This window comes from Sphaeramia orbicularis, chromosome 16 (genome assembly GCF_902148855.1).
Source record: "Sphaeramia orbicularis chromosome 16, fSphaOr1.1, whole genome shotgun sequence".
NCBI classification, from domain to species: domain Eukaryota; kingdom Metazoa; phylum Chordata; class Actinopteri; order Kurtiformes; family Apogonidae; genus Sphaeramia; species Sphaeramia orbicularis.
Window position 1 is genome coordinate 31,185,743 of NC_043972.1, and position 484,343 is coordinate 31,670,085.

Here is a 484,343-nt window from a genome sequence, read left to right on the forward strand (position 1 = left end):
CTCCCTGACCCACTCTTTCACAATTTCAGATAAATGAACTCTGGTAATGTCATTTTGGAAAATGTCTGTGTCATCAGGGAAGAAAAAAATCCACTGATGTTCAACCCTGGTCAGTATATTCAGGTAGCCATGTGACCTCATTTTTTTGGACACATAACGCTGATGGTCTTCGACCTGACCAACTGACTCAACCCGGGATCATAACACTGCCCCCATAGGCTTGTACTGTAGGCACTAGGCATGATGGGTAATCACTTCATCCACCTTTCCTCTCACCCTGATGAGTTCATCACTCTAGAACCATGTCAATCTGGACTCATCAGACCACATGACCTTTTCCCACTGAAACACAGTCCAGTCTTTACATTCTCTGGTAGGGATGTGCATGAAGAACTGATTATACACTCAGTCAAACGGCAAGCATACTCCACATTTTTAAAGAGTGGACTCAATTTTATTTGGAGCATGTGATATTTTTCATAGAGATGCAAAAGTAACATTTACAGCATCATTTCTGCGGGACACGTGTGTTATGTAAAGTCTGAAAAGCTGTTAAACTTGTTTTAATATATGAAATGGCATACATGTGGTTCAGTTCTTGATTGGTGAGGTTGAAAATGAAACCTTTTCTCATAAAACAGTGCCAAGAACCTGAAGAATAAAGAATGTAAAAAAAAATTGTTGCCAAGACAAAAATGAGGAAGAAAGAAATTGGAAAGTATATATACAACGGCACAGTTCAGTTCTCATAGATTTCTCATCCAGAATTCAAGGTAATAACATTATATATGAAATTTAAGGAATTTAATATGTTGCCTTTTCAACCATTTTTAATTTTGATAGAAGTAAATAAATGCAAGTTGTTTCTAATCCATTTCATTAGTAGTATTAGATTTGCCAATTTAAGTCTGAGCACTGCTTTATATGATGTCTATTTGTCTCTGAATTAGATGAAGTTTCTGGTTCTTCTTCTGATGCTGACAACATGCGCTGCAGATCCTCAAGGTAATAAATATATTGTTTTTCCATCAAAAACCAGAAAGAAATGTCACAGTTGTGTTGCATATAGACAGTGTGTAGACATTGCCTGCCTTTTAATCTTTACATTTATACCTAAAATATATTTTTTTGTTTAATTCAATTGGTATAATGGGAAGTTTTGCAAAAGTTATATTGTTCAGATTTACATAAATATTTATCTATATTCACTCACTTTGTATGATGTAATAAGAAATTTATAGTTAAAATATAATTGAGTGTAAGAACAAATTAGTTTTATGTATAAGCACGTTTTTGGTCTAAGACAAAAATTAGGTGATACGTGGATTTTACAAATTTTTTTTTTTTTTTAATCACACAAAGAATCTGTTTGTGTAAGATTTTGTAGTATCAGAAAACATCCTCAAAGGTTCATATGTTTAAGTTTGTTGAAAGACTGGTTAGCTACACTGGCTGAAATTTGGTCAAACCTTATCAGTGTTACAAAACAAACAACAATTCTGTCTCAGATGTAAACCTGCCATATAATGTTATTTAAGTATTATAATGTATAATTTTGTTTGTATGCATATTTTCCATTCTGATATTTAAAGTCTCTGTGTGTCTTTTAAGATCTGACTGGTAAAATGTTCACCTTCCCACAAGAGGGTAACAAAGCTCATGTGAGGCTGAACACACCAAAACAGAATTTCAAAGTGGTCACTGTCTGCCACAGGTATCAACACACGTGCAAAATGCATGAAAAAACACCTGTTTCATGGTTTGTGAAAAGTATCCACTCATGGTCATTTTTTAACACTTACAGATCCTTCACTGACCTGAAAAGAAATCACGGTCTTTTCTCACTGGCCACACCTAATTATTTCAATGGCTTCCTGATTTATTATAACTACTCCAGTCGTGAGATGGAGCCCTATGTCAGGGATAGTAGGTCCAAGTATGGAGGGCTGGACTACAAACCCAATGTGTGGCACTCTATTTGCACCACATGGGACTCTGGGTCTGGACTGATGCAGCTGTGGTTTAATGGGCAGCCTCTGACAAAGAAATATGTCAGCTCTGGAGAGATCAGTGGACGTCCTATAATTATCTTAGGACAGGTACAGTTGCATTATTAACTATCGTAGTCAATGGTCACTGATGGCTGCTGTTAAAATTATCTTGCTATTAAATATAATTCCAACCTCTGTATCTGAACAGGAACAGGATTCCCACGGTGGAAAGTTTGACCCCACTCAGAGTTTTGTGGGTATGATGACAGATGTCCACATGTGGGACTATGCCCTTTCAGCCTGTGAGATCCAGAAGTATATGGATGAGCAGAACTTCACCCCAGGCAATGTGCTCAACTGGGCTGCGCTGGATTTCCAGATTACAGACAGGGTTCTGATAGAGAGTAAACAAATGACCTGTCACTAAACATCTGTACCATGTTCAGCCAAACACAATTAATACGTCGGTTTAGGTCTAGTTTAGGTGTAAACTAGAAGTTCTTTGATGCTTAATGTTGTGTTTACTGATTTGGTGTTAACTGATTATTAGCTTAATTAGAACACACTATAATTTACAGTTTTCAATCACTTCATTTATGAACCTTTAAAATCATTTCTCACGGGTTTTTTCCCCCCATTGAATCAGTACCATCTTCTGCCCCCAAGAAGTGTGTGTGTGTGTGTGTGTGTGTGCGTGTGTGTGTGTGTGTGTGTGTGTGTGTGTGTGTGTGTGTGTGTGTGCAGACAGCCAGCCTCATCATGAACATATGATTGTTTTTTTTTTCTAAAAAAAAAAAAAACATACAAAAAAATAGGCTAGATTCAGGTAAGAGTGTAAGATCAACTTGTGTAACCTCATTTTCCACAGCAACCAAATATTCTATTACAATGATGTTGTAATTTGGATAAATGTACCAGTTTATATCTCTTATTTGATATAAAACACATTGTTTGGTTATTTGCCTTTTGGTTAAAGGATAAAGAGAAAGAGGGGAGCAGAGAGACACCTAACATACACATTGGTCTACAGTTTTTTAGAAATAGTCTGCCTCAGATATTAAATGTGCTAAATGTTACGTATTTTAATCAGATTAATTAGAAAACAAATGACAAAAGTGCTGGTTTGCTGATGTTTTGACGGTATATGATAAAGTGTTTTTCCATATATATTTTGGTTTAAGTACATTTATACAACAGATTTATAAATGTTCCACTGACAGAACCAGTAAAGTGAATGTATTGTCATGTGCAGAGAAGAGGGCATTAGTGACTTCAGATTTTTTCAGATCGACTTATTTGTCAATTAGAAGCACTCGGAGAGCGCAGACCTCCACCAAGGCTGATCAGTGGCCCACCCGTGGGCCCCCCCACCCCCTATCACCACCAAAATTTAGTCATTTCTTCCTTATCCCATTTCCAACAAACCCTGAAAATTTCATCCAAATCTGTCCATAACTTTTTGAGTTATGTTGCACACTAACGGACAGACAAACAAACAAACAGACAAACAAACCCTGGCAAAAACATAACCTCCTTGGCGGAGGTAATAAAGTCAAAGTCGAGTTGACTTGTCGTATGATGACGTCATCACATTGACAGTGGAAGAACAACACAGATTCACAACCGTTCAGAAATGAGCAACTTGTACAAACGTTCACTGGAACATTAACAATGTACAGGAAAGAGCAGAATAAAAAACTAAGACACAAGCATCTACAGTCCTTCTCAGACGTTTAACCGAACAAAACATAGGTTAACACCTTGAATTTTCTGTTAAATTTAAGTGAACAACATAAAGTGGAAAAAAGTTAAGAGCGGCAGAAAAGACACTCAGCATGTTAGAGAAAAGAGCGCATTGTCTTCATGAAATAAATGAACAGAATAATCCAAACACACTGGCTGTTCAAATTATTATTCAATATTGGTGGTGCTTGCATGGTTCACAGAACATCATCACTGAGACCAGAGTTTTTCTAGATCACAGTCAGTTTAGTTATCCTACTGAGTCGTCTTCTTCCTACAGTCTTGGCCTTGTGCTAGTGATGCACAGGTTTTTTGTTTTGTTTTTTTAAAGCCACTTTGTGAAACTTTTTGGCCAACCCCGCAAATAAAGGGACATTTTTTGGACCTTCACCAGCCTGAGCAGGGTCCGCTGATCGGCGCATCACTACCGCTCACTGCACACTGCACTCCATGTTTTCATGTATACAGATGCAAGTATCTACATGGGCTGAATGAAGGCTCGTGCGCTGTTGGGTGATGGAAGGGAGAGAGAGAATAACACACGACTAGTCGACTCCTTCAAAGTAAAGTCAACTTGTGTCACAGACATCGACGCGTCGACAAACCGACTTTTCAGTTAATACCCTAGTAGAGAGTGTTTTGAAGTAGAATTCCTCTGGAGTTAAACCCATTCTCTCATATATGTATACACTGAGGAGCTGCTGTATCAACATGGAGGATTGTCTTCCACCAGAAATTACAGTAAGGGTATATTTCTTTTATGATTCCAATCCATTCTTTTTTTATTGTGGCTCAGCATTTAAATAACTTTTATCAGATTTGAGGGTTTAGTCACAGAGTTTCTCATACCCAAAAAATGTTATGCTTTTCTTTCACAAATGTGGGAAAGATAGTCTGAAATTGCGTTAAAATGTACAAAACAGTGAAATTTTTCTTGCCTGGCCAGCCAGCACTCTGGGTGCTCAGCACCCCTAAACCTCTGATCCTAGAATCGCCCCTGTTGTCATGTCTTGTCAGGTGTGTTAGTAATTTTAATGTTCAGTGTTTCATGTCTCATTTTAGGTTTTCAGTGTTTTGTCCTTGTTTGATTTGTCACTTTATGTTAAGTTAGAGTCCTTCACATTTGGTCCTGTCTTGCACTTCCTGCTTTGTTTTGTACGCTTCTCTTCCCTCTCATTTCAGACCCTGACTTCCTCCCTTTGTGTGTTTTCCCACCAGTGTGATTGTTAGCCCCACCCCTGATTGGTGTCACCTGTGTTCCCCTACCTCATGTATAAATAGTCCATCTCCCTTTGTCTTGTGCCAGTTCGTTGTATTCTGTCAGCGTGTTCATGTCAAGTGTCCAAACCAGTTTTTCATGTTTGCCAGTTTTGCTTCAGTTTTTCTGTAAGGGTTTTGTTTATCATAGAGATTCTTTTGAGAAGTATTATATATGCTTCTTGGGAACGCTTTTTGTTCAATCACTTTTTCATTATTAAAATACTTTTGTTAAAATCTTCAGTTTTCAGTGAGTCGTGTATTTGAGTCCACCATTTTGTGTATCAAGGATTTTACATTGGATTTACAAGGCTGACAATTAACACCGAACAACAAATAACTCAAACTATGAATTATGAAAGAGTTAGAACATCTTAAACTGACCACAATGAACATTTGAAAGATAAACAGTACCACAGTGCTTCAGTTTCAGCTTCACAGTTTGTCATGTCTTTTATGTATTGGGATTGTCTCTCTCAACTCACCATATATTTTTATTTGTAAGTTTGTTTTTTTTCATCACTTACTAGTAATTTCAGGTGACCCCATTTTAATTCCAGGTGACCCCACGTGGGGTCCCGACCCCAAGGTTGAAAAACACTGCTCTTATGGCTTTAAGCAATGTCTCAGCAGCACTTACAGGATATGCTTTTATTAGGTGATTATAACTTGGATATGATGAAACCTTATGAGAACGCACTGCACCATTTTGACTGGTTAAAACTTCACCACATAATATGAAATACTGCTAAGATAAAAGATAAGACCCTAACCTACCAGAAAATGCAACACTAACTCACCTGTTTTACTGTCTAAATGGGTCTCATCATCACATTTGGGCCATTGTTTTATTGGTTATTCATTCTATGAAATCACCAGGACAGATTAGTCTAGAGTGAGTTCTTTAAAATGTTCACATGAACTAACATGGCCTTTTGCATGATCTGGGTGAGGCTAGCTAGAACAGGCTCAGCCAGATTTGTCCTGTGACCCACGCATGGAACAATGCAACAGAAAAATGCTGTTCACTACAGTGTGATATACAAGAGCAGAGCATGACAGAGTTGTTTTTTGTGAAATTGACAATAAGGCAACCGACACAATTTATCTACTTCAAAATCATGCAAAGATGAGGCTCTAATTCACAACTATTTTAGAAAACTGAACTTTTCACAGTCTTCCCAGTTTTCCAAATAGATCTTCAAGCCTGTCTTAGTCATAGCAGAGGACGTTGTGGTCACTGATAAGAATCATTTAGCAGATCCTTTTATTCATAATTTTACAGAATCTTGGCATGTCTCAGTTTCCTCAGGTTTGACTTCTTCTTGAAGAACAGCCTGCACAGAAATCTACCTCAGAACCCTTGTGCAGCCTTTTGTTCACTTTATCCTATTTACATGTTACCTGCTGGTTTTGCTTCAAAGTCTTCATTGACATGGAACTCATGAAGAAATTGTATTCTTCAGAACTGAGAAAATCATCTGACAGACTGCGTGCATTAATGTGGCACCATTTACCGATAGTTTTTAATCCATTCACCTCTAAATTACCAGCTAAATTGGAAGGATGTTATGGTAAACCTTTTTTAAGAATGGTGACTGTTGTATGTTATGCAAAATTTGGGAGAAACTTCTCACCAAGCAGCTGATTGAATGTCTTGAGTTACATAAGATTTTGTCCAGCATTCAGTTGTTTAGGGTTTTATTACAGATGTGCTGCTGCAGTTTTAAAACTTCTAAATGGCATAACATCTGCATTGGGCACCAAACAACATTGTGCAGCATAACTTAATACCAAAGGTATGACTATGTGGATCACTTGACGTTATTAAATAGATTTGACAGTACTAGAGTTTTTGTCGCTCATTGTATTGGCTCTCTAAGGGTTAAAGCAGTGTTTCCCAACCTTTTTGAGCCACGGCACATATTTTACAATGGAAAAAATCACAAAAAAGCCCACCACCAAACAAAAACATGAATCAAAGTCTTGGATTTCCTCTTTGATATCCTGACATGATTACGCATGAACCTTCATTTTGTTTGGCTGTGAACAGACTATTGTATGACCCGTAAAATGAACATCAATGCCAATCCTGCCATCCGAATAGGATGTGATTTCAACCATATGAAGAGACAAGGACACAGAATTCACTTGTTGATAAATGCATTTAATGTAATATTAATGTCCGTGAGAACATTTAGAAGTTGGTCCAGGCGCTCATTGACACCACCGATTGCCTTCACAATGTCCTCTTGTGAGCACAGGTGAGAACACAGCCGAGGACAGGCATTGACAGCTGGCTGTTGGACTGGAGGAATCCCACGGTCTGTGACACGAGGCAGGGACTGCATCTCACCGTTGTCTGTCTCTTTGTCTTTTGGGAAATAATAAACTGAGAGATTAAACATGAATCAAAGTCTTTGATTTCCTCTTTGATATCATGACATGATTACACATGAACCTTCATTTTGTTTGGCTGTGAACAGACTATTGTATGAACCATAGAATGAACATATGTGTGAGTTACACAAATACAAAATGTATATATACCTTGGAGATGATCCGAGTCACCCACAAGTGCCCCCACCCCACCCCCACCCCTACGAGACCAGTGTCACTGACAATAGTGGTGACTCTGCTCAAACGGGCTAAGTTCATCCTCTTCTCTCCTTCCACCTGTTTCAGCCTCTGCTTCGTGTCCACCTTGACGTCATGTGATCATGCAGAGAGGGGAATCCCAGAGGGAATCCCACCTGCAGTCCCCGTTTATACTGATTTACATATTTAAATGTTGGCGTGGAGAGGGAGGAGTCTGGTACTCCAACATATTCGGTCAATTCCACGCTGATTGGGATGTACAAAGGAAATATGCTTGGATTCGGGCATATGCACAGTTTTGTTCATCTGGATTGTTTTGTGCATACAGACTTTTCTGGATTTGGGCGTATGCCAGGTTTCAGTATGAAATTCCCGCAAGTCTTTGTAGAGGCCCCAGGTCTTCATCCACACCATGGTCAGGGCCACTGACAAGAGAATTAACCCTTGTATCCCTGCTTTAAATGATGCAGGAAACAGGAGGACCAGAGGAACACTGATAAACCCATAAAGCATGCAGAGAACAGGCAAACTCAACACACAAAGGCTCCTGTTTGACTCTAGATTGAGTATGAAGCATTCTAGCTGTGAAATGCAGCCCCTATTTACCCCACTATCAATGAGCAACATCAACAATTCAAACTAACACCATGATAAAGTCGCTTCAGCAATTTCTGCAAAGCCAAAAAAATTGTCACATACACAATATTTCATTGGACCATCTTTAATTTTCATTCTGCCACACAAAGCTTATGTAGTATCACATAAATGTCTCAACATTTTTTCCATCCACAGTTTGCAGGTGTTGTATTGATGATAGGAGAGTCGGACAATTACACAGTCCTCTCCAGCACATTCTGAAAAATTTGCAATGAGGTTCAGGTTTGGACTCTGTGGTGGCCAATGCATGTATGAAAATGATGTCTCATGCTCCCTGACCCACTCTTTCACAATTTCAGATAAATGAACTCTGGTAATGTCATCTTGGAAAATGTCTGTGTCATCAGGGAAGAAAAAAATCCACTGATGTTCAACCCTGGTCAGTATATTCAGCTAGCCATGTGACCTCATTTTTTTGGACACATAACGCTGATGGTCTTCGACCTGACCAACTGACTCAACCCGGGATCATAACACTGCCCCCATAGGCTTGTACTGTAGGCACTAGGCATGATGGGTAATCACTTCATCCACCTTTCCTCTCACCCTGATGAGTTCATCACTCTAGAACCATGTCAATCTGGACTCATCAGACCACATGACCTTTTCCCACTGAAACACAGTCCAGTCTTTACATTCTCTGGTAGGGATGTGCATGAAGAACTGATTATACGCTCAGTCAAACGATAAGTATACTCCACATTTTTTAAAGAGTGGGCTCAATTTTATTTGGAGCATGTGATATTTTTCAAAGAGATGCAAAAGTAACATTTACAGCATCATTTCTGCGGGACACGTGTGTTATGTAAAGTCTGAAAAGCTGTTAAACTTGTTTTAATAAATGAAATGGCATACATGTGGTTCAGTTCTTGATTGGTGAGGTTGAAAATGAAACCTTTTCTCATAAGACAAAGCCAAGAACCTGAAGAATAAAGAATGTAAAAGTAAATTGTTGCCAAGACAAAAATGAGGAAGAAGGAAGTTGGAGAATATATAAACATCGACACAGTTCAGTTCTCATAAATTTCCCATCCAGAATTCAAGGTAATAACATTATATAATTTAAGGAATTTAATATTTTGCATTTTCAACCCTTTTTAATCAAAATAGAAGTAAATAAATGCAAGTTGTTTTTAATCCTTTTCATTAGTAGTATTAGATTTACCAATTTAAGTCTGTGCACTGCTTTATATGATGTCTATTTGTCTCTGAATTAGATGAAGATCCTGGTTCTTCTTCTGATGCTGACAACATGTGCTGCAGATTATCAAGGTAATAAATATATTGTTTTTCCATCAAAAAACAGAAAGAAATGTCACAGTTGCGTTGCATATAGACAGTGTGTAGACATTGCCTGCCTTTTAATCTTTACATTTATACCTAAAATATATTTTTGTTTAATTCAGTTCATTCTATATAAAGTTTTGCAAAAGTTATATTGTTTACATTTACATAAATATTTATCTATGTTCTCTAACATTGTATGATGTAATAAGAAATTTATACTTAAAATATAATTGACTGCAAGAACAAATTAGTTTTATGTATAAGCACGTTTTTGGTCTAAGACAAAAATTAGGTGATACGTGGATTTTACAAATTTTTTTTTTTTTTAATCACACAAAGAATCTGTTTGTGTAAGATTTTGTAGTATCAGAAAACATCCTCAAAGGTTCATATGTTTAAGTTTGTTGAAAGACTGGTTAGCTACACTGGCTGAAATTTGGTCAAACCTTATCAGTGTTACAAAACAAACAACAATTCTGTCTCAGATGTAAACCTGCCATATAATGTTATTTAAGTATTATAATGTATAATTTTGTTTGTATGCATATTTTCCATTCTGATATTTAAAGTCTCTGTGTGTCTTTTAAGATCTGACTGGTAAAATGTTCACCTTCCCACAAGAGGGTAACAAAGCTCATGTGAGGCTGAACACACCAAAACAGAATTTCAAAGTGGTCACTGTCTGCCACAGGTATCAACACACGTGCAAAATGCATGAAAAAACACCTGTTTCATGGTTTGTGAAAAGTATCCACTCATGGTCATTTTTTAACACTTACAGATCCTTCACTGACCTGAAAAGAAATCACGGTCTTTTCTCACTGGCCACACCTAATTATTTCAATGGCTTCCTGATTTATTATAACTACTCCAGTCGTGAGATGGAGCCCTATGTCAGGGATAGTAGGTCCAAGTATGGAGGGCTGGACTACAAACCCAATGTGTGGCACTCTATTTGCACCACATGGGACTCTGGGTCTGGACTGATGCAGCTGTGGTTTAATGGGCAGCCTCTGACAAAGAAATATGTCAGCTCTGGAGAGATCAGTGGACGTCCTATAATTATCTTAGGACAGGTACAGTTGCATTATTAACTATCGTAGTCAATGGTCACTGATGGCTGCTGTTAAAATTATCTTGCTATTAAATATAATTCCAACCTCTGTATCTGAACAGGAACAGGATTCCCACGGTGGAAAGTTTGACCCCACTCAGAGTTTTGTGGGTATGATGACAGATGTCCACATGTGGGACTATGCCCTTTCAGCCTGTGAGATCCAGAAGTATATGGATGAGCAGAACTTCACCCCAGGCAATGTGCTCAACTGGGCTGCGCTGGATTTCCAGATTACAGACAGGGTTCTGATAGAGAGTAAACAAATGACCTGTCACCTAAACATCTGTACCATGTTCAGCCAAACACAATTAATACGTCGGTTTAGGTCTAGTTTAGGTGTAAACTAGAAGTTCTTTGATGCTTAATGTTGTGTTTACTGATTTGGTGTTAACTGATTATTAGCTTAATTAGAACACACTATAATTTACAGTTTTCAATCACTTCATTTATGAACCTTTAAAATCATTTCTCACGGGTTTTTTCCCCCCATTGAATCAGTACCATCTTCTGCCCCCAAGAAGTGTGTGTGTGTGTGTGTGTGTGTGCGTGTGTGTGTGTGTGTGTGTGTGTGTGTGTGTGTGTGTGTGTGTGCAGACAGCCAGCCTCATCATGAACATATGATTGTTTTTTTTTTCTAAAAAAAAAAAAAAACATACAAAAAAATAGGCTAGATTCAGGTAAGAGTGTAAGATCAACTTGTGTAACCTCATTTTCCACAGCAACCAAATATTCTATTACAATGATGTTGTAATTTGGATAAATGTACCAGTTTATATCTCTTATTTGATATAAAACACATTGTTTGGTTATTTGCCTTTTGGTTAAAGGATAAAGAGAAAGAGGGGAGCAGAGAGACACCTAACATACACATTGGTCTACAGTTTTTTAGAAATAGTCTGCCTCAGATATTAAATGTGCTAAATGTTACGTATTTTAATCAGATTAATTAGAAAACAAATGACAAAAGTGCTGGTTTGCTGATGTTTTGACGGTATATGATAAAGTGTTTTTCCATATATATTTTGGTTTAAGTACATTTATACAACAGATTTATAAATGTTCCACTGACAGAACCAGTAAAGTGAATGTATTGTCATGTGCAGAGAAGAGGGCATTAGTGACTTCAGATTTTTTCAGATCGACTTATTTGTCAATTAGAAGCACTCGGAGAGCGCAGACCTCCACCAAGGCTGATCAGTGGCCCACCCGTGGGCCCCCCCACCCCCTATCACCAACAAAATTTAGTCATTTCTTCCTTATCCCATTTCCAACAAACCCTGAAAATTTCATCCAAATCTGTCCATAACTTTTTGAGTTATGTTGCACACTAACGGACAGACAAACAAACAAACAGACAAACAAACCCTGGCAAAAACATAACCTCCTTGGCGGAGGTAATAAAGTCAAAGTCGAGTTGACTTGTCGTATGATGACGTCATCACATTGACAGTGGAAGAACAACACAGATTCACAACCGTTCAGAAATGAGCAACTTGTACAAACGTTCACTGGAACATTAACAATGTACAGGAAAGAGCAGAATAAAAAACTAAGACACAAGCATCTACAGTCCTTCTCAGACGTTTAACCGAACAAAACATAGGTTAACACCTTGAATTTTCTGTTAAATTTAAGTGAACAACATAAAGTGGAAAAAAGTTAAGAGCGGCAGAAAAGACACTCAGCATGTTAGAGAAAAGAGCGCATTGTCTTCATGAAATAAATGAACAGAATAATCCAAACACACTGGCTGTTCAAATTATTATTCAATATTGGTGGTGCTTGCATGGTTCACAGAACATCATCACTGAGACCAGAGTTTTTCTAGATCACAGTCAGTTTAGTTATCCTACTGAGTCGTCTTCTTCCTACAGTCTTGGCCTTGTGCTAGTGATGCACAGGTTTTTTGTTTTGTTTTTTTTAAAGCCACTTTGTGAAACTTTTTGGCCAACCCCGCAAATAAAGGGACATTTTTTGGACCTTCACCAGCCTGAGCAGGGTCCGCTGATCGGCGCATCACTACCGCTCACTGCACACTGCACTCCATGTTTTCATGTATACAGATGCAAGTATCTACATGGGCTGAATGAAGGCTCGTGCGCTGTTGGGTGATGGAAGGGAGAGAGAGAATAACACACGACTAGTCGACTCCTTCAAAGTAAAGTCAACTTGTGTCACAGACATCGACGCGTCGACAAACCGACTTTTCAGTTAATACCCTAGTAGAGAGTGTTTTGAAGTAGAATTCCTCTGGAGTTAAACCCATTCTCTCATATATGTATACACTGAGGAGCTGCTGTATCAACATGGAGGATTGTCTTCCACCAGAAATTACAGTAAGGGTATATTTCTTTTATGATTCCAATCCATTCTTTTTTTATTGTGGCTCAGCATTTAAATAACTTTTATCAGATTTGAGGGTTTAGTCACAGAGTTTCTCATACCCAAAAAATGTTATGCTTTTCTTTCACAAATGTGGGAAAGATAGTCTGAAATTGCGTTAAAATGTACAAAACAGTGAAATTTTTCTTGCCTGGCCAGCCAGCACTCTGGGTGCTCAGCACCCCTAAACCTCTGATCCTAGAATCGCCCCTGTTGTCATGTCTTGTCAGGTGTGTTAGTAATTTTAATGTTCAGTGTTTCATGTCTCATTTTAGGTTTTCAGTGTTTTGTCCTTGTTTGATTTGTCACTTTATGTTAAGTTAGAGTCCTTCACATTTGGTCCTGTCTTGCACTTCCTGCTTTGTTTTGTACGCTTCTCTTCCCTCTCATTTCAGACCCTGACTTCCTCCCTTTGTGTGTTTTCCCACCAGTGTGATTGTTAGCCCCACCCCTGATTGGTGTCACCTGTGTTCCCCTACCTCATGTATAAATAGTCCATCTCCCTTTGTCTTGTGCCAGTTCGTTGTATTCTGTCAGCGTGTTCATGTCAAGTGTCCAAACCAGTTTTTCATGTTTGCCAGTTTTGCTTCAGTTTTTCTGTAAGGGTTTTGTTTATCATAGAGATTCTTTTGAGAAGTATTATATATGCTTCTTGGGAACGCTTTTTGTTCAATCACTTTTTCATTATTAAAATACTTTTGTTAAAATCTTCAGTTTCAGTGAGTCGTGTATTTGAGTCCACCATTTTGTGTATCAAGGATTTTACATTGGATTTACAAGGCTGACAATTAACACCGAACAACAAATAACTCAAACTATGAATTATGAAAGAGTTAGAACATCTTAAACTGACCACAATGAACATTTGAAAGATAAACAGTACCACAGTGCTTCAGTTTCAGCTTCACAGTTTGTCATGTCTTTTATGTATTGGGATTGTCTCTCTCAACTCACCATATATTTTTATTTGTAAGTTTGTTTTTTTTCATCACTTACTAGTAATTTCAGGTGACCCCATTTTAATTCCAGGTGACCCCACGTGGGGTCCCGACCCCAAGGTTGAAAAACACTGCTCTTATGGCTTTAAGCAATGTCTCAGCAGCACTTACAGGATATGCTTTTATTAGGTGATTATAACTTGGATATGATGAAACCTTATGAGAACGCACTGCACCATTTTGACTGGTTAAAACTTCACCACATAATATGAAATACTGCTAAGATAAAAGATAAGACCCTAACCTACCAGAAAATGCAACACTAACTCACCTGTTTTACTGTCTAAATGGGTCTCATCATCACATTTGGGCCATTGTTTTATTGGTTATTCATTCTATGAAATCACCAGGACAGATTAGTCTAGAGTGAGTTCTTTAAAATGTTCACATGAACTAACATGGCCTTTTGCATGATCTGGGTGAGGCTAGCTAGAACAGGCTCAGCCAGATTTGTCCTGTGACCCACGCATGGAACAATGCAACAGAAAAATGCTGTTCACTACAGTGTGATATACAAGAGCAGAGCATGACAGAGTTGCTTTTTGTGAAATTGACAATAAGGCAACCGACACAATTTATCTACTTCAAAATCATGCAAAGATGAGGCTCTAATTCACAACTATTTTAGAAAACTGAACTTTTCACAGTCTTCCCAGTTTTCCAAATAGATCTTCAAGCCTGTCTTAGTCATAGCAGAGGACGTTGTGGTCACTGATAAGAATCATTTAGCAGATCCTTTTATTCATAATTTTACAGAATCTTGGCATGTCTCAGTTTCCTCAGGTTTGACTTCTTCTTGAAGAACAGCCTGCACAGAAATCTACCTCAGAACCCTTGTGCAGCCTTTTGTTCACTTTATCCTATTTACATGTTACCTGCTGGTTTTGCTTCAAAGTCTTCATTGACATGGAACTCATGAAGAAATTGTATTCTTCAGAACTGAGAAAATCATCTGACAGACTGCGTGCATTAATGTGGCACCATTTACCGATAGTTTTTAATCCATTCACCTCTAAATTACCAGCTAAATTGGAAGGATGTTATGGTAAACCTTTTTTAAGAATGGTGACTGTTGTATGTTATGCAAAATTTGGGAGAAACTTCTCACCAAGCAGCTGATTGAATGTCTTGAGTTACATAAGATTTTGTCCAGCGTTCAGTTGTTTAGGGTTTTATTACAGATGTGCTGCTGCAGTTTTAAAACTTCTAAATGGCATAACATCTGCATTGGGCACCAAACAACATTGTGCAGCATAACTTAATACCAAAGGTATGACTATGTGGATCACTTGACGTTATTAAATAGATTTGACAGTACTAGAGTTTTTGTCGCTCATTGTATTGGCTCTCTAAGGGTTAAAGCAGTGTTTCCCAACCTTTTTGAGCCACGGCACATATTTTACAATGGAAAAAAATCACAAAAAAGCCCACCACCAAACAAAAACATGAATCAAAGTCTTGGATTTCCTCTTTGATATCCTGACATGATTACGCATGAACCTTCATTTTGTTTGGCTGTGAACAGACTATTGTATGACCCGTAAAATGAACATCAATGCCAATCCTGCCATCCGAATAGGATGTGATTTCAACCATATGAAGAGACAAGGACACAGAATTCACTTGTTGATAAATGCATTTAATGTAATATTAATGTCCGTGAGAACATTTAGAAGTTGGTCCAGGCGCTCATTGACACCACCGATTGCCTTCACAATGTCCTCTTGTGAGCACAGGTGAGAACACAGCCGAGGACAGGCATTGACAGCTGGCTGTTGGACTGGAGGAATCCCACGGTCTGTGACACGAGGCAGGGACTGCATCTCACCGTTGTCTGTCTCTTTGTCTTTTGGGAAATAATAAACTGAGAGATTAAACATGAATCAAAGTCTTTGATTTCCTCTTTGATATCATGACATGATTACACATGAACCTTCATTTTGTTTGGCTGTGAACAGACTATTGTATGAACCATAGAATGAACATATGTGTGAGTTACACAAATACAAAATGTATATATACCTTGGAGATGATCCGAGTCACCCACAAGTGCCCCCCACCCCCCACCCCTACGAGACCAGTGTCACTGACAATAGTGGTGACTCTGCTCAAACGGGCTAAGTTCATCCTCTTCTCTCCTTCCACCTGTTTCAGCCTCTGCTTCGTGTCCACCTTGACGTCATGTGATCATGCAGAGAGGGGAATCCCAGAGGGAATCCCACCTGCAGTCCCCGTTTATACTGATTTACATATTTAAATGTTGGCGTGGAGAGGGAGGAGTCTGGTACTCCAACATATTCGGTCAATTCCACGCTGATTGGGATGTACAAAGGAAATATGCTTGGATTCGGGCATATGCACAGTTTTGTTCATCTGGATTGTTTTGTGCATACAGACTTTTCTGGATTTGGGCGTATGCCAGGTTTCAGTATGAAATTCCCGCAAGTCTTTGTAGAGGCCCCAGGTCTTCATCCACACCATGGTCAGGGCCACTGACAAGAGAATTAACCCTTGTATCCCTGCTTTAAATGATGCAGGAAACAGGAGGACCAGAGGAACACTGATAAACCCATAAAGCATGCAGAGAACAGGCAAACTCAACACACAAAGGCTCCTGTTTGACTCTAGATTGAGTATGAAGCATTCTAGCTGTGAAATGCAGCCCCTATTTACCCCACTATCAATGAGCAACATCAACAATTCAAACTAACACCATGATAAAGTCGCTTCAGCAATTTCTGCAAAGCCAAAAAAATTGTCACATACACAATATTTCATTGGACCATCTTTAATTTTCATTCTGCCACACAAAGCTTATGTAGTATCACATAAATGTCTCAACATTTTTTCCATCCACAGTTTGCAGGTGTTGTATTGATGATAGGAGAGTCGGACAATTACACAGTCCTCTCCAGCACATTCTGAAAAATTTGCAATGAGGTTCAGGTTTGGACTCTGTGGTGGCCAATGCATGTATGAAAATGATGTCTCATGCTCCCTGACCCACTCTTTCACAATTTCAGATAAATGAACTCTGGTAATGTCATCTTGGAAAATGTCTGTGTCATCAGGGAAGAAAAAAATCCACTGATGTTCAACCCTGGTCAGTATATTCAGCTAGCCATGTGACCTCATTTTTTTGGACACATAACGCTGATGGTCTTCGACCTGACCAACTGACTCAACCCGGGATCATAACACTGCCCCCATAGGCTTGTACTGCAGGCACTAGGCATGATGGGTAATCACTTCATCCACCTTTCCTCTCACCCTGATGAGTTCATCACTCTAGAACCATGTCAATCTGGACTCATCAGACCACATGACCTTTTCCCACTGAAACACAGTCCAGTCTTTACATTCTCTGGTAGGGATGTGCATGAAGAACTGATTATACGCTCAGTCAAACGATAAGTATACTCCACATTTTTTAAAGAGTGGGCTCAATTTTATTTGGAGCATGTGATATTTTTCAAAGAGATGCAAAAGTAACATTTACAGCATCATTTCTGCGGGACACGTGTGTTATGTAAAGTCTGAAAAGCTGTTAAACTTGTTTTAATAAATGAAATGGCATACATGTGGTTCAGTTCTTGATTGGTGAGGTTGAAAATGAAACCTTTTCTCATAAGACAAAGCCAAGAACCTGAAGAATAAAGAATGTAAAAGTAAATTGTTGCCAAGACAAAAATGAGGAAGAAGGAAGTTGGAGAATATATAAACATCGACACAGTTCAGTTCTCATAAATTTCCCATCCAGAATTCAAGGTAATAACATTATATAATTTAAGGAATTTAATATTTTGCATTTTCAACCCTTTTTAATCAAAATAGAAGTAAATAAATGCAAGTTGTTTTTAATCCTTTTCATTAGTAGTATTAGATTTACCAATTTAAGTCTGTGCACTGCTTTATATGATGTCTATTTGTCTCTGAATTAGATGAAGATCCTGGTTCTTCTTCTGATGCTGACAACATGTGCTGCAGATCCTCAAGGTAATAAATATATTGTTTTTCCATCAAAAAACAGAAAGAAATGTCACAGTTGCGTTGCATATAGACAGTGTGTAGACATTGCCTGCCTTTTAATCTTTACATTTATACCTAAAATATATTTTTGTTTAATTCAGTTCATTCTATATAAAGTTTTGCAAAAGTTATATTGTTTACATTTACATAAATATTTATCTATGTTCTCTAACATTGTATGATGTAATAAGAAATTTATACTTAAAATATAATTGACTGCAAGAACAAATTAGTTTTATGTATAAGCACATTTTTGGTCTAAGACAAAACGTAGATGATCATACTAATTTTATTTGCCCAGTGTGTGAAGTGAAGGGCTAAATGGATTTTATAAAATGTTTTTTTTTGTTTTTGTTGTTGTTGTTTTTTTAATCACTGAGAGAATCTGTTTGTGGAAGATTTGTAGTCTCAAAAAACATCCTCAAAGATTCATACGTTTAAGTTTGTTGAAAAACTGGTTAGCCACACTGGTTGGAATTTGGTTAAAAGTTATCAGTGTTACAAAACAAACAACAATTCTGTCTCAGATGTAAATTTGCCATATCATGTTATTTAAGTATTATAATATTATATAATTTTGTTCATATGCATATTTTCTATTCTGATATTTAAAGTCTCTGTGTGTCTTTTAAGATCTGTCTGGTAAAATGTTCACCTTCCCACAAGAGGGTAACAAAGCTTATGTGAGGCTGAACACATCAAAACAGAATTTCAAAGCTGTCACCGTCTGCCACAGGTATCCACAAGTGCAAAATGCATGAAAAAACACCTGTTTCATGGTTTGTGAAAAGTATCCACTCATGGTCATTTTTTAACACTTACAGATCCTTCACTGACCTTGAGAGAGATCACAGCATTTTCTCACTGGCCACCCCTAAAATTAGTAACGACTTCCTGATTTTTTATGGCTACAGCCGAAATGGGATTTTACCCAGTATCAGGAATCATGGATTGAAGTATGGAAGGCTGGACTACAAACCCAACATGTGGCACTCTATTTGCACCACATGGGACTCTGGGTCTGGACTGATGCAGCTGTGGTTTAATGGGCAGCCTTTGACAACGAAATACATCAGCGCTGGAGAGATCAGTGGACGTCCTATAATTATCTTAGGACAGGTACAGTGGCATTATTAACTATCATAGTCAATGGTCACTGATGACTGCTGTTAAAATGATCTTGCTGTTAAATATAATCCCAACCTCTGTATCTAAACAGGAGCAGGATTCCTACGGTGGAAAGTTTGACACCGCACAGAGTTTTGTGGGGAGGATGACAGATGTCCACATGTGGGACTATGTCCTTTCAGCCTGTGAGATCCAGAAGTATATGGATGAGGAGAACTTCACCCCAGGCAATGTGCTCAACTGGGCTTCGCTGGATTTCCAAATTGTGGACAGAGTTCTGATAGAGAGTAAACAAATGACATGTTGCAAAAAATCTGCACCATGTTCAGCCAAAGAGAACATCGGTTTGATCTAGTTTAGGTGTAAACTAGAAGTTCTTTGACTCTTAATGTCGTGTTTACTGATTTGGTGTTAACTGATTATTAACTTAATTAGGACACACAATCATTGACAGTTTTCAATCACTTCATTTATGAACCTTTAAAATCATTTCCACAGTTTTTTTTTCCATTGAATCAGTACCATCTTCTGCCCCCAAGAGGTAAAATGTAGGAATGCAGCTTAAAACAAAAGTTTGTGCTGTTAACGGGACACAACTTTGTGGTTATTATATGTGAATATAATAACAACAATAAGAAGAAGGTGACGAAGAAGGGGAAGAAGAAAGTTCTCATTGTATAATTTATCCCTTCATCTTTGATAATGAACCTCTCTCACTATGAACCTTTGATTCACTGTACATTTTATTTTGCATTGTCTGATGCAATTTTGTAATTGGGAAGGTTACTGTCATTCACTGGCACACTGATCTTCGAACAAATACCAGGGTTACCAATCAGTGCACTGGGGCTGGTGAATAAAATAAACTCTGTTCAAAATGACACATGAGAAGATCATTTTTGTTAAGCTTACTGGTTTCTGATGTAACAGAGATGCATGAGACTGTAATAAACTATACTTCAGTATATTCTCAGTTTGACAGATTTATTTCTAAACAGTCACATCTGCTGTGTTGTGTCAGTTCAACTTATGGCTTACAGGAAACATAAGGTTCACTGCAAAGTGTCCTGATCTTTGCCAGGCAAATGGAAAATCATGGGTGTAAGTGTTGAAGTAAGATTAGTAAGATTGGTTAGATTAGTTATGTAGGCATCGAATGTGTGAACAATAGGGTGGATATGTTTGTGGGGAAAGTACATTTATAGAATCTGAACACTTCCACCCCTTGCAACTGAATATAATTTTTTCCATTAGACAGTTTTAAGACCCATCATTTCATATCATAATGCCAACCAGGCAAAGGTAATTCACAGTGCTTTACAAAAATGGAAAAGAGACAAGTTGAAAACACACAATTAAAACATAATCAATAAAACATAAATAATAATCAATTAAAATAAAGTAAAAGAGAAGAGTGCAGATAGAACCCTGTCAGCTGTTCTATGCACAGTTGAATGAGCCGTTTCCAGCCTGGACTTAAACATTGTCACAGTAGAGGTCTGTCCACATCATCAGGAAGACTGTTCCAGAGTTCAGCTGCATAGAACTGGAACACGGCTTCAGTGTGTTTAGTCCTGACTCTGGGCACCTGAAGTTCTCAGGGTCCAAGATGGTTCATATGGGACCAACATGTCACAGATGTACTTTGGTGCCAGACCATGGAGAGACTTATACACGAGCAGAGTTGTTTTAAAGTCTATTCTCTGAGCGACAGGAAGCCAGTGCAGAGACTTGAGCACAGGACTAATATGGTCGTATTTCCTGGTTCAGGTCAGTACTCGAGCAGCAGCGTTCTAGATGTACTGTAGCTGTCTTACAGATTGATTAGAGCTGTAAAACAGCTTAATGAATCCAATCTGAGGCTATAAATATAGATGCATATGTACTGTAGATATGAAGAAAACACTAAGAGCTAATATTTCCAGAACACTGGGGATATTTTTCAAAATTCAGGGAAAAAAAATTGAATTCTGAATTTATTACTTCAGTTGAAACCTTATTTAAGTAACAAAGAAAATATTTTTGGCATTTTCAAGATGTTTTTGATATTCCACACTTTGCCTTTTAATTGGTAAAAGATGACAGGGTTATGAGGGGTCCTAAAAGGAGGATCTGCCAAAGGTTAGTCTTTGCAATGCTAAATACTCTGTGCCAAACAATGCAAAAGAATTGTCTGTCAGTTCAAAAAGAATATTCCTCTGTGCAAAATTGCAGAGAATATTTAGTATTAGAGTGAATGTCTGTTTGTCTGCATATGTCAGCCCTGTGATGAACTGATGATAGGTCCAGGTTGAGCCTGTGGGTGATTGCCTCCAACACCGTCGCAACCCTCACAAGGACCAAACAGTTCAGAAAATGGATGGATATTTATTATTTCACCATCTAAAGTAAATCCCATGGGATTTCAGAAAACATTTATTGTACAGTCAGTAGCGACACTTCCTCTTTGAATTACGCCATTATTTCCATCTATGAGACTTGTTAGTTTGAAGGATAATTTTACAAATCAAGAAAGGGGCATTTTGTTGTAAAACTGTTGAAGTATCAGACTGTGAAAATGTGTAAATAGACAGACTACACACTTGAAGGTCAAAAAAGTGACGTCTTTATGACTGTCTTTACCCAGTTTGATCACAGTCATTGAAGAGGTCTTTACTGCTTTAGCATGTCATTTTGAGCAGGTTTCCCATGGGGGGACCTTCGACGCTGGCAACTCCTTCATTAGTATGATGTCTGATGTCCACACACGGGATTACGTTCTCTCAGCCTATGGGATCCATGGTTACATGGATGAACCAAACAAAACAAAGCTATGAAAGTCAAAATTATGTTTATAAATCAGTAAGTATTATTAATTATTACTACCTGTATTTATCCTTATGTGCTGTACTTCTTTGTCATCTGTAGTATAGTTAGCTTTTGTATATTTCAGTAGTTTTAGTAGTACTTTAGTATTATATGTATATTTAGTATTTTATGCTGTACCTTTTTGTACATGCCTACATTTTTCAGTATTTTGTGTTAGATTTTTGCACTAAGTCTTTTTGCTGCTAAACAGAACAGAGCTGCTAAAATGATTTTCATTGTTCCTGTGACAGGGACAATAAAGACCTCTTGTATTGTATTGCATTGTATTGTATTGTATTGTATTGTATTGTATTCTATTCTATTCTATTCTATTCTATTCTAACACACTATCATTTCTTTTTTGTCTGTTTGTTAGTTTTTTTGTTTTTCTTAAGTGTCCTAAGCACTGTCAAAGATTACTTTAATGTTGACTAGTTTTCCTGTAAGTAATCTCTTTGAACGTTATTTTATTAAAACTTTTGTACTTTTGTAAAGTAACTAAGAGAGTGATATAAACTTTGTCTAAGTTAAAAATACAGTGTCACATACATCCTGAGTAAAGAAAAGGCTTCTAATAGTGTTGATCCACATCATATCAGTGCATTAATCTGTACCACAAATGTTGTTAGATCATTCAAAGTATAATAAAATACAAGACAAAATCAAGGAAAGATGGGAGGACAAACAATCTGTCATATCAGTTCACCATTATTTGCAATGAATGATTGAACTTACACATGGCTCTAAAAGATGAAAATCAGCAAATGAAACCTTGTCAAATGGATAAGTGGCAACAACCGCAAGTTATCAATGCGCGTTTACAGACACGAAATCATGTTTGTTGATTCAGCAGAAACAGATTTATATTACAAAATCTGTGAATTTTGAAATAGAAAGGAAGTAAAAACAGATTGTTGCACAGACAGAAATAAGGAAGTAGAGAATGTAGAAAACGTGATGCTTTTCAGTTCTGTTCACAAATTCCTCATCCAGATTTCAAGGTAAGAACAACGTTAGCATTTCATTGCAGTATTTTTCAGCCTTTTTAGTCTAAATAAAGGTGAATGACAGTTAATAGTTTTTAATCTACTGTATGTCATTATTATTAAGTCTGAGCACTGCTTTATATATCTGTTTGTCTTTGAATTAGATGAAGTTCTTGATTCTTCTTCTGGTGACAGCATGTGCTGCAAGTCCTCAAGGTAATGGACTGATTGTTTTTCTATCAAAAGCAGAAAGAAATGTTACAATCATGTGCACGTTTGTTGCCTTTTAATCTTTACATTTAGATCTAAAATGTCTTTTTCCTCAATTCAGTGGGTTTAATATGAGATTTTGCAATAGTCTAATATTTAAATTACAACAAATTGCATGAATGATTTTAGTTGACGGACTTTGTATGATACAGCATGACATTTAACCTTCCTCTTGTGTTAGCTTTCTGTTACCATCTTTTATGTTAACGGGTTGGTTTTGACATATGTCTTAAATCAGCTGTGAAATACACTAAAAGCAATTATCTTTCATCCAATTTGTTTCTCATCTCTTGGTTACCTTGTTAGGCTTCCTTATCCATGAAAATAATGGTTTTAATATTTTTGCTGTGAGCCTCTGGGCCTGTTTTTTCTCAGTATACCCCTCCATGTGCATCTGCAAGTCACCAACTATACTGAATTGACCTCATGTGTGGACATGCCTGTCTGTGCTTGTTTTGTTTTTGTGCAGGTAAACTGGATAACAAGGCAAAATGAGAATCCCCAAAAGCTCACATGATTGGGACAGGAGCTGCTGTCAGTGTGCTGGCTGACAGTGCACTTTCAGATTTCAGTTTGACTCTAATTATAGCTTTATAATCGTATTTTTATGAGTGGGTTGAAACTGACCTCAACAACACAAAGGTCATAGTTTGAACCACAGCATTTCATAATTTAGTGATTTTTTTGTTGTTGTTGTTGTTGAAATAGAGGTTTCTGACAAAGTCAAAAAGCCTTGATGCAATAAACAAATTTTATGTGGTTCTTTTATGCATTTAAAACCTAAAATGGGTTGGTGCTGAGCCCTAACACAAGAGGAAGGTTAAAACGTAAAATGCTACTGAGTCTGTCAAAGGATAACTTTAGTTTTCTTGGTAAATCTAATTTTAGTCAGTTTTAATTTACTTCCCACTTTTAATGAATTTGCAAAGGGCTGTGTTGTCATTTAACAGAAACAACTTCTGAACTTCCTCTGAGGTTTAAACTTTCAAAAATGTTGAACGGCTGAGTTTTCACTTCATCTTATGATATTTTGTCTCAGATATACATTTGTGAAACAGTATTACATGGAAATAATAATATTGCACCACTTTGTTCACTTTGTATGCACATATTTTCCATTCTGATTTTTAATGTCTCTCTCTCTCTATCTGTCTTTTAAGATCTGTCTGGTAAAATGTTCATCTTTCCTCAACAAAGTACCAGAGCTTACGTGAAGCTGAACACAACAGTAGACAGTTTCAGTGCTGCAACTGTCTGCCACAGGTATCGTCACACATGCAAAATTCATTAAAAACACCTCCATCATGGTTTGTGATATATATTCTTACATGGTCATTTTTTAACACTTACAGATCCTTCACTGACCTGAAAAGAGATCACGGTCTTTTCTCACTGGCCACATCTAATTCTTTCAATGACTTCCTGATTTTTTATGACTACACCAATCGTGAGATGGAGCCCCATGTCAGGCATGGTAAGTCCGAGTATGGAGGGCTGGACTACAAACCCAATGTGTGGCACTCTATTTGCACCACATGGGACTCTCAGTCTGGACTGATTCAGCTGTGGTTTAACGGGCTGCCTTTGACGAAGAAATATGTCAGCTCTGGATCAAACATCAGTGGACGTCCTATAATTATCTTGGGACAGGTACAGTCATGTTATTTGCTATCATTGTCAATGCTCACTGATGGCTTGTGCTAAAATTGTTGTCTCTATTCTTGATTAATATTCATGTAAAATATAACTCTAACCTCTGTGTCATTACAGGAGCAGGACGCCCACGGTGGAAAGTTTGACATTAATCAGTGTTTTGTTGGTATGATGGCAGATGTCCACATGTGGGATTACGTCCTTTCAGCCTGTGAAATCCAAAAGTATGTGAATGAGTTAAACTTCACCCCAGGCAATGTGCTCAACTGGGGGGCACTGGACTTCCAGATTATGGACAGAGTGCTGATAGAGAGTAAACAAATGATGTGTGTTTAAAGTTTGAAACAAAATGTTTGACATTGTACAGAGTCAAATTAAACTGATGAAGCTTCTGCTAATCACAACACGACACACTCACCGTTAGTCTGTCACACGGGCCATGCTATCAGACTTTATTCTCTGATTTGGCTCTGATATGTGGTCCTAGGCTCACTTCCTCAACTCTATCCATCTCCATCACCAGCACCACCAGTGTCCAGGCTCCAGGGAACTTTTCTCAATAACAGTAACTCCTAATTCCTCCAATCACTTCGCATGGTCAAGCTCCTGCCGGCATCTAAGTGCCAAAGTCTATTTCTTGTTCCCGACATTTTCATATACATAAAATGCAAACTTCCTCCATTTCTCTTCATTCTACTTTAAATCTCTCCTGATTGAAACTTATATCTACAATAAATGGTCTAAACTTTGGTCTTATCTGTATTGTTGCTTCACGTAAGAGAGGTAGAACTTTTCTTGTGTGAACTTCATTTTGTGATTGGTCACCTGATCACAGTGCTTATGGAAATGACACAATATCTTTTACCTATCTTTATCTTTTTTCAGTTTCTTTATGAATCTATCATGAAATAAAATTAAGTGTAATATGAAAGCTGATACTTTCACCCCTTTGTCCTGATTTTGTCCACAGTACTTTTAGTGTATCATTTTGTCTCACTACAAGATTCATCTCATAGGTAATAATGTTAGTACTTACCCAGTGAAGGTGTGTTCAGCATATTTCCATATGGCCAGTGTGATGTGATGCTCATTTTACGTGTGCACGTGGCTTAAAAAAAAACAAAAAACTTATGTATTGTAAATAAATTGTAAAATGAAAACACAAATTACTTGCTTATACATGTCATTTTTCACAATCTAGCCTAGAATTTATTTAAGTGAATATATTGAACATACATGTACAAGTTAATCATTAAGTTAAAAGTAAGTCATTTAAACACCTAATCAACTGTTAATATAGATGACATAATCTTCCATTGAAAGTTTTAAATATTGAATAAATGATATGGGGGGAAAAAACCCCACTGCTCTTAATGTTATAATTAATTTCGGGAATAGTGTCTGTAAGTCCAGCTTCCCTAAATGTCCAGGTTGTGTAACTCCAATTCATGAACCCATATTTTGGCACTTGAGCAAGAAAACAGCAGTTGTTTCAGTTCTGCTTGTTGACTTCCCCTCAGCCTCTGGTAATAAACTCTCACTCACTTCTCAAGTTGTAGCTCCTTAACTCCTTGTCCCTCCTGTCACAGACGTAAGCAGAGGAGTCAAGACGATGACCTGAGGACAGAGGAGATAGACATTTAACCACATGAAATATCCTCATCTCAGAGCTGACATTGTACATTGGTTAAATATGATGCGTGGAACAGCTGCTTACCTGCCTGTTATTCACTAACTATGACCAAAACTTAATTTTTAAGATCCTGCTCCTGTCATGGTTTATGTAATCCAGACATGTGACAGGCCTCCTCCAATCACTGAAAAAACTTCGGCAAAGCAGTGACTGAGGAAACACCTTTGGGTCTGATCAAGCGAAAGTGAACATCAATATGAAAAAAAGTAAATTTGCACACATCATTTTTTAGCAGAAGATGTCTATCTTGTGGAACTGTTATCCTTTTTAAAATACCACTTGTAGAAAAAAAGTTACAATTGATTTTATCGATTGTACTTTTTACACCATTGCCATGCCAAAGAAATAAAAATATAGCTTGAATTTGATGCTAAAAATTTAATCTTAAAAATCTGAAAATTTTAAAATACAGAGAAATTATTCTTTATTTGTAATTTACCAATATCGGTATGGACCTCCACAAGTTGTAAAATAACACTGTGTTAGTATTAAATACATTAAATAAAACATTGTGATTATATCTGGCTTGTTTTAAAAAATAAGTCAACATTTTGGGTGATGCATACAATGGTAAAGAGACGTCCACGTGTTGCTATGGCAACCTGTCCACGTGTTACCACACTCTCATGTCAATAAAACAAAGACTTTTCAATATTTTACTCCAAAATGTATTTTCAGGATAGATAAACATAATATGTAAAAGGTTTTGTCCTACTTGATGTCAATTTCTGTTGAGAAGCACATGTTTTGAATGTTTGCGTAAAGCTTAAAAAATGTATCCGTTTCAAGTCCACGTGTTACTGAGCAGTAATTTGACATTTTTCACCTAAAAATTTTATCTCCCCAAATTTTGTTATACATAATGTTAAAATGCTTATAAGTACCTACTCAAATATGTATAATACATGTATATAAGTTACTCTGCTTACATGACAGAGGATGTTGAACATGAAATGTGTCCGCGTGTTACCGCTTGATCGGACCCCTTTGTATCCTCGGTCATAGCTCCCCAGACTTATCTGGGAAATATCCTTCCAGATGGTGCAGCAAGATCTATTTCTGGGTCACAATTGAAAAATAGGTAATTGAGAATAGTCTAATGTCATAAGTTACATGGATGCCACTTGGACACCAGAGAGAAGGTGGGCTGGATCCAAAACAATCATGGACCATCGGATAATCTCAAACAGATACAACCATAACGCAATATAAAAACAATGAAACAATATAACAGACACTCACAGGTTTTTACATGTTATCCGGGCACACGACATTAATTAGTGACAGTCAAATAAATATATGAAAATGTGTTTCTGTCAGCAACACTGTAACAAATTTCTGTAATTTCTACAGTAAAAAATGACAGTAGCTTTGTTCTAAGAATTTGCAAGGTGTATGTCATTACGGGTAAAACATAACATATTTACAGTAAGTCCAAGCATTTGTTCAAAGTATCACATTGAAAAATTACAGGATGGTTGTGTTTTCACTTTGTCCTGACTGTAAACGATACAAATTACAATTACACACTGTTAGTAATACTAACAGTGTGTAATTCTTCTAATTCCTCTAATACTAACTTAGTATTAGAAGGCATGAAAGAGGACATGAAGGCGGACACATAGGAGCGAACCCCACATCCATCCACTCAATAAAGTGGAAGTAAGACATTTTATCCCACAAAATTAAAATGTGATTCAAGTAGTACCTTCATGCAATATAATTTGATGTCTATTTTAACTCGTCGTGTAATGTAGACATTTCAAAACCAGCATTTTAGTAAGAATAATGTTTATTTATTGGTGTGAGTGACTGAATTTCACCTTATTTCAATTATCTTAGTCATGTTTCATACAGAATATACAGGGTGTGGGACTCAGAATGCACTGTTTTTGCAAATGTTAGCTAGCGGCTAGCTGCATGCATTAGCGCCGTTAGTGCAATTATTGTGGTCATCAAACTGGAGTAGTCAAAACTAAAAAAAAAAAAATACAATTATTGGTTGTTTCCAATGTAAAATAACAATACACTGTTCTAATTTATATACAGCAAAAACCTGTGAAAAGTATCTAGTAATATACTGTAATTATTTTTACAGTAATTAGCAAACCATTTTACAGCACTTTAGTGTCATGTTGGCTCCCAGACTGTCTGGATTTGTCTGTCTTTTCCTGTTTTATTTTTTTATTTATTTATTTTTTTTTATTCTTTTCTTTTTTTCCCTCTTTTTTCTTTCTTTATTATTTTTTTTCTTTTCTTCTTTTCTTTAATGGGCTCAGCTGGCTGACAGGCAGCTGTCTGTACGGATAAGGCAGCACCCGACACCAACTGTACTTTCCTGTTTTATTTTGTTAAGTTTCCCTCATGTGTCATGTCTGGTGTCTTTACTTCCCTTCCCTGATTGTGTCACCTGTGTTGATTACATGTCCCCGCCCTAATTCGTTCCACCTGTGTCTCATTGTCTTCCCTCCCTCCTGTGTATTTAAGCCCTCTGTTTTCCCCTGTTTGTCGCCAGTTCGTATTCCTTCTTTTGGTGTGTCTACTTACCAGCGTTTCTTCAGATCCTGTTTGTTTGCCTGCCTGCCTGTTCTCGACTGGGATTGTTCCTTGACTCCTGAGTTTTGCCTGACCCCGTCTGTACTTCAGCCTCTCCAGCCACTCCCATGTTTGACCTTTTTGCCCGGATTTATGGTACGTGATTCTGCCTATTCCCCAATGTACTGTTGCCTGTCTGCTAGTCTCCCTGTGTATGACCTGGTCTGTCCCCTGACGCTCCTCTGTTTTTTCCTAGTCGGGTTCCTCTCGTGTGCTCCCGACCCGGGCCGTGGGTTTCCTCTTTTGGATTCGGACGTCATGACGAGTCCGTGGGGACAATTCACTGAGGACTCACCCGAAACCTTTTTATGTGAATTGTATTCCCTGTCTGTGTTTAATAAACACAACTAAATTGTATTTTTGTCTGCTGGTCGTGCTTTTGGGTCCAGACATCGTACTTCCAGTCCTAACATTTAGGGACACCTTTTTTGCCTGGTATTTACTGTAAATTCTACAGGAAATTTGTGACAGTATACTTGTACTTTAGTGTTGTTTGTTCCACTATGTTGACATTATATATTAAATGAAGAGCTGTCTTGCTCTGTTTATTCCTTTTCTTTGGTGGTAACTATGGTAACATGCTGCTTTCACATCTCCGTGGATGTACTGTCTTACACTAAATGCAAAATTGCACGGCATTGTGGGTGATATTCAGCTTTGAAGTGACCATCATTTCTGACTAAATCTAATTGTGATTGAGTCGAGAATTGAAAATGGAATTGCAACTTTTTTCATTATTATCCTTTAAAAGTGTTTTTCAGTGTATAGTCTATGTTTAGTATACATTTATAGATAGTTTTCTTTTTAAAATGTGTTTGGTTTCTGCTATTTCATAATAATTCATACTATTTCTTGGTTTGTGATGATACTTAATGTCAGTATTTTTTTATTAAAATATTACAATTTACAGAAAAATGGATGTGGACTAGGGTAAATAATCCAATTTTCTCTACTTCACAATTTTTACATAATTTGTCAATGATTACTTAAAGTACTGATTTATTTTTTTCATCATCTGAAATGTATCATAAAAACACAAATCATAAATTTAAACCCATATTTAGAGAATATCCTGATGACATATATTCTTTCTCAACTAATAATAATGGATGATTGTTATAAATATATTATCCATGAATGAAATTTAACATTTCCCCCCCTTTTCTTTTAAGGAGAAAAACAAAGAGAAAAAATAAGAAAAGTATGAAAAATAGGGCTGTAGTATCTTGTGTTTCCTCATGCATGTGTGTGTTTGTCTTTGTGTTTGTGTGGAGCTGGGTACAGTTTTCTACAGTACAAACTAACATCTAATCCTGCGAGTCACCTGCTTGTCACCCAGATAAAGGCCTGCTGCATCCTGCCAGTTGTTGTCAGGCCGATAACATTTGTGGTACACTACATGGGCTCCGTTTTGAAGTGAGATGCTGTTTGCTTACTTGACTTTTGTTCACAGTCATCTCTTGTGCCTTGTCGGCAAGATTCCAGCTCCTGCTCAGCCAGATTCTCACTCCAAACCTTGCTCATTCCTGCCAGTTCCAGCCCTCCTAGCAAATTCTGGCTCCCTACTGCACATACACCATCCCTGTTACTCTGAACTAACACCTTGGCCTGCTCCCCGGACCCATCCCCGCTCAGCTCTCCAGACCCAGGAACCGCAGTCATACTTCAGACCAATTTTCCCAGCTAAGCTCTTTGCTAAAAACAAACTCACGACCTTGAAAACTTCTTTTTCGCTGTGGAGTTTGTGTCAGCCGTGTGATCCTGAACTCAGTCATAACAGACAGAAGCATGAATGTGTATTACACAAGCCATCTCTTCAGTTATTCCATCTCCAGCTCTGTTAAACTGTAAACCTTTTAAGCTTATAGAAAATATGGTTTGGTCGATTGTGTCCTGGTCGTCACAGAGGTTGTGGCAAAACAGTAGTGAGGTCAGTAATATACATGAATGGGCAATATTCTGAATTAATGCTGCAAAAAAAGATGTTTTATTTCTACAGCTGCGGAAAAAAATATTAGACCACCCTTGTTTTCTTCCATTTCTTGGTCATTTTAATGCCTGGTACAACTAATGGTACATTTGTTTGGACAAATATAATGATAACAACAAAAATAGCTCATAAGAGTTTAATTTAAGAGCTGATATCTAGCCATTTTCCATTGTTTTCTTAATTAGAACCAAAACCACTTATGTTCTTACATCAATAACTATGACATTGTATGGACAAAAACAGTGCTTTTAGACCAGTGGTTCCCAACCTTTTTTGTCTTGTGACCCCATTTTAACATCACAAATTTCTGGCGACCCCAGACATTAAAAATAGAGACTTTTTCTTTTTTTGCTAAAATTAATTTGTTTTTGATCATGTAATAGTTTGCTATACTATGTTGCAAATAAATGTTAATTTTAGAGGACATTTAGTCTATATAATGTATATTATTATGGACAGAGGCAGAAAAGCCAAGTGTAGATTACTGCACAAAGTGAGAATTTTATTTTCCTTGGTCAGGATATGTACAGTCAGTCCAGCTTGGATTTACAAGGCTGACAATGAATAATGAAAAAACGATAACTCAAACTATTAATTATGAAAGAGCTGCAGCATCTGAAACTGACCACAATGAACATTTGAAAGATCAACAGTACCACAGTGCTTCAGTTTCAGCTTCAGAGTTTGTCATGTCTTTTATGTATTGGGATTGTCTCTCTCAACTCACCATATACTTTTTGTTAGTAAGCTTTTTTTAAATTTCTATCAATTACTTGAAATTTCAGGTGACCCCATTTCAATTCCATGCGACCCCACGTGGGGTCCCGACCCCAAGGTTGAAAAACACTGTTTTAGACATTTCATGTTTTCTTTTCTGTCTGTTTTAATCAATCAGTCAATCAAAGTTTATTTATATAGCACTTTACAGTAACATACAGAAGACCAACTGTGGAGTGGACTAGGTCTGTATTTAAAAAAAAAAAAAAAAAAAGGCGGAGAAGGCGATAGGAGGACTACCCTTTGGCTGGTCGTGGCTGTTCTGGTCCCTGGGCTGTGGCTGTGTTCCTGGGGATGCTGGATGTGTGGGGTGTTGATGATCTCCTCCCCTCCTTGGGCTCTGTGTGTTTAGCTCCACCCCCCCACCCCCCCCTTCCCAAAGCAATATTAATTTAAATTAATTCATATAAACTAGTGCTGGGCAGTGATTAAAAATTTTAATTGCAATTAACTGCGTGGATTTCTGTGATTAATCGCAATTAATCACAGTTTTTTTGGGGGCGGGGGGGTTGCTGGCATCAACAGCGTGTATTGCCTTTCAGTGATATTTCAGACTGGAAGTACTCCGGTGATAAAAATAATTGCACATGTCAGTACTTCCAAACAACTGTGTCCTTCTCAACCCCGCCATCTGAAGACATTTAAAATGAATGTCCATAGAAGAGACCGGTACTTTTACACATGTTTATGCCCCACCAGTGTATTTACAGTTGTGAGTGATTGACAGGAGTCTTAAGCACTAATACTAATAAGCCCAATAATATGTGATGTTCAGTTGTTCAAAGCAAGCAAAAGGAGCCCTGAAGTGGTCAGAATAAGTTGCACTAACGTATGTTTTGTCCTTGCGGTGTTCCCATAGTCAGTTCGGACATAAGAACGAACTAACAGACACGTTTCTTTCACTCTTTTTGTATGGCTCCAAAAACGTTTGCCTGTGAGTATTTTATGTTCAGTTGTTGTAAGAATGAATAGTATAAAATAACTCTGATGGGAACCTTTGTTGCTGGATAAAAAGACGTGGTAAATCTTAAATTAAGCTGTAAATGTTAATCGTTAGCGTATTTATGGATTTTCCCATTCAAGTTAGCATCGAGATAAATTGACTGCCAATATAAGATTCACATCGTAAATGAGTAAAGGTTAGTTCAAAGAATGGCATATTATACCTAAACACAACCAATGAATTTACATAAACTTAGCATGAGCCTGCATAAAGAATTAGTTACCCATCTCCGACTGCTAGCATAAACGAATTAGCTTAAACATGTTAATAACACATTGTAATAAACACATCCAAAATAACGTCATAAACATATTTCTAACGGCACGTTTGCATGTGAAATTATTTAGCAAACAACAGAATGATTAATACATACAGGCGTTGCTTCTGCAGGAGTTACGCAAAGTTTGATTCAGCATTACTTGTAAAGTTCGCTCTTTTCTCTCAGCCGGCACGTATACACAGCACCGGCATGTGGAGCGCCAAAATAAAAGCATGAGTTTCAAAATAAGAGTCCGTATGTATAAATGAACTAAGACTTGTTTGAAAGGCAGAACAATAATAAAACGGCGTTAACGTGAGATAAAAAAAAAAAAATTGTTGGCGTTATTAAATGAATGCGTTAACGCGGTAATAACGCATTAACTTGCCCACCCCTAATATAAACTAAAACTAATAGTAAATGATACAAATACATTATTACAAATATTAAATTATTTAACTCATTGTTTTATTGTGGCTGCCTCCGCCGCTACCGCCGCCACAGTAATACTAGCAAATTAGACTATTGGTATTAATATTATATATTTTTGTGTTGTTATTACAACGATTATTATTTTTGCCCTCACTCCCCCCCTCTCTTTCTCACTTTCATTCACACTCCCCTCTTCCCCTTTTCCCTATCGCCCCTAATCAAGCTATATTGTTTATTGCTCTTTACATTTATTATCTTTTTCATTGTAATATGATGTTGTCATTTTTGTTGTTTGTCACTACTGTGTCATTTTTGTTGCTGTTTTTTTTTTTTTTTTTATTTGTTTGATTTTCCCTTTGTTTATGTGTCATTTTTCTGTCCACAATGTCTTGTTAACTATCACTAATAATAATAATTAAAAAAAAAAACATAAAGAAGACCAAAGTCCTTTACATCTAAAAGCATGATTAAATTATAAGATAGCAACAATTAATCAAATACTATAAAAATGCATAAAACAATAAGACTCAACATACAGTGATAAAAAAAAGACCACAGATTTAAAACCTAATAGTCTCAGTGCTAAGGGTTAAAAGCCAGTCTAAACAGGTGAGCCTTGAACCTGGACTTGAACAGGGACAGATCAGTGAGGACTTACAAGTCAGGAGGCAGCAAGTTCCACAGTTTTGGAAGAGCAACAGTAAATGAACGATCACCCCATTGTTTATATCGGGACCTGGGGACATCCAGAACCATCTGTGAGGACAATTGGAGGGCTCTGCTGGGACGGTGAACTGATAAAATCACAGATAAATAGGGAGGGGCGACACCATTTGTTTGAGTCACATGATACCCACTGAGTTAGTACTTGATTGCATAACCATTGTTTTTGATGGTCTAATAAGTCTTTCTGCGGCTGTATGTGCCTTAGCAGTTGCATCATATAACTCAATGTAGTTTATTTCATATATCCACTTTTAAAGTTCCCCTTCTAATAGAATTCAAGGGACTTTTGAAGTGGAATATAACATGCATATCTGTTTTTATTTTATATCTTAAGAGGGAGCAGGTTCCCACTACTCCACCACGTTTCCCCACCATGTTTCTCGTTCTTTTCTGTTCTATAAGCAGGGGTATTCAGCAGTAACTTACTATATCTGAGAGAAAAGCCAAGAATGAACAAAGCAAACAGTGGCTCTGATAAGGGACCTGTAGACTTAATCTGCAGTTTCACCACTAGATGTCACTGAATATCACACACACTGTATCTTTAAGACCCATTATTACCTCCTCCAAGGAGGTTATATTTTTGTCCGCGTTGGTCTGTCTGTCTGTCTGTCTGTCTCTCTGTTTGTCTGTCGGTCTGTGTGCAAGATAACTCAAAAAGTTATGGATGGATTTGGATGAAAATTTCAGGAAATGTTGATACTGCACAAGGAACAAATGATTAAATTTTGGTGGCGATCGGGGGTGGGGAGGACATTGATCTGTGGTGGAGGTCTGCGCTCTACGAGTGCTTTTCCAGTATTTTGTGCCTTGATCTTACCTTGAATTCTGGCTCAGGATACAATGCACTATCCAACTGTGTGTCATACTAGATGTTTTATACTTTAACCACTTCTGTGTTGCACCAGTTAGTTCTTTGTTTCCTTCCCGTCAGGTACATATCTATACCAGTGGCAGCTGCTCGTCTTTCAGGGAGGGGAAGCTCATTGTCGGCTTACATAAAAAAAAAAACAAACAAAAAAAAAAACAAGTCCAGTTCTTTAAACATAAATTTGGCCCTCCGTTCCTTTTTAAGAAAACGGTCAGTGACCTTATCATACCAAGTAAACAAGAAAACGTTGAAATTATGTTAAATTGAAACAAGGAAGTACAATGAGTGTGTTTTATGTACAGTGCAAGAAATGAACAAGTAATTTCGTAGTGGTTTGTCTCTCCATTTCACAGCAGAATGCGCAACTGTATTAAACTGAACTCTGTCAAGTGAAGGAGTAGATCTCAAAATTGCTGTCAATCAAATGGGATTCAGCCTTTCGACTGATCCTCCAATCAGCACATGGAAGCCTGGCGTCCACCCCGGCCGAGCTCCGCCCACAGCTCCATTCACCCCCAGAGACGCCGAGTGTCCAGGGGCGGGACAACATTGTGCCATTTATCCAATTACTGTCCAGTTTTGAGGCAATGAAAAAAAACTGTTCCACTCAGTCCCATTGAAGTGCATGGACGCTGAGCGTCTACGGGCAAATGCACTGAGCAGAGATCGTATGAGAAAACAGCGCAACGGGAATGGATGAGAAGTGAACAACATGGAGTCCGTTGATTTGTGATTCTGATCAGTGCCCCCCACCCCACCCCACCCCTGATCACCATCAAAATTTTATCACTTGTTCCTTGTGCCAGTATCAGCATTTCCTGAAATTTTCATCTAAATCCGTCCATAACTTTTTAAGTTATCTTGCACACAGACAGACAGACAGGCATGGGGGGGGTACTGATCTGCCTTGGCGGAGGTCTGCGCTCTCCGAGTGCTTCTAGTTTATTATTGTATGTCTCCAAATAGCATCAATTTGGAACCATAAATAGTGCATAGATTAGAGGTGATTTCTCATAGACTGCAAGGGAAGCTCAGCTTCCCCAAAAATTATGAAAATGAAATGGTTAAATATGCACGGTTGTGTTGACATTTCATTGACTACAAATGTCTTAGAACACGTTCATCTCAAAGACGAGTTTGTTCAGAATCACAAATCAATGGACTCCATGTTGTTCACTTCTCATACATTCCCGTTGCGCTGTTTTCTCATACGATATGGTCAGTGCATTTGCCCGTAGACGCTCAGCGTCCATGCACTTCAATGGGACTGAGTGGAACAGTTTTTTTCATTGCCTCAAAACTGGACAGTAACTGGATAAATGCAACAATGTTGTCCCGCCCCTGGACGCTCGGCGTCTCTGGGGGTGAATGGAGCTGTGGGCGGAGCTCGGCTGGGCTGGACGCCAGGCTTCCACGTGCTGATTGGAGGATCAGTCGAAAGGCTGAATCCCGTTTGATTGACAGCTATTTTGAGATCTACTCCTTCACTTGACAGAGTTCAGTTTAATACAGTTGCGCATTCTGCTGTGAAATGGAGAGAGAAACCACTACGAAATTACTTGTTCATTTCTTGCACTGTAAATAAAACATAAAACACATTCATTTAACTTCCTTGTTTCAATTTAACATAATTTCAACGTTTTCTTGTTTAGTTGGTACGATAAGGTCACTTACCATTTTCTTAAAAAGGAACGGAGGGCCAAATTTATGTTTAAATAACTGGACTTTTTTTTATTTTTTTATGTAAGCCGACAATGAGCTTCCCCTCCCTGAAAGACGAGCAGCTGCCACTGGTATAGATATGTACCTGACGGGAAGGAAACAAAGAACTAACTGGTGCCACACGGAAGTGGTTAAAGTATAAAACATCTAGTCTGATGCAGAGTTGGACAGTGCATTGTATCCTGAGCCAGAATTCAAGGTAAGATCAAGGCACGAAATACTTGATATTGCCAACCAAAGGTATTTGCATTACTATTTGCGTTACTGTATACTATATTCAGATCAAAGCAAGTACCATCAAATTCATTTATAATTTATTGTATGAAGCAGTGAAAGCCAGAAAACAAGTGTTGAAATTATTGCACAAATTATCAGCAGTCTAAATGATATGTGCTTCTGTTTTTGTTTATATCAGATGGTATTTTTCTGCTTTCTGCTCTTTGCCATGCTGACAGCTGTGGCTGCCATTCCTCAAGGTAAAAAAAATAAATAAAAAAATATTTGTAAAAGCTTATATTAGCTTTCTATTAATGGCACAATGCTCAAGAATACTTATCAGTGTATGATATATGTTATATTACTCCTTGCTGAGGTCAAGTGCATTATCTTTGTGTGGTTTTTGGGGGTATTACGTTTTAGTTATATAAACACATTTATTTTGTCAGTGTGCAAGCCTATATGATCAACAATGTGTCAACAACTGAACAAGTAAACAAGTCCAAAGAACAGGGAGGTGGACCTTAAACAGATAATTTGATAGATATCGAACAGGGAGTAAAGGGTGTCTCAGATTCAAGGTTGAACGTTGTTTCTCTCTTGTTTTTAGAGTTTTTTCTTTGATTTGGCATTTCTTAAACACCTTCTAGTTAAAGGCTTCTTATTACTAGACATATAACTAATTATTTTCATAATCTCTTTTATATTATCTTAAATTTTCTTTCAATTGTGTTTTTTTTTGGTCCTATGATGTATTATTGTTTTGCTGGTTTTATTGTGCTTATTTTTATCTCATATTGTAGCACTTTCACATTTGTCTATCACAGATGAAAATTACATAATAATAATAATAGTCATCATCATCATCATTATCATCATCATAATACAAATTTCACATTGTATTTTTCTAATTTTTCATGTCTTTTCTAAAGATCTGTCTGGTAAAATGTTCATTTTTCCACAACCAACCAACACGGCTCAAGTGATGTTGACCACATCAATACAGAATTTTAGTGCATTCACAGTCTGTTTCAGGTAATGTTGAATGTGCAGGAAAAAAATACAACAACCTTTTGACCCTCATGCATGATGGTATTAATGTTATTCCAACAGGTCCTTTACAGATCTCCGTCGAGTACACTCCTTTTTCTCTTTGGCCACACCTTCAGTTTTCAATGAAATCCGTATTCTCAAAGAGCCTTGCAGCAGATGTGATGGATTTCTATATTAGGGGTAATAATGTGGAGGTTGCAGGTCAGGGCTACAAACTAAACACATGGCAATCTATCTGTACCACATGGGACTCAGCCTCTGGACTGGTGCAACTGTGGTTAGATGGAAAGCCCTCGAGCCGGAAATTCATCAGTTCTGGCTCAAACATCAGTGGACCCATTGTAATTGTTTTAGGACAGGTACAGTCATGATGTTTCTGACCACTATACTTATGCATATTTTTACCCCACCTACCGAAGCGGAGGCAGGGGGTAATCTTTTTGGTTTGGTTTGTTTGTTTGTTGACACTGTAGCAGCAAAACTATTGGTTGAATTCATACCAAATTGGGTTTATAGATTACCAGTTAGTTATAATGGGCAAAATTTCAAATGTCTATAAAAACATCAATTTTGTTTCAATTTACTTCAAACTTGGCACATATATAGAGGTAATTGATATGCTGACATCACCACATGGTGACATCAATTAGATCCATGCCAAAATAAGCTACAATACGTGCAAGGGGCAGGGTTTGTTATGCCTGGCACCACTTGTTTTTACTTTGATGAGAAAATGAACACATTCGATTCTGTAATGTACAGAGCTGATTACATTAGTCTATTTCTGTCCAAATTAGACTGAACTTTTTTTATTATTTGGCAGACATATTGTACCAATTACCTCATATGCTTCTTTGCAAAAAGTCAAACATTTGCAGAAGTTATTACAAAAATGCAAACATAATATATGCCACATAATTCTATAAATGTACTAATATATTGTGTGTCAACAGGATCAGGATTCTTTCGGTGGGGGATTTGACGCTGCTCAGTCCTTTGTTGGTATGATGTCTGATGTTTACATGTGGGACTACGTTCTCTCGCCCTGTGAGATCCAGCGTTATATGGATGAACGAAACTTCCCCACAGGAAATGTTCTCAACTGGGGGGCACTGGAGTTTGTGACAATGGGGAGAGTCTTGATAGAAAATAAACAGTCTCTATACTGTAAATAAACATGACAAAAAAAAAAAAAAGGGGGGTGGGGGGTGAAGTAATGGTAATACTATGTTTATTCATGTCTGGATCATTCAGAGACTCATTTGTAAAGACGAAATTGCTTTTAATGATGTTTATAATGGTTATTCCTTTTAGATCTGAACTGTTAATAATGTGAATTGTGATTGTCATGTATATCATGTATTGTTATGTTCTGTGTTTTGTGTTGTCCTTCTGTGTGGACCCCAGGAAGATTAGCTTGTCACCTTGGTCGCGGCTAATGGGGACCATTTTAAACATTACACATTAAACAAAACTGACTTCATTTGAAAAATTAGAATGAACTTTTCTTTAGCAATTTGGTAGTTAGTCACTGATTCATACCTGTCAAAAACTTTGTGAATACGTATCTAACATAGAATGAATAACTAAAGGTGATTGTATTTCAGTTTGAAATTAATCCTGTGAAAAGTAAAGGATTTTTATGTTTATGATGTTTATATCATATCAGTGTATTTTTTTGTTCAAGAATTTGACACAATTCAACATCCATGTACATTTTCCAAATAAATCATAGTTGGAATGCGAAAGAAATGTGTTCCATTATTATTATTATTATTATTATTATTATTATTATTATTATTATTATTATTATTATTATATGTCTACCCATACTTTATTTATCTTTGATAGAAGTGAGCCTTCATGGCTGTTCACACATAATAACGTTATGCATCTCAGCGTAGCCCGGTTGTATGAAATTAAACATGAGTGGAAATGATTAATGTAAGTTCGCTTGTTTCACAGCTTTTCTGTACTTCTTAATTCTTTCCTAGGGCAAAAATTCGAATACTCTATCTCATTTTTACATCAGTGAGCACACATAAACATACTCCAACAGCAGGAAATAGGCCAAGATCAACAGCAGCTTCTTGGTAATAGGAGAATAGTACAATACAGGAGGGTGTAAGGGATTGCAGATTGTGTGTGTAGATAATGCTGTTAGATGCAAGATAATAGGATGTCTCGGACTAAATGTTCTGCTTTGGGCAGGAAAGAAGCTGGGTATTTTTCTTGTAACACCAAACTTCGTCATGGTGACAGCTGCTCCATGCTCCTCTTTTCCCTCTTCTGCCTGTGGTTCATCTGATTAATGTGTTTGTTGTGCAAACTAACTTCTCCTTATGTTCCACACATGCTCCTCTGGACCTGCCCAGTGGTTATCACTATAGAGTCTTCCAGGTCTGCTCATCACCTGCCTGAGTCACACTGCCTAATCAACTGCTGTATACGCAAATGTGTCTTAAATTGGCCTTCTGGGCCATTCACATCAACCTGGAACAGCTTTGCTCAAATCTACATCACTTTGCTTGGCTACCTGCTTACTCATAATTAAACTCAGCTGTGTTTTATTTGAAATGATTTCTTTCTATAAATGGGATGAGAACCACCAAGAAACAACTTTTAAAGTCAAAGAAAGTCACAAAGTGATAAGCTAGAAGCACTGCTGTTGTTGTCACCACAGCTCTAAATGAAAAGGAGTTTGATGATGAAATCTCAGCTTTTCTTCAACACAGGTGAGTTTGATTATTAGGCTTATCAAGGAATTAAGTCATATTATTATCTTTACTAAGTTTGCTGTTTGGTGATCTACAGTTCAGACTAAAGTATAACAGTTCTGATCTTGTTTGGATAATTAAAATCAGATCTCTAGTGCAGCTATTGACAACACAAATCAGACAGAAAACTGAGGTTGTTTTAGTGAGGATGTTTTCTTTGTAAAACTATAGCTAAGCTAACAGAGCTATAATGTAAACTATCAGCTGATGAAGTACATGAAGATTAGAAAACAAGTGTTATTTTGACCAGCTGTTGAAATAACTGGCACAAGTAAAAAAAAAAAAAAAAAAAAAAAAAAAATCATAAAAAATCATGATTCCATAATACAGATAGCATGTAAGCAATGAGTTTTATGCTTTATTCAGTGAACGATACAGTCTGTGGATACATAGTGTTGATTAATGGGTGGTTTTTGTGGTCATAAGTGTGTTCTTCTGGTATGCAACTTCCTCCTGCTGTTAAGTGTTTGGATATTAATCTTACATATACCCCCTCTAATATGATGGTGATGGTAGACATATAGAGGGAAGACAGCAGGGAGGGGATGACATTCACCAAAGGGCTGGATTCGAGCCCAGGTTACTGCAGTAAGGACTCAGGCTGGTGTGTAGTTTACCCAAACTCACCATGAAAACAGCAGTATGGGTTGATCTCAGAATGACCTATGTTTACATATCCTCTTGGGAAACCAAAGTTCAGGAAGAAGGAAGCACGAAAAGTGAAACAGGCCAAAGAATGTCATTGAAAAGGTACAAACTGTAGACAGAGGTGGTTGAGGATGGATACAGCAAATAAGGAACTGTGGATTTAAACACCAGAGACCAGTGTTCATGTCCAGATTGAAGGTAAATGCTGAGGTTTTTTTTTTTGTTTTTATTGTTTTTATTGCAATTTTGCTTTTCATTCAACAGAACAGTGTCTTCAAAAACTAGACACACAATAAAACATACATGACAACTGTTAGATGAGAAATGAAAACCTAGCATAATACAGACAGTGGTAGGTCAGACTTACAGTGTACAGGAGTCACATTTAAGTCTACAACAGTCCTTTAATTCTTTAATTATTAAAAACATTATCTGATTTTTTTTTTTTGTTTATTTTTGGAGCAAAAGGGCTCACAGAAACTGTTCGGCATTATGGCTATAGGCAGACACTGGTTTGTTTTCCCCCTCGGCTCTAACCAGATGTGACGTTTGTGGGCATTCCCGTTGTTGCTGACTCTATCTGTGGTCACAGACAGCTCCTTCTCCCACACACCTCTGACCCCCTGCGTATCAGTAATAGACAAACCATTAAGTACATGGTAAAATGAGCTCAGAGACATTTTCAGTTGTTGTTGAAACAGCATTTTCTCAACAGCAGATATTTCAGGGTGTTCAATAAGGCTTGTGCTATGAATAATATAATGTCTTATTTGCCAAAAGTGAAAGAGATCTTGTTTGATCAGTTTGTAACTGTTAGTAAACTGTTCAGATGACATGAGCCTCATGATCCACTTTTTAGTTTGGTTTTGTTGTTGTGTCTCCTGTTCCCTCTCCTGTGCATCAGTGATTGTCCAGTTAATGGCACACACTGGGAGCAGATCTGCAATAAGCTCTCTACCTGCTTATAAGTGCTGCAGTTCCTGTGATGTGTGCCAGAACGTCTTGGCTCCCATGCTGGTAAGGTGGTCTGTCTGATATTGGTGTGCTATGCATTGTTGTTTCCTGGTGCTTGAGCCTTTGTTAATTATATTCTGTGAGGGAGTTCTGACCATTGCAGGGGCACAGAATTGCGTAGGGACGCTAGGGCCACGTCCCTACCAATATCCAGCCACTACTGTGTTGTCCCTACCAATACAACAGCTGTCAGTAGTGTTTAGTCAATGGTTATGGCACACAAAGGGTTAATTGTCAGTCTCTGCTAGAAGTTCCGCCTCTAACCTAATTATCACTCTCTGATTGGCTCTGCGGTTTTGCTATTGTACATGTGATTGGCCGTCCCTGCTGTTACTCCATCTACTTATAAAAGCTACAGTTACCCACTAGTTGGACAGGACAGGAGGCAGTTTGTATCTCCAACTGAAAGTTGTCAACATGTCTGCATTTGTTTTGCCTGGGTCACGTCAGCTAGACAGATTTGAATATCAGAGGTGTCATTTACATGTACATTTGTACATATGTCTGTTTAAGTGCATGTGTGCATGTGTATGCGTGTCGGTGTGTTTAGGGCCAGTTTGTGGCATAGGCTGATAACTGATAACATGATAAGTTCTCATTAATTGTCTTAAAAATAAAGAAATGAGAGGGAAAAACAAAACAAAACAAAAAAACAAAACAACAACCCCCCCTGTAATTTCTCAGGTGAACTCTCCCAGACCGGTGCTCAGTGTGTGTGTGTGTGTGTGTGTGTGTGTGTGTGTGTGTGTGTGTGTGTGTGTGAGTGAGTAACAGAGACAGAGCTGAATGACAGTCAGACAGGTGTTGAACTACACATCCAGGTAAAGATTGCAGAGTTTATCACCATGAAAAGGCCTTCCAAGGCCTTAGCTGCACAGTTTAGAAGAGGAGAGAAGAGGAGGCAGAAAAATCATCCAATTATAGAGGTATGTAACCTTTTATAATGTTAAGAAATGTTTTATGTTGCTAGCTGAACTGAAGTGAAGCAAAGTTGGCTAATAATGGAACTGTAGATAACTAAGATATGAGATATCTGCTAAAGTGTCTGGTTTATTGCTGCTGAACTGGTTTATATATGTTTCCATGTGGTTTCTCCATGGTTTATTGCTGGTTGGCTGGTTGGTATGTTTCTTTGTGGTTTACTGCTGGCTCCTTTGTGCATCTCCTCTCATGCTTCATGTATCTCCTCTTTGTGCCCCCCCCCCCCCCTTTTTTTGGGGGGGGGGGGGGGGGGGGGACACCAAATTCACATCTGGCCTACGGTGTCTAAATGGCTAGAACTGACTGACTATGATTGTTTGCTTGTTTGATCAGCTCTACATGACGTGAAATTATGATCGCAAATGCAAAAAAACTTCAACTTTCAGGAGTGCTGCCTTGGAGCACTTTAGTGTCCCCACCAATGTCAGAATGAAACCTACTCCCTTGGACAGTTGTATGCATTCACCCTCTGTTTCTATCTTGCATTTCTTTTTTCTGTGTGTGTTTTTGAACACCATGTTTGCTGTGTTTCAGGTCCGGTTCCCTTAATTCAGTTTGTGTCTTTTTCTCCCGGTTCGGTGATGCCTTTGGCTCTCCCTTGTCAGAGTAATGCTTTTCTTCAGTATTTTTTTTTTTTTTGGTATGGATTAATAAATGGTTAATTGTATTCACGCTTGTCTGAGTCTGCGTGTTGTTGACTACCACACGCACTTGGGTTCCACTAGTCTCAGACCCTGACAATGAGCTTATCTGAGAAAAGGTCACTGAGAGATTTAATGTTCTTGTTAAATCATTGTTGAAAACCAGGGTCTGAAGAGCCTGGGGAAAAGCAGGATTATTTATTATTGGGGTGAACATGGATGTTATATTTGATCTTCCCTCAAGACGGTGTACATGCTTTTAGAGTGTCAGTTGTTACAAAATGTTTTGATTTTAACCCCATCCTTAATTGTGAGGTCAGCCCTGACACTGTTACTTATTTTAGACTATTTCCTCAGCAGTTTTCCCACCCAAACCACATTGATTTTCTACCAAAATCTACCCATACTACTATATTTTTCACCATAACTCTGTAACTTCCTATTTTATCCCTTTACCTTTGTCTTTTTTTCTTGTCTTTTCTTTTGTTACTTAAAACTAACCAAACTTAGCCTAAATTCAACATTTATATAGTATACAACACTGTCAACAATATTTTATTTCTGCAAATTTGGCACATATATGACATTTCAGATAGATGCTGTCATCCAAACTTGATGAAGCATTGTTTCCAGATGACCCACTAGTACATCCCAGGAGGAACCTTTTAAATCTCTCCCTTTCTTGCACCAAATATACAATATCTCATCATGTCTCAAGGCTCAACCAGACTCTGGCAGTTTTTCCCTGCTGAGATGAGTGTATTCTGTCTAGTCGTCTTGTTCTGATCCCTCTTTAGGGTCCATCCCTCCAGCTGATCTGATACTATTGTCCATGAATCTTTGCTCTAAATTCCAGACATTTCTTCAGTCCATTCTTATCGTATCAGTGGAGGAGGGATCTTCCAGACTCAATCGACAGACATAGTATGTGGCATTTATCATGAAAAGCTTTTATGTGTTTTAAGTGTTATTCACATACATGCACATACAACTATAGGTACACTTAGAATACAACAGAGTTTGATCCACTTTTACATGATATGGACTTGTTTAGATAATTTAGTTAATTTTACATGTACATTTGAAGTCTGTTTATGGTAAGTTTATATAGTTTGAATACAGTAGCGGCTGCTCGTCTTTCAGACAGGGGAAGCTCATTGTCGGCTTACTTCAAAAAAAAAAAAAAAATTGTCAAGTTATATAAGCATACATTCGGCCCTCCGTTCCTTTTTAAGAAAATGGTCAGTGACCTTATCATACTAAGTAGGCGTCTTTTCCAGGGACTGGACCAGTGTCCTCTGAATGTCCAGCAGAGCTGGGCTGCTTAGATGGCCTTGGCCCATTGTGTTGCGAGTGTAAGACTTCAGCCTTTTTAAACTAGAGATGCTCCTTTCACTCCGACCTAGCCGACAGTTTGATTGATTTAACTATCTACAAAACAATATTCAACTCGAACAAGAAATAATTAAATTATGTAACTGAAACAAGAAAACACTGAAATTATGTTAAATTGAAAAAAGGAAGTGCAATGAGTGTGTTTTATATACAGTGCAAGAAATGAACGAGTAATTTTGTAGTGGTTTCTCTCTTGATTTCACAGCAGAATGTGCGGCGGTATTAAACTGAACTCTGTCAGTGAAGGAGTAGATCTCGAAATAGCTGTCAATCAAACGGGATTCAGCCTTTCGACTGATCCTCCAATCAGCACATGGGATTCTGGCATCCAGCCCAGCCGAGCTCCGCCCACAGCTCCATTCACCCCCAGAGACGCCTGGCGTCCGGGGGCGGGACAGCATTGTGGCATTTATCCAATTACCGTCCAGTTTTGAGGCAATGAAAAAAACTGTTCCACTCAGTCCCATTGAAGTGCATGGACACCCAGCGTCTACGGACAAATGCACTGAGCAGAGATCGAATGAGAAAACAGCGCTGCGAGAATGTTTGAGAAGTGAACAACATCGCCTCCGTTGATTTGTGATAAAGCTGATTCTGAACTGACTCATCTTTGAGGTGAACGTGTTCTAACACATTTGTGGTCAATAAAATGTCAACAGAACCGTACATATTTAACCATTTAATTTTCATAATTTTAGGGGAAGCTGGGCTTCCCTTGCAGTCTATGAGAAATCGCCACTGTTTGAATACATGTAAACCTGGTTTTGATTAACCTATGCTCTCTGCTGTGCTGGCATGAATCACCTTATCCCTGCGTCCATTTTTACTCAGAATAATAGTTCTAAGTGTTTGGCAGTGAATATTCCCTGTAAACATCCTCAATATATACTAAAATGCCATCACATATTCTTTTATTATTTTATTTACATTCAGTGAAATTTCCTAAGGTAAAAGGGTATTCAGAAAAAATGTGTAAACATTAGTAAAAGTATACTGTGAACATGTGAAAAGCTGCAATATTTATATAAGTGGACATTCATAAAGTCACTGAAGTTAAATAATTTAAAATAAAATAAAATATGCCAAAAAAAAAGGTCAAAAGTCATATAATTAAAAATACTTTTAAAACTTTGTTTGCTTTCATTCAGTTTAATCCAAGATAAGAAGTAGTCATCTGCGATTTGGTTGTTTAGGCTTCTTTTACTGATTTGTGCTCTGCTAATAGAATCATCCTTGTCCTTTTTTTCAGTTCTCATTATTTGAAGGGTGCAGCATACACTGGAATCTACACCCACTCTTTAAACATAGACAACCATTTAACCCTCCATTTTTAAAGGGTACCTATTGTTATGCCCCGGCCTAGGGGTTCACCAGGGCGAACATAATGTGCTCTACTTTGACCCCTCCCAGCTCCCAAGCACACACGTCAGTCAAAACTAAAAATTCACAATATTTATTATTAGTATTTTTCTCAACAACTAAGGAAGGGTTAGGGGAGGGAGTGGCGAAAACAACAAACAAAGTATCGTCTTTTACAATTCAAACTAACTTACCTAATCAAAATAAATGCAAGAAATAAAATACAGAACACTAACCTGAACTTCCTAACCAAAAACAGGAGAAAACGGGAAAACAAAAGAGCTGACGTCCCCTACCAGAAAAAAGGTTCAATTTACAAAAACTATTTACAACTATAAACAATCGACTTAGTACAGCAACACACGAAGACTGACGGTCACACACACACAAACACAGGGTTGGAAGCTGGCAGGAGGCAAGGGAGAGCGAGGACGGAAGCTCCAGGGCCATTTTTAAAGGGGCCGGGCAATCATGCTCCACCAATCCGCTTCCTGCAACAGACACAAAAGGGGCACATCACACCTACAGGACAGGGGAGAACACACACACCAAACAGAAAACACATATACATATACATATAAATAGACAAATTATGACCCAGGGTCATAACACTATGGTGAATTTTCATTGTTTGCTATTTCAAAAGATCACGTATAATCCTAGCAATTCCACCAAGTAACTTACATTATGGCCCATTGTTAAGTACGCACAAGGACTAAGTCACTGCTCCGTCAGACAGGCATGGTCAGTCACATGTTGCCACCTTCATGGACTGTTCCAGCACCAGTAGTGATGCAGTAATGTTGGTTTGTCCAGTTTACCTGGGCTGTGATGGACTGGTCACTGACCCAGTGCAGCAGACACCAGTCTAAGTTGGCACATTATCGGCCAGTGCTGGGTAAAGTTTACAGCTGCACAAACAACAGGCATGAACACAAGCTTTCCACTCAATCTTGCTCACTGACTGCTGCTTGTTTACTCGCACTTGATCATCGGCAATTGATGTGAGTATGTCATTTCCAGCCGGCAATGGCTGCTCCCCATTGGTTCTGTCCCCGCCCATAATTCACATCATAAAAAGGTCCAGTGTGGTACATTTATGGACATTTTTACTGAATTTGTGCCTCTCTTGCTTATAAGTAATACACAAAGCACAATTAATGTTGTAAACATGACCAGTACAAATACACTTTAACCCATAGAGACCCAATGCTACTTTTGTCAGTTCCCAGGTGAAATTTTCTCTATATCTAACCTTTACTAAGTGATTTATCACCATTTATAATATCATCTTCTGTATTTTGCAGTTTATCAGTACAAAATCAGGTCTTTTCCTCTATTTAATTTACTGATCATGTAGATATTCATAAAAGCTCGGATTAAAATTGAGGGTTATTATATCAAAAACAGAAAACTGCAGAGAAAAATGACTTTCGGTAAAATTTATCATTAACTGAACAAAAACCAAGCATTTCCATCCTCTGTCATTGACCCAACTATATGGGTTTTACTGGTGAATCAATGTTGTAGAAGATGACGGTGTTTCCATGTTCATTACAGAGTCTGAACATCCAAATGGGTCATATCTGATGATCATGAAAAGATGACAAACTGCATTTTACACCAAAAATACATGGATTGATAGGAGTAGTGGATCAACAGGTATTAAATAGTTAAATCAGTAGATGGTTTTGGTCTGTGATGGATGTTTGGGACTTTATGGGTTAATTAAACTTTAAAATTCTCTTCTGAGGACCCATCCAGCGCACAGTCAGTTCTCAGTCTTCTACACCTGCTCAGTTGTTTTAACATTGGCCTTCTGTGACATTTACAACAAATTACCCTTGCTCTTCATAATACAAATTCATCGCTCTACTTCACAGATTGATTCATTGTATACCGTCTGTGGTACGTCACCCTGACTTAGCAGAAAACACAATCCAAAGACACAATAATGACTTGGCTCATGAGAATTGTACACACAGGTCAAAACAAAAGTTTGACAAAGGGTTTTCATTGCTACCTTTCCTGCTTCAACACTGAAAATATATTTTATCCCCAGTCTGTTTCTGTTGAAATAACCATGCCAACATTGCACCTGTTGATGAATATGATACACAACCGTTTTTCATCTAATGGTATATCTCTCTAAATGTCTCTACTTTCTCCACTCCAACTATATCTCATCCTGTTTCAAAGCTCAGCCAGACTCTGGCAGGTTTTCCCTGCTGAGATGAGTGTTCTGTCTAGTCGTCTTGGTCTGATCCCTCTTAGGGGTTCATCCCTCCACCTGATCTGATACTGTTCTCCACAAAACTTTGCTGCAGACTTCTCTTAAGCCCATACTGGATCTCATCACATCTGCAGAGTAAGGAGCTGGCAGACTTAATATTTGGTATTTATCATTAAATGGCCTTTAATGGTAAGTGCACAATTGTTCATTTATATACATATGTGTGTATGCAGGCACACAAACATAAACGTAACAATTAAACCTAATATCAACACAACTTAATGATCCATTTCTGCTCTTTATGGCCCTGTTTAGATGACTGAGTTCATTTGCATGCACACCAATAAGCTGCTTATGATCAAGTTTTTATCTCTATTCATTCATTATAAAAACACTTGGGAGGCTGAATATAATCTGGGATGCCATTATGCAAATATACCACCTTGTTTATTTTGTTCTTGTTTTTATTGCATTTAATTCATAAATCAGGTGACATTAAAAAAAGTTGTTAATCTGCTAAACATGTAATAGGGCACTGTATAAACAAAAAATCTACACCCATTCATTAATTACAGGCAACATGCAGGAAAAAACAAGAAAGCAGCATCTCAAATGCATCATCTTGACAAGATTAAGTTAGATCAGCTAATCGTATATAATCCAGTTTTCATGTTTTAATTTTCTGTCTTTATTGTTCAATATATTTTATCAAGTTTTGGCTAAAAACAAATGGCAAAAAAATGTCATAATTTAAAAATAAGTATTCCCAGTGAGTTTCCCGAAATTAATATGTGCTAGTTTGCAAACATTATAGAGCTTTTTTTTATGTAGAATTGCTAAAAGGTAGCATGCAACTTTTTTTGTTACACTGCACTTTTTTATATGTATGTTTTGTATTTTGGTCTCACTTCCCCCATCTTTTTTTGATGATTTTTCAGGTAGTGTTGAAGAGTAAAATGCATAAAAGCACCACTACAGTATAATGCAGCAGAGAGTACAGTTTCCAGCCACAAGCTCACTTGATGGCGTTTTTTATAATTTTCAAGAGGACAGAAAGCGATGTGATTGAGATTCATGTCAGGGACGTTAAGGCAGAAAATGGAGGTCAGGGTGACAACCTGAACACATGGCGTGCTCTTTGTTCCACATGGGACTCTAAATCTGGGCCGGTGCAGCTGTGGTTTAATAGAAAGCCCTCTATAAAGAAATACGGAGGTGGATCAAAAATGAGCCATCACTGTATTATTTTAGGACAGGTTATTTTGTGTTATTTATCACTGAAATTTACTGTACACCCACGTACATCATCAAGTTCTATAGATTGCCCTATTTTATTTGTACTTTATGATATCATTAAACTCCTAGCATAATTGCCTAAGCCAATATTTTTTTTCAGGACATAGCAAATGATGCAAAATGAAGCAGCAGTGTTAGAAGAGTAAAGTTACACAGATATCACAATTTGGCCAAAAATATGACTTAGGTAATTATGCTGTGAGGCTAACGATATATAGGTTTCAGATTTGTTTTTTGTTAGAACAACACACTCTCTTTTTAACCTTTCTTAGGTGATTTAGCACCATTTATTATAACAATATCCTCTGTATTTTGCATTTTTGAAGGAAAATCAGGTATTTTCCTACATTTTATTTACTGATCATGTAGACGTTCATTAAACTAAACTCAAAGGTTATTGTATCAGAACAGAGAATACTGAGGAAAATTTGATTTGTTTTTCAGCAAAGATATCAATAACTGAACATGACAACAATTGTCATTTGTCAAACTACAAAAATTTTCCTGGTGAATCAATGTTGCAGAAGATGACAGTCTTTCCATGTTCACTATGGAGCCTCTGAACGTTCAAATAAAAAGACTGAGAAACTTTTACCTAAATTATTTAGATTTATTCATAGGATTAGTGGATCAACAGTTATTGAAATGTTTAGATCAGTAGAGAGTTTTGGTTTCCAGTGACTGTCTGGGAGGGTTAAAAAAATATAGAAAAACATAGAAACATTTAAAGAATTTTCACTTTATGTCCTGTACATGTGCAGGGTCTGTAGATAAAATAAGAATACAAATTTTTAACAAGATTTACAAAATTACAACATTAACAAGATCTAGAGAGGATGTGCATGAATTAAGTATATGTACATGATTTGAAACCACCAAGTGTACAGTAATAATGTGTTATTCATACAGGAGCAGGATACCTATGGTGCAGGTTTGATAAGAACCCGTCGTTTAATGAAATGAAAGATGATGTCCACATGTGGAGCGGAGTTGTTTCATCATGTCAGATTATGAAATATGTGTTGGAAATTTGCTGACCTAGGAGCAGATCACTGGGTGAGTGCTGATTTTAAAAAAAAATTTAAAAAAATACAACGGTGACCTGCTAATTAAAATTTGATGTTCCACATTCCAGCTTTAACACACTTATTTATGTTCCTTTGGGAACATTTATGGCCTAAAAAACGGACAATGTTTTACAAATTAGAGACTTTTTCTTTGTATTTAATAAAATGCATGCATGGATGTAGGGTTTTTCTATGACCTTGGCATCTAATCATTACTAAATGACTAGTGGTTTGCTGTATCAGTGCATTGTATTGAAACATTTGCTGGTGCCCTCATTTTTCACTGTTGGTCAGTGCAATAACTATTCTGAATATTGAGGCATAGTTTTGTGTCATCTGATTTTATTTTACAACCTCTCTGACACAAAGTCTGTGATGTGGGTCTGCGCAGTATATGAATCCTTGATCATTTATTCTCTGCATAACTGTACAGGACTTAAACCGGTAGGGTAGTGATCATTAACATAGCGTACAATAACATGTCTATTTTCAGCTTGTTACCTAATTTTTTTCTTATAGGAGAGAAAAACAGCTGTGTTAGGAGAACCTTAAGAGGAATCAGTGCCTTTATTTTGCATTGAAATTATTGCATTATCATTAGATTTGTTAATTTTATTATGTAATATGTACAAATATATTTATATTATGGGCGACACGGTGGTGCAGTGGTTAGCACTCGTGCCTCACAGCAAGAAGGTCCTGGGTTCGATTCCAACACCAGTCGACAGGGGGTGGGACCTTTCTGTGTGGAGTTTGCATGTTCTCCCCGTGTCTGCGTGGGTTCTCTCCGGGTACTCCGGCTTCCTCCCACCATCCAAAGACATGCACTGATAGGTTAACTGGTTAAACTAAATTGCCCATAGGTGTGAACGTGAGAGTGATTGTTTGTCTCTATATGTTCAGCCCTGCGATGAACTGGCGACTTGTCCAGGGTGTACCCCGCCTTCGCCCCTATGTAGCTGGGATAGGCTCCAAGCGACCCCCGTGACCCTAGTGAGGATAAAGCGGGTTCAGAAAATGAATGAATGAATATTTATATTATGTCACAGGATAGAGTATGGTTTTATTCAGTTATACTGTAACTTTTACAGTAAGCTTTTATTCTGAAGAGACAACAGAGGCAGAATAGAGGAGAAGACCAGACTAGACACTCCAGAGTCATGAGCTTCTTCTCAATTCCTTACTTTTCTTAGCTCCTTAACTCCTTGACTCTTCAAATCTTCTCCTCGACCCTTTGATGCTCAATGGTGACCCAGAAATCAGTCTCAATGCACCATCTTGAAGGAAGTCACAAGTCTGTTAAATGCACATTGAAGACAGTATTGAGGACTGAGGATGTTGGCTAGAGAAGCTTTGGCTTTTGATGTTTTGTTTTGTTAAATTGGTTATGACTATTGCCTCACAGTAAGAAGGCCCTGGGTTCAATCCCAGTGCCGGCGGTGGGGGCCTTTGTAAATGGGGTTTCTCCCTGTGTCTGTGTGGATGACATACGACGTAATACTTTAAATGGTCATTCTAAATCGCCTCTAGGTGTAAATGTGAACGGTTGTTTGTTTCATTATGTCAGCCCTGTGATGAACATTCAGGTTGTACCCCGCCTTTGCCTCTTGGTAGCTGAGACAGGCCTTGCCCGTGACATTACAGAGGATTAAATGACTCTGGAAATGAATGAATGAAATTGTTTGTAATGTGCTGCCTCCTTGGTTTATTTACAACGCTTTCCCCTGTGAATCCCTGCTGAACCTGTCACCAGGGACAATTACTGTTGGGATTCCTTTATAACTAACGACATTGTGAATGTTTCATTTTTACTCTCAAGCATTTATTAGAAGAGAAAAGGGGTTTGACAGCATTTCTTTCTTTCTTTCTTTCTTTCTTTCTTTCTTTCTTTCTTTCTTTCTTTCTTTCTTTCTTTCTTTCTACTTATTTTGAGCAGAAGTAAAAACAAAAACTAATAGAAGAGCAAACAAATTAATAGAGGTGATCAAGACAATATAGCAATTGCCATGTAGACTTGTAATAACAAAAATAAATTCAATTTGTATAGCTCGAAAAGAAATGAGGAAAAAGAAAACTTGTTAAATCCCATTATTAAATTATATTAGAACCAAAGTGACTTCAGTGCTTGATCCTGTATGAAGGTAGATTTGTGTCTTTATTCAATCAAAACAAGTTGCCTCAAACAAAAAAACGCTTTTCATCAAAGAAAAAGTGTTTGAATGCAAAAAAAATTTGAGACCCAAAAAACTGCATTTGAACACTTTTTTTTTCTTTGATTGAAAAGGGTTTTTTATCGAAGTGAGTTATTTAATTGAATTTTTTTTTGTTTTGATTGAAGTCATCTTTTTTATGTGGGGAATGTTATGGGTTGGACATTTGTGTCTTTATTATTGTATCAAATTTTTTTTTTTTTTTCAATTTAAAAAAAAAAATCAAAAAAACAAAAAACATTTTCAATCAAAGAAAATGTGTTCAAATTAATTCCGGGGGGTTTCAGCTTCATTTTTGCATACAAACACTTTTTTCCTTTAAAGTGAAAAAGTTTTGAAGTTTTTTTTTTTTGTTTGTTTTATTATTAAATAATTTTGCCACAAACAGTGGGCAGATGCTTCCCAATTGATCAGACATGTTCGAGAGGCTGGCTGGCTGGCAGGCAGGCGCAGGCAGGCAGATTTGTTGCCATTAGCAGCTGAGTAGTGAGGGTTTGACCAGGTTTGACAAGTTCACCAGGAGCATGGGCACCAGGGAGCGGAGTGAACACTGGCGCTCCTACAGTCCTGATGCTACTGGCCTGGTATGTCTGCTGATGTGGCCCAATGGCATCAGACATGTGAGAGGTGTCAAGTGGCCAAAGATGTCCACCCAAAGGCTCATGGCTTCATGGGACATTCGCTGGCTTCACGTCCTAATGAAATCCTTGCCATTGACATCACTACTCTAGCCGTCTGCCCAAAATGGCATAGAGAACATTTTGGTCCTTCCAGATATTTTTAGTAAATACACAGTTGCTGTCCCTACTCAGATCAGTGTTTGCCACTGTGGCCAAGGTCTTGGTGTCAGAGTGGTTCTACAGGTTTCCTGCTCATTTGCATTCTGACCAGGGCTGTAATTTTGAAAGCTCTCTCCTCCAGCAGTTGTGATGTTTGGCATTGTCAAATCGTGCACTACCCCATACCATCCTGAAGGAAATGGTCAGTGTGAGTGGTTTAACCAGAGGGTCTACAACTTGCTTTGCACCCTTCTGGTGTCCCAAAAAAGGGATTGGCATCTGTGTCTGTCCCATGTCCTCTGTTGCTACAACACAACACTCCCCATCAGTCCACTGGAGAGTCTCCCATTTTCTTATGTTCAGTCAGGAACCTAGACTACCACTAGACTTATTGTTGGGTAGAGTTGAGAGTCCTGTTGGTGGGTCCGTTCATGAGTGGGTTCAAGAGCACCAAGCCCGACTGCAGATAGCATTTGAAGATGCAAGGAAATGCTCGCAACAGGCTGCTGATCATCAAAAGAGAGCCCATGATCAGCAGGTGAGAGATCTGCTACTGAGTGAAGGGCAGTTGGTTTTCTTGCAGGACTTCAGTGCAAGGGGGCCCCATAAGTCCCGATGAAAAGAAGTTAATGTTCCTCTTGATTACTTAGGGTTCTCTTTTATGAAATCCACCATTAAGTGACGGTCAGATCACAGAATGTCTTTCTATGGCTTTATACTTCAATATTCTTGGTTTTTATATTGGATGAAACATAGGACGAGGGATGAGTGGTTTCGACATTTATTTGAGTGGTGCTACTTGGGCAGTCATTGATGGATGTAACTTAAGCTTGTGACTTTCCCATTAGCTACATTTTTTTTTCCCACTTTGATTTATTGATATTCATTGTTCTGTTGCAACACCTCCTTTTTCAGTTGTTGGAAGCCAGTGGCAGTAATTGTTGTCTGCTGTGTCCCTGGGAGTGGGTTTCTTTCACTGAAAGTGTGTCTGCCACGAGTGCCGGGAGATTTAAGTTGACTTCCCTTTTACTTTTTTTGGTGGATCCCTCCCCTGCACTCATCCATCCACTAGGCCTCAGCCCTGATTAAGCTGTTTCCCCTTCCTGTATGAGTGATTAATTAGTGTTGTCTTTTTTAAAAAAAAGAATGATGATTTAATAGAAATGAATTTCAAAACTTGGAACCAGGTCTCTCGCCTTTTGAGCAAACACCCCTGTGTGCCTTGTATGTTAACAGTGATTCTCTGGGTGAAATTCCCAGGATGGTGTTGTCGAGCTCTTTTCTTGGTAATATTATTTCCATACTCTTTCACCACGTCCTTGCCACACAAGTATGACACTAAGGGTCTGATTTACTAAGACTGCAAATAACAGGTGCAAATTTGTTTGCTCACGCTAAAAAATGTGCATGCTATTGATGTGCATGTCACGGCTGATCAACTAAGTTTGTATGCGCAAATGACAGCAGGTGCGAAGTCTTGGAGACTGCCCTATTTAAATGAGAATTTTACATGCGCTACTGGTTGTCGTCATGGTGACAGTACGCTGGAAAAACTGCTCTAGGATATGCCAGCATTAATGACAACAGTGAGCGTATTCTTTTACAGCTCCAAAACTATGGCATGAACTGCCGGTGCACATTAGATAGGCTTCCTCACACTCTAATTTTAAAGCTCGTCTTAAAACCCGCCTCTTTTCTTTGGCTTTTCACACTGCGTAGGTTGTTGATCTTATGTGCATTATTATGTTTTATTGTGTTTATTTCACTGTACAGCACTTCGGAACCCTTTGAGTTTATTTAAATTTGTGCTTTATAAATAAAAATGGATTGGATTGGATTGGAACAGTGCGCTGGAATGATCCAGATGCACAGAAATGTAACCTTGTGAGGAGCTTTGTCATGGAAGGTATTGCATGACTCCTCCATGTGACTGGCCCCAAATCATCCCCTAGTTCAGGGGTGTCAAACTCAGATCCTCGAGGGCCGGTATCCTGCATGTTTTAGATGTTTCCCTCTTCCAGCACACCTGATGGTCGTTATCAGGCTTCTGCAGAGCTGGATGATAGGCTGATCACTTGAATCAGGTGTGTTGGAAGAGGGACACATCTAAAACATGCAGGATACCGGCCCTCGAGGATCTGAGTTTGACACCCCTGCCCTAGTTCATCTAGAAGTTCTAAAATGGCATTGCTGGGTAGGCAGTACTTCTCAATTATTTTTTTCTTCTGTCATTTCAAAAATGTTGACGTGAGCAGAAAAGATTCATTCTTTGCGTTGCCTTTGGTTGTGCCTATGCCGCCTCCTCACCTCAACAACTGCAGCCAGTTTTATACAAAGCTGTGCCAGTTAAAACCTGCCTTTCAGACGTGCTAAATATAGATGCAAAATCAGCCACCAATTTCAGTTTCTGGTTTGGTAAATCACATTCCACATGCCAAATAAATATTTGTACCTACTCCTTCCAATAATTTGGCATGTTCGGAAACAAACGCCCAAATTGCATATTCATCAAGGCAAACACGCTAAATAGGTTGCGTGAGCTATTTTGCCCATTTGAGAGACGCAACCCTTGGTACATCTTGTTAAGCTTCAACATGTTTTTGTGTGCATAGTCAACTTTGCGCATGTCTTTACACGCAAGAAACCTATAGTAAATCAGGCCCTAAGTGTGTCTAAAATATCAAGACTGAACTGACACTTAGAATTACAATACACAGTATTTTCATCTTACAACATCCCCCCACACACACTAAAAACAAAACAAAAAAATTTAAATAATAAGAAGAAACAGCTTTGTAACTCATAGTTTGTGTGCAAATACAGCAGTGCAGTCATAATATTCACTCAGTTCATAATGTACTGCATGTATTTGGATGAAAGTGATGTTGTTCTACATTGCATTTGCATAAATAAGTTATTTATTACAAAAAATGTTCATGACACTGTAATCTCATTGGCTGATGTTCCGTGACACTGTGCTCTCATTGGCTGAGATTCTGTGATGCTGCGCTCTCATTGGCTGACGTTCTGTGATGCTACGCTCTGATTGGCTGACGTTCTGTGACGCTCTGATTGGCTGACGTTCTGTGATGCTCTGCTCTGATTGGCTGGCGTTCTGTGACGCTGTGCTCTCATTGACTGACGTTCCGTGACACTGTGCTCTCATTGGCTGATGTTCCGTGACGCTGCGCTCTCATTGGCTGTCGTTCTGTGACGCTGCACACAGACTGGCTGACATTCCGTGGCGCTGCGCTCTCATTGGCTGACGTTCTGTGATGCTCTGCTCTGATTGGCTGACGTTCTGTGACCCTACGCTCTCATTGGCTGACTGTTATGCCCAACTCCTCTAGGCCACAACAGCACATAGGAGAGACCACACGGTTGTCTTGCCATCAAAGAATGAACATTCTTTATTTTACAAGTACAAGGGGTCCAGCCTTGGCTGACGAGATGTGAAGAGTAGCAGCCCAGGGAGAGAGAGAGAGTATCCAGCAGAAGCCTGGCCTATATGACCTCCCAACCAGGTGTGGCTCGTTTGCAATCCCCAGTCAGCCACACCTCCAAGGCACCAAATCATGTCCTCCTGGCAGCACCAGATGTATCCAATCCTCTGCAACAGAAACACACCAACAATACCCAGCAAACCAACTGGTCAGGGCCATCACACCCCCCCCCATAAAAAAACGAAGACCCACTAAGGTCTTCGTACACAGAAACTTAAGCTCGGGAAAGAGCATCTGCCATTAAATTTTCCCGTCCCCTAATGTGACATATATTCAAATTGAACGACTGTAAGAACAGTAACCAGCGCATTAACCTCTGGTTACTATTCTGCATAGTAGACAAAAAAGTCAGCGGATTATGATCAGTGAACACTGTGACTGGTTTTGAGCCTGAACTTACATATACTTCGAAGTACTGAAGAGCCCAAATAAGTGCCAACGTCTCCTTCTCCACAACTGAATAGTTTAATTGGTGACGTTTAAACTTACGGGAGAAGAAGCAGACAGGATGGTCAATATCTCCCTCCCCTTCCTGTAACAGCACCGCACCTGCTCCGACGCCACTTGCATCCACCTGTATTTTAAAGGGTTTTTCAAAGTTCGGAGCTGCAAGCACAGGAGAACAGCAAAGCAGGTTTTTCACAGTATCAAAAGACTCCTGACATTGAGGAGACCATTCAAAAATTGCTTTTTTAGTCAGGAGGTTTGTCATTGGGGCTACCACGGAAGAAAAGTTCTTACAAAATCCCCGGTAATAGCCCACGAAACCCAGAAACCTCCCCAACTCCTTCTTTGTCCTTGGCACAGGATACTTATCAATAGCTTCAACTTTAGCCCTCACCGGACGTACTTCCCCTTGGCCCACAACTTTGCCAAGATAAGTCACCCTCGCTTTTGCAAATTCACATTTTGACAAGTTGACTGTCAGGTTAGCCTCAACTAACCGATCAAACAAGGCTTTTAGACGCTGAACATGACAGTCCCAAGAGTCACTGTACACCACAACATCATCCAAATATGCAGTGCACCCTGAAAGACCATGCAAAACCCTATTCATAAGTCTCTGGAATGTAGCTGGAGCATTTCGCAACCCAAATGGCATGACATTGTATGAGAACAATCCCTTAGGTGTAATAAATGTACAAATTTCTTTTGCCCTAGGAGTCAGTGGAACTTGCCAGTAACCTTTAAGGAGATCTAGTTTTGTTACAAATTTTGCACTGCCAACCTCATCAACACAATCATCAATCCGTGGCAGAGGGTAACAATCTGGCTTTGACACAGCATTTATCTTCCTGAAGTCTGTACAAAATCGATCCGACCCATCAAATTTTGGAACCAGTAAGCATGGTGAGGACCAATTTGATGATGCCGGTTCTGCTATACCATTTTGAATCATGTACTCAACTTCCTTCTCCATACGTTTTTGCTTTTCTGCATGTACACGATAAAAGCGCTGCTTAATTGGTTTGGAATCACCAACATCTATGTCATGCTGCACAAGATGAGTTTGTGATGGAGTGTCTGAGAACAAGGAAAGATGAGTTTCAATCAGTTGTATTACATCTGCTCTCTGCACATCTGACAAATCACTCAGAAAACCCTCTAAATTGCTCAGATAAGCTGAGTTGTTAAGTTTACCTACAGTAGTCTGCTCTGATGGAACCACAAAGTCCTCAGATGGATTTGTCACAAGTTTTGCTGCAATACCTACAGTTTTGGAATGCACATTTTCCATGTAACCAACAGTGCCCCCCTTCTTCACTCCATCACTGGTCTGCCCACCATGATACGGCTTGAGAAGGTTCACATGACACCACTGAATTTTTTTCCTCCTGTCAGGCGTGTGAATGAGATAGTCACAGTCAGACATACGGCTTTTAACTGTATATGGCCCACCAAACTTGGCCTGGAAAGGAGAACCTACAACAGGCAACAACACCAAAACTTGGTCCCCTGGTTCAAACTGGCGGAACTCAGCTTTCCGATCAAAAAGATTCTTCATTTTACCTTGAACAGTACCAAGCTTCATGCGGGCAGCCGCACAAACCCTGTACAAACGACAACGAAAATCATTCACATAATTCAAAATATTGCCTGGAGGATCAACAGTTTTCCAGTGGTCACTTAACACTGCTAAGGGACCACGAACAGTGTGCCCAAAAACTAATTCATTTGGAGCAAAGCCTGTACTTTCTTGACAAACTTCACGGATCGCAAGCAAAAGCCAGGGAAGACCTTCTTCCCAGTCATGTGAAAGTTCAGTGCAATAAGATCTTAACATCGACTTTAATGTTTGATGGAATCTTTCCAGAGCCCCCTGCGACTCTGGGTGATATGCACTTGAGATGTTGTGTTTCACTCGCAGCTGATTTAACACCTGGGCAAAAGTGCGAGACATAAAGTTAGTCCCCTGATCTGTTTGTATTACCTTTGGGATTCCAAGAGTGGACATAAAAGTGGTCAAGGCTTTCAGAACTGGTTTTACTTTAATAGAGCGAATTGGAAAGGCAGCAGGATACCGAGTACTCTTACACATCACAGTCAACAAGTAACTGCTACCATTTTTACTTTTAGGCAGAGGACCAACACAATCAACGAGTAAATACTCAAATGGGTTTTCAGTAACTGCAATTGGGCACAAAGGAAAAGGCTTGACCGTCTGGTTGGGTTTACCAGTCATCTGACATGTATGACAATGTTTACAATATGCAGAGACATCACACTTCAACCGAGGCCAGAAAAAATGACGCAAGACCCGGTCATAAGTCTTCTTAACTCCTAAGTGACCAGCAATTCCATCATGTGCAACACTCAACACCATTTCTCTAAACTTGGATGGTACCACAACTTGTATGACTTGGTCCAGTTTTACATCATTTACCACATGAGTCCACTTCCTACATAACACCCCTTCATGAAGGAAGTAGCCATTTTCCAAATCCTGTATTTTGTTGTCAGGACAAACCAAATGAAACAAAGAGAACAAGGATGAATCCCCTGCCTGTTCTGAAATAAGCTCCTTCTTACTTATAGTTGGCAAAGGCCAAGGACACACCAAAGGCCCACCTTGAACCTCCTCAAAAGTCTTGTCTTGAGGAGACAACTTTGAAGAAACAGACGGTTTACAGTCCTCACTCTCATTTGAACTGGCCCTGCTCATTGCCCTAGTCACAGCACAGACAGGAAAAACATTTGGGTAGTGTTTAGCACACTCATCCTGACTTCCAGAAAACTTAGGTAATGCTGTCATGACAAGAGCTGGTGGACCATCCTTCCACACCTTTGCCCCAGCTAAGTCATTACCCAGTATAATATCCACACCATCCATAGGCAGTGAATGGCGCACCCCCATGACCACCTCACCATTAACCAGATCTGAACATAGATTCAGACGGTGTAGTGGAACAGACAATGGAACTAAACTAATGCCAAGAACTGGGGTCGTGTTGCCGGTGTCTGTAATGGATGAAAATGGAAGGACATGCTTCAAAATGAAACTCTGAGAAGCCCCTGAGTCTCTCAAAATCCTAACTGGTTTCCTCTCACCACCATACAGAGAAACAAATCCATCTGACATGAAAGGAGCATAAATTTCATCAACCAGTGTCAATGGTTGCTCAAAAGATGTATCAGATTTTACCTGATTATGCATGGGAGACACAAGACCAGCAGACTTCACATACACACTTGACTGAGATGATTTATGGTCAGTATTGACAGTAACAATGGGACATTCCCCCTTCCAATGACCTTTGTTTTTACATGAATGACATACTTTACCAGGATCAAATCTTCCATCCGTCCCAGGCACACTCCTGACACTGGTCTGTGAACTCTGATGAGCATTAAAGAACTTACCCAGACCAGGCTTCACACTCTCCCTTCTCACACCATTTCCACTTCTGCGCCATTCGCACCGTGTAGCATGAGTCAGCATGTACTCATCTGCCAGTATCGCTGCTTCTGAAGCTGTTTTGACTTTACTTTCATTAATATGTACAGCAATATGGCTTGGGACAGAATTTTTAAATTGCTCTAAAACAATAAGGTTGCACAGGTCTTCATAATCACCTACACCAGAGGCAGAACACCACCGTCCAAAATGAGCAGTAATATCGCGTGCAAACTCCACATGAGTTTGCCTATCACCCTTTTTCCAGTTTCTAAATCTGAGCCTGTATGCCTCAGGGACTAATTCATAAGCTTTAAGTACTGCAGCCTTTACCGTAGCATAATCCATACTGTCTACAGGACTAAGGGCAGAATATGCTTCCTGAGCCTTGCCTGTGAAAACACACTGCAGCATTAAGGTCCGATCAGCATCAGGCCAACCTCTGGTATCTGCAACCCGCTCAAACAATGCAAAGAAGGTATCTGGATCCCTCTCATTAAACTTAGGCAGTAAACGCAAATTACCAGCAACATCAAAACCTGCTCCACCTACAGGAGCTTGCCGTAATGACCCAGAGCCAAGGAGAAACTCACTAGCCTTCCCCTCTCTTACCAATTCCAGCTTTAACTGTTCCAGTTTTAACCTTTCCCTTTCCAAAGCTACTTTTACCTCTGCCTCCCTGGTTTTCTGTGCCTGTTCTGCTTTAATCCTTTCCTGCTCAAGCTGAAATTGAAATCTCTCCCTTTCCATATTTGCCTTTTCTCTTTCCAGCTGCATATACTGATCAAATGACAGATTTTCCATAACCCCTGGAACCTTTACATCAGGAACTTTATTCTGTTGAAGCTCCAAAATACCAACTGACACTGCCAGACCCTCTACAATAACCCTCAGCTCAGCCTTTTTAGGAACCTGCGCGGGCTTCTTCCACCCCAAATGCACAGCTAAATCTACCAAATCTGCCTTTGTAAACTGAGATAATGTGCTATGAGAAGCTCGTTGCAAAAACTCTGCAACCAAAGGATTACTGTGTTCAGTCGACATATTGTGCACCAAAAACACACAATAACACAGAAAACTAACTTTATTTGCACTTGGGCCCACGTTGCCCTTGACAGAAGACTTCCCCCTAACTGCCTAGCCAAAAATACTTACCTAAAACTCAACCCTAGTCTTCAGGTGGTACTTGTGATGGGTAATTACGCACTACATTGACTGTAATAATCAAATTATTCACAATCAATGATTTAGCCCGTCAGCCCGGAAAGCAACCATTAAATGGCGACCCCCCTGCAGCAGCGGATGTGCCCCCGAGACAACTGCTCTGCCCACTTTCCCACCGCCTAAGGTGAAACCAATGGACACAATCCCTAATGGACAGTGCCCTACAGCCTAACGGGGAGTTCTGTCCACAGTGCAAATAAACCAAAACCATTTACCATTATCTCATTTCCAACAGACTTGCAAAAAAAAAAAAACCACAGAATTGATCTCCAAAACAAGCAACAAACATGCATTTCACAATTACCAGAGACCAACACAGCTCCAACAATGAACCACAGCAACCAGTGTGCAGGCAATCAAGTAAACGAGACACTCAAACCACCTACCCAAACAATAACCAGCCACTTTTAGTTTGGACGAGCCCCCATTTGTTATGCCCAACTCCTCTAGGCCACAACAGCACATAGGAGAGACCACACGGTTGTCTTGCCATCAAAGAATGAACATTCTTTATTTTACAAGTACAAGGGGTCCAGCCTTGGCTGACGAGATGTGAAGAGTAGCAGCCCAGGGAGAGAGAGAGAGTATCCAGCAGAAGCCTGGCCTATATGACCTCCCAACCAGGTGTGGCTCGTTTGCAATCCCCAGTCAGCCACACCTCCAAGGCACCAAATCATGTCCTCCTGGCAGCACCAGATGTATCCAATCCTCTGCAACAGAAACACACCAACAATACCCAGCAAACCAACTGGTCAGGGCCATCACACTGACGTACTGTGACGCTCTGCTCTGATTGGCTGACGTTCTGTGACACTGCGCTCTCATTGGCTGACATTCTGTGACGCTGCACTCTCATTGGCTGACGTTCTGTGACACTGCGCTCTCATTGGCTGACATTCTGTGATGCTGCGCTCTCATTGGCTGACGTTCTGTGATGCTGCAAACTGATTGGTTGACCGTTCTGTGACGCTGCGCTCTCATTGGCTGGCGTTACGTGACGCTGCGCTCTCATTGGCTGACGTTCTGTGACGCTGCGCTCTCATTAGCTGACGTTCTGTGACGCTGCGCTCTCATTGGCTGATGTTCTGTGACGCTGCGCTCTGATTGGTTGATGTTCTGTGACCCTGCGCTCTCATTGGCTGACGTTCTGTGATGCTGCGCTCTCATTGGCTGGCGTTCTGTGACGCTGCACTCTCATTGGCTGACATTCTGTGACACTACGTTCTCATTGGCTGACGTTCTGTGATGCTGCAAACTGATTGGTTGACGTTCTGTGACACTGCGCTCTCATTGGCTGGCGTTACGTGACGCTGCACTCTCATTGGCTGACGTTCTGTGACGCTGCGCTCTCATTGGCTGACGTTCTGTGACGCTGCGCTCTGATTGGTTGATGTTCTGTGACGCTGCACTCTCATTGGCTGACGTTCTGTGATGCTGTGCTCTCATTGGCTGGCGTTCTGTGACAGTGCGCTCTCATTGGCTGGCATTCTGTGACGCTGCGCTCTGATTGGCTAACGTTCTGTGACGCTGTGCGTAGGCTCTTCATAGGTTGTTCGTAGGTTCTTCGCAGTTTGTTCGTAGGTTGTTCGTAGGATGTTCATAGGTTGTTCGTAGGGTCTTCGTAGGTTGTTCGCAGGTTGTTCGTAGGCTCTTTGTAGGTTGTTCGAAGGTTGTTCATAGGTTCTTCGCAGGTTGTTCGTAGGTTGTTCGTAGGATATTCATAGGTTGTTCATAGGTTCTTCGTAGGTTGTTTTTAGGTTGTTTGTAGGTTGTTTGTAGTTGGTTGATGTTCTATGATGCTGCATTGGCTGGCATTCTGTGATGGCAGTTTAGGATGCTCTGCTCTGATTGGCTGGCGTTCTGTGATGCTGCGCTCTCATTGGCTGACGTTCCGTGATGCTACACTCCCATTGGCTGATGTTCTGTGACGCTGCGCTCTCACTGGCTGACGTTCAGTGACGCTGCGCTCTCATTGGCTGACGTTCTGTGACGCTGCACTCTCATTGGCTGACGTTCTGTGACGCTCCACTGTCATTGGCTGACGTTCTATGATCCTGCGCTCTGGTTGGTTGATGTTCTGTGACGCTGCGCTCTCATTGGCTGACGTTCTTTGATGCTCCAGTCTCATTGGCTGACGTTCTGTGACGCTGCACTCTGATTGGTTGATGTTCTGTGATGCTGTGCTCTCATTGGCTGGTGTTCTGTGATGCTGCGCTTTCATTGGCTAGTGTTTTGTGACGCTGCGCTCTCATTGACTGACGTTCTGTGACGCTCCGCTCTCATTGGCTGACGTTCTGTGATGCTCCACTCTTATTGACTGACGTTCTGTGACGCTAAAACTGTATAAATGCTTGGAAGAGCTAATATTGAAAAGGAGTGTTTCCTCTTAAGGATGGCATTTTCTCATCATATTCCATTTACACAAAACCCATGGTGGATTTCATTATCTATCACTAGGATTCTGCCCAAGTAGTTGTTTTTCTACCATTTACTTGTGAGTCACACAGCTCACATGGAGCATTCAGACATGGATGAATCCAATTTATCCAATTTATGCTTCATGTTACTTGTACAAAGAAAGCCACTGGGGTGTTTTTGGAGTTTTGCAACCAAGCAAATATTTGCTTTTAAGAGCCAGTGGGAACAATGCGAGCTAACGCTACTGCTTGGTTTGTGGGACAACTGATAGCTCGATCAAGTAAGAGTTATTTTTCAGAATTAACAATGCAGACCTCTCATTTTGCTCATTTTTATCTAAACTTCTTTGGTCTGGCCTTGTGTCATAGAAGCTGAAGCACAGATCCAGGTGCCCACAGATGTCAACAACTAAATATCTTATCTGATTGTCTGGGACATTAAGGAGAACTCAAACACTGATAATCTTTTATGATGCAGTGTCAGATTAGCTCTTGCAGATGCGTATTCACTTATCTTGATGACTCCTTTTGGAAATTTGAGTTAATCCTTATCTTTGAATTGACTTTGTATGGAACGGCTCTCTGTGAAAAACTAATTTCATTTTATTTTAATAACTGATAATGGAAAGATAAAGATACAGGTTATAGGGTGTAGGGTGTAAAACTAGTGAGCTCTAAAAACCCCACAATTCTACAACTGCCAGGTTCTGTAAAACGGAGGTGAAACTGTTTTATTTCTTTGCAATAACCAAGCAGGGCAAACAGGATTTGCTCACCAGGTTGCATTGCTCCTAGAAGAAATTGTAGCATTTGCTCAAACCATGGTACTGGTGATGCTGCAGGCTACTTGCAAACCTCCAGGGACTTCCACAATAAATTAGACTGCACGATAGGAGCTGTTGCAGTAACACTACTCACCCTAAACACTTCTCTTTTGACATTCCAGCTGAATCAATTAAGCATTATATGCAGTGTGTGAACTCAAAAAAGTCCCTAGTGGTAAGCCGGCTGCTTCCTGATGTAATGGAGGGCAACTTTTTCCTCTATAGAGTCAGAGATTGAGGGTTTGGGCATACTGAAAAGGTCTAATCCACTGGGCAGTATGGAGTGGTGTCACTTAGGATATTTGCTCCCTTGAAGTCCTGCATGTACCATATGCTGTCTTAAAATCAATCCCAAAGAGTTAAAAATGAGTTACCCCAAAAGAAATATGCGGTTCAACCTTTTATCCAAAATGGATAAAAGATGGACCAATAGAACTTGTAATGCAATATAGAAACACACAAAATAACAGAGTAAATGGATTTCGTCATTTTAGACAAAGCAAAAACTTGAATATGGAGGTGAATCTCCCTTTCAAATCTGTGTCTTTAGAATTTATAGCTTCTCTAGAGACAGTTTGCAAGGTAGTTTTTCACATTAGCACTGAATGTCTACAGCTTTTATTTCATTGGACACATAATGACAAAACATCCTAAAGCAGAGAACCTTTACAGTGCATCTGTCTCATACTCTGAGGGAAAATTTACTCAATAGCAGCTTGACTGTAAAGTCTGTTAAGTTTCATGTTAGATGTTGTCAGCTTTTCTCGACAGAACAATAACACTGAGGTAATGTAGAGCGCAAGTAAATGTCCAATCCTTGAGTAACAGATAAAAACCAATTTGACACAATGAGGCGCAATGGATGGGAGTTGTTTGTACTTTATTCTGTATTTTAATGAATTTTCTTTGTAACTCCATGAAATACAACACGTTTTACAACAAAAGTACCATCATTCTAATATTATATTATCACAAAACCAAAAATGTGCAAACACGCAAGTTATGTCCGTACTATGGAACAACACTAGACATATGATTTGAGATAACCATGCAAACATTCTGTGGCTTGTGTGTATATCGATTGAGTGCTCATTAAATGTGTTCCATGATGTTTGCCATCATTTCGCAGTTTATCACTATTTACTATCGCCATTTTCTTATAGGAGCAAGCCAACACAATCTTGTTAGTGGTTTCAAGGTCGTCAATATGTGTGAAATTAAACATGGGTTGAAATTACGAGTACACATTAGACTGGTCCACAGCTTTTCTACACCTTACATCTTAATTCTCTTCCTTGGCAGCAGTGGCACTTAATTTCCTTTATACACAGTTAATACACACACACACATATATGCACATGCAGACCAACACACAGTAACAGCAGGAAATAAGGGTAAATGAACAGCAGCTCCTTGGTAATGGAAGAATAATACAATGCACAAGGGTGTAGGAGATTACAGATTGTGTGCATAGATAATGCTGTTAGATGGTAGACAACAGGATGTCTCTGACTGAATGTTCTGCTTTGAGCTGAAAAGGTGCTACATAATTCTGTTCCAATGCCAAGCTTGGTCATGGTGACAGCTGCTCCATCCTCCTTTCTTCCTGCCTGTGGTTTATCTCTTTGAAGTAACCTTGTCTGCCATTCTGCACCTGTCCACCAGCTGCCACTACTGACTTTATCACCTCTGTTTTACCCCAGATCTGGTTAGCTGCTTAAACCCGCTTTACACAGGGGTGGCGATCTTTGAGAGATTGTTGAGCAATGAAAAAATGGCCAGATTTCTCAACAGTCTTTCAATGAGCGCCCAGCGATCACCAAGATCTCTCAATGATCTTCCCATGATCTCCATGGTCTCCTCAAAGTTCTAACTCGGTCCAACACAATCTCTCAATGATCACCAAGGGAAGCGATCTCTCAACAAACACTCAAGGAGCCCTCAACAATTTCATCGATCTCCCAATAATCTCTCAGTAATCTTTTAATGAACACCAAATTTTTCCACCATGAAGGAGGAGATGGTTTAGAGATCAATGAGGGAATGGGTACAACTATCTCAATGACCCCCCCTCCCCGATCTGACTGACCATACAGTTTAAAGTAGGCACAACTAGTGCACAAGGATCACCTAAACATTTACATAGAAACGACTTTTTTGAGGCTTAGAGGGATCGGACCAATTTTTGACCACTTAACGGTCACCCAATGATCTCTGTGCTGTGTAAAGGGGCTCTTACCAATCTGCCCCTTATCTGCAATCAATCTTAGTATTTACTCAGAGCAGCTTGTAATCTATGCCATACTATGTTGTTTTATTAAATCTGTATTCTGTTTTCTTCTGTCATCAGCTTTTCCTGAGTTTTTTCTGCTTTGGGTGATCTGCGTTATATTTGTTTTGTTGGCACGTGCATTGTGATGTACACTTATATTTTGCATCGCCTATCTGTGTAAGAGCATTTGTATGCTTATGAAAGAGAGGAATGTTCTTAAAAGGGAGGCAGTTTTGAGGAACAAGGTATGTGTATTGGAAAATGGAGAGATCAATAACATCCTGACAAAAAAACCTCCGGGATACAATCCCATCACATGAAGGCAGGGGAGAGAGGAAAACAGAAACTACTTCCTATGTTTATCAAAACAAAAGATTTCAGCAGGGATTTCAATCTATTTCTCACCGAACTCAGAAAAAAAGATACAGAACAAAAAAACCCCCAAAAACAACAACAAACAAATTTCCTTCAAGCTCAAAGGAATTCTACATTAAAAACATTTATATCTATGGAGACCTGCCCGTGTGGTTGAAATTGACTTTTATTTATTTTATTTATTTTTATAAGGGTAAATAGGGACATTTAAAGCATAGGAAATAATAAGGTATAATAATAGATAATTTAAACAGTTTTTTTCATTTAAAGGCATGTTGTGAGGTTTACATAAAAGAATAATGCATAGACTCATTCAATAGTAAACCTTCTGAGTAATCATGAAACACTGGTAATGTGTGACATTTACATCTACAGAGACACTGCCTTCGGCGTTTATTACCTTATAAAATCATCATTAACCTTTAGGCAGAGTGTGTAGCCTTCAGCCAATAACATCAGTACATAAGGTCTGAGGGCTTTACCATATAAAAACATAATGAGACCTCTACGCAACCAAGGATGGGACTCATATAAAGCAGCAAAGACACAGGGTTACAGACCTCTCTGTGTGGGATGAAGATTATACGTCTACTGTATTCACTCAGAACCTTACTGTAGTTTTGTGCAAAAGTATGGTTATATTTCTGCATTATAATATTTGTCTTTTTAGGGCTTTATTCTCATAAATTCCCTTTCTTCATTTAGCTTTTTCCAATTTAGCTGCTCTCTCTCATTTATTTTGACCAACAAGTCAAGAAGTCAAAGTTAATCTATAAGTTTTTCTATATGTTATGCCTTGCACCATCTATCATCTATAATCTAAAATCTGACCAAAAAGACTATTTTTTATTCAATTTAAAAGTTTGTCATTTCCAGGAACCCATCCTCACCAAAAAAATAATGTTTCATTCTGAGGGCATGTATTAATTTTGTGTTGAAATACTAGCAGTTATTGGTCATCACTGGGCTAAAGTTGGGGCCAATCAGAACAAACTATACATTTTCAGGAGGGGGAAGCTTGTGGTGTTTAAAGTGGCTTTTAACAGAAAAACGTACATATGCCTTTAATCATGTTCAGGGCCGGTTCTAGCCTGTCATATTTAGGGTCGGCTGGTTGAAATAACAGGTGGGTTGAATTGCAGTTCTGACGGCAATGAAAAGAAGTGGTTTGGGGGTTTATTTAAGAATAAGAATCCCTTTATTGATCCCCAAAGAGAAGTTCAATTGTCAGGCAGCTCATCTGTATTCTTTTACTCTTTAATATAAAATAAAAATGCTTTTAAAAGTCCTTCCTGCATATTTCTTTTCATTGGATGAGCTTGAAAAATTAAAGAATGAATACTTAACACTAATGAAATAACTTATTCTCACTGTGGCCAGAATTTATACTAAAAGAAGGCAGTCTACTCTTGTTCAAACTCAGACTGAGAAGAGGCACAATAGAACAACTGCACAAACAACTGAAACTTGGCTGAAAGTCAAAATAAAATAACTAAATTATATTTTTTCATATTTCACAAACCAAAAAAAGTCTTATTCAAATTCAATCTGAAAAGTGACAAATGACAAAGAAAACAATAATCTTTCTTTTTCCATCTAAAACCCTGAACTTTAGACTCAAATGTCAGTAGAACTAGACACATATAAACCAACATGACAAAATCAGAGCATTGTAGAAAATCTTTTGGTTTTGTTTTGTTTTTGTAGATTCAACAGTAACCTCGAAATTTCTATGTAAAGAACAACAGACACTGTCTACCCTTTGTCGAGCAACAATTTAGTGACTGTGTGTGTGTTTTACTGGCATTGTGTTGCCCAATGTGTGTGTTTTATTGGTGCTGCTTTAGTCAATGTGTGCGGCCGGCTGCTCTGCAGGAGCCCAGAGACGGTCCTCAGCCAAAGAGCACGTCAAAAAGTCACAGATACCGTGAAATTCCAATAGAGAGAATCGCGGTATTAAACAGAAACCCCAACAGGTGCAGCAGTGACCTCGATGGGTGCAGCAGAGACCAAGGAGGGTCGTTTATTTCCCTCCAGTTCAGAAATGGACGATAGACAGCGAGTTGCTGAATGAGCTAATGAAGCACTCAGGGAATGGAAAACAAAGATGACAACCAATCACTGACGGAATAGAGCGGGCTGTAGGCTACCCATCCAACTGCAAATGAGACCCAATAGCAGTGTTGTCTGTTCGGTTTTTCTGTTGGATAAATGTTTTCCCTTAACTTTCGACTGGGTGGGCAAGACGGACATTTGCCTACCACTGGTGTCGATTATGTTAATTTTTTTTTTTACATGTCTCACCATAATATTTCCCTAAACCCAAACTTAAAGGTGGGGTCTGAGATCATGGAAAAACATTTCGAGCAAGCTACATTTTGAAAATACTCAGATCAAAAGTCCAAACTCCTTTCTTCAGATTTCCCTCTGAAGCCACGCCTCCAGAGTGGTGGCACGCGCAATGCTTGTTCCCGAGGGTTCACGAGCACTGCACACCAACAGTTCGTTGGCTCTGCTGTGCTTCGTACCCGGGTTGGGCTCTGACGCCGTCTACGGTCCAGTCTGGCCGAACTGTCTCCGACACTGGCTGAGGCTCCGTTTCCTGCTTCGGTCCCGTACGCCTCAGGCTCCTACCCCGACTACGGCCCTGGCTGAGCCTCCGGCTCGCGTATCCATGCATACCTCATTCAGTTTCCTCTAACACCCCCGCTCTTACAGAACAGTCCCAGTTCCTATGCACCTATGTGACTAATGTTACATTTCCTAGTGGTTTATGTTAGTGACAAAACAGTTTGCAGGTGAACTTTCCATCCTAATATAACTAATGTAGCCAGGTTCTGGCTACGCTTCCTGTACAAGGCTCCAGCCTGTGGGAACACGAAGAGGGGTACGTGCAGAGGGGGGAAGGGGGGAGGGGTGAATGACAGTTGAGTTTGATAGACATATCACCATTCAATCATTTCGAGTGGGCGCTCAAAATTATTGGATGGTATTTTTTCAGTCCTACCTGTTCCACAGGTGACTGATTTTTTTAATTTTTGTGTCAGAGCATTTAATTAATTAGTTGTAATCGGGGTGTGAAGGGGATTTTAAGGAATATAATAAAAAATGCTCCAGAAAAACATCTCAGACCCCACCTTTAACATAGCTTTAAATTCAGTAAAACCCTTCAGAGGTCAAAGGTCAGAGGTTGGTGGCCTTAATCTCACCCTCCTCCTCCCTCAGCCGGGTCCTCTCCCAGCCTTGTCGGATTCGAGTGAGGGTGTTGTCAACACAAGGCAGGAGGAGCAGCATCTTGAGCACCAGCACTATAGAAGGCACCACCAAACAGAGCATGTAGCCCGGAGGAGTGTACCATTTGTAGGTGGAAGGACGAAGAAATTTGTTCCACCCGTAAATGTAGCCATGTGCTGTGCATATAGTCAGCGTCAGATGACCCAGCTTAGACTGAGGAAAAAACACATGAAAAGCTATTGTTACACATTTTTCTCTCCACATGCAACCACTGTACACTTAACTTTTCTAACACACATTTCTGTACTACTTTTGAGAGATTTAGAGATGCATATCTTGATAGTTTCTTTGCTTCTGTATTCCTCAAGTGCTAGAAACAGATGTAAATATAAGCCATTTCAGGGTAATTGGATCTCCAGCACCAGTGGCCTTTGAGGCTCGGTTGTTGTTAATTACTTGGAAAATGTGTTTTCATTTACAGTTTTAGTATTTAGCTGATGTTCTCATCCACAGCGATTGACAATAACTTCAAACTGCAAACGGCACAATCAGGCAAGATTTATATTAATGCGGTGCAATAATGACTGTGCTCATATAATGATAATGGGGACTATTATTTTACCATTTTAGAACAGCAAATCCTTCTCCTGTGAAGAATTAAATGAATATACTTATATTTATAGGTACGATCCCAACTGAGAAAAATACAGTTATAAATCAATAGATCAATACTGTTAAATAATATTTTATGCTTGTGATGGTTCTTTTCACAAGATCATAAGGATTATTTTGACCTAGACCTCTATTTCCCACTTCTATTCCCTATCGGAGGTCTACCTAAGGACCTGACCTTTACACAAATGGACCCGTGACCTGTATTAACAATTTTCTCGCTGGGGATAATACCTGGTATCATAATTCTATTTAATGAATAACTTAACATTTAAAATCCTGGGCCAAAGTCAGCCAGGCTTTCACTATGTGTGCCTGTGGTAGGCAGTTAGTTAAGTAGCCTCTGGGGAGATAAGTGTCGTTGACATATTGCTTGTACGGCAGTGTAATAACTCTGATGAGAACTTGGACACTCCAAATAGAGATTATCATGTAGACCCTAAAAACTTCACTGATAGTGAGCACATGATAGTAATAAACATGATAATGTCTATGGGCTTAAAGGTGAACACACGCAAATGAAATTACACTCATAACAGTAATAAGTTGTGTACTGACCTGAACAAAGTTGAACTCTCTCCAGCTAAGAGAGCCTCCCACAGAGGGCAGGGATGTTAGTCCTAGCAGGACATAGAGAAAAAAACCAAGGATGCCCAGCACATAGAAAGAATCTGTGGCCCATGCCTCAGTATTATCAAAATTAAACGGTGTTGTTTTATTGTTCTTCATCTAAAGCAAACAGGGATAAGAGAGAAGGGAGACAGTAAATACAGATGTAAACCCAGGACTGTAGACAACTGCACACAGTTTGAAACAGTCCTTCATACCTCATCCACCACACGGGAGATGAGTTTGTGTCTGACAGCATAACGGATGGGAATGATGAATGTGTAGATGGCATGGAGAAGAGCAAAGCCTAGCGCAATCAAGCCTATTTGCTTCCTACACAGCATCCAGCGGTCAAGCCAATCAGGGAAGCGGCTGGATAAGTTTACATACATTAGTTTTCATTTATATTAATAATTTCAAAGATTAATGCAAACATTTTCTGTATTTCTGTCCAACCTGTACTTGGTTCCTCTGTAGAGCTGAATGAAGGCAGCTATAACACCAGGCAGATAACACAGAGATAACATGATGAGCGACACGATGGGAAATACCTGAAAGATGAAAACCATAGTGTACAGTGGAGATGAAATACCCACTACAGAACACTATAAAGCAGTGGGGGAATCTTTACCTTGTTTGCCAGGGACACCATTATCCTGAAGGAGATGTCTTTCCCGTCTTCAAAGTACGCATAGAGGACATCTCTAATGAGTAGATAGAAGTAGAAGAAGGCGGTGAGGCCCAGGGCCACGCATAGCGGCAGCCTCCACTGTGGAAACAGCTGCAGGGGGAAGTCCTCCAGCTCTCTGGCTGCAGACAGAGAGCCCCTGTCCAGAACAGTGAGGCCCAGCTTGGTGGCCATCTCTGCAACCGCATGCTTTGCTTTTGCACTGTTGCCACACAGGAACACCTGGAGCAAGATAATGGGGTTAATTTTTCAACTGCAGTGTGGTATTGTCCTTTTGTTTTTCAATAATAATAGATGTGGCAATAGATTATGTTAGTCTTATTGTTGATGAACACCAACGGCACAAGTACCAAAGGTGAAATCTGTTCTTTTAAGTCACTTGCAACCAAAATCATCTACTGATCTAGCATGTTTAATAAGTTCTGATCCACTAATTCTATCAATACATGTAAATAATTGGTGTAAAATACATTTCTTAATTTTTTCATGGTTATTAGATATGACCCCTTTTAGACGTTCAGAGGTGTCATAGTTGCTGTGGAAACACTGTCATCTTCTACAACACTGATTCACTGGTAAAATCCATGGAGTTTGATAATTGACAGTGGATGGAGACACTTGATTTATGTTCAGTTAATGATATATTTTGCCAAAAAAGTCACTTTATCTATCATTTTCTCTGTTTCTGATATACTAACCTTTGAATTTACTCTGAAATTTTATAAACTTCTACATGATCAGTGAATTAAATATAATAAAATACCTGATTTTTACTAAACAAATGGAAAATAAAGAGGATAACATTTCAATAAATGGTAATAAATCACTTAAGAAAGGTAAATGTCGAGAAAAATTCATTTGCAAATTGCCACAAAAGTAGCTCTGGGTCTTTATGGGTTAAATATTCTTCTAATGCAAAATTCAGAGGTACTTGGACTTGTGTATTTCCATTCTAAGCAACTTTATCCTTCTATTTCTACTCTACTACATTTCAGAGGTAACTCTCTATAGTACTTTTGACTCCACTACATTTGGTTTAGTTACTTGTAAGATTATATTTTTGTCTTCTCTTTCCTCTCCATCTCCAAATATGCTGATTTTATTTATTTATTTTTTTTTTCTGGATGTTTGTGATAAACTGACAGATGAAGCAATCCTTACTATAAATAAGATAAGTAGATGCTTGATGATGACCTTAGATTGTAGCATTACCGGACATTGAAGAATTAGATGACTTTACCCAGGTATCTAACTCCATAAAAAGGGCCTGTATAATGGATCATTTATACCTATTTAGTTTAGATTACAGTTAAGTGCCAATGGCCTTGTCTTGCCTTATCTTCATCTGCAATTATATTATCTCAATAATAACTCAGTACTTCCACAAACACTCCTTCTTTTCCATCAGAACGCCTCAAAGCAATAAATATAGGGGTATTTTTCTCTTGCTGCATTATAATTAGGTTTTCTTTTTCTGTTGCTAATAATTACTCAAAGATTGTTGTTAGATGACTCACCAGCCCTGTTTGAAATATCTAGTGCATGGCTGTGCTGAGTACACTTGAAATGTCTACAGAATTAGCCTTGTTTTTTCTTTTTTGTTGTTGTTGTTGTTCTTCTCCTCTTGTGTTCTTTCAGTAATTTCCAGATGAAGGCCCTCAAAGTGTGCATCTATGTAAAAAGAAATAGATAAAGAGGACATATGCAGCTCAATACGTAATCCCATTTCTTGATCTTATGACGCTGACTAACCCTTTTTACCACACTCGCAGTGCTGTGATAAGACGATTAAGTTGTTTGTAAGGGGGGGAAAAAGTGAATCATACAGAGTCGGAGAGATAGAAGGAGCCGGAGTGCTGGTGAGAGAGAGTAGTTTGACAGGCATATAGTGGAGTCAGTGGGATTGAGCAGTTTTCCCCCAGGTGTGTGTATAAGTGGACCGGGCAGTCAGCCATGTCTCCCTACATTACTGCACCAGTAACAGCAGGGGACGGCCGACAGACTAAATCTCCATCTGAATGTAAATGTGACACAGCCCCAGCCCCGCTGTGGATCTAATCAAATTGCTGGCCAGGGAATAGCACACACTTACAAGCATGTGCGTGTGAATGTATACTGTACCTACACAGTCTCTGTTAAAGACACACATTCAGATACACTACACTTGTTCTCTCAGAGCTACCTGTGTTCAAAGAAAATGGAGCACTGCAGTGGTATCTGTGTGTTATAAGTGTGTGTGTGTCTGTGTTTGTGTGTGTATATGTATGGGGGTTGTTTGTGTTGAAGAGGATTCGAGGCAGATTCAGGTTTGGTCTCCAGAGGTTCCAGCATGTTTGTGTTTCTCTTTGTAGCTGTGAAACGGAAGCCGCAATAAACACTGGTCTTTTGACTTAGTAACATCATGAAGTGTGTTTGTTTGTCTGTCTGTGATGTTTATACAAGAACTGTCCTCATTTTCTGTGGCACTATTATGGAAAGATGGTAAAATCAATAACCTGCAATAACATAATCAATGAATTTTGCCCCGTGTACAGTACAGAGAAGCCTTGATGTCCTATTACACAATGTGACATCCACTTACTGTGTTGTCTTGTGTTATCGCTGCCTGATATGATGATCTACTTAGTTGGTAATCAAGTTGGTAAAGCCCTCTCCTCCTGTTGCCTTATATTTGTACGAGTCCACTAAAGCCAACCTTAAATCAACATTGCTAGAGATTTGTTTGTGTTGCTTGGTAAAAAATTCCAAATTGACCTCAGCCTATTGTTATTCCAGTGGTCTGAGAGGACATGAGACTTCTGCTTCTGCATGACCCCTTACCTGTGCTTTCAGGATGTACTGTAGAAGGATCTACTACATGCAGAGGTGTCAAGTAATGAAGCACAAATACTTTGTTACTTTACTTAAGTAGAAATTTTGGTAATCTATACTTTACTGGAGTAATTATTTTTCAGCCGACTTTTTACTTCTACCCCTTATATTTTCAAGCAATTATCTGTAATTTCTACTCCTTACATTTTAAAAATAGCCTCGTTACTCATATTTAATTTCGGCTTGTTTTCATTCCGGCTTGTCATTGTTCAAATAAAAAGAAATTATCCACATAAATCGTACCATCTGGAGTGAGTGAATTTGTTTGTGGTTGGATGAGAAGTATAAACATATACCGTTCTGACACCCTATTGGTTTGTATGTGATCCATCACACCTGACTTCTTGCACCATTCCAATACTTATATTCAACTAACCATCATATCTTCCGCTGCATGAAACACATGTTAATGCTCAGTAGGACACATATATGGTTCTTTAATACATTTGCATTGAACTAAAATGCGTTCATTTTCAATGGGCATATATGAGGCTGAAACAGGTAGACTAGTGCATCCCAAATGTTTCAACATTAACATTTTAATGTAACATTTTAGTCATTTTGGCCTTTAGAAAGGTGTTTTTTAGGGAGGTGAGGTAGTGCACTATAGGCCCCTGTGGCACTGCCTAAGCTTTTGTCCTAATGGCATTTTTCCCCTTACATTTACTTTTATACTTTATGTAGTTTTGAAACCAGTACTTTTACACTTTTACTTGAGTAAAAAGCTTGAGTTGATACTTCAACTTCTACTGAAGTCTTTTTAAACTATAGTATCTATACTTCTACCTGAGGAATGAATGTGAAAACTTTTGACATCTCTGACTACATGGCATCCCAAGTTCATCTAATCATGAGTGTTTTCAGACAGATAGGAGGGTCTATAAATGTGACTGACAGATGTAATTACCATTGGGAATCCATCAGATGGGACCTGGATGTTATTCTCCTGCTTCTTTTTTTTTTTATAATGGAAACATTAGCTCTTCTATATTTATAATTAGTCTTTTGATTTGGACTGAGAGGAAAGAGTTACTGAAGGAAGGAGCATACTATCAAATTCTGGCATTTTTTTCCCTTTGTTTTTGGCTCCTGCTGCTCTAAGGCTTGAAAGCTTCCCAGCTCTGTTACAACGTGATCCCACTGACATCTTTTATTTAGCAAATTCTTTACTTCCACTCGTCTCTCACCTGTTTTCCTGCCAGAAGTCCATTTTGCAAAGCCCAGGCAGACAGCGTGTTAAGACCTTTCACCACCTCAGCTCCAGGGACTAGTCTGGAGAACACACAATAAGGACTATACTATTGTTTCTGTCTATAAACACACGTACAAGGAACGGAAGGGCCACAAAATGGTGAGAATCAATGTTTCCACTTCAGTTGAATAGACACACAGCAGGACATCCTGCCAAGGGAGCTTCAGCACAACGATTTTTCTGATTCAGAGTACAGTTTGAGTGTCTTATGCTCCGAGACCCCATTTACACCTGGTAAATGGAATCTGTATGAGGACAGCATGTTCTGATACGGATAACATTTTAATACCAGGCGTAAATGGGCTCCTTGTGGTGTTTTTGCACTCTTTCACAACAAGTATTACCCTATGTAAAGAGCACAGAGCAATTTTAGTTTCCTTGCCAGAGAACATTTTGAAAATTATAACTGTAATATCACATAGGGAGCTGTTTACATGTAGGGTATATTTACCTCTGCAGATAGACGGCATTTGCCTCTGGGTACATGTCTTTCTTCAGGTTGTTACTGAGGTCTACCAGAACCTGGTAATCAAACAGTAACAAACAAGAGGAAACAAAACACAAAATTCTAGTTATATTAAAGGAACTCAATAATTCTGACAAATACATGAAATATATAAGATTCCAAAAAAAGTGAAATTCTAAAAAAAAAAAACCTTCCCCTAATCATAAATATTATTGTACAGCATATTTATACCTGTATGCTTCATTCTGTAGGATTATTTTCTATTTCTATACTGTGTTCATATACTGCACCTATAGCTCGTAGGTATATTTAGCACAAAGAAAAATCTCTAAACGCATCTTATATCTTATGTTTAATTGCCTTTTGGCACAGTTGAGGGTTGAGTTGTGGCAGTAATTCCTTTCTTTCTTTCTGTCTGTCTGTCTGTCTGTCTGTCTTTCTTTCTGTCTTTCTGTCTTTCCTTCTTTCTGTCTTTCTTTCTTTCTTTAATAACTATGTTTGTGACAAATAAAGATCTGAATATGACTCTAAAGGAATATGTATTCATAAATCTGATAAATGTCAAGAAAGCAAGTAGTTACACATTCCACTGACTTAAACAATGATAGAAATAGCTTTTGATATCCACATAATCATTCAGTACTTGTATACTTATGTTAATGTAATTTATAGGGCAGTATGTCAACATGGAGGTACTGAAAATTGATTCCAATTTTTCTCATATTATCTATAATGTTGTCTCATATTAAGTTATTTCTGCTAAATACCTTGACTGAGAATCAGAAATATATTCTTGCATCTTTCTACAGTTGTCAGGGATTAGTTTTGAGCTACTTTAAAGTTAAAGCTACAGTATAATGTTCAATTATAGTAACATCAAAACCTCCATCACCTTTCCCTCAAGATGCGGTGCCATCATCTCAATGAAGTCATAGTGTTCTCTGTGAACACAAATAAAGATTAAACTGGCTGACCTGGCTGCAGCTGCGTGGCTCATCACCTGCACAACACACACATGCAACACATTAAGACACATGATCATCTTTGAGCGGCATATGCATACGTTTTTGGTGCATTGCGATGAGCTCTAAATGTAGTGTGATCACACATAGTAATGTAGCCATGTGTTGTACCTGAGCTCCCTGAGGTACAGGGCCACAGCTGTGCGGCCTGCGGCTGCCGTACACCACCTTGTAGCCAGACTGGAGCAGACGCTGACCTAAAGAGCGCCCTAAGTCCCCTGTTCCAAAGATACACAGCAGTTCTGGATCAAGGGCAGCTGCAGCGCCCAGATGATGCAGTGCCACACTCTCTGGCTTCATCTCCTCGGTCATTCCACTCACCACCGTCATGAACACACAGCTGAGTATTAAGGATCGCCTGCTGTGCAGTTATATAGCTGTGGATATTGACCTGTGCACAGCCTCTCCCACAAGTTGTGAACCTTTTAACCTTTGTATGTTTGTGTTTGTGTGTGGGAGATGAGAGTGTATTTGTTTATTACACCTGTAATCAATATCTGAAGTCACGTGGACAGGAGTGTGAAATCCTGCATTACACCGTATGACTTTGTGTACTTGTCACTGTGAGTCATGAGCCCACCCGATGATTTTATATATTTTTATTATTGCTCTTGCTCAGAGATTGATTAACACAACGGGAGTCTCAGTTGTAAAACGGTTGAATTATAAAACCATCTACGCTCCGCAGATGTAATATTAACCTCTGATTTACATTTTTAACATTTTATGACCTCTTAGAAAGAGCGACCACAGTGAACTGTTCTAAATCTAGTTCAGCCGGAGTTTGACTCTCATACTGGCAAAAAAAAAAAAAAAAAAAGGATGATGCTGCTTTCTAGGGCTGCTTTATTCTATTTCTTCTGTTTCCATTCCAGACATGGTGCCATGTGGGAGATCCTGCCCCACAGATTCATTATCATTTCAAAACCCACTGTTCCACCCAAACGACTGAGAAGAGAATTTGTGCAAATTTAGTGCTCATGTCCCCATGGCTAAAACATCTGCAAGGCTTTGACATGAGCAGATTCAACAGAGCAGAAATGAAGGTTGGCACATGTGTAAGTGTCTTGTGCGCCGCTGTATGAGTTCATGTGAATGCATGCCTTTACTTGGAGGCATTCACTGAAGTACATTATGTGCTTAAATTTTTGTATGTGTTGATATGGGTCAGGGCGATCAGAACTGAACAGAGTCTCAGCTGTGATCACAGCACCTGGGGAGTTGGCTGCAGACAGGGTGAATACCTGTCTGTCCAAATGACACATACTATCACATAAACTTTACTGACTGTTTGCACAAAAATGCACTCCTTATCATAAAAGCAGCCTCACTAAAATCATAATGTGCATATACACACCCAGTGATATTTATGGCAAGACAAGCAGCATGTTACCTCAGGAGCTTTTACAGTCAAGTCCATAACTAAAGCATTAATGTCTACCTTGGGGGATATCTCAGCAAAATGAGAAATCATTTTATGCCTAACCTTTAAGGCATCCATTCACATGTAGTGCTGTTAGAATGAACCTGATAGCAGATCCACTCCGATGACTCATTTACTAGCTCTGCCTCGGGGATATCTTTCTTTTCTTCTCTTCCCCTTCTCCTCTCCCTCTCTGCCTGAAACTCAGATTCTCTCTATTTTTACACCACGACTCTCCTACTCAGCCTCTTGTTCCTTCATTCTTCTATTCTTTCTTTTCTTCTTACTCTATTAATAAAGTTGTGCCGCTTTACTTTGCCAGTCATTGTCTTGACAAACACCCATCAGATTCACCTTCAGTTGCTTCTTATTAACACTTCTTGTCTGCCTTTATCAGAAAAAATGTAAACTTAAAGACAATCCTTTTTCTTCCACTGACTACACACAGAAACACATGCACTTTTAATATCACTTAATTTGACAGATTTCTCCAATAAGCCTTAAAATTCGAGACTTGTTTCTAGCCTTGGCGACACCTGTAGTTGATGGTGGTAACAGCAACCGAGTTCTAATTATACAAGTTCTGGTGCAGTGATGAACTGGGATTAAAAAACAGCTCAGGCATTTACAGACTGGGCACATTTTCAAACCATATCCCACACTTTACATAAAAAGGATTTGCAAACTGACTACAATGCTGAGATTCACAACACAGAGCACACATAAACAACACTAACTATAATGACTACAATCACTGATGTATGCCAATACCAATTTAATACAATCTGAGAATGGTAGAGTGGTAGTTGCTACATGACACGCTCCACTAAAAGCCCATTCAGCACAAATACATTATACAAATACAAATACATGGACTTTAAGGAGCAGTGCATACTAACACTGTAACTCCGTAATACAAATACTCTGCCAAAACACAGAACAAGCGCCGCACATTGCACTACATGGTGAACATTACAATAACTTCAGTTGAGTATAAAGAGTTAGTTTAATAAACCTATATTGGCAAAGCTGGCACTACGTTAAGTTCAGCATCTTCCATCACCTGACCTTTTCACCTTTTCTGAGCAAATCAGGGAAAATTATTCAATAGTCTGCAGTCTACAGTCTGGGCTTTTTAAATCAATATATAAAATAGCAACATTATTATCATCACTACTTGTAGCTGTAGTTATAGTATTAGTAGTAGAAGAGAGTTTTCATTGTAATAAATAAGAATAATGATCAAGTGTTGGTACATGTGTCAGAAGGAAAGGCGGAGTTTTGTATTCAGAGGCAATTCTGGGATGTAATTATTTGAAATACTTTTTGAGCAACAATGAAAGGTTATGATCACAAAGCAGCTGCTACAGTCCATATCACCACAGCTCCATCTTTGTTAGAGGTTAACTCTAATCTCCATTGTTAACATCAGCGAGCCCCCATTTGACTGCTTTTATACATATTTCTTAACATTTTAACAGTGACACATTGATCTGCTACTCTGACGGTGGCAAAATAATTACTCAACTGCCATCGAATTTTTTGACATTAAATGGTATCAAATATTCCCAGCTGTACCCCATAAAACAGGTGAGAAGAGCAGAAATTAAATCACTTGCATATTAAGTTCTGTTTTAACTTTGATTGTAATTTAATTATTTTATGTCCTCCAAGGTCTGCACTGAAAACCCAGGGTGTATTCTGCACCATGTCAGTGTTTTATGCTTATCTAATAACATCTTGTGACATTTATCAGCTATGTGCTCTGGGACATGTTTACATCAAACACATGCTGAACCGCCTTTTTATAAATGTCAGGGTGTAGTTGCAGATTACAGCTCAAGTGAGAAATGGAGCTCGTGTTTTGTCAGAGTGGTGTTGGATCACCCTGGAGAGCTTTAAGAACATACATGTAAACACGAACCTATGCTTTCACAGTAAAGTGGACAGAAGAATAACACCACATGCACAAAAGACAGTAAGACACACACTGCATACGAATTTCCAGCTGTCACGTAGCATCAAATGATATGAGGCCCAGTTCTTGAAGTTTTTAGAGCTAGAGTACACATTGTATGTAGATTCATGCTGCTACAATGGACAAAGAATAGCCTACAGGGTGGGGTATTTCTGTTACATGATAGGTACTGCCGTAATGCATTTGTTATGAGGTTCAGACTAAGGTTCTGACTGAGTTCAGATTTTGAGAAAAACAGAAAGGTAGGAACCCAGGGAAAAGATACTGTATATACAATGAGACACAAAGGCAGAAATAGAGACAAAGAAAAGAAAAAAAACGACTGGGACACAAAAATGGGGAGGCACCGAGAGATGCAACTTATGAGCAGAAATGTTGCCTCAGTAGAACAAAAAAGCTTGTTACAACCAGAGTTTCCCACAAGTATTCCCAGAAATATTCTATAAATATTCCATTACCAGCTTTCCAGACAGACAGTCTTGGGATGTTCATTATGAAATACTTTAAGCAGAATCAGAAACAGTTTGGATGAAAGTGTAACCTATTTCTGCACATGTTTGTCTTTGATGAAATTGCAGCTTTAGGGCTGCTGATAAATGAAGTGTGGAGAGTTCATCTGCGTATGTATTTGCGCATTTGCATCTCTGAATGCTCCGGTAAAGACCTGTTTGTGTCAGTTTCCATGTGTAATCCGGTGCAAAAGAAGCTGCGAGGGTGCACACGTTGCTCCTTTATCAGCATCTCCACAGCAGGCCCACATCCCATACTGAAACATGTCCGAACTGAGAGAAGCTCAACCTCTATCTCTGCTTTAGCAAGATGAGCATTGACTGCATGTTTGAAGTTCAGAATCTTATCTGGCAAGCCAAGCGGCATAAAATCAGAGGCAGGGAGGAGCTGCATGAAACTGCAGATTTAGAGATTTTCCTGTTCTGTCTGACACACATCGCTGCTGAATTATACGGCCTTGCTTACTTCAAAATTCAGCCTTTTCAAAAAGAGAGGGGACAGAGGTGGTTTGAAAATATCTCTGCAAAGACAATGCTTGGATGGAATTATCTTACCCTCTCCTTGGATATAAAGCTTTGATAATCTTCTTGCCTCATCTAACTTCTTGCGTTCATCTTCCACCCCACGTCACTCTTTATGTGATCTGAGATGGATGAAATTGAGCAGAGCCATTTTGGTTTCCATGCTGAGAGAGCTGAGATTAAAATCTCTGATGTATCTGTGTCATTCCATATAATCATATCTTTGACAAACAGCTGTGGTCTGCAAATAGCATGCATCCACACAGTTCCTGCTTCGTAGCTTCAGGGAAATCGGCAGCCCATTATAAGGCTGAAATAGGCCTAAAGAATTTTTCGCCTCATCTCCTCAGCCATACCTCCAGTCGAGTGAAAGAGCTGACAAGGTAGGAAAAAGCTGACACAGAACTCTAATTCTATAAGGATGAAAACCTCATACTCATCAGAGGTGCAATTTTTCCTGCCCTGTATTTTTTTTTTCACTCCAGGAAGTGTAAAGTAAGAAGACAGTGAGTTAGACACCATGCAGGTTAAACACATTTTAACAGTCACGTGGCGATTAACAGTGATTGTTCCATGTGCTTTTTTAACCAAATATATTGTTAACAAGGGAGAAATGTGCTAACTAGGGAGAGTGCCATTTGTTCTCATTTCCTTTCAAACTGCCTTCTGGGATACAATGTCCAAATGAGGCTCTTCAGACAGACCCATGATTGGTGAAAAATAATTAGAAGCCAGCAGGCCTGTTGGATCAGCAGTATCTGGTAACTATGTTAAATGAGGTCTTGTGTTCAGTGGTAGTCTCTCTGGCTCTCTCTTGCCATGCACTTAATCACATAGTTATCAATACTTGTATAGTTATCAATATTTGCTTTAATCAAAATTGTTTACAACATGTAAAGCATATACAGGGTGGGAAGCAAAATTTACAATATTTTGAGGCAGGGATTGAAAGACAGTGTATGACCAATTAGTTTATTGAAAGTCATGAGAATTTATTTGCCACAAGAAAATTGACATAATAGAAAATGTTTTTATTCTATGTGTCCTCCTTCTTTCTCAACAACTGCCTTCACATGCTTCCTGAAACTTGTGCAAGTGTTCCTCAAATATTGGGGTGACAACTTCTCCCATTCTTCTTTAATAGTATCTTCCAGACTTTCTCGTAATAGTTTTGCTCATAGTCATTCTCTTCTTTACATTATAAACAGTCTTTATGGACACTCCAACTATTTTTGAAATCTCCTTTGGTGTGACGAGTGCATTCAGCAAATCACACACTCTTTGACGTTTGCTTTCCTGATTACTCATATGGGCAAAAGTTTCTGAAAAGGTATGGATAATAGTGTTAGGTATGATTATGACATCAATATATGTTTGGTTTCAAAACAATTGACGTAGTGCCTGCTGAGAAAAAACAACTAAATGTTCATTGTAAATTTTGCTTCCCCACCCTGTATACTGTACTTAATTTAGCAATAAACAGCCAATAAAAACCCACCTGTTCTCCTCTGCTTTTTTTAACACTCTTGCAATGTTTACATTTTGTTTCTGTTTTATATTTTAACTTGTTTTATTTATTTGGTTAAATGTGATTTTATGGTTTTATTGTTTCTTAATGCTTTTATTAATTTTTTACTGTGCTTTTAGTCTTCTGTACAGCACTTTGGTCCACTGTGGTTATTTTAAAATGCTTTATAAATAAAGTTGGATTGGATTGGATTGGATACAGACTTTTTTTTCTAGATGTTTGGGGGCAGATCTAGAAAGTTTTACATGGTGGCATGGGAGGATGGTACATGGGAGTCCCCATTTATAGTGTGTTCCCGTAACTGATACAACAAAAGGTATGTCATAGAAATACTTTAAAACCATTTATCATATCATGCCCTATATCAACACATGACCCAACACTGTAAGCCCAGATAAGTTGAGTATACCTAAAGTTAACTCAACTTATCCGGGCTTACAGTCTCCCCCACTGAGAAAGGTAGCAAGTCAGCTAACAGACGCCTAGTTAAGAGAAAACGTCTGTGGAGCAGCTCAGTGGAACTGGTGGACAATAAAACAAAACGTTTTGGACAGTAAAAAAAACACTCCTCTGGTTGAAACAAACAATCATTGATAGCCAACAGCCGCTTAGAACTTTTTGAGTTGTGTCTTGTATGATAAGTACCTAAACTCCAATAGCAGTGACTGTTTGACCAAAAGCCTGGCATGTCCAGACATACATGGGCAGGTGACAATGTATATGGTCAATAGAAAAAGAGGTGTGGTCATAACTAAAACTTATTTGTTTAAATCCATTTAACTTAAATTTATTTACACAAATGAGTTGACTATACATAATATTTTCTAGTAATGTCAACAAAGTTATATTTTTAAGTGCATTCTAATTTTTTTTTTTTTTTTTTTTAAATAAATTTGACATCTAGGCTTACAGAGAGGTAATGTTAATGTACAACAAGAGCAACACCAGTGTTCAAACAAAACAAAACTGTGAAGCACTTGAAAAGTAAAAGCATTAAAATCCTAATGAAAATATTCCACTTCAAGTAAAAGCTCTGTTCTGTAAATAGATACAACACTTTCCCCAAGGATGTAGTTGACTAGAAAAATAAAGCACTTCTAAATCACTGTTGGCCAATTTATTGCTTGTTTCAGTGCTTTGAGGAGCTTGTAGAAGTGGCTTTTTTCCTTTACAAGTACAGTTTTAATAACACATAATTTAGGGGGGCAGCCATGGGGCAAAGCCTTTTCTCAGTAGATTCGCTATAACGCTTTTCCAAATGTCATGACCGGAAAGACAAATGATGAATTTTCTGACAGTGACAAATCAAGTGCTGCGACGATAATGCTCATGTCAAGCTGAGGGATAAACAGCAGCCAAGGAAACTGAACACAGTACAAAGGCAGATGCAGAACAGGTCCACAAAGTCAAATATATTCATTTAATAAAATATATTTATATTCATTTAATTAAAAAATCTTAAACTTAACAAATCACCTGGAAATGATGGCCTTTCGGCTGAATTGTATCAAGCATTTCCTGAGGAAATATTTCTTGGAGGGGCAGCCATGGCCCAGGGGGCTGGAGAGTTGGCTGGAGAGTCAGTGTGTGACCAAAGGGACTGGCAGCAAAAGTTGTTGGCTGATGTGCCCTTGAGCAATAATAATAATGAATTAGATTTATATAGCGCTTTTCTCTGAATGCATACTCAAAGTGCGTACAGTGGATCCATTATTCATTCACTCACACATTCACACTCTGGTGGTGGTAAACTACATATGTATCCACAGCTGCCCTGGGGCAGACTGACAGAGGCGTGGCTGCCAATCCGCACCTACAACCACACATTCATACACCAGTGTGAGTAGCAGCGCTGGAGGCAACGAGGGTGAAGTGTCTTGCCCAAGGATACAACAGCACATGATTAGGATAGAGCAGGATTTGAACCGCCAACCCTTTGGTTATTGGACGACCCACTCTACCTCCTGAGCCATGGCGGCCCAAACAAGGCACTTAACCCCCCATTTGCTCACCGGGCACCTGCTATGGCAAGCCCGCTGCTCCTAGTTTGCAGTGTGTGGTGTGTTCCAGCATGTTCTAGAGATGGGTTAAAAGCAGAGGTTGAATTTCAGTGTGTGGTAAAATGTACTGTATATTGACAATAAAGGATCTTAATCTTAGCCTTTTCATGCATAGTTGTCACTACAGTAGACAGTTATTCTCCAGCTGTTCTCTTATATATTCATGGTTTTTTTTGTTTTAGTTGCATATCCGCCAACACAGTGGACACTTATGCATCATCTCATACACTGCAAAAAGTTACTGTAACTTTGTTGTTCTAGATAAACCTGATCTGCAGTAGCATATTTGAGTGTAAATCAATTGCTAGTTGTTATTAGACTGTAATTAACAGTTTTCTTATTTTTTTTTTTTTTTTGTGTATTATCCCCATGAAGTGAGTAATAACTAGTATTAGAGTATGATGAAATATGAGAAAACATCAGATTAGCTGCATGAAAAATGTTAGTTTTCACACAGTATATCACTTTCTGATATTGTGTTTTAAATACATGTTTCTTTGCTTCAAAAATTAAACACATGGTGTCCAGTCGAGTGGACATTTTTATAACGCCATAAAAAAAATAGGTTAATTTAAAAAATGTCAATCACATTGTTTGTTTTTTTTTATGCCTAAAGAGGAATAAAACACAGGAAAAAATCATGACTAAGGTTTTGATAATTCATGCATCAAAGGGTTAATCTTAATCTTAAGCATTATTAAAACTTCAAAATGTTTGTATCACCATCTGAAATTACTCCATGACTTGACAAATCCAGTGTGTGATTTTCCCCAGAACAGCATCGTTTGTAGATTGTAGTTATGAATGTGATCCATGAAATATGTACAGTATGTGCACATCAGTTCACACTGTGGTTTGTTTTGTGAGTATCTGTCCATTTGATGTGGATTTTATCAGTCCAAGCTTCTCTCTCTTTAGACTCCTAAAACTATGCTTTGCAGCAGCTTTAAACAAACCACTGTAAGTTTGCTGGAGTGAGGTGTAGTTATTCAGTGGCACTCAACTCTAAGCACAAACCAAAACACTACACACAACAAAACTCTCAGGACATGTTTGGGATGAAAATGCCTGTTTTTCTATTTAGAAAGTCTGCTAACAACAAATGTGTGAATATCTGAGTGTTTCTCTCCCTGCATGTGTACTGTTTCTCTGTTTGTGGATCTGGGCATTTGTCTGACGAAGTGTTGCCAGGGAATGAAGTAACTCAGAAACAAACATGAATTCAAGGGATTTGCCTTGAAGTGAAGTGTATTATGATGTTAATTTCCAAGCTTTGTTCATATTTTTTTCCCTTAATTGCAAAAACACTTCCAGTAATTCATCCAGTGTTTCCATGTCTCATGGTTCCATGTGGAGAACACAAACATACATACTGTCAGCGCTGATAAGAAACACTGGATTCTCCTGTATTCCGCCTTGTCATATTGGTTTTTAATGGGGAAAGGAAATTATTCATTGTCTTCTACACTAATCTGTGCTGTCTATAACTGAACTTCTATTCCATTCTATGTGGTTCTATTATGTTCTATTGTGTTGAACATTCCTACGCTTTCATTCATCAGTGTGTTTCCAAATAGCAGATGGCTTGCTAGAAGTGATAAGAACCAGACATTTAGTAGATAAATTAATAAATAAAGTGGTGATTGTGTGTAACATCTAATATTCATATACTGCCAAGCTGTTACAAAAGAACAGAACTGTGTTTCCTTCCCTCTGTATATGTGTGTGTGTGTGTGTGTGTGTGCACTGCTGACTGAAGTGTGACTCTTTAATTGTAAAGCATTTCACACTGTACTTACATCACTTTTTAATGAATAGGATGTTTAATAAATGAATGGGAATTAATATGTGCATTAGTTAATGATGCTTGACAGACCTTGAATAGAAAATGAAGGACTTGTGTTAAAGGAGATGGTGTCTAGTAGAGCAAGATTATGTGAAAACATACGAGTGATTTTTCATATGTTTACCTTATAAAACAGATGTACAACAGGACAGACTGGATGTCGGAGAAAACAGCTGTTTGGATCACAGCTGGGTTTCAGTCTGATGAGCGATATGTATTTCTCAGATCCTGCACGTCTATGCCCTTGTTGGTTAGGGAAGTATATTTTGAGAGAAGCAGAAGTAAGGAGTGACTTGTGGCAATTACGTTTTAAAGAACTGAAGCATGAATAATGTGTGCATATGTGTGAATCTGTGGGTGTCATGACACAGTGTCCTCGTCCTTGGCTGAATGTTAGGTGAAAAATGCAGAGTATGCAAACCTGAAATGGCAGGTGTTGGCAAGTGTGTGTGCGTGTGTGTGTCTATGTCTGTGTGCTCTTGTATGGCAATCTTTAGTTTAAATTTTTAATGACTGAAATGAGGACCCGACCTTGCATTAAAAAGCTGTATGTCTTTGTCAACACTTGCCATATTCCACATGTAGTTGCAGTTGGATGTTCATGTGAGTAGGACTTTGAAACACACGCAAAAGGAGATTGTTGACTGAAAGAGTTTTTGAATGGGTTTATTGTGGTGGAATACTCCGGATCCAGATCCAGACCCAAAATCTGGGTTGGGTGCGATAGTTACAGTTACAATAAGCAGCTCAGGAATGCATTTTTATCTTTCTTTATCTTTATGCATTTTTATCCTTCTTTATCACATTTTAATTTTCTTTATCACATTTCGCTGTTTTGCTGTTCACAGTCCGCTGTCCTAAAAATAAAGAGTGATAATTTAGCTAAATAAAATGTTAGGCTATATATTATGTGCAGTGGCAGATGGTGTTAACACATAAAGACCCAGTGTTACTTTTGTGGCAGTTCCCGAATAAATTTTTCTCTATTTGTTTTACCTGTTTAACTGATTTATCAGCAATTTTTAAAAATAATATTATCCACTGTATTTTGCATTTTTTGTGTAAATTATGTATTTTCCTATATATAATTCACAGATCATGTAGATGTTCATAAATACTCAGAGTAAATTTAATGTTAATTATATCAAAATAGAGAAAAATGAAGGAAAAGTTACTTTTTCTGCAAAGATATTGCTAACTGAATGTAAAAACATGTGTCCATCCACTGTCATTGATCCAACTCCATGGGTTTTACTGGTGAATTCATGTTGAAGAAGATGACAGTGTTTCCATGGTAACTACAGAGCCTCTGAACGTCCAAATGGGTTATATCTGATGACCATGAAAAGATGAATAACTGTATTTTGCACCAATTATTTACATGTATCAACAGGATTAGTGGATCAACGGGTATTAAACCGTTTATATCTGTAGCTGGCTTGTGTCACCGGTGGATGTTTGGGTCTTTATGGGTTAAACAAGGTGCAAAATGATCACTTTTCTTCATATTTCTGTTTCATCATCAGCTGAAAATGCTCACCATAAGCCTCTGTATTGAAGTATTTCACTGAAGCCCTCCTTTATTTTACTGGATGAAATGTGAAACCCTCCTACACATTGTGAGATTTGAACCTTTGTCTCCAATGTGGCAACCACACAAGCAAACATCTTGACCACAAATCAGTCTCTCAAATGGAGCATTAGCATTACCATGTAACCCAATAGTATGGTGGTGTTTTGCTCTGTATTCCATTAAAGTAAAGTTCTTGCATGACGCCCAGAGGTGAAGGAGATGAGACAGAGCTATAACAGGCTGAATAGGACTAAACTTTGTTACCTGTGCCACTGGGAGTGGGTGAAACGACTTGAGGACTCTTGGCAGCCCAGAAAAAAAAAATCCAAACACATAAGGACAAGAAAATAGTAACAGTTTTGACTGGCTACAGAATGTGGACATTAGTGACATTTGTGAATTTTGTTGTTGGAGTCGCATACACACTTGTTTCACTAGCAGCTTATGGACTAGAAAATGGACACCAAACGAATATATTATTAAGGATCCGTTTGGAATATCTTCTCCATAAATGAAGTATCTAACTTTCAGATGTTGCTAAGACATCTGACTCTAGTAATTGTTATTACTGAACAAGATGTTAATCAAGATTATCACCCATAGTCTTGAGAAACAGTGTAAAAAGCAAATTAAGCTGTTTTTTTTTTTTTTGTAACTACATCTTCTAAAAGTTACAACTCTTTATTGTTATTCAACTTTGATGTTAAATATGCATTTTTACTATTTCGAGCCAAACTTCCAGGCTTTAAATACATGAAAACCTAATGTGTACGTGTCAAGGATGGAAAGTAGGGATATGTATTGCTTTACTTAACACACTAGATTTGATTCTGTTTTCTCCTAATCCATCTCCAACAATGTGCAAATGATTGTGCTAAAATATTCCACTTGATAAAACTGACCCCATTTACAAGAGTGTAGATAGAAAAGGAGCTGCAAGGGAGACGCGCAGCTCAAATTTGCATTATTTGCAGTTTATGAATATGTGTTCGTGTGTTAGAGACAGAAACAGTGAAGAAAAAGAGACAGTGTATGCAGTATGTGTAGGTTAATTGTTGCGTGACCATGCTGAGAGCAGTGACCTCTTCTAACCTGTCAAAGGTCAGATATAGACTTTTCTGACTGGCTTGCAGAAAAGAAAATGTATAATTACGATGAATACCCTTGCTGATGACCTTCATATTCAACACTTGGGGCTCATGCACAATCACTAGAGCCACGGCCAAGTGCAAAAAGCGTCTATGTCTTCATCAGTATCCTTTTAAACCAAATAAGATTGCCATGTTTTTCACTAAATTCAAGTTAATTTTCAATCTGATTTGATTTGATTTTTTTTTTTTTTTTGGAGGCGTCTCAAACCTGAATGTAACTACTACTATTAACTGTGAAAAAGAGAAGAATTTTCAGCGAGCAACATTAAAATAATCAAGCCCATCATAGTCATATGCCACGTAGAGTTGTCATACAGAGGAAAATGATCTCTGTAATAAGAGAATGAATGAGATAATGAACTACCCATCATTACTGTCAGTGTCAACAGTGTTGAAATATATTGCTGAATGTTTAGATTTGTGTGACTTGTGTGTGTATGAGTGTGTGTGTGTCTTCCCAGGGGTGCTAATCCCTCTGGCTTTGTCCAGGTCACGTATCCTGTCAGGTAACCACGGAGATTCAAAGAAAGAGCTGATGGAACGTCTTTGTGTCAGCAGACAAGTGGTAATTAGTCTGTCACTTCCAGAGCTATAGATTGACATTTAAGTGTCATTCATTCTCCTTATTCTGGGAATTTGTGTTATTGCACATATAATATGTGTGCTTGTGCTATAAGTCAGACACATTTTACTCTTAATACACATACTGCATGTAAACACATAAGCCCATTCCCAAAACATGACTTGTCTGTCGTGTCTGACGTAGGCCATAATTCTGTCTGACATGTTATGACAGAAACTATGACTTGATATTATATCATAAGAGCTGGCAAACCACTAACAGAGACAGTCTGACTGCACTCAATACTAAATAGATGAGGAAATATGCATTGTGTGCAGTATTTTATTGTAATGTATGATGATGTTTCCTATTCAGCAGTGTTGTATTGTGCAGCGTCTGATTGTATGGTAATGTTGTGTATTGTACGTGGTAATGTACTGTGCCTTTTGGACGATCATTTTGTATTATGTACTTCATTGTGTCGATCCTGAGGCTAATTTGCACGAGTGCAGCTGACATGTCCTGAGGCCTGTCTGTAAATTTTGATGTTAGAAAGACTCAATATTCCTTTATGTATGTAGGTGTAAATGTTTTCCTTATGTGTGTGTGTGAGTATGTGCATTTGTGCCTCTCTTAGCATTAATGCCATGGAGAAATGTGTGAAAGCTGTCAGAGAACATCAGGTTCCTAAAATAAACACTCCCCATGGGAAAGAAAGGGAAGGATAGAGCTAGAGACGGAGCGCAAGAGAGAGGAAGGGATGGCAGGGTAGGTACTCACATTTGCAAGACAAAAAGCTCAAATTCTGGGACAGTGACAATGATTAATTATAGATTAGAGATTACAGTAAACACACAAGCACACATGTAGTCAAACACACACACACACACACACACACACATATGCAGATAAAAACATACTCACCCACCATTAAACACAAAAAAGATGTTTACTGAAAAGCTTTTGATACAGCATGCTGGAGGAACATTCAGCAGGGTCTAACTAAACAAGCTGCATCTTCACAAAACACTTAAAGAAAGGACAAAACATTAAAATATAAAGCCAGGGTAAGGTCATCTAGTAGTTTATTAGAACAGAAACATTCATCAAAACTTAAAGTAATTTGCATGAGGAAAAGAAAACAGTTTATTTTTACATGTAGCTCAGTTTTCAACGTATCACATAGGTAATGTAAAACTAAATCATATTTCATCCTGACATGAAATGGTTGGTATAGTATCTAAGGTATAAAAGTATAAGTTAAAATCAAAATGGTCACTACTGTGTAAATTCTGTAGATAAAATGAAGTCTAAGTGAACACAATGTTTCTCTTGTTCTTTTATTGCAGTCTTCTACATATGTATATGGGACAGATGAATGTAAATGAGTTGCACTCAAGTCCGCACAGACAAAAGACAAAAAAGTTGAGTCAAACAGAGAATTTAGAACAATCATGACCTGCTTTTTACAGATGAACACAAGGCATAAAGTCTGGCATATTATTATTCAAACAGCCTCACTATAGGGCAGGCACAAAGTGTCTGTAGCTGTGTCCACACTAATTGGTTTTTATTTTAAAACACATAACTTTTGCTCTGTTTGCACTTAACATCCACTTTATTCTAGTGTTTTATGATCACTAAAACAGAAGCTTTATGGAATGATTCTGACAGCGTCTTGGTTTAAAACTTAAGACAAAAACAGAGACACACACCAGAGATTCATTGCCCCCCACTTCAACACTCCCTTGTCTCTGATCCTCTCAGGAAGAAAACCAGACATCAACCTTGACCACCAGCTGTTAAATCAACATGGACACTGAATTAGAGCTGTTTCTGTTCTTGTTGTGTTTGCTTGCAGCTGTTGTGCACTTAAAGTTGGCTTTTTATCATGATACCACCAGCAACATTCGCAGCAGGCGAGCTGTTATACATAAAAAGTGTGATAATTCCTATGTCCAGCCGTGTCATCAGCCCCCCCCAGTCATAGGGTGAGTGTTTCAAGCATGTCAGATTGTTTAAAAATTAATTCTGAGACTTTGCCTTTGTGTAGACAGTGATGGGTGTTTTTAAAAGAAAGGCATTAATGTGGAAGGAGCCTTTGTCACGGGCAGGTCGCTCTAAAAACATCAACAAGATTAAACATAACATGCTGTGCACTTTAATCCCCCTCGGCCAAATACAGTGTAAGATTCTGTTGAAAGTTACTGCCCTATAATTTAGATTAGATTGCCTTTGTGGAAAACTTATTACATACATATTTATATTTGAAAGTACTGAGATATTGTAACTGCACAAGGCCATTTGACCTTGAAAAAGTAGGTCAAGGTCACCCATTTTCAACAGGCTTCTGCTCCATGCCAAGATGCATCCACAGTATACATTCGGTGCCGATATCTCAATGCATTCTTCAGATAATACAATTATGGCGTTGAATGGACAGACAACAAAACAATTACTTTACCCTTCGCTCGAGGGGTAATAAAAACTATAACTCTTACCAGCTGAAAACCTACTCAGATAAGGATAAACGAAAGCAATCTCAATTCACATACATAAAGGTAATAAAAACGAATAATAATGAATAGTGTTAAATTGCCAGCACAGTAATAAATGTCAGAAGCTGAATTTTCTGAGATAAACTTTCAATGGAAAAAATGTAATTGTTGCAAAATTGTCAGTTGGGATTTCAGTGTCTCAGTTGTCAAAAAACTGGGAGCTGTTGTGTACAGTTTACATAATTTGCTTCAAGAAGAAGCATCTTGTCATTTATAATGTACTCATACTCTTCACCAAGACAGGAATTCATTGAATAAGCTGTGTGGCTCATGGGTCAAGGTAAATAGAAAGCTATTAAAAATGTCTTGCGGTACAGTGATATATTTCATAATGCTTTCCTCCAAAGCATTACTGTTACAGCTACTCACCTGTCTATAAAATGCATTTGGAGCAGCCATCCTGTATTCCTCTTCTGTCCTGGCCCTGATCACTGCTTCTTCTTCTTCTTGACACTGGCTGTTTCTTCTGGTCTGACATAGACCAGTACCTCCTCCCACTAATGAAAACGAACGTCAGTGTTTCTAAATGGGCTGTTTTATTCCCCCTCTATACAATGAATTTCAATATCTCACAGTTAGTATACGGTATGCTGTAGAGAAGGAGTTATTAAGTGCATGTAAAGGGAGATGGAGAGGAGACAAGAGTTTAAGAGACTCTTTTAGAACAACAAAGGGAGACATTAGATGAATAATCTATAGCAGTACGTTAGAGACATGAAAGAGAAAGTCAGTGTGTGTAGTGTATGTGTGTGGAGGGGTGGGGGAAAAACCCTGAGAGGACTCAATCATCCCACTTCTAGCAGGCAGCTGATGAAGGAATGCACACCCCTGCTATCTCTGCCTTTCCATACCAACCCTGTGCTTTCCATACAGGAGTAGTGGATAATTAAAAGATAGACTGATAGCAAGGGAGAGCAAGAGGGCCACTGAGACCCCATCTCTCTTCTCCCTACTCTGACATAATTAAAACACAGACTTTATGAAACCATTTGCAGGATTCATCCAACTGCATTTTTTTTTAACCGTACCCACTACATCAACAAAAATCATTTTCAGACATAATGACTGCTTAACAACACAGGGAAGAGGACTTATTAAAGACAGGGGATGTTTTATGGCTGCAGTCATGAGAGCTGTTTAATTGCTCCAGGCTGGAAATAGAGAGGTTCAGCGTGTTATCACAGTTCTCAATATAACCAAAGCAAACTCCTCTGGGGAGTACTTACCGTGGTTATTCATTGTATAGCTGTAATAATGGCTTCTGTAATTCATATTTATGTCACTTTCACAGATTTTTTTTTTACGGTTGGAGGTTGACAAGATGAGTTTTTTTTCTGGATATGGAAGTCTTTGCTTCACCCAAGTGTTGTGATTTGACTTCAAGCTTCTTAACTCTGCGATACTTGTAGAAAAAATGTCCTAGTAAAACTTTTATATATATAAACTTTTATACTTTTATATATATATATGTGTGTAAAGAAATAGCAAGGTATTTCTTTTGTTTTTCTCTGGATCCATTGACCACTCCTGACCACCTCATCCTCTTCTCATCAGTCTCAAAGATAGATAGATCAATTTTGTCTGAAACTCGGGTTTGCTCATGTCTTTCTGAGCACTTTCATTCCTCCTCTTCCCCTTCCTGTCATCCCACTACCATTCCCGGCATAGACCGTTGTAATCCCTTTCTGTCTCTCCGACTCATTCGCTCAGTCTGCTTATTTTTCACTCACTTTTCCTCTCTTTCAATGTATAGCCTCCTCTACCCTTAGGGCATGTGTATATGTGTGTGTGTGTGTGTGTGTGTGTGTGTGTGTGTGTGTGTGTGCAAGTGAGAGAGACCTGCGAGAGATTTTCTAAATCCCAGGTAAGAGCAGAGCTTTTCTGCAGGAGAATTTCATTTCAACACCTCTCATCTTGCACAGAGAGCAGGAGGATAGGAGTCTCCCAGTTATGAATCCAATAACTATTGTGTGTGTGTGTGTGTGTCGAGGGAGGGGGGCAGACTGTGGCTTGTTTATAGGATTGGAGGTTACTCTCATAAACTCAAACTGAAGGTCAAAGAGAAAAAGAAAGACAGAGAGAAAGAAATAAAGATAAAGAAAGGTGTGGGGAGAAAAAGAGGAATGTTTGAGTGTTTTTCTTGCATTGTGCAAACATGCAGCTCAAATTGTGGGACATAAAGGTGGTCCTGACAAAGCAAATATGTATATTTAAGGGACTTGTCTTGTTATATGTTAGGGTTACATTCTGAAAGGTGAACATAAAAGCTTAAGGTAATCTACCGAAAGGAAAACAGAAAATCTATTAGTTAATAGACGTTGAATCCCAGCTTAGGGTTAGATGAGTCGATGTAAAGCTCCTTAAATGCATGAAAGTGTACTGTGTGTGTGTGTGTGTGTGTGTGTGTGTGTGCGTGTGTGTGTGTGTGTGTGTGTGTGTGTGTGTGTGTGTGTGTGCGTGTGTGTGTGTGTGTGTGTGGGTGTGTGTGTGTGTGGGGCTGTTGCACTGATGGCTGTGAGTGGATCAGGGGGTCAAAGAATGATTGTGTGCAGGGGCAAAGTCAAGGTGGCATCATGACACAACACACTGTCCACATATTAATGGGCTTGTATTGACATATAAACAATCTTACTCCTACACACACAGACACACACACATATATGCATGCTACAGCTGAGCAGGAAAGCGTGTATTGAGTTAGAGAACTGGGGTCAGCTCTAAATCATTACAGGTCACCATAGCAGGCCTGGCTACCAGATTAGATTAAGGTCTAGCTGATAGACCCAGCCAAGCACATTAAAACAAGCACACACACACACGTACTGTACATACAGGCACACACACACACACACACACACACACATTTGTGCATAGGACAAACACACAACTGCATATACACAGCACATTAATCACAGTGGGCCTGGATGTAATGTGTTGCTGGTCTTTTGTACAGAAAGCAAGGCAGTTTCTTGACCCTCAAATACTAAACAGCCACACAACAGATAAAGGCACCAACAGTCCCAGTAGAGCAGACTGGGAAAGCAGCCTATTAGGAAGTTGAGGAGACTGATTAGATTAAAGCTGGCTAAGATGGGTCACTGTACTGGTCCTCTGGCTCCAGAAGCTCTCACCACTAGGATAACTCAGAGGGCGGATCCACAGACACATGGCCATGTTTAATTCTTGGGCAAATCTGGCTCTTGTCCAGATTGAAAAGGTGTGTGTTTGTGAGTGTGCAGTAGGATGAGGAAGAGAGGATGAAATAAATAGGGAGGAAGATGTGGTTTATCTGTTTGGCATCTCTGCTTTCAAGCACAAGAACAACACTATAAAGCTCTCCTGGTGGGCTATATGTTACTGTGAGCAAAGATGGGCCTTATGTCGCACTCACACTTTCCTTTCTGTTTAAAAAAAAACAATGGAGTGAAAGATGGAAGATGTTTATCTCATTCATACCCCCCTGTCTCCTTCTCCCCCTATCTCCCGCTGCCCCAGTTGAACACCTATCTCCGTCTGTAAGTTGATGTATGTCTGACCTTCAGTGGTGAATTCGCCATTTGCTGCCAAGTGGATCTTTAACTGCTTTCATGATTCACATGACCTCACTTCCTCTGACCCCGCAACGCGATGTTCAGTGTGGATGACAGCCAAGACCAGAGGGGCAGTGAGCCAGACCAGATAAGGGTTTCTCCAAATCAGCTTCTATCTCCGCAGTATGGGATCTAATGAACAGTGTTATTTTTAATCATATGTGATGTTGAGCTTTCATTCATTCTGTGTTTTTCAGATTCTAGTATTAAAAGTCAGTCAGGTCTTCTTCTTTGGCTCATTTCAGTGTGTGGTATTTAGTGACACTGAAGTTGCAGGAAGCACAACCCTCACCCTCCATTAACCCTCCGGTATTCCGTCCAGCAAGGCCCTTACTAAGCACCAAGTGTGCATTTTTCGCACACTTGTGGAATAATGTCAAAAAAAATTTCATACACTTTGTTTTTAATTCTTTTACACTTTCTTCTATGTCATCAACATGAGCTGTAAATAAAAATACCAAATACTCAATAATTGTCACATTTTTTAACCCTTTAAATGTCATGTTTGTAATGTAAACAAACCATTTTTTTTGGATGTAAAAAACCCCCCAAAATACTTTTTTTTTTTCAATATACTACATAAAAAATGGATCACATATTATTTGATTTTTGCAGCCTGGCATATGTCAATGATTAACAGCAACATCGGTTAATTTGCATTATTATTTTTGGCGCTAGGTCAAATGTTCAAAAATACCAGCATCTGCACTATATATACCAGCATCTGCACTAAGTGTGCAAAAAATGCACAGCTATAAATCAAACTATTAAATATTATATATTGATTTATTTTTCTGCTCTAGTTTGATTTTATTTTTGTAAATCAAGGTCAGCCCTAATCATACATATCAAATGGAAGAAACAGTGCGTTTTAGGCACACTTGGGAGACAGATGCTAGTCTTGTAATTTTCTTTTGTTTACAATGTGCAAATTTTAGTTGGTGGCAAGAATTTTAAAGATCATGCAAAAATGAACAACTTTTGAATTCTAACCTTATTTAAATTGTGTAAAATAATATGAAGTTTTTTAACACGATGTGCAAAGTGTGCCTAAAAGGCGCACCTGGATACCAGAGAGTTATCGTAGACTGAAAATAAATGAATAAATTTTAAAAAATCAGTGTTAATGGTGTTTATACCAGTTGATAATCCCTCCGGTCTATACTTAAACATAACAGGTGATGACAGTTCATCCTGAAAGGTAGCACAGCCCATCTAAGTATCTCATCTAAATTAATCAAAACATAACAATTCTTCTATTCAAAATTAACAGTAATGAAAACATAACTATGACTATTCCATGTAATTTCTGCAATTAGATCCCCCCTAAAAGCTATCCACAGATCTTTAACTACCATAACGAATTCTAAATTCTCCTGCTCTAAAGGAAGTTCAAACCCGTTCCACCTCTCCAAAGCTTCCACGCCTTTTTATAGATCATCCCTGGCCCATGTTCTAGCCTTCCTTCAAGTTTCTGAAAATCAGTGTGATAGTTTTTGCAGAGTGTTGCTGACAGATGAATGGACAGATGGACTGACAAACAGCAGAGATCACACCACTTTCTTGGAAGATGTGATAAAAACAAAATTGAAACTAAACTATTTGAACCTTCTCAATAGGAAAAAATGTGCAAACAGAAAACAGACTCAAACTGAACTTAAATCATAAATGGAAAGATGTGATACAAATAAAATCGAAATAAAATATCAAACTTCCTCCTCTCCTCTCCTCTCCTCTCCTCTCCTCTCCTCTCCTCTCCTCTCCTCTCCTCTCCTCTCCTCTCCTCTCCTCTCCTCTCCTCTCCTCTCCTCTCCTCTCCTTTTCGGGTGTGGCTCTAACAGCATGTTTCATCTTGACCGTCGTTGCTGTGACGTACAATAACTTTAGATGAGAGGACTCTTGAGCGTTCTCCTCTGTTTGACTAAAATTGGCTGAGGACAGAGTGTTCGCCATTGTCCTCTGGGAACAAACCAGAGACCCCATCAACAGACCTTATCTATTATTTACACAGCACCACTGATATTCCAATAAATAAGCTAACTGCCCGTCCAAGCAACTTTCTGCTGTCACAAACAAGAGAAACATGCTCATATGCTTTCCGGTACCCAGATGCAGAGGTACCTTTCGACCCAGTGAATAGAATTTTGAATAAGGCTTCACAATGCCGCACAAGTACGGGAGTGATGGAGGCTATAATGGCTCATGGCACACTATTAAAAAGACACAATGGGACACAAATGCACACAACCAACCAGAAAGGTGACGGATGCATATGCAAACACACACCCAGACACACATACACAGACACTAGAGACTGATGTCATCTATTCTGAACAGAGACTTGTGTGTTTTGGTGCTAACTCTAAGGTCCATTACTTTCATCCAAAGCAAAATACAGCATATTCTGATTAGCTTCCGGCGAGGAAGCCAAGAGAGGGTAGAGGGCTGCAATGGGGACCCGGTGCAAAACAAAAAAGTCGGAAGAGCAGATTTTGAGTTATATGAAATGAATTGCTGTCGGCTTGTATTAAAACTACATCTTGAATTGCCACTGCACCCCAGTGCGGCAGAGAGAGTCCATGCAAATGTGTACAGACACAAACTAAAAGAAAAATATACACAAGCATAAATCTTAAAATACATATTCCGCATATGTAGCCGTGGGAATTGCAGTCTCATTAATAGTGTTAGCAGAGCAGCACACCTTAATGATCCCTATCTTTCACAGTACATCTGTCCCTGACAGTATTTCACTTCTACTGCAGGACCAGGAGGGTTCAGATCTCATACACTGTCCGTATATCAAAGACACATCACAGCACTTTACCAGAGAGTGACTAATTGACCACCGCCCAGGAGATTACGTTCACATCGACAGCTTGGTTGTGAGATCTGACAGGCCCACGTCTGACATTTTGTCATATATTTATGCTTTATGCTGTACACATAGTCATATACAGAGCTGAGGCTATCTGAGTCTTATTCTTCAGTGGCCTGTCTTCAAGCACCAGATTTGACAATTTCTCATTTCCTGTTCCTTCTACCTTCACACTAAGCCTGTACCTATGCTGCTCAAGCATGAAGTCATAACTAACTGTAACAGCACTAGGTAGAGCCATAGACTGTATATGAAGATGAATGACATGACAACACTTCCTCCCACAATGTAAAAGTGAAGCCAAAATCTGTGATGGAGTTAGACTCTAGAGAAAACTCAGATGCAGCCTAAGAGAGAATGTGACCATATACAACATTACCATTACATCACACTGTATGACACCCGCACCCCACCACATTTCCTAACCCTGACAACATGTAGGCTACATCCAACTATTCTGATGATTCACCATGAAGTTGTAGTCAAGTCACCATTTACACAAATGGTCTTTGTCAGTTCAATAGATAACTTTAGAAGACAGAATTGCTGTTTGTGACAAAGATAGTAAAGAAACATTGACAGTTTGATGAAATTCATTCCTCTATGCGTATGATACAAGTCTGCAACAGCACAACAAAAACTGCCTTGGCCCAATTTACCTCAATTGCTGAGAGCAAGGTGAAAAAATAAGGTTGGAAATAACTACAGTTTGGTCATATTGACGCTCCAGGGACATCCTCATCAGTCTCAGTCTTTTTATTTATGCCTTTTTACAGTCTGATAGTTTATTTAACATTGTAATTACAAACTGCAACATTGTTGACTTGTAAAATTATCTTTGAAATTGACAAGCATCCTATGTGTAAATAACAGTGTAATTCAATCAGGATTCAAAAATATATTGTCTCATGCTGTTGACTGTAATATAATTTTTTTCTGAAGTTCCCATGGAGCGCAACCAGAAGGGACGGGACTTCGGCTTTTTCAGCAAATAACTTCTTAAAAATGAATTAATGAGAAAAATAATAATTTGAACACAGATCAGCGTGATGAAATTTACCTAAACAAGAGAAAACATCTTTAGGATTTAAATTGGACCAGCACTTCATTATTTTCTCATTGTCTAACATCGGGGGGGGGGGGGGGGGGGGACACAGCGGCTACCAGGGGGATAATGAAATGTTTTCCCTACAAGGAGCTGTAAGTATATCCACCTTTGTACACAGCCTATAGACAAAGCACAAACCTCTGCCAAGGCCCCACTGTCCTATAATCTAACAGATGTTCTATATCACACATTTAAAAAGCATACGTCCTTGTCCATTGGTGTAGACCTCAACAGTGTTTTGTTTTGTTTTTTTTTGTGTAATCCTCCTGAAAGACAGAACAACCAAGAAAAAGATGCTGGTAATTACATAACTACCATGATGTTAAGTATAAATCATCCTTACTCTGTCATTCTGATAGCCCTGCCACTTGCCATCATTTGTTCTCTTCATATTTCCTCCCCTGTCCCCTCTCTCTTTCTCTTTCTCTTTCGTTCTGTCTTTCATATTCTCTCTTTCTAGCCCTCCACCTTACACAAACACAAGTCTAATAAATTGTGGCACTGGTAATTACATAGAACCCACCGGTAAATTTCACTTCCATTTACATTTAGATTACAGAATATTTCATTCCTATCAATCTGCTGTGCAAGACCAGTATGTGCATGGCTTCCCCTTTATGCAGACACAACTGTTCATGGGGCATTTTTATATTCTCATAGGTACACAAGCATGCACACACACACACACACACACACACACACTCACACACACACACATGCATGGACGTGCGGGTAAGCACACAAATGCTTATAGACACACAGAGACAAACTGCAGTCACAGGGGAGCACAGGCACATATGGGATGTACTGATTCCAATACGCACACTCGCAAACAGTATGCAATAAATCTCAATGTTCACCCCTGCACATATGGATGAATGCACATATTAGGGTGGTAAATCCTAATTTCGCTGCCCACATTTTATAAGTGCAAACATACAGACACACACATATGCACACAGATAAAGAGCTAGTCATCACTGATTCTATCTTAAAGTCAAATGATGGCCTTGGTACGTTGTGTTCATAAATTGAATACTGTTTTGAAAAGGAGCCACAATTTACCTTGAACTGTGCAATATTTATCTGATGAAAAAAAAATCCCCCTCATCCTCTGTCTCTGGAAGACTGGTGGTGTGTGTAGACGAGAAAAAATAAATCTTTTTGTAAGAATATTATCTGCCTCCACACTTATACAATTTTGGTTTCATAGTATTTTCATAACATTGCCATGGTGTGTCTGGAGTGGAATCATACTCTTGTCCCACACACATTTTCCACACATAAACGCACCCACTTCTGGATCATAATACATTCAGAAGCAATCTCATCCACTGTGCATAAAAGACAGCAATATGCGCCCAAACCCTAACTCTAATATTTCACCAGTATAAGGAGAGAGGAAAGGGAAAAGAGAGCCAGAGGCAGCAACTGGGGAAAACAGATACCACCAAGATTTTTTCCCTCTTGCTCATTTTCTGTCTGTCTTTCTGTCTTTTCCTCACTCTCCCACCCACTGGCCCCCCTCCTCTCAGTATTACTGCATCAATTCTAACAGTAATGAGTGCACCAGGAGCAGGGAGAGTAAGGGAGAGGGGAGGTACTTCAGGGAATTAGAGTGTTTAAAATATACACATAGGGGTTCCTCTTGTGGATGATCAGTGCAAACAGTTCTCGTCTTTCTGCACGCACACCAAATAAAACCTGAAGGTATTGACTCATACTGCAACTCATACCTGCATACTCTGATACCTGAAGTTATTATAACCTGATTAACAAATATAAAAGGGTCTTTTTCCATCATCAGTATATTAAGGAGCCATAATTGTTTGTGCCATTGTCTTTTACATTTTGTGATTGTGTGGGATACATTCATTAGGCCGCTGCTTCACTCTCAGGGGCACCCCAGGACATAGAAAATACATTACCTAGCAGTGCTTAAGTGTATGAGACATTAACTAAAGCTTTTGCCAGAAGATAGTATGGAGGTAATTTCCTGCGTGAAATTGGTTTCCTTTTTCTTTCTGTGAGGGAAGTGCATTCCCAGGCAGTAAAGTGGTCGAGAGAAAGCATAAAGACAATGTTTCCATCAATGACACAAGACATGTGTGAGTGTGTAGGTGGCCGTATACGTACTGTATGTGTAGGTGCCTGTGTGTGTTCACAGCAGGACAAGGTTTTCTTCACCCACACTGCATTATTGCTATTAGAGAGTTTTTGCTGATATGATCTGCTGAGGTTTGGGTTGGTGGCTGCAAGAGGAAATTGGAGCGACAGGGTGCTGTTAGAGTTTAGACTCCAAAGCAACAGGAACCCAGCAAACTGATAACACTAGTCATTTGGACAGATCAGCATCAGTGCAGACAACAACACGCTTACATATACATGCACAACCACACTCTGAACCCTCAGGGTTACAAGGAACTGGCAAAAGAGCACTGACAGCCCAGCAGGAAGCAAATCACTGGACAGAGTAGTGTCCGAATTAATTTAGGAAAACTGCTGTAGTCATGCTGTACCAGTCTGTAAACTAACACTCTTGTATCCACATACATCATCACACACCGCCAGTGAGAGCATGGACTGTAAAAACACAAAAATCATGAGTCAAAGACTTTCCAGTGTCACAACAGACCTAGACAACGCAGTCTCAAAATACACTGTAGGTCTTAGTAAAATTATATTTATATATTTATTTTGTTTTATTCTTATTTTCATTATAATTTCAGTCTTTTAATTACTTTTTATTAATATTAATTTGGATTTAGATTATATTAACTTGTTTAATTCAGTTTATGGTTAAAATTTTTATATTTACAAAAACCGTTTAATCCTTGAGTGAGTGTGGGGGTGTTGGAGCCTATCCCAGATACCACTGTTGCCTTTAGGTGAAGGTGACGTACACCCAGTTCATCGCCGGGCATTTAGACTGACCAGTGAATCTATGTGGTTGCATGTCTTTGGACAGTGGGAGGAACCAGACACACAGACACAGGGAGAACATGTAAACTCCCCACAGAAATCCCCCCACCCTACCCCCTGCTGAAAAAGACAAAAAAATATCATTTTCAGGTCCATTTGTAGACAATTTATTTAGCCAAAAGAGTAAAACAATTCTCTCAGTCCTGAAGTTTATCTGAAAATTAAAAAACTGACAAACTAGATGAATTAATTAATGAAGTGGATTACTTTTTTCCATTTTCTTGCAGTTTGTTATTATTTATCTGGGAATAGAGTACTGATTGGTCTGAACTCAGTAGAATAAATAATTGAGTGAAATTTTTGCGATTAACCTGTAAAATGTTTCACAATTTCAATCCACCCTAACCCTCACCATCTCAGAAAAAAGGTACTTGAGTGGCAACTATGACTAAACGAGGAGGAAATATAGAAGTATAAGAATGATATTTAGGCTGATATTACTGCTTTGTAGTTATAGTTTACAAATTGGCTTATTTAAAGGGGTCATATTTTGCTTCTTTAAATGGAATTAAACATTTTAAAACATTTCCCTGTGGTCTACATATACTGTAAATGCTCTGCTTCGGTCTGAGTTCCTCATTAATTCAACTCCACAGGTCCATCTTCAACCCTATTTCTGAGTAATGACACCAGAAAGGTCATTTTGAGCGCTGGCCCTTTAAATGCACATGAGCCACTTCATGCCCCACCCCCTCCAGGTTGTTGACTGTGCTGCTCTGTCCCGTTCAACCAACAACTCAATATTTTAGGTAATTTTAGGCTCAAAGTTTGGACATATTTTCAGTTTTTACTACAACTGTTGCTGACAAGCAATTATGGCGTACTTGGAGAAATGTTCGTCGGAAGTCATGACCTTATATGTGCAAATATCGTGACGTAACTAGTTATAGACATAACAAATTAAGAAGGAATTAAAATGGGTTGTATAAATCCACTCAATTTTTGCCAAAATGAATATAAATATAGCTTAGCAGCACCTGGAGGGTTCAAATTCAAATGTTTTCAACCATGATGGTCGACAAATACACAAATAAATGTACCAAAGACTAATAAAAGTGGGTTTAGCAAAATATGACCCCTTTAATGAATTTTAAAGCTTAAGGCAGTTAGATAAAAATGTGCTGAAGAAACTATTTTACATTATGACATATGTCCCTGAGTTGATCTATGTTTAAGTAGTCCAAAATTATGGCTCATTCATGCTCTGTCTGCAGGACTACACAAGTAAAAATGGACCAGATTTCATGAAATTTAGTGGAAGTGTAGGAAAAGAGTCATGGATGAACATGTTAAATTTTGGGGCAGATCAATTAAAGGTGGAAGCTGGATTGACTTTCTATTTCATTATCTTTAGAGACCCTCAGGCTAACTTAGACTGAGGGAACTAAGACACAGTAACAGTAATTTAATCTAACCAACTGACAGAAAGGAAGATAATAAGTGGTTTAATAATGTTGTGGAATGAGGTGAGTGAACTACTTTGGCCTTAGTGGAAGTCTGTACTCTCCACATGCCCTTATGGTAAAATAAAATGATTCTGTGTTAAAGTGTCCTTGGGTAATGTGTGGAAATCAGACACACTCAAATCCCGCTGGCTTACTGAGGCCATCAAGAACAAACATCCTCTCACATGATGATGTAAGACTGTACACAGAAACACTCAGAAAAACAGATCTTTTCATGTATGCTATGCACACACATACAGTGTGACCTCTCATACACTGACACTGACTGTCTCACAACATCACACATAGACATACAGTAGCCTGCGCTGTACGCTTACAGTACCATTACAGCAGTGGGGAAATCAATCACAGAGGGCCGCCTGTCTCCAGTCCCCAGAGAAACCAGAGAGGGTCACCACGCGCGCTTAAAGAAAGATGTTAAAACAAATATGTCTGCACACAAATACATATTGTGTGTGCTTTGTATCACGAGGAGGAGGACATAAAGACCCATATATAAGATATGTATAGACAGTTATCCCTGCCTAAGCCATATGTATCTGTTGGCAGCAGAGTCCCAGAGGGAAAAAACTCTCATGTAGGAGGGCATGTAGATAAAAACAGCATCATCACACACTCCCTTAGTCAGAACAGATCAAAACTGAAATCTAACACTTCTTTGAGCTCTGAGGCTACTTCATGATGCAAGAAACTAAAGGGGCAGAAGGGGAGGGCTGAACCTGGCCTCCAGAGTCTCGAAGCTGGACAGAGAACTCAGTAAAGTGCAGGCAAATGCTGCAGAGAATGAGTAGGCTGCAGAAGAGCAACAGTTTGACAAAGAGTAGGAGGTTCTCAAAAAAATATATTTTCCAGAGCTGGAAAAGGGTCAGCCATGCAATATCAGTTCAATTGCCTGAGAAACAGTAATGGAAACCAAAAAGTTTTGGAGGGTACCCTTTGAGTTTTTGAAGATGTGATAAAAGAAACTTTTGCTGAGGTTATTTTTTTCATCCATCAAAACAAGAGCAACACCTGTTATTTGGATTTAGTCAGAGGCAGATTTTTAAAGACCCTAAAGCTGGATTGATAGTTGTACTAAATCTAAGACTGTTGACACCTGGGTATAGCCTTTTGAAGACTTAACAAGTGTTCCGCCTTAAATAAATCTTGATAATAACCTTAAGGGAATGACTTTGTGAAGGGGCCAGGAAAAAAAATAACAAAAAGAGATAAGTGGACTCACATCTCACGGTCCCACGCTATGACTTACCTCCTTCCCTCTATGTGTCCTTTGCTATTTCTAAAAACCCACGTCTGTTTGTTGAGTTCACTGTTGCCGTAGAGCTCCAAAGGCACCCTAATCCCGGGTTGAATATGCATGATGCTCCATGCAGTGCTGTGTTCGCAGTTTAGTTTCAGCACCGCGTCAGTGAACAGCGCCATACGCCTCTGAGGCTCAGCTGTATGCGGCTGGTTCCGAGCTGCTCTTTGACGGCGCACAGCACAGTTTGACAGGCCGAGCCGGAGAAAGACCCTTTTATCTGTAATCAAATCATCGGCCCCGAGGTTGCAGCTGAGTGAGGTTTCCTTTCCCCCTGACGATACCGAGACCTTGTAAAAGCATGGCGCTTTTACTTTGATGCCCTCAAAAGAAAAAGAGAGAAAAGATGAACCAGAGGATATGAGAAACAGATTGACACATGCTGGTGCTTTTGCGCATTCCTCTAAATAACACACTGCACAAATAAAGTTGAAGTAAAACAATTCGAAAAAAAGATGAGAATAAACAGACAGAAGAGCGTGTGTGTGTGTGTGGATTGAGGGGTGGTGCAAATTGGAGTTACTCGAACTGTTACTTCATCTATCCCAGACTCATACACGGGTTGCATTTTACAGGCTACAGGAATGTGGTCTGCAGCCCCCCGAAAAGAGAGGGAGACACGCACACAGCTTCAGAGAGGGAGGGGGTATGGAGGAGAGAGAGGGAAAGAGGGAGAGAGAGAGACTGAGTGTGTGTTTCTTCCTTGAGAAAGAATCTGAGCCACTTCAGCCTGCCTGCGCTGGAGCCCGATAATAATTACAGGACCGCTCTGGATGGATTTACCGTCCCCGACACCTTGCACTATGGAATTATAATCACCAGAAGGGTGATTTTAAACCCGGTGTCAATCAATAAAGAGCGGGAGCCAGGAGAAAGAGAAAAAAAAAAAAGAAAGAAAGAAAGAAGGTCAGATGTTTTGCCTTTCTTTCCTCTTCGATGGAGCGGATGCGCACCTGCAAGAGTGGTGGCTCTCCTTTTATTTACTGAAAAGCTTAGTTGGTGTGATGCTGCTGATGCTGGTGCTGCTTGGCTGAGGCTTCCATACACTTTACAGACTGAGGACCAGTGGACTAAGAGGAACAGGGGTTGGAGGAGGAGGAGGTGGAGTGATCGAGTGAGAGGTTGAACAGGAGGAAGAGAGAGAGAGAGAGAGCGTGAGAGTGAAACAGAGACTGGATGGATTCCTCTCTTCCTCTGGCACTCCACAGGCGCTCATTCATTTATTTAAGCCCGACCGACGACAGCATGCCAAGCGCGGACTCCAGCGGCAAAGCTCGGTCTGTATAGCATCTCTGTCTTTTAGTCAATCTCTGTCATTCTTTCTCTGGCTCTTTTTTTTTTTTTTTTATTTTATTTTTAACCCTGTGTCAGTTTGTAGTTGTGTCTCACGCACATGCACATGCATTTACGCATACGCACACGCAGTTATCCATAGTCACACACGTGCCTTGTCTCCGTTTTCATATGCAGACAGAGACTTCCCAATAAAACACAAGAGTGAGGGGTCGCATCGTAGCAACGGCTGCCCTCTCACCTGCAACATCCGTGTGGGACCCGACTTTGGCGCCCTCCGGGACACCGCCGACGCACAGGACGCAGCTGGAAGGAGCCAACGCATGGGCCCGAAGCCCCGTGAGGCCCCCGGAATGGCGTGCAGTGCGTGTTACTACCTGGTTATCAGCTCCACACACCTGAACAATGGACACTTTCGGCGCGTTAAAGGGGTCTTCAGGGGTCCACTGTGTCCAGCCGCAGCCAGTGACTCACCGGTAAGATGCCTCGACAGATGTGTGCGTGACGCGGGGACAGTGTGCGTGTAAGGTCTGTGGTGGTAGTCCTGAAGCATGTGAAAGAGTTTTAAAGGTCATTCTCTACACTTTTTCTGTGGGTGAGTTGGGAGGAGAAAAAGTTCTTAACAAGTATAATAAGAAAAGGGGGGGCAAGTGTGGATGTGTGTGTGAACAGTGTGTGCAGGATAGATAAGAAAAAAAAAAGCAGGCAATCATCGCATTGTGGCACTGTCAACTGCTGAGGAGATGGATGACAAAGGTGGATTTTTCTAAAAGGTAATATTTTTGAAAGAATGATCCTTTCTTTTGTGCTATAAAAGAAAGATTTCTTGGTGGAGGATGGTAAAAGTGAATATTTTAACAGAAGAAAGATTGCTTATTCAACCGTGAAGCCATTGTCCCTCCATGTCTCCTTCTCTCTGTCAAGGCTGTTGGATTTAAACGAATCAAATTACATTAGTGCTTTCAGTAGGAGACGAGTAGACCAGCTGAAAATAGCTCTATTTACCTGGGGAGTATTTGTTAGGTGTGTTGGTTAGTGTGTGCTCATAAGCGTGTGTGTCTGTGTGTGTGTCTGTGTCTGTGTGTGTGACCTGGCCAGCTTGGTAGGGTAACTCCCTGACCTTTCCCTGGTGCCCATGGTTCCTTTGAGCCATCAAACTGGCATTTAGTTGTAAACCGGCTCTCAGTCTGTGAGCGCTTTCAGGCTGTGTTTTTGTGTGTGTGCACTTTGAGAGACAAAGAAAAAGTGTGTGACAAAGAGACTGCTGAGAGAATTGCAAAGGAAATGACACCACATGTAAATATGTACATGATATTTGGACTGTGGATTAGTGTGTGTGTGTGTGTGTGTGTGTGTGTGTGTGTGTGTGTGTGTGTGTGTGTGTGTGTGTGTGTGTGTAGATGCAGGAGCTGCTCGGAGGGTCTCTGGTAATCACACATTATTCATGAGCTCTTAATGTGAGACGAGACAAACTGGCGGAGCTGATGACAAGTTTGATGAGAAAGGAGGAAAGGAGCAGCTGGTATGTGTGTGTGTGCACGCTCGCCTGTGTGTGTGAGTGTGTGTGTGCTCATGCTCAAGTCATTACCAGTCTGTCATGTTCAGCCCGCACTCACTATGTGATGGGAATGAGCGAACAGAGTGGAGCAGGCACAGTCAGAATGGCAGAGATTCCCCCAACAGTCACATTTACAAATATACTTGCAAACTTCTGCAATGCATTGAATTTGCTCACTTTTCAGAAGTCCACACCTCCCTCAGTCATGTTATGAAACATAATAAAAACATACCTGTTTGTTTTAATATGGTTTCTCAACTAAAAAGAAATTCAATATTTCTCAGCTAACATTTTCTCCACCACTCTCTCAAGGGAAAAAAAATCCGGAATTGAGAGATATGCAAAAACATATGTTTCCTTCTTCCCTAAAAGTCCACATTCATTCTCTAGGTGCACTCATAGCTTCAGATTTCCACATCACAAATCGCCTTAAATCCTGATTTTTGGTGAGCACATAGAAGTGTCAAGCTCTGCACAGATAATATTCTGTTCAGCAAAAGCCAGAGATCACAGTCAGTGGGTAGTGAAAAATACGTGTTTGTCTCAAATGAAAAATGCTTGTTTTTGTCAAAAGGAGGGCTTTCGTTTCCCCCACAGCATATAGATATTTTTCGTTATTATGATTTAGTTCCCCCAAAAAACAACAAATGATGGGCTAGGGTAAGTCAAATACTTGAAATCTGTACATCGAGGGGCACTAACATAAAAAATTGTGCAAATTACTTACTACACAAGTTGTGAGAAAATCAGTGATTGTTTTGGTGATCCTTTATTCCAGTGTGTCTAAGTGACTGTGGAATAACTTTAGCAAAATAAATCCATATGTTATGAGTAGCAGTCTTACTGTAAAAAAAAATGTAAGAGGTATAAATAGTTTAAATTGCATTGTTTGATAGTTTTAGGCTTACACAACAAAAAAATTACCTTTTAGCATATTTTAATTCAAGTGGACCGAGAGGACACGCATCTACTTCTTTCTTGGATTTTCAAGATGAAGAAAATGTACTCCATGATGTAATTTTTGTCTTATCAGGGTTGTTTCCAGATAGGTGGAGGGGTTAAATCCAGGATTGACAGTTTTGATTACCATCCACTGATCAGATTCCATCAGACACATCCTCAGCATTATTCTACCATTTTACTCTGTGGCTTTGAAATTATGTATAAATATTTAGTCTTTTAGTTTTGGCAGAGAGGAGACAACTGCAGAAGGAAGGCATGTATTTTCAGGTTGTGGCATCACCACCACCCCCCATCCTGATTTCAGCTCCAGCAGCTAAATTGTCATATCTGATGAGAAAATGAAAACTACCAATTTCTCGAGTGGCCACAGTCAACATAATAGAAGAGGCAAAAGCTTCTTTCGAAAGCTGACCTCCGTGTGTACAGAGGCAAATAAAAATGAATGCTCAAGTTATGTTGAAAACATTTTATTCCCTACAGGTATTATAGGTGTCACTTATAGTGTGAAGGACACCATTTACCTCCAAGGCTATGTCCAAGCTAATATAGATGAATTTATATGCGGGAAGTTTTAGGTATTTGAAAACGCAGGCTAAGTGGGTATGGAAGGTCAACAGAAAAAAAAGATGTGCTTTCAGATTTATCCTTATTAGCGTGGACATCGTCCAATTTATGGGCCTGTCAGCATGATAAACAGGCTGTGCTTGTGGTCAAGTAGTTCAAAAATGACCTCTTGTGTCAGCTGAAGTATAGTCCTTCAGCCCATGAGTTTAACACAAGTCTTCAAGTGGGTTAGACACGCTGTGCAGCATATTTTGCTCCTGTCCATTTAGTTGTAGAAGATGCCGATGTCAGCCAGCACAACAGCTAGCTGCTCTTTGATTTAGCTTAGATCAGTGAAGTACAAAGGATTTTACAACTGGGATTTGTCAGGGGTAACTTCTTATGCCTCTACTTTGATAAGACATAGCAGCATTAAGAAAATACTGGGGAGTCAGTGAGTGGTAAAGAACAACAGAGCCTCGTCTTCCTCCACAGCAAATCCTCTTGTGTTGGTTAAAACTTCTCTGTTTTGTTGTATAGTTAGCTTCCCTGTGGAGTGCCGCGGTATTTTCATTTCAGAATTTTGCTCATTACGACTTTATTAGTCATTGTGATAAGGCTCTCGGACACGTCTGCATTATTGTTCTTCAATGTATATTAGTGCTTAATCATCAGTGGTGACTCATTCTTCTAACTCTCATTAACACTTCAAAGGTTTTTTTGTTCTTGGTGTCAGCATAAAGGGAGGACAAGAGGAGGAAGAAGCAACAGAAAGGTGTGTAAAAAGATTGCAGATATAGCCCCAATAATTAATTCAGACAGATCCAAACTGATACACACTTCCATTTCTGTTTCTGTCTCCTCCAATCTCTTTTCTTCTCTTTACATATTTTCCCTTTAGAAATGCTCCCTTTGTATAATAATATAGCCTGGTGTATGTGCATACTTAGCTGTTCATCCACTGAAGACCACTTTGATGTATATTTCACTGCCGTTGCAGAAAACAGATGAATCGTTGGCTGTACAGCACAATGTCAAAGTGAGTGCAAATGCACCAGCGTGTATGTAGATGTGACTCTGTGTTTGCACCCTTGTGTTTTCATTGATTCCGCAGGGAGCTGAACAGTGTTTATGTAAATGAGGTGGCATTTAAACATATGCCCTGAACAATTATCTTGAAACAGCTATTTAACTGTACAAAAACATGGCCGTGTTCAAGTGAGTCAAGAGCTTAGCTACAAATATTAAGCCATCATGAGAGGACGGAGGTGAGATGAGCCAACTGCTTTGCCATTTGGCGCGACAGTTTGCTCATGGGTGTAAACATGATACCCAGGAGCCTTTGAGCACTTCTAATGATGATCAAAAAGTGTATAAAAGAACTCCCAGGGGACTAGACTTAAGCTTGATTACAGCATTTTGACATTTATTTGGTACATTTTGCCTTTATTTGATAGACAAAGCGAAATACTGACATGAAACGGGGCGCAGAGAAAGGACAAAAGACACTTCTTAACAACAGAAAATGTCAGTGAAATGAACATTATGTAAAGTGTGACTTTAAGATAAAAGGTGTTGGAGATTGAAGCTAAAAGGTGGCTATATTGTTGGTGATACTTATGTTGTCAGAAAAGCTATTTCAGAAGCAGGGCCCTTAATGCTGCAGTCACTCACATTCATAAAGTTAATGCACGCACGCACACACATACACACACTCACACACACATGCCATCAAGCCCTAGTGGGGAAGTTTGAGAGTGAGCAGGTGAGTGCTGCTGAATACTAAAGTCCTGTATGACTGGACCATTCCTGCTGACCGCTGCAAAGTGCTCCCACTGATCACCGCTAATGTCCTCCATCACAGTTTACACTCAACACTCCAGAGAGAGTGTGTGTGCAAGTGTGTGTTGGGGAGAAAGGTGGATAATTGGGACAGATGGGGGAGATAGGATGGAGAGAAAGAGAAGGGAGTGGGGGAGAATGAGACAGTTGGCATCGATTTTAACACTCTCTCAAGCCTTTATTGACATTTCATTTAGCTAATGAATTCATTAGTGCTTCATAGCATAATAACCTCTACTTGATAACCAGGATGGTTCCCAGAGGAAATGGGCTGGCTTTACTCTGTTGACTTGTTATTTTCAGATTTTGCCAAACTGCTCCTCAGCTTTCTTTGATTTCTTCTTCTCAGCATCTTCTTTTCTTTTACTAAGCAACTTTCCCCCCTGTTTGTGTGTGCTACATTGTGTAACTTGTAAATGAACCTGCTGTTTGAGGTGACATAACCTGCCAGTCTCTCAACAACACAGCATGCCCATGGAAATTATGGAAAAATAGAGGGAGGTACAATACGGACACATTCATTTCCGTCTACGTATAGGTTCCTTTGTGTTCTGCTCTAGTGTGTTTGCCTCCTTTGAGCTTCTTGTTCACTCCCGAGATAGAGATGATCTTTATTCAATTTACTGATAACTGACTCTTTGTGTGTCTCTTCGACACGCTGTTCACCAGAGACGCAAACAACCTCAATGTTCATGATCTAAACAGCCATCTAAACTTATATGTGGACTACTGTATGTTTCCAATCAGACACTGGATGATGTTTCACCCACAGGGCTTGAGCCTGCACTCACTCTTAACCTTCTATTTGGAGTAGTAGATCTGTCAGAACAAAGATGCTTGTTTATGAATTGGAGTTTTTATTTATTGCAGTTTGAGCATGATGCCTGAGAGGTAAAATCTGCTTCTGTGGCATATCTGTATGAATGTTTGTGGTGACCTGTGTCTGCTCTGTGTGGGTGTGTGTGAGCATGTTTGAAGGGTATGTGGGTTGAGAGTGTTTGGTAATAGTTTTTTTCTGCCATGATAAGAATTGCGAGGGCTGACTCTTTTGAAATGTTTTGTTGTTTTGTGTACAAAGATCCTTAAAGTAGAGATTCTGATATTAGATTTATGATGTGAGTGACACCAAAATTATCATACACACATACTTAAACGTGCTCACACACACACACAGGCACAACAGATGGCCAACCTCTCATTTTGTATATTACCTTGGGACAGATGTTTGTCTGTGTGGTCATTAGTGATCGCAGCATCAGATAATTACCTGGAGACACACCAGCACATAAACACACACTCACATACAATTAGTGAGTGTTTGATAATTACGGGATATTTGATGAACCATCTGGAACACCAGCTCAGGTAGAAACTAAGAGACATGCTCCAAACAAACTCACAGATATCAAAACCTCATAGACTGCTTATCAAAAGAGCATCATTGCTCAAGTCCTGAAAAAAAAAAGCGTGAAGCAAGATGACAGGTGAGAGATGAAGAGATGAAAGTGTTTTTGTTTCCCAGTCATTAGGATGTCATGTTTCATTCACGGTTTGGTCTTATGCTCTTTGATTCTCTTGAAGTGATCTTATATTGCAGTCTGAACCTTGTCTCCGTCTACTCTCTATTTTTTCTCTCCTCTTTAAATGATCTTTTGCCACTGCCTTCTGTCTTTTCCTCCATCAATTCGCCCCCTGCTCTCTGAAACTCCCCTTATCTCTTTTTCTCTGCTATTACGTTTCCTCTCATCTCTTCAGCCCATTCATTTTTAGCAGGTCAAAGGATCAGCTGTTTAGGCTTTAGTGTGAGTGTGTGTGTGCCTGTGTGTCCATATGTGTGTACAGTCGGACTATATTTGAGTTTCTGTGAGGCCAAGTAATATCGCAGTAGCAATATCTGGAAAATTCCTTGAAGGAATGAAAGAAAAGTGAGGGCATATTTTATTTGATGGTCAGTTTTTCAATAACCTCCATTTCACTCCCTCACTCTCCCAGTTGCTTTACCTGGATTCTTTTTTAGAGCAGGAACAGATGTGAGGAGTAATTAGCTCCATTAACCCATGTGCATATTCCCCTATATGCATATGTACGTAGGTGAGCAGACTACACATATTTGCACCTGTGTACTTGAATGCCTAAGTGTCTCCACCACTGACATGCAGGCCTGGGTTAAGAGCAGCTCAGACAAATTAATTATCGGCCCTCTGGAGGAAAGATGACTCACTGAAAGTGGGACTGTGAACCAGTATCTCCTGGCTGAGGCCAAGGAATTTCTCCTAGTCTAGCAAAGACCATTGGACTCCCCCTGAATAAAGCAACTTGGATTTCATCCTCAGCTTGATCTTCAAATCATATTTTTTCACTTTTCATGTGCATAAGGCCAATTTATAAAAATAACTGCGACCGAAATAAGTCGAGCAGGCACTTTGCATTTATAGATCAAAGTGGAAGAGGAATTTTAATGCATATGAACAAGTTTCACTTCCCTGAAATCGTTGACATAAGATCAAGGCTTTCATGTTTTGCAGTACTGTGCCTTGGATAGAATAGGCTGTTATGGTGCACACAGTTCTGCTGGGTGCACAGACTACATTGAGACCCAGCCTAAATTAAGAAAAATCAGACACAAAACAGTACCTATCATTACGGCATGTTTGGCAAATTCCACAACCCTCACATGTATAAACAATACTATTCCATTTTTAATGTTAATGATAATAACTGTTGTTTGGAAGTTTGAGGTGAGGAATAATGGGGAAATGTTGTTATGATTACAGTTTACACTCACCTTCTAGGAACCAGCTCTGCCTAAAAAAGATGGTCCAGGTACAAAAATCACTCATTATCTCAAACTGAATTGCCAATGTTGAGTAAAATGCCTTTTTATTTTGGGTTTGCGAGCATGTTCTAGTAATCATTTAAAAAGAAATTTCAATAGATATATAGAACACATTTGCACTTTTTCTGCTGCCTCAGCCACAGCCCTGACCTTTCACCTTTCCCCTGTGTCTACTGAATGAGATCCCTGGAGGAGAAAAAAATGCATAAAAAGGTCAATGTGAGGGTCAAGGATTAACAGATGAAAAGAGTATTATTGAGCTAATAGCTGATTAAATTTTGCCAGCTGCTTGTTCTTGGTGTGTGTGCACATTTTTTTTTTTTTTTGCAGGAGTGGAACACGCTTATGCAAAAAAAAATGAAACAGAAAAGCACAGTGCAAGCAAGGCAAAAATCCATGTAGTATTATAATAACATTGTGTGTGCGCTCATGTGTGTTCATTCTGGTGTGCTCTCATGTTTATGTATCACTTTAGATAGGACCTACTAGGACATTCTGATAGCACCAGGTCGGTCATGCATCAGTAACAATGCATCAAATTATATCAGACTTACCTCCACCAGCAGCACAAGCCATGATGCACACACTAATAATTCATGCCGTTTGCTTCAACCAGCCTTCACATCAGCTGTGATGGAGAGAACAACTCAACACAATTACCATGAGCAGCAGCATTCCTGTGTTTAGCAGATTGGAGATGCCAGGCGCTCAGCTTAGCGCTGTGCAGAAATGTCCTGGATGTGTGTTGCCAGGATGACAGGATCACAGTGGTCTGCAAGCAGCCTCCAGCTACCAGCCACCAGACCTTGGCTACCTCCTTTACATGGGCAGGGTGCCTGTTTCCTCTGTCTGTTTGTGTACGTATGTTCAGCAGGATTGTGTTTGTGTGTTGGTGCACAAGTCTGTTATGGGGTCTTTTTATCCTTGCTGTGAGGTATATTCTTACCCTGTGGTACAGGATTAGTCACAACACTGAATAGAAAGACATGAAAAACAGAAGGGGGTGAAAGAGGAGAGGAGAGGAGAGGAGAGGAGAGGAGAGGAGAGGAGAGGAGAGGAGAGGAGAGGAGAGGAGAGGAGAGGAGAGGAGAGGAGAGGAGAGGAGAGGAGAGGAGAGGAGAGGAGAAACTAAGAGAAATGAGGAGAGAAGAGAAACAAGGAGAGGAGAAACGAGGAGAGGAGAAATGAGGAGAACAAGGAGAAATCAGGAGGAGAAAAGAGGAGAAATGAGGAGAAAAGAGGAGAGGAGGACAGAAGGAACAAGGAGAAATGAGGAGAGGAGGAGAAAAGAGGAGAGGAGAAATGAGGAGAGGAAAGGAGAGGAGAAACTAAGAGAAATGAGGAGAAGAGGAGAAACTAGGAGAGGAAAAACAAGGAGAGGAGAAAGGAGGAGAGGAGAAATGAGGAAAATGAGGAGAAATGAGGAGAGGAGAAACGAGGGGAGGAGGAGAGAAGGAACAAGGCGAAATGAAGAGAGGAGAGGAGAGAAGATGCAAGGAGAGGAGGGAAACCCAACAGAGATGATAAGATGCGTGGGGGAGGATTTTGTGTGTGTGTGTGTGTGTGTGTGTGTGTGTGTGTGTGTGTGTGTGTGTGTGTGTGTGTAGGTGTGTGTGTGTGCGTGTGTGTGTGTGTGTGTGTGTGTGTGTGCCTGCATGTCATGGGTATTCATCAATTTCCCAAAGATTCTCCAGTTCTCTTCTGCCATAAAACCCAGAGGCAAGAAGTAAACACAAACTCTGTAAGATCTGCTGCACTCCTCCTCTGCTCGTCTTTGTCAGTCTTTCTCCTGGTGAAAAGTTACCCGTGTGTGATTGTTTAGATGTTACATATGTAAAACATGCCTGCCATTGTATCTGAAACAAATATAACATGAGGTCTAGAAGATGGAAAGTGTATTGTTCAGCAGGCGTTACAGCATCTCAGTGCTTTTCATGAACAATACAACTGTAAGATCCAGTCTGAATTCTGTGATCACAGTTTGAGATATACTGTAACTGCAGGAGGTGGAAATCAGGGGAGAAATGTCAGAATTAGAAAATACATATTTTTCATGTGCAGCTGGCTTGTCTCTGTCCATATCAAAAGACTAAATATGAGATCTATAATATGATTTTATTTCATGTCGCTCTGGAAAAGTGCTGTCATGTTGCTTCGGTGATGATACACAGAGCAGATGAGTAGAGTTGATCTAATAATAATAGTGATTGAGTCGCTTTTCCATTGACCCTCAAATTGCGCAAATATAACTTGTGCATAAAGATTTACCTAATGGAAAAATGACAGTTTCACCAAAAGTCTCATTTTTCGATTAAAAGTTTTTGTGCTGGCAAGAGGTGTTTTTTCAGGCGTAGCGCAAATATTATATCACGTAAAACTGCAATGGAAAGACCTTTTTTCGCAACTAGAGTCAGGTGAATTAAAAAAACGGATGTTGAGGGACGTTACAACAAGCGAAGAAGAAGAAACATATCGTGGTATGTGTGGACACACCAGGAAACCCAATCATTTTTTAATTTAGTACGAGATAGAGGGGTAATATATAATAATAATAATGAATATATCTGTAATTCAACACCATATTTACGTTCGTCGCCATGTTTATGGAATGCCTTCTCGTGTCATCTCGCGATAATGAACAAATCATCGCATTTGTGATTTAATGGAAAAACCGGCATTACACACTTCTGTTTTTTCCACATTTAGTAAATATCGGTAAAGTTTTTTGCAGATGTCCAATGGAAAAGCGACTGCTCACATATTTTACCTTTCATCACCACTCTGAAACCATATTGTGATTATTCATCTTTCCTGAAATAAGTAAGGTTCCCTGCAGTCTGTGACCGAGCCAACATGGGGCGCAGAAGTCTCATTTCCTCTCAGACTACTTGAATTGCAATTTGCTGAAAGGTAAATATAGAATTGATTTTGCCCAGTGACACCAAAAAGTATTGCACACTGAAGCTTAAAGCCCCAGGTATGACAGAACTGTGCATCACACTCCACAAAGCGAGTCTAAATGTGGGAAGTTTGTTTGTGTGGATGTATGTGGGTATTTGTGTTTACGTGTGCGCATGTGAAAAATAGCAGCGTGTGATTTATGTAAATGAGTGTCATCGGCCGAGGAGGAGGCAGAATTCCCAGGCCTGATGAGTGGCTTAATGATTCATCAGCCAGGTTGAGGCAGGCATCAATAATGGATGACAGAGTGGGTCATGCAGGATTGCTCGCCCCTTGATTAAAGTGCTCCACAGCTAAATGCTTCACTTCCTCCCTCTTCTCACCCTACCTTCTGTGAGGATAAATACAGAAATGTGCCATCCATGCACCGCCCTGCGAACACACACTAACCTGCACGCTAACACATTGTCACACACACCTCTTCCTCAATCTCTTTCCATACAGCTTAATGTCATCACACCTCTCACGTGCTTAATAAGCTCTCATCCCTTCCTCATCTCCTCACTATGTTTCTTTGGTCTTAATCCAATCATGCCGAGTGAAGGAGGAGAGAAAGGGGGTAGAAAGAGGCAGACAGAGAGTTACAGAGGGAAAAAAGAGAAGATGGAAAGCGTGGGAGAAAAGAAGAGAAAGCCACAAATGACTGGTTTATGATTTGTCTGTACAGAAATGGAACCTTTCTCTCTGGAGATAAGACAGGAACATAAATGTTCTTTCTTTCCCCTCCACACACAGAGCAGAGGGGTTTGTTCTCTCTCTGTAAGCTGTATGTGGGTGTTGGTGTGACAGGACAAATCTCTGTCTATTAGGAGACATAAACCTCTAAACCCTGAGCTACATGGCCATACATACTAATGTAGCCATACAGAGGGCTGGATAGAAGTTGGGAACGATAGCGAGACACACAAAGAAAGAAAGGGATGTGGAGAGCAGAGAAATGGAAGGAGGCAGAGCAGGATGTTGAAAGCAGAGAGAGCCCTGGCAAGATTTCAATCCCCGGCCAGCGTGGGGTCTTAACTGCTACACAATCTTTGAGTACAGCAAAACCAGCTTTAACAAAGTTGGACTGATGTGCGCCACAGAGCAAGTGTGTATGTGTGTGTGTGTGTGTAGAAGAAGTGTTGATGCAACTGGTTCATTTTTCTCCTTCACGCCTCACCCAATTATACTACAATGTATCAGGGAGAGGATCAGTCAGTCTTATTGGCCCAACCACATGTTATGCTTTGATAGCACAAACGCTCTACATGCAGCAAACATGCACTCAAATGGCAAAAAGCAGCATCACGCTGTTAAAGATTTAAAGAAACTGCAATCATGAATGCCTAGAAGAGAGCAATTATTTCTCAATTTCCTGACAACAGCTACCCATCGTTCTCTGTCAGTTGTCTTTACTGCCTCTCTCTCACTCTGTCACACCCTTCACTCTCATCTGTAAGTTTAACAGGCGAGACTGCAGCGTTAAGAGTGTAGCATGTAATCTTCGATCCTATTAATCCTGTTCTTTAAATCTGTCACTTTCTAAACTGATTACCTTCATCTTCTTAACTTGTCTTTCATTCTAATCTGTATCATCACTCTGACAGATTACAGTCCCAGTTTGATCACTTTAACAGATAGAGACAATCCTCTTTGAGGCAGTCACTCAGCTGCCTGGTTGAAACAGACAGGACTGTGATAGACAGCACATGAACACATTTGAGTGCCAGTGTGTGGGGGGGTGGCGGGTGTGTGTCTGTGTGTGTCACTTTCAATATAGTGTATATCCATTTAGCTTTGCTGCGTTTTCAATTGTGTCTGTACGTTAAATGTCAAGTGTGTATGGTCCATATAATTCCATTTTCTGCCAGCTGGAAGTGGAGAGCATTTAATACTAGAAATGGCATTTGGAAAGAGAGGATCAGAAGCCTGATATGCACACAGATAGAAGGACACACAGCTGACAAGTGCTATTAATGTTTCAGAAAGTAAAAAAAAAAAAAAAAGATAATGTAATTCAGGACTGGAATAAAGGAAGTCGTGAAGTAAAGTACAATAAAGCAACAGAAAAGAGTGAAGGCACAAGAGATCAATAGATCACAATTTATCTGGTTAATGCTTATCTCTTATATACAGTATGTAGATGTCAATATACAGTACTGTGTAAAAGTCTTAAAACTACCTTTAACTTTGTGGTTTTTGCAGGGTTGAAATGGGCATACATGTTTATTTCGCATTCTCTTCTCTTTAGATACAAGAAGAAAATTTAGGAAATATACACACAGTAAAGAAAAAGGAATTAACCCATAAAGACCCAAACATCTACCAAAATCATCTACTGACATAATTTGTTTAATCCCTGTTGATCCACTAATATATGTAAATAATTGGTGTAAAATACTGTTTGTCATCTTTTCATGGTCATCAGATATGACCCATTTGAACGTTCAGAGGCTCCATAGTGAACATGGAAACACCGTCATCTTCTACAACAGTGTTTCACCAGTAAAACCCACGGAGTTTGATAAATGACAGTTGATGGACACACTTGGTTTATGTTCAGTTAATGATAGATTTTGCTGAAAAAGTCACATATTCTTCAGTTTTCTCTTTTTTTGATATAATAATCCTCAACTTTACTCTGAGCTTTTTATTGTATTATGTATTAGTAAATTAAATGTTGAAAAACACCAGATTTTCACTGAAAAAACACAAAATACAGAAGATAATATTACAATTAAAGGCAGTTAAATATAGAAAAAAAATCCTTTGGGGACTGCCACAAATGTCACACTGGGTCCTTATGGGTTAAATGAGTTCACTATTTAGTGTGACCCTTGACCCCATGACAAGAAACAGCGAAAACAGTTAAACATCGGACATGGGTTGACTGAAAGTTGGTATAAAACATCATAAAATTAATGTAAATCTGATACTGTTTGGACAAAAGTGTTAAAGACATGATTAATTACTTGTAAAGCTGTTTCTTTTCTCTGAAACTTTGTTTTTTACTGTTGTATATTTCCCATATATCCAGATTGTATCTTAATATAGAGTGAGAAATGCATATATGTGATCATCAAATCTTTACTAAACCAACAAACCTAATGTTGATGTATGACTTTTACACAGTACAGTACTGTGTATGTGTCCTTTTCAGCCTAACAAACAAGCAAACAAATGAAGAACCGAAACATATAATAGATACGTACACTGAGTCATGTTTGGTTTCTATTCCATGTATGTATATGTATGTATACATTTTAGCAACAAAGATAAGAGTTCATCTTTTCTTTTTTTATACATACCATACCCAGTCTTCTCCATAATTGGTTTACAATGTTCTCCCACGCCTTTCTGAGAAACAAATGCAAGTCTCTGAAGAGCACAGTGAGTGAGTTGTAGGATCATAAAAATACATTAAAAGACACAGAGGAAAACTCTGTGCAGAATTAAGTGTACTTTAAGAATCTGCATGAACGCTTCCATGCGTTCATGCTTGTGCCTTGAGCCCACCCAGCTCAAAAATTTTTAGCCACAAAACGACTGGAAAGAAAGTGTGGGTCATGCTTATTCAAGAGAAAATATCTTAAGACGTTCTCCCCATTTTTTGGTGTGCGTCTGCATGTTTATGTGTGTGTCTCTAAGCTATGCATGCCCCAGTGAATCAGTTTAACTCGTCCCGCACAAGCCAGAGGCTGAGCTCACATTGTATTCAGGAGGGCACAAAGACAGAGAGATTGAAATAGGGAGGGATGATGTTGGGAGGTGGGGTAGATTTTAAATGTGGCACCGAATGGGACTGATCAACGATACGGCACATGAATAACACTGTGAAAACAAAAGTGCCTTGTTGAATGGAGAGAGGAGAGAGAGGAAGGTGGGGAGAAAGAGACAGATCAGTGGAGAGCTCCTTTGGCCTTGCATTATGATGGACAGGGAATTAAATTTTGATCGCTGGCTGAGTGATAGTTTGGTTGGGCCTTGCGACTAATCATAGATTTATGACTTCAGCAGTAGAGCAGTGTGATTTGTCCATGGCAGAGGCTTTTTACTGTATCCCCAGTCACAACAGGTACAGTTACACTGTTCTCTTTTTATCGTTCATTCTCTTTCTATCTGTCTTTTTTTCACCTCCTAACGTGGTACGGCATGTGTTTTTTAGATATATAAAGTCCCAATGTTGGGTTTTATTTTTTACATTGACAGGTTTGGTTGTAAAATCTCTAAGCAGTGGGAATGCCCACGGGTGTGTTCAGGGTAGATTTATTTTGTGCAACTGAAACACTGTTAAAGCTGCAGGAGCTGAAATCACAGGGGGAAAAAGCCTGAATATGATAATACACATTGTTCTTCATCAGCTCTCTCCTCTTGGTCCAAATAAAAAGACTAAACTAACCTTACTATAAATATAAATGAAGCTAACGCTGTTATAGAAAAGCCTGACGGGTTTTCCAAGCTTCTGTGTTGAGAACAGAGTTGAGCAGTAGAACTGACAGAATCTGTGATTGGTAATTACAGCTGTCAGAAGTTGGGTTTCCATCACCCTCAGAAATGCGCAAAATGTCGATTGTGCAATAGAAAACTGGTAATGGAAAGGCCGAAATGTCGCAAAAACTGTCAAAGATCGCAAAAAATTTTTATGCTCTTATGAGGTGCTTTTTGAGACGTCTCAGTATAGAAGTATAGCACAAAAGTGTGATGGAAACACCTATTGTACATTTTCACACATCTGTGCATGGTGGTTTTACTCAGGCCAAACATCTGACCTATGACCCTGTACTCAGAACAGGTGGATCTAGTTTGTATAAGGCAATATCCACTTGCTTTTGTGTAGGATCTGCTTCCTGAGGATATGACAAGTCTGGTGCCACAAGAGATTCAATAACATCACACAGTTCATTAAATGTTGCCCGGGTCATTCGGAAATTCTGGATCCACAACTCGCTGGTGAATTCCTGATGTACAGTTCTCTTCCAGAAATCCATTATGCGTGGACGCTGCCATAAATAAGAACTTTGCCTTGGGACGATTATACGTTCCATTTTTCTTTTGTTTAAGACAGTCGCAGCAATAGCAGTAGATATAACTGACACTACAGTCCAACACTGTGGAGGTTTGGCATCAAACTCAATGCGTCCATCTTCCGTAAACGAGCATCTTGTGAGAACTATACAGTGATTTACAAGAATTACATGCCACAAGACAGGACTTTATTAGAATCACGCATCAGAAGCCAAACACTCTTCAATGGAAACACCTGCAAGTAGCAATGGTACTTTGTCGAAATTGTAGAAATGTCGCTTTTATTTTGCGGAAAACTGTCATGGAAACCCAGCTACTCACGTATTCACTTTCCCTGTCTGTCTGAATGCCTGTTATGAGACAGAAATCTGCATCAGAGAGTAGATTTTCAACAGTCAGAAAACACAGTGAATGAATAGATATAGAAACCTTGTGTCCTCTCAGCGTAGTTGAATCACAATATGCCAGAGGGCAATGTTGTTTTTCAAAGGAAAGCAACAATACTATCAAGCACTACAACTTTAACATAAATAAAGGTGAAAACCCCTCTTCTTAAATGTAGTATACATCAAAATAAAAAGATTAAAAAGATAAAACAGCCTTCTTGTTTGTGAGGCTGAATTGCTCCCTTTTAACGTCAAAGTGTATTTGCATTCATACATAACAGCATATCAATATCAATGCAATGCAGAACAAACTAAAAGCTTTAGAACAGTGGAGTGCAATGAAAATAAAGACTACCAAGGTTTACTTTTCAGATTACAAGAGAAAAAAAAGTAAAGTACCCAGCCCGTCCTACTGACCATTAACAGGATGCCTGAGTTCACAAACTGATAAAATCATGAGGCATATTATCTGATTTGATATTGTAAAAAATATTAAATAAAAGCAAGACACTGTCTGATCACCACGGTTTAATGTTACAGACATTATTCAGGAGCACAGTGTCAAAATATTGTAAAATTATTCATAGAATGTGTTCTTCAGTCATTTCATATCTTCTCTCAGTTTAAGGATCAACTTCAGGGAGAAGCACTCCTTGTTTCAACAAGGTAACAGAGGGCACGAGGCAAATTAGCAAATATAATCTCTTCATCATTTATTTATTCAGTTTTTTTCGTGCATGCTGTTCAACCTAAAAGGTCAAAGGAAGATGCAGGGTTTTTGTTTTTCAGCTGGAGACAAAGAAAAGAATTGGAATTAAAGAAACATTAGGAATAATTTAGAGACAAGTGTTTCAGATAGTGCACACTTTATAGAGGAAGTGGGTGAGTCATTGTGCATTTGACGCTGGATCGGAGGTTGGCATGGTCTGTGATTTTCTATGTGTCTAGTATTATCTGAATTATTTTGACTTGTTTTTTCAAAAAGTTAGTTATTGGAGGAGTGTGATATGAGCTCCCTGGTACTAACATCTGTCCTTTTGGCTCAAACCCCCCCCCCTAATGACCATATCTACGGTCAACACATCTGCAGCTTTGGCTATGTTTGCTCTATGTACTTGTTTTGGCTATACTTCTAACTGGCTGTAATGATCTGCAGCAAACAAAGATACACAAACACACTCCACGAGCTGGGGAACACTTAGACAAAGCTTGGGATGTACATTGGAAAGTATACACACACACACACACACACATCAAATGAATAAATGGGTGGATACTGGCCATGAAGGCATATTAAAGGCAGTCAAGGGAGATGCATTAGGGCTGCAAATATCAGCTCATTAACACTGAGCTATCCTGTTTGGCAGTCTGTTTGCATATGTGTGTGTGTGTGTGTGTGTGCACTGCTGTGACTGACGCTGAGCTCTACAGGTCATTACAGTAACAAGCGACTTAGCCCTCAGGTCAGCTGTCATTAGCTACAGAAGAATGGCCAGAAATCACACCGCCAGACTCTCACACTGCCAGACTATCTCCGCTCGTGCATGTGTGAATGCATGTGTGTCTGACAGAGAGAATCACAGAAGCACTTAGAGAGACAGGCAGAGAAGGAACAGAGAAGGAGATACATGTAAATAGACAGAAAGAGATGCAAAGCGGGAGGCGAGCAGCTTTACCGTATTATTTTTTTTTTCCCACAAATGAAATTGTTTCAATTCATTACAGTGGCCATGTTAGAGTGATAATTATAGCTGAAGATAATTAAAGATCTAATTGGGCTTGATAAACAGTTATGAATTGTTTATTGAATTGTTCTCATAAGGCACAGTGGCAATTAGAAGCTCTCCGAAATCATAAATGTCCCATATTCATTGTTTCTTTAAGTATCCCCTTCCTTTCCTCTCCTTTCACCTTGAAGACCTTGCAGCTGTTTTAGCATTTAGATACAGCAGATAAACAACTGAGAGAAATACTTAAATTAAGAACTGTACCATTTCTTAAATACCACCTGTCAAAGTATGATTTATAATGAGAAAAAGCCTTGATATTATCCCTTAAATGGCATCCCAATGAGACCCCCTGGACGACTTTTTCAGTAGAGGTCAAACAAAGCTACGTTTATTATTTTTGTTTCTTTCTGGTTTCCGTCATTTTATATTTCTTACAGAAAGAACAACAAAAACGTATAAAATAACTTGAGCTCTCTATTCACAAAATAATGTGGATTGCGCATTATTTTCTCTGATTACACAAGTAAGAGATTGTCGCTCAGTTATAATCAGCCCATAACAGAACAGTCAGTACTTTAATGCTGTGGAGAACGAGTCAATAAACAGAGCTGGAAGAAAAAAAAAAAAAAAAAAACAGTAGAAGAAAAGTCTGAAAAACCATAAGGGCAAAATAAAAGTGAAGGCTAATGTCACAATAAGAGAGATGAGGCCAATGTATAGGAGCTGATACAGAAATTGCTGCTAATTGGTAAATAACCTTGTATGGTCTGTGAATGTTCCCATGACAACAGTTGCATAAAGTTTTAATTACCCCGCCCCCCCGAATGGGAGGCAAGGGGTATTGTTTTTGGTTCGGTTTGTTTCTTTGTTTGTTTGCTTGTTAACACTCTAGCAGCAGAACTATTGGTTGAATTCATACCAAATTGGGTTTATAGATTGCCAGTGACCCAGAAGAGATCTGATTACATTTTTGGAACATTAGGTCAAAGTTCAAATTTTTTATGAATTTTTAAAATGTTGTTTTCCCCATTTACTTATAATAGGTGATATTTCACATGTCTGTAGCAGCAAAACTAATGGTTGGGTTCATACCAAATTGAGTTTATAGATTGCCAGTGACACAGAATAGATGTGGTTACATTTTCAGAAAAGTAGGTTAAAGTTAAAATTTTTAATGATTTTTTTTTTTTCCCATTTACTTATGATGGCCGATATTTCACATGTCTATAAAAACATCAATTTTATGTCAATTTACTTCAAACTTGCCACATATATTGAGGCAATTGATATGCTGACATCAGCACAAGCATAGACATGATGACATCAGCTGGATCGATGCCAAAATAAGCTACAATACGTGCAAGGGGCTGGGTTTGTTGTGTCTGGCACCACTTGTTTGTTTTGTAAGAACTAATATATTTTTACACCTGGTACTACCAGTTGTGTTGCTGTTTGGCTCTCCTTCTCTTAGTTTTATTATGCATGCAGATTGTTGTTTCGTCCTACTTTTTTGCTCATTTGGCTATGTGTTGAAACGCACATCGAACCAAGATTGCAATTAAAACTTGTGTTTCAATGCTGGTTAACAAGCGTCACATTTGATCACTTTCATCTAAGTATGTCCAAGCCAACACATTTATTCAGTCTGAGGAGGCATAAATGCACACTCTTCTAAAAATGTTATTCAAGTCACAGTCACTCACACACACACACACTGGAAAAAGTAAAAAGCAGCATAAGTAGCATAAGTATTAGTTTTGTTGAACGCAAATGCAAATTTATTACCAGTAAGTTAGCTTTGCCCAAAATACATAAAATTAATAAGCTAAAATTATCTCAAACTCAGTGTCAGATTCTGTTGGCTTTAAAAGTCAGCTTTCAGTCTCTGTTTGTCTGAGTCCAGCCATCTGTGAAAATGCTGTTCAACATTTGATTATCACTGACAAGAAAATGACCAGTGAGAAGTCTAAGCTCACATGAAAATACTATATAAAGACTAAAAAAGCAAAACAAAATACAGAATCATTTTGCAGCACTTTCATTACTTCAGTTCAGTATATTAAAAGTTTATAAAAAGGAAAGATATACAAAACAGTGGTGAGACCAGCTATGATGTATGGCCTGGAAACGGTGGCCCTCTCCAAAAAGCAGGAAACTGAACTGGAACTGGAAGTGGCAGAGATGAAAATGCTCCGATTCTCATTAGGGATGATGAAGATGGATAAGATCAGGAACACGTACATCAGAGGGACAGCTAAAGTGGGGAAATTGAAGGACAAGTTAAGGGGAGCGAGATTGGGCTGGTATGGGTATGTATGTAGAAGGGAAGGAGAAGATATTGGTAACAAGATGCTGAAATTGAAAATACTGGGAAAGAGAAAGTGAAGCCGACCACATCGAAGGTTTACAAATTTAATAAAGGAAGACTTGGAGGAAGTGGCGATAACAGCAGAAGATGCAGCAGATCACAAGTATTGGAAGAGACAAATCTGCTGTGGCGACCCCTGATGGGAAGAGCTGAAAGGAAAAGAAGATGTTAAAAGTTTTATGAGTATCCTTTCATTTAAAAGGTGGCCTTTGACTATGTTTACATGACATACAGTCGTGAAAAAAATTATTAGACCACGCTTATATTCTTCGGTTTTCTGTTCATTTTAATGCCTGGTACAACTAAAGGTACATTTGTTTGGATGATAATAATAATGATAACAACAAAAGTAGCTCATAAGAGTTTAATTTCAGAGCGGATATCAAGCCATTTTCCATGTTTTCTTGATAATAACCAAAATCACTTCAGTTCTTACATTAATATCTATGGCATTGTACTGACAAAAACAGTGCTTTTAGGCATTCCATGTTTTCTTTTCTGTCTGTTGTAGTCACATGATACACACAGGAGTTAGATGACTTTTGATGGTCTAATAATTTTGTTCCATGACTGTATGTTTGACTATGTCATGCTGACACAAAATATGTAAATACTTCACTTCAAGCCTTAAATATTACATGGCACATTAAAGGCTGACTAAGCATTTTTAACCCATAAAGACCCAGTGCTACTTTTGTGTCAGTTCTCGCTATTTAACCTTTCTATAAGTGATTTATCACCATTTATTCTAAAATTTTCCACTGTATTTTGTACTTTTGTATTTAATTTACTAATCATGTACTTTAATCATCATTCTGATATTACATTTGAGGGTTATTATATCAAAAACAGAGAAAACTTAAGAAAAAGTTACTTTTCCAGTAAAATATATCATTAACTGAATGTAAAAACAAGTATCTCCATCCACTGTCATATCAAACTCCATGGGTTTTACTGGTGAATCAATGTTGTAGAAGATGACAGTGTTTCGACGGTAACTACGGAGCCTCTAAATGTCCAAATCTGATGACCGTGAAAAGATGACAAACTGCATTTTACACCAATTATTTACATGTATTGATAAAATTAGTGGATAAAAAGGTATTAAACATTTACATCAGCTGATGATTTGAGTCACCTGTGGATATTTGGGTCTTTATAGGTTAATCTGATAATCTATTTGTCAACTTCCATGAATGCGTCCTCACTCTCTCTCGCATGTGTCCACTGGAAAACAATTAATGTGCATTCACAGATCTGAATGTAAATGTGAAAAACGAGGCTCAAACTGAAGGAATGAGTGAAGTGAATGAATTATTTATTTTTTAAAATTTGATCATATCAATTTAATGAAGCAAAATGGATATAAAGAACATAATATTTCACATCAAGATCAGACTACATACTCAAAAAAGACTTGGAATAAGTATCTACTTATTAAATCCCACCCCTGATCCATAGTTAATTTCATCCCATATTGCAAATTATCCAGACAATGAATCCCCATGAGATTATTTCATTCTGGAATATGCATACGCTGTCAGTGAATGGTTGTGTAAAGGACTGTGGTGGAGTATCTGAAAGAAGGAGTGATGTAGGATTTTAATGAATGAAGTCCTATCCTGATGCTCCATCATCTCTTTCTGTGTGCATTCATGCCATGATTGATTAAAAGAAGGAATCCAGAACAATGGATAGTTTTCTAATATTCAACAGAAATTTAAAATAATAATTTTAAAAAAAGCATGTACAGTTAAAACAATGGCATTCAATTAATAAACAACCAAACAAAGGGAAACAAAGAAAGGAAAAAAAATGTATGGGCTCCACTCTAATATTTCCAGTTCTGTGCCCACCTACTATATGGTCCCAATTTAAAGAGTGTCTTAAAAATATACAAAGAAACAACAGTAAATTAAATGAAATTTCATACAGGCACATCATAAATCCATCCCAAAGTGTCAAAATTCATAACATACCACAGTGTAAAAGAAAAGTGAATTCATGTTTTTACTGTCTACCTATAAAGAAACTTTCCTTTAATTTGGATACAGCTGACAATTATTTTATAATATGTTGATCATTTCTAGATTAAATCATTAAATGCTTGGTCCAGAAAATGTTAGAAAACAGTGAAAAATGGAGATCAGTATTTCCCAAAGACTCTCAAATACCTTCTTCAGACCCAAACCCCCAAAATATTCAAGTTAACCAACACAAAAGAGTAAAGACACCAGAAAATATTGCCATGTATGAAGCTGGAATCACTTTTTCATCCTTAAAAAAAAAATCCAAAGTGATTATCAAAATAGTCATTTATTAATTAAGTACTTGAGATCTAATTGATTAGTCAATTAAAAGTTGGAGCTCTATATGTTGAAGCAGTCCTGTTTAAAAAATAGACTTGTGCAAAAGCAAAGTATTTTAGGGTGTAATGGTGCAAAAAAAACCCATCTTATTTTGTGAAATGTTTTCCTTTAATGGATGGTTTAGTGAATGAGCTGCCTGTAGAGGAAAAGTGCTTAAAACAAAGCAAACACAACATGTTTGTGTCACATCTCTTTGTCCTTGCCAGGGTGCCACAAGCCTTTATTTCACTGTTGAACAACTAAAGGCTATGACAGTGACATGTTTTCTAATGTCTGATAGTGGTTAAGTTAGATGTCCAGCAGTTCTAACCGTCAAGAAGAATTTGTCATTTTCATACAGCGTGTATTTTATATCTTCTGCTTAAAATGAGGACAGTTCCATTCATGTTGATGACAGGGTAATTGCATCAGAAAAGTGCAGCTGATTTATCTCTGTTCAACTCCCCAGAGGTGGCTTTTCTTTAAGTCCTTCATGAACACATTGTATATCATTACTTTCCAATGCATGCATTCTATAAAGCTGCCAGACCCTGTGTGTAAAATACTTTAAGTGTGACCTGTTCATTTCCACAGCAGCTCAAGACATGAAATTACAGGCGTGTGTGTCTGGAACTCTAGTTATGGTTCATAATGAGTCTTTATTTGTGGGATGATTTCAGCTATGAAGGAGATAAAATGGCACTTCTCTCACAAATTGAGTATAAATGAAAAGGAAGAAAGAAAAAAAAAAAAATCAGAAGCACATCCCCAGTGCAAACACTCAAATAATCATGCAAACAATCACGTCCATTCAGGGCTGTAGATATCAATTGTGCTTTCTAGGCAAACAGATTTATGCTAGTGAGGTAAATTGAGGTCTAGATTAATTTAGCACCGCTATATCAGAATGGCAACCTGTGTGTGACTGTGCATGAATAAGTATGTGTGTGTACTGAATGTATATATTTCTGTAAGTGTTCTGTTGATGTATAATGTTACATGATATATATATATATGTACATAGAGAACAGAAAGCTCTTGCATATGACTATGATTCAGAAAATTGGGAAAATAGGGAATTGCATGTCAGGATGCTTCTGACATGAACAAATGAGTTGTGCATTTACACACACATATATACACACACACACACACACACACACACACACACACATATTTCTGCTTTGATGCATTCACACCTTTTGTCAAGCACACACCCATCTTTCCGTGTATATTTTTTCACCGTTCAGAGTAATTACCCTGACAGAACAGAAAGAGGTGAGAAGACATGGTTGGGGGGTACAAAGGCAGGCACATACAAAAATATGAACAACCTCAAATGTATCTGTATAATGAGCACTTGGATGATGGGTGATGGTATAATGTTCTCTTGTATATTGTCTTGGATATTGGGTTGCATATTGTCTTCTTTTTCTATTGTTATTTGTATTATTATTATATTATATATAATATACAGGAAAAAAAGTGTTTTAACAAAGCAAAGGAAGCGGAATTCATTTAATTATTATTTTATAAAAAGGGGTTGGGAGTTTATAAGTTATACTTTTTCCACTCCTTTTCGAGCGCCAAAGATTTTTGTTTGTCCATGTTGTATGGTTCTTTGTTATCTGAGGATTTTATGTGCTTGAAATAAAACTAAACTAACTATTGTATTGTATTGTATTCTATTCTATTCTATTCTATGACATGTGCTTACACAACTCCAGTGTAATGTTGCATTATCCCAAAGGTAGACAAATATGCAGCATTCATTATCTTAGCCCAGCAGCTCGGTCGAAGGCCACTCTGTTATTTTTATTATTATTTATATTTGTGATGCCAGTTTTTATTTTATTTTATTCATACCTGTTTTTTTGCACAATCGGGGCCTGTTGCAGCTCCCATTGTACTGTCATTGTCTTTGTCCATGTCATGTGACTACTATTCTATTCTATTCTATTCTATTCTATTCTATTCTATTCTATTCTATTCTATATAGAAGAATGCATAAAATAAGATATTATTGTAATTAATTAATTAATACAGACTATCATGATTAGGAGATATTATCACATTTATTAATGGTTGTGTCTGTAGTAAATATTTGAAGTGCATATAAATATTACAGTTTATATTAAAAAAAAATGGTTGATTATGCAAATCTGATTGTGTGTGAGATGACTAAAAAAGTGTATGTGAATTGTTTTGTACGGATGCTGTGTGTTATTGTAGAAATATACAGGGAAAAAAAGTGTGTTAACAAAGCAAAGGACGTGGAATTCATTTAATTATTAGTTTGTAAAAAGGGGGTGGGAATCTAAAAGTTATACTTCTTCCCACTCCTTTTCGAGTGCCGAAAAATTTTGTTTGTCCATGTTGTATGGTTCTTTGTTATCTGATGATTTTATGTGCTTGAAATAAAACTAAACTATTCTATTCTATTCTATTCTATTCTATTCTATTCTATTCTATTCTATTCTATTCTGTTCTGTTCTGTTCTATTCTATTCTATTCTATTCTGTTCTGTTCTGTTCTGTTCTATTCTATATAGAACAGGGGTCGGCAACCCTGGTCCTACAGAGCCACTATCCTGCATGTTTTAGGTGTATCCCTCTTCCAACACACCTGATTCAAACGATAAGCCTATCATCACGCTCTGCAGAAGCCCGGTAATGACCATCAGGTGTGTTGGAAGAAGGAAACATCTAAAACATGCAGGATAGTGGCTCTGTAGGACCAGGGTTGCCGACCCCTGATATAGAAGAATGCATAAAATAAGATATTGTAATTAATTAATTAAGACAGACTATCATGATTAGGAGATACTATCACATTTATTAATGATTGTATTTGTAGTAAATATTTGAAGTGCATATAAATATTACAGTTTATATTAAAATGGTTGATTATGCAAATCTGATTGTGTGTGAGATGACTAAAAAAGTGTATGTGAATTGTTTTGTACGGATGCTGTGTGTTATTGTAGAAATATACAGGGAAAAAAAGTGTGTTAACAAAGCAAAGGACGTGGAATTCATTTAATTATTAGTTTGTAAAAAGGGGGTGGGAATCTAAAAGTTATACTTCTTCCCACTCCTTTTCGAGTGCCGAAAAATTTTGTTTGTCCATGTTGTATGGTTCTTTGTTATCTGATGATTTTATGTGTTCGAAATAAAACTAAACTAACTATTCTATTCTATTCTATTCTATTCTATTCTATTCTATTCTATTCTATTCTATTCTATATAGAAGAATGCATAAAATAAGATATTATTGTAATTAATGAATTAATACAGACTATCATGATTAGGAGATATTATCACATTTATTAATGATTGTGTCTGTAGTAAATATTTGAAGTGCATATAAATATTACAGTTTATATTAAAAAAAAAAAACGGTTGATTAAGCAAATCTGATTGTGTGTGAAATGACTAAAAAAGTGTATGTGAATGGTTTGTATGGATGCTGTGTGTTATTGTAGAAATATACAGAAAAAAACGTGTTAACAACGCAAAGGAAGTGGAATTAATTTAATTATTAGTTTGTAAAAAGGGAATGGGAGTTTATAAGTTATACTTCTTCCCTCTCCTTATCGAGCACCAAAAAATTTTGTTTGTTGGTTATCTGATGATTTTATGTGCTCGAAATAAAACTAAACTAAACTATTCTATTCTATTCTATTCTATTCTATTCTATTCTATTCTATTCTATTCTATTCTATTCTATTCTATTCTATGACATGTGCTTACACAACTCCGGTGTAATGTTGCTTTATCCCAAAGGTAGACAAATATGCAGCATTCATTATCTCAGCCCAGCAGCTCGGTCGAAGGCCACTCTGGGTGATTGGATGATTTCCTTGTCGTGACTTTAAGCCTGCAAAGCAAATCGATACCATGGCACATACTCACAATACAGGATCAATGCATATTAGTTACCTCTCTGTTGATTTCAGTAAAGGAGACTCCTGTCACTGTGGTTGTTCCTTCAGCCCACATTCATGTTTAGAAGACAATTTAGCTCATGTGAAAATACACCATGAGGCTGGACACTTTTGGAATTACTTTTTTAATGTGATTGACTAAAGCGTAAAATGTTATGATTCTGAATATAATTGACCAAGATGAAAATAAAACACAGGTCAGCTATTTTGGTATTTACATCTACAAGGACATGCGCAAAAAGATACACAGTGCAATGTACAGCATGAGTCTTATGATGGAAAGGATGTCCTGGCTGTAAGGATCAGACACCGATCTCAGAATTTGGATAGTGAAGTTAGATTCGTTTGTCACTCTTCTACTTTGTCTGTTTTGTTTCCTTTTTCACATAAAGGTCAGCATGTGCTTTTGTCTGTCTGTTCAGAGCATAACTGAAAAGCAACTGTATATTTGTCCATCAAACTTGCTGCAATTTATTTTTTCCTCTTCTGTCTGTCATCTGTCCATGTTGTCAATCATGTTGTTTATTATCATTTTATTTCTGCAGCACTAGAAAATTTTTTTTTTTCCTTTTTTTTTTTTTAACGATTTTCCAGTCATTTTGGAGTGGATCCTCTTCCATGTAATGACAACTGATAGTGGATTTTAAAGGCTGATAGAAAACAACAGGAAAAACTGGTGCAGGAAAAAGATGATTAATTGGTCAATATCTTAAAAGTCTCTATCCTATATTTTGACACTTAAAATACATTATCTGAAACTGTCTCTCCTTCATGGTATCATGATTTGGCTAGCTTTTGAACGAAATGTCAAACTCAAAATATCTAATAAATGTCAAACTGAACATTAAGCTAAATGTATAAAATTCCTGTGGGACCAATTTATTTATTTATTTATTTTTTAAATTTTTTTGGCTGTTATTTTCCCAGTTTCCCACTTTCTACTCATAATATTTTCCATCAGTCTCTATCAACACCAGCATCTGCCAATATCAATTGCGCTATCTCTATTTTGCATCAATAGTGCAATGTGCTAGACAGCCGTTCCTCTACGGAGCTTTGTACTCAAGTGAAAATACCATATAATATTATACAACATCCAAGTGTAAATAGACACTGATATGTAGCATCTATCTTTTTTCATCTTTCTTTCCAGATTCAGGGTTAAGCGTATTCTAACTGTGATCATCTACCTGTAAAAGCATGTTTACCTTTGCTAGATCTAGTATCTACAGGCATATAAATTATAAAGTGTACAACAATGATTGTTAAACTCTGGTCATCATAATAACAGTATGTGAGTGTGAGTGTGTTTGTGTGTGTGAGGGCGGGCCAGGGTCATTTCGCCTTTCCCAGCATTCCTCTCTTCCCTCTCCTTTCCTCTCACCTCTGTTCCTGTGTGCAGGCATATTACGGAAGCAAATTGGGGCCAATAGACTCTGTCACTTCATGACCCAGGGCTCACCAAACAGAAAAGAAGCAAGCAAAAAGGCAAATAGAGGGGATAAAACTGGATATAAGAGGGAAGGAAAGAAGAGTGAGTCTGATGGGGAATAAGATCTGGGAAAGGCAAGAGAATGAGAAAGAGCAGAAGATGGACAGAAGGATGGAAAGATGTAGAGGAGAGAAAGAGAGAGAAAGAAGTGACAACCTCAAATTAAATTCCCATCATGTCAGTGTAGAACAGAATTCAATAGTGTTTATTGGCAGCCCCTAGCCTGAGGGAAATTACATTCTGAAGCAGAGCATGGCATGAATGCACACATACCCCTGAAAACATGCACGGCCGCACACACATCCACAAACCTGCACAGATGTGTATGGCGCACAACACTGCGCGTGGACCGAAGAAAAAAAAAAAAACCCTGTGGCCGATGTGAGCACGCAGACAAGAGATTTATCCCCTGAGGTCCATGTGCCATTTGCGCAGTGCATGTGTATCTATCTGTCCTTGTGCTATTTACACGGCTGTAAATGTGTGTGTTTCCATCTCAAAGTTTCACTTCTCTACGTGCACGATTTTGCTAGTGTACAAAAGTCTAAGTTGTGCCTTTTAGCGACTCAGTTTTTCTGTCTGTCAGACACAATTGCCACTTTGTTCGCAGTCTGAATCAGACTATTTGCCATTACAGTACATACGCAGGTTTCTATTATAGTGGCTGTATTAAATATGTCCCCAGGCTCAAGTTGCCAGGAGGACAGGGTTTCAGTGCCTTTGTCCAACTTGCAGTAGCAGCAAAGGCAGTGTGCTTTAATGGGAAGCTGTTTAATAGTTTTATGCAGAGCACATGTAGAGGCCATTACCGCTGATGTCTCTGGGATGCAGATTTGCTCTAAATGGCTAACAATCTGCCATTCGTTCGACCCCTTCCCCCTCCCCCTACTCTTCCTCCTCTCTATCTTCTCTACCCCTCTAACCCTTTATGGGTCTGTCTGTTTATGCCTCTGTCTCGATTCTCTCCCTTTTCTCCCCCCAATCCCTCCAACGCTCTCACTCTTTCTCTTCTCTCTTTTTCAGGAGCGTGCAGAGAGGGCTTTGGGCTGCTCAGTGGAGGATCTGAAGGCTCTATTCTACTGTGAGCTGTGTGACAAGCAGTACCTCAGACACCAGGAGTTTGACAACCATATCAACTCCTACGACCATGCACACAAACAGGTACATGGGACGCACCTGTACTCCAGCAAGGAACAGTCATACACAGTAACAGCACACAAACACAAGCAGGCATCTTCTTATCATCTCTTGACGTGAGATGTGGGTGTGTTACTGTAGTGTTATATGTTTTTTTTTTATATATTTTCATTTCAATCTGTCCACTGGGTACAGTTTCCCAGCAGGTAACAGTAGGAGTGTGACAACTGTCATCACCATCTTTGACAAGCTCACACAGATAGGCGGAACACCTCAACTCAAGACAGATGATCACACAACTACACAAACAAAATACTGCATATTAACAGGTACTGGAGATGAGATGAGATGAGGCATTTCATTAATCCATTTAGATAAATTTAATTGTTACACCAGTAAAAAAAGAAGTCGAAAAAAATAGCATATATTTAAAGTACAATAAATCTAGGAAAGTACTGACTATGACATTAAATCTAAGAATAAATAGATGTAGATGGATTATATTTTTAATGCAAAATAAATGTGAAAGTTCTTGTTGCATCAAAAACTAAAAGAGTGAAGAACCCCACCAACATCAGTAGTCCTGTCTTCTTGCCGTATCACATTATTAACCCTTTCATGCATAGGTCACTCCAGTGGACAGCTATTCTCCAGCTGTTCTCTTGTATATTAATGGGTTTTGTTGTTTTAGTTCCATATCAACCAACACAGTGGACACTTATGCATCATCCCATACACTGACATTCATACTATTACTATAACTGTGCTGTTCTTGATAAACCTGATCTGCAGTGACATGTTTGAGTGTAAATCAATTGGTATTTGTTAGACAAAAAGGTTTTTTTTTTGCATATTATCTCCATGAAATGAATAATTACCAGCATTAGAATATGTTAAAATGTGAGAAGACATCAAATTAGCAGAATTAAAAATGTTTTTATTTCATTGTTTTCATATCACTTACTGATATTTGGTTTTAAACACGTTTCTTTACTTCAAAAATTAAATGCATGGATATTTTTGTAACACCATAGAAAAAAAACTTGATCGCATTGTTTTTTTCATGGCTAAGGAGGAATAAAAATACTCAAAAAATTAATCTTGACTAAGGTTCTCACAATTCATGCATGAAAGGGTTAAATCACAAACAAAATACAAATTATGACCTATGATCTAAGATGAAGCCATTTGGAGTCAGAATCAGCATAGGTGAGATATGAGACCCTGGCCACCTGATTGCTATATTGCCATGGAAATCACCAACAATCCACAATCACCTCTTATAGAAAAAAAAAATCATTGGACATGGAATTTGTAATTTTTTGGTGGAAGCTCCACCGATTAACATGAAGGCGGGATACAAGGAACACATGCGGGAGATCACTACAGGCATTTTTGGGATGTCAATAGCACTGTAAGTTTAGTAAAAATTATAATATGGTGCAGTGGTTCGCATTGTTGCCTCACAGTAGGAAGGTCCTGGGTTTGAAGGTGCTTTTCAGTGTGCAGTTTGCATGTTCTGCCTGTGTCAGTGTGTGTTCCCTCCAGGTATTCTGGTATCCTTAACATGTTAATTGGTGCACCATAGTAGGTTAAGTAGTCAATCTAAATTGCCTGTAGGTGTGAATGTGAGAGTGAATGGGCATGATGTATGGTGCCTTCGTCCAATGGTAGCTGGGATTAGGCTCCAGCATCCTCACAACCCTGCAGAGGATTAAGTATTTCAGAAAATGAATGAATGGCTTGTCACGCAATGCATACATTCACAGATAAACTCATTAGCAAACATGTTATGTGATGATACAAACTTAGTATCAACAAAGGAATAAATACACAGATTTACAGTTGATTGTAGTTCAAATTCCACACATAATCTAGTATTAGTTCTTTCACATCCAATGTGCTCCAAATGTTTACCACAACTGTGATAAAGTAGAGCAGGTTCTTATTTTTCTTGAGCAGTAAAGACTCATCATGAGCTTTGAGGGTACAACTATGTTTAACTTTTTTATGGAGACATAATAGAGCATATTTGTTCAGCCACAAAACAGACAGCTGATGTATTTTTAATGCGTCTTGCCCGTCACAGCACCTTAATAAATTTTCAAGTTTATAAATAAGACATCATCATAAAGATTGTTTAATTTTTATAAAGCAGTTGTTTTCACAAAATAAGAGCTTGTTCAAGGATTTGAGCCACTTCTCCTATAAGAGCCCAATGTTAAAGAGAGAAAGATGTTAGCCTCCATCCCTTGGCACACGTCCTTCTATATCAGCAAATTTCATGGATATCAGTGCTGAAATTGTTATGTAATTGTGAAAAGAGACTGAGAGACTGACAAATAGATATAATTACACTGCCTCTTTGGTAGAGGTAATAAAATGACCCAGTAGGCAAACTAAGAGAATTATTAAATGATGATAAATAATGCAAAAAAAAGACTGGATCAGACAAATGGAATCAGGTGAGTAAAGAGTCTTTTTATTGACCCAGAAAAAAAAACCAAACAGACTGAAGTGAAACAACCAAAATCAAAATGGTAATGAAAAAACATGAATGATAATCTGCATGGTAAGCTCCAAGTCCCAAATTTCTCATACTGGAGGATTCTTTTTTTCCCCCTACTTAAAATTTCAGAGCTGTTCATTTGTATGTATCTAGTACATAAAATGCCTCTATAAAATTCTCTTTACTCCACAATTTTTATTTGCTCCAAAGGAAATAAATATGCTGCGCCAAATAAAACATGGAGCTATTAGTCATAGCTCAAGTATGATTATATTATTCTGGTTTGGATGGTAGGAGGCCAGTGGACCATTAGAAAAAGGCCGACAGGTTTTCTCCTGCATTCTACTATTATTTCCATGTTCATACTCAACCTCCACTCCGGACTACAAACTGAAGGTTCAGCTGATAGCACAGTCTCCTACAGCTATCTGTTGTCATGCCAAGACATATACTCACGTACAAAAACACACAGACATGCACTTACCCGTGTACACACTAGTCTTCAAATACAGGCAGTCTCTGAACCGAGCCAAGTCGCTACCCACTTCTGAACGCCCACACTGTGCAACATGAAATAAACATTAAATAAGACTGTTCCTTCACTGTCATTGTTCTTTGAAAATGAATTGAAGCAACTGCAGGCCAATGTTAATGCTTTGTTTTAGCCAGCGGCAGGCACATAAAACGAGCTGCATGAGGCACTGAGCTGACAGTAGCCACTGGCGCTGTAGGAACACACACGCACACACATATACAGGCATACATGCACACTCTGACTACCAAGCAGACAACAGATGAAATTCTAGCTGAAGACAGCTCCCCTGCAGGAGTATTGGCATTGGAGAATGGAGCCTGATTGCGTTTGCTCTGTCTCCATTCCTTGTCATCGATTCAGGGATAAACATGTCTGAATGCAGTGCTTTATCAGCATTTACTACTGATTACAGAAATTGCTCATTACAACTGAATTACACTCCCTTTTTAAATAAAAGTGCAATCAGCCTATTAGCGTTGCTCCTCACATGCTACCTTAGAATACATCATCCCTTATTCTGAGGCTCTTGTGGGTATGAATCAACTCTGACTCATCCCATAGTTGCCTCATCCTGAGCACTCCTTAACACATCTAAAGGAATATTGATCGAGGCTTTGACAGACAGATTGTGCTTCACAGCACATAGCTTGACTGGCATGTTGGAGTGCAAGAGTAATATCACTTCCCACAGTTGGGGACATGACATCACCTTTGAAGACAAAAGTATCAGCTTTAATGTGGGAAATGGAAATATCTCTACCCTGTGTGCTCACTGAAAGTGGTTCTGCTTGCAAGATTTTGTTTGGGCTCTAAATATAGCTACAGGTTTGCCTGCAGTGGGACCTGTTTTTAAGAGAGAACAATAACCTGGTGGAGTGCAAATGCAAGAGGAGGGAGGAAGTATTCATCTTCATATATTTCATCTATTACAGACTGCTCTCTTTCTCTCTGTCTTTAGCGTGGACAGCTACAGTACAACGACTGTGATCTTCTCTTCCTCCCTCATCCTGGCTCTGCCCGCAGTAGTTCATTATGTATTCCTCTCAGCTTGAACATGATTAATATTTCCCATAGAATAAGTTTGGCATCAAACTTCCTCAGAGCTTCTTAGCACAAACCAACAAACACACACTAACGAACACGCACACAGCCTTTAATCATACATAGTTTAAGTAGGCACCTATACTGTAAGACATGTATGTTTAAGGGATACAAACCCACAAGCGCCACTCCATTGGCACACACTTAAAGCTGTCTTTAGTGGGCTGACAGTGGGATGTTAGGCATCAAGCGATAATGTATAAAGACACCCGCTTGTGTAAGACTCAGCAGAGATTAACCTGACGACTGTCAGCTCCTGCATAAGATCTGGGTGTGAAAGAGAGTGAGGGTATAAATAAATCTGATGTCTGAGAGGCTAATCTGATGTGTGCATTTCTGTGTGTGTACTGTATGGGTGGATAATAGCGTAACATAATCTAAAAGTGAGAGTCTTGTAATCCCGCTGCAGGATGAGTTCACAAATATTCTAAAAAAAAAAACAACAACAACAAGATCCTGAATTTGTAAACCATGTGTGGATTGCACGCTGAGCTAGCTGAAATGTACTCAGGGTGCAGGAGAGGATAAGATGGAAGATGTGAGGGATGGTAGTGCACGATATTACTATTCCCGAACTACTGAGTCCCTCCTCTGCCTTTAGACACACATTTACTGGCAAAAAGAAACACACCCACAACCTGCCAAGTATGGATAAAGGAGGGATTAAAGTGTGTCAGAAAAGGAAACTGGAGAAAGAGGCATGAATCATTGTTTTCCTGAGAGGACTGGCACACCTAGTGTATTACTGTGCATATGTACTGTAGTTTTACACAATTAAGCACAGAAAACAGAAACAACTTCTTTTTTTTCTGGCCCATGATGCAAATGAAGACCCACCTGCGTGATTAAAATAAAATTACTATTGCTACAGTTTGCATAAAAATGATGAAATACTCAGCTACATATTCAAGAAATAGTGAATTTTTTCCTGAATAAAATGTCTAATCTTTAAGATATGCTTTTCATTTATTGTGTGATTAATGACTCTGTATTTGTTTGTAAATGTTTTAATTCAGCATCATTAAACCAATATGTCTGGTGCACTCCCCTCAAAAGTCAAAAGTGTCATTTGATCAAAAATTCTCTGAGAGTGTTCCGCGATGACTGACGGGGGGTCGGCCAATTCAGCAGCACGATACTCAATTGAAGAAAAGCTCAAACAGAAGCCCAGCAAAGAGAAAAAAAGACTCAGAAAGAGCATCATCATCATGAAATTACTCTTGTCACTCATCTTAACTGCATCTGTAATCTACTATACACCATTTGGCTTGTGTTTGCTCTCAAGCTGCGTGTTGGAGGAAAGATGCTTTCTTCCATGCTGAATGGAGTTAATTGGACATGAGTCTTGGAAGAGAACATCTGCAAATGCTGCTGACTGATGTGTATGGTTTGAAAGACAGCTGCCTGCAGAGAGCTTCCTAAAACTAATCTTTCACTCTCTCTTTTCTCCTCTTTGTCCCACTTTCATGCTTCTTCTCTTCCTTGTTACCCCCATGCCCTTCACATATATTTGTCTGTCCCTCCCCTAATCTTTGTTTCCCACAGAGACTAAAGGAGCTCAAGCATAGAGAGTTTGCTCGAAATGTGGCGTCAAAATCATGGAAGGACCAGCGCAAACAGGAGAAAGCTCTAAGGCGCTTGCACCAACTAGCACAACTGCAGCAAGAAACTCCGCGGTGAGTGGAGAGACTGTGTACTTTAGTGTGTCTGCGGCAGTGTTTATGTGTAATGAGACAAGCGGCTGGAGTCCAAAGGGGTTAGAGTGCGTCACATCTAGTCAGCATTTCTCAGATTTGATGGATGCATCCACAGATGTGAGAGCACTCAGTTGGCCTAAATAGGCCACAGGTGAAGTAAATATAACATGAAGACACATTCTTGCTGACACTCCGAGAGAAGATGATTTGTAGAGGAGGATGTGAAGTTTTAAAAAAACAATGAATTGCAGACATATTTTTTTTTAGAAGTAAATAATGTGAAGATGGAAGATTAAAGTTGCCTCCAGGATCCTGCACCTAGAGCGATCAAAACAACTGATAGAAAAACAATACATCACATAATAATCAACTTGATTGCACCTATTCCCTGTGCAATTAAATGTGTTTTCCTATAATCAGGCGATGGTACAGTATGTGAACAGCATTACTATGACTACCAATCATGTTTTACATTTGCTTTTTGTTTATGCCTTCAGCTGTGGGTTTTTGTTTTTGTCTCATTGTCAATAGTAAGATCATCTCTGTTTTACTAAATACTAAATGCAATATGCTTACAGGTAAAACTTATTTTAGATCACTTACAAAATTGAAGTTAATCATCTACACATTTTGCATTATTATTGTGGAGCATCTTATGTATGTGTGCTATTATTTGTGACTTCAACTAATGACTAACAAAATCCTTTTTGAATCAAGCAATTAATTTTCATTCCTACTAATTAATTTTCTGTCAGCTGTTTAACAGATTAGCCACCTCATCATTTCAGCATTATAACTGCACTGTGTTGTATTATATATAATATATATTGCATTACTAGTCACTGATTTTGTTCTTGTTATTTCTAAAGCATCCAAATGTATTTTGCTTCAAAATTTAGTTCATTTGACTGTTGTTACAGTTTCCTGATAGATTGGTATGATAGAACCTACCTGTGTATAGAAATGAATTATTTTTATAGTCTACAACTGACAGAAAAAGAGTGCCAAGCTAAAGCGAAGTTGATCACATTGAACTAAAGTAAAGTATATTTGTTCTGTCACCTTTTTTGCAGAGTTCCAAGAAGGACCTATGGGCTTAGGAGTGCAGTCAGGGCTACGAGCCAAAAGCAGGACAGAGACATTGAGCAAAGAGATCACAGCCCTGAGGACAAACCTGACATTGTCAACCACACCCTCAGGCCTCCCGCTACGCCACCCAGGACTTTCCCTCGCAGCCACCAACCTGAAGATGCATGCCAAACTAGTTCACAATTACCACAGGACACAGCTTTAGCAGAATCCCCACTAATCACACAACCTGCATCCAATTCAGGCCCTGCTGCAGCAAACCCCCAATCTTGCCTGGACTTGTATCCCCAGCTGCCTCTCCCAGGAAGAGGGAGGGTAGGTGGCAGGCTTGGGGTGTCCTTCTGCATCTCCCGCCGGGGACCCAGGCTGGAGCCGTCTGCCTCCGTCTTCTCTGACCTAGAGGAGGAGGAGAGGGAAAAAAGAGAGCAGATGAAAGAAAGGATAAAGGGAATAATGAAAGATATAGACAGAGAAATTGGGGCAGAAGAGGACAGGAAACATAATGAAAGCACAGAGCACAAGTCCAGCTCTGACAGTGCTGGACCAAGCAGAGTTGGACTCCCCAGAGAGTCTGTGACAGAAGAGGAGGAGATTGAAAAAAGAGATGTAGCGAAAGTACACTTTCCTATTTCCACAGCAGCACTTGATAATCAGAGCCATGATTCTCTATTCTTGCCTTCACAGGACCAGGTGTCCTTATGGGGCACGGCACACACAGAACCTGAATGCATGGACAGTGAGACAGAGCAAAAGCAAGAACCAGAGGAGGGCAGAGAGGACAGTCAGTATATGTATGTGCTAGGAAAAGATGGATCTAGTCAGCTGAGATGGCCTGCTAGTTTACTAAAATTCACAAAGTCTCAACCACAGATCTCCTACAGCTGCAAACCACTCCTCTTGAATCCATATGAGACTGAACAAGTAAAAGAGGATCTGAAGGACTCAGAAGAAAATCATTTATTTACTCTCTCACATGAATCAAATCCATGTTTGCCAGCTATTCTTACCCCAGATGCCCATTCATGTTCACAAAGGAAGACAAAATATGAACTGAGAGTGCACAGGCAGAAAAAAACTGAGAGAACTTTCAATCCAAAGCCACATATTGATGTGAAGACAGAAGAACACCTGTTCCTGAAAAACAAAAACCTTTCATCATCTGCAGTAGGACCAGAGAGTGAAAGATGCACACTAACTATTGAGAATTGTACAGCCTCCCATTCGTTTGACCCCGCTGATAGTGACAACTCTGACACAAACTCCCAGAATCCTTCGGGAGGCAGATTATGGGGTGCGAGAGGGATCAGGGAGAAAGCCATCACAGCCCTGAGCTGTAAATTAGAGTCTGCCACCCAGGCTGGCACACAGAGTATGTGCATCAGCCCATCCAGGTGTGAGTGTGGGAGTGAGACAATGTGTGAGTGTGCCAACACTATGCAGCCAGACGTGGGTGTCTCCAAAGTGTCACGCAAAAAGAGGAAAACTAACATCAAGAAACACAAGCTAGGGAAGAGGAACAGGCACGAGAAGGAAAACGCTTCAAACAAGCGCCAATCAGCAAGGTGCAAAGTGAGGAGTGTTGTCTCTACAGTCTCCAATTGCAGAGTGGAGAGAGAAGCTGGAGGATACTGGGGGAAGAAAAAGAAGCAAAGGAAGGCCGGGGAGATGAGGAGGCAGAGGAGGGTGCGGAGAGCAGGGAGCAGCTGTCTCCTGGGGAGATGTGAGACTGAGCCAGTATCTGTCTCTGTCAGGAAGAGGAGGCCTCACAGGAGCCACAGTACTGAATCCCAGTCACAGCCAGACAGAGAGCAGGCAGAGCACTGCAGTGCCTACTCCCAGCTCAGCAGACACACAGCAGACAGAGACACAGAGGGGGAGGGAAAGCGAGACGGAGATGCAGTGACTTTTCCCTGGCGGTCTCACTTCTCCTTACACTCCTTCTCACCAGGATGTAACTCAAAGATGTTTTGGGAAAGAGGTCACCATAGCAACCCCAGGAGTTTCATTGACTGCAGTTACCCTGACAACAGCTGTGGTAGCAGCCCAGCAAGAAAGAGAAAACTCCTCCACAGGGACAGGAAATTCATTCATAGTAAGAGAAAGAGTTCGAGGCATTGTGAAGTCTGGGAGGAGACGGAGAGGGGGAGGAAATTAGGAGGGCATGTGGGTTGCAGAGACAGAGGATTTATTTCAGATACAGAACAGTGGGAGTGGACCGGAGGGAGCTGTCCTGGAGGCAGCGAAGACATCAGTACGAGAGGTGGATGGAGATCGAGAAACAGAGTTGTCGAGTGGCATCAGGTGACAAGGTTGAGCCCCAGTCCCAGCAGCTGGGGCAGGAGAAGCAGACATCTTAGTACAGAGGATGTTGACTGGGACAAGTGCAGCTTGGACAGATGGACTTGTGGCAGCAGTGACAGCTGGGAAGACAGGGGGACACACAGATCCACATCAGGCTCCAGGGCTGTAGCTGACAGTAGCAGAGACAGCATAGGATGTATGCAGAGGAGTGCAGGCACCAGACGTTCAAGCTCCAGACATTTCTCCAGCCCAGAGTGGTGGACAAGCAGGCAGACATACAGTCCTCAGAGTGTGGGCAACACAAGGGCCAACAGATGCCACAGCCCTCGCTCCTGCAGCCCATGCAGCAGCACCAGCATGTCTGAGCTCAGCTGGGAGTGGAGTAGGAGTAGCACCTGCTCTGGAACTGTGATGGACAAAGGGACATGTAGCTCCTCCTCTGGAGCTTTAGCTGAGGCTTCTCAAGAGACAAAAAATATGAGCAGCCCCACCTCCACATCATCTAGCCTAAACTCTAGGACCTTTACTCCTTCTTCACCCCACAGATTGTCCTTTACCACCACCGTTCCAAGCACACACAGTGGTAATACAAGCCCTACGCTGCTAAAGGAGTCCAGTTCACAGTCTGACCTTGGGGCCTCCTCCCCTGTTACTAAAAGTAGCTCAGACACTACTGCTCCAGGACTATCCACCAGTAAGTCTGTGCCTCAGAAACCAGCCAGAACTTTACTCCTCCCTCTCATAGGAAAACTACCTGCTATTCAGAGGAAGGCAAAGAGGAAAAGGTGGCTGCTGGGGAAGGGTAAAGAGAAAGAAGGAGAGGAAGAGGAGGAGGCTAAGGGCAGTGGACTGGATACTGGAGCAGAGGTTCACAATCAAACCTGTACTCGGGATATAGTTGAGTCAAATCCATGCAGCAATCTCAGGACTGATAACAAACAGACTGATGGAGAGACGGCTCCACCACTTAGCTTCACTGCTGAGGAGATGGACAAGTATCGGCTCCTGCAAGAGCAGGCGAGGGAGCACATGCAGAAAGTGTTGGAACAGACACAGGAGAGTGCAGATATACACACAGAGACAAACTACACACACACAACACATACAAACAACTGTGGAACTTTAGAGGAACAGTACGCACCTTTGCACAACCCATCACAGCCTCAAAATCGGTCTCTTCACACAGACGCCATGCAAACACAAGCACAGCTACAGTTAAGTCTCCCACTTCCACACGTGACTCAACAAGAGAACTATACTCCGCCTATTCCTCTCAGCATCCCAAACCTCCCCCCTCTCCCACCATCTTCCCCTCTTTCCAACCTTCATCATATTATCTTACAACACACTGCCCTCTCCATGCCCCCATCTTCCTCCTCCTCCTCCACTTCCTCTTCATCGCCCACTCCTGCGCTCCACCCAGGTCAGTTGCCTCACCCCCTGCACCCTCTCCATCCTTCCTTACATCACCACCTCCACCTCTCCCCCATCTCTATCTCCTCCATATTTCCATCGATCCTTCTGTCCCATCATCCCATCCCTCTCCTCCCCCCGTCACCTGCTTTCCACACGACCCCACTCTCTCCGGTAACCCTGCAACCCTTAAACCCACAGCCTTTCATGGACAGGCCATGGTCTGTGAGGTTCCAACAGAAGGCATTATGATTTTCACAGAGAGGCTGCCATGTTTATTAATCTTCCTTGGCCACACAAATTAGTTTAAGAGAGAATTTTTTTTTTCTTTTTTTGGACAAAAGCCTATCATTTGAAACAAGGATGTGTCAGTGCTTTTGGTAGAATCAGATCCCAACTTCATCTTTTATTCACGCAGACACACAACACACAAAAATACACACACAAAAAAAGATTATCGACTGTTTTCAAATAAAAAATCTGGTTTTCCATTTAGCCTCCGCGGTATTGCTGCAGACACTGAGAAAACTGACTTTGATCCCTTTCTTTTTCCATCATTCTTCATTTGGACCCAGAATAAAAGGGAAGGTGCACCTGCAATTCAAAGACAAGCTGGGTCTGTGTCATCCTGTGTCTTTCCTTCTGAACCACAGACAGACCAGCTGCCTTTTGAAGTATCCTTCATGGCAGGGACAGAGGGGCTAGAGGAAGTGATAATAGGGCCTTTTCTCCCCTTATCTCTGTTTCATACAGGTTATCTGGGTTACGGTGTGACTTTCAACAAACATAAATAATGTTCCATGGACCGGGGGGGTGTAGCAGAGCCATTTTAACCTTGGTGTATATTGTATTTATGTGTGAGGTAATTCTGAACACACACATGAAATAGAAAGGACAACTACTTTCCATATCTGAAACATGTAAAGACCTGTTTTGTCTCTATAGTGTAAATATTCTGACGGTGAGTGACAACATTAAAATCATGGGAAACAATAAAATAAAAAGTGAGCTTAACCTTGCTAGTAGTACAATGTTTATTCCAGCCCCTATGGCTTCAGAGACACAACTTTCCATTTTCTTGTCCACATGTGATCCAAATTCATTGCTTTTCCTGATAGCATTTGACACATTAGTTGTTGAGACAGCAGAGAATGAATCCCCCACTCTGATTTGTTATACAGAAATTTGGGTTAAAAAATAAATGGGCTTTGATGCTTTTTCCATATAGTCTGTCTGATTTGTGTCATTTGTGTTACATGTTGCAACAAATTCCGTAGAACATTTTCATACTGTGTGGTTTTCTGCTGTTCAAAGTGAGGCCCACAATGTTTTTAAAGATTGTTCTGCTGTAGGATTCCAATCTATTTTTGTGGTGTCTACTTCCAGTGATATGAAGCAGTAGCAACTTGTGGCAGTGCATATCTAGAAAATGTGTTTTAGTTTAGTTGAGCAGTTCCCTGTATGTGCATGAAATGTAAAAATGTAAAAATATTCACAAGCCTGTATACTATAACGTACAGATATTTAGACAAAAGTGCTGAAAAACAAATATAATTGGGTGCTTCTATGAAACTGGTCCCTAAAAACAGGACAGAGGGGCTAAAAATATAAATCAGATGTAGACTAATGTTATGAAGCAAGTTTGGAAGCACTTTGGGTCTATTTTAAAGATAAATACTTACTGAGATAAAAGAAACTATTTTCAGATAAAACACATTTTTATATTATTTTACATTATATTTAATACAAAAAGCTGTATGTAAAATGGTCAAAAGGACACGAAAATTACGTGCTACTATTTTTATGAATATCTCTTTATTCTCTCATAGGTACATTTTGGGAATTGAACTAATTATACATGGTAGAGTGTTTCACCAAAAATGACAGCTGTTGCAAAATCATTCGCGATTTATATGTGTTTAAATGGGCAGGTTCTGCATGTAACGCAAGTGGACACAATGGGTTACATACAAAACCTGAAATGAGACTGAGATTCAGGAAAAACCTGCATGTCTTGATTAGAAAAACCACTGGGATCCTCAAATTTAACACAATGTCTTTATTTATAGCAGTATATAAGACCAATTCAAGCCATGTTCTCAAGATCAAATGCGCTAACACCTAGGTAGTTTTCATGTCCCAATTTTGGTCCCATTTTGGCCTCAATATTTGATTAAAAATCCATTAATTATGGGATGGCTCAGAGCAAGAGTATAATTTTTTTGCATTTATCTGAGGTCATCATTAGGTACATCCTGGGGGGAAATATGTCTAAATTTCTCTTTTATTATTGGGTCTAAAAAGCTGGCAAAGTGCCAGGTACCAAAATGAACCCAGTTTCATAGAAGCACCCAATTATGTTTAATAATATTACTTTTCTTATTTTCTACACCAAAATCATCATGAGTACCCATTTTAGTGTCCTGACCCCCACGTTAGAGATCACTGACCAAGATAACCACAAAGGAAGGATGATGTTTAATTAACTACGAAGTATAGAAAATAAAATATAAATTTAGGCAAAATAATCTGTAATTTGTATAGATTATGATAGAGTATGACATTACTTTGCAATAAGACTATTCTTACTATGGTTTCATAATTAATTAAGCTTAATACTGATTTTACAAGTCATTAACATCTGTAGCAAGTTAGAGAATTTACTAATGAGTTCAGCTACTACCATTTACAACAGGCGGAATGTAGCTGCTCTGTGAAATGTAAAATATCACTAAGGATTGATGAATTAAAACTTGTTAAAATTGGCAAAAAGGCAATCTCGTTCTAAGTGTAGAATACATTAACACTTATGGAGTAACTACTGATTCAGATTCAGAAAACTTTATTTATCCCATACGGGCAATTCATTTGCAGTTTACCACAGACATCAGCCCAGACATCAGCCCACATCCAAAGTGCAATGTGATAAACATAAATAAATCAGTACACAAATACAGGACTATTGAAAGCAACTATGAATAAATGCATTTATATAATCAACAATAAATAATCAATAAATACCAATGCAGACTAAAAGACCCTAATGGTTCTGCTAATATTAAAAAAAAAAAAAAAAAAAAAAGGAAGGAAGGAAGCCATATATGTCCATCTGTTAATTTGATATGCTAAATAATACTTTTTTTATTATTATTAAAACGTACTGCTGGTGGTAATCTTATGGTAAATTATTAAACAGTCTCACCTGACTGGTATTAATACTGCTGAAGGAGAAGGGAAAGCAACCTCAGTGATCAATAAGACCTAGGGCGTAACAGTAAAGGAAAATATACCCTCACTATTCTGCAAGCAACAGGCCACAGTCGCTCTGGATTATTAATGTCTTATAACAGTTTATGAAGGATTTATAAAGTGTTTACATCAAAACTGACAAGTAAATCTATATTATTTACAAATCCCTCAGATCTTATTGTAAAGCAGTATCCAAATGTATTTATTTATTTAGTTAACCACATTATGGGTTATCTTAATTACTATATTTTGTAGAAATAGTTTGCAAAATTTATAATTTTGTAAAAGAAACATGTTTCTCACCAAAGCCTAAAGGAGTTAAAGAACATCAAAAACTTATGATATTGAATAATACTGTGGTCGAATATCATGTATTTCAAGTATTAAAGAAAGTTTTGCATTGCTATTCGCCTTTTTATAACATCTTATGCCAGGGGTTATGTCGGTTAGTAACTGTTGCTATGTATGTAAGCCGGTTGATTGGTGAAGGCGCGGATGTATTAAAGCTGCCTGCCAAAAGAGTTGATCACTGCAGCGGCCGGCACTCAGGGAGCAGAACACAGAAGAGAACAGAGCGGCTTCCAGATGGTCCTTGGACTTGGACTACCCAGAGTGCTTAGAGAGATTGGATTGATTTGCCCTCCATGATATCAGTGAACACAGCCCAGCGCGCTGGGGGGGCTGCAGCAAAAGGGTGACATAAATACAGACACAAAAACAAGACACAAAATGTTCACTCCTAGTCCTGAGGTGTTGGCTTGAAATATAAGTCAGCCCCTGCAGAGATGCCGTAATTAGAGCACAATTCTTCTTTCTCCTCCTCGTGACCCCTGAGCTTTTGCATGTGTGTGTGTGAGCGCGTGAAAGTGTGTGAGTTTGTGAGAAACAGAAACAGAGAATCCCTATCTCTCTCCACAGGACAGGAGATCAAACAGACTGTGTGAAATATAGAGCAGCAATAATTAGCAGCTGTTACAGCATCAAACCTCTCTATCTCTACCTCTCCCTCCCGTTCGCGCACACACACACACACACACACACACACACATACTCACACATACACATCTAACTGCTCTGTTCTTATCCCAGAGTATAATTTAGAGACACTCAATGCACTGCAACTTCTCAATTCTCGAAAACTGATAATCTGGGGATGATAAAAAAAATTAAATAAAAAAAACCAGCCCACTATATTATGCACTGCATCTCCTCTCTAGTTAATACAGTAATGCATTAAACCACTCACGGTCTGAAGGGGGAATTGCATAAATATAACACATTTTCTTATACTTTTTTTTTTTCTTTTTACAGCAAATTTATCAGAGGATTGCAAACCCAGGGAACTGCACTTTATTAAAACCCAGACATTATCAGTATATGCACATACTGCAGGGGTCACATGGAAATTAGTAATCACAATAACCCTGTATTTTCTGTCAGTGACTGATTAAATCGTTACCTAAGCCCTGAGATTCACCCCCTGGTGTATTCATGCTTTGCTTTTGTGTGTGAGTATTTGTGTGCACATGCAGGAGTGTGAGTTGATTTATGATCAAGAATAAGCGTTTCCTCAGTCAATCGCTCCTGTGAATTAATGAGGTATAAAAACTAAAGCTGGCTCTCAGTCAAATATACCACCACTCACATAGGGCTCACTGCCGGGGAAGGATCACTTCTATTGGCATCACATTTGATTGTTAGATTGTGGGTATAGACTGCACTGAGTAAAAACAGCCCCTCATGGCGACTGAAGAAATCCATCGACCCAAATTGCTATGCTGTGTAAATGAGAAACTTCAGAGCTCTTGTAGTTTCTTTTTCTTTTCCTTTTTGTGGTCTCTTGTCATACCCTTCCCTTTGATTCAACCAGGTCAGTGGCGTTACGTTCAGCTCCCCGGGCTGTTCTCTGACTGCGAAGAGGAAAAAGCCGCTATTACACTTTGTCCTCTCAATTCCCATCATTGAGTGCTTCCATCTTTTACACATTCAAACACTGTTGTACAGCACACGTCTTCATAGCACAATGTGCTTCACGGTAATATTATTTCACAGAGAAAGCCCATCCCACACCTCTTCTTTTTCAGTGACATTCATTAAAAGTTTTCTTGAGTCATGGCAGAGTGTGACATACACTACTAGTCTGTTCCACTCCAATTTTCACCTTATTCCTGTATTTCTTTAGCTCAAAGGAATAGTTACACCAATAGCAAGGATAATAATCTAACCTTTCTACGGAAACCACCAAGTGACATTCAAAAGCTGAACTGATGAATATTAAAACGGCTAAGAATAACACAAGTAAACTGAATATGAAGGCTCATAGGCACAGGTTGGGGTTACAAGAGTGAGACGGTCATATAACTCATCATATAATGTAATTTTAATGTGTTGATACATCACTTTATTAACTTTTGCAAGCTTTGAACTTTGATAAAAGTAGAGTTCAAAGAGTGATCTGTCACCACTGATGCATCAGGAGACATTGATGTTGCAGCAGGTGGAATATATAGAGTCTAAGTGGCTTTAGGCTGTTTAGAGCTTTCACATCAAAAAGATATAATCTATCACAGCAAATAATTCTGAACCCGAAAAGCACCTAACAAAACACAAGTCTATTTTTTATTCCATGATATTCTATTCACTCGAGAGGTTTGTTTGTGTAGGACCTGTATTATGTAGGAATAACGACATGAATTCTGTTCTATGCTGGATTTAAGGATTAGAGGTGGTAGTGGGCTTGGTGATACTCTTAAACTTGGCATAGTCGCCCAAGGACATGACACTGTCAGCACATTGCTTATACTCCTCTGTGTACGCACATACAGAGGTGTAATAGGGTATAATTTAGGAGGCTGTAATAGTGAGATGTGATGCTCGGTTGTAAGACAGCATGGCTAATTCCCTGGTTATGTTATCTCTGAGAGACAGATGTTCCTACCAAAGATTACTATGCGCACACACAGATACACACACAAAAACAGGACACACATACACAGTGCACATGGAAAGATGCATGATCGTATTCAATCCTCAGACAATAGGGCCAGCAGGAGTGTCTAAAATAGCTGTATTGACCAAAAACATAGATCAATGATGAATGCTATGTTCCTGAGAGTTAATTATGAAATGTAATGAGTTTCTGCAGAACACAATGAAGTGAAAAACAACAGTTCTCATAGAAAGTTTTCCGTGACAAACATTTAATTTAAAACAAAGAAAAGAATCATATAATGAACACTGACCTCTTGCCATATTGATTAAAAGAAAAGCATGTGGTTTTCCAATACGGTCTCTCAAATATTATCTTCTAATGATCATTAAATCCCATCAAGCTGCGACTATTAACCCTTTGTTGAAAGCTGTTTCTCCCCTGATCAGAGAGACTCCATCCATTACCCGGGAACCTAACAGTGTACAGGAAATGGTTTACAGCAGATTATAAAGTCACTTAATTTATGGCTCCTCACAGAAGCTGTCAGGAAACCTCTTGGGTCAGATACCCATCACTCCTATTCTGTCATTAATTCTCCCCATGAATTCACAGGCACTGCATGAAAAACAGGATGCAGAGGAGTTGCACGAGGTTCCTATCAGTCAGCCTCCAGTTAATGGATTTTGTGATTGGTCTTCTTTACCCTGCTGGTCTACATTTTTGTCACCTTCAGATAGGGTTGTATCCACTTGCTTTGCGTCATAAAGCCTCATCAACATTGTCCACACTGGATTTCTCACACACCTTGCTGCGAATATGACTGCCTGAGTGTGAAAATACATGCAAAAGAATATGTAAATGTGTTTGCAAGTGTGTGTACAGTATAACTGTCCCTCAAACTTCTTTCTCCACTGAGCACTGATCTCCCTCCTCCTGTTTCCGTTTAACTGGTTTCAGCTTTAAGTCTCCAGATTCTGATAATTTCCCCCTTAATCCCTTCAGTGGGGCACCCTGCTTAACTCTCTAATTAAGTCAACAATACACACATACACCAACACAGAATGAAGAGCACATGCACACACAGCTTGTAACATTCGTCTGTCTGATGCGCAGACAATTGGTGGTTGTTGTGTTGATGTGTGTGTGGTTACTCCGAGTTTGTGTGACTGCATTTCAATGATTAAGTCCCAATCAGGATGTTGTTATGACGACACATGCATTTTTAAGCTGTTAATCCAGGATTATTCTCCTCTCCGCTCATCTCATTACTGTCGATTATTAAAAAAACACATAGTCACACACACACAGACACACAAATACTAATTATGGGTTGGTTTCCTTGGAGACCGAACACATGCTCCAAAGATAGCCCAACATACAGGTATAAAAGACGAATCAGCTTTATATATGAAAGCACATTAGGTGTTATCACATATTACATTTTTATTTGTTAATCTGACACTCCAACATCAAACCTTAAACCTTATATAAAGATCTTTAGCTTGGTGTATTTGCTTTAGTCTGATTATTACTGCAGTTTTGGCCTCTGAGCTTTTTAAGCCTTTCAGAAAGCAATTTTCAACATGGAGGAAAGAATACGAGCAAACAGTGAGTGTCCTTTCCCCGTGATTGAATGTGTGTCCTTGTGTAGAAACTGCTCTCCCCTCTCTCAGCAAGTGAAAATATTCCTGCAGAGCTGAGGCTGATGTACAGGTGAGAGAATGGCCAAGGATTTTGAGATCACCCGAGGCTTTGTGTCCACTATGGCCCACTCACACTAGGTCAGCTCAGAATAACCAGAAAGGGCTGACCGCCGATGTTCAGTCACCCCTGGAGTCATTAATCACACTGCACTGCAGACGAGCTGCACGGAAACACATGGCAACAAATACATGTACACACACACACACACACACACACACACCAGGGCCCGTTTAATTACAAAGCCAAATGCTAGATGACAGCATCGCTCCAGGTAGTCAGTCCTCAAGGTCTGTACTCCTAGTATATTATCATACACTAAACATCACAGACATGAATATTTCTGCAAGATGAGCAAAGCACGGTCCACAAATAACAACACATCATGTCACATTAAGATATGATAATCTGGGGCCTATATATGCACATACAGAATATTCTCTCTGGAACTTAATTTAGTGCTTGTTAAACAAACATGCACAACACACATGCCATATGAACCCCCGTCTCCCCCAACAGGCCTCTCTGCTTGCAGCTGGATCTTCTATCAGGATCAGGATCTCAGATAACAGTCCCATTTACCAACTATGGAATCTTTCAAAGGGGCCATGCAGCAGCAGATGCCTGTAGTTGTGTTTTGTACGTTAACAGGCATGGTGGATGGAAAAATTCTTTGTAGTGGATGTGTGTGTGTTGTAGTATGCTGCTCACATGCAGGAGCCCCTCTACCAACTACTCTATCTGACATATTTTAAAAACTCCATTTCAACCTGTTTTAACCATAAAATTAATTTAAATTGGCTAGACATTAACAATTTTGTAAGGAAAAAATGAATGTGTGGGCTTTTTTTTTCAGTTCAAACAAAAATTTTGTCATGCTGCACCTGTCTACAGATTTGAGCTTTTTTATTTAAAAAACAATTCTAAGTGATAATCCATAGACACTAGATACATCTGTGTAGCTGTGTCAAGCACTCAGATGTAGCCTCTTCACCTTGCCATTCTCAATAGCAAATAAAAAAGAAAGAAAGTGAAAAGCATCAGTCCATTACTGTGCCATTACATTACCTAACGTTGCCTGAGAATTTTAACAGGCTGCAATGTGGAAAACTAGTTAGAAAAAAAAAAAAAAAAAACTCAGACTTGCCCGTTTCTCCTTTCTGAAAGGCTTTCTGCCAAGCCACTTTGAACAGAGTAGCAGCAAGAGAAACGCATGCTGCATAAGTTAATGTCAAATTCTCTCTATTGTGTCTTTTCTTGTTGTATCGAATGAGTTAACAGAAAACTGGAAAAATCTTATGTGTGAGAATAGACTGAATAGCAACAATTCAACCGCTGCACCACACTCAGAACATAGCTAACATTACCCATAAAGACAGCATTAACTGCTTGTTGGCACATACACATTCATCTCATAAAGCTTACACCACAATTAGATATTTCACTTTGCTGCGGTATGAAGGAAACACTGCAGCAGCTGTACTCAAGAGAGGCTGCATTTTTGCTTGTGTGTATATGCATGTAGTGTGTGTGTGCGTACGTGCATGTGTGTAAAAAAAAAAAAAAAAAAAGCCTGCGTGGGTGTTAAGAGGAAAAAGGATTGAAAGGTGTTTTGCTTCTGCTGCTGGTAAGAAATAAACCCCTAAAACTAATTTCTCTCATCAACATCTGTCAAGGAGATTAAGGGAAGCATTACTCAAGTATGCACTTACACTACTTCACCAAAAGCATTAAACAACAAATGGAAAGAGATTGGAAAAAGATTGAGTATACTGCAGAGTTTAATGCGTCTCTTTGAGCTTCTCACTTAATTCCAAATTTCATGTTTGATAAACAGGTGTGAAACGATAATCAGTTAAAAAGGCACTTTGGAGAACACACAAGAACATTTAAACTAGGGGGAACATGAGGGAGAAAAGTGAAATGGCAGATTAAGATCAAAAGGGTGTGGTCAGTGCTCCATGGGTGCCTCTGTGCCGCCGTCCTCCTCCTCATCATCACTACACGGTTCATAATCTTGCTCCAAGTCTGGTTCTCCCTCGTCTTCCTCCATCTCTCCCCCCAGCTCATGTAGCACCTCCTCTATGCTCTCCAGCATCGGCTGATCATCACATCGCATCTTCCTGTACAGCTGTAAATGAGGCAGAGTGGAAAAAAAGGGGATGATGCAAGTGCAATGAGCTACTAAACATATTGGAAAAACGAATTTGAATTAGAAAGTAGGTTATACACCAGAAACATTGAGATGAACATGAAGTGCAAAGTGTTACTGGGGAGGAGAGAAATGAGATATGGTGAGTGAAGTGCTCTCGACAGAAGCTCTTCCGCTGTGTCACTGAAGTTAACAGTGCATCACTACAGCATCAGTAAGAAGCAGCTTGGAGAAGTGAGCCGCCCTGAGGTTTAAAGTCTCTAAGTGCTGGTTAGACCGCCTGAAATATCCAGCAGCAGCTGCATTCTGTCAGCAAGGCAGTCACGGCTCGCAAAACGCTGGTAAACAGTTTTTGTCTTTCATTTGGCAAATCAGCACATTTGATATACCATTCAGCCGCGCAGGAGACAAAAAGACCATTTATCTTCCTCTTGCTGTTGCAACATGCATGCGCGTGCACACCGAAATATATCCTGCAGCACGTATGGCTTACATGGTTTATATGTGCACATACACACACATAATCAAAGTTGTTATCTCGGTGAAATATGCCGTGAAAGAGCGAGATAAAAAAGTCCTGTTCTCAAAGCAGCCAGCAGATTTATCTCCATAAAATACTCCGCTTGTGTGTAATTACTGAACTCAAAGTGGAGCTTGGTGATAAAACTACTTTCACTACCACTAAGGACAGCACACACAACACTGTTTCTGTGTGTGCATATACAAAATGAGGGGAACTGATACAGCAATTTATATGTATGCTTTTCTTTCCAGAAATAAAGTGTGGGGGTGAATGGGGAATAGTTTAGATGATCTAGGAATTTTACTCCATTTAGTCTACAAAGCGTAGTTAACACACACATACACAGACAGATGCAGGCACACACAGTCACTTCAGCTCATGGACAATAAGCAGCTGAGTGCCATCATTCTTACTAAAAGTGTAACGAGGCCAGGAGAGTGAGGAAGAGTGTGTGTGACTGCTTTGCCCCAGGACCAGTCTCTCAGCAACAGCAGGTCCTGACAGGAGACACGCAGTCCCATGGGAACTCATTTGGAGTGAAAGAATGTGTAACGTGTGGATGTGTGTGTGTGAGTGTAGATGTGTGCGTATATTTAAGTGGATGCCGTCTCTTCAGGTTGGAGCTCTAGGGAGGTAGAGTGTGACCCAGGCCCAGGCGCAAGGTCTGATACCAGGGGGAAATTGACCCTTTCAGCCACCTTATAGCACCACACACTTAAAAACACATAGACACACACAGATTTTCATTCTGCCAGTGTCACTCTGAAATGCCTGGAGATGTTTATCTACAACGAGCATTCCGAATAAAAGTTGTGTTTGCTGTACAATAGCCCTGGTTCAATACCTGGAATAATTGCACTTTATAGCCTTGGGTAAAAGATGTAGACAGGGTCTTACACGCGACTTGCATGAGTGGGAGAATGTAAGAAAAAAAAAAAAAACTGTAAATGTGCAGAAATACAACAGGATCTACAATTCAAGATTCCACTCAGAAGTTGGATTAAAGGTGGTGGTATTTATTAGTGAACCATGGATCGATACCATAGTGTGTCTGCTGGATGCGATGTGATTATTCATTGTGATGCTTTCAGCTACCTAAACAAATAGGAGCTATTCTTTACACATTCTGCACTGAGCGCTGCTGATATCAGCACCGCCGTCGCAAAAAAACACAGGCATTTCTCATTTACAACAGCCTGTGTTTTCTCTTCTCACTTTCACGGCCGAGAGAGCTGCCTAGAGTGGGAGGGTGTGTGTGTGTGTGTGTGTATGTGTGGGTGTAATCGTATAACTTTTTCATGGTCCACTTTGCTCTACTTTCAAGCTCTAAGTCACGGCCCAAAGCACACTTGACCACTGCCACAACCACTCACACGCAGACAACATATTACACACACGAACACATGCACACACCTGCTCTCAGGTGTCATGATTGTTTCCTCACTTTTCTACTTTAAAAAATGTAATTCAACAGCGGCGTGTGGTGATGCACTTGAGTCATGTTTTAGTTTTCCACTGAGGTCTACATAATTGGAAATTCTACTAAACTCGCTACTAAGTCTCTTATTCTCGGGGCCCATAGGAGAGGTCCTTATCAGTGGGCCTCAGTCTGAAACTAGGTTTCACAAACCTGTCTTGTTTCTTCTATCGGGCTCCGGAGAGTCTGTAAACAGACAGTAGCAGTAGAATTTCACATCGGCTTAAATCCAAATGGTAACATAACTGAAGAGAAATATGTCTTTTTGGTTAATCCTATATTTGATTATTATTAACTTGCCTACCATGTGAGCTATAGGTGGAATTAGCCTTTGAATAATAGCCAAAAAAAGCAAAATGAATGTTAAAAACTTTTGGGTAAATGCAGAACAGACGACCACTTAAGGATAATTTGATAATTCACAGTTTCTAAAGAGAAGAGTTATTTTAACTTGAAGAAAATGACAGTAACTGCTTCTATTGTCAGAACCAGAATTAAACCGACCTATACAGTTCAGTACAAAACAGAATTTTATTTCTTTCCAATGCACAATTGAGGTGAATGAGGTCTCACACTGATTATGGAAATTAGATCACAGCTTACACAAGTTTCTATTTCTATTAATTTCATTGAATACATCATATACATAATTTGGTCAGCCAAATACTAAGGTTTTATCTTTTGTATAAAGCGAGTAGTAATGAGCACTAATGTACCACTCGTAGCAAAATTGATCCATTTTCCCCAATTCCACATTAGAAACCTTTTTCCCAAGAACCCATATGGTAGAATAAAGACAGGCTGATTATGTGGTGAAAGTTTAATCATTTCATCACTGTTCACCTTCTGTTCCACATCTGTGCTTAACTCCCCCTTTTATTTCACCTCTTCTTTCATTTCATTTCCTAAAGCCTTCATTCTCCAAACCTGTCTCTGGACTATTTTCCTCTCATGCAGTCTATCTTTGGATTTCTTTCATTCGCACTTGTACACTCTCACCAAATGACCTTCCTGTCAGGGAGATAGATACCTCTTCATACACTTAACCTGTATACGAGCAATTGTGGGCACATGTCACACAGAACAGTGCCAAAATCTCTCCTCTCGTCTTGATGCTGTATCCTCAGTCCCATTGTGTTAGATCCAACAAAGCGCTTGTACTGTACATTAGAACTGAACGACTGATTACATGAACCGTTTCGACACGTTTGCCCTTCGTTTTGCTCCTCTTAACCTTCGTCACACTCAGTCATACAAACACACACTCCTTCACTGTCAAGGGTGCGACACTCTGAAATCAGACCTTTCCGAGTGCGAATGGGACATGTCACCAGAAGTCTCAAGCGTGCTGACCGTGCATGCGCAGACAGACACATATACACAGACACACACTTTAACACCCGAGTCCCCTCGTCACGTCTTTAGTAGCAAAAGGCATTAAAATTACATGACAAGCGCACTTTGGACTACCCCTTCTCACAATCCATGCACATGGGATACCCTTTAAGCCACATCAAATAGTAAAGCTTTTGACCTCCGTTTGCCCTAGCTGTCTCTGCTCTGTGCACACTTGCACGAGCGTACACACACCTAACATTGTCCTCTGTGCATACGCTGCAGATCCTTTCTCAATCGCACCCTATCTGGCTCGGACTCAAATTCCATTTCACGTCCGGTTTACTATTGATTTTACCCTCGCCACTATTCACCATCTACACCCTGTGCACCCACACAACCACACACATGCCGCACAACCAATCTGTTTCCTTCCCCACCTTCCTTTTCATTCTCCCACCCCTGCTACTCTCCTGTACTTCTTTCTTGGCCTCTAAAGTCATCCACTCTTCCCTATGATGCTTTTTAGAGCACCTCAGATTAATGCAGTGTGTGTATGTGTATGTGTGTGTACGTGTATTGATCATACAGGAGATGAATAATGAAGACGTTTCTTTGCAAATAATTAGATATGCAAGTTGGCACGCACACCATAATTAAATATGTGCATCCACATAAGGTGCGCCTACACACACCCGCATGTTTTCTCTCACTGTCTCACACCCCCCCTACACACACGCGCGCACACTTACTTAGCAAAGTCATAAAGTATGCAGAGAAGTGGACTGGCGCCAAAACAAGCCGTTGGGCTTTGAGGCCTCATTTCCATGTTGGAGCCCATTTTAACTAGCAGACTGACTCATCGTTAATAATTAACACTCTCAGTGATGCTCAGAAACAAAGCTCTGATATAAACAAGGAAGAATTTTATCTGCACGATGTACAGATGCAAACACATCCCTATGTACAAATGCACTGGGCTAAGGAATTAAGTGCACCACGAGGGGGCCCTTTTCTCTCCACATTCCATCTCACCTTTTCAAGGTCTTCATGCATTTACCTTACACATTATTCTGCGCCTGTTGCTTCACTCACTCTACAAAGAAACAGCTTTGTTGTTTACTTGTCCCGCTCTGCCTCACCCAATTCTTTTAACCTTTTCTATTGTTTTGTATTCCTTCACTCGGTGAAAAAATGGCAAAGCACTTAATTCATCCTGTTTCTAAATTCCATTTTCATCTTTTTTTTTTTTTTTTTTCTCCTTTTATTACCTCTTTGCACAAAGCTTGCAGCTGAAATCTAGATCTGTGCTGTGCCCATATTCCCCTTCCCACAGGTTGTTCTTTTCTCTTTCTTTCACCAGCTCAAAGCCCACCTCACTCCTGTCTCAGCTGTGGACATCTCGAAAGGATGCTTGTTAGACAGGCCTGTCACTACACTGCTGGCCGGAGAGACAGACATCAATATATTGCCACTCTGCTGCCCCTACTCATCTGTAGAGGAACACTACAGGGTGGGAGAGAAGGAGAAGAGGTGAAAAGGAGAGGAAAGTAAAGCATAAGAATGAAAAAAAAAAAAAAAAAAATCAGAGGTGGGGCTGCCATCGCTCAGCCAGAGCTGTCTGATTTACAAGCCTATTGGATTTTAGACTAACATGAATCACTGCTCCATAGAGGCATTTCTCTCTGACAGAATGACAGAATGAATGAGACACATCACTCCGAGTGTGTGTGAGGGGGAGCAAGAGAGAGAGAGCAGAGAGGTATATGTAAATTTTATACAAAAACACTGCTTAGGCAACAATGGAGCTTGGTGTGAATCCTCTCATGTTCAAAGTACTACATGTTCTCCTTATCCGATACAGAAGGCAGCTTAATAATCTTTCTTAACTCTACCAAAAGTTGAAGGCTGCTTTTGAAAAATCGGTCAAATCTACAACAACTGCCTCTGATGTTCTAAAAAGTAGACATTTTGTATGATCCCTGATAGATATTCTGAGGTTATTTTGACACGTATTTACCTTCTTAGCATTGGTCAGGTATGAACGGGCAGCATCCGTCAAGGCCTTCCACTCCTCCTTCTCCTCCTCTGTCCCTTCTCCTTCTGTCGGCTGCTTTGTCTTGGACTGAAGATAGCTCGCCCAGCCAGAGAGATACCACACCTGGGAGGTACAGAGAAAGAGAGGTGGTTTCAGGAAGTGTGAAGACACAGAGATTCACACAAAGTGCTTTTCCTTGCAGTAAGTGAGCTGTGACAAGGGGAACAGATTTGTAACCCTCACAGAGCTTGTCTGCAAGAAATCCTACATCCTTCTTTGACAAACAGCTTTCACACAAATAACACGGAATAACACACTCAACGGCAATCCATCACTCACATAATAACTGTCAACCTGATCCAGTCCTGAAATATACTGTACTCATTTACACACCATGAATATATATGCACATGTGTACTTAATGTGGCTTCACACTGAATCCAAACCATGCTTGTTATGCTTCTAAGATTTAGTTTTTATCATTTTACTGCCTTTCAAGGTCTATATATTTTTGTACAAAATGGATTTACTTTGTTGAAAATGATTTACTAAAAACAAAATAAAATATAAATCCCCTTAAGGTAAATATCTGTTTAGTATAACCACAGTTAGTGCTGTGAACCATGTGACTTATTTCCACATTATTTCCTAATTAATATCATTACATATTTTTTTACAAGAACATTTCTGCAGTAATGCAAAAATTTGTCTTGCAGTCCTGATCCCGGTCTCAGAATTGGTGGCATAACAGTCTAACTTAGTCTCCACTCTACATTTCCACATCCACAGCAGTGGCTCATTTTTCATCAGGGTACATCACCATGGTAACTTCTACTGTGCACCAAACCCCCTCCAAAGCAGAATACGCTAAGGTGCCATTAGGAAAAAAAACTTTTTGTGTAGCTATTTTTTGTAATCCCAGTTAAACAATGCAAGAGTGAGAGACCAGTAAAGATGAAATAACAGAGATGAATGGGTGTGAACGATGGAAGGCACAACCATTTTAATTTCAATCATGAAAATGTCATTAGATGCAAAATTCTGTAGGGCTTGCACAGCTATGGTGTCAAAAATAAATAACACATAGTTTAGTTCAATCTGAAAAGACTTTCAGTGAAGTTAAATTATATGCAAGTGATTTGTCCATTATACTGCTGCTACTTATCAAAGCATGTTTCAGTTAATATAAAAATGAAAGCTGCATTAAGTTATACAGAATAATAGAAAACACTGTATTAATGGCACAATAGAAGAATAAGAAAAAGAACATGAACAAGATTCAAAATAGGCATGTTTATCTAAATGCTTCAGTCTGTGAAGCGTTTATTTACTGAGCTAGGCTTTTGCTGCGATACTTATTTCAAGCATCATCTAGTTACGATGAAGGTCATGTTTCTTAACATAACAACAGTAAAATCTTTTTTCCTCTTTAACTCTTATAAAGCTCCAACAGCAGCAGTTTTTTGCTTTTTTGTTTTTTATAATGTTGAAGTGTAGCTAGTCAAATGATTTATGGGTTATTTCTCATTCCTGTAACACAAAAATGTTTTGCTTGTTCAGTGTTTCTCAAACTTAAATATTCTGTTATAATAAATAATTTAGGTCTCTTCAGTTTTAAGCGAACAGTTCTGACAAAAATGAGTATCACTCAGTACAAGAGTTCAGCTTGTGCGATTAGGAGTTAAATGATTCTGAGCTTTACTTTAGCACCTTAAGAAAATATGGTGAAAAATGTAGGATATTTCAGTAATATAATCCTGGGCTGCTCTCAGGGGAAGCATATTTTAAACTGCATGTTTGGCAAATCATGTTTTCTTTCTCTTTCACAATGAGAAACTTTTTTTTGCTCCTACATAATCACATACAGTGTGCTATCCTTGCTCCTGTGCCTCTAAACACAATCACGTTCAACTTGGAGTGAACTTAGAGGTGTGTGCGTCTCTCATCTGAGGCCAAAGATCACCCACCCACTGTTCTTCGAGCACCAAGATTCGAATATTAGCTTTATTCATTATTCATTGAGGCCAGAGGCAGCAGAGACCTGCACCTCTGCCAAATCAACCATTTAGCTAACAAACACATCAAGGCACGCCACACTGAATTCAGAATTGCCGCTCAGCATGCTGAGTGGGAGGCTACCCCCTGCAGCCATACTTATCAGAACAACAGCAGCAGTGGATAAATGTAGTTTTCACAACTCTCATGATAGCAGCACCAGCAGTATGACGATATTTTCACTAAAACCTTTTTTATGAATGCTGAACTTGAGGAAAATATGTTATTATGTATACATGTGTATATTCAAAAGCGCAAGAGTGAAATTAGGTCATTTAAATTCAAAATTTTGATGAAAACCACTGTATGCTTTGAAAATCGCTACAACAAAGGCTGAACATTTTTTACAGATGGTCCACTGTGAAACATTTGTGTATGTGGTGAGACAGCTCCTGCATCAGCACTCAGAATTAAAACATGAGAAAGTTGGCTAATTAAGAACTTCAGAGATTCCACTCTACCCAAGCACAACCCCAGACAGAAGCACACATAATAAAATAAACGCTGTGTCTGTCAATCAAATCACTGGGACTATTGTCATTTCAAAGTGAAGGCACATCTTAGTTCCCATATGGTACTGCTGAAGGAAGAACAAAAGCATCATGAATCAACAGAATACCTTTGAAACAAGATTTGCGAGAAACTAGCTCAGTTGTTTGTGCAGACTTAAAGTTATATAAGTAAGGTTCCACCTTTGAGATATGCAAGAGCAAGAAGACGGAGGCGAGAGCTAACAACTTATCTCCTGCACTTAAGAGAGAAAATAAAAGGGAGACTAAGACAAAGAATTAAACAGAGTAGCACGGAGAAAAACCAGGGCCAGAGAGTATAAAGCGTGTCTATTCTGAATTTCTGACATCTCTAATATGAATGCTGCAAGATAACTGGGATATCATCTGACAAAACACTTTCTGACCATCAGAGCCAGTGACTGTATGCATATGTGATTGGCTGTAGGCCAGCTCAAATCGAGTGTCACAGCTGTGCGTCTCTAGAGCAAGTTTAAAAGTTCAGCCCCCTGATGACTGCTCTCAATCTGTCAGCTGAGGGGGGTGTGTGGAAGGCTGAGCCTGAGGGGGTGGGGGGGGCACTGCCTTGCTCTTCTATGTGACATTCAGTGGCACACCTTCACTTTCTCTACCACTGACATAGGGGATTTGGGGGGAAACTGACAGCACATACTCCTTACTAAAGCACAGAAAGTACCACCATTTACACCGTCTCTCTAATAAGCATTCAAGTTCTCAGTCAAACTGTGTGTGTCAACGTTAGCCGTTGGGAGCAAGCAAGGTTGTCTGACTGTGCATACATTTACATTCACACACAAATAGCAGCTAAGCTGAAGCTGTTCAGCATTTTCCTTCCTCTTTCAGCTAATGAAGGATTTTCCTGAGTAGTTATGCCTCTATATTATGAACCAACAACTACTGAAAAATATGATAGAAGTAAAATAGAGAAGACATAAGCGATGCCAGGCTTGTCACTACATGTATTACTTTTAGACCAAATAATTACCTCTGCCAGGGAGGTTCTGTGATCACTTCCATCTGTCTCTCTGTCAGCATGTGGGTAAAGATTGAAATTGGTTTTTTTTTACTTCCTGTATTGTTTATAACTAACCCAGAGCTTAGAATGACAGTCATCTCAGTTTAGACCTTTGTGAACCTGGCAACACTCACTTAAACTAACCAGCAGCACCAACGGACCATAAATAGGTCATCATTTTTGGTCTGTTCGTGGTCTAATAACATTCTGAACTGGGAGGGTGGCTGGACATTTAGCCTTGGAGGTGGTCTGTGCCCTTCTAGTCGGGGACTTTTGGGTCTCCATTAAGATTTAAGACTTTAATAACATTGGATTATGACACACACTGATCGAATTCTTCTTGCCCATTAGTCTGTTGTATTTATTAGGAGACAAAGTAAATATCACTTCATCACTTACCTGCACGACTTCATCATCCTCCTCCAGAAGACCTTCCAACACATCTAGTGCCACCTATTGAACAAAGAAAGAAGACAATTGAAAGTTGGAGTGATTCCACTAAAGAAAACATCATCAAGAAAAAACTTCCTAGGTTTAAAAATTCATCAGCGAACACTTAAAGTAATCTGTCTCTTCTCTGATATAGACACAGCCCGCAGACAAACACGCATGAACAAACAAACTGGTGTTGTGCATCTCTGAGGCAGTGCGATCAATCAGATCAGGGGGTCTGATAAGCGTCTATGAGGCCAGCGTCCAATCCACAACACCATCAATACCAACAAGACAACAGACATGGCCGTCGATAGACACACTCGCCAGTGCTTATCGCACAGTCGATAGTCACTCTGGCTGCTCTGTTCGATAGCCCCTTTTAATCCATTTACTTACATTAAGAGTCAATAGAGTCTTATTATCTACCCAACTCCAAAGAACGTGTGATAAAACCTAAATGCCAGTCTGACCCACCGTCTCCTTTTCCCCTCCCCTTGCCAGACATTTCTTTGATTTCCTCACTGTAGTGGTCAGGGGAAGAGGTTGGAGATCTCAGAGGAGCTTAATGTTAGGTGACCTTTGCCTCAGTACGTCACTGTCTGGGTCAGTTTCTGTGGGAAGTTTCTATTACAGAAAACAGCCCTTGACTAAAGTAGGCTGTGTGTTTGTTTTGCTCTGCCTCTCTCCTTGCGGATGCTGTGATCGTAGTGTGTGTGTGTGTGTGTGTGTGTGTGTGTCGGTGTGTGTATGTGTGCATGCGAGGCCCCAGGTGATGATATATTGATTTTTGTCAACTTCAGGTTGGAGGCGACTGTTAGCCAATCACCCGTGGTGAAGGGCAAGAATAAAAGACACGCACGCCCCTGTGCATGCACACATAAATACAACTGTACGAGCACACACAGCAACAAAGCTACACAAACCAGTGAGCAGAACAAGCACCCGTTTCTTGTTAAAGCCGTCTTATTAGCTGGAGAGCTTCCTAATTTTTTTTTTCCCTCTCCTGCTCTTTGGAGTTCTCTCTTTTCATTAAGGGATTGTGGTTCCGGTAGCGATGAAGAGGACAGTTGCCTGGGTAGATTGAAGGCGAGCCAGGTTAATTGAGAGTATCTCATTAAGAGTGTGCAAATCTGCATGTCAGAGAGTCAGTTGATTGATTGCTAGACCAATTATCATCTGCAAAACCATTGTCCTTAATTAATTAATGACTGATTAAAAATACACAAACAAAAACACCTAATCCCAGTTGATGATGAATGGATTCATGCCCAGCGTCAGAATTATCTACTTGACTTTCGCTGTATCACGCCAGTGTGACAGCTACACACACACACACACACACACACACACACACACACACACACACACACACACGCATACACACGCACACACAGTAGTTCAAGCCAAGCACTAGATATAAGAGATAGGAGTAAAGATCTGTCTGGGTATTAAACAACTGATAGTGATAGAACAGGCAGTTTTAGAGCAACAAAAATAGAACAAGAGATATCTGGGAGCCATGATAAGTGAGCAATGATAACCATTGTATCGTCTCCAACTGCACTCCTTCCTAACTACAGTGGTCAACCCAGGGGCGAGTGATTAAAGATTCAGAGATTTCTTAAGCCGCTTCACGCTCTAAACAACAACAAGATTAATATTCCCGTGAAGAAAAGGGGAAACGAACGGGTAGTGTGAAGGAAAAAGTAAGAAGATTGGGAGGAAGGGTGCAAAAAGTGTCTTAATAAACAATGCAAAACTGGTCCAGGAACAACAACGGTACAGCACCTCAACGACACACAAACCCACACACCAAAGACACTATATGTGCTGTCCTCGTTATTTCAACCTGTTTAAGAAAAAAAAAAAAAAAGCAGCATTCTGAGGAGAAACTCATTTATAAGGAATTGTGTGTGTGTGTAAGTGCATTCTGTGTGTGTGTCTGCGTGCGTAATCTTCAGGCAATTTTGTTTAACAGAATCATTTTACCAGTACGCACAGCGGAGACAGGAGAAAGACAAATCACTGTACAAGTGAGGGCAAGCCGTATCTCTAACACACAGAAACTGCTATACACACACACACACAAAGCGGGACGTCTACACTTAAGTAAATAAATCCCAGGGATGTCACCGCTAACTGTACGTGCAAGCAGCGTTGGAAAGTACGCACCGGCTTTAACTGAACTTAAGAACAGAAGTGCTCAATGAATAACATGAAAGCAAATAGGCCTGACAATGACACGCAGAGTAACTACCCATCAGCTGATGTGACAACTACACCGAAAGGCACCTTAATGGCTGTCAGGGGAGGGTGTCAGTCTGTCTGTTGGCTGTGTGGTGATGTGTGAGGATGACGGTAATGTGTGCGCGACTGCCAACAGAGATGAAACAGCAATGTCCTGGAGCAAGAATTCATAACTATAAATAATTGTTTTTAATTTATGTCTAAATTATTTATATCAGGATAAAAATTTGTTAATTCACACAATTATCCAGTAATACATTGAAACAAAAAACTGTCAATCAATGAAACATGAGGCCAGTGGACACACTATGCCTCATGTGTTCCTGACCAATTTCTATTATAATTACTACAAATGTGGCATGCATTCAAGTGTTTTTTCCTTAAAAACAATCAAAAGGGAGGAAAAAAAGACCTTGAACATCACCACATTTTTGCTTTCCAAATTAGGTGGCACAGATCCACATCTTGCTGAAACAGAAAAACTTAAAAGAAAAGCAGCAGTGGTGTATCCAGTGTTTACATAAAATTAATCACACAGTCTTAAGATGCATTACTTCAAACACTCAAGAACACAACACAAAACACAGTGTATTTATGTTTGTATTGGCTCTTCACATATTTAGGAATCATAAGATAATTTTTCCGGCAATTACCTTATTTCTTTCGAGCATGAAAGTTGCCTTTATGTACATCTATGAATAAATTTTTTTGAGACCACCACCCAATAAATGATTACAGAGTTTTCAATTCTATCAAGAACAGTAAACAAATACTGGATCAATTAGACATTGGTTATGTACAAGAAGAGGTTACCCACATGTAATAAAAAACTGACTATACTTATAAATGTTATAAGGAACTAACACACTTTAAAGAAATACTCAGGGAAGAGCAGACCAAACAGGATTGTGCAAAAGAAAGGTCTTGTGATTCTTCACGCTGTTCTTAGACCTTTCATGAACTATGGAATGTATGCATGTATGTATGAAATGTATCCACAGATTAATAAATATTTGATTTTGTACCATTCAGTGCATCCTGTATTGAATTTACAAGGTCAAACTACAGGTACCAGTTAAGATATGCTTTGACAAAGAACACTCATTCGTTGTAAATACCTTCTTTTCTAAAATTCACAATGATTTTCCAAGAGTCTATACTTTACAGGACTTCAGAAAACTGCTCTCTGGCAAATATTTTAATCAAATTTTCAAAAACTTGGCTCGGGTTTGGGAGACCAAAATATTCACTATGGAAAACTATAGACAAATACTTGTGTTTTGGCAAAGACGGTAGCCTTCAAACTGAAACTAGGAGCACTGTAGGCACATAACATTACATAGAAACTAGGGTTGTGAATAGATTTTAAGTACACTGGGAGAGGCAGGAACCGTAAAAATGAGTAAGCTTGTGTATGTGCGAAAGAGGAGAAGACTAATTAAAGAAGTGGGGATGTTCCTAGCAAATCTGGCTAGTTCCCAGTTTGGGAGAAGGGAGAGATGGAGGGAAAGAGAATAGTTTCGATACAGATTCCACCCTTAAAATCGATTTCCATCACCGACTTCTAATAACAAATGTAACCAAAGTGGTGCATGGATATTTGCATACAGTGTTTGCATATACAGTATGTGCAACACAGCAAAATGTTCACCATATAAAGCACTTAGAATGTGTGCGGTTTGGGCCTGATGACACCAACAGGGGGATGAAGACAAATGACATGTCAAAAACTGTGGACCGAGACGTTGTCATTTTACTGATACACCTGACAGCCCATCTCCAGCACACAGGCACACGCATACATATATACACACACAGAAAAATATAACAGCACCTAAGCTGTTTGGGTGCAAGATGAGGAAGAAAATATAGCCTTCTCACTTCCTGTCGATAATAACTATAAAACACTCAACAACAGCGACTACAAATTAATAAATTAATCACTGGATCATACTGCTGTTGGTGTGGCAGTAATCACAGAAGATTACTTTGAGCATTAATGACTGTTTGGGGTTTTTCCACTGAACTGAAAGCAGTGAGCCACTAAAAATCAAGGCCATTAATGCTGGAAACTGATGAGTGATTTACTAGAAAACTGTACTGTATCACAGCTATGGCAGCAGTTTTTATTTCCACTTCCTCCTCCCCTTTTTATTTCTTCTCCTCATCCCTCCTCCTCCATCGACCCTCTTACCCCGGCCCCTCTCTGTAAATACCACTCTTCAATTATTGACACTGAACTCTGGTGGGAATAAAGACCAGGCATGGCCTTGCCACCTTCAATGCTATCCACAAGAAAGGAAAGCACACAAACGCACACACACACACACACACACTCACACACAAATGCCAGGCCACTCTCCCACCGTAAAACATACACAGACCGACACCACTGCACACAACATTTTACCTCGTATTCCAAGGCCTCGATGAGCAGTTTGGCTGCGGTGATGCGAGACTCATATGGAGGGATGTCATTCTGGAGAAAACGAAAATACTGCCACAGTCGCTGAGAGTGTTTACACAAGTATCCACAAACATAGTTCTTCCTTTGTCTGATAATAACACAATCTAATTTCAAGGTACAAAACATTCTGCAGCTCTGTGGCTGTTAATCATTGTGAAAGTGTCAGCACCCCAAGTTCAGATCAACCTGCTCCGGAAGATAAGAGTCATAACAGAGGTGCCACTGGGATTTTTGTCTCCAATCATCACCTCAACCCCTTTACATCCCATTTGCCGAGAACTGGGAGTATTTACTCAGGTACCATTATTTGGTGCTATTCATCCTAACCTTGACATTAAAGCAATTTTTCCTCTTTGTTAAATTCCCTGTAGTAATTTGCTTACTTATCCTCTAGACACTTTACTGGTGTTTCCTAGTGCTTTTATATCCACTGTCTGTACACACTCTCACACAGGAATGTACAAGGTTTTGTGAGTATTTGCTTTGCCTTTTATTTTATTTTTATTATCCCTTGTTTCATTATCTCCTACTTTTTATCTCAGTTGGTGTCCTTATGGTTTTCCTTGCTGCAAAGCACACTGTGGCAATCCCATTAGTTGAAAGTGCTTTATAAATAAACTGGGATCTTATGAGGGCTGGTTGCTGTCAGAGAAATACCAACACACAGCACAGCTCCGACTCACCTGCGCGTCCTCCTCGGTGCTGAAAGAGGCTGCAATCTGTTTCTGGGAAGGAAGCCACAAACCCACACTCTTCAACAAGTATTCTTTCCCTTCCTGAAGACACAAAAATACACATATGTAATTGGCATACATGTACGCGAATCAAAATACAATCATAAATACAAACACTCCCATACACATCATGCAGTGTAAGTTAATTTAAAATCAGTTGTTTGATTTTACTTCTTCTGCTTGTATTCAAAGTGCTGTATATATACACGTCTGACCTGTACACAAAGTAAAGAAGCATGGTCCTATTTTAAATCATATGATAAAATAGACTTTTGTCGCCAAATGTGGCCTTTTGTGGTGTGTGACTGGAGCCAGGGTGCCCCCTAGGGTTTACATGTAGTATTACAGGTCTAATTCAGCTCAAGGTGCTGCATTTCCTCAATTTGGTGATGTGAGCACATTAGGAAAAGGACAGATACAGCTGAGAGTTCACTTGGTGTTTAAAGCATTACAAAAAGAAACTCAAGAGAAGAGTGACTTTTTTATCAGGATAGTCATTACTTAATTCCCACAAAACAAAGGTTGAGTGTTATAGTTGAACTATAAAATGCATGAAAGAGCAATGTTACCTCTGTGGTAAACCACATTCTACAACACAGTAGATGCATAAAACTATGGCATGTGTCTTAATTTAACGATTAAAAGAAGCCGTCTTGACCAAATTACTCTGGTTTAGAGTTCTTAGCCATTACAAACCTCTTGAAAAAACACATTTCACTGATTCTTTTGCAGGTTCTACTAAAGTTTGACAGAAATATGAGAAGCATGACAAAACATTTTTGAGATATCATTTTTCCAAACTTCCAAAATAAAAGTGTCAGTCAGTAATTGACACTGTGAAGCTCTTGTGACATCTCCAAAATCAAGTTCAAATGGCTGCTGCCTTCATCTCTCCTTATCAGACAACTAGATGACCTCAATGATTTGCCCAGTAATTAACATTCCTATCGGCATGACCCGTCTGTGTGTGTGCATGTTAATGTAAGTGTCCATCTGCTGATTAATGACATGCAATTCAATTTGCTCAGAATAATTAACTCAGCAGATTCTTGCTTTAATGTGGTGATAACTCATCCTGAGTGTGTGTATGTGAATATGTGTAAATGTGTGTGTGTATAGACTGACCTGGATTTTCTCTGTACTGAACAGGTAATTTGCCATGAGCTGTAGAGCCTCAGGGTTGTCATGGTGATAGTGTAATGCTCTCTCAATGAACTCCTTACACTTGTCTTCAGCGCCTTCCTCCATGCTGACATACACACACATATGTGCATGTAGAGGAAAAGACAAATATTGACTCATTACAAAGGCAATAGCAGGAAATGATGTTGAAATGGCTTGTAAGTAATTCATGTGTGCTCTGGTACCAAAGGTCTGTCAGGTAAATCTCAGCAATTGAACAGAAAGCCAGACTAATGTCCTTTGTTGTTGGGAGGTTGGGGTTTTCTTCTGGTGGGGCAGCAGCTCCGACTTCGGCCTGCTTAAAAAATAGAGGACAAATGTCTTAGAATGTCGATTAGACAAAGGCAGTTAAACACCTTTTACCATATGAAACTTGATTTGTTCCAAAGGGCTGAAAGTGTTGAAGTGCATTTTCAGTATTCATTAACTTTAAATTTTTTATGTTTGTTTAGAACATCAAGAATTTTTAGGCTCCTGCAATATTTATGACAGCAGCTTATCAACAGTGTGCACTTTGTAAAACACTGGCTGATGTGCAAAGGAAATTTATTTGACAATATTAAGTGCTCATTGCATGCTTTGTCATTCATCTGCAGTACCTTCATAAATCTCCAGAAAACTATGATGAAGGACCATCAGACTTTTTGATTTAGCTATATATCATTAGCAAAAAATAATAAGCTGTTTTGACATTTTTGGTAACTCGTGTTTTTAATGTACAGACAATATTTTAGTGTTAATTTTAGAACTCATTACAAAGTTCTTTTCAGTTAGGATTTTTTCTGTTAATATATTAGGGTACGTATGTACATATGATTAGATCCTAGATATGATCATGACTATTTTCAAGAGTCAATTCTGTACTAAAGCTGACAATGATCTGTTTTTGTTGTGTTTTATAATAAAAAAATAACATGCATGATAAATAATTACAGAGTTTGAGCAAGTATACATTATTTATTTTATAAATGTTCCAACAGCACCCTCTTGTGAAAAGAAAGCTACATATGTGAACTACACGGCAATGCAATTTCCCCGTTTGATATGAAATATCTATAATAAATCAAACAACGGTGAGCATGTGCACTCACTGTGGTCTGTGCTTGTTTGTCCATGGTAGATATTAGGACTTGTATTCCTTTAGTGTAGTAGTCCACAGCCTCCTGTCCTGTGTGGATCTGTCCCAGGTACATATACTTACTATGGCCTTCGTCTGGGCTCAGCTCCACTGCCTGCTGGAAAGCTTATAGTTATTTGATCAAGGAAGCTAAATGGTCTAAATGTAGAAGTAGTACTTCAATAGCTGTTCAATTCTGAGGTGCTTGAATTTCACATATTTTCATTTTATGCAACTTTATAATCATATTCCACTACATCTCAGAAGCAGATACTGTACTTTTTACTCCATTGCATTTGTTTGACACCTCCTAATTTGTTAATCAGATCACAAAATGTCATACCCTTCCTGTTCAGTAAATAGTTCTGTGTTTCTGATGTGATGAAAAGTTGACATTTTAGACATTCTTACAGAACAGCAACACTACAAATATACTGTACGATAATATAATGGAATATGATAGCTGCAGGGCGACATGGTGGTGCAGTGGATAGCACTCATGCCTCACAGCAAGAACGTCCTGGGTTCAATTCCAGCACCAGTGGAGTTTGCATGTTCTCCCCATGTCTGCATGGGTTCTCTCTGGGTACTCCGGCTTCCTCCCATCATCCAAAGACATGCACCAATAGGTTAATTGGTTAATCTAAATTGTCCATAGGTGAGAATGTTTGTCTCTATATTTCAGCCCTGAGATGAACTGGCGACATGTCCAGGGTGTACCCCACTTTCGCCCATAAAGTAGCTCGGATAGGTCCCACTGACCCCCGTGACCCTAGTGAGGATAAAGTGGGTTCAGATAATAAATGAATGAATGATAGCTGCAGATTAAACGGCCAAACAGTATATAAAGTACTTAAAATGAACTCAGTCATCTACAGCAGTAAAATACAACAAACACATTAATGTAGGCTACATTAATGTGTTTGTTGTAGCACTAAAATTAATACTTTTACTTTTAATACTTAAAATACATTTTACTGATAATACTTAAATGTCCCAAATGACTGCAGAACAATTACTTTTGTCAAAGAATGTGACAGTATAAAACTATCACAACAGAAACGTGTGAAAAGGATATTCCCTTAGCTTTCTGTGCATCTCCAAGTTCAGAATAGATATGTCCCAGCATCTCCAGAGCTTGCAGGTTAGTGGCCTCCACATCCAAAGCCCGCTGACAGAAAAGGCTGGCCATCTCAAAGTCAAAACTGTCCATGTATTCTTCTGTCTATACAAGATGAAATGACACATACAAACACAGACATGTTAGCTGATTATCAGAATTAAAGCACAGTTGAAAACATGACAGACTTCGGATGTTTCTCAAAAACATAACCTTTTCCAGCAGTTGTTGCACAGAGTACTTTTCAGCTGTCTTCTTTCTGGCTTTTTCATGCATCCTTACTCTCATCCTTTCTTGGGGAGTCAAGCCAACAATTCCTGGATCTGTTGTGATGAGGGAAGAGAAAAGCTAATGTTAAGTCTGTCCCATTTCATCTACTAAGGGAATAGATCAAAAAAAGAAACAGTAAAGTTAAATCAGATCCCTATAAGCTAAACGTTGTACACTGTAAAGTACTAGCACAAATGATAAACCATTAGTTGAGTTACCCCTGTTAGGACGGTTCTCTTTCCTCTTTGATTTGTTTTTCTTTTTGCCCTTGGCCTGTCCTCCCATAATGATGAAAAATGTGTGTTATACTTTGACTAATTTAGATTTATAACTAGACTTTTCCAAAATCTGTGAATCCTAAACACGCGTGGACGTCTAGTTGATGGTAAGCAGTGCGCATGCTCTTTCTGTGACTGGGTGGCTGCTACGGAGAGAGGTAAAGGACATCATACCAACGTTGTGAAATTGCTCATAATTAAATACACCGTAAAATTATTTTGTACAGCAATACATCAGTACTATATTATGCTCCTTATTTACTAATTACCTGGTTCATCGCTGTAAAACATTTAAAATCCAGTTTTAGGAACATTTTTCTACGGGGCTTTAAATGTGTTCAACGGTTCTTTGTCTGTGGGCGGGTGCTTAATATGATTGCCACGGTATTCTAACAATGAAATCGCACGTTTGTGCTGTACCCCTTGACGCATCTAGAACATTCTGGATTTTAACCAATGAGCGATCACGTCAAATGCTACGCACAGTTTTTTACAATTCTGATGTAAATAAACGAATGACAGAGCCGCTGGTGATAGTGAATTTGCTACAAATATAGATATATAATCGAAAGGGAATCACGGAATTAATCGGCTGTGTATTTAAGGTAATTATACTCTACCGTTACATAACAAAGTATAAACAGTAAGAATAAATACCTTAAGTCCTACTGAGGTAGAAGTAATTGAATCAATGAAAGCAATCAAAGATTAGCACGCTAGTAGTGATGCTAATGCTAAGTGCTGACATTACCGAGCCAATTTATCTGATAATACATGTAATTTCTGTATCATTTTCACAATAATACCAAAAAAGGTACCACAGTATCTAACAGTCCGTTTGCATTCCTACCATTTCGTTTTAACAAATAGGAGCCAATGCAATGGTAAGCTATTTTATCAATGGGCAAAGCTAGCTTACATAGATTAGTAAAACAAGCGCCGCAGTCGCCTTTGATATGCAATTTATTACTGTGTTCTTGAAATACGGTTGTGTTATAAACAATAAATTGATTGTATCGTATGTGTATATTCCGTTACTTGGCAGGCTGTTGTAGCTACGTTGATGTCATTCTTACCCGCCAGTTTGCAGCCATCCACCAGAGTCGGACTGTGTCCTGCCACACAGGTAGCTTGTGGCCAATGCCGCAAGATCTGCCCACCGAGAGAAGTGGACGGTCAACCTCAGGAAGAACCAGAAAGTTGGCGTCAACAGACCTCTGTCTCCACGTGGCTATTGTTCTGAAACTGGTGTGCCTGTGGGTTTATCAGTGAAAAGTGTCATGTCAGAGTTAAATAAGGAAGTGGTGGATTTGGTTTGGGGGAGACCCTCCAGTGGAGGAGTGTCTGCTTCAATCTTTCGTAGATGGACCCAAGGTATGACGTTTTGCGTCGTGATATTGACACAGGAACATTTGTAAAACAAACATGGACTGTGTAGTTGATGTAGCCAAGAGTACAACATGATATAGGAGATGTTAGAGTTCCCCTCTGACAGCAGTGCAATGTACTGTTGTGTGTGATTAGAATGAACACTATCTTGTCTGAAACTCTACAAAAAATGTTTACTTTATTTCCAATTTTTTTTCGTGTCTTTATCACAGGATTTGTTTTCTGTGACAATGAGCATACAGCACTGGAGCAATTTGAAGGAGGTCCGTGTGCTGTCATTGCACCTGTTCAGGTACAGCTTAGTTCAACCTGTCTGCAGACATTGTGGGGAAGCAGATCATATTATAGATCTGGGGCAGACATTGTGTTTGGTTTATGGACCAACAAAACAAAGCAAGGGAAAGACTTATATGTTATTTGGATACTAAGTTTGTTTTCTTTTTTCAGGCTTTCCTCTTGAAGAACATTCTATTTAACAGAGAAAGTCCCAACTGGAGACAAATGTCAGGTAGATTATTTACAGAGACACCTAAGACCTTGTTTTTATTATTTTATATAGGCTACTCCATGTGGCTGACTAAATCATTATCTCTTTTTATATATCTGTGTTTTAGAAGAGGAGCAGAAAACAGCACTGTGTTCCACGCTGAGTGAAATCTTGGAGTCTGCCTGCTCTAGTCCCTCCACAGGCTTCTGCTTAGTAACCTGGGCCAAGGGCCAGAGCCCACATACTAGCACACATACTAATGCACAGACACAGTCACACCCACAGGATGTGCCAGAGCCAGAGAGCAGCCAGAGATCACAGGATCAGCAACCCTGTGAGTCCTGCATCTGTCATTCAGAATAGTAGTCCAAAAAATATATGCTCACTTATTTAAGCACTTATTTGTTTACAATTGATCACAAAACTGTTAATTCCAAATATCTAACTTTTTCACAATGTTTGCTGTGTCATTTACTGATGTTTGACTGTGTGTATTCTTGTTTTGTTTTGTTTTTTTTGTATTTAGCTGCTTTGGCTGCCGAGGAACTTGACTTTGAGCGATTTCACAGTGTTCTCCAGTAGGTGACACTTCCTTTTTTTCTGTGCAGTGAACTGCTAGTATATTTACATCCATTACTGTCTCTTCCTCATTGCAGATAATCTTGACATTAAATAATACTGTGGGTTTATGTGAAAATTTAAATCCTTACAAATCATTTCCTATGTGCAGCAGTGGGATGGAGAACTTAATATTTCTCAGATGATAGTATCAGCTGAGTGAAGAGATGTTTGATTCACCTCTTCTGCGAGAACTGGCTTTCTCATTGAAATAGCTATTTCAATCTGCTCACAAGCTGCTGAGTCAGGATTTTCACTGATTGCCTAATAAAAAAAACTACTTCACTAGCTTTCTTACACACATACATTGTGTCACACTCACACAAACTAAATGAATGCAAGACTGCGTATGCCAGAAGAATATTGGAATTTCGTCACACGCTATTCTGGCAAAAGAGAGTGCAGTCAGCAGAAAGCAGTGCTGACTCACAGTGAAGGAGTACATGCTAACTAAGACGGACAGCTTCACTAGCAAGCTGCCCAAGGTGGAGAGAAGGAGGGAAGCAGCCCCAAACAGACAACATCAGATTTTTATTTGTCTTGTGATGCATTTAATTGATTTCTGTGAAATTTGTCGCCCCAAAGTGGCATGACAAATGAAATAAATGTATCAGTGTCATTGACTGTGACCTCTTAAAACCCCACAAATGTCTGTTGTTTGATTGTGTTTTAAATCATCCTGATGTTTACTCCTCTGCTGCAGCAAACGGACCGTCATGTCAGTTTCTGATCTCAGAGAGGAGGTGCTGTCTTTCTACCACACCTGGAGGGGGTGCTGTGGAGTCTTGCTTTTCCTCTACTCTGTCATCCTGACCAAGGTAAGTGAAAATGTTGTTACAGAAATATTGAAAATTCACAAATGAAGAGGCTGATAATGTTATGCCTGCCATATATACAAAGCACTTTGAAGAGATCTTTTTAACTCACTTTATTCTTCTTTTGCATTTTCTTTTGAAACACAGAATGAACTCATGTAATATTTCTTACATGTATTATCTTTAGCAGTGTTTTTGTACTTAGTAAAGTATTTTAAATTTGTGATTTCAAAGGAATTTTTTCTGGTTGTCTCTCTGCAGGGAATAGAGAATATACGAAATGAGATCCAGGACACGATGGAGCCTCTTATAGATCCTGTGCATGGCCATGGCAGGTACAGAAACGCCTTTCATCATTTAGTTCATTTATATATTTATATCATTTTGATGAACACAGACATAAATTATTTCTTGGAGAGTAAAGTTTTTTGGTGTTCTTTTTTTTTTCAGTCAAAGCCTTGTAAATCTTCTTGTAACTGGCCATGCTGTGTCCAATGTCTGGGATGGTGACAGAGAGTGCTCTGGCATGAGTAAGACTTCACTTGCATTACTGCACCCTCACCCTCAAACTAAACTTACACAACAGACACATGATCTTATGTCACGCTCACAGGACACACTTGTGGCATCAAATCTGAACCATTTCCACCAGAGAACAATAAATCTTATATTTTTCCTCACAGCACAAAAGTACAAATCATTGCCAGATTTACAATGTTTGAAAGTTCATACTTAATGGTGTTGCTTCCTTCTTTCCATCTTGCAGAACTTCACGGTATTCACAAACAGGCGTCGGTTGGCTTCCTTACTCTTATGGAATCACTACGCTACTGCAAGGTACAGATACATTGAAATTAGACTCCAAGGGCGTTATGCAAAAAACAAAACAAGTAATTAATTATTGGGCTTCATGAAAATGTTGCTAATTATACTTATTGTTATGGTGATTATGATGAAAACTGATGGTAAATAATAGCAGACACCCGCTGTGTAAACTGAGAGGGTGCTAGAAATACAAATAAATTCACACATGCTCAATCCAGAGTGAGAGCTCTCATGTGAAAATATGTGTTTGGACAGAGTGGTCCCAACAGACAAAGTGAAAACCTTCCCACTCTCTCTCACTTCATTATTTTTTTTTTTTCTGGCACACTTCTACTGAAATGCACATTTGCTAAAAATAGACCTCCAAAGAGATTTAAAATACATGTGACATGACACAATTCAGTATCTAAAAAGGGAGAATCATGACTTTTTTATTCATCTTTGCCAACAACAAGAAATCTGATAAAAGTGGAGTTGAGATAAGGACTCTGTAAATAGACCAATTAAGCTGTTTAATACCAAGGAGTTTATTTTCCAAAGTCAAGTAGGGTATGAAGAATAATTTAAATGACTGCTTATTGAATTAGGAAAGGTATACATTATTTTCTTGCTATAGTTGCTTTATTGTTTTTGTATTGAAGTGAAGCATTAGCTGAATGTGATACTTCAGGTCAGATAAGCAACATATAATGAGTTGTACATTAGACACCACACCTATGTGTTGAAGGTCCAAAGGAGTAACATACTGTGCTCACACTGCTCAAATAGTGATGGTCTTTATAAGTACAGCTCTTATCTTTAACACATTTTAATTCATGATAAAATATACTCCAAATAGTCTTTTCTTCATTTGTGATATGTTTTCTTTATTAGGTCGGGGCATTCCTCAAATCTCCCAAGTTCCCTATTTGGATCCTTGGCAGTGAAACCCACCTCTCCGTGTTTTTCACCAAGGCAAGTTGAGCACACTCATCCATAAGCAAGTGAACACATATTTTACACACACTGACACACTGTATGTAATACAAGCCAGACTCCTCAGCAGGTTAGAAAAACCAAAATATGGAATGTGCTTAACAGATTTAATATAGTGCAGGTCAGATATCAGTGTGTGGAGAAAAAAGAGGTGGTCGAAACAGAGGGGGGAGGAAAAAATGAGCGCAGGAGATAGTCATATATGGCCAGTTTTGTTTCTTGGCTTTTCAAATATCCAGCATGGAGGAGGAAAAGCAGGCACACATAGTTACCCTAATGTTCTGTCTTTCTCACTCTCTCTTACACAATAGCTTCAATTTTTAACCATCTGTGATCAACTAAATGGTGTAGTTCATAATGCACAGCCATGATGTAAACTGCTGATTTGGACTCCAGTGAGACTCTCCATTTATGCCTCAGTGTACATTCACTGTCAGGTTAATTCCAACAATATGGATCACACATTTCCTTCTCCTGGCACTTATTTATAAGAACATGTTGTACAGAATTGAGAATGAGAAGCACTCAGGGACTAAATCACAAACAAATTCTTTAGGACATTTATGTTTAAGTTCAAACTGCATCTGCAGAATATTTTAGATAAAAATTAGACCAGTCGTTTGCCATCTGGGGCTTGTGACATCCCATGGGGTCCAAGAATACGTCTGTGAGTTCACAAAATGATTAAAGAGATGTAAAATGTACAATTCACACAAAATTATGGTAACAATTTCTGACTTTATCCCAGCTTTATTTTTTTCCTATAGCGGAAATACGGATATAGCAAAACAATAGAATGATGACGAAATAATCAGTGGTTGATTTGCTCATGCACATGTGTGGACACTAAGGGCACTTGTCATTGTGAGTTTGCACTACCATTATTAAAAACTAATCCCTGGTTTACAACAGAATTTCTCTTGCAATAAGACAGCATATTGTTTTATGTTGTCTTTAATTTGGCAAAGGCAACATCTTGATTTGACAAGGAGATATAAATAAGGAACACTGGATATAACTTTGGGCGTTAGTCAAATGGGAAGTCAGAAAAAATAAAGTTATGATAAAATGCCACGAGCAATCATGTGCCATCTTTAATTATTGTTCTGTATTCACACCTGGGAGCATCACCAAAGTCCAGCACTGGGTATTAAATTGCATTCATATTCATCAGCAGAAACCCTTTAGTTTTGAGGTGCAGCACTAAAGTCAACACCAGGGTCCCGTAGTCAAATGTAATTCCAGGGCCTTGTTTCTACAAAAAGAGTCACGAGATCTTCCTCTTAAAACACCGGCATACAGTCACAATTATGCTCATAGAAACACATACACATGGGGCTTTGACGCAAGCTATAGGATGCATACCATAACTGAGGTCAACCCTGCTCTTCAGACTTCAGAGAAACTTTGAAGTATGAGTCATCAGATCGCTGGGCTTGAGCGTGTATATGTACAGTATGTGTGTGCTCATCTAGTTTGCATTTTAAAAAGCCTGTTTATCATCCCTGTTAGTGTGCATGAAACTTAATACATTGATTCAGCTTGTATATTACAGCGTGTGGGTTTTGGTTGAAGCAAATCGATTCTCTCCAGTGTTGTGAAAATGGCACCAAAGAGGCAGGAAAAATCCCAGGCAATCATCTCCATCACAACGCCACACCCTTAATACACCATTGATTAAAAGCTCAGTTACATACATAAAGCTCAAGACTGTGAGGCAAGTGGATCATATGTTGGCTCTATGATGACCCAAAGTCGTCATGCGTGTGCTGATGACTTACCAATTGCTACAATTCCCCCGGCACTAGTGACATGTTCACATATACACAAACACATCTAGTCTGACTCTTACGCACACATTCCAGAGCACAGGGAACCCAATCCTGATTAGCATTAGTGGCGTGTGTGTGTGTGTGTGTGTGGCTTCAGGTGGATGGCTTCCTGTAGGGAATGTGATTCCAGAGTTCCCATCTGGATCCATTTGTCCCGCTAGAGACTGGGAACACACTTGCACACATGCACACACACATGCATACATATATACTGATGTACAAGCTGACGCTACGCTCTGTAGGCAGTAATGAGCTCCACAACTTTGAGCTCACGCTGGAAAAGCATAGACATAGAGCAGTGGTGTTCTGCTTGAAAACTTTACTCATACCCCTTTTCCACCAACATGGAATGAGAGCAGTTCCAATTTCTGCACCAAATTTAAACCCTTTTGAACATTTTTAGCAGAATAAATTTGCTTCAGACCCATCCAATTTCGAAAACTACTTCCCAGCTGGAATCAAAATTAGTAGGATTTGTCTCAAATTTAATTGCAAACTACGGGAGCATCGTATTCTACAACTTGGAAAGTGTGAATGGACAAGATGGCAATAATCAGGACGTTGGAAAAACCACCATAAACACAGAATATGCAGTGGTCTTCCAACAAAACCAGTCTGACACTTTGGTCACCCACTGTGTTTTAGAAAAAGCTCCAAAGTACCACAACAACAGAGTGTGCCATTTGCCAAACTAGTCAAAGAGTTGGCCAAGGCTGGTTTTATTTCAACAAAATAACACGTAATAGCAAACTAAAATAAATTTCAGAACAATTACGGTGACTCAGAAAAAGAGCTGTAAAAAATTGGACTTGAGTTGGATGGTGTGGTGTGTTGCCATATTCGTGCACTGTGCGGTGCCCTCCATTTGTGTATCATCAATCACAATTATTCCACTGGTAGAAACACTGAATTATTTACCAAATAAATTGCAGAGTTAATTTTTTGTTTTCTTTGAGTTCTTCTTAGCATTTTGGTGACTTCTTTTATTCTAGGCCACGAAACTGTGCATTTGTTTACCAATACTGTGAGTGTATGGGTTCATCAGTTTGCATTGAGCATCCATCTCCAGTGAATTGTTTCTTTTAACCTCTACCTTTAGGTCAGTCCCCCATCCCAATAAAGATTGCAAGAGTTTATGTTATAGTTAATGAATTAAGCAGGGTTAAGTCCAGGCTGGTTTGCTACATGACATCAAGGTCCGAAAAATCGTAAGTGGAACAGATCAAGAATCAGAGCTAATTTGTTGGAAAAGTGTGACGCTGTCCTCTTCAAAAGGGATTCTGTGTTTAGAACTATTTTAAAGTGCACTGAGATTTCCCAGGCTTTGTGATACAAAAATACACGCTACCTGGTTATGTAGCTTTTAGCTCTGATATAGAGCCACAAAAGCTGAAAACCTGATCCCTGCCTCTGATGTGTCAGTGGCTCCTTCTGTCTGCCATCGGGGACGGGTGTGTATTCCCCCGAGTCGCCGTCAGTGTGTGACTGTTGCTTTTAGACCATCAGCTTAATAGCATTAGTGTTTTTATCTAATCTACCTACACAAAGACCATTCCACCATCTCTGATCTCAACCCACTGCTCCCCCCATTTGTATTAATGTGTGTGTGCATGTGAGAAAGAGGCTGAGTGTGTATAATGGCATGTAATGGGATCTGTTTTTGGGATCTAACTTTCTGAGACACCAGAGGAAAAAGAGAAAGGAAGACGAATAGATAGAGTAAAAGAGAAGGAGGACAGATGATGGATGAGACATATCATGAGTAAGTTCAAAAAGGTTTCTTCTTTCTTTGGCCTTGCGTGTCTATCCAGTCAGTGTAGCTCAGTTACTAAAGTAAGGGATTCCCAAGCTCACCTCATCCTCAACAGCTTATTGGGGCCTCATGGGATAGAAAGAGGAAGAGAGGGAGAGGAAAGGAAAGGAAGGATGCACTTTAAAGAGTGGTCACTCAGGAAAGCAGGTGTGGGGGTGATCCTCTAGTGACATGTCTTATCCTTCTCTGACTCTCTTCTCGCTGAGTGATGAGCTTCACAGGCTGTGTCTCCTTCTCCAGGGGGAATGTGTGTTTGGATTTGTGTACATGCACAGTAGTCGTATTCAGGGTCACGGATTTATTAGAAGGAGCAGCCTCTGTGGCGCTGTGTCCCTCAAGACACCAGGATCTGTCTGCACACAGAGGATGTCCTTCAAGGACTGTTAAGAGGACAGACTTGTAGACACATTAATACAAGTTAGTTTTAATGAATGATGCCTAACTGGCATCATTTGCATAATTGACAAAAAAGCTAGGTGTCAAAATTGAAATCATGTTTTTAATATCTTGATAGCAAAAATGGGAAAATGCCAACATGACAGTAATATCATGATAATAAAGTCAATAAACTGTACTGTTGGGTGGCAACTGTCATAGCTGTACATTTTCACTAATACATGAAAAATTCATTAATTTTCACCAGATGACTATGTGTAACATTTTCTCATACTTTATCACTGGTATCTGAAGTGTTATGTTTTTTGTTTTTTTGCTATTGCATCACATTCAGACCTGGCTTTGAATTCACGTTCGATTTCTGGTGTTCATTGAAAATAATCAAAAATTAGTGGTCTCCTGTTGTCCCGTGCAACGTATGCAAGATCATCAAGCTTTATCCTCTCTGTACCCAGAACAATTCTTTACTACTAATGTTTGTTTTCTTTATCAATCATATCTTCATTTTTGGTGTTTTTCTCTACTTCCTCACCCACATCTAAGTTTTAACCCATAACCAGTGCACACAGGGTTAGGTTGTTTGAACTGATCAAGAATGATTGTGATTGATGGTTTCACTGAATGTGAGTCACATGTCACAAATAAACAGGAAGAGCATAAACTGTGTCCAAGAGCCCGTAAATGGGAGTAAATTATCTCAGACTTCTGTTGTGGGTTAATTGGAATGTGTGCAAGTTTTCCCTCTACATCACACAGGAAGAAAGTTGTAGCATGATGCGTTTCAGGTGGTTTGTTTTAATTTAAGTTGCACATCCTGTGACATGACCACTGCACAGTGATAATGCTGAACCAACATATAGTGCAACCCTTATAAAGAGTAATATTGAAGTTATTGTAGACAGTAGTGTTCGTTAGGAGGGAAATTAAATGAAAATGAGCTAAATTTGTGTATGACCCACAATTATAAGTTTGACGTGTTACAAAATATAACATTTACCAAAGGAGAGATGATGTATCTCAAGATCTAGTGCCCAAGAATGCTTGACCTGGAAAGGTGTAAGGTCCAGGTTACTGGATGATTTTCTATAAATCACTGTTTCTCAACAACAGTTTTTATTTTTTGCCAGTATAACCACAGGCATCTTTGGACCTTTGTTTACCAAAATGCAAAATACAATTTGGAATTCATTTGCTGGGGATGGTTTGTTGTTTTTAGCTTCCTCAGCAGAGGGTTGCACTTTCTGGGTTCTTTCTAGTTTTTAATATAACTAGAATTTTGTCCTTTGTGTTAAACAGGAATTCTTTCAGTTACTATGTATAGTATGATCAGAGGGGCGCGGGCCACATACAAAGACAAAATAACAAAGCAGTGTACATTAACAAACATTAATAATCTGTGACAGGTCAGACTAAAGACTATTGTCGTTGGATGAAAAGCAGTCTGTGTCTGTGTGTGTGTGCTACATTATTCTTCTTTTTCCCCTGTGTGTTGTTCTCGGTCACAGAGCCCATCATTGCACTATAGACCTATTCTCTGGTGTCTCTTCTCCATTCTGGTGAGACACAGTTTTTCTCATCTATGACAGCTTCATAAATCACTACTTTGTCCTGTCTGTCATTCCTGAAACACATGAAAATACAATAGATGCTGTATGCAGTCATTATATAGCAAGAGAGAGATAGGTTTCCCTTTGTTTTCTGTTCTTGTAATCACATGGGATGTAGGCTAGTTAAGGTGAACAAAACAAACACACATACAGACTACATAACAACCCCTCAAATACAAAGTGTCTCCTTCATAGCCTGTCATGTAGTGAGGCTGTAGTTACCTGGTAAGAACAAGGCAGGAGACACTGGCCGAGACCTCCGCTTTGTTGTCCTGAAACCGATCCCTTCAGACGCACTCTGTGGCCACTCAGAACCTCTCAGCATGCACAATAGCTCTTTGGGTGGACCAGGGGGAAAGAAAGAGTAACTCTAGTAAAGCATGTCTACCTGTCTCCTGAAGTGGGTACCTGCATGAGGAGATAAAGAACCAAAAGGTGAAGTGAGAATGGAAGGTAAAAGTCAAGGGTAGGAATGGAGGAAATACTCCAGTAGTAAAGTACATAGTGCAAATGTAAAGGAAAATGGGAGAATAGGAAAAAAGCGTGTTTTTGTCTGAGTGACCTTCTCTTTTGAGGAAAGGGCAAAAGAAATACCAGAGTAATGAGAGCAAAGACGATGGAGTACACACTTTATATGGTACAATGAGATTAGATCTAGTGCTCTGAGACAAGTCTGAATGTGTCAGGACATCTGACTTCACTGAAAAGACACTCAGCACACACTGCCTAGACTTTTTAGTCACTTAAAATCGTTGGCCTGCTCCCTAGACATGTTTGATTTCAATAAATGTATTGTTTTTGTTCAGCGCAAATGTTCTGCATTACTGTATATTTACGCTCTTTGTGTGTGTGTGTGTGTGTGTGTGTGTGTGTACTAGTGTGTTGTTCTTACTTTGTTCCTATGTAGGATAGCCTGTTGTTGCTCTGTGAAGAGGGCCAATGGTGTGTGCAGAAAAGTTGGACCGCGGGCAGTGGAATGTGCGCCTTGATTTCATAAGACACACTTAAAAACGGCACCAGTGCAGCTGTGTGTTTGTGTGTCCGTGCGCATGTCGCCGTTCTGTCGTTCTGTATTAATGTAGATGCATTCAGAGAGGATAATACCATCTGTTCTCCAGAAACTAAAATTAAATCTGAAGGCTAATTATTGCACAGATTCCCACACACTTACAGTAACGCAGTGGGATTTAGAGAGGACACACACCTTCCCTGTGGTGTGTGTAAGCTCCATGGCATGTTTTCCAACACAGCAGCATCTTCCTCAGGCCTCTAATAAAACACAGATCAAAGACACACCAAGCTAGACCTGTCATCACACACACACTCATGTAATATCTGCCTTTATGTCAGTTTTAATGCATGATGTGATTTCCATGTGAGTCATTGTCTTCTTTTCTATGTGCTCATTAGCCTCATATTAGTGTGTATAGACTGGTCTTAATAGTATGTTTGGTTTGTGTTGGGGCTGTTGAAGACCACTTACCAGTGTTTTTAGTCAGGCGGTGTGTTGACAGCCCTGTAACTGTGGCGTTACTGGGTGTTCTACAGAGTACGTGTCCATCCTGCCCTTCCAAATAATAAATCGTGTTAACTTAGCTTTGGTTGAATAGCAACTCTGGAATTTAAGCAGTGGGAATATATTTGGCAGCCTAAGATCGATCATGCTTCTCATCACTTTCGAGGAGAACCACATTGTCTAAGTTCAGGTATGAGACAAAGTTACAGTTCATGTTTCAAGGCACATACTTCATGCTAAATTCTACATATACTGTCTTTAAACAGTATCGTTGACAGCAAGAGAACTTTTTCAACACTTAATTCCTCCTGAGACAGTGAAATGACCCTTGTCCACCCCTCTAAGTGAAACACTGACATGTCTTGCTAATGACAAATCTTCCATCAGATTTATGGAGTCTGTAATGTTAACACATCAGGACGCAGCTAAACTCTGTGTGACAGAACAGTGTTCAAGTGCGTTTTTGCTCTCTGGGCCTGTTTTTCTTTGCATCCGAATAGCTGGCAGCTGGGAGTCATCTCTTCTCGATATCTCCCCCTGAACCCCACTCCCCCCCTCCCTTCTCCCACTGCTTGGGTAAGCCCTCAGTACAGTAATAAGTGGACCATGAAACCCTAGCAGCCTGCAAGGATCTGAGGCTCAAGCTTTAATAAAGGCCAGCTAAAGGAGATGAGCAGGGTTCATTTGCTCTCTGAAAACATTGTGTGTTTGTTTAGCGCCTCGTTGTCATAAATACGCTCACTTCCTTCTTCACTTTGATGGAAAAACAGTGAGAACCCTCTGACTCTTAAACTTCACACTTTGCATAAACATTTGTGAACAGCTAAGGGTGAAAAGCCATCTTAGGATTTTAATTTTATTTTCTCTTGAAAAACATGCCCTCTGTTTGTGTTGAGTGTTCATGCACATATTAAGTGATTAATTTTGTGAGATATTTTCAAGGAACTCTGACACCGTTGTACTCATCATTATACCCTTGCAACGTTGGTTTTTGGAAACTCATGCTTACTCAGCTGTAACAGACTGTAACATAAGATGTGTCTTAAAATATAACATAAAACATCGATGTGAGGATGAGAGGGGTTGTTTGATATATCTACCATGACCAAAGGCATGTATTGTTGTTGCAAGTCATGCAAATGGGAATAATAGTATCTGTTTTATTTGGTCTCACTTCAGTGATGCTCATTGTGTTGCATATTTTTGTGCATATCAAAAGAGCCTTAAGTACTTTGGAGAGCACAAAAAGAGAACCTTGCTTACTTTCTTAACTCTATGCATCTGGCTGCTCTCAACATATAAGGCATGCTCATGGAATTGCCATTTTCCAAAAATTACACAAGTTACATGCATTAATGTACTTTAGAGGCACGCTGAGGCACTTAGCTGAGTGACTAAATCGACATGAACATTGTAAGCCAGTGGCAAGGGGTATCACCCTTTTTTAGGTGCACATATACATTGCCTCATTTCTGCTCCCCCTGCCAACACTGCACTTTCTAAACTTCACCAACAAACAAATTCTGTAGAGCTTGTCATAAATCACATACAGTGTATATGTAAGACTCGATTTCCTGATTATGTGTTTGGAGTGAAAACAAACCGTCTAACTTTATCAGCAGATCAGTTAATAACCCAGTGGATTCCGGTGATTGCACTGGCCCCTCAGATTGTACACACACACACACACACACGCACAGGCACAGGCACAGTCTACATTTGCAGTGCATCCCACGACACTGCTAGGGGTGGTGCTGTGTGTTGACTGCATGTCTTGACTGTAAGCATGTTGTAGATCAGTGCTGCTTAACTTTGACATGAGCACACACAAGATGAGAATTCTGAGAACGTATGGATGGTCTTTCCACCCTCTTCTAATGTTTCAACACTGATGAAGCCACATTTTTGCATAATGTGACCTGACTCTCCTCTTTCTCCCTATTACTCTGTTCTGTCTCTCCGCAGACCCCCTCACTGTTGTCACTAATCTACACTTGGTCACTTTTAGGCCAAAACCCTTCATCTTTTCAGGCCTCATCTCATCAGTCTCTCACTTCTTTGTCTTTCCTTCTTCATATCTCTGTGTTTCTCTGTATCTCACTGTCCCTCTCCTCTCTGTAGGAGATGTCTTTGGTCGGCCCAGAGTCTCCATCTGAACAAGCAAGGAGGGTCTTTCAGTCATTTGATCCTGAAGGTAATAAAGACCAAGTGTTTTTTTCATTCATATATGTGACACACATGATCATTATTACATGTCCTGCCCCTCAAACACTGGCTGCACATGCATTTTTTTTATAGATCATTATAGTTTATTTGCCTGTTAACAGACCCGCTCTATGAGAAAACACCATGCCACACAGATGTACTTTAATTAATCCAAACTTTTTTTTTCTATAACACAATACACTGGTTGAACAGATGCATTTTTAACCTCAGCCGTCTTCCGTCGTGGTTTCTCTCTTGTTTGTTTCTCCATGTTTTTTCTGTACAGATAGAACAAAGGTCTGTTTCTCTGCTCTCGTCTCGTCTGTTGTTGTTTTGGTTGGTGAGATCAGCTTCTTAAACAGCTGAGTCAACCATCCTGCTCCTTTGCCTCTTCCTCATTCTCCTAATCCTTCTTTCTTGTCACTTCCAGGGGACTGGGGGAAAGGTAAAGGGGAAGGACGCAAAGAGTGACACAGTGATGAACGAAAGATTAAGCAAAGAGACTTTGTTGTGTTATGTCGCTGCTGTATCACAAGAAATGAGAGACAGGTCTTGGCACTGTTCATTTATGTAGTTTTAGGATTAGTCTTAATGAGTGTAATGAAGCACAGTGAAATAAAACTTGAGTCTTAATTGCGTAATGTTTTTTTCTCTGCCACAGAATAGGGAGATTTAGGAGAGTCACACTCAAAACATGAGGATACACTTAACAAAACACACTGTGTATCAGTGTTCAGTTGAAGACCCAATTCAGTCACTAAGTGTAACTCAAACCTTCATTTCTTTTTATTTAGAATGTGAAATTGTGCTATTAGAGTATATTCCAGAAGGCAGTTTTAGTAAAATCTCTGTGCATGTTATTCTGAAAATAAGGAAAATCCTATTTTGTTTTGTTTTGTTCCGGAAATGGAGATTAGTTTAACTCTGAGGTGCCCCGGCCCTGGTTTTCTGTATGTCCCCTTCCCTCCTGCTGTCTGAAGGAGCTCTCTGACATGCTGTTTCTTTTGTTTATTCATGCAGATCATGGACCTATAAATATTCAAACACTTTCATTAGAGTTTAGATGAGAGAGATAACATTCACTTTTATAGGATGTTCACTCTGTTCATTCACTTGTTATTTGATGTTACTACCAATGTTATGATGCACTTGCAGTCTAAACAGTGACTTCATAAATTACATATCATAGACTGGATTTTCATTATTTTTTTAATAGTTCCCTCATAAAACAGAGTACATTAAGACTGATGTCAGGTTTTCCAGTCAGTTCACTTCTGCTGAAATGTTCAATGACTATACAATAACTGCAAATGATTATGATCATTTCACCATTGTCTTGAGTGTTTTGTAGTTCCCAATAGCCTTTTGTTGCCTCCTATATTTTGCTCGTCAGGTGATGTTATAACTGAATAAAATAGCCTCAGCATACTTAGGATTCTGTAAGGATTCTGTAATGGTAAATGGCACATGAATGCCCAGCACTAAGGAAGTTATTGTATGTTCATTTATTCATTTTCCAAACTGATTAGTGCTCGAGAGGGTCACAGGATGTCATTTTATGTTAATTTTATTTTATTTTTTCTTGTGGCTGATGTTGAAAGTACAGCACATGCATATATGGGTCAAATATGTTTATGTTCTCTGGGTGAACATTAACATGACCTCTTTCCACAGTGATTTGTCCTCTCATCACTCCCATTATGATGGGTTTTTACATTCGCCAGGCAGGGATTCATCTCCGAGTGAAAATACTCAGATTTGATTGAACTAACTCTGATCAGCTGTTCAAGACATCTCTGGTTTTCCATCTCTGGGTTCATCAGTTCAACTTAAACCCATTTTCTGTAGTAGATCCCTGTTCTCCATCACCATAAACATTATTCTTTGTAAAGTTTCCAGGAACGACACATTATCTTTTAGAGATCTGTGTATATGGTGTGCACATATAACATACTAGACAACAAATCTTACCAAGTGAATATGGTTTCAGGATGCTGCTACTATAGCAGCATATCTAAGTTTAACTGTTGGTCATCTTCCTTTATTGTTTTCTCATCCTCTTGTAGAGAATGTTACTTTGGATTTTTTTTTTCACTCCACCTCGGCTCTTATCTCACTTTTTGTAGACCATATGGGCTTCTTTCTCTCACACACTTGTTCCAAGACACACAAACACTCACATTGGCTGACACACCAGTAAGTGCACATTTATACTCACATGCAAGGGGGGGGGGGTATATTATGTACATGCATGGTGCACACATTCACAAACCACTGTGTATACACACATGCTGTAGCCAGCAGTGCAGCGTAAAAGGGCCATAAATCTGTCTGTGTCACATGTAGAGTCAGCACAACTCCCTGTGTTGTGGAAAAGGGGCGCCAGACACACAACTAGGTGACTCAACCAGATATACACACTTGGCAACCCACTGTCTCTACATGTGCCTTTAATATTTGTGGTGTTTGTCATTGTCCTTGTTTAATTGTTTGTTTGTTTGTTTGTTGTATGTCTTTGCTTGTTGTCAAACTGTCAGTTGTCACGCTGAGAAGATAACTGAGAAGGAGGAACTAAGATCCTTAGGAGTTTGTCAGTTAATCATGTTCACAACACACATGGGGTTTATGGATGTATCTGAACAGGCCACACAGACCCACATTGTAAAGTTGAAAGGAGACACAACCTGAATGTGCACAGACACACATGAATCCTCTTTTTCGGGTAAACACATGTTAGTGTTTAAAGCTCCTCTTCTCAGGTAAAGCAATCATCATGGCCATGGAATGTAGGTCAAGAGAGAAAGGACAAGGTGTGTGTGTGTGCGTGTGTTTGTGTGTGTGCCTGTGTTTTTTTCATAGTGTCAAATGAGTTTATTCTCCAGGATGTGTGATGTAAATAGTGTGTATGCCACATGTTTGTTGGTAAGGGCAGTATTTTATGTTCTTTCCAGTGGTTCAATGTCTCTTTTTGTGTCTCTCTCCCTTTCTCCTCCTCCAGATAATGGCTTCATCCCAGAGTCTTTGCTGGAGGACGTGATGAAAGCCCTTGACCTTGTCTCTGAGCCTGAGTAGTAAGTGCTTACATGTTCAAGTCTTTATGTTTACGTGCTTGTGTGTGTGTAGCACCTGTGGAGCTTCTAAAGTTCTACCTCCTAAGTCATGGCCAGGCCAGGTCAGCAGCCCAGTGCTCATATTTCACTTCCAGGCTACTATAAAGTTAGGCCAGAGAGAGCTCACTATAAAAGCGCAGGAAGAAAAGTAAGAACGAAAGAAAGAAAAGTCCGAAACAGAGGCTTAGAGGGAGATCATTAACAGCAGGAAGAAAGACCAGGAGAGGGAGGAAATGCTTTAAAGTGCCGCTTCAAACAGAAGCACGTTCTAATCTGAGGAACAGTAAGCCCTAACGCTGCAGCCGTGAGCCTGGCCCAGTAATGGACCACTGATCTGCTCTGCAGACCCCAGATGGCCGATGCATCACAACACAACACAGCATACTGGGGGGGGACTCCCAGTACAAACAGGCTAGTTTCATTCTTTACCATACAATGAGAGATTTATTGCAGGGATTTCACCATGAGAAAGAAGGAGTTTTACCGCTCCAAACATGATTAATAGGAATATCACAAAGTCCCAAATTTTAGACTTTCCTCACTGGTGGAGGATGACTGTGAACTGTCAGGGAGTTGTCTGGGACTCAGGATATATGTAACTTATGACAGGGAGCTATTATACTGTCATTGTAAAGTGGTTTAGCCTGCATTTCTGTGAGAGACTTAAAACTTTTTTTTGTTTTGGCTTATTAACTGAGTTATGTTTTGTTTTTATTACATTTTTTGTTACGTGTCAATCTGCTGAACATAGAAATGTTTCCTGAATTTTTCTGGGCCGTAAATGGTCTCTATGTCATATTTATGTACTGCAAAGATGACTAAACTAACTTCACTTAGTAAAAAACAATATGCTTGAAATACTTTACATTAACTTTGGATACAATGTGAAAATCAGTTTTCAATGTGAACAAACAGAACCAAACGCCTTTTAAAATACAAACTCTGAACACTCTGCTTAACCATTTTGCGCATCATCTCCCTGCCCCTTTCTGTTTTTCTGGGGTGCATCTGTGCATTTACTGTCAAAAAACAAAAGCAAAACAAAAGCAAAAGGATGAAATAATAGTTCTTGTATCACTTCTTCAGTAGTTCCATCTTATTATTTTTTGCCTGAAAACTTATTTTCAAAGATGATTTACAGTCATATAAATCAACATGAAACCCCCCATGTCAGATAAAAATCAGCTGACTGCAGATTAGACACAAGTAAGTGTAGCATGCTCAGTGAAGGCATTTGCATGCACCAGTGTGTCCTGTCCAGTCCATTTTTCAGTGAAGTCATATGCAGTCACACAGTGGAATACAAACCAACCACAAACAACTTACTCCCCCAAGTCACATTCAACCGCTTGTTCATAATAAGATATTTTGTTATTCCCTCATGGGAGTCTCTTTCATCACTGGCTTTCAAAGGGAACAGCTATAGAACAGCGCATATAAAGCTTATAGGCATTCAGACTGTAGCTCATTGACACTATAGTGGGTTTAGACTCTACTCTGTATGCCATCCTGCCTTGCAAGCTTGTAAAAATCAATAGATGGAAAAAAATGACCATCCTCTCTCCTCCGTGTCTTGGTTTAAACCTCGCTTCTCTTCTCAATGCCTTAAAAGGGCAATCTAACCAGATTTTTTATCACGGTGGAATAATAATAACACTGATCTAACATGTAGGAATGTCTGGAAAGAGGTATATTTAGTTGTACCACAGTATTCATGAAAACATGCACACACTCTCCAAAACATGCATCATAAGTCCAGACTGCATGATGAAGTGATCGTAAATTTATCTTTATACACAAAACATCACAGATTGTTACTCTATGTCTTGCTGATTTGCACCTTGCCCCCTTTTTGTCTGCTTGTTTCCTTTATGTCTTTTTCTTCACTTACATTCTTTTCTATCTCTCTGCTTTCTCAGTGTCAGTCTGGTGAAGAGTAAACTGGATCCAGAGAGTTTGGGAATAATTCTACTGGGCCCATTCCTTTTGGAGTTCTTCCCTGACCAGGTATGTGTATGAGTATATGTACTGCATGTGTGTGAATCAGAGAAATTTTATAGAATAAACACACACATACTCTTCACACACCACCATTCGTACAACATAATTAAAACAAGCACACATGAGTGACACCAATGTCTATTTCCCAAGCATATGTGCAGTGCTGTTTTAGCAAATCAAAGGTTTTTATGCCAAAACACATTCCTGTGGTGTCTCATGTGAAATCTATGCGTGTGTGTTCACCATTTTATGACGTTACTTGCTGAGAAGCGTAGAATGAACGGTAAGACGCCTTTATGAGGCAGCAAACAAGGAGACAGAGAGATAGAGGGGAACTGTTAAAGTGATCAGGGCTTTAGGGACTCACCAGAGGAACGGCCTCTAGCCGCAAAGAAATTATACTACCATTAGCCAACTGGACACACACACTCAGACACACGTGGGATTGGGGTGAGGGTTAGGGTTTCATATATAGGCATATAAACATGAGAGGCTGGGACACGCTATTAGACAACACACCCTATTAGCATTCTGCACCTTTAGGCCAAAGTTATGGGAAGTGTTTTGGCTCAATGTCATTGTTGGGACGTTTTTTGTAGTGTTGGCTCTTTTGTGGTAATTGGAGTTGGGCTTTGCTTCAGAACACAAATACACACTCATTTAAATTTCACACAGGTTAACATGAAGCTTTAGTTGCAGGAAGAGATGTGTTTTTGACTTGTTGATTCCAAAATGTTCTGTCCCTGCTGGTCTAACCTCCATCTCTGTGAGAACAACTTACTCAGAGGCTCTTCAACAACATTGCATGTTTTTCATTCACTCTGTTTTCTGCCTCCGTTTCAGGATTCAGGAATCCCAGACTCATTTCCCGTCTACCACTACAATGGACTTAAACAGTCCAACCACAACGAGAGGGTAAGACTCTTTGCTATTCAGGTTTCTCATAGGAACTGATGTAAGTGGCTCTCGTCCTTTATTCCATGTCTTTTGTCTTATTACCCGTCTTTTTGCCGTCATCATTCATGCACAAGCACACACATCCAGTCAGCCACTCCAGAATAAACAGTAGCTATTTCAAGTGTAATAGCTTGTCCATCCAACCAAAAACCCTGGCTTAGCCTCCTATTTCTCCGAGACTTTTCAACACGGAGGCCACTGTCGGCATCCCAGCTGTGATAAATGGGCAAACACAGGCCTATTAAGGGAGCTTAGTTTGATGGATGATTGTCAGTGGATGTAGCTGGTGGCTGGTACTCAGGAATATCACTTTCTTCATCTGTCATCTTTGTCTCCTGTGTAAAACAGCTTTTTCTCCCCACACTGTTACCTGAAAATGTCAGAATGGCACCATATGTGTGCCCACACAAAAGCACACGCCTACACACATACACACACACACACACACACACACACACACACACATACACATGCAAGGCGCCTATAAGGTTGTGATGGCATTTCCATCCCCATAGTTCCAGATGGGAATAGCAGACTTGCTGACAGAAACCCCTGCAGCTGGTATGTGTGTGTTTGTGAGGGTCTTCTGCGTGCTTGCATCCATACATCCTCGCACCCCTGACCCCCCCAGAGGAAGTGTCAGAAAAGAGACTGATAGAGTTAAAGCCTGTCAAAGGTGACACAGAGTGTTGAAATGTGTTTGTTTGGTTAACACTGTGTTAAAGCTAAAGTGTGTAACATTTGTATATTGGAATATCTAAAAATGACTAGAGTTACAGATTCTAATGACTTGTGTACTTACGTTTAATGTTTCCAATAATTTTTAATTTCAGAGAAATCAAAACTTATGTTCAGTGCAATACCTGTTTTTTTTAGGTTTCCTGTCAATGGTGTTACTATGGCAACGTTAGCATTAGTATTTCAGAAATAAGAATAAAAGTATTGGATCTCCTATGTCCTGTAGTTTTTCAGTGTGAGTGTGTCCTGGATCAGACGCAAAGCCTTGTGTTATTACTACATAACTCTCATGAGTAAAGGCACAATTTATACCCTCAGCTACATTAATTTAATAAATTTCCTCATCTGTAAACATGATTTAAAACTCATCAGATAGATTGCCATCAGCTGCAGTATAATGAAGTACCATGATCCTACTTTTACATCATCATCCACTACTACTTTTTTGTTATTTTTATTGAGGTACCCCATAAAAATGACACACTGTGTGTTTAACTGTGTATTTTCTGCATGTCTACTCTCAGGTGGAATATGTGGAAGGGACAGCTTTGGTGCTAGGTTTCGAGGACCCCATGGTTCGGACAGACGACACCCCAGTCAAGCGCTGCCTACAGACCAAGTGGCCCTACATCGAGCTGCTGTGGACCACTGACCGCTCCCCATCTCTAAACTAGTACTGACACAGTCTATGGGAGGACCACTGCACGCTGACCCTAAACCGGTTAGCAGATTAACAAGACTGAGACGAACACACATACAACACTGATGAATGAGAATGAAGAAAACACAAATGTACACAAGAGACTGTGACCAACACATTCATGATCTAAACATGACGCATTGTTGCATCTTCACTTACACATTCCACATGAATACAAACCTCACCCTGACAGTCCATGCTATTGTCTGTTCACCATCGCTTGTACTCTGACACCAAGGATGTTTATGATGCGACTACTTAAGAAATCCGAATGACTGTTTATTTTTACAGCTCTGCTCCGTGTTGACACCTCTGCTACAGTTTAGCGCTAAACAGCTAGTAAGTGTTTAGAGAGCAAAATGGTTCGTGTGCGTCCCCAGATCATGTACCGAACTGCATGTACAGCCAGTCGACTGTGAGACACTACTGTTATTCAGCTACAGGACTGTTTAAGGGAAAATCTACCAAAGCCTTCCACATATGAGAACACACACTGTCACATCCACATTAAGCGTTTACAGCGTAAAGGGACCAACCTGCACGCGGAGAGAACTGGAGATCTGGACCGGAGGCTTCTTCAGTGTTTTCACCCAGATGTTTAATTTCAAGCTGTTTCAGGTGCTTTGTATGTGTGTGTGTGTGTATGTGTGTGTACCACATACACCACACTAGGATGTTGGCCAAGCAGTTATGTATTTATTATCACACTCAAAGGTTCTGGAATAAACACTTTTTGGTTCGACTGCTGTCTGTGTTGGTTGAGCTGCAAGATAGACCTCCTTTGTGTGTCTTTGTCATACAAATATCATGTCTTGACCCTGAGTTGGGTCCACCTCAGGTTTCAGGATGTCCAAGGTCTGGCAAGGTCTCATCTCCACTAAATCACACACACCAACTTTCATCCTCAGGGACTTTAAATCAGACATTCGCTAAATCTTCAGGACACTGGTGACTTCAGTATCTCTCTGTAAACAGACACAAATATTACTCTGAAACCAAAAACTGCATGTTGCTGTCATCTAAACATCCCAAAATAAGCTAAAAAAAAAAGCAGTTTGTCGTGACAGCTCTTATTGTTATGCATCTAAAATAAAAAAAACAGAAAGGCGATTAGCACTTAACTACTGTTTTGTGTATTAATAAGTCATTATTTTGACATGTGGCAGATGTTATCAAAAAAGTACTTTAAAACGCCAGTGTAGTGTTTGTGCTTTAATATGTACGACAATACTGGCTCCATCTGTATAATGTAGTATCGGCTTGGAGCGTGTCTAATGGATTTGTCTAATGGAGAAAGGATGTGGGGCTAATCTGACATAACAGTCTCATTACGAATTTGTAAAGTGAGAAGAGGAACAGTGTGTGTAATCTATCAAGCACCACATTTTAACTTGCAAAGGTGTATGCGCAATAATCAATCCAAAATGACCTGCAGTAAATCAGCAGTGATCAGCAAACACTGGCAGAATGACAGGGCGTAACCTGAACAGTATGCAAAGTAAAAATGAGTGTACTCCTGGAAACTGGATATTTGTGAGAAATGTATTGGATGTAAGACAGTGGAGAAAGTGATTATAGGTGGAATTACCCGCACATATTCACAGACACAGAAAGTGAGCAGCCTTAAAACATACTTGGCAAACTGTCACAGTGCAGCTACACTATATCCAAATAGGGAGGGAAGGAGTAGGCACATATATCAGCTGTGTCCTCACTTCATCATCCTCACCAGCTCTGTCTTCTTCCCCTGCTCCCATGCACTCATGTTTTGTAAAAGCAGTTTTTGTCATCTGTTCATCTTAGATTTACATAGGAAGGGTTGAAGAAAAACAGATCCACTTCCTTGCTCTGATCTCTCGCTTTCTCTCTCTCTCTCTCTTTCTCTCTCTCTCTCACTCACACACTTATGAGACAATAAAGGAAGGCATGATTACAAGGAAGCATTGATTCATGGATGGATGGATGGAGATAGGTTCAACCAGAGGAACAGAACCAGGTAAAGGGAGTAGAGGTGAGAAACTTCTCCATCTGGCAGGTCAAGGTTGACTTTTTTTTTTCTCACCTGGTTTTTATCAATTTTCCTGACAAGAAACACACTCAACTGCTGCACTCTTAATAGAGCTCTACATCAGTTTACCACTCTGCAGACTTCAGCCAGCTGTGGTGTTTTATTCCCCACAAATGTGCCCGTAAAGTTTAGTTTAATTAAAACTAAACTCCCTGTTCTGATAAACATTAGATTAGGTGTTTGTATGAACGTGAACGCAACATCCATCTATCATTCTGTCCCATGTGTGCGCACACTATTGATATTTTGTTTTGGAAATGCTCCTAGGTCTGCTGAGCTAAATATACTACCAGCCTCATCTGGGTTGTCATTTTTTTTTTTTTTTTTTTTTTTCTTAAATGGTTTTTCAGTGCAGGATATTATTTTTCAGCAGGAACGAAGTATGTTACCTCGGAGGTTTAAGGGGGAAATCGCCTAGTGTTGAGTGAAACGGTGAGCTGGCCAAAATACTACCTAAACTTGCACAGCTCAAGAGATTTGTGCTGTAAAGCGACATAATAATTACTGACATAATTACAAGTCATTATTCTCCACGGAAGAAATCGACGCTCTTTAAGTGTATAGTTCAAGCCATAGTACAAAAGATTCAAATGATTTATTTAAGGTGTTTAGAGGTAATTTATTAACTATAAATCTTTACATTTCTATGGATATGCTGGTTGTAAATCTTACTAAAATGTATTTAGTGTTTAAATAAGAAAAACTTGTGTGTGCCATAAATGGAGCGGTGACGCGCCTGTCCCGTTGCGCGCTCAGATGTGGTCTACTCTGCGCCTTCTTGTGTATGTGTGTGTGTGTGTGTGTCTGTGAATGTGTGTGTCTAGGGGGTAAAGTTTTGTGGAGAGGGCGGGGGCGCGGCTGTATAGTCTTGTAGCTGAAGGTCTAAACAGACCTGGTGGTGCTTTCAGGGTGTCAGGAGGCTGTTTTTTCTGGGGGGTTAGAGCGCACAGAACCAGTGACAGGGACCCGGTGGACTTGAGCTCGGATAAACCTACCTCACCTGCCCGGGGGAGGACCTCTCTCTCTTTTTTTTTTTTTTTTTTTTTTTTTTTTCTCCCTCTCTCTCTCTCCTTCCCTCTCCCTCTCTTTCTGTCCCCCTCATTTTTTTTTTGGAATAGTGCGCAGCTGGCTTTACTCCGGGATGGAGCGCGTATGGGACCGTGCGTCCTCCTCTGGGATGTTTATTCTCGGGGTGTTATCGGCGCTATCTGGAGTCTGGAGTTTTAATTTATACTCAGAGCATCCCACTGTTTACAGAGGACCCGATGGAAGTTATTTCGGTTATTCTGTGGACTTCTATCAAGCCAACTCCGACAGCAACACGTGAGTAACAACATCTTTACTGAAGTTGTTTCATCAGTTTGAGTTCAAATCTAAACTCTCTCTGTATCTGAACTTTTAATAACAGTCAATAAAAGTGAAATCTTATGAGGTGAATAGAATATTTAATTTAATCAGTCATCATGTCTGTGTTTGTACTGCATGGCATGAGCCAGAAGAAGCATGGACTACTCAGATTACAGTTCCACACAGAACTAATCAGAATTATGAAACAGAGAGGAAACTGAGATGTATGAATGAGCCAGACTGTGCACAGATGTTTGGATAGACCATGTAGCCTATTGCATGCACTTTCCTGCATGTCTTGGAAGTACTTTGGTTTTTCTTATTTCCTACCAGGTTCAGTGTATTGGTGGGGGCTCCTAAGGCGAACACCTCCCAGCCTGGGATTGTGGAGGCAGGGGCCGTCTACTACTGCCCCTGGCCTGGACTACCAGACAGCTGTAGACAGATACCATTTGACAATGCCAGTGAGTTACCTGCAAGCTCTTAAACTTTTTATGTTATGGAGCAAAACAGATTTATGATGAATGAATATCCTCAGGGCCTGCCGGTGCATTGCATGGAAATAAATATCTAATTTTAGAGTAGCACTTCTATGAGTATTTTATTGAAAAAGTCATGAAATTTAACAAGTTTTCACTTATGTCTGGGTCTGTTAAATCTATAACTGATGCATTCGGTGTTGGAAGAGTTTCATAACCTCTGTGTCTGGGATGTGTGTGTGTGTATAAGTTGGCACATGTGCTGTTGCAAAAAAAAAAAAAAAAAAGTAAGATAAGACACATGGGTCTCATCAGCTTCATCTAATAAAAAGGTGCTGGCGGGTTTACTGGTGCAAGGCTCCGTCATGTTGATTATGGTTTCCAATATATTTTCATCAACGTTAAATGTCCAATCAGCCTTTGTTTGTGCCTCTAATGTCTGTGATGCACACTTTCCATCTCGAGTGTGGGTGCAAGAGGGAAAGAGATGGATGTAAAGAGAGGGAAAGAAAGAAAGAAAGAAAGAAAGAAAGAAAGAAAGAAAGAAAGAAAGAAAGAAAGAAAGAAAGAAAGAAAGGGAGAACAAGTGAGAAATGGAGGGGAGGGGGGGTAAACTGTATGCACATGGGAATTTAGTTCCCTTCGGAAGAAAGGGGGATTGGGTGAGGTCTGCTTTGTATTAGATGTTGAAAATTTATCCCTGTCCTCTTTCTCCTTCCCTTTCTTTCTCTCTTTTCTCCATCATTCTTGCTATTTTTGGGTCATTTTTTGGGGATTTTCTAATATCTATCCCATGACCACAAAGGGAAAAAATAAAGTGAAAACTGCAAAAACATAAGATTAGTTTCAGCACTGGCATGGGCACATCCAGTAACACATCCAGGAAACATACAGTTAATAAGGCCCCATCTATTTCAGAAGACAATTTTTAGATATTGATGTTAAACTAAATTCCTCTGATAAAGATGTCGATGAGTCTTAAAATAAACCTGCCAAATATTTTAGCTTTCAGAGGTGGTATTTGCTGAACATTACAGCTGATACCTTCATATTTAATTCATAAACAGGGTTATAATTCCTGTAGATGCACCTGTTTCCTCATCATCCTGCTTCCCTCCTCCAGCCTACAGTTGTGTTTTCTTGCAGACAGTATATTCTGCTAATGCTGACATTTCCACTGACTTCAGTGAATTTAATTAACTGAAGTTCACCTCATAATTTCTTACATCCATACATACATGTTAACTCCTGTTTGCACCCTGACCGCTGTTCACAGAAAACAGAAACAGGGTAATCTTACTAGTTAAGGGTAGCTAACAAGCATAACTAATGTCAGCTGACCCCGATGAAGGCCACTAGCCGGAGCATGTTGATTTTAGCTCTAATAAAGTTGTTCAATTCTACAAGTGCTGCTGGAGTTCTTGACATGCTGTTATTTTTTCTTTCTTCATGCACCTTGGAAGTAACTAAGCTGAGCCAGAACCTTCTACTTGTAACTACACAGTTGCCCTTAAAGTTGAAATAATACATTTTTACCTCTTCTCACGAAATGATTGTGACTTATGATTTATTCTTGATAGATAAAGTGTAACTGGAACTCAATATGTAATCATTGTATCTGGTCAAAGGTGTTACTGATGTGTATAAATAGGAATAAAAAGAGAAAACAAAATGATTCCAACTTTATGGGCAACAGTGTATTATTCTCCACAGTAGAAAGACTGGTGATGACAGGTAGAAATGTGGCTTCGGACTATTTAGTTTATCACCAAATTCTTACACTCAGCCAATGGTGGCATGAAATTTGACATTTCTTTCCCAAGTCAGTACTTATGGAAGTTGCTCAACTCCATAAAGAATACCTCAGAGGCTCTTAACAGCAACAGGTTTTCTACTTGGAGAGCATATAATTCAAGAAAACACTGTCAAAAGCTTTAATACGTACTGGCATGAGCAGAGCAGTAGTTAGATATGTATGAATATTATCATAGGTTACCAGTCAGCTGATCAGCTCATGAGCGACTAGTGGTAAAGCAGAGAATTTACTGATCAGCTGACCCGACCACAGCTTCAGTATCATACCCAAGCTATGATGGTATGCAAAACTCCAAAGTAAAGATGATTTTCTTGGTTGTCCCTTTGAAAGAGTTAATTTTGGGTTTATTCTCACAAAGGGCTTAGTTTTGGTGTGAAGTGTTTTAAGCTAAATTTCAGGTTTAGGGGTAAAGGGCTAAACATAACGGACCAAATGTGTGTGTGTGTGTGTGTGTGTGTGTGTGTGTGTGTGTGTGTGTGTGTGTATCTATTCACTACAAAGCGTGGGTTTGCAAAAGGTGATTGATGACAGTGGCCACAGTGGGTATTTCTAGAATTACAGCAGACCCATTATTACAGGTATAAACCAGACTACGACACACATACACACTCATGCGCATTGTACCTAAAATCTGCATGAGTGGTGAACATCTGTGTGTACTGTACTGGTTATAATCCACATGTCAGCTTCACGTGTGCTTGATTATGTGTGTGTACCTGTGGGGAGCATGACTTCAGTGACATTAGGCAGATGTGTCAAGTCATGCCTGTTTAGTCAGGGTAGGGGGGCAGGATGGGGGTTAAAAAGGTGATACATTGCAACACATTATTTATGGAATTCATGTGCATGATTTAAGTGGATTAACTTGTCGTCTGGGTTGTAGCTCTACTAAATTATTGCTTTTGCCAGAAAATGATTTTTTTTTTTTTTTTTTTATGAAGAAGAGAAGCAAGCACTGACAGAGAATTGTAAATTAGTGTGCTTACCCTTTTCTTATTAACCCATACGGACCCAGTGCTACTTTTGTGGCAGTTCTCAAATGAATATTTCTCTAGATTTCACCTTTCTTAAGCGATCTGTCATCATTTATTATAATATTATCCTCTGTATTTTGCGTTTTTCAGTGAAAATCAGGTATTTCACTATATTTAATTCACTGATCATATAGATGTTCATTAAAGCTCAAGTTAAATTTGAGGGTTATTATGTCAAAAACAAAAGAAAACGGAAGAAAAAGTGACTTTTTCAGCAAAGATATCATTAACTGAACATAAACCAAGTGTTTCCATCCACTGTCATTGATTCAACTCCATGGGTTTTACTGTGGATCAATTTTGTTGAAGATGACGATGTTTCCATGGTAACTACAAAGCCTCCGAACATCCAAATGGGTCATATCTGATGACCATGAAAAGATGACAAACTGCATTTTACACCAATTATTTATATGTATTGATAGGATTAGTGGATCAACAGGTATTAAACAGTTTAGATCAGTAGATGGTTTTGGTCGGCGGTAACTGTTTGGGTCTTTATGGGTTAATGTTCTCATTCATATTCACATCCACATGTTGGACTCTCTTTAGATCAGCTCCACTGGATTTGGTGTCTATCTATTGCGTTATCTTCAGGCCTATCCATTCATTACTTTGCTTATTTAAAGCTCATCATTTTATGGAAACTTGATAATGATGGATTTTTATTATCGGTAATAAAAGAGCATTCCCAGGGGGTAACAATCTTACAAAAACAAAGAAAAAAATTGCATGTAAAACAGGAATTGTCTGCAAAACTAAGTGTTTATTGAGGAAGGGTCTGCATAGTTCTAAAGTGAACCAGCTGGCTTTTAAAATACTGGAGAACGTCTGCAAAAAAAAGCAAAGACACACATACACAAACACACCAAATCTGACACTTTATTGCAGAGTCAGTGGGGATACACTCATGGTGTGTGAAAATGGAGGGGGGGGGGGGGGGGGGGGTCTGCTTGCAGGCACTCTCTTAAGTGTTACATTTTATGGGAAAAGCTTCAACTAAAAAAACCTCCAGTATCCTGACAAATGTCTGTTTCTGGGGGGCAAATGGTGTTTTGATGTTTGTTTTAGGCCTGTTTAAGACGTTGCTGTTTGTTGTTGCCTATCAAGGACAAATGCTTTCCTTCCGTACAGGCAGCGCTGCAGGCCACAGTCAATATCAGCTTTTACTGGCACCATTATGAAATGTCTCTTTCATTCTTGTTTTTTTATGTTCTCCACTTCCTTTCTGTCTCTTCAGATAACAGAATGATAAAGGTAAATGGCACCCGGGAGCCTCTGGAGTTTAAGTCACACCAGTGGTTTGGTGCATCAGTCAGGACACACAAAGAGAAAGTGGTGGTGAGTAGACACGATGCCAGATTATATTAGCGGACCCTCACGATACGTATATCACCTCCAGTAAGGTGAAGTCGTCCCACCTGTAGACTGTGTTCAGATTTGTCAGTATGTGAGCGTTTCTCCTTGGTGTTTGTTTTGTGTGTAGGCATGTGCTCCTCTTTACCACTGGCGGACAGTGAAGCTGAGTGGGGAGAAAGATCCTGTGGGGACCTGCTATGTGGCTGTCCAAAACTTCAGCGCCTACGCAGAGTACTCACCCTGCAGGACCAGTGAGTCACACTGCTGCTGCCTGCCTGCCTCATCTCCATTTTACTGCCTTTATTCCTTTGTTTTCTCTTTTTTCTTTCCATCTCCACTATTCCATCTGCAAAAAGTATCTCACAAAATGAACGTTAGACTACAATACATATTTTTTTTTTCAACATTTCCCCTCTAAGACTTCATATTGTCTTCATATGACATAACAACCAGTATGATATACTATTGTATGACAATGTGAAAGTTACAGTACATTGATTTTTATGACAAACCATAAAAATAATGTCTCTGCTTCACTGTAAAGTAAATTGTATAGAATATTCCTGCCTTTCTCTCAAAAATAGTGAGCCTTCTACACTTTTCATTCTACTCTGTCCTATGAAATGTTAATGTTTTTATGTATAATTCATCACAGTTGAATGCCACAAATAGATTTATGTTCACCTGTGTAGTATTGAAAAGTCTCAGTAAGACATATTTCAAAGTTTGGTGATAAAACATGTGACATTGCTGTGTAAGGGCAAGAAAATCTATATTTATTAGCTGACATTTAAATCTGTGAGTTGATTTTGTTGGCTCGCCTACTAAATCACACTGCTTGATGTTTTAAGTTGCCACAGAAACTGAAAAATCATTTGTCTCTCTGACACTTTATCTGTTTCTCTCTCTGGTCCTCTTCTTGCTGTCATCAGTTCTGTAAATAGGATTCAGTTTTTCCTGTCTCACCCTCCCTTCCTCCACTCTGTCTCTATTTTTTCTTTTTTTTCCTCCTCCGGCGACCCTCTCTCACCCTGAACACTGATACGAGGCACCAGCAGAGTAAGATAAGGAGAAATGGAGGCTATCATGTGCCACATCGTAAACTGTAGATCAAACACTGGCCTTATCATCCACTCCATCATCCGCTCTGCATTAGAATCCCTCACTCTTATTATATCCACACATTCCCTCTACTATTAGACTCAAAGTGTGGAAGGATCTGTATTTTGTTGTTTATGTCAGTACTGACTAATCAAGACAAGAATAATTGCATTGTAAATTGTTCTCAAGGGGGAATAATTCCTCACAATTCTCAAAGCAGAGGTCTAACCCAGATTTTTTTTTACTTTCCAGTCATTTTTTTGTGCTCCAGTTTCCCTTAAATCCATATTATAACTCACACTTTGTTTATAAATGCACGTGTGTCGTTCCACATCATTAAGCTTCACCTCAGGGTGCCTCTGAAATGGGGAGCAATTCATTGTGTTCACATTAGTTTTGTGAGTTCATGCACAGTTACATACCATCATTTAAACAGAAACACACCTCAGTGTATTTTATGTAGTGCTTTCTAGGTTTTCTAAGTTATCCTTATTTTGTATGGTTGTAAAAATTATTTTGTCTGTTAAGTTTTTGTGCTGTTCATTGAATGGATTCCTCCTGGAAACCTTTATTGAGATATTAATTCTAGTGTTTAATCCTTAAAGATCCAGAAATATGTTTGGGAGAACTTTCAAATGAGTCTGCTTTTCCATTTAACGCAATGTGATTTATCACCATTTAATATAATGCTGGCCCATGCATTTCTCAGGGGAAAGCAGGTATTTTCCAATATTAAACCTTCCTCTTGTGTTAACTTTCTGTTACCATCTCTTATGTTAATGGGTTGGTTTTGGTCCATGTCTTAAATCAGTTGTAAAATACACTAAAAACAATTATCTATGATCCAATTTGTTTCTCATGTCTTGCTTACCTTGTTAGGCTTCCTTATCCATGAAAATAATGGTTTTAATATTTTTGCTGTGAGCCTCTGGGCCTTTTTTTTGTTAGTATACCCCTCCATGTGCACTCTCCAGTCACCAACTCTATACTGAATCAACCTCACATGTGTGGACATGCCTGTCTTTGCTTGTTTGGTTTTTGTGCAGGTATACGGGATAACAAGGCAAAATGAGAATCCCCAAAAGCTCACGTGATTGAGAAAGGAGCTGTCTGTCTGTGTTGGCTGACAGTGCACTTAGGATTTCAGTTTTGGCTCTAATTATTGCTTTATAATCTTATTTTTATAACTGGGATGCAAACGACATTAACAACACAAAGGTCATAATTTCAACCAGAGCATTTCATCATTCAGTGAAAAAAAAAAGGATTATTTTGTTGAAATAGAGGTTCCTGACAAAGTCAAAAAGCCTTGATGCAATAAACAAATTTTATGTCGTTGATTTATGCATTTAAAACTTAAAATGGGTTATGTGCCGACCATAAATACAAGAGGAAGGTTAATTTACTGACTATGTAGATGTTTATAAAAGCTCAGAGTAAATTCAAAGGTTGTTATATCAAAAGAGGGGAAAACCACTTTTTCAGGAAAATGTAACATTAACTGAACATGAAAACAGTGTCTACAACCACTGTTACCCACTACATGGATCTTATTGGTGAATCAATGTTGCAGAACCATACAGTGTTTCAGTGTTCACCACAGAGCCTCTGAACATTCATATGGGTCATATCTGATGATGAAATGCTGAGAAACTGCAGTTTACCAGAATTATTTCCATGTATTGATAGGATTAGTGGTTCAAGAGTTATTAAATATTTTACATCAGTAGATGCTTTTTGCTGCTGGTGGCTGTTTAGGTCTTTGAGGGTTAAAAGACATTCTTAATAGTATTTGTTTGGATTTGTGTTGTTTCATAGATGATCCAGACCCAGAGGGACAAGGATTCTGCCAGGCTGGATTTAGTGTGGATTTCACCAAGGTAAAGACTGTGTGGATTTAACGACTGCATGTTATTCAAAGTGCAAGCAGATACTTTTCCAAACACAAGCCTCCCATCAGAGATTTATGAACATAAGGAAGATGAGAGAGCATCTGTCCCTTTGAGGAGCCCCCACTCCTGATGTGACCCATCGCCTCTGAACACAATAGACCAAATACACACGCACACGTACACATTCTTTCACTGTATAGTCAAGGTGAACTTCGACCTCTGTCTCAGACTTCGACTTTGCCCTCCTGTACAGGAAACAGTCATTCTCCACAGGATGTTAACAGGCATGGCAGCAGAAATCATATATACGCACACACCCACCTTCATGTTATGTACCCCTCTACCTCCACACAGTCTCACACACAGAAAAGTCAGTGACAAATCTTCTGTCAAATGACCAGCCCTAACTAATTGTATCTATTCCAGGAAGGAATGCTGGTGGTAGGAGGACCTGGAAGCTTTTACTGGCAAGGTAACAGCAGCAACAGTGTGTAAACCTGTATCTGCTCAGTTTTGCAATGATTTCATTGTTGGAAAGGTGTTCAAATGAGTGAAAGAAGTGAGATGAGTTTAACAGACTGAACAGCCCACATATGCTGAGACACACGAGTTTCATCATAACAGTCCAGTATAAGACGCGATGGAAAGAAATGTGTCCTATTTCCTCTTTCTTTGCCTTTTTCTTGCACCCCCCTTCCCCCACCTCACCCCTTTACTTCATGCCTCTCTCCATCTGTAACAGTGTAACAGGAAGTGGGTGTTTGGGCTCTCTAATGAGCTGATCGGGGGGTAATGGAGTGTGGAGGAACTGCCCCTCTGCCCCGTGATAAAGCACAGAGGGGCATGGAAAGCTTGAAGAATTGAAGACGCTCAAGGGCAGACTGCAGGGTTCAGAAGGACGGAGTAAAGGTGGAGAGAATTTAAGGACCGACAGGGAGGACAGCGCTGTGATAGAGGATTGTTTGGAGATCACAGAACCATGCTGCAGCAGAGAGGAGGGAAAGATGAGAAGTGAAGGAGTAAGTTAGAGATTCAGAACCAGAAAAAGCAGAGAGATGGATCTGCTGCCTGATAAAAGCAGTGCTGAAATCATCCAGCTTGTAGAATATGCAGAGCTAGTCTAAGCAGAGGGATGAAGTGTCTTAATAGGTGTAGACACAGCTAGAGTTCAGCTGTTGAAGGTTATCACTGCTACTCCCACAGCCCCAGGTGTGTGTGTCACATTCTCCTCTGAAATTCACTTCACTTCTCCTAATGTAAAATGAAACACAGGCAGTGTTAAGGCTGCACACATGACTCACATCAGCTGTTTTTTTTTTTTGTTTGTTTGTTTTTTTATAGAACTGTCCAAACAAGACAAATCCTGTTGCATTTCATCATTTCATCAATTTTTTGCAAAATATCAGATATGGTTGAGATCAAGCAAAAGTGAACATCAGTATGAAAAAGTAAATTTGCATATATCATGTATCAAGTGGGCTTAATTTTTAGCTAAATGTCTTTATTTTATGGAACTGTTATCCTTTTTAAAATACCACTTGTAGAAAAAAAGTTACAACCAATTTTACTGATTGTACTTTTTACACCACAGCCATGTCTCAGACATAAAAAATATAACTTGAATTTGATGCTAAAAATTATATCTAAAAAAAAACTGAGAATTTATTCAATCTGTCACATTCAAAGATACTATCTGTGAACTGTTACTGTTAATTACTCTTTACCTGTAATTTACCTATATCAATATGGACCACCATAACTTATACATTGTCAGTATTAACCCTTGGAGCTCCACGGTCACGGCCCCGTGACTGAGTCACATGACATTTTCAACACGTGGTAGCGTCAAAAGTCGGTTCCGACAATTACATTCGAAAGTGCGGACGTGAAACACTCTCCCACTTTTTCTTTGATGTTGATAGAGCAAATACAACCGGAGAAATGACGGTTTGAAACCGGAGCAAACAAACGGGAGTAAAAGTATGACAATGAGGTGGGGGGCCCCCTCATATTTCTGACCATATCTTCGTCACTTTTTGGCCTTTTTCAAATCGGAAAAAACTGGCCGAATCTGCGGATTCTAATCCACAGACTGCATTAGCATTACAGGTAAGGGGGAGAATGACCCCACCTGAACCGGATGTGGAAGCCGGGAGGACCGGGGGTGTTTGGGTGAGAAAACCGGAGAAAACGCAAATGTAAAGATATGCTTTTATGTCAAATATTTGAGTATAGTTCTAATTTAGTACAATTTTGATTTTATATACCTAATATTTGGAACCCATATTCACTTTTAAAGTCTTTGAAAAGGATTGTTAAGCATATTTGTGTTATTTATGCAATAAATTATATAAATTTTTAAAATCAGATTTTAGATTTTTTGTTTGTGTTGATATAGTAGGTTGAAGGGAAAAAATAAAAGGCAGATGAGATAGATGAAGTTGTGCTGAAAAAAAGATACCAAACATGGGTATAGTAAACATTTCTTCATATATAAAACATATAGTATATAAAAGCTAAATCAAAAGTACTCAAAAACGGCCAAAATAGGCTCAGACCCCTAAGGGTTAAATACATTTAATCATTGTGATTATATCTGGCTTGTTTTTAAAAAATAAGTCAACATTTTGGGTGATGCATACAATGGTAAAGAGTCGTCCATGTGTTACTATGGCAGCCTGTCCACGTATTACCATATTCTAACGTCAATAAAACAGAGTCTTTTCAATATTTTACTCCAAAATTTATTTTCAGCATAGTTGAACATAATATCTAAAAGGTTTTGTCCTACTTGATATCAGTTTCTGTTTTGAATGTTTGCATAAAGTTTAAAAAATGTATGTCCATTTCAAGTCCACCTGTTACATTTTCACCTAAAAATTTTATCTCTCCAAATTTTGTGTTACATAATGTTAAAGTGCTTATAAATACCTACTCAAATATGTATAATACATGCATATACGTTACTCTGCTTACATGACAGAGGCTGTTAAACACGAAATGTGTCCATGTATTACCGCTTGATCGGACCCATATATGAACCTAATTCAGCTGCAGGTCTGATTTTTCCAGTCAGATCAGAATTAATGCAACTTTTTCATCTCTCTACATGGTCATTGAGTTGACATTGGGTAATTCCGTGCCAAATCACCAGATTTTAGAGAAAGTTCCCAACTCACCATCTTAGATTTGCTTCCTAATTTTTTATTTTGATGCCCTTGTAACTAATAACAACTGACATATGTGTATGCAAAAGAATTTGAATTAATGACATAGTATGTGATGTAGCCTTGAGAATGACATTCTCGCATGTCATAAAGCTTCTATATTCAAACAGCTTGAATAAAACAGTTTTCTTCACAGCACCAACTTCATAATTGGTACATATATCAATTAGACCTAGTTCTTTTCACTGATACAATTTGTTTTCTGGTAGACCTTGTCAGACATTTGCTATAAGCAGTCAAAATACAGACTCAGCACGTTTTTTTCCATTTTTAGGGGCATGTGTATGAGAGAATATAATTTTTGTCACAGATATAACATGTTTTTCTGGCAGTACTATAACTTGTCTCATATATTAAAAAGAATCAGACATCTGGTGTCATTAAATCTGGAGATATACAGAGCCAAAAGTGCTACCATGGACAAATGCGCATTCTAGGAAGCCATGTTTGGCATGCCATAAATCTGCAAATATGTCACATACAAAGCTCTCCATATGTGTACCAAGCCTTATTATATACAGGAATTAGGTGTGAAAATTTGAACCATTTAGTATGAATAGTTCCAAAGTTATTAGCCGTCTAACTATGGATGTTTGATTGTAACACTTAAAATATGGGGCCATGCCCCTTTTTTTGTAGGCTTAATATCTCCAAAACTAGTGGAGATATTGACCTAAAATTTGTACAGTACTTATTAGTTGCAAGGGCATCAAAATAAAAAATTATGAAGCAAATCTGAGATGGTGAGTTGGGAGCCTTCCAGTGATTTGGCGCGGAATTACCCCATTGTGTTGGTGGGTGTCACTTTGAGTACAGTCATGAAAGACAGTCATGCACTCAGACTTAATGGAGGAACTGTGAGGAGTTAGACCTCATATGTATTTGTGCTGACACTTCTGTACAAGCAACACTCGAAAAGGATGTATCACAACTGGTTTATGTTTGAAAGCATGTTTTTAAAAAATGGTGAACAGGCCACAAAGGAATGATGCTTCAGTGCCAGAGAAATGTTAAGAGTCTTGCTTTATATCAACTTAAATGAATAAATGTAACTTTAAACGCTGACTTCAGTGGCCTCCATGTTTACTTTTGTGTGACTGCATGTATTATTTAAAAAATGATGTGAACGGGCAAACAACGAAATCGCCTCTAAGCCATAAATCTGAGCCTGTGGTGTGAATGTAGCTTTACTTCTGCAGCTGGAGGAGCTATGACACATTTACTGATCACTTGCAAGAAGTCATTCATCTCTTCTTTGCCTTGCTACATAACCTCTGTCACAAAATGATTGAACGAGAAACCATGCATTTTTAGATTCAGAAATAAAAGATAGAAATAATAAAAAGAGAGACTGAGGAAGAAAAATTGCTTGGTGATTGCTATTTTGAAGCTGCTGCATAAATTGCTGTGATTGTATTATTGTTTGGCAGCTGTTACAAATGGTTGAATAAGTGCTTGGGTATACAGGACTGCACTAAGCTATGTCAGCCTCACAGACAGCCTAATGGACTGCTGCGTCTCTGTGCCCTCACTATGGCAAGGCCGACTACCTCCAGTTAAAAGACTTCCTCCAAATGTTTATAAAAGCACTCAGCTTGGATTTTATGGTCTCTAATATACAGTGATTATCTTCAGCTTTCAGCATGAGTCATCACATAAAAACCTCTTTTGTACACAATCTTGTTATCTCTTAGTGTAAAGGACACTTCAAATTAGCAGCAGTGACTTATGCATCTGTGCTAACAGTTTGTAACAGTGTGTCTCATTAATCAGACAGAGGTTTAATAATGAGTTGATATAGTGATATGTTATTCTGGGAGATAAACTCTCTGCAGAGTGAGTGAGGAGACCAAGGGGGTGGAAGAAGAGTTAGAAGGAGGGTTAAGAGGGCACTTTTTTCTCCCCATCAGTGCACACATGCGCACACACATTAAGGAGGATTTATGGAAGGTTGAGGTCAGCCACAGATAAAATCATTTGTTTGTTTGACCTCTTGTTCAACAGCAGGGGAAAGGTGTTGTTTGTGTGTGTCGGCATGCGTACACCTATAATTCAGAATTGTCTCTGCAGAGAAGACAGGTATTTTCTTGAGGGCTCTACAAGAACATTAGACTATTTTTCCAGCTATTCCTCTGGTAACGATGTGTTTTAGGTTTCCTCTGGGACCGCTCAGATGTGTTGTTAGCGCTATGCATCTTTCAAGTGGAGCAGGCGTTCCAGCTCCAGCAGGTTTCTATACAGAGGAAGACTGTGGCGGTCCCTTCATGGGGTCTAAACTGAAACCGCCGTCTGTGAACAGATGTGACTCACTCACCCTGTGTGTTTGTTTTTCTGTATCTGGCTGTGTGTGTTCGTGTGCATGCGTATGTGCACAGGTCAAGTGATGACAGCAGGGATAGCTGAGATCCTGAACGGCTACTCCTTGAAGGCAGTACTGAGACGAGTTCCAGGAGAGAAACATACTAGTGCTGCTGAAGACTCACACGATGACAGCTACCTTGGTAAAATGCATTCAAACAGACACACAAACTCACACTCATAACCACATTGGCATGAGTAGTGATCAGAATTAAGTATTAACCCATAAAGACCCAAACATCCACTGGCAACCAAAACCATCACCTGATTTAAACTGTTTAATACATGTTGATCCACTAATCCTATCAATACATGTAAATAATTGTTGTAAAATACAGTTTGTCGTCTTTTCATGGTCATCAGATATGACCCATTTGGATGTTCAGAGGCTCCATAGTGAACGTGGAAACACTGTCATCTTCTACAACATTGATTCGCCAGTTAAAAACCCATGGAGTTTAATAAATGTCAGTGGTTATAGGCAGTTGTTTTTATGTTCAGTTAATGATATATTTATTGAAAAAGTCACTTTTTTTCTTCCGTTTTCTCTGTTTTTGATATAATAACCCTTAACTTCAATTTGAGCTTTTATGAACATCTACATAATCAGTAAATTAAATATAGGAAAATACCTGATTTTCACTAAGAATGCAAAATACTGAGCATAATATTAGAATAAATGGTGATAAATCACTTAACAAAAGTTCAAAATAGAGAAAAAAAAATCAGTGCCACAAAAATAGTACTGGGTCTTTATGGGTTACAGTTCAGTTCCCACTGATTCTAAGATCAGGCCTTTATGAAGGAGATTGTAACATACTATACAGAAGTGTGGATCCCTCTGTTTAATCACTCATTTCACTGGAGAACATCTGACAAATAAAACGCCAAGGCCTGCACACTTTCTCCAAACCACAAAAATGTTATTAATGACCAAGTTTCCATCCCACTTGGATCTAGATCAGGTGGGAAGGCTTGAAGAGCGGAAAACACACCTACATTTGCTTTATTATGGCAGGTGTGGTTAGCCATCCAAACCACCGGGGATGATAAAACTCCAAAAGCAATAAATTCATTCAATAAAGAATACACGAACAAGAAAATACATAGAAGAAATGGAGCAAAAATCTGTAATAAAAATGTAACGCTTTAAAGATATCATCCAAAAATGTCAAGAGGTTGTTACAAGTAGGTTCAGTTGCAGTATGTGTGCAGGCTTTACTTTTTGTTCATGGATGCAATGTTTTGAAGCCCTACATCTACTGTGACATAACTACTCCCCTTTTACCTGCTAGTAATAATTTTTTTCTATCTAGCATGTTTGTAAAATATGTTTGCAGAAAATTTCAGTTAAATTTAATAAATAATTTCAGAACAAATTAATTACAATGAATATTGATAATAATTAGCATTTTTGTTGGTACTAAGATGATATTTATGCATGCCTGAGCACTCCTCAAAAGGTGTCTATACTTATCTATACACAGAGCATTGTTTACATAGTTAATTTCACCCATATGCTCTCAACTCTTTCCTCTCTAGGTTACTCTGTGGCAGTGGGAGAGTTTACAGGAGACTCTGAACAAGGTGAGAAAGCCAACAATTCATTACAGCTTACCACACACCGCACCAGATGAAGCCCTCAGCAGCCACCCTGCAACGCTGTCTTTGCGCTCTAAAGCTGGATACCAGGAGCACAGCGAGGGTCTGATAGTGTGAGTGATAGGGAGTGGACAGCTGGGTGACAGTGTCTGGGTCTGAACTCTGAAGCAGTAATGAGAACTGTCTCTGCATGTCTGGGTCATGACCTCGAGGGGACAGGACTGATAAAGGGATTTCCTTTCCTGCATCGTGACTGATTAGAATGATTAGTGACAGACTCTGCAGACTTCTTCAGGTCTAATCTAAGTCCAGTTTCTCTTCTGCACATGAAATAGTAGGTTAAAAGGGGACAGCTACACCATGCAGCATCATGATGTTTAAGATGAATGGGTGAGGAAAGGTGGAGTTTGTTTTTGATTATCTTTCTTAGTGAGAAACCATTGATAAAAATAGGCCAAAATGAATAAAAGTTGCCGTTCTTCGGAATACACCACAAATCATTTCATTTAAGTTTCGTATTTGATTTCCATCTCTTTGAGAGTTTCAGACATTGCTCTGAATGAGTCCATTCCCAATGAGAAGCATGTGTGACATGCCATCACTTTGTCAGGATCATAAATGAAACACACAAGCATTTAACAAAAAGCAGCTCTTTTATTAAATAAAGTATAGGGAAAACAAAATGTGTTCAACCACAGTCATGCAGCCTCATTTTTCAAACCATTTTTTATTGCTTTCCGCCTTAATTCGAGTCATCACCCATTTTTCTGCTCTGTTACAACAGCATCCTTGAAGAACTCCCAATCATGATTTCTTATTTATCACAGTCTCTTTGCTAACCATCATTAAGTGCCGTCTGTAGGGGGTAACCTTGTGTATATATTCCCCTATACCAACCTCACAAAGGCCCTTAACCCCTTCCGGTACAACACATGTCAGAGAGTTTTAAAGCAAGCCCTAAGAGCTTACACATGCCTGTTGATTTGTTGTGTTGTGGTGCAAAGCTTGTTGTGGTCTTGTTCCCCAAACCCTCCTCAGACTGGGGAACTGATCGTAACTGTGAGTTCTCAGCGAAGATGGAGCTGGGAAGTGCAGGGTTATAGACTCGTGGTTGAGCTTGTTGGGTAGGGTCTCTGTCGTCTCTCTCTCTGGGTGGGACCCTCAGATCATCTAAAAGTTCACAGCACCACACTCATCAATCACTACGCACACAGACCCTGAACACATGATCACATGAGTGCCCTCAGCAACATTCAGACGCTCTGACAGGGAGGGCTGGGTAGTGGGATTCAAACATTAGTGACAAACCTCTGTCATGCCCTTTCTTTCTGTAAGTTTTTCTCATGTACACATAAACTAATTTGAACCTTTAATTTTCAGAGTTGATCGCTGGAGTCCCAAGAGGACTACAGAACTTTGGATATGTGAGTATAGACACCACATTGCAAAGACACATATTTGCATTTTCAGCACCATTGTTACTGTTTTAATAGCTGACCATGATAAATCCTCTTTACAAACATATATTTAAAACACTTGACAAAAACACAACTAGCTGTCACCACTACAATATACATACATTTTTGCAACCACTTAACCTATAAAGACCCAGTTCTACTTTTGTGGCAGTTCCCAAATGAATTTTCCTCTTTATTCAACCTTTCTTAAGTGATTTATCACCTTTTATTATTCTATTATCCTCTGTATTTTGTGTTTTTTCAGTGTAAATCATGTATATTCCTGTATTTATTTTACTGATCGTGTAGATATTCATAAAAACTCAGATTAAAGTTGAGAGTTATTATATCAGAAATAGAGAAAAGTAAGAAAAAGTGACTTTTTCAGTCATATATATCATAACTGAACATAATCCAAGTGTTTCCATACACTGTCATTGATCCAATTCCATGGGTTTTACTAGTGAATCAATGTTGTGGAAGATGATGGTGTTACCACGTTCACTATGGAGTCTCTGGACGTCCAAACGGGTCATATCTGATGACCAAGAAAAGATGACAAACTGTATTTTACAACAATTAATTCAACACATCCATAGGTTTAGTGGTTCAGAAGTTATTGAACATTTTTATCAGTAGATGGTTTGTGTCAGTGGTGGATGTTTGGGTCTTTATGGGTTAACTTACTTGTGATCATACATGCACTTGCACCCCCACTGAGCCAGAGGAAACATCTAGAGTATTATAGAATAACTGCATGACCTTTAAACAGAAAGGTTATGTAATCACAGCTTAAAGCAGACCATACCTGCCTTTAACTATTGTCTGTGTTTTATCTATCTTTGTTATCTCTATAATGCTGTAATGTTTCCTAATACAGAGTGTCCATGGATCTATTAAAAGTCTTAAATGTGATTGTCCTAAATTAAGGCTTTAATTAGCTTAAAGATTATCAAAGCTCTTACAAACTTCCACAGATACAGTAATGATATTGCTATATTTGCTCTGGAAAATTTGTCAAGAATTTGTCAGATTTGTTATTAATGTGTTTAGTATAATGTTATAATGGAGATCAAAATGGGTTGAGCCACCAGCAATCTTTCATGGATGGAGGGGTTCAGGTATGAGCTTTAGCAGCTTGAACATCAGTCGCAGAAGTATTAGTCATAGAGAAATGGAAATGTAGTGTTAGCTGTATTGAACACGGGTAAGACTGGTTCAAGGCAATAATTTATATTTGTGAATATAAGGTCTTATATTTGATCAAAGAAGTCTTGAAAAATGTTTTAAAGAGTCAAAAGTTTGGCCTCAAACCTGCAGATACCCTCTGATATATTATTTTTTACATTGATATATTAGATGCTGTTAGACCCATTGGTTAGGTGATTAATTACTATTTTGCGATAATTAGCATTAGTCAGTTGTTTTGACAGTTTTGGTTGCTGATTATTTCACAAAGTCAATAAACATGAAATGAATGTGAACACATCTGCAGTGCAGGCTAAACTGACTGTGACAGCAGCCTTTATACTGTAATCAGTGATCGATAATATCTGTTATGTATCTGTCATCAGCTGTACTCTAATGCTCGCTAAATAACAGGCAGCAATTAAAAACGCATCATTAAAAACGGATGTGGGTCAAGCTGAAATGGTGATTAACATGCGTTATCCATGTTAAATAAGTGAATAAAGAGTAAGTGTTTCCAAGATAAAATGGTTGTTAAAACAGAGTATATGTTGATGTAGGAGATACAGTATGTGCTTGGATGTATGTAATGCAGTGCGGCTGGTGTTCTCTTATGGGAACGTATCCCCGAGGCTAACTGTGTCAATCCTCCCTAATGACGCACAGCTTCCGTTGCATGTGGAGGGCGGTGACCCCACCTAACCCCACTAACCCTTCTCTACACACAAATGACCCCTAACCCTAACCCGCAGTGCCACCACAGGACTCACCCCACTGTGCACATACACATGATGCAACACTGTGTTGTATATCTGGTCACGTCTGTTGTGAGACTCCAGCTTCCTGTGCAGACAGTTCACTCTGTGTGATAGAGGAAAAGACCTGTAGCTCACAGCTGAGGGAGAGTCATGTAGGTGCAGGTAGGCCATGTCCGACTTGACATTGGAGGGCCGATCAGGTTTCCTCCGTGACCCATCTGACAACTCGGAGCGCAGCGAGTTAACATTTTAGTCAGTCATTATAGTTTAGTCATTAGTGTTTACACATCTTCATCTGTCTGTGTCCCGAAGTCTATCCCCATTTAGTGTGTCTTTGAGACGTCGTTGATAGGGTCAGTGTGTATCGGCCTCCTCGTGTGTGTGTGTGTGTGTGTATGCGAGCACATGTGTTTGTGCATGTAGCCCCTGGCTGTCTCCATGTGGTTGTTATTTTAGGTCTTATGAAGGAATTCTCAGCCTCCCCCCTCTGTCTCTCCCCACGACCGGGGTTAGGATTGGGGGAAGGAGAAAAGGGATGAGGGGGAAACTAGTAAAGGCCCGAAGACGATGGTGGTGGGGGAGGGCGGGGAAAAGAAAGGGGTTTCAGTGAAATAAAAGCTTTTTTATGCGGTTTCTGACATTTTCCCTGCATTCTTCCTGTGCCTGTTTGTCAGACTGCTTGGCCATGTTTACTCCTGGTGCGCTAAGAGAAAAAACCCTGCTCCTTTTAATACACCATCACAATGAAACTGACCCTTTATCTGCTTGTTTAGGTGGCAATGATCAACTCAACCAATATGACCTTCATCCAGAACTTCACAGGGGAACAGGTAGGTGCAATAAAACATCTCAGACAGTCACATACTGCAGAGCTGCATAAAAAATAAGCAATTCCTTTTCACACTCAGGTGTCAATAGTCAACCATGTTATTTTCACCCAAGTGTTATATACCGTTGTATGCTATTTGCACCCCTGTGCAGAGCCCTCTGGCCAAAACACTTTCTAACATGTGGTTAATGTTGTGAAAGAGTTTATTTTATCCCAAACCTGCTTCTGCATCAAGCTACCTAATCAAACTGACTGAAAACTAAAAATGAACAACACTCACGCTGTGCAGACCTACATCACATATTGAATTATGTGTTTTATGTAAATGTGCTTCTTGGCCTAAATTGCCAAATTGCTTTCTTGTGATGTTTTCACATATATGCAAATAGACTCAGTGGATGCAGGCTGAATTAGATTCAGACATTTTTGTTGAAGAATTAATGCAGATGGAGAAAAATGGATTGAATTAAAACCAGGTCTTAGTATTATCCTCTGTGTTTCTTGACTGAATGTAAAGTTGGTATTTTATTGTTCTGTTCTTTAGATGGCCTCGTATTTTGGCTACTCCGTGGCTGTCACTGATCTGAATGGAGATGGGTAAGTATATAACCTCCTCATCTCTGCGATTATATACCTTTGTTCTTTCTCACTCACTGAACCTTCGCCCGGTGTTCCCAGGACGGACGATGTGTTAGTCGGAGCACCCCTCTACATGGAGAGAGAGCTGGAGAGTAAACCCAGGGAGGTGGGAAGGGTGTACATGTACCTTCAGCTGGCCCCTCTTACATTCTCCGACCCTGTCACCCTCACTGGCACGTACACCTTTGGACGTTTTGGAACCGCTATCGCACCCCTGGGAGACATCAACCAGGATGGATACAATGGTATGTTGAAGGAAGAAAGATCTGGAGAAAAGGAGAAAAAGCCAAAAAAAAAAGAAAAGAGAAGAGAAAAGCCAGGCATTGCCAGATGAAATTTATCAGTGTAACAGAAATATGCAAGATGAGTGAGACAAAAGAAATGAGAAGCAGGAATACATTTTGTGTGAGTGCATGACCCTTTTCCCTTGTTCTTTGTGTTCACCCATATGGACCTTGTGTTTTCAGGTAAATGTGACGACAGACTAATCTTTTTCTGTGTTTCCTGTGATTTTTGGACTGTTTTGTCTCTGCCTGAGGAAATCCTATCAGATGCTTCTGCTTCAAAAACCTTAAGCCTCTTCAGCCAATCAGGAAGTGTGGCATTGAATGGTTGACTGTGTGAACTTTTTTTTCCTCCTGTGATCATTAGGGTTAAGGCCATATGTGAGTGCTGGAGTTATTTTTAACTCACCAGATGTGCCCTGAGATAAAAATCATCTGTGATTCTGTCCTGCGGCCTGGAGTTCATTCCTCTTCTTCGTGTTTGTTTTATCCTCACATTGATTGGATGAAGGCGCGCACATGCACATGCAGACTCAAACACTGCAGCCCCAATCCTCCATGTAGCTAAAATCTGTGGACTGCTGCCTTAAAAATTAATGAATGGATATACATTTGGTCCTCTCAAGACAATCAATCCCACTGATTTATATTTTATGTATGGGCAGACTGTGTTAATGTGCATCCCACTCTGTTAAAACCTTTAACCATCAGATCAATAACCAGTGGATCAATACTCAGTCTCTCTCTGGCCAGAAACATAAATCACATCAAGCTATCAGGATGTGTCTGCCTCTGTGATTTGGCCTCAAAAGAGATGGAGCCTCTCTGGCAGCAGCGGTGACTTACTGAGAGTTAATCTAATGAATACATGACCTTGTTTGCACATGATTTCATTATTCACCATTACATTATAGAGTGACCATGGAAACATAGTGATCAAGGGTTTTCAGCAGTCTCTGTTTTGCTATTTTCCAAGCTGCTCCATGTACCTGTGCCCTTTTATGCGACTGTGGATAATCAATAGCAGATCCGTCTTCTCTCTGTTGATGACAATGAACCTCTCCCTCCTTCTTTACAAAGGATTTCATCACTTTATTTCAGAATTTTCCACTAAAGCAAAACCATACCCGTTTCCTCTCATCTCTGTGGCTTTGTTGAGTGTCAGCTGCCCCAACCTTCCAATTTAGCTAATTTAATTTGGCGTGTGGCCTTTTTGTTTTTAAATTTTATCAGCCGACGCTGTTTTTCTGTCACCATCGCTCACAGTAAGTCCGCCTCTTACGGTCTGTGAGTAACAATCGCCTATAGTGTTGGTTTCAGTGATCACAGTGGGTGTTCCATGGCCTATTTTGCTGTAGATGTCTGCATTGTGTGGGACGTTGTTGAGAAATGCCCATGACTTTCACATTATTTGAAGACTTTTTTTTGTTGTTTTTTTTTACACCACTACTCAGTTATGTACACATACCCACACATAGGCATACAGACTCACACACACAAGCTCATATATACACTTGCATACACACATGGTTGCATTTATCCTCTCTACCCCACAATCTGCTTCATGTGGAACTAGTTGTTTAGGCTGAAAGAGAGGGGGTCCGGAGACAAACAGGATGTCTAGGGGTGTTTGGACGGTTACAGTACTGAAGTGCACTATCTTATACTACAGTGCAAAGCTTGGATTTTAAAGTTAAACCACTAAAAATCCTCATCTTGGGTTGTGAATGTGTGACTTTTCAATCATGACAGGTGCTTGTGTGTGTGGTAGATGCTTACTTGCAGGATTGATGCAGCTCTTGAGACTTCAATTAACCTGTTCTATTTTCTGCAAACTGCTCTTATTAAGCTTTCTGATTAAAGACAAATGATTCACAATGAGATGTAATTGTTTAGAGAAACAGTTGCAGGAAAACGTGACAGCGATGTGTACTGGTGATACAGCTTGTCAAGTCACTAATGGCTGGGTTTAGAACATAGTGATATGTAGTGTATGCTTTTCTCAGTGTTTATTGCTTGTAGATCACCTGTTACCATGAAGCTCAGTGTTACTATCATCTTTTTTTGTCTTTAAAAATGAAATCAACTACTTCTCAGCAGAACTGCCTCTGAAATAGATAGAAGAGAATCTCAAACCTTTCATCGAAGCTAGAAATGCAACTAGAGGAAGGCACTTACTATTACAAACCTCCTGCTATGAAACCTTTGCATGATGTCCGTGAGGGTGGCCGTGGAGGTAGAGTGGGTTGTCCAGTAACTGAAGGGTTGGTGGTTCAAATCCCGCTCTGTCCTAGTTGGGCAAGACACTTCACCCTCCTTGACTCCAGTGCTGCTACTGAGTGATGGGGGGGGGTGTAGGTATGACTTGGCAGCCAGTGTAGTGCCCCAGTGCACATATGTGACTACATATGTAATTTACCACCACCACAGTGTGAATGGATTCACTGTATGTGCTTTGAGTATGCATTCATAGAAAAGTGCTATATAAATCAAATCCATCATTATTATTATGTAACTGCTTTATTTTACTGCAATTGCTTATCTCTCAGATCATTTTTATTTAACTTTAAATTTTAATTATTGTCATCTCTTTTTATAAAAATGTTCACTGTGTTTCTGTCTTTTATTTCAGTATTTTATTTGATTATGTAAAGCACTTAGGGTTGCATGTCTGCATAAAAGGCTATAAAAAAACTGGCTAAATTGACAGGCTTTCAGAATTTTGCAGACTGTCACACTGAAAGTTTCAGCTGGTCTTGTTGTAAATCTTTGGTCTGAACTAGGCTTAAGGGTGAGATTTAACAAAGTGCTAAAACAGTAGAACTGGAAGCCTGATGGCTATGAAATGTTTCTTTCTTTTACTCAGACAGGGACAGACTTAGAAGATAGACCACATTAAAAGATGAGTAAAACAAATGGAAATTAAAGAAAAGAGGTAAATGACCAAGCCGGCATAACCCCCCAGAGTAAGCAAAAGGAAGTTGAGGCTCTTTTCCGTATTCTGTGTTTCCTTCTACCTGTATGTTTTCCTCTGTTTCTGTCTCAGAGGGGCCTTAACCCTGCTGATGTCTAAAACATGCGTTTGTGTGTCATACCTTAGACGTGGCGGTGGGCTGTCCGTTCGGAGGAGAGGACCGAGGTGGAAGAGTATTGATCTTTAACGGTAACAAAGATGTAGCCACGCAGGGCCTGACCATGAGCCAAGAGCTGAAAGCGGCCAGGACGCCCAGCGGCAGCTTGGCTGGATATGGATTCACTCTTAGAGGGGGCCAAGACCTGGACAACAATCAATATCCTGGTAAATACTTACACTCAACAAGTTAATCATTCAGTTCAGCTCCCTGTGTTATAATCAAAATTCTTTCTCCGACTTGCATTCCTTCACTTCTCCACTTTCCTTCCAACTCTTCTCATTACAGCCTCCCTCTTCTTCTTTCCTGACCTCTGTATTTCATTGTTCCCCACACACACTCCTCCACTACCATCTCCATGTTCTCCTGCACTGTATGCCTCCTTTTCTCTGTTAAACTCATCAAACAGAAAAAGGGGGTATAGGGATGAGTGCCAGTAAACTGCTGCCGCATTCATTCTCTGGAGATTTACAGCACTCAAGAAGGGGAGAAAGAATTAGATGTAGAGAAAAAAGTAAAAGGAACTATGATAATACATTATCCGCATGTTCAGTCTGCCAGACATTCGAGCCTGAACCCATATCCTTTAAACTGTGCGCAGACAAAGCAATATTCAATCACATTACATGCTGCTACTCCTTACTTTATGTGCCACCTACTGATTTTTCCAGACACGTCCAACTTCTGACTTTACAAAACATACTAAAAACTGCACTTTGGTCAGAGACTTGAAAAGATTTTTAATATGTGTGAAACTGGGTATGCACATGAGTATTTAGTTCTAAAAACGCCATATGAAACCATGCAGGTCTCTGAAACCACTTTTTACTACCTCATTTTATCCCTAATTTGCAACCACTCTGTTCTCAGCATTATTCTGGCTTCATTCCTCTGCAGATTAGGCTCAAAAGGAGAATTTGTTTTACCTTTTCTTTTCTTTACCCCCACTTCCCTTGCCCTTTTCTTTTTCATTCTCCTATAATAACAGATTTCTTCATTCTACAAACAGGATATGAAGGAAAATACACGTACAAGTTCACATGTGTGGTTTGTGATCAGTTTCACTGGCGGCTACAGAGTGTGTGTTGAGCTCGTGCCAGGCTCCAGGTCAAAGCCGGACCCTGAAATCCTGAATTAAAAACTCTGTACAGTAAATACACACATCGTGGTTACAGGTTGGGGTTAAACTTGGGCTGGTCAAGGCCCTTTGGGAGGAGGAAGTGAAGGGGAAACTCATGGGTGGCAGAGCTGCAAGCCAGCACACACACACCATATAAACACACATGCACACACAAGCGTGGAGCACTAGGGTCGTCTGTCATTAAAGAGTCGGCTGACGGAAGTGAGACACTCGCACATGGTGTGTCATTAGCAAGGTAGTAAAGTCACACTGTTCAAAGGAGCCAGAGATGTTTGATCGGCATTATGAAAGGACTGCACAGGCGTCTAAGAAGCCTGCTACAGCCACCATATGCACCCATCAACGCTAAATGTCATTATTTCAACAACACAGCAAGAAGAAAAGATGATGATTTAGCTCTGCTCTTAATGGACTTTTACAGTGTTTGCCTTTTAGCTGACAGCAGGGAACTCAAACACAACCTAGAAGAGATAAAGAGATGAGGACAAAGTAGACAGTACAGGAAATAAATGACACTCACAGGACAAGAGAAAAACACAGTTAGCTTTAACCATTTCCTAATTGAAGATGTCCTCAAGTCATGTTGTAAAACCAACTAAAATATGCTGTATTAAAATTATATGTGCCTGATATGTTTTCCCATTACTCTGAATATGTCATTTTAGCTAGTGATAAAAGTATATTTTTAGTGTATGAGATGTAATGGCTTTCCACATCAAATATGTAAAATTTGTACAGTAAATCCTAATGAGATGTAGAACCATCCCACATTTCAGCAGAAAAATGTTAAATGAAGTAGAACTTTGCACAGAGACCATTTCAACAGGAAAACAAACTTATTTCAGACTGGAACGACTCCTGATGCTTAATCGTCGTTGGTTGTGGCTCACTACAGAGGCTGTGTTGTTTCACTGTTTCCCTGTTGGAGTGAAACTGAGACCTGGGGTTCAATCTGAAGGCTGGAGTTAAGGTTAGGGTCAAATGTGTATCTGAAGGGGTCAGATTGCCGAAAGGTGAATTTAAGGTTCAGACAAGAGGTGAGAGGTCAAAAACTGACAATGTTTTACCCGTCAATCACATCAACTCACCGAGAGTTACCAACACAGAGTCACATCAGACTCTGTGATTTGGACGTGTGTGGGAGTGAGAGGTCACTCAGTTAATGAAGACACGTAAGATTTATGCATGTTTTCTGCAGGCCTACAATCTCAGAGAGTACATTAATGTATGAGGACATACAGGGTAGGGAAGCAAAATTTACAATATTTTGAGGCAGGGATTGAAAGACAGTGTATGACCAGTTAGTTTATTGAAACTCATGAGAATTTATTTGCCACAAGAAAATTGACATAATAGAAAATGTTTTTATTCTATGTGTCCTCCTTCTTTCTCAATAACTGCCTTCACACGCTTCCTGTGTGTTCCTCAAATATTCGGGTAACAACTTCTTCCATTCTTCTTTAATAGTATCTTCCAGACTTTCTCGTAATAATTTTGCTCATAGTCATTCTCTTCTTTCCATTATAAACAGTCTTTATGGACACTCCAACTATTTTTGAAATCTCCTTTGGTGTGACGAGTGCATTCAGCAAATCGCACACTCTTTGACGTTTGCTTTCCTGATTACTCATATGGGCAAAAGTTTCTGAAAAGGTATGGATAATAGTGTTAGGTATGATTATGAGATCAATATATGTTTGGTTTCAAAACAATTGACGGTAGTGCCTGCTGAGAAAAAACAACTAAATGTTCATTGTAAATTTTGCTTCCCCACCCTGTATATGCTATTGTCTCCAAATGATTACAGAAAACTGACCATATAAAGCAAAGTCTTTGGAAAATCCTCCCCAATTTGACAGATCTGAATCCCACACAGCATCATGAAAAATCTAGTTCTCAATAAAAAATGTTAAAGAATGTGCTGAAATTATTTGTAATACCTGGCATGTTATTAAATAGCTTTACGATCCCACACAGGCAGCCAAGAATTAATAAATCTTCAGTTTCTTTCTTAAAATTGACTCCTTTTTCCACTGAGTGCCATTGACCTTTGGCATTTCATCACTGAGGCGGGTCCTCTCCAGACTAACAGCCAGTCATGGCATGCAGCCAGTGACAGCTTGACAGTCCGTCTAAACTCTGGATCCAGGCTATGTTTTCACAGCCCAGACAGACACCATCAGGTATAACGGCTCAGTTACCAACGCCATACCTGCACCTAGAGCAGCTATCGCTGTGCTGGTCAGTCCAGTCTGTTTGTGAGTGGGTATGGCTCAGTGTGTCTCTGCATACATGCTCACTAACCTCAAATCAACAGTGGCAGGCATGCCTTCCTGTGTGTAAGGAAATGGGATTGACATGGAAAGGAAAGTGGGATGTTATTTGATTTAGTCTTCAGCGCAGTGAAGCGCACACTCATACTCTCTCACACACTTAACCCCAGAGGTGCCCCCTCTCCTCAAATCAGCTTTATGTCATGCAGCGGTTTTAGAGCAAACATAGGTGTCAGTAGAGAATAGAAACCACTGCATCAAACACACACACACATAAATGGCTATGGAGGGAATATGGTTAGATTTTCACATTACACAAGTTAAGTTGGACAAACGAAGGAATTTGAAACAGGAGTTGAGGTGCGGTGGTCCCTCTCAGTCTGCGTCTCCTCTGCCAAAAACACACCTTGTTTCTGATGATTCTAACAGATTGCGGTTTAAAGGCCAAGTGCACGATACTCTGCCCTCGTTTTTTCCTATCATCCCGCCCCCTCCGTCTCCATCTCTTTTCTCTTTTCCACCTTTATACCATACATCCCCAAAAACCTCACAAAACCCACATCTTTAGGTCCTTTCTTGTCGCAGACTTTAAGATAAAGCCACATACACTTGCATAGCGACATAGCACACCCCAGGGAAAGAGGGACAGGGTCTAAATGTTTAATGTTGTGGTTTCAGGGGGACTCACTGACTGCAGTCAAAGGCAGAAACAGATGTGCCTCTCTCAGATTCAATTAGTCTCCTTCTTCTTAATACACGGGAGAGGAAAGACACATCAAATGACAAGCAAAGACTACAAGAGTACACTTCCACCAGATTAGTCGAACATGTCCTGCAGCAGGTTAACACGACATTTCACATCAATAAACAACCAAAGAGTACATTTTATTGCCTTTGCTAGCTGAATAATAATTCAAGTTAAATTTGTAGTTAAAATTGACGTATTGATCATGATTAAGAAAATATAATTAGTCGACGCTTTGTTTATTCTCCCTTAGCAGCATGAGGTTACTCTGTCTTTCCTCGGATCTCACAGCTCAGTTTTGCTGCATCTGGCAGTAGTGGCTTGTATCCATTAAGTGCCTCTCTCCAGTTTCACATTGTTTTAATCAGCACTTGTGTGTGTGCATGTGTGTGTCTGTTTCTATGTGTGCACGTAGCTGTAATTGGTATGTGTCCCCTAACCACAGCCATTAAATACCAGCTCTATTTTAAACTCCGAGCACCAATTAAAAGAATGTGTTCATCACAAAACCCATGAAAACAAATAAAATCACATATAGATGAGATCTGTTGCTGCTTACAATTAGGAGTTGTTGCTGCACAGGCTGTTGGGAAATGTTTTTTAGCGAAATGCAGTTGGAGTAATTTGAAGTTTCTAATGGTGCTGGAATGCAGTGTGGGTCCCCATCTCATAGCACGCACAGACATGTATAACATACATCCACAACATGTACAGCGTCCACACACAGAAATACTTGATTAACACATGTTCTGTCTTAGAATTTAGTCTGAAACTTGTCATGTGTGGAAGAATCAGCGTGGTGATATTCACAATGTCAATGCAATATCAGTGTGTGTGTGTGTGTGTGTGTGTGTGTGTGTGTGCGTGCGTGTGTGTGAGTGACTGCATATTAAACGTGAGAAGTCTGTGTTTGATGAAGATTGCTGGAGACCTTGAAATCAGTCCCATCTGTGGCAATCTTTGAAGCTCTCTACTTCCCGTCTCTCCCTCTCTTTGTCCTTCGTTTTCTCTCTCTTTCTCTGCACAGATCTGATTGTGGGAGCGTTTGGAGCCGGTGAGGTGTCCGTCTACAGGTAAGAACCTTCCAGATGCTCAGTTTTCAAAAGCTCTACGGAGTGCCCTGTTTTTATCCATTAAATTTCAATTAATTTACTGTGTATTTGTACAGAGCTCGAGCTGTCGTGTCCGTTGATGCTAAAATGATCCTGACTCCCAGAATCCTGAACCCTGAAGACCGCCAATGTAACCTGCCCCACACAAATATTATGGTCACTTGGTGAGATCCCTCAAATAAATTCTCTTCTTACAGTGTATATAATAATTTTCATGCCGTACAGTTTTCAAAAGCAATGGATAAGCCATTAACTGACATGCCAACTTTGAAACACCACTGACAATTAAACAAGCCAAACATTTTCCCATAGACTTTGACTTTTCTGGTTTCTCAGATATTTCTGTAGCTCTGAACCACAGTCCACAATTTAATGTGTAATTTTTTCCAGCTGTGCATGCAGTTTTGCCACTTTTGTTTGGTACTGCATTATGGGAAATTAATGTCCATCAACATCACTCAAAGGAGAAAACCTCCTATTGTCATTTTTCAACACTATATAGATTATCGTTTGGATTTTAAAGATAGAGCTGATGTCAGAAGGTGAATTAACATAAAAATAAGATTAATGAGCTCCACTGCTGCACTAAAGTGAAGATAATCTACAAAAGTCCTATTGAATCAAAAATGACATGTTGTATAAAGCATACACATTTTCAAAAGCAAATAAATTGCACAGACAGTAACACATGTGACAAATATTTCACCCCTGTTTTCAAGACATCTGCAGTAATTCACAGTCTGCGTTTCTGTTTGTGCGTCTGCAACAATAAATTAGCTCCAGGTTAAAAAAAAAATGCAGTGCTCATATAACCTGGAAATTCAGATTTACGAGACTTTACAATTAATTTGAAACTGCATAATACTATTTTGATTATATTATTGTTCCTGTGGGTAGCGAGCTGGCTTTGAACAGTCTGGGGGTGAGTTTAGTTTGGGGGCATGAGACTAAAAACTCCTGCTGCTTCACCACAGTCTATTGTTGCTCCTAACTTATTGGACTTGGAACGGCTGCAGGACTATTTGGACAAGAGAAGTGTGCTCGGCTAGCTGCCATCATGGCTGCCTGTGTGCGCGCAGTCGTGTGTGAGTGTTGGCAGAGGCGGAAAACGGAATAGGTGTGGGTCAGACTGACAGAAAGCACCAAACTGTGGGACTCTGTCAAAGCCAAACTCAGCTTATTTAAATAAACCGGCGTAAGTTTTTGGTCTGAGATATGGAATCAGATAGGACACCGCAGAAAATAGGACACACACATGCTGAGAGTTAAATAGCGGTTTTGAGTATTGGGGATGTCTGGGGCGCTTGTGTTTAATAGAGGTGAAGAGTTTTGGACGTTTTAGTTATTTCGGTGTCAACGCTGGAGAGGGTCTCAATGAGGGGATGAAAGAGAGGTAGAAAAAGAGAGACAGATATTTAATGAATGGTCTTAAATTCAATGTTCTTACTCATTAAGCAGACCCTTAGTCGTGAAAGAGGGGGTTTATGTGTGTATGTTGCAGGGAGGGTTGGCCGGCGGTGTGTGTGTGGTGGTAGAACACAGATGCATTTTGAGGGAAAATTACATACAGTAATGACTAGCCAAGAACTAGAGCTGTTGTCAGTAAAATGGGGTTCATTTCCGCACTGCATACACTTAAGTTTGACATACAGCGCTTATTATAGTATTCACACTTGAGCACACCCTCTTAAATGCACAAAACACACACATGCTTATACGGAACACATATTAAACACGCATGAAACCACCTGTATGGGTCAAAATGGCTTAAGGGAGCAATTTTAAAAATAGAAACCTGTACTTTATCACACACACGTACATAAACTCACATCTGCATGGCACACATTTAGCGCTAGCTCATCATTATTGTGTCATCTAATAGAGATTCTAATTATTAACAAACACACAGGCATCCACAACATCTGCGTTTTGGTTGTTACGGTTTGTGAACTGAAACCAAACAAACAATAATCACATGAGGTCATTTACCTCCCGCCTCATGCTGCTTAGTCTTTAGTGTAGAATCAGGAGCGTTATGTCTGCAAGCTTCCTTAAATTAGTGGATATTAACAGCATAGAGCGCCATGTGTGGGAGTCACTTTTCCTGTTCTTGATTAAAGACGTGATAGCACACACACACACACACACACACACACACACACTATACATGCATCCATACACACATAAATAGAGGAAATGTAGAAATGTTTCCCAGTCTCCCATGTCTAATGGAGGGACTCCCAGGGTCCTCAAGAGATGCTGTGCCCCGCGGTGAAGGAAGGAAATAGTGCCTTGCTCATGGTTAATAAGTTAACTTGGTAATTGTTTATTTTATTACGATACAAATACACACATGGTTTTACATACACTACAAATGTATGCCTTAATTTTTACACCCAAATTTGTAACATAATATGCTCCAAATGGTCCATGAATAAAATACCATGCCACATATGTACTGAGATTATCTGACCGTAATACTAATGTATACAACAAATTAGTTACTTAACTTAAAGCTGTAATGTTTGATATTTCGGTATTAGAGTATATAAACACAACTAGGCATATGATGTGTATTTTATTGATTTGCTTGCTTGTCAACGGTATCACATGACCTTTACAAATGTTCATAATCAATGTTATTTTGGTCTTTTTTATGGGAATAAAATGATAATAATGAATGTATGTCGCAAAAGGTGATCCAAAACTTTAATATGTAATGTAATATCGTTGCTAAGATTTTCATCAGCGTATGTGGGGAAAACAGTAACTACTATGATCACACATCACCTGCTTGTATATCTTTAAGACTTATTTAATTGAAAAAAAAAAAAAAACTCTAAAGACACTCTAAATTGCCAGAAATATAACTTTCTACTAACTTTTCCTCAATCAAAACAATGCTAAGTCAATGTAACATCACGTCAACACTATCTTCCAACCCTGTCAAGTAATGTTAGCGAAGCAACAGCACACTGACACAAACTGACACACAAAACAGTATAAATGCTAACATATACAAACACATCACTGACTCTTCACTGTCAAAACACTGTCTCTGGAAGTCTCTTCTTTGCACAAGAAGGAATTTGTGGTTTGTCCAATCTGATCATTTTTAAGCTTCTATTCCTGAGCACCACATAAAACTCTTCTCTGCATTTCCACTGGCTTCGGTGAAGCCAATATTTATTAACACTTCCGAATAACATCCACATTCTTATAAGTTTATTATGTATTGCACTGTTCCAGTTGGCAAACAAATAAAAATGCCTCTGTAACCTCTTTCAGGAAAGGCAGATGTATGTGCACTGACACTGTAATCTCAAGCTTTAACAAATAATAATCAATACAAAGCAAATTTGGCCTATGTACTCTTCCTCCTCTTTTTTACCTCTCTATACTCCTGTTATTTTCTTGTAGTTTAAAGGTGGACGTATGTGCAGCAGTGAGTGGAGTGGGGATCCCCAGCTCTGTAGGTAAGCAGCCATGCACAACGTGATGAGAGAGGCTGAGGCCAAAAGGAGACGCTCAGTGGGTGGGACAGTAGTCGGAGCCAGGTCCGACATACAGCTCATTAAAGGCTCTGACTGTGAAACTTAAAGTGGAGAACAGGGATGGAGGGAGGGTGGGATCAAAAGGACAGACACAGGCACTGGAGGTGTATATTATTTCCACTGTTGAATAATGCTCTGTTGATCTAAAACCGCCTCCAAATGCAATTACTGCATAACTAATGGAAAGTCAAATACACACATGCAGACTCATATATTCTGTATCAAGGAGCTGGACCATATGGAATAAAAACTTTGTGGGCAGATGATATTCTCACTTGTTCCTCATGTGTTGCTGTGATATTCCCATTTCTCCAGACCTGAGAGCTGAGCTGCAGCTGGACTGGCTGAAAGGCACCAGAGGGGGGGTTAAGAGAGTTCTCTTCATCGATACCCAGCAGCCTCAGCGCACAGGGCTCCTAAAGCTGGGTCAAGACCGGCCACATGCATGCATAAGTTACACCATTTACCTGAAAGTAAGCAAACCCCATGTGCATACGTATAAAGGAATAAGTTACACAAAATCTCTTCTTATGTTTTCCATTTAGACAAAATAAAGATGTTTTTTCTTTTCTTCTTTTTCCCAGGAGGAGGATGAGTTCAGGGACAAATTAACCCCCATCTCCCTGGCTCTGAACTACAGCTTGGCTCCGCCCACTCACAGCAAAGAACTCCCACCCGTCCTCAACCAGTACAGCAGCACCTTCCTCCAAGAACATGTATGTAAATGTATACGTATGTGTCTGTAAACCTCACCAGCACCAGTTTATATAAGATCTGACTTAACTCAGCCTGGCACTAAGATCATACAGCTAAATGTCAAATAAACCCGACCTGATACAACCTTTGTTTCAGTCGCGATAGGAAAGGATGACATCTGGACCTCGAGTTTTCATGTGAAATGCAAACTCTGATGAAAGCAGTGTTTATCAAAACATTAGTTCCTGTACCTAATGAAACGCTACAGCATTCCCCTTATCTTTTCAATAAGTAGTCTGCCTTATCAAGCTGGGGTTCATCTTTTCCAAATGACAGCCACATGAACACTCAACCAGGGTCAGACTACAGATATCTAGTATATGTGTTTATCTCAACTTGCTTTTTTACTTCCTTTTGGTCAGAAACAACAGATACTTCAGCATTATTATTATTCTCATATTTTATTTTCTGTTTTACAAAGATGAGACAGTAAATCTAGTCCTTTGTAGATGTTTTTTCTAGTGTTTCTGACCAGGAAAATGAAAAATGGCTTTTATTGGCGGGATTTTAGAATGAAAATCAAAGTACTTTTCTGTTTTCATGCAATCACATATGACAGTACATCTACAAAACACCTCATTTAGTTATTTTTTCATTATCGCGAACAATGAGAATATGAATAAGTCACTGTTTTTATTAAAATGAATTAGTGATGAGTCATTCTCACTCGTGCATTATTGCAATAATAGAATTTTTTTAATACTCTATAATCGTGAAGCTGCAAAAAAACACTAATGCATGCCAAAAAGAGCATATTGTTAATGTTTTCAAAGTTTTTTCAAATTAGGTACATGTTTTTTTTTCTATTTTTGGCTTTCTGATGATGTCCAGTGCACCTTAAACATTTCCTTATGACGTTCTGCCTCTGCGTGCCTCTCTTCCTGTCAGGCCTACATTCTCTTGGACTGCGGTGACGACAATATTTGTATCCCCAACCTCCAGCTCTCTGCCAGCATGTAAGACTGACGCAGCCACGCCCTCTGACCTCAACCTGTAAACACGTCCGACGGCAAAACACACACATACCCACACAGCACTACCAATGAAAGTACATCTGTTATTCCTCATACGATGTGCAAAGTTTACACTGAAGCTGCTCACATTAGAATTCCCTTTACCATGTGGTGTGTGTGCGTGTGTGTGTACATGTGCTCACTGGATGTGTGATTCCACCTATTCTCAATAGTGTTTCCAGCTGTATGGTATCTCCATGGCAGCATTACACAAACATCCTGTCACCCTTCACTGACTGACACACAGATACTTCAACACACACACAGTTAGGGTTATTGCTGGGGTCAGGGGTATTTCATTCCATGTAGCATTGCAAACTGAACAAAAAGTGAAAAATACAAGGGTAACACTTCATTTGGATAGTCTACCTACTGAGAGAATTTAGCATTTGAACTGTTTATCTTCGATACTTTATGTGTGTCATTTAAAGTATGTTTTTCAATCTCAAGAAATATGAGTATTTTTTCTCATATTTTATACATGAAATGGTGAAAAAGTTAGTAATGTTCTACAGAGTGTGTATAGAAGTTCCATCTCCAGACTGATTTTGATTGTTGGATCCACTATTTTTATGGTTATCTGTCTCTATTTTATATCCATTATCCTGTAAAATATCTTAAAAACTACTACTTTGGCAAAAATGTAACTGTCATCACACTAATTGGTTACATGTTACCTGTAATATACTATCAAAACTGAAATTAGACGAGAACATTTATTTAATCCCCAGTGCATAAAATCGATAATGCCTCCAGTTTAATATAAAGATGGTGAATTGAATAGTATTAAATTGTACTCTGTCTATTTGATTTGGAATCAGCTTAAATGTATTTCAAGTTTTGTGTTGAAGTTCTTCTAAAAGTGAACACCAAGATTTTACTTTTCATTGTAAATGTGCACATCCCAGCCAAGAATATTCACCACCTGGATTTGACTACGCAGAGCCTTCTATTGGGCAATTACTGCAGTGATTAATATGTTCCCCTCAACCCTAGTGAGGATAAAGCAGGTTCAGAAGAATGAAGATTAATATGTTTCAGCTACAACATGTTCTATAACCCTAACTCATGCAGTTTATAGCTTCTCATTTATTAAACAACCATCAGTTTCATTGAAAGCATCAGGATTGGACAGTTTTAATGGGAACAAATGTATCTGATCTGATGAGTTCAAGTTGACCCTGTTCCACAGTGGTGGGTCCATCAGGGTGAGAAGAGAGGCAAATGAAGTGATTACCCATCATGCCTAGTGTCTACAGTACAAGCCTGTGCAGGCAGTGAAGGGTTGATTCAGTCAGTCAGAGGTTCAGTGACCGTTTGTGTCCAAAACTTGAGGTCAGCTGACCACCTGAATATACTGATTAACCAGCTTTTTCTCTCAATGGGATGTTCCAACACAAATATACCAGGATTCATCACACTCAGATTTACTACCCCACCCTAGCAGCAAAACTATTGGTTGAATTCATACCAAATTGGGTTTATAGATTGCCAGTGACCCAGAATAGATCTGATTACATTTTGGGAAAAGTAGGTCAAAGTTAAAATTTTTTATGAATTTTTAAAATCTTTTTTTCCCATTTACTTATAGTGGGCAAAATTTCACATATCTGTAGCAGCAAAACTATTGGTTGAATTCATACCAAATTGACTTTATAGATTACCAGTGACCCAGAATGGATCTCATTATATTTTGGGAACGGTAAGTCAAAGTTCAGATTTTTTAAGAATTTTAAAAATCTTCCCATTTACTTATAATGGGCGAAATATGTGCGAGGGGCGGGGTTTGTTGTGCCTCGCACCACTTGTTAAAGAGTGGTTCAGAGAACAAGACATCATTTCACACATACATTGGCCACCACAGAGTTCATACCTGAACCCCACTGAGAATCCATGGGATGTATAGGAGAAACATTTACACAGTGGTCTGACTCTCAAATTATCAACACAAGATCCTGACCAAAAATTAGTGCAACAGACAGCGATAAACATTTATTGTGACATAAAAAATGCCATGGTGAGTGGATTTTATAACTATAGCTGAATACAGTCCAATAGAAATATGTGTATGTGTATGTAGTAACCAGTATTGGCCCTGAAAATTACCATAGTGATCCCTAGAATCTCAACTAACAAGCTGTTGAAATGTTATACATATTTGCAATACATATACTAAGTAAACTGTCTGTAGGTGGACTGCTCAAATAAAGTGTTACCAAGACGAGTCCTAAAATATAGCCACTTAAATATAATTACAACAAAAGCAGGAGTTTGACATGGTTAAACAACAGCAGCAGGTCACAGCCCTCTATCATGTTAAACTGATGCCTTTTCTCTGTTCTCTTGTATGAAACACACAGAGATCAGTCAGAGCTGGTGATTGGAGATGAAAACCTGGTCATGTTGACCATCACTGCGGCGAACTTAGGAGAAGGAGCCTACGAGACCGAGCTCCACACACTGATACCACCGGAGGCCGACTACATTGGAGTCGAGCGCAGGGTGGAGGTAAACACACACACCGGACTCAAATGTGTCTGAAATCAACTATCCAGATTTGATGTTAAAGTCTAATAAGGTGGACACTAAGAATAGACACATCGGACTGAAGCACTTATCTCTGTGTTTGAACCATGTGCCAAGTCAACATGAGAACAGAGGCAGTGAGTCGGAGTACTTGTGCATGCAGTTACAGTGCGACATCACATCCTGTTGTGTCTTTGTGGTGTGTGTACATTTGGAGTGATTAAGGAAAGGCTATCAGCACAGCATGCCTTACTGGCCACAACCCAAAAGCCCCTATTATGATTTACAAGCTGCATTAGTGACCACGGAAATGGATAGGGTCAACTGCTGTGTGTGTGTCTGTGCATGTTTATCTGTGTGTGTGTGTGAGTGAGTGTGTGTGCTAATGAGTGTGTAATGGGGCTGTTTGATTGATGAGGTTGTTACTGTCAGAACATTCATCACTCTTCCTCTCATGCTCTCCTCCTCCCTCTCTTTTCAACCCCTTCTCTCCCTCCCCCCTTTGATGGTGTTATACTTCCCTCCCTTGTTCTCTCTTTGCCTCTTAACTCTTGCTGCTGCCTATTTGTCACATTCATTCATTCATTCTTTTTCCCTCTTCTCTCCTCCTCTAGTCTCTGTCACAGTTAAACTGCGAGTACAACATGGTCAATGAGTCCAGAATAGTCGTGTGCGACTTGGGCAACCCAATGATGGCTGGGACAGAGGTGAGTTTTTACACAAAAACACACACATGTGCACTTTTCCCTAAAACATTCCTTTTTACTTATTTTCTGAAAAGCTGCAACTGTTACTCTTCAGATTTAACCCACACTGATTGATGGTTTCTAATGATTCCCGATCATCCTTGAACTTTATTCCTCACAATCTGACTCCCCCTCGATTCATGCTAGGTGTGCGTGTCCATAAGTGTGTTTCATCACATAATAAGAATAATAAAATCCCTCATATGGTTGACACATACAGGAAGCCAAGGCTTTGTAAAGTAAAGAGTGGTCCCTTCCCATCTGAAATTCTACCTTGTCATTGTATGTGCGCAACAAAGCCTGTCACATGTGTGTTTTGTCATGATTGTAGTTTTTGCTAAATGTGTCAAGGCCAGCACAGAGGTGTTTTGAGCTCTAGAGGTGACACATAGCATTCTGATAAATCAATTATGTGGTCATGTTTCACCACTGGGGGAGGAGGTTATAACAAGGCAAATGAGGGACTACAAGGTATGTGCGTGTGTGTGTGTGTGTGTGTGTGTGTGTGTGTGTGTGTTTGTGAGTGTATGTGTGTGCTCCCCAGTCATCCAGATGTTTCCCATATTTAACTCTCCTGTTGCCCCGTTGGACATTCAGGAATCCATGAGCTTATGCAGAACATACCTCCATAGACCCCATACAGACTGGGTTATATTGTGCGGCTAAATAGTTCTCATCACAGGAGTTCTTTTTTTGTGTCTCATGACACAGCGTAGTGCCTCAGTGAAGCACAAACCTGAGGGAAAGATGTTTGTGGCTTCAGCATTTCTGCCAGTTTGCCTGTATTACTCTTGCTTTTCCCTTCGCATTTCAGTCCAATGAGCTTTGACAGTATTAAATACACAGCCTGTCTTACACGCAATTTTTCCTTGGACCCAACATTTATCTCTGTCCATAGATGGATTAATATTTTGCCAAGATCTTGTATTGATGATGGGAGAGTTGGACCGCTACGTAAAGTTTTCTCCAGTACCTCCTAATGACTCTCAGTAGGGTTTGGGTCTGGACTCTGCGATGGCCAATCCATGTGTGAAAACGGTGTCTCATGCTCCCTAAACCACCCTTCCACAAGTCTGATGAGCCTGATGAATCCTGGCATTGTCCAGTCTTTATGCTCCTTTGCAAATTGGTGGTCATTTGAGAAAAGAGAAGCTACTCACTGCATCAGTTTCCATCTGAAACTTATTTATCAGTTAGTTATCCAATGGAAGGCTTTTGCTGAGTTAAATCCTGATGGGGATTTTTTTTTTGGCCCGGCAGTATATATTTCAAAGTATTTTGTCAGTTTGGAAGTTTGGAGCAGTGATGGCAAGAGGAATATACAGTATCACAAAATCTGCTTTGGATAACGTTGGTCTCGTTTTACATTCTCCTGAGACCTAAAAACGTAAAAATGTTGGCTTTTTCACATTAAATAATCGTCTTATTTTGAAACAGAATAGCAGAACAACACTTTTTTCTGATTTTTTTGTGTGTTTTATATGGAATGTCCTTTGAGGTGGACAGCATTTTTTTTTTCTGTGTGTGTTTTGTTTTTCTACAGAGGACAAAAGTACATTTCTGGGTCTCAAGAGAATATGATTATTAATTTTCATTCATTTTCCAAGCCTCTTAGTCTTTGAGAGCATTGCGGGGGTGCTGGAGCCAATCCCAGCCACCACTGGGTGAAGGCATGGTACACCCTGGACATGCTGCTAATTCATCACAGGGCTGACATATACAGACATTCACACCTATGGGCGATTTTGAGTGACCAGTTAATCTATTAAGGTGCCTGTCTTTGGATAATGGGAGGAAACCAGAGTATCAAGGGAGAACACACAGAGACACAGAAAGAATTTTATATGATTCTAAAATTCTAATCTTATTGTTAATAGTTTAGTGTTAATTCAAGACATAAGACAGATATATACAGTACTGTACATAAGTCTTTGAGCATCTTTAACTTTGTTGATTTTGCAGGGTTGAAATGAGCATGAATATTCATTTCTCATTCTCTTTTCTTCAGATACAACAAGAAAATACAAGGAATATGTGTACAGTCTCAAAAGACAGACAACAATCTTAACTAAATGACATGTACAGGTTAAAGTCACTATTTAATATGACCTCCATGACAAGAAGCAGCAGAAACTGTTACAAACATCTGACATATGTTGAATGAAATATAGTATAAATCATCAGAAAATTAATGCAATAAATCTCATATTGTCTGAATGAAAGAGTTAAAGACATGTTTCGTGTAAAAGGAGGTCACACTAAATATTATGTCTTTGGTTTATAGAAGCTGTTTTTCCCTGACACTTTTGTTTTTCCTGCTTTACATACTTTGCATATATCCAGATTGTATCTTAATACAGAGACTGACAAATGCACATATGTGGTCATTAGAACTTAACTAAACCTAATGTTGATATAGGACTTTTGCACAGTACTGTATATGTCATTCTCATATTTACAAATAGAATATGTTAAATGGTAAATAGACTTTCACTTTTATGGCCCTTTTCTACCTTGATAGTCTCCAAAATGCTCTACAATGTTATATTCATCCATTTGCACACAAAACCCCACAATTTCACATACTAGACAAGAGTCATTGTGAGCAACTTGAGTTTCAGTGTCTTCCTCAAGGACACTTTGGCATGTGGACAAAGGAATGTGGTGCTTATAAAATACTGCTTTGTGTTTTTACATGCATCTATGGTGCATCTTTGTGTACTGATCTGTTGGAATATCTCAGGAAGGATTTTTCGTTCACAAGGATGCGTCCATTCTTGTTTGAGAAGTATCAGCCTCGCTCAGTTTTTAATATTTTAAATCACTTCTTAAAACACATTTTTACAGACTTGCTTTTATGTGATGTTTGGCCCTTTTAATTTTATTTAATTTTATTTTTTTATTTGAATTTTATCCTTTTTGATTATTAATTTATATTCTCAAACATGATGTTGTTTTATCTCACTCCTTCATTTTTACATTGATTTGACAGCATCATGTTATGTTATCCCTGCCCTCTTTACTCCGATTCACTTAATTTATTTGAAGGGTCGTGTTTTTGCATTTGTTGTACACATCTCTCTTATTGTGTTGCTTCTGTTTTAGTGTTTTTACTTGCATCTTGTATCCTGCTGTTGTGCCCTCTGCTATGTCTGTCAAAAGCACTTTGTAAACTTTGTTTTTAAAAGGTACTATATAAATAAAGCTATTATTATTATCATTATTATGAATATACTTTTGCAATAGATTTCTCAGATGATCATTTTTAAACTAGGCCTTTCAAATCAGCCCATAATCATCACCCAAAGTTTAGCAGTCAATTTCCATGCCTACTTAAGTTCCAAACAGTTGCAAACATAAGTTTAAAAAAAAAAAAAAACAGACTGCTTTTAGCCCCTTGTCACAGTTTTGGGGCTTTAACAGCAGCAACAGTACAGCTATGTCCTCGGCCATATTGTGGTGAAATAAAAATGGTTTGGAATCTATTGAACATACAAATAGACAATGCAACAACACTACAAGACCCACTGGAAAAACTTTCTTTGGATGTTTTGATGATGTGCCTCCACTGTGAAAATGTACAATCACTGTAACCAACATGAACCGGGGCAGACCACAGCTGCTGGTGTCTCAGAGGGACAAAAACACAGACTTGTAACAAACACTACTCAAACCAGGGTCAAGTGTTTGCGTCTGGTTTGATGAGTGTCCACCTCCCCCTACGACAGGGAGGATCCTGGTAGATAGTGACGTCTTCTCTGTGGGCCAGTCACACTCCCTGAGCTCTTTAGATCTTTTCTGTCTGGCTCTCTAATGTGTCCCATAAAGATGGCCTGACTTTGTAGTGGGGCACCCCGCCCTCACCCTCCTGCAGGTCTGCCTCTTGAAGAGACTACATGCTGTCATCTCCCTGGACCATGTGTTTGACCTGTTGTTCAGTGGAGCTCACACACACACATTCACACGCACACAGACACACATACACACAGACACACATTCTCTTTTGTACAGTTGATGATGAACCACATTAAATCCACCATGTGTTTTAGGTTAGCCTTGAGGACAGGGGATTTAAACTGAGGAGAGACAAGAAACTTAACTGCAGCTTTAAAGTGTGGCTGTGTCTGTCTGTGTAGTCTGGATTTTCTCACATTTGAGATTTCTGCTGACCATTTTGTCAACACACACACATTAAACCTGGTTGTTTCCCTGTGAAATAACAGAAGAAGATACGGTTAATGGTGACAGTTCACTAAGTCTCGCTGAACTCTTTTAACCCATAAAGACCCAAATATCCACCGCCAGCCAAAAACATCTACTGGTGTAAAATGTTAAATACCTGTTGATCCACTAATGTCAATACATGTAAATAATTAAAGTTTCTCATCTTTTCACGGTCATCAGATATGACCCACGTGGACGTTCAGAGGCTCCATAGTGAACATGGAAACACACACAACATATTCTGCAACATTGATTCACCAGTAAAACCCATGTAGTCTGACAAATGACAGTGGTTGTACACACTTGTTTTTATGTTCAGTTAGTGATATATTTTGTTGAAAAAGTCACTTTTTCCAATTTTTTTTCTGATTTGATCCAAAACCTTTGAATGTAATCTGAGCTTTTATGAACTTCTACATGATCGGTACATTAAATGTAGGAAAATACATGATTTTCACTGAAAAAATGCAAAATGCAGAGGAAAGACAAAAACAATTTGGAAATTGTGACAAAAACAGTTGTGGATCTTTAGGAGTTAACGATGGTGTGGCCTTTGAAAACCAGATGCATCTTCCCTTTCGTTTCTCTCTGTCATCTCTTTAACTGTCCTACTCTTTCTTCTATCACTCCATCACTTCTCTTTTTCATATTTTACTCCTTTTTTCCCTTCTCTTCTGCCCAGCTGTCCGTTGGTTTGCGGTTTTCTGTCCAAAGGCTGGAAGATGCTGGACCAAAAATCAGCTTTGAGCTACAGATCCACAGGTGACACACCCACCCGTACTTACACATTACCCCTTTAATTTCCCACATGCGTGCACGCACACACACAAAGAGCTTTTTGTGCTTCTTATGAGCCATGTAAATGTGTTCTGTGTCTGTCCCAATCCTGTCACTGTCTGTGGTTTGATGGAACCAACCGCAGAGGCAGAACAAGACACATGGCCCAGAGGAAGCGCAGAGAGGAGACAAGCTCCACACAACATGTCCACTGTGTTTCAGTGTATTGATTTTGAGACAACACATCACAAGACACAGACACAGTACTTACCCAGTCCACTGGCAGAGAAATTCTCCTTTCAGTCTGTTAAACATAAAAAATGCAGCTTATAATGGATTTTTGTCAGACTTTGATTTTTTCCACAGCACTAAGTAGTCATTACATTTGACTCCTGCAAAAAAGCTTGACATGATTTTATTTTATGCCTAAGAACTGAAAGAAAATCTCTTTGAATCTCTTCACAGCTCCAACAAAGATAACTCTGACAGCAACACTGTCACTTTGAATCTGTCCATTGTTGCCAGAGCTCAACTGGACTTACGTGGGTAAGTCAAGCATCTATGCATGTGAAAAGTGTGGTGCCTTCTCCAAGACACAGTGACAAATTCTTTGTTGCCGTGTCTACTTTCAAAAGACACAACTGATCTGGTTTCAGTCGCAGCTTTTTGGTGTTTGCAGAATATTGCTGGCACTTTTATAATGTTTGAATTTGTGGAGCATGTTTATATACAGATGGAAAACAGCATGAAAACACATTCCTAGGAATAAACTAATCATGTGCACATGGGATGGTTATGAGCCTTTTACATGTACATGGATGCCTACATGCCTGTTAATACACACACAAACACACGCTTCAAAGGTTGGAGCCTTGCACGGCGATGTTTGGCTGTGGTCAGCTGTGCACATAAACAGAGGCGGACCTGGGATGAGAGAGCTGAGGACATACAAGTTCCTGTGTTTATATTCCAATACTGTCCTGCTGTAGCTGCTTCCATTTGGCATTTTTAAGCCTCTGTTTTAAATGTGTGTAACAGCTGTAAACATGAAACTTCCTTTTTGCCATTGCACTGAAAATGCAATGTTTCAGGGACAGCTTCACAGACATTCACTTAAACACAAGGATGAGATGAAAAGTTTTTGGAGGGCTAAGGTCAACACTAGCAATTAAACAAATTAAAGGTAGTCTGTAACTACCTGTCAACTGATAGTTGCATGAACAGTTTATGATGCAAATGACTAAACTAAGAGTTTATATTCATATTAATATTAATATTAATATTAATATTATTGTCAGTGATGGGCCGTGTATTTCACACTGAACCCTTCAGTGATGTTCTCCATGACTTAATCCACCTTTTAATATCAATACTATAATATCAATACTATACAAAAATAGATTCCACAGGCAGGTATCCTATGCAGTGAGAATGACTGCCATTACTGAAGCAAGAATCCCAGTGAACACAACTCATCATGTCTCCTTTCACTACCACAGCAGCACCACATACATCATCTCAACCACATTCATCAATATTTACCTCCGCCAAGGAGGTTATGTTTTTGCCAGGGTTTGTTTGTTTGTCTGTCTGTCTGTTTGTCTGTCCGTTAGTGTGCAACATAACTCAAAAAGTTATGGACAGATTTTGATGAAATTTTCAGGGTTTGTTGGAAATGGGATAAGGAAGAAATTATTCAATTTTGGTGGTGATCGGGGGTGGGGGGGCCCACGGGGGGGCCCATTTCCAACAAACCCTGAAAATTTCATCAAAATCTGTCCTTAACTTTTTGAGTTACGTTGCACACTAACAGACAGACAAACAGACAGACAAACAAACAAACCCTGGCAAAAACATAACCTCCTTGGCGTGGGGGGGCCCACGGGGGGGGCCACTGATCAGCCTTGGTGGAGGTCTGCGCTCTCCGAGTGCTTCTAGTTATGTATAAAATACTTATAAAAACGTACAAATGTTAATAATATACATTACACTCACCAAAATTACTGCTTAATTTTTAATATTTCCAAAACAAATCCATTTCCTCTCATCTGTCACCCATTGTGTGTTGGAAAAAAAGCTATTAAATCTCAACTGATACATTTCAGATTATACAAGTTTCTGCAGATGCAGTTTGCTGGCTGATCTTGTTCTGACTAGTATGCTCTTTGACCATCTAATCAGATGATGTAATAATGCAGACGTTATTTTACACTTATTTATTTTTGTAAGTTTTGAAGGCCTCTTTCTTTTACCCAGCAACACATGATGGCTGAAATATGATTGGACAAACACTCTAACATGCATGTACACTACTGGGAGCAATGAGACCAAGAGAAAAGCTACAAAATAAAGAGAATAGACTATTGGGAGTAATTTAATACGCCTTTATGGAACAAATTTAAAAATATAGGGTGTAAATGTGTCAGTAGTTCTGATTCTTTAGGCCAGCAGAGAAGGCCTTGCTGGCTCTGAAGGCCCACCATTGAGTTATTTTGATTACTTTTCCAACACATCTTAAACTTGGCAATAAAACAAGTCCTGAAAACTCCTGAAAGCATAAGTCAGCTCCCAGACTTGGCACTTGGTTTCAGCCAGGCATGGCAGAATCAGGTAGCTTAGAGAAATGTGCATCAATGTGATTGGCAGACAAAAGGCCGTGTAAATTCAAAAAAGAGCAACAATCCAAAACAGTGCTCACAATCTGAGTGCATAACAGCATATCCAATGACTAGAGCCTGTCTAGACACAGAGACAGCTCCTTGTAAGCCATCTTCTGTTGAAAACCTGTCAAGAAATTTGCCAAAAGAAAGTTTTTGTATGTAGCAAAAAGATGCAAAGCAGCAGAATGAATGTTATATTCAGAATTAATTTTCAGAAGCGTAATCTGCAAATTAGAATTTGTTAATGGATCACAATTACATTTAGTTCTGATTTAATCATTTAATGCTGTTACATATAAGTTGTAATATGTTATTTTAGCTTATAATTGTGGTTTTATGTGTCTATAACTCTTTTATGTGTATTATTTGTCCTCATGTATGTGTACACCACTTCAGCCTACTGTTGTTTTTTAAAGTGCTTTATGATTAAAGTTGGATTGAATTGGATGTATGTAAAATAGCCTATATTAAAAGAATACTGGTTACTGGTCATCACTGTTCATATAAGTTATAAAGTGTCCCCTTCAAAATACAACTCCACTACTCAATTGTACCCATTATACAGTAAATCCACAGATTTGGAGCTGAGTGACACTATTATTATTGGGTATTTCACACAGTCATTGTCCTTAAATTATTCAATCTGCTAGTCTGGTGTGGACTTAACGCATGCAACAATAACATTAAAATAAATGAAATTATCGTAATAACCAATAGCAACATACCAATGATGTGGTCAAGGAGTGTTTTAAAATGAACTATGACAACATCAAAAACTATAAGTGTATATGTGCATCAGTGTCAGCGAGCTGTTTCTCCTCTCTCCAGGGTATCTCATCCTTCTCAGGTGGTGCTGCCATTCCCACGCTGGGAACCCAAAGAGAAGCCTGTCAAAGAGGATGATGTGGGACCACAAGTAACACACATCTATGAGGTAACAGTTACATAAGAACACAGACAGACAGCTCGATCGACTGTGACGAGAAACTGAAGAAAGTGTATTCAGATGTGAAGAGACGTTGAGATATTGAGAGCTGAGTTGTTTTGTTGAGTTGTTGCTGCTGGATGTCAAAAATATGTCTATGCCCAAGCTGTTAAGATGAAAAGATACAGAAATAGGTGTGGAAGTGGTAAATTAGAACATTAGGGGGGCTAGATTATGTGTAGTAAACAGTAACACACACAGAGTAACACCAGTAGCCCTTTAAAGAATTGTGTTCTGGCTGATCAAAGGTCTCCAGCTCAAGATTAGTTAGTTCCGTCAAGGCGGGAAAGGCAGAGAAGGAAGGGGGAAAAAACAGGGTAAAAGGTGGTGAGGCAAAGACGGAGGAAAAAAAAAAAAAAAGACTGGACATAGTGTAATGAGGAGTAACTGCTAAGAGGAAAAACAAGGTCAAACAGAGGTACACCCCAATAGATAAGAGGCGGGAGGATGGCAGACAAGCTGGCGACAGTTTACAATAGGGCTAAAAGCGTGCGCGCGCGCGTGTGTGTGTGTGTGTGTGTGTGTGTTTCCATGTGCTGTACATATGATTTCTTTTGGTTTTAAAGGGACTGCTGCTTCATTGAACTGGAGTGCAGCAGTGTCTGGCCTGTCCTGCAGCTGATAATGATTTTCATTTGCAGTACTTTTCCCAGTTGGCAGCTGCTTCTAGTTAAAGAGGACGCTGTTTTTGCACTCGCAGAATTCCTGCCCTGCAGCGCCAGGATCATGTCCTGTTTGGATGACTTGCTTCAGTGTTAATGACTGTGTCTATGTTCGCATGTGTGTGTGCTGGAGTGAAAATGCATGTTGGGGTAACAAAGAGGATTTATTGAATTGATGGTTCATTTAGGCTCATAATTCATTCATCCTAATTTTGATGTGGAATGATGAGCTAGGTGATGCCGTAGGTTTAACTTGTCTCTTATTTCAATCCCCAGTGACTGACAGCTGCATTAGTATCAAGTTTACTGAAACGCAGGTGGCCTGTGTCATCAGCCTACAGTTATGATAACCTAATTTTAGCCTCAGTCACTTGAGACCAGAGGTGGGAAGTAACAAAGTATAAGTACTTTGTTACTGTGCTTAAGTCAGTTTTTTAGGTATCTGTACTTTACTTTAGTATTTATTTTTTTGGTAACTTTTTCTTTTACTTCCTACATTTGTGCATAAATATCTGTACTTTATACTCCTACCATTCTCAGAATAGGCTCGTTAAACTAAACTCGTCAAATGTGACAGGGCATAAAATGCGTCGCTTCAGAGGGAAAATCAGAGTGGAGGAGAGAAGGAGTACAGGCTGTGACCAGGGTCAGTACCAGAGTCCTGTACAGGTCCACTTTTTCCATACTTTTCCACCCATACCCGCAAAGCTGAGTACCATAACCCGACCCGTGATTAAATACATTGTCTACACAGTAACTCACTTTTAAGGGCTTTATTTTTGGCTAAAATACACGGCATCATTAAATCTCTAATATGCTGCTCAATGACGTCTGTGGGTGGATATAAACAGAGGTGAAGCTCACTTCAAAATAAAACAGCAACCACAGTCAAATTAGATGATCATCATCATTAAATGTCCTGCAAATTATTTTCATCCATGAATCTTCTTTTTTTTTTTTCTCTTCCTTGCCCACTACCCACCCACATTTTGTTTAATTTTACCTGTGCCTCTACCCATGAAAAATTTTTTTTTTTTTTTTTAACCTGTACCTACATCTTTTTGCGGGTTACTGTCTGCTACCAGACTGTGGACTGTGGTCAGAACACTTTGGAATTAGAAAACAGAAACTTTTCTGATTTTGTCTGGTTAAATAAGTATTGTTTCACTCATGGCAAAAAAATGCAGTTTTGCTTTTTACTTTGGTACTTTATTACAATTGAGAAGTTGTACTTTTTTACTTTTACCTACGTAAAGGAGTTGAATCAGTACTTCTACTTTTAAAAGAGTATTTTTTGACACAAGTAGCTGTACTTCTACTTAAATACAGAATGTGAGTACTTTCGCCATCTCTGCCTTAGACACACAAATAAGACAAGAGGAAAGCACAATACTGACAACTTTCTGTTTTGTCTGACTCTCTCTTTCTCTGTCTGCAGCTCCATAACTCTGGCCCCAGCAGTATTCGGGAAGCAGAGCTTCAGGTAGGCTGGCCTGCCCGTTTCCGTGATGAAAACCTGCTGTATGCCATGGAGATTCAAACTGACGGACCAATTAGCTGCAGGACGAACACCAGCCTCAACCCTCTCGGCCTTCAGGTAAGACTGAAATATATCTACAGGCTCATGTATACAGACACATCACAGTACAAGACCCAAAGATGTAATGCCAACAACAAGTTAACTTTAAATGTAACCACTCATATACCTCGTCTAGCTCACAGAAACCACTAGAAAAAAAAACTATTCCTACTGTGATTATAAACTTATTTATTACACTGCCTGTGGCTTATCCATTTATCCATTCCTTCGTCATTTATACCCCTTTATTCCATTATTTTGGCTGCTCTCCATGCTGCTTGCCAGTTGGCTCAAAACTAGGCGAATCAAGCAATATGGTTATTAACAAAAATTAGAACTGAAGTACATAGTTTCCAAAGTCTATGATATCATCTGTAGAGTAGTTCAAAAGAAAATATGCTATATTTCAAAAAAGGGTACAATTATGTCTGAAGGGAACATGCTACATGCTGTAATCATCTATGAAAATAAAGTCAGCGCGTTGTCAAAGGTCACATTTTGTTTTTATTCTCCCTGTTTTCTTTCTGATTGGTCATTGCCAATTTCCCAATGTCAACAACCGTTCCCAAGGCCTTCAGCCCTTGTTGTCCTGAGGGTGGTGTAGATGGCGACTAATGATATATACACATCATCAGAAGTATTCTTTATATTGATAATAGGACGTATGATAAATGTTATGAAGGTTAATGTGGTCTTCTTCTCTTCACTGAACAGATTCCCAGACAAAACAACTGATTAATATGTTAAGCAATTTTGGGGGGTTTTGTCTGTAAAAGAATTGAAAACCATTCTATATGTAAAATGTAACTGAGAACCTGCACAAAAATAAATAAGTACAGATACATTTGTTTGCGCTGGGTTTTAACACAAGCTGAGCAGGACATTCTATCTGTTTTTATTTGCCTGTTGTATTTGCTTTTACTGTTTTAGTGTTGTTCTTAACTTCTACATTGGCACTTTTATTATGGTTGTAAAGCACTTTGGGCACTGTTGTAAATGTGCTATACAAATAAATTTGACCTTGACCTTGATACAGATACAAGTCTTTATTTTTATCCCCAAGGAGAAATTCATTGTCCATCAGCTCAATAAAATAAAACAAAGCTAAATAAAATAAAATTATAAAATAAGTTCAAGTGATCATCAGTCTACTGGTCGTCGGACAAAGATGTAACCAATGTATGAGTCATAAATCCACATGAACACAAATACACACCTTAAAGTTTCCCACTGTTTTAACAGACTTCCCCACTAACCACCAAGTAAATATTTTAGGTTGCATACCCAGTGGTTCACTCACTGAAGTGCACAGTGAAATTAAGTACTGAATGATAGCTGCCAAGTCAAACTACCACAAATTCAGGTCCATAGAGTTCAAGAGTAAAGCTGAATCGTAGATTTAAAAGTCATTAAAATCATTATATATCTGAGATATTTAGATATATTAGCATTATAAACAGAGTCTGGTGTATCTGACAAACAACAGCACTCATAGAGTTCTCCATAACATGTTCAGGTAGAATGTTTCATGAAACAAGGGCCTTTAATTTGAAAGGATTACAATAAGTGCTGTTTGTGTTAACAGTGTGACTTTACAGGACAGATGATACACTTTGTTTAAAACATACTGTATATTCACTCAGTCTCTACTGGTGCTAATTTTCATAAAGATTGGTGTATTATAAATAAATGGAAACAGGTAATGATGAAGTAACTGATTATACAGCTGCAGAAAAATTATTAGACCACCCTTGTTTTCTTCAATTTCTTGTTCATTTTAATGCTTGGTACAATTAAAGGTACATTTGTTTGGACAAATATAATGATAACATCAAAAATAGCTCATAAGAGTTTAACTGCAGAGCTGATATCTATCCATTTTCCATGTTTTTTTTTGTTTATAACCAAAATCACTTCAGTTCTTACATCAATATGTATGGCATTGTACTGACAAAAACAGTGCTTTTAGACATTCCATGTTTTCTTTTCTCTGTTTTAGTCACATTATACACATGGGAGTTAGTACTTGATTGCAATTTTGATAACTTTTGATGGTCTAATATTTTTTTCTGCAACTGTATAATATCATAACTATATGGTGAATTAGCTCATTTTAGACCATGAGCTCTACGTTGTTAGTTTTTTAAATCACTTCCCTCATATTGAAAGTGAGTGTTTGAAGTTTACATAACCATAGTCTAACAGCTCTCTTGTCTTTCCCTGTGTCAGATCTCTGCTCTCCAGGACACTCCTGAATTACTAGGTTTCCTGAAAAACACCAGTAATCCTTCACCTCACCGGCACAAGCGAGCGGTCACTGCTGCTCAGAATTACACCGGTAAAACCCTGGTGAGCCATACACATACTGCCTCAGGAAAAGAAATGTTTTGTTAGTGATTTATGTGGGTTAAAATCTCTCTTCATTCAACCCTGTTTCTGTGCAGAATTGCACCAACATCTCCTGTCTGAGGGTCATGTGTGTCGTTGGGAGGTTGGATCGTGGGCAGAGTGCCGTAGTTAAGATCCGCTCCAGGCTCTGGGCGCACACTTTCCTGCAGGTTAGTACCTCAGCTGTTCATCATTAGACTGTTCAGCTCAGCTTTTCACTCCACTTTATTGTTAAACCAGAAACAACCAACACAATATGATCTGCTTTTTGTCAGCTGGTGCCAATGTTGGTAACAAATGACTTCAATTTGTCATTTGGTTTTTATGGAACAAACTGTTACTACTGGATGTCTTAGATTAACCTGATGCTCTCAATTATGATACAAATCAAAATGACAGTCCTTTTTGTGCATCTCCTTCAAAATATAAAGGTTTAGGGGGATGTAACTAACTGCAGAGTTTGAATATTCAGTCATTAATTTTCGGAAACATTTCATTGTCGAAACATCAAGAGGGTCATGAAGATTCTGGAACCTCTGAGCTTACAATGGGCAAAAGCCCTGTACAGTTTGGACATGCCACCAGTTCATCACAGGGCTGTACGTGGAATAGTTCAGTTTTTACTAATTGGCTAAAATTTGCTTAGAGGTCTTATTTATGTCTTTGTGCATAAGAAATCCGTATAAGTGAATCCGCAAAGGAACTTTGTGTTGGTAAATGCAAGTTCTGCAAATTTACAGGATTTCAGTTCTGTTGCAACATGTTGATGGTCATATGAACTATGTTTTCAGGTCAAAAATGTCCAATTTCATCACAATTAATGCTATATTTTCATGTCACAAATGGCCAAGTTATATTTTAACTGAATTTACCTGAAAAACAAATATTCTATTCTTTTAGATTCCACAATTTTTCTTACAAGATTCTATCCTACATATCACGTTTTATTTTTACAGGTTGAAATATGGAGTATGGTGCTGATCCATCCTGCTTATGTTACATGAATACATACATTAAGAATGTCACACGTCACTTGTTAAATCAACAGTTTTCCAATAATAAGCATTTTTATAAAGAAATAACAATTCTATGTTGTTATTTACTCTTTAGTATGATGATAAACTATACAATAAATAATTATGATCCTAGTTTTTGCACAGGGATCATTTGTGGAAACGGTGACATGGCTGCCGAGCATCAGTATGATGGGATCCACAACAACCATGTCACATCTGTCCACTGCCACATTTTGTGTTTTTGTGTCAGCTGTTATTGTTTTAGATCCACAATACTAACATTTATGAATAAGAGGAGAATTAGCAATAGTAAGTTTATAAGTTTATTACTAATAAAGTACTGGTACTGACCAGATCATCATGGGTAATGTCACGTCCGTCCACCAGCAAAAGTTTTCACATACACGTGCTATTCAAAATCCAACATTTCTGAAAATATAGCTTCCACTGTCAAATAATATCAGTAGTCTGTGCACAAATGTATTAGCATTATTTCAACACAGTTCTATGCATTTCTTACAACTTTTTTTTTTTGACAAAAATGGCCACTCATTTGACCCCCTAAGTAAATTTTAGCCATTTCATATATAATCATACAAAAGGAAGAATGATTGTGTTTTTTCACTGCAGAGTGAACAGCTTCACTCAGTGTTTCTACAGTAATTCAAAACAGACTTCCTCTTCTTCCTTTTCATTTGTTAGTAGATGCCATCCAGCCTTCAGGTCTATTCTCATCACCTACTGTATTGGATTGTCAATCACAGTTAATATCCCTATTAAGTAAAAAGCCACAAACAGACTAAAGGCTAAGAGGATTCACACTGAAAAGACAATGATCACATACCTTACAGTATGTATACATGTGTGTGTACAGGGTGGGGTAGCAAAATTTACAATATTTTGAGGCAGGGATTGAAAGACAGTGTATGACCAGTTAGTTTATTGAAAGTCATGAGAATTTATTTGCCACAAGAAAATTTACATAATAGAAAATGTTTTTATTCTATGTGTCCTCCTTCTTTCTCAATAACTGCCTTCACATGCTTCCTGAAACTTGCGCAAGTGTTCCTCAAATATTCGGGTGACAACTTCTCCCATTCTTCTTTAATAGTATCTTCCAGACTTTCTCGTAATAGTTTTGCTCATAGTCATTCTCTTCTTTACATTATAAACAGTCTTTATGGACACTCCAACTATTTTGAAATCTCCTTGGTGTGACGAGTGCATTCAGCAAATCACACACTCTTTGACGTTTGCTTTCCTGATTACTCACATGGGCAAAAGTTTCTGAAAAGGTATGGATAATAGTGTTAGGTATGATTATGACATCAATATATGTTTGGTTTCAAAACAATTGACGTAGTGCCTGCTGAGAAAAAACAACTAAATGTTCATTGTAAATTTTGCTTCCCCACCCTGTATATTATGATTAGACACCTCTGTGTAGATATTTAGGGTGTATGTATGTATTATATACATGGATACTCAAAGCTGATGTGTGTGAGATAAAAGCCACAATATTGATATGAAGAACTCTTCTGGTTAAGGGTGGGCGGGATGGTTATGGGTAATTTACCAATGCTCTAATGTTAGTATTTAATGTGTGATGATGTGATACATTTGGAAAAAGTTAATAAAAAATTCAAGTCATAAAAAAAAAAAAAAAAAAAAGCCACGAACAAATAAAACAAACTTTAATAATGATGAGCTTTTCACACATTTCGCTGCTACTGTAGGAGAGGGAGATGTCACTAAATATTACACATTGAACCTTGAAAGTTTTTATCCTTGGCCTAAGCCCTACCATTCTAAGAAGATTCATGAAACTCTGCAGTATTTTTGTGTTTTTGTGCTGACAGTCAGATAAACTGGGAATTGCATAACCTCTATTTTTTCAGCGCATTCTTTGTCTTTTTCATTCTACAGCTAAACAATAACTTAACTTTATTAACCCTTTCATGCAGGAATTATGAGAACCTTTGTCAAGATTTTTTTCTTGAGTGTTTTTTTTCCTCCTTAGGTTTGAAAAAACAATGCAAGCGAGTTATTTTTTCTGTGGAATTAGAAAAATGTTCATGCTTTTAGTTTTTGAAGTAAAGAAACGTGTTTAAAACGTAATATCAGAAAGTGATATGAAAACAATGAAATAAAAACATTTTTAATACTGCTAATCTGATGTTTTCTCACATTTTAACATACTCTAATGCTAGTAATTATTCACTTCATGGAGATAATGTGCAAAAAAAAACTTTTTTGTTTCACAAATAACAATTGATTTACACTCAAACATGTTACTGCAGATCAGCTTTATCAAGAACAGCACAGTTACAGTAATGGTATGAATGTCAGTGTATGGGATGGTGCATAAGTGTCCACTGTGTTGGCTGATATAGAACTAAAACAGCAAAACCCATTAATATACAAGAGAACAGCTGGAGAATAACTGTCCACTGGAGTGACCACTATGCATGAAAGGGTTAACTAACATCATGTCTTATATTTCTTCTTCTAGCGACGTAACGACCCGTACATTCTCAACTCAACCGTGTCCTTCATGGTGATTGCAATGCCTTACCGCATCCGACCTACAACCCTTCCTCAACACTCCACCTCGGTAAGACGGATGTAGTGTGTGTGTTTCCAACTGTTAATAAGAGAGTTGCAGAAGTGTGTGTTCATGTACAGGCCTGTTTTGTTTTTGCCATGCAGATGGGTACGCTGGTGTTATGGGGGACTCCAGACGTGTCATTTGCAGTTCCCCTCTGGGTCATTGTCCTCGCCATACTGCTGGGACTGCTGGTTTTGGCCATGTTAACATTAGCCATGTGGAAGGTAAACACTGTCAGATCATGTCACACACCATCATCAACATTCCTCAACGTAGTTTAATTATCTAATACTGCTCTAATGGGTTAATGTGATTCCCTCAGTGTGGTTTCTTCGACCGGGCACGACCACCAGCTGATGACGACATATCCGACCAGGAGCAGCTGACGTCTGATCACACAGGGGACGCCTAAGACAAGATGTGCTAGCTCCTACTAGAGGACTGTGGTTTGGGAGGAATGTGCACCTTCTGAGTAACCTGAATCAGATCTGTAGTTGTTGGACCTACATTCCATGGCTTGAGGTCTTCCGTCTTTCTGTTAACAAACCTGAGTGAAAGGACGGACCAAAGACTGTAGCGCCGCACAGACTGGGACCAAAAAACGAGGTTTAAACCAGATGGAGTGGGACCAAAACACACTTGATAGGCCCAATCACACACACATGTCCATGATTTATTCATTGTGATGAACCAACAGAACTGAGGACACAAAGGACTTTGTTGTGAAAGCAAACTTTTAGATTTTTCTGTAATAGCTGAACAATTTTTTGTATGTCTGTGGAAGTGAGAGACTTGATAGTGTGCACAGTATGAGTGTATGTGTGCAGGGACTGTACATGTGTGTGTATGGGTGCCTCTTGTGTTACCTTTTCATTCACTTATTGAATTCTCTCCCCTCCTGATTTAATTTATCCTAGTTTTCTTACTGTTAAACGGAGCTGCACACAGACAGCTACACAAACTCATATTTACTGCACAGATGCAGCCACATGCATAAACACAAAGGGCACAAAGTTTCTGTGTATATTTATGAATGTATGTGCAATATTTGGGTGTTATGTGATACTGAAGCTTGTTTACACTGGCATTATTTTATTATTAATGTTTCATTGTTTGTGTATATAAGTGATGAATTAGTATATTAGATATTAGTGTTGATGAGCAATGGAAGCAATTGTTTAGACTGATTGAAGCACCACCACATAATGTTTCCAAAGAGGAAGGCAAATAACAAATTAATAACTTATTATTGTCTCAAGAGAATGACTATAGAGTTTTATCTTTGTGGAAACAGATAATATCTCTTTGCAGTGGAGGTCCTTCCCTGCCTGTTCGAAGTTTCACATTATGTGTTTCTGCTTTTTTATTTTGTTCTGACATAGCAGCTGATGAGACTTCAAATACTATGTGCAAAGATAAAGCGTCCATATTAAGAACACAACACACTGTAGACAGTGTGAGGCTGAGTACATTATTACTGTGTTTGTCTGACATGACTGCATCATGTACAGGGAGGCAGGACATCATCAACACCCTTAATTCTGAAGGAAAGAGTGTCATGATTGAGTCGTAGTTGTCTTTTTGTATTAAGTGTGAAGGTTTATCAGAATAAAGTGTTGTTTGATTACTATTGTTCATTGTCTGCAATTATTTTCAGTCTAAATGACTGAAGTTATGGCCTTTTATGTTTTTTCATATTTCACCCCACTGTACTTTACATTATTTTTTTTTTTACATGATTTAATTTTAATTAACTGAATGTATAGTACTGAGCAAAAGTCTTACGCCACCTTTAACTTTGTTGTTTTTTGAAGGGTTGAAATGAGTACATATTTATTTGTCATTGTTTTTCTTTGAATAAAACAAGATAAAGCAGGAAATATGTGTACAGCTATAAAACACACACACAGTACTGAACTGAATGGGTTGTAAAGGTTAAAATCACTGTTTAGTGTGACCTCTGACCCCATGGCTAGAAACATCTGATGTGTTGAATAAAACCTGGTATAAAACATCAGAAAATTAATACTAAACATATATTGTCTGAACAGAAGGGTTAAAGACATGTTAAGTGCAATGGGACATTACACTAAATATTACCTCTTCCCTGAAACTTTTGGTTTTAATGCTGTACATACTTCCCATACAGACAAATGCATATGTGTGGTCACTATAATTTTACTAATCCAACAAACCTAATGTTGACTAGGGACTTTTGTACTGTACTGTAAATTATTTAAATTAATTGTTTTTAATATTCTTATTGTCTTCTCTATTTTATCTATTCTGACTAGTGTTTCTTTCATTCATTTTTACTACAAATGAGGCCTTCACCTCAGTATATAGTATTTACCACATTTAAATAAGGGTAATAAATTAATTTCAAATCAGCTAAAAAAAAAAGCCCCATTCCATTAATGAGGTGACAGAGATAAATAAATAGAATTCATGTTTTAATTTTATGCTAGAGAGCTTTTTACTTCTTTGTGTAGTTCACAGACCACAATAAAAATAAATACTTGCCTTATTTTAGGTATAATTGTCCTCATTCTCTCTTCTGCCAGCAGTTTTCCTTTTTCTTTCTCCATCTCTTTCATCCATTGTTCTTTTTCAGGTTAATTTCCATCTTTCAGTTTGCTCTAAAGTCTCCTGCCACCTGTCAATCTCTGCCCATATTCAGTCTTAATAGTTAGAACCCATAATTAATATACTCCTCACCTTCTCATTGCTCAGCTGGATTTTATTTACCTGTTTTTGCTTGATGATTCTTTTGATCTTTACCTGTGTTTGACCTCAGACTTTGACTATTTTCAGCCTAACTACCTGCTTGTAAAGCGCAGTTTTGCATTCTTCATTAAATCCACTGCACTGAACCCATCTGCATGTGAATCCCCCTTTCTCTGCTTCCTCGTTGTCAACCCACAGCATTAATACATAATTACGTGAGAAAGACTGTACTTATTATTTTTTTATTCGTCTTTCTAAATGAATGTTTTATTGTGTTCAGTGTGATTTATGCTATAGTACTCAAACAGGACTTTAAATATGGATATAATCTCATACATATATAGATACATATAGCTTTCATTAATAAATAAAATTTTGCAATTGAAGGGGAATTTCTAGTAAGAGCAGTTATGGTTGCTTTCACCTAAGAGAAAAGAGTCTTGTACCTCCCAGTGGTGAAAAGTAGAACAAATCAAGTGTGTATTTAGAAGGAGGACAGGGACCTCTTGTGGTATTAGGTTGAACTAAACCATATTTCATTAAATCTCAGTAAACTGTCACCCTTCAAAAAGAAAATGCTGGAATGAAATGGAAATAGCTATTCATGTATGTATACTGATACTCAACAAAAATATTCTTTTTTTTTTTCTTCAATGTACAAATCACCAAAACTTTTCTGCAGAATTACTCGCCCCAAACTCCTGATTCAGTATTCTCTGGATCTGTATGGAGCATTTTAATCAATATTGACATTTCTTTTAGGAAAAATCAGGGATATCAAATTAATTTCATAGCTGGAAAAACCACATATGCACATACAAATTGTTACCAAAGCACTCTCTTCACTTCACAAATTAAAAATAATATTAATAATAGACATAATTTTTTAGAATGGCAAACACTAAAAGACACATGCAGTGTATTTCTTTATACTCTTTATTTCTTTTAATATATTTGATCAAAACCAAACATTTGAAGTAAAGATTTAACAGTTTCTGACTAGTAAACCTTGACACCATCAAAATAAGGGAACATCATTGATACTTACTACATACCGTACGTAGAACAGTAGAACATACGTGTATCTTAGCTGAGATTTATCCAACAAACAGACCCGAATTACAAAATCATTTTTTAAGTCTTTTACTCCTATAATTTCCTGGGTTTTTGAGCTGGTGCAAAAGAAAACATCTTAGGTGAAGTAATATCCTGTATTTTTGTCAAATAAATGATGTATTTGTGAAATTAAAATGACTTTTATGGTCTGTACATGGGGGTCAGTGTTTATCCTCTCCACTGGTAACAAGGTCATACAAACATTATAATGGAAGACTTTGGCTATTTACAAATCGCTGAGATGTTGTACTGTTGGCGTACAAGTTTACTCAGACATGCTGTACATTACTTCTGTGTATTAGTTAAACTAACAACCCCCCACCATCCCACCCACCCTCTCCCCATATATCAAAGTGCAATTCCATAGCTCACCACAAGGTGGCATACACCATATTTAACATTGTTTAAAAAGGCTATGAAATGATAGATTTGGGAACCTATTTAAGCATTTTTCTTCAAAGGGGTTTATTAATATTGAACCTCACCAAAAGGTTGATTGTAGGACCAAACCTAAAGGCTGTGCACACCTTTAGTTCATATAATGTCAGATTTTTTTTATTTTTTTTTTTGTGTAATATCTTTTACATTTGTGCAAGCATGTTAAATAGCTCCACTTTTCTTAATGTCAGAGGAACTGTGTGTGCAAAGCCTTAAAGTGTCCATCCCAATTTTCATAGATCTGCATCAGGGTATCATTTCAGGTCTGTGTTTTGAAACAATTTAGCTGAAGAAATACAAATATAGACCAGGTTCACAGAAAGAAGATGGCTCCAAAGACAAACTGATGAAGCAGTAGCTGTACTTTGTAACAGTGAAGAATATAAGACCACATATTTTTGGAGGAGAACAGTCACTGGGCAGTGTTTAGCCTGAGCAGTCAAACACAAACAGAAGAGAACAGTCTGGTTACTGGGTTTACAATAAACACCGTTCAGGAGTTATAAAAGGTTAATGGCTATCATGATAAATTTCAGCTCATATTAACACATATTCTTAGAGTGTGCATGTCAAATGAATTCTCAGGAGGCCAAGATTTTATGTAGATGTTCCCAAAAAACTGGAGCACATTCATGAACATTAGATCAATACCTGAACTGACACAAACGATCGCAGAACGACTTGATATTGGTGAATTAATGGAATGATTGAAGAAGGAGGCGCTGTGGCACATACAGTACATAGGCTACATAAGGGTTAGAATATCTATACACAGACTGTACACTTTCTAAGATACAATTTACTATACATGTTCAACACTAGCTGGCTAGTTAACTCTACAACTCTCTCTGTCTTTCTCTGAATAGTAGCTCTATCAGTCATCAAAAATAAAGTTGAAATAGTTTGCCCAATGTGTGTTTACATTCCCTGCCCCGGTATATAATGTTTTCAATCAAAGATAAAACCTGCAGGACATGATGTGACGTGAAACAGTCTTAACAGCTGAGGAACAAGACAACACTGCCACCTCACTCCCACTGGACGCTTCATCAAAGTGCTGCTGCTCAGAACACACACGAACACGTGACTGCGAACACGCACGTACTGTCTCAAGCCCTAAAAACACACACACTTCATACTCACTGTCTGTTTACGCACACATACAGATGCACACTGTTCCTGAGTATGAACTGTAGAAGATTTATTTTGGCTCTACTCTAACAAAGAAATGACACGTACACTATATCAATGAAAACAAGAAACACTGCGCAGAAGTAATATTTCATAAGAGGTATGGACTTAAGAAAAGCATACCATCATTCAGGAAAAGGAGTTTTAATGATAACACCTTAAAACAATGTGCTGCTGTGTACTGGTTACATAGATCTAAGGCCATAGTTTCTGTAAATAAAGCAATAGAATAAGAAGGTAATCATTTTATGTCAATAAGTAAATTATTTTATCTTATTTAGTCCACTACAGACAGCATATATTGCAGTATAATGAGTCCATACACAGTTAAAACTAATTGAGAGGTATTATATATAAAAACGTTGATTTCTCCTTATATGTAAAGATCTGAAATGCTGCAAAGAGCAGCCAGGGCTGAAGACAGATGTAAACTGGAGACACATGCTGTCCTTAAAAAGAAAATACGTGGCTATTAATTAGTAATGTAAATTTGACTGAGGAATTGCAGAAGCATATACTTATCATTGGTGTAGCAAATAGCACATGCATAACTTTATGAACCAGTACTGAGGACGAGTGTTCAGTGGTTTACATTCAGACCTTTCAATCTTGGTATTTGCTGGCTGTACTGAGCTCAGCTAAGCTCGTAGTTTTAAGCCACACACACACACCTCTGCTCTGACTGCATACAGCTACATAGAAAAAGAAAACACACACACACACACAGACCAACATACAGGCTTCACACAAAGAGATGCGGTGACCCACGCATCTGTAATGGTAAGAAAATAAAAGAAAGAGAAACAAAACCAAACTCACAACAGCATCAGATACACAAGGCAGCAGAGGTCACAGCCATTATGATTGAGCATTGTCACAAAAATACCCAAAGCGGTCTCCAGCTTCACACTACTGCTTATAATCCCACTACAATCCAAACAAACAGTGAAACAAACAGCGTGAAAGACAACGTTTTGTTACCCACTTTCTACCTGCTGACATCAGGTCTGTGCTTGTAGTGATAACAAGGAATGGTTGACTGGTCTGCATCCAACAGGTTTAAGCCACACAACAAAGGAGATCCAGCTTATGATAGGTGATATGCAAGTCCAATATCTCTCTGGAGTCCGAGTGCCATTCATACACAACATTCAGGCTGCATTCATTTTAGCTTTAAGCATTGATTGCACTGATCTCGAGTGTGATACCTCTTAGTTGAGGTGTTCTTCTATACTTCACCAGACTTTTGTGAAAGAAAGGAAACCATGTAAATAGTGTGTAAACTTATATATTACAGTAGTCTGGATAGAGAGAAAAGAGAAGGGATAAACACAAAGCAAACCACAGGTGATTAATGTTCTTTCAACAGTCTACTCATTTGTTCAAGCACCTTTCACTCCCTGTACTGGAGTGGCCCTCTATGCTGATTTTAACCTCCTGAGGGATGAAGGAGGGTTTGGGTAGAGTCAGCGGAGGTTCCTCCTCAGATCTCTCAGTCTGATCTCGTTCTGGAGCCGACCAACGTCTCTTGCGGACTACTGGTCTGTCCTGATCACCACACTGCATTTTGTCTGTTTTCACTACTTCCTGTCTTACTTCTCTGTTCCCCAAGACAGCCAACAGTGGTCCTGCTCTGTAGATCCCCTCCCCTGGTCCAGAAACAAGTCCCAGTCCTGGCGACACCTCAAGCCCTGGTCCTGGTCCAGTTACGTGCTCCTTCTCTAGCCTGTCTGGATTGGCAGCCTTTACGAGGAGGCCAGAACCACTGCCTGCAGCGTTATGACAGGAGTCAGAGAGCTCAGTGGTCTTCAGCTTTGTACCCAAAGCCTGGCTGTCAATTACTGAACCGTTCCTTAGTCCACGGAGGGTGAGTGACACACACACATCACCAACACACAGCTTAGCACATGAGAGCTCAAACAGCTGGGTTGTCCGGTCAGGGCAGCAAGACGACCACCCCTGTCCAAATACAAAGAAGGGGTACTCCACCAGCACCTCCACACACACCTGGAAAAGAGTAAGACAGTTAGGTTTCTGCTAAAAATATAATTAAATATTGTTCACAGAGAAATGCAACCACTTTAAACTGCAGTGTAAAATATGAAATGGATCACAGCATATTGTACACTGTCCTTTTCATGACTTTACGCGTATATCATGCAAAAAAACATTATGCAATTTCACAGATTAGATGTAGTAAGAAATTATTTAACAAAAATGTAAGGGTAGATGACTTCCATCTAGCTTTTTTTGGCATTTACAGAATATGCAGCCTTCCGTAAACCAATTAAGCATATGATTTTTTAAAAGGTTTTCCATCTATGGTGATGGCTCTTCCAGTCCCCAATCCAGCTCCTTGGAAAGCACCGCATTGTGCATAGCCAAAAACATCTTGATATCCAAGTCTTTCATAATGTTTAAAAGAAATACAGGCATACATCTTTACTCCAGATTTGTGACTGGTTGGCTAGGTGGTTTATGAACAACAAGCTGAACTGTATACACTGCATACATGTCCAAAAATACTCCAGAATACTAAAATATACTGGCATTTCCTACATTTGTTAATAGGAAAATGCTATATTTGGAGAAAGGCCTAACTCTGACCATCCAAATGGAACATGCTGTTTACATGACCTGTATCAAACTGAGAATATGGTCATATTCTCAGTAATAGTGGAAGATTGGTGCACATGTACTGTGAATGCAGTCAAGGCTTACCACAAAGAAAATAGATTTTTACAGTGATCTAAAAACATACATGACACATTATCTCCTGTTTTTATATTTAGATTAGAATGTTTTGCAATGGATTTTGGTCACTCTAGTATCTCATAACACGTTATCTGGTAAATGACCGAGGCCGTAAGTGAAGGTCCTCAGTTGTCTGTGTGATCCAAATTCAGCCAGTGATTTCCAAAGCTGCAGCTGAAGGAATTGTGAGTCACTAGTCCATGACATCACCAATAAAACCCCTTATGCATTTCCTGAGTCACTTCATAATCCTTCAGAGTCTACAATCTTAAGTCTGTTGCCTATCGATGAATTATTTTACCATTATTTTGTATTATGTGTTTTAAGGACCTATTAGTGACGTCAAGCACGAAAGGATCTACAGAAAATGGGTTTAAAAACAATGATTAATCAAACTTGTGGTTATTCATAGACAATCATACAACACTGAATTATGAACTGCTTACCTGGGCTTTTAACTCTCCCACAGAAAACTGTATAACCACAGCATTAGGTGTTTGCCCACTGTCAATACGCTCAACAGTGCTGGAGTCAATCTTCAACTCACTGCTAATCTCAGCACTCTGGATGAAGTCCTCTGTCTTGAGGTCCTCGACGCGCTTCAGCTCTCCATCAGCCAGCTGGATGATGGAGCCTCGCATAAAGAATGGAGGAAGCGCCACAGGAGAAGAGGAAGAGGAAATGGAGGGTGACGCTTGGATTGAAACAGGGGCAGGAGCGGGAACAGGACCTGGTGCTGGGGAGGGAGCCGCCACTACCGCAGGAGCCGGGTTTGAGGGCAGGACTGGTGGTGCTGGAGCCTGCGCGACAGCAGGGGGTGGCTGATGCCCATCTGGTGCAAGCGCTTCACACTTTGAAAGGGCTGTGGCCAGATAGGCATGTGGCATAGCGGTGGATATCTGAGGGGTAGTGGTAGCAGTCAGGGCACTTACAGTACGACTAACCTCCATTTCTGTACCATTATTGGTGCCGCTGACTGGGATTAGGAGGGACTGGCCACTTGGGATGACCAGATGCTGGGGCAGCGCCGCGTGGTAGCTGACAGCATGCTGATTCGCGCTGGTGATGTAGCCAATGATGGGTGGCTGCGTGGAGGAATAGAGGTTGGCAGGCAGCTCCTCAGGGGCTAGAGTGGTTTGGATGACTGTATGAGGGGCAACAGATTTCACTACCTCTGAGGAAGGGAGGGGGGTAAAAGAAGAAGATCTGGACACTGGTTTCCCCAAACAGATGCCACCCTTTTCAGTTTGGACTAGGGAGATCTTATTTGGGCCAGGTTCATGATCAGCTCCATGGTTGGGCTGAGCCACCAGAACCAATGAAGTCTGGAGCCCAGAGGGGTTCTGGCCATAGTCTGCAGGCAGGAGGATATGCCTGGCCTCATAACTCTGGACCTGCTGATGGTTCACCGGTTGAGCAGAAGCTTTAGTCTGTTTTACCACCTCCAGTTCCCCGTTGAGCAGCCCTTTAGCGTGCCCCTCTGGTTTCTTTCCAGCCGAACCATCTGTATATTGGACAACCAGCTGGGAGGGAGCGAGGGTAAGAGTTTGTGGTAGGACGGCGGTATGAGGGTGGAGCTGGAGGTGGGCTGTGGGTGAAGTCACAGCACTTCCGCTGACAGTCAGAGGAGCTCTGCTGTCCAGATGGATGTACTGGCTGGTGACTTGGGGAGAATTTGACAGTGACACAGGAGTCAGTTCAGTGGGCGAGACTCCCATTTGAAACTGTGGCTCACCTTTAGTGTTTGGGGAGATGAGGGCAGTGGTATAACCATCTAGCTGAGGACGCTGGCCTGCTATGGCAGAGCTGTTAGGGGCAGAGCTAGTATTGGTGGAGATGATGTGAGAGGATATATAGCCAGCATAGGGCCCAGAGCTGATGAACTGAACATTAGGCCCCAGCTGAGCAAACTGAATAGTCCCAGCCTGTTGTGGTAGAGCTGTGGGGTAAACTGTAGGCAGAGAAGCCAGAGGTACCGCAGACAGAGGAGTGGCCGAGGAAGGGATCGAAGAAGAGGGAGATGATGAAGATGCAGAGGAGACAGGACATCTTGGGCTCTCTGAGTCTCTGGATTTGCAGCGTTCACTGGCCACACTCGCCAGCCATGCTAGATTTTCTGTGTGGGCGTTATCAGCAGCTACAGCAGCTGGAGGTGCTGCTGTGGCAACTACCACTGGCCTCTGCTCCAGAGCCAAGATCTCACGCTTCTTAGGAGGCAGGCATCCATTACTCCTCTCCTGGTTGGATTTCATTCTGCCAAAGTGGTTTTAATATTCCCTGGTGTTATGAATTCTTCTGAAACTGTCTTTTTTCTCTCTTCTTCACGCAGTGGTTATGTGCATCCACCGGCCTCTGTTAGTGCTGTAAGGCTCTGCCTCTTGATGGTTTCACTGGTTGATAACTCCAGGTCGCAGAGTAGAGAGGGTGGAGTCACTCCAGCTCACAAAATGAGCTCCATAGATTTCATGAGGAATCATGTCTCACTCATGTGCCTCTTCCACAATGTCAGCAGGAATCTGATGACAGAAAGAAGTTCATGTTAGTTGATACTGTAGTGTCTAATTCACAGTTTTTACCAAGCTTTAAAATCACACTAGTACACATATCTGAATTAAGGGCACATGAATAACCTTTATTATTTATTTATTATTCTGTTCTGTCTAGTTGTGTTGAGCTCAGTGAGCACAGTTTTTACAAAGTATTCCTATGTGGTTGCAAATGCAAAACAGCAAACAGCAAAACACAGGAAAAATGAGCATTTCTCTGGGACAGACCCTTAAAAATGTCCCTATTTTCATGTTTGTAAAGGTGTTGCTCTTTATTCTGCCACTAGGTGGTACCCAGAGGACCTGGGTTTGTGTTTGTCAGATGCACAACAACATGTAGGTCATTCTGTGTATATTTTCCTCCAAGTGCAACCTCTGAACAGTCTCCTTGAAGGAACGCAGAAAGAAATTTGTGACATCTCAGTCAGTCTTAACATGAGTAATGATGTATGACCCACAGTTGCCTATCACCAGCTCTTTCATGTTTCAGTGCTAAGCCCAGAAGCTTCCTGAACAGCAGTGTTTGTGTGTCTGAGTGTGTGTGCGTGTGTGTGTGTGTGTGTGTGTGTGCACAGTTAGGTGTACAATGAGTTGCTGCTGGCTGTTATTGTGCTCCAGGTTGTAGGGTAAGAAAGCAGAACAGACTGAAAGGATAACAGCACAGAGGAACGGCCTCAGAGGAGCTCATGTTTTCGTCTTTGTTTTAACACTCCTAGGCCTCGTGTTGAGTCAGTGGGGCTCCTGTAAATATAACATCCACCTTCAGACAGGAACTCTGGGTCAGTGGGCACATCAGAAAAATGAACTGAAAACAATATGGCCTCGAGTTTGATTATGGAACATTCTGGAAGACGTGTTAATGGGCTTTTGTTGCTATAACTAAAGCACTTTAAAATATTTTAACAATGGCTTTCCGTTGTACTCCTTTTGAGTGCTGTTTCAAAGTTCAAGGAAGTACAAAGTGAACAACAATGAATTATTGGCCCAATTTGGTTTAGGGAGAGGCAGAATGAACATTCTGTTAACAAGCTTACAGTAAGAAATGGATGGAAACTAGAGTGTGTACTGCAGGTTAGTTAGTGAAAGATAGTTGTGTCAATAAACCACAGCAGCAGTTCACTGTTAGACTGCAGCAATACACTAGCATACACAAAAATCTATCTTACTACACATACAACCACACAATATGTCACAATCCATTCGCTAACTCCACAACATTGACATGTAGTCTTTTGATCATCTGTTTTTTATTATTTTTGTCCAGATCGGCTGTTCTTTCCCACAGGCTTATCTGTGGGTCAATGCACAGAACTCTAAGTTGTTCATTAGCCAGAGGCACCACAGAGATGGAGTGTATGACACACACATCCATCCATTCATTTTTCTCCACCTACTTGAATTCATAGGAGCAGGGCTATTTGAAAGTGCTAAGTTGTACTTTCATAACATAGAGGAGGTTCACTACAACAGGCAGCAACAGACATGTTACATAAAGACAGTGGGGGGGGGCTGATACAGAAGGCGACCTTGGTCAGTGCTATTTAGACGCATCTACCTCCAATGCTGGCTTTGACAAGGTCACTCTATCCAGAAGCAGCAAAACCTCTATGTAATTTATCCAAGCATACAGCCTGGTAGATCTACCAGATGTAACAAAGGAGGATAGCAACAGAGCTGAAGAAAAACAGAAGGAGAATAGTGAGGGGGAGGATAGGGAGAAAGGCTGTGTAAGATGACAAGACTGTGCAGAGGGAGTGAAGGGGGAAGAGTGAGAGAAGAAAGAAGATTTGGATTGAGAAGGAAGGGAAGAAAGAATGGGGGAAACAGGAGAAAACAGAGTGCTGCTTCTCCTGACCCACATTGAGTAGTGCCTGCAGCATCAGAGCGCCATAGCCCCCGCCTTCCCTGAGAGATCCCCGATCAGCAACACAGCCGCCGCTACAGCCTGAGCTACGCTGTGCAGCAGCATCGCCACAGCATCGCTCAGTGGCAACAACCCCACCTCATCGACATTGTGTCTACACTGAAATGACATCATAACAGAAAGTACCATCTATGAACAGTCACAGCATCACCAGTAGAAGACGATGCCAGTGTGCTCTCATTTCTAAATGCTGCAAAAACACACCATTACTGTCAACAGGGTATGGTATAAGAGGATGCTCTTAAGGTGCGTTTCCTCATTTGACCTGGACAAAGCACTCACTGCACAATGGCACATGCTCTTACACACACACACATACACATACACACATATACACACAACTCAGCCTCTCTAGATTTCAGTCTATTATTAGAACACTGACACTAATAAACATACAGGCTTTGTGGTAGTAGAGAGAACAAAGATGAGCTTTCGAGGCATGGCTGTCACACCACACCAGACAGTAATGGGACCCCTGAGCCAATCCCCTGGCCCAGGACTGTCACCTCTTGAGACATGTATGGAGGGGACGACAGCAAGGAAGGGGACAGGCCGCTCTCTGTTCCGCTCATCACACTGATGCTTTTCAACTCAGACAGGGTGATAGAGCCTCGCATGTGATCCTCTTTCATACTCCCACACACACACACAAAAGCTGCACAAACCACAGAAATAGGCTTGTGTAGCGGTGTGTGTCTGCCGTCACTGGAGAGCAAATAAGATGATGTTTTCATTCAGTCTCCTCTCTGTTGTCTCCAGGTGAGAGAACCCCCAGCAGAGTTACATCTCCCCTCTTACGCAGCTCCATCCACCACCAGTCCCCCACCTCTACTCTGTCAGAGCATCCTCTTGTGCACCTACTATTAACTCCTCACATTGATCCACAGCTTTATGGCAATAATTCCTCTGCAGCAGGATGAGCCAGTGAAGCAGCACTATAGAGCAACCAAATTACTTGACTGGTTTGGCTACATTGTCCTGAGATTATGTTTCTATGCAAATGATTTATACAAATAACCAATGCAATGGCTCTGATGTGATAAACCTGTTGTCATTGGTGCTATGGATCGAATTCTACCTGCAACACCAGACATGGATACACATAGAATACACTGCACAGCAAATGGCTATATATAGAAAACAAAAACTTCATTATCAATCTGAGCTCTAGCATGAAACAGAAGGGGAGGTACTGTGGAAGGCAATATGTACATGCATATACATGAGATATGTTGCATATATATATTTAAAAAAAAGATCTCACCTCAATTCCCATGAAAACATAGCTGCTTCCACCAGAGAGCAGATCAATACAGTGCACTGCTTTTCCTAACACCCAGAAGAGCCATTTTCCTGCCCCTTCTCTGCACAACAGTGGTGTCTGTCCCTTTAAGAGGCGGACCGACCATGTAGCAGACTAAAGCAGACAGTAAGAACAGGCAGTGGGCTCGGGCTGTTTGTCTTCACAATGACTCCAGAGTTCTGCATCACTGCTCGACACACACCGATCACACAGTGTACAAGCAGAGATGCGTATGCAGATGTCCCCTCTCTCTCTCTCTCTCTCTCTCTCTCTCTCTCTCTCTCTCTCTTTCTCTCTCTCTCTCTTTCTGCGATCACCTCTACGCAACCAAACAGGGGTTACTGTCGCTGAATACTACGACTGTGTCTCTGGACAGATGCTGTGACTGTAGCCTCTGGGGGCTTTAGAATGACAGTAAGAGCGCATGAGTGTAGTAGCAAAGCAGAAAATACTACTATGCCACAAATCAAGAAGAAAAAAAAGACAGCCCCCCCCTCCCCTCCTCTAGTTAGAGTACTAAGAATAGCTCACCAGTCTCTCCACAGCCACTGCTTGCAGAGCATGTCCAAGGATTCTTCCTGCCTCCCAGTGTGTATGTGTGTGTGTGTGTGTGTGTGTGTGTTAGAGACGTGTTTCCTAGGACTCCTCTTCCTGAATCTCTCCTTTGTGCTGTTCTTTTACTTCTGCTTCTTCCTCTTCTTCTTCTTGTTCTCCTCCTCCTCCAGCAGCAGCCTGTGTTCTACCTGCCTGGGTTAGGACTCCTCTGCACCGGGGCTGATGACGGTAAAGGAAGTTCCCCACTGATGAAGCTCACACCAAGTCCTGCGTGCAAGGCTGCTCCAACGTGTGTTATGCAAGGCCACCAGACCGCCAGCTCCTTCTCTGCCTGGCTGCCTCTCTCTCTCTCTCTCTCCCCTTTCTCTCTCTCTCTCCCTCTCCCTCCCTCCCCTTTCTTTCTCTCGCTCAGTACTCCACTGACACAGCTCCTCCCCCAGCCAGCCTCATCAGCCGCATCAGGTATTCATTCAAAAAAACACACTCCACTTGGCTCAGCGCCCAGACTACGCTCACACAGAGAGGGAAGGAGGGGGAGGGAGCAACAGACGAAGGGTGAGGGAGGGAGGGAGACAGAGCTGGAGATTCAGAAAGGGTTTGCTCAGACAGACTTGCTGCATGAATGTGAATAACTGTGGGTTACTTGCATTGCTACGTTACAGTACATGCAGCTCACGAACCCAGACACACATAAGCAGACACAAACTGACAGAGGATTAAATTGTTCAGTGTGTTAGCACATCAAAGCTGTTTTAATGCACTGCTTCGTCCATGTTCGTCCTCATATGCATTTTCACTGTAGAGACAAATCTCTTCCTAATCTGCCCTGTGAGCCGTGAATTACAGCTCCAGCCTCTATACAGCTGCAAAGTGACTCTGAGTAACCTGCCATTACCCAGGTCTCCCAAGGCCTCCCCCAGAGATTCTTCCCTTAGTGCAGCACTGATAAACACCCCCACACACACCATCAACCCCCTGCCCAGCCACTTGGCATTGGGGCCCTTCTCACCCAGAGGCCACCCTCTTATCCTGTTCAGCACACAGCAGACAGAGCCAGGCTGCAGACAGGCGCTTCACTACCAGGCCAGTTAACTATCTGTTCCTCTGCAGGCAGGACAGGCGGGGTGTCCCATCTGCCTAATGTGCAGACCAGGGAAAACACAGAATACAACTAATCACACGTTGCTGTTACTAAAACAAGGGTACTGAGTAGTATTACATTCACAAAGGATGTTGTGCTGGGGGTTCCTACACATTCTCATGGATGCATTAGCCACAATGGGGCTGAAATACATGCCCTAATTCAGGGGTATCCAACTCATTTTAGTTCAGGGGCCAGATTCAGCTAAATTTGATCTGAAGTGGGCCGAACCAGTAAAATAATAACATAATAATATATAAATAATGTCAACTCCAAACTTTTCTCTATGTTTTAGAACAAAAAAAGTAAATTTACATTATGAGAAGGTTTACATCTACAAACTATCCTTTCAAACAATGTTATTAACATTAACAAACTGAAAAAAATAAGTGTAATTTTAACAATATTCTGCTTCAGTTTATCATTGACACATGTACATTATAACTTACAGATCACAATGGATCTACAAATACACAAAATATTTAGTAACAGGCAGAATATTGTTAAAATTGTACTTACTTCTCTTAAGGCATTTCAGGTTGTTCATATTTGTTCAGGTTATTCACATGTTTTGCAAAATTAAACTTTGTTTTAGTGTAAATACGTGGAAAATATTTACATTTACAAAGAGAAAAGTTTGGAGTTGTCATTATTTATATGTTATTATGATCGTATTTTATTGGTCTGACCCACTTGAGACTGAATTGGTCTGAATGTGGAACCTGAAATAAAGGGATGGTTAATATCTTAGTGTACTTTTTGCATTTCACAAATTCAGCCCAAGGGCCGGACTGGATCCTTTGGCGGGCTGGATTTGGCCCCCGGGCCGCATGTTTGACACCTGTGCCCTAACTGGACAAGTTACACACATTATTGAGTCATAATATGTCAGCCACTCATGGCAGTTGTCAAAAGTATATGGAACATTTCTCATAACAACTTAATTTCATTCCTTTACTTGTTTCGAGCAGAAGAAAAAAACTTTCATGTGTACAAACAACTAATAATAAATAAATAAAAGCTTTACTAATAGCAGAATGAATAGAAGTGATCAAGACAATATAGTAATTGCCTTGTACACTAGTAATAACAAAATAAAGTCAATAAGTATTGCTCTTAATGATCTTAAATAGACAACACGTCGCCCACTCATGTTCATCTGTTAGCCTGTGGGAGTGTCCCCCACTGAGTGTCTGAGGTATGAATTAGTTTATATACAATATCTTATTACATTTAATATTAGTGAAGTAAAACACAGTCTGCTTTTGTTCTTTTTCTGAAGGAAAAAAAGACTAAAAGTACTGGGGGAAAAAGACACCATACCACATTGATTTTGCAAGGATCTGTACTAGAGATAAACCAGTTTATTGATCTGGCCAATTAATCAGTGCTGATTGGTTGTTTTACTAATTGTTGGTACTGGCAGAACTTGGTCAGTATTACTGATTTTCAGGGGAAAATACTGTCTGATTTATTTGTTTTTTTACTGGTAGATACAATAAATTACCCTTGGATTTTTACCACAAGTTTGATGTTGATGAACCAGATTTATTTATTTAGGTATTTATAACTGTGACTGAGATGTTTACTTTACCAGTCACCAGTTATTAGGGGGATGATATTGGCTAGTTAATCCGCTGTATCATTTTTCTTGCTCAAAACCATCGTTATTGTACTGGCCTTTAAAAATCCACAATCAGCATATTTTCTTATGTCTGGAGAATATGATTTGTAGGCCAGGGCAGAGCTGCAGTACCACAATACTTCATGTAGAATGGACTGTTGTGACACATTTTACTTTTCTCAAAAAAGAATTACAGCTTCTGCAATGTGGATATTAAACTCAACCATATTGTGATTTCTACAGTATTTCAATTAATTATTCAACCTCATGTCACTGCATAATTTGAACTAAATTATCTACAGATAAAATCATTTTATTAAATTCCGTGGGGCATATTTTCCTTTATCCATAGCTGTCCCAGACCTCCATGCATGTACTTCAGGTATACAGAAGTCATGTTCAGAATAAGAACATACAGTTCCCATGAAGATGTCACTTAACACACACACACACACCATGTGCACAAAGAACTACTGAAGTGGTGTGTTTTTTCCCAGCTGTGGAACCTGAGAAATAACATGTGCAGTGTGTGGAGGGGCTACAGCCTCATCTCCTTATTGTGACTCATACTTCGGGAACTACACAATTCCCACAGCAAGGGAATGGAAAGAACATGACAGACCTCCATCATTAAGTGTAAGGATACATAGTAGAGACAGTGGTTTTCTTGTCTTGAATTGACTCACTGTATACTGAAGGTCAGAATTAATGTCAGCAAAATGAGCTAAATAAGCTTTCCTGTGCGAAAACACAAGTCCTGCTTCAGCCACATGAAGCAGAATGTTCACTCCACACTGAGCACAGTCTATGTAGAGAGGGCTGTCAAAAATGTTAGCCTGCAATCAACGACAGGGAATTTCTCCTGTACAATACTGGAATATTCAGTCTTTGCTGATTGTTTAACATGTTTTCCTGAACCTGATCTGATGCCAATTACTGTGGTCCAACCTGCTCGCCTTGTCACGTGTGTTTTAAAGTATACACCACTACTAGTATCATAGTGTTGTTGTGGTTAAGAGATGAATTATGCTCCCCCACAGCTATGTACTATTTAAATTTCAACTATTATAAGGCAAAGTTTTATGTTTTTACAGCAGGATGGTGGGTGAAGTGAGTGTAACAGCAGTCTTTAGAATAATAGCAGCAGTAGTGGTATGATTCTTTACAGTCTCAACAGTCCTGCACACATTTCTTTACACTTCCACTATTTTATTTTGTACACACAGATGTCTCCACATAGCTTTCTGACATTCTTCTATACTCATTCATTGTAGCCTTCAGCACAAAACACAAATGAAAACTCAAGTGGGCTCTGCTGCAGCAGGTTATAACATGGTATGACCTTTACTGTGCAGCACACAGCTCTAAGCTCTGGACAAATATTTTCAACTAACACTTAATACAGTTTAAATGAAAAGAAATTACCTTTTATTTTTGAGTGAAGTGTCCGGCTAGTTCCTGCATTCTGTTCTGCATCCTTAGTGTAGACTTTTCTGTGCTTAGTGAGCTTCCTTTAATGCAACAGGCATGTCCAGACATGTAACAGTGATTCTCATACAAAAAAAACAGCAGAGCATGTGTGATCTCACATGGGAACCACTTTATCATGATGTGCTACTGTTTTAATGAAATGCCCCATTCAGCCTGGGTCTGGGAGCCTTGAATTAAAAAGTTTGAGTCACTTGTCTGGCATTATAGAAGTGGCAGTGTCATGTAAGAAGGAAGCTTAAAAATGTTACCAGTTAGTGCTAGAGCAAAGTTCAGAGAGCAGCCAGTAGAAAATACTATGCATTAGTAATAAAGAGAATGGAAAGTGGAGTGTGGGTGGTGAGATTAAGAGGGCATCTGGTATCAGCACAGGAGGTAAATAACCCTGGCTTAGTCCTGTCTGAGCAGACCTGTTTCTGCTGTGGCGCGCTCCAGTTTAGGAGGAACAACATGCACGCTCCACGTTATGTGGGGAGAATGTGAAAGCGCTTGCTGCCATGGCAACAAGGCAGCTCCACAGTCTCCAGTCCCCATTAAGAAAGATGGGTGGCAACGTGGCTGTAGCTCAATTGTGGTGTAGCATGACACACTGAAAGGACCTATTGAAAGCCAGTGAATTCAGCAGTTAATTAAAAGAGCAGCGGATGGCAAATCCACCAGGCAGGTGATACTGACCTCACCTCTGTTTGGGTGCATGCATTTTACAAGTATTGTCTGCACGTCACATCCACTCACTTTGACAAATCTGATCAGCTGGTATTGTACACAAATGCAGAGACTGTCATTCATTGCCAGTTTGTTTACAGTGGACCAATTCAGAGAAGCTCAGAGTGAATGTGACCTTGAACAGAACCCTTGGATCAGATGTCTTAAGATGAAATGACAGATGTGTATGCATGGTGATCAAGCTCTGAAAACCTACAAAATATTGAAGCTAAAAAATGAGCCAGTACAAGGTCAAGATTGTTCATTCATAGATTTCAGTAGGACCTTACAAAAAGGAAAACTGATGTCATCTTATCTCACTTCCCATTTCACATCAGGCCATGTTTGTACATATTTTGTTAATTTAGCTTCAGATTTTTAAAATACAAAACATTTAGGAGTGAAAAATGATTCATAGTTGAGGAAGTGGCTGCTCAGTGTGGGAGTGAATCAATCATTTAATCAACCTGTTGCCACAAAGTGCTTAACACTCTTTTGTGATGGTTTACTAATAGCTTCTACTGGCCACAAAATGAGACATCCTTTTGTCCTGTTAATGCTGAAGTTTTGTACCTATGTTTCAAGAGTAACAGAGCCCTCTAGGTTTTGTGACTAACTGCATAATGGATGAAAACAGGTTATTAAAAAATCATGCTTCCCTGTGAAATAAGTGTGGTTTTACTGTAGGATACCATTAAATACTGCGCATGTGATGAAAGCCAAATTCAGCAGAACAAAACAGATTTCATCCTGAGTCCAAGTGCCAAGACTCTTTTCATTCAGCTGAAAATAGCAAGCCACTGCTTACGCACATCTCCAGAACATAGTTTAGGCAACTAAAGGATTGGGTGGGAGTGATTTGTGGAGGAGGAATAGAGCCAGTGAAGCAACTCAGAAGAGTTTGCTCAAATACAAAAAAACTAAAGGAATCAGAAAGACACCAAACTGCACAAAACAACTGAGCATAGTGTGCAGCCAGGAAGCAAAGTTACTGCCAGTTAGTATAGTTTCCAAACACAGCTAAGACAGGAAAGATAAAGGACACAGCAGCTCTGCCCTAATAACAGTCTGTTCCATCCAGTTACACAGAGTAGAGGATGAGGCACAGGCTCACAATGTGTACGCATTGTATTGTTTTTTTCACTCTAAGTGTCTGATTTGGATATTCAATCGAGGAGCTTGGCCATCGGTGAAATGACCTCAGCAACCTCAGTGTGAGCCTGCCCACTCCCCCCTCCCACCGGCTGTAGTGTAGTTTCCAAAGCACACAACAGAGGGCAGCATATGGACTTAAATATCAGTCAGGATTCAGCCAAAGTTTATTAAATACAGTGTATTTTTTAATCTGTTTGATGCATATGTTATCAAAGTGAGGCAGTGTTGTTGTTTGATCACTATAGTTCGTTTGCCGTTTTTCATTTTTATATCCATTTGAGCAATAGAATCATCAGACAATATACAATGTAAATAAGGAACATATCAACATTAACTCATAAAGACCCAAACATCCACTGGCAACCAAAACCATCTACTGATCTAAACTGTTTAATACCTGTTGATCCACTAATCCTATCAATCTATCTAAATAATTGGTGTAAAATACAGTTGTTCATCTTTTCACGGTCATCAGATATGACCCATTTGGACGTTCAGAGGCTCTGTAGTTACTGTGGAAACACTGTCATCTTTTACAACATTGATTCACCAGTAAAACCCATGGAGTTGGATCAGTGATAGTGAATGGAGACACTGGGTTTATGTTCAGTTAATGAGATTGGACTGAAACAGACACTTTTTCTTAATTTTTCTCTGTTTCTGATATAATAACCCTCAAGTGAGCATTAATGAACATCCACATGATCAATGAATTAAATATAGAAAAATATGTGATTTTCACAGAAAAAACACAAAGTACAGACGATAATATTACAATAAATTTCATTTTCATTTCATTTCACATTTATTTCAAACCTGCTACCACATTTATACACATTTATACACTGCTACCACATTTATAAATGGTAATAAATTACTTAAGAAAGGTTAAACATAGAGGAAAACATCATTTGGGAGCTGCCACAAAAGTAGCTCTGGGTCCTTATGGGTTAAAGTGAATCCAGCTAAGATTCATTATTTAAACAAACCTCTTCCTCTGTTTTCCTCATCATTCATTATCCCCTCCAATCACCCACCTCTGAAGCTCCATGTGCCCATGAGGTTATTCAGTGTAAATTATTAACTCATTTAACATTACCAATACATTAAAAAAAAAAAAAAAAAAAAAAAGTTTATTGTTATTTTGCAGTTTCTACTGTCCATTGTATTTGATCCACGCAACATACACTGACTGGCGCTAAAATAATCACGTCACAGTGGCCAAAAATATCTGCCTACTCTATTCGGGTTACTCTAAAGCATTCAATGTAATTCAAACCTTTTACAAGAAGATAAAGACAACATTTTAGGACAGACTGCCCTCTCATTCCTTTTTCTTTGTTTGTCTCAGTGACTTGTAAAAAAAAAAAAAAAAAAAAAGGTTTGTCATGTGTGGTGTAATTATTTGTACACACTGCAGCTGTTGCCAGGCAAATTAATTCAGCATCTTCTCAGTCCAAATCAGTGCTGAAGTTGAAACATGGCTCCATGTGGGAGACTAAAGTGGACCAATACCTTTCAGGATGACTGTAGGCGCACATTGCTTCACTTAAGTTTTGTTTTTCACCACACATAAAATATTTGCAACAGAACATCCAACCTGGCATTCTAATAATTTTGCATTACTCAAGAAAGAGAGAAAAGGCAGTATTCCCCTACAATGCAGACACCATGGTTGTCTTGACAACTCGAGCATTTCAGCGCCTTAAGAAAGAAGAACTGCTGTATATTCAGACATAAACAGACAGAAACCTAATGTGAAGCCAAGAAAATGTACACGTACGGTCACTCTTTATGCGTCTTCATTGTTCATTTTGTGCTTGTCCTTGCATTCATATCTATTTTTATCCCAACAAAATGAACTCAGGCACAGGCAGCATGCTATTCTAGAAATGAGTTTATTCATATCATACTCTCATTTATTTTCCTACCCTACAATTCAGTTCATTCATAATTTACTTACATTGTAAATGAAAGGACACAGTTGTGATAGGATGTTTGATTTGGTTTATGAAGAAAAATGTGACAGAGGTTCAACATTTCTCAGCTTAGATTGCAGTGTCCATGTATGTATGAGTATTGGAAAGTTTTTCATGTTCTAAAAAAAGCAAATTGAATACAAACATAGTTATGAGCAAATGATATGCATAAATGTACAAGTGTCTTACCCTCTCCTTCAATGACATCTGTAGGAGCTCATCCCCCTCACCAGTCAACAGGTCTCGTCCTCATCAACGGCGCTCTTCAGTCTGGCAGAACCCAGCCAGCCTGTAATTACCAGCTCCACTTGAGAGGAATACCAACAGGCACCGACACTCTGGGAGATACAGCAATACCACTGAGCATCAGCGGTCCACAGCACCTTTCCACAACAAAAACACCTGGAGCCTGCTGCTGTGTGCAAGAGGACCAGCTGCTGCTATTCTTTAAGATTATTGTTGAACAAATATAGACTTTTAGAACACAAACTTTATTGTTCACAGCTACAACAATACTTTGTTGCAGCCGAGTCCAGACTGTTTACCTTATCCCTCTGCCCTGTACAATAGTCTGCTCAGACACAGACACATGGCTGTCAGTGAAAGCTGTGAGCCCTCCATGCTGCCTGGAGATGACTCCCTTGTTAAGAGACAGAAAGGGTGGCAGGAGCTCAGGCTGGACACTACACCAACTACATACCGTATGGCAGGCCATGTGGCAGCCAGTAACTACATTTTCCAAACAAGGCATCAAACCAGACACAGAGAAAAGCCTACACTGTGTTCCTTTTAAGGCTGACCTTTCATGGCTTTTGGGTATAGATGTAAAAAATAAAATAAAATAAAAAAGCACCACTGACAGTGATAATATTTACCTTCAGTGGTTGCATCCTGGATTAATACCAGCCCTGACAGCATTAGTACCACATTAGGATTGTTATTTATAGACACATGGGTGATCCTCAGTTTGATTTGCATAAATTACATAAATTATGAGTGTTTCAAGCCAACTGCTATTTGTTAATTCACCAAAACCTATATGAGGTTTATTGCAACGTGAGGAAGAGTTACAAAAAGCCAGCCATAAATTATACTAATGAGTGTTCCCTTGAGCTCTAATAAAATCTTCCTCCCCCACTTTCTCTTTGGACAGGAGCCAGAGCACACTGATACAAAAATAGATTATAAACATGCCTCAGCTTCAAATCGACTCATGCACTCATCACTATACAGCACTGTAATGGTGGTGGGTAGTTTCTGCCCACACTTTTCTAGTCCTCAGTAAAACCGTTCACGACTAGGAGTCATATTATTCCATTGCCTACAGTAATGGCATGGGCATGCAGCAGCATGTGGGGGGGGTCGCTCTGTAATCTGGGAGTACCATCTGTGGCTGTCAGCTGAAGCTGCCACTTAGTGGGCCTAACACAATCACCATGTCAACACTTGCCAACAATTGGAGCTTGCACAGTCATCTCCAAGTATGTGTGACAAGCCAGGAAACTCAAAATATAGCAGAAAAGCCTAAAAGTGAGTTGATACAGGCTGTCGTTCATTAAGCGGAGACTGCCTTATTTCATGGACAGACAATGATACTCACTTCCTACAATGACAAATGAGGATCACACAAACTTCTGTTTAATGAATTGCATAAAGGTAACAGTGCTGTAGGCTTATTCTAACCAATACATCAACAGCTCGATAGTGATGTCTGTATGATTAATGGGCATACACTAGATGGAGCCAAACTCATGGAACAAAGCGTAATATGATCATTCTTTGTCCCCAACTGCATTATTAATCTACCGGTTTTGCAGCTTCAGTTGCTTGCAAAAGAACAAACAGCAATTATGGTTTTCAGCACTACAAAGTTAACTTATTTTACACATTAAGTGTGTAATTACAATTAACTGGAAAATATCCACCCACCAATAAGCATGACAGTTCTTTTACACTCATAGAATGGAAAACAGTTATTTAAATACATTTACTGTGTAACCATGTATTTTATCCTGGACATATTATCCCAGAAATTATGCAGTGTATGTATGACTTGTCATCTGTGAGATGGTTATACTTAATGTAGTATGAAAATAAATAAAATACTGAGATATGAATTTACTGAATACAGTACATGACACTTGTTTGTCACAGTGTAATCTTTCATCCTACATTTAAGCCTTGAAAAATGTGTAAAAACCCCTTAGATAATATTAATGTACCAATTAATAATACAAAGCAAATTTGAACAGAATTACTAAAAAATTTAATACCACTGCCAGCCACTAGGGGGAATTATTACATTGAAATAAGAGTCAAGCGTGTGAGTATTTAGTGATTGTTTAATTTAATCTTGTTAATGGAAAAAAATGTTACCAATCAATGTGTAATACATTTACTTTTCAGTCACACACATGCTGAGTAAAGAAAGACCAGAGTGTTCAGGTTAACTTTTCCAAATAAGTGTTTCAGCAGCAGAGGAGCTGAGCTTAATGTGTGACAGGGATTAAGAACTCAAGATGAAATGTCTGAGTGTACAACTCACAACTTTTTAAATACAAAGAGATATTAAGAGTATAATCTCATAATGCATGATTAGCAACTTAAATACTGAGTTATACAAGACATTCTCTATTGATGTGGAGAATGAAAAATAGGTAAATGCTGTAAAAATTAAAACTCGGCATATACCATCATTTCTCTAGTCTTTGAAAGAGACATCGGTTTGGCACAGGAGCAAATTCTGAAAGCAGCATGTAGACATACATGCAGTAACACTGTTTCAGAGACCAACCAAATGCAAATGTAGAGAGGGGACATAGTTCATACTGAAGGATATCAAACTGCCACAATCTGCCAAGTTCTGCAAAATTTCTTTTAAAAAATCATGGTGGAGGACCTGCTCAGCCTTATCACAGGACTGTTTTTTTGGTACGTTTTGGTCATCTGGCCCTGGAGCGCTTGACAACAATGGTACCTGCTACCATATCATACACAGTCCTGTTGTGCTGGAAGAACAGCAAAGTGATAAAGGCTGGGAAGAAGAAGGCAATTGAGAAGTTCTTGTTCAAGGCTCGAACAGTTGATCTGTAAAGCAACAATAAGAGGGGGCATTAGGTGACACTGTGCTGCATTTGTTTAGCCAAAACTTTAGAAATACATGTACAGAAATGAACTACTCACGCAGACAAAGACACATTAGTTGCTGGTACAACAAACACCCTGTTAGGTTGAACCAGGACGGATGAGTCACATGTAACAACTCTTAGTCCCATGAGAAACTTCCCTGGAGTGGCTCCTCCTGCTCCCCAAATGCACACAATCTAAAACAAAATAATGCAGCACTTAAGAAAATCATTAACAATTGCAATTAACACTTGAGGTAAAGACATTTCCTCTAACATACAGTGTAAAAATCTTGGTATAAGAGTTTCTACAAACACCATAAGTATGCTCTCACCTCATAAAAACACACTAATATCCGGTACACAAGGGCTACAAGCATCATTTTCTGTAGCTCCTCCATTGATGTGTCCTCATCTATTTCTTCCACTATAAAATGCATGGCAAACTTGGAAACATCCCTGTGAAGGAAATGAAAACATTTACTTCTCCAAACACAGCTACTACGTCTGTGGGATATAAATTCACTTAAATCTTTAAATTAATGGTTTATACATTCACAAAAGAGATGGAATAAACTTACTTGATTCCACTCAGGTGCATGATACTGATTATAATAGTTGCTTTGATAAAAAACAATATGAAGAAATCCACCATTTCAGCCAGGAGTCTTTGTAGAGGTGAAGGAATACTGTACTCCCTACCTGGTAAGAGGAGCAAAAAAACAAATAAGCACAAATTATACCAGTGTACAAAAGGTTATTTTCATGATCAGACTCAAAATGTTAAAAAGCTCTCACATCTATCACTTTATGATAGAAAATTGTTAGAATGAAGGTTCATTAAAACAACATGAACTGTAAGCATCATATAGCTACCCATCTTGTTCCATTAAGACACACAATTACAAACAAATAAATATAAGCAAGTGGACAAAGCTACTGACAGTCTACAGTTAAAACAGCTTTTATAGAGTGAATGAAACAGTTGTATGTTCTTTTTCTAACCACATGTGGTCTGAAGTAGTGTTCATTCTCTTCCAGATAGACAGATTAATGTTATTTTTCTCAAATTATTCAAAACCAAATCTTACAGTGGCAAAATATTGAAATTAGGAATCTAAAGTAATGTTTCTGACATTAATATCAATGAAGGATAAGCTGAATAACAAATGAGAATTTAAGTGTCTTTAGTGGTCACTTGCTAATTCAATTATTTATCCGTTAAAATGTACTGATCACTGTATCAAATAACAAACAGCAACGAAAAGTAGGGCCTTTCCTAAATGTTGACAAATAAAATCAAGGTGTCTGCAGACATCAGATATTTAAATTTAATATCCATTCCAGACTGTTTTTCTTCATATCTAAGACTGAAAATTCAACAAATCATTGTTTTGTTTTATACATGTTCATTCACTGGAGGCAAATAAAACCCTCAGTATGTTGTACTGTGCAGAGGAAGGTTCAATATACTGTGTATTTATACAAGTGTAAGAATACTGATAATGTTTACAATGTGTATAATGTCATCAATTGTTTTTCAGTAGTAGTATGTTACTAGTTCCTTGTTTACAGTTTATTATATTTTTTGTATTTTACTGTTACTAAAAAATCACTAGTACTGAGTCAGATCAGGGCAAAGTGAACATATGCTAATGGTTTGAAGCCTGCCAAAGTCACTGAACCAGTAAACATTCAGTGTGTGTTCACTGAAGTTGAGACACCAGCACCACCCTCCTCAACCAGAACCAGTCTACTGACGTTAACGTGGGCTGATTTCAAGAATGTGCTGCAAAAATTCAGATGTTAATAAGGTTAAAATCGTGAGACTGAATATGAACAATTAAAAAACTGTCAGCAAATCACATGCTGTAAGATAAATAAATGAAATGATCAGTAATGCTGTAAGATAAATATTTGAAACATGAAGCATAGTTGGAAGCTTGATGCTTTGTTCGTGTATATTGTTCATTGTTTTATCAAAATTCTGACCAAAGTATATTTGTTATTGTCATATTTACTTTTTACATATAATAAATAAAAGTGATCAAGGATTTGTGATTTTTTATTCAGTATTTAAGTCCTCCATTAAATGTTGGCTATTAGGCCTGCGACTACGTAACTGAGTGTATTCGCTCTAATTCATAAGGCAATCAATATTTTGCAACAAAAATTGGCAGTCTTGCAGATAAACATATTATCTAAAATACCAACGTCCATTTAGAACACTAGTAGAACAGGAACAGCATGTTATTCACTTTTGCGTAAACCCTAAAAAGTAGGTGTACTTTTTCAGCTGCTATGTAACTGAGCATGTGTTTTTGTAAATTTCACATAATAAAGCTTACTCAGGCAAATCATACATATCATTTTAAAGTACTTGTTAATACCTACACAGAAATATAAAATAAATGTATTTGTGTCATTTAGTAAAAAAGTTACAGGCCACTGAAGAGCAACTTTGCGCCAAGGTGACCGCTTGATCTGACCTTGGGCCTGGCTAAGCGAAAGTTAACATCAGGGTCAACTCTAAAACAATATTTTTGATTACTCAGCATGAAAGACGTATATCTCTAGTTTCTAAAACTGTGTTTCTTTAATTTGTACCTGAATTACAACTGGATATGTAAGAAAATATGAGAATACAGTGTAATTTAAGAACAGTAAAGGCTGCAAATGAATGTGTACAGCATAAATTCAGAATGTCTACATAAATATGTTCCTGTGTCTAATCTTATATTTCATAATAATAAAATACTATAATGATTTTGAATGTTATTTATTATTAAAAAAATAGCAGACAGATATGTATTAAATATAGTAATGAAACATATGTTGCCAAAGACTGATAATTTTATCAGTATCTTAATAAATGAATGAGTGAGTGAATGAATGAATGAATGAATGAATGAATGAATGAATGATTTATTTATTTTTAAAATGGGACAGTTCGTATTAATGAACATTTAATAATCTTTGATTATTACTATGGTGCATCACACTGAACAAATACCTCACTTTGTTACTTTTTTTGGATTCTCACTCAGCTACCATGAATTAATGTCTTTTAAAACTAAAATACATATATCAGTTTCATTTTTGGATTTAATGTACTATCATATATTAAGAAAAGTGTGGTATGCGAAATATTTGTACTTTCCTTGAGGAACAACACTTACTGGCATTTTTTCCAAACCTTGAATAACTGCTGTAAATTTTTTCTCACTACATTACTTTGTCAATGATGATAAATTCATGTTTTTATTAAATATTTGGTTATTATGCCTTAAAGGCACATTAAAGCACTTGCTTAGACCTACAATTTGAGCTATTATGGCTGCTGCTAAATTAATTTTTAAAAACAGATATGGAATGATTAGTATTGCTGCACAGTGCTTTCTCACTCTGTTACTTGCTTGGCCAGGCCCTATTACAGGATTACAGGATTACTATTTCAACAACACATCATCAGTTGGGTAAACCTAACCTGCCTTAAGTCGGTCTAAACCCTGCTGTACCCAATGTAGTGTATGAAGTACTAGACTATATGCTTTTTTGGGGGCTTTGAACTTTTGTTTCCAAGAGAAGCCTGTGCCATCATTCCTATGTGGTTGGACTGTTTGTATGAACACAAATGAGCAAAAAGCTTGAATTTTGAATGAATAAAGTAAGACTAAATGGTCAAATATGGCCTCACACGTTACGTTTTTATACATAGAACCTCAAGACATCCTGATGAGACTGACTTCTTTTCCAAATAGCAAAACACTACTTGTGTCTAATGTAGTTTACAGTATAACAGTGAAAACCTAGAGCTTGCATTTTTACCGGGTCTCTGTGCGTTGCCGTTCTCCTGCGGATGTTGCTGCGGCTGAGTGGGCACTGCGGCCCCGGCAGCGGCTTCACCTGCTCGGCTGCTCGGAGAGGCGGCGGCCGGAGGATAAGGCGACAAAGGCAAACCGAGCGGGGAGTTGAACCAGTTCTGGGAATTTAAATCAAGAGGGGGCATCGACGTGCCATTGCCTGACTGAAGATAATACGGGTAGGCCATGGCTGACGCTGCAAGCCAGCTCTGCCAGCTCACATACCCAGTGTAATACTGCCACATCCACGCCTGGAGCTTTTCACAGTATTCCGCGGTGGCGCAGCTTTCACCGGCATCCGTCTTATGTTCGACATTGTTTTGGCTGCCTATTCTTTGGATAACTTCGTCAAAGAGAGGCATAGCTTTGTTAGAAAAAGGCTTATTCTTTTCCTTATCCACTTCCATGTTTGTGTTTTCTTCGTCGGCCATATTTGATGATGGCGTCCTGTCACGTACGACGTCAGTCCGGATCATTTCATCTGCGCACAACAGGGGGGGTCAGATAGGGGTAGTAACCGTAAAGTGTCTCCAAAACTATTAGTAATTGCATTTAATCAAATGCATGATAATATACGTATTCCATAAAGCCAAATAAAAACTTACAATGACGCTTTTAGGGCAAAGTCTGACTCCCTTTGTTATCATCCATAGTGGTACCGACCAATCAGTGTCTGACGTTACAGTAATCAGCCACTAGGGGGAAGCATTGCAGAAAGATTAAAGCTGCAGCCAGATCTGGACGTCTGGGGTCTTCGAGTTCACATTATGTAATAATTTAAATGGGAAGAGAATGCAGAAACATTTTATTTGCTTCTAGACCAACATTTGTTTGACAATAATTTTTACTGATTAAAACTGTCATTATTAGTTACTGAATTTATCAACACAAGTCTCAATATTTAAGATAAGATAAGATAAGATAAGATAAGATAAGATAAGATAAGATAAGATAAGATAAGATGGGGACATTTCACAGTTGACAGCAGCGACATACAACGCACAAGTGCAAAGAAAAACACAGGTTAAAAAAAACACAAGTGAGAAATTAAATATAAAAGAAAATGAGAAATTTGGCATTTATATAAATATTAATATAAATAGAGAATTAGAATTAAACATTTTAAAAATGTAAATAGTATTTACATGTTTACATTGTGGTTGCACATGCACGTGGTGTGATATGGGGGGAGGGTTACTGTGAACTGTTGGTACAGATGGACAGAGTCTGAAAACATCGAATCCTGGTTCTGGTAAAATTCCAGGGTTAGATGATTATGATTCATGGAGTCTAAAAAGATTTGTAATAATAATATTTGCTTCTGTTAGGCTAGTGCACTGTTTGAAGATTAACAAATCAGCTATTAGGTCAGACTATAGTAGTTTCTAGGAATCTCCCAGCCTATGTAATTCAGGTGGTAAAATTGTGTCAATGGCCTGCACCCACTTCCCTAAATAAGATTAATTCTAACAATAGGGTATTGAAAACTGAAAATCCATTCCAAAGTTTCAAAGAGCTTAAAGTTATGCAAAAACCTGCTGTCGATTTCAAGACGGTGCAACTCTCCTCAGTGTTTAGAACATGAGCATTTGTCAAAGAAAAAAAAACAACAACTTTGAATCAAAATTTGCTCTTCTTTTAATAACAAAATGTGAATATGAGTCTTTTGTGTTAAACGTATCCTGGCACAGACTTAAAAGGTTTCCTTCCCTAATAAATTTGAGCAGTGTTTTATTCACTTGTGATCAACATGTGTTGTAAGTCTGATTTACTTTTCCATCAGCTTCAGTATTCCTAAAAATCATCCTAAAGTACAGACATGTGTGATGTGTCCTCAGTAGCCTATACATAAACTCCTGATCAAAATATTAAGACCAGTTGAAAAATTGCATGAAGTTACATTTTGCATTGTTGGATGTTAAGAAAGTTCTAAGTTGAGTTTTAAAATGCAAAAAGAAGAAATGGAAGTGAGACAAAAAAAAATTTGAGTAAGCAATTTATTGAAAACAACAATTAAACTGTTCATCCGCCCATCAAAAGTTTAAAACCACAGCTTTTAAAAGCCAAAATCTGTGCAAAAATGTGGATTCAATGTCATTTTCTGTCAGGTATTCACAGTCATTCACCTCCTGATGGCAAAGGCAGTGATGGTGCATTGTGAGAGGCCTTGCTTATGCAGCTTAACAATCTGACCACGTTCAAAGAGAGAAGGCTTTTTCACCTTTGCCATCAGGAGGTCATGACAGTGTGAACCTGACAGAAAATAACACTGATCCACATTTCTGCACAGATTTTGGCATTTAAAGGCTGTGGTGTTAAACTTTTGATGGGCTGATGAATAGCCTGTTTCAGTTTAATTGTCATCAATAAATTGCTTACTCAAGTTTTTTATGTCTCACTCCCATTTCCTCTTTCTGCATTTTGAAACTCTACTTATAACCTTTCTAACATCAGAGACTGTAAAATGTAACTTCATGCAATTTTTCAACTAGTCTTAAATTTTTTGATCAGGTGTGGACAGTTTTGGACATAAGCAGTAATCCTGTGTGTTAAACAAACTAAAATTAACATTTTATTTGTTTGTTTATTAATTTATTTCAAATTTGCATTAAAACCAAATAACAAAAAGATTACATAAAAGAAAGTCCAAGTACTAACAAACACCCACCTCCAGATTTTAGTCTCCTGGGCAAAAAAACAAAACAAAAAAGGAACTTGTTTATCCTATTCTGTGCCATTACTTATGTGGACAGGTGTCTCAGGCACATTTAACAAGGTTTCTTAGAGAGAAAAGACACTCAAAGAAAATTCATGTTTCAGCAGGGATAACAGGAAACACTGATCTATAGATTATTTGAAATTACTTTTCTTAGCATAAATATCTGTAACATGAATTCATGACAAAATGAGTTTAGGCATCTGTTTTTCAACATTTCTCAGAATCTCCAATTTAAATGTGTGCTCCATGTTCACAACTTCAATACATGTGCTCTGTTACAGACATTTTGCATGTTTCACACTAAGACTGAATTTAAACTTGCAAATTATTAGCCTCATAGCCTGAGTCATATTTCTGGCCAAATTGTAAATTCTGTGTAAAATGAAGAAGCAGTGATAGACTAAGTCATGCATGTTTCACAATTTACCAAAAGTCTGAGTTGGGCAGTTATGCTGAGGTTAACAAAATAAATATGACCAATAAACACCTTGTAAATATGTATCCATGTGGTGTGGTCTTATATAATCTAGTACTTGAGACAAAGCAGCTTTTCATTAGTCTGTACTTACTGTTGCAGGACCACCACCACCCGGGGGGGTCACATTCATTCACTAAACCCTGGAAATCGTCTGGAGAATTTGGACCTCAACCTACTGCCCCAAAGAACCCTAATTAAAACAAATTATGTGCACTTGCTTGAACTCTGTGTCCAAGACAAGAGGCCTGGTACAAATGAGGTCACTACGTTAACCCCAAGCAGGGATTTGGCGTGCCCACTACTCAGTCACCCACATCTTTGACATAAGCTGCTCTGATATTAGGACATGTGTTTCCTTGTTTGAACAAAGGGCTTTTGTAATCCCTCATCAGTAGGCCTTTAAGATTAAGACCACATTGAGTTGGTCTGATGCACCCTGCAATGTTTTGTTAGATTTCAGGCTTAGTTCTACACTTTCCTTAGATCACAAATTTTAACATGCATTGATTAAGACTCAGTATGTTGGAGTTCATTTACACAAGCAAATTCTTAGCCATGTGTCAAATTAGAGTTTTACTGTTCGATTGCAAGTTAAAATTAGCAAGGACTAAAACGTGCATCATTTAGTTCAAGAAACCCTTCTTATTACACATGAAAATTCAATTGTTTTCCGACAAACCTGTACCCAGAGTACCCACTTTCATATTTAACAGAACTACACAAACACAAGCTTCAGTTTACATTTTATTGGCATGTTTGGCAACAGTTCAGTGCATTTTGGAGTCTTGTTACTGGAACAAACAACAGTGCAGGATGACTAACGATGATCTCAAAGAGGTTTAGGCCTCCTTCACATAGGTTCTTAATGCAACCACGTCATCCATGACACATTTCTGTTAAGAGGAAAAAAGACGTGTTAAGACGAGAAGTCTTTTGCAAGACACAACAGATCTTGCCAGATTTCACAAGAGATGTGCAAAGTTGAAGAGGTTTTGCTTTCATTTGCAGAAGAAGGTTAAAGACATTTAAGTGCAAGTTAAAATGAACGTTTTGCTCCTTTAAAAAAAAAAAAAAAATCAGCTTGGCTCTTATTAAAGCAGGTGCACTACATTAACTTCATCTTAACTTACAGCCATTAGCTTTCCATCTTGAATCTCTCTCTCCACTGTTGTTGTCTTTCCGTCCCATGTCTGTTTTTGCACAAGTTTGCCATTCTCAAGTGTGACCGTTGTCTGAAAACGGTGCAGATTGTAAGAGATGCCATTCAATACATTTACTAGAAGGAGGATGAGGGGGGATGGGGTAAACTAGAGGACTCACCTTTGTCTTTCGGTCATCTGCAGTAGTCTCATCAAACTCCTCGTTGAGCTTAAACTTGGCCTCTGTGGTCTTGAAAGTGGACTGAGACTTCAGTGTAATAACTCCGTCATCATCCACACTGATCAGCAGGTTAGGCTTTGCCATGTTTCCCATTTGCCGAGTGGCGAAACCAACACCTTTAACATAATAAACTTTAATTAGTATTTGTTTTAAAGTGGAGTTTATCCCTGCCATCACTTTAAAAATCATTCCAACAGTCTCAGTTCAGCGTCTTACCGATTGCCTTCATGTATTCATCGAAGTTGTCGCTGTCGCTCAACTTCCAGTTTCCAACAAACTGCTCAACCATGGTGGTGAAGGTTTAATTCAGTCTGCTGCTCAGAAGACAAGATGTCTCTCCTCCTTCAGCGGTGAAGCACGGAAGGACTGACACACACTGACAGACGCCTATTTGAAGCTTGATTGAACACGTGCGTGATTTAGGGCCACCAATCAACAGTTAGCACTGCGGTCACCATGGAAATGGGGGGGAAGGATTATGGGACGTGTCCTTAAATTGCATTTTGATGTGTTTGATGTCGCCACGGAAAAAGAGGGTCCACTGTGCACTGAGCTGCAGAGATTAGTAGAAGCAGGTTTAAAAAGTGCTGGAATTTGATCAGATGGGATTTGAAGGAAATTTAAGATTGGAATATTTAGCTTTTAGCTCTAATAATATTAACAAAAGAACATAAATCTTAATCATCTGGTTAGTGCAAAAATTACACGTGCCAATGTCATTTTAATTCAGGGGGCCACATACACCTAGTTTTTGTGTCTTTAATAAAGCTTGAATGAATGAATGAATGAATGAATGAATACAGCAGGCTGACCCAGTAAAGAAAAAAAAGTATAAGAACCTGTAAATATTGAGGACTCCAATGTTTTCTCTATCTTTTAGAATGAAATAAAACGTAAAGTTCCAGAACTAAAATGTTTACAACTACAAACTAATTTAAAAGATCTGAATAACATGAACAAGCGGAAATTTCTTAAGAAAAATAAGTGCAATTTTGACAATATTATGCCCCATCTTATCAGTCCCACATGTGCATTACAACTTACAGATCACAGTGGACCTACAAAGGTACAAAACATTTTGTAACAGGCATAATATATTTAAAATTGGACTAATTTTTCTTAAGACATTTCAGGTTGTTCATGGATGCTCAATTTATTCACATTTTTCTATTATTTTTGTTTTCTTACTGTAATTTAACTTCAATTGCACTAAAGCAAAGGAAAATTTGGAGTTGCCATCATTTAGCCTATATGTTATTATGCCATTATTTTACTGGTCTGATCCATTTGAGATCAAATTGGACTGTATGTGGCCCCTGAACTAAAATGAGTTTGACACACTTGATTTTTGATATATTTAGTGTAATCTTTGCACTTCATAAATTCATCCCATGGGCCAGATTGGACCCTTTGGCTTTACCGGTTTTAGCCCGCAGGCAGTATGTTTGACACATATGATCCAGTATATGGTATATTATTTTGAAATGTCCTAAATCCTAAATTATCTGTGATAAAACGTATTGCTTCATCAAGTAGGCCTAAACATTTAAATTGGAATCAAACAGCACTACAAAGCCTATATCAAACCAACAAAATATCATATATCACTGGCAGAGGCAAATAATCAGTACCGTCCATACAAATATCATCTGAATTAGCACAAGAAGTATCATCTTTTCATTGTTGTACAAAAGAAAAACACTTGTTGCTTTTCTGTGTAGCAGGGCAATGCTAATGTAGCCAGTAAATGCACATGCATGTGATAAGGGTGCCACCAGGGATTTGAAAAATCAGTTTGGGCCCCACCATTTCAAACCATACAAACCTTAAAACTAGAACATTGTAGCCATAGACCAACATTCTGCTTACAATAGATTTGACAAATTCATACAAGACTGATGAGGTGCAAGTTCTGTCATTTTCTAGGGCCCCTGCCAGTCATGGGCCCACAGAATCTTCATCACTTTCCTCCCCCTTACGGCGCAGGTATCCAGCAACAAGGTATAAATTAATGTGTCCTCTGAACATGACAAGTGATTAATGAAAATAAAAAGTTAAGAAAATATTAGTTGTTGATATTAACCCATAAAGACCTAAACAGCCACCAGCGACCAAAATCATCTCCTGATGTAAACTGTTTAATACCTGTTGAGCCACTAATCCTATCAATACATGTAAATAACTGGTGTAAAGCACAGTTTGTCATCTTTTCATGGTCATCAGATATGACCCATTTGGATGTTCAAAGGCCCTGTAGTGAATGTGGAAACACTGTAATTTTCTACAACATTAATTCACCAGTAAAACCCATGGAACTGGATCAGTGACAGTGGATGGAAACATTCGGTTTATGTCCAGTTAATGATATGTTTTAGTGAAAAAGTCACTTTTTCTCACTTTTTCTTCAGTTTTCTCTGTTTTTCATATAATAACCCTCAACTTTAATCTGAGCTTTTATGAACATTTACATGAGCAATAAATTAAATATAGGAAAATACCTGATTTTGACTGAAAAAATTAAAAATACGGAGGATAATATTATAATAAATGGTGATAAATCACTTAAGGAAGGTTAAATAGAGAAAAAAAAAAATCATTTGGAAACGGCCACAAATGCAGCATTGGGTCTTTATGGGTCAATGTTTAAATCAAAATGTGCCGTGAAAAGTGAAAAAAACCCATAAAAAATGTAGGTTGACCTCTTCATCCATTCATAAGGCATCCTCCATATCATATGCGATAAAACTGAGTACAAAAAAAAATGTATACCTTAAATAAACAACTCAGGATAAAGAACAAGCATCCAATTTGATAACAAATTAGTTGGCCACGAGTATTTTCAGAGATTGTGCTTCAATAATCACATTTCAAAATTCAGATGAAACAGTAACTTTTCTGCATGCGTGTTAAATTTTATAGAACATATTAATGTATTTGAGAAAGGCTCCACATGCTATTTGCCAACCTTATCACAGAAGATTAGGAGTATCCTTTCTCTGTATTATCTCTGTGGATCCCTTATGAAACGGTAATTTACTCTGGCTCACATGTTAAAACAATCTTAAGGTTCTCAGAGCTCTCCATATGTACTCAAAGCAGCTATACAACTACAGCTAAAACACAACACCATAGCTCACCTGCCAAAGATTATATCTCGCCCAAAATGTTTAATTCATGTTTCAAAGCAAAATTATTGTCTCCTAAAAATGTTAGTGCCATCAAAATGAAAAGTTCCTGTGGTCTTGTGTAAATATGGTGGTCTATATGTTGATAGAAAATACTGATTTTGTCAGATTATTGCGTATAAAAGTGAATATTGTGATGCAGATTCCAACATAGTTTTATAACATTTTACCTGGTGAATTCTTACCAAGAGGAGAAAATGCATAATTGCTCAAAGTCTATGAAGTTTTATTAAAACAGGAAACGTACCAACTTAGAGAATGATACAAAAAAAAAAAAAAAAAAAAATCTTTTAATAAACTGGAATTAGAAGTTGTGCAAATTTTGCATTTGCACATTTGTATAATACATAATACATAATACATAAATAGTGATACGTCCCTCCTTTGTAGGATGAATGGTGCTATTGTTTTTAACCAATAGATGGCGCCTGTGAAAAGCCAATAAACTAGTTCCTTAGAGTTGTCTCAATCAGTGTATGAGCTGGGGTATGTATCAGGCCTTTTTACCAACAAGCAGTTTCTCAGTTAGTTTACATCTCTTTCATTCATGTAATGTTTGTAAATGCTGTTGGGGTGTGTCTGTAAACAGTGATTTTATAAGGTCACTATGAAAATACAAATTCAGAAAAGTTCTTATATCAGTGAACCTCTGTTTAAATTGCATCATCTATCATGAAATATCATGAACAGTCTCCTGAGTGTTTATACCAAGACATTTTAGTTGGTTTTTGGTCTATGTAGCATGGATAATCTATAGCAATGTGTAACAAAATAGTTATTAAATTTTGCCTGGGGCATTGGAATTTTATTGACTAGTTTCCAAAAAAAGACCAAAATGAAACCTTTTCATGGCTACAATATTTGTTTTCATGATGCAAATACTTTAATTAATACTTCACTTCAATGACAGTCAATAGTGATGTGATAATCAAAGGGGCTGGGCTTCCATATATCATGGCATGCCGTTTACCAATCCAATAAGCCGATTACTTGTTGTTCTCTCACCCGGGGGTTTTCTGCCTACATACAGATGCCATCCAGCAGGCACAGAGCCCATCTAATGAACATGAACTCTCACTGGCAGCCACAGAGAAGTCCTTTCCTCCTGGTTTTCATCAACACTTCAGCCCCCATTGATGGGAGAACAGTGGCCATGGACAAAAGCTGTATATACTGTACAAACACAGCTCTGAGCGGCAGCACACTGACTCATTCTTCAGTGTGTGTGAGAACGGAGGGGGACCCCTTTCAGCTCCTTTGTGTTGGTGTCTGTCAACAGTGTAGTTGGAGGCAGATCCCATTGTGGCGGCCAGTGTTTCGTATTGACACAGGGCCTCGCTCAGCTTGTTCCCAGGGTCCAACCTGAGGACTCATGAATAATGGAGAGAGGATCCTCAGGCCAAGGGGGAGATTGCAAGTTCGACTACATAAAATACGTAGGTTTTATATGCCAGCAGGTAAAACTGCGGTCACAGCTGACCCTGTTTGCCGTGACCTTAAACAGCTGATGATGTGACATTCTGTATATGAATCTAAAAGAAGGGTGGTCCTGTCATGAAGAGAGTTCACCAAACATTGCAGGCACTTGTCATCTCATTCAAAACTTCCCCAGACTAGCATTTCCTTTTGAAGCCTTTTCCCTTTTCCTGTGGTGAAGAATACATTTCCACCACGAAGAGACTTACTAAGGCCTTTGACAATGGCTTTTGCTCCAACAAGAGACCACCAAGAACTGTCTTCATACTTTTTAAACCAAACCTCACAAAGGCTTTAATGACACACCAGTTAGAATTGATTGTGTGCCACACTTACAGCACCAACAGGTGGCGTTACTTTAGCTGTAATTCCCAGCAGGTCCCAAACATCTGCTGAGAAGCTCACACGACCCAAGTGATGTACCCTCTCCTCTGTGCCTCTTTACATGGCTGCTGGAGCGGCCACACCAGAGGCTGGGGTGGGCGCTGACTGTTCCGCACAGCCGGGATGAAGAGTGTGTGTGTGTGTGTGTGTGTGTGTGTCTGTGTGTGTGTGTGTGTGTGTGTGTGTGTGTGTGTGTGTGTGTGTGTGTGTGTGGCGGAGGTCAGAGAGGTGCCTCTTGCTTGTGTGCTTTGAGCTTTTTCATGCTTCCTGCTTTGATGTTCTCTCTTATCCCTTCATCCCACATGCTCCCTGAGCCTCAGGCTTCTGGTTTGCAGCACACCGATGGTGGGGCTGAAGAGGGATGGGGACGGGGGGGCTACTGCCTCTCACAGAGACACTGCTTGTTCTGTCAATACAGGGAGAGGTGGAGGGAAAGCTGCCCATGGGACAGAGCCACCGACTGCAGAGTGCAGTGGGCGGAGGGTTGACCAGGAGCTAAAGTGATACATACAGTACAGTTCTCTGCTTCTCTTTTATGCTTTCTTAGATCCCTCAACAGTGGGCTGGAATTCTTGTGTGAAAAACAACTGTCTCAGTGCTTAGAGTGTGACCTGTTGACCCCTTACAACATGGGAAAGTGCACCCCTCAGCTGGTAGTTATATAAAGCTCACCAGAGTCATGAGAATCCCTGATAAATCATTTGGCGTTAGGCCTCTAATGTCTTCCTGCATATCACATGGAATAATCATATTCTATTGGTCAACATTATGTGTCCTTTTCTGTTTAGTATTTACACTGAACCTTAAACTATTCAAAGTGTTTCCATGAAATCAGAGAGGCACAAATTCACAGTCAGGGAGTAGCATGACAGTCATCATGTGAACATGAATTTCAGAAAGCCTTCCTTTATTCCTGTGTCCCCCTGAAGGCCTGATAATCCTCATAACTCCTCATGTACCCCCTCCCACACTCATATACACAGTCCCCCCCATGCCCCACCTGCTGAGCTGAGACGGGGAAACACAGATGCGAAGGCAGAGAACAGAACCCCCAATTGAAGATTAATTTAAAGTGGGGAGCACTTACCTTTATTTAGACATGTGGTAAGTGTTAGTCTGTGACAAGCAGTTCAACCATCTCAGCAGATGACTGCACTTAATATTTAATGACAAAACTTTGAGGGAGGGGGTTTATGGGGGTCGTCTCGTCTGCAGTCTAATAATCAACACGTCCATCCTTTTCAGAGATCACTAATATCTGTGACATCTCTCGGGTAAAGTGGCAAGCGCTCTCTAACCTTTCCTGTCAGTTCAAATAATCTTTGACTCACAAAGACATACGACTATGGAACAAAGACATAGCCGTGTATGCACGTAACAAGTGCCTCTAAGAACTGTGTAACTGCTTATATGTTGGTGTGGAAAGATTCATATAAAAAGGATATTTCCATGTCAATTTTTCAAAATTTATACCGAAAACTGCCACAAAATATCTGAAGAAATTATCGATTACATCTTATATAACTACCAGTGACAATATAGGTAGAAAAAGTAATAACTGACATAGAAGGGAGGAAGGGAGGAAAATGCACAAAATGTGAAAAATAAAGGATAGGACTATATATGTCTTAACGCACCTGATAGAGCACAGACCATATACTTCAAGATGTTATCACAGTGGCCTGGCTTCAACTCAGATCCAGGCACTTTTCTACAGGTTACCCAGTGCCTTTCCTTGGTCTATCTGTCATCAAAAATAATAATCTTTAAAATAAAATAAATAAGCCACAAACATGTTGGAATAACAACAGAATGACCAGTGAGGTCTGGTGGGATTCTGATGCATGCTTGTGTGCAGGGGGAGCGGGAGAATGACTAAAGGGGCTGTGCTAACAGGCTTTCTGCAGATCACTGGCAGTTTGACTGCAGTGGAGAGTAATGGGGCTGGCAGGGCGGAATCAATTACTGGCCACAACAGATTTTCCCACAGGTCGGAGCTTGGGAAAGCAGTACTTTACTGCAGCGCAGACAGCTGGCACAGAGCATCCACTGGGAAAGGAGCCGGCCGACAAAAAAAAGACAGCTTTTTTTGATAAACTTGTGACACAACATAAATTGGCCCTTTTCTGTTTCTCTGTTCTGTGTAGGAATATCTGTTTTTACAGCCATTTCTTGTGCAGATTTTATTCAAAGTTCTTCAGGGCAAACATGACACTTGAAACAAGCCCAGCCAGGTGTTTATGGTAATGCAAGGTTGGTGCCCTCCAGATCAAACCTTCTTTAAAACAAAGATTTCCCTTGGCTGTGACCCATCCTGTAAGCTGTACAACAATGAACCCACACACAGTACACAGGAGAAAATATTATTTTCAGTTCTGGACCTCACTAATACATCATAGGACCAGTGGCTGTGATACCCTTTGCATGATGTGCAGGAGATACATTTCAATTAGAGCCTGAAACACCCACAGCACACCTCACAAACACACACACATACACACACACACTCCATTGATATGCAAACAATGTTTTTCCTGTGGCAACACAATGTGTGGCCTTAAAAGTAGCTTGCTCCATGGTCCTCCTTTCTCTGTGTGGACATCACGTGCAGTCTCCTGTTGCGCTTATTTGGGAACCAGTCTTGTGATCTGCCTTCCCTCTATTGTGGACTTGCATAAGTTAACTGGTAATGGGCAGTGTGCTGGTAAATGTTATGAACAATATAATTGTTACAGCCTAGGGTACAGGAGTGTGTACTATTGTATAAAAGGCAATAAAATATATTTATTTACACAAGAGTGATTGAAGTCATCCACCACTTTTTCAAACCTGCACCGAAAATCATCTATATCAGAGTTCAAAGTACTGTTCTAAATCTTCGGTAAATGTTGTTCATGCCCTGTAATTGAGTCCAAGCCCTGTAATTGGCAGCCGGTACTGAGATCATGGTGTCGGTATTATGGCCTGAGGAGCTGTCCTTAGAGAAAAGATTTTAAAAATCCTGCTAAACAAAGAAACAAGGAAGTTAACATATCCTCCCCGGCTTTACCTATCCAAAAAGGCACAAGGAGAATGAATGCCAACAAAGGCAGGAAAGTAAAGAATGAGAAGGCGGGTGTATTATGGTCAGACAGTGGGAATGAGTCTCAGGTCTGGTCCCTGCCCAATATAGCGCCTGGGTGCTGACTGAAACTAGAAGGGACAGGCAGGAAGCTGTGGCCCATAGGATAACATTGTTGTATAGAAGCTGTCTGGGAGACATTTCCCTTGGCTAGAAAAGCAATTTAGGACCAACATGGGTGGCATTTTCTCTGACTTACATAATATGCTATGTATTTACAAGAATGTTCGTAACTTTTTACATTCATCTATTGCATTTGCATTACTCAGTTTGAATAGAACAAGGCATGATGGTCTCACAGGGGCCCCCCTCCAACACACACACAAATGCAAACTTCACTCCAGCAGTTGCTGAATGACAGGTATAAGATGTCAGAATGGTGTGCACACAGGATGCAGGCACGGCTGCAAGCGTCGCTGCTGCCGACAGCCCCAACGGTTGACATAGTAAATCAATCCTGATGGGAGGGTGGGCAGGACAGAGGGGTGGGTGGGGGGTTCCAATGGGACTGAACCAGCCTCTGTCAGACACACTCAGCCACTCAGCCAGCCAGAGAGAGACTGTCGACGGGTGGGAGAACACTCGCCGGGAAGCGCTCACACGGAGATTGAGTTACCACGGAATTAGATCAGGGCTGTGGGAAACAGCACCTCCTAAACACTCTTGCACACTCTCGGTCACACACACATAAACACATGCAGACACACCAGCACACACTCAGCCGCACTCTTGCACACAAAGAGTCACCAAGGGAAACCTAAGGGAAGATTGAGGAAGGCAGCTGGGCACACGCCAGTTTCAAACAAATGCTTGCTTATACCTCTTAGCTTCCTGGCACTGGTTTAAGAGTAGTTTCTTCAGGCTGGTGCCGAGGTAGGTCCATAGTCAACGGGCAAATTAGAATGTTCTGCAATTTATTATATGTAAATATGCTCAGGATGATGAATAGAATATGGCAATTACCAGCAAATGAGCAAACACACTCAAAATTTGGAACCAGAGGCACCAAACATCAGCAGCACTGGTGATGCCACAGATGGAAAGTCAAGGTTTTTGGAGGAAGAGTCATAATTATGTTTGACGGGTCAATGGAGTGCCAACGCTAATGTGAAAGACCTTGACTGTCAGGTGTGTGGAGAGTGGTTTGTGTCTGCTTAATGGAGACCACATGAACCTACCTCTCCGGCAGCACTGGTAGCACTGTAGACCGCTATTACTATAATAGCATCATAAACAATACTCAAGTGATCCCAGATATATTCAGCTTTCATTCGGGAGAGTCAAGCAGGGGCCATGTATCCTTTAGACTTGGGTAAAGAGCAAGGAAATGAAAGGCTGGGCATCTGTGTCTTAAATGGTCCCACTGGCATCACACTTTGGACAATATAGATATAGGGAGGATACAGACATTAAAGATTTCTCAGCCCTGTATTATGATCATGTTAAGGTCTATAAATCTACCAAATGGGAGTGAGTGTAGAAATGCATGAAATTGGTAAAAGTAGGTGTGGTTTTTAGTGAAAGTGTGTGCTGACAGGGGGTGGGGGTTATGTATGTGTCAGGGATGGTGTGAAGGTTCATCCACACTCACTGCATCAACAGAATGACTGAAGCTCACTCACTGTATCTGTCATCACTGAAACTCCTCTGACATTCTGGGAACAGCATGTTGGCCTGCAGTTGCTCCCTGGAATCAAACTCTCATCCGCACTTGTCTAGCTCCCAGTGCACCGAGTTAACAACTGACCTGACGGACAGAGCAGAGAAACAGCTGCTCCTCTACAAGGTACTGGAATGGAAGACAGCAGGGCGGTCACGCTCTCACTGATGGCCTTACCAGACATGTAGAAAGTCAATGCAGGAATTATCTCAGCCCCAAGTCCTCTCGTTTCCCACACTGTCCATGTCCGACAGAAAACCAAAACACATATGACTGCTGTTTTTGTTTATTTGTAGCATTTATTGCATCTGTTTGTATGATTGTTTTGCTTGTCTGAGGACTGTTGAATATTATAAGAGGGAAACTGGACCAGTTTAATTCATGAGATTTCAATAAATGTGATCTGGGTGAAATTTGAGGTTGAATTTGCAGGTACAATGTTTTAACAAAAACTAAAACTAGCAATGAAATGACAACAATGGTAACAAAAATTAAACTTCTAATATCATTTTAGTTTGGGTTTTCCCCAAGAGTTGCACTGGGCGACTATACCACTTTGTCTGAATAAAAAGGATCAACAATAACGATGAGACATGAGCAAGAGAAAAAATACCTGTACAATATGGTACATATAATATATAGTGGTTATGTAAATCAAATTCCATGCATTCAGTGTATTCTTGCATCCTACATTTTCCAACCAAGGTTAAATCTAACACTATTTTACTCTATTAAAACTACTCAATTCCTCAAAATATAAACAAAAATACTTGACTAAACTGCATTAAAAGCCAAACTATGAGACAAAACAAAAATAAAAGCCACTGCTGTGGTGGGAAGTGGTTTGTGATGGAGTTTTCTCAAAAGAGGCTACTAAGTTTCACTTTTCATTTCGTTTCATTATTTGAGATCTTTGAGTACTTATTAGTGCAATCATCATACTTGTTGAAAATAAATGGAATAAAGCAAAACAAAAAAATCTAATATTTTTAAGAGCATGTACTTGATTTTAGAACTCAAGTATATGCTCTGCTTTGTGTTTGTCTGTAAAGACGGAAATATCTGTGTCTCATGCCTCTCTCACTCTCTCTAATACACACTAGAAAAACACTCAAAGGGGATCAGTTACACGCTGGAACATAAACATTGAAAGCTCCTGTGTTTTATATAGTTTGCCCTTTAACCCAAGCATATTAGTGGGGTCAAAATTATCACACTTTCTGCAGACCACCCCTGCTCCCATCCGACAAGTAATGATTGAAGGGCTGAAGTTTTCCTGCTTATATATTTGTATATATATCTCAAATCCAAATAACTTAATATACAGTTGCATGTAGTTCAAGGGTCTAACATTTCTGTTTCTCTTTCCCACTACACAGTAGAGTGAGGTTTGCATGTTTTCACCCCCATAGGATGAATGATTCTCTGGGAAGTTCTCCCTGTGCCAGTTAGATGACCTGTTTGCACTGACTGGGGAGCAGGCTGAGGCTGGGGAGCAAGGGGGGGTTTCCTAGGAGAGCCTGGCAACACTGACCGGCTAATGTTGGGCCTCCCGGCTGATCAATGCTGTTGTGGAACCACACAGCTGACAGCAGACAATGAACAACACACTCTGCTAATAGGCCGTGTGTCCTTCACAACAGCAAAGAAGTGGAGAACTCCTACTATAATGGGACCTGTTGGTCATGAAGTGGGGTCTCAGCAGGGAAACTGGGGACCTGGGGCCAGGAGTCCACCAGTCCACTAGTTAGCCTAACTAACATCATCTCTATGGATAGACTAGGGGTGTCAAACATAAAACCCAATCTGATCTCAAATGGACCAGACCAATAAAAATAATAGCATAATAACGTATAAATAATGAATTCCAAATGTTTCGCTATGTTTTAGAGTGAAAAAGTACAAAACATTTACACAGACTAATTAAAGCTGTGAATTACATGAACAACCTGAGAAAAATAAATGCAGTTTTAACAATATTGTGCCTCAGCTTATCATTTACGTATATGCATTGTAACTTACAATTTACAAATAAGTTATGGTGGATCTACAAAGACACAAGCATTTAATTACAGGCATAATGTTCTGAAAATTGCACTTATTTTTCTTAAGACAATTCATGTTGTTCATGGATGCTTAAGTTATTCATATTTTTCAAGGATAGTTCATAAATGTAAACATTTCTATACTGTAAATGTACTTTTTTTGCACAAAAACAAAGAAAATTTTGGAGTTGTCATTATTTATAGGTTGCTATTATTTTACTGATCTGATCCAGAAATTGGACTGTATGTGGCCGCTGAATTAAAATGAGTATGACACCCTTGATTGTTAATATCCTCAGTGTAATTTTTGTATTTCAGAAATTCATCCCATGAGCTGATTTGGATCTTTTGGCTTTACTGGCTTTGGCCCACAGGCTGTATGATTGACACCCCTGATCCAGTATGTGGTATATTATTTTGAAATGTTACTTATTATCTAAACTCAACAATAAAATTTATTGCTAATATTTATTAAGTAGGTCTAAACCAGGGGTGTCAAACATGTGGCTCGGGGGCCAAATCCGGCCCGCCAAAGGATCCATTCTGGCCCATGGGATGAATTTGTGAAATGCAAAAATTACACTGAAAATATTAATCATTTTAGTTCAGATTCCACATTCAGACCAATTCAATCTCAAGTGGGTCAGACCAACAGAATACGGTTATAATAACCTATAAATAATGACAACTCGAAAATTTTCTCTTTGTAAATGTAAACATTTTTATGTCATTTTACTGTATTTATACTAAAACAAACGATCATTTCTCATAAAAAAAAGAATAACCTGAACAAGTATGAACCTGAAATGTCTTAAGAAGTGCAATTTTACGAATATTCTGTCTGTTACTAAATGTTTTGTGTATTTGTAGATCCACTTTGATCTGTAAGTTATAATGTACATGCGTAAATGATAAACTGAAGCATAAAACTGTTAAAATTGCAATTATTTTTCTTAAGAAATTTCAGTTTGTTTCTGTTATTCACATTGTTCTAAAGGATAGTTTGTAGCTATAAACATTTTTATAATGTAATTTTACTTTTTTTCATTCTAAAACATGGAGAAAAGTTTGGAGTTGACATGGTCTGTATATTATTATGTTATTATTTTACTGGTCCGGCCCACTTCAGATAAAATTTGGCTAAATGTGGCCCCTGAACTAAAAGGAGTTGGACACCCCTGGTCCAAACACTTAAACTGGAATCAAACTGCAAAACAAAGCCTTTTGGCTACCTAATGCAGAAGCAAATAATTATTGGCCCACATGTATGATACCCCTGGGATAGACCAAGTGGATGAAGTTGAAATAAATAAAGTCTATGGTTAGATTCTGCACTTTTCAATTTTTTTTTCTCCCCCTGTAAGACACTTTTTTTCCCCAACTTTATTAACAACATTTGAGTATACAGTACAAAATTTTAAACAAACAATAAGATGTCAAAAGGGAAAAAGCATTTGAACATATAAGTTTAAGAAAATAATGCATAGATTTAAAAATACAAAGCATAAAATATAAATAATAGTAAAAAAAAAAAAAAAAAAAAAAAAAGTAAATAAATAAAATAATAATTCTGACAAATATAAATAAATAAATAAATAAATAAATAAATAAATAAATGCAACAGAGTTCAGAAAATTAACATTTAAAAAAAAAAAAAAAAAAAAATTATAAATAGCCAAGGTGTTAGTGCTTTTTTTTATTATTATAAATGAGTTCTAAACATTTAATATAATTTCCAAGTTCTAATAAGAAGATTTTAAAATTTGGGAGTGTTTTAGTATATTTGTTTTTATGTATATGAAATTTTCCAAATAATATGAACAAATTTACAATAAATTCTAGATTGTTAGTATCATGTTTAAAATAAGTAATCACATTTTGGGATGTTATGTTTATTTTATTGTTACTTTTAGGTATGATATAATTTTCCATTTTGGACCAAAAATTAGAAGAATGTTCACATAAAAAGAATAAGTGTAGAGTAGTTTCAGATTCAGATTGACAAAAGTTGCATATTTCTTCCACATCATAAAATCGACATAAAATAAGTGTTGGAGTATATATATGTCATGTAAAATTTTGAGATGTAAAATTCTAATTTTGTTTGTAATACAGTATTTATACAGTAATGTCCATGCTTTTGACAACTCAATTTTAGAAAAAGCTGAATTCCATACTGCTTTGCCTCTGGGGGAAATTTTCCTCTTTTCCTCTGTAAGACACCTTTTTCCCCCACTTGTTTTGTCTTTACAGCAGATGTCATTCAAATGCCACCTGCATTTTAACAGGCTTAAGTCTTTCTGGAGCCCCGCCCACCTCATTGAGCGGACCCCGCCCCCCTGACCGCGGTGTGAAAATGATGGGAGGTGAATCACATCTGACGCTCAGATCGGTGCGCACAGCCTCGGCCGTCAGTACGCCTCAGAAGCTCCTCTCTCCCGTAGGTCTGTCTAAAAGGAGCAACTTCAGTCCGTCACTGTGGGTTTGGAAGCAAAATGAAACGGAGTCACAACTACAGCTCTTCGGACAGCGACCTGGACGACAATGTGGAAGTGGAAAAAGACAGCGGCGACGAAAACTGGTACCATTTGAAAAGTTCATCATCCCCCTTTTTTTTTTTATTTTGAACAGAACTGGGGTTAATTCACAGAGTAGAACACTTGAAATTCAATCCATATATTGAACTAGCTTTTAAGCCATTGTCAGCTACCTAACATTCTCCATGCATTCATGTGTTTTATTCTGAGGTGGACTTATTTCTTGTGTACTTTCTTTCAGCCCCCTGGATTCCCACGGCTCCATGTCACCCACTACCACCACCCAAGTCCAAGCCAGGAAAAGGCGCAGAGGGGTAAGGCAACGGACCATCTCCAATGGCCCTTCAGATCCTGTTGTTTTCTCTCCACATTATTGCACCAGTTACATATTTTTATTTGCATTTATTGACAGATTATTGAGAAGCGTCGTCGTGACCGCATCAATAACAGCCTTTCAGAGTTGAGGAGACTGGTGCCAAGTGCTTTTGAGAAACAGGTCAGTTACCTGGAACATATTTCTATAATGGTGATTTGTTAATTTGTTAGATTTGCTCATCATCATTAAGTGACTAATTTTGGCCAATGTATGTATTTATGTATGTATTTATTTATTTATTGTATACAGGGGTCAGCTAAATTGGAAAAAGCTGAAATTTTGCAAATGACTGTGGACCATTTGAAGATGCTTCATGCTTCTGGTGGCAAAGGTAAAGATCCTTGGTCTTTGATTTTCATCTCTCATTCATTCGTTTAGGATATGTAGAAATGTCTCTGCCTCTCTAACTCTGTGTCTGTTTGCATTAGGTTACTTTGAGGCTCATGCACTTGCTAAAGATTACCGCAGCCTGGGCTTCAGGGAGTGTCTGGCAGAGACAGCCCGCTACCTGAGCATCATCGAGGGCCGGGACAGTACAGACCCCCTGCGCCTACGCTTGGTTTCCCACCTCAGTAACTATGCTTCACAGAGGGAGGTGCACACTGGACTGGAACATTTAGCCTGGGGCTCTGCCTATGGGACTCCCCCTACCCATCTACCCCACCCCCTCCTCCTACAACATCCCCAGGCCAGGACATCTGCATCCAGAAGCAACAGCAGTCCATCTTCCTCCTCTTCTTCCTCAACATCCTCCTCCTCCTCCACTGAGGCATCTGCGATATCTAGTCTCAGTGTCATGCCCCCCACAGATTCACTCAGGGTACCCCCTAATGGATCGCTGCCCCTCAGTCTGCCTGTGCCAGCGTCCAAGCTTTCGCCACCCCTCCTCTCATCCCTCTCTTCACTTTCAGCCTTCCCTCTGTCCTTCGGTGCTTTTCCTCTGGTCTCCCCAACAGCTCTCAGCACAGCCAGCCCCTCCTCCACCCTGTCAAAACCCTACAGGCCTTGGGGCACGGAGATCGGAGCCTTCTGAAACTAACAACTGGACTGAAGGCAACAGCTGAGCTGTGCCCACCACCACAGACGGGGCAGGTTGTCTTGCCTCATGTGTTTTTATGGCAATAAAACACAGGGACAAGGCGAACTGATTTTGTTTTATAAGGAATACATGTGAGAGGTTGCTGACGGATGTAAATGTCTACCAGTGTGTCATTACTTAAGTGAATGAAAGAATCCTAAATAATTTTGTTTTACTCATTGAAATTGATAATTAATTTAGGTAACATGCACTGTCTCCTGGTTGAGGACTGATATAACATATGGCCCATGAATAGATTTACTGTAAGCACAAATTTAGAAGTAAACTATGTAGACCAGATAGTGAAACTTCTACATTTGTCAAGCACGGATACCTGTATTTAATATAATGTAGAGCTACTTTATTCGGTCTACTTATTTAGTAGCATCAGAACTACATGGAAATGAATATTCATATTATATGCACCATATTTGAAAAACTAACTACTTGACAAGTGGATGCTTGCATTCTTGTATCTATTTGTAATATTTTTGTACCAATAAATTCAGGTTAAGAACAAAATCCGGATTTAGCTAGTGTGTTTGTTTCTCTTTCTTGCTTGCACTTAATCATGTATGATGGGAAGTTATATTCTTATTTTAATCACATAAATAATGTCAACACAAACAAGCAAACTGGCCTCCATTGTAAAATCTGCAGGTGCGTGTTTACTGCAATCAAATGGAAGGTAATAATGGTCTGATAAAAACTTGATTATCGCCTGAAATGCAATTCCTTCAGTGCATGCCAGGTAAGTAACCAAATCTGAGTACATTGTTGCCCTTATGAATACCCAGGAAATCATTAAGAGCCAGAGGAAATCCTTTACAATGTTGGCCTGACCTCACCAACTTGGGTTGGTCTGAAGCGGAGACAATAGTGTGAACAGGATGGGGACATTGGAGGAAAGCGGTAAAAAAGTAACAACAACACACAGACAGCTGGACCCATAAATCACTGCTCAGCTTGAATGTGTTGTTTTGTAGTCCAATCTTAGCAACGTGGATTTTAACTGTTCACTGTTTTTGAATGACTCAGGTTTCCAGGAGAAGCAGTTGATGTCTGGGATTTGTCCCCTGAGGGCTTTAGCCACATGCTATTAATAATAAATGAAGATTATTGTCTTCCTTTAAGATCTCAAATATTACTGAAATATGGCCTTTAAGTACTGATGAGTAACAAAAACCCTGCTCCATTTCATTTCACAGCCACTGGGAGTCAAATGATTATAAACTGTATATAAATAAATGATAAATGCATTTGTGTTATGACAACAGTTAAAAATATTCAAGAGTTATAGTATTTAGTCAGTGTTTATATTGGGTGTAATGTGAACTTTTGCCCTATTTTCAGAGCAGCTCAGTTCTTTTTGCGTAAATAAATCTTTCACTGCCATCTACTGGAGGAACATTGCAATTTTGTTTGCCTTCAACAACTCATGCCGACCATGACTTCATTTTGTTTGTTTAGTGTTAACCCCAACCATGGAGGAGAAAAGTATATTCATAGTATCCTATAGTATATTTACAATAATGAAAAAAACAAACTGCTCTCTAATTATTCATTTGCATGTTAGTTGTATTACCATCACAGACAAGCAATAAATAAAAGATCATCTTAGGGAGGCTGTGGTTCTCAAGATGTGTAGATAACTGGTATTTTATTTGGCAGTTTACATTTTCCCTTGTCTTTAAGCACAGAAAAGTATTAGATGGTGCATGCCATGTTCACAGAACCCCAAACCTTTATTCAGCAAAGCTTTCACAGAGAAATATATGAAGGGATAAACACAAGCAGCAGAGGATGCAGATATCAGTGGTACTGTATATTAAAAAGAGACTAGTTCAGTGTGCTGAATGTTAAGCATCCTGCTTCCATTCTCTTTCTAATCCCCTAAAGAGAGTAGACGCTAATGATGCCTCATGATTAATCCACATTCACACACACCCACACAGACATACATTATGTTCACACTATCAATATTAAGGTAGGAGCAACAGCACATTCCACTGTCCGAGACACTATGCATGGTACCAGTATGGTGTCATAACATTCAAATACTGTGTACATAACAAAGCAACCGAATCAGCTAAAGATGGAGTCAATGAGAAAGGGGAGGTGGGATTCAGCAAGTGTATAAACAGTTGCTCCCTTTGGGCAAAGACATTCTTAATAACAATAAAGCACCTATCAAGTTCATAATCAAGCTCATTTCCGAGGAAGTGGACACTTTTTCAATTTGTGGGTTTGGCATATTGTTAACTTCAGAGCGTGCGTGTTGAGAATGAGCAAGTGTGTGTGAGGAAGATACAGATGGGAAAGGTTGTTGATATCTTGAGGAGTCTTTAACCTAAGTACACCGACCGTCATTCTTCACAAATACACAGAAACATCATCATCATCATCATCATGACATCAGGAAACACTGCAAATGTCAGTCTACGGCCAACTCACAACACTGAAGGCTTTCACAAGAAAATGGTTGTAAAGTCAAATTTCAAGAACTGAAATAATCATTCACAAAAAGTTAGAAAATGTACAGTGCAGTACATTACAAATTTGCAATGCACCTCACCAGAGAGAGAGAGAGAGAGAGAGAGAGAGAGAGAGAGAGAGAGAGAGAGAGAGAGAGAGAGAGAGAGAGAGATAGATAGATAGATAGATAGATAGATAGATAGATAGAGAAAAAAAGAAGTATATACAAAATAATACCCATATTCTTTCATCTTCTCCTTAATCTTTAAATTCATTCAAATCTCAAGATAAGTGTTACTGATGTTTGTTTGTATCCGCTGATAATACTGATAATGGTGAGTACTGGTGGTGTAGTGTGGTGTGGTGGTGATGTCCTCCACCTCTTGACCCCCAGAGCTGGATGTCTGTTCTGGGGAGGGTGAGGGCAAGGCAAGGAAGGGGGTTTGGATGGGGGTGGTGGGGTGTTGATGGACTATGGAAGTCAGGACTGGTGTGAGGCTCATGCTTCCACCTCTTCCCTCATCTCTTTGTTCCTGCGCACCACAGCTGCATGCCTCTCCTGAAAACAACAAGAATGATGAGTCACCGGGATGACAAAAAGTAACAAACATGTACAGAGGCCGAGACTTCTAGATTTCTCACCTTCTCTTGTAGACGCTCAATCATGGCTGCCAGATGGGCTTCACGATTCTCCTTGATCTGCTCCAGCTTACTCTGGAGCTTCTCCTCAGCCATCCTGCTGAAGTTGCTGTTTTCTTCCATGGCCTTTAGCAACACATCCCTCTCATGCTCCCGTTTTTCAGCCAGCACCTTCAGAACCTGGGCCTCCTGGGACTAAAGATGTGTAAACAAAGTAGCAGAACAATTGATTTATGTTAAATGTTAAATAGGGTTGACCTTTTTATCATACAATATGCATAGAAGTTACCTGCAAAGGGAATATCAAGCTTTTACCCTCAGGAGCAGAACTGGGTTTAGTATATGTAAAGTATATAATGGAATTATATAATAAAACATTCTCACCTTCCTCCGTTCTTCAGCAGCTTCCAGTTTTTTCTCAATGTCCTCCAAGGAGATATCCCTCTTAGGTGGTGAGGGGAGGTTCTGAGCTACATCTGATACTGGTGACAGAGGCTTAAGAATCACCTCAAAGGCCTGACCAGAAGCCCGCTTGTTTATTGGTCTAACTTCCATGTCTGTAAATCAGACAATGACAATAACGTCAGCAAAATCAGCATCCAATAATACAATACAATACAGTATATCACCACAATGATGTGTCACTTTCACTAATCTCTGTAGTTACAGAGCAAGTACTGCAGATGCTGGTGGTGGTTTATTGGTTGCAAAAGAGCTGATCCATACCTTCAAACTCATGCGCAAGCTTGTTGCGTGATTCTGGATAGAAACAGGAGCAGATGATTGAGAGCACAGACAGCTCCTTCATCTTCTCTTTGTATGCTGTGAGAACATAAACAAAAAACAATACTTCCTGATTACATCCTTTGTGCTGTTGTTCATGAAAAGAATTTTTTAAAATCAAAAGCTCCTTTTAACACAATGAAGACAGCTAAGCACAAAAAAAAAATCACAAATTGAAGAAATGGCTTACAGATATTCTCAATTTAAGATATTATAAGCTAAGGAAATAAAATAAACCATAAACCAATTAGCATCAGACTTCTACTCCATCAGTGATGTCCTGAGAGTCTCAAAGTGCTGGGTTGCTTAATAATTCATTGGATGAACATCTTCTTTAAGGATCAAGCTAAGAATCCTTTGTAAAGGGGCTGAAACGAGCACATGTTTGGGTGTTGCAACTACATAAATTCAATTGATTTCATGAATGAAATCTGAGAGGTTTGCCTAGTATCCCATTACGATCAATATAAGATTAGTGATAATGTAGAACGGTCTGTGTGTCACATTATTTAATTTCCTGTTGAATGTTCTGCTCATTATCACATTTAATAAAACCCTATTTACATATCTTATACTTGTCTTATTGTTGGGGGATCTTATAATACCCCACAAGCCTTTTAATGGACTTCAATTAGATTAGACTGGTGCCTTTTTCTATGGTTTTTATCAGTGTATTTGACAAAGCACTAGTCATATTTTTTTAGAGCGGACTACAGATTGTAAGTGCTGCTGAGCCTTCTGCTGCAAAGGCCAGTGTGTGAAGCGGCCCCTTGCTGCAGGGCTGGCCTGCCTCCCACCCTGCCATACACCTGTCTACTCCACTATATATAACTGCCACCACTCATACTGTAATGAAGCCAGACTGCACATACAGTATTGTGTGACCATATGGGATACTTATTTAAGTCCTTGGTATATGTATTAGCCCCAGATATGGACACACAGACTCGAAAACAAAATGAAAACAAATATGCTATTCCTGGCCTACAACAAACTGCCCATTTAAGAGATGACTAATGCAGGCAATAAGCTCCCTCTTATCTCTATGGATAAGTGTGGTGTTAAATACCAGGCCTAATACTTAAAATTACATATCCCAGTATTGTGTTTTTGCAAATGCATGGTAACACAGCCAGTAATGCATCCTTACTGAGGACGAAGTAAGGAAAGCTATAGATAAAAGAGAAATTCCAGCTAATTAAACCAATAAAACAATTATATTAAGGACATGTTTAGAGAAAATGTGTAGAAATAACAAGTGCAGGTTGAACTACAGAGGGGCTGTGTTAAAGCAATGCTACTGAAAGCCTCTGAGCTCATCTGTCGGCTAAATGGTCGGCATCCCAGCATCTTGGGTGGGGTCCGTCTGCATTATGCTGCATGTTGGGACCGCTGTAGCATGAACCGCAGGTGCAGCGTTGTAAATAAAGCTGTCTCCGTCTGATCCCTGCTGTAGAATTCTACTAGGCTATGCAACACGACGAAAGATGAAAAGGAAATGAAGATTAAATGTAAAGGGTGACAAAACAGACATTTAAGAATCCTTGAGGCGGAGGATGCCTGCCTTGTGTGCACATATTCTTAGTGCATTTACCTGATTCTTGTGCAGGCCCATAACACGAAAAAAAAAAAATTAAAAAAAAAAAATAAAAATGAGTGCGCCAGTTTCATTTAGTTAGAATAATTTAACCAAGAAAGCATTTCCCAGTGGAAACCTTACACAGACACGAACACCAGCCGGCTGACCACACCAGGCCGACACCGGTTTTCTACAGAAAGGATGCATCAATCCATCCATGCATCCATCCATCCATCCATCAATTCATCCATTCCTTCATCCATTCAAACATCTCTCCAAACCTGATCCTTCTGAGAACGCTTACCGGTTGCTGTTTTGGCCATGGCTGTTGTATTTCTCCGCAGAGGATGCTGTAGCTCTATTCAGGTGAACGGTGATGCTGCTTAAGGCACTGAGTCAGCGAACAGACCAGGGTAGGATCGGATCGGATGGCAGGCGGGAGGTGTGGGCACGCACGGGAGCGCGCAAACAGACCCTCCTAAGGCGCGCAGACGGGTAGCAGACTCAACAACTACTGTGACCATGAGCAGGCAAATAAGGCTCTCATCATGTGTTTTTAGAGCTGGTATTAAAGGTAATTGTAATTTGCTGACACTATCTTACATAATTTCTGTGATTTGTAATGATGCAGTCAAATATACCGTATATTACCTAATATCTGTTCTCAGCAGTCACTTACAATAAACTGCGCCTACATTATCAGTCAGCACTTCCTCCACCATTGACTCAGAAAAGAAGATTAAAAATTACCACATAGCAATACATAGACTATTTGTAAGACGTTTATTGGGAAATAATTCGAATTTGCCCAGCATATTGTAAACATTTTTAGTGATTAACCCTTTCATGCATAGTGGTCACTCCAGTGGACAGTTATTCTCCAGCTGTTCTCTTGTATGTTCATGGATTTTGTTGTTTTAGTTTCATATGAGCCAACACAAAGACGCTTATGCATCATCCCAAACAAATGCAATTGAAAACATTACTGTAACTTTGTTGTTCTTGATAAACCTGATCTAACATGTTTGAGTGCAAATCAACTCCTTGTTATTGTTATTAGACTAATTAACAAGATGATTTTTTTTTTTTTTTTTTTTTTGCATATTATGTCCATGAAGTGAGTAATGATTAGTATTAGAGTACTCTACAGACAAAAAGTTAAGGATATTTCTTTCTTTTTTTGTCTTTTTTTTTTTTTTGTCATTTTTGCCATTTGTAAATAAAACTGTCTGGTCATTAAAAAAATGTGTTTCAATTCAGTTCACACACAAAAAAGTAAAAAGCTTTGTGCAAGAATCCCAACTGAAAAAAATAGCCCAAAAATTAAAAATATCCATAACTTTTTGTTTGTAGTGTATGTTAAAATGTGAGAAACATCAAATTAGCAGCATTTAATGTTTTTATTTCATAGTTTTCACACAGTATATCAGTAAGTACATGTTTCTTTGCTTAAAAAATTAAACACATGGTGTCCAGCTTGGTGGACATTTTCGCAACTCCATGAAAAATAGCTTCATAAAAATAATAATAATAATAATAATAATCGCATTGTTTATTTAATGCCCAAAGAGAAATAAAGAAAAAAATCTTAATGTTCTCATAATTTATGCATGAAAGGGTTAAATTCATCTCACACTGAAGACATTATCTTCTCAATTAAAGGGAAACCTGCATAAAATCAATCTCTGACTAAAAACTAGAGGTCTGAGTAACTTGCACTGGTAGACCGGGTCAGTTGAGTTTACTTAAAAAAAATTGAGGAAACCGGTTGCCTTAAAAAAATTTAAGTAATGAGTATTGAAAACTTGAGTGTATTAAACTTAAATGCTTGATTTGAATGGAATTACTATTTTAAATACAACACACTAAATGCCAAGTTAATTCAACTTAAGATTTATTGCAATGTCAATTGCTTTGTATAATCGTTAGACTTAATTTCATCAAATCATTGTTCTCAAATCTAAATTGATTTAAATTAAAATCTTTTGCAAAATAAATTGCTTTGTATAATTATTCAACTTAATATATTGAGTTTATGACACTTAATTCCAAGTTCATTTAATTCAAAATCACAAGCTGCATTAATTTCAATTAAAAAAAAAAAAAAAAAAGAAAAAAGAAACTACTAATAAAATTATATTCTTTTTCTATATTTTGCTGTAGAAATTTTAACTTAAAACAATAATATGAAAGTCTTGGAACATAACGTCATGGCTATATAACCAAATGTTTCCAACCTTTCTCTCTATGAGACAGAATTTTTCTGTCTAGTGAATGAATGCTTAGCCCTACTCAAAACTCAGGTTGGAAGGTCCATGCTTTAACAAACAACCTTAAATCACTAGCTCCTGAGAACATATTTCAAGGTCTTGCACCAACATTTTCTCAGCTCTTTCACAATAGCACTTCTGCTGCTCAAACACCTGAATTACAACAAATTACATCAAAATATCGACAATATGGATTAATATGCTGGCTATTCCTTTGTTTTAATTAAACTGACCTGGTTCACAAAATAACACATTTCGAACAATGAAATGACAGCAACTGGATCAACAACCCATGATATCAGTACCAATGTCATAAGACATAAAGGGCAAACAGTGCACAAACAGCAACACGCTTTTCAAAAAGTGCAACATGAAAAACTATCCACCTGATACCTAGAGCAGCAGAATAATTATTTCAAATCCCATTTTAGACTCAAAGCTGCTTTTTCACCTTGTTCAATTAATGATCAGCTCATCATGAAGCTCTGCAGAAGCCTGATAACGATGTAATGGCTTCCAGGTGTGTTCGAGGAGGGAACTATCTAAAACATGCAGGATCGGAGATGGACACCCCTGCATTAAAAGTAGCCCCTTCTCCCCCACTAAAACATAAAATCAACCAGTGAAATGGTAAATTGTAAAATACAAAAAATAAACTTTCCCACAACAGCTAGATCTCCAAAGTCCCAGACACATCAAGCTGACTTCAGAGTATAATCTCAACTGCAGCTCATTTTGTGACTTGGATCAAAAGATGCAATTGCCCATATGTACAAGTTAAAATGGTGGCCCTTTACAACTCAGTGGAGATAAAAAGGTGTGGTCATGACTTAAACTTAGTGATTTAAATCCATTCAACTTAAACTTTTTCATACTTTCAACTATGTCTACAAATTAGTAGAATGTAAATAAATATAAAAAATAATATGCACATATACATATATTTTTAATAGACCGGACTCACACACCCACTCACTGTATAAAAACTCCAATTTGCACTCTGTACATATCACATTGTAAATCCACTGTAAATCTCAACCCATTGTTGTCTTTGTCTCTGGTAGACTGTTTGTCTATATTGTGTCCAGGTCCACATGTTGTCTGGGTTCATGTTAGAACTGTATGTTGTGAGCATTGTAAAAACCGAAGCCAAATTCCTTGTATGTGTTCAGATACTTGGCCAGTAAAGCTGATTCTGATCTGATTCTGAATGTACTTAACATTTTTACCATCGCCAATAGGTATTGTGATCGCTTTGCTTTGTGTGCTTGTTTGTTAGCAAGATAACTCAAAAAGTAATGGATGGATTTTTTTCTGGACAGAAATTTTGGTGGTGATTGGTGGGGGGCTGACTGATCTGCCTTGGTGGAGGTCTGTGCTCTCCGAGTGCTTTTCTTGTCTAGTAATGTAATAAAATGTAAATCATTTAAGTACATTGTAATTAAAGCATTTTCGTAAATACAAAGTCCAGGCTTACAGTGTGCCTATGAATCTACCAGGTGTATACAAAAGGTTAAATCATAAATATTGATATTTTTTGGATGAAATTTCAGGTTAAAGAATATGTTTAGATGATATAATTAGAGGTGTCAAAAGTATTCACATTCATTATTCAGGTAGAAGCATAGATACTAGGGTGTAGAAAGACTTCTGTAGAAGTTAAAGTATCAACTCAAACTTTTTACTCAAGTAAAAGTGTAAAAGTACTGGTTTCAAAACTACTTAAAGTATAAAAGTAAATGTAAGGAGAAAAAAATTCCATTGGGTCAAAAGCCTAGGCCACGCCGCACTCAGAAGGGTATCTATATTATCTATATTATAAAAGCCAAAGGGCCTCTGTGTGTGTGTGTATGTGTGTCTTGAGATTTACACAAAATTCAGAAAGAGCTGACTGCTGCAGTTGGGTATACTTATGTATTTTTGGTCAAGGAACAGACTAGTAAAAACAGCATGTTGACAGGACAAATATTTTGGGAGATATTAGTAATTATGGAATACCATAGCCTCACAATCACATTGCTATACCCAGAACGCTTTGGCAGTGACTGCTGGACAAAAGTGGTACAGCATGCACAAATACACAACAGCATAGAAACTACTACATCTAGACCATGCGGATCCCTTATGGGTCAACACACTAGTATATTTATACTTCTCATCCAACCACAATCAAATTCACTCTATCCATATGGCATGATTTATCTGGATATTTTTTTTTTTAAATTTGAACAATGACAAGCTAGAATGAAAACAAGCTGAAATGAAACCAGAGTAACAAGGCTATTTTAAAGATGTAATGAGTAGAAAGGACCGATAATAGGGTGAAAATGTAGAAAATGTAAGGAGTAGAAGCAAAAAGTCAGCTGGAAAATAATTACTCCGGTGAAGTATATATAACCAAAATTTCTGCTTAAATAAGGTAATGAAGTATTTGTACTTCCTTACTTGACACCTCTGGTTATAATATAGTAAAAACTGTTTCACATATCAGGCTCCTTTCACTTCTAAAATATTAACTTTGACTGTTGCTGCTATTTGCCATTCTTAAACACACACACACACACACAATAATTCAGACAGCATGAGGCTTTATTAGTTTGACAACATCCAGTGGATTTGCCCAAAGGTGACATTTTGTCTGCCATTTTGAGGCTCTGCATTACACCTCATGACACAAAAATACAGTGGCTTCATTTTAGAAAGACATTAAGATACATTCAGAATTTTAAAAGCCTGAAGAAGATACAGAGTTCGCAATAACTCATGACAAGGGACAAGGACACAAATCAACACACAATAATGTCATGACATCATTTAGAAGCACTGGGACAAGCTTTTCTTTAAAACACAACATATACACTCATATCTAATGATTCAAGTTTTGTGGAAAAATATCTTACACTTTAAAAAAAAACATGGAGGCCTTATTTAAGACATCTGTGATGAGTCTTTGCTGCTTTATTACATTATCCTTAAGTTAAATACAAACAAAAACAAGTAAAACAGTGCAGCATGGAGGTTTATCATGGTGGAAACAGGATAAGCTAAATCAGTAAGAAGGGAAACTGATGACATTCTGTCATATTAAAATTCAGTCGATATTTAACTGCTGTGTAGAAAATAAAATATTCAAGGGTAGTTATCATCTTCATATAATGTTATCAGTGGGTTATATATTTCAAAGCTATGTTGCCCAGAGTTTGAAGTATGCTTTCATGTCCACTGTGGCACTTAGCTATGTGCTTTGGCAGTCAGATGCTTCTTAATGTAGTGGCCAACCAGTATCTGAGGACGTTGTTGGTAACTGTGAAGAACTTCATGAGAGCTGTTCAGCTGATCCCCCTTCAGCCGATCCAGTAATGTTACACATACCACAGCCGCTGCGCAGAATTAGGAATTAATGTTAGAGAGTCAACAGAGAGGCAACATTGTGTGTTTTGACATTTTGCTGATGTTTTCTCTCACCTCGCAGACCACTCAGCTTGCACATTGCAGCAAAAACTGATGACTCCATTTCAATATTGCAAACTCCTGCCTCACTGGCCTTTTTGAGGTAGTCTTGTTTATCCTTCTCTGTGTAGGAGCAGAACGCACCATCCAAACGGGCTTGACCTGGGTGAATATGCAAGGGTAAAAGGTGCACAGTAAATGGTATGCATGCTGTTTTGAACCACTATAGCAGAGTGGCAATGCACCAAAATTCATACCTTCATAGAAATCCAACGTGCACATGGTGTTTCCTATCACGGTTGGAAATTGGTTCAGCTCCTTGCTGCATTCCAACAGCTCCTCAGACAGACCTAGGTCTAGATCAGTATTGCGAACCACTGTCCTCCCCAGAATCACCTGCTCAAACTTTGGCAGAAAGGTGGCATCCACAGATTGTTTGGTGACAACAACAGTGCCAGGCTCAAGCCCTGAAAACCAAACATGTCTGATTAGATAAATATTAATTTCTCTAACAGCATAGTAGGGTTCCATTTAAACAACTGCTTTAACATTTACATAGAATCTACTGTGTGATGAAATAGAGTAGAGTTAAACACAAAAGAAAACTGAAAGAACACTTAATCATTTCGGAAAGCACATTGTAAATTCTCAGTTCAGTAGCAAAGATCCAATCACAATCCTCATACCCATTACAGACTATAATCACTAATTCCAAAAAGATAAAAAATCAACAATATCAATAAACATTAGTGTGAGAAGAACTATCATCAGTTAATATTAAGTGCACTCAGAAAGATGTGGGGCTCCCTCTTGTGGTGCATCAGAAATTTGATAGTTCAATAAAATGCAAGTCCGTTATCAAGACTGCATTATTTAAGGTCTCCAAATGTGAGGCTTACCTATTCCCCCTGATGTCCCAATGCGTATGATTGTAACATCTGTGCAATGTGCATGATGGAGAAGCTTTATTAGCTCATGTAACATTATGGCAATAGATGGGATGCCCATGCCATGCTGTAAAATCAAGGAAAGGTACATCAGATTTAGCATCAATGTTGTTTATTCATAGCTAGGATATCTATACTAATTTAAAGCAATTACGTACATTTGTAGTAATGTGTTCTGTATGTATGTATGTATGTATGTATGTATGTATGCATGTCTTAGTTCCTGAATCCCTTCAGTGAAAGCTTACTACCCCTAATGCTATGTGCTAATGGTAGATACTCTGTGTTAGGGTGCTAAAGTGCAGAGCCAAAGCGAATTAACCTTTAAACTTTTTTATATGTTGTGAAGTCAGCATACAAAAGCAGATAACTGACAGAATGAAGTTGTCCACTTACACTGACAGAGAGTACAGGGCCAACTTTGTACATGGCATAGCGATCTGTTCCTGCACAGATATTTGGGTACTCTGACTTGGGGTCTTCCATACCAAGCTCGGCAGCAATGTACTCAATGAACGCTTTCATTCTCCAGGGACTACCTCCAACACACACAAACTGAAGCACACAAAAATATGAATACATTTTAAAGATAATTATAAATTTAAATTTTCAATCCACAACTGAATATCTTAAAATTATTACTTTCACATCACCAAACATGGCTGGCAGGTTGTGAGTTCCTGTCCCTAGACTGAAGTGGTAGAGGATGTCATCTTTCAGGGTATCCAGGTGTGGGTTGTGCACAAAAACAGAGCTTGGTAGAGAAAGAATGGCAAAATAAACTATTGATAGGAATTGAAATGAATATTAATTTCATCATTCAGTTGCAAAACAAACAAACTGAGATGCATGAAATTCAAAGGTCGTCAGTTATTACATTACTTATACTACTTTGTGTCATATTAACTAAATTTTATTTGACACCACTTTGAGATATTATGTATGTCACCACCCAAGTAACCTACAATGAACATATAAAATATCTGCAGCCTTAACAAATGTGTATAACTTCAATCTACCCTGCAATAGATGAAGAATCAGTGGATTAAGTTAGTGAATATTTAACTGGACAGGGCTGTATTAAATATAGTCTGACATTCAGGACAGAGGTGAATGCCTTCACATCCTGACACACCTAATATAAAAATTTCAAAATCAACGTGTAGGAGTGAAGCCAGGATGTACTCATTATTTTAAGAATAAGCTACTTTTACTTAAATTTTCACAAATCTGGAATCCTTTGTTTCAACTAGTCTGGAAAACAAATTTCCCCTTTGTTCCAGATTGACCTTTATGGTAATTTTTCCGCCTGGTCCTCTTTGTTTTTTCTATTCAGTGATGCACCTTGTGTAACACATACCGCATCAATATTCTAAATGTGAACCTTTCAAGACATGTTTTTTTGTTGTTGTTGTCTTTATTTTGTGTGTTTTTGTTAATGGAGAAGGTTGGTATACTTGTTCTTGTGGGGGTTTTTTTGCAAAAAAAAAAAAAAAAAAAAAAAAAGGAAATTGTGCAACAATTTATTTTCAACTGATGTCACATATGTTACAATGTTTGTATTGCCCAATTTCTATAAAACTCCAAATAAACAAAGGTTGGAAAAGACAAAGAATAAGCTACTTTAATAACTCGTATATTGTGGGATATTATAATTTGGTGTGGGACCGGAAATGCTTACGTGCTGCCTGACGCCGTTTGCTTCCTGTCCCCTGGATCCATCTTCCTGAAAAAATGTCGACCAAATTATCCGAATAAATTATTTAGTAGCCAAGCGCATCATGACACAATGCCTGTATGTTAACATTACTCACCAAAGTACGCGAAATACTTTACCTACCATAAAACTAAATTAGTAAAGTCACATAATTAACATAATTTTCAAATTAAAAACCCACTAGGAGGGCTCTTAATCAGACAAAACAGCAAACATGTTACTTTATCTTTATTGCTCACCGCGGAAAAAGAAAAAACTCCTTTCTTTACATAAAGTCATTCAAAGAATAGAGTAAAAGCAGTGGTTTACCTTTGCTGTGAAGCTATTCGACCTCTGCTTCCTCTGCTCCTGCTACATTAGTTTCGCTCTGTGAACATCCTGACGCCGCACGGTGGAGTCAGGCTCCTCCCACAACGACGTGACGTTCATCAGGTCGTGAGTCACAATAGGCTGCCTACTCTGCCGCTGTCACGTACGAAGCTGACAGATGGGAAACTACTACATCACGACATCCAGTAAAACTAAGTTCACTGAGGAAAAAAACTGCTGGGTTATTTAGGCGCTGGGGATTGAATCATTATCCTGCCCCCGGAATGGGAGGCAAGGGCTATTGTTTTTGGTTCAGTTTGTTAGTTTGTTAACACTCTAGCAGCAAAACTATTAGTTGAATTCATACCAAACTGGATTTATAGATTGCCAGTGACCCAGAATAGATCTGATTACATTTTGGGAACAGTAGGTCAAACTTCAAAATTTTATGAATTTTTTAAAATATTTTTTTTCTCCCATTTACTTATAATGGGCGGAATTTCAAATGTCTGTAGCAGCAAAATTATTGGTTGAATTCATACCAAATTGGGTTTATAGATTGCCAGTGACCCAGAATAGAAGTGGTTACATTTTGGGAAAAGTAGGTCAAAGTTCATAAATGTGTTTTCTTCTCCCATTTACTTATAATGGGCAAAATTTCAAATGTCTATAAAAACATCAATTTTGTTTAAATTTACTTCAAACTTGGCACAAAATAGAGGCAATTGATATGCTGACATCAGCACAAGCATAGACATGACATCAGCTGGATTGATGCCAAAATAAGCTACAATATGTGGGAGGGGTGTGGTTTGTTGTACCTAGCACCACTTGTTTGATCATATTTCAGTGACAATACAGACAAACTTCACATAAATAAGTTTTAATCCAGATACAGAACTGAGTGTAATTAATTTAGTGCATGTTATGGAAACAAAACATTACACATATACATGTCAACACCAAAATAGGACTGGTATCTGAGAAACCATAATACTTGATAGACTCCTTTAACCTTCAGCATGTTTCAGTCCTGGGTGCACTGTACTGCATTGCTTGTTTTGTATCAATGAGTTGTTGTTTTTTTTTTTTGTCTTTATTGTGAGCTACTAGACACCTGATTTCTCCAAAGGGAAATGTTCTAGAAATGTTCGTGACATTGCATATCTTCAAAATATCACTGTTTTTATTCAATGTAATTATTAAAAATAGTCAAAATAAAATAAAATATTTAGTTGCATATCATATGTTAAACTAACACATATGTCTGTCAAAAGTAAAGGATAAAACACTCAGTACAAATGTAGAGGACTGATAGCTGACCTTCAAAGAGCTAAACAACCACTAGTGACTAAAAGCATCCATGGATCTAAAGTGTTGCATAACTTTTGAACCATATATCCTATCAATACATATAGACAATTCTGAGCTTTTCAGCATCATCAGATGTGTCTTAATTGGACGCTGAGGGGGTCCATAGTGAACGTTATGTTCTGCAACAGATTCATCAGTACAACCCAAGTATTATGACAAAGGGCAGTGGTTGTAGAAGTTCATCTTCACATCCCGTTGACGTTTTTGATGAAAATGTCACTTTTTCTTCAGTTTCCTGTGTTTTCATATGATCATCTTTAATTTTATTCTGAGCGTTTGTTGATGTCTACATGGTCAGTACATTAAATACAGGAAAATACCTGCTCTTCACAAAAAATGCAATTCAGAGAGTAATATTATAATAAATAGTAGCAAAACACTTTGAAAAGGATAGATGTAAAAGGGGAATTTATTGGTAAGTTATCACAAAAATTGTTCCTGGTCTGTCAGCATTAAAATATCAACAAAGTTTTCTGATGTGTTAATACAAATATATATGGTGAATATGTTTACTATAAAGTACATAAATGAAAGAAAACACCAACACACCAACTGTTAAGCCAAACTGTGCTTTATAAATGAAGTTAACATGTTTTGCAAGACCCGTTAAATCACAATGGTGATACACTTTCAGCGAGTTCAGCTGAGCACATCATTTTGTCAACTGTCACTGTTAACATAACTTAAATAAAACAATGAGTCTGCATGAAGTGGCTTTTTTTTTTTTTTTTTTACCCTGCTTCATTTAAATGACAATTTACCATTACCAGGTGTCATAAGTATCTTGTGTTTCTTTGATATTGCTGCCAAAATCCTACACAGCAGAAAAACAAAGCAAAATACCATACTCAACATAGGCAAATGAAATGGTGTTAGGTTATATAAATTCCAAAAATACACTTCAAACTGTAATAAATCGAGTTAAAATAGTTCACATGCAAAATGAAATTAATTCAAACAAAGAAAGCAGCAAAAATAATAAATAAGTAAACAAAAACACTCTTTCAGTTGACACCTGTGCAAAACTCTTAGGCTTGGTGAAGCATTTCTGCCATCCTGAAAACAAAACATATATTGATATTTTACAAATGATCATGTGATTTAAAAAAAAGTATTTACTAATTTATTTTAAAATGATATTAGTCAAACGTAACATCAGACAGCAGTGGTATATATAGTTTAATAAGAAGAGATAATGGTTTGAAATTACCCTGTGGAATATTTTTCTTATACAGTCCCTTTGCACTAAGTGTTATGCTGCTAAACTGATCTGAGCTGCTAAACTGATTTTAATAGTCCCTGTGACACTGACAATAAAGATGTATTCTAAGATAAGAATCAAGCTGAGATAATGTTTTGAAATTACGCTCACATTTCATTTTTTCTCTCATTCCACCGGTTTTCAGGCAGGCACAGGTGCTCAGGATGTCTCTGTTAAGATAATATAACACTAGTGAGTCCAAACAGCATACAGAAGTTATTACATTTGCAGATCAGTATGGATACCACAAAAAAACTCATACACTAACACCAGACTTACCGCCTTGGGTAAGACAATAGGGTGTTCTGGCAAGAACTCTGGTTTCCTCTTTGCCTCCGGGCAACACGCCAGTCCAATTAAGAAATCTCTTGTGTAAGATATTCTTCCTGTGAGGAAATGAAGATGACAAGAAGGGAAAAATGACAGTGCAATAAGTATATATGAGCTTATAATTTCAGGTGTTCTTTGTGTCTTACCTTCTTTCTCTTTGTCAAGGTTAACAATCTTGCAGAACTGCTCTATGGTGATGTTTGTCTATGATGCACAAACAACATATTAGAAAACCTCATCTTATCTAAAGCAAGGCTAATGATTACTTCCATCATCAATTCATCTGACAATTTCCCCCAATAAAATGTTTACTGTGTTAATTGTAAAACTGTGACTGAAGCCTCTTAATCAGTTAATTTTGCACACAAAGTGTGGACAGCATTGTAACAGTGCTGACTTACAACCAAACAGCTTCAAATGTAAATATGGATTCAAACATTCATCTAACATGAAACAAGTCAGTAACAGGAATAAATTGTCTAATCTTTCCATTTGAAAAGCTGGAACAAATAAAGGTTTTGCTCAAAAATGCTACACCGACAATCAACAATCAAAATATATATGGTGATCTTTATATACACCAATAAATAAATAAATGAATGAATGCACTTAAATGTCAATTTCTTTGTCATTTCTTACCTCGTGTCCAACCACTTCCATCAGTGACTGTGTACAGGTATTACCATTCATTTCAGGCACTAAATAAAGTGAAAATACCTTTGTATAAGCATGCTATGAAATTTTAACAGTTAAATGCAAACTGAGATCCTTCATGCATTCCTACAAGTTTGATCAACTGGTGCCACCTGCTTACCAATGTCAACCTGGATGCAGCGTCTCAGGGGTCTGGCAGGCTCCAGATGTCTTTGGAGGACTCTTCTCCTTGATACTTCCATGCTGGAGTCAAAAGATGTTAAAATTATTTAAACCCACTACGTTGTGTTGTATTATTAATGTAATTTATAGTGAGTCGTTTTAGATTACAACAGGCACACTTTGTGGATATTATTTTCTTGTATGGTGGGTCCACTCCATCAGCAGGAACAATTACTGTTATATTCAATGGCTAACAAAAAGTATCTTTGACTACAAGGCTTCCATAAAATGTTATTACAGCAAAATTATTCAAGCCACAGTTTAATGACAAAAGGCTGTAGTTTTAAGGTTTAGTGTGTATGGTGACATTTTGGATTCAGTGACACTAATTAGAGACAGGTACTGTGTAAAAAAAACAAAACACTGAAACATACTTAAAGTTGTTTTAAATTAGTTCAGTTTGAGTTGAAAAGACACAGTGTCATATCTGTAATCTGTGCATTTTCTTTGAAAGCCATCAAAACGCAATATTGTCCACAATAATACCAATATGACGGTTTCACCCAAACACTTAGTCACAAATCACACAAAGTCATTATTTTTCCAGTTTATCATGTGTGATTATAATTCTTTGAATAATTTCTCAGAGAAATCAACCCCAGTAATCACTTGCTGAGACTTTTAGCTAATGCTAAAGTGAGCATTTGTAAATGATACGTTAGCAGCTACACTTGGCCATATTAGCATTGATAACTTTGTTCACTGCAAAGTACCAGAGCTATACTTCAACTATGGGAACACCAGATTGAAAAAAAACGACCCTTAAACACTTTGTACTTTAATTGAACGTTCTACAAAAGCAAATCAACTCGGAAAATCTTCCATTTCCATGTATGTTAGATGCCAAGCATCTGTTAACCGTCAGCTGTATAACGGTCGGTGGCTAACGTTGCGATATGTGTTAATCGTTAACAATCTCTCTCCTGTTAATGAGATAGGGGTAATGTGTCCATTTAACACGGCTACATACTTCAAATTACAGATATCAAATAATATTTGATCTTGATAAAATTAGGGATGGCAAAACTATTTCAAAGTTACAATGATGCAAAGGATTGAAAGTATGCAAATTTAACATAAAGGCTATCATCTCTACCATGACTCAGATTTTGCTTGGTATGAACATATTGTTTTTAAAAAGAAGACATTTCACACTAACAACTAGAACTGTACGTATTCACCTGTGTTTGGATTGCTTCAGCGTGGTCTTCTGCCTGACTCTCCTGTGTCACACCATCCAGCAACAGCATCACATCCGGTGAAAGACTTTCAAAATAAACTACACCGAACGGACACTTGTTAACCGCTGCATTACAACACGTCTCAGAACATAAAGAGTGATTCCTGATGTGGAATGAACTTTACACATGTAAGATACGAACATTTTTTAGAAGCCACACAAATTTTGACACCTAAACTCAAGGGACACATCATTGGTGTCATAGTGCAGCAGTAAACATTGTAATCCAAGAATATGGGCTAATTCTGAAATCTATCTATTCATCTATCTGATAGTATACATCAAACTTGACCTTCAAAATAATCACTGATCAAGAACAGCTTTGATTGATTGAACATCACCTTTTATTGATACAGCCCCCCCACACACACACATCTGTCTGCAAAATGTGTTTGCACTGGCAAAATATGAAAATACAAAACTGTCAAAAATCTACAATTTTTACTTAAAGATGAACATTTAAAATAAAAATCTGTATTTTGTTGAAAAATACTAATTGAAATAAAAATGGAAATAAAATTTAGTTTAAAAATGTAAAATGAAAACTCATCGTGTTAAACATCATACAAAGCCATGACATTAAAAAAAAAAAAAAAAAAAAGGCAAATTCTTCCATTAACTTAATTTGTCACCAATATATATATACACGCCAACTTTGCATATTTTATACAGTTTACTTGGGCATTTCACATGCCTTGAAAAGCAAAATCACCTTTACACCAACAGCAGCTGTATTCTTCTTGGACCTATTGGTCTGCCACTTAGTTCATCAATTGCTGTTAATGCCTCCTGGCGTGATTCAAACACTACAGTTGCAGAGCCTTTTGGTGCCCCACTCCTGTCATAATGCAGTGAAACAGATCCAGGGATAACATTATAACCATAACAAAAGTCATAGATCTCTTCAACTTTGATTTGAAAAGGTAAGTTGAGTAGCTTTATGCAGGTGGGGGTACCAAAATGCTGAGGCGGGGGCCCTGAGCCACCTTGGACACCATTACCTCGTCCCTGTGGTCTACATGGGCCTGCTCCAAAAGGGTCATAGTCACCACCTCCACGCATATAATCCTGTACATTAATTGGCGGTGTATTACCACCATGAGGCATCCTGAAATCAGGATAATCTCTGTCACCAGGTTGAAAGGATGCCTCCATACTCCTGACTGAGTAGCGTTCATCTCTCAGCCGTGGCTCTTGTGGTATTGAAGGCCCTGTAATGTCCTGCATCTGAGAACGTGAAATGCATTTTAGAATGACTTCTGACCCAAGAAACCTTTGTCCATTGAGAGAGAGGGCACCAACAGCCTCTGACTCAGACTGGAACACAACCAAAGCCTCTCCAAGCCCAGCACCTTGATTGTCACGTAGCAAGATAACCCTGTCCTCAGAAATATTAAACCCAAGGAAGAAGTCCATGATCTCAACTTTCCGCACATCAAATGGCAGGTTCTGCACATGCAGACAGATTTTTTCAGCGTCATAAGGATCGTCGTGGTAAGATGAAGGCCTTTCCTGACACCCTTCAGAATTTCCCACAGGTCTGATGTTGGTGTTTTGAGATTCCAGAAGAGTGATCATTTTCTCTCTCGAGACTGAGTGAATATGGACAGGTCGCTGCAATAATTCTCTTCTGTTCCGATTCAAGGCATCACAGTAGTCTTGCAGACTACTGAAGAGCACAAATGCTGATCTAGTTCTTTTTCCATCAGCATCAAGTAGGTGGAGAATCTGATCATCCTGAAGCCTGGCTTTACGAAAAAGCATTTTAATGTCATCCTTCCCAACTGCGAAAGATAAGTTTTCCAACAAAACACAGAACTCCTCCTTGGTGGACGACAGTGTACTCCGGACCAAAGGTGAACGTGACCTCCCATGGATTTGTGGATTCCTCTGGCTCCAAACAGGTGATCGCCCTCTTTCCCCTCTTTCAAACCTGCCATCTGTGTTTGTACCCATCTGTAATTTACCAACAACCCGACGCCAGTCTTCTTCAGTTGTTGGGTAAATTTCCACATACCTTGAGCCAATGTATTCTCCATTTCTCTTCAACCCCTGATTCCCATCCTCTCTTGTTGCAAATCTCACAAGACCTTTTCCATTGTTTTGGCCACGCTCATTTTTCAATAAGACTACTTCTTCAACAGCTAAACCACTGAAAAAGTCAAAGATATCTTTTTCAGTCACAGAGAAAGGCATTCCTTTTAGAAACAAACGCAAAAAGCCGTCATCATGACCTGAAGCCCTCTGGTTCCAGGTGGAAGGTGAATGACCTGATCTGCTACCCAATCTTCTGCCCATGTCAGGATCCAGTGATCTTCTAGCCATCCTTGAATCATCCATATCACGCCGTCGTGCATTCTCTTCAAGTATCCTCTTTTGATCCAGCTCTACAGTCATTGTACTTTTTTCAAGCATATTCTGCATCTCTGCTTTACTACTCAGTAGCAAGTTAATAGGGGAACCCTTAATACAACCCCCTGAACGCGTCATCGCTCTTCTTGCATCTTCATCTGAAGCAAATATTATGAAAGCTTCCTCACGCTCGCCACCAATTATATGCACCCCTCCATCAGGAATTTTGAGGCCAGTAAAGAACTGGCGAATATCCTGAGAACCTGCTGTGACTCTCAGTCCCTGTAAACGGATGACGACGGCCATGCTGAGACACAAACAACTGCACCTGCAGACAAAAGGGAACAGAAAGTATTATTCCTAACAGAGCTTCTCCAGCTCAACGTCACTTTCCTGAAATTCCGTCACTGATTAACCCAAATAGTAAAATTAAGAAAAAAATACTTCAAAGACAAGAGAAACAAAACGACAGATGTGCACAACAGCTATGTATCCAAACCCAACTGCAAAATTCCAAACTGCAGAATTCCAATTCCAATATAGACTACAGTTCGTAATATAGGGGCTGGCCAAGGGAAGGTTAACATCTAGATCCAAAAAATTTTTTAAAATCACCTTTTGAAGACTTACATATTTTAAAAGTATGTTACTTCTAGTGTCCAGCACAAGTTTTTTTTTTTTTTAAATGTTTTAAAAATACTTAGATGGCATTAAATTATGCATAAATTTATGTTTGCATGCTCGGTCTATCAGTACAATTCAAAGCATAACTTTGATCCTCTTCCACTGGACTACCAAACCTTTTGTTACTCTTGTTACAGTGGTAACAAATATCTAATAAACTGAGATAAATATAAGTAAAAATTACTTAATTACATTTGTTTAAGGTATTTGACTTTGTAGACATATATGCAACGTATATACAAATAACTATGCTTAATAAACAACTGAAACTTGTAATTATTCTCCCTTGTCCATCCGTTACCATTATGGTTGTGTCCATCCGTTACCAAAACACTTAGCAAAACTCCTGCTATTTTATGCCCTTATATATTGAAAAAATGCAAACCGTTTACTGTGTTGCAAAATACACACCCTAGAGGACCAACAGTAACGATTTTACAGTTTTAGGAAAATTGGAACTGCACTTAAAGGCAGGTTTTATGAAGTGGTCAAAAACAGATGTTAATTTTCTGTCCATCAGTTACTGAGGGGTTTTTACTATTTTTAAGACAGAAAATTAAGTTAAAACATTTTTTTCAATCACATATCTAAAAGTGCCCATTATTCCCTGCAAAATGAGGTATCATTCATCTTTCTACCATAAATAGTTGTGAAAGGGCAAAATGTTGTAAGGCTGTCCATCCATTACTGCTTGGCCGGCCCCTATATTAAAATCCTCATCGACGCTATGGATGTGCCATTTATCTATAAATGACAGTTAAAATCAACTAAAGACTATGAGGCCACTATTCAAGCAAATTCTGCTGTGAAGATCCACACAAGACTCAAGCCTTCATCATTCCTCTTGGATATTTATACAATACCACTGGTGCAGAACTTCACCAATACATTTCAAAACCACAACAAAGGCGTAAAAGGACTGTATAACCAGGTTTATAATTATCAGACTTCATAAAAGCTTGGTAAACGTCTCTGTGACCCAACCATTTGCCACAGTGGTCTACATAATTAACACCACCACATTCAGATTTACATAATCCATCAAAAGCAGTAAAATACAAGATGATCTGAAAACAACAGTCAACATACCCTTGCTACATATATTCTTCTCTCAAAACTTCACAAAATCCAACTGTGCTGCAACAAAACACAGACAATTCACTGTAGCTATTGTTTCACTTCAACAACCATGTCTCTACAGACTACCATCAATCTTCCAGGTGTTGTCCCATTTTACTGGAAAGATGTTTTTGACCAATTCCACTTGTCCAACCACGGGATCCATATCAGCGCAAGAAATCCGTCCAAATTCTCTGTCCTTTAAATGGGCCAGTCTTGTGGAGTCATAACATATTCAGATTTCCAAGAAGTGTGGGCTATTACAGTTGTGTTTTGTTTATTATAAGAACCTTTTTCACCCTGAACAGATGCTTTATTCACTCTCAATAAGTGGTATATTTCTTTTCTGGCTTTGATTCTGGCACAACGAAAAACCCGATGTTTCAACAATGAATCACATTGATCTTCCGTTCCTTCAAGCCAAACCCTCGCCCATCTCAAACTGAATAAATCAAATCAACCTGATCATCAGGTTAACATGACTGCACCAGATCACAATATATAAAACCAGAGACTTGGACAGTTTCTCTCCATGGGAACACACCACAAGTTCTTACATGACGTGCTTTCAAGTCACACCATCAGTTAACCCTTGACCGCTTTTAATATTGAACTGATTGTTGTTTTAAATACGGCTGTGTATCAGGAGGTCAACTCATGTTTACCCAAAAAACAATGGCACCGTTTCCATATAATACAACAATACACCACCGAGGACAAACACTCGTTATGAGGCATTCACTGCGGTCTCATTCCGTTGGAAATCGAGGAAACACTGAAAACCCAGACAGCTAGGCCTCAGGCGTTAGCTTATTTGACGAGCATTAGTGACCCGCCTTTCCAACAACTTATTCATTAAAAAACACCATACTACGGCCACCGAAACAACAACAACAACACTTACAGAAGTCACAACAACAGATTCCTGCGCAACAACGCGATAAGCGAATTATTGGAGGTCAGTAAATCAACCGCGTATCCCGCTGGTAATGTTCTCAAACACGACGGCATGAAGTCTTCTTCTTTCGTTTTTTGTTTTTAATATGTAGTAAAGAATCAGTGGAGCTCCACACTACCACCTACAGGTATGGAGTGTGTATTGAAATAGTTGTTCAAATAGCATTAGGTGTTGTATAAACAGCGACATCTGCTGGACAATTTAATATTGTACTAGCAATAGAAACCAGACAATTATTGTTGTTTCCGTTGATGATCATATGTGCAATAAAGGAAATAAAAGCCAGCGACGTTTGACTAAAGTAAACACATGTTTCAACTAAGTTGTGTGAAAGTGCATTCCGTATTCACCATTTGTATCTCTGACAGAGGCCTCATTTGGGACTGTCTGTCACGTGATTTTTGGCGTGGTGCAGCGAGGCACCGAAACATCTTGCCGCGATACTTTTGCTTTGAAAGGTCGATAGTGTGTGTAATATGATTAGGGCATAATATCATTGGGTTTGCCAAATTAAAAAACTTGCGGAGAATTGTTTTTTGTAAACATACGAGCTGTTTAGATGTACCCTCTAACTCTTAACTATGTTAGTTATCGTTAGCTCCATCGCACCAACATTCACACAGGCTGAGTCCGGGGCGCAGCAGAAGCGGAGCTACTGAGCCGAGTATCATTTCCGACAGCTCCGTATGGATTTGACGTCGGTTTACATTGTTGCTTGATGTTTTACAAAGGGCCTATTGCCGGTGATTTCGAGGATGGAGGACCCTTGTGACCTTAAGCACTTGGTAAAGTGAGTACTTGACAGTCCGCCGTTTTCTTACTTAGCCTTACGTGAATATTGGTCAACCATTTTGCCACACACAATTAAGACAAAACATCATTAGCTACCATGCTAGGTAAGCCGGGTGCAGAGACTCGAGTACAGGACTCTTATTATACCCTAAAACGGAAATGTGCGTGTAACCCTTCCTGCTTATTCATAAAAATTAAAGAAGTAATGGATTCCCGGGTGTCTTGAGAACTAAATTATTACGACTTTAGTATCCGATATAGATCAAAGATCAATAAGTAAATGTTAACAACAATAACGCTAGCTCCTGACTACCACTTGGAAAGCGAGCGTTGGCTAACCAAGCTAGCCGCTTATGCTAGTAGAGTTCCTCGTCTCGCGTCTTCGTTTATAAAAACAAATGTGATTGTTTACTTCTGCAATGTTGCCTAAACCTATGAATCACCACGCGGAGCCGATCGTTAGTCGCAGTATTACCCAGTCATCTTCAGTAATGTGAATTATACACATCACAACACAAGCTAATAATATCTTTAAAGATGGCCCACTAATGCTTTCTGTAAATGTTAGCTCGCTCTGTTTAGCTTAGCTGTTAGCTGAAATCTTTCTTAAAACGACCATCACAGTAAAATATAACTTTATTATTCTCATGCTAAGTACTTCTGCTTATACTGCAGTTCTCGCTTTAGTAAGTCTTAATACACTGTTGTACTACATTCATTTAGTTTAACATCCACCACTCGTTTTCATGGTATGTATGATCCTTTTAAAGGCCATGTTTTGGCTGCATCCACTCCTCCCGCACAGGCCAGTCTGTATCTCATTTGGCTCCAAAATTCCTTCAAACCACTTAGAGGATCTTTATGTATCGGTGTTTTTATATACTTTTACAAAAATTATACTTTATAGACGCCCTTTGCTTATACGTGGGCTATTTGCGTGTGTTTAACCAGTATTTAATGAGATGTATGTTGTCTGCATGTCCTGCATCCATGTTTTCTTTTATCTTCGAACATCAAGTGGTATTGTAAACCACAGAAAACTATTGTTCACTTTGTTGTTGTTGCTGCTGCCTCACAACAAAAGGAACATCACTAGTCAGAAACAAACGTAAAAAATTATGTCTCAGATCACTGAACCACATTAAAACGTGCTGTTTGCACTGCTGCTACATTGCAACAGAAGATAAGCAGGATCTCAGGAAGAAGAAGTCGTTTATTCTTAACGGTTATAAACATGTGACACCCAACATTATTACCTCACATTCATTTGCATATTTGACTATTTCCACAAGACAGTCACAGTATCAACATATGTCTTTGATGTGTCTGAAAGAAGTTAAATTTCTTCATTTTACTGACATGTATCAGATGCTAATGATGTCAAAATATTTAAAGTTTGTGATAGAATGATTAAAAAGTGTTTAAGGCAACCAAAATGCAGTTCACTACAACTATATTTCTCTTTTTTTTGTCAGGTGTGGTGTCACTTTGGGGGGCTCGTTTCTCTGATTTGGACTATTCTTGGCCAACGGCCTCATCAGGCCTTCTAATCCTAGACGTGTTTCTCAATGGACACTCTGCTCAAGTCAGAAATCAGGTATTAGAACAAAAGCAGTTCACTCCTGTTTGAAGTATTATCATATGATTTCAGATATGTTTGTGTATTTGTGTAGTTGTATTTTGTTTTGGGTGCAGTATGTGCTGATGTGTGGTACCAGTTAACCATTAAAAGGTTTTGATTTCAAGGTCAAGGACAAGGGCTAATATTTTTATGCAAATGATTAGATGATTAACAGTAACCAGAATGACAAAACCAATTTGTAATTTTGCATCATTGAGAGGGTTGTATTGTACAAATGTGTCTTGTCCTGTGATTACCTGATCCCGTGTATACAAATAAAGAGATGCATTGTTTTGCAAGTAGAAGTATATGTTTTAATTTGCATGGACAAAATATCATATTTAGAGCTAGACAGATTCTTTTTAGAGACACGGGATTCAGAGGAATATCACAGAGGATAATATATACTTTTATTTATATATATATATATATATATATATATATATATATATATATATATGTATATATACACACACACACACACACACTGTTTTATTTAGCTCATTTACCCCAATAAACCCTAGTGTATTTTGGTTGGTATAACGTTAGTCTAACTGTAACAGTAACTGAATGTTGCTGCAGAAGTGTCTCATTTTGAAGGTCACGAGAAAAAATGAAATCCTAAAGGATTAAATGACCCAATTGTTGCCCAGCACCCATACTGAGCCCACCACCCTCAGGAAAACCCACACATGCTCATACACACCCGGTAATAGAATATAAAAAGAACAGAAACCCAATTATTCAGTCTTAGTTCACCAGTATTATATTAGTCTGTCTCATGTATGTATATATATATATATATATATATATATATATATATATATATATATATATATATATGGGTGTTTAATCCGTTGTTAAATTTGCTAAACCAGGTGTTACTTCTACTTGCACATAAAGTCAACCTATATTATACTACTTACAGTTTATTCATACTTTTTAAGGGGCTGTCATATTTTGTAGTAGCGCTGCATGATTTAATGTAAATATAGCAATAGTGATTTAACATTCATATAGTATCAGTACTCAACTTGCTTTGTATTACTGTTGCTGCCTGAAGTACTTCTGCAAATGTGTTGTGTTCCAAAATCATGAAGTGACTTACTTATTTTTTCACACAGTACCTTTTGGACAATGAATAGGCTGCATGTTGCTTTATCATATTACTTTATTACTATATTACTTATTGATGTTGTTAGATAAAACTGTGATTTGATGAACTTTTTAGCAAGTAGATCATTTGTGTATTAAGCATTTCTTTACTTAGTTTGAGTTGTATTGTGTCATGATCATGTGTTTGTTCTGTTATCTTGATGCTGTCATTTTACACAATGTAAATATAGATTCATCCATGTCCTGTATCAGTTAGTATCATCTATTCAAGGCACACATGTTATTACATATTTCTTTTTGTCTCCTAGTGTAGCTTGGTTGATAACCTGCTGATGTGGATGAGTGAGGGAAAAATATGAATAAAATTAGCGTCATGGTAACTGCATAATTTTAAAGGTATGATATTTATTATCACAAAATTCAACTAATGTCTTATCCCATCAGTATTTCATTTTATTCAATACTGTTATTGTGCAACCTAACAGACTTTTAAAAAGACAGAATTATAATATGACAGAAGTTATTTTTTTTCCTTTCTCTGGTCACAGCAGTTGTAATATGCAGTGAATTTAAACATTCAGTGTGATCAGCATTTTGACACAAGAAAAAAAGATGATATTCAGAGCAGTACTATCCACTGCACAGACTTAGCCTTTGAAGAAAACATGCACTTTAACACTGTAGTTCGTTGTAATGTTAGCTAGACAAGCACAGCCTCCATTTTTGTGTGTTATTTGCCTTTCTCTACATTGTGGCCCATTGTTTGTCTCTGTGGCCTCACAGTAGCAGGCCCTGAGGTCTAGTATCAGTCTAATCTATGGGTAGATTGCATGTTTTTCTTTTGTTTGCATGTATCCTATTAGTGTTGTTTTATTTGTAATTGCACTTAATTTATTGATATTTATTAGTATAAAAGTTATACCAAGAGAATACAAAATTACCAAGAATTACAGAATTACCAAGATCATGTCTTTTTCTCTGCACTTGTGTGTTGTATGTTGCTGCTGTCAACTGTGAAATTTCCCCATGTTGGGAGCAATAAAGTCTTATCTTATCTTATCTTATCTTATCTTATCTTATCTTATCTTATCTTATCTTATCTTATCATGCAGTAGAAGGAGAGCACAGATTAGAAAGAGAGCACAGATGTTTAACAACTCCAGGATAATTTACCCCCCCCCCCCCCATGATATCCACGTTGTTATTGTAAATATAGTGTACATGAACTGCATAAAGTGATATGTCTTTTCTGTTTTTTATATGCTTCCCTCATGCTTTAATGGGACCATAGAGAAGAGGGGAGTGGTGCCTCAGTAAGTCTTAACCAAACAAAACAAATGTTTTTTGTACTTTTAATTTGCATATTTTATAAACCTGTTATGATACATTTCCAATGTTATAGCAAGTTTCTAATAAAAGGATTCTGTTATTTCTGGTTTCTCCCTTATTGTAGGTCAAGGTGGAGGGCCTATCCAAAGCAGCCCTTATCAAAAGCCTGTCTCCTAGAGTCATATTGTCCAACCACTTCTTGCCTAAAGGGACCAAAATGAAGGTCAATCTAGAGGATCAGGGTCGTCAGAAAGTGTCCTTCAGCTTCTCACAGACCAAGAAGCCGCTGCAGAGCCTGTTCTTCGTCTCCACTAGCCCTGACAAGTCTGTTGCTGACTCTCCTCCTGCCTCATCACAGTCAGGATCAGACAAAGGAGGGCAGAATGCAGACAACAAAATTGAGCAAAAGCATACACCTGTGGTGCCAACATCAAGAGCAGAGGTATCTTCTCAAACACCAGTCTCCCCTGCTAAACTGAAAACAGACTTGTCAAAGATGCATTTCAAGAAACAAATTCTTAGTGTTTCTGTGACTGAAGAAAAACCAGCATCTGTTGTTCCAGAGGAGCCGCACTCCTCTAATTGTCAAGATCTACAGAAACCAACAAGCAAGAGTACACCTGAATTCCCATGCAGAATTCAGAACATTGTCAGTGTCTGCCCTGCTGACGATTCTTACACTGAAGCATCAGAGACAAAGACTACCACAAGCCTCAAGAAGCCTGCTGCTTCCTCAGGAAAAGATGGAGAAAGTTCCAGTAGTACTGAGCAGGACAATAAGAGGAAAACCAGGTCCCATTCAGATAGTGCACCCCATGGCTCAGAATCTGATGCTGATTCAGTCCAGATGTCTTCCAGCCGCAAAGCAGCTGACTCCAAAAGTAAAACAAACTCCGACAGCAGAAGCAAAGAGTTAAAAAAGTCTTCCTCTGGTTCATATGTGGAGGAAAAGGAAAAAAGTTCCTCTAAGCGGTCAGAGAATCCTGAAAGGTCTTCTAGTTACTCTAAATCTGATCGTGACTCTAGGCACACATCATCACGGTCATCTCGATCAGAAAAAGATCGCAGAAGGTCCAGGTCACGGTCACGGTCCAGATCAAGAGGGTCTCGAACAGGTTCATCTCACTCTCGATTGGAAAGATCCCGAGGCGACAGAGGGTCACGCTCTGAAAGGTCGTACTATCATGATTCTGATCGGAGATCACACAGGAGTTCTCCGCGCAGAGACAGACGACGGTCTCGCTCTCGCACTGACAGAACCCGGGACAGTTCAGACTCTGAGGATGACCACAGGAAGACAAGGACAAGGACAAGTGAATACAGCAGATCATCTGCCTATTCAAGCTCACATAAAGAATCAAAGTCATCTTCCTACACAAAATCCGAGAAAGCCTCTAAATCTGTAGATTCCCCTCACTCCTCAGAGGTAGATAAAAGTCGGCAGTCGTCAAAGTCTGACAGGTCTTCGAAGCGATTGACAGATTCAGATTCCCAACGCAAGGGGTCTCCTGATATTGATTCCACTTACCATAAATCAAGCACCTATCACAAATCGGACATCAGCAGTAAATCCACTTCTTCCAGTCTGCATACCCACTCTCAAACACATGAAAAACACCAAAAAAACTCAGAGGCTGATCACAGGGGAAAATCACATGGTTCTGACAGAAGCCCTGGTTCAGAGGAAAACTGTAAGAACTCCCAAAAGAAGACCAGTAGGTCAGACTCAAAACATTTGACCCCCTCTAGATCTTCGGTGAAAACCAGCGAACATGATAGACAATCAAATGATGCGTTTCACAGTCCCAGAAAAGCTTCAACGTGTCCAGCCACCACAGAATCCTTTTCTCCAAGTGAAAAAGAAAACTCAGAATCTCAACTAGATGACACATGCCAGAGACATGAACAAGGTAATCAGAATGTTAGGAAGCTTTTGCACGAATCACCATCTAAGAACTCAAAAGAAATTAATTCAGGTGTTGAAACTGAGGGTAAAAATGTCCCAGTTTTAACTGTAGATGAGAGTCTAAAGCATGTAAATACTGGTGTGGAAAATGTAACCAATGTGAAGGATTGCATTTCTCCAAATAATCAACTACATGTGAGGTCAAATGCAGCAATTCTAAATTCATGCAGTAGTAATATTAGTGTAACATGCAACACTGAAATGAAGGGTTTTGACTGCCTACTAGGGCCACAGTCCTTACTTGAAACAGCCAATACAATGGACACACGTGATGCCCAAGAGGACACTACATCAGCAACTGTTGAAATGAATAAGGGTCTGACTGTGAACAAGCAGTCTGGCACGAATATACTGCTCAAATCTGATTCATCATTTTTTGAATCGGAGAATCACCTGACTTGTGAACAGCAAAATACTGATGCCATGAAAAAGAGCAGCAGTGCTACCAAAAAGTCCCGTTGGGATATTGTCGGACAGGACACTTCAGAGAGTGAAAATTTACAGAGGACAGTCTGTGTAGAGACTAAGACCACTGTTAAAAAGGTGATCTCTGTCAAAAAAATTGAGTTTTCTAAAGACAATAGCCAACAAGACTTGGAAATGAAAGACAATACTTTTCAAGAATCTGAAACACATTCCAAACCAGTGAAGCCAACTGAGGAACAGGAAGCTGGGTCAGACACATCGATGCCTGACGTACACCAAGACCAAAGTGAGCCTACTGAAGCAAGCACCAGCACTGACCATTGTGACTTATCACTGTCTGTTTCCGACAAAATGCACACAGATGAGCCTCTGCACTTAACTGATGCATCCCAGGATGAAAAGTCTGCAAAGATGCAAAGTTTGGTTGACGTCAACTGCAAAGAAAAGTCTAAGAGCAGGGCTAACAAGAGCAAATCGAGTACAAGAATGTCACTTAATTCGGACATATTAGTCGGTCATAGCGAGGCCAGTGATAGTGACAACTCGGAATATGACTCTGACTGTGGTGAGGCTATAAAACGACTGCACTCTGTGGTGGTGGTGCCAAAGAATTCCTCCCTTACAATGGATCCACAGGACACAGGGGCATCCTTATGCCACCCAGCCAATAGTTCAGAACTCCAGAATGCTAATATAGCAGCTGATGTCAATATATGTGAAGCCCAAAATCAAGTTAACCCACAACAAACACAAGGAAGTCTTTCGTTTACATTTGGTCCAACCAATAGTAGTATAACATGTCAATCTCAGAGCAATATGATTGATAGCACTAGTCACTCTGAGGGCTCCCAGCCTCACATGACTGGTCATATTAGTGCCACAGAACCAGCTCACATCCTTGATAATTCCAGTATGTGTGAGCAAGGGCACAAACAGATTGTCAACAGCAGAAACGAAAGGACATACTCCCATTATAAACTTCATGATTTTTCTAATGCTGACGATATTAGTGAAAAGAATGGATTCGGCTTAGGTTGGGATTTTTCGCAATCAGAGCAACCGAGCAGTACATGCCAGCAGCCGGATAGCAGTTATGGGCCACATCTGCAAAATGCTAAAGCAACAGGAAGTTCTCCTAAAGGACAGGAGAACATGCAGAGCAATGCCTCATGGAACCATCAGTCTCCTCTCACACAGACACTGGGAAAACCCTACCTCCATGCTCATGAGCGTTACCAGGATCCTGCTGGCGAAATCCATCCCGACTCTCTCACGAATGACCATGAGGACTACAGCGGGGGTAAACTGTCTAGTTTCAGCAAATCAGTTATAGAATCCAGTGGGCCTAACACTCTAGGCTTTGTGCAAGGTCATGAAATAAGCAGCAACAGCAGGGGCTCTGCTGTGCCCGACCCCCCTAGAGAAGACAGTTTCAGGCCTCACAGAGGCAGGGGTCCTCCTAAGAAAAGGCGTCCAGAGATCGAGTCAGATTCAGATAATGAGGCCGAACCAGGACCTGCAGGCAAGAGGGAGCGTCATGGAGATCTGAACATCTCAAAGGAAACTCCAGTCACAGCAGAGGTATTTCGCCCATCACTTAATCTCCAGGAATTTCAAGATGCCAATAAATGGAAGGAGTTGGCAAAGTCTAAGAAGATGCCCCCTTACTTTGACTTAATCGAAGAGAATATGTACTTAACTGAGAGGTAAGATTCTGCTCAGCTGTGGTTTGTTTTTACTGTGAATTACCTGATACCAAATCCTTTTTCAATGATTCTAAATGTTCTTTGCAGAAAGAAGAGCAAATCTCATCGAGACATTAAAAGAATGCAGTGTGAGTGTGCAGTGCTGTCCAGAGAGGAGCGTTCAAAGGGAGTGTTGGCATGTGGAGAGGACTGTTTAAACCGACTGCTGATGATTGAATGGTAAGAAATTAACACTGTTAAGTCTGCAACCCAAAAAGACTAACATTGGCTGTGCCAAAATTAGAAATTGCATGTCATTATTACCACCCTGACTCCTTTTGATATACAGCTCTGGAAAAAAATAAGACACCATTGCAAAATTATCAAAGTCTTTGATTTTACCATTTATAGGTAGCCTGTGTGTTTAAGTAAAATGAACGTTTTTGTTTTATTCTCTAAACTACCAACATTTTTCCCAAATTACAAATAAAAATATTGTTATTTAGAGCATGTATTTGCAGAACGTGACACATAACAAAATAACAAAAAGATGCAGTGTTTTTAGACCTCAAATAATGCAAAGGAAACCAGTTCATATTCATTTCTAAACAACACAACACGAATGTTGTAACTTGGGAAAAGTTCAGACATCAATATATGGTGAAATAACAGTGATTTTCAATGACAGCTTTCACAAGTCTTAGCTCTCCACCATTGCTGTTGGATGACTTTATGCAGCTCCTGGCAGAGGAATTCAAGAATTTCAGCAATGTTTGATGGCTTGTAACCATCCATCTTCCTCTTGATTATGTTCCAGAAGTTTTCAAAGTGGGTTCAGGTCTGGAGATTGGGCTTGCCATGACATGGCCTTGGTGGTCTGTCATCCACACCTTTATTAACCTAGCTGAGGTCAGGAGCATTGTCCTGATAGATAAACCAGTTCTCAGAGTTTGGAACATTGACAGAGCAGAAGTCCAGGAGTTTTCAGTAGTAATTTTTGGATTCCAATTACTTTTGCGGTACTAATGGCATTGTTTTTGCCTGTTGCAAGAAGATAGTGATGGCCACAGTTGTGGTTTTTATACTTCTCCTTCTTAAATAATACATGGATCAGTTGTTTATTCAGTAGAATAAGGTGTGCTTGTGTTGGAATTCAACAGACACAGGAATGGAATGGCTGTCATACATGCAGACATGCTGATTTCAGAGGAAATTGCAGTGGTCTCTTAATTTTTTCCAGAGCTGTATATCTGTTGTATCTGATATCATGGGTCACCAAATACAAGCTAAACAATACAGTTAAACACCATCTCCATCCCACTCACCCTATACGGCTAATTGTATGTTTAAAAAACAAATAATGGATGTAAAATATCTGTGATTAAGTAAATAGAATAAACATGAGCTTACATCTTAACATTCTTTTATTTGACCTGTTTTCTTCTTAGCTCATCCCGATGCTTAAATGGAATCTACTGCTCCAATCGACGTTTTCAGATGAAGCAACATGCAGATTTTGAGGTCATTCTCACGGAAGACAAGGGCTGGGGACTTCGAGCAGCTAAAGATTTGGCACCGTAAGCCTCTTAAAATGTTTATCAGTGATGTTGCTGATGTTGGCAAAGCTACATTGTAGAATCTTTAGAATACAGAATTATTACATGCTTGAATGAACATCCATCTCAAGGAAAACAACAAAAAGGTTCAAATGGGTTTTTTTTTCTGTTCTTGGTTGCAGTAGGGCGCATAGTTAGATATTTATAGTATTCTTTCCACTTTTATACTATATATATATATATATACCATAATTAAAGAGAATATTCTCATCTAAAGAAACATGAATCCAAATATGATTCTTTCTTTTTGTGCTTATCACTATCACAGAAACACATTTGTGCTGGAATACTGTGGGGAGGTGCTGGACCACAAGGAGTTTAAGACAAGGGTGAAGGAATATGCCCGTAATAAGAACATCCATTATTATTTCATGTCTTTAAAGAATAATGAGGTAAGTGGTGATATGACACACTGCAGTTATTGTAATACTTCTGCAGTTCAGTTTCACATTTGGTAGCGGCTGTCTGACGGTAATACCTGACCGTCCATCATGTCTCTTCAGATAATTGATGCAACGCTGAAGGGTAACTGTTCCCGTTTCATGAACCACAGCTGTGAGCCTAACTGTGAGACCCAAAAGGTACAGTGACAAACTAAAAGACCTCTAAAAATATGAGTATAAATAGCCTTAAAGCAATATAAAGTGATGATTTTATTTTTTTTAATCCTGTTTTAGTGGACTGTCAACGGCCAGCTTCGCGTTGGATTTTTCACCACCAAAGCTGTCACTGCAGGGACAGAACTGACATTTGATTATCAGTTCCAGAGATATGGGTACTGTTTCTATATACACACTTATATTTTTGTAATGTCTGTACTTTTCGATGGATGTAGGAAAACATTTAACACGTAGGAGAACCCATTGACATTCATAATATAAATAGAGTGGTCATGTAACCTTTACGTGATAGGGCACAGTTGTTGATTTCACCTTTGTTTTATCTTCCCCTCCAGCAAAGAAGCACAGAAATGTTTCTGTGGGGCGCCCAGCTGTAGAGGCTTCCTGGGTGGAGAGAACAGGGTTAGTGTTCGAGCAGCTGGTGGCAAGATGAAGAAAGACCGCAGTCGGAAGAGTGCTCTAACCACGGTCAGTTCTTCAGGTCTTTCTGGCATTGTTTTGAGATGCGTTTGAAAAGGAAACAGTATTTTTTCAGTCGTGACAGTATTTTGTTTTAAACTTGCACAGAAATCATGTTAATCACTCACAGAGATGTACTCACTGGTCTCATCTATAAATAGTACAGTTAAAACACCAAAGGCAGGCTATTTTTGGACAAACACAGTTTTTATGAACATGGTGAGTGAAAGCATTCTTCAAGCAATGGTCCAGATTTAGTAGTTTTTTATTTATTTTTTTTATCATCAATTCTGGTGTGACTTTCTGAAATAACAAATATTAATTGTCCATTGAAACTGCTTATTGTCATCGATGTTCCACCCCATAGTAACATTTCAGTTCTGCTCAATTTTGCCAGTTCACAATAAAGTTCAATTATAATTCACAAATCAATGATTTGAAAGCACAATGAATACTGAAGCATTGCCACATACTGTGTCTTCAGTTTTCTTTGTTACAGCACATGTACTTGCCTCATCTGTAAATCCAAGTGGACGCATAAATCTGAACTCTCTGTATTGAAAAAAAAAATCTTTCAAAAATAATAGCATAACAATCTATAATATAATAATAACAGCACATCTTTTCAATAACCATGTCTACATGACCCACCGCACTATGTAAACATTACAAAAACAAAACATAAATCCTTTTGCAGTGTATGACAGAGAGATGTGAAGATTTACAGACTTCACAGTTCACTTAAATTGTGAGGTCTGCATCACAGTGAAAAAATTCCACACCTTGACTTATCTATCCACTTAATTCCCAGAAGGTTAAAAGCATAATGTCAGCACTTAGTAGTATAAGTGTCTTTTAAAGTTGCCAAGAAAAATATGCTAACCGTTGTTGTCGATTACCTTTTCCTTACATAGGTTGATGAGGAACTGGAGGTGTTGGTGGACAATGGGGAAGGCCTGTATGATGAAAAACAGGTGGTGGCCCTCTGCAGACTGATGGTCCGAGTGGAAACTATGGAGCAGAAACTCATCTGTCTTAAGCTCATACAAGTACGACCAAACTCTTGATGTTGAATAAAATATTTAGGCTATGCGATGAGATACAGTTGTTTTCATTTCATTTACAGTAAGTTGACAGAGTATATATTTATGTTACATAGGATACCCAAAATCCATCATGCCAGAAGCAGTTCTTAGATCATCATGGATTGTCTTTGCTGTGGATCTTCATGGTGGAGCTTTCTGAAGCTAAGGGCAACAGTGCCAACAACATTAAACTGCAGTTAGAGGTGAGTCACATATGAACATTGAACACATTGAACTGACTGGGAGTTTTAGAGTTGACATGACATGTAAAGTCATACACACAACTATTTGATGTTTTGATTTTCATTATTTCACACATTTTGCAGATTATGAAGACCTTGGCTGTGTTACCTATCTCCACCAAGAACATGCTAGAAGAAAGCAGAGTTCTGACTTTCATTCAGCGCTGGGCACAGACAAAAACCTTCCCTCACCCTACTGAGATGGATGGCTACTCCAGTGAAAACACATCCCGTGCTCAAACACCACTCAACACCCCTGATGGTTCCTCAACAAAAATCGTACCAGAATTAGACAGTGATGCCTCAAAACCAGCTGTGTACCGCCGCCTTAAAATCATCAGTGAGAACAGTCTTGACAGTGCACTTTCTGATGCTAGCAAAGCATCTGATGGAAAGGAAGAGGAGGAGGATGATGATGATGAGGAAGAAGATGAATCCTCACAGGCAGGACACTCTGACGTCAAACAGGTAAAGGCAGAGCCTGTGGCTGATGCTGCAGAGCCAGCGAAAGACACAACAGAAGTGAAAGTCAAGGTGGAAAAAGAAGAGGACTCAGAAATGATTTTAAGCAGTCAGCCACAAGCTGAGGAGGCCAAAGACAAAATGGAGATGGATTTAGTGAAGGACACAGAGGTGAAAGAGGACATCCAACAGGACACAACTGATGTTCACATAGATGAATCTGAAGGGCTGAAAGAGCCAAGTGAAGATCAGGAGAACATGGAGGAGCAGACCAGTGAGGGGCCTGCAGAGAAGCTTGAACCAGAAAGTGAAAGTTCCACCAGTAAAGTTCTTGATCCAGAGAGTGAGTCCATCAAAACAGATGATACAGCTCCTCCCTCTGAACAACCTTCAGAGCAAATTGAAGTCCAGGCAGAGACGCAAGAGACGGAGAAAGCTCCTGCTAGTGAGGAGCAACCAGGGGAATCTACAACAGATGCTCCCCCAAGCTCCGAGACTCCAGAGGCCAGTTTACCCTCTGAGGCCACTGCGACCTCTGTGGACCCATCAGTGACAGGAACTCCTTCTCAAGATGAAGAGGAAGGTGTTTCAGATGTAGAGAGTGAGAGAAGTCAGGAACCACAATTAAGCACTTTGGACATTAGTGGTATGGCTGCCAGGCTTCTGGAAAGCTGGAAAGACCTAAAGGTGAGCTCAAAGAGAGGGAATGTGATATACTGCCATATTTTCATTTGTGAGCAGTTTATATACTGTTGAATTTTACAGTTGAAAGTAAAAACTCTGCTTGTCCTTCCAGGAGGTGTACAGAATACCAAAAAAGAGTCAAGTGGAAAAAGATGGTAAGTTGATATCTGTGTGTGGTTTAGGGTTACTATTTGTTTTTGTCTGAATTTGACTAATTGGATTTTTTCAACAGACCGCAGCCGAGATCGAGACACCACTCTGACACCACGCACCGCTTCAGGTAGCCGAGAACGTGAAAGGGAGCGAGATAAGGAGAGGGACCGCGACAGGGATCGCGATTATGACAGAGATAGAGATAGGGATCGAGACTGGGAGAGAGATCGAGACAGAGACAGAGACAGAGATCGTGACCGCGACCGTGACCGATGCTCGGACAAAACACCACGCAGCAGCGAAAGACGGAGGAGACGCTCCACATCTCCACCACCCTCATCCTATGAAAGGAGCAGCCGGCGCACTGAGGAGAGGTAGGATTTTTCATTCTAGTGAAGAGGTAGTCGCTGGAAGGTTAAGACAAAAAATTAAGGGAGCAGTGAAAAGACAATTTGATTAACTCAAATAAAAACTCAAATGGACAATGCAACACAAAATGAACAAAATGGAATTAAGTAAATTGACATTTTTATTCCACCAATATTAATGGTTCATAATCATATTTGATTTTACACATTTAATTTTATTCCTACTTTCTTTCAACATCTGTCTTTTTCAGACTTCCCCATAATACCTGAAGAACTAAAAAATTACTAAAACTAGTTAAGTCCTCAAAAAAAAAAAAACACTTGTAAAGCTAGAACAAAACTAAACTGATAGAAAAACCCAAACTAAAATGATAAACAAAAAATAAATACTACAAAAATACAAAAAAAACCCAAAATATTAACTATAATAATTTTAACAAAATGGTAAATATTTATTTTTTGTCTGGATTGCTAAAGGTTCGATGCTTCTAACAGCAACAAGACACCAAGAGGAGTCTGTGGAAAAGAGCGGAACAAACTTTCTACTGAGGAACGCAGAAAGCTTTTCGAGCAGGAGGTTGCTCAGCGTGAAGCCCAAAAACAACAGCAACTTCAGCAGCAGCAACAGCAGCAGCTCCAGACTATGGTTTATGACCCTACTCTGGCCTACACCTCAAGCCCTGGCTTCATCACCTACCCACCCGGGTATCCCATCCAGACTTTTGTGGATCCCTCCAACCCAAATGCAGGGAAAGTTCTGCTCCCTACCCCTGCAGTTGAACCTTCTATGAGCTATGAACAGACTCCTCCTCAGCGTCTGATCTCAGACCTCGGAATGCCCTCTCCATCTTCCACTCCCCAGGCCACTCCAGTCTCGAATATCTCTCAGCACATTACCACCGCCAGCCTCACCACTGGCAACCCCCAGCAGTATGCCCAGCCAACTGTAGCAGCCCAGGATGCAGGCGTGGCCGTCCTCTCTGTACCGGCCCAGACGGCCCCTCAGGTGCAGGGCCAGCAGAGCTACACCACTCTGTGGGACCCCACCACGCAGCAGGCAGTGACCGTGCAGACCCAGCCAGCGCAGCAGTACGCCACAGCTCCTGCACAGGCTCAGACACAGACAGCCATCTACTATCAGGGCCAGCCATGCCAGACCATCTACAGCATCCCCACAGCCTACCCACAAGCCAACACTCCAGTCATCCAGGTCAGTGCTCTTCTGTTCTGATTGTAGGGCTGGGCAGTGTGTCCAAAATGTCTTATCCTGGTATAATATGTCATTTTGTATCTTGATTGGTACTATCATGATAGGGGTGTGTGATGTGTCCAAAATCTTGTTGCGTGGTATATGGAGATGTGTATCACGATCGCTGTATTTATGACAACATGATAATTCTCAAAATTGAAATTAAAGCAATGTGTTTCATCACATTTTACCATTTTTTTTCTCTTACTTGGAACTTCAGTACAAACTGTCTGAACCTGTTCTTCCTGTTTAGAACCACACTGTTTTGCATCAGTCACTCTTCCGTGTTGTATATTCTTCCTTCATGCAAATTTCCTGCCTGCATCTTGGAAAATGAAACATACATTATGCAATCCTGTATCATGACAGAGTATATTTTTGCAAATTGGAAGAATGGTAAAAAGGAAAAAAAAGAAAAAAGTCAGGCCCAATGTCGCCTTTATCTGTTTTGTATTTTATACCCAACCATGAAGAGGCACTTACTCATATTTGATGATTCTAAAAGTGACCTGTCTGATGTGATTGTACTGTGTGTTTCTGAAGGCATACACTGAGCCGGCTGCCAGCTACCTGCACAGCCAGCCTGTATACCCTGGCCATCAGCAGGGAGTGGTGGTGCAGCAGGGAGGCACCGTCACCACCATCGTCACATCCCAAACTCAGGTAGCACAGACTCCACAAGTCTCACAGCCAAATGACACACTAATTTCACTAATCTTAAAAAAAACATCAGTCACACAGTGTTTGGGATTGCTGAAAATTTTAGGTTGGAATTTGGGCATATATTTTCTCTTGTTTTAATTCGTGGTCACATTAAAGGTCATTTGTTCCCATGGCTAATTTTATTCTTGAATCTCATTGAGAGTGCCTTTGGTGTAATTAGAAAGCAACATTTTCTACATGAGCTTCCTGTCTTTGTTGCCACAAGGGGGTAGTATCCATCTAATTTATGCAACTGTGAGTGGGCGCTAACAGTTCAAGATGTGTCTCATACCACAAACCACATTTTAAGACATGACTAACAAATATAGAAACTGCTTCCATTTGTTAACACACTCAATGTCATTTTAACATGGAGTCATCCTTAAACATGTAGTGTATGTGTTTCTTATCACACAATCCAAAGGAAAATTTACCCATACATGGAAGTGAATAAACTGATACCCATTCACTGCTTGTGTTTTTTTTTCATCAGGAATTGATAGTACCCAACAATGTGATCGACCTGCCTCCTCCTTCTCCCCCTAAACCCAAAACTATTGTCCTACCTCCAAACTGGAAAGTGGCTCGAGACCCTGAGGGCAAGATCTACTACTACCATATAGTCACAAGGTTAGCATTACTGAATGTCTGATATATGGGTTCTCAGTTACAATTGTGAAAGTTTTTTTTTTTTTTTTTTTTTTGTATAGACTTGACATTTATTTTTTAACTTAGTTTGTTTAATGAGGTTATAAGAGCTTCCTGTTTGGTTTCTATTTTGAGAAACTGACTAATCTTTGTTTAGTTTGTAGTTTTACTTTTTCAGATATGAGGTCTAAGGTTAAAACAAAGCTCCAATTATCTTACTTTTCTTGTTGTTCCATTGATTTAGAATTTGTATTTTCTGGAGACTTTGACTTAGATTTTTGCTTCAGTACCTAAAATTGTTTTCACTTCTACTTTTCATTCTAGCCTTAGCTTTTGTTAATTCTAATAGCCGTGGTTTCTATCAGATCTAACTTCTCTCTGCTCATCAGACAAACACAGTGGGATCCTCCGACTTGGGAAGGAAGTAGTGACAATACTAGTGTGGACCATGAATCTGAGATGGACCTGGGAACACCCACCTATGATGAGAATCCTTCTAAGGTGAGCTTCAGCACTGATGGTGTTCATGTTCATAGCAGTGCATCATTGTAATCTGCAAAAGAAAATATAGCTAAATGACTTAGATCGTTGCATAATAATGACATGAAACAAAACTATGGCCGGCCAGTTATTTAACAAACAGAAATAAGAGGCTTCACGTTTTTATTTGGTCCTGAATCTGTTTGGAAGAGGAACATGATTATAGCTTGTTTGCCTTGCGGTTGTTGAAGATGCTTCACTAGTGATTGCTGTCAGCTGTGTGTCAAGGAGGTAGAACAGTCACCATCCACACAGCACCATATTCAGTGAGTGTTCTGACCTCCCCGATGACTCAGGCTTGCAAAATGGCCTCATCAGAATCTACATGGAGACAAAGACTTTGCCCCACCCCCTGCTCAGCTGTTACCCTCAAGGCCACGAGGGAGAGTTGGCCCAGCTCATCTCCTCTTCCTCTGCCTCGTTTGTTTTTTCCTCTTCATTTTTATCCTGACTCTGAGGATAATGGAAACCAGCTGGGGGACCTAGCATTCATTTATTTGTGGTTTCGTGTAGTGTACATCCAACTGCACAAGTGTCCCTTTTGTCTCTATAAAAAAGATGTTACCAAAAGCATCAAAACTGAGACCGAGAGATGTGTTTTTCATGCAGCACTTCCCTCCAAATACAGCTACAAGGTAATGGACATTTTCCCAGCGTGTGTAGACAGAGACGGTGTCCATGTCCAGTGCTTGAACGGCACTTGCAAACCGTTTTGATTTCACAGTTTCTAGACTCTTGTACCAGGCAGTTTCAGTGTCTGAATCCTTTGTGCTCGTCTTTGATCTTCACCACTTTATTGTGGGCATCGCCAGTCAGCTGTTGGCTGCCAGACTTTGTTGTTGAAGTCTGGCACTGGAGAGGCAGCATCCTGGCAGGATATCCCTGCTTTGTATCAAGGAGCTGCTGAGCAGGTGCTGTTTTTTTAATGCCCCACTGACCTTGATAGCTACTGTTTTGCAGCCAGTTGTCGTCTGATTGAGCTGGTACACCAGTCAGACTGTCGGGCGAATTTTAGAATTTGACACTGTCATATTATGTCAGTATTACTCATACCAGATGTAGTGAAAGATATTGTGTTAGGTTTCAGTTAAGGGTATAATGTGAAAAGAAATATGGACACTCAAACAAGCGTTATAATGAGACCATTCATCTCTTCTCTCTTTGCAGTTTTCAACAAAGACAGCTGAAGCAGACACTTCCAGTGAACTGGCTAAAAAGAGTAAAGAGACATTTCGCAAAGAGGTGAGGCTGTAAAGAATATTCTGTTTGGTGGTTGTTTTACAGAGATCTTGCTTAGTATAATGTTGCTCTGTCCTATGCATACGTTAGATGCAGATCAGCTTTCAGATGCCAGGCCCATGCTACAGTTTTTTCCGCTTCATAATCATGTATAGCATGTGCATAGCAAATACATATTATGCTTATGATTAAATCGCAAAATTCACCATTATCTCAAACAATATGAAGGTTTAAAAAAAAAAAACACAACTCATGCTATTTGTTTACCCAAGAGTGACATCCTGCTGTGACCTCTGTTACTGAGGTCATTTGTCATCATCACCGTCCACCCTCATATTCCTTGAACTGAACTGTAAACCACACAAAGCTATTCTAGTAAAGTTCCAGATGAAAAGTATAGGCCTGGAAATGTACATAACACATCTAATTTAGAGTTTTACATTCCACACTAAGATTCATCCTTTGATGCCCTTTTAACATGTCTTTTTATGTGTGTTTTGTGTTATTTAGATGTCTCAGTTTATTGTACAATGTCTAAATCCTTATCGGAAGCCAGATTGCAAATCTGGACGCATCAGCAACACAGAAGACTTCAAACACCTGGCCAGAAAGGTAAGATTAAACAAGGCATTTACACGTACAGTTATTGTTTCCAATAATGCCGAGAAGCTCTCGACCTTTTCTTGGCCTCTACTTGGACAGAACACAATGAAAGTATTGGTCAGCGCTTAACTTAAAAGGAACCATTTTCAAAGTTTCCCCCAAACCAGAACTAAATAGTTGAGCTCCCACAATTTCTGACTCCAGCCAAATGTTTTTGTATTCTGCCTCTGGTAGAGACTTAGAACAGATTGTACATGTAAACTATTATCTCTGTCTCTTTTGTTTTACTCATTCCTCTCTAAAGGCTCTTTTCAACCAGCATTTCTTCAAAGGCTAGCATTGTTTTTTTCCACAGTTCCCTGTGGGGCCAATGACTGTGTATGTGGGGAGTGGTTTGTACTGTGTGCCACTCGGACATACCAGGACTCTGAGGACATGGTCACAATTAACAGAGACAGTTTTGGCTTCACTCATTTGAGACTGTGTTTTATTGGCTAAATTATAAAGGACAAAGTTAATAAAAGTGAATTAGCCATCCGGTGTTGTCACCCCATGGGTATACATTGCAATTAAATTATTTACTGTAGTGTCTCTAACTCTTCTCTCATCTCTTCTCACTCTTCTAGCTAACTCACGGAGTTATGAATAAGGAGTTAAAAGCTTGCAAGAATCCTGAAGACCTTGAGTGTAACGAGAATGTGAAGCACAAGACCAAGGAGTACATTAAGAAGTACATGCAGAGATTTGGCTCTGTGTACAGGCCCAAGGAGGACACTGAAGTGTACTAGTCCCATCCAGGGCACACATGATACACTTTGCTCTGCGCTAACACAGGAGAAGCACAGATCTGCCTTTGCATTCACTCCTTCGTGTACCGAACTGGCCAGCCTGAACCGTGAAGTAGTTTCTTACAAATACTTGTCACTAAGAATTGCACTGCTGCCCGAGAAGCTCTCCAGGCGCTGTGGTTTGCAGAGGAGCCCTGTTGTTGAGACTGTCAGAGACTCAAGTGCTGCTGAACGACCCGAGATCCAGGTGCAGCGTATGCAAAGAGTGACACTGAGGGGTGCTACAGAGACTAATGTTTTCAAGGACTGTTTGATTTTTAGAGTTGTTTTTTTTTCATTTGTGGCTCTTAAATCAAATGATCACCTCAATTCCACTTTTTAACTCTTCTAACCCCAAAACGAGGAGTACTCCAAGGAGTCCGCTTTGGTATTTATCAGTTTCTTTGTTATTTTCGATAAATCAAAATGGATCAATGACAGAAGAGTCCAGTCTTGTCTCGCTCCACTCACCTTTTTTTTGTGCACGTTTCATCCCCCTGCCACTGACTCTGTATCTGGTGCTGCTTTTAACCAGGCTGTGGAGGTCCACGCTTCCACTCCTTAAACCCTGCCTTCTAACCACAAGACTTTTGGGGCCTCTGTTGTTTTATGAATGCATGATGTAGGTTGAGGTCAGAGTGCTATCCTTATGGAAATTCCTACATTTTCCAGGTGTCCCTGCTCCAAGTAACGTACCCTCACTGGGATGGGCTTTTTACTCACATAGGGATCAGCTGGTTGGAAATTAGTGATCAATATTTCTTTGTCTTTTATCAGTTTGTGAATAATAACGGGAGCAGGGTTTGAATGCTTTGTTTGATGTGCTGTTTAGCTGTGTGTCATGTTTCTCCCTTTTCCTGTTAAACCCTCTTCCAACTTGTTCTGCCTTGTTTCCTCCTCTCATAGGAATGAAGACGAAGGTTGTAGCATTGCCATTTTTAACAGTTTCGTAACACCACGTGTGTTCTGTTTCTGATTCTTTTTACTGCTGTTAATCCTAGTTAGACGTCAACGACACTTAGTTCAGCCTGGCTCCACAAAGAATCACTTTTGAATTTCCAAGATTTTCCTGGTGTCAAGGTAGTTGCATTAGCATTAGGTCACAAATCTATTGCAGTCCATTAAATTGCATTAAACAACGTCTCAACATATGTATATTGCTTTATATGTGAATATATTGAATAATAGTTTTGGGGAATGTTTAAATAAGCAGACACTTTGTAAAAGGACTATCATTTCATGATTAAAAGTGTAAATATAGAAGTGTAATATTACCAAAGCTGCACCCAGGAGAGTAGGGTCAGGGAGCACAGTGAGCGCACCCATCCTCACCAGCTCAGCCCTCCTGATGCAGTTCCCTCATCAGTCTGTAAAACATAGGACCCCACTGACTCACAGCCCTTTATTTTATTTCAGTGGTGGGGGAGATTTTCTTATTTCTTTTTGTTTATTAATTTTTTTATGTACAAAATATGTTTCACCCTACTCTACTGTAAGTATTGCGTAAGCACATTGTCATACCGAGTGTACAAACATTTTAAAAGATAATAAACTTTTTTGTAAAATTATACATGCTCCTCGCTGTGTTGTTAAATTGGATTCAGTTGGATGTCTGAGGCCTGAGGAAGTCTAATGTCAGTGACCTCCGATGGATGATTAACTGCTGAGTGCACACCCAATCTCATTTTAGAACGCCTCACTCCTCTAATAAGGGATGCACATGGCACGAACGGACCCGACGGCGCAGATGTTTGGTTCCAGTAAAATGAATCAAAGTGATCAACTGCCTTCATTAGAGACATTCAGTGAGCACTAAATATGGAGACCAGTGATGAGGGGAGTGAAGCGCTAATGCTCCCGCTGCTGCACTTCCCTTCTCCTCCTTTTCCTCCTCCTCCATGATCCCAACCCCCCTCCCAGTGTATGCACATTCCGCAGCCCAATTCCTGTGCGTTCCAAACCGCAGTTAAGCAGTCCCGTCTGGAGTGTGTGACGGCATGTAACGCTTGCCCTAGGCCATGCAAGATGCCTGCTCCCACTTAGAAACGAAGGCAAAGAGATCATTAACAGATTTCAGTTGTGAGCAGAGGGGGAGCACGCATCAGATTGTGCCTGAAAAGAGAAAGAGGAAACTTTTCTACAGAATATTTTGGAACGACGGATTTTGCTTTCACCCTCAAATTATTAAATACCTCTTAACTGATTTCCCTCAGGGGTTTGGATAGGAAATGTTCTTGCACACTAAATCCCATGATAAAGGGTGGTATATTCCAAAATTTGTTTAAACACCCTCACTGTGTAATCTGTCAAGTGTTTATTATATTTTGGTGTAAGTGACAGATGTGTCTCACAGGATTGCGGCTTTACTCAAGCAATTGTTTTCATAGTTCCAAGAAGTGTTGAGAGAAATAGCGATACGTGGAAGTATAAAAACTTGAATTGCGCTGTTATAACTACTAATGCATGCATCTCAAACTGCAAATTACTGTCATATATTACACTGAGGTAACAATCCTGAGGTGTCTATTATAAATGTAACACAAAGATGTTGCTGTGAGTTTCATTCCTCATAAACAGTTATTTACTATAAGACTATTTCAGAAGACTTTGTCATACCAACAATAAAGACAACTTAGTCATGAATATTATTTAATAAATGAATAATACAAACACTGAGACACATTATAAAATATGTACACAAAACCATATATGGCTACTGTTAAAAAAATATCAAACCATCTGAGGCTATTATAGTGTATCTAGCACAACAAAGATGTCCATGGTTCTCATAGATTTTATTTAGTTTTGGATGTTTGGATGGAAGTGGAGATGAAATAAATACAAAACAAAGACAGACAAAAGCACTCATGGTAATTATGTCTTTGGATTTTTGCTGTGTGTAATAGATACAAAAATAGGTGTGAACAGTGGAACTGTGTGTTATAAATGTGAGGAGAATAGATAAGGATATTCATTTTCTTCAGTCTTCACAGTTGGTAGTGATCACAAAAGGATTTTGGATTTTTCCACTTTAAGCCACGATGATCAAAACGAATCAATATGTAAGATATTTACAGTCATACTGATTTCTAAGAAGAGCTATTAAAGGAGTTTTATATTCAATGAAATGCATAAATTCTGTGTTTTTTAATGTAACATCACTTGGTGCATGATATGTCCACAGTGTAAATAAATACCAAAGCTATTTAGTGGCTGCAAAAAAAAAAAAACTAAAAACAAGGCAAAAGAAAAGGAAAACTGTTGAGTGAATAGTTCCTATCTACAAATTAGATGAAGGATTATTACAAAAAAGTAGCAAATGAAAGCATCAACTGGATAATTACATGGATTTAACCTCTGATTTCTGCCTGTGAGGACTTGGTCATGTAAACACTTCATTGAGTTTCCTAGAGATATTTTTTGCAGCATGCACATGTGCACTGAAATGACTCACATCATGTTGGAAAGCAGTGTTTGAAATGGGAAAAAAAAGCATTTTGGCAAAAATCAACTCCAATACCAATGTGGTTGAGAAGTTGTGATTCATAAAACAGGGCTAGCCAGTCTAGAAACTTGATAATCTATTTGTTTACAATAGCACGTGGAACGTTGAATTTTCTGAAGCAAGCCGCGGAAAAATCTGATTACAGTCCAGATCACAAATAAACTGAATAATTGCAACACGTGTAAACACATGATTGTGTGTCCTGTTCCTATCTAAATACTCACCCCAGATTTGTCTGCATATAAACACAATTGGCAATTGTACTTGTTGACAAATTGTTGGTAAAAGCAGCCAGAGGAAGATGGAGCTCAGGCCAGGTTTCTGCATCAAGACACTGAACCACAAGTGAAGAATGTTGCTGCCTCTGCCACTCAGTGGTGGCACAGACAGGCTGAGTGGATCATTTCCACTGGTGACGGGTGATTTGCTCTTTAGCAATAAGGAAAATTTGTGGCACATGCTTTAACTCAGATGACGTCATGTGAAATCAAATAAACCATATAATAAACCGGAAAGTGTAACATAAAATTTCCTGTTTTTCTTGATATCATAGTAAAACTGAATTATCCAACAAAGCACAACCATCAGTGGCAGTGTCCATTAGTGACAGGGGTGTCGGTCTCAGAGTGCCTCCCTTGTCATTTCTGTGAGTTTCCCCCGGCTTCACTCCAGTATGTTAGTCTCCTAGTGTATCTGTCAGACCACAGAAACACCCTGCGTGGGACAGGTTAGAGCAGTTACCACGTCGGGCCTCTCGATGTGGGCCAACGCAGAGCACAGCAGTCCCAGAGTGGAGCCTTCTTTCTGGGCCCAGTTAGAAAGAAGTGTATGAGCAGGGGCCTCTCCACGCCCAAACAGGTCCAGCTGTTCAGGCTCGTAACCAAGCGCGGCACCCAGCTGCCTCCACCCCCGACCCCCTCCCTCCTGCAGGAGGCGCTGAACCTCTTCCTGTCGGTGGGGGGCCAGATTGATGTAGAGACGATTGTCCTGCTTGCTGTCCCTCTTAGTACCTGCAGGAAAAAAGAAATAAAAATGTCACTCACCATTGGAACTTATTTACAGGATATTGGTTTTAATAATAGAGAGTATATAACATCAAAAATCAAAAAATAAACACCTAATACTATGTAGGAGGCTTTTTTGTCAATAAAATACAAAAGAGCAACATTTAATCTTTTTTTTGCACATAGGATATTGAATAACTTTTTTCCTTTTTACATCTAAAGAGCTTCTTTGAAGTATGTAGGAATTAAGGATGTAACGATTACCGGTATAACGACAAACCGCGGTAAAATTGCAGACGGTTAGTATTAACGTTTAAATTCTAATTATCATGATAACCGTGTTTGATTACTGAACTTTTAGGGGAGAAAACGCCTATGTAAAGATCTGCTTTTATGTCAAATATTTGAGCATAGTTTTAGTTTATTACAATTTTAATTTTCTACACCTAATATTTGGAACCAATATTCACTTTTAAAGTCTTTGAAAAGGTTCGTTAAGCATCTTTGTGTTATTTATACAATAAATTATATACATTTTTCAAATGGGATTTTATTTTTTTTTGTGTTTTCTGGCCTTTTGTGTTGATATAGTAGGTTAAAGTGAAAAAAATAATAGACAGATGATATAGATGAAGTTGTGCCGAAAAAACATATTGTAACAGGTATAGTAAACATTTGTTTATATAGTATATAAAGGCAAAATGAAAAGTACTGAAAAATGGACAAAATAGGCTCAGACCACTAAGGGTTAATATTTCAATGTTTCTGCAACAGAAGGTACATTGTGTCTATTATTTTATTTGGCTTTTTTGTTGTTTTTTGTTGTGTTTTTTTTTTTTTCAAAATACAACTTGGTTAAATTATTTCACTGTGTGTATTAGTACTTTTTTAACATTTTGAGCACAATTTCAATAATACCGCGATAATAATGATAACCGTGATAATTTTGGTCACAATAACCGTGATATGAAATTATTTATATCATTACATTACTAGTAGGAATATTTTCAGTAAGAGCAACACCTAAAGTATAAAATTAATTTATTTTTCTATCAGAATCAGCTCTATTGGCCAAATATGTGAACACATACAAGGAATTTGGCTTCAGTTTTTCTTGGCTTACAACATACTATTTCAATATAAACACGAACACACTTAAACATAGACCTAGTATAACCAAACATTCAACTAGCGACAAGGACAACAATGGGTTGAAGAATAGTATAAAATAAATATAAATGACTAAGCAGATGCGTACAGAGGTCCGGTCTATTACAATATAGGTTTATGTATATAACTTCAGTGGTCTTATCAAGTCTAGATTTAGGTCTGTAACATGCAGTAGTAATTTCTGCTGCACTGAGTGAAAGTCAAATCAGTGAAGGATCATGGGAGATGCCTTTTCCATCACCAATAAAAATATAAATATCTGAAGTTTTAGTCACATTATATGGAGTGACATTATGTCTTGTTGATGTTTTCAGATATTTTCCGCTGATACGTTGCATATTGTTCTTTTTTTTACTCTGTTTTCATATCATACCTTTGCTGGGCTGATTGTCCTGCAGGCTGTGAGAGTCCAGAAAAACACCACTGTCACTTTGAAGCTTTTCTCCCTCTGGAGCTGTTCCCAACTCGGCCGCTCGGGCTTTGGAGAGAGCCTTTTTCTGTTTACATGTTCTCCAGCTGAGAAGAGCAGAGGAAAACAGCATGTAAACTACCCACAATGAGCCATTTTCATCTGTTTTCATCATCGCTGTCACATCCCAGATCCATGTAAGGACTAGGACCCGTTCATAGCAACAACTCACCATTTATAAGCAACATAGATCAGCAAACCCAACACCACTGCAGCCAGAACAGACACATAGACCAGAATGTTATTGCTGTCGCCTTCTTCCTGGGGGGAAAACTTTGGGGTTCCGGTAGCAGGACTGAAATCCTCTTCAATAACCTCTTCTCCAGTTGGCCGGCGAGGAGGGTCACGGGATCCATCAGGACGAGATAAGATGTGCAGCTTTTTATCTATTGAGACAGAAAAAGGAGATGTATTAGATACTGTTATCATTATATCTGCACATATGTACATCCGAAACACATTTGTAAAGCATAAATTACTGCCAGAAATCATTCCACAGAAGCCTGTAGGCCTGATGTAATGATAGCCTCAGTCATGCAGGTCCCCTGGGGTTTAGAAAACCTCAATTGCCCCTGTTTCCAGCCTCATTCTGCCTCCTGCGGTCTGCCTATTCTGAGATCAAACACTACAAGGTACTCTGTTGACCTCTGGGGGGTCAAAGGATCATGGCTTACGAACCCAACGTGTGTGCGGATGACCTTCCTCCTGGAGAGCGAGTGTAGCCATTTGGAAGCAGGCAGACGAGTATCCAGGGTCAGGAGCCTCTCTTTGCCCTACAAAGTGGACTCTTTTCCCAGTACTCATGTTTCACAGAATGCAGTGCTACAAAATGGTTAGATTAGGTGTGAATGCAGGTGTTGACCTCATGCCCGTGTACTCTCACAGACCATCTTTCATTAATCTCACATGGATGGACCATAGTTCCTTTTAATACTATGCCAGCGCTGGAGAAAAGTCTGGCTGGAAACATTATTATTTTGGAATCGGCTTGTTTGCATTTTTCTTTAAACTAATCACAATTGTCTTGGGTGGCATTAAGCCCAGGATGAAGCAGTAGTATCTTAGTAAACAGCATCATGAGGACTAGTTTTGCACATGTGAAGGAGGCAGGTCCCGGCATTAAAATGGCTAAATCCAAGCAAAGAAAAATGCCCCATGAACCCGAAGGCCCCCTTATCAAATCCTCACCAAAACATGTCCTTTCAGCTTGCAGTTACTAGCCTGAGGTTGTGGTTTCACCTATCGAAGGGGACTCTGAAAATGATATCACGCAGATAGCAAATGGGGAGAACAATGCCAGCTGAAATAGGCTGTGAGTCAGACTAATCATTCACAATTACTGCCTTCCCCTGGAGAATTTTGTTTTTGTCTCACATATTGTCTGGGTCTAATTCATGCCTGCTACTCACCCATGCAGAGTGTGTCAGAATTAGGCAGGCAGTGTCGGATCTCCACCTCACTGTCAGAGCACTTTGTACAGATTTGGCAGGGTTTGGTGACGCCGTGCTCCTCTGAGAAGGTTCCAGGACCACAGATCTGGCACTTTACATCTCCCTTGGGGCCACACTTCCGGACAAGACCCTCACCACGAGAACATTTGGAGCATGGTGTGCAAAGGCCATGGCTACGCAACAGGAAGAAGCCATTATCGCATTCACATTGTGTGTCTTCAGCGGCAGAGCAGGAGGCCACCATGGGGACCCCACGTGGGCATGTGGTGCACTGAAGACAGGGCTCCAGACTTTCAGAAGGGGAGAATGTTCCTTGGAGAGGGATACAAAATAAGTATTAGTTTCATAAACTTTTTGGAGCTGCAATGGCTCCTAAAAACATAAAGCAGGTAAAACTTGTTCCATATTGGGATAGTAATATTAGATTGTAATTGCTTACCCTGTGGGCATGGTTTGCACTTGGTGTCCTCTTTCCCACACTCTACTGCCACTCCAAAACCAGCAGGACACAAACTGCAACACTGCCCTGATTCAGTAAACTGGCCACTGGCACAGGCATCACCAGAAGAAACCTATGTCGAACACATGCAATGCTTAGACAAACACTTTAACGCATGTTCTTTAAATAGTTACCAAATAAGAACAGTTAATGAAGGTTTTGCTTTTTCCACATGTGGGAAGGAAATCACATACAAGCAGGGAGCTGGGTGAAATTAAACCTTTTTATCTTTGTATCTGCCTCGGTTTTCACCCTTAAAGTGCTCCGAGTCCTTATCTCCAAGTGGGTAATGGAGAGCCCAGCTTGAGTTATGACATGAGGGATAGATCAGACATTCCTAACGGCTTGTGCAGCACGGCTGGTGCCTGACAGGAGTGGCTGGCTTTAATCAGATGGCTTTAGACCAGTGGAAAGAATAAGATATAAAGGGGCGAAGAAAAACACTCAAAAAAGGAGGAAGGAAGAAGTAAAAAGAGCTTCCGCCCTCCCACTCATTCCTTATAGGTTTGAATGACAATGAGTGTGTGAATACTGTGTGTGTGTAACATCAAAAAGGAGGGGGAGGTATATAAAGGAGATAAATGCAGCCCCAGGCGAGGGTGTCAGTTAACCATGGCTGCCCAGCATGCGAGTGTCTGTTTGGGTGAGAGGGGCCTTTGAAGTCACCAAGCCCTGCAGGTGTGTCTGTGAAGGTCAGTATTTCACTAACTCCCCGTCTTCAGGCTTCGAACAACGGCATCTTAAACATGCACACATTTAAGGCAGATTGGCCTACTGCGCCCGGGGGCTGACAAGAGCAAACAGATGTCTAACAACTAACCTCCTGCAAAGGGGAAAAGTAACAGCTAAACAACCTGATGATGTCTCTCTTTGTCTCTGAAGTCTGCCAAGAAACACAGGCAACGTGTGTGAACCTGTAGATCCTCCAACAAAAAGCCCACCAAAACACACACGCACACACACACACACACACACACACTCAAACTACACCATGCCCCCAGTCGCAAAACACTGAAACACTCCATGTTGATACAACAAGAGAAACAGCTTTGAAACCGGGCTTGTCTTGTTCCAAAAACAACACCAAGTTTTACTGCGGCTATTTCAGAGGAGCCTGATGATATCTGAAAATCAGCCACAGAGCCCAGATCAGAGGTATTAGAGCGTCAGGGTGGTGGGCTCCAACAACAGCTAGGAACCAGGAGGATGTTTGCAGAGGGCACACTGGGAACAAACTAGAGCTGCAAAAAGTAACCGATAAGCTGTTAGATATTAAATGAATCACAAAATATTGCGATAATGAGCCATGTTTGAGTTTTGTTTTTTTTTTAAAGGAAAACATCAAAATTGTCTGATTCCACCATCTTAAATGTAGATGTCAGTTTTTTTTTACTCTTCTGTGTCACTAAACAGACAACCTATATCAGTAGTTCTCAAACTTTTTTTTTTTTTACAGTGGAGTACCCTCTGAAATATACATTTTTTAGCCAAGTACCCCCAACTGTTGCTTCAGCATTTTTGAGTGAAAAAAATTAGGCAAAATTTGTTCCTGTTCCAAAGGTGTCTGTTTATATTTACTAAACGTTATAAACCAACAATATATATTTAACTGTAATATATAAAAAGTAATATTTTTTTAAAAGTAAATTTTGTGTGCAAAGTATAAACTGAAAAGTGCCCTCTTTCATTGGTAAGAAAAATAAATAAACGAACCTTTCATCAACAAAAAATATTTACTTAGCTACTCAAATAAACTCATTTTGAATAATATAAAATAGAAATGTTCTTAAAATGTTACCAAAGCTTAAACAAGATAATTGACAAAAAAAAAATTATATGAATGTATTTATTGTGTTTTACATTTCAGCATTAATTCTCATTATTTATTTTGTATAATGACATATTTTAATGTATTTTTCCCCAAAAAATGTTAAGTACCCCCTGAGCTTCTTCCAAGTACCCCTGGGGGTACATACACCCCACTTTGGGAACCCCTGACCTATATAGTTTTCTGATATTTCATATATCAAATAAACAATAATATAATCAACAGCTTAACTGACACTAAAAATAAGTCCTAACTGCAGCCCTTGGTCATTATATCAGAGCAAAACTACATCCTGTTGACTAACACTGACTAACCTCCACCTACCCCTACTGTATATACCATTCATCTCCAGGATGGCTTTGTGTTATCATACATGGTGTGAGTCTGCACTGGTGCACTTCTAATATAAGCCTGCCTGGAGGGCCGGCTTGGCTCAGAGCAGGAATTGCCTGGCGCTTTACCCACTAGTGCCCAGAGTACAATAAAATATTTAGTCCATGCCTCAGCAGAGACCAGTGGGAACAGTGATCTACTCAGTCGAGGAATGACTACCCACACGCATGAAAGTGAAAAATACATAAGGTACAATTTAATGCTTTTAGGTGTGACACTTTGCACTTTTTCTGCAGTTAATATTGAAAAATGTGTTAGTATTTGTAGTATGTATTGAAGTTCCATAAATATAAAGGTGTGGTATTCATGCTTTTAAAAATATCTCCTGTGTGTCCTTGTCTTGAAGCATGAATGAATATCCTGCATCATTTTTAATCAAATTACCATTTCTCAGCTATTATCAGTTACCATTCATGACTGATTTACTAACTTTTCATATTTGCTGGCGTTTCTGTAACTTGTGCACCCAAAAGCACTCAATCGTATCCATTTCCTTAAGGGAAGAAAGTCTGAGGGAAGGGGTCTGCAGTTGCTTTTTCCATTAAGGTAAGAAGCTGCAATCTGAAGGGATTCCCCAGTGAGAACAAACGGACCACCGAGGAGCACTGCTTTCAATGGGGCTCTCAACTCCACGGCTGTCGGAGCCACTCAGTCATCGCAGATCACACACAAACACCACTTTTGAAGCTCATAGGCTGGGGTTTCCACAGTTAATCTAATCTGCGTGAAAGTAAACACACAAAAGGATGCTCTCTTCCTTGTTCTCTGTGAAGACCTTGGCCACTCAAAGCCGTGACAGGACTCTTTCAGCAGAGACAGCGTGAGTGGAGGGAAAGTTGTCTGAGCTGCACATCCCGACTGTACTGATTACTGTCTTTAGCATACAGGGAGCATAAGGAACAAATTAAAGGACATGGGTGTTTCTTTTTTTTTTCTGAGAAGAAAGCTCACCCAAAATTGAAGACTCAAATGTAAAAGGATGACACAAAGTGATTCCTTTAACTAGAATCCACTGATTTTCAACTATGAGTATGGACTATTTTAAGTTCTGCAAACTAAATGATCCTGAAGTCTGCCCCCAAAAGAAATCTGCTTAACTACTCGATGGAAAGTCAAATGACTGTGGTAACAAACTAACTACCCCACTGCTAACACATACACACTCACTCACACACACATACACCACAAACTGGGAGAAAATGATGATAATTGCTTTGCTCCGGATATCCAGACCCCAGCAACACTGAAAGCTAGGCCACATTTTCTGCAGGATTTGCCATGAGCAACAAATATAATGACATGTACAGTAAAAGACTTCAAAACGACAGAAGTGTGCTCACATAAGACACAATTCAATCATTCACTTAGTTAGAAGAAACTCATCTTACTGTACAGATTAGGTTAAGCAAATTAGATTTTCCCAAGAAATGGCATTAACACTAAAAGGAAGGGATACATCTTTATGAGGAGTGGAGTTTTATGGATATACTTTGATCTGTTAGAAGTTGTGTGGCTCTAAAAAGCATGTTCAGACAGGAGTACAAGCCCCATGGGCTTTTTGAGGAAGATGAGTGTCAAATTATTGTCTGCCACTGTGAATGCAGGGTTTTTCTTTTCACACTGATCTCAGCTTAATAACGTGCAATCAAACACCACTGAAACTATAATTTGTACATAAAATACATCATTTACTTCTGTGTTTGTGCATAATCTCTGTTCACCATGTGCTTGTGTGTGGGTCTGGTCTAATGTTCCAAGATGTTTAACTGCAGCAACTGGAAGATTTGTCATATGAGTGGAAAAATTAAAAGTGACTTCCCAGTTTTGCCAAATGTTGCAGTTTTTTTTCCTAGAAGGGGAAAGTCTGTGTAGATGTACAGCAGAGTGTAACATGTTTAAGAGATTATGTAAAAATAAGGAGCCTGTCTGTGTCAGTGTTGTTGAATCGTGACTAAACTTTAAAAGAAACACCGGATGAGATTAAAGCTGAGCACTACCCTCAGTCTTTCCACGGCTGTTTGCCAACTAGACAACGAAAAACAGTCAGAAACAGGGTGGTTTGTGACACAACTTAAATGAAATATGGTTCATGAGTGAAACATATTTCCTTTGGGAACAATAAATAATGTAAAATGGACTTTAAGTTTCCAGTGGTATGTAAGGGGCTGAGGAAACTAGGAGCCCCCTGTGTTCCAGAGGGCTTTAAATGTGTGTTATTGTGTTGGTAAAGCAGTGGTTCATTGTTGCTCACTTGTAACAGCAGAAGCGCGCAGATGATCCACAGGCTCATGTCTCCAGTCCTCCAGATCTTCCTGAACTTCCAGCAGACAGATCGGTGCGTCTCGAAGACTCTGCTGAACTGGTTTTCCTTTAAATCTGCTGCTCACAAAACCGTCCACTCCTCTGAAATGCAGTTGCACCAAAGAGAGAAACTCGTCATGAAAAGTGGTGATTCCGCACAAACGAGAGTTCGGTCATAGTCGGAAAAAACGCGTCTTTTTTACGCACGGGAAAGCTGCGTTAAAGTGCCGTCTGTGTAATCCAGTATTGGCGCCGCAGACACCTTTGTTTCCGTCTTTGCATTCCTGTGCTGATGTTATGAAGTTAACACAAAGTTTCTTCTGTCTCTGCTCTCGGGATGTATGGGCTGCCTCCTCTGCTGCACATTTACTTTGCAACACATGAGGCAGGACAAGCTCCTGAAACCTCTCCTGGGCCTTTTCTCCTCCCATCTCTGCGGTTTTCAGGAGTGGTCTTTGATTGGCTGCATCCCTGAGACGCAATGTTGGAGACAAAAAGAAAGTCAATGAGCTGATAATCCCAACATTCTTTTAATTTCTGGTTCAAAATTGAAAAATATATCATATTTAAAGAACTGATAAGATAACTACAACATCCCAAAATGTAATTACATATTTTAAACATGATATTCACAATTTAGAATTTGTTGTAAATTTGTTAATCTTATTTGGAAAATTTCATAGACATAAAAATAAATACACTAAAAAACACACCCAAATTTTAAAATCTTCGTATTGGAATTTGAAAATTATATTAAATCTTTAGAATTTATCCATAATAATAATAATAAAAAATAATAATAAAAAAAAAGCTCTAACACCCTGGCTATTTATAAATAATTATTTAATATTGACTGAACTCTCTGTTCTATTTATTTATTTATATTTGTTAAATCTGTTATTTGTACTTATTTATTTATTTCTGCTATTACACTGGATTACAAAAAAATGTTTTTTGCAAGTTGTCTAGGTTTTTTCAACTGAATTAGGACCATTTTGCACTGCTAAATCCAAAAGTGACATCATTTTTCTCAATCAGGTCAGGGTTTTTTTGCTAATTTGATTTTGAAAAATTAGATCTTCTCACAAAATTGATTACATTTAATTACGTTAATACCAAAATAAGATTGGTAAGCACACTTTATGAAACTTGTGACTTGATTCCTGTTAGGTGCAATGGTGTATTCACCGCAGATGTAGCAGAATACGTCAGGCTTATTTTTGCAAGATCTTCTAGTCGAAGCTATTTCAATCACCTGTAATAATAAAAAAAAACATTAATCATAAATTGGCAAAAGTAAAATCTTCAGAACTTGTTTATTGCAAGAAATATGAAAGAATTTTGTATCATATGATGTGAAAATGCCCATAAATGTAAGCAAAAATGTTAAAAAGCCAATATGTAGCATAGTTCAGAAAGTTGACCTGATTGAGCAAAATTAATGTGATTTTTGGATTCAGCACACCAAAATTATCCTAAATCAGCTCAAAAAACTTAAACAATAAATTTGTTGTTGACCAGTGTTATTTGTATGTTATGCTTTGTATCTTTCATTATTTTCTTAAATTTATATGTTCAAATGCTTTTTCCCTTTGTTGTTTGTTCAAATGATTGTACTGTATACTTAAATGCTTTCAGTAAAGCTGGAAAAAAAAGAGCTGATAATCCAACTATAACATCCCAGAATGTAATTACATATTTTAAACATGATATTCACAATTTAGAATTTGTTGTAAATTTGTTCATCTCATTTGGAAAATTTCATATACATAAAAATAAATACACTAAAACACACCCAAACTTTACAATCTTCGTATTGGAATTTGAAAATTATATTAAATCTTTAGAATTTATCCATAATAATAATTTAAAAAAAAAAAAAAAAGCTCTAACACCCTGGTTATTTATAAACAATTATTTAATATTGACTGAACTCTCTGTTGTATGTATTTATTTATATTTGTTAAATCTGTTATTTTTATTTATTTATTTACTTTTTTATACTATTATTTGTATATTATGCTTTGTATCTTTCATTATTTTCTTAAACTTACATGTTCAAATGCTATTTCCCTTTTGACATCTTGTTGTTTGTTCAAATTGTTTTACTGTATACTTAAATGTTTTCAATAAAGCTGAAAAAAAAGAGCTGATAATCCCAACAAATATTATTACTTTAACCCTTTCATGCATAGTGGTCACTGCAGTGGACAGCTACTCTACAACTGTTCTTTTGTATTTTCATTAATTTTGCTGTTTTAGTTCCATATCAGCCAACACAGTGGACACTTACGCATCATCCTATACAGTGCAGTTCATACCGTAATTGTAAATTTGCTGTTCTTGATAAACCTAATCTGCAGTGACATGTTTAAGTGTAAACCAATTGTTTGATATTGTTATTAGACTGTATTTAACTTTTTTTTTAACAAAAAGGTGGGTTTTTTGCATATTATCTCCATGAAGTGAGTAATAAGTAGTATTAGAGTATGTTTAAATGTGACAAAACATCAGATTAGCAGAATTAAAAATATTTTCACACAGTATATCGGTAAATACATGTTTCTTTGCTTCAAAAATTAAATGTATGGTGTCTAGCTGAGTGGACATTTTTGCAACTCCATGAAAAAAAGGTTCATAAATTTTTTTTCAATTGCATTGTTTTTTTAATGCCTACAGAGGAATAAAATACTCAGGAAAAAAAATGTTGATTAAAGTTCTCATAATTCATGTATGAAAGGGTTAACATATATGATGAGATCTAAGGAGTTTAACTCGAGTTAAGACATTAGTACAGATTTGCCTCCTGTAACCTTACCTGTATATCCTCCTAAGACCCAACAATGCATTTTTGTCCTCTGTAGGGGACCAGAATTTCATAGCTTTACTTAAAAAAAATCTCACATCTATTACACAGAACTTTACATAAATTAAAAAAAAAGTCATGCTTTTTCCAATCAAGTCAATTATTTAATATAAAAAAAGCCAATACTTGAACTTTCCTAGGTCGTAGGGGGGTATATCCTATATTACTTGTATCCTTATTTGTATTTGTACATATTGCACATATGTAGTATTGTTAGCTTTTGTATATTTCAGTAGTTCAGAAGTACTTTAGTAGTGTGTCGATATTTAACATTTTATCCTGTAGCTGTTTGCATATGCTGACATTTTTTACAGTGTTTTTGCTGCTAAGTAGAGGAGAGCCCCTGAATTGATTTTCATTGTTCCTGTGACAGTGACAATAAAGCTCTATTCTATTCTATTCTATTCTATTCTATTCTATTCTATTCTATTCTATTCTATTCTATTTGACACAGACTACTCCTTTACTCGAGTATTCCCACTTAATCCATAAAGACCCAAACATCCATTACCGACCAAAACCATCTACTGATCTAAAGTGTTTAATACCTGTTGATCCACTAATCCTATCGATACATTTAAGTAATTGGTGTAAAATACAGTTTATTATCTTTTCATTGTCATCAGACATGATTCATTTGGATGTTCTGAGGCTCCGTAGTGAACATGGAAACACTGTCATCTTCTACAACATTGAATCACCAGTAAAACCCGTGGAGTTGGATCAATGACAGTGGATGGACACACTTTGGTTTACGATCAGTTAATGATAAATTTGACTGAAAAAGTATTTTTTTTCTGTTTTCTCTGATTTTAATATGATAACCCTCAACTTTAATCTGAGCTTTTATGGACATCTTCATGATCAGTAAATTAAATACAGGAAAATAGCTGGTTTATACAGATAAAATACAAAATACAGAGGATAATATTATAAATAAATGGTGATAAATCACTTTGATTAAATATAGAGAAAAGTTAATTTGGGAATGAACATAAAAGTAGTGCTGGGTCTTTATGGGTTAAAGTAAACCTATATCTGTATATTTACCTCAGATAAAATTGTTTCTTTTTACTGCATTACAATTCAGCATTGGTTATCAGAGATAGGTGACCTGAGTCGCATACTGCAATTCTATTTCTTATGTAAATATGTATATAACCTACAGTTTTATTACTTATTTCCTTTTTGCATGTGTTTTTTGCACTAACTTATACATGCACATTTTCTTGGACTTTATTCTGTTGCTGCCTTCACCTGTGAATATCCCCATTGTGGGATCAAAAAAGTTCCATCTGATCTAAAAGACTGGACAACTCTTACTTACCACTCACCTGACTTGACTTGACTTTGACTTGTGCATGAGGACTTGATAAGTCATCTTGTTCATATTGAAAAGTCACATTCAGTTATTAAAACATGATTTCTAAATATCAAGTGAAATATCTGCACAAAGTGGTGAAGAAAAAGAAACTAAATCTGTTTTGAAGAGAAGCTGGCCACACTGGAGGGCTGTGGTCTGGGATTTGGGGGGGGCCCCGTGAAAAAAATCTCACTTTGGACCTCACCACTTCACTGCCGCAAAACATACAAAGCCTAAAATTATAACACTGCACAGGCATGGATCAATATTTGATCAATATTGCAACAGATTTTACGATTTCATGCGCATTTGATGAGAAAGGTGTAAGCCATCTTTTACATTTTTACAATTTTTTTTTAACGCATAAAGACCCAAACATCCACCATCGACCAAAAGTATCTACTGATCCAAACTGTTGATCCGCTAATCTTATCAGTCCATGTAAATAATTGGTGTAAAATGCAGTTTGTCATCTTTTCATGGTCATCAGATATGATTCATTTGGACGTTCTGAGGCTCTGTTGTGAATGTGAAAACACTGTCATCTTCTACAACATTGATTCACCAGTAAAACCCATGGAGTTTGATCAATCACAGTGAATGGACACACTGGGTTTATGTCCAGTTTATGCAATATTTTACTGAAAAAGTCACCTTTTCTTCAATTTTTTCTGTTTTGATATAATAACCTTTGACTTTACGCTGAGCTTTTATGAACATCTTCATGATCAGTGAATTAAATATAGAAAACAGATGATTTTCACTGGAAAAATGCAAAATTCAGAGGATAATATGATAATAAATGGTAACAAATCACTTATGAAAGGTTAAATAGAGAGGAAAAATTCATGTGGGAACTGCCACAAAAGTCCCATTGAGTCCATGGGTTAATGTCAACAGCATTAGATTTTTGTTTACATTAATATACAAATACAAGTAAAAAGTTTTACATTTGGATGGAAGAAAAAATTTGAATTCACTTTGTCTACATTTGTCTCTTCTCTCATGTGTTTCTTCCTTATCATCTGTATTGCTACTAGTGGCAATGTTCTTCAATTCTCCTTCCACTTCCACTGGCATAACACTGTCACATGGTCCTGGCTCTGTAGAATGCAATGATACACTTTATAATTTATACATATATATCTGATGCAATGACTGTCAATCATCACAAAAGCAGCCTCCAATCTCTGTACGAGACATAGAGGCAATGAAGAATGCAGTAAACACCATTGTTGTTTATTTGGGAAACTTGTAAGTGATGGCACACTCCATGTTTGTGGAGGACAGATCATAAGAAGTTCATGTGACTTGACTTACTTGCTTGACCTGAAGAATGACTTCACTTGTCTTGCTCTGTTTTTAGCAGGCACTCGACTTGACTTGCTTGATTTTCACCACAGAAAGTTAGGACTTGCTTGAGACCTAAAGGTTAAGACTCAAAACTTGTTGCTTGCACATGTCCGACTTACACTCATTTCTGTTTTGTTGCTTTTCAGATCATAATTTATAACATAACTATTGCCCCAGGGTTCTTCTAGTCCAGCAATAAAATGTGTTCTGACATGGTATTAAGTTATTTTCAAGTCATTATATTAGTTTGTTTAATCATGCCTTATGTTCTTAATCGTCTTCACTGTTCTTTCTTTATGTGCCATTTTTTAAGGGACTGTCATGAGAAGCGCTACATAAATCTGATTTAATATTTTTACCCTGCCCCCCAAAGGGGAGGCAAGGGGTATTGTTTTTGGTTTGGTTTGTTTGTCTTTGTTTGTTTGTTTGTTTGTTAACACTCTAGCAGCAAAACAATTGATTGAATTCATATCAAATTGTGTTTATAGATTGCCAGTGACCCAGAATAGATATGGTCACATTTTAGGAGCAGTAGGTCAAAATTCAAATTTTTAATGAATTTTCAAAATCGTTTTTTTCTCCCATTTACTTATAATGGGTGAAATTTTAAATGCCTATAAAAACATCCATTTTGTTTCAATTTACTTCAAACTTGTCACATATACAGAGGCAATTGAAATGCTGACATCACCACACGCATAGGCATGGTGACATCAGCTGGATCGATGCCAAAATAAGCTACAATATGTATGAGGGACGGGGTTTGTTGTGCCTGGCACCACTTGTTATTATTACTATGATTATTATTGGTTGGCTGGTGGCTTCAAGAATACTACTCACATTCTACAGACATCAGCACAGATCAGTCTAAAACAGTAGTTCCCAACCTTTTTTTGGCTCATGACCCCATTTTAACATCACAAATTTCTGGCGACCCCAGACATTCAAAACAGAGACATTATTTTTGCTAAAATTTATTTGTTTTTGATCATGTAATAGTTTATTATACTATGTTGCAAATAAAACTTAATTTTAGAGGACGTTTAGTCTATATAATGTATATTATTATGGACAGAGGCAGAAAAGCCAGGTGTAGATTACTGCACAAAGAGAGTATTTTATTTTCCTTGGCCAGGATATGTACAGTCAGTCCAGCTTGGATTTACAAGGCTGACAATTAATACTGAACAAACAATACAACTATGAATTATGAAAGAGCTGCAGCATCTGAAACCAACCACAATGAACATTTGACAGATAAACAGTACCACAGTGCTTCAGTTTCACACTCAGAGTTTGTCATGTCTTTTATGGATTGGGTTTGTCTCTGTCAACTCATCATATATTTTTTATTAGTGTGTTTTTTGTTATTTTTATCAATTACTAGAAATTTCAGGCGACCCCATTTGAATTTCAGGCAACCCCATGTGGGGTCCCGACCCCAAGGTTGAAAAACACTGGTCTAAAATGACAGTGAAATGAGTATTAGAGGAACATTTGCACATATCTGTCTCTTTTTCCATTGTAAACTGTTGACAGACCATTCAGATCACACAAATGCAACTGCTTAAAAACCTAGAATGATTTAAAAACAAAAAAACAATAACACTAGTAATGGTGTCACAATCAATGTATTTCCATGAGGTTAATGTGACCCAATGGCTGTTATAGGTATAAATGTCCATATTTTAAATCTGGAACTGTAGCTACATTTAACTGTTGGGTATGTGATACAATGCAGTGTTGGAAATCGTTGGTGATTCTAGGCTTAATCCCTTTCTGGTTCAATGAGGACCCTGTGTATCAAACTGTGATGTTGACTATTTGTTGATTTTGAATGTTTGACAAACTGATTGTCACAAATTACTGGTAAAATTATCCTTTAAGCTGACTAAACTCTTGTAAACCCCTCAGATTAGCTGGAAAACAGACCTATTTTCTGAGATCATTGAGATGCATGTTTCTCACAAGAAAGTAATACTACAAACATGTGATTCATAGATACCAATGCAGAGCAGTAGGTTAAACTACCTACAGAATAGAAAATGAGTAAATATCTACAGCAGTAAAACAACAACAACAACAAACACATTAATGCAGTAGCAGTAGTATGAATCCAAAACACTGTAGGGGACCATTTCACTACCCAGTAACTACTTTTCCTTGTCATAGTTAACACATTGCTCATAATATTAATAATGTTTCCAAACATTCGCTTAAGTAGATTTCAAGGCGTAACTCTTTATAGTGGGGTATTTTCACAGTGCTTCTTTAAGTAAAGGGTCTAAATATGGGTTATGTGAAGGCCAAAAGCTGTAGACAATGCAGAATAATACCTGTCTGTCATTATTACCACACCCCCTGAAGAGGAGGCAAGGGGTATTGTTTTTGGTTCAGTTTGTTTGTTTCTTTGTTTGTTAACACTCTAGCACCAAAACAATTGGCTAAATTCATACCAAATTGGGTTTATAGATTGCAAGTGATTCAGAGTAGATCTGATTATTTTTTGGGAACAGTAGGTCAAAGTAAAAAAAATTTTTATGAATTTTTAAAATCTTTTGTTTTTCCTCATTTACTTATAATGGATGAAATTTCTAATGTCTGTAGCAGCAAAAAAGTTGGTTGAATTCAGACCAAATTTGGTTTATTGATTGCCAGTGACCCAGAATAGATATCATTACATTTTGGGAAAAGTAGGTCCAAGTTTACATTTTTTTAATTAATTTTTTTAACCCCCCCCCCCCCCATTTACTTACAATGGCTGAAATTTGACATGTCTGTAGCAGCAAAACTATCGATTGAATTCATACCAAATTGTTTTTATAGATTGCCAGTGACCCAGAATAGATGTGGTTATATTTTGGGAAAAGTAGATCAAAGTTCAAATTTTTAATGGATTTTTCTTCCTAAGTAAATTTACTTTTAATTTACTTATATCAGGCGAAATTTCACATCTATAAAAACATAAATTTTATTTGAATTTACTTCAAACGTGGTACATATACAGAGGCAATTGATATGCTGGTGTCAGTACATGCAAAGACATGATGACATCAGCTGGATCAATGCCAAAATAAGTTTCAGTACATTTGAGGTGTGGGGTTTGTTGTGCCTGGCACCACTTGTTTATTTTTTTTTTAATTTACTGTATTAATGAAAATATATTACTTAGGAATCAGGAATATATAGACCACTGTGTTCACTCTTCACTAAATGAATCATACACTAAAAGCACAAAAAAGTGTGGAGCTCAAATAATGTTTGTACTTTAAAAATGTACATTGGATGTCACAGAAGATCAAAAAATAGCTCAACTAATGTGCAAAATGTACAAATAATATAATACTAACATGTCCGGTTTTGGGATGATATTTATATCATACTTTATTTTTGTGCTGTCACCTTGTCTTTTTTAACACTTCCACCATCACAGTAAAACAGACTGTATAATACAAACCTTAAAAAAGTGAAAATATAAATCTGTCACTATTTCTACAAAATGTATTATAAAAAAATATTAATAAATTACATTGGAGTTAAGTTAAAGAGTGCAAAAGAGCATTTTTAGATCATTTTAAATTATCCCAATTTAAGACTGTTTTTATAACATCACAACATCCACAATAGCGAAGACAAAAAATCCATTTCCTGGCATAAAATGAGAAGACCCTTTTATAACAGCCCTGTGAAACTTATAACATAGAGCTGTGATCAGTTGTTATCAGAAACAAAGGAGAGCACATGAATCAAACAAGATGCTCGTAAGAGAACATGTTTGATCTTAGCAATTCAAAAGATTAGAAAACCAACGCAGGGTAAATGACATACCTTGTAAATTCTGGTGAATGCATTGCAGGGGGGCCTGGGGACTTCAGAGGAAAACAAATGGGGAGATTTCTCAGACACAGAGCTACTTGCACTTCAAAGACGACTGAGGGATGAGAGGAGACAAAAAGGATGTTCTGACTCTGATAAACTTCAACCCTGATCTAAGTCACATAGAACTGCCTTTTCTAGAGTTCATTTGGATTATGTAAATTTATGGTCCCTTTAAAGTAACATGTCAAAAGTACTTGTTTAACAGCATGTTTGGCCATTATTTCCTCTATAATGTGTTTTTAAAATATTTTTATGGATTCACTTTGTTTATAATTATTTTGCAGCATCAGTTCATTGATAATATCCACATCTTAAAACAACTTGACTTGTGATGATCAGACTGTCATAAATAGTGCCTTAGAGTAACTAGTTCCATGGAAGTACATTACAAAATAAATGTATTCAGTTATAGTTACTAAGAAAACATCTAAATAAATTACATTTACAACTCAAAATGATGATGATGACATGAGTTCTATTGAACTCATGTGTATAATGGATAACCTTTCAGTACTGGGAGAATAAGATTTTCCTAATTCCTAATGAAATATGAAATGTGCTTGAAACATTAATTAGAAAAGAAATCAATTTAACAAAATATAACCCAAAAAAAGGAGAGACTTAATTAAAGAACAGTTGTCTTTGTTGTGTTTTTTAAACAGAGAACTTGTATGAAATGTGTGTATGTTAAATTTCATGCTCTACCATTCTTGATTTTTCATAGTATACAAATGTGCTTAGTTGTCGGTTGTAAAGTATCTTTCCAAATGAAAAAATAAAAAAATATATAAAACAAAGAAAAGAAATCAAATGTAGTCAAATGCTAACTTTGATTAATTCATTATGATATTTAGACTTTTCCACAGTGATCTGTAATGTATCATGTTTCAATAGTCACCTCCCAGTTGATGCATTTTTACAAACTGTCTAACTATTCCTAGCTGTTAAAAAAAATCAAATATTTATGTTTGGTAAACTATTTGGTAAGACTTTTTTTCAATGCACTTGAACAAACATCAAACAAATAGTGAAATAAACCAGTTTTCCTGTTTATTTTATTAACAATCAGACCAGTAAACAGTTCCTGTCGCTTCTTTATTCCTTAGTTTGTGCTGCAGAAGCAAGACTTTTTTATCTAAGTTCCTGTGGTCATACATGGGTGGGAACGATAAGGCAGCTATAAAAGAAACCATGATCTTGTCGTCTACAGGCTGAGGAGAAATGGACCAGAGGAGGCGGGGGGAGGGCTGAAGTCGTTGACAGAGGCCTGTTTGAGGGTTGTTGCGGCTGTTGGCAGGAACAACTTGAACAACACCAAAATTGCACGTTTTCACGACAGCCTTCCCCTTGGCCTGCCCTCGGGTCTGCAGAGGTCAGAGGCAGACACTGGCCATAACTAAGAGTGAGGTGTCAACCCCTCCCACCATTGTCAGGGGGTACATCAGAGTGACTGCTTCCCTCTTTACCCTCCTACTCCACTTCCCTTCACTATTCTGTGGTTTGTATTTGACTGGGGGTCTACAGGTCAGTTTTATCACCCACCTCACCCCTCCCCACTCACTGAATTGTACCCCTGGAGGTGTTTATGGGGAGGCTGACAGGATGTTCTGCCCACCAGGAGATCAAAGTCTCCTCTTCAAGTAAATGTGCCGTTGCTCACTCTGACCTTTTCAACTCTAATAGAGTTAACATCACAGACGCATGCAAGGATGGGATTACAGTAGAGGAGCTGGATCTACACTGTGGAAGCCCATCGGTTTCCTTCCTGCTGTGGTTCACACAAGAATCAGAGCCAACTTTTCAGTAATTCATCGTCGTCATCAGAGCACGGGCAGCACTTCACAGAAAAGACCATTTCTGAGTATACTTTAAGTGTGCAATTACAGCATGTGGCTGTTTTGGAGCGTCTGAATGCAAAGCACAGGTTTTACTCACACACAAAGACACGCAGTGAAATTGAGGTTGGCATACAGGTTAACAAAGCTCACAATGTCTGCTAATATTATAATATTATTGTATTAATCACAGGCTTCAAACTGACTAGGCTTCAAATGAAAAAAGCATATTTTCAATGTCCAAAACAATACAAATGCTAAATAATAATAGGAAAAAATACATCAAGGCCAAATTCAAGGCAGTGCTAGCCTTAACTTAAGGAATACAAGGTTATCCTCAGTCTAAATGAGAACAATTATACACTTATATTTCTTTTCTTATTATTCTTTGATTGAGGACAAACCATAAAGACCTAATTCTCAAAGAAAGTCAGCATTTTGAGTTTTATGGATTACAAGGCTCTGTCACTGTCTGTTACTACATGGTTAATTAAATAGTACTTTTACATAACTTACATAAAACAGCATGATACCAAACTGCATCAATACAGTTTATGCAAACGCATTAACAGTTGGCAGAGTCTGTCAGATGCAGTCAGTTGGGCTACATTCATACAGCAAGTCCTAGTGCAGTCAGATTTATTTCTCAGATCATTTTTAAAAAACATTATATGTTTTACTTTTTAATCTGGCCAGTGTCAGATTCCAGTGTGAACACATGCATGAAAGCAGTGGCATTAGAAGTGTTCAGATTGTATTAAAATTCTAATACCATGTTGTTAAAATGAATCACTACATGTAAAAGTTCTGCCTTTAAAAACTTATTTCAGAGTACAGTTTTCACAGATGTGCGCTTGAACTATGAAAACTAAAAGCAGTCAATAAAATGTCTCCTGTCAGTGTTTTACTATTATATATGCTATTTTTGGATCTGTTGTGTATGTTGCATTTTACTGCTGTAGAAGTTTCTGGCAGAGCTTATTTTAATCACTTTATGGTCTTTGAATTATTCCCCTCAGTACAAAAGTCACATGATTTCTGATATGACTGTTAAGACTGAGGTTGCATTGTAAAAAAAAAAAAAAAAAAAAAAAAAAAAAAAAAAAAAAAATCAGGCTTGTATCTGATTTAGGGCCACATATGGAAGTGGTCCAGATCAGATCAGAATTGGAGAAAAAAAAACTGATTCAGGGTTATTTGTGCTGTTCACACTGTTGAGAAAAAAATAGATCCAAGTCACATATGGGAATAAAACAATATGATTTGTGCAGTATGAACATAGCTCAAATTTAAGACCGTAATGCATCAGTACATGGGTGTATACTTAGACAAACGATGGTAACATGGCAACTATGGTAACCTGAACATAATCCAGTTATGTGTTTCCACGATGTCAAGCAAATAATTTGATAAGTAAACAATCTTTCAATTGTAGTTTCTTTTGTTTACATTTTAAGTCATCTTAACTATCACTTACAAAGAGTCTGTAATTTGTATGTGTGCATGTTTGGAATACTGCATTCACCCAAATAGCTCCTTTTGTTTCTCACCCGTTGTGACACCGCATAACAACCACTTTGTTCCAACCACAGTAAAAGAAGTTGGCAGGAAATGAATTCCTCAGAGACTTTCTGCTCACATGTTTCGGAGTCATCATGTCTTCAGATGTTTTCAGTGCTTCAGAAACAGTACAATACCGGTACAGGCAAGTATGTGCAACCAGCCGACAGTTTATGGAGTTCATTTACAACATATTATTCACATCTGAGTCACGGTAGAGTGATATGCTGTGTTTAAATCAGATCAGCAGGGACGAAATCTGACATACATAGTGATCTAGCATAGAAATAGATTGGAATTCAGTGTTTATACATGGCTCAAAACACAAGCTAAAAAGGCACTTTTCAGAAAAAATCAAACAGGATATAATTGTGATAAACATGGTAAAAACAAAACTATTAACAGAATAAACTGTGCATTAGGAAAGGCCTGTACTCCATTGTGTAAGGCAACAGAAGGCTCTCCTTTGAGTTTCATTGCATCCAAGCTCTACAACCAGTGAACGTATTTCACATACTAGACCATCAAAGCAGTTATCGCTTTAATTGTAACAGTTTTACATTGTTTAGAGCATTATAGGAACGCAACATTATACACTGCGGTACTGTGGTGCACATGTTTTCAAGTTTCCAGGAGTTTATAAAAGTGCCATTTCTAGACGATGGCTTTGGGACATTCAACAGCACAGCAATAGTGAAGCCTGAGGAGTGCACAGCGTTACTCCTCAGCGTCTGAAGCTGTATGTGAATCATAGTGAGTCACACCTGAAACATGATTCACTGTATATACAGCCCGTCAACAATCACTCTTGACCTCAAAGTCTGAGCTCTTCTTTGTCCACAAAACAAGGCCACTCTTTGGAATGATGCAGATTAAAACACAACTGTAAATGTGTAAAAATATCAATCAATTAAGAATAAAAAAAGTGCTCAGTGTGTAGTTGCTCTCTCTCCCCAGTTTTCCCAGCTTGTCAAGAAAGTCCTTGATGCGTCTGGTGAGTATCTGCAACTTTTGGAGTCCTCCAGGTCCCTCCACTTTTGCTCATCTCATTTCCCAGAAGTCTCAGTGGGATTGTATTCAGTTTCACCTGCAGACACCTGAGAGATACGACGTGTGGAGCCCCACAGGCGACGGGAAAACTGTCCTGAGCGAACCTGAGAGGACCGAGGGAAAGCATGTTAATCCTCACTTGAGGGCTAAAACAGAGATGTTACACTAAAGGCACGCTATTATCATCTGAAAAACCTGGTTTTCGACAAGTACTTAGCATATGATTACCATCCTCCACACACACACTCACACTTACTAACACACACCACCTCCCCGCTCTCACATCTCGCAGTCACTTGAAGTCATGTTTCTCACCTCTTCTGGTTTCCCTGCCCCCACTACAATTAGCTTCCCGTCCTCTAGTCCCACCAGGATGTGGCTGCACTCTTTGGTGATGGACACACTCCTGATGGGAACCTTCAAGGCCAGCGGTGGCACTGCAGCCTCCAGGCTGTCAAACAAACAATTAGAGAGATTTTACTTGTATCACACCACATTTAAACTGTATCCAACCTGGCATTGTAATGAAACTAATCTAATAGGTTACTTTTTTGTGTTACTTTCTTTTTTTTGGTTAATAAAAACACATCTTGTCCAAGGTCATAAAAATCAAAAAGAAAAACTTGTGCATCTCATGATACCAATAATAGCAAGGGATATGGTAAGTGAATAAATAAGTTATGGTAATATAAATACAGTTCTTATCAAAATCTGGTATAACGCAAACCAAGCATTGTACAGTGCATAGAAGGTACTGCTGATCAGTGTATATGTAAAGCAATGGGAATGAAAGGCCTTTAACATATTAAAAAAAAAAACAAACAAAAAAAAACAGAGATCAGGTTTAATCAGGTTTTAAAATGTTTCTGGTGACAGACTATTCACTGTAAGAGAATCTATGGAATGAGGAAATCAGGTGAGCAGAAACAGCATCCTTAAAATGTCCATACTGCCACTTTCACGAGTTTACTTAATTGTGTGGATTTGTGTAAATCAGGGTTCCTACAGGTTTGTATAAGTTACATTTAAAGGTTTTTAGGACCTTTTTAAGACTACTTAGAACAGAATTTAATGCCTATTTTATAGCCATACTGGCAAAAATATGTGTCTCCTAGAATTTAGGAAAATGTCTTTATTTATTATTGGATTCCCACCGTTCTGAGTCATTTCTCACCAGGGGCCGCAAAGTTAGCGATAATTGGTTCCTAATTTCAGTATAAATTGTTGGAACATGTGGAACAGAGCCAAACAATGTTAGTTTCTTTGCAGTTTGGACATTTCCCAGACATTTAAACATAATAGTGAAGAAGTTCATGGCAGTAGAACTGAAGACCCACCGTATCACATTTAATACATTTTAAAGATTTTTTTAAGGTATTAAATGTAGATTTGGAAATTCAAGACTTTTAAGACTTTTTAAGACCCTGTGGGAACCCTGGTAAATGCTACTTTACTGTTTATTGGCAGTTTTTACTGTTATCACGCTGCCTTTATGTCATTTAAAAGCATGTAACTGGTGTTAAGTTTGCTCTCTTTATGTCTATTATTTTACTTGTCTGTATGCTAGTGCGACAGAGTTAAGAAAAGTGCACTATGACTGAAGGTTTTTTCCCCCTGACTGGTTACCTGTATAAGTCTCTTATATGGAGGCTGCCCTGCATGGTGCCCAAAATGATGTATTCAGAGACCAGATGGAGAGCAGTCATCTGCTCCTCCATGGAGAAGGAGGACAGCAAACAGCCATTTACCGAGTAAACATACACAGAGTATTTTCCCTGTAGGAATAAACAAAAATTAGACAGTTGCAGGAATGTGTAGACATGCGTCACCACACACTGGATTGCATGTATTCCTGTACCTTTCTCGTGGACCGCTCCTCCAGGGAGGTCTGCACCACAATGTGGCCCTCCATGCCCACCTGGAGCTCAGAGATGTGGGCAGGTACACAGCTGTCACTGGGAGGGTGTAGTGTTCGCAGGAACTGTCCTCTGCGGACAGTGTGCACTATCACAGTCCCATCCTAAAACACAGTGAATATAAAGCCAGAATGTCAGAGACTTTGTAGGTGGTCATGTAGTTAAAAATCATGCACAATTTAGTTCTGGAGTCCTCATTAATTCACTCATTTGTGTCAAATAAAGACACAAACAGTAAACACACCTTTACTTTATAAACCAAAGACTCATCGAGGTATAGCTAGTTTATAGAGGTCTTAAAAATTTCATCCTGGGAAGTGAGAAAGTCTGGCAGAGGAACTTGAAATAAATTAAATACATACAGTATGTGATATATGCTCAACCTGTTTTAATTTTCATACCAGGAAAACAGCTTAATGTGTTTTTTCTCAGAAAATTGTGTTATGTTTTTCATACATGAACAGTCGCTGGCTTTAAGACGGCAACATCTGTGTCATACATAATGTGTTTCCTGTAGCTGGTACAGATTACATTCACACATCTAATGGATCACATCAGTTTTCCCAGGGAACATCCAGGTTGTATTTTCCAGCATCTTGAGCATATTTAGGTAAAGCACAAGGGCTGAAATCTGAACAAATCTACAGAACTTTTGATGAGGAATGGTGTACAGATCAAATTTACACTGAAGTTACCTAAAAAAGTTCAAAATTAACTTATTTAACTCATTTAGTGTAACATCTGACCTTTGACCCTGAGACAGCCATGTCCAGTTCAGTGCTGATTGCCACACAGGTGACCTCCTGATCATGTCCACAAAGAACCTGCACTGGTCGAGGAGAAAGGCCACTGGAGAATCCACCCTGAGTGATAAAACATGAAACAGCTTAGAATTCAGCAGACACGCCAAACCATGTGAATCCCAGTCATAGTTCATGGTCAGATTTGACACAGAACGATCTTATCATTTCACTATTTTGCTCCTCCTTCCTCCTGCTGGTGACCAGGAAATTAATCTCAGCATCTTTACGGAGGTCTCAATTTCAAAAATGCGTCTTGAGGAAAGAGAATTGAGGAGAAAAGAGGTTTGGGGTAGCAGTTATGAGCATGTGTACGCTTTGTGGAAGATCGTTTCAGAGTTTGGCCTCCACGACATGTAAAAGCGGCACCACACACAGCTGGACAATACAAACCATGGCAAGAGCAGGACTCGACAAATTACAGCACTCCTTATTTAGAGGTTATGTAGTCCTACATTCTTGTATGTTTATGACACAGTGTGAATTCAATTAGATGCAGATCGTAAAATGAAACTACAGTGTAACAAAATACTGGAACAATGACGCAGCTATGCCACTCATATTTAAAGCTGCAGTGCTTGATAGCTTTTTAGTGTCACTGAGCAAAAAATCCTTTCAGTATAATGTAATTCAAGTGGGTGAGAGGACATGGGACTTGAACATCTACTCCTTGTCTGTTTTCAGGCTACAGGCAATCTTTACTGTGATGCAGATTTTGTCTAATCCCAGGTGTTTTGAGATCTGATTGACAGCTGTATTTACCAATCACTGATCAGATTCTGTTTGATGCTCAAACTCCGGGGTTTTTCTCAACTGGAATTAAAATGGGGTTGCTTGAAATTTCTAGTAATTGATTAAAAAAAAAAGTTGAGAGAGACAATCGCAATAAATAAAAGACATGACAAACTCTGAAGCTGAAACTAAAGCACTGTGGTACTGCTTATCTTTCAAATGTTCATTGTGGTCAGTTTAAGACGCTGCAGCTCTTTCATAATTCATAGTTTCAGTTATTGTTTGTTCAGTATTATTTGTCAGCCTTGCAAATCCAAGCTGGACTGACAGTACATATCCTGACCAAGGAAAATAAAATTCTCACTTTGTGCAGTAATCTACACCTGGCTTTTCACTATATAGCCTAAATGTCGTCTAAAATGAACAATTATTTGCAACATAGTATAACAAACTATTACATGATCAAAAACAAATGAATTTTAGCACAAAAATATGTCTCTGTTTTGAATGTATGGGCTCACCAGAAATTTGTGATGTTAAAACAGGGTCAGGAGCCAAAAAAAAGAAAAAGTGGGAACCAAAGCTCACCTCTGTGGCTCAAAAGCAAAGTTTAGAAAAGTGAGTTTGCTTTTCCATAACAGAACAAAACAGGTCACCTATCTTTACATTTAATCTTTTAATATAGATTGAGAGAAGATAGGTGCAGAAGGAAGGTGATTTTTTTTCTGATTCCGGCATTTTTTTCCTGTAGCTTTAACTGACTTGTAATTTATTAATGGGTTTTGAATCCATTCTTCTCCTCACCTATTCAGATTTCATCTCAGGGCACAGAATTGGAGTCTAAGATGTACAAACTGGGAAATAAGTGAATAAAAGGGGATATTTACCTGTTGTAGAACCTGCCATACTATACAGGATGTGTCCCTTGAACCAGAGATGAGGTAGATGCCGCAGAGATCCAGCGCCAAACAGGTAACAACATCTTTATGGAATACACAAATAAACATGAAACATTCACATAAAGAGTAAACAACAGCCAGTGATTAATGTGAACAGACATGTGAGCTCACCGATGTGCCGACAGATCCTGCCCACCAGCTTGCCCTTGCCCAGCTGGGTGACTCGGAGGCTGCAGTCCCAGTGTCCTCCGCTGAACAGCAGTCGACCGTCGTTGGACACGACCAACACCTGATTGCTGAGTTCCACACCAGGAGAAAAAGGCCCACTCAAGAAACGCTGCATTCTGTTTTAGGTTTAAGAGATCAAAGTGGGTTGGAAACATGAAGTGAGAGTGAGCTGCGGAGGAGATTTATAATCAATGCATTAAACTGTCATGACATTTACAAATTACAACCACTGTGAAACCCGGCGTTATAACATTCTCATCTTGATTTACTCAGTGTTTGTGATCCACGTTCAACATCAGTTTAAAGTAAGATACATTAAACCAATTTCAATTAATTAAAGGAGCTTTGAAGATTCCCAGACAAAAAAAATCAACAGATGTCATACTTGGACCTAAATATTGAGAGATTTTCTGTGAAACTTTAGAGTAACTGAAAACATTACCTGTTCTATCAGATGAATTACCTGTTTATTTATCAACAGAAAATATCCAAGAGCTTCTGTGCAACATATCTTTTACATACAGTGATTCACAGCGTCTAAAGTCAGTTTGATCAGAACAGTATGTCAAGAACATAAAACACTAAACATTTTTCTAATGCAACTTAATGCATAACTTTATAATCTCAAGCGCTATTAGTATTACATAAATGTATACATTCAACCCTTATTTCAACTGAAAAAACAGAGTTACAATATATATAAAAAAAGAAACGTAATAAACAGCTTTCTACAAATTAAATTTAAGACTTTTTAAGACCTTTTTAAGACTACTTAGAACAAAATTTAATGCCTATTTCACAGCTTTACTGGCAAAAATTTGTGACTCTTGGAATTTAGGAAAATCAATTTATTTACTCCCACCGAGGGCTACGAAGTTAGCGATAATTGTTTCCTAATTTCAGTATAAATTGTCAGGTTGGAACAGGTGGAAATGAGTCGACTAACATTACTTTCTTTGCAGCTTGGACATTTAAATACATTTAAATACAATACATCGAACAAGTTTATGGCAACATAACTTAAGACCTACCATATCAAATTTAATGCCTTTTTAAGACTTTTTAAGATATTAAATGCAAATTTGTAAATTCAAGACTGTGAAGACTTTTTAAGACCCTGCAGGAACCCTGTAAAATTGACGTGAAAAAGAATAGAATGCAGTAAAATAAAAAATAAATAAAATATTCAATCCTCCAGAATCATTTTTTAAATTAAAAGGACAATTAAAAACTCCAGGTGAGAAAATAAAAGAACTTAAAATGCCCAAAAGATAGAAATAAAGTGAGTTAAAAATTTTTCTGTAGTTGCACTGAAGTGCACATGGTGTTTATAAGGGACTCACTTAGGATTGTTCATCGTCGGGTCCTTGGTGAAGGTGAAGTAGTTGGCGATGTTTTTGTCATATGGCAGCCAGCTGTGCGTCCCTATCAGACCGTTGGAGCTCACAGTCACCTGGAGAGAAAGTTTAGGATGAAAAAACAATGACCTTCACATGTAACAACTGTGGTGATGGCGTTTTATGACTGGCACTTTCTGAAACGCACCAGTATATCTGATCCCTGGATGATGAAGGAGCGGTTCTGGTTCTTTGGTACCACTGCCTGGACCAGAGGAAGGCCGTCACTCACCACCTGAACCACACACACATATTTATTTATTGAAAAAGCCGATGAGATCATGAAGAAGAGTGATTCTGGATTTGAAAGCACCCATGCCACACCTCTACAAAAGACCGTAGTTTGCTGAGCTGCTCAAAGATGTTGGGGGGCACAGTGTCGAGGCGAGACTGGCGCCGTGCCGCGTTCTCAGCCGACATACGAGGAGGGTGAGGCTCCTGTTTGGTGACAAGAACATGACGTAAAGCAGTGGCATTTAAAAAGACTAAAAAACAAAGATTTACATTAAAAATCAATACATGTAATAGGTGTAAATTGATCTGGGTGTCATACCTTGAGAAGCTGACAGGGAGTTTGTCCAAAGTTGCTGATGATGCCTTCAAGGGCCTTACGTTCTGTTTCATTGGAAATGGCATCTAGATCAACAGCACCTGCAGAGGGATAGATGAAAAGAAAGAGTAAAAATAGGACATGTAAAAAAAAGTGTACCATTCCTTCCTAACTCACTAAAAAAACGTGAGAAAAAAAAAGACATGTAACAAGCAAGAAAGCAGTTTTACTCGAGCACATATTTCTGTGCATATTTCAAGTATAATGTTTATTTTACTTGAGTATTTTCATTTTAAGCGGCTTTACATTTTTACTCTGTTACATCTGGAGGGTAATTACTGTATTTTTTATTTAATTTCATCAGTCTGACAGCTTTATTTACTTTTGAGATTACATTTTTCCGTCCCCTTCCTGTCCAGAGAAAGCCATGTGTCTGTGAAAATCCTCCATCTTAAGCTAAATAAACTGTTTTTCTAAGCTCAGGGAAAGTTTTTAGAGATATGTGGTTCAGAAAAATATGATGACCTTATAGAATATGATACATTAGATTAAACTGCCCAGCAGTAGACAAAGAAATTAAACATCTGCATCAGTAAAATGAAACATACACATTAAAGAAGCAGTATGAATCACAAACTAAACACTGACAAAGACCATTTTACTGCACAATGGCTACTTTGACTTTTCATACTTAACGTACATTTTGCTGATAATACTTGCATATGTTAACTTTGGTTAAATTTTGAATTGTGACATTTAACTTGATGTACAGTATTTTCACAGTGTTACCTAATTAAAAGATCTGAGTATTTCCTGCACCACAGGTGACATGGAAATACTCAATTACTTTTTAGAAAAGGTGTTTCCTCTTGTCTTACCCTCATAAGTGCAGTAGTAGAAGACATTCAGGGCGTTCACTGCCTCTTCCCCTCTCTGCTTATATCCAAAGATCAGGTCAATCCACTCATGGAGGTGACTGGACACGTGCTCACACTCCTATGGTTTAACATACAAGTGTGTGAAGACAAGTGTGTGATAAAGAGCTGGTGTGAGCTTTAATACTGACTGAATGTTTTTCCAGACTCACCAGAGCTTTCCTGTGTTTCCTGATGAAGTCTTCTCTGGATGTGGCCCAGCGAGGCAGCAGAACGTCAGTCACCGGGTCTTGAGATATCTGTAAATGGCCCAGGTCGAAGCCTAGAACAATCACATGACAGACAGGGACGAGGTTTTATAATTAAACAAATATATGAACAACCTTTACTCCTCCAAACAAAACAAAGTAGACCATCTTGCCCTTCCTCACCATTCATGTTCTCCAGGAATTCTGGGAAGTAGAAGAACTCTGGGATGAGCTCTTTGACATCAGCTGGACTCTCCATACGAGCCTGCCAGGCCGCCGCCACCGCATGAAACTGTCTGTCAGCGCAGTCGAACCTGAACGAGATGAGACGTGTCACGGCGAGATCAGGAACCAGCAGAACATGACAGTAAAATATAACGGCACAGCGGTCATCGGCCCCACCTGCCACTCTGCAGCTGGATGTGCAGTGTGGTGAAGGGCTCCATGCGGATCATGTAGTGCATGACTCCTGCTGCGTTAGAGTAGTGTGTCCCATAGTGGAATTTGTCAATGGTGCCTGTTGGATCCTCAAAGCTTTCATACCTAGTGACAGATAGAACAAATGTGCATTGATGAATGACTAAAAGGAGACTTACAGTATTTCCTTTCAGTTCAACTTTCCTGCCAGAAAGTTGCATTCCTTTCATAATTAACTGTTTAATGATAACCATGAATACCTGCCTGTAAAGGCCAATACAGACAGGTTTTCTAAAGTAATATTTATTGCTGCTTAAAATCTGTGCTTTATACTCTTACTCTTAGACCTAAACAGTCACAAATACAGTACTTTTTACTTAGTTCCAGAGAAAATTTTTCTAACCCTCTTTGTCCAAAAACTGGAGCAGACACATAAATGTAATAGCAATAATTCAAAAATATACCCATAGTATAACATTGACTAAAATACCTAAATATTTTAATGCACAATGACAACTTTTACTTTCCATAGTGTGTCCATTTTACTGATAAAACTAAATACTTTCACTTAAGTAATGCTTTGGCTTTCTAATTTTAAAGGTGTGTTTGCATGGGTAGTGTATAACCTGTGGACCCTCTCTGATTTGGAAATTAACTCTCACATGTGTGTTTCATGTGACATATTTGCATGGGATAAGTAAAGTGTGTTATTTTTGTCAACATTATTCTCTGGTTCTGGTGTCAAGGCTCACCATTTGTACATAACAGTTGAAAGACAGAAACATGTTCCTGACCGATGCTACTACGTATGTCATTCATCTGACCATCTTTTCACACATCCCTTTTCTGAAGGATTTAAGTTTGCTTTCTCAGGCCATGTCCACACAAAACCACATCTTTTCCTATCCAATCTTTTTCTTTTTGTCGTTTTCAAAAAAGTGCTCCGTAAACACAAAGTAATTTCAGGAAATATCTGCATCCACACGAAACCACTGAAAATGACTGAAAACAATGTAGTACAAATGCCAGGCCTGTATGTGGTGTTGTAATGCTCTCACAAAAAATGGAGAAGAAGACGTGGAGCATGCGCATAAAGGTTGCGTGCTGTATACAAACCATAGACTACAGAAGAAGAAGAACAAGATCAACAAGTCTGTGCAGTAGATCCAAGAGCATGTAGTGAATATTGTTAGCTGTGGTTGTTTGTTGCTCATTGTCATGAAAGAGTAGCCAAAGATTTTGATTCAATATTTCCAATAAGCTCAATAGCTGTTGCAGCACAAGCACGACTCTGTAGTCCTCTATTGTTGTTATGAAGTGGTATCTTGCTTCTGGGTGGAAAGGTTAGAAAGGTGGGGCTATGACATCATCGTTTTGGAAAAGTTGTGGTTTGGTTGTACAGATGAAGACGCAAACCCAGCGTTTTCAAATTTATGCACTCTGGGACCTGGTTTCAGTGACTGAAAACGCCGGTTTTATGTGGACCAAAGACTGATGCAAAACGTTTGTGGATACGTATGGACAGCATGGACAGTATGGACAGGGCGTCAGTGTATATCTAGTTTATATCCTGACATGAGTTTTTTGAATTTCCACCCATAGCACTTGCAATACTTTCATTTATCATCATCAACCTGCCTTCATAGTTCTCAGTTCACAGAAGAAAAAACTTTGCAAATCCCACAGAATCACAGATGTTATTTTTCACACGACTAATACTATCATAGGACCCCTGTGTTTGCTGGATTAGGGGAGGTAATTTACAGAGGAAATTTTTGGTTTACAAATTACAGACATGGCAGATTTGCACAGGATTTAGAACACAGACAACCACTGCAATTATGACAAATTACTAGAGGTCCACAGAGTATTCTAGTCCTGTGCAAATAGAGCTGCAAATACTTTCACAGCCTCATACTGTGACTTTACGTTAGGATCTGAACACTCCTTCCACTACTGAATGTAAGAGTTGGTTTCTAACCTTACACTGATAAACTGACCATAAGAGATATTACAAATCTTTAATGTAATTGATCTTTTAAGTAACTGTATCAAATAAGCTTTCAGGTCTTCCTTAAACTGCAGAAAGACTGGAAACTGAGTTCATTTCATTGAGCACTTTAAAGTCCAAACTTAGAGTTTCAACTCCATAACTTGCATTTGTTTTTCTTAAACTGTTTATTGTCAAATATGTCAGTTGTTGTGTTTTAACAGTGTAATCTTGTAACTGTTTTGTATTTGCTGCTGCTTATGTGAGCCAGGAATCCCTTGCAAAAGAGGTTCTTTATCTCAATGGGATTTTTTCCTGGTTAAATAAAGAGTATTATTACTATTATTACTACTACTACTACTACTACTAATAATAATAATAATAATAAGAAGAAGAAGACGAAGAAGAAGAAGAAAAAGAAAAAAGAAGAAGAATCACCACTTCAGTAACACTTACTTTTCTCTGACATTTTGGGCATGGCGGGGGTTGACAACACCTATGGGTTTGGACAAGTCTCTGAAAATTGCTGGGTTCTCAAGATCCAAAACATCCGAGGTGTAGTCGCAGAGGACCCAAGGAAACTAAAGAGAAGAAAAAGCAACCGCATGCTTTAACCAAACCATCTTCTGTAGCGACTAGATTATAAATATTGACAAACTGTGAGTGGAAATGCTGTGTACATACCACAGGATACTGCGACAGGTCGTTGTACGTGCGTCCAGCGATGGTATTCAGTTGCATCAGATACTCAAAATTGGAGATCTCTCTGCATACCCATTTCTGTTGGCATAAACATGACATTGGTTAAATAATATGGACTGGAATATTCAGATACACAAAGAGAAGTGAATAAATAAGCACCTGTGTGAGCCCCGATGCCTTCAGTAACTCTTGAGGGGAGCGGGAACCAAAGTAAAACAGGTTGGGAGGCCGCAGTCCAAGGATCCTCGAATAAACTTTATTCCGTACCTTAAAGGAAGAAAAAAATCATTAAGACCTTTGAGGATACTTACTACACTTTCCTTTTAAGAATACATGCTTTGTTGTGACACATGGACTGAGCAACACCTTTTTTCTGAAGTTGATGAAGTAATGTGCCTGGTCGATGAAGAAAAGCTCCAGTGCCGACCTCCGCAGGTTGTAGCGCCTCAAATGAACCTCTCTAAGCTGCGACAGAGGCCTCTTGAAATCAAACCCGATTCCTGAAGGCACAGATATTATTTACACACACATATACATACATATATATACGTGCACATATATCTTTAAGGCTAGTAGAAAAGGCGAGGTGTGATGTATGTGATCATTTTTTACCCTCCTCTGTCTCTTCTTTCTCGCTGCTGCCGTCATAGAAGTAAAGATGATGTGTTGTAACCTCCAGACGACCCGGAACAACCGCCACAATGGTGATGAGCTCACAATCTTCAGACAGAACAAGTTTTTCTTTCTGGCTCTCATCTTCTCCTTCCACCCTGGAGGCATGAGATCGTATTTAACCATGACATTTCTGCGTTTCACGTTAGAAAATATCAGTTTCCACACTCACTGATATCACGTTTGAACAGTTTTACAACACTTTCAAGTCCTGTTTTGTGAACGTCATGTGTTGAAATGGCAATATGATGTTTATTTTTGTCCTGAAAGAATCAAAACAAAAAAGCTACTGTAATGTTCTCACTTGTTATCCAAAAAGACAAGGTCCTCTTCTCCTAACTGATCATCCTCCATGTCGCTTACTTTTGCTTTCTTTGCAACAGCCAGTGGTAGAGGTTCAGAGCTGCGAGGGCTTTCAGCTCCTGAAAATGAAAACACAACAGCAGCTTCAGCATTAATGTGGCACTTCTAGTTTAATAAACTACAAGCAAAATTCATGTGTTCACATACCCATGTTGTCTCTCAGGGCACTGGCCTCACTGTGAGGATCAAAGTTGTAGTTGGGGACAAGTTTTAGTCTCATTTTCGAATAGGTTTCAGCATTGGACAATTTCCACTGCACCACCGGCTGAATCCTGAAATTAAGTAAGGGAATACATTTTTTTATTATTATATTACTCATCTACAGATGGTTCATAAAGCAGCTGCGTTGCCAGTCACATAACTGTGGTCCTTGTCGCTCTTCACTGGCTGTCTGTGCTCTTCAGAATTCAATTTCAGGTTATTGAGCCCGACTGCATTCAAGACTCTTAACACTGAGGCCCCATCTTTTATCACTGACCTTATTCAGCAGCATTCAGCTCCTGTGTCTCTTAGATCTGACTCTAAACTTCATTAGGATGTCTCTCTGTCATGATCAAAATTAATAGGCAACAGCCTTTTGCAGTTGTTGCTCCACAAGTGTAGAATCAGCTGTTGTTAAACATTAAATGTGCTCCTTCCACAATGGCATAGATAAAGACATATTTTCATTCATCAATGTTTCAGTCTGTCATGTCTGTAATTCTGTTATTGTGCTTTGCTGTCATCTGTATGTTTCCTTGTACAGGTACACATGTTTATAGTGTATTTACTCTATGCTTTCATGGTCTTTTACACATCTTTTTGGTCATCATAAGCTGTATTTTGCCCTACAAATGTAATTTACTTTCCTTACCTATGTTTCTTTCCCTATTTTTTTTCCAATACAGAGCTACTTTTTTGACAGCTTAGAGCAAAACAGATCTCAGATGTCACCATGATGCAGCGATTCCTCTCAGATCGAGTGCCATTTTAAATAAATGTTGTTTAAGCAGCAAATGTTGACAAACCTGTTGGCCCATCCTCCTCTCTCACTGGTCAAAAGCCTGTAGAGCGCTTCCCAGTGCTGCAACACCACCCCCTGCTGGCTGGAGTTCTGCTTCTGACAACTGAGGTAGCGGTTGTTCTCACTCTTTACTCGTTTCATGTAGGGGTCAAGGATCATTTCCTGTTTCCACACACAGACATAAATACATTAGCAAAATGTAATATTTTACCAGTGGTAGTTTAGTTGTAGAAAGAGGCCTGAGAGTTCTCCAAACCTGAAATTTAGTTTTGCTGTCAGATCTGTCTTTGTCCCGTCTGAAGGCGGTGCTCATCAGGTCATCAAAGCAGGAATTCCAGAAGTTAGACATGATATCATGGCTTCTCCCAAAAGTATCCAGTTCATACTGCTCCATGGTTGGCTGGACCTGCAGCAGGAGGGAACATTAAATCACATAAAACTACAAAAACATCAACACCTCAACATAATAACAAATCATTATCATTGTTACAATCTCAGAGTTTTAAACCCATATTCACCATCAGAGGCCCTGGTCCAAACACCATGAATTTTACATTTTAGGCAACAGATTTTGGGCTGTAGTCTGCCAACACAAATATTTTCAGTAGTTTTTCTCAATACATGCAAAGACCAGGGAATGACTAAAATCCAGTTCATTTGTTCATACTGTGAGGAACTTTGATTTAGTCACTTTGCATCAAATATTAAAAACTATACAAAAAAAAATTACATAATCGTTAAAACTCATCCCACAGAATTACAACATAAGCTACAACACATTTTGAGTATGTCAGGTTTCCTGTCTCGTCAGACAATATGTTGCATAAAACAAGAGATGAGAACAACCCAGTGCTTCCTCATTTCACTAACAGTTTTCTCCTCTTTATTTGTCGTATAAAAACAGGATTGTTGCATATTCCTACCTCTTTAGTTTTTTCCCCTTTCACTGTTAAAGTGTCCCACAGAAAACATGCAGACTTAGCCTATACAAACATACATAAATAAACTCTAAATACATATATGGTGCGTGCCCCTTCAGTGGCTGAGGGATCAGTCTGGGCAGTGTTTCAAAACCCTCATGGGAGCCAAAGTTATGCCTAACAGTCTAATGTATTGCAAGATGCATATACAAAACTAATCTAAACAGGACCGATTTATGAACGTGCGCTGTCACACAGAACAATGATAAATCTGCCTCCCAGCGAGTGAGGAGTGCGCCTGTTTGGTATCAGTCTGTAAAACATGTCAGTTTCAAGTATCAGCATAAACTATTTTTTGTTTAAATACACTGAAACTAGACCTGGGAGTTTAGGATTGTTTTTATATATAACTTTTGATATAATATTTTTTAACTTCATATCACATTTCAACCACCCACTTGGAGGTAACTGGTCTGACCAAGATTGCGATAAAGAACAGATGCTATTGAGTTTGAATAGTAGATTAAACTTTATCAGTCAGAGCAAATATTGGAAAGGAGACCCTCAAGACTCCTGAAAAACAGTGACATGACCTCTATTTTTACCATACTGACCTGCTGCAGGTAAAAGCCTTGCCACTCCAGTGTGTGGCAGTAAGTCTTCAGGTCTTGGGCGAAGGTGGTGCTGCCGTTGGTGATGGGCAGGTTGGGCAGGAGGCTCTGGAGAGCGACGGGGTCAGCGTGCTGGTCGAGCAGCGTTCGCACGATGGGAACCAGCTGGGAGAAAGTCTCTGCATTTCCACAATTGGTGCTGTTCATTACGCCTTCTGGCCACAGGGGGGCGCCCAGCTGCCCCAGCAGGAAGCATACCTCCTCCCAGCTCAGACACAGCACTGTCTGGAGCAGAGTGTGGAGCTTCACATGGGCCATCTCACACATCTGAGGAGAGATAAGAGGCAAATCAGGTCAAACTGCTGAGATACGGACCAATAATTACAACATAAGCATAACTCTCACACTTTCTTTTTTCTATTATATTGTAATTTAACTCTTAAGTAAGTAAGTAAGTAAATTTTATTTATAGAGCACTTCACAGAGTCACAAAGTGCTTTATCAAATCTAATCAAAATCAAATCAGATATATTGTGTATTATGGTTGTATATAGCTCTTTTTCTCCTCCTTTACTCTCTCTCTTTTACCCCAACTGGTCAAGGTAGACGGCCATCCTCCAGGAGTCAGGGTCTGCTCAAGGTTTCTGCCTGTTAAAAGGAAGTTTTTCTTTCCACTGTCACCAGTTACAAGTGTTTGCTCCTGGAGGATTCTGTTGGGTTTCTGTAAATTGGCTTGAGAGTCGAGTTTCGACCGGCTCTAAATGTAAAGTGCCATGAGATAACTTTTGTTATGATTTGGTGCTACATAAAAAAAAATTGATTGAATTTCATTGATTGATATATGTATTTTGTTTGTATTTTTAAAAGCCCAGCAGGAGACTAGTACTGCCAAGGCTATAAATGCTTTGGTTTGTGATAATAATCTATGCTAAATACTTTTTCCTCTACAAACAAACACAAAATAAATAGAAGTACACTGTGATCTGCTAAAATGATGAGCAAAAAGCTTTGACTAAATACAGTTTCAAATTAAAATGATGGTGATTACATATTATTTTATAGAACATATTTTTTGCTGTGCACTAATGTCTCATTTTACCATATTTCCTGATAGTGTGCGTCAGCGAAGTCCTCAGAAAAGGTTTAATAAAATTAAAGTGAGTCAAACCTTTAATCAGTTTCCTGTACTGTTCTGTGGTTTACACTGCCTGGTTAAAGTTCATAATGTTCTATCTCAGCTTTATTGCCGTGTTTAGAAAACACTTGTGTTTATCCATGGCACTTGGTGTTAACGCTGCATAAACAACTTTGTAATAAAGAGGTAATTATTAAGCAGAATAATAACTGTGATGGCCCGGTATTAACAGTGGAAATGTCTGGGCAGTATCAGACTGATAGTTATTTAACTGGGGAATAAGAGGCCATAATTAAAGGGTAACAGTGAGGAAACACAATTAAATAATATCAGTGAATTACAACTATTATATTTTCTTTTCATTTAAAGTAAATCATAGGTTCAATGCTATGACTTTTATGTGTATAGTTTGGGTGTAAAAATAGCTACAAATCAGAGCTGTAAAATAAGTCTGGACTGGACTATAAAATATGTTTGCAATTAATTTCATTGTAATGTTTGATCAGTGCATTTGACAGTTAATGATTACTTTTTTAACATAATAAGTAATAATTGTACCCCATTACACTTGTTTTAACTTCTTTCTCAGTTTAAACTATGAGTCACATCCCTCAGCTGGAAAAAAATATGAAGAATTGTCTGATGCAAAGGGCTTCGGGTCTCTTATTTACATTTCAGCATGTAGTTTCTCAGCTAAAGATTCGTCTTATTCCCCCAAAGATGCACAACTGTGATGCAATTTCAACTGTTTATTTCAAACCTTTTGACATTTTGACAAACACAGTGGCTTTAAGGGGGGGTTGTACAACTTGAGATGAGGACACGCAGGGGTATGTGACAGGAGGTCAGTTCATTTAAACGCACTCAATCCCACAATCCTACAGTAAGAATTGCAGCAGTCATTGCTCAGAGAGGAGCTGCCCTTTCATTCAGAACACTCCCTGAGAGGAATGACTGCAATGCCTTTCAAAAGAAACCCATAGAAGGCTTGGTATTTCTGAACAAGCTTTATCTGACTTCTCTTATCAGGTTAAATAAATAATGGTCAAATAAAGCCCTTTAAATTTATTTCCAGTAAAGACCAATATTTCACCCTGTACATTGTGAAACGCACAGGGTGACATATTTCTACATTTATAGCTGGTGTCTTGAACAGTGTGAGTGCAGCTGACCTGTGAGTGTTGCTGTTTGATGTAACCGGTGATGATACGCAGGCCAATCTGAGCCATTTCCTTAAGTTCGGCGTTCCCGGGGCTGCTGTGCCAAGCCTGTAACTTGTCCAGCAGGTTCCCCACCCCCTCAAAGATCTGGAATACAACAAGAACTGTCAACAAAGGACTCAACAAAGCACCAGACCTGTTTCCACACCTTACAGCATCTACAACAACCTACAGCCATTCAGTACATTTAATGCAGCTTAACCTGCATTTAAAAAGATGGTTCAGATACTCCCTAAAACCAGCCATGGTTCTCCACCCTTTAGCAACACAGACCGGGGAACCTTCCCTTGTTCAACAAAAGTAACTGACATCAGCCACACCCAGCAGCAACTGCTTTGTATTTGTTATTTACAATTGTACTTACCTCAGTGGCTGATTCTTCTGAGGACTTTATAATGCACCCTTTACTCCACTTGGCAATCAGTCAAGATTTATAGACAGGTATTTCATAGATCTAGCACACTATATGTCTTCTCATCGCTGGAAAAAAATTACTACAGTTTTATGCTCAAAATTGTAATCATCAAATTAAAACTTTTTTTTAAATTCCAGACATAATGAATATCAGACAAAGCCATGAGGTTTGTATACAGTATGTTATAGTGTGGACCTTATGTCAACTAGTGTGTTGCTTTATAGAGGAAAAACAGATATACATCCTTTAGTAGAAAGCAAAAGGGTGTATTTTTTGTTCTTAGGATGATCAGCAACTTAATAATGGAAAATAAGATAAATAAAATATAAACTCACCTAATACTGTACCATTAGTCTACTGTTGTACATGCTACAAAAACCATCTGTAATTCAACCCTAAATATAAATTCCATTTTGATATCAACTGGTATAAAGTCAGGCTGAATACATACAGTAAACCCAAATATCACCATGAGAAAGGTTTGTACATCTCTATTTTATCCAGACCAGACAAATTCATGTCATCTCATGAAACATTGTGCATAAAATGTGTTTTATTTTGACAGCGAGGCCAGTTTTGCTGTGGAAGAAGTGATTCATGTGCAAGTAATTCTATAGGGGTTTATGACTGATATCAGTGAATTTAATGTGCGTCCTTCTCTTCCTGTATTTTCCAAACAAAGGACTTTTAAACTGAAGGAGAGATAAAATGTAAGGTTTGGGCACAACTTCCTTTACATCCAAGATACATGGAGAAGGAAAAAACTTGTGGGTCAGGAAATCCAGCAGTGTTCTATTTAGATGTACCTTTTCGCTCCACAGTGTGTGGTTGTCTGTTCCCTCTGCAAACAGGAAGTCCTGCAGCAGCCTGAGGAGCCTCACAAGGCTCGGACAGAAAGGCAGAAACACTCCCTGGGCATCCCTCAAGTCCGACAGAGACGACTCCAGCATCATCTCCAACAGACTGGTGCAATGAGTGGAAAACAGACTTAGAATAAAGCTCCACATTATGATGTGTTCATGTTTTGGATGCCATTTAAGCAAAAGCCCACAAGGCTGAAGGTGTGGTGGAATTTGTTTTTCTATCATCAGAGAGGTTTGCTGTTCCGTATCGATATCTGTGTTACTAACCTGCGTTTGATGTCATCGGGCGGGCGGACCAGTTGGCAGGATGAACCCAGTTTGGTGAGGACGGAGAAGACCTGTCCTCTCTCTCTCCACACTACATCTTCAGTTCCCTCCGCCCCACTGCCGGTCCACAACACGGAAAACACGATGTTGGTTAGAAGGTTGCACAGCTCCTCCTCAGGGGTCTGCTGTAACACAAACAACAATCAGCACCAAAACATCAAAGAAAAGAACCAAAACAGCACATATTCACCACACAGTCAATCATCAGCTCAGTATGTCGATATGGCTGAAGAAGCAGTCATACCTGCGGGTTGGACGTATTGGAGATTGTATCTCCAGTTGGAGGATCTGTCCCGTAGCTGGTATCATCCAGTACGTTGGACAAACTGGAGCTCTTCCTGGGTCTGAGAGGAGGGAAGGGCTTGCAGTGTTCCAGAGGAGATGGTGTGTTTGTCAAACTACCTGCAGGAGTGTTTGTGCCAGTCTCTCCCATCCCTCCGAGCTCCAAATCAAAGGGCGATGTACCAAAGGGGGAAAGAGGCTGGTAGTCTCTCCCTTCTTCATCAGGGTGAGACGAGGTGATGTCAACAGCATTTGAGAGAGAGGATGAGTGGCTCCCCTGATCCACTGAGTCAAAAGACTTAAAATGAAGCGAGCCTGTGAAGTTTTTAAGCGGTCCTCCTCCTCCACTTGGAGGTGACTGGGATAAATCAGAGAACCCTTCAGAGATGTCCCGCTGACCGCCCTCTTCCTCCTCCTCCTCTTCGTCGTCGATGTCCTGTGAGTTGCGGTACCTTAGGAAGAGGTCTGTGCAGGGTTCTATGACCAGGGCCTGATCTTTGCGCAGAGGTGGTCTGAAAGAGGGTTCAAGGGAACTATGATTGCTGGAGTTCGCAATGCTGGCAGCATGAGACTCATAGGATTCTTTCACATAGAGTTTAGTTAAAACATCCTGCCAACCAGGCTGCTTAGCAAGCTGCTTCACATAATCCACATTGGAGTAAATCAGATGGAAGAGCTGGGGTAATATCAAGAGGAAAAGAGAAACATTACACAATTATTACCCAGACAATTAGTACATTTAACACACACACTTAAGCCGTGGAATTACATTAAGATAAGATAAGATAAGATATACTTTATTGATCCCCCAAGAGGGAAATTCATGTGTGTACATCAACACAAGACAGTATGCATTAATACAATAGAAAAAATAAAGACATTAAAAATACAAACAATTATGTTTGCAGACTGACCTTCCGACAGACGTCTAAACGGACAGTAAGCTCAGCTCGATGGGACAGACAGACCACAGCCAGGAGGTCTCTGAAATTAGGACTGGCATCTGTAGAGTACAAATAAAGCTGTGATTTAAAGGTTCAATGTGTAACATTTATTGCTATAAAGTTGTGAAAAGATGCAAAATGTAACCAACTGAATGCCCTTTGAAAATGATGTTTGTTTTGTCTGTTCTGGGCTTTTTAACACAATAGTAAATCCGGTCCACTCTCTTGCATCTTACAATGGAACCATGATATCATCCACTGATTTCTGAACTGCTTTTGTAGCCAGTAGTTTACAATTTGACCACAGCCATGTTGGAGGGGTGAGTTAATGCTTACTTATTAGGTTAAAAAAAATGTAAACTCCATCAAGCATTGTAGTAACTTTACAATCATGTTAGCGTAACTTATTAATCACAACTCTTGCAAAGCTGTCAGGAAAAAATGTGTTTTATGAAATGAACTGTAACTCTGCTCAGCAGGTGAGTCAGCTGTCAAACACACTGTCAATGAGATCTTATAAACAGAGGAGAAAAATGAAAGATTACTTATAAGATATTTCAAACAAAGCAGATGACATCGAGCTGACTCTAGGGAAAAAACATTTTGACTTGTATTTTTTTTAGACAGAACCCTGATGGAAGTCCATGGGAGCCAGGGCATGTTGGAGTCACCCCTAATAGCCATTAACTGTACTACAACTTTCAAATCTTTCTGCATTGGAATAATTTTGGAGCTGATGTCCTTGCCCCTGGATCTTAAAGCTGAATGCAACCCACTGTAAAACAGAAAAACTCCATACTGATCTACTGTAGAAACAGGGAAGAACCACTCCCTCTGTAGCTATAGTAAACTCCTTTAAAAGGTAACTTCTAATCTGTTTTTAAATTGGAAAAAAAAACTGACAAGAAACATTCTGTGTGTGTGTATTGCATGTAGATTTTTCAATACTTGGAAATTTGAGCAGTATTGAATTCATATTTTGTCACAGATTCTTTAGGATTGTCATCGCACTAATTTTTAGGACAGCAACACAACCATATGCTTGATTAGTTTAATATTTACTACATTCACACACAATATGTTACATCTCTCTTTGTTATATTTTAGTGACAGCTACAGAAAAAAATTTATTCTTAATTGTTTTCATGTTTCGAAGCTTCCTTTTGTCTTCATTTTTGTTTTATGCTATTGCAGAAAAGGGATGATTCACTATTACCTGTAGCGAGAACCTGCTCGTACAAACATCGCACAGTGGTCATGGTTACAGGGAGTTCTTCAAGGAAACACACAAGGCCAAGGTAGCCAAAATCCTTCAGTTTTATCCGCTGCTTGTTGCGCTCAGACACTCTCTCACTCTTGAGAATTTTGTACAAAACCTGCAACATGTGATGCAAAACACAGATCTGTCAGTGTGTTTTTTAAAGTAACTGACTTGAGATCCGCTCTGTTGTTCTCACCCTGAAAACTCTTTCTCTGGCATCGTCTCCGAAGCTGGGGTTGAGCAGTAAACTGTACAGCTGCTCCACGCCCCATTCCAACAGGACAGCCTGCACCTGCTCGCGAGGAGTACTCCGCAGCAGCTCATACAAAACATCCAGTGCCCTCACCACCTGATTGGCAAAAGAAATAAATAACGACTAAATATGAACGATGTGAAAGAGGAGGAGGTTTTTATAATGCAACAAGAAATATAGATCAGGGAGGAAAAGGTCTTAAGTGAGGATAAAAACAGGAGTGTAGATGATTGGAGAGAAAGATAACGCACTTGGAGAATGGAAGTGAAATAGCGTGCAGAAAAGGTCAGGTGATAACAAAATTAAACTCCCTAAAGAAAAACAAAAGATAAGAGATATGAGTACTACCTGCTGCTCTTCTCCAACAGCCAAAATGAAGGCGAGGACACTGTGAAGCTCCTCTGGTGTTGGAGACTTAAGGAAGTCTTTCAGCAAAGCAAAGAGAGAAGTCTGAATCGTCTGTTTCTCATCTGACAGGGAGCTGCCATCTTTCTCGACACTAAAAACAGAGACATTAAAGTCAAGACAATAAAAAATATATCAACTGCTATAATAAAAGACTAGTATAAATGTAAATAAGTGCTAAGACTTGAGTTTGTTCTAAATTCACCTAATAATATTGTACTGGACTGTTTGTGTTTCTTAATTTCATGCCATATTATGGTTTTATTGACATATAAACATATAACATGTAACATATATATAAACATATATTTTTAATAGACCGGATCCCTGTACACATCCACTCACTGTATAAAAACTCCAGTTTGCACTATGTACTAAGGTTATTATTCTTGATGAAAACTAATGAAATGACAAAAACTAGAATTGAAAAAATATTTTTGTTGACTGAAATAAATAAAAACTATAATTAAAAGAAAAAAACAGAACTAACTGAAACTGTGTTGTGTGCTTATGAAACCAACTAAAACGTATAAAAATTATAGATAAAATTCCCTTCATTTTCGTCTTTGTCAATGTCGGATTGATATGAAATCGATTTATTTCGCTCGAGCAATTTTAGCTAGTGGCACTTCATGGTTCGTCACTTCTCGTCACTTGTCATTTAGAGTCGTCACCTCGTCCCCAACATGCAGACTAAAGTTGGGAGAAAGCAGCAGAGTCCTGTATGGGATTTATTTGAATACGACAGCGAGGAAGATAAGAGATATGAAAAAACTAAAACTAAGCATTTAGAAAAAAACAAAAACTAATAAAAACTAGCAAACCTGCTCTAAAAACTAATTAAAACTAACTGAATTTGAGAAAAAACCAGTCAAAACTAAATAAAACTAAACTATAATGAAAAATCCAAAACTATTATAACCTTGCTCTGTACATATTACAATATAACTTTAGATAGAACACTGTAGATCTCAACCCATTGTTGTCCTCTTCTCTAGTCAACAGTTTGTCTATTAGGTCTATGTTCAAGTGTGACTGGATTCATGTTGAAATTGTACGTCGTGAGGAAAGAAAAACTGAAGCCAAATTCCTTGTATGTGTTCACATACTTGGCCAATAAAGCTGATTGTGATTCTGATTATTATACTGACCTGTAGTATGTGCGAATGGTATCCAGGATGTACTGGACTCCATATTTCCTCTTCATTCGCTGCTTGCCTTTGTTTATCACAGATGATAGGTACTGGACGTGAGCTTCAGAGGAAAAAAAAGAAAAAAACTTTTGTCATCTCTCTTCAGCCTGACATTTAAAAATGCCAAACCAATAAACAAGGTTGTTCATTTCACAAACAAACAAAAAAGAAAAACAGTGACCTGAACCCTTAACATTAATGTATTCTATCTCTGCAACTGTGATGCTTTTAGCCACCTCTTGCTCTTTTCAGTCTGGGTCCATATATACATAATAAAGGGGCACAAACAGCGTTAGCAGACATGAAAAGGTTCACAGGTGCATTGCTGGACAACACACGAGCTGCTTATGCCTTACCCAGGCAAACAGCAAAATGGCTTTTTGTCCAGATGCGGAAATCAAAGAGCAGGTACTGGTAGAGCTGCTGTAGAAGTGGACTGTTGCCCTCAGTGAAAACCTGCTCTAATAGCAGCTGACATGCTATTAAAACGTTCATGTCCATCATACTGCCAGGAACCTGCATTAGAGACACAAAACAAATAGAGAGAGAGGGTGTTTAAATTTATGTGCGTTCCTATTTGTGTGTATTTATCAGCCTACACAGGTTTGCGTTGTATCTATTCTTAGGAACACTTAAAAGCTGATGAAGTGTTCTGCTCACACACACACACATGTGTTTATGTCCTGTACACACTGGATGTATGGCTTGTGTTTCTAAACCTGTAACCCCCTAGTTCTTTACAGACCACTTTACCATGATCATATACAGTGTGCATGAGCCTGTTCTGTTAGACATGTAGCGTGTACTGTGTGTAACTACTAGGGATGCAAGAAAATATCTACATATTCATTATTTACGGGTTATTTTTTACTCTGATTTTATTATCTATAGTCTTTATACTGTGAATAAAATCACAAAACATGACTATGAGCCTTCTTGGCAATACACAACCCTATTTACTAGAGCAACACCTGATAACCTCTGCGACACAAAGACTAACACTGTCTGACAATGTATGACAAACGTCTGAACACACGTAAGGTGTTCTCACAACATTTATGAGTAATTCCTATGAAAGATGCCTCACTGACTAACATCCTACATCTGCCGCAACTTCACCACAGATTGCATCAGAAGTCACTTGCATTAGTCACAAATTTACAAAAAACTGCATCGTCTGCATTATATGATCACAAACCAAACCAGGACCTCAACATCAAATGGGCTACAGCTGCCTTCAGTCTCCTCTTCTATATTTTTCTATTTCTAACATTGCTACACACCTTTTTTGTCACAGCTGGCTTTACTGGCAAATAGGAGTTGTAATCTAAAAGCAACAACTCTTTATTTCCGGATTGAGACTCACACAGAATGTCAGAAACATAAATCAGCAAACAACTGAACAGCTAACAGTATATGACAACTCACTGTGGCTACCACGTCTGTAATATTAGATCATTTTTATTATAATCTGTGCAAATCTAAATCTTCTGATTACTGGCTGACATTTTTGGTTCTTATTCAGAGAGACTAGTAACCTGGGAGGGAAACTGATGAATATCCCCAGCTTGTGATATTGTTATTCTGAAAGAAACACTACTGTTTCAACAATCCCATATACAGTCATTGCACATAATTACACAGCAGTAACACAATGGAATAGGTCACATATTCACTTTTAAATGCTACACAGTCATTCTCGCAATTAGTTCCCACTTACTGCAGAGCACTTACTTCGCTGAGCATGGCTCCTATAATGCTCGGCCCATGACAGTGTAGCAGACTCTCCTGATTGACTGGATGGTGACGAATCAGGTTTTTCACCAACAGCAGGAAGGCAGCAATGCTGTTTCTCTCTAATCTGCCCTCTGCTTGAAAAAAAAAATAAAAAATAAAAAAAAATAGTCAAACACCTTTTAAAATTTCCTTTGTCACCCACAGGCATATTTATGCATTAGACAGCATTTTATTGGCAGAACCATATCTCAGAATGAGTCAGTAGTCATATGTCAGGCCATTTGTCTTCCCTCTATCAGACTGTTTGTTCCATTTATCTTACGTTAGACTTTGTGCACAGTAAGTGAAAAGCAACTCTTCCACAAACTCTTATGACTCAGTATGCCAATGCTGATCTAACATTTAACCTATTGCCAATATTTTTACCATCCTGTTTGTTACTGCATTACTATGTATGTTTAGCTGGTGTATATTCTAATATTTCTTTCTGTCTGACTGCTTAGCACATCCTGTTTGTTACTGAATAACACCCAGACTCTGACTCACTGCTATTCAAAACACTGTGAACATAAACTGCACTGAAATCAGATTTATCATTTATGTCACATTAACAGACATAACAGGAAAAGAAGTAATAGTGGTAGTTTCACAACAGTGTGTAATGTCTTCGCTGATGAGGAACTACACGTGAACTGACCAGAGGATTTATTCAGCGGCAGCAGCATGGCAGCTGGGCCCCGTGAGGAGGTGAGCTCTGGTCCCAGAAGGTCAGAGATCTCCTGTCCACCATTATAAACCTGTTCTGCTTCACACACCTGCTTTAGCAGGGGCAGCAAAACACCAATACCCCCAACCACATTTACAACATCCTGTGGGAAAAAGAAAGCCACACATAACCTTCAGTTATTCGCTTTTGGTGAGGGTGTATAAGACAAAAACAAGAAGCAGCAGTGAAAACAGCTGTGCATCATGGAAATAAAACTTATACCCAACCTTGATGTCCCAGTTCACCACCCTGTGCCCGGTCAGCCTGCCATCATATTGGTGATTTGGAGACAGATCCTGACAGATTTGGCTCTTAAAGGCCTGAAGTATAAACAAACATAAATAAAGATTAATATTTTCCCGAGCTGGGATAGGCTCCTGCACACCCTGCGACCCTAGTGAGGATAAAGTAGGTTCAGAAGATGAATGAATGAATATTTTCCCGGTAAATATTTAGAATCTATTATATGAGATCAGTCAGTCACCTGTGGGGTGTAGTAGAGCAGAAGTTTGCTGTTGAGATCAGATAACTCTCCATCCGCTTTGAATAAGGACACGTGATTAGGGCCTGAGATGAAAAGCAGAAAGCAAAGCCGGTCATAAAACATGCACACACAGCTCAGTGTAAAGAGCTGTAGTCTGTCCTAACAGACTTAACTGTTCATGGTATGTATTAAACATCCATTACAACACTGCTCAACCTACCTGCAGTATGTAAAGCTCTTGTGTGTGTCGGCTGCAAAGCCTCATGACAGATGAAGGCTGTGCCCAGAAGCCCATCCAGAGACGTGGGTGTTCCCCACTCTGTGTCTTGCAGTCCTGCTGGTATGGTGTGCACAGGGGAGTCACCCCGTGCAAATGTTGCTGGGAAGGACTGGGACCGGATGAGGGAGGGGGCATGGACCGGGAAAGCAAATTCTGCTGGAGGGTTGGGAGATGTAAATGTGGGCAGATTTGGGGATGTGGTGGTGGTAGTGGTCCGGTGGCCTGCAGAGCCGATGCAGCAGGAGGTAAAAGGCTTGACATGGGGAAGAGGGAAGAATAGGGGAAGTTAGTCTTAAAGTGTTTAGTAATCATATTCTAAGTCCAGGGAACTTTCGATGCCAAATTCAGTTACCTCACTAAAAGATGGAAAACGAAGCTGAGCAGTTTTACGCTGCTCTCCGTCAACATAGATAGTGACCAAGTTCTGACCAAAAGGACGACGGCCAGGGATGTGGACTATCGCCACTGAATGCTGAGCAGAAAGATATTAAAACAAATGACATCAGGATGAAGAGATTACTTATATCAACAATGAAAAAAGTCATTATGTACAGGCATTGTGTTGAATAATAGTAATTAAACACAAGAAATGGAGCAAAGCACCTCCATCTCCTCAGGAGGCACACTCATTTTCTAACAGGACTTACGTTGACAGATTAGAGCAATATGTGTTGCTGCTTAGAAACATTATATGTAATTTTCTGCCTGACTGAATCTATTTTGGAACAGAGTAAATGAAGCTAAACATTGGTCAAACTGCACTATACGATATGTGTCCTCACTCACCCAGCATGAGTCTGCTAATGGGTACTCTGGCAAAGCAACAGCCATGTAGTCCTTCTTAGTGCACACAGCCACTACCAGCACACCCTCCATGGTGAAAAATGCTTCCAGCCCAGTTCCACTTGCTGTGAAAAAACTTTAAAGACAAAATGTTTCTTGTTAGAAACTGTGTTTGCAGCCATCCATAGAAACCTTTGATTTAAGCCAATGCTCTACCACTGTGTCTCTGTACCTGTAGAGCTGCTTCCTGCGTGGCCCTTTTCCCATGTCATGTTGAGTCCCAGTGCCAGAGCCAGGGTAAGATTTACGGTTTGAGAGGTCTGCGTGGCAGGAAGGGAACTCCATGTTGAGGCAGAGCCAAGCATGAAAGGCAAACCCGCTGCCTGGCCAGCGCTGGATTGTGGGCACCATGATACCTGCCATTGGAGGTGAAAGATCAAAGTATTGCAAGGCACTGTCCTGGCCTTCCCGAGCTGCCATAGCGGAGAGCACCCTGATCATGCGAGTACAGTAGGGGTGCACCCTCCCTACCACAGCGCCATTGTCCTGATCCACCCGCAGCAGCCTGAGCAGACCTTTCAGCTCCTCTGGTCTCAAACACAGGGAGCCCAAGTCCTGGAGGAGGCCCAAGAGGGAATCTGCACACTGCCTGTCAAGATTCTGGGGTTGAGAGAGCACCTGCAGCAAAGCCCCCACCATGCCTGCCTCCACCGCCACAGTACGACACGACAAGGAGCCGCCACATACAGCAGCCAACCACTGGGCCACGAGCAGCTGGAGGTCCCTCTGACGCGACAGGTCAGGAAGCCACTGCAGAAGCAGCAGCAAAGGCTGGTCATTACTAATGCCAAGGTGATGGGCATGTGCATGTTCCCCCTCCACTGCCTGAAAACAAAAGGCAAACAATGACGAGCACATTAATTATTTCATTAACAGTGACAGATTTTAAATAGGAACAAGGTTTTATGCAGTGTTTCATAAAAATGAAAAATACTCCCTACAATTTATCACAACCATATATTTTTCCCACTTCTCACATTTTCAAAACACATTCATTATTTTTTAATGCATGTGATGTGAATAACTGATTTTTTATTTTTGCATCAATGCACGCCTTTATAACACATTAGAGTAATTTTCTAAATGGAACGTTAAGTGCATATAGAAAAAAAAAAAAAAAATCAGTTCATATCGCACACAACAAACATAAAAAAAAATGTAAAGACTTAAGACAAAACAGACCAGAAAAAGGCATCTTATTGTTTCAAGTTCTATTGCTGACATTGAAAACTGTTCAATTGGCCTTGTATTAATATGATGGGTGTGGTTTGCATTTTGCACAGAAACACTGGCAGAAATTGTACACTATGAATAACTTTTAAAAGTTTGTACTTTTTACTTTTACTTTTTTCACAAGTATCTCTACTTCCACATGAGTTCAGATCATGTGCCCTTTTGCCAAGTCTGTCAATAATGATAGTGGGACCTCGCCCAACTTTCTGAATATTATCTGTAGTCAGTCGGGCTAATTAGAAAATGTGATTTGACCATGTTCATCAGCTCCTGCAGCAGCCTTTTTGTGGGTTGACCTTGACTTTTCAGCACGTCAAACAGCTGGGAGTAACCAATCCTCTCCTTGAAAACCTCCTATGGGGAAAGAGACAGAAATAGGCTGTAAAAAGCAGCTCCACAGGGGAATAGCTAGTTGGCATACTTCCACGCATTGGAATGGAATACAATAAGATTTTCTAACTGAAAGGAAAACAGTTTTCCTGATGAGACTTTAAAATTCCTCTAATGCTGCATGAATCGTAGTAGGCGATTACATGCATTATGATATGTTTGGTGTGCTTTTGTGGCCTTACCTTAGCAGAGGGGGAGTTACTCATTATAGCCGTGAGGACTCCTAATGCATTAACTGTAATACTGTCTGATCCTCGTTCCCAAACCTACATCAAAACAAAAAGGCAAGGTTGACTGTGGTATTGCATCATGACAACGTCCCTGAAAAAGGTTAACACTTAAAAAGCCCAAAAACAAAACAGAAAACAAGTCAGTCAGAACAAACTCAATAAATGCACAAGGGCTTTTACTCTGATTACCCGTAAAGTTCAAGAGGAAGTACAGTCCACTTGTTTTTTCACACCACAATTATTGGTGCAGACTGGGTCAAACCGAGAGAGCTGCTGTACTAGTCACCAAACAATCACCTCTTTGTTGATTACTGATAGGTCCCAGCGTGCAAAAAACCAAAGCCAACCACCAAAAAAAAAAAAAAAGAGATGATGAGGTAATCCCCATCTAGAATTGATCAAACCCCAGGACATGAGCCAGGTTCTTCCACAAGCTACAAGTCACATGACAGAGCAGCCAATAATAAGACCAGAAAAGAAAGAAAGACATGCAAAAGACAACCATCTCATGCACTACCAAAACACAACATGCTCTTTTGCCCAATGTTGTCAACAGGGAATTCAGCCTCTAATTATGAATGCGATATAAATCTCTCCTACACAGATTAATGCCCCAACTGCATGACTGAATTTTAACTCTTTAGCTCCATCCACGCATTTCAAGTGAGATTCAAGAGAAACAAACAGTCGCCCAAAATGACATTAAATCACATATAATGCAGACTAAACAGACTCACATCCCAAATGGACTGATACGACAGATAAAAGGGGAACCCTAGACGACAGCGATCACGTATCTACCTGCTTTATTTACAAATGAGCGTAAGCCAGACTTCCTGCCTAAAGCTTCCTGTTTAAAGAGTTGACAGCAGCAAACGAATGGAGAGAAGGCTGAGTTTCCTGCTGACAGACCCATATTAACACCAAGTGGGGGGAAAGTACCTGGTCCACTTCGACCTCTGTGAGTAAACGTGTCGTGAGGTCACACAAAACCTCACCCTCCGGTCTACGCCTGCCGCTCTGAAAGAGCTACAGGACATACATACACACATACAAGCAAGCACATACACAACACAGACACACACACCATTAGACAAGCAGTCATCAGTGAGAGCTGAGTTGAATTCTAGTGTCTATAGCTGCATGGAAACACAAATCGTCATGATTTCACATCTCAGACCACATAATATCAAGGACATTAATTTGTCTGGTTAGATTTAACCAGGGTTATTATTTCTTGCGTATGTGTCGGTTCTCGTACTATACTGAATGTGTGGCTGTGTGTGCGCTTGTGCTTCTCTTTTTAATTTTATTGTAGTGGTTTTTATATGATCCTTTATCATTTTTCTTAGTGCAGAGCATTTTAATTTTGTTGTACATGTTACAATGATGATTAAAAAATATTCTAAATAGTTCTGAAATTTCCACTAGTTTTTTTTTTTTTTTTTAATTTAGATTGCATACACACTTTAAATTTAATTTATGGACTTGATTAGTTGTAGTTTTTATTTCATAATAGTTTTTCATTTCATACCTGGCACAAAGTTTATTTTATTTAGCATAATATAGGTACTGTACAAAGATAAACATTATATTTTTTAACACATTGAACCATTCACAGTGAAGATGAACCTGATGTGTCCTTTGTTGCACTGATTCTTAACTTAGTTTTTCTTAGAACTAATAACAAAAGAATTCACCAATATTATCCAAAGGACTGAAAGATCAAATGCTGTAATTATAAAAAATACAATGGTATAATAAATAATTAAATAAATACTACTACTAATAATAAAAATAATATATAAATATCTAGATTGCATGGAGCTGTAATTTTTTTGATAGAAGTAAATTGTGTCACAAGATATTTGTATAAATGAAGCATTCTTACGTTATTGGGATACACTGGCCCACAAGTCATATTCTACAGATGTATAGGATTTTTCAGTGAACATGAAATGCACAAATTATCACTAGCACTTAACCTGCTCCTCCTAATTCCATCAGAATACCTGTTAAATTAAATATGACTGATTTTTTTTGCATATTACTGAAGTTTTTGAAAGTCATTATTTTTATTCAGTTACTGATTTTCTGCTGCTACCTCTGGTTTAATACTTAGTTTTCATTAGCTACATTAACCCTGGACTTTGCAACAAAGGCAGTACATATGGCCTTCAGGGAAAGGAAATAAAAAAAGACACAACATTCATAAAAGAGGATGGACTGACAGGCCAATTGACAGACGAACGGATACAAAGAGCTGACAGGGCAAACAGTCACATTTTAGATGGACAGGGGTCTGACCTTGCTGTTCTGAATCAGCCTGATGATGTGTTCAAAACAGTTGTTGTTAAGGAAGATGGCCTGCAGAACTGGTCTGTCAGGGCACTGCAGGATCTCAGGAACAGCGGCTGAAGACAACGAGAAAGGAAAATCTATAACTTGACCCCAAAAACTATTTGAGAAAGATCCAACTAAACAGTAAACTGATGCTTTTTTTTATTTCTACTAAACTAGACTTACTTAGCATTTGGTTCTGCAAGGAGATCAGACTATCCTCCCAGCTCTCCCTGTCTTGCTGCTCATTGCTAAGTGGACGGTTCCAGTTGAGGAGTTGGAAATAGCTCTCTAGTATGGTCCTGATCTCCACCTGCCGCTCCGCAGGGCTACTGGAATGCAGAAGGTGGATCATGGTGGTCAGGCACTGCAACGTCAGCCGTGGGAGGCCGGTGTCTTTCGGTTCAGGTAAGGCTCGGCAGCACCAAACTCGCAGAACAGAGAATAGGTCCTCAACAGAGTCGGGGGTGATGCAGAGAAGGCCGTTCTTCTGGAAAAACGTACGGACAAAGAGGCTTACAGTGAATGTGCATTTACACCAAGAAGAATAATCATCGATGGAGATGGGAGGATATGGTAGCAGACCTTGCCTCCGCTGATGACAGCACCCAGGAGATGAACCAGCCTCAGTGTGAGGAGCTCTGGGATCTGTTTACTGTCCTGTAGACTTTCTGTGGACACATATTCATAAGAGACATTATTAAACAGTAACACCGTACTGTTTTTTAAACCTGCTGGGACACGCACCTCAATCCCACTACGAGAAAAAGTCAACAGTGATGGAGAGAAACCTGTACTTTCCTTTAGTATTTCCCTTTTATGTAATTTTATATTTCCACTTAATTATATTTCAGTGGGAAATACAGTACTTTTCACTGTTCCCCATTTATTTATTTTTAGGATGAAAATTTTACACAGTAGGTGATAGAACATGCTTTTAAAACACAGCACAATGTTAAAGATTAAACCAGTGATTTTTTCCAGCTGTTTTAGCATCATACAGCATGTTTTGGGTTCAGATTTCTTTTTTTTTTCTCAGTAAATGTTAAAATCATCCAATATCCTTGCAAAAATCCAACATTGGAGAAAAAGTAAAAAAAAAAAAAAAAAAAAAAAAAAAAAAATATATATATATATATATATATATATATATATATATATATATATATATATATATATATATATTCAAACAGTTATAATACTTTTCATTAATCATATGATGAGCTAAAAGATTTATCTGTATGTTAAACTGATATAAAGCAGTTCATGGCTCCACATCCAGCAGCTTCAGTAGAAAGATGCTGTGGCAACACTGACGCTTCACTATTAAAAACAATGGTGAGGGTCAGACCGACCAAACTATTACTTCTATTTCAACACTTAAAACTACATTTTAATATACGTTTGCTTTGTAAGTAAGACTTTTCCATTGCTCACCAATGTAAGAGAGAATTTCAAACCAATGAATGGACTATAAATACTACAAAAATATGAGCAGTATGAATTCTCAGTAAACTCTTATCCCAGCTGTCATTCAGTCAGTAAGAGTAGCCTACGTCTCTGTAACTGGATAGGATAGGTATTACAGCAGTAGCTCTTAACATTTCTAATTAAGGCATTCTATTAAGTATTAAAGTTTAATCTCCCTCAAATTTTAGACACACTCGAACTTGCCCAGGCAGAGATTTCCCTCATGGCTTTACAGATTAGTGATTGGTTATCAAATGAGCTCCTATAATTAGAAATGTTTGAACTTTGGTCACAAAAACCTGATAATTAGATGCTCACTAATTAAGCTTTCAACCAAAAATCCAACATCCTGACTGACCGGACTATTCATTTATTTCTCATATGGTGAAATATGCAAGATTTATTTAATAGGAGAAGTGGAAGAAATAAAAGGGCAGCCTTTTTAGGTCTAATGATGACAGATCTAAGCTGTGTTTGGGCAGGGGAGGTTTAGATCTTGTGGTATGCGAGGTCTGACAGAGATCAGAGTGATAAAGCTGAGCGTCTCACCATGGAAGAGGGCAGGCAGCTCCTCTGGCAAGACCAACGGGGAGAACTTATACTTGTTCCTCTCCAGCAAGCTCACCTCCTCCCTGAAACACACAAAGACTCAAGTCAGTGCACTCCCACTCGAATCACGCCTAATCGGAGTATGACTGCAGAGTAAAACCACTGGCACTAATGAGGCTGGACTTTAAGGCTTAGAGGCAACAAAATGAGGTGTTACACATCACCAAAGGTTGGGCAATATACTGAATGAATGAGTCTTCTAATCTTAACTAAAGTGTACCACCTACATTTACACAAAGGTGCTCTTCGTATTCCTACAGTCGAACCAGACTCACCCTGATAGATGTCTCCTCCACGTCTGATAAGGGTCAAACAGACTCTCGCACAGCACGAGTCCATACTGCACAACCAACTGGAGAGATTCCTGCTCCCCTTGTCCCTTCTTTAGCTGGTAAACATGGACAAAATACAAATTTTTGGCAGTTTTTTAAAAGATCTTAAACACAATAAACTCCACATTCCAATACAATGAATAGAAGGTCAGCTACACACCCACTTCTCTTTTCATTGCAAAACTAGTTGCGTTACTTCTGCATGAGGATGTTTAATATTATAAACAGGATCGATTCTGTGTAGGTCCTCAGTTTCTCTACAGTACATCACGTTTCTGCAGAAGGTCCTTAATAATGTCAGCACACATGATAAACTGAACATGCCTTGCAGCTAAACCCGAGTCATAAATCAAAGCAAGTGGCGTCCTGTTTTAATAACAGTTGATAATGGCCGTACCTGGTCCAAACAGAAATTCAAGAGCTTGATAGTTTCAAAAACAAAACCAGGGGTCTTCTCTGGTTCGAGGTTCCCCATGTTCCTAGAATTGGAGAGAAACTCATTCAATTCAACATGTTAAAAATATTTATCCAGGTAAACCACACAAATAGTGAAGGTATATATTGTATACATTCATCATTCGTGCGTACATAGAATCTTAAGCCCGGTTCCCTCCGGTACTGGGGGCAGCCTTAGTTCTGACTGTGTTGCCATGGAAATGCTAGATGACACTTGTAGCAAAATGTTTGCTTCTATGAAACTGGTCCCTAAAAACAGGACAGAGGGGCTAAAAATTCAAACCAGATGTAGACTAATGTTATGAAGCAAGTTTGGAAGCACTTTGGGTCTATTTTAAAAATAAATATATACTGAGATAAAAGAGAAACTATTTTTCAGATAAAACACATTTTTATATTATCTTTATACAAAAATCAGCGTGTAACATGGTAAAAAAAGGACACGAAAATTATGCACTATTATTTTTTCGAATATCTTTTTATTTTCTCACAGGTACATTTTGGGAACTGAACTAATTATGCAAGGCAGAGCGTTTCACAAAAATGACCGCTGTTGCAGAATCACTTGCAATTTATATGTGTTTAAATGGGCAGGTTCTGCATGTAACGCTAGTGGACACGATGGGTTACACACAAAACCTTGAATGAGACTGCTGATTCATGAAAAATCTGCATGTTTGGTTTAGAAAAACCACTAGGATCATCAAATTTCACACAGTGTCTTTATTTATAACAGTACACAAGACCATTTCAAGCCATGTTTTCCAGATCAAATGCACTGACACCTAGGTAGCTTTTCATGTCCCAATTTTGGTCCTATTTTTGTCCCCAATACTTAATTAAAAATTCATTCATTTTGGAATGGTTCAGAGCAAGAGTATAATTTTTTTGTATTTATCTGACGTCATCAATAGGTACATCCTTGGGGGAAATGTGTCTAAATTTCTCTTTTATTATTGGATCTAAAAAGCCGGAAAAGTGCCAGGTACCAAAATGAACCCAGTTTCATAGAAGCACCCAAATACACACTCTATACATTCATGTAACCAGAAGAACCTCAGATACAAGCTGAACAAAACCGCTGGTCATACAACAGAACACAATCAAAACAACAAGCAATTAAATGGGCAAATATCTAAAACCAGTCTGAGACCAGTGAATGCCATGATTTATTTCTTAAAAGAACAGACCAATGAGACAAACTTTGCAGCGCTAAGTTAACAATAAGCAGATCCAACAGTACAAGTAGACCAACTATTTCTCTACTGCTAACATTCAGCTGGTCATTCTCACCTTCTGTAAACAGTGACAGTGTCGCAAAATGTCACAAAGTGGCGTATGTTCAGTTTAGTGGTTGTTAAACAATTTATTATGGGCAGATGTGCAGCCAGTTGAAAAGCCCTAGTAAATAATGACAGGGGGATCTTCCTGATGACCTAGCTGAAACTTCCAATTATCTCGATATTTTCCATTATCATGGTAAAGATTTAAAAGTCATAACAGGCACAACAAACCCCACCCCTCGCACATATAGTAGCTTAATGTGGCATCGATCCAGCTGATGTCATCATGTCTATGCCTGTGCCGATGTCAGCATATCAATTGCCTTTATACATGTGCCAAGTTTGAAGTAAATTGAAACAAAATATATGGTTTTATAGACAGTGAAATTTCACCCATTATAAGTAAATGGGAGAAGAAAAAAGATTTTAAAAATTCAAAACAATTTTGAACTTTGACCTACTTTTCCCAAAATATTACCACATCTATTCTGGGTCACTGGCAATCTATAAACTCAATTTGGTGTGAATTCAACCAATATTTTTTGCTGTGACAGACATTTGAAATGTCCCCCATTATAAGTAAATGGGGGAAAAAAAAGATTTTAAAAAATTTATAAAAAATTTGAACTTTGACCTACTGTTCCCAAAATGTAATCAGATCTATTCTGGGTCACTGGCAATCTATAAACCCAGTTTGGTATGAATTGAACCAAGTGTTTTGCTGCTAGAGTGCTAACAAACAAACTAACAAACAAACCAAACCAAAAACAATACCCCTTGCCTCCCCTTTGGGGAGGCGTGGTAATAAAGAATACATCTTACAAATTTACTGCTAATTTAATCAGCTTACATATATTTCTATAGGAATGTATTTTTAGTGCTTGATAACAACATGAATAGTGATAACTGCCTAAGTCTACAGAGGTCTCAGAAGATGCAGTGCTATAATAAATGTATGTCTTCTGCTTTTTATCCATCACAGTAAATAACATCGATACCTCGTTTCATAGAAAAACAACATGTTCCCTATCACGATGATGAAGTATACACAGCAGGCCGGGCTTCAGCCTCACCTGCACACAATGATGAAGAACTTGATGAGCATGAGCGGGTGTGGGATTCCGCCGTTGTGCTCTGCGGTGTCTGAAAGGTGAAGTGCACTGTGCCATAACTGGGTGCTGAGGAACACCAGGACCTCTCTCGGGAGCAAAGGCACCTCTGAACTGCAGTCCTCCCGCCTGGAAGACAGAGAAGAGGGATGTGAAGAAATGTGGGAGGAGAAGGGAGGGGAAGCAGATGCAAAGATGCAAAGGGTGTTGCAACAGCGGCTGAATTTACACAGAATATAAACATGTCAAAACGGTATCTGTGCAGAAGGTTGTCGTTCTTTGGGATATACCAACATTACACTACAGCTTAAAATAAATATGTTACCACTAAAGATGGTAGTACAGCATGATCATCATACCTGTATATATCGTTCTTTTGTCTTTACAGTTTAATTAAGTCTGCAAAAACACAAAACTGTTTAAAGTTTTGCTGTCAAATGCATATGCATATTTTAATACTGAACAAATATTTAATTGTTATGATGGTATAGACTGTTCTACTTTTAGATTTCTGAAACATTGCTCCTTTTGTTACATGCTGGCTTTTTTCACTTTAAATCACATGTTTAAAAAATTAACAAAATATGCATTAAATCAGAAAAAATCCGACTGCCTTGTTGGATCTTACCACTTTTATATAATTTTTGTCATTTTGTTTTATGCATATTTTTTCACAATCTTCATTTCACCAAGGACCAAACCTAAGCTTTTACATTTGAAAGAAATAATGATTTGACATTTTCGGCCAACTCTACTTAGCACTCACTTCCGAGGCTCCAGCGACTGCACATCAATGAGCCTCTCAAAGGACGCCACAAAGGCCTCCAGCCACTGCTGCAGATAGCCCACATCTTTCTGCAGGAGGGAGGAAAGAACATTTGAGGTAATGAATTCCCATTCACACCAGAAGGAATATACAATGTACTAGCATAGAATACTGTTTGTTTTTTCTAAAGTGTGAACATTACGGTAGAAATGTCAGTGGAATATGTGCTTTGGTTGTGGCCTCTTATTTCACAATCTGAAAAATGTGAACATCTTAGTGTGACACACTGCAGCTCGAACATGGTACTGACTAAACCTTATGACCTGTTTTTGTAACAGGATGTTGCACAGAGATGTATCTCACAGAGGAACACGTTAGCCAATTCTTTCCTTTTTCAAAACAGGGCAGTTAAACAAAATAAAATGTTAGTTTCTTCACTCATCATATCAACAGTAAGTTCCATTACAATGTCATACAGTGTATCGCAGCAAACATATAGAAGAACATAAAAGCACTTAACACATCAAACATGTTATTATATGCAACACAAAATGTGGCAAGGCTTTCCTGCATTACTACGTGTTTATGATGCCATTAGAGATGGCCTTGTATGTCAGTGTTTATATACTACAGTTGTTATCACAACTTTAATCAGCGTCTGCAGTGCAACATATCCTGCTACTCTTCCCTCCTCACATCAGTCGCTGCATCTCACTCAGAACTAACACAACACAAACAACAGGCAAGTCACCAGAGAAATACGAAAACTTTAAAAGGGCTTTTCTATTTTCACTGTGTTTCATACATCCAATCAAAATAATTGGCATTAGGTGGTGACACTTCAAACAAGTGCTGGTACTTGTGAGACCTTGTGAATCAATTACAAAACACAGGACGCCAAGAAATGTTCCCCGGTGCACAGTGGGATGTTCTGTGTAACCTGAACTTTTCGATGAATAGAACTGATGATTTTTAAGGCAGCTTCTCAAGAGCCTTTGTTATGAAGGAAAAAATGAATTGTTTCAGACAAAGTGAGTCATTGTACACAAATAACATCCTGTAAACAGCACATGGTATAACAGTCCTTCAGGTACTTCCCCTACATCAAAAAGCAAACACGGCTGAAATGAGCAATGCAGCAGCTGATTTAATCCGTATAATGTAGTATTAGTGCTGTATCGTGACAGAAACGCACAGAACAGAGCTCTAGTATATACCTTATACACTGTACAGTATCTCTGTGTTGGAGCTGAAATCATTATGTGTAACTAAGTTAAAAGAACTTTGGACATCGAAACAGTATAAATAAAAATAGATATATATAATGCAAGCAACACTGTAAACTATACTGTAATGACATTTTTTCTAAAGCTGCATGCAATGTTAAATGTACATTACCAACTGGCACTGATTTATGAGCCAGTCCATCTCTCATTGTGTTTGTGGCTGAGCAGGCTGCCAGGTTCCTGCGAACCCAGTCTCAGTTGAACCCTCAGTGTCGTCCACAGTGAGCAGCTCAGCAGCTGCACATCACTCCTAACCAGCAGCAGCGTCTGACTCACTCGTCTCTTGTCTCCCAACGTCAAGCAAAGTAACCAGGAAATGACATTTCACTTTAACCGAAGCCTATTTCCTTCATACTCGCTGAAGCCCTTCCTCTTTTGATTCTATTGCTAGTTGTACGCAGATATGAGGGAGGCCTCTATGAAAACTTCCTATAGCAACAGTGAAGAACCAGTTGGGACTACATTTAACAGATTTAACACAACAAAAAGATGTTGCAGGAGAAACAGTTATGCATTTAATTGTGAATTTATTCATATAAAATATGACACAGAATTGAAATATGTTTGAGATTGTAAACAGACTACAGTGAGATGGGCATAAATGTTTTACATTAATAAAATATAAAATATATCATCTTTCTTCTCTGTGCAGATATTGTAAGCTTTGAAACAAAAGTGGAAAAGTGAATATTTAGCAAGTCAAATGACATCAAGTACATAACTGCTTTACACAAAAATCTCTGTACTATGTGAAAACAGGAAACTGCAACCAACCCATTGTTGTGTGTCTCCAACATCAGGAGCAATCAGGGATAATCAAGGACAATCAGGGACACCCCATTGTATTTGTCATACTTTATAATTTGAGTGAAATGTAAAACTAAAAAAGCAAATCCTCCTTTACAGTACTGAGCTTAGAATATCAATAGTAATACATTTTCATCATGACCCAGCTTTGTTGCTAATGACATCCTGACTCATCATCGGTTATGACTAAAATCAAATCGACAGTGTACATAGACGGTCGTGTATGACACAGTGCTTTTTGCCTGTTTAGCCATGTTTACCAGGCTTTGACAAAAACATGTTCCATTTCCCTCTGGAGCTGTGACACTCCAATAAGCTGATGCGGGCGACATCTGTGAGAGGTTGGATGTAATGTATAACAAAAACATGCAATAACACATGGGAAATGAGACTTTATGAGAAGAGAGAAGTAAAACTTGGCAAAACAAATGAAGTTTTGTGTTTAATTTGAGATGGATTCAGACACCTGGCAGGGCTCTGGTTCATGTCTCAACCCTTTACAAATTCTACAAGTCTTCTCTTATAGAATTACTATCGACCAACACCTAAAAACAAACTCAGACGTTCACCTATCAAACTGTGACGCTGACCAGAGCAACTAGATGAAAAATCATTCAATATATGTTTGAAAATAAGGGCAAATTAAAGACACCATTAGGTCTAATACCAAGCCAACCATGAAGTACCAAGTGCTATAAACTGTGTCATTTATCTCTGTTTGCTCTGCACATGGCCAAGCAGCTGTGCCGTTTTCTCCTGCTTGGCATTCTGCTTCGCTCCAGCTTCCTGCGCAAGTGAAAGCAAAGAGTACTTTGATTTTTCTGGTTGGCTCTTCTGTTGGTAAACAGGGGAGGCGAAGGCACATGAGGGAATTGAGTCACTAATCTCACAGGACAGGTCAGAGTAAGCTGCAGGTGGTTGTTGTTGTTCTGTAACCGATCTGCATTATGGCAATAGAGCGCTAAATGAGGACAAATTACAATAGAAAAGCAGATAACATGCTGAGAAAAGCCAAAAGATGAGTGTTTCTCTCTTCAGAGGAAGCAGAGGAGGTCGTTTCACAGCTGTGTTAATGGGTGGCAGTTGGACTGTCATTGTGGTCCATCACCACCAATACAGGCTTTAATTAGTCCCTCAAACAGCTTCTGCAGCTAATGATCACAATTAATCTGCCAGCATGGCATCATACTGTTTGAACACAGTGCTTTAAGTATCTGAGGAGGATACTTATTTGATTTTAGCTTCAACACAGAATAATGACATCTGGAAGGTCTGTAGATGTACTTGTCTAAGAGTCTGGGAGTATTGGGTCAGATTGCTGAACTCATACAAACTCTACATCTTCCTGTTCATATGCTGTTTACTGACATCAAAGGAGTTTCTTGTTTTAGTTTGAATGATGCATAATGGTACACAATGCATTTGCAATATCACAAACTACTGAACAGATGTTGAATACTGACTCAAATTAACTAAATCTACACATTAGAAAACAATCAACAGTTCAGGGTTAGTGTTTTTCAGTCAGAAATCTTCCAGTCAATCAGTTTATTAGTGGTTATCAAGTAATAGCCACAACTAAATTTAACTCACATTTTAAACTGCACATGTAATTTTCACCAGAGTTCACTGTCTAGCTATTTCCATCATGAGCTCCAGAAAAAGCAAAGTATGTACTTGCCTGATCATGCAAGTAAATTTCTAAATTTTCCAGCCTCACATGGCATTTTACTTTCCCAAGGGAATTGGGCAAGCCTTATAGTTGAGGCTTGCAATGCTATTACCAAGTCAGTAATGACTAATTTAAAACGTCAAACACATGCTGCTTCCCACAAAAATAAAATGCGTTTTTTATTTACTAAATGGTAAAATCTGCCTTAAACGATAAAGATGATAACCATTAGCCACATCCCCACAAATGCCACATATATATATACCTTCCCAAAAGAACGACAAAAAAAGTAACTAAACTGTTGTGAAAGTAGTCAAATTAATTGCCTTTTCTGTTTTATGACCTGAGTAAAAGAACATGCATATCTAACAACAATACCTTTTTTGGCTACCCTCAGACACGATCTGACAAGTTGCAAGACTCCCACTGTGATTAGATCAGACTGTACGTCCATGCCTGTCAGGCACGAGCATTTTAGGATGACCTGAAAAGCATCTTCAGATGAGATATGGTGGTCTAAAACAGTGTCAGTAAGGCTGGTTTTAAGTCCAACAGATGAAAGACATTGCATGTGCTGCCCAATGTTATATAGGGTCTTGATGTGCAATGAGCATGGGTTGTGTTCATGTTCCGTCAAAATACATATAATAATTTAACTCAGAAAAACACACACACATACACACACACACACAAGGCAAGGCATCAAGTGAATAACCCATCTTAGGTGATTCACAGACATTTGAATCTTTGAATCAGTGTTCCTCTACAGTTTTCAGTAATAAAAATTCTTGACCTGTAGATAAGTTTGTTCCTCTATCTGTTGTTTACTGCATTTGTTTAGGTCAAACCCTTTTTAAAGGGGAGTTTTCCGATCATTACAGGGCTTTTCGGTGTTTCACATCAGATCTGAAACTCAGCTGATCTTCATGTCCTTGCAGAGGGTGTGTGATTTCTTGCACAATCAGAGGAAGCAAGCGCTTTTATCACGAACAGGCCCGAGCAAGTCTTGCTTTCTTATTGCAGGACAAAACAATGGCTGACACACATATTCAAACATGTTGAGATCAACTAACAGATTCATCACAACTTGATAAAATCTGTTAAGAAGCTAAGTATCATAATCTACATTCAGATGTATGAAACTCCTGGTTAGTTACAAAATTACAGGATTTCCTGTCCACTGAACCTGATAAATAAATGAAATATTTTTACAAAATTAATAAAAAGTAATGTAAACATGAGTAAGCCAAAGGATTACTGCTAGAGATGCACAAGACTACAACATTTTCAGACTTATGGAAGGATCTGCTGCCGGGAGTAGCTGCCAAGGTGTGTTAGTTGTGACTCAAACAGTGTTTCTGACCACTGCAACTAGAATTAATAAATAAAACAAAAACAAAATAAAGCTCAGACCTTTTACCCAGTTTAGGTGATTTGCAAAACCTTCCATCGTGAATGTTATTTGGACAAGGAGATTACAATTTGGAGATGGGATATGTCTGATTCAAAGAAAGATATTGTCTCTGCCAACTTGACAAACAGGCGGACAACAAAAACATTTCATTCAGTGGGATGTTGAAAGTCTATAAGGGAGACTAAAGTGGTTCTGCTGCTTGTCTGCAGCCTATTGTATTCCACTGAGTCACATAAGGTGGTGACATTTAATAGAGGGCTCAGTTAAGTCCTTTTCTTCTGCAATGAGTAACAGCATCCTACTAATAAAGTTAAGTGATTTAAGCTTGGAAATCTGTAGATATTCCTCTAGTGAACAATGATTTAAACAGAGTAGCGTAATCTTGATGAAAACTGACTACAAGTAATCTAGAGGTAGTTAATAAAGAAGTGGTTTCACACATAAAAATGCTCGACAGCTGTTTCAGCCAGATTCATGGTCATACCTTCTGACAGACACACATGCACCACAGAACACACACCAGTGGAGCATGTGAGTGCCCACATCTTGTTAAGTTTGTTAAATACTGCATCATAACCAGAAACATTCAAATAGATCACACTCACACATCACACAAAAGCCCAAAGGAGAAGTCAAAGGGTGGATGTGTCCACAATGACCACTTTGATAGTGAGTGCTGCAGGAGGAAAACACTTGTTGTTCTTTTTGCATTCAGGACAATTTCCAGTTATTCTAGCTTTGACTTCTGGCCTTTATAAAGTCTTTGGCGGGGTTACCGGCCGGGGATTAATCTTAAAGTCTAAAATTAAACCAAAATTCAATGGAGATCTGCAGTAACAAAGGCTGTTGTCTATGACAATGAATCCAGTTGTCATGAAAATAAGATTTCAGATGTCTTTCTGCACCAGAAACTTGGAAAGATGCCTCTTGCTCTCTCTGTCCTCAGGCATGGAAGCAGATTGCAAACATATTAAATAATAATACTTAATTTTTTCACAGCCAAATAGTCTCTTTCCATCAAGAGGAGGCAAGATGTGAAAGATATGCACTATCCCTTTGTCTACTCAGTTGTTTAATAGCAAGATATTGCACTTTAATGTGTCCAGCAACATTTAATAATAAAACACCCAAGAAACACCCTGTAATTCATATCATAATGATGACTCATGCCAGGATTTGTTACTTCTTACTAGTTAATATTTGCATCTGAAATGGATTCTCTTAAGATAAACAGCAAAACAGTGTCATCTGTGAGCACAAACACAAATTCACATGTTACTGGTCATAAATGAGTGTGTGGTACAGTTTGTGTCTGGATAGTAAAAACAATCTATTGCAACAGTCAGGTAATAAAGTTTAAAAGTGAATGCATTTGGATGAGGAAGAGACTGGGGAACAGGAACAGGAAGTGGTGTCAGTAACACCTGCCCCACAGGTAGCCCACAGGGTTTAAGTCACAGCTAAAAGTGTGTAAATGCGTTGAAAATGTGTCTGATATTGATAGATTATAACTGGATAACAGTGTGGGTTATATGCCATATGACGTCCTACCTTTGTTTACATGTTGCAGTGTCTACTATTATAAACAGGCACTAATGGGTAAAAACATAGGCGACTTCCTTATATAATCACGTACAATAACCGACACCACACGGCTGCAGTGGCTGACACAACACAAACACTACGATCATGTGTTTATTGGGTCATGTTGTTATAAACTTGAGGCAAAGGACCTGCTGCAACAACAGGTGTCACCGCCACCGTCTCCTTCCGCACTCGCACTTACCTTTGTGTAATACAACATCCACAGCTCATACAGCCTTTCCTTCGATGCCATTCCGCCGCCTTTGTGGTTGCTCATTATCTCCTCTATTCTTTTAGAAAATCCTAAAATTGGAAAGCATGGTCAGTGCCAAGGGCTGTGTGAAGTTGTTTCCTAAAGGCAGGAGGACGCGGCACGCTCCTGTGAACCATTCCTGCAAATTCAGGCGCAATCCACACTAAAAAAAAAAAAAAAAAAGTGCCTCTGTCTCGACGCGTAAAGTTATCAGAGTGGCATGGGAATAGATAACATAGCGGTGAGGATGTGATCACAGTCAAAATCGCAAAATCACCAACAAAAATTCGTGGAAACGCATGTCTGGAGAAACACCCATGTCCGCATTGTGAGCGAGCTTGTGGCTGTTTGGATCCTATTGGAGAGAGTTCCCACGGAAGCGACAGATGCCATCCGCTCCACAGCAAAACATTACACCGCTTCACACATGGATTCACTGCCCTGTGTTACTAGGGTCTGATTCTTTCACAAGCTAAGAAATACAGTGAAGAGTTGGAGTTGACTGTCATGCTCACAGGTAGGCTGATACTCTTAAAGACACACACACACATACACAAACACACACACACAAACTGACAGCCTCTGCCAGGACTCCACTGGACTGATAAAGCAAAGAAGGAAGTGTTTGCAATATGCACTACCAAAGATACAGCCAAATAAGCCTTTCAATAAAGTTCATCCTGCAAAAATGAAAGAAAGTGGAGGGAAAAGGGGGTTTATTTGTGCAAATGTTTTTCAATAAAGCTGTCAGGTTGCAGTGAAAACAACTGTAAAACTGAAAAAAAAAAAAACTTACAAAGTGAACTACTAAATACTGAAGTATAATAGTATTTGCACTTATTATAATGCATGTTAATCATTCATCTATTAACAACGTTAAAAACATGTAAAATTACACAAGTGCAAAGCAGTCACATTCAAATAAAGGCATTATATTATTAGAAATATTCAAATGTGTGACTTGTCATGTGTGAGATCATTTAACTTTTATGAAAAAATGCACGCTCGAACCAATTTCATTTTTGAGGTCTGAATAAAGGTGCAGTAAAAGTAAAAGCAATTGGATTGTATTTTAATTATTACAGTTTATAAATGTGATTTGTTTTTAAATGGCTTTTGTAAGTGGACACATGATTTACTGATCATATTACTGCTGTATAAACTGGGGTGGGTTTTATCTGACCTATGTATATTTTCTTAGTTTATAATATGTTTATGTAGAGTGATTTGTAAGGTAAAGTGTCAGTTATACACTGTGCTCAAGCAGGATATCTGCAGTTCGCCTCTGATGTGCAGTGTGTGTCCTATCCACTCTGACATGGAGCATCACTTTCATACTGGACAGGAGGCCTACTCTGTGTCCTACTGACATTTCTGTTCTCACTGATCTGTTTTGATGGACTTCATCTTTAACCTTTCTGAGACCTTTAACACAACAGGTTTGTGTTGTCATGCACATAATGTTGATCATTAGAGTATGGACACAGTGGAGCTTGAGGAAGCTGTATTACCATGGCAATGGCCTACATTCCTCACCAGGACCTGACATTGTGACCATCAACAAAAAGGACAGTATGCCCCCCTGCCCTATATATGACCTCTGTTTCCTTTAATGTTAACACCTGATCATGTATATGTGGGTTCAAACACTTTAATAATTGCACATAAGCCACTGCAGGTTGCATCAGATAAAAGTAGATCAAGTGGGTCTCCTGTTTCTAAACCATTATTTGTCTATTTTAATGCACTCAATTCTTTAAAAAAAATGAAAATGAAATATTGTTTTAAAGTCAGCCAATAAAATACAGATTTCAAACATTTTAATTTTTTTTATTAAACAAAACAATGTCACATGACCAGACGACTGGCAGATCGATGTGCTCTGTGCTCGTCTTTTTCTTTCAGGACAGTTAATGGATGTCAGAGCTAACAGAGCGGCGTGTGGAGGTAAACATGGAGCGAAACGTTGGCTCTTTACAAGAGCAGGCCCTGAAGAGAAAAGAGAGGTTAAAGGCATTAAGAGACAAACAGCTTCATGTAAGTACTTTGAATGTGGTTATTTAGAAATAAATTAAGTATAAAGCTGTCCAAAACTGTAATGTTAGCTGCTACAACAGCCTGTAGCTAGCTCAGCGCTAGTTAGCACCTAAGCTAATGCTAGTCGCAGTTGTAAACTTTGTTTTCGGCTGTACTTATGGTGATGATAAACCTATGAATATTAAGTCCATGTGTACCTCGTCTGTATATTATCTACTCACCGTGCTTTGTGTTTTGTAGTTTTATAATGTCAACGTTTCGGAAGCTTCTAGGCAAACGGCACAAACCTTGCCTTAGGTGCTTGAGTTGCTGGACAAAATAATTGAATGAAAACCGATACATACGGCGATTAAGATTAGCTATCTAGTACTCTTCCACCCCCGTAATGCTGAAAAATGGCTCAAGAGTTATGGTTATGTACCCTAGACCTCTGTCTATGTATATAACAATGATAAGAGTCTCTGGTTGAAGCCCTTTTAGACCATACATAAAACCCTGTTTAACTGTGAGGATCCAGTGATTATATTAGTAATAACACTTGTATGATGACCAGCTATGGCCGTGCTGTTATTGTTAAATGGGTCCTAGTATCTTTCAGGTATTGCAACAATGTATAAAGTAAGTAGTTGTAAGTACTCATCAAAATATCACTAAACACTACACAGTGTATGTGTTCCAGAAATAAGTAGTGTCAGAGGAAAAAAATCTTAAAAGTCATAAGGTTTGAATTTGAGGGAAGTATAAGAAATCAGGTAATTCTAGAGAACTGAATCATGTACAGAATGTTGCATACCACAGCGTTAAATAGGGCTATTAAGCTACCATTGCAGGGTCTTCTTTATGAACTTGTACAACTCAACATACATCTGTGTTGATATTTGAAGCATTTGACATGAAAATTTACCTCAGGCCATGGCATGAGGGTTAAAATAAACTAATTAAATAAAATAATTATCAGCAATTTCATTGATGCTTAAGCAAAGAATCATCATGTTGTAGATGTAATGGTTGGCTATAATTTTTACTGTAACAGTAAACCTTATAGATTTTTTTTTTCTGTTTCGAGAATATTATATCATCAGTACATGAACCACATGAACTTGTATCCCTGATTATCTTACATTTTTATGATTGTAAGCACATACTATAAGTTACATGTCTTTTACAAAGTTGGTTTGCTTGACTTTTTATTTAGCATATTTTTAGTGTTCGTTGTGTTGACATATTCATTTTGGTTGAGAGATGATTATTTCACTGTATTTACAGTGGGTAGTCACATGGTCTACTATCTGTTTTGCCACTTAGAGAAAGATAAAATTGTTCACTCAATATTTAACCTTTATGACATCTGCTTTTTCTCCTTGATAATTTATTCTTGCAAAAGAGATATTGTTCAGTGTGCAGGGCCAAGAACATGTGCTTGAAACTGAGTCGGCGTCAGAAGCACAGTAGCATGGCCTCAAGTATTTGATAAATGATTGTTGACATTCCCAAAGTCTGGGATTGTTTTCCTTTTGTACTGGACTTCAAGAATGAGTCAGTCCCCTGAATTGTTCTAGCAGGTGGACAGGAAGCCTCTTCAGGAAAATGTGAGATGGGAGGGGTTTGGGAGTCTTTGTTGAAAGTTTTCACTGGAGGTATTTGTATGCTAGTTTCATACTTGTTTCACCCGTGCTTAGATGTGTGTGGTTTAGTTGATGCTCTTGGTTGGAAAGGTAGTGGTTGTTTAGAGATATTGGCTCCTTGATTCCAGAGTGAACAATGAACAGATTTTCCTAATGTATCAGGCTCGGTTCCCACACCCACTGTGCACGATCTTAATGTCAGAAATAATCCTGTTCCACATGTAAATGTTCATTTGACTCCCAAATGTTGACCCAACACAAAAAACACATGTTTGATTATATTGTTTACCTATGCAAATGTGAGCCAGCCTAGTGTATATGTCATGAGTGTCCATGACCTCTGAAGTGGGCTGACCCCTTTTAACAAGCTGGCTGAGTTACCCCTTAATGTGCAGTTGTTTCGGTCTTCTATTAACCTAAACTAAACTAATAAGGGAAAAACATAAACTTATATCATATTACAAAAAATATATGTTCATGTTTGTGCTCTTGTTCTTTTACCTGGTTTTATTATGTTATAACTACTATGGCCATCTTTTTCTGACTAACTGGTTAGTTCATTGATTAACTTATGTTTTTATGGTCAGAATGTCATACGATCAGTGGACGTTGAGTCAGTGATGGTGTTATGATTTCCATCAGGGGCAAGAGCAGGATGATGGGGAGCCAGAGAAGAAAAAAGCGTCACTAGAGGAGACTCCAGAGGAGAAGCACAGGTTTGTTCATCACTTAACACACAGATGGCTGTCTGTCTTTTTTTTTTCTCCCGTATTTTTATTTTTTTTTTAATAAAACCGTGATATTTTTTACTTCCATAGCTCAATGTTTTTTCTTAATTTTTTTTTAAGTTGCACAAACGGAACTGAAACTGATATGGTTGTATGCCATCTAAGCACTTATCTGACCTTTATCTGTGAACCATCTTGTTGTGACACTGTGCAATAGTCTGAGTGCAGGTTGTAAGATGGAGTGTTTATTCTGGGCCTGATCACAGCCCTGTGCTATCCTCTGCTCAAATATCCTGCAGCTTACTTAACCTTGTGTCAGTCAGTACGAAGGAGCAGCCATCTTTCCTGTCTTGCAGGACCTTTTTCCATTGTTTATATTTAATGACTGTGCACTGACGGCACGAAGGGAGTGCCGCTGTATTTCCTCTGGTCTAACAGGATAACTCTCCCTCATGAGGTTGAAAATAGCTGCAGAGTTAGACATTTGTTTGTGAACAGAAAAGTTCAGTGTTAAATGTAGTTTGATATTTTTGTTGGTAGGCTTTAAGTAAGTCTAGACATACATGTAGCAGAGTGTGAGTGCAGTTTATCTTGTGGGTGATATTAAAATTTCATAAGAGATCAGATTACCAAACAGTGGTGACAGAATACAATTACTATGTTTTTCAAAAATGTACTCCTATTTAAGTAAAAGAATGAGCTATGTGCTTAAATTGTTAAAACAGCGGAACTTTTGCAAAGCCTCAGCTCTGTCTGTGTTGTATTATTTATATATGACTCCCCACTCTTGCTCCTTAAAACATGCAAGTAGAGTCCTTCTTTTTCAGTTGGTACACTGCAGTGAGTTAAGTTGTGTGTGTTAACAATGTCTGTGTCTAATGTGTAAATGAAAAGGCTGATTGTTGTGTTGGGTTATACCAGGGCAGGTAGCCTAATATGAATGTAAACATTTGAACACTCAGCTGTACCGCTGCCTCAGACATTGTTTACTCTGATGTTTTGAGAGGGCCAGTGCTCTGAATTTATCACCAGTGCTCTTTCATGCCACAGTGCGCTTGAAGTGGAAATGTGTAAACATATTCAGAGGGTTTGGATATAGTAAAGTAAGAAGCTGTTAAGAAAACTTGTTGTCAGCATTGGAAGCCAGAAATGTTGCTTATACAGCAGTCTTCCCATCCGTTTTTGTCCATTGTTTCACTGAACTCAATAATGTACTGTGAAAACTCAAGACATTTTGAAAGGAACATTATTTTTATATTATTATATTATATTATTATAACAGCACATTATCCTTTGCAATTAGCAATATTATCTATTGTGCCACTGTGATTGTTGGAGGTCTCAAACATATATACCTGTGTTCCTTCTATAGACCTACATCCACTGATATGGTAGCACCCATTTTGAGCAATAGTTTAACTTACAAAAGCTAAAGAAGATACATACAGAGGGCACACAATATATAGTTAGAATGCAGAAGAAATAATTTCCCATAACTTTGTAAATGCTACTCTCAAATGCAAGGGAGATTCATTGGGGCTAATTACCATTCTAGTTAAATTGTATTTTAAAATTTATTTTAACAATTTTTTCATTTTATTGGAATAGAGGGCTGACAGAAAATGACATTTAAAAAAAGACGATGACATGACCCTTTCTGCCGACTTCATTGGGCTGTTATGAATCTCTTTCAACCTTCCCATTCTTTAGAAACAGTTCTTTGATTCTTATGAAGGCTCATAAATGATAGCTTGCAGTTAGAACTCTACAGGCGTCTCCTGGATACTTTAAACTCTGAGCCAAAAAACTAAAGGTGTCTTGCTGTTTGCTGTTGGGGCGTCTGGACTTCATAACACTGGTGCTCTGACAGTGAATGGAAAATTCATTGACATCTTCTCAGTTATTTTTGAATGCTTTTTGCGACAGCTGCTTATGTAATTTCCCTCTGGTAATCTCATTTGTTTGATAATGGTCTTACAATTCATATATTTTCATTGCTTAGAGGATTTTGTCTCCATTTAGATAAGTTTAATAGAGTGTTTAAAAACACTCCATTGATGGCTGTGATACAGGGGAACTAGGGGGCATACAGATATTAGACTGTAGTGAGGAAACATTAAGTGGTACAAATTTAATTTAGTGGTAAGATTGATAGAAAGGCATAATCCTCCAGTGTTACAGCCTCTTGAGGAGAATTCAGGAGGCAGAGAGGGAGATGTCTGTGCTCAGGGTGGACCTCAGTCAGCCAAAGGCAGAACATGACTAGCATTCCTGCCCATACCCATACAAGGCATTGGTCTGTCTGTTGGCAGCAGGAGTGTGCTGAATGTATCAGGAGTGTACCCTCTCAAGCCTCATCACAAATCCACGTTAAGCCCGGCACAGCTGATATCGCCCTAGGTCCGTTCTTGGTCAGACAATAGTTTACCTCTACGTTTGGATCCTGTGTATAATCTGCAGAAATGTCAGCTAAGCTTGCCAAGAATTCCTCTGTGCAGAAATGTGCTGAAAGATGGCATAATTTAACATCAAGGAGAGCATTCCTCAGCTGTTTGCTGCTCTCCTCAAGTCTGTGTTTAGGAGCAGGTGGAGCATGTTAATCAGACGTGTTCATAGGAATAAAGAGGGACATTATTCCTGACCCCTCTAGACATTAGACGTGCAGCTGTGTAGACTTGAGGGTGGTTCTGTAGAAATAATTTCACCTACACTGCCCCCTGCTGGAGAATCTTCTACATGACACTCTGTGCTCTCTAACCGTTCATACCACTACAAAAACAGACACATTATTTTGTATTTCTGTCCACAGAGAACTAAAACTGAGGAACTATACTCCAGAGGATGAAGAGCTGAAAGGGAGGCAGGTACCCAAAGCCAAACCTGCATCAGGTGAGCGGTCATTCTTCACCTTTACTCACTGAACATTCAATTGAAATATTATAATAATTTTCATGTCGTTCAGCTCTAGCACATGTTCATCTTCTGGGTTATTCCTGAAGGACTCGGCTACTTTAATTAACTGTTGTTATAATTTATGATGAATGTTGCTTTTGCAGTGGAAGACAAAGTAAAAGACCAGTTAGACGCAGCTAATCCAGAGCCCATTATTGAAGAAGTGGTGAGTTCTCCTGTCAGTCTAAATGTAATTTTTATGTTGAACCATGAGAGTTGGGTAGCCTTATTCAGCTCTTTTCGTTTTTTCAGGATTTGGCCAACCTCGCACCAAGAAAACCAGACTGGTAAGAGTTTAGACATGTGTTGGGCGGAAAATCTTGCTCTAACTCCATATATGTTGTTTTGACCTTTACTGACTTTGTGAATGCAGGGATCTGAAGCGAGATGTAGCAAAGAAACTGGAGAAGTTGGAGAGGAGGACACAAAGAGCCATCGCTGAACTCATTCGTTAGTATTTCTTGTTTTATGTTGTTTTATTCAACGCCACTGTCACCACAGAGCCAAGATGGTCTGAGCTAAGCACGAATTCTAGGCTAATTGCTTTGTGGTTTCCAGACTCCAGAGACTTGAAACCACCGGAAAACATCAATGGTGTGATTCCTCAACTGATGTGTGATTCATCTGCTAAAAATAGAAGTGTGGTTTCAGGAAAACAGGCTGTAACTGTATGAGGCTTTCCCTTCTTGTGAATGTGACCACTCATTGTTTCAAGTAATATTCCAGTAGTAGTAAATATCCTTTAGCCAACAAGATATTTCTTATTTTTATCTCTGCGGCAATATTCTAACCAGAGAGCGTGCCATTACTTCACACACATTAAAAATGCTCTGTAGAAGTGAACCAGATTTACAGTGTGTTTGTGTGCATCCAGGCGATCGTCTCAAAGGCAGCGAGGAGGAGCTGGCTGGAGCGGTGGGAGCAGCAGGAGTAGAGGCAGGAGACTCAGACTGAAACCAAGATTTGACAGATCAAAAAGAAGATGACGTCGGAGTGACGTACGAATGGATCCCAACAGAGAGAGCCTGACGTTACTGAAACTGTACCAGGTATTCATATGTCCTTCGTGAGCCATATTAGTTGTCAGTGTATCATTACATATGAATATGTAGTGGTACATTCTGTATATGTGGCTCATTGTAAACAAACAATATAACTGTAATGTTTTGTTTATATTTTCAAGTAAAAGAAACTTTTTTTTTAATAAAGTCTGATTATTTTATACATATTTTGTTTCTTTATTATTCAAGAATGAAAAGAAACAGGCTTTAAATACATCATATTTATTCAGAAACATATCTGAAATGTAACTCTCTAACTATCAGTAAGTGACCTCTCAGGGTAAATACTGCAACAATATTTTGCTACTCTTGGATCAAAAGTAAATTATGATCCAACTTGTGATAAATAGAGGAACAATGATGAACAAATAACAATATGCTGTATTTGGTATGACATTCACTAGTGATATCTACTGCAAGCACCTAAATACCTGATCTGAAATATTATGGTCAATCCCCCATCATAAAGTGCATCTTTTGTTCACATAGGCCCACACTGTTTCCTGTATAAGGATATTGCACAGTTTGTTACTTTACCACTCTAATACAAGGCTGCCTGCTTATTTCAGTAGCTGTTATTCCTCAAATAGCAAAGTGCCAACACTCTAAACAGAAACACAAAATATTCAGTCACTGCTCTTCGGAATTTCACAAAAATGACACAATTATGTGACTTCAGTGTTATTGAAACTGTCAAGAGCCTGCACCTTTTCTATACAACGCACCTCTTTCTCCTACAAACCTTTAGAAACACACAACATTGCAGATGAAGCTCACAAACTACAAACATTTAGAGCATAATGAATACTGCAGTAACCTAAAACCAAGTGTTGATATTGGAATCATACCAAACCTTTTTAATATGACATTGCACTAAACACTATAATGATCATCATCAAGGAAGCTGAGATGTGGTTCAAGGAGTCATCGAATCTCAGACTGTAGGGGAGGCAGAGGTTGTTTTGGCACTCAGCAGAAGAACAAGTACTCCTGTATGCGGATTAGCTTATAATAAAGGGTTATCAGGAGCAGAAAATGGCATTGAGGCCCTTGTTATTCTACACACCTAACCTCAGTCAGAGAATGACATTGCGGTGCCACACAGACCTCTGCAGATTTAGCCCTTGAGCTGGATTGCTGTTTTATCTAGTTGTTACTGTAGCTGTGGTAATCTGACCGGTTTCAGCTGGGTATTGGTGCATTCATATCTTCCTGGTGACCACTGACAACAGGAAGTACCTGACACAAGGCTGTCAGTCGCATTGTCCTCCACCTGATTCGATCTTCCTGGCTGCAGGACCTAGTTCCACCTTGCACACTCTCTGGGCAAACTTCAGCGAGCACAAAGTCTCCCCAACATTACTCTCCAGAGCAGACACCTTAAGCATAAGATATGACACATGTCAAAGACCTCAACATGGAAATTCATGCAAATATGATTGAGTATCTTTATATGTAGGGCAGAATGGTTTACCTGCACCACCATGACAGTCTTGCTGCCTTTGCCCAGGGAGTCTTGTAATAAATAGGTAAGGCGGGAGTTCCTGAAAGGGATGTGAGTCTGCCGGGCTCTCAGTGCCTGAATTACATCCCCAAGGGACAGCAGGGAGCGGTTGATATTCTGGGCCTCCTTCAGTCTCTCTCCCTCTGCACCAGACTTCCACACCCTCTCAGAGCCAGCCAGGTCCACCAGGTTTAACTTCCCTGGAACAAAAGGAGGTTCCTGGTGATGTGGAAATACAAACCTCTCTTCCCTGGAACCAACTTTTCCATTTTGTGCAAATTTTGACCTACTGACCCTACTCTTGGAGACAAATATTACACTAGTGGAGAAAGCTTTCAGACACCCTTAAAATTTTACACAATCTCAAATATTCTGTTTTAAATCTTGGTGTGGCTGAATCAGACAGACGCCAAAAAAAAGGTTAATGCTTTTTTGCTAACAAGAAATAACAAAAGTAAATTCTTTGTTTTTTGTCTTTTGTTTTTTTCTTTGTTTTTTGTTCTTTGTAAATTTCAGTTTCAACATGTCATGCCCTGGATGTGTTTCTTTGGATATTATCTTCCTGAACCATCCAGTTCTGACCTTGAGGGAATAGTGCACAATACTTGAGTTCAATGACTTAAGAGTGATTCTTAACCCATAAAGACCCAGTATTACTTTTCTGTCAGCTCCCAAATTATTGTTCCTGTCTAGTTAACCTTTCTTTCAGAGACTTATCACCATTTATCATTATATTATACTCTGTATTTAGCCTTTTTCAGTGAAAGTCATGTATTTCCCCATATTTAATTGACTGATCATGTACTTGACATTACATTTGAGGTTTATTATATCAAAAACAGAGAAAACTGAAGAAAAAGTGAGTTTTTCATCAAGTATATCATTGAGTGAATATAAACCCAGTGTCTCCATCCACTGTCATTGATCCAACTCCATGGGTTTTACTGCTGAATCAATGTTGTAGAAGATGACGGTGTTTCCACATTCACTACGGAGCCTCTGAACGTCCAAATGGGTCATATCTAATGACCATGAAAAGATGACAAACTGCATTTTACGTCAATTATTTACATGTATTGATAGGATTAGTGGATCAACAGGTATTAAACAGTTTAAATCAGGCGATGGTTTTCATTGATGGTGGCTGTTTGGGTCTTCATGAGTTAATGTAATCTAACACAAATGTATGGGGTGTCCAAAAACTTTTTTCCACCACTGTACTGTATCGGTGGTAACCTGGACCAACAAAATGGTACAATGAAATCAAAAATCAAAGGGGGTTTGAAGAAAAAGACTGTATGCTTGGTGATCAGGTGAGTATTAAAAAATCTTTGTGCTTATATTAAGCCTAACACAAAAATGAAATCAGGGCTTTTTTTCTGTGCTCACCAAGTTGGCTTTTTAGAAATTTGGGCTTTTCACAGGACAGCAAACATATGATGATCCTTAATACTTCACAACAATTTTATTTTTCATTATTTTGCTACCAATACATAGATTTTCTCAGGCAAGGTTTGGAATTCAGATCTTGTACTCGTAGTTGTGTATTATTATTGTGCTGCAGTATAGTATAGGATTTCCGTATTAATGGATAGTTTATTTTAGCAGAGGATAGCAATACAAGTAGTCCTTTCTAAACAATGGGGAAAAGGGTACAAAACAGAATTGGGTTTACAGAAAACAAATTGAATAGGTAATAAGTAGTACTGGACATTTATAATCAAAATGTGTGTCCGTCTGATTAGACTATACATTTTCTTGTGTGGAGCCTCAACTAAAATGAGAGCAGACACACACATCCTCCAGCCCAGAAACCTAAATAGAACTGTGCTGGGAACTCACTTCTTTACTTGTCTTTTTGTCCACATTTATTTATGGCCGAGCAAACAAATGGAACTATTTACAATCAGACAGGTGGAAGTTGTGCTGACCTCCAGTTCCCCACACTTCCTCTTTTGCTTCTCACACCTTTCACTCGTCTTTTCTTGGATCTCCTCTTCTCCTTTTCTCAATCTCTTATCCAATCTATAAATTTGTCTGAATGTAATTCAAAGACGTGGTTACCCTTTACAGTGCATGGATTCATATATAGTACTAAAGCATTCTTCAATTCTTGGAAATCCTGACTTAAGCCATTTCCTGTTTCCTGAAGTTTTGTTTTTACTTGTCATTAGTAGAATACCCATCAAGTATTTATGTAGCTGTTGACAGGTTGGGGACTTGGAATGTTATTGACATTTTCAGCATGTTAGACACAAAGACACGTATGCATGACAGACCTGTGGTTTTGGACCCGGAGGCAAGGTCAGTCCCCTCAACAGTGATACAGAGCAGAGCATGTGAGCGCGAGCTGTGTTGGTTCATCTGGGTCCCGAAGGTGATCCTGTTCCGGCGAGCTGTGGCTAAAATCTTCACAAACAAGAAGCATCAATGTAACGACGTTTCCTCACTATGAACCTCTCATCATCAGTATCAGATGAAAACACAGATGTCCACCTTCTTGATGTGCTGAAAGCTCTTAACCTCGATGACTCTGAGGCCTGGCACATGCAGCTGTCCTGTTCCATCAGGGTTGATCTTTATATCAAGTTTCTCCCCATCTTTACTCAGTAGGTCCCTGGGAGATAAAAGATACCACTTAAACAGTCCCTGTCTGGGTTAGTAATTAAAAAATGACACTATAATCTCAGAAGTTGTGATATTGGTAAAACTACAACACTATATTAATAAAAGGACTCATATTTTCCTGCAGAAATGGAGGCAACCACTGCAACTTTTAGGAGTGCGGTATAATTTGTACTTAAATACATAACATGATGGATATCTATCACTTTTTGTTTTGTTTTGCTTTCTCTGTTTGTCTTCCTTTTCACTTTGATTGTAACAAAATAAAATTCTTGATTCACATAGTTACGTGTTTTATTTTACTGTACGATATGATCTGTTGTGCAAACATTATGTACTACCTCAGTGTGTTAGTGATGTTGCACAAGCATATTTTACATAAACCAGTCTTGTAGCATCATTGTAATTATAATTTTAATTATTGTTTTTTAGGTTTGTTTGTTTACTGTTTGTAAAGTTGTCATAAAACTTGAATAAATAGAAGTTTAAAAAAAAAAATTACACTACAGCCTGTCGGGCCATCCAAAGAAAAGTGAGTCAGACCTTAGCACCTCGTTGTAGATCTCCACAGAGCTGACAGTGACAGTGTAAGTCCACATGTCCTTCCTCTCCTCAATCACGTTAAAGAGCTGTTTTAGGGCCCGCTGGTTGATGCCCGGGTTCTCCACACTACCCTGGAAACCAAATGCTACTTAACCTGCAGCTTCCCTTTAACATCTTCACTGTGATAATAATAATCCTGTTAAAAAAAGACAACATACCTCCATGGTGTAGGTTTTTCCAGAGCCGGTCTGCCCATAAGCAAATATACAGACATGGTAGCCATCGATACACGAAGTCACAAGGGGTTCAATCTCCTGAAAGACCTGATGGAAACAAATGATTTAAGTTAAGGACCAATGGCTTCTATTTAACAGAGTTATGCCATTGAGTTACACAATAAATGTAAATATAATCAGTTACAGTACATGAGAAACATTATGTTGTGGTTGGGTTTGGATAATACTGTATATAGTGATGTAGCATAAATAAATGATGTGAGTACAGCTGGAGTAACATGTCGTGTATATTTGTATGTGTGTGTGTGTGTGTGTGTGTGTGTGTGTGTGTGTGTGTGGTGTACTGATTTAATAGGTAAAACACTTTGCTCTACATTTCACTGTATGAAAAGTGCTATATAAATAAAGATTGATTGATTGATTGATTGATTGTGTGTGTGTGTGTTGTATCTTTGGACCTTGAAATGATGCTCCAGCCACAGTGACCAAAAATATATACATTTACTGCCATTAACAGCAGACATAGTTAATATGAAGTGTTTCACCCATGATGCCATTATGTTAGAGACTTGATACGGCACCTTATCTGAGTGACAGTATATCATCATTCTCATGGAGACTTTTAGAATCCCAATCTTTTTTATCTATAGTCATGCAAGCACATACATTACAAAAACCAGACAGTTCTTGACCACTATAGCAGGCATTCAGTTAATAATCATTTGCACAGTGTACCACAAAACACAAAGCGGCATCATTATCAAAATGGTCCAAATCCAGCAGCACTGCGCTGTGTTAAATGAAAAATAAAGTTCAGACATCCAAGAGAAAGGGGAGTACTTTCTCCTCAAAGAAAAATTCAAATGCACTTGTAAGAAAGATGCTTCCTGTGAACTTTGAAGGTATATCAGGGCAGGTTTGACAGTAAATCAAGAGACTAATATAATGATAATTATAATGCCTAGTGCCTAAGATGGTCTTGTAATACTTGGAGGAAATATGCTGTTCAAAATCTTAGCATGGCACAAAATGGACAAAAGTTTCCAGGCTTCAGGTGCTAAATATGATGCTGAATCTTGGTTCCATGGCACTTTGCTGCACTGACAAATGTTCAATGGTTCCACAACGTAGGATTGGCCTGAGTTCTGTGTAAAGTAGTCCCAGGAAGAGAGAAAACCCAGACGGTGTGGATGCACTGAGCCCAAATGTTGTGAAATACCAGACAAGTCCCCATATGTGACTGTTTAGTCAGGTCAGGGAACTCTGCTTTGTCTAATTGGTAACATGAAGTGATGTCTCTGTGAACCTACACTACAGGATGCTGCCGGATTTTTTTCAGTGCTGTCTAACCTTCAGAAAGGCTGGTTCCCACAAGTGATGGTCTGGTCATCCATCCTTTCAATAGCACAAAGACAAGTATGTGTGTGTGTGTCTATGTATATATACCTGTGAAAGTGCAATTTAATTCCAGGTTACTTTGCATATCAACAGGTGATAATGCATGAATAGTCTGCAGACCGAGAGGTGGGAGTATGAATATGTAAGCATAGGCGTCTTCGGACTCCCTTTCAGGTATGACTACTGTTATTGTCTATACCTGGGATCACCAACCCTGTCCTCGAGATCCACTATCCTGCATGTTTTAGATGTTTCCCTCTTCCAGCACACCTGATGGTCATTATCAGGTTTCTGCAGAGCTTGATTCATCTAGTGATTCAGGTGTGTTGGAAGAGGGATACATCTAAAACATGCACGATGGTAGAACTCGAGGACCAGGGTTGGTGACGCCTAGTCTATACTATGCTTTTTTTTTTTTTTTGAATGTCTAAAAATAAACAGTAACAGTAAAACAGTAAATAACAGTTAGTATTGAAATGTTGGTGTCAGCAAATGGGCTGTAACCAAATGAATGCAGTACTGAAAAATTAACAATATATTCCAGGAAAAGGGTGTAACATTGTTTATAGTATTGGTTTAAAACTCACAAACTTTTTTATCCAGAGTGATAGAATGTACCAAGTTCCATTTCTCTGAAGGAATTAGTAACATTTTATTTTTATATAGGTAACTATTAATCTGTAATTTATTACATGCTAAAAGTAACCCTCTCTACATTGTGAATGAGAAGTATTTGTTTGGGTTATATTCTTTATTCTTTACTCATTTTTCCTACCTCTTCCTGCGTGGCCTGAGGATGGAAGACCTTATCCAACTCAAAGATGCGATCTTTTCCTTTGCTCATCACACTGAGTGAGGACTCATTGTTGGGGTCTGTCGTGACCACCACAGACTGGCCCTCCTCGTGCTGGTCCTCCTTCAACACAGGCTTCACACGACACAGGACGCGGATGTTGCCTAAAAGCACAGATTTAGTTAAAGAGACAGCGTATTTGTTATTTCTTACACACATCCATCTAGTCTGCTCTGTATACCTTTCAGCTCCACCAGCTGTTCGTGGTACTTCCTGCGCAGTGCAACCTCTTTTCTGTATTTTTCCAGAAGATCTTTATTGGCCTCAGACATCTCATTGATTGCTGCTGAAATCTGATAAACAAGGAAGGGTTTTTGCAGTATATATATTACTAGAACTGTAAAAGTTGGGCTGATGTGTCATTATGCTAAATAAGAAATGTAGAAATAAAATCTAGAAACATTATGATACAAACTTGTCTTTTTGCATCATTGATAGCTGCTCCATAAAAATCAGAGAAGTTGCGAACTTGGCTCCTCAAACTGGCGTAGTCAGTCTTCATGGAGCGCAGAGTTGGAGGGAGTGCAGTCAGACGTTTTTGTAAGCCTTCCAAAAAAAGAAATCTTAATGTTGAATTATATAAAAAACACTCAGTATATATACTTTGCATTGTGTGATCACACTTACAAACAAATGGATCAGCGTTGTACTCAACATTAACAATTATTTGAATTCCATAGATTGAATTTCAATAAATAGAATTTCTTTCAGTTTGTCCTTGTTTTCTGAAAGAGATCATGAGTCCTAACCTTTCATTTTCATAATTTTAAGGATGTATGTAATAAGGGGGTTTATAGACAAATCATACAATGCTTTAAACATTGCTATATAAAATGTCCACAATGCTATCAGTTTGTGTGTTACATGTCCACATGTGCAATTTTCTTCTTCTTTTCGCAGCTTTATTGTATGGTTACATGTAAAACAGCCGGTGCCAAATGCTAGTGTCAGAGAAATTTCCTACTGAGGGAATTTTTACATTAATTGTCAATTTTATGAGTTCCATGGAAATGACTATTCACTCTTTCATCTACAGGATGAGAAAAGGGAGAAATTTAGACAACATGGGACTTTAACAGCTACTGAAATAAGGTTTTTTTTTCCTCAACTCTCTCTTCCCTTATATCGGTGTTGAAATCTCTGTTTAATGGACTGTGTGTCTGATTGTGGCCGACAAGTCAAACCTCATGATTTCAGCAAATTAAATGTGAAAAATTGCTAAAAGTAAAAGTAAAAAACAAAAAGACTATTGCCTATTGTAAGTTTCCTTTATTTTCCAGAGACTAAATGTATTCATTCTGCATGACTTACTGAAGAATTGGTCCTGCAGATTCTGAAAATGCTCTGCTGAGCAGTTCGCAGCAGCTTTCACAGCTTCTTCCTTCCTCTCCTCCAAGTGGCCGATCTCTTTCAGTAGTTCTTCTCTCAGCGTACTGATTTCTCGCTCATACGCTGCAATCTATTAAAGGGCGAAAGCAATTTGTCATTCTGTCAGCTTGACAGGTCCAATCAGTGCAGATTCAGCTCAGTAATGGGATCGTCTGCCGATGAAATTGATCCAGGGTGAGAATTTCCAACAGGAAATGGGAAACTAACACCTTCTGGCTTTGATAATCAGTTCTTGAAATAGGATGCAGTTTATTTAGCCTTTTTGGCCATGCATTCTGTTTCTTCTCATGTTTTTTAATCAAAGTTAATAGTCATTTATATTGTCTGCACTCTCATAAATGATTTGGATTTTGATGGAACAATATTGTTATTGCACCCCAAGATTTACTGTATGTTCAATATTTTCCAGCCTAGATTATATTCAAATGTAGGAAACACAGATCAAACTTGTGACCTGTTAAGAAACAGTTACAAATATCTACAATCTGTACATTCTAGAGCAGTACCTTGTGTTGCAGATTACAGCTGTGTTCATCCGATCTCCTGATTTGCTCTTCCAGTTGTTTGCACCTCTCATTCTGATTGGACAGTTTTTCAGACAGTAGCTCATTTCTCTGTCTGCATTTGTTCAGCTGCTTTAATGTCCCGGGCGCTTCCACCTCCACAGTCTGGGTAACATACTAGGAAAAAAGAAAAAAAGACTCCTTAACCATCACTTTAAAAAGGTTTATTATCAGCAAATGCAAATTTATTATTTCTTTTTCAGGACTGTAGATGTTAATGTCTCAAAATCCAAATCCACATTGAAGTTGAACTTTACCTTAACCACTGGCTCCTTTCCTTTCTCTCTGTCTAACTCCAGCTGCAGCTCCCTCACTCGGTCTTCTCGTTTCCTCAGCTCCTCTCCTCTTCTCCACTCACACTGTTCACTCTGTCGTTCCAGTTGGGACAACTGTTCTGCTCGCTGTTGGAGGGAGAGCTCCAGCTGCTGCACTCTGCTCCTGAGGTTCTCATTTTCCTGTCAGAGGATGTAAAAACTATTAAAACCAAATGTGTTTACACTCGGGGGGGCTGGATAACACATTGTCCAAGTAAGATAAGATAAGATAAGATAAGATAAGATAAGATAAGATAAGATAAGATAAGATAAGATAAGATAAGATAAGATAAGATAAGATAAGATAAGATAAGATAAGATATGCCTTTATTAGTCCCACAAGGGGAAATTCCAGGTTTACAGCAGCAAAGTACAAAAGCACACAAGAGCAAAAGGAGTGCAAAATCAAAAATAAAGACAAATCAAAAATAAAAAAATGTATATATACAAATTACAGCTGTGCACGTGCTGATCATTCCGTAAGTTGAATAGGGATAACATCAACATCATATCAGGGAATAAAAATTTTTACCATCAAACTAGCAACACAGGCATTTACCATTTAAGGACATTTGCATACTGTGATGTTAAAATAATGTATTTTGTTCTTTTATGTGTTCCTGCTGCAATTCAAGAAACACTTAAGTCTTGATCTCACAGTGAAGTATCATCATCATTCATCATCATCATCATCATACATCATCATCATCATTATTCACTGTTTGTCCTCTGGCACATTTTTGTTTCTTACCTTAATGAGCATGGTGCTGGACTGGGAAGGGATGGTTGACAGCTGCTGCAGAAGTCCCTGGGTAACACTCAGACTCTGTTTCAGACTCTCATTCTCCGCAGACAAACACAGAACCCTTTTCTCTGAGTCTGTGGCTCCCTAAAGAATGAGCACCAGAATGAGAGATGCTTTGACATGTTTATTCTTCACTTACATATTCTTAATGATAATTAAAGTGCGATAAAAGCTATGCTGGCCTGTGTTTGGCATTTTTACTGTGTGGAATGTCAATCACAGTGCTTGGGGAAATGCTTTGGCAGGTTTGCTGATGATTTGGAAAGTGACAGTCACTTGATAAATGATTGAATCAATAATTCACAGCGCTTACGGTAGCAGTTCTAAGCCTCGACAGCTCCTCTTCACGCTCCTCTATGCAGCTCTTCAACTCATCGATCTGTGCAAAAAATTAGAAGAATTAACACAAAACAAAGGATGTTAAAGTAGTGTAGGGAAATTAGGTTAAATTATTATTGGGTAGTATATTTTTGACATCCATTAGCAAAAATTTCATAATAATTTTGGAAGCACCAGTAAAAATTCTTGGCCGATACAGATATTTAACCCATAAAGACCCAAACATGCACTGGTGACCAAAAGCATCTACTGATGCAATATTTGATCTACAATATTTAATAACTGCTGATCCACTAATACTATCAATACATGTAAATCATTGGTGTAAAATGCAGTTTGTCGTCTTTTCATGGTCATCAGATATGACCCATTTGGATGTTCAGAGGCTCCGTAGTGAACATGGAAACACTGTCATCTTCTACAACATTAATTCACCAGTACAACTAATGGAGTTTGATAAATGACAGTTGATGGAAACACTTGTTTTATTATCAGTTATTGACAAATTTGCTGAAAAAGTCCCTTTTTCTTCAGTTTTCTCTGTTCTGATATAATAACCTCTAAATTTACTAGAATTTTAATGAACATCTACATGATCAGCTAAATAAATATAAGGAAAAATACATGAGTTACACTGAAAAATGCAAAATACAAAGGATAAAATTACAATAAATGGTGATAAATCACTTAAGAAAGGTTAAATAGAGAGAAAAAATAATAATTTGGGAACTGCCACAAAAATAGCACTGAGTCTTTGTGGGTTTAAAATGACAGTTATTGCTAAGCTTTGTATTTCTTTATTTTATTTTTGTTGTTATTTTACACACACCCTCCCCCCACACAAGGAAATCTTCATTATGAATACAAAAAACAAATTTATGAAAAAATCTTTAATATAGCATAACACAAAAACAGAAAAATATCTGCCTCTGCCTTGGGTAGGTCTCTAGTAATTACCATTGAAGATATTGTCCTTCAAGTGATCTGAGAGGAAACTAGACATCTGTACTCCTTTATGACTGTGTTTTAAGGCTTCAGAAAACATAATCCATGACAGAGACTTTTACCAATCAAGGTTTTTTCCAAGGTGAATAGCCAAAAAAAAAAAAAAAAACAAGGTAATTAATGTGTAACAGCAGATTTCTGTAATATTCCATGATCTCTCCTATTCAGACTCTGTGGCTCATCAACATGGCAGCTCGTGTAGGCGTCACTTTTTCAAAGCAGCATAAAACCATCATCTTCTCCCCTTCTCTATATGGGTCTGTATTTTCAAGTTGTCATTTTTCTCCCTATACTATAAGAAAATAACTAATTCATAGCTTTCAGAATAACAAATGTGTCCAAAGTGGATGTAGCAGTTCTACCTGTTGCTGAAAGGCCTGTATGCGGGAGTGTCTGTCTCTTTCCTTCTGCTCCAGCTGGGAATGCAGCAGACGAAGCTCTCCTCTCAGTTTGCTCCTCTCACCCTGAAGGCCGTACAGCGACTCCACCAGCCTGTGAAGCCCGGCTTGTGTCCCTGCATCACTGCTGGATTCACCTGTGAAACACAAATACTCATCATCATCATCATCATCATCATCATCATCATCATCATCATCATCATCAGGACACAGCGTTATTAAAACCAGCTTTGTTCCTGTCGCCATCACTGAGCTCAATAAGAAATACTGACATTGCACTTTTTTTTTTACTTATTTAGTTATTTATCCTATTTCTTTGCTCTATTTATAATTATTATTATTATTATTATTATTGTGACTTCTAATTTTTAAATTTTATGTTCTTATCCTAGTTTGTATCCCACAGGCTGTTTTTTTATCTTCTTGAGGTTTTTATTGTGTTTTATTGCTTCTTGTTTTTATTTATTTGATCTTATTTATTTATTTTATCCTTTGACTTATCCATGCTGCTATACTGATGAATGGTGGAACACTGAGCACTTTTTGTCTTGATACTCGATCAAGTACCTGCACTGTAAAAAATGACTGTAGAATTAACATTAAAAAGTTGTAAAATTGCAACATAAAAAAACTGTAAGTGACAATACAATGCAAAGTTGTTTATTTGAAAAGATTTTTGTGTTAACGATTAGATCAAATATAGCTGTAGTTCTTACAGGAAGAGTATGTGAACAAAACCAGAAATGGATGTAGAGATGATGTATTTCTATTGTTTTTAGAAAATAAAATTGTAAATTGAAATACAGTGTGGTGCCGTTTAAGCTGCAAGACTATAATGTTGAAATAACGGCATATTTGCTTTATTTTGCTTATATACAGTATATATATATAAAAGTTATAAAAAAAGTAAACATTTAACAATGTAACATTTTAAATTTGTAAATTAATGGGTTGGTAGAGTTGGTAGAGTGGCTCATCCAATAACCAAAGGGTTGGTGGTTTGAATCCTGGCTCCAACTCATATGTCAAAGTGTCCATGGAAGACACTGAACCCTAAATTGTTCCCAGTTGGACCTGGTGGATTTGGAAAGAGCTTTGGACATGATGAAGGTGGAGAAAATGTGCTAAATAAGTGCAGTCCATTTACTAGTTAAATCCAGTGTTAAATCTACATGTTTAAAATGTTAAATCTACATGTTACTCTGTAAATATGTTCACAGTTGGATGTGTTTTTACAGTATTGTTCTGGAAACCACAGCTGCCAGTTTTTTTCCGTAAAAACAACAGGATTTTTTTTACAGTGTGCCTAACAGGTTCAATGTGTTTTGCAATCACTCTGTCTGCAAAACACATCTAACCACGGGTATAAATAAAGTAACCTTGATCATCATCATCATCATCATCATCATTACTATTAGACTAAAACGCAGTCGTTCTGTCATTTTTGGGTCCCCATCCATACTGGGCCACCCAAATATAGAACTAACTAATATACCTGACCTGTTTTCTTCCATATGCACTCAAAGCAGTTTCCACAGTATGCTTAAAAGCTTGCATGGGTGTGTAATATTAATGAACATGAAGAATGGCAGCTTTATTGCATGCTATGCACAAACCATGTATCACATTAAAGTAAAAATGATTGTTGCAGTGATGCCTTTCCACTCTGAGGCCCCCCCAGAGTATCTTTACAGATCTATATGGGATCACTTCTGTTTCTCACATGCAGCTCATCTCTATAATCCAGATCTATAAAATGCACGACCTGCTAAAACATCTCCTTTATTAATCTGAACAGTATGCCCTGCACCATTTTAATCACTCTGTTCCTTCTCAATAATTTATCAGGCTTTGTCACCTTAAATTTTCCTCCATGACTTTATGTTAATTTAATCTCCACACCATGTCAGGGTTGCTGTGCCACAATGGAGCAGCAGGAGGAGGTGGTGTTGGTGCCAGCAGGGATACAAATGTGGAGGAGAGGCTACAGCTGTGCAGAACTGCTGATATCAATGTGTTCAGAAGAAACATTACAGTCTGCAGAGATACTTACAATAAAAGTCAGCTTCAAATGGTGCAACATAGAGACGTACGGTGCATCTCCATCTGCTAAATTATGCTAAAGATAAAATTGAAAGGTTACACAATGAATGAAGGACCACCGTTCATTTTGGTGGATGAAATGTTGATCAGCAGTTTAAACCACAGACAAATGACACTAGTAGAGGCACAACTGCACATTTAAAGGACACAGTGACTCTTCTACATGTAAACTTTACTGTAAACAAACATATCTAACAGCCGTGGGACATGGACTCAGGCTATTTTTAGTCAAACACGGGTTCACGTGGAGCCAAGCATGTGCAGGACCTTGTAAGTGAATTTGAGGGGAATGAAAAGCACTCTCAGCTATGTTTTATTCATGTTTAGAGCCACAGAGCCGCTTAGTACTAGAGACGTTCACTGTGCAGCCATGTCACTGTCCTGCAAGTAAGAGTGAGTATGCATGAAGTCTTCCACACTATCTAGCCTACACATCATCATACTGCACATGCTGACTTATTTCTCTGAAGCTGAATAAAGTCAATGTAAGGTCAGGAGAGGCATCTGATCTGTCTACAGCCTCACAGAGTCACGCACTTGTTAACAAGCTGCACTTAAGCGTAGCAAAGTGATGTAACTGAACAGATTTGGTTTGATGTCAAAGAACCATCTGGTCAAGTCTGAAACACAGCAGACAACGACATCTACAGCTTTGCGGTCAGTTGCTGCTGTAAAGTGATAGTCTGGCTTCTGCCACATAACAAACCTGATTTACATCAATACAGCCATAAATCTAATGAGTCTGCTCCTCTGCTAATGACTTCTGTCATAAAAAGGCAAAAAGCATCGGACTATTTTTTCTAAAACTGGTGAGGAACAGACTAGCTACGTCAGTGAAGAGAACTACAGAATACACCCTCCAAAAATAGATCACTCCCACGAAATAATGACATCCCCTCCCAGCGGGGTGTCGTTATTTCATGTTAGGAAGTAATACTTCAAAATAATTATGGGACTACTGTGATACCGAAATGAAAAATAAAAATCTGTCATTAAGTGACTTGTAAAATCATTAAGGTACAAATATGAAGTAGCAATCTGCCAAAAGACATGAAATGTTACTTTAGTAATCTAATAAAGAAATAGGCTGTATTTAAATGAATAGGAAGAAAATAAATGTATTTTTCAAATGATATTCCAGCAAAATATCAGGTCATGTTGAAAGACTGAAACTGAATTTCTATTTCAAAAAAATCACAGGTAGTCTAATAATTATTTCCAAAGAGGTGCATCTCTAATAAGCTTTGCATCCAATAATGTCTTTATTCATTCATAGTCAATCTAATCCATCTTCTTCCATCTATCAGATGATCTCATATCATAAATCCACCTCATTCCCCGTGCAATTTTCTAAACCTCTTCAAACCAGCCAATCTTCTGTGTGCTGTTATTAAAACACCATCATGACCTCTACCCTCTCTGTTTTTCATCATCCTCACACCCACCACATGGAAATGTAAACCCATTTCTGAAGCACTTTAATATCCCCTCCCCCTGCCTGTTTCCCCCATCTCCTTCTCCTCCTCCTCTCTGACCTTCTCTTCTCTCACCCTCACTCAGTGGGCTGGGGGTCTGCTGCTGACTGAAGGCTTCCTCCAAGCTGCTTATGATGCTGTTTTTGTCCCTGAGGCGCTGGCGGTAGGAGGCTCGCAGGGCCTTCATCTGTCTACGATGCTGGACACGGTGCCTCTTCAGCTGGACCCGGTACTGGTCGGCTTGCTGCTGCAGCTGCTGGAAATGGGAGTACTGTTCCAGAAAACTCAGCAAGTGGGACATCACTGCTACCAGGGGGGAGTCTGTCATCTGGGGAGTAGGAGAGTGCACACACAAGTTTAGAAACATTGCAGGTTTTCCTATTTGGGGATCTGGTAATGTATGCTCCCTTCTCTGTCAAGGTGATGACACACTTTTCTCACCTTTCCTGTTGTTTCCAGTTGAACCTGCGAAGTCCTCCTCTTCTCAGTCTCCTGCTTAAAAGATAGAAAAGCAGCCAGAGGAGTGCATGCTGGGATGTCGGTGCCATTTGCCTCATCGTCTTCACTCACAGACAACTCATCGCTGTCACTGCTGCTGCCTGGGTGACAACAAACAGCACAAAGAGTAAAGGAATGTGTCTTATAATTAATTCATTAATGATTAGTGAGTGGACATAATGCACATTTTATTGAGTGTGTTATTGTCCCATGTAATGCACCATCTTATATGTTTTACTATGAAAACAATGCAAAGATGTTCATCACTCACTTGATTCACTAAGCTGAGCAAAAGCTTTTTTTCCCATTTTGGGGGTGTGGCCACATCGCCTCCTGCTCTCTGTTTCCATGGCAACAGGTTCTGCCTCCTGAGCACAGCAACATGTATGAGGGTCAGACAGTAATACACACAAATATTGACACATTGCCAAGTATACTCAGCCACAAAACTATATGCACTGATCTCGATGAAAAGTGTTTTTCTTTTAACGTATGGCAATAAATGACACATGGATGATCCAGACAAAAATGGTTTTCTGACAGTGGACCCCTGAGGCTGGACATGATGAGGCTAGACGTACGTCTGAGGAAGCGCCACATGCCCCCTCCAAGGCATCCTCCTCCTCCTTCTTAAAGACAGTGTAGAAGATGTAGACTAAAAGGGAGTAGAAGGCGTACATCTCTACGCTGTCCCAGAATCCCTATAAAGGACATGTCATCTTCATTATCATACATCTATGTAATGCACAGACTGTAAAGCTCTATGAATATATTCTTCACTCTGATATTACTAGAAGTCACAATAACAACAAAAGACAAATAAACCAATTAAGATGTAACCAGCTAATATAGTTTGAGTTGCAGCAGGATTTCTGCAAAGGTAAACCACTGATCCTGTCCTATATCTATATCTCTTCAATGCATCATGCAGCTGTATCTCCTTTACCTTCTCACATATCTTCTTTTCTTCGATAATGACAATAATGGGATACTCCAGCCATCTGCTTTCCCCTCTAACAGCCCATCGATGTTGTCAGTGACAAATCCTCCCATGTAGTCCTTCTCAGCATCCCTACAATATCCAGCGCCAACGTGACTCTCTCTTTCTCCACCTCTTTCTCCTCCTTTTCCTCCTCCACACCACTCTGCTCCATCTACAGGCTGCATCTGCAGTGAGCATGCTCAGTGCAGTTTCCTGATCTGCAGTGTTAGATGACAGACACAGTATGGAGACTGATTAAGCTGGTGCTTTGTGCTGATTCCTACGGCCTGAACCAGAGTTAGATGAGGTTGCAAGATTGTAGGTGCTCATATGGAACAGTTGCATTTACACTTAGAAACATTTTTGTATTTCCAAGTACTCAAACCTGAATAACAAATGGACATTACACAGATTACACAGAAGCCAGGAGATCAATGTAAAGTAATGAGAAAAACAATTTATTCAAGTTTTGTTGTTTTTATCATTAAATGAACATTTATGTTTTTTTTGTTGTTGATAAAAATGAAATAAATAACAGAAAAAATTATTAAAGTGTGTGACATTTCAAACAGTACTGAGTATGACTTTATAAAACAGAGTTTGTTGTAACTGTACATTTTTTTAAACCTCTAAAAGCACAACTGTCCATGATAGTCATGGTGGACACTGGAGATATCCCTGTTTGTTCACCTATGAGGTTTGACGAAGGCACTGTCCCACCTACGGGCATGGCGCCACAGACGCTTGTACATATACTGCAGTAAAAGCGCTGAGGCAGCTACTTTGAACTCTGAAATCCTGAGAGAGAATCTGCAGTGTCCAATACAATTGACTCCAAAGAACATCAATATATTCAAAGGACAAATACATTTACAAACACCTCATAGCAGTGATGGTGAGCTTAACAGATGAGGTCATTGAAGCTACCTTTAGCAACAATTTCAAACTGAGGAAGTCATAAAAAACTACACTGATAAGTATCAAAACGGCCTGATGCAGTAAGAGCAGGGCCAAGAGCTTAGATCACTGCAGATATTTAAAGAGCGATACTGCTGAGACTGAAGAACAGGCTGTGAGGCAGCTGGATGTTTTTGGAATACATAACACTAAAATTATTAACGGAGAGATGTGTGATACAAGCACACACTGATGAATCTGTGCATAGACACACATACACTTGAAGTTCTGAGGGCTGAACAGATAACTAAATAGACAAACTGACTGCAATATGAGTCATGATTTTACTGGGAATAGTCATTTTCACATTTCATTTTCACACTAACAAATGGTGACTACGTAATTTTGTTATGGTCTGAACCAAACAAAAATGGTATGCTGTGACACATTTGACCTTTGACAACTCCTGGATTTGGGCATTGTATGCGACCATATTGCAGTTTTTATAATATTTCATTGAGCTGTTCAGCCTTAGTACAAACACGCTGGCTTTATAATAATGAAATTCAGAAATGCAATAAATACAATTGGTAACTGTTCTGCCTTAGTGAAACAGACTGTCAGGAAAGTGTGATCACCTTCTCTACAAATTAACAAAGGCGAGAAGAGGCAATTATTCTTTTGTCATATCACTTAAAATAATACATGCAGGTACGGATGTCAGAATGATGTTCTGACTATTACATTTACTATCCATTCATCTCTGCTCTTAATTGTAGTTTTGCACATGAACAATTGTATTTGTAGTGTTTCTTCAACATTCAATCAGCACTGGCAAGGAAATCACTGCTAATGCAAAGATACATATAATAATGTAGTATTGTACTTAGTGAGGTAATCTAGCTTTAAGTCTTTCTATAATAAAACTAAGCATGATCCAGATGCTTTAGAAAAACTGATAATCTATTAACTGAAAATATTAAAAACACACATAAACAAAGTTAACAATATGACCCAAACAGCAACAGACATAAGACAAAACTAGAATTATTGCCCAAAGCACCACAGCTGTATATAAATTAAAGCTGAAATTACAAAACCCCACCTTTTAGTAGCTTGAATCATGAAATATTTAGTGTTGTGCTCAAACATTCACATTCTGACAAATAATTAATTGATAATATACTAGTTGTTTCAGTTCCAAAACAATTTTAAGGTATTAAAACGATGTAAGTAAAGAAGAGTAAAATCTTCTCCATAAAAACCCTAAGGCTATTATATTTTGTCATACTTTCATTTGACAGTGCACATACATATAGATATATTTTGCCTAATCTACTCATTTACTAAATGCTGATGTTAGATTGGTCAGTCACATCTAAGAAAAATATGCCAAGGGCCCGTGTGGATGCCCAACAGCCTACACATGAAGATCCTTTCAAAATCCACTTCATCAAACCATCTGCTGCAGCTGGAGAGATGAGAGGAAATGTGTCTGTTCCAACCTGCGGTGCTACAAGCAAAGGAAGACTGAGGGCCACACCACCGAGGGCCCCTAAAGCACTACCGGTGAACAAACACACTGTGAGGCAGCAGGACAGTGACGACAGGCCCAGACAGCGAGTCACCACTGTGAGGGTATCTGCTGAGAGCCAGTCACACAGTCCCAGCAGGAGGCAGGAGCCACACAGGAGAATACTTGCAGTGTTGTGGTCCTCACTAAGCCACAACAGGTCAAAAGACACCAGTGCTGGAGCCAGGACCTTGGCAGCCCAATCGACTTCTTTCTGTAGGGTGATGAGGTATGAGGTAGAAGGACTCAAGAGGCAAAGTCCAGATGAGAGCCCAAGCAGGAAGAGGCCCACTGAGGGAGCCCTGTGGTCCTGCAGGGAAAGAGGCAAAACTACAAAATGAGGAATCCAACGCATGATAAGATATAGTGTAAAGCTATTTTTTAAATTTACTAATAACTTCACATCACAGACGGCCTCTTGGAGGACACAAAACTCCATCAAGGTCAACAGCCCACTCTTCTTCTTCCACTTTACACCACAAATTATGACCCATGTCCTCATCCTTTTAGTCATTTGGTGTTAATGGATAGCTGACCTGACCATCACCATGGTAATTCAGTACTTTGTCATAAGCAGAGGTGGGTAATCTCAGCTTCATAGAGTAAAAGTCCTGCATGAATTGGTTCTACATGTTCACTTAACACAGGTGATTCTCCCATCTACCTGGATGAGGAGTTATGCTCATCAAAATGGGCTGGTTCAGTGAATGGTTGGAACAAATATGTGGGTAGGACTCTCTGGAGAGAGATTCAAGAAAGGTGGGTAACTTTGCCCCAGAGAGTAGATATTCTACCCACATATTTGTTCCAACCAGGTAAATGGGCTAATTAGTGGAATCGCCTGTGTTAACAGGTAGAACCAATACATGGCAGAACTTTTACTCCATGAAGCTGTGATTACACACCTCTGGTCATAAGTTAACCTGAAAGTAAACTACTCTTGAACTGAGGAGAAAGTGAAAGACAATTGCAGCCTATGCTCCTTTAAAAAAATAAATAAATAAAAATGACCGAAAACACACAATTTATGTGCTAGTTTTTTCTGCCAGAAGATAATACCTACAGTTTTCACTTTACTATCAGTTAAAACAAACAAAAACGGAGAATAATCACATTTCAGCATCTCTGCAACAACATGAAGACAATAGACATATACTTATGTTTTTGACAAATGCACTTAGCCTTTAAAGTTACAGTAAAATAACATCATAAATGTCGGACAGCAGACTTACCTTAAAGAGCTTAAATGAAGAATAAAGCGCTATCGCCGACAACATGATGTTTGCACATAATGTCATCAATTCTGTTAAACAGGAGGCCATTGATTCTGGAGAAAAGTGATTCTCCTGTAAACATGCACGACGTTACCGCGAACAGATACAGCTTATGAGGGTGTTAAGTTTGATATTAAAACCTGTATCACATTTAGATGTTTGTTTTGCACTTACACTCCGAGAAAAGACCACATGTAAGCAAACTTTAGGAAGCAGGTATGATTGTTTGGACACGTGACAAAACTGGCCGGAAGTTGCTGCACTGCGCAGACTCCAGACGCTGCTTTTATGAAAAGCTGGAAATTGTATTTGATCAAAGACGACGTAATAATACAGTTGCTCCAAAATGCAGCACTTGCCAAACAGTTTGATTAACTTAAAGCTCATTTATATTTACAAAATAAGTGAGTGATAGTGAGGACACATAGTGACCAGTTACTTTTTATGATGAGGGGAAGAAGTAGAAAGATATTTTACTCGATGGGTTTATTGATGTGAATCAGTGATAGCAAAACCAAACAGTGGAAATGTAATTTATATAAATAACTTACAGTTTAGCTCTATTAATATGTATCAATATTTAGCTGGTGTAAAGTTGTCAGTGATGCACTGAGCGAAGAAAAGGGTCTGGATTTTCCGACAGCACGTAAAAGCAGCAAAAGTTCGAAAAGTATGGCGGCGGAGTGTTTGACAACTATAACAGAGCAGTGGATACGGGACAGGCTAAGATTAAAACACCCATGTCTCGGTAGTATTATCTTTTGCCATTCATATTCCTGTATAGAAAACAAAAACCTACTTCCTTATGTGCTCGTGTGAAGTACAGTTGTAGCGACCGACAGCTAATTCAGTTAGCCTGCGTTGCTAACAACAGCTAGCATAGCCACTACTAATGCCTGTCAGCTGCTTCATACCAAGGCAAATGAATAAAGTAGCATAAGGCTTGTTTATACCTTTTTTTTTTTTTTACAGGTGATGTGCGCTCACTGAGCCTGCCCGGGACGTATGAGGAGAAAATCAGGCATCTGGGAAATGCACTGAATAACTTTGTCCGTCTGAAATCTCTGGATCTCTCCTGCAATGCTCTCGTAACCGTTGAGGTAGTTTAAAACAGCGTATAGATAGTTTTTGTAGCTGTACACGTATATGTTTGTACTTCATAATGTTTAGCATTCATCTGGCAGCTAATACGTTCAATTTTCCCATTTTAGCCAGCCTTAAAACTCATTATAACATCAGTTTTGTGCTGGATTGACAGTTTTACTATTTTTGTGACATATTTAAGTTCAATATTTAACACAATTCTCAAAAATGTATTGAAGTGATTGTAACAGTGTTTCACTTTTGCATGAACTTTTTTCTTTTCTTTTTAGGGGGTGCAACACCTGAAAGTATTAGAGAGGCTGATTCTGTACTATAACTGCATACCTTCTCTCGACCAGCTAAAAGTGCTGTTGGAGTTGCCTGCTTTGAGAGAGCTCGACCTCAGGTTGAACCCCCTGACTAAAAGTTACCCAGACTATCGCCCATATTTTGTGCATGCCATGCCCAACCTACGCAAACTAGGTAATATATAACCATGTTACATAGTTTGCCCTCATCTCAAGTCAGTGTTCAGCCTGGCTAAGTGTCTTCTTTTGCTCGTTAGATGGCTGTTCTATCAGAGAGACTGAGCGTAAAGCTGCTGTTATGCAGTTCTCCTCTGATGTTCTGCCTCAACAGAAGAGCTTCAGTGTGAATCCACCTGCTGAACAAAGGTACATTTATTTCTCTGATCTTAAACTAAAATTATTTGACACTTCAGTTTAGATTATCCTTGATCGTGCTGTACCATTGAAAACACAACTGACTTATTTTTGGGCTTGTGGAGGGACGAAAAACCTATTTTAGTTGCATCTTTCTTCAATCTTGCTTGTGGTTCCTAGGACCAGGAATCAGAGGTTGGCTGTAGTTGACCGTTTAACCAAGAGGCTCTCGCTCCTGACTGACACTAATGACATTGTGTTAAATTTTGTTGAAACAAATCATGGAGACCCAAATGAACCTCAGTCCTTCACAGATGTTCTCAAAGAAACACAGCCAAAGTTAACTCATCTGCAGCAAGGTGAGATGGCAAAATATTATCAGTCATTCTACCATTAAAACCACATTAGTAAATTAATCTGCAATGTTTTTTTTGTCTCAGAGCCCCAAGAGAAAGAGTCACAAGATTTTACAGAGCAGAGATGTTCCACACCAAAACAGGTGATTTTATGCCACTGTAGGTAAAACAAACAAAAAAAAAACAACTGATAGGACATTTAGATTATTACAGAAAATTTGCTTTTGTTCTCTTTAGGAGGCTGCAAAATCCATTCTAAGGAATCCCCCAACAAAATATGGTAAGTGTCTTTTTGAACTTCCTTGTAGAGAAAGTCTATTATTGATAGAAAAAGTGAATTTTAGTGTTTGTAAGGAGAATGAAGACCATAAACATTGACATAAACTGTGATTTTCAGTAAACATTTTCTAAGACAATCATCTGGTCATTAACAATATTAACTATCTATTCATTATTCTTTGCACATAATCCTTATAACAATAATAATATGCACAAGTAATAAGTGAATGCACATTGTTTTCTGCATATAGACCTTGCAATAAATCTATCAAGCCACATACTACACCAGCCTTGCCACAGCCCTGCATATCATTACAGAAAAATCAGTGAATCATTAAATGTACTGGGTGACATTTGGACAAAAGATATTTTGGTGACATTTAAATTACAGTCAGTAAATGAGCTGTACCCAGTTAAGTGATTTTCATTTTCAGTTGTCAAAATGTGTATTTCCACCAGCAGGGGGAGACAGAAGTCAGTTGATCTTCATTTTGAATCATTAACTCAATTTGTGTAATAGTGCATTAATATCTGTCTTTTATCATTTATTATTGAGCAGATAACACCGAGTCCAAAGTGCCTCAAGTGAAAGTACCATCTCATAAAAAAAGCTCTGCTGCCTTAAGGCCAAAGGTGTCTTTTGGACCTTATGTAGAGAAACGTAGACCTCAGCCTGGAAAACAAAAGCAAAAGGACATCTCCAAACACACCAGACATGTAGCCAAAGGTCATTTTACCCCCAATCCTGGTAAGGGCTCAGTGTTGTTAAAAGACTGTAATTCATACATTTCCAAAAATACCACAAATCACCAAACCAAGTCCCATGGAGTGATGTTGAATGTCTGTTTGTTTACAGATCAAAGTCACCATCATAGCTCTTCATTACTTAATATCCAGCCTCCTAGTCCACGTCGTCCTGGTCTGAATCTGTCTGACCCTTCCAACCCAATACTGCATCCTCCAAGACTGACCTACTCAAGTTCCAACAAAACAGAAGAGGGCTCCAGTCTACCACAGCAAGTGGAAAAGAAAAAGAGGGTTAGTTAACCCACTCTTCCTGTGAATGCCCAGATAGAATCTGAAATCATTTATATTCCTTCCTGTGTTTGAGGTTGTTTTTCCCTGGTATCAACTTAATCCATTCATCCCTCAGGGTAGTTACAGGAAACCTCTGGAGATGCTTCTGAACCTTGTGGACAAACATTGGACTGGAGAAAAATCGCTGCATCATAACAACAACTTCCTGTGTGAGTTGGAGTTTAGTTTTGGGGAATGTGGTATCTGATTACAGGAGACTGAGATAATGAATGTCTTCTCATTCTGTCTATTTCTGGCTCTAGCTCAGGCCGTCCAGATTCTCTCTCTGATGGAAAATGATATTTCCAGTCGTGAGGCCGAGGTCAAGACCTTAAGACGAGAAGTTGACGCACTGAGCTTCCAAGCAGCTGCACGAGAAGAGCAGCACAAAACAGAAGTCCGCAGACTCTCCTCTGAGCTGGAGGAAGCTCACAGTTCCATTGTGAGTGGATTCTGCAGTAGCAAACACTGAGCTGCATGACACTGTCATATTGTTAACAAGTGCACCACCTATATTATCTGCTTTACCCAAAACAGGGAAAACTAAATGAGCAGCTGAGGATTGTCCTGGAGGAGAATGTTTCTCTACAGAAACAGCTCATCAAGTTAGAGAGACAGTATCTCAAGTCTATGATGAAGAGTTCACCTATTACTCAGATTAAAGGTGAGTAAAGAAGCCATTGGAGGGGAGCTTATGAAAACATAGCTATTTGACCAAAAAGTACAATCAAAAAGCCTGAAATCCAATAATCTGAATTTGAGGCTGTAAAACATCCTCTTTAATCCTATTTTGTCAAATTTTAAAAGTCAGTTTGATTGTCAAGTTGATGTCAGTTTTGATAAAGTTGCAATAATTCCTCTCACTTTCAATATATTTTGGTGAATAATATGTTTTGCTCATATGGTAAAAAACCGAAGTTAAAGTAATATGGATCCAGTGAGCACTAATACAAACTCTGCAGCTTAGCCAGAATATTGGAGCACATCCAGCTCCTCTATGTGGTGTGTGTGGGCTAATGTGGCGATTCCTCATCAAGAAATAAAAAATAGCTCTTTCTAGAAGTAAGAGTTTGAAATGGCTTCTTTCAAGGTTACTTTCATCTAATATGGGTAAATGTAATTTCTATGAGATCTGGCTCAAGAACAGAGCATTTAGTATTTCATTTAGTGTTTGGCTGAGGCCTACTGAAAATAATAGACTTGAAACTTAAGAACTTTAGCTAAGAATGTTGGGTATAAATGCCTCAGAGTCAGTGGGAAGTCTGAAAAGCAATAAGTTGTAAAAAGGCAACCATTAAACACTTAAGACTCCAAATTTCCTTTAGATATTTCTTACTTTCCACTGCTATGAACATAAACCTAGAATTGTTAAACATGCAGAAACATTTTATAATACAATATGCATTTCTAGAGGCTCAGACAGAAGTGGAAGAGCTGAAGAGAGAGATTGAGGGGCTGCGGGAGAAAGTGCATGAAGTTGAGAAAGTCAAAGAATTGTCAAACATGCTACAAGAAAGCCACAGGTAAGATGATGCCACCACTGGAGCATTTGGCACCATATTAGACCCATTTTCTTTGTCTATTTATGTTATTTGATTTGTGCTTTTGTGTGCTGCAGGTCCCTGGTGGCTACCAACGAGTGTTTACTTGCTGAACTGAAGGGAAGTGGAGAAGTGTAAAGAAAAATTACAAGGAGAACACGAGGCCAAACATAATGCTGAGCATCGTATTCACAGTGCAGTAGCTACATTTTTTAAACAACTTTATTTATATCTCTTTATTGTTCATTTATTTTTTGTATTTATTAATTTAGTAGCCTGTTGGATAAGTGTTTGTTTCAGAAATACATATAGGCTGTGTTTGCTCGCTGTAAACCATAATGTGGAAAGGCAATTTGTTCAAGCACATTTGTGTATAACTGTGTGACAGAGCTGTTATGTTAACAAATGATTTTTAGGGGAAAACATGCTAGTGCAAAGATCATAATGTATTTCCTGGATCAGCGGCAAGATCGTGTCTCTCCTGGCTGTTCCCTGTTTTTTCTTTTTTCTTTTTAGGTCAGTTGTGTGTCCATCTGCTTTGTACGCAGCAGTGGAATGAATGCATCTAGATTCCAGCTGCACTGTGACTTTATTTATACCTCTGCCTAAGGGCTGTAAAGCTACACACGCACACACATTTTCTTGCACAAACACTAATGCAGGAACAGTGCAAACCAGGTTAGGATGCGGACGCTACATCAAGTGCATGTGGTTTTTATGTGAATGTTACAGGTCAGTGCGTGGTGCTGCTGGTGGGGAATTTCACAGTATTCCTCAGCAAATCTAGAGAATGTAAAACATCATATACGACATAAAGTTTTGACTGATACCCCCAAAAACCTACGTTGCAGTAGTTCAGGGATGTTTTGTTTTTGTTTTTTTTATTTTCAATAATGCACTACAAATTATGAACACACATTAAGAGCTCTAAAGAACAAGAACAAAAACACACTGCATGCACCAGGGCACAAAAGTACATTAAGAGTTATTTAAAAAAAAAAAAAAAAGACAGTATTGTTTCTCCACATTAAAGGTGCACAGTATTTGGCATTAAGCACAGAAAACAGATCATACTCAAGCTACTGCAGCAGACAAAAGCTAACATACTGATGATAGCTGCTTGTTTCGCACTTGATGCATGAGTCTTCATCAGCTGAGGCTACAGGTCGTGTGACAAACACTGCCACTACATTGGAAAAATATTCCTCTACAAAAGTATCCTCTGTTTAAACTTCCTCTCCATTTTTTGTAAAACAGAAAAACCCTGCTTTTGTTTTTTTAGTTGTTTGTGCCTGACTGTACCACACATTAAAGGTAGTCAAAAACAGACATATATTGTTGCATTGGAGGTTAGCTGACTTTGTACATGTACACGTTGATACATATTGATTTCAAGCAATACAAGATTTTATCAAGATCTCACAAATTCATGACTGTTTTGTAGCATTAAAATATTTAAGTCTGTATCCAGTAGTCCACCCTCACAGCAGGCACAGCAGTTTAAATATGATATGACAAACTCTTACTGTCATCTATATGCTTCTGAATCAAATGCAATATACAGAACATGCACAAAGTACAGCAATACAGAAAAAAACAAGGGAAGCCAGTGTCATAAACTTTTTTTTTTTTTTTTAACATACACAGTCTTACCACAAATAGAACTACTGTAGGAAATAAAATAAGTAAAATGTTAAAATACAATCTTGTACAACTGAGCTCATCTACTGTGGTTAGAGCTTCCTTCAGCTGAGTTTACTGATGTATTATTCTTGCAAAATGCATGTTAATAATATGGTTTGTGTGCAGGTAGAAACAATAGGGCTTGAATAACAACAGAGAAAAGAGAGGAACACCTTGTAATAAGTGATACAAGCAGGCATGGTTCAGATATTTCCATGGTAGGACTTCTCTTTTGTATGATATACATATGCACAAGAATAAAAAGATATGATAGAGGTCGGACATGTTTAGTCTGATAATTATGAAAAAAGGAACATGTTATGTTCAATACTTGGCTTGAGCTGAAGGCAAATTATTTTAATGACAGTGTGAGCTTGAAAAATAATAAAACCATGAACAGCAGATTTAATAAAGACTCAACAACAGTTGGGGATGGCAGACAAACAAATACAAGAAGATAAAATAATCAATCTTGGTTTTCAATAAATATTTATATCTGTCAAAAGTTGATGCCAATTATTTAAACTCCCCAAAATAACTTAATAATGCATCTCTTGAGCTAAATATGGGAATAGAGAATTTTCCATTAAAAAGTGCAATGTTATTAATTCATCAAACTGTCGTCCCACTTTTGTTTTCCTTGGCGTGTTCTTGTTCATTGTGCTCAATAAATATTATACGGTCCTATTATAATAACAGAGCATCAATATTCATAGCATAGCAGTTTCTTTCATTTGTTCTTCAGTGTTTGGCAGTAACTTGCTATCAGACAGGAATGTACCAGCTGGTGATGACTTTGTAAAAATAGATGTAAACAATTTTCCAGTTCTCACACTTTCACAAAGAGAGGAACTCAAAAACATTTCTCTCTCACACACACACAAAATAGATGGGCGGGAAAATATATGAAATCCTATTCTTTTGTGCTTTGTTTTGAGTACTCTTAATAGAAAATTATCCTAGTTGATGAACAAATTTTTATTTCCTTTTCTTCATCCTCACATGGGTTTGGCCATAGTAGGTTTATTGATTTTCTTTTCATATGACCCTTGATGTTTGTATCCCGAGACGTATCCAGATGTGTCGACTATGTCTACTCGTCCCGCCTTACCCTTCCCACGACCAGTGTCGTCGAAGCGCTCCTTGTGCGACCCTGTAAACTTGGTGGTATCTGTGAGACGACTCACTGTTGGGGAAGCCACAGCTCGCTGTAATGAAGTTTGAAATAAAAGTTTAAAGTGATAGTTTATTGAGCTTGATATAGATTACAATAAAGTTGTCAATAGTCTGGTTTTGAGACTTACCGTAACTCCTGCAATAATAGGCGCCTTGCCCTCAATCAGCTTGAAGACCTCGGCCTCTGCTTCCTCCCCAGTCTTCTCTTTATATTTCTTCCTAGCCAGCTCTCCAAGTGCAGTCTTGAACTCATCAAATGTGATGGTGCGACAGGATTTCTTCCTAGAATTTCAGTGGAAAAGGAATCTTAAGTAGGAGATAACACTCATTTTATAGTAGGCAAAATCCTAAAATACATATATGTGCTCAGCTGTTCCTCTAGGGACAGAATGAAACACTGTATTTAGGTCTTTTCGACAGCCTCTCTAGAGACTGAAGGCTTGAAAATGAGAGCAGACAGTAATGTACACAGATCCCTTCAACATGGCAGATGTAAGACACAGCATGGAGATGGTATCCCACTGAGATAAACAATGAGAAAACTTTGACTGTTTGGATGTCGTCTCCCTGTGCGTCTCAGACTGTACTGTCGTCTGAGCAGCTCCTCTGAGTTGCTCGTGCAGCTGTGGGCTGTATATGTGACTGTCGGTTCATATCATGTATCATGTTGTGTTCAGCTGTGTGACAGTGCTTCTCAGCTACAGTACTCAAGTCACAGAGCACTGATGCTTTTAATTTCACTGTAACAGAAACATTTAGACTCACTGGAAGCATGGAGGTACCTGAGAGGGTTCTTAGTACCACTGTATTTTCATTTACTGTTGTATCCACTGACAAAACTATACCTCGACACATCGTCATCAATCATTTCCTAAGTCAAAGTGCTCCAGTTGTTTAACTGGCCACTTGCCTGTTTCACTTCCATGTTAAAAGTGCATAGTAACACAAACACAAACAGCCTTTGCTGTGGTGATAAATCACCTAAACAACAGCTTATAAAGCCTGCAGTCTCCCCAAGCAACCTGCTGTCATAGCAACCAGCTACAGTAAACAGGGATGTTTGGGTTTATTATTAATTTGACTCATCCAGTTTTGTTTGGGCGATCCATCAGTGTTGAACATTTGAGCGCTCCATTCCTCTGCGCCTGTTCCATGCTGTCTATTGTCAGAGGGGAAACTGGACTTCCAGCTGCCATCTCTGTCTCAGACAACCATGTGTCTTCTGCAGATGTCCCAGTACTGAGCTACTGAATTCCCTAAAGTATCCTTAGCTAAGCTGTGTATACAAACAGCAACTCAGCATCTGAAGAGGCTTTGATAGGGTTAAGAGTGAAAGGGTTAGGGGGCTTGGAGGACTTTGTTTTAGTTTAGGTTACTGTGGTTACTGACAGAGTTCAACCATCTGCAGTTCATGGTCCCATTGGATCTGACACAGGCAAATCTGGAGAAAGTATCTATACTATGATCAGTGATGAGGAAATAACCAAAGTCACCACCACATCATGTTCGTATCTAATTAGATCACGCCATAGTTCTGCCTCGTCCATAGTTTATGCCGGGTGGTGTTCTGGCTCGGAGCGGGCAGACAGTACAGCAGAGTTTCAGTGTGGTGCAGCAGACCTCCATTCTACAATAAATAAGGATTCATTCGACCATACTGTCATTAGCCAGTGCTCATTAAGCTGTTTAATTTTTCGTGTGCAAGCAAAGAGCAAAGCTTTAACACTGATTCAAAGCAAAGTGGAGATCTGCATCTCTGGCATGGCAACCGTTTCCTGGTTCAGTCATGCCTGGAGTCAGAAACTACATGAAAATGTGCCCCTCCCCCATTCTACATCTCTTTTTAGCTTGTGTCTGATGTCTATAGACGCCATATGCTTTAGTCTGATGATTTTACTCTACTATTCTCCTTAACGCACTGCAACCGTACATGCACAATGAACTATCTACCTGATCAGAACCTGAAGGGTCTGTGCCACAAAACCTGCCAATTTACATGTCAAACATATGACCAGTCTGACACAGATCTGATAGCATTAACATGTAAAAACAGGCTTTTCCCATTACGAAGGTAGCACTGTGTGCACATTTCTAAATACTGCTCACCAACACAGCAGAGTGTAAACAAGCTTGAAAACCAGTCAGCTTTATGTTGTTGTTGCTGAATTCCCTGTCAAGTCCTGCCAAAAAAAATGTTCCCAGCAGTAAATACTGACGCCCATTGCCATGCCAACTGTGAAAGTGTTGATGTGAGTGACTCAGCGGACAGAAAACAAGGATACCTTTGTTTTGAAAGTGTTAAATACTGTATAAAACCACTTGCTTTAAAAAAAAAAAAAAAAAAAAAAAAAAAAAAAAAGAATGATTTGCAAAAGCTATCTATCATTGTATGACCTTTAATATTTCAGGGCAGAAAATCGACCATGAAATGCAATAATAGTGCCATTGTGTTTTAAAGAAAAAGCATGTTTAGTCAGTCTGCATTATTATTCTTACAACCAAATCACTGTTGAAATACATTTAATCTTGTAGAGTAATGACTGCTGTTTTCTGGGTCAGATGATGATGTGAAAAATATGAATATACTCCTTAAAGAGCACAAACTTATTTACTATGCATTATAATACTCCAATCTAAATACACACTGAAATAACTGTGGAATCTCCTGTTTACAGTGTGGGTCTGCAGAGAAAATGACTGATGGGACTATGTTAAACACCAGCAGAAGATGGAAAATCCACTAAATCAGTGTGAGACCTTCTCTGTAGCCTTTCCACTTGATGATGAATGGCCTACAGCTACTATTTTCTATTCTGGTGCTTTGTAGCAGAATAATTTTTATTCATATAATTCCAGACTGGAATAAAAAATTCTTAGCTGCTTTGTGTGTGAATTAGTTTTTAAAATGACCATACAAATCCACATGGTAAATGCTCTGGCCTCTTCTTGGACCAGTTTATACCAACTAAGAAACAGCATTATGTTCTGTATATAACATCTGCACACATCTGTCAGTGTGTTTTCTGCTCAAATAGTTTAGAATAGCGGTTCTCAACAGGAGGGGCGTGGCCCACAAGGGGGTCTCAGAGAGCTGCCAGGAGGGTCTTGAGATGGCTGCGAATGTTTCTAAGAAAAATACGCTAATTACAAAATAAAAAAACAACTAAGTTAATAAATAATCAATCTGTCAGGCTTCTTTTGTATAAAATAACTTCTTAACCCAATAATAACGTAAATAAATTGATAAAAATCCAGTGTTGGGCATTAGCATGGCTGTACACACCATTGAGGTCCCCATTGTCTGGACTTTTTCCAGATATGTATGTAAATAAGCGTAGTGAACTGCTTAGAATGATGTAATTCTGGTGCAGCAAAGACTAACACCAAGATCACGCTCATTTCCCCACGGTGCTCATACGTATGTACAACTACATTAAACCATAAAGACCCAAACATCCACCGGCGACCATCAGTATCTACTGATCTAAACTGTTCAATACCTGTAGATCCACTAATCCTATCAATACATGTAAATAACTGGTGTAAAAATGCAGTTTATCATATTTTCATAGTCATCAGATATGACCCATTTGGACGTGAAGAGGCTCCATAGTGAATGTGGAAACAGTGTCATCTTCTACAACAGGGGTGTCAAACTCATTTTCTTCCAGGGGCCACATTCAACCCAATTTAACCTGAAGTGGGCCGGACCAGTAAAATAATAACATGATAGCCAATAAATAATGGCAACTCCAAATGGTTTTAGTGCAAAAAATAACATTCAATTATGCCAATATTTACATTTACAAACTATCCAAACAAAAAGGATGTGAATAACCTGAAAAAAATGGAATTTGTTAAGAAATATAAGTACAGTTTTATCAATATTACGCCTCGACTTATCATTTGTACATGTGTATTACAGGTCAGATCTACAAAGGCACAAAACTTTTAGTAAAAGGCAGAATATTGTTAAAATTGCACTTAATTTTCTTTAGACATTTCATGTTGTTCATATTTGTTCAAGTTATTCACATTTTAAAGGATAGTTTGTTAATGTAAACATTTTCATAATTTAATGTTTTTTGTACTAAATCAAAGAGAAAAAATTGGTGTTGTCATTATAGGCTATTATGATATTATTTTTGAGATTGATGCCCGAACTTGCACTTTGCAAATTCATCCCGCGGGCCGGATTGGAACCTTTGGCGGGCCGGTTTTGGCCCCCGTGCCGCATGTTTGACACCTGTGTTCTACAGCATTGATTCACCAGTAAAACCCATGGAGTTTGATCAATGACAGTGAATGGAGACACTTATGTTCACTTAATGATATATTTTGCTGAAAAAGTCAGTTTTCTTCAGTTTCTGATGTAATAATGCTCAACTTCAATCTGATCTTTATGAACATCCACATGGCCAATGAATTACATATAGGAAAATACCTGATTTTTACTGAAACAAGGCAAACACAGAGGATAATATTACAATAAATAGTGATAAATCACTTCAGAAAGGTTCAGTTTAGAGGGAAAAATCATATGGGAACTGCCACAAAAGTAGCACTGAGTCTTTATGGGTTAATGTTACTTACAGAATTGTTATAGAATAGAATAGAATAGAATAGAATAGAATAGAATAGAATAGAATAGAATAGAATAGATCTGTATTGTCACAGGAACAATGAAAATCAGTTTAGCAGCTCGGTTCTATTTAGCAGCAAAAACACTTTATGTATGAAAACATCACACAAATACTGTGCAAAAAACTAAAGGATAAAACGTTAAATATACATGTATACTAAAGTACCACTAAAACTGCTGAAATGTACAAAAGCTAACTCTATACTACAAATGACAAATATATACAATAGTTAAGGATATATGTATACAGCCAAAATTTGATAAATACAAAGTAAAATTAGGAAAACAAGATGCATGTGTTGTGACTATTGCACTGAGTTAGGGTGAGTATTGCACTGTCTGCTGTTACGCTGCTGTTCTGCGATTACACAAGCTGACAGGCAGGATATAAATTTAGTTTCACTCAATTTCCTCACCAGCTTCCCCATGTTAACTTACACTGTTGTTGCCATGAATTTTCATATAGATGTTATGCTATTTGCTTTCAAAAAGCACTTAAAGAAATGTTGAAAGGAAGCACTTTAGTCATCACTGTACCAAAACAGACAGGAAGGAAAAGTCTTTATCAAATATAGGGAGGCCTTGGCAGCAGAATACTGAGAATCGCTGGTCTAGAATACTCATTAATAGAACAGCTTTATAAAGACAAACGTTTTCTGTGTCAGCATTATTAGACTCTACTTCACTTAAATCTAGGAGCACAGGATGAATCAACATGGCCTGAGGATGAAGCGGGTGAGCCATGCTGGCCTTCTGCTCTAAGGCTGTTGTTTCTGATGAGCAGCTTCAGTCAAGCTCATTTAATATACTGACAAAAGATCTGATCCCTGGAAACATGGAATTAAGTATCTACAAAAACCTCACCCTGTGAATTGTCTTTATTATATTTACACTGCTTTCAGTTTGTCAGCAAATAAAGCTACACAAATAGACATTAATTCCAACAATCCAGTATTAAATGAATTGTCATGTGTGATCCATGTATCAGTATAAAGTAAAACTTGTTTCAATTGACCTGCTGCTAAAGATGATCATTTAACCACATCCATAATAAACAGCAAATCCAATAATAGACAAAAAGCCATTCTGATATTCACCTCTACATTGTAATCCTTGGCCTGTTTTCATCTCCACTTCTGCGGAAACCACACAGCTACAACACGCTTTTGGGCATGCAGATCTGTGACTAATCCTGCAGTCAGTTCTGCTACTAGAACAGTAACGTAACACGACGTAGTAAAACCACACAGTCTTGTAGTGACAAGCCTGTGGTGAGACCCACAAGTTATATATTAACATGGAAATAACTCATTCCTCAGCCTGCAGATTTAACCCATAGAGACCCAAACATCCACTATCTACAAAAATGATCTACTAATGTAACATGTTTAACATCTTCTGAACAAATAATCCTATCAATACATGTAAATAATTGGTGTAAAATAGAGTTTGTCATCTTTTCATGGTCATCAGATATGACCCATTTGGACGTTCGGAGGCTCCGTAGTGAACGCGAAAGCACCGTCATCTTCTACAACATTGATTCACCAGTAAAAACCATGGAGTTTGTGGATGGAGACACTTGGTTTATGTTTAGTTAATAATACAGGGTAACACAAAAAAACGGGAACTTTTTAACAATCCAATAAAACCAAGAGTGATGGAAGAAAAATATTTTATTCACAGTAATTGAAACCTTAAACCATGCCATTTAAGAAACAATGATGGAATTTTCATTTCTTAAAAATTACTTCCTGTAGATGGTGTCCTCCTGTACGAATGCATTCTTGAAATCTGCTGTTGAGATTCCTCATTGACCGCTGCAACATCTCAGCTGGGATACTGTGAATTTCATCCTGAATTCTCTGTTTGAACTCATCCAGAGTTCTTGGTCGAGTCGTGTACACTTTACTCTTGAGATAGCCCCACAAGAAAAAATCACAAACGGACAAATCTGGTGATCTAGGGGGCCAGGGAACGTTACCGAATCTTGAGATCACACGGTTACCGAACAAATCTCGCACAGCCGCCAATGGTCACTAAAATGGGGGTGTGTTTACTTGCTCAAGGTCACTGTCTCGCAGTGCTGCCACTTGCTCATGTCTGCCAAAACGCACTTCAAAAATTCCCGTTTTTTTGGGTCACCCTGTAATTTTTAAAAAATGAAAATTCCATCATTGTTTCTTAAATGGCATGTTTTAAGGTTTCAGTTACTATGAATAAAATATTTTTCTTCCATCACTCTTGGTTTAATTGGATTGTTAAAAAGTTCCCGTTTTTTTGTGTCACCCTGTATATTTTGTTGGAAAAATCACTTTTTCTCCAGTTTTCTCTGTTTCTGATATAATAACCCTCAACTTTAATCTGAACTTTTATGAACGTCTACATGATCCGTTAATTAAATATAGAAAAATACCTGATTCTCACTGAAAAAATGCAAAATACAGAATATAATAAAAAGTGAAAAATCACTTAACCCATAAAGACCCAGTGCTACTTTTGTGGCAGTTCCCATGTGATTTTTCTTCTACATTTAACCTTTCTGAAGTAATTTATCACCATTTATTGTAATATTATCCCCTGTGTTTGCCTTGTTCCAGTAAAATTTTGGTATTTTCCTATATTAATTCATTGATCATGCAGATGTTCATAAAAGATCAGATTAAAGTTGAGGGTTATTACATCCGAAACAGAGGAAAATGAAGAAAACAGTGACTTTTTCAGCAAAATATATCATTTACTGAACATAAACCAAGCGTGTCCATCCACTGTCATTGATCCAACTCCATGGGTTTGACTATTGAATCAATGACGTAGAAGATGACGGTGTTTCTATGTTCATTAGAGCCTCTGAACATCCAAATGGGTCAAATCTGATGACCATGAAAAGATGACAAACTGCATTTTACACCAATTATTTACATGGATTGATAGGATTAGTGGATCAACAGGTATTGAACAGTATAGATCAGGAGATACTTCTGGTCACCGGTGGATGTTTAGGTCTTTATGGGTAATGAAAGGTTAAATGGTGACTAAAATTGATTTGGGAACTACCACAATAGTGGCATTGGGTCTTTATGGGTCAATTTAGAACCACATAAAAATGGACTTCTTATACCATAAGGTTAAGGTTTAACCTTAGATACCAACCACAGCATTTTTGTTTAGTCTTTTATCAGTGGAAATGACGTTTGGTGGTTTCTTACTTGACTTTGCTGAAGACAATGTCCACATCGGTGAGGGTGATGCTCTTGCCGTCAATCACACCACAATCCTTGCAGAGTTTGGACCAGTTCTTGCCGTGCATGTCCTTGCCAGTAGCACGAGTGTCACCATGGATGGCAAAGCGACGAAATGACTCTTCCAAAGCGGTCAATTCCACCGGTGTGGACGACCCCCCCATTCCTCCATCACTGGTTCCATTAGAGTCAGTTGAAAGCCTTTTGGACGACCGATCCCTAGACTGTTCACTGTGTGGCCGTAAAGGCGCTGAGCTGATGTTTGGATGCTTGGCCGTCTGGACCTTGAAGTCGTCTATGTTGTCTCTGCAGGATAAAAAAATACAACCTCATCTGATCACGCATGTTTTCAGATGGAATAATATGATGGACATGCTGTTCTCAGACAGCTTTATTGATGTGTTTGACAAAGACGCCAGAAACCAAGATATGTTACTTAAAGGGGTCATATTTTGCTAAACCCACTGCTATTAGTCTTTGGTACATTTATTTGTGTATTTGGACCCTAATAGTTCAAAAAGTTTTAATTTGAACCCTCCAGGTGCTGCAAAGCTATCTTTATATTCATTCTGGCAAAAATCCAGTGGATTTCTACAACCCATTTCAATTCCTACTTAATTTGTTCTGTTTTTTAACTAGTTACATCACAACATTTGCACATATAAGGTCAAGATTTGGACAAAAATTACTCAGAGTACCCCATAATTGTACCCAACAGCAGCAGTGGTAAAAACTGAAAATATGTCCAAACTTCCAGGCGATTACCTAAAATGTTCAGTTGTTGGTTGTATTAACAAACACAAGTGCTTCAATGGGACAGAGCAGCACGGTCAACAACCTGGAGAGGGTGGGATGTGAAGTGTCTCATTTGCATTTAAAGGGCCAGTGCTCAAAATGACCTTTCTGCTGTCATTACTCAGAAAAAGAGTTGAAGTTGGACCGATGGAGCTGAATTAATGAAGAATTCAGTTGTCTACAGTTTATGTAGACCACAGGGAAATGTTTTAAAAGGCATAATTCCATTTAAAAAAGTTAAATTTCACTACTTTAACCCTCCGGTATCCCGTCCAGCAAGGCCCTTACTAAGCACCAAGTGTGCCTTTTTCAAACACTTGTGGAATAATGTCAAAACAAATTTTCATACAGTTTGTTTTTAATTCTTTTACACTTTTTTCTATTTCATCAACTTGAGCCGTAAATAAAAATACCAAATACTCAATAATTGTCACATTTTTTAACCCTTTAAATGCCGTGTTTGTAATGTAAACAAACCATTTTTTTGGATGTAAAAAAACACAAAAAATTATTATTTTTTCAATATACTACATAAAAAGTGGATCACATATTATTTGATTTTTACAGCCTGGCATATGTCAATGATTAACTCCAACATTGGTTAATTTGCATGATTATTTTTGGCGCTAGGTCAAATGTACAAAAATACTAGCATCTGTCACCAAGTGTGAAAAAAAGGCACACCTATAAATCAAACTATTAAATATTATATATTGATTTATTTTTCTGCTCTAATTTGATTTTATTTTTGTAAATCAAGGTCAGCCCTAATGATACATTTCAAATGTAAGAAATAGTGCGTTTTCGGCACACTTGGGAGACAGATGCTAGTCTTGTAATTTTCATTTGTTTACAATGTGCAAATTTTAGTTGGTGGCCAGAATTTTAAAAATCATGCAAAAGTGAACAACTTTTGAATTCTAACCTTACTTAAATTGTGAAAAATAATATGGAGTTTTTTAAAATGAAGTGCAAAGTGTGCCTAAAAGGCACACCCGGACACCGGAGGGTTAAGAAAGTCACTAAGATAATAAGTATTAATTGACTGCAAATAACTGCTCCCCAGATTTTTGGCCAATGACCTTAAGTGCAAGAACAAAACAAACTCTAGACCAATGGGAGGACTGAAGAATCTGTAAGGGTTTAAGCAAAATGCATCTGTCCTGCAAGACTTCAAACAGATACATTCCTGTGCAGTAAGTGGAGTGTGTGTCATGCCCTTAGGTCATGACACAGCTTGCTAAATTGTCTTGTGCTGCCCCTTTCTGTAACACACTTGCATACTACAGACTAGATTTGAGTTTTCCAATGTGTGTTTCTGTGCACAAGCTGCCTGTGAATGAGCAGATGTCTTAGGTGTTCTGGCAGAGAAGTCAAGGATATAAATAGATCTCTGTGGAATTTAAAGGCACACAAATCAAAAACCAAGTGAACAGATGGATACATAAAAAAACACACAATGTGAAACGAACGCTGCTAAAGATGTTGTCTTAAACTTACTTGTGATCTGCCATGCTTGTGCAGGAATTTCTTTCCCTTTGTGCAGTGCTTGGATTAGCTGACTTTTGTTTTCTTTTTGTGCTGTGGAAAAGATGAAAAAAAAAGTGAAACCCGTGAGAGGATGTGTCTGAACATATGTGAACACCAGAGGGAAAGAAATAAAAAAAAGGGAAATAACAACAATCATACAAATTATACAAAGTGAAATACTCTAATGGTTATCTTCAGTCTTTAATCGGGTTCCAACATGAACACCCTTATCAATGACACACTGTTTTATCACGTCTGGCATACAGAAAGAGATCTTTTATGACAGGAGTCGGGTAAATCACGCTATCGTCTTCAAAAGAAACAAATCCTTTTCATCATCTAAGCATTTAATTACTCCATGATAGCTACTCAATTTAAATTTTACTTTGTTGTGACACTTCTTTTAAAGCTGGATGCCCTCACTGATCAACAACCTGTCCTCTCTTTGTAGGTTCCTTTCTGCTTTCATTCAGTCTAAGTACAGGGATTCCTCTCTTAACACATCATCATCCTGATTTGCATCTGCAAGTACCAAGCTGAGGCATTTATCTTTTCAGCAGAGCCTCACACTTAAATCACATCTTAAGGACTGACCTCCTCATTATTAAAAAAAAAAAGAAAATCAAATACTGTCATGCGAAATAACAAAACTATTAGCCCATGTAATATTTACATTCACACAGCGCAACTTTCATCTTTTAAGTGATGATTCTCTGCTCACCTTTCAGCTGTTCCCATACTCAGCTCAGCATCCTTAAAGAATATGTGTTACCATGGAAATGTACACCCCAATAACGTCTCTAAAATAGTACGCCTCACGATTTGTTAAAAAAAAAGATACAAACTAGAAACAAACCCAAGAGAGAGATGGGCAGAGATGCTGATCCTGATGGCTAAATGCTCCAGCTAGCAGAGTCCCTTCCACGTTGCCAATAAAGTGCTTTCACTCGCCCCCAGCGGCAGCACGTAACTCCCCCGGGTTTTGTTTCCACTCTCCAGTTGCCAACAATCACAAATATGACATTGCTGAGCACAGTCAGCACTTAAATGGGTACAAAAGTTCCACCACTGACATTGTATAAAGCCATTATAAACAGTATGCCAATTCTTTGTGGAAAAAGGAGATTATTAATGTGTATGAATAATGGCATTCAGAGCAATGGACACTGGGAACCCATTGTCCAGTGCAAGTGCCTTCTCTGTCTGACCCCTGCCCATTTTTTCACACATATACACATGGTGACATCGTAGACTACCACTATTGATGGCAGGGGGTTTGTAGTCATATGTCATCGCAGATTCAGGCCAAGACAATCGGGATGGAGTTATTGTGGCTGATGACGCCTCGGTCTTCCAGTTCGCATTTGCACCTATCTATCAATGATAATGGTTGAATGTATAAAGAATAGACATGTAGTATCTCTATGAATAGGACTGTTCAATATGGTATGATCATATAAGCGGTTGCCCATAAAATTGGAATAAAACATTTTGACCTCTTGTCATGAAATTATTGCAACAATGTGATTTATTCTTGATAAAAGTGTAACTGAGACTCACTACATAATAATTTCACCAGGTCAAAAGTGATTACTGATGTGTATAATATATGAATAATAATAATACAATAAATAAATAAGAATAAAAAGAGTAATGTGTCTGAAAATAAAATTATTCCAATTTTATGTGCTTCAGTGTGCATCATGTGACAGAAAAACATTGTTTTGTGTCATTTTGAAGTATGCCCTAACTATCTAAGCATCTATCTATCTACAGTCGCAGAAAAAATTATTAGACCACCCTTGTTTTCTTCAGTTTCTTGTTCATTTTAATGCCTGGTACAACTAAAGGTACATTTGTTTGGACAAATATAATGATAACAACAAAAATAGCCCATAAACGTTTAATTTAAGAGCTGATATCTAGTCATTTTCCTTGTTTTTTTGATAATAACCAAAATCACTTAAGTTCTTACATCAATATCTATGGCATTGTGCTCCCAAAAACAGTGCTTTCAGGCATTCCATGTTTTCTTTTCTGTCTGTTTTAGTCACATGATACACACAGCAGTTAGTACTTGATTGCATAACCATTGTTTTTCATGATTTTTGATGGTCTAATAATTTCCGTGACTCTATCTATCTATCTATCTATCTATCTATCTATCTATCTATCCATCTATCTATCTATCTATCTATCTATCTATCTATCTATCTATCTATCTATCTATCTATCTATCTATCTATCTATCTATCTATCTATCTATCTATCTATCTATCTATCCGTCGGTCCATCCATCCATCCATCTATCTATCTATTAAGGCTGAACGATATGGACAAAATTTCATATCTCGATATTCATGCCAGATATCTCGATATCGATACGATATGATTATGGGTTCGGTGAAAAGCAAGCATTTTTCAGAAAAATACAAACATCATAATACAAAAGAATGTGGAAAGTGCAGTTTTATTTATAAGAACTCACTGCCAGTCATCAACATTAACATAAATTTGCATATGCATTCAAGGGCAATTGTAAAAATGAAATTTGTTGTGACTTCCAGAGCTGTACATGCAGGGCAAGCGTGGGGGAAATCTATATTGTTTATATCGTTGCTTTTTCAATATTAATGTCATGAATGTTCATATCAAGATATAGATACGATAACGATATATCTTTCAGCCCTATGTTGTTTTCTTGCTATATGAGATATTTTCATTGTATGTGGTTGCTGTATGACTTCTTACTATTATGAGACGTTAGTGCGTCATCTATGACGTTAATACAATCATTTCATACTCTTTAATTCATCACATATTTCAAAGCATCCTTTAAACCCTGACATGTGTCCAGCTGGTTTTGATGTTCTTCTGTCCAGCTTCATGAACTTCCATCATTATCTTCACCTCAAGGGAAGAGTCACATCCTCCCACCAGAGGAGCTACTCCCTGTGTGTTTTCCTTTGTGCGTTAATGACAGCTGCCAAATCCATGTCAAACAATGGAATCTTTTCACTCTCCTCTAAAATCTAGACAGCGGTTACAAGTAACTGAGGAAAGACAGAACCACCAACAAAGGACCAATGGATCACAGTTATTGAAGGAATATATACAATGGAAAAAATAACTCACAAACTGTGACTACAAGAAGCACAAATGGAAAGAAAATTTAATAAATGGACTGATTACAGAACTTGGAATGGTTGAAGGGCTGAATAATGTGAATGTAATGTTGTGTAGTGTACCCAAGCATGGTTTGTTTGTACGTTTTTTGTTGTTTTTGCTGATTATGTGTTTGCTAAATTTCAATAAAAACTTTAGTGGAAAAAAAAACCATCTAGACAGCAGGTACAAGTGTCATTGGCACAACATATTGTGTTCAATACGTGAGAGAGGTCATAAAATCTACAATAAGAACACATACTCAGCTGAGAGGAAATCCAAAGTTCTAAAAATAGATTTTATAATTAACACAGACTCTACAAACAGCATATTCTATGACACTACACCATTAGTCTGTACAATATGTTTAATTCCACTCATGGTTGCAATATTGTAAATTTAAACAGCTTATTTCTGTTTCTGTGGATGGTTTTAACAGTAATTAGATAATAATTAACCAACCATTGCTCTTTACCCATTTTGTTCTGTGGCTTTTTTTCTGCCCCACTTTGCCACATAAAAATGAAAAGCCATTTGGTTAAGGGCAGATCTCCAGAGACAAATCTCTGACTGGATGACAGCATGCTTACATACACTCGCCTTCTGGCAATACACTGCACAGATGAGTGCTTTAACTATAAATTGACCCATTTTGAACTGCATCTATTCATAGCAACAATACACCGTCATAGCCGGAACATTCTCTTCATTCCCAAGGGAGAACAGCCAGTAGACAACACGCAGACTGAAACACCAAACACAAAATTTGTTGTTTTTAACTGTTAGCTTGGCAGATGGTGTTTAACACCCGAAATGACGACACTGTTGACAGTGTGGTCTGATGTGTATTTGTGTATGTGTGTGTGTAAAAGAGGTGAGTGTTTAGTTATGTCTTCATCATGCCATCATGGTGAGTGGGCATGCAGAGATCCCATCTGCTTTCTATCTAGATCACTATCTTTTCCAGACAGCTGCTCAGGAATGCAACCCTGTCATTCAATCATTAAATGCAGAACACTGACCATCCTTACTACATTCATCCCCCTCCCACAGACTGCTCTGGATTCACCTCCATAATATTCTTCGAGTCCTACTAATACACAATTAATACTGGCAAACATCCACAATTTTTACAGAATAGGACTAATATTCTATTTGTCAAAGAAATCCACAAGAAAAAAACTATCAAACTGCACTAAATGACAGTTGAAGTCATTACTCCACTGTATAAACAAAAAAATACACTGCCCAGATATGTAGGACTTTACTTTGGTATTACTCTCAGTGATTTATTTATAAGCAATATATAGAGTTAATTAACATACTCATTAAGGTTAAGAAGGATCATTCATTTATTCATATGGTAACATACAGCAATATCACTTGTGAACATTTATACAGTATTATATATTATTACAGAGGTGTGTTTAAATGTTACTCTCACCTCTTAGTCTTAGTTCCTGAAGAAAGATGATAAAAAAAAAAAAACACTTCGGATTTTTTGTGAATTAGCTTTTCTAACATTTTTTATTTTTAATTCCCATACATTTATTGCTCTTATCTTCACTCCAACATTTTTTATTTTCAATTCCCATACATTTATTGCTCTTATCTTCACTATTTTTGCTGCTCTTTTTTCTATTTCCTACCATCTTTTAGTGCTAATACTAGTCTTTCTCTTTTCAACTGGGGCAGAACTAATAAAGGATTATCTTACGTCATCTTAACTAATCTAATAAAATAATAAAACGTTATTTTTGTGTGCTATCAGTAGAGCTGGGTAATGTTCAAAAATGTTTGATACCAGTGCTATACCTTGGTTTCAATACAGGGTACTAAACTATATGTATATATTTTTTTCCATTTTAATAAAAAGGAAAATTACATTATAGTAGAAATCCTTAGTTTTATTTTCTGAGCACTACTCCACAGTTTCATAACATGTTATAAAACTATAAAAACCTATATATCACAGAGTACTTTAACTTAAATTAAATGTTTGTTTCAAAATCTCACGTTTAAGTGAAAACAAACCTATCTATCACCACTTAAGGTTGACAGTTAACATAATATCATTGCTACAAAGGTAAAACAGATATGTGTGTAAGCTGCATGCAGTCACACTTATTTGGTGTCAAACAACAAACAAGACATTTTTAACACTCTCTCTATCTCAGTGTCATAAAAAGTGTCAAAGCTCAATACCCAGCTGGAGTTATGAGACTTATATTAAATGCTTTAGATTCTGCTTATGAACGCTACATGAATGAAGCAGCATTGCAATATTTTCCGCTGTTTTTCACATGTGTTTTGTAGAGTTTTCACTAAACATGAATGGCTTTATGCTTAACTGCAACAGGAGAAGTCAGACAGACTAATATAACATTGATTTAAGTCAACAACACAAATACAGAACAACCTGTGCCTTAGATTTTCACATGGTCTCAACACTGTTCCAGGATCACCACCTGGCATCAATGAACCTCTTAAACCAACCAAAACAACCTCTTAAACATTTCCCTGTTTGGCCACAGCCACCCCCATCCTCACTTTTCCCCCACAGAGATGGGGGAGGGAGGGGCGTATGACATCAGTATACTGTAACCCAGGCCTGAGGTCACCACACTGTCTCCATCGTTCCTCGCCTCCCTAAACCCCTTAAACTGCTCTGTGACTCAAACATCTTGGCAAGCCTTGTGCCGTAGAAAAACAAGATGTCTGAAACTACCTACCGTGGTTATTGTTGGCAGTTCAAACAAGCCAAACAGGGGTATAAGGCAGCATAAAGAAAGCCCAGGGGTCCTTATGCAACCCCACATTTGTGAGGAATATTTCATGCCAAAGACAGCAGACGTGTCTCTGACATGCCTCAGATGGAGAAATGTGTGTGAAGCCAACAACAAATTAGCTCAAGTGGAGAACAGTTAGAGATGTTAAGCAGTCAGACATGTTAGATGAGGTCTTATTTCATTCATTAAACTAACTCATTAGACAGTCTTATAATGTCACCAAAATGTCATCTCATGTCTCATCTACAGTAATTTCTCTTCCAGCTGCTGCGAATAGTTAATACACAACTGTTCCCTCATATGACAATTGAAATATAAAAATGCTGCATTTAATTTTTTATTCAAAATACGTTAGCACTCAATGTTGCCCTGAAGAATCCTCTTTTTTTGTAAACCTGACCTGAATGAATCATCACAAACAAAATAGAGTAATTTACACTATGAGGTTAATTGTTTGTGACAGAACCCAAAGGCTCTTGGACCACAGCAATGAAACCCAGATCAGTAAAATCTGGGACAAACCCACTGACTGTGTGTTCTCCTCATGCATACCTAATTCAACCTATGGGACAACACAGCTACAAAAGCATTCTGTAACAGATGTATCACTTTTATTATGGCTGACATTTTCAGTTTAAATACCGCTAACATCACTATGGATTAAATCTGTGTCCCACTGGTGTCAAAACACAATGCAGTGCATGCATTTACAGTATTCCTAGGCCAAAAACCAATTAATGAATGACTCTACTATGATTACATCACATTAACTGTACACATTTGTATTTCTGTCAAACAGAAATGTGGGTTTGCCAGACATTCATTCACTTCCTGTTACTGTTTCTAATTACAACACAAATCCCCACTCATCGTGAGGCTAATAAACGAGGGCATAAAACATTTTTTATGTGTAATTATGTAACTATCTACACGTAACCCAGCAGCTTGGCACAAAGGCTGCAACTACAGGCCAAATCATTTGTCAATCATTCTTTCTGACCAATAATGGTGCGTATTGGAGAGCCCCCCTTCAATTCTGGTTCTCATTAAGGCTGCCTTTAAAACACACACAAGGGGGAAGGCTTATGTTTATATTGCAAGACAAATTAAACGGCTGCAGCTGTTGGAGTAGATTGTGCCAAGGCGTGTTTTTTTTCTATACGAAACATGTTACATAAACGTACAAATGTAGATTCACACTGTGCCCACGTGACCAGTTTGTTATTGTCAGCCCCTCATGCATGTATCAATGTAGAACCTGGGTCTGTAAACATGCAAACCCCTTAGATTTTAATCAAACATGCCAACACCTGTCTTTACCTCTGACACTTTTTATTATTGCATTTTCCGGATCTAAAACATCTGAAACCTGCGCGTAAAAAAAAAGACGCACCTTCCCTTATCAGCTGATTTTGTGTAGGCTGGCAGTGGCATCGATTTCATTTTCATATCTCTTAATGTCAACATGCAAGTTAATGACAAAAAAAAAGCAAGAGTGGTGTTTAAAGTAATGCAGTCAGATGCAGTTTTAATCACCTGGTGACGCGTTCCTCCGCCTCTGTGCCAATTTCACCAAAACATAATTGCGCGTCGCGGACCCTTGAAGTCTCTTTCCTCCCCGCTGCCTGAGCTCAAGTCTGCTCGATGGTTCAGTCCCGCCGAGATGCTGAAGAGAAACCAGTGCCCTGATTGGCTGTAGTCGAGTGCGACGAGCTGTTTTCCTCTTTGCCTGGGTGCTGTTGTGGGCTGAGATGGTGCTACACTGCTTATTGAAGCGCTGATAAACAAGCGGCCTGAGCTCCGAGCATCTTTTGGTGTTTTTGCAGAGGCATGTATTTTATAGAGAGAGGGTCATTTCAGCATCAGGAAAGTCATCATAGAGAATAAAGTAATAATAAAAATTATACCTATTTTAATATATGATGATTCTGATTCTGGCTCATACTTGACTAGTGAATATAAACCCACTGACAATGCCTCTTTTATTTTAGACTCTTATCTGTTATTTTTATAAAGATGTACAGGCCATTTAACCGAGGCTGCCCTCTGAACCTGTCTTTTCTGATGTCCAGTACTCTCATGATGTAATGGATGGACATGGATGGACATTATGTAACACACACCCATACATACCCATACATACAGTGCTGCAGATTTTGAGTTTAGTTGTTCTGAGCTCCTATATATACCATTCACAGGCTGAGGTAAGAGGTGACAACGCGCATGCCTGTGAGCTAGACAAAAGCCTCAGAATAGTGATATAGCTCATCATGATGAAAGCATATTGGAGTGAGTGTAAGCACTGGGTGACATAATCCTCATCTGAAGGTGCTTCAATTGCGCCCCTGTGTGGTTAAGAGCAGGGTAATCAAGAGAGGGGGGGAGATGTCCTTATATGAGAAACAGAATGTAGGTTAATGATCACTTTCAAGAGGAAATTTCATAACCTGAATAATGAAATGACTCAGACACTTAACCTGTTCACATGTTTGATAGTGCATGAAAAAAAGAGAGAATATATTCAGATGCATTGATAATTTCATTAGCCCATAAAGACCCAGTTCATATATTATTTTTTTCTCTCTATTTAATCCTTTCTAATGTGATTTATCACTATTTATCATAATATTATCCTCTCCATTTTGCATTTATTTCAGTGAGAATCAGGTTGTTTTTTTTTTTTTTTTAATATACTACCGATCATGTACTTTAATCATTGTGCTGAAATTACATTTGAGGGTTATCAAACCAAAAACAGAGAAAACTTGAGAAAAAGTGACTTTATCAGTAAAAATTTATCATTAACTGAACATAAACCAAGTGTCTCCATCCACTGTCATTGATCCAACTCCATAGGTTTTACTGGTGAATCAATGTTATAGAAGATGACAGCATTTCCATGTTCACTACAGAGCCTCCCAACATCCAAATGGGTCATATCTGATGACCATGAAAAGATGACAAACTGCATTTTATGTCAATTATTTACATGCATTGATAGGATTAGTGGCTCTAAAGTTATTAAGCATTTTAGATCAGGAGATGCTTTTGGACACTGGTGTATATTTGGGTCTTTATGGGTTAACAAAAACCATAGGATACATCACACCTACCAACTCCCTGTTCCCACTGATGTCAAATACTATCATGATTAAAAAATGCTCAGTTGTCAAATCAAATCTATATTTCTTTTAGGCTAACTCTTTAAAACCTGACGTGTCATCGCTGACACACCCTGTGCATATGCAGTTTGGATGGCTGAAACACTTTCACTGTTAGTGCAATTGGAAAAATTCCAACTGTTTCTGAAACTTGAGACATTGCACTTTATAAGCTTTATTGGGTCATTACGGTAATTTCACTCACGCCTGTACTAGAAGCTGAAGAAGAAGTTGTTTTAGCAGTATTATCACATACAGTAAATTGTAAATGACTGCTAGACTGGAAAGTTCTAAGTGCTCTGGGAAACTGGACAAAAGGACTCACTCATAACATATTTTCAAACGTAGTCAAAGTAAGAAAAAAAGTCTGGACAGACCATTTTAGGCTTAGGGTTTAAAGGGTTAGGGTGGATTTTTCTTCATGGTGAGAGTTGAAGAGACCCAGCAGATACTTAGTTAAAATGATTATTCATGGTCAGAACATGACAAATATTTCACAAATCTACAGGCAGCACAATTAAAACCATTATAACCATTGGAGGGGGAAAAAAAAAAATTGAATAAAATTAAGTATTTTTAAGCATTCTAGTAAATGGTGTGAACAAAATCATTAATAAAGCATAGTTCAAAAAAATTGTGAGGGCCAATTTTTGCAACTGTTTCATCTGCTTTTTGCCATTTTTTCTCTATACATGCAACTGTTGAGAATGGTCTAATATTGTTTGTTGTGGATGTAGCCCTTATCCCTTTGTTTGCCCTGTTTTTGTGCTGCCTCTTGGTCAGGTTGTCATTGTAAATGGAAATTGGTTCAGGTAAAATAAAAAGCAATAAAAATGTTTATTGATTCATTTATACAGTACTTTGTTAGAATATTAAATTATGACATTTTGTCAATATTGTTTTGTAACACCCTGTTAGCAGTGAATCTGAATTTATTATGTCCTACATTTATCCATACTATACAATAACATCCTGCATTGTTAAGACTCTTGGTTTATTAACCCCATGAAAGCATTAGGGAAAACAAGAACAAATAAAAAAAAAAGAAAAGAAACTGTTGAGAGCTCATTCTTCCAATCCTGTGTACAGATATTACACTGTTGCCCATAAAATTTGAAATTTTTTTTTAATCTCTTCTCATGAAATGATTGTGATGTGATTTATTCTTAATAGAACTGGGATTCAGTATGTAATCATTGCACCTGGTCAAATGCAATTACTAATGTGTATAAATAAGAATGAAAAGAGGAATGTGTCTGAAGTTAAAATTATTCCAACTTTATGGGCAACATTGCAAATACACAGTGCATCTATTAATATATAGAATAAAGTCCAAGAAATGATAAGGAGCTGGTCAGGCAGGATCTGAGCTGCTCACCTCCAGAATGAGGACATGGACAAGAAGGACAGGAAACATAAATCTACAAGTGTTTGTTTACATACATTATTGAGCACGACAATAAATACTGAACGATGTCATGTCACCTGTGAAGAATTGTGACAATCTATAAATTTGTGAAAAGCAGAAGAGTGGTGTATTTCCTTGTCCTTTCTGTTGGTTTAATGGATACATACAAAACTCAAATATCAAGTTCATTTTTCTTTCAATCTGAATAAAACACGTGTTGAAGAAATAACTAAACACTCCAAAGGAGGAAGTTTGCTCTAGTGGAGTGTTTACTGTTATAGTGAACTTACAATTACAGACAGTGGGGCTGAGAAAGTAAACTGAACCAGAACACTCACAGATATGACATTTATACACAATCAAAATGTAGGGAAGAGACGATGTCTACTATATAGACAATAGGGATCAATGGGGTCTGAATCTGTCTGTATTGAGACCATGTGATGAGGTCAGGGGGTCGGGCAGACAGTTGATAATGACAAAAGAGGTACAAGACCATAACATCAAAATTCTGAGGAGGATAATTTAACCCTAAAACACCCAAACAGCCCCCAGTGACCCAAAGCTTCTCCCGATCTAAAATGTTTAATAACTTTTGAAACATTAATTCTATAAATGTTTTAATTATTCAAGTAAAATGCAGCTTTTCATGGTCATCAGATATGACTCATTTGGATGTTCAGAGACTTCGTAGTGAACGTGGAAATACCGTCATCTACAACATTAATTCACCAGTAAAACCTATATAGCATATCAAATGACAGTGATTGCAGAAGTTTGTTTTTATGTTCAGTTAATGATATATTTTGCTGAAGAAGTCACTTTTCTGTTTTCATATAATCTTTACATTTACTTTGAGGTTTTATGAATATCTACATGATCAGTTACTTAAATATAGAATAGCACCTTATTTTCACCAAAAAATACAAAAATATAGCAGATATTTTAATAAATTATTAGAAATCACTTAGGAAAGGTTAAATGTAAAGAAAAACTAATTTGGAAGTCACCATGAAGAAGCTCTAAGTGTTTAAAGGATAATAGCCTAAGGAGGATGTATACTTTGATCAAACAATGGTCAAAGAACTGAGTTTGTTTTGGTATCCTTCATCACATTCCTACACATACACTAAAACTGTCAATGAAAGTAATATGTTTAGTGCAAAAGTCTGTACTGAGAAACTCTGCAGTTTAACTACAGCAAATCTACTGCAATTTGACTGGAGTTAAAGTAGTATCTTCAGTGGGTTAAGGAACAGATCTGACATCTATTCTCTTTACCTGAAACATGTACAACAAATGACCCAAATGCAGGACCAGGAGCTCAATATGAACAGTCTTTATTGACTGGCAAACAAGCAACAGACAAGGGGCAGGCAGCAGGTGAGTCGGGGACAGGCGATGGGTCGGTAACCGGAATATCCAGACGAAGCCACAGGGACGAAGACAGGAGACGTGGTCAGTGGCGGAGGGCAGGTCGGTCATCCAGGGATCAGGCAGGGAGATGTGGTCATACAAAGGTGAGTTTACCAGGGAGCAGACAGACACGGTCAGACAGGCAGGTGAATATCCAGGCAGCAGGCAGGGCAGGTCAGGGACAATCAGGATCAGAGGTTCAGGCAGGAGATGAATGCTGGAGAGTAACACACAACATAGAAACAATGTGGCAGAGAACAGAGGGCAGAGGGGTGAATATATACACCCAGCCTGATGAGCTCAGCTGAGCTCAACAGGTGAGCAGAGTAAACTGATTGGGAGGTGTGGCTGAGAGAGAGAGAGAGAGAGAGAGAGAGAGAGAGAGAGAGAGAGAGAGAGAGAGAGAGAGAGAGAGAGAGAGAGAGAGAGAGAGAGAGAGAGAGAGAGAGAGAGAGAGAGAGAGAGAGAGAGAGAGAGAGAGAGAGAGAGAGAGAGAGAGAGAGAGAGAGAGAGAGAGAGAGAGAGAGAGAGAGGAGAGAGAGAGAGAGAGAGAGAGAGAGAGAGAGAGAGAGAGAGAGAGAGAGAGAGAGAGAGAGAGAGAGAGAGAGATGTGACATTACCAGTGAATTTTATTGAAATGGTCAAATTTGACAGTTCACCAAATAAATACCAATAAACAACTGAAATGCAGCTTATTGGGTTGGTTTCTATTCCACAGTTCTCAGCTTTAAAATGTATGCATGTCATGAACATGCTTTTTCTTTGGCCATTATATAAAATAACGTAGTGATGACATGTCAAGTGAAGTACAGTAGATGATACATGAGGACAGAAAACTCCAAAAACATGTTTTCAAGAAGTGTATGTACAGGGCTCAGACTATCCAGGAAGTGAAGCTGGATTTTGGCTCTTAACAGGTCAACAATAAAAAACAATGCTTTAAATAGTTCAAACAGTTTTTTTATAAGAACACTTAAAGTAGATCAAGAATAAAATACAATAACAGGTCCACAGTCATGCAAACACAGTGGGCCGGATCTATTAAAGGTTTGCATGTATAAAAATGTGCAAACTCATTGCACATGCTAAAAATGTACAAACTGATTTACTAACAGTACGGACTAAGGGTTGCATCTTTCAAAGGTGCAAAATAGCGTGTCTACATCCAGTTAGTACGTTGCAAAATGGGGCGTTTACATGCAATTGTGCGTGTGCTGGGAGGAAAAAATGTAGATATATTAATTTAGCACACGCAAAGTGATTTATCAAACATGAAAGCAATTTTGCTCATAGAAACTGCGTCTATATTTAACATATCTCAAATGGAGGTGCAAACAGTTTGTACACGTAATTGTGCACACATGGAAGTGGTTATTGTCCCAAGAAGAAGACATCAAAAGGATGAAATGAGATGCAGAGAACACATTTTTCACCCCCATGTGAACATTTTTGGAATGATGAAGGAAAAAGTAATTGAGACATATGCACCCCCCCCCCCCCCCACACACACACACACACACACACACACACACACACA

General features: G+C 38.8%; 25 protein-coding genes and 2 long non-coding RNA genes across 42 annotated transcripts; 12 read left to right on the forward strand and 15 right to left on the reverse strand.

Moving 5' to 3' along the window:
- Window positions 1–943: 943 nt before the first annotated feature.
- LOC115435989 (serum amyloid P-component-like) lies at window positions 944–2,731 on the forward strand. The gene is made up of 4 exons (XM_030158651.1): window positions 944–1,005; window positions 1,612–1,714; window positions 1,805–2,099; window positions 2,200–2,731. Exons 1-4 carry the CDS (start codon window positions 951–953, stop codon window positions 2,416–2,418), a joined length of 672 nt encoding a protein of 223 aa, XP_030014511.1. The 5' UTR covers window positions 944–950; the 3' UTR covers window positions 2,419–2,731.
- A 6,523-nt stretch (window positions 2,732–9,254) lies between these two features.
- Window positions 9,255–11,068, forward strand: LOC115435986 (serum amyloid P-component-like). The gene is made up of 5 exons (XM_030158648.1): window positions 9,255–9,290; window positions 9,464–9,518; window positions 10,122–10,224; window positions 10,315–10,609; window positions 10,710–11,068. The coding sequence occupies exons 2-5, from the start codon at window positions 9,464–9,466 to the stop codon at window positions 10,995–10,997; spliced, it is 741 nt and encodes a 246-aa protein (XP_030014508.1). The 5' UTR covers window positions 9,255–9,290; the 3' UTR covers window positions 10,998–11,068.
- A 6,698-nt stretch (window positions 11,069–17,766) lies between these two features.
- Window positions 17,767–20,155, forward strand: LOC115435987 (serum amyloid P-component-like). The gene is made up of 5 exons (XM_030158649.1): window positions 17,767–17,798; window positions 17,972–18,026; window positions 18,693–18,795; window positions 18,884–19,178; window positions 19,279–20,155. Exons 2-5 carry the CDS (start codon window positions 17,972–17,974, stop codon window positions 19,540–19,542), a joined length of 717 nt encoding a protein of 238 aa, XP_030014509.1. The 5' UTR covers window positions 17,767–17,798; the 3' UTR covers window positions 19,543–20,155.
- A 2,823-nt stretch (window positions 20,156–22,978) lies between these two features.
- On the forward strand, window positions 22,979–25,879 carry LOC115435988 (C-reactive protein-like). The gene is made up of 5 exons (XM_030158650.1): window positions 22,979–23,035; window positions 23,185–23,236; window positions 24,451–24,553; window positions 24,643–24,940; window positions 25,061–25,879. Exons 2-5 carry the CDS (start codon window positions 23,185–23,187, stop codon window positions 25,277–25,279), a joined length of 672 nt encoding a protein of 223 aa, XP_030014510.1. The 5' UTR covers window positions 22,979–23,035; the 3' UTR covers window positions 25,280–25,879.
- Window positions 25,880–37,426: 11,547 nt separating this feature from the next.
- Window positions 37,427–39,455, forward strand: LOC115435779 (mucosal pentraxin-like). Its single transcript, XM_030158394.1, is given in 5 exon segments — window positions 37,427–37,487; window positions 38,160–38,262; window positions 38,341–38,422; window positions 38,424–38,639; window positions 39,234–39,455. Coding segments are annotated over 5 exon segments (684 nt in total).
- A 32,918-nt stretch (window positions 39,456–72,373) lies between these two features.
- LOC115435780 (metalloreductase STEAP4-like) lies at window positions 72,374–80,316 on the reverse strand. Its single transcript, XM_030158395.1, has 9 exons — window positions 80,116–80,316; window positions 79,875–79,982; window positions 78,968–79,038; window positions 78,452–78,536; window positions 74,337–74,615; window positions 74,162–74,256; window positions 73,924–74,077; window positions 73,655–73,825; window positions 72,374–72,637 (listed from the first exon to the last, which is right to left on the reverse strand). The coding sequence occupies exons 1-9, from the start codon at window positions 80,314–80,316 to the stop codon at window positions 72,374–72,376; spliced, it is 1,428 nt and encodes a 475-aa protein (XP_030014255.1).
- A 7,133-nt stretch (window positions 80,317–87,449) lies between these two features.
- On the forward strand, window positions 87,450–151,317 carry znf804b (zinc finger protein 804B). Its single transcript, XM_030158396.1, has 5 exons — window positions 87,450–87,543; window positions 110,509–110,807; window positions 139,332–139,469; window positions 145,136–145,266; window positions 146,361–151,317. Exons 1-5 carry the CDS (start codon window positions 87,450–87,452, stop codon window positions 150,340–150,342), a joined length of 4,644 nt encoding a protein of 1,547 aa, XP_030014256.1. The 3' UTR covers window positions 150,343–151,317.
- Window positions 151,318–157,696: 6,379 nt separating this feature from the next.
- On the reverse strand, window positions 157,697–179,253 carry LOC115435352 (probable assembly chaperone of rpl4). 3 transcript variants are annotated; one of them, XM_030157704.1, is made up of 11 exons: window positions 179,217–179,253; window positions 178,613–178,722; window positions 178,358–178,504; window positions 177,254–177,406; window positions 176,348–176,460; window positions 176,106–176,229; window positions 174,930–175,022; window positions 174,190–174,258; window positions 169,497–169,550; window positions 165,480–165,620; window positions 157,697–160,103 (listed from the first exon to the last, which is right to left on the reverse strand). In XM_030157704.1, the coding sequence occupies exons 1-11, from the start codon at window positions 179,236–179,238 to the stop codon at window positions 159,924–159,926; spliced, it is 1,206 nt and encodes a 401-aa protein (XP_030013564.1). In that variant the 5' UTR covers window positions 179,239–179,253; the 3' UTR covers window positions 157,697–159,923. The 3 variants fall into 3 exon arrangements, with proteins under 3 accessions (XP_030013564.1, XP_030013562.1, XP_030013563.1); XM_030157702.1 differs by lacking the exon at window positions 179,217–179,253 and adding an exon at window positions 178,888–179,062 and having other exon boundaries at window positions 177,254–177,408; window positions 178,360–178,504; XM_030157703.1 differs by lacking the exon at window positions 179,217–179,253 and adding an exon at window positions 178,888–179,062 and having other exon boundaries at window positions 176,348–176,457.
- Window positions 179,254–179,419: 166 nt separating this feature from the next.
- On the forward strand, window positions 179,420–201,674 carry mindy3 (MINDY lysine 48 deubiquitinase 3). Of its 3 annotated transcripts, none has more exons than XM_030157698.1 (16): window positions 179,420–179,552; window positions 179,993–180,321; window positions 180,549–180,628; window positions 180,784–180,844; window positions 180,951–181,157; window positions 181,350–181,401; window positions 182,145–182,259; window positions 182,518–182,591; window positions 182,707–182,786; window positions 183,023–183,093; window positions 183,955–184,035; window positions 193,342–193,414; window positions 196,424–196,496; window positions 198,455–198,542; window positions 199,380–199,451; window positions 200,756–201,674. In XM_030157698.1, exons 2-16 carry the CDS (start codon window positions 180,228–180,230, stop codon window positions 200,903–200,905), a joined length of 1,371 nt encoding a protein of 456 aa, XP_030013558.1. In that variant the 5' UTR covers window positions 179,420–179,552; window positions 179,993–180,227; the 3' UTR covers window positions 200,906–201,674. The 3 variants fall into 3 exon arrangements, with proteins under 3 accessions (XP_030013558.1, XP_030013559.1, XP_030013560.1); XM_030157699.1 differs by having other exon boundaries at window positions 179,426–179,552; window positions 180,031–180,321; XM_030157700.1 differs by lacking the exon at window positions 179,993–180,321 and having other exon boundaries at window positions 179,427–179,552.
- A 2,383-nt stretch (window positions 201,675–204,057) lies between these two features.
- itga8 (integrin, alpha 8) lies at window positions 204,058–259,900 on the forward strand. Its single transcript, XM_030159231.1, has 30 exons — window positions 204,058–204,322; window positions 204,680–204,810; window positions 208,916–209,016; window positions 209,162–209,285; window positions 211,954–212,015; window positions 212,454–212,499; window positions 217,630–217,755; window positions 219,155–219,199; window positions 220,595–220,638; window positions 223,391–223,447; window positions 223,991–224,043; window positions 224,125–224,330; window positions 227,470–227,667; window positions 232,687–232,732; window positions 232,828–232,935; window positions 236,192–236,247; window positions 236,641–236,798; window positions 236,910–237,041; window positions 237,970–238,037; window positions 240,455–240,602; window positions 241,235–241,327; window positions 246,273–246,352; window positions 246,833–246,913; window positions 249,856–249,961; window positions 252,113–252,271; window positions 254,483–254,602; window positions 254,698–254,811; window positions 258,170–258,271; window positions 258,367–258,489; window positions 258,588–259,900. Exons 1-30 carry the CDS (start codon window positions 204,141–204,143, stop codon window positions 258,675–258,677), a joined length of 3,159 nt encoding a protein of 1,052 aa, XP_030015091.1. The 5' UTR covers window positions 204,058–204,140; the 3' UTR covers window positions 258,678–259,900.
- LOC115436370 (uncharacterized) lies at window positions 215,362–232,376 on the reverse strand. The gene is made up of 3 exons (XR_003937807.1): window positions 232,366–232,376; window positions 228,566–228,571; window positions 215,362–215,640 (listed from the first exon to the last, which is right to left on the reverse strand). It is a non-coding gene; the product is annotated as an uncharacterized LOC115436370 (long non-coding RNA).
- A 2,013-nt stretch (window positions 259,901–261,913) lies between the features above and the next one.
- On the reverse strand, window positions 261,914–271,308 carry LOC115435223 (uncharacterized). The gene is made up of 2 exons (XR_003937673.1): window positions 271,267–271,308; window positions 261,914–264,408 (listed from the first exon to the last, which is right to left on the reverse strand). It is a non-coding gene; the product is annotated as an uncharacterized LOC115435223 (long non-coding RNA).
- Window positions 262,667–273,125, reverse strand: LOC115435221 (ataxin-1-like). 2 transcript variants are annotated; one of them, XM_030157498.1, is made up of 3 exons: window positions 272,796–273,125; window positions 266,938–269,007; window positions 262,667–265,744 (listed from the first exon to the last, which is right to left on the reverse strand). In XM_030157498.1, exons 2-3 carry the CDS (start codon window positions 268,741–268,743, stop codon window positions 265,112–265,114), a joined length of 2,439 nt encoding a protein of 812 aa, XP_030013358.1. In that variant the 5' UTR covers window positions 268,744–269,007; window positions 272,796–273,125; the 3' UTR covers window positions 262,667–265,111. The 2 variants fall into 2 exon arrangements, with proteins under 2 accessions (XP_030013358.1, XP_030013359.1); XM_030157499.1 differs by lacking the exon at window positions 272,796–273,125 and adding an exon at window positions 272,226–272,346.
- A 10,110-nt stretch (window positions 273,126–283,235) lies between these two features.
- On the reverse strand, window positions 283,236–288,341 carry LOC115435222 (protein FAM8A1-like). The gene is made up of 5 exons (XM_030157500.1): window positions 287,865–288,341; window positions 284,618–284,738; window positions 284,372–284,495; window positions 284,095–284,234; window positions 283,236–283,998 (listed from the first exon to the last, which is right to left on the reverse strand). The coding sequence occupies exons 1-5, from the start codon at window positions 288,328–288,330 to the stop codon at window positions 283,854–283,856; spliced, it is 996 nt and encodes a 331-aa protein (XP_030013360.1). The 5' UTR covers window positions 288,331–288,341; the 3' UTR covers window positions 283,236–283,853.
- Window positions 288,342–291,827: 3,486 nt separating this feature from the next.
- Window positions 291,828–292,853, reverse strand: fabp4b (fatty acid binding protein 4b). The gene is made up of 4 exons (XM_030159206.1): window positions 292,693–292,853; window positions 292,417–292,592; window positions 292,227–292,328; window positions 291,828–291,989 (listed from the first exon to the last, which is right to left on the reverse strand). Exons 1-4 carry the CDS (start codon window positions 292,763–292,765, stop codon window positions 291,936–291,938), a joined length of 405 nt encoding a protein of 134 aa, XP_030015066.1. The 5' UTR covers window positions 292,766–292,853; the 3' UTR covers window positions 291,828–291,935.
- A 13,879-nt stretch (window positions 292,854–306,732) lies between these two features.
- On the forward strand, window positions 306,733–308,860 carry LOC115436430 (hairy/enhancer-of-split related with YRPW motif protein 1-like). Its single transcript, XM_030159304.1, has 5 exons — window positions 306,733–306,928; window positions 307,126–307,198; window positions 307,297–307,380; window positions 307,510–307,591; window positions 307,689–308,860. The coding sequence occupies exons 1-5, from the start codon at window positions 306,843–306,845 to the stop codon at window positions 308,291–308,293; spliced, it is 930 nt and encodes a 309-aa protein (XP_030015164.1). The 5' UTR covers window positions 306,733–306,842; the 3' UTR covers window positions 308,294–308,860.
- Window positions 308,861–309,970: 1,110 nt separating this feature from the next.
- Window positions 309,971–314,268, reverse strand: stmn2a (stathmin 2a). Its single transcript, XM_030158587.1, has 5 exons — window positions 314,119–314,268; window positions 312,179–312,274; window positions 311,837–312,009; window positions 311,456–311,647; window positions 309,971–311,372 (listed from the first exon to the last, which is right to left on the reverse strand). Exons 1-5 carry the CDS (start codon window positions 314,135–314,137, stop codon window positions 311,313–311,315), a joined length of 540 nt encoding a protein of 179 aa, XP_030014447.1. The 5' UTR covers window positions 314,138–314,268; the 3' UTR covers window positions 309,971–311,312.
- A 4,387-nt stretch (window positions 314,269–318,655) lies between these two features.
- On the reverse strand, window positions 318,656–322,606 carry upp1 (uridine phosphorylase 1). 2 transcript variants are annotated; one of them, XM_030159246.1, is made up of 8 exons: window positions 322,508–322,606; window positions 322,163–322,207; window positions 321,124–321,235; window positions 320,878–321,036; window positions 320,434–320,548; window positions 319,792–320,001; window positions 319,550–319,696; window positions 318,656–319,464 (listed from the first exon to the last, which is right to left on the reverse strand). In XM_030159246.1, exons 2-8 carry the CDS (start codon window positions 322,201–322,203, stop codon window positions 319,316–319,318), a joined length of 933 nt encoding a protein of 310 aa, XP_030015106.1. In that variant the 5' UTR covers window positions 322,204–322,207; window positions 322,508–322,606; the 3' UTR covers window positions 318,656–319,315. The 2 variants fall into 2 exon arrangements, with proteins under 2 accessions (XP_030015106.1, XP_030015107.1); XM_030159247.1 differs by having other exon boundaries at window positions 322,163–322,203; window positions 322,508–322,536.
- Window positions 322,607–324,436: 1,830 nt separating this feature from the next.
- Window positions 324,437–327,777, reverse strand: gra (granulito). 2 transcript variants are annotated; one of them, XM_030158637.1, is made up of 7 exons: window positions 327,538–327,777; window positions 326,287–326,379; window positions 326,112–326,170; window positions 325,619–325,676; window positions 325,422–325,528; window positions 325,254–325,312; window positions 324,437–324,937 (listed from the first exon to the last, which is right to left on the reverse strand). In XM_030158637.1, the coding sequence occupies exons 1-7, from the start codon at window positions 327,596–327,598 to the stop codon at window positions 324,910–324,912; spliced, it is 465 nt and encodes a 154-aa protein (XP_030014497.1). In that variant the 5' UTR covers window positions 327,599–327,777; the 3' UTR covers window positions 324,437–324,909. The 2 variants fall into 2 exon arrangements, with proteins under 2 accessions (XP_030014497.1, XP_030014498.1); XM_030158638.1 differs by having other exon boundaries at window positions 326,287–326,369; window positions 327,530–327,777.
- A 137-nt stretch (window positions 327,778–327,914) lies between these two features.
- Window positions 327,915–332,771, reverse strand: rbm12bb (RNA binding motif protein 12Bb). The gene is made up of 2 exons (XM_030158635.1): window positions 332,648–332,771; window positions 327,915–330,268 (listed from the first exon to the last, which is right to left on the reverse strand). The coding sequence occupies exon 2, from the start codon at window positions 330,244–330,246 to the stop codon at window positions 328,303–328,305; it is 1,944 nt and encodes a 647-aa protein (XP_030014495.1). The 5' UTR covers window positions 330,247–330,268; window positions 332,648–332,771; the 3' UTR covers window positions 327,915–328,302.
- Window positions 332,772–333,102: 331 nt separating this feature from the next.
- Window positions 333,103–354,701, forward strand: setd2 (SET domain containing 2, histone lysine methyltransferase). 4 transcript variants are annotated; one of them, XM_030158632.1, is made up of 22 exons: window positions 333,103–333,491; window positions 334,969–335,090; window positions 337,522–337,543; window positions 337,684–341,657; window positions 341,745–341,876; window positions 343,085–343,213; window positions 343,521–343,644; window positions 343,756–343,833; window positions 343,930–344,027; window positions 344,208–344,340; window positions 345,246–345,380; window positions 345,491–345,619; window positions 345,743–346,807; window positions 346,917–346,959; window positions 347,037–347,331; window positions 347,803–348,535; window positions 349,118–349,237; window positions 349,770–349,906; window positions 350,314–350,425; window positions 351,632–351,706; window positions 352,214–352,315; window positions 352,933–354,701. In XM_030158632.1, the coding sequence occupies exons 2-22, from the start codon at window positions 335,062–335,064 to the stop codon at window positions 353,092–353,094; spliced, it is 7,827 nt and encodes a 2,608-aa protein (XP_030014492.1). In that variant the 5' UTR covers window positions 333,103–333,491; window positions 334,969–335,061; the 3' UTR covers window positions 353,095–354,701. The 4 variants fall into 4 exon arrangements, with proteins under 4 accessions (XP_030014492.1, XP_030014491.1, XP_030014493.1 ...); XM_030158634.1 differs by lacking the exon at window positions 333,103–333,491 and adding an exon at window positions 336,539–336,626; XM_030158631.1 differs by lacking the exon at window positions 334,969–335,090.
- Window positions 354,702–355,769: 1,068 nt separating this feature from the next.
- On the reverse strand, window positions 355,770–366,125 carry nradd (neurotrophin receptor associated death domain). The gene is made up of 7 exons (XM_030158636.1): window positions 365,961–366,125; window positions 365,704–365,855; window positions 361,172–361,304; window positions 360,691–361,044; window positions 359,454–359,667; window positions 359,186–359,328; window positions 355,770–357,648 (listed from the first exon to the last, which is right to left on the reverse strand). Exons 2-7 carry the CDS (start codon window positions 365,740–365,742, stop codon window positions 357,335–357,337), a joined length of 1,197 nt encoding a protein of 398 aa, XP_030014496.1. The 5' UTR covers window positions 365,743–365,855; window positions 365,961–366,125; the 3' UTR covers window positions 355,770–357,334.
- Window positions 366,126–378,759: 12,634 nt separating this feature from the next.
- On the reverse strand, window positions 378,760–424,153 carry nbeal2 (neurobeachin-like 2). Of its 3 annotated transcripts, none has more exons than XM_030158602.1 (55): window positions 423,574–424,153; window positions 416,609–416,697; window positions 415,807–415,971; window positions 413,392–413,473; window positions 412,938–413,050; window positions 412,603–412,685; window positions 411,169–411,254; window positions 410,770–411,073; window positions 410,551–410,657; window positions 409,186–409,272; window positions 408,196–408,279; window positions 407,879–407,977; window positions 406,563–407,215; window positions 406,334–406,466; window positions 405,900–406,019; window positions 405,488–405,800; window positions 405,268–405,350; window positions 405,011–405,103; window positions 404,715–404,886; window positions 404,015–404,148; window positions 402,637–402,796; window positions 402,239–402,341; window positions 401,031–401,181; window positions 400,626–400,778; window positions 400,385–400,544; window positions 399,139–399,227; window positions 398,187–398,900; window positions 397,883–398,064; window positions 397,559–397,715; window positions 396,290–396,424; window positions 393,986–394,309; window positions 392,708–392,857; window positions 392,456–392,613; window positions 391,596–391,720; window positions 391,390–391,507; window positions 391,026–391,183; window positions 390,780–390,913; window positions 390,573–390,680; window positions 390,396–390,491; window positions 390,168–390,292; window positions 387,707–387,847; window positions 387,488–387,618; window positions 387,269–387,378; window positions 387,060–387,177; window positions 386,185–386,282; window positions 385,956–386,069; window positions 385,780–385,866; window positions 385,578–385,687; window positions 384,178–384,350; window positions 383,995–384,089; window positions 382,322–382,438; window positions 381,518–381,679; window positions 381,286–381,434; window positions 379,975–380,110; window positions 378,760–379,763 (listed from the first exon to the last, which is right to left on the reverse strand). In XM_030158602.1, exons 1-55 carry the CDS (start codon window positions 423,646–423,648, stop codon window positions 379,656–379,658), a joined length of 8,424 nt encoding a protein of 2,807 aa, XP_030014462.1. In that variant the 5' UTR covers window positions 423,649–424,153; the 3' UTR covers window positions 378,760–379,655. The 3 variants fall into 3 exon arrangements, with proteins under 3 accessions (XP_030014462.1, XP_030014461.1, XP_030014460.1); XM_030158601.1 differs by having other exon boundaries at window positions 397,883–398,067; XM_030158600.1 differs by having other exon boundaries at window positions 397,883–398,067; window positions 404,015–404,151.
- A 1,359-nt stretch (window positions 424,154–425,512) lies between these two features.
- ccdc12 (coiled-coil domain containing 12) lies at window positions 425,513–432,191 on the forward strand. Its single transcript, XM_030158612.1, has 7 exons — window positions 425,513–425,661; window positions 427,929–428,002; window positions 430,824–430,903; window positions 431,071–431,132; window positions 431,219–431,253; window positions 431,340–431,416; window positions 431,841–432,191. The coding sequence occupies exons 1-7, from the start codon at window positions 425,542–425,544 to the stop codon at window positions 431,918–431,920; spliced, it is 528 nt and encodes a 175-aa protein (XP_030014472.1). The 5' UTR covers window positions 425,513–425,541; the 3' UTR covers window positions 431,921–432,191.
- Window positions 432,192–432,228: 37 nt separating this feature from the next.
- Window positions 432,229–453,054, reverse strand: LOC115435960 (kinesin-like protein KIFC3). 2 transcript variants are annotated; one of them, XM_030158604.1, is made up of 21 exons: window positions 452,760–453,054; window positions 449,022–451,837; window positions 448,657–448,776; window positions 448,347–448,443; window positions 448,019–448,176; window positions 447,653–447,905; window positions 443,964–444,136; window positions 442,571–442,636; window positions 442,204–442,341; window positions 441,396–441,593; window positions 441,082–441,255; window positions 440,498–440,645; window positions 439,602–439,732; window positions 439,368–439,479; window positions 439,109–439,290; window positions 436,918–437,022; window positions 436,700–436,830; window positions 436,028–436,148; window positions 435,811–435,940; window positions 433,502–433,731; window positions 432,229–433,406 (listed from the first exon to the last, which is right to left on the reverse strand). In XM_030158604.1, exons 3-21 carry the CDS (start codon window positions 448,753–448,755, stop codon window positions 433,281–433,283), a joined length of 2,772 nt encoding a protein of 923 aa, XP_030014464.1. In that variant the 5' UTR covers window positions 448,756–448,776; window positions 449,022–451,837; window positions 452,760–453,054; the 3' UTR covers window positions 432,229–433,280. The 2 variants fall into 2 exon arrangements, with proteins under 2 accessions (XP_030014464.1, XP_030014463.1); XM_030158603.1 differs by having other exon boundaries at window positions 447,638–447,905.
- A 46-nt stretch (window positions 453,055–453,100) lies between these two features.
- On the forward strand, window positions 453,101–458,826 carry cep72 (centrosomal protein 72). Its single transcript, XM_030158605.1, has 14 exons — window positions 453,101–453,549; window positions 453,774–453,901; window positions 454,175–454,367; window positions 454,450–454,558; window positions 454,727–454,905; window positions 454,987–455,045; window positions 455,140–455,182; window positions 455,741–455,929; window positions 456,038–456,219; window positions 456,335–456,428; window positions 456,522–456,700; window positions 456,796–456,922; window positions 457,670–457,781; window positions 457,877–458,826. The coding sequence occupies exons 1-14, from the start codon at window positions 453,474–453,476 to the stop codon at window positions 457,935–457,937; spliced, it is 1,731 nt and encodes a 576-aa protein (XP_030014465.1). The 5' UTR covers window positions 453,101–453,473; the 3' UTR covers window positions 457,938–458,826.
- Window positions 458,681–478,565, reverse strand: tppp (tubulin polymerization promoting protein). 3 transcript variants are annotated; one of them, XM_030158609.1, is made up of 5 exons: window positions 471,589–471,710; window positions 470,838–470,918; window positions 468,510–468,848; window positions 460,787–460,940; window positions 458,681–460,690 (listed from the first exon to the last, which is right to left on the reverse strand). In XM_030158609.1, the coding sequence occupies exons 1-5, from the start codon at window positions 471,603–471,605 to the stop codon at window positions 460,481–460,483; spliced, it is 801 nt and encodes a 266-aa protein (XP_030014469.1). In that variant the 5' UTR covers window positions 471,606–471,710; the 3' UTR covers window positions 458,681–460,480. The 3 variants fall into 3 exon arrangements, with proteins under 3 accessions (XP_030014469.1, XP_030014470.1, XP_030014471.1); XM_030158610.1 differs by lacking the exon at window positions 471,589–471,710 and adding an exon at window positions 478,358–478,565 and having other exon boundaries at window positions 458,799–460,690; XM_030158611.1 differs by lacking the exon at window positions 471,589–471,710 and adding an exon at window positions 471,724–471,876 and having other exon boundaries at window positions 458,799–460,690.
- Window positions 478,566–484,343: the final 5,778 nt, after the last annotated feature.

Bases quoted from the DNA above. Each gene is read 5' to 3' on its own strand.
- gra (XM_030158637.1), bottom strand. From the start codon at position 327,598: ATGCTGTTGCTGGATGGTGTGACACAGGAGAGTCAGGCAGAAGACCAC. The intron at 326,380-327,537 runs AAACACAGGTGA...TTTTAACATCTT, and splicing joins AGACCACGCTGAAGCAATCC to TTGACTCCAGCATGGAAGTA. The intron at 324,938-325,253 runs GTGAGCGTAATT...TTTTGTTTTCAG, and splicing joins AATGAGAGAAAAAATGAAAT to GATGGCAGAAATGCTTCACC.
- nbeal2 (XM_030158600.1), bottom strand. From the start codon at position 423,648: ATGAGCAACCACAAAGGCGGCGGAATGGCATCGAAGGAAAGGCTGTAT. The intron at 405,104-405,267 runs GTGACTGACTGA...TTTATACTTCAG, and splicing joins TGCTCTACTACACCCCACAG to GCCTTTAAGAGCCAAATCTG. The intron at 392,858-393,985 runs GTCAGTATGGTA...CTCCTGCTGCAG, and splicing joins AAGGCTTTTACCTGCAGCAG to GTCCAGCCAACCATGGAGCA.
- LOC115435222 (XM_030157500.1), bottom strand. From the start codon at position 288,330: ATGGCCGACGAAGAAAACACAAACATGGAAGTGGATAAGGAAAAGAAT. The intron at 284,739-287,864 runs GTAAAAATGCAA...TCCTCTTACCAG, and splicing joins CGGCAACGCACAGAGACCCG to GTAGGGAGTACAGTATTCCT. The intron at 284,496-284,617 runs GTAAGTTTATTC...TTTCCTTCACAG, and splicing joins ATGCACCTGAGTGGAATCAA to GGATGTTTCCAAGTTTGCCA.
- fabp4b (XM_030159206.1), bottom strand. From the start codon at position 292,765: ATGGTTGAGCAGTTTGTTGGAAACTGGAAGTTGAGCGACAGCGACAAC. The intron at 292,593-292,692 runs GTAAGACGCTGA...ATTATGTTAAAG, and splicing joins TGAATACATGAAGGCAATCG to GTGTTGGTTTCGCCACTCGG. The intron at 292,329-292,416 runs GTGAGTCCTCTA...CACCGTTTTCAG, and splicing joins CAGATGACCGAAAGACAAAG to ACAACGGTCACACTTGAGAA.
- LOC115436430 (XM_030159304.1), top strand. From the start codon at position 306,843: ATGAAACGGAGTCACAACTACAGCTCTTCGGACAGCGACCTGGACGAC. The intron at 306,929-307,125 runs GTACCATTTGAA...ACTTTCTTTCAG, and splicing joins GACAGCGGCGACGAAAACTG to CCCCCTGGATTCCCACGGCT. The intron at 307,381-307,509 runs GTCAGTTACCTG...TATTGTATACAG, and splicing joins CAAGTGCTTTTGAGAAACAG to GGGTCAGCTAAATTGGAAAA.
- LOC115435989 (XM_030158651.1), top strand. From the start codon at position 951: ATGAAGTTTCTGGTTCTTCTTCTGATGCTGACAACATGCGCTGCAGAT. The intron at 1,006-1,611 runs GTAATAAATATA...GTGTCTTTTAAG, and splicing joins ATGCGCTGCAGATCCTCAAG to ATCTGACTGGTAAAATGTTC. The intron at 2,100-2,199 runs GTACAGTTGCAT...GTATCTGAACAG, and splicing joins CTATAATTATCTTAGGACAG to GAACAGGATTCCCACGGTGG.
- LOC115435986 (XM_030158648.1), top strand. From the start codon at position 9,464: ATGAAGATCCTGGTTCTTCTTCTGATGCTGACAACATGTGCTGCAGAT. The intron at 9,519-10,121 runs GTAATAAATATA...GTGTCTTTTAAG, and splicing joins ATGTGCTGCAGATTATCAAG to ATCTGACTGGTAAAATGTTC. The intron at 10,610-10,709 runs GTACAGTTGCAT...GTATCTGAACAG, and splicing joins CTATAATTATCTTAGGACAG to GAACAGGATTCCCACGGTGG.
- ccdc12 (XM_030158612.1), top strand. From the start codon at position 425,542: ATGTCAGAGCTAACAGAGCGGCGTGTGGAGGTAAACATGGAGCGAAAC. The intron at 425,662-427,928 runs GTAAGTACTTTG...GATTTCCATCAG, and splicing joins TAAGAGACAAACAGCTTCAT to GGGCAAGAGCAGGATGATGG. The intron at 430,904-431,070 runs GTGAGCGGTCAT...TTGCTTTTGCAG, and splicing joins CAAAGCCAAACCTGCATCAG to TGGAAGACAAAGTAAAAGAC.
- LOC115435352 (XM_030157702.1), bottom strand. From the start codon at position 178,954: ATGGGAGGACAGGCCAAGGGCAAAAAGAAAAACAAATCAAAGAGGAAA. The intron at 178,723-178,887 runs GTAACTCAACTA...TCATCACAACAG, and splicing joins AGAGAACCGTCCTAACAGGG to ATCCAGGAATTGTTGGCTTG. The intron at 176,230-176,347 runs GTACCAGAGCAC...TGTGTATGTCAG, and splicing joins ATTTACCTGACAGACCTTTG to CATGGAGGAAGGCGCTGAAG.
- LOC115435780 (XM_030158395.1), bottom strand. From the start codon at position 80,316: ATGACCGAGGAGATGAAGCCAGAGAGTGTGGCACTGCATCATCTGGGC. The intron at 74,078-74,161 runs GTTGGACAGAAA...AAACTTATCCAG, and splicing joins TACAGAGGAACCAAGTACAG to CCGCTTCCCTGATTGGCTTG. The intron at 73,826-73,923 runs GTATGAAGGACT...TGTTTGCTTTAG, and splicing joins TCTCCCGTGTGGTGGATGAG to ATGAAGAACAATAAAACAAC.
- itga8 (XM_030159231.1), top strand. From the start codon at position 204,141: ATGGAGCGCGTATGGGACCGTGCGTCCTCCTCTGGGATGTTTATTCTC. The intron at 258,272-258,366 runs GTAAGACGGATG...TTTGCCATGCAG, and splicing joins TTCCTCAACACTCCACCTCG to ATGGGTACGCTGGTGTTATG. The intron at 258,490-258,587 runs GTAAACACTGTC...TGATTCCCTCAG, and splicing joins TAACATTAGCCATGTGGAAG to TGTGGTTTCTTCGACCGGGC.
- LOC115435987 (XM_030158649.1), top strand. From the start codon at position 17,972: ATGAAGATCCTGGTTCTTCTTCTGATGCTGACAACATGTGCTGCAGAT. The intron at 18,796-18,883 runs GTATCCACAAGT...TAACACTTACAG, and splicing joins GCTGTCACCGTCTGCCACAG to ATCCTTCACTGACCTTGAGA. The intron at 19,179-19,278 runs GTACAGTGGCAT...GTATCTAAACAG, and splicing joins CTATAATTATCTTAGGACAG to GAGCAGGATTCCTACGGTGG.
- upp1 (XM_030159246.1), bottom strand. From the start codon at position 322,203: ATGGATCCAGGGGACAGGAAGCAAACGGCGTCAGGCAGCAC. The intron at 321,236-322,162 runs GTAAGCATTTCC...TTCTCTACCAAG, and splicing joins CAAACGGCGTCAGGCAGCAC to CTCTGTTTTTGTGCACAACC. The intron at 321,037-321,123 runs GTAATAATTTTA...TGTGTGCTTCAG, and splicing joins CCATGTTTGGTGATGTGAAA to TTTGTGTGTGTTGGAGGTAG.
- mindy3 (XM_030157698.1), top strand. From the start codon at position 180,228: ATGTCAGAGTTAAATAAGGAAGTGGTGGATTTGGTTTGGGGGAGACCC. The intron at 182,787-183,022 runs GTAAGACTTCAC...TCCATCTTGCAG, and splicing joins CAGAGAGTGCTCTGGCATGA to AACTTCACGGTATTCACAAA. The intron at 199,452-200,755 runs GTAAGACTCTTT...GTCTACTCTCAG, and splicing joins AGTCCAACCACAACGAGAGG to GTGGAATATGTGGAAGGGAC.
- tppp (XM_030158609.1), bottom strand. The intron at 460,941-468,509 runs GTAAGAAACCAC...CTGAAATTCTAG, and splicing joins ATTGTCTTCAGCAAAGTCAA to GAAGAAATCCTGTCGCACCA. The intron at 460,691-460,786 runs GTAAGTCTCAAA...ACTTCATTACAG, and splicing joins CTATTATTGCAGGAGTTACG to CGAGCTGTGGCTTCCCCAAC.
- LOC115435988 (XM_030158650.1), top strand. From the start codon at position 23,185: ATGAAGTTCTTGATTCTTCTTCTGGTGACAGCATGTGCTGCAAGTCCT. The intron at 23,237-24,450 runs GTAATGGACTGA...CTGTCTTTTAAG, and splicing joins ATGTGCTGCAAGTCCTCAAG to ATCTGTCTGGTAAAATGTTC. The intron at 24,554-24,642 runs GTATCGTCACAC...TAACACTTACAG, and splicing joins GCTGCAACTGTCTGCCACAG to ATCCTTCACTGACCTGAAAA.
- rbm12bb (XM_030158635.1), bottom strand. From the start codon at position 330,246: ATGGCCGTCGTCATCCGTTTACAGGGACTGAGAGTCACAGCAGGTTCT.
- stmn2a (XM_030158587.1), bottom strand. The intron at 312,010-312,178 runs GTATGGATCAGC...TCTGATTTACAG, and splicing joins GCTTGCGCATGAGTTTGAAG to ACATGGAAGTTAGACCAATA. The intron at 311,648-311,836 runs GTGAGAATGTTT...ACACATCTTTAG, and splicing joins CTGCTGAAGAACGGAGGAAG to TCCCAGGAGGCCCAGGTTCT.
- cep72 (XM_030158605.1), top strand. From the start codon at position 453,474: ATGGCGGCGGAGTGTTTGACAACTATAACAGAGCAGTGGATACGGGAC. The intron at 454,368-454,449 runs GTAATATATAAC...TTTGCTCGTTAG, and splicing joins GCCCAACCTACGCAAACTAG to ATGGCTGTTCTATCAGAGAG. The intron at 455,930-456,037 runs GTAAGGGCTCAG...GTTTGTTTACAG, and splicing joins TCATTTTACCCCCAATCCTG to ATCAAAGTCACCATCATAGC.
- nradd (XM_030158636.1), bottom strand. From the start codon at position 365,742: ATGAGCCTGTGGATCATCTGCGCGCTTCTGCTGTTACAA. The intron at 361,045-361,171 runs GTAAGCAATTAC...TCCCTCTCCAAG, and splicing joins GTGCAAACCATGCCCACAGG to GAACATTCTCCCCTTCTGAA. The intron at 359,668-360,690 runs GTGAGTAGCAGG...CTGTCTCAATAG, and splicing joins TTCTGACACACTCTGCATGG to ATAAAAAGCTGCACATCTTA.
- setd2 (XM_030158631.1), top strand. From the start codon at position 333,457: ATGGAGGACCCTTGTGACCTTAAGCACTTGGTAAA. The intron at 345,381-345,490 runs GTACGACCAAAC...TATGTTACATAG, and splicing joins TCTGTCTTAAGCTCATACAA to GATACCCAAAATCCATCATG. The intron at 350,426-351,631 runs GTGAGCTTCAGC...CTCTCTTTGCAG, and splicing joins ATGATGAGAATCCTTCTAAG to TTTTCAACAAAGACAGCTGA.
- LOC115435960 (XM_030158603.1), bottom strand. From the start codon at position 448,755: ATGTACGCCTTCTACTCCCTTTTAGTCTACATCTTCTACACTGTCTTT. The intron at 441,256-441,395 runs GTAAAGTTCAAC...CTTTTTTCCTAG, and splicing joins GAAAGGAGCCAGTGGTTAAG to TATGTTACCCAGACTGTGGA. The intron at 437,023-439,108 runs GTAGGAAAAATG...TGTTTCCATCAG, and splicing joins CTCAGGCCACGCAGGAAGAG to GTCTTTCAGGAGATTGAACC.
- znf804b (XM_030158396.1), top strand. From the start codon at position 87,450: ATGGCCTTTCGGCTGAATTGTATCAAGCATTTCCTGAGGAAATATTTC. The intron at 110,808-139,331 runs GTAAGATGCCTC...TCTCTTTTTCAG, and splicing joins CCGCAGCCAGTGACTCACCG to GAGCGTGCAGAGAGGGCTTT. The intron at 145,267-146,360 runs GTGAGTGGAGAG...CCTTTTTTGCAG, and splicing joins CTGCAGCAAGAAACTCCGCG to AGTTCCAAGAAGGACCTATG.
- LOC115435221 (XM_030157498.1), bottom strand. From the start codon at position 268,743: ATGAAATCCAACCAGGAGAGGAGTAATGGATGCCTGCCTCCTAAGAAG. The intron at 265,745-266,937 runs GTAAGCAGTTCA...ACTCTTTTCCAG, and splicing joins TGGGAGAGTTAAAAGCCCAG to GTGTGTGTGGAGGTGCTGGT.